The sequence below is a fragment of the Aythya fuligula genome, chromosome 2 (assembly GCF_009819795.1).
Source record: "Aythya fuligula isolate bAytFul2 chromosome 2, bAytFul2.pri, whole genome shotgun sequence".
NCBI classification, from domain to species: domain Eukaryota; kingdom Metazoa; phylum Chordata; class Aves; order Anseriformes; family Anatidae; genus Aythya; species Aythya fuligula.
The window spans coordinates 106,591,052-107,160,260 of record NC_045560.1 but is presented as its reverse complement, the minus strand read 5'-3'; the positions used below and the strand labels follow the sequence as shown (position 1 = coordinate 107,160,260).

General features: G+C 38.7%; 1 protein-coding gene across 10 annotated transcripts; it reads left to right on the top strand.

Moving 5' to 3' along the window:
- The first annotated feature begins 82,120 nt into the window (after positions 1-82,120).
- On the top strand, positions 82,121-547,449 carry PTPRM (protein tyrosine phosphatase receptor type M). 10 transcript variants are annotated; one of them, XM_032181289.1, is made up of 35 exons: positions 82,121-82,532; positions 189,191-189,313; positions 228,531-228,796; positions 240,914-240,992; positions 244,060-244,175; positions 263,661-263,835; positions 273,496-273,789; positions 328,575-328,883; positions 332,125-332,234; positions 336,666-336,867; positions 341,435-341,537; positions 367,946-368,219; positions 369,358-369,394; positions 373,116-373,190; positions 389,251-389,383; positions 396,566-396,595; positions 448,698-448,849; positions 451,379-451,453; positions 451,679-451,705; positions 455,895-455,906; positions 456,665-456,852; positions 486,839-486,926; positions 492,251-492,327; positions 495,161-495,197; positions 512,995-513,092; positions 526,146-526,262; positions 530,395-530,549; positions 530,843-530,978; positions 531,687-531,836; positions 532,303-532,476; positions 534,527-534,658; positions 537,791-537,916; positions 539,724-539,887; positions 542,205-542,340; positions 546,711-547,449. In XM_032181289.1, exons 1-35 carry the CDS (start codon positions 82,460-82,462, stop codon positions 546,762-546,764), a joined length of 4,497 nt encoding a protein of 1,498 aa, XP_032037180.1. In that variant the 5' UTR covers positions 82,121-82,459; the 3' UTR covers positions 546,765-547,449. The 10 variants fall into 10 exon arrangements, with proteins under 10 accessions (XP_032037180.1, XP_032037186.1, XP_032037182.1 ...); XM_032181295.1 differs by lacking the exon at positions 373,116-373,190; XM_032181291.1 differs by lacking the exon at positions 396,566-396,595.
- Positions 547,450-569,209: the final 21,760 nt, after the last annotated feature.

Below are 569,209 nucleotides of genomic sequence, written 5' to 3'. Positions count from 1 at the left end.
TCACGAAATCAGAACTGCTGGCCAAACAACCAAAAAAAGGTCTAAATTAAGAAAACTAGCCTCAGAAATGGGTTAATAACAAAAAATGGTCTCAGAAGAGACGAACCCCCAGAAGTGGGCCCAGTAAAATAGCAAACACAATCTCACTTGGAAGTTCATCCACATCACAGAGCTCAGAGTCAGCCAGGCATCCTCAGTGAAGATTCAGTTTGTTTAGGAGATGCTGAAGGAAAGAAAACTTGATGCATGAAAAGTTCTCAGAGAGAGAGAGAGAGAGAAAGAGAGAGAGACAGAGAGAGAGAGAGGCAACCAACAGATGATGATATTTCTTATTCTTCTGGACAAAATTTTACTTTTACAGACTACATTTTTTCTTTCAGGAGATAATTTGCTGCTACGATTCCTTGTTTTTGCCCTCAGTGTTGGCATCTTCAGAATGTCTCTGGTTCTTAGGTACTCAGCTGCACTTCAAAAAAGCCTGCTGTGCCTTTCAAGGATGTTCCTGGTTCCCAGGCCTAGTTCCCAGGCTGGAAGGCATTTTCCTCTATCAGTGTTTTAATAGACATTTTCTGTCAACATTTTTCTCATTATAGCCAGGTCACTTTTATTGCTGCTCCCATCACTTCACTCTCTGGCGTGTGTGTGTGTGTATTTGCATTAGTAATTACCCAGTCAGAAACTGGTGAGAACCACAGAGCCAGACTTTACTAGAAGCGTGATATGTCTGTTTGCAGAGCATAAGCCTTTTAAGACCAAACCAAAATTTCCTCCCTCTCTCTTTCCCTCCGTCTTTCCCTTCCTCTCTCCTTCCCTCCATCCATTCTTCTCCCTTTCAAAACAAACAAACCAAAACAAAACAAACAAACAAAAACAAAACAAAACAAAACAAAAAACACAAACAAAAAAACAAACAAAAACAATACTTTGTATTCTCAGCAGTAGAAGAGCTTTCAGAGCAGAGTTGGGAATTTTTCCTTTTCCCTCCCCCAAAAGATGTAGGCTGGCTGTCAGAGCATGTCCTAAGACATGAGATGCTATTCAGACTTTGGGGTGGGAGAGAGTGTGCTGCTTTTGAGGCAGCATATTCTACTTCCACAAAGATCTGTCTAACCTCTATGCTAGTGAATCAAGAAACAACAAGATAAGGATCCTCTGCCTTGCCTAAACATTTCTGAAAGAAAGGCTGTCCTTGTTCACTTTCAGGTGGTGGCAGGCTGCAGATCCTGGGAAAAGAGAAGGGTACGAGTGCTCTCTATCCACTTCTCTGCTCTCAAGGGCTGCAGACTTAAGGCACAGCTCTGCTCACAAGTGGCTGCATCTTCTGCCAAAGGTGCCTCTCTTCTCAGAGCTCAGATCCCCACACTGCAGCCCACAGAGCCTACAGGCAGCTCCTCTCTGTATTTCAGACTAGGTGGGAATTGGGGCTCAAATTTTCCATGCTCCAAGACGAACCACCAGGATGCAAACCTGCATTTGCACATTGCATTTAATCAATTTCCAGAGACTGGCAGGGAAGAGAAGGTAGATATATTCTGCCTTCCAGTATCTTCTCTTAGCCACACTTCATGCCATTGCATTAAACTTCCTTTCTGGACCTTGATCTTTTTTTATCAGTCCTTTGGAGTGCTTACCTTAGCAGAATTAGCTATAGGGATGTAAATCAGGAGTTTGGAGTGTTGGTATAGAAACTGTTTTCTAATTAGTTCTGCTCAGTTTTATAGGATTTTGTAAACTTTGGCTTTTCTTTCATCCCAGACAGTTAAATTTCCCATGTGAATAAATCATTTCAAAGAAGCATAGTAACATAGAAAGGTTATATCAGATGGGACTTTTGGAGGTCAACTAGTCCATCCTTGTGCTATAAAGCAGAAGTGATTTCAAAGTCAGATCAGGGTTGCTCAGGGCACTTACCTGTCAAGCTTTTAAAATCTCCAATGATGGAGTTTCCACAAGCTTTCTTGGTATGTGCTGCAAGACTTCAGAACTTTTGCTGTAAAGAAAAATGTTTTTATATCCAGCCCAAATTTCTCTGGATGTAAGTTGTTTCTGTCTTTTCACTCCTGGCCTCTGAGGAGGGTTTGGTTTCCTTTCTCTATAACCCCTGTTTCAGCAGTGGAGGGCAGTTAGACCTCCCCTTGGCTTTCTCTGCGAACAAAGCAACTTCTGCTCCCTTTCTTCATGTGCTGTTTGCTCTAGCTGCCAGCCACCTCGATGGCCCTCCACTGAACTCAGTCCAGCTCATCTTCGTCTCTCTTGGATGGGGTGGCCTTAAACTGAACACAATACTTCAGGTGCAGCCTCTCCAGTGCTGTGTAGAGGGGAATAATCACGTTCCTCAGCCTGCTGGCTACACTTGTGCTAAAGCCACCCTACATGAGATCAGCTTCCATTGCTGAAGGCATACACTGCTGGTTTGTGAGCTGTTTGCTATTAACCAAAGCCTCAAGGCCTTTTATGCAGAGCTGTCTCTCTGCCTGGCCCTAACCTGTGCTACATCATAGGACTACCCAATCTCTGGAGGAGGACTTTGGATTTGCTTTTGAGCTTTGTTTATCAGCTCAGTTCTCCTGCTAGTGGAGCTTCATGTGAGTGGCAACCATACCTTTCAGCACTCTGAAGCCTTACCTTAATTTGACTGTAGGAATGAGCTTGCTGATATTGCCCATCATTTGGGACAGTGATGGACATCGTTCAGGACACGTTAAATGGTATCCACCTCAGTACTGCCAGTTTACTTCAGTTAGACTTTAATACATGCCAACACAGTGCAGCAAAATCTGAATTTCTGTGGGCTCTTCTTCCTTAAGTTCTTATTTTTGTTTTTGTCTTGTTGTTGTTGTTTCACCTCTACAGCCATAGCAAGAAAATCATGAAATTGTTTCTGCCATCTTTATGATTTTAAAAAAGCAAACTTAGATCTGCATCACGTTTGACCAAAACATGTTTAGCAGAAACGTGGTAGTTACGGTAGTAGTGGTAATGCTACTGAATGAGATAGTAATTATTTCTTCAAGTTCTAAGTCTTAAATAAACAGTGCGTGCCTAAGTACATTTCAGTGCTTTCCAAGAAAATAAGCAAAAAAATTCCTTCTCACTGAAATGGAAAATGAGGTATTTGTGGATGGAAAGGCATTCAGTAAGACAGCTGAAATGTTTCCAGAGGAAATATTTTCACATAACATCTCAAAACTCCTGTCCAGCTACCTTATCTATCAAGATGACAGCAGCAGGGTCAACTGGGTATTGCATTTTTTATATATTTCTAATCCATTCTGCAAACATACACACACGTGTACATACATGTACATGTGCGTGTGCTTACACTTGCACACTCTCCTTCGTTGTCTTTCCCCATATTTTTTGCTTCTTGCAATTGCTGTCATACACAGAAATGTAAAATGATTCACTTTTCTGCTTAGTGTAAACCTGCTTTCCATTTAGTCTTACTAATGAATTCAAATCTTCAGATTTTGGTTGCAGAAGGGCTCTAAGTTTTGTTGTTGTTGTTGTTGTTGTTGTTGTTGCTTTTTTTTTCTTTTTTCCAGGTTTTTCTTATTCTATAGGGGAAAAAGGCTTCTTGCAAGCTATTATTTTCAGCTCTTAACTACATAATAATAATAAGGTTTACTTTTTTTAAATCAAAAGCCTAAAGCTTTCTTCTGATTTTGTGTAACATAAACTTTCTCTCTGCCTTCTTCTCCCCCACAAAGCATAAGAATTGTAAAACTTCAGAAGTATCTGCATCTGATACTGTTTTTGTTCTCAGTTTCCTTTATTCAAAACCATTTACATCTGCAGACTTCAGCATCTTTATCACCTGCATTTCAAAAACTCTTGCTGCTGTCTCTAGAGGTTGTCCCTAGATTCACCATGGGAGAGTTAAAAGGTATGAGAAATCACATACCATTAGATACAATGAAAACTCTTGTTTGCTGAACATTTAAGAGGGAGATTGCTGAGGAAGAGAATGCTCTCAGCCATTCAGGTACCCAGAAGAACAATAGAATTGCTCAGTGCAGGCTGCATGCTTTGTGCTGTGATCATACTGAGTGTGCTAGGACAGTATACAAGGCTTTATTTTCCCTCTTTTTTCTCTCTTCCCACCTCCCCCCAGAAGTTGGTGAGCATAAATAATTTAAATTTTTGTGTTGTTTTGTTTTCAGGAGCAGGTTTGAGATTCTTGCTGATTTGGTAAAGTCAACAAGATATCTTGGTTGGAGGTAACGACTTCCAGTAATGTCTCTTGAGTGCTAGTTGCAGACTTAGCACCCTCAGCAGCTGCCTCATCCTAGCAGACATCTCTGGAGCAGGATCATCCTGTAGCCATGGCTTTTTGCAACATAAAAGAGAGAAAACTTCCGTCTCCTGTCCTCCCCTCATTTATGGGGATTTTGCAATGTGATATTTCAAAGCAGAGGGATGCTTACTTAACCCTAGCAAAGTGTGTTTTTTGAAGGTTTTAGTCTTCCAGATGGCTTTCACAGTAGAAAAAGATGGATACTATTTTAGACCAAGAGACGAGATTTTCCACTGTACCTTTCAACTGAGTGTGGGTAGCGCAGCCAGAGGGCCTGGGGCATCAGGAATGCTAGCAATAAAAAGCTGGCATGCAGCAACAAGTTTTTATGACCTCCTGAATCCTACTGTCTTTTTTTTGACTTGCCCTCAGTTTACAAAGAACCCTGCCTGCCATGAGGCACAGGAAAACGGTATTGTTCTTCCAGTAAATGCAGATCTGTTGGACTGCAAGAGCAGCATATCATCAGGTCAAAATATGCCCTATTAAAAATGAAGTCAATGATGCTACTATCCTGAAGTCATAACAAAAGTAGCACATTTAAAACAGAAACCAAAAAAACAATAGCAAAACAAAACAAGAAAAAAAAAAAAACAAAAAACACAACACACCACACTACCAGCAACGATGACAAAACCCAACCCAGCAGCATCCCAGCAAGTTTACTGTTACAGCTGCTGCAGATACATGTGTTACTGCTCTCTTTGATTTACATCTGGGACTGTGGCAAATTGAAAGGAAAATCGCATCAGGTTATGCCAAGTCAACCAGAGAAATGTATTGTGCCTCCGTAAATGCATCCTTTCTCCCGGTTTCAGCTGAATAGTACCGCAGCAGTTCCGAGGCTATTGGCAGCCCCGTGTATGTGTTATGCATTGACTTCTGTGAAGCAAGTTACCTTATAGGAGCTGCCCTTAGAAATGCTGATCTGCTGCTGAACACTGAGCCCCTCCAGGGTACTTCTAAGTGCTTGCCCTGGAGGTGGGAGACCAAAATGCAATAAATCCTTCTGGAAATTCAGGGCACTGTCAAACAAGAGAGATTCAGCCAATTTAAAAGTATTAACCTGCTTGCCATATGTTTTGTGAGCGTATAAAGTAGTATCATTAGCACTAATAAAACTGCCATGGTTACAACATTTGTGATTATCTACTATATGTGGTATTCATTTATGTACATTATGGAGAGGTGTGGGAGTGTTTACAAAGGATTAACTTATTACCAGTGGTGACATCTACACTGAAAATCGTCTATTATCAGATCCAGGTTTTCAGTAGCTTTTAACTTTTCAATCTTTTCATGTTTTTTTATGCCTGAAGCTTGATTTTGGGGACAGGAGTGAGCAAATGCTTCCATTACCAAGCTCAGCCATTGACAAAGAGATTGAAGGGAAAACATACCTCTTTGCCCTAGTTTTTTTTTTTTTTTTTTTTTTTTTTTTTTTTCCAAACAATTTAATCTATTTAGAAAGTAGTAGCTCTGTGTAGTATTCAAGGTTCAGATGAGCCAACACATAGGACTGTCTGCTGAAGGGTTGGATGCACCAAATATAAATCTACCAGATGAGCACCTTCCTATAAATGCCTTGACTAAGGAAGCAACCTAAGGAAAATTTTTTCTGATGCATATCCAAAGTGTGTTGCAATACATATGTAGAAAGACGGGAGAAAAGTAAGACTAGAAAGGCAACACAAGGACATCTCTATTTCTTAGGCAGCTCTGGTTAGCAATTTTCTAACAAAAAGTTTATTGACTCAGAGCACCTTGTAGAGACCCTTCTGAAAAGTCAAGCTTTGTCAAAGCTGTCATAAAAAAAGTCATCTCAAGTTGAGGCTAATTTTTTCCATTACTAACCATCTGGAGTTAAAAAGCTCTGGGAATGTATTTGCTAATAACCCACGGTTAGAAAACAAGAGTTTTGCTAAGCAGTGATTTGGTCAGAGGCAATCAGGTAAAGGGCCAGGGTGAGCTTTGTCTCCAGTATACCATCGATGTGCAGTAAACAACCATCGACATCACTACAATAATGAATGAGAGGCAGAATCCGGATCTGAGTAGTTAGGACAAAGCAAAATCCTCCAGTGCTTCAGGTACATGCTGAGCAGGTTGCTGGGTCCCTGAAATACCAGTCTATGACAAGCCAAACACTTATTTCTTTCTTATACTCTCCAGCTCCAAGAGGGGGAAATTGAAAAAATGTGTATTCTCTAAAATATGAGGTCCTTTGTTATCAGTTTCTTGAGTTTCTCAGTGCTTTCTCTTATTACCTTCCTTTCAGTCTTCTGCTTGTCTAATAGTGTTGCAGACTTCAGAACTCTGCTGAAGTATGACCAGCTTAATGCCAGTGTTTTCTATATTAACCTCAATGCCGTGTGTCCTTCTGTTGTCTTCTGACTGCAAGAGGTTAAGTTGTAACCAAACAACTGTGCCTTGGTAGCACCTCCAGCAGGCTCCTTTTGTTTCCTCTGAGCCTACACTGCAGTCAGGAACATCTTCAGAAATCTTTTCTTAGCCCCATTAACTGGCGAGTGATAAAGAGCTATGCTCTGAAATATAATTTGTTACTTTATGAATGCCGAGCTTTTTCAGAAACAGATGGAGGTTAGCTCTCTGGGAAAAAAAAAAAAAAAAAAAAAAAAAAAAAAAAAAAAAAAAAACAGCTATTTTGTGATGCTCAATATAATAATTCTTGGAAGAAGCCTCCTTTCATATTTAAAACCTTTTGCTATTTAAACAGTCTGGTACATTTAGAACCACCCAGCCAATGACAAACCACTTCTCTGGAGGTACTGACTGCTTCTCAGGCTACCTGATCCATAAGTACTTGTAGCAGAGTCCTTGGCAAAATTTGTTAATATAATTTTACCTCTTTGCCAGAAAAAATGCTAATCTAGTCTAGGAGTTCTACTTAACTTTTGCTTCAGCTATAATATTGTCAATTTAAAAGGTGGTGTATTTTGGATCTCCTAAGAAATCACCTTGGATGTAGCATGAAATCTGGAAATCCAAAGACTTAAAAGATATCAGTAATATAAAATTCGCTTTTTACTCTGTTAGATGTTAGCCTTCTGAGCAGCTGACATGAGCAAAAATTGCAGCCCCAATAATGCTGTGAAAGGTAAAACTGAGTTCAAGTGGTAAGGCTGCATTTTCTACAGTTGGTACCCACTATTGTCTCCATAATACATACAAGTTTGCAATGTTTTCTGATTTTATTTGCCACAGCGTAAACTCCAGAGCAGATCTGTTACAAATATGATTATTTTGGATTTGTCCCAATGTCACTGAACAAAGGATTTATCTTGCTGTCTGTTTTGTCCCTCTAACAACAACAAGGATTATTCTAACGAAATGATGGAATGCAATGTTTCTGATTATGCTAATAATAAAACCAAAAGAAATCCTTCAATCTCGCATGTACATAAGCAGCAGAACAAATTTTCTTGCATGCACGTCAAACAGCAGTTTATTCCCTTTCTCTTCCAGTCAGGTTTAGAAGGTAAGCTGATACAACAAAATGACAGCTGAATCTGTAATGGCTCTGTCTGTTATCCATATCTGCCATGGTGCTCTACTACTGGGGCGATAGGTATATTGTTATGTCCTTTATATTGTTGTTTTTCACCATTTATTCCATATCAAAAACATGCTTAATACTCTCACACAAACAAACCAGGATGTGATTCCACCCAAAATACAAATAATTTGTAACTACATGCTCCAGCTGAGCAAAATGCCTCTTTTGTGTTCACTTTCACCGGTGTTCAAACAGAGCAGCTGCTCTTGCACGAGCAGCAATGAATGGGCTTTAAGCATGCCTGCTCAAATACATTACCTAGCAATAGTTTAGTTTATCCTGGATTGTAACACAGTTTACCACTGCTGGGACATCACACTCCCCATCACACTCACCCATCTTTGCATAAGCAATTACACAACATGTTAGACACGGCTCTGATCACACCTTTTGCTGGAAGGACTAGTTATTCATATAAATTTCCTGTGTACAAATGTGATAAAACAAAATTAGATTCAACCCTGCAGTTAAATCTTAATGCATCTTGTTTTTTTGTTTGTTTGGGTTTTGTTTTTGTTTTATTTTATTTTATTTTTTTTCCCTAGGAATGATGCCTCCAGCAAGTGTGTTTCAATAAGTGAAAGGATTAGCGTTTTCTAAAAATTCCAGCCTTTTTATCTACTACCTTTTCCTAAATTGCTAATGCTTCTTCAACTATTAAAGCTGCAATGGCTTCTGTAAATCCACTTTCTGATTATATGAGTTAAGCTATGCATTTGGGACCAAAAAAAAAAAAAAAAAAGCTGAGTGAGTTATGTCAAAAATTACCTTTAATGCTTCAATTGTAGACTATCAAATATATGAGCACATTGTTCAGGATTCTTGCAACGTTAAAAAACAGAATTATGAGGCCTTTACAAAGGTAAATGAATTACAATCTTTTCACAGGCAAGGTAAGGTTTGTATGTGGGAGTAGCACGTTTTATTAGACCAACCAGTATAGCTGGAAAGAGTAGACAGGAAGGTCTTGTGTGCCAGGAAGATTATCTCCTTTTCCCTACTATATTAGTTTTTCCAGTAAAGACCTGCAAATTTTAGCTTGCCTACATCCTTTGACCAACACCATTATAACCATAGTAACACAAGGCTTTTAAAAAGCATGCTGCAAACTAAAAATAAATAAAATGAAGAAAAAAAAATAAAAAGAACAACAAGCGATCTTCAGCCTGCAATATTTTTGAGCTTTCTCAGCTTCAGACTCCACTGAGGCTATGGTAGGACTATTTGGAATGATTCTTTGTAAGTGCAGGCCTGTGTGCTGTGATGTTGAGAACAAAGAAGCCACATTTTTTTGAGGTCTTCTGGTTATACTAGAGGATATGACAGGAGACAATCGGCCTCTGCAGAACGTGATCTCATGATGCTGCCTCTATAACCTTGCCCTGGCTGGCTGGATTTTTCAGGAAAGGATACACTGGCAGACGTTTCTATACCCTTCATGTTTCTGCACAGGATTTAGCAAATACTAACTGTTTGTACGTGTTATTATGCCCAGTATTTGACAATAATCTTTTTTTCTTTACATGGTGGGAAGATGCATGGTGTCGTTCATTTCTTCTACATCTTCTTCCTTTCACTACATTTCTTCTCTTTTTTCCAGTCTCCATTTCCTTGTTGTAGTCATTTAGAATGCTTTCCCATGCTAGTATATTGGTTAATACGTCTTTAAAAAAATGTCAGGGATTTTTTCTCTTCAGGACCGTCTTCTCATTTATCCTGAATATATTTTGCTTCTTGTCCCAGAAGCACAGAAAGTAAAACAAAATTCAAGTGAGGTGGCATAATTAGGCCACAATTTTATTAATAAAAAAACACCTGGGAACAGCTGTTAATAACTTGCACAGGAGAGGGCACGGTTTCTTCCTTAATTGCTTCCACCTGCAGGAAGGCTGATTCCTCCTTCCCTATCACTGCCTCCCTCCCCTACATGGATCTCCTCCCTTGCTCCTTTCCACAGCTTCTCCCCAGCATAATCCCAGGGCTCTCCTACTAACCAAGGACTAAAGACCCAGGACAAGGAGAGATCTAAGGCCCGTGTCCTTACAGGGACACAGTCGAGGCTCGGCTTCTCACTGCACTCTCAGCTGATTTGGCTTTATCAAGCAGGGTGTCAGATTCCTCATCAGATAAGTGTCTGAAGTGGCTTTTTGTCACCTGCTGAAATGGGCCGGCCTGAACTTATCCTTTCTAGTGACCCTTTCTGGGAAAGGCAGAAGAAATCATCCCGCTTCAATCAATCCAGTGATGGAGGAAAATTACTCAAGTCCTCAAAATGTGGTAATGACTGCAGCAGGATAAAAAATTATCTGGATACACATCCCAGTGTAATCTAGGCATGAGGGAGCCTTTGCATCTCTGCTGTTTTCTTACCTCCCTTGCAGTCCTTCCACCAAATTCATGTCTGAATACATCTGAGCCACATCCATAGCCTTTTTTGAAGCCAGGGGAAGTACCTGCCCTCTTGGTGTGGGACAGGAGGGGCACCAGCTATTTCCAGCTGCCTGTGCTAGGGCTGTGAGCATCCCTTCCACAGGCACCTTGCTGTGCTCACAGTTAGTGACGGGAAGGAGGGAGTGGGCTCAAAACCCAGAAAATTACTTTCTCCTGAAACAAAAAGGTACAGTTTCAGCAGCTGATGTGCTGGATCCTCATCCCTAAAAAAGGAAAAAACAAAACAAGCCCTGTGAAACCCCATGACAACATAAGACTGCTGAAGTTAATGAGAGAGAGAAAGACTGCCTGATTTTGTAAATGTGCCCATTCCTAGGTGGAATTGCACTGTGCCACTGCCTGTGAAAACAAAACTGGAAAGCTTGCAAATGAAGCCGAGAGAGCAGGGGAAGGAAAATGTGTGAGAGGAAGCAGTTTGGCCAAGGTCATGCAGGCAGCCAGTAGCAAAGCAAGAACTAATACCCTCAGCCTTCTAATTCCCAGTCCTTTCCTCCTGTCATCTGAAAACGCTTTATTTCAGACACTGCTATTTGCTGGTCTCCGTGGGTTCAAATTGGACCAGAACATTTCAATGAAAAACAATCATTTATGTCCCAAGAATCACACGGAACAATCACTGCAGCTGAGGTTCTTAGGGTAATACACAGCTGTTAGATGGAATGAAAGTTGCTGTAAGTGGCTTGCTGCTGAAATGTAAGAGTGAAGGATGACTTTGGAGAGCCTCAGGAGTAGCTCAGGCAATGTGTGTCCTCCCACAGATAGAACAAGGAAATTACATAGTCAGGGACAAGGCAAAAATCATAACTGTTTTTTATTAGGCTCTGTCCTCAATTTGTTAGGATTATTGCCTTCACTCTCCTCAAACCATAAATCTGGTTTTCGCCTTTACTCTATAATTACAATCTTGTTTGGGGGAAGTAACATAACGGGGGTGAAATAATACCCCCAAGTACTGCCAGTACCCCTGGTTTAAAGGGAAGAGATGCCTTCTTTAAATAACCTTAATAATATATTTTGTTCCTAATAGTGTAGTAGAGCAGAGCAATCTAAAACGCATGGTGGTAGTCTTTCAGGAATGAAAACAAGAGATTTAATTGAACATCTATCCTGGAGCATTCATTCATTCCCTGATATCACATTACACATAAAAATGTCAGGATGCTATTTCAACAACAAGATGTTTCACTCAGGCTGTGGGCTTTTCCCCTCACACTGTGTATTCCAAGGTCTGCAAAAGCTGGCATAATCATAAAACTATCACAATGATGAATGGAGGGTGTTAATTGGTATTAGAGAATATTTATGCTGGACTGACTAAGTTAAAAACTTTAATTGGCGAGACACTTGGGCGATGACATCCATGGAGTCCTATTAGCACTGAATTGATGTAGGAGCTTATCCTTGCAGTTGATGGCAATACCTCACAGTGAAGAAAGTTGCAATGTAGACATACTGAGAGTGAAATTCTCACCTTAGATTTGTGCTACCAAGAGGTGCAAACCGCGCTACATTCTGCATGGTTTGAATTGCAGATCTCTATTTAGCTGGACAACACAGACCTGCTGTTACAATTATGTCTACAATTACAATGCTCCAGAGTGTGCATTGCATTGTAATGCAGCTATTTACTTTGCTTTATGCTGTACCTTTTTTCTTAAGGCAATAATAGATCAGCACACATATGAGAGTCTGAGGAAGTTGCTGTGCCTCATTACTTGAGAGCTCTGTTCTGAAGAGAAATGCAAGAGAAACTCAGAGAAATTTAATTTTCTTCCTACTGTCATTCAATGGTAACTTTTGTGCTAATCTTCAGTGGGTTGGAGGATTTGTTTGTTTGTTGTTTTTGTTTTGTTTTGTTTTTCCCCAGCAGAACTTGTTATTCCTGCAGTAAATATATTATAAATATATATTATAAATAAATATATAGTGTCCCTTCTGTTCATTATCTCCAGAATCTTCATCCAAATTTTGGAGCAGGTAACTCCAATCCACACTTGGGACATTGCTGGTAGGCTTGCAATCTGGGTTTCTGCAGATGTGGTCTATAAATAAAACCTCACCTATCCTGAAACACCACACAGTCCATTAAGAGTCTGTCTTTTGCCTCTGTCTTTTCCTCAAATCTGCCCAGCAGCAATAAACATTTGTGGCCATGGAAGAGCCATGAGTGACAAAATTTCCAATGCATTTCTGCAGCCTTTCCAGGGGAGACTTTTTAAAAGCAGAGACTATACCCTACATTTACTGAAAATACATAGATAAAAGGCCTCCAAATCCTCTGGTTACCTTAGAAAATTTCACATAAAAGTCCACTTACCCTTCTGCAGCGCTGAAGAGCTTTCTTTATAGATGACCTCTGGAGCTGCAAGCCAGCAGACCCTGAAAAGTACAGGGCTCTGAGGACAGACACTCAGTCACCATTTCCTACACTGTTTCTCCTAACACCTCAGCACTTGAAAGCCACAAGTCTGATGTGGACATTGGCTAGAGTTATTTGTCCACCTGTGGCTGCACTGAGTGGTCTTTCGCTGACTACTTGTGTTGGGAGGGAGGCCAGGCTTCCTGGGAATGCTGCACCAACATCCAGCATTGACAGTGATGGCAAAGTCTGCAAAGATCACCAGGCTGCACCAACCGAGGCCGGATGGAAATCTGCTTGGCATGAGCTAGCCCCATTAGCGACACCATGAATGGGGAAGCAACACATACATTATCCTGCCTTGTCAAATTCCTTCGTAGCATCACGCCAGCTCTGTCACTACAGGAAAAACATTTAGCAATATTTTGCTTAAATATAATAAGGAAGTTTTGTTTTAAAGTCTTTTTGTTCACTGTTAATGTCTCATTAACTCTGATCAAAAGCAGTCATATACTTGTTTCCTTAATATTACTTATACTTGACAGAAAGCAGCTGCAGGATACCTCCTCAAGTCTACTGATGCTTATCATCACTGTTAGGACTATTAATTCACTGCAGTATACTTTAATGTACTATAACATTTAGAAATGGCATTTGGATGTGCAGTAATATTATTTTGCACAATTAACCTCTGGTTGCCTTCCATATAAGCCTGTTCTAAAGAAATATCAGTTATGCTGTGTTATTTTCAAATTACATTGGGTTTTGTGCCTTTTTCCTAATAGGTTGCCCTTTCCTTAGAGAGAAGTAACACACATTGAATTGTAATAACACTTTATTGTCCTTGCAACAGAACACTATAAATCACAGAGATAAAAGGAGATGAACCCATTCCCCAGCCTGAGATCAGACAGCTCCTGACCATAGTTCTAGATCCATATGCTAGTTTTCAAAACAACTGAGGTAAAATAAAGGAAACCTTTTTCCTTGAAGATGAAAATAAATAAATAAATAAATAAATAAAAGTAAACAATTCCACCTTAAAATCTGTATCAAAGATGAAATTGTTCAGGTCAGGGCCATCTTGAACTAGAACTACATGATTTGTTTTATTCTTTTATTCATCATGAAAATGAGAACAAGAGGGCTCTGTCACAGTGTAGTTCAGAGGAAAATTGTGCAAGATGGCTTGATTGATAAATTTCATCTTGAAGTCTTCTACTCTTTTTCTGAAACTGGTATTTTTCCAGAGACGTAGAGAATTACAATAGTATGGGATGGTTCTAGAATCATAGAGAAATATTTTCTTGTTGATTTCATGAGAATAGAAATGTGTCACTAGAAGGGCAAGTTCCATAGCAGAGTTGGGGAGGACAGAACTGAAATTTTAAAACATTTCAGATGAGGAATATACCATTTTAACTGATTCATATGATAGCCAATAAATAAATATATAAATATCATTTATTAATCTCACTAGTGAAATGTAACAACACTGAGTTTCACATCCATGTAGCTGATCTCACAGGCTTATCCTTCTGGAGGAGTGAATGGGAAAAAATTGCATGTGAGATCTGTGGTGACTTACTGGTGACTAAATGCATGGAATTCTTATATAGGTAGGAATTTAGTTTTTTAACATCAGTTTTAGTATTTTCTTTGAAGAACCAGTACTTCCTCAAGAGGGAAACTCTCTAAGGCTTAACAACAAACAGCTATAATTCTGCTTGGTTTTGCTACAGTCTTTTTAAATGACTAACTTAGCTGACTGTGTTATTATCTCAATTATTATAATGCATCTGAGATCAAAATTTAGGCCAATTTATTTTTTCTGGTGTTTTATGTTAATAAAAGGAATGGATTTGGCTCTGCCAATTATGATTTCTGTTGTTTTATGTGTAACTTCAGCTGAAGACTGTCAGAGCTGTATCTGTGCATCTTTCTGCAGACTTTTGGCCCAAGGGTTTAGAGCTCCTTATATTTACAAAACAGATTACGTACAATCTGCTGACACAAATATACAGCTTTAATACTGCAAGGCTTAAAAATTTTATATTCTTGCCTAGATAGAGGATAACAGTGGAAGTGAAATGAGTAAAATTTTCCTTTCATACTGCCAGTTTTGTGATAGGGTGATACAATTCAGCATACTTACTCTCACCTGGGTACCTCATTGCATTGAATTTCATCCAGAGTTATGAAGGTTTTCACCAGAGCGTGCTCTTAATCCCCCTGCTTCTTGCTGGATTTTCTAATCTTGGACTATTATGTTCAATCATATGTGAACACATTTCTATGGCATTTGAGCTGCACAAAATCTTTTGTGTGTGGTTTCAAACAAGCTTTAATGTGCCGCCAAGTTTGTTCAGTTTATTCAGTATTTCCAAATGGGGAAAAATAAGTTCACAAGGCAGAGAGGAATTGTTCCAAGGCCAGAGTTTATATAAAAGGAAGAGGTTCAAAACATCATCAGCCTAATTCTCCCCTCAGCTATACCTGGGAGAACATTTGGATTTACCTCGCATAACCAAGAGAAGAATCTGGGCTAATGAATTCAACCACGATTAAGAAAGCTATCTAAGGATTAGATTTTATACATCACAGATGTGAAATGCTGTACAAAGGCATTAAAAGAGATGAGTAGGATGGGCAATGCAGGAGGACACAATCCAGCAGGCAGAGATGGCTGCTGGATGGCTGCCAAGGCTCTCGCGCTTAGCTGGAAAACTCAGGGAAGATCAAATACCTTGACCAGTGGGCTGGGACTCATATGGCATCATAAATGCCCATTCCTTGCCCATTCATATGTTTTCAACCCTCAGCATTTGTGAATAACAGCAACCACAAAAGATTTGAGTCTCCATGTGGGACTTTGCATGGCAGCTCGCTCTGGTCCTGCACACCAGCCACTTGCATGGGGACATGATGGCTTGGTGCACAACAGGACTCTGGGAGAAGAGGGTTGTTTTTGAGGTTCAGACATGCAGGTGGGGTTCTGGAGATTGGGGAAGTCTGTACCATGGACATGATGGATGGCCTGGGATGGGATACTGAGGGCATTGGCTTCCGATGCTTTGTGCAGGCACCTACTCCAGCACAAAGCAGATGTTACCTGTTGATGAATTCCACAGGCAGTTTTTCACACTGGTGCACATGAAGAGTGAGATGCCATGCAAGATGGCAACAAGGGGAAACCCCAATTCCTTTGGGGCTTCAATGCCTGCTCTAGAAAAAGCATCATAAACCACACAGACAGGGGCATAAGGAGGAAAAACCTCCTAACAACTGAATAATGTGAAGTCCATGGATGTGAATACCATCTATGCAACATACTTACATTGTTTTACATTTTTTTTTTTTTTCTGGGCTCACCAACAGGAAAAAAAAAAAAAAAAAAAAAAAAAAAAAAACTGTCATCTTTCTTATTTCCTAAAACTCTCTTTGTGTGAGTTTTTTTTTCAAGGTTCATTAGAGCTACTTTTCTCTCCTATTTCCTTCTCCCCTGCTATCCCTTTTATCACCCACTTTACCCACCTATCTCTCGCTTTTCACATTGCTCTTCCATTTTCATGCTTCTCCTCTTCCCATGGCTTTGGCTATCACTTCTGAAGAGCCTGGAGTGTGTCCCATGGGGTCGGCATCTGAAGAGTGAGTTCCAGTGCTTCAGAAAGGTGACTGATCAGTAGTTTTAGGCTCAACTGAAAAATCAGCAAATAACATAAACGTAGTGAGATTTGTGCTTTGCACCCCTACATGCACGGCTTGGGATTCAAATCCTTAGTGGTAATGCAGCACAGAGGTCTGTGCTTGTGCAGGGGGAAAGAGAGAAATTATTTTCAGATGCATTGAGCTACCCTGAAAGAATAAACATAGCATTTTTGCAGTGTTTGTTGGAAGGAAAAATAAAAACAAACAAACAAAAAAACACAGCAACCAAAACCAAAAGAGATGTGTTAGGTATAGAGAATAAAATCTGTGGACAGCAACCACAGAGCTGAGCTCTGTGGGCTTGTTGGAAAGAGAGGAGGAGGAAAAACAGGACTTGTTCTGATGTAGAAGAGTCTCTCATGCTGCTAATCAATTCCGTGGCCAAATTTGCTATTGTGATCTGATGGTTTAGCTCTGCCAACTCCTGTAATTATCTCTATTCCCATTCTCCATTAGTGGCCTTTTCAAAGAATATGAGTTTTCAGTGTCAGATTATGCCATGCCGTGAATACCACACCATCAGTGTGTTACAAACATAATACAGCATAAATGCTTTACAAATATAGCCTCTCGTGGCAGTCGGAATAACACAATGCTTATGTGTTTCCAGGCCTCAGGGTTACAGCTTCCTAACGGGTGACCTTTCCTCCCCTCACATCCCTTTCCTCACAGATTATGGTGTGGCAGTTCTCTGCTAGCTCGTTAGCTGGGGGGAAATTAGAGCATACAAAACGATAAGAAGGCATTCAGATATCTGCAGCTGACAGGTAGCACAAAAGTGCTGGAATAGCCAGCGGACATTGGCCAGTCGTTCACTCTGCTTATCTTTCCCCCAACCACCATTTCACAAGGCGCCGTTTCAAAGAATGGTTCAACACCAGCCCAGCCTTCAGCACTGGTCTTGGAAACACTGCCACGAAGGAGCAATATTTTGAGATGTAAACAAAACTCACAGAAGCCGCATGACACAGCTACTGAAAGACCTGCTGTAGCTGAGAGTGAGCAGGTGGTATTATGATTGAAAGCACAATGAAATATCTGCTTTAACCAAAGGGATATGTTCTTGTTTCCCAGGAACTAAAATATGCCTCAGGGACCTTTTAAGTGCATGCACACACGCCAAGCACTGTATTTAAGAAACACAACATCACAAACAATATTTAGGAAATGAAACATAACATTTCAGAAAATGAGAAACACCACACTAAAAATTCAAAGCAACATTTTTTTTGTTAAAAAAAAAAAAAGGCAGCACTGAACGACCAGATGATTCCCAAGAGAATCTGATGATTAACTGGCTAAATCAGGACATCTGCAGGATGTAAGAATAATAGAAGGAAGCGGGAGTTTTGGCTACCACTTTTATAATTAGCAATTGTAATGATCTTAGCGGTGTCCTCCTGAAAGAACTTGAATATTCATGTTGAGGCACAGCATTATGTTTCAGCGCTTTTGGTAACTGTAGCCACTTGCGCAGAGTCAAGCACACACTCAAATCAGGAAGTCAAAATGAGTGTTCCAAATACTTTCTGCTGGAAACTGTAAGGAAAGCTGTTATTTGCATGCAGTAAGAGGGGGAAGAGAAGCATGGTGTCCAAGAGTTGCATTTTGAGTTTCCTGAATAGTTGTCTTGCTTCCACATCTTTATTTGATTGCAGATGAAATTCAGACTTGACCCAAACAAATGCAAAATACAACTGAATCTGTGAAGCTGGACTTCATAATTTCAGCCTAGACTAAAGCCAAAGGCACCCAAAGTAGTAGTTGCTATCTATAACGGGCCAAGCTTCCATCCTTTCTTCTTGACTGTATGCTAAGGTTTCCTAACTCAACTCAGGCTGAGCCTCTAGGTCATACAGTGTTATATGAAGTCATATATAATTAGTAGTTTACTGGATAATCTGTCTGTTTCTCAATTTTACCACCTTTATGAACAAGTAGGATACATGTCTGGCCAATGTTCTTTCTCTGTGTTTGTGCCAGAAAGGAAAAAAGATGGATGAGTTGTGTTGCCTCTGCTGAGAAACGTTTAGACAACCATTCCTCTGAGAAGCAGCAGAAAGAGTGGCCCCTGCCTGCCAGCTGATAGATCTGGCATCCTCAGCAGCTTGCATATGGCCAGGCAAGTAGAGGTGATGTGAGGAGAAATTATTTCCTTTGCTCTCTTTGATTGCTGGAAGAGATCTCAAATGGACCTCTATCAACTTGAGGCTGCATGCATGTGATTTGACTGCAGACACTAGGCAAAATGTACAACGGCCTGGTTAACTAAAAGACATCACTACACCTGTGATCTGCTTTGGGGCAACTAAACTATTCAATTCTGTTGAAGGCAAGATGGAAGTCATCAGCTTAGCACCAAAACCAGGGATCTGTCTATATCCCCTGCCCAGAGGGGCAGGCTGACAGCTGCAGTGTGGCACCCACAGAGGAACCAGCTTGGTAGGGTTACGCCTGGAGAGTGTTAGAGGCATCCAACAGGCCAGACAAGGTCAGATCCACACTTCTTATGGATCAGGGATTGGACTGATTTCCTTCTATTGCTCAAGCAATGAAGGGGCTACCCACAGAAGGACTGTTATTATAATCAAAACCCTACTTGGTCAATAAGAATTTGCTCTTATTACTGCCTTCTGTTCCCCTGCTTAATACAAAACCAAGTAGGTGTACAGCTCCTTCTGGGACTGCATTTAACAGCTTATCTGTGCAGTTCCTCACACACTAACTTCTGTGTGCTTCAGACAGCACTGTGCCCTGTGAAGTGCATTTTGGGTCAGTTTTGAAACACAAAATGTATTTCCAGGGATGCATGTTTCTTCCCCAGGCATCTATCTGCAAGAGTGGAAGTGGCACTGATGGCGTTTTTCCCTCCAGAGGCTGGTGTTCTCTTCACTAGCAATCTGAGTAGTGATGGCAGGGACTCCAGCAATGCTCTGTTCTTTGGGTAGCTGTTGCATTAGCTCAACTGTTCCTCTCCACTTCAGTTTTTGGTCTAGCGTTCATTTCCATCACTGTCAATACGCAACTCAAGCTCCATCAGTGTGAAGTTCAAGTGCCTAGAGGTCCCACTCTTACCCTGGGCTGGCCTCCAAATCTGCCAGGTGGTGAGATATTTTTAATGCTAACACACAACATCTCTTTTCAAAATTTCTCTATCCAGCTCAAGGGAGTGCTTCAATATCACAAACAAGTATCACTGACGGCCTTTCTCTGTCATTTGTACACCAGCATATTACACTGGGTTCACTCAGAAGAGCATTTAAAATCATCCTGAGATAAGCCAAAAACACTTGAAGCAAGGAATGCTTTCCATATGTAAAAAAGGTAATATAACTCTGAGAGACTATATTACCCAACAAGTCCAAAAAAATAATGCTTCATTGAAGGACTTCATGTCACAAGTTTTTGCAGAGCATTCTGCACGTCAGTATCATAAGTATCTTTTTGGGCACTGGTGTGTATCCTCCCCGTATGCACAAAGGCTGGCACGTAGTAAGGGCCCTTGCCAGTAAGGTGGAAGTCTCTGAGCTTCAGTTGCATAATCTTCTGCATCAACGCTGTTGAATTTTGGCCACAACATTTATAGACAGTGGCTTAAGTGAGCAACAGTCAATACTGCAACTTTTGAGACCTAGCTTCCAAAATCTACTTTTGTAAGTCCAGACGCATCCATGCAGAGGGAATATATGTGAAAGCAGGGCAATGTCAGAGAAAAAGTAGGAAGATCATTTTTCCCAGCATATTTAAATCAGAAGTTTATATTTGCTCAAATTTGTAGAATCATATTTTTCACTCTTTGTTTGTTCAAGACTTACCTCTAATTCTACAGTAAACAGAGTTTAATATTTAGGTCCAACTTGTACGTTTTGGACTGCATTCATCTACACAGATTTGCAAACAGCAGCAGTTGGACTCCTGAATACTGATGTGCTGATACTGGAAGAGGTAGCTCAGGGACTGCTTTGCCAGTTCCTGTATTAAATGAAAGTCAATGAGTAAACAAATTAGCAAGAAGGAGGTTTCTTTTTCTTTCTTTTCTTTTTTTTTTTTTTTTCCTTTTTGTTGTTGTTGTTGTTTTTAACTTTATATTTTTTTTTTTAGCTGCAATACAATTTGTATGGAGTAGAAAATAACCCAGTATTTGCATGGGTGAAAAAAAGCCTATGAAATATCCTACTTGCCCTTAGATGGACTACTCAGGGCCTGTAAAGCCCAGCTGAGCTGCAGTCACAATATTCAGGGAGGTCACTCATCCTCAGACAGCTGCTGGATTGGAGGTCACTGGGAAGGAAAAGGAGGAGCATCCTGTCTGCACATATTTCCCCAGAAGAAAAGCTTTTCTGGCAAAGCCAGGAAAGATGCTTTTCAGTGATAGCTCCAGTGTTTATTGTTTTGTACAATATGGCCAGGGTTTTGGAAGGCAGTATCTGCGTAGAAAGATATTGTCTTATAGAAAAGTGTAATGAATGGATCTGCGCTGATAAATGGCTTTGCCGTTGTGTAGGAAGATGAAATAATTCCCAGAATACACTGCCCAATAACATTTTTCTGCATTGCATACTTGCAAGCAGATTGTGTTAAAAAGCCGCAGTGAACTGCAACCAGTCTCTTGGATCACTTCATTAGGGAATAACGGGGGTGTTCACAATTCTGTGCATGCAAAGGCACGGCAAGCAAAGACTGTTGTTTGAAAGGTCTCTCTCCAAATAATAGGGTACTACATGTTTTCAGTGTAGGATTTTGTTGCTGGTTTGGTTTTTATTGTGATTTGTCTGCTCTCCTCCTAGCTCAGATATTAGAAAACAGAGGAAGCAAGAGAAGTGACATAAAAGCAGGAGAAGTGACATCAAAGCCAGATTTTTGTTAAGTATGCTGACACTGATTCATGAAGGATTCTGGTATCATACAGCTCATGAGTAGACACAAAGGCAAGGCAGACAAGCACTGGGTCTGAATTTAAATAGAAAGCTACTACTACATTTAAGGTGCGGATAAGATAACTAAAGCTAATGAAAATAATGGAATTCCTGCACTTATGCACCACATATAGCTCTTAAAAGGACATAGGGTGAGCCAAAGGATAGCAAAATTCCCTAATCCATTTAGGGCTCATGTTGAGAAAAAAAAAAACATAGGAAAGCTAATCCAGCAGACCCAGGTTTTACCCTCTTTTGATGCTCAAGGCCTATGGGACCTTATCTCCTACAGCAGGATAGATCCTGGCTTGTGCTTGTGCTGCATCTGGCTATACCAGGTGATGGACCACAATCCTCCAATTATTCCTTTCCTACAACATGCAATTTTGTGTTGTTTAGCCTTTTTTCCCCTTTTTAAAATGTGATTAAAACAGGTCTCTAAACCCCTTGCTGTCAGATGGATGCATTTCCCCTTGCTCTGAACGGTTCCTTGCACACAAAGTATCCTTCACTGTGAGTCATCTTATCTCTTCCCGTGCCTGCTGGCATTTTGACCTCCTTCAGCTTCAGCTTTCCTGCTGCCCTCACTATGCTTCCCGTCCTCTCCCCCCATTTTGGCAGCGCTGCTGACCAGGTGAAGCACATGGCCTGCCAGATCGGTTGGAGCAGCCTGGCATCCCTTCCCTCATCTTGCTAGCAGGATGCATCGCCGCTCCCATTGCCTCCTTTTCTCCAGGAGGACTTTTTGGCTTCTGCCTGCCCTGAGGTGACCGAGCACAAGCTCGTAATGCTTTGATAAAGGGTATCATAGCCCTGGGAAGGCTCATTTACTGTAGTGGAAATAGTATTAAAGCATCACCTTGGGTAATGGTTGTGGTAATATAGGTCAGTGGGTGAGGCAAGAATACTTGTGGATAATTTAACTCCCTATATGGGCACACTTTGGCCAGGGAGTAAAAGAATACATTACATAAGGAGAGCCCATTGACTCCAAGGTAGTCTTCTGCACGTATAAGCAGAAGATTGACATGTCAGGGTCAAAGCACAATCTTTTGCTCCTTGAATTGGCATGATTTAAGTGAGAGAGAATGCAAAGGGAGAGCACCACTCTGGATTGCCTGACAGTAACTTATCTCACAGCTCAGCTCAGAGAGTATTTCAGGGTAAATACTTTTTAAAATGCATTTGCTTCATTTTCCATTTGAAAATTGTTTATAAACATGTTTTTTTGCAAGTCTTTTTGTCATTCAGAATGATTTACAGTTAGTGAAACTCAAGTTTAGGCCCATTCACAGGCAGCTTATTGCAGGTTTTCAAAAAAGAAATTCAGTCTGATCCAATTTTACACAGATATCACATGGCTTGCTTTCTTTCCTCAATTGGATAATTCTTTGATTCAGGTTTTTGATGTGAATATCAATTATTCACTTGAATTTTAACATTCTAGTACTACTTGATGATATTATAGTAGTATATGCTGCTTTGGCAAATATTTCTGTACAGATATTACTTGTCAGAAAATTTATAGCGTGAAAATTAGAAATGCAGAATTCCTTTCAAAACACAGATGAATATTCATGAAAGCATTACAGTGTTTGCCTCTCTCTGATGTTCAGCGTTGCTCATTCATCTACTGTGGGAAGGATATAAGCTGAGACATGATACTTCAAGAGACCAGTTAAATGAGAAACAGGGGAAATTAAGTTGTAAGTTATAAGATGACTGTAAAACTCCTGGACATTTTGGGGCTGCAAAGCCTTTATCTAAAATAAAAGAAAATTCTACTGGGTTGAATGTAGGCATTATGTAGACAACTAGCTCAGAAAAACAAACCAACAAAATCAAAAAAACAAACAAACAAAACATGATATTGAAATCTAAATTACTGTGAGAGCACTGGTCCACCGATACCTTGTAAATGTGAGTATATGTAGAATGCAGAGATTTGCCTGGGTCTCTGCAGGAACTGAAGCCATCATAGCCACGTTTCCCAGTCTGGTCAAAATTTACCCAACAGGTAATTAACTTGTTGGGTAAGTTTTGGGTAACATGTTGGGTAAATAAGAGATTGCAACACTAAAACAAATTAAAGCGAGCTGAATTTTTCATCAACTTTTCATCAAAAGTTCTGAGTTGATGACATGGAGAAGTCTACATTAGAGTTTGATACAACAATAGATAGGCCAAATGATTTATAGGAAAAAAATCAGGGAAGAAATGGTGTGTCCAAATCTCTCAGTAGGTTGCTTTAATAAGAAGAGACCAAGTTGACCAACCAGGAGCATACCACTAACAACAAAGCTGCTAAAAAAAATATTGACTTTGTCTTGAATTATTATTTGTTTGTTTGTTTTGTTTTCTTCTAAGGTAAGTTGCATGGGACAGTCTCCTGAATACTATGGGATCAAGTACATCCTGAAGAAATCTCACAGGTTTGCCAAGTCGAGAGTAAATAAGGCTTTACCAGTGGTTGCACTATGGGATTGTTGGCATTTTGAACCCCGAGTGGTAAAGGTGAAATAGCTGTGCAATTCTATACTTGGTTCAATCTCTTTGAAACCAGTATCTGGGGGAGTGTGTGATCACAGTTCCCCACTTCAATACAGCTGGAGAGGAAAAAAAGAAAAAAAAAGAAAAAAAAAAAGTAATTAGCTGTGATTTCTTTCACATGTGGGGGAGTTGATATGATAGCAACTTCACCTCCACATCCTAAAGAGGGAGCTCGGGCACACAGGTGCAGAACTGTCTCACCCCTTCTAGTTCTGCTGGACATTTCCTGTATCTGCAGGAGAAACCATGGCAAGGACAGAGACACTGGAAAAAAAAAATAATAAAAAAAAAATAATAAAGGAAGTGAACAAAAAAACCTACAAAGAAAAAAACATCAGGTAGAGAAGGTCGGGTAGAACAGCTTCAGAGAAAAAGCCTGGAGAGCTTTTGGGCTGGCTGCTAGTTCAAAGAGATTCTTTGCTCATGGCTCTGTTCAATTTTTATTTTTTTTTAGTTGCTGCTGTTTGATTCCTGATGTAATCAGTGAGAGTAAATCAGAATGCATGACAGATACCTAGTTTCAGTATGAATTTCGTTTCCTCCTAGACGGCACTTCAGCTAACTCTTCAGATCAGCATATGAGTTAACTTCTTTGGAAACTGAAGGAAATGCAACTACTGTCCTGTACAGAAGAGAGCAATAAGAAGCCATTAATCTCTCTCATGTAACCAAGCAGGTGATATGGAAATTTCCAGATGGTGTGTTTGGAACTCATACTGCCCTAAATCTAGGATGTCATTTAGGAAAGTCCCCAGGCCTCTGCTTCACTCAGTGTTTCATCAGCTGGCAGTTTGAAAGCTGCTTTTTCACTGCTCTGAGTTAAATTTGCAGTACACTGGTTGTTCTTCAGGATATTGAACACTTTAAAAATAAAAATAAAGGTCTCTGGGATCCAAAGATGTAATCATTAATTTGAGCCTATAGATTTGGACCCGTGTCTCTTTTCTATCCTTTTTCTAAAAGATTAAAGGATTTGAATCTTAGGTTCTAGCTTGGGCTCATCTCTATTTAAGACAGGGGTGCAGGGAAGGCTGCCCCTTCATCTTGTCTCTTTACACAATAAACACTGGATGAAGTTCATACTGCAAGCGCTGGCAGTAGAATCTCTCTCTCACCAGCAAAAAGAGATTAAAAGTGTCTCCTGGCACATCCCATCAGGGGACTTCTTTTATCCCTTGAATCAACAGAAGCTTTGGATCAACAAAAAGAACTGAAGCAGGTGTCTCTTTTACCTCATGCCAATCTAGCCTTCTCTCCATCTTCAGAAAATTGTTCTTTAGCTCTCTCAAGGATACTCAGCACTTGGATAGCCATTTGTTTCTGCTTTATCTTGACAGTACAAACCAGAATAGCAATAGCCCCAGAATGCAAAAGGACTCAAAATCATCTACACTTTTATTATTATTATCATCATCGACATGATATACTGTATTAAAAAATCCACATGCTGTGTCATGTTGTCAGATAGTGGTTGTACTCCTCTTCAAGGTTATGTTTAGTGTCTCTTAAATGCAGCTTTTAATCAGAAACTTCTGGCTGTCCAGAAAGAAGTACCTGTTTGGCTGAGATTCTTTTCTCTTTACAAAAGACCTTTCTTGAATCATAGTTTCAGATGCACTCTAAAACTTTGAAAGACTCTTTTAGCCTTCTGTTCCTTCCTCATTTACACTTGTTACACTTTCAAGCCTATGTTGGCTTGGCTATTTAGGGGCTTTGCACTGGACTAGGTAGGAGAACTAGGGAGCACATGACAAGAAACTGCTTTTTCCAGTGGCAGTGCTAACTTCTCAGTGTACTTGGAATCATGGCTAGAGGTCATGTTTGTCAAGTCTGATATAAAGACAAAATTATAGCTTGCTCCTGCCACCATGCTCCAGTTTTATCTGGTAAGAATAAATGCTGCTGCAAAGCCATACTGTGCTTCTGCATTAACAGAATAACCCTATTGAAAGAGAGGCTTTGGGATCTGTCCTGCTACAGAGCAAGAGTATTCTTAAGTTCTTTTTTGTTTGTTTGTGTTTTGTTCTGTTTTTTAATTTTCTGGAGTAGAACAGTGATTTCCTGCCTACTCTCCCAACGGAGATGCTTCAGGAGAAGCAAAGAGCAGGTCATTCTCTCCGTTTTTTGCTCTCCCCCTTTTTATATTTGCCTTTTTCCTATGTATTTTTCTTCCCATTCCCTAGCCTACCATAACCTACTTCCACACTTCTGCAATCGCTTAAGAAAAAGTGTTCTCCCTCCCACTCTTTTCCCATGACTATCTCACCAACTTGTTGCTAGAGTCTCAAATCCTCAAGCACTAAAAGAGGCTTCTTTTCTCAGCTAAATTAACACCAATCTGCTCTTGTTAGCTTGCCATTCTCCTGAGAGCAGCCTTACAACCTCTTCATTTCATTTCCCTGTCTCTTGCTGCTTAAGAAGTAGCACATCCTCACACCAGAGACACTTGAGTGAATCAATTTGCAGTGACCAGCTTAAATCTCTCCTGGGCCACTCTGGTTCCTTTCATTTGGAGCCTTTCAGTGAAGAAATAGCTGCCCTGTGATGGCTGTAAAGGAAACCTGACAAGGGACAGAGGTGAAGTGCTCATGTTGGCATAACATGCTTGCTCCTCAAGTCAGCTCCCACAGCCTCGGTGGGAGCATCACCAGGCCTGCTAAGCACGTCTAAAAGATTAGCCTTTTTTATGATCCTTCCAGTTTTCTACGTACACATTGAACATTTGGGCATTTGTGTAGAAAAGCAGTCTGATTTCTTCCCTCAGGATCAGTTTCATGGCAGTAATCCCTGCCAAACTTGACACAGGCAAGGACTGAAAACCTGGCCCAGCTGAAGTCAATAACAAAGCTTCCACAAGAGCCAGAGCCTAGATGATAGCTTTTTTTTTTCTGTAGGAACCAGCTTTCTCATTCAGGCTTGTTGAGGAGCTTTCTGTCAAAAGAGATATTCCTTTCCCATGGAGGAAAAAAGGCCAGAAGGCAAGCAAAACAAGCCTGGTGAGGGTCTTAAATATGATGTTAGGGCTCTTAAAGATGGTCTTTCTTTCTCTTTGAAAGGTGGGGTCTGCTACTTCTAAATGCAGCTGCCAGGTGTAAAGTTCCCCCAAGGTATCTTCATCACCCCTAGAATGAGATGTTGAGAAAAAACCCTGTAAGAAGCATTACATATTTTTTCTCCCTCTGTCTTTTCTCTAGTGAGTATTTCTCTGAGAGGAAGTAACCTTAAAGAAACTTGGAAACGTGTGTTGTGAAAATCATGCCTGGAGGGGAGGAGCTATCTTACCTCCTGGGGAATTATTCTTTAAAAAAAAATAAATGTATTTTTTCTTTTACTGTAGCCTGCTTGGATAAAACAGCTCCTGACTGACCTCACAGTCAAGCTGCTGCACCAGCAGCTATCCAATTACTCACTAAATGAGTGCGAATCATTTGGTGTGCTAGAGATGATTTGCAGTAGGTTGTGGACTCCAAGTTTGTACATCTTGCTTGAGAAATTAAAGTCCTTGTTGCCATAGTCTTGCTGCTTCTTTTTCATCATTGTGTTTTGTCATTTCCCTATACCCCAAAGATGCAAGTAAAATAAAAAACAACATCCTCCAAGATCATAGTATCATCCTGGCTCTAAAATTTCTTGAGGGCAGGGGGAGGAGTCTTTCAATATAATCTCAGTAGCATTTGCAGTAGAGAACCAATGGAGGTTTTAAAAACAACAAAAAAAAGGTCAATGCCATTAATAACACTGATCTCCTTTAGACACAGTTTTAGGTGAACTGAAGACACCATTTGTCTTATGGCTGGAAAATCCTCTAAATTCCCAGGGAAGTTAATTGGAAGCATGAGCTTTTCATGCCCAATCCTCACGCTCTGGTAAGAATAGCAGTAGCTATTTCCTTGCCCTTTGTCTAGGCTATGCAATCACATACAAATAGCTTCCACATCCCATATTTGCAGTAATTGAAACTTTAGGGGATGCTGGTTCTGTCTGAAGCCGCATATTCCCACCAACTGTAGTCAGAAATATACCTGCTATCAAAGGCAGAATATTCCCATCCCTGTCCAGTAGATTGGTTTACTGCAGGAAAACTACATACACAAGCAAATCTCCCAGACATGTCAGACTTCAAACAGAGCTATGAATCCTCCTAACAGTCAGAGATACAACATTAATAACCACAACCATAAAACAAATCTAAAAACTGCAGAATAATAATAAAAAAGATATTTATAGAGGCAACGCATGAGATGCAATAGTAAAAGAGCCTCCCTTTGGATCATCAATTCATGAGTTCTGTGATCCTGAATAACGGGCAGGCTTCCAAACTATAAAATAAAACACATCATCTATTCAAAATCACTAACTTTCCTCTTGCGTTCCTTAAAGGTGAATCGCAGCAAATGTATAAATTTTAGTGTGTTGTAACTTGTGTGTCTTTTACTACCATAGGAAGTGAATTTCACAGTATTTATTGGAAATCATTATCTTCCTGCGCTTTTAAAAATTTAATTTAAAATTTGTCACAGCAGCAAAGCTGCTGTAGTCTAATATGGGTGATAGACTGATATTCTCTGAAAGAACTGCATAGGAAGATGTGCCATGATTTGCCAATGACAGCATCTGTAATGATATTTGCTTATCAAAAGCCAGTAGAGGTTCCAAAATAAAATCACATGTTGGTGTCTTAAAAGGACTCATGGACAAGGATTGCAACCAATAGCAGAAGAACATTAAATGATCTAAGCAGCAGCGTCAAAAAAAACAAGCCTCCATGGAAGAGAAATACTCTGCCCTATCTCCAGTCTTCACTGGTTCTTTCATTCTTTACTCTTTTTTAATAATTTCATTTGGGACTTTGAGCAGATGTAACCACTTGATCAATTACAGGGTGTTTCACACCTGCTCTACCCAGGCTGAATAGGCAAGTTGATGAAAATTGGAAATTTTCAAGTTGGTGAAAATTGGGAAAATCCTGCCTATTCTAATCAAGGTATTTTTTCAGAAGAACTTTTTTTTCTTTTTCTTTTTTTTCTTTTTTTTTTTTTTTGATATTAATAAATACTTCTACATGCAAAACTTACTTGAAGTTTGTCACCTTATTCAGTGACACATATGTTGCTTAACATGGGGACATCCACTCTTTATAGTACAAACTGTGTTGAACACCTAAGGGTTATAATTCTAAAGTATTTGTAAGCTCAGAATGTGATTGATAAATGAAAACCAGCAAGCAAAGGGGGATGTCGTCAAATGCACATGAAATAGGCTAGTCTGCATTTGTGGGTACACACACATATTTATCAGTTTTGTTTTAAGTGGACAAGCAAGTGTCAAGTGCTTCTACCTGATCATCATCGACCAACTGATTTTTCATAGGTGTGGTGGTAGAGATGATTATTATAGGTTGAAAATTGATTTCATTCCAGTCTGAGGAGTGGTGAGTTTTTTCTTTTAACATCTTTCATGTGATTCCATTCTAATTCAAGTAGATGGAGGTTCACTATGAGCTTCATGAAGTTCCTAATAGTTTTTCATGGGCCTTCTGACAAGTGGTGTTCTATGATTTTCTTCTTTTGGTGACATCAATTTGTTGTTCTGTAAAATGCTTCTGTTTGGGGGTTAAGTTCAACCTGTAATTTATTATTACCTCATACAGGCTTAACGAAAAATGTTGGAACCAAATACCATTGTATTTTGCAATGCCTTCACAACGTGGTTTAGGACCCCAGACCTCTTACCTAAGTAAATAATGTTTAGGGAAAAAAAAAAAAAGAAAAAAAAAAAAAAAAGTGATACTATTAAACACATGGAAACTTTGGAAACTTCAAAAACAGTAACATATGGTACATATGTAACTGCTAAGTACCCACCAAGAAATCCTTGGGCTATCTACATAAATCCTTAATCCAGAGATACCCCCATAAGCAAGCCCCTAAATAACCTTTTAATAACAACCACACACTAAAGAACAGGCTCCATCATCTCTAATCCATCTGAAGGCTTCTTCAGTGTTTGCTTCTGAACCAACAGGAGCGACAAGCAGCAGTATCAAAATGCAAGTGCTACTGTTTAGTTTCCTAAAATCTTTAAACATTAATGACATCACAACTAAAAAATTCTTGCATTCTTTCTCAGATCCAAGCAGGCAAGATTTAACGTGATCAACATATAAAGGTCCCAGTCTATGGTCTTCTTTAAGAATGTACAAAAGACAAGTTAGATATACCAAGATTTTGTAGTTTTAGTTTTATGGAGGTAGACAAGGATTAGGCAGCTAGCAGAGGAAATCAAAGATTATTTGTCATTTGACATTTTATAAAGTATTCTCTAACAAACTGTAAAAATGTCAAATACAGAAAAACATTTGACACTTCCTTGCTGTTCTCCTTTGAGAAATCCACCGCAGCAGGGTTTAGACCTGACACCTTCAGATCCCCCCAGTATCAGTTCCTTCTACTCTGATAAAAAAGGAGCTTGGCCAGCTAATGGGGCTAGAAAGCATTGTCATTTTTCAAGCATCAGGCCACAAGGAGGAACAGATCATAACAACCTCCCCCAGCTCTTAACAAGAAGAGCAATGACGTGAAGCCCGGTGTGCTTCATGCAGTTTATTTCTACAGGGCTCCATCAGGTATTTCCTTCATTTGGTTTATGTTAACATTACAACTTTTTGAGCAAGTGCTCAGGTGTAAAGATAAAAGGGTAGCACAGGCCCTTGTTTTTGACACTGAAAACAGTAAGAAACCTCAATAAGAGCTGCAGACTTGTATACAAGTACCACATGTATTTCACTATGGTAAGATATTGGCTTTCCTTTAATTGTGAGTGATGGTACAGCCCTCTTATAACTGTCCTAAGACTTTCAGTAAACACCTCAAGTGCCTAAAGCTCCAAAAAAGGTGTAGGGTTTTTGTTCATTGAGGTTATAAAGGAAGCACACAAAGGCTGTTCGGAGGTGAATCCAATGTAGCAAATTGATTTAATGGCTTGAATATTTCTTTCTGTGTATGTATCTTAATTGTACCTCAGCTTTTAAAAACAATAACAAAAACAAAACAGGCAAAAACTGGAACTTCTGCAAGAAGAATAAAAGATAAAGCAATAAATTTCTAAAAATTACTCTCGATTTCAGAAATTACATAGTCTAAATCTGTCTGTCTGCTGTTTAGTGTGCGGGCACCTGTCCCATCCTCTAAGGATAGGATGTAAACTGGCTTCCAGTCAGACCTTTACAGAGAGGCATCCAGGGAGAGCACGGAGATATTTTCAGAAGCAAGGCTGATTGCAGGATTTTCAGCCTGCTAAATCAGGTAGGAAAAGATGTTTGCACCATGGCTGCCAGCTTTGCCTCATTCCTCTCCTGACAGCAAACCCTGAAAGTGATGTGACGGATGTCTATGGCTTGTGAAAACGCGGGTGCTTTTTTTTTTTATGCGTCACCTGAATCGATGGCCCGAGCGCTCCCAGCTGCTCGGCAGCTCAGCATGCCATTAGGCAGCTTATTACCCCAGCAGGCCCACCTGGAGAGCCTGCCCGAAGGCATTTCTGCAGGCAGTCTGCAGGCTGCTCCTGGCATCTCCTGTTGGATGGGGCAGGATGGGGACACATCACTCTCCCGGCCTCTCTGGAGACCCCCCTTCTGAGGGGGTGCCCTCAGCCAATAATTTATATTCAGGGAAATGGAGTGGATGCAGGATGCTAGCAAAAATGTTCATTGTTTTGCTTTAATGTGAGAAATTTGAAAAATCTGAAAATATGTCAGTTGTAGCCTAAAAGCACCACTGTCTACTTTTCTGCCTCTGTTGGCTAACTGAACACCATGCTCCAAATGGCAAATTAGAGATGACAAACCAGTTCTCTACCTAGGGTTACCTCAAAAATACCTAGGGTTACCTCAAAAATCTACAAGAGCATGGCTGTGGCTCTTAGTGCCTGTTTGCATTGTGTTTATTTCAAAGAAAGGGGCTTAGTTTGTTGTCTGGGTCTAGGGATCTGCCAGTTGCTGAACAAGAGAATCAGACTCCTGAAATAAGTGGTGCTGGGAAAAATAAATAAATAAATAAATAAATAAAATAATAAATAATAAATAAATAAATAAATAATAAAATAAAAATAAAAAGAAAGGCAGGTACTTACTAGAAAGAAAAAAAAAAAAAAAAAAAAAAAAAAAAGGAATAGAGTAAACCAAACAAGAAAACAAAACACACACACACAAAACCAAGCAGCCAAATGTTATTGTATTTTGTCCCACCCCCCCAAAAAAATGAAGAATCAATTTGAAAGGTCATCTGCCATGGCAATTAGACAGTAGTCCCAAGGGTTGGTTTAGGAGGTTACTGGGACTATGGGGATCATTAATTATCTACAGTTGAAGCTTTTCAGGGTAAGACTGCACTGCCATAAGCGTGACACACACAGCAGCTAACATTTTTTAGCGCTCGGATCTTGAGTCATTTTCTCCTTGCTTTCCAGCATTTTGCTTCCATATTGGCTTTAGTCTTAGTCACTGTGATGTATCCATAAATAGGGCTACGAAGATGGTGAAAGGCCTTGAGGGGAAGACGTACGAGGAACGGCTGAGGTCACTGGGCCTGTTCAGCCTGGAGAAGAGGAGGCTGAGGGGAGACCTCATCACAGTCTACAACTTCCTCGTAAGGGGGTGTCGAGAGGCAGGAGACCTTTTCTCCATTAACACCAGTGACAGGACCCACGGGAACGGGGTTAAACTGAGGCAGGGGAAATTTAGGCTGGACGTCAGGAGGGGGTTCTTCACAGAGAGGGTGGTTGCACACTGGAACAGGCTCCCCAGGGAAGTAGTCACTGCACCGAGCCTGTCTGAATTTAAGAAGAGATTGGACTGTGAACTTAGGCACATGGTCTGAACTTTTGGGTAGACCTGTGCGGTGTCAAGAGTTGGACTTGATGATCCTTAAGGGTCCCTTCCAACTCAGGATATTCTATGATTCTATGATTCTATAAATATTGCAGCTAAGCTGTGACTCTAAGGAGTTTCACTGAATTATGCAATATTTTTAACCAAATTATCAAATTCCTTCCCAAAAGTTTATGTGCTTAACCCCGTCTTTGGAGGGTTATTCTGTAGAAAGTTTGCTCAGAGTTTTAAAATAAATTTCTAGTACAACATGGACTACAGTGGTGTCTATACTTTTTGTAGCTATACATTAATACCTTTTTAATGTGAAAAACCCTGCAATGGTTTTAGTCTAGATTAGAATTACCAGGAGAAATACAATGATACAATGAAACAAGATAACATGGAAGTTGTTTACTTAAGAGCTGTTTCATAAATAAGCTAAAAATAAGTAATACAACTATATTAAAGCAATGCCATGAATTAGCTTTTATGGCAGTCAGTTGTAAATACCATAATAGATTTTTTTTTTTTTTTTTGTGAGCTTAGCAGTCTAAATATCCTAGAAATAAAAGCAGAAGGAATTGCATTTTTTTTCCACATAATTATGTTTAACTCATTTGTAGTCTTGTATCTCATTAAATAACCCCAAACAGGTATCCCAATAAATAACATTCTTCCTTGCTCTGCTGGAAAAGGACCAACAAATATATTTATATCTATAAAGAGATAGATATGGAGGACTGATTTGTTTAGAAACTCTTTTATTATATAGACCGCAACAGAACCTGACTGAGTAGCCCTATATAAAATGAGGAATGTGATGATACTTACTTGTCCTTCAGAGCATTGGATAAACGTATTAAACTGGACTTCAGCATCCCCCTTAATAGTATTCCTGTTGCTAGGAAACAGTTATCAGAACCCCATAAGCCCTGTCTTTGGGACTGCTTTCATACTCTACCCAGATCCCCTGCTCTGACATCCTTGAAATTGTGTTTCCATTTTTCAATGTCTTTTCTGCTGTTTTTCTCCATTTCTTTTTGCTTACGAAATCCAATTTTGCAAATGAGTAGATACATATCATGTAACTAACCAGCTGTGTAAAATGGAGCTCTCTTTCAAAATATATCCTCTTGGTATAGAACAAAGGTATTTCTGGAATAGCTTTCCCTCCTCACCATTAGTCCTGGGATAAGTGTTATTGTGGATGGGACTACCCATGGAAGGTTGCCACATTCTAAGTGTTTACAGAAATATCTGTATTTATATGTAAAACAAAATGGTTTCTTTCCTGGCACTGGTCAGGTATTTATTTCACCCCACTTACTGCAATATTATGCTTGATTGGAAGCCTCATTGTTTTATTTGATGCTCTTTTAGATGATTCACTCTGCATATGAGACTTCCCAGGGATTTACTAGAAGGAAAGGGCACTAGGTTCTCCTGCTTATCAAGCTTATAAATAGATTGCACGGTTTATCTTTCAAAAATCCTACCAAAGCCAAAATGATAATTATAGCTATATAATTATTAAAATGTGTTTCTAGCTGAGCTTGTTATCACCTCTCAAGAATCAATGAAGGAATAGATGCAGTGGATTTGATGACAGGGTTGTTTTAGTGCTTCTTGTTTTACAAAGCACAAGAAAGGAGGTGGTAAAAAGGTCACAGAAAGTGGCAAAAAGGGTGAATTCAGCATTCTGCTGCAGAAGGTGCTCTTTAGTATCCTCCAAGGATGTTTCTAAAAAGCAAGTTTGAGATACAAAACAGCCCAAAGCTTCTAGACTTACCCTATTTAACCTTTTACATATCCCTGATTCAACACAATCTACAGATACACATTGCCAGGACACTTTTCCCTCAGTGTATCAAACTTCTGACCTTGCAGTTGTTGTAAGTCAATCACAACGACACATCCTGCTATACCATGTTATAAATAAAGGTAACTTGCTCATCAAATGCCAAAGAGCTTCCAGGACTATACAGTCTGATCCTGCAGTTCTCACACAGGCAAGACTGCCACTGAGCTAAGACTTTATTTATACTACTGATGGTCTCAGCTCCCTTTTATTCATAGTGGTATAAATCAGGATTCACTCAAATTAAATCATGGGTTTAGACAGAAAATCGAGTGTGAATGGAGAGCCAAAGGACAAATTCCTGTATGCAGTAATCTTTCTGACTTCAGTGCAATCCCTGAAAACTTCCTCAGTGGAGACTTTGTCCCCCAGCTACCCAAAACTCCTGGGAACCTTGTGTCTGTGGGAAGTAGAACTTCAGTGCCACTGAAACTATTTTCTGCATAATTTTTGGTCCTCATTTCTTACACTGCTCTCCCGTGTAGTAGTGTTGCTGCAGCCAGGCTGTACGATCTTCCTTCTGCTTCTTGCAGTTCTGCAGGGTATCACAGAGGCTCTCACTTAGGTCTGCTACTTTGCCAACAAAGTTGGAGGCAGAGACAGCTTGCTAAGAGCAGTTGCTACAGACTCGTCCTTGTCCTGAAAGGAAGATCCTGATTTTCTCATTCCTGGTTATGGGCCTCTGATCAACCGTTACTCAGGAGCTGAAATACTTGATTTATATCACTAATAAGTGATACAAAATTTGTTTTGCTACCAAAGCAAGCCGCACAGAATGCACAATGTGAACCAATATGCATGTACTGTACATCACAACATGCCCAGAAAAGAGACAATGTTGTAAAACAAATCTATCCTACATAGCACAGTCTTGCCAAGCAAATCCCAGTACTGGGGAAAACTACCCCCCAGTGAATTCCGAAATTGCCCAATGAATCTCTAGCATCAAGAAACAGGTATTTCCTTGGATTTTACATCCAAATCAAACTACCTACTGAAAGCCCTGATTTCAGGAAAACAAATTGTTCCAGTATTTTGGCTGCCTCTGGGTGAGGTCATTAATACAACACATATATATAAGCCAAATCAAATACAGATTTAGTCCAATTCCTGTTTTACTGTGGCAGAGCTGATCACAACTTCATCACTTGAATTTGTTTGGCTGTCATTCATTAAAATATGAGAACCAGCTATTTCACTTTGGGCCCAGTGACAAGGCTAAATAGTGCCACAGTAAAGAAGTATATGAGATATGCTCCAGCTGTCCCCTACAGCTCCTCCATCCTAAATATATCTCTTTGGTGGCTTGGCTGACTTAGTTTCCAGGAAGAACTAGCAAAGGTTTAGCTTTACATATGGTTAGCAAACTGTATGGGCAATAAATACAACAGGGTTTCTGGGGAAAGGTTTGTTCTCACAACACAGAATATAGGACTTAAGAAATGGCTTTGCTGTGCCTGTGTGCTGTGTTAAAAAGATATTTTGGGGAAAAACAAACAAACAAACAAACAAAAAAACACCACACTTCATAATCCAGAATACGGCTCTTTTCTTGTTTGTATTATCCTCTTTCAAAACCTCATTAAAACTCTCTTTTTTCAACATACCTTCAAAAACTTGGCAACAGCCAGGCTTTTGCTATGCTAAGAACGCTGTCTATCAGGCTGGCAAGGGCTGTTTTACTGCCTCCTTGCACTCCCGTTTCCATCTGTTGCCTAACACGTAACATTTAAAGTTTGTGTGGCAGGGAGAGGTCTCACTGTTGTGGGCTTTCGCAATAGGCAGTAGTCCAAGGATAAAGCTCTTCATTCTAAGTTCTATAAATAATCATAGTTTTCAAGGTTTCTCATCTGTGTCAGCAAAGTGGTATTTCTGGCAGTGACAGACACCTTCATCACCTTCATACAAAGGGTCACGGCACAACTCCCCTGGCTGGCTCTTGCCTTTCTCTTTGCTCGTGATTGCTCTGTGCCAGTGCCTGACCCCACTGGCAGCAAGGAGGGGAGAGGGGGGAAAAGAAAGGGAAGGGAAGCGCAGGCAGCCTCAGACCCCAATCCATTGCCTGGGGTTGCTGGGCACCTCCCAAGCATCAGGAGGACAGGAGATATGGCAGAGCCAGGCTTACCACTATGGTCTTGCCTGTCTTCTGCCTTGAAGAAGCACCCTGAACAAGAGCCAGAGATTCAGGGAGATCTCTTTCTCGTGAATTCATGAGAAACTTCATGAATTTTGCTGCCCTTCAGTGTATCTCCCTTGTATCTCTAATAAATATTTTTATCTGTATCCCAGACTGGCAGTTTCAGTGGAAGCTGTGGTTAAACAAGAAAGGCAGGAAATAATATCTGAAAGTCAAAACTGTACCTTTTTCTGCTCTAGAAGAATGGGAGTATGCCACTGAGAGAGAAAGCAAGCTGGACAAAGGATGCTAGTCTCTGGACTACATATCTATTCTTCCCTGGCCACATGAGAGATCTGGAGTTGGTTTGATTCTCTGGGGTGTACCATCTCTTTCACAGCAACTCCTCCACATTAAAACCCTTCGCAGAGCAAAGACACTTGAGCTGTAGTGCTGGTGAGGGTACTTACACTGGATGGGAAGTTTGAGACAGCTTTGGGATCTCATGACCGTGAAGGTGATGGGAGACTTAGGGCTAATGCCCTGAGACCTCAGGCTTTAAGCAGCCTTCTAGACAGGAAAATTCAGAGAACACATGTCACAGGAGACATTCCTAGGCCATTTTCCTAGTCATTGTGGACTAAAATGACTGTTTTCATAGTGCTTGTGGGGATCTTGGCCTGACTCACCTGGATTGCAGCCCCACCTCTCGCTAAGATTTGCTGTTTTAAAGTTCCCCGCCCCTGCATTTTCTTCTCACTTTCCCAAGTGCCTAGAGAAGAGCTGATGCTGTTCCTTGGCCAAGCCCAAAGGCATTTTTGTCACTACAAGGATGCCAGGGCCAAGGAAGTCCTGCCTTTGGATTTGCACACACAGCTTCCATCACTTTTGCATGCTGTTATCTTGGATCCACTGTCCCGAGTAGCACAGCGGCTGCCGGCACTTGGCCACAAATCCTCTCTCAAGAAAATACAGGTGGAAAGCAGCAATTAATTCTGCTCAGCAGAGCACTCATTTAGGCAGCATGGCTTCTGGGATGATCACTGGAAACCAGGGTGCTTTTTTATGTTGTCCCTCAAGGCCAGAAAAGCCCCGAGTGATCTGTGACAGTGCTGAAGAAGGTATGTTGGAATAGTTAGCTGGGAAAGATGTTTTTTTCTTTCTGATGCCTTTCCCCTAAAGAGCGTTCAGGTTAACAAGGAGAAATTCATCCAATTGTAGAAGCAGAGGTGGCCTCTGGACTCCTGTGAGCTTCTTCTGCTCAAATGAACTTGTTTAGTGAGGCAGCTTCCCAAGCCTGAAACTCATTTCTTTGAACTTTCACACTTTGTGGGCTGGTAATTAAAGATATTAAGGGAAGAGGTTGAAGGAGGGCACAACTGCTCCGTTTTGCTTGCTTGTTTGTTTCTTTGGAGTTCAGCCATCGGAAGCATGATGCCTCTGATGTTTAAAAGAAAGCAGACGATAAAATATCCTATTGCTTTTGTGTCTTGGCTTTCTCAGTTGCAGAGCATATTACTCAGCAGGAGAAAAGGAAGCCATGGCTTTCATCTTGGCATCTTGCTACTGGCACTTATGCTTATGTAATCAGCTCTTCACAGAGACTATTGCATGTTAACCATTTTGCCGATTGCTCAATTATCAATCTGTCATTTCATCCAAATTTCAAGGGGGCTTGACCAGTCCTGTTTTCACAGCAGATTCAAAGCCAATGACCTCTTCGGGATCCTTGTAAACTTCATCTCTGAACCCACTGTTTTTCTACTGCAGGATGGTCTTGTTTTGTTTCTTGGAGGCCCTTTGTCTGTGGTTATTGCTTTGGCTGTCTTAATAAGTAAGAACCATCTGGAGGCATGGTTGACCGAGTTTGCACCTGCGTCTACATCTGCACTGTCTGGCCACGTCAGGTGGATGTTCACTTAAAAGATCCGTCTCAGTGTGAGAAAAACGAAAAGAAAAGGGAGGGAGGGTGTAAGACTGTTAATTCCTGCCTCACTGCAACAGCAGGTGCACCAGATGGCTCACAAAGTAATTAGGGTGAAGAAACAGTGTCAAGACTTCGTGTGGTGTGGTCTGTAAATGATCATCAAATCAAATTCTTTATCAAAGAAAGAGTTTTCTCTCTCTCCCCACTGGCAAATCGATACACGTTTTAAACAGCGCATGTGATCTGCCTCCTTACGTGCAGGCACCTGGAATGCAGACAGAGAAACCTGGTCAAGAGACTGTTCTTGTTAAGCAGCCATCTGTCCTAACTGGCTGTCCCAAAGCATTCCCAGCCTGTTGAGCAGTTCTGCTTCACTTTATTTGAAGACCATCTTTCCTAAAAAATATTTTTCCAGCTCCTGAAGTGGTCACGTAGAAGAAATTTTGCTGTGCAGTACGCAAGGTAAACAGCACAGAGCTTCCTGGCAGAGACACACTTTGGCAACAGAACAGGACCTTTGGCTGATTTCATCTGCAGACCTGATTATTTCTAAAGCTTCTCTTAGTTTTCCCCCTTTTCGTAGCTCCCTTTGACACGGGGAGACGCTGTCTCCTGCTCGAATCTGCTGGATAGATCTACTAGGACAGGATTAGCATGTTGGATATCTATTAGCATGCAGCGTCCACGTCCTAGCCCCGTGCCTCAGCCCGGGGCTCCTCAGTGGGGCAGCATGGCAGCCCTGCGCTGCCATCCTCCATTTTGGAAAGGGCTGCAGCTGCACCCTGCCTGCTGTCCTCCTCTTTCCCTAACACTTCTCTGAAATGACGACCGCCGTCTTCTCCCCCATGTTTTGCAGCTTCGTCCCCCACTTCAAATCCTGCATGGTGCCCACAGAGCTCTGTGCCATTCTGGTGTGACACCCACAGAGACCACAGCCACCGGTGAGCAGTTTAATGATGGGATTGAGGCTTTAAACACTTTTATAAGGGTTATCTCTGTTTATGTTCTGAAACCTGTCTCTGTCACACAGTATTTCATCAAACTATAGTAAAGTAATGCTGCATGAAAAAGGAGAAGCCTAAGACCAAGCTTTCAGCTGGCTTCTCAGCTAATCACATCGGGGGAGGCAGCTGTACAAGGCTTTGGTACTCCAGGATAAACTCTGTAGAAAAACGTACATGCAAAATGGAGTTTTAACAGTGTGTATAACGATAGCCTAGGACTTGAATCTTAGAAAGACAGTCTGTTGTCCTGCTGGTATTTACTACAAAACTGAATCATTTTTGATTTGATTGTCAGCATGATTTTTTTTTTCTTCAAATGATATCCTGCTACAGTGAATTTACAGCTTAAAATTGATATATTTACCTTTCCAAGTCTTTGGGGTTTCGATTTGTTTTGTTTTGTTTTTTGTTTGGAAAGCCAGTCCGTAGCTGATTGTTCTTTGCTAAAGGAAGTTATGGCCAAGTTAGAGTGATATAAAGTCCCTATGGCACACAATGTGCAGCACAGGGGAGAAGAAACCTCACATGGGTTGTAGCAGAAGGGACTGTGCTGGGCTGCTGTAGTGTAGGAACTTGTAGTCTGGACGTATGACACAGGGCCTGTGAACCCAAGAACCACCACCAGAACCTACAGTTGCATTTGTAGAGCTTTGATATATAAATCTGAAATACTTTTTTTTTTCTTTTTTAATTATATTTTTATAAAGTCACTCCGAAGCTAGCCAGCAGTATCTAAACCTGCTGGTCTTCTTCAGTCAGAAAGTTTGTCCCAGCTCTTACTCATTTTCTACTGAGATCCAAAAGGTAATCAAAGAATCAGGAGACAGTCTAACCCTCTGAGAGACCAGTAGGTCTCTCGGATTGGACTGGTGACTGGTGCTTTCCTTCTTCCCTCCCTGGCTTTCTTCCCTCTGAGCCCAATTCTTGAGAGTACGCTACTGCAAAAGGTGCAGTACAAAAGGTGGGAACACCTCCTTCTCAGGAAGACAACCCAGTTTCTCACCTGAGGTACCAGGTTCTCAAGCCTCACCCCATGGAAGGGTCTATGTCCCTTTGAATGGTTTCGAACACAGGCTGAAGTTTAGTCTTCCTTGCTAGCTAGCTGAAAGCAAGGGGCATGCTTGGGGTTTTCTAGACCAGCTGGCTTTAGTTTGTGCTTGGTGAACTAGATATTTTCTGTATTTGGGCAGCATAGTGCCTAATTTGTGGACATGTATGTCCTTTATTGACTATAGCCCCCAGTTCAATATAGAGTCGGCAGTTCAACTTTTAATTTCTGCACTCTTTTCAAGCGTAGGTAATTATATATTCTTGTAATTACAGTGATGAGCAGTGTGAGTACCTTACAAGTACATTCCTGGTTACTCAGCAATATCTTTCTCCTCCACTCTAGTAAAAATGAGCCAAATTTCACTGTTGGTATTACTAAAATGAACTTTGGAAATATAACCTAAACAAATGAATGGCCTTGTATAACTCCTCTGATCTTAACTATTTCCAAAGTAGATAATGTATTCTGGATCACTTTGTCATATATCTAATGGTATAATATATCTTTGTCATATATCTGGTGGTATCATATACCAAGTATGTCTTTACTGAAACGTTAAAAAATAATCTAACTGTTCCTAAAATATTTAAACCTTCATTTTCCTGTAAGGGGCAGTCTAGGAGCTTTCCTCAGATGCAGCAAGCCTTTTTTCCTTTGTTTTTGTAATATCTTCATAGGTACCTGAAAATACAGTTTATTTCCCTACTGCTTTTGATTACTCCTGGTTGGCAAACAATGAAGATTAATAGTTTTCTGAAGTAGCAGAAGCAAACGTGATTCTTATTCACAAATAACCTTGGCAGTGTCAGGAGGGGAACTCACAGCCCTGGGAACAATGTTCTTAGCCAGTTGCACTTAGAGAGCTCCCATTGTCGCTACTTGTTAGGTAGATAAAACAATAGCAAAGAACTAAGATACAGTCCAAGTTTTATATTCAAATTAATAGGTAATTAAATTGAAATGCATCTTTGAACTTATTTCCCTGTTTTTATAAAGCTCTGAATTTTTAATGGAGCTTTTGAGGATCTTCTTGTTTTCCCATTCTGGTTCTTGCAGGCTTATATAACTCTAGCTTCTATATCTTATTGGAAGACCTGTGGCAAGAACATACAAACAGTAATGGGACAGTACTTGGGGTAGGTCTGCATAGAAGAGAACAGGAAGCAACCCAGCCCCCTTCACAGCCCAGGTCCCTGTCCAGTAGCTGAGACAGGTGAGCCTTTTCTGGTGCAGGTGCAGTGCTGTGTTTCAGGATTTCTGGTGCTTCCATTTTAAGTTAGTATCAGGGCTCTCTACAGTAATGTGTAGCCATATGACCTGCGATGAAACCCACCTCAGGCACCATGCTGTGTCCCTTTGCACAACACAAATGTGCACTTGGTTTTGAATGGAAGAGGGCACATGTAAATCTTTTTTTCATGTAAGTATATAAGGAGGCAGAATAATTTAACTGCTCATAAAATGAAGTAAATGGATATATTTGCACTGGTAGATGCTAGAAAACAACAAAAATGTTATTTGTTTACAAATGTTATCTGTTATATGTTAGCAAACAGCAGAAGAAAATAAATAGGGAAATTATACCATTAATCTCTTCACTTTGCTCAGTGGTAATGTTTCTTCAAATCAGATTATTCTATAATGACCTAAAGTGTTTTGCATTATCTTTGAAATAGATTGACTATTATTTTAGAACTTCTCTGACCCCTAAAAATATGTCCCAACTCTTGAAATGCTGATGTAGAAAAGTATCATTTATTTGTATTTCACAAATAGGAAACTGAGATACTGTGATTCTGGTCAAGTGGGCCCAATGAATTTCTGTGCATAATTTTTACAACGGCAAAGGCTAACATAGGGCCAAGATCAAACAAAACTTAGAACAGGACAATGACTGAAGCTAGAACACTTCACACTGAGCTTGGACTATCCTTCCCCGCTTGTAGCAGGAGTTTTGCCTCAGTAAGAACTATAAAATTAGGTCTTTATGCATGTTAACATTTTTTATATAATCCTTTAATCATATCTCATAGAAGTCGTATGTACAGTATTTAATAATGGAGTATTTATTCTCGGTCTGCTTGGGTTCAAATGCCTGTTCAGTAAACTAGTTCTGCATTGTGGGGGTGTCATGCCAAAATATTGAGCTTGTTTTGAGCAAAAAAACCCAACTGTGCTCAGTATAACTCAGTGCTGAAATTATTGTAGGACTAAGCCCTATGTGCCAGATACACTATTTGAATTAAGAGACTCAGTAGAATATTTTTGCAGCTTTTCTAATTAAAATAATAATTATGTAGTGTCTATTAGCATGGAATTCCAAATGTAAGCCTCAGGGTCAAATGGCTTAGAAAAATGAAATTCTCTGCTCCCTTTGTAGGAAAAATAGGAGACGAGCCAGTTCTGGGCAGCTTCATTTGCATAAGCTACAAATATTGCTTACCAATAATTCCATCTACTGAATTCTCTTTAGTTGGAATCTTTCTGCATAAAGGACAAGAAATTACTGCTCATGCACCCCAGCAACATGCAGCCCAGAGCTGGTTAATCCCTCTCAACAGGTAATGACTTTGTGCCCAATGGTAAAATATTTTTATATTTTACATATTTATATTTTAAATTAGGTCAGTTAGAAGGTGCTTAACCTTTTTATGAACATGGATAGTGTTCATAGGTCTGGTGCTCTGAAGTACTGTGGGTAAAGCTCATATAACCTGGTTAGCTTTGGGACTGAAGAGACTCAGAGATAGGAGGCCTGTTTGGGAAGACCATGCCAAACCAGCAGAGGTAGATTAGAAACCACAGAATTGAGCCCAATTAGCTGCACGTCGGGGCAGATGCTGTTGAAGTGATTTTCTTTGAACTGGAGCTGTATGGTGGAGGATCAATCAATCAATTTATAAGCACCTCGAGGGTAATAATAGTCTAGTGAATGAGAATTTGTCAAGGACAAATTGTATCAAACCAATCTAATTTCTTTCTTTGACAGGATAAGTGAATAAGAGGAAAGCAGTAGATATGATATATCTTGACTTCAGTAAGGCTCTTGAGTCTCCTACACAGCATTCTCATAAGCAAATTAAGGCATATGATTAAATCACTGCAGAGAAGGCTCACAGCTGGTTGAGAAAACAAAATCAAACAGAAACTATCAACAGTTTGTTGTCAAACTGGGAGGGCATTTAAAATCGGACATTTCTGATCCCAGGTCTATTCAGTCTTCTGCTGATCAATGATCTGTATGATGAAATGATGAGGATACTTTTAAATTTGGAAGGAGTTCCAGAAACTGGAAAGATGCTCCAAAAACAACCAGTGGAAATTTGATAAGAGCAAATGCAACTGCTACAGAAGTACTTTGCACATGTGAAGTGGGGAAAAAAATAGTTTAAAAGCAGTATAAAGCAGGAAAGGAGTTATAAGTTAGGCAAAAGCATGAAACTCATACACACACACACACACAAAAAAATTTTTACACTGGGATGTATATATTTTCATTTGTAAAGGCTAAGAGGCTCTAGGTGGCTCCCAGTAGTCCTGTGTGAGCAGAAGGGTTGGATACCTAATCACCAGTGATAGGACACACTGGAACAGTGTCAAGCTGAGGCAGGGCAAGTTTAGTCTGGGCATCAGGAAGAGGTTCTTCACTGAGAGGGTGGTCGCACACTGGAACAGGCTCCCCAGGGAAGTAGTCGCTGCACCAAGCCTGTCTGAATTTAAAAAGCAATTGGACTGTGCACTTAGTCACATGGTCTAGACTTTTTAGTCACATGGTCTAAACTTTTGGGCAGACCTGTGTGGTGCCAGAAGTTGGACTTGATGATCCTTATGGGTCCCTTCCAACTCGTGACGATTCTGATTCCATGATTCTATCAGATGATCTCCAGAGGTCCCTTCCAACCTCAGCCATTCTGTGATTCTGTATAAAACTGGGTATTCTTGAGGCCAGTGATAACTCAGTTAGAATGCTATTTCCAATTTCAGGCTTCAGACTCTGGGAAAGATGTAAACAAATAATAGAAGGGCAAAAGGAAGATATGATAACAGGCTTTAAAAAATTGACATCAGAAGTAAGATGAAAGTGGTGCAGTCCATCTCTGTATCATTTGTTGCTCTTGGCCGAAAATGCCCTACAACTTCTTAATGCCATTAAAGCAAATAACTAACATTTGAAGACTTGGAGTTCAACAGATTTCTGATGCATGTTTGATTTTGAGTCATTTTGTTGTGTATTTAGAAGCATAGCTGTTCTTTATTTCTTTTTCTCCAACTGAAGCTCCTCATGTTTATCCAGTTTTCTTGTCTGCCTTTTTGGTGGTTTGGTTTTTGCATTTGGAAATATCCCTAGACAGCTGAAACTGCCCTGGATGCTGGCAACTTAGGTTTTTTACTTGTTTGTTTGTTTTTAAATCAGCTCAGTCTCTATTTAGGGCTTTGAAATGTTTATAATATTATACAACTTTCTTTTGCATCTCAGTTCTATTGATTAGAGTAACACAGGTGAACTAAATGAGTAATGTTAGTCAAGAAAACACTGTAGCTTTATAGAGTAACTAGTCATGAAGAAAAAGCCTTGAAACATTTCCAGAACTGGAGGCAGAGAATTTATTGTTCCTGCTGGAACCCAGAATAACTACTGCTTTGTGTCATCATTTTATAATCCTTGTCTGTCAATAAACATAACTGTAGCTAGCAATAAAAATGATACAGGCTCAGTCAGGCAACGCTGCCCTGGTAAAACAAATTTATGAGCCAGTTAATATTTTTAATCCTGTTACAGAGATGACCTCAAAACCCAGACCATTTATCTAATCCTCCATCCCCTAAAGCAACACATGTGGGTGTTAGATAAGTGAAACCTGCTTTTGAATCATGTTGATCTTGGGCTAAGGTTGGGTAACAAGAGAGAGAAAGGGTGGAACTATAGACATCTGTCTGCAAAAACAAACCAGCCCCATTAGCGTCTGTCTCCTACCTAGTACAGAGTTGGTCAGTCTTGCAGACTCAGATGAGGCCAGTCATCTGATAACACAAAATTCAGTATGTTGTATTTTTCCCTTCTCCGCATCAGTTACATGCCAGTGATTATTCCAGTTCCACCATTGATCCAAGATGACTTATCTCAACAGGGAGTCGTTCTGTTTACACTACTTCAGAAATCTCTGAGATGTTATTTGATCTACAGCATCCATTAGACACACAGAATACATTTCCTTCTCTACTGTTTCATCTTATTAGCAAGATATGGCAATGACACTGTCTGCTAATTGCTATCCAACTAGTGCTTTGTGTCTTGTTAATTTTGACTAAGACATTTTTCCTGCATAACACAGTGTAGATATTATTAATAGGGGAAAGAAAGGTAGTTAATTGGTGTCATGAGTGTTACACAAATATAAATTTGACTGATAATCAGGGTTTTTTTGATGGAAGAGTTGGCTCTTGTTACTGGCTTCTACTGTCCTTTCCTTCTACACTGTAATGCATTATGTCTCATCCTTGTAAAAGGTGCTGAGATTCATAATTCAGCTACAAGAAGAATACATGCCACTGCCTGTAACTTATAACAAATTAATACAAAGGGATGCACACTTTTTAAACCTCAGTCAGGTATTCTTATGGAAGTGAAAACTAGGGGTGTCCTACATCAGAGTGCATTCTTGCACTGATTGAGTCTCCTGGAAAGTCTGCAAGATACCAGGGCAAGACACATTGTCTTCACAGCCCAGTTACAGGATCCACCAAATATAAAGGGACAGATACATATTGTTCTTATTTGTGGAAGTCAAGGAAGAGATTAGTGGAGAGATAAGGAAGTCTGTCAACAGAAGTTCTGCTTCTAGTCCTACTCTGTCATATAAGGGAGGAAATTTTGATGGTTCCAGAAAGTGATCCTTTGAGTCCTGAAAGAAAATAATTTAAACTGCAAGGAACAGACTTTTTTTTTTTTTTTTTTTTTTCCACCCAAACTACTTAAAAATTCCATTTGTTCTTGGACTTAGACCCAAACCCAAACCTCCTGCACTACCTCATCAAAAATACAGGTTGATGTTTCAGTTCTTATGTCTTATGTATGCCAATGTCCTCTGCTGCACACAGAGAGATGCATCTGAGGTCAAACAAACAATGCCTTTTGCAGAGCATCACATAATTGTTGAGATAGATGCATAGGAATGGCATTCAAATACCCTAAAATAGGAGATAATGGAACCTTTCTGGCCTTGAGGAAATGCATTTATATACTTGGTCATGTAGAAGAGATGGACTGAATGTAAGTTTTCTGTAGATATCTTTGGAATGTTGGAGTTTCATGGGGAATTAGGGTTCTGCAGTCCCAACTAAAGCCAGAAGTGTTAGTATGCATCATCTCTGAAGTAAGGACAAGGCTCTAGTTACTTTATCTGTGTGCATCAAAGGAAAATTTGGTAAATGTGTGGAACACTACACATTGTATTCAATCTCTGTCTTGCAAATGTTTACTTTCTAAAAAATGTTCTGGTTTTGACATTCACTTTATTAAAGTTTTTGTATCTGAAGAACTACCCTCAGACAAATAATCAGTTAAGTGCAGCAGCAGAAAACCAACCCTAACAAAACCATAGTATTAATTAATTTCTTAGACATTGGGATGTACCTCTGGATAACAATCAGAAGAAGCTATACAAGAAAACTGAAGAGATAAAATGAGTGCAACAAGTCCCACTAGGTTCAGTACAGTCTAGTGACAGACTCTGGATCTCTCTTCCTTCAGAGCTACAAGAAGGCTGTCTGTGATCTTAATCATGTGTGATATGGGTGAGCACAGCTCACAGCAGTATTTCAAAGCATGCACTTTTCATTCTGCCTAATGTGCTAGTGCTCCAGCTCACAGAAGCTGATGAGTTCCAACTTCTCAACCACTGTCTGAACTTACAGACATTATCAATTTAAAAATCACACCTCTGTCTGAAAATATTTTAACTATTTTGTTATAATAACACCTACAATTAAAGAGGAGGAAAAGAAATCTAACAATTATTCTCTCTCTCTCTTTCTTTTTTTTTTTTTTTTTTTTTTTTTCTCCAGTTTTTTGTTTCTGTTGTTGTTTTGGTGCATTTGAATGCAATCTGTATATTGTCTGTTTCAGTGTTTGCTCAGTCTGGTCACTCTGTTATACTGGGGGGAGTGGAATAAGGAAGGGACTGGGGAAGGAGACAGAGAAAAACATCACATAGCAACAAAGGAAACAGGGTGATATGATTTTAATACCTGGGAAAAAATAGCATGTTTTGTTTTGTTTTTTTTTTTTTTTTTGGATACATCTAGAAAAGGAAACGGAAAGTATTTTAATTGACTGGATATTGAGCTAACAGTTCCTCTTGGAGAGAGGGAGAGTTGTGTCAATTTTCTCCCTGCAGGGAAGGCAGAACAAGCAGGGGAGAACAGGTGAGAGCCTTCCTTCCTCCTGTTGCTGCCAGTCTGCACCTGTGTTGAGATGGGCATGTGTTACACACAGCCTGGGCAAGATAACTGATGTACTTTTCTTGCAAGTCTGTGAAGGAGCGAGCACTGTCTCAATCTGATCACTTCCCCTCTGTGTCTCAGTTCAGTTGTCAGGTTTAAAAATCGCAGGTGTTGCACAAGTTCAAGGAATTTCTAACTCACCCTTCTGATTTCCTCCTTCCCTTCTTTTCAGCAGGTGGTCCATCTTCATTTTCCTCATGCAACATCGCTCCTTGTTTTCTCCCTTCAAATGTAACAGTGACGCAGGAAGAAAAAAAATGGATGTCAATAGTATAAAGAATACCTCATTAGTTTTGATTTATTATTTTTTCCCCTTTCCTCTCCCTTAAAGAGAAAACCATAGATTCAATTTGTGAAGGACCCAACTGGTAAACTGCTACTGAGCAGGAATTCAGCTGCAGCAAAATACAATGCAACAAGAGCAGTCCTGATAAGCTTCCTCAAATCCCTTATCCATGAGCTCTCCCCTCTCCTACACAATGCATGACACAATGGTTCTTGTAATACTGACTACCCTAAAAAGCCACCTTGAAGTTCACTTCACAAAATACTATTTCCAAAACATGTTTTCCAAACTTTATTTATGATTAGAGAGAGGAGCTGAAAAGTTAACCTCTGATCTAGGCTGAATAACTTTTTGCTGGTTCATCCTGAGCCATCATTTCCACTGAATTGATTGAAAGAGACAGAAAATGTGAGAGGGAAAAACCTGTTTTCTGCAAATCCTGTGATTTTTCCAGTGTCTCACAGACAAGTTGGAACTAGACTATACCAAGCTGCTTTTTAAAATAGCATTCATATTATTGCAATATTTCTTCTTTTAAAACATAAATTTTAATGATGGATTTGTAAGTGATGAAGGCTGCCATTTCCCTAACCCCCTTGAGAAAATGTGCAACAGTCTTTACCTGAAGAGGCTGTTGCAAGACCCTGAAAGAGCTGGTTCCAGAAAGGTGTTTGGTCCTTGATATGGCTGAAGTGGTTTTGTACTCACCAGAGGTGACCAACCCCACAGGATGCTACTAATCCCCATTCCTTTTGCAAAACTGCCTGTGTTTGGGGAAGTACTTTCATGACTCAGATGCTGAGGGGAATTGTAGTGCCCTCAAGCTCTTGGTGCTGGATGGGTGTTCTGGTTCTCCAAGAGCCCAGAGGGGCAATGCAGCCCATGGAAATGGGTCCTGGAGGGAAGGGGGGAGAGGGAGGAGGTTCAGATTTGTTTTTCCTCTCTCAAGTTGACACTGACATATCAGCTTTGTAGGACTGAGGCCTGGCTTGCCCTACGTCTCTGTAAAGTGCTTAGCACATTTTGGACCCCGCGAGCTGTTGCATTAATAATGCCCTTGGCTCTCAAATGGTAAGCAGCTTTAAGCTCAGCTCAGTCAATATTTAACCTGGGTTGGGAGGGAAAAGAAGGTGAAGCTCCAAGCCCTGTCCATTTGAGCTCCCACACTACAAGGAAAAGCTCTCAGCCTTGGGCAGATGTTCACATTATGCTCCTGACCACTGCCTTTTTCATTAGCACTGAAATAGTTAACAGAGATAATTATTTACAGTGCTGTCTTTGGTCTCCTGATCTTTTCTTCAGCACTCTCTGTGGACATTCTGTTATCTGTCCCCAGGTTTTTCCTTGCAACAGCTGAGACTAGCAGAGATAGTTTAGGAAAACATACTTGAATCTAAGCGTGGCAAAAAATCCAAACGCTGTACCTCTGTACCAGGGCAACCCAAGCTGGGCTGGGCTGTATCTGTAAAGACTATTTGCTATTTAATAATCAGTCGTTCATCCGACATGTGTTTCATGTAGTGGAAATAATTATTGAGGAAGCAAAAAGAAGAAAATGAAGTCCAAAATAGTAAGCTATACTCTCAGCTTTTACAGTGATAATGAGACAAAAGTGATAGGAACAGGATATGATGATATACAGAATTTATGAGGCACTGGAAACAACATGAGATGGTGCAATAACGCTAGCAATAACAATTTGTGTCTTCAAAGTGCTCAGTGCAAGAAGATGATAGAAAAAGAATGCAATATGGTTTAACAATCAATGATCTTCAGAATGTAATATTCCTGATTTTTTTTCTTTTCTTTCTGGGACTATTGTGCCCATGATGGTGGAGAATCAGGGAGAGAGAAATTCTGTGTACTAGTTTTAGCTTTGTAAAGCAACCTCCATGCGAGAAAAATGCTACTGAAAGAAAGAAAGATGAATAGTTTTTTTAACATTTTGTAACTCTTAAATACAGATGCATTAGAATAATATAAATTATTTTGTTTCTAATTATAAAATGTGCGAGTGGTATAAATATGTCAAGCTAAACACACTGCAGTCAATATTTGTTTTTGTACTTCCAAAAATTTTAGCCAATGATTACATATTAGTGAATGTGTATTTCATAATTTTCTAATTTATTTCTGCTAGCAAACATTGTTTCTACAAATAAAGACTATTTAGTTCTTCTTTATGGAGATGAGATAAATGGAGCCATGTAACGTGGGGGGAGCATCTGTTGTGAGTGAGTGTGTGTGTAGGGGTGTGTGGCAGATGCAAGCACCAGTTGAAAGTAAAACGCCTCTACAGAGACGTCAATTATGTATTTTCTCTTTGTGGGGAAATTTTCTAATGAAGGAAATGTCCTTTAAATTCAATGCTAAGTGCTGCTAGACTGAAGTGTGCGTTATAACTTCGATCTTAAAACTAACAGATGCTTTAGAAGAAAAGAAAAAGCCAGTGTTAGTGGGTGCTTGTTTACAGCCGGTATCCTCAGTATCCTTAAGGAAAACAAACTTTAACCTTGACACAATGATGGAAACTGAAAAAAGAAAAGTGACTGGCTGAACTACTCCATTTCCTTTCAAGGGCCTGGTGCAACAGCACAAGACGTCTTCCTGTGTGACATGCAAAAAGTTTAACAATAGCACATGTGGAAAACTGTTTAAATTATTATTATTTTTTTTAGTTAGTGATGAATTTCTGAAACAATGAATGTTCAGCTCTGACTTCCTTCAACCCCCCTGTTCCTTGTCCCCCTGGTGAGTTTATATAAGATGTTTATATCATAGCAGGAGATTCAGCATTTATGAAATAAATCATGTGTATGATGCATTGGATGTCAATAGGAACATGAAGGACTGGGGGGAGGTTAGACACTTTTTTATTTTAAAGCATTTTACTTAATGGTAGGGGCTAGTTGATGAAGTTAAATCTCCAATGTATACCTCTTGTTGATACCTAAGTTCTGCAAATCAAAGAAAAGTGAAACACCTGGAGGACCAGGTCCTCATGTATAGTCAGTGGAGGAAGGTATTTCCACCTCAGTGACTACATGAGAAGCCCACATGAGTTGTTTACAACATTTCAGACTTCATTTTGTATGTGGTTATAGTTAGGTGATACAAAGTCCTCTTTTTTAAAAAACAAACAAACAAAAACCTCAGAGTAGTTTTTAGGTACTGCAGTTAAAGCTGAACGTAGAGGTGATTTTCCTGGGTCATGTCCATCGCATGGTGTTTTTGAGGAGCACAAAAGTGATGGTGGGGCTCAGATCTGCTTTTCATGGTCATACAAATTGCCATGGAAAACAGTACTAAGCAAGGAAAGCAAAACTGTGCCCTAGAGCATGAAGAGGATATCCTACTTCCACTGACTACACACGGATAACAAAGCAAACAGGATTTGACTGAAATGGCACAGCCAGTAAAATCAGTAATAGAGATATTTACAGCAATACAGTTAACAAACAATGCCATGTTTAGGTACAAATACGAGTGAAGGATTCTCCAGGCAGGACCATCAGCTAATCCACTTGAGAACCAGTGCAATGTTCGACATGTCTCATGATCACTTGTGTTTTTAGTTGTAAAAGAAAAGTAAAACATTTCTTGTAATTATTTTTTACTCACTTAGACCATTCTAATCAAGCTGCTCAGAAGTGTTTTTCTGCATAATTTCAAAGCACAAAAACTGTAGTTTGGGTTTTGTGTATTTCCAGATACTCTTCCAGCATTTCATTGTTCCTTGCAAATGTTTCCTGTACTGTTGGCTTGCACCTCCTTAAAGATTTTGCAGTGAAAATAAAATGTTCCTTTGCGATTTGTGACCTCCACGACTTTCCTAAACATGAGCATGGGGAGCTTCAGAACTCAAGTTTGGACTTGCTGTATGTTAACTGAGTTATAAGCTTCCAGGAAAACCATGACCTCCACTGGCATCTTCTCTAACAGGGCCCTCCTCAAATTCTTCCTCTTTGATGGGTTACTTCATCCAGTATATGACAATCTGCTCCTCCCTCAAATGCTTCTTTAATTCCCACTTTGTGCTGAACAAAGACTGGATTTCTATACAACTCTTTAGTTACATGTCTGTTCTTGTCTAGTTTTCCAGGTCTTGTTTGTTCTGAGCCATCACTTGCTTCCTGCACCTCTGTGACTTCTATTCATTATAGAAATATCACTGGAGTGACAGTAGTTAATGTGAACACTTCACAGAATTTCTTGACACCAGAATTATGAAAATCTCCTCTTGCTGGTATTTTTCCATTATTCACTATACAAAGTGCTGAAGCAATACCTCAAGGAATTTTTTTTTTCTTTCTTTTCTTTTTCTTTTTCCTTGCATCATCCGCAATTTCAGCTGATCATTGATTTCTTCTGAGCCAGGATTCAGATATGTTGGACTCTGTTCCTTCTGGCTCCTGCAGATCTTTTGACTGCCATCTGACCAGGGCCCCCATAGCTTTCATCTGTTTTCACTCCAAATCCCTCTTCTAAAATGTAAAATGATGGCCTCTAGCCAGCATGTTGCCTTTTACTTATGCTGTGGCCCAGACCTCAGTTAAAGATTTAACAAAAGAAAAAAAAAAAAAAAAAGACAAAAAAAAAAAAAAAAGATGGTTTCAAGCCAAATAAAGGAATAAAATCTAAAAGTTTTTCCAGATGAGAATGTTGGACCTGTCACAGACAGCTCATATACTCTTCATCAATTGAAATCTAGCACAAGCTTTGCTCACATAATAGGAAAGAGCTTTTTTAATATAAACTATTTCTGTAGCTTCCAATTGCTGCATTTTTTCCTTCAGTTTGTCTTATTCTATAAAATCTACATGAAAGATGAAAGCAAACGAGACTTTGCACCAGTGGAGGCAGACTTCCTGAGCTGCCATCTCTAGTTCTCTGCCTGAAGTGCAGGACAGTGTCAGCTGCTTGTACTTCATTGGAAACCACTCCACATCCCTTCCACTTGTGAGCAGGTAATCAGTCCCCACGTGGGACTCAGGGCTGTCCTGAGTTTTCCCCTAGCTGTGCAAGACCCCTTCTTTCCAAGGACTGCCATGCCCAGTGGAATATCTGCACCTTATAAACCACGTCCGTACCTGCACAGCAGTGTTTGCTTTTGAGCATCACAAAAGCAGAGCCTACATTTTAACAAACCACTCTGATCAAACTGCGTGATGCTCTGGGGAATCTCCTGTTTAAAATCTGGTGGAGGGTGGGGGCACTGAGAGCTGACTATTATACTGTGAGCTTTTGTTTGCTATTGACATGAATTTACAAGGAGAAACTCAAATGAGAGGATAAACTCTTTCCTTCCCACTTAGCAAATGACAGGCCTGCTGCAACATAGTTATATACCATATTCATGCTGAGCTTTTTCACAGTACAAACTATTACTCAAACACAATGAGTGATTATTACAATTTCCTCTCTCTGGCTCGCAGATACTGTATCTGTAAGCATCTCTTAATTTGCTGTTTGTGATGCTCCGTGCTGGACAGGATTTTCTGCTGAGGTTTCTGTTGCAGGCAGAATTTCCCCTGGCTGTACAGTTGTCATCAGTCAGCTGAGGCAACGCAAACCCAGGCTGGGCTGCTCTCAGCCTGCCGGGGCGTGGAAGGCAGTCCTGGATCCACTGCTGGGAGAGATGATTCAGGAGGACTCAAGACATGAAAGCACTTCTCTCCAAATACATGACACACGTTTGGAATGTGTGACACTTAGAACTGATCCAGCTGGAGAGTTGTTTTGAAGAGAAAATGGTGGATCTTTTATTCCTTGGATGCCTCCAAGAGAGAATGGATTTGCCTCTCCTCCCAAACCACAGACTTCTTTCCTTCCTCCTTAATTCTCAGAACATCTTACTTGGCAGAGAGGTTTGTGAGCCACTGGTGCAAAACTAAGTTTAGCTCAAGAAAACAGAATCACAGCAATTACTTGTTCTTTAAAATTTATTTTCAAATAGCAAAAAATATACATTTAGTTATTTTTTTCCTGTTCCACATGCTTTATCTTAAGCTTGTTATATCTAATGAAAAGCAATATTTTTTTTTTCTGGAGAGGAAAGGGGGATGTTTTCTACTGATTCTGGCAGACAGTTTGTAAGTCTTAACACGAGCAGAATTAATGCACCGAATCGTTTCAAAAAATCCTCTCAGAGTTCCAAGCACAGCTAGTGTCCCGGGGTCCCAAATACAGATATTTCCTGTGAAGTTCAAGGGTGACCTTTAATTAAGCTGAGGAACAAGCTGCCTGATGTTGCTTGAAGACTAATATTGTGATAGCAGGTGGGGAAGAAAGTGAATGTGCAGATAGCTATTGAAAGTGTTGGTGTGACAGAAGAGGAAACAGGTAAGGGAGGTAGGGATTTGTTGAAGGGGGATGACAGGCAGGAATGTAGAGGTATCAACGAAGAATGAAAGAGAGGTGGATTAAGAGGCTCTAGGAAGTCAGTAAAATTTGAAAATGCCCTGTGAAAGGAGATCTCTTCTTACGAAGGAAGAGTAGAAGGTGGGGCATGCATCAGTTAGCCAACAACTGCGTGGATCTTGTTGCTGTCTGTAACTTCATTGTAAGTTGATGTACCAGGGTGAGAAGAGAATTTCTTAAACTGTAGCACTGAACTTGCCTAAGAGCAAGAAATCTAACCCTGGATAAAATCAGAGTGTAAACTGGATTTCTAATTCTAAGGAAGTTTTCTAACAACTAGGTTCTGTGGGAACTCAGGTAAAACCTCTACCTCATTTTAAGATGGTGCTTGATCACTCTGAAAGCAATTATACGACATGAATCTTCCCAAGCCTGTATTTCTACACCATATCAAATTTACGTGCACATACTTATAGAGCTAGATGAAACATGAAATGGGTAATATGAAAGTTTACATGACCTTCTTGGGTGTTATGGAACTGTGATAATACTGCCACAGCAGTAAATGCTCATTTCATTTGTATTTGGGGAAATTGTTTCTTGAAGACATTTATTGTCATGGAGTATTTCATGAGACATTCTCAATAAGAAACTAAATGTTCTATAAGCAGAATGGCTTTAATATAGCGTTGCTTTCTGAAACTGAAATACCTTAGGAAAGATTGTTTCTATAGTAATGGTTTGCACAGGAAAAAATGCCCTGAGAATGCTGGGGGAGGAGGAAATGGGAGATGCTGTTGGGTTTCCTAGTTAAATTCAATGAATTACTGAGTGATGTTGACAAGGAAATTAATGGAGGGAATTTTGTTTTTTAGAAGATGCATTCGTAAATATGAGAAATTCACTTCAAGTGGAAGCCTCCAGTCTTTGTGTGTGCCAGTGACTGGCTCTTTTATGTTTCAGTGCACAAATTAGAGATGATTATCAGGGTCTTGGAGACAACTCCAGATTTTTGGCAAATTTATCATTAGAACAGTACAGCATGTAGGGACAAACAAAAATTAATTCATAACATTAAGATCTCATTTGTACTGTGGTCTCCTCGCCTTCCTGCTCCTTGTTTTTGTTCTCCTGATTCTCTGATTCATTCTTCTGACATTACTTCTTTCTTTCATAAGCCATTAATTTTCATTGTCTTGGAGACTAGCATATGCTGGCTCACTTTCCACTCTAGCTTTGTCTTCTTATTCTTGTACAGCTTACATAAATTTGCCTGCACTAAATAGGAGTCCTTAACTTATTAAATACAAAAGGGGAAGAAGCAAATAAAAAGGCCTAAACAACAACTGTGATAAGTCTTGCACTGATTCCACAAGCATTACTAACCTTTCACTAACCGGGAAAAGACATATGAAATGTGTGTGACAAGCAAAATAATAATAACAAATAATACAAAGGAACAGCAGATTTAAAAAAGAGGACTGCTTAGGATAGTAATGCAGTTTTAAAAGCAGGTGCATTTTCTACTCATCAAGAGAGATGGTAAAATAAATACTCTTCAAAGTGTTTCAAATAGTTTATTACAGCTAGTCTTCCCTGGGCTTTAAAGCTGCTCTCTCACTTCCATAGTTAAGTAGAAAAGTATCTCTAATGCCTTTTCTTTGTGAACGAAAAAATAATACGTCTCAGATATCTAGACCTTTAAAATACCATGAATAAGCACTTGAAAACGTCTTACTAGCTGAAAAGAAGGAAAAGTTACCGAGATCATAAATAGTTCATTTTCAGACGTTGTAGTGATTAACACCATATTTAAATCTTAAGAAAAATAGCCATTAGACAGTTTCTGCCACCTTTAGGCAAGCTTAATAATAGCTTATTCTGAAAAAGAAATCCCATCTGGAAATTAGTGAAAGCAGATACTTTGCAGACTGTTTAAGTGTGTCAAAGCCTGAGCCAATATCAGCAGAACTTTTGAGATGCTATTTTTGGCTATCTTAAATATTCGTTCAGTTTGGAAGAGAACAGTTTAATAAGCATGAGTCATCGTGGTTTTGTGAAAGGTAAATCGTCTCAGACAAATCATAGTACTTAATGAAATAACTGTTGGTATAGATAGAAAAGGGAGCCAGAAGATTTAACATATTTGGATTTTCACAAACCGGTAGGCAAATTTAGACATGATAGATTATTGTGTCATGATCTTTTCAAATATAGGAGAGAAAATAAAATAAAATAAAATAAAATAAAATAAAATAAAATAAAATAAAATAAAATAAAATAAAATAAAATAAAATAAAATAAAATAAAATAAAATAAAATAAAATAAAATAAAATAAAATAAAATAAAAAAAGGAACATTGAGGATGCGAAAGGTAAATGGTTGAGATTTCAAAGGCCTTGGAATTTTCTAAGGAGCAAGATCCAAGAAAGTTCTCTACTGGGATCAACGTCTTTTAATACCGGCTTACATAATCTTTAAAGAGTGATGTTCTCTTACATATATTCATTAGAATTTTGCCATTAACTTTAGGTTGATATCTGATTTAATCATTACGTTATAGATTATCTGGTTTTGGATGATCTTGCAAGTATGGCCAAACCAGAAACACAACAGAAAAAGATAAAATGTGTCTTAATATTAGGCATTTTGATAGAAATTAAGCATTTGAAGTAGTCTTCACGTCATTCAAATGACTTTTGATTTCCTTATATGATTGAGATGAAGGTTTCATGTTTGATAACACAGCAAGAATTTTTGATCTCACATGAGCCAAGGGGATTGGCTTTAACCATTCATACATCTGCTGCTGCTTTTCAGTGTTGCTACCTGTACTTGTATGTAAAGGCAATTCTTTTCTGAACTGTGAACTGGTGATGGAAAAGGCCCTTTGGCAAAAAACTAATTTACAGCTTAAGACTGAATATTTTTAAGACCTCCAGCAAGAGATTCATGCTGTGTATTTTTAGCTGCAGATGACCTGAATCACTGTCTGGCAACATGTCTAATATACACAGGCTTGACTGCTCTCCTCAATGTGCTCTGTACTGGTGTGAATGCCTCTTTAGACCATTTAACACTTATTAGTAGGAAAATTAAGATTCCTACAGTGATATGAAAAGTATAACATATATCGAATAAACAAAATTAAAATCCATAATTTTAGAGGTTTTTGGACAGATATAATATAGAAATGGACAGTTTTTGTAAATTCAGAATAAAAAAAAAAAACGTACAAAATGTCTCTGTGAGTTATGTTATCTTACCATTGGTGAGGTAACAAAATAAGGAATTTTTAGCATTTTACAAAAGGCATCATGTGATTATTAAATGTGTAAAAGTATTAGCTTATAATGGCAAAAGGTCTTGCTTCCCACAGAGACAAAGAGAGGTAGTTATCTTATTAAACTACTTCTTTATATAAATATGCAGTTGAGGGTTAGCAGCACTCGTAGTCTTCTAAATTGAATACAAATCATTAAAAAAATAACATTTTGCTTATGTTTATCTAATGTTCCCATTCAAAATTAAATTGTAAAAAAAAAAACACAACACAACAATTTAAAGATATACTGAAAATAAATGCTGCATAATATATCTCATGCAACATAAACATTTGGATTAATTTACATACCATTGGTACCAACTTACCACCATATCAGCTTACATACCATTTTCATTACAAAATTTTTTATAAAGATTAAATACTGTTCCACATGTTCCACACAAGTCCCGTGGACTTCAGAGAGAGCACAACATGTCCCACTGAAGGTTTTGCTATAACAATAAGTGAGTAGAGAACAACTCGGCTCTTAGCACCCCGTCTGCACAGGTGGTTGAATACCAGTTAACGTGGCAGGACTTTGACAGAACATTGGGCCCATAACTCCAAATCCAAATGCATGTAATTAATACACGTGACTCTGCTTAGTAGGATAGGATAACAAATATCATACTGTGTTTTTAAGTGTGAGATTTTGTTTTAATTCAAGATCTATAAAAATGTGTCTATCAAACCTTGTTTGTGTGGTATTTCACAGAAAATGTCAATAAGCGTCAGCTCTAAGAAATTTTCCTCAAAATTTGCCTCCAGCAAAATTTTGGCACAGCCACTATAGGGTGAAAGTCAAAATAAGTGGACAAGTTCTGTGTATGCCTGAAGGTCAGCAAACTAGATCTTGGATCAATTAACAACGGGGTCATCGACCATAAATGCTCCCTCCTTTGCTGCAGATGCTGATTACTGACTCCACCATCAGAAGGAGCTATCTGAACTGCAGTCCTGGTATGCTGGGAGAGAGGGCACCCTTGAAGTAATGGTTGTATTTTACCTACAGCTTTACTTTGGGCACCAAAGTTCAACAGAGCAATGTGCAATTCAAGCTGTCCAATAAATAGTCAAGGTTGCTAGACACTGGCTCCCTGTACAGTCAATGGACAACAGCTGCAATGCCAATGTTAGGCACCTGTATGGTATAAATACCTTTATTTTGCAGACAGGAGACAAAAAAGCTCTGTCCGTAGTCCAAGAAGTTGCAAGTTTCAAGTAGTGCTCCAAAAAACATTCTATGTGACTGTTGTAGCCTGATACAATGCTCAGACTACACGACTGCCTACAATGCCTCTTGGATTTTCAGAGTCTCTGAAGAATGAATAATGGGAAAGAAAAAACCGGAATCTATAAATGCTAGAAGGGTATAAATTCTTCTACTTAAGGAAGTAGAGGAAGTAGCTATAAAAATAAGCAGTAAACAAAGGTGGGCAATGTTGAGTACCAATTCTCTGCTAATTTCTGTCAATTTTTGAAAATCAGACAGTAAGTCATTCAAGAAATCTGAGACAACCTCCTACCACCACACTACATCCTTCTGCATTCTGTGTTTATTTTATTTTTTCATACTCACATTTGGAAAGAGCTAATCATAATTTTTCACAGTTTTTTCTCTCTAAGGAAAACTTTCACTGTTCATAGCAGTTAGCATTGAATTCTACCAGTCCTCCAGAGGTTTACTTTCATTTTCCCAGTAAAACCTTATGATGTCGATATTGCCCCCTGGTTCTATAGAAAAATGTGCATAGAATGTTCCTATTTGTTTATAGTGGAGATTTGATTATCTTGTAATTTCCTAACATAGTCTTCTGCTAGGAATAAATCTAGGTTATATTGGCTCTATTTCTTCTATTTCTTATGATTTTGTGGATAATGTCTTCCCTACAGTCTAAGAAAACAAAACAAATCAAAACACAATTCATACTTTTCTTGCAGTTTTGTTTTTTATTTTAATAAACTTTTTAACAAGTTTTTAATCTTTTATTTGGGAACATAGTGATTTATTTTCTGAAATTAATGTCTGCAGTATGTGAATTCTGATAACGAAAAGACAGATACTGGACTTACTTCAATTCTTTGTGAGCACAGCCAGTAAATGTATTTAATCATTATAGTTGCAGAAACCTATAGTTGTTATAGGATTTGTTGGTGAGAACAGATGAGGAAATATGGAGAACAGATGAGGAAATATGGAATAACTGCTTCTGATACATCCTCAAGCTACTTAAGGAAAGGTAGAGCAAGAGAAACAAATGAAAATTAATTCATACATCCGTAGGTACAAAAACATGCTACTGCTTCAATTCTAATATATTCCTTTGCACTGCCTTTTTCTATATTTATATGAAAAACAAACAAACAAAACAAACAAACAAAAAAGTATTGTCAAAACAGTTTTGCTTAAAAAGTAACAAAACTACTGGTTTATTTTTCTGGAGAAGCAATCCATTAGCCTAACTTCAGTGCTCATTGAAATGCAGCACTACTCTTCCTGCTTTGAACATAAAGCATGTTCATTATGGCGTAGCTAGTTTTCAAATCGCTTCCTCTTATAATATACTTTGAGTGAAATACACTAGTCTTGATTTACAAAAACATTTCATTATCTGATTATAGATCTTGCTGCTTCAGAGGAAAATCCAAGAGGTGTGTTCCTCCTCTAAAACTCTATGATAGAGACCAGGCAACATTTCAAACCTCCCAATTCCTGGTGCAAGCCACTGAGGACATGGGCTACATTGCCATCTCTACATGAAAGAGAAGCCTTCTGCCTAGTCCTTTTAAAAAATTAATGTAGTGGGATCTTGGAAGTTGAGTCCTTGCACTTACAAAAATGTGAACCTACATATGGACTGCAAAATAGGTGAAAAACACCCGCACAGGTATACTGCTCGGGGAATTGTGGAGCCCAGATCTGTATCTAGTAGCACATGGGTAATCAATAGTCCTTTTGTGATCGTAAACAGAACAAACTTGCAATTACACAAGCTAGACTGCACGTTTAGATCACTGAACCAGCTGTAGCAGAACAGAAGCCCCAGGAGACTTTGAAGCTTAGAGGTGTCTCTTGATGCTGCAGTTCTTGTTCTGCATTTGTGTACTTGTGGGCAGTAGCTGAGGTCAATCACTGTCTCTCTGAACACTGGGCTGTCTCACTTACATCAAGTCAAGATACAAAAAGCCTAGGGAAAAGCAGAATGGTCTTTCCTATTACTTCTCAGCTGGATGAGCTGGCAGTCAGAGTCTTCCCAGATCCTATATATAGCTCTGACCCTGGGTCCTGTATCAAACTTCAGCCATGTATATTGCTCAAATCATTATAAAGTCCAGCTCTCAGCATCTTAGCCGTTAACACTAGCTAAACCCATCAGTGCAATGAAAATACTCAGAACCATGCTTGTTCATTTTATATTCCCTGACTCTAAAAGGGTGTTTGACTTTAAGAGAGTAAACCTCAAGTAAAGGAGAAAATCTCATAGTTCGTGTAATCAAAGCTGATTTAAAATAAATTTCCAAACTATCAGCTCTATTTAAAACTTCCTTCATAATAAACAGCAAAAGCTGGAAGGCACTCACTGATGCAAGTCCACTCTATCAGATGAGTTGCATCTGTTTGATCAGAACAAAATTCAGTAACCTTAGTGAAATAAACTAGATTCCCATTAACACGGTGACAATGCATTGTTCTTTTCCTCCCCCTTTTTTAGAGCCAAATCATTTGAAAAGTGGAATGAATTCTTGGTAACTTGTTTCTTACAGTCAGTCATGCCCTAGTAAATTGTTATGACCTTGAAAAAAAAGTTCAATGAAACCACAAAGAGACAGACTATTCATTCTAACTGTTTCAGTTCCCGGAAAAATAGCATCCAGATCTTGCTGCATTAAATAAATTAAAGAAATAAACAAGATCGTGCAGTAAATATTGAACAGCAGGCAAAACCCAAACTACACAGAAGTTAAGCATAGAGCTTACCCTATGCAAACAACTTCCAACTATTGTTTATTGAACCTGAATCAAACAAGGACTTCTTTTACATGATTCATGCCAAGAATTAAATAGGATTCTCTCTGCTACAGGGTCCCATAGGCAAAGTCCCACAGAAATGCTTTTCTTCACACAAAAAAAGGAACAGCCTGGTTCAAACTCTGAATACATGATGAAAAGAAGCTCTTGAAAAAATACCTATACAGAGAATAGGCATTAGGTTTAACTTCTGTTAAACAAGCAGCAGAATGAAATGCTAGTAATTAAGGATGGAGACCAGTGGTTACATATGATAAATTATTTGGCAGTGGTTATTTGCTTTAAAGCATATCCCCTTAAGGAGGTATTTATTATTCTTGAAAGCTTATCTGGGAAGGAGAGACTTGGGTAGGAGACTGGATGCAGTAAATGAAAGAACTTGCTAAATGATTTACCATATAAAAGTTGTGTACAATTTTAAATGTGTCTAGTTACATCAATTTTACAAAGCAATTGCTCCATGTAATTATTTATTTTTCTTTTCCAGTTATAACCAAAAAACTTCTATCTAAATTCATTGCTTCCACTCTTCAAGCAGATTGTCAGTATATAGACAGGAGGATTTTTTTTTCTAAATATGAAAAGAATGGAAAAGTCAGATAAATTATTTGGCTGCCTGTTACTGAAATTTGGCATGCTCCAGAACTGAGTCAGCAAAGAAATATGAAGCAGTTGAGTTAAAGTCACGTCCAGGAGCCAAAAAGGTCTACCAATTGAGCAGATAACTGGCATTCATAACTCACCAGAAGCATTTCTTTCTCTCTACTTACAAATAATACCCCATTAAAAAGTATATGAGAAGTTTCCTTTTTTTATTGATATTGCAAACAGAATTTGCAGAACTTGGGAATTCAAAACATCCTTCTCATGTTCAGAGTAGTTTCTGAATGGACATAGTTCTACATTTTTTCTCACCCCTCACCTTAATCCCTCCTCATCATTTCTGAGAAAAATGGGTCACAGTGAGGGCTGAATCAGTCTTAATAATTTGAAGGGCAATAACTTCCTAGTTATTACTTAACACACAGAAGCTGAGGCTAACCTTTGTGCATGCCTTCTTGACTGATAGCAGCCTTGCTTGCACTCCATGCATGATGGCTGGTGTAGAAGCCAACTAAGCAAGTGATCCTAAGCAGTTAGGAGGAGAACAAGGAATGAAACATCTCCATCTCCTATACTAAATGTAACTTATTTAAAAAAATAAATTTCTATGATGTTTTATTCCATTGAAGACCCAAGCATCATTTTAAAAGTAACAGAGTAAAACCCAAACAGCTTTTTAATTATTTAATATATCTGGGAATGGCAGATATTATCTTAATTCTTCTCCAAAACACATGAGTGAGATCAACTTCCAGGCAAGCTTTTGTAGGCTCTGAATAGCCCTTGATTTCTTCTTCCATGGTTGCTTACCACAGAATGGTAACACAGATCACTGCTTGTCTCAGTATATGCCTTTGCAATCAGAGTAAGCATTAGCTGTAGCTGTAGATTTGGGGCAATAAGGCACCCTACATTTTATTTCCACAGTAGTGATTTCTTTCTTCCCCATATAACACTTTTACCATTTTCTCTCACCATACAATATGATTCAGTGACAGGTCTTTACTCCTTTGTCACATTGAGATTCTGCGTGTCTATTAGGGCTTGTTTTCAAATTCCTATAAAACAAATACAAAAACCCAGAAATCTGAATTTGAAATGTGTGAATCACTTTGAACATTATTTTAATGACTGAAGTAGAAAGAACAATTTTCTCCTTTCCTGCCTGAAGAAGAACAATATGTATTTATGATCTTAAAAATACAATATTGTAGCCATGCCAATTTTACAAGTATGGAAGCTGTTGGAAGGAACTGAACACCAAAACAGTTTTTAGTTAAACATAGTCTGTTTATGAAGCAGATTGTTTTCTTAGGAAAATTAATGAATTGTTGAAATGTCTGCTTTCAACATTTTCTAGAATAAAAGCAAACTCCCTAAATCTCTGGTAGCTTTTTTTTTTATCATTCTGCCTGGAATACTGAAATGTTATTTAGGAGAGAGAGGAAGGGGAAAAGGAAGGGGAAGGGAGGAAAGGAGGAAGGAAGGAGAAGAGAGGAGAGGAGAGGAGAGGAGAGGAGAGGAGAGGAGAGGAGAGGAGAGGAGAGGAGAGGAGAGGACACATTTTGTCCTTTTTTTTTTTTTTTTTTTTTTTTTATGTTATTTTAAAATAAAGTGAAAGTTATTTGGCCAGTACACAGAACCAATTGGTGGATACCCTGTGATCATTGTTCCACTGCTAGTTTTGTTCTTGACTGTGAGAAAAGAAGACCAAATTCAGATGCTAATTATTTTTGCAATAGCTGGAGGAACTCAAACGATCTCTTTGGTGGTTAAAATGGATTTTTTTCCTCATTTATTTGTCCAAAATATACATCAAAAGAGGTGAGGTACATGCCAAATCTTATATATACCTATGCAGGGGAATATTAATGAAGCAAAAACTTGGGTAAATTGAAATACTACCTCAAAAGTACAGAAAAATAAAATATTATATTTCTCTTGAAGTTCACAACAATAGGCAAGTTCCTTATTTGTGGTTCCTTATTTTTTCTCTTAGTCCTAAAACATAAGCAACTCACTGTCTAACGGGTAGTAATGTACAAATTGTGAACTAACAGAATGTGAATATCCCATTAAGGTCACCCCTTAAACTCTAACCTTGCAAGTGTGTTGAACAGAGGTTCAGAGGAGATGAATCTGAAATTGTGTTAAAAATGTCAGCAGTGGGCTGATGGCACTTGAGTTCTATGCCAAATGAAGTTGATCTCATTTAGAAAATATTAGGAAGTTTTCAGAAACCTTTTCTTAGAGGACACAGAATAACAGCTACAAGAAATGAAGAAAAGAGAGAGAAAAGAGAGAGAAAAATGAGATGAAAGGGCAAAGGGGAAAGAAAGCTAATGAAAAAGCAGAGTTAATATAGCTATGGCTTTACAGCCTTGAATAAAGTTAATATAGCCTTATGTAAGGTGGCATTTTGGAGAAAAAGATGGAGATCAGTCTTACTGTTATGACTAAATTTCTGGTGTCATGAGCACGTGCATCCTCTTGGATTGTCCTGTGAGTCCTGGCCATTGTCATCCACCCGCATCTTCTGTGTGCTTTTCCTTTCAAAATAAAGCAAGTTTGGGTAGGCAGAAATGGTATTACATTGCACCTTCTTTTGAGGCAGAAGGGTCCAGGGGCTAGGGTGTGCCATGACTTCACTATTTAGCAGATGGCTTAGTCTTGTTATAATTTATACATACCTGGAAAAACGAAATGCTTTGCACATTTCTGTGCATGTTATTTACACGGTAACACTAGACACCAAGATCCCCCACAAAATATCAAAAAAATAATGGTCTGTAACAGTACCAAAGATATTGAGAAAAACAGGTACAAAGACTGTTGATGCTGATTGAACTGGAAAACAGGCCTCAAAATGTAAAATCTTATTATCCCTATCATGAAGAGTAGTTCAACGCTGTGAGTCATCTTGACTCTAGAGTACTCCTTTCAACATTTCTGACAATGGTGTTTTGTCTCTGAGAGAGCAGAACAGGAGAAAATAAACTATTTTTAGTCTCTGACCTGAGAATATTTAGGACAAAAAGAAGGTGCGTCTCATTTGAGGTTTGCTCCCAGAAAGGGCCTCAGATGGAGAGGTCAGTCCTCTCTTAACATGGCAGTGGTTGCCTCCCTGATCAGTTATTCCTTCAGGAGTGCATGGAGCTCCTTTTAAGTGCCAGCATACCACTCCAACAGGAGAAAGGCAGATCTCTTCATCTAAGAATGTGTGATGTTCAGGGCTTATCAAATTCAGCATGCAAGGTTTTAAAAACAGAACTGTTAAAAAGTCTTCATACTTGGGTTAAGTAACAGCCAGACCCTAATCCTAAAAATTCCAAACAGCAAAGGCCTTATTCCTAACTCTCGCCCCACTCCTCTGATTATGTAAATATGCTGCACAGTCATAACAAAGTCCTAAAGAAAACAGACTGGTTCTGACTGGAGAATGTTTCCTCGGTTCCCCTCTTCGTGCCTCCTGTAGAGAGAGGGGGAGGAATGATGCTGCCACAAGCACAGCAGATAGCAAAGGATGCTGCTGGAGGCAGAGGCATAGTAGGAAGGGCTGCAGCTGTAGTTTGGCAAAGCACTGCCATCAGACATATACCCCGAGCTTCACCAAATATTCAAGTCCTCCGACCACCTTGGTCCTATGAGGCTGCAGATCATGTGCTGAACCCCTGACAAGGGGGCCATTGATGAGCAAAATAGCCAAGGGTATGGCTCCACTCCCTGGGGAGGGGAAAGAAGCCCTCTGCTCCTTCAGCAGCCTGGTCCCCAACATCAATCCTGCCCAGTCCATCTCTGAAAACCATGGATGCTTTTCAGTATACCACAGTTGCTAAATATTTCAGCTGTGACACGCAACTTGCTTGTTCTACCAATCGAACTGAAACAGGCGCTTGGCACATGGGGCTCGAGGCTAGATGGCCATTTAAAGAAAAGTATGCATAATTAAATTCAGTCTCATTTTATGCTTTATCCTCCCTCTCCTCTTTTATCTCCAGCTACCATTAACAGGCTCCTTTTCATTCTCCCCCTTCTTATCCTTTTTCCTTCTTTCGCTTTCATCCTTGTTGTGTCTTTTTCATTTTCCCTTCCTTTAATTTTTTTCCAAGTCCTTTTGATCATCTGTCTCCTCACCCCGAGTTCTTTACCCAGCTGTGTTCATGGGCTTTTCCATTTTATATCAGCTGCTCCCTCTCTTCTTTCCTACTTCGTCAGATGAATTAAACCTTATTCCAACAATTCCAGGACCCTGTTCTTCAGCATTGTCTATAGCAAATGTTAGCCACTGTTTCTTAATAAGTAAATCTGGAATGAAACAAAGTATGTGGCTAGAAGGAATAGTGTGGAAAATGGGGTGATAAAATCAGTGGTAGGAAAATGAATTTAATTACATTATTCTTATCATTGTATCATCCAAATGCTCATTTGCTTTGACAACAATTTTCCTTCAATACGTGTGACATTTTAGCCACGTACTTCATGTATAGCATTGTCTCATATACAGATAATCTGTCATTTGTTATTAAAAAGCAGTGAAAAGTTTGTCGAATTGAAATCAGAGCTGCATTCTACTAGCAGGAACACGATCCTAGGAGCAGGTAATCTTGCCAAGAATGTCTGTATGGGTCACATACACATGGATCTGTTTTAATTATTCCCGTACAAATGTGCTTGCTCTCTGGAGCTGCACACCAGCACATATACAACAGGAAGGTACACAGGAATATGGTGTAAGTTACAAATTAACCTCATTATCCATTAAGCATGTGCAAATTGCCATTTGCTCACTTCCACAAGCTTCCAGGCAAATTGCCTTTGCTTTGAGTCCTTTTATAATTTCTACAATTTCTAGTTCTGAAACTAACACACTTCAACTTCTTACCTAGATGCTTAGCATCCTTAACTAACTAACTAACTAACTAACTAACTAAAAGAATTAGTCTCCCAGCCTCCCTTACTGCAGCATCTGCATGTTCCCAAGCCCTCCAGCTACACACTGTGACAGAGTGGTGTGAAGATCTGTTTATACTCTTCTATATGCCTGAAAAACATGGAATTCAGGTTCAGCAAAGAAATGCCTTTGAGTTTAATTTGCAGGACTCAATATCCACAGGTGCTTTTCCACACTTTCTCCTAATCTAAACTGATTTATTATCTAAATCTCTCTCTCTCTCTTTTTTTTTTTTGTCAGCAAGAGAGGCTGATCAGCCTCTTCTTCCATCCCTGAGCTTTCTTTATGCAACAATGATGTCCTACTCTTGCCTGCACAGCAGACCTTAGTTCAATAATGATGAAAACATCACCACTCACACTAATCCATCATTCTCCTGCTTAAATCTGACCAGGAAAATCGCTGGTCCTTGGGGGTAAACCAGGAGTCCTGTAGAAATAATGTCACTAGTTGGAATTGGTGGCCCTGAGTTCTGCCATCCATCTATTTATTTATTTATTTATCTATTTTTCCCCAGAAAAGTATTAAATGTCTTTTACAAGCAAGCCAGCTCCCGAGGATGACGCAGTTTCTAGACATAATGTGAACTCAGAAGACCTTCTCAGTGTATAGTACAAAGCAGACCTCCTAATTTGATAAAGCTACAATTCACTTCATTGCAACATCTGAAAGAAGCACTCTTTTCCCACATCTTGCAGCATTCAAAACCCATTTATGCATGAAAACTTCTCTTTTAATATTGGATCAGTCTTCTGCAAACTCTTTTATTGGTGTATGAGTAATACCCATAACATTCATTTCTTAGTCTTTAAAATAGTTTGCATTTTATAGACTGTAACTCATCATAAAACCAATACTAAGCATATATTACACATGAAAATTCATCTTTATGATGACACTGACATTTCGTTTCACTCTGAGCAGAGCCAAGAGAATGCCACCGATGTTTTCTGATTTCTCTCACCTAAAGAACTCAGCAAATTCATAAAGATAAATGTCATAATTTATCATTTTACATGATCAATGTAATTTATTAACATTACATAAGCAATCATGTAACATATATATGTATAATCAGAATGTTCTCGGTATTTCATTTAGCGCTCTCATCAGGTTATTTTTTTCTTCCAAATGGGCTGGACAGAAAGGACAACGAAACACAAGCAGATCACTGCTGTTTCAAATATTCATGTTAGCCACTGATAAGTTCCACTTTTATGTGTCAGTCACGATTGTTTCTTCATTTTTTTGGTCCCTTTATTCCAAGTCTCTCATTCCTCTCCCCCCTCATACCTTCCCATTCTGTCAGTGGTTCTGTTTTGGTTTCTAACTGCAACTTTCCTTGCTTTGTTTCTTTGCTATCCTTCCCCTACTTTTTTTTTTTTTTCTTTTTTTTCCCCTGCCTTTTGTATTTTTCCCAGTGTCTCTTCCTAGAAACTGTATCACAGAGAAGAATTAAGAAAGATGAGAAAAATTGTTCTCAAGGGCATCAGGAGCAGCCCAGAAATGTTCGCTTCACAGTAAAACCTAAAATGTTCAGTGAATGTGAGGGACATTTTCTCTTATATTTATCTAAGATGGATAGACCTAATACAGCTGGAGTTCTGCTATTAGGTGATGGAAGTCTTGTGGCCATGTGATTAAAGAAGCTGCAGCACATCTATGGCAAAGTGGTATTTATAAAGGTCAGAACACAACTTTGGGTGACTGAAGATTTAAGCATTTAAGCATTGGTTTTGGACAAGGTAACCTTAAGTGGGCAAAAATACTGTCAAGTTATGACAGGAGGCATTATATGTAATTCTGTTGTTTTTTTTTTTTTTTTTTTTTCTTTTCTTTTCTTTTTTTTTTTTTACAATGTGAAGATTGACAGCTTTGCAATTTAAACATACATGAGGCATAATGATCATTACAAAACTGTAACATTTTTTACATTATCTTCTTGTGCAACCAATATTCTTAATATTGATGAACCAAAATATTGACTTAAATCTATGGAAGTTTGATTTAAGAAGCCAGTCGTTTTACAATTTCAGTCCTTCTCAACTCCTTTTAGATTTCATTTTAGACATATTAAATCAAAAATATTCTTTTATCAGTGCACTTAGTGACTGTTAACAGAACCAAACACACAAAGTTCAAAACTGGACCTAGAAAAAGAACAAATGCAGCTATTTCCTTTTTGTATCTTCAACAGCTAACACTGTGCTATCTTGCAAGAGCACCCTCAAGTGATAGCCTTAAGGCCAAACGCGCTGCGTAGGTCACTCGTGCTGAATAGCTTCACAACCATTTTCAGACTATTATTCTCACAGTTAGTGAGAGAGCAATGCAAAAAGCATCGAGATCATCCCCACTAACAGAAAGCATAATCCATGGTCCCACAAATCCACTCTGCTGTAGCTGCAGGAAAGCTATTCCACTCGGCATTGACCCAAGGCTCACCAGAGCTCCCCCTTAGCACAAGGCTCACACAAACTGTCCTTGTATCATTACCCAGAGCCACCAGCAGCCTCAGTCCTGCCAGGCAGAGGACCTTCTCTTTGACAGCCTAGCTAGGGACAAGCCTTCAGCTCTACCTTCTATTCCCTCAGATACAAGTGAGAAGTGTTTTGGTGAACCTCTTCTTCAAAGCCTCATGGATGTTGCTGAGAGATGGAAAACCAGACCCCATGAATTTCTTTCTTGGACTCCTAAATCCAAAACAGACAAAATAGACAAGAGTGCGGTATCATCAGAGGTTCAGCTGCACACCTCTGAGGTGGGAGCAAAACAAGGGGAGGCAGAGATAAGATGGCAGGGGGGCTGCTGACAAGTGAATCCAACAGTTAGTTCTGACTTGCACCATCAAGCTAGATAGCATTCACACACCTTCACTTTGGCCTAGACTGTTGCTGGAAATCATTTTTTACAGATATGCTTTCTGCTCAAAGTAACATAGAATAATGGAGCCTGGGGTCAGCAGGCAGTTGTGACCTCTTGCACGTAGGCCCAGGATGCTCCCAGCCAGCCTTTTCAGCAGGCCAGTAGTGCAAGGCAGTCTCCACTGCTGCCCTCCTGCCTAGCCCTTCTTCTCAATCCTCATTCTACCAAGGGAGAGACTAGTGCAAGCCCTGGTGTCATTTCCTAACATTTTCAAGTCCATTTTCAAAAATACAATGGTAAGCCTGAATAAAAACGCCTCGTGTTCTCCTTTCTGGATACAAAGCCTTTCTGTCAGACAGGAGCACTGTTGACTACCTTTTCTCAATCTCCCTCCCACCACGCTGGGTAACCTCAAGGAGATCTTCCAGGCATGTTGCAGCATCTGCCATAGCCCAGGCATTTCTAGATTCATGCCCAGTGTTTGCTTTCTTTCTGCAGTTTTCATTGTCACTCTGCACAAGATCAGCTTCTTGTTGATAGAAAGTCTGAGTTTCCAGATGTTCTGGGCAGGCTGGCTGAGACAGAGTGTCAATACTTGCTCCATGCTAATGATGTTTTCCTGCTCCATATCAGCAGTGATCTACTGCACACCAAAGACTGTCCAGACAGACCAGAGGCTCTCAATGAGACTTTCAGTAGTTGCATATTAATTACACAGATGTTCACTCAGGATATTGTGAACGCAATTACCCAGCACCCACTTGATATCCCGGTCCTCAGATTGTACTTTTCCTTGTGATCTGCACAATTCCCCTTGGCTTGGTGAAGTTTATGAGCAAGGAAACCATCTGTCACTGCAGCTCCTCATCAAATCATTGACAGGTTTAGGTTGGAAGAGACCTCTGAAGGTTATCTAGTCCAACCTCTTGCTGAAAAGTAGTTCAACATCAAAGTCAGATTGAATTACTCAGGGCCTCGTCCAGCTGAGCTTTGAAAATATCCAAAGACAGAGGTTCCATGTTCTCTCTGGTCTGTTCCAGTCTGATTTTAGGGGAAAAACTGAAGCAGAGGCCTTGACTGTGGAAGTCTTTCTGTCCATGACCTGTTCTTGCACACTACACAGACACTCCTTTCTGTTACTATTATTATGGACAATGTATGCAACCTTGTATGTTGCTTTTACATCCTTCAATGTTCCATTCAGAGCATTACCAGACAAGACTTCATTAAATGTACAATCAGAAGATCGCTTATTTACAGTTTTCAGCCTGAGTCCCAAGTATCCACAGCACAGGGAACCCTCGTACTCCTGTCTGAGTCCACTTAGCAAGGCTCTATTCCTCATTAAGAGAACATTTTATGTTAAGACAGTAGAGATTTTGTGGCTTTCTCTGCAACTTCAAAATATCTTTCAATGCAGTGGGTCATGAGAAAGGTTCAAGTGTCACTTGTTTGAATCTTGTTCCTGTGTGTTGTGGACTTCTGCTCTCTCCACAGAAGCCGCTGTTCCAGAGAAACAAGGACTAGCTGACCTATTTGTTCCTAGCACAGGACATGACAGAAGCATTAAAATAAAAAACACAAGACGGTGTAACCAAAACCAAAGATAGCCAGTGGGACCAAGTCTGTGGACAGCATTGTCTGAGCTTGCATTCAGTGAAACTGTGGAGAAGTTGCCCATTTTCCTGTTACAGACATTTGTCACATCTGCAGCAAGTTCAGAGTGAGCACCACTGGGAAGAATTTGTGTGAGGTGGAGTTGTAGGGAGAGGACTGGTGTCATTCATGCTATCAGACACTGTCCTCAGGACATTTACCTTACTATACGTTCAAGAGGGATCAAAGGAGAAGCAGCTATTCTAAAAGAAGTCTTCCTGTAAATAAAAGGCACACATGAAAAGCCACATGCTGTGACTTTCTCCAAGGTGACATGCTAGAAAGTGTTTTTTTTTCTGTGGATGAGAGAAAACAGGTACTAGTCAGTAGGGATGGTTCCTCCCCTCTGTTCAGGTCTGGAATAAGAATCCAGGACTAGTAAATGTTTATCAAAATGGGAAATAGGAGAACAACTTTTCAGGAGACTAATCAGGGACCTACAGTGTTAACTAACATATTTCCTAGAACTGTGGCAACAGGGGCTTGGTCTACTGCTTTTGTGGTATAGGGAGGACAACCTAATGTAGAAGGAATCAAAAAGAAAAAAGGTGATGTAAGGAAGGCATCTCCAAAAATCATGGCCTTCTGACAGTGAACTACAACACAAAGATGCTTTAAATTAATATTGCCACCGTCACACACTGGTCCGTGGATGCCTATGGTTTGGGGAATGGATTAGGACAGAACCATGTCTTTCCATGTACACAACTGGGCAGCCTATTGCTCCTTATTTTCGTCTTGACATCATTCATCCAGACTGTGCTGGTCATCTGCTTCAATTAGCTTCTGAGTCACCAAAATGTGGTAGCTCCCATAAGTCACGATGGTGAACTCATGGCGTTCAGGAGCCCTGTGTGCTTTCCTCTTCATGAAGAGACCAAGCACACCTCAGCCTGGCCTTCTACTTCTTGCCTCATGTCTGCATAGCTGCTTAGTGAAATCAGTACGGACAACGAGGAGCTGCCACAAGGTTAGGATGGTGCTTAATATCCTGAAATGCAGCGCAAGTGCTGAGGGAGCTGAACTGTTGTTACTATTGATTTCACTGGGAACAGGATTTGATCATACAGGAACAGTGTTACTGGGGAAAGAGTTAAGGCAGACAAATCATGCACAGGCTTGTTCTTCTTCTAGCATGATCATTAAAAAGCAAAAATATTCTGATTTCTCCTTTCGAGTTTTTCCACAGCTACTCTATTACAAAAATTGTGTATCCTTTTGTTTCTTTTTTTTTTTTTTTTCCTTCCAAGCATTTCAGAGATTTTATAGACAAGAGGTAGACAGAAGCAGTTACTTCCAAATATGAATATAGGTTATAACAAAGCATCGGTGCTCAGAAGGGAGCAATTCTAATCTAAGAAACTCTTAACTCATATCTGCAATGCTTGTGGCCACAAAGGTTACTTCAGTACTGTTCCTTCAGTCATATATTTGAAGAGCTCTGTCAATTCATTGTTTGCACCTGAACCTTTGAATTTGGCAGAGGCAAATCTCTGCAGTTATATAAGTGCTTTAGTCTAGGTGTTTTATAGCTTACTGGCGTTTGAGTTTTAGTAGTATTATTTTAATATATTTTTTTTTGTACTGTAATAAAATAAGGGTTTGTGATGAAAACTTATTGCCCCCTTTGTTTAGCATCTATCTCTTTCTGGAACAATATACCCTTAGTTTATAGCTTCAGACAACGAATGGTCAGTTCCTCACAATGAGAAAATTCTTTTCAGCAACCCTTGCACCTGATCCATGCATAAGAGAAGGGAGAAAACAGCACTGTCTCGTTTGCCAGAGATTCATCTTTCTGAGAACCGTAACTAATACTGCTATGTAGCCCTTTCAATTTGGCTGCTCAAGACTTTTTATTATTATTATTATTATTATTATTATTATTATTATTATTATTATTATTATTATTATTATTATTATTAGTGGTTTTGCTCCAAAACACATCTGTAATTTTCATTAGTACTGGTGTAAGGGGAAAAAAACAACCCACACATGTCTAATACACTGCAGCCTTCCTGTGCCTAGAATTCCCGTTAACTTTAATCAAAATTCTGCACAATAAGCAACAGCAGGATCAGCACTCGTTCTGAAAAGCAAAGTAATATATAATGATTCACCACATCTGCAAAGCCTTCCTGCCTTTTATTTATCATGCTTTTTATTTTGGTAATCATTCTTGTCTCATCAGAATGGTTATTTAAACTTGCGAGAGAAATCTATCTCAGCATTAAATTTTATCACATACATTTGTATTCATCATAAGTCTTAATTTGGACTTAATAAAATAATTTAACAGTTAGTATAAAATCAATTATTAAATAATTGATTTTTTTTTTAGCACTAATGTGCACAGAACAGGAGAATCAATAGCATTCATGGTCACAACAAATTTCAAGTTATCTTTCCCGATGCCTTTGATAAATCAATGGCTAGTTGGATTCCTACTATTTTTTTTTTTTTTATCTGTACCTTGCTAAAAAATTAAACTGCATGCAAATACAGTCGTTCTTTGATTGAGTACATTTCTGCTCTTATTCACTCCTGTGCTTGCTCACCCTTTTGTCTCCTCAGGGCCACACTATTTAAATAAGCTCCCATTATTTTCAGTGGAATGACTTGCTAAAGGGAAATATTTGTGTCCCTTCGCTGGACATCTGCTGTTGGTATGAAAGCAATCAAGAGGAAAAAATGATGGTATGAAGCACATTTAACTTTCACGCCTCTTCATCATTCTGCACAAACGAACACCAACAAGAATTCAATCATAAATGTATCAAAATACATTCCTCCCCACTTTGAAAAAGCAGAAAAATAATAAAAAAAAAAGATAGAACAAAGAATCAGAAAAAGTATCGAATAAGTAGATTTTACATGTGACCCCTTTAACTTGATTGTGGCTCCCCTGAGCCAGTATTACTATTTATTTCCAAAAGATCTCCAAACACTTCCAAATATAAAATACATTCTACAAATGATTGCCACTAACTGAGCAATTTAGAGTTGTCATCATTATGCCATAAATTTTGTATCCGCAGCTTTATAACGTATTAAGATAAAAACCTGATGTCAGCACGGGCGGTGGTGTGAGAGATTGTACTTACACCCATGCTCATATGCAGCCTCTTTGATGCATTCTGCATCACTGGCTACTGCATCTGCCTGCTCAGAACTGCCTCAGATGAGATGGTATCACAGCGTTCTGCAACAGCATAAATTGTTGTTAAAGTAGACTTCACAGTGGAAAAAAATATATATCTTTTTGTTGTTGTTGTTGTTGAAAGACAAGTACAAGATGAAAAGTGCACTTCCTTCTATTCAACTACAGCTGTAGGAAAAAAAATAATCTTATCTTGAAGTTCCAATAGGATCCAGTTTAATAACATCTCATGCATCTCATATGACGATCACATCAAACTAATAGTAGAGAGTTGTCTTGAGGTGCTGTTGACAACATGAATGCTACATTGCTAAATTAGAATTAGTAATGAAGAGGCAGAAGGATCTCTAATCCCATCTATCAATGACTGTTTTTAAGACCCAAGAAGAGAAACAAAGAGGCTGTGTACTTCGCTTCTGTTTCACAAACTCCTAATCAGCTGTGAATGAGCTTTTGGAAAAACTCGATCTTATGCTAAGGCACAGATACTATTATCTGATGCTAATTCAAAGCTATTGATGAAAAAATGTATGGGACTGAATGAACTCAAGGTAAGTCCACACGCAGAAAGAAAACTAATCTTACATATGGCCTTGAATATGGCTTTTCAGTTGGCTTTTGCACCTGTGAATATCTGGTGGAATGAACCTAAGATGTCAGGAATATTTTCTCTGAATTGAACACACCATCTGAAGGGTTCTTACAGATGTGATCAGTCAATGTTAGCACTGACGGCATCAGACATTACTATACCAGTTGTCTGCTTCACCCCTCTGCCTCATACATGAAGACATTTGGAAAACAAACTTCTGTCTAGTACTTCTAGGGATTACTGCTAAAGGGAATGCACCATCTGATGGGAGCCTGCAAAGAAATCCACTCTGGAAATGGGTCCATTTACACAGAAAGATGGATTAGGATATTTTTAGCAGAAAAAATATGCTATAGCTCTGCCAGTGTAACTCAGCGTGTGCTTTTTCTATTATGTACCAAGTGTTAATTTATTTTGGAACAATTGCTCTGTCTTGGAAGACTGAGAAATTAGCTTATTTCACAGTGCTTATCTCCTAAATTTTGATTCTTTTGGTCTTATTCCTTGACACAGTTGATTATAGAAGCACAGAACTGAAAGAACAGCAACTTGAAGCTCAAATAAGTAGGGAGAGGTAAATCAGTACAGAACTTTGAAGACAATGAAATTAAGCCTAAATTTGTAATAGAAGAGGATGTTAACCCAGATGAATGACAAGATCAAAGCAGCGAGTGACAAAGATGATATTACAGTCTGTATTTGTACAGACTTTGAAGACTGAATATATGAATATTTGCAAGTATTTGCATTTGATCAATGCCGTGTTTCTGTCTCTTTCTGCTCCTGACCAATCCTATCCAGTCATACAAAAACCTGAAGGTTATAAACTCTCAGTTGGCATAAGCAGGTGTTTGTTTAACAGTATTAGGCATTTGAACTATGTTGCTCTCTTGTCTCCTGTACGTACCACCTGATACTGTTGACAGAGACGTAGCTAAGGACACACATGTTTTGGGAGAAGCTATGAACCGTAGTGCAAGAACAGTCAAGGTACTTTTCTTTACAGCGAGTGGGAAGCTGGAAGAGAATAAAAGCCATGAAATGTATTTTGCTTTCAAACCCTTTGCTTTCAAGCAGAAGGGACAGCACTGCATATACTATTACTATTTTTTTTAAGCCTTACGTGCTTCTACCTGCCTAGGTTACACTCTGTCTTATCCATCTCATTATAGCAAAATGTGAGATTATGAAATTGATATTATTCCACAAACCAATGATGTGTTTTAGGGTTTGAAATAGCAGTAACCATCTCTGTACAGTGCTGTCTGTTGCTCTTAGCTCCCCTCCTGACATTCATATCTTGAAAGTCTCCCCCGTTTTCCTTGGATACTTGAGATCTTTTCCTCACTTCTATTTCAACATTTTATAATTAAAAAAATGTTTTCCTCCAGTCTTTTAAATATTTTTTTTTTCAAAGACCTGGATGTGTTTTCTGTTTCAGTTCCCACCTATGGTTTAACATCAAGGCCATGAGTGACCAGTAGAATTTCCTCAGCTATCATAAATTACTTTTTATCAACTGGAAGCAAAGAAGATTTTATTTATTTATTTACCTATTATCTAGTAATCTATATATCTATTTATCTATTCATCTATTTATTTATTTATTTATTTATTCATGTTGCCACTGAACTCCACAGTGATCAAGTGAATTAGGCAAGGCGTCCTTGGTACAAAACCAATCATTATCAATGCTTGCGTGAATCATTAGCAGTACCAAAAAATAAAAATAAAAAAATGATAAAAAAAAAAAAATGCAGTCATATTACAGATTACAGTATCTAGTAAGGAAGCAGCCATGGTTGTGATTAGTATATCACAGTGCCAAATGAATGACCAGGGATCAATTCCAGTGCCAGCAAGCCCCAGCAGTAAGCAAGAAATATGATGAGCCTCTGCTGAAGATGAAACATTTTGTAGCAACTTTTGCAGCTGGTTTAGATTGACCTTAGATTCCAAGGAGTTTTCTGATGCTCCTCTGAGGCAGGGAAAGACAGGGTGCAGGGTGGACGTGGTCTTTTAAGGACACTACTATGTCCTCACTCTACCCCTCTAATAAAGAGGCAGATATGACTTTTTGAATGAACACTCGAATATTTATTCAGAACACTACATTTATCACTGAAATAACTTATTAATATAAATTAAACCTTCACAGCATCTATGGATATAGATGTCCTTAACACTATGAAATTTGAGTATAATGCAATCAGTAGGTCCTGTCACACAGATACACACACTTTCTTTTTGAAGTTTTTGATACAAAAATCAACAGTGAAAAGGGGAAGAGTCAAAAGGTGAAGTCAAAATCTGGGTGAGAAGATAAAGCTACCTAAGGATAAGTGAACATTGGTTAAGATGACTAAATCGTTCTGTATTTAAGAAGAAAGTGTAACAAATGGTAAAACCTTTGAAATTTGGCATGTTCTTCCTTGACTTAGAGAGATGGTATGATATTTCTTGAACAGTCTTCTTGGATTTACCAAGGATTGGCTTTGTAATTTGACTGCAGCTGCTAAGTAGGTTTAGTGAAAACAGAATTGTTTGAATCATTGTCTTCTTTCTAGCAAAGCACATCTTATTTTCACAAATGATCTGGGACTGATGTACTTACTTAAGAAAATGTGCCCCGGTCCCTTGGCGAAAATTACTTATTCCAACAGTAGGGTCATTGAAAGACTCATGAACTTTTATGTATGTGAGCTTTAGAACGAGATCAAGTGGGCTAGCAAAAAATCATTCCTGCCTGACCAGTGCAAAAAATAGCTTTGAGCTGTGAGAGTGATATTATCTGCTGCTTATCCAGAAGATCAGGTTACAGCCTTGTAGCCCACATTCTTGGCCACTTAATCAGCATTGTTATGGGTCAAAAAAGGAAGGATGTTTGGGCTTTCCTCCAACACTTGAAAATAAGTCTTCACCTTTCTATTTGTGCTGTAACATGAGCAAGAGAGTGTCCCTGCTTCATATCATTATAGAAAGGGTGACTTCATTCTATGGATTATGCAGGATGGCTATGTTGTCTTATGGAATTTGAGACATGTTTATTTATTCTTGTGCCAGTAATATAGAACGAACAGCACTGTGAATATCATTAATGCCTTAAAGGAAAGTTAACAGCTAAACAGACAAATGCGGTATGTATAACTGTTAAGGCTATACATATGCCTCCCATAAAAACTTTTCCTTGACATTGGTGAAGCTTTTGTTTCCCTGTCCACATAACGATAAGCTTCTGGATCTTGGACCTCTCACCAACAACACTTACAGTTCTCTATCAGTTTAGAAATTTCAAAAATCATTTGTCAAAAGTAGCTCAGGGATTTGGAATACTGGAAATGGATCTGCAAGATAGTGATTAGGCATGCTGGACAACTGAACCATTCCAGTTTCTGTAATAAACAGTGCAATTATTCATCATTTATCATCAACTTGTTTAATCTCCCCCCAGTGAATACAAAAGAATCCGTATTTAAAAATAAAGCAAAAAACTTGCAATAAAGGTTTTGTGCATTTCCTACATCAGAATCTAGAAAACAGATTGTTATGCCAACTTCCATATTCATTTTTCTTCTTATCCTATGTCTTACTACTCAACTGCCTCATTCTTTGACCCCTTTCAGCAGGAATAATCAATGATCTTCTACATTCTTGAGCTGAAATGTGTGTATGTGGGGAACTGTCATCAGGTATTTGAGATGATCCAGCTCAAGAACAGATGCAAATTATCTGTTTGCCAATAAGAAACAATCAGTAAAATTATTTTATTTTATTTTCTGCAGATGCTTCCAATCCTCTTCCAAGTCACAGCTTAGCTCTTAATGAATTCTCCTGAAGGTTTTCCTGGAGCCAAACCACTAGCGAGTATGTTTTATGCCTAAAGTTTTCTTGATGTTCTAATTCTTTTTTTTGGTACTGATTCTGGACTGTTTTCATACACACTCTGGTATCAAAACTCAGTGAAACACAGCTAATGATTGCTGATCAGCCATGTGTGACCAGTGTTTTATGTTGTTGTCTTAGCTATTCCCCAGAGCTTAACTGTTTCGTTGATTTATTTTATTTAAAACAGAATGATTATGTCTTTGAAGGTCAATGACTTCATTCCTACTGCTTCTATAACTGTGACCATTCTTACCTACTCTTTCACAGAACTTGCTGACTTTCTGTATCATCCTCTGTAAACATTAGAGAGCAGTGAATGTTGGCATGAAGTTTTCATTTCCCTGTCAAAAAGACAGATCAGAGTTAAGGCTGTACGTCTGGACGTGATACTTTATCACTCTGTGTTAAGACTGACATTAGCTGATTAGAGCTAGATTTTTTATGTGTTTCTGGTCATTACAACTAGAGAGAAGTCATCACTAGCATAAGAACTAGTTTAACCGTAGATTTTTTAGTGTCAAATCTATTAGTAGATACGTTTGAAAATTAAGTTTAGTGTAAGTTAAATTACTTAGGAGACTTACTAAGTTTTTAAAAACAGTTCTGTAGCTGCACAAGGAACATTTCCAAGACTAGCTACAGGTTCTAATGTAGAGATGCTGTAACTGCAGCTTTTAGAGAGCATACAGTTTGCATAAATTATGCATAGGAGAAAAAAAAAAAAAAAGTAGAATTATTATTCTACTAAAGAAAAAAGAAAAAAAAAAAAGAAAATAGCATAGGTTATCAAGGTCTGAGGGGATTAAGAACTTTTCTGGGAGGAGGTGGGAGGCGCAGACAACTAGGAAATTCCAGGCAATTAATAGACGAAGAAAATGCTCACAGTTCAAGGGAAAAGTCTGACGTCAGGAAAGACAACAATTAATGCTATTCTGCCCCCTTGTGTTAACTCAGGAGGTAGCTGCTGCCTTTACACCCCACACATCTGAAAAAGTTCACGTCCCTTCGTGGAGATGGCATCAGGTTAACACGGGCATTGCTAAAACAGTGCCCTGACAGCAGAGAGGCTGGGGGGCTCGCAGGAGGGGACGGAGCTGAAGGGCCTAACTTTAAAGAGGATGTATTCTGTGTAAATATAATACAGGATACGGATACATCTTTGATATGCGCTGTAAGTTGCAGAACTGCATGGGGGATGGGCTAAGGCTTCAGTGGCAACGGGATTGAAGCTAAGCACACATGAGGGTATCGTAAAAAAAAACAAAGGACCCGCTCTGGAGAAAACAGGCAACGCAGAACCCGAGCTTTTGTGGTTTTTATTTGCCAGCTCCAACCCTTAATTGCGGCACTACTTTGATTCTTGTTTCCACCGTTTTGTTTGTGACCCCAGGGAATAAACAGGAGTTAAGTTTGGCCAGCCACCTGCACCTGAAATAAAACAAGCAAAGAAACAAATAAATAAATAAGCTTTAGCTGAAAGTGATGATAGCCAACAAAAATACTTCCACCCCTGGATGCCAAGTTCGGAAAGAAGAGGTTTAAAACCAATAAACACATTATTGAGGTGTCTGAAGGTTAGGGACTCCAGGAGCCGCATCCCCCAAACGGAGAGGGCCGCGGAGCAAAAACCCGGGACCCTCAGCATGCAAGGGACGAAAGGCAGCTCCGTTTTTAAAGGATTTTCCTCTCAGTTTGAAGTGTGGCCCCTCCGAGACCATTTCCCACCCCCGGCAGGGCAGTGGGGCGGGCGGGCTGCCAGGGGCGCCCTGCGCAGCCGGGGCGAGGCGCTCAACTTTCAGGGCACGCGTTTGGGGGCTCGGTCCCCCGGCACCATCCCAATGCCGCCATTCATCGACGACGACGACGGGGAGGGGGGTGGTCGCGGCCACAGGAACCAAACCAACCCAAAAGCAACGCTGACGGGAAAACCCCGCGTTGAATAGTGACCCATCCCTGCCCCGCTGTGACAGAGCAGGGGGCAAGGGGAGAGCGCGGTCGCTGTCCCCATGCGGGACAGGGGCTGCGGGGCGGGGGGGGACGCCGCGACCCCCGGAGCCGCCCGCGGCGCCCGGCCCGCACCGCCTCGCCCTCTAGCGGGGCCGAGCGGCGCCGCCGCCGGCTGGGCGTGACTTTCCCCGCTCCCTTCAGCCCGCCCGCCTGCCGGGGGGGACCGCGAGTCAGTCAGGGAGCCGAGCTCAACCGGGACCGGCGGCGGCGCCGGGCGGGGAGACGCCGGCATTACGGCTGCCCCCCCCCTCCAACACACCCGCCCCGGCCACCGGGCTCCGGGCAGCGGGAGCCGACGGGGAGGCAGCCCCCGGGGTGAGGGCAGCGGCCGGAGGAAGGCACCGCGGGGTCCCCGAGCCCCTCTCCGGGCACCCCGAGGAGCCGAAGGGGACGAGGAGCGCACAGAGCGGCTGCGGGGAGCCCCGAGGGGGAGTCCCGGCCGCCCCCTCCCCGCCTGCCCCAGCGGCTGGAGGGGGGCGAAAGGGGGAGCCTCCGACTTTTTGGCAGACACTTTGGCACTTTGCTGGATCCGCGGCAGGAAGGGGTGGAAATATGGGGAAAGTTGGGACTTGCCTGCTTACTTTGGCCGGACTTTTGCTGGCAGCGGGAGCGCAGACGTTCACAGGTAAGGGCCGGGGTGGGGGGTGGGGGGACACACACCCTGGCGGGGCTGACACTTCGTACACTTCGTAGCCGCTTTGTAAACGGGGGAAAAACAAAACAAAAAAACAACAACAACAACAACAAAAAAGTGTCTGAAGGAGGAGGAGAGGAGGCGGCGGGCGGGATGCCGCTGGCGTGCGCCTGGACGGGAAGGGCGCCGAGGGGAGGGAAGGGCGAGCGGCCGGCGGGGTCGGGCCGGGCCGTGCCCCGCTCGGGCTGCGGCTCTTCCCCGCATCCCCCTTGCCAAAAGTTTCCCCCTGACCCCTGCCGGGGAGGCTGAGGGGCGAGGGGAGCCCCCCACGAGCAGCCCCCGCCGTCGGGCGGCCGCGACACGGCGGGGCGCAGCTTTGGGGAACCCCCCCCGTGTGTGGGGCTGTCGGGGCTGGCAGCCGGCGGAGCGGCGAGCCCCTCTTCCCTCGGGTCCTCGGGTGGGTTTTCGCAGCCCCCCGCTGCTCCCCCGTCCTTTTTCCGTGCCGAAGAAACCCGTAATTTCAGACGGGAATCCGGGTTGTGAAATCCCCTTCGCAGCGGAGCGCGCCGAGCTCGCTTCGGGGAGGGTGGGGGGGGGAGAGAGGGAGGGATGTGTGTGTCGTGGGCTGTTTCCAGCACGAAGTTGCTGCAAAGTACGGTGAAGAAATTGGAGACATCTGGTCCTCAGCTCATGAGAAGTCAGCTTCTGTGGGGAGCGAGGCTTTGAGGCTTCGCTGGGTGCGCAGGCTGCTTGCTGGGTGTTTTGGACGCACGCCTTGCTCCCGTGCGGCTCTGTGGCTAGAGCAAGTTTTATGGGGTGGGGGGGGGGGGAGAGTTCGTGGTCTGCTTTTAAACTCGTTTAAAACTAGAAAAATCTGGGTTTATGTCAGGTCCCAGCGACCTTTTGTGTATGCAGCTGCATTTCCCTTAAATTCTCCTCCGCGTTTTTTACTGCGGGTGAGACAGAGGGCTCCTGAGCAGAGAGATGTTTAGCACCGAGATGAGATATACGAATGATGAAATCTTTTTCCAAACAGTCGTGGTAGGATGAAGCTGAGCTCTGTAGTGAATTATGGAACTGAACTCATGTATATTAGCCCTATAACTCATTAATATGGGAAGTCTAGTGTCCGGGCTTCAGTGAGAGCTCTTCCTTTATGAAGACAAATCCGTAACTCACTGCTGACCTGCACAAACTCCTGTACTCCTTGTTCAAAGTTGAGCTAGGGCAGCTCTTCTTCTGGATATGTAAGTGACTTGTGTGTGTGATACGCTGATGCTATGCTGGAGTCAGCATTTAAGCACCATTCATGTTGTCTTCGTTTCCATTGCCACACGCGGCCGTAGGAAACACAAACCATTCAGTGATGCCCGTAGGTGGATCCAGTTATTGCACAAGGCGATTCCAGCACCTCCAGAGCTCTGAGGGAGAGACACCATGATCTACAGGCTGAAACGGGATTGCAGAGGATGCCACGGGGTGCAGCATCTGGCCTGCTTTCTCCCCGTGCATGCATATGTGCATGGATGTTAAATATTGAATGGAAAGCTTATCCATGAAGAGGTGTGTGCATCGTTTATTTTTTCAATATCAATTCTTGGTACTCAGACCAAAATTGATGAAATTTCCATTTTTGTACTTTACCATTTGAAGTGCATGCCTGGGAGGCATTTTTGCCTAGGGGAAAAAATTGCTGTTGCTTTTGCTAAGTGTGATGCATCAGTGTCATAGAAATTAAATTACACAAAAATCCGTCCTTGAGCTGGGCAGTTAGCTTTTGTACTAGCCGTCCCTTGTTGCTGATGGGGGTTGTATGAATAACCTGCCAAAAGTTTAAAAAAGGAATAAAAAAAAAAAGAAAAAAAAGAAAGAAAACCAACTCCACACATATTTGAAGCAAAGAATAGCAGTGGGTGAGTTAAGTCATCTTTGGCATTTCTAGTTCCATTTTTATTTTTACCCTTTCCAAAAATGATTGATTTATTTGACAGAGATTAGTTCTAACATTACCTTCAGCTATTGTTTTATTTGAGTTTCTTATTTAGAGAATAATCACACTGAAAGATCAGATCTTGGCTTTTTAAGGCCTGGGAGCTTTCAAGTAATCTTTTGAAAGCAGCTTAACAGTTAATAACAATGAGATTTTCTCTGAGTCCTTAACTAAAGAATTTAAAATTCTGGACTCATTGGTTCAAGAAGCAAATGTTTTCAAGAATTTGAATTGAAGAGATGTTGCTGAAAACATTGTCTTATATGGGCAGTGCTTCTTATTTTAAAAAAGTTTTTAGAAGTAGCTGGGGTCTTTCTGCGAGAACAGATTGTTTGTTCCTGAGAAACTCTAGCAGACCTAAGTTTTTTTTTTTTTTTTTTTTTTTTTAATGATTTTAGTATGAATGTTATTAAGTGGTGCCATGTGAAGACCAAAGGCTAACGTTACAAAGTGCCTGAGCTGTGGTGGTGCTATCCTCTGAAACGCCACCCGAGCCTGCCGTATTCCTCCTGCCTTCTCCCCGGGAGCTTGTGCAGGCATGGGGAGGCGACGCACTCCTGCAAGGGATCTAGGTCAAACACGGAGATGGAAAGTTAGAAGGGACACTGTAAGCCTAAATATTAGGTCTTCTGTGAAATGAGAGGTCTGGATGTAATGAGTTCTGTCAAATACCAGCACGGGTAACTGAAATTGAAGGCAAGGAGATGTGTAATAGAATGCAGAAACTGTGTTTTTATAGAGGCGTTGCGCTCAGATTGATTTAAATTTGCACACAGCCTGAATCCCGAAATTGGTGCTTCTTGCTTATAACCTGAGTCTGACCTAGAGAGGCCTATTATTAGAGCGCTCTGTTCTCCTTTGCTATAGAAAGCAGCAAGGCTGTGTATTAACACATTCTTCTTGTGGTGCTGGTTTTAAAAGTTTTACTTCTTCTGCCGAGGGCTGGCCTGCAAGTGCTTGGAGGAGTGATTTTGTGTCAGGACTAGCAGTGGTTGTGAGGAGGAGAACGGGAGGGCTAGTGCTGTACAAAAACTGAAACCCATTTTTCTTAGGGACCAGCAAAGGTTTTCCGTGGAGAATAGTAGTCCTCAGGCTATTTCATGGCCTTAAAATATAAACCTTGCATTCTAAATAGATGCTGTGCCTCATCTTCCCCTGTTTTGGTTTTGGGTGTAGGCACTCTGGAGGCAAGAATCACACTTTCCAAAAACAAATGTAAGGAAGAAGCGTGACATGCTAAAGTTGGAACTTACCGTGATGGTGCTGATGTTTGGTGGCAGCAAAGAGGGAGGATGAAAAGAAAGAGGATGGGTTACATCTTCATAGGTCCTGTCCCAGCTGAAGGGAAGCCTCTGGCAATCGGAGAAAGGTGTAGAAAGTAAAAACTTTCTGGTGTAATTTACTCATTTTACAGCAGTTTGTCAGAGTATTCAGGGTCTGTGTTTGGAAGCCTTTGATAGCTATTCTGATCATTTTTCCAGCAAAGAGCCGTGGGTTTGTTTTATATCTTATTTTAACAAATCCTGCTTTTTCCTGCACTGCTTACTCCACCTGCGAGCCCGTATCCCAGCACTCGCTGTGCATTTAAGTGATTGCATTTAAAACAGTCCAGCAAGTTAGTGGAAGGAAGTTGAAGGATCAGCTTCGAGTAGGTTTGTATTTCTAAGCACTTCTGGCAGCTTGGAACATGAAATAAAGTTTGTGTTTCCCTGTAAACTAGGACATACTCAAGGATGCATCAGATTAAATGATAGTCCTGGCTTTGGAAGCGTCAGGGTTTGTCAAAAAAGACGCCGTGCGGTGGGGTTTTCTTTTCATACCGTTGAGCTGTTCTGGTGTCAAAAGTTAGTAATGAAACCACACCAGAAATTAAAAATAAACCTTTCAGAAGATTACAAGGATGTAATAACGCTGGAAAATTCCTGTGGTGTTTTTTCGGTCTCTCGGTTTAGTGGTCATCAGAATTTGTGAGCAAAATAGATTACAGTGTCCTGAAACAATATAGCAGTATATAATTTATGGAAAATAATCTGTTTAGTGCTCGCAGAAGGTGCTAGATTGACAGCTAGAGGGACAAATTCCTCAAGCACATCACAACACAGGTTAGGACAGAGAGAGGAAGCTTCTGGTCTCCATCTCACTGACCAGTGGGGTGAGCACAATAGGTGTAGGATTGATGGGACAAAGTCTGGTGGCATGGTAGGGTCACACTGATCCTGTACTTCACACGTTGAACTTTCATCCTGAAGGAAAGATCACTTCAGAGGGCTGCCACTTGCGCTTGAAGCTTATTAGTAACATTGTCAAATGCTTATTTGAGGTATCATCATTAGGTTTTAAAGGTGTTTCCACAGAAAATGACGTGCTTTTATGAGCCTTTCAGCTCCCAAGTGTATAGATAAGGGGTTTTGAAAGTTTTCCCAGGGATAAATTGTTCATTAATGTGAGTGCACCTGAATTGCCTTAATTCTCCTCAGTTTCTGCAGGAAAATTTGAGAGTCCTCTTTCTTTCATCTGAGTTTGCTGATAATTTCCAAGTGTGTATTTCTGATTTATTATGTAAAGCTCTCAATGTATCGAAAAACATTTGAGGAAAACAAAACCAATTTGGAGTGTACAGCAATAAGCTTAAAAAAAAAAAAAAAAGAAGTTTAGTAATAAATTTTACTCTGTCACTTTCCTCACCCCCCTCTGTTCACTTCTTTCTGCTTTTGTAGTGCACAAACACTTGCGTCTTCGTGAGTTTGCCTGCTGTGCTCTGCTGCTGATCACTAGGTGTAGCTGCATCTCTAAATCCACTTTTCTAAGTGGAAAGCGAGGAAGAGCTGGAAGCTGGGCTTTTACTTGCATGTCAGGATGTTTGGAACTTGGGAGGTGTGAAAATATTTGATGAATTTTGGTGACCTAGAGAATTTGAAGCCACTGGTGGCTTGTTTGCACCAGTTTGCTTATAACACAAATGAACTTTTCATTATGCATAAAAAGGCTGATTTCAGTATCAGCGTTACTGCAGCACTCATTCAGTCTTCTCTTGAATACTGCAATAAAATGCATGAAATTACAGAGAAATTGTTAGTGCTTTCCCAGTGGCTTAAATGCACGGGTAGTAGCTACAGAGGTGTGATAAAGCTGTACCTTAACCATCTCAATTTATCTGTAGGTATGTGTTAAAGGAAAGGCTCAGTGTTGTGTGAGTATACACCTTCTTAATGCGTCGTGGGGAGACCTCTGCTCCGTTCGAAGGAATTATTTTCGGGAAGGATGTTGCTGTCAGGGGAATCCTGTACTGATTTTCGGAAGAGCCTTGTGTCCTGGCGATTAAAGGGCATGTCACTGCCTCTAATATTGCGAGGAGTTACAGAGAGTAAGCCCTCACCCATGGTTTAAAAATGAAGAAGAAAAGACATTTTTATGCCCAAGTTTCTGAGAGCAGTAACGGTACAAATGAAGGTGTATTTATGCCTGTAACACATACTCATGTCCAGAAGCTGCAGGGAATAGGGGAGCAGTGGCTCAGCCATTTCACTCAGCGTGCCCCTTTGCCACATGAGGAGCAATGGCAGCAAAGAAAGCAATAACCGCATTTGTTCAGACAAAAGCAGGGCAGCATTAGCAGGAAGGAGCTCTGAAAGCAGGTGAGCATTACGGTGTTTGGCGAGAAGGGTGGGAAGGAAGGCACAACACTGTGTGAAAGAGTGTAAGAAATGAACCTTACTGGAAGGGAAAGTACCCTAGGAAAAAACTGAACTTGTAAAGGCAGTTAAACAGCATCTGGAAAACATAAATGGATTTATATTTACTCACATTTTCTTATTTTTGACAGCTTTGTTTTGAACACGCGTGTCTCGTTAATTTATTCAAGGCTCGAACATTTCTTCTGACAGCTTTACACAGCAATATTTGGTTATCTTTGCACATATGATTAAGTGTAATGATGTTAATGAAACTTTATTTATTTATTTATTTTCCTTATGGAATGGTGTGAAACCAACATTTCTTGTATGAGCAAGGTGGATTTTCCTTTTTTTTTTTTTTTTTTTTCTTCTTTTTTACTCCCTTCTTCCTCTGCATGTGTGTAATCTCCCCTGATTTCAAGAGCAGCAAGTTTTGGTAGTAGTAGGGGTTTTGGGAGGGTTACAGTAGGGGTTTTGGGAGGGGAGCTTGACATTTTGAACCCTATCACCACTTTATCCCCAATTCTAAAATCCAGTACTGTTTGACTCCTTATTCTCTTCAGTTCTTTCTTTATTCTGTTACTGTCAAAAATATTTTGGCTCTTTGTTGTAATTCTGTACTGCCTAACGGTAGGCTGATTAGATGAAAATAGTGGTTTTTAGTTTTGCTGATGAGATTGTTCTGTAAGACTGAGCATCACAGGAGTTTCTATGCACTTCCAGCTAGGTGGACAGTGGGCTGTCAATGCCCCTAAGGTTTTTGTCATGGAGTTGTTCTTACAGGTAAATGAATAGCTTTTCACATCTGTGCTTCTGGTGAGTATAGACTGGTCTGTGATCACTGAAGGGGTCACCTGCATGCACACCTTACAGCTCCAGTTAGGACGTCTGTGCATTTTCTGAGGGTACACAGAGAAAACAGCTGCAAACAAACAGCAAAGTCAGTTTCTATCTCCGTGAGCTGCGTTAGGCCCCAAATCAGACACAACTGTTCTTGCTGTAGCTGTTTGCTATGCTCATTCTCGCTTCTTATGGGATTAGTGAATTTGTTTTGTTTGAACAGACAGATTTCATTATTGTCTGTTCCCTCTTACATCCTTCTACTTCTGGTAAATAAAATCACAACAAGAAGCCCAGTGTTTCCTAACAACTCCACAGTCTGTTCAGCGTTTGCTCACGCACTTGGTAGGAACTTGCTCGAGTGAGGAAATGCATTTGTTTCAAGGTTCAGCCCTGCTTGCCAACTGCACAGGGCTACACATAACTTACAGCAATTCCCATGATATTTCTATCACAGGGTGTAATTCAGTATCAACACTGCTCTGATCACAGTTTTTTTGCAGGCCGTTTGTATTTTGATAGTGTAAATCTCGTTTTCCTTCTCTGCTTTAAGACGTGCTGTATGATCTTAACCAGGAAATGTTTTCCCCGCTCTGCGGGACTTTCTGAGCCTGGAAGTTTTTTCTGGCTCCAGGTTGGGATGACATAGTGGAACACGAAGTGTGCTGCCGGAGCACAGCATGCAAAAGACAGGCGTATATTGTAATTCCTGTTGCTTGGTGATCAGAGCTCCTGCGTAGGTGTGGGAGACCTGGATTTAAGTGCACGCTCTGGCGTTTGGCTGTGGCATGGGTGAGCATCATTGTAGGCTGTCTTTTCTGTTCTTTTTTGGTGGGTTTAGTTTTGACCATGGTTGAATTTTTATTTTTATTTTTAACTGACAGTTGAGAACCCCTGAATGTATTTAGAGAACACTTACAGCAGCCATGGGCTGTCACCTATAACTTCAGTCTTGCCCAGAAACTCAACAGTGTACTTAAATACTGTCACATATTTAGGAGATGAAGACAGTTGTGGACATTTGCAGGAGGTGTAGTACTCAGTGGGGTAGTTTTTATGCTAATGACTGAGAACTGCTCTAGCCTTTTTTTCCTCTAATGTTCCATTTTCTGAATTCTGCAGAGTAGATGAAGAATATTTTACAAAGCACCGCATACAACACTTTAATATAAGCACTTTACATAACACATCACTTCAGCTGTTTTTCTTTTTAACTTCTGCAGAGACAGCTATTACCGAAGTCATTTCTCTGCTAGGTAAGACAAATTGTTGTCCCAGTGATAATCTGGAGGTGCCATGCAGCTGAGGCCCTCTTCCCTGAGTCTGAGGGATGTCATCTTCAATTCGGTCCTGGCTCAGGAGGAAGCCTCCAAAAGCACTTCTCCAGCACCGTCCTCATCTGCAAGCACCTTTCTGAACATGAAAGCAAAGCAACCTTCTCGGGCTAGGTCTGCGGGTGTCGTAGGGAACCAGCAAAACCAAAACACAATTAAAGTTAATATTTATTCACAAACCTCAGAGGCTGGCACTGAGAACTGGAAGCCGGTGCGTTGCCCAACGTTACTATGCTCTGTTTACAGTGACAGCAGAGCACGTGGATTGAGACCACACATAAAGTTCATGAGGTGTGTTTTATTTATTTTTACCTGAAGAGTTGTTAGAATTGCCTACATAAGTCTGGGCTAGTAAGGGATTTATGTGAATTACCCTGGCATTTTCATTTGGGCATTTGGAAACTACCAGGGTTTCAGTATTTACTTTTAGTGTTTGAGGAAAGCACGCGCCCTTTTGAACAAATACGCAGTGAAATTGCATAGGGCCCAGAAGCGCAAGACAAGTTGAAATACACTCCTCACAAATTAAAAACTGCCTTCCACAGCAACAGTGCGGCAACAGGAGAAATGGATTGGTTTTTTTTTTTTTGAAGTCTTACAGGAACTCCAGAGCCAGATCTTTTCCACATGCTTAAGAGAAAGGCAATTTGTCCGGTGCTTCTTTGCATTTCAATTGCAAAGAGTTAGAGAGTTCAGTGTTAGCCACGTTAGACACCCCACACAGGTGTGAAAAAGGTGTGAGCATTGAAAGACTCAAAATGTTCCTCAGGCTCAGCCCGGTGTCTAGATAACACATGCAGGCAAATGAAAGGAAGCTGTGGGGAGCTGGGGGTCGGCCTCTTCTCACAGGTAACTAGTGGTAGGACTAGAGGGAATAGCCTCAAGTGCCAGGGGAGGTTCAGGCTGGAAATGAGGAGACATTTCTCCTCAGAAAGAGCAGTCAGGCACTGGGATGGGTTGCCCAGGGAGGTGGTGGAGTCACCGTCCCTGGGGGTGTTCAGGGAGAGGTTGGACGTGGTGCTCAGGGACATGGTTCGGTGGGTGACATTGGTGGTAGGGGGATGGTTGGACCAGATGGTCTGGGAGGTCTTTTCCAACCATAATGAATTCTGTGATTCTGTGAATATTCCTTAGCTACTTCTGTTGCAGTTTCAGCTGCAGATAGACATGCGACTGCATGGCCTGAAGCAGCGGGTCTGCCCATGAGGAGCGCACCCGCCAGCCTCAGCCCCATGTCCCACCGTCCGTCCCCTCACAGCCTTGGGGTCTCTACTGCAGACAGGACTGGGGTGGGTGGAGGGCTGTAAGCCGTAGTTACTGTGTATAAGGATTGTCTGGGCTCTGTCTTGTTGTGTCACCTTGGTCACTTCGAGAGGAATTAGGCTACGTGAGCTGCATGCATTTGCTGCTCTTGAAATTCCTTCGCTGATTTCTTGCAGAGAAACATGCAGCCCTTAGAAATGTACATCCTCAGTTTGGAAGGTACCTGTTATGACTCGGTGGGGCACGGGAACTGAAAGCAGCAGCCTGCTTGTTCTGGTGTCAGGCAGGAGCCGCTGGGTGCTGGGTTTAGATTGGAAGCTGGTGTTTTTGGAAGTTACTGCTTTCCCTGCCAGTCCTGTTGTGGGTGTTGCAAACCCTCAGTCGGTTTCTGATGCACAGCCCAAACTTGCAGACTCTGCCATGAAAACTGTCCACCCTTGCGAAGATCTCAGTTTTAAGAATGAATACAGTTTGGCAGCTTCCTGAATGTGGTCCACGGTAAATCTGCCTCAGTGAAGTGGTGTCTGGCAGACTTGTTTGCTCGCGGTGGGTGGATCAGAGGAGCTTCAGGAGCCACTCACCTCCTCTAAGTGAGGAATCTCACATTTCCAGAACTGGCTCTGGAAGTCTTCACAGCCTGCAGAGCGCCGGGCTAGATTTACAGCCTTTAAACATGAATTCCAGCTCGTATGGCAGAAGATGTGTGCTTCCAGGCTTTCTGAAGGGGAACTGCAGAAAAGTCAGGTCCATGTGCTAGCAGCTGCCGTTGAACAAATAACGTGATATTCACCAGTAGCCCCATTCACATGATTTCGGTGCTGTGACTCTGCGCAGTGGTCTAGCAATAAAAGAAAGAATTGCCCAATTACAGTAATCTGCCAGAGCTGTGTACTCTAGAATTTTGTGCAGAGCAAGAGGGAGGGCTCTTACCTGCTTGCAGTTCTGCCTCAAATTGCACTTTAACACCATCCATTCCCCAGCAAATAACATACATATTTAACAAAGCTGTTAACCACCAGGCCACCTTTAAGAGTATATTACTGAGCTGCCCCCTCCTGCACTCTCTCCACCTCCTTTTCCGTGCTCAGGCCTGCCCCCATCCCCATTCTCCACCATCAGGAGTCCCCTGTGGCCTCCTCTGCCACCTCTTCCCAGGGCAGCTGTGACCCCAAGGCTGGAGGACGATGCCTGGATGCTTTGGGGATCAATGTGCGCATCTGGTAAGGGCACACAGCCTCTGGGGGGCTGCGACAAAAGCTTGGGGACAGACATCCTGGCTGCCTGCTTATTATTCATACCAAGAAGGCTTATTAGTGTCATTATTTTTTTATTTTCTGAGGTAAATTAGATCAAAATGGTCCTGTGCATGTGTTACGACACATGCCAGCAGAGTGTGTGGTTATGAGTAAGTGGTGTAAGTGAGCAGGGTTTAAGTTTTGCTTTGCTTTGCATGGGGAGCAGTCACAGTGAACAGTTCATAGCGACAGCAGGCACTGCTAGTGGAGAATGCGATACCGTGGCCAGATTTAGATTTCAGACCAGATGGACGTTATTCATAATATTATTTGGGTGTTAATGCTTTTTACTAGAGTGCGAAATAAACTGCTTAAGTTTTTTTTTTTTTTTCCCTATTTGTTCTTCAAGCTAAAAAGAACTAGCTTGGCACTATTAATACTGGCACTATTTATATAAACACGAGCTCAAAAATTAAAGATGAATATGGTTGGGTTGGAGTATGCAATATAATTAATTGCCAAGAGCTTCTGATGGCATAATAATTGCAGGCAATCAGGTGTTGCACAAGTCAGCATGAACATCCCGATACTAGCATTTTGGAGAAATGGAGCTTCTGAAAAACTCGTCTGGCATCCTTTTCTTCGTGGACGGTGTGCCATCAGGTAGTATGCTAGAGGTATCAGCTCTTGGCTGGATCTTTTCAGTACTGTTTAGGCTGAGAGGATGATGCCGAATGGGCTAAAGTTGCGCCAGGGGAGGTTTGGGTTGGATTTTAGGAAGAGCTTCTTTACAGAAAGGGTTGTTAGGCGTTGGAGTAGGATGCCCAGGGAAGTGGTGGAGTCACCACCCCTGGAGGTCTTTAAAAGACGTTTAAATGTAGAACTCAGTGATATGGTTTGGTGGAGGACTTGTTAGTGTTAGGTCAGAGGTTGGACTTGGTAATCTTGGAGGTCTCTTGCAACCTGGATGATTCTGTATGATTCGGTATAAATCTGGTTCATTTCTTAATAAACACAGGAAAAGCATTCTATGCAAACCTTTAGGAAGAAGTGTTGCCTCTTTATTCGAGTCCTGGAATTAAATACTGTATTTAAGCCAAGGTAGTGATGTATGTGTGTGTTCTCCATGTTGATGGGTTAGTTTTGGTAATAATTTTTATGTGTGGTTAAAACACATATAAATACATCTGCAGTAAAGGCATATGCTGTGTATTCTATGCTGTTTTGAGGGACAATTCTGCAAGTTCGTATTTCTACCAGCTTGAATTGGTCATTGAGATGAACTCGAGAGTTCCCAGCCAGTCCAGACGATGTGCAGATGATCAGGATGCTGCCCGCAGTGCCCCGTGTGTTGTCCCGCACAGAGGCTGAAGGGCCCAGTTGGAAAACCCAAGGTCTCGCCCCATACTGAGAGCATAAGGTTTTAATCCTCATACAGCTGATGTCTCTGCTGGAGTGTTAATAGATAGTCTAATTTGTGAGCTAAATTACTAATTGTATTATGAGTCTAAACCTTATTAAGCCTTTTGTGTAGAATTAGATCACAGAGCTTTGGGAAGCTGAATCCTGCTTGGGTTCAGTCTCCTCCCTTTGAAGAGAGGAGGAAGCCTTCCTGGCGTCTGCAGAGCTGCTCAGCCCTGAACTCGTTTGCTGCCGTCTGCATCGGTGACGGGATCCTAAGTCTGAAAAGCAGGGTGGCTTTGAGAATAGGCCCTCAAGTGGGGTCTCAGTTGCATTGCTGCAACGTGCTGCATTTAGCTGAGCTGAGGCCACGGCTGGCATGTAAAGGAGTTGGCTCTGAGCTCGTGTACGCGTGCTGCGTGGAGGTTCAGCTGTACGGGAAGTTCAACCGGGTCAGCTGAGGCTGTTTTCAGAGGCGGTTCGTGCTCTCCTCTCTGCTTTTGCACGGGAGTGAGTGTGCTAATGCAGCCCAGCTGGAGACAGAGCGGATTGCCTCCAGCGGTGGATCAGTAATAAATAAACAAAGGGGGACTTGATGGATTTTTGACACCCCTTGCAATACATTTTTATGTTCATCTGGGAATGGGAAAGATGGCTGGGAACTGTTGTGCCTTTGATGCAGGAATGTTGCACCCGTGGCAGTTCATGGTCTTTAAGAAACGTTCCCATTTACTCTCCATATTTTCCTGTATGTACACAAGATGCATTTCCAGTGGTATCAAGTTTTACTCTGTAATTCCTCACAACAAGCTGCTGTGAGGAACTGTTCTTCTTTTACACCTGAAGTTATCAGAGACTTGTATGTACTTAATGTTTCTGCCTTTTACATTTTTTGGCGTTTGAAATGCATAGACAATGTATGAAAGTAATAGGATATGGAGGTTGTCATGCCATCTTTATATTTTAAGATATTTATATTTTTTAGCATATATCATAAATTTCAGCATCTGTCCCAAGAGAGCGAGTTGTCAGAGGGTTCCCTGCTCGTTTTCTCTGTATGCACTTGTTCTCTACACCTACACCCTGTGTATTTATTGTCTTCGTGATGAGAGCAGCCGAAAGCCAAGGCTGATCATCTTCAGGTGTGTCTGTAACAGCCAGCTTGTGTTTGTTAGGGAGGTTGTGTGTACCTCCCAATTTGTATCTCACACTTGTTGAAGTATTCAGGGAGGTGACTTTTTTAAGAGAGTTTTTGTATGCTTTACAAGAATTTTCTGGCATTTCCTTATTCAGATGCAGCGTACCTTGGTACCAAAGCAGAAGCTGTTTCACAATGACTTAGGTGAGTACGAGCAGGACAGAAAGAAAAAGAAAATCCACAGCTCTGCTCACTTGGCCATCTTTTTCTCTCTTGACTCTGTGTCTGAAAAATAAAGTGTTATGAAGCATGTCTGTGTACTCTGACTTTTGTCTTGGTCATCTTAGTCTGGTCTTGGTTGCCTTTATGTGTTTTTTTGTTTGTTTTGTGTTTTCTTCCCCTCAGGCTGCTGAGGGTAACTGCACATCACAGCATTCCTATGGTTGTTTTCTTTGTGTTGGCTTTGTGCAAGAGGCCAGGTTTTCAAAGCAAACAGCAAAGGGGAAGAACAAATTAGAAGGGTGAGCATTTTTTCATGTCATGAATAAGTACAAGTGTCTGTTACTGGAGGTATTACAGGAGAAAATGGAGCACTGAGTCATGCTTGTACCTGGTGGCAGTGGTGGCACTGTGTCACAGCTTCCTTTTCAGCTGCAGCTACTGATTGAAACAACTAATTGACCTGTTAATTAATTTTGGAGAGTTTGTATGCTTGAATGTATTACTGCACCATTCCTGGATGTGGAGGATAGACTGGGTTTTGTGCCTTTGGATGGTAGCATTTTGAATTTTTCCCTTCTCCTGGGTGCTCTTTGGAGCACTTCCCATATGGTGCCTTTTCCGCAAGGCACATCTTTGTCTTGTGGAGACATAGGTTTTGAGATCTCTACATGGGAAAAGTTGCTTCATCCACAAGCTGCTGTCTTCAGAGAGAGCATCTGCTCCAGCAAAGCTTATTTCTTCCTACCACCCCACTGTAGCCAGAGCTCCCTTTACGCTCCTTCTCTCCCTCGTTCAGCAGCAGCCCCCTTACTGGTTCAACTCTGGAAGGAATAGTTTGGGCTTTGAGGTTTTTTTCTCTTTTTTTTCCCCCCTGTAAATAAAGTCCTCATGAGGGAGAGGATGGGAGGACAGTTATGACATAACTCCCCATGTTACAGTGCTAATTATGGTATATATTAATAGGGAACTTGTTGTTGCCACGGGCAGAATCTCCCAGCGGGAGGTGCAGAAAAAACCTGGTTCAGAGTAGAAAGCGATGGGAAAAACTTGGTTCTGATCTTGTACATGGCAGCATGAGAGTTGGTATGGCTGCTTGAAAGCCTTGTTACAAGCCTCGAAGCGTTTTGGGTGGCCCTGTGTGGAGCCAGGAGCTGGACTTGGTGACCCTCGTGGGTCCCTTCCAGCTCCCAACGACTGGGGCTGGCTGTGCTGGCTCGGAGCAGAGCTGGAGCAGGGAATTTGCTGTAGAAGTTTTTCAGGGATTACAACTGCTGTGGCTGTGCGAATTGCAGGCACGGTTCGTGCGTGGACACGAGGCATTACGAAAGTGTGGCGAGCTAAGAGCGTTTCAAGGTATATTTAGTCACAGTGCTTTTCTGCTTAGGCTGGCGCATGGTCTCTCTACTGCATTCGTGCTGGTGGAGTTTGAGAGTTGTGGCCTTGGTGTTTATTCCTAAAGGACGCAACACTTGTATGCTTAGGAGAAGAAGAAGAAAAAAAAAAAAAAAAAGGAAAGGAAAAAGCATGACTGCGTGGTTGTTATGTTAAATGAATTTTAAAGTTGGTGAGAAGAGGCATTCGGCGATGAGAATGCTTGGGGGGAGGAATGAAAGCGCACTGGAGCTGTTTCCCCTGGAGGGCTTTAGGCAGGATTGAGGAGAAGTGGTGCATACTGAAGCCTTGTTTATAGCCTTTCACTTACTGTTAATAAAACAGGGATGTTCTAAAAGGTTTTCATAATTAAAATGCAGTCCTTGAGTATGGTGCCTTTTCAGGATGGTCTGAAGGCCTGCTGCCTCTCCGGCTGCTTAAATCATTATTTATAAAAAAACGCTGCAGTGGACTCGGTGTTCTGAAGTTGTTTTCAATCGGAATGATGTTAGAAATAAATGTTGGGTATTGAATAAATGAAAACAGAACTTATAGGGAAGCTGATAAGTGTACAAATTGACTGGTTACTAACTAATTACCAGTACAGAGATTGTTTTTTGCTTTCTTTCTCGCTATTTTTTTTTTTTTTAAATTGTCTGAATATTAATAAATCTGGCTTATTTCTGGGAAACAGCAAGTTTTAATGGTCTCGCAGAAATTCATAATAAAGCTAAGGAATTAGCATAATAAATAATTATTGCTTCCAGGGTTTTTATTGTTAAGATAATAAAATGTTAAAAAGCAAGCCACTTGAGTAGAAAGTAATTGCACTGACAAGCACCACACAGCTAGCATTCACAATAAAGTAAACCTTCCCTCAATGTCAACCTGATTTGCTATCCACATAAATGCTTCCTCACATTATGGAAATGTGCTTTTTCTATCAACAGAGAAGAATAAAACTCCAGGCATCTAATTAATCTTGTCTGACGTTTGATTTCATACTCAGGTTAAAACATGAGGCAGGTGGGTCTATTTTTTCCCCCCTCTATGTGCATGACCACAGGCAAATCTCTCCATTAATGTCAAGCTGCATCTGCGTGTCTGCGTCTCTGCCACATGTCAGTCATTAATGCATTAGCGTTGCTTGTGTTTGATTCATATGCACCAGTTTTCCTGTCTGGAGGGCTTGGTAAATGGGAAACTGGAAGGCTTCAGCTGTGCATCACAGGCGTTTCACCTTGACCCTCCCTGCAGAGGAAGAGGGACTCTGTAGGAAAAGGATTAGGCGCGGTAATTTGTAGCACAGGGAATCTGGAAGTTAGTGTGACCCAGCGAGGGAAGGAAACAAAACCAGGTTTTGACACTTGAATTGATAAGGAATGCTCTTGTTAAGGAACTTTTCATAATACCTAGCCCTGTTACCTGCAGTGTTGTAGGCTTGCTGGCGGTGGGACTGTTTTTATAAAAAGCACGGAAACTCCTACAAAACAAGTTGGCTGCGTTATGGTTATTTTATCTAAGGAAATTCGAGTTAATGGCTTCTGCCAGAGGCAGTGTGCATCACTAGAAAACGTGGTGGCTTGACCTTGAATGCTAAAAACCTGTGCAACTCTGTTGTGTTTTTACATACTTAGGTAGTGCAAACATTTAAAAGGGCACTGGTAAGAACCCAAGTCCAAAAAACAAGCCCTGCATGTTCTTGAAAATGAAAGTGATAACCTTAAAAGATTGCATAATTAAAAGGAAGCCAGCAAACTGAAAAATATGTTCATGAATGTAGTGTATGTATTAAGATATTTTTTCTGCAAAATTTCCTGCATGCAAAATCCTGTGGCACTGGGAAATAAATACCTGCTTATGAAGTCCAAAAGTAAGAGGAAGAATGGGTTCTGTTTTGCTGACCGAATGCAAAGTAGAAGCAGAAGCATCACTGGTGAAGGAGAACTATTTGTATTTTTCTCTTTTTTTCCCATAAACTTTTATTTCCAGTGTTAGTCTCCTACTTCATAGTAAGTGTGTGAGTGAAATTATTTTCCTCTGTATTCCAAATATAGGGGCTGCATCCTCTTTGGAACATATATTTGTAAAACACCATTGCATAGCAGCCCCATCTGTAAATAAGTTGTTAATGATGCTAAAGATCCTTAGAAAGGCATACTACATCAACCAAAAAATGCTTATGTATAGCTTTCATGTTTATGCCAGATGGGTTATATACAAATTGTAAGTCACCAGAATTAGGCAAAAGCTGTAACTTTGGTTTGAGTAGATGGCAACTTCCCACATCACCAGCTTTTGGACAGCAGCAGGTTGGAGCCGATGCCAGGTGAGTTAGCACTTAGACCTAAAAAGAAAGATTTATTTGTGGTTGACCTCTTGGTGGCTGTGGCTTTCTCCCGTCACCGTGGTGCTGCGTGGTTGGTGCGTGGTCTTTGGTTGTTTTGGCTGTCTTAAAAGGTGGCTGATCTTAAAAGTTGGCCTCACCAGAAGGAGGTAGGAGATGGAGCCAGGAAATCCAGCGGTGTCCTCGCTGCGAGGTTCTTGCTGTCAGCTTTTCCCTGGATGTTTCTTGACAGATTTTGCCTTCCAGACGCAGAACTCAGTCTCAAGAAGTGCAGTAACACAGCTTTAGTCCACATCTGCTCACGTTTTCTACCTCAGAAGAAGGGCTATTACTGCTCTTGCAGCTTTTAAGGGCATCTGAAATGTGGATGTGGAGTTGGAGAATGCCTTTCTGTTCGATAACCCGGGCAGGTAAAAGCCACAGATTTTGTTAAGAGATCAGTTGTAACGCTCAGCATTTTTGTGCTGTAGTTTCTTTTTGGCTGCTGGTAGAAGGGATGAGAGTCACAGAGCAACTCATGCAGGTAGGAGCTTCAGCAGATCAGCTTGTTCAGCCCCTTGCTCAAAGCAGAGGTAACTTCAATGCTAGATCATGTTGCTCAGTGCCTCGTTCACCTGAGCTCTCAGCATCTTTAAGGATGGAGACTCCACAACCTCTTTGGGTTATGTTAACTTCTAAAATAGGAGCTTTAAAAATGTTCAGCGTGTTAGCTTAATACTTTTGTAGAAGAGAAAAAATTATCAAGAAAAGATAGTCCACAGTATATTAAAACTATGGGTGAAAGCTAAAAGATTTTTTTTATTTATTTTTATTTTTTACATCTGAATGCATTTTGTTTGAATTATGTCTGTACCTTCTAATTCGGTTTTCAAATACTTTTAAGGCTGCTGATAATGTAAACTTTTGTTTCTTTCTGTCTAGCTTTGTTCAGAACGAATGTGGCCATACAAGGGGCTACATCAGATTTTGTTATTAGAAGAATAACACAATGGTGACCTATATCAATTAAGAGATGATTGTTCCAGAAAACATTTAAACTTCATTTGAAAAGTCCCATGGTTTAAAGGCACACACTTAACTACTTGCGTAGCAGAAGTTTTCATTGCATGGTGCCGGCATTCTTGTCTTAATACCAGAGAATACTGTAGCTCTCTCTAGAGATGATGCTTTTTGTAATTAAAAACTTCAGCAAAGAGAAAATATACACTGATACTAAAAAGAAAACAAATTGCAGAACCTCTGAAAGGAGAAAAAATTATAAAATAAATAAATAAATCACCACAGAGGGAAATTAGTTGAGGGATAAGAGATTTTTAACAGAGTTCTGTCCCAGATAACACTGGCATGAAGAGAAGTGATGTTACTCTTCACTTTGAGACTCCATTGGGAGTTTTAAAACACAGGAAGGAAGGAGAAGTGGTGCCACTGGAGAGGTCTGTGGGAAGGAACAATGGGCACAAACATGTTTTTCTGTTGCAGGGGAATGAGAGGTTGTTATGCTGTGTCCAAACAATTTTTCTGTATTTTTTTTTTTTTTTTTGTCCCAGTTTAACTATTGGTGGCTTTCATCCCAGGTCCTGTTCTTTGCAAGTCCTGTAGAAATCTAAACTTTCCTGTTCTCTGTGTGTGTGTGTGTGACTAAATTAATACAAAGTCTCATTGAATTGGGGCCTGACTAGACATGCTTTGGATCCTGGGCATGCTGGTATTCACAGAGGTGTTGATTCATCTGAGACTTAGGCAACTTAAGTCCCCATTGCTGTCCTGTTTCCTTATTTATCTTTTTAACAATAAATTTTGTTCTTGCCAGCAGTGTGCTAAGTAATGAGACGGCACATGCTGGTCATTTCCAGGGATTAAAGTTCATGTTTTGAGAGAATTCTAGAGTTTACAGTCACAATAAAAACATCTTTCTGGTAATCACTGAACAGTGAAAAGGTTATGGGTTATTCCATGTTTAAATTAATTACCGTGTCAGGCTTCTAATTAGGAGCTGGTGTATTATAGCTGGGATTTCATGAATGCCCAAAATAGATTTGTTATCTTCTTTCTTTCTGTGTTCTGGAAATCTCAGCATGCTCTGTAGAATCAACACCTTAAAATCTATGTTCCAGTTGCAATTTTTACGCTCTTCAAAATGCATGCTTTTTCTTTTTCTGTTTCTGTTTCTTTTTCTGTTTCTTTTTCTGTTTCTGTTTCTTTTTCTGTTTCTGTTTCTTTTTCTGTTTCTGTTTCTTTTTCTGTTTCTGTTTCTTTTTCTGTTTCTTTTTCTTTTTCTGTTTCTTTTTTTTCTTTTTCTTTTTCTTTTTCCCTACTCCTTTCAGAGTTATTTAAAACATTGCAGGGAAGATCTTTGTTCTTTTTATTAAGCTACTGCTGTTTTAGCTAATAATTTACCAATTTTGTCTTTTGGGGATGAAATGCAGAGTAACACACTTCTTCATTTAGTCACATAGCTGCTATTATCATTTGAAGCTGTGTGTACACGCGTATGGGCACTTAAGTGCCAATTTTAAGAACCGTCTGTTCAAAACAAGACAAAAAGAAGTAGTTAAAAAAAGCACTTTACACTTGCAGATCAATAGAACTCGAATAATGGAGGTGATGTACATAAAATGCATCTGGGAACATTTCCACAGAGCTAGTGGATTTGACTCAATCCAGCAATGAAATAAAAAGAGAAACCTCCTAAATATAAGTCCTTTTTTTTATTCGCAAGCTTATTATTTGACACTATCAGAACTCAACATACTCTCAACATACTGCATTTAGCCTTTTTTTTTTTTTTTTTTTTTTTTTTTCCCAGCATTAACCAATATGCTTTTTATCATCCTGCTCTCAAGGAGCAATTGTGGCTCTTCTGTGGAGTTTTGTTTCCTGGTGGGAGGAGGGAGATCTAAACAGTGGCTAATGCTGCTACAGCTCCAAGCTTCAAATGCTGGCAGATTTTACAGTGGGTTTGTGCCACAGCCTATTAGTTGCTGTAAAAGGAAATTCATCCCTGCATGGGAGAAACAGAGCAGGCAATGTATGACAATTTGCATTTCCATTTTACAATTCCTGCAGCTTCGTGGCACTGGTTGCCAAGCTGAACATCTTCACTGAAGAAGTGCTTGGTCATTTGAGACTTTTGGGACACAAGTCTCCATGGCTGCCCTTTTTCCTTACTTATCTGTTTAGCAGTAAGTTTTGCTTGGGTGTTGTGTGAACGTTGACGGGTTGTTGGTGCTGGGGAGAGGAAAGAGCTTTGGGCTGGGGAAAACACATCTGTTGATGAAGGCTGTATTGGCAGAGATGCATGAATTTCTGAGCACTGCCAACAGCAGTTCCACACATTTTGGCTATAATTGCCTTATCCTAGAATATTTTAACTGCATTTGTCTGATATAATGTTGTGTTACATCAGGGGCACCAGATTTGAAAATGATAAACTACTGAAAGTGAAGTGCTGTTAAGGGAGAAACAAGACTGCAGCCCTGGTCTTGATGCTGTCAGATGCCCAATCAAGACTTGACAAGGAAGATGTGTCTCCACGCTTGCAGCAGACATCTCTCCCAAGTGCTGGAGAGTTGTAGGAACAATGCAGTGAAGGCAAGGCCTTTTTTTTGTGTGTTTCTTGTCCCTGAATTCCAGTAATTTCCTATTGCCTTTCCATTTGTGGTTAGAACCTACAAATTTGTTTCCCAGCACATCGTTATCTAGGTCCCGTGTGCTGTATTTGTTTTTCCTCTTAGCTTTAGTTCTTAAAACTTGTCCTACTTGTGAAAAGACAAATGGAAGGGAGAGGCTGCACGGATAACTGAGGATATGAACAGGCCTGGGAAAAGAAAGGGAATAGGAAGCACAGAAAACCTTGCAAAGCAGAGGAGCAAGAAATTGTTGAGAACAAAGCCAGAGACAAGAGAGAGCAAACAAAACGCACGGCAGATGTGAAACATAGGGATGTATTTCTCATTTACTTTATGTAGGAAAGGGAAAAACGAAATGAAAGAGAACAAACAATAGACTCCATGTTCTCCGTTAATTTAGTAAAAAGTATTTACAATATATTGCAACTGAACAATTTGCATGATGTCTGAAGAGCTTTTCTATTTTGGGAGCAGCTGATGTTGCATGCATTTTTGCCTCCAACAGGTAGATTTGCTTATCTAACAAACATCAAGTTAATTTTCTCAAGTTCTTGTATGCATACCAGTCATAAGCAGGTTTTTGCATTTTTTTTCTTTGCAGTGGGGATATATAATAATTTACACAGATTGTTTGCCCTTAAATTCTTTAAAATTAGGAAACATCTTTTTGTTTCCTCTACCCTTCTCGCAGTCTAGCCCACCCACTGTGTTTTTAATTGAGCATGAAATGAACATAGATTTGTTTCCTGCCTTAGTTGGTGTTATCCAGGCTGTCGATACTGACAAAAGCACATTGGGGCAGAGTTTGGGGCTAATCTGTTACTCTTCTTTCCTTAAATTATAATAGAGATTATAACTTAAACAAACAAAAACAAATCTAAAACCAAACACACATACAAAAAATACAGTGAGCTTAAAAAAAAAAAAAAAAAAACAACACAAAACCAAACACATAATTATTGATGCTTGATCCACTTCTCAAGCAGTCTGTAGAAAGCAAATATTTGATATTTCAGAATAGGCTGGTAGATATGCAGATAAGATTTTTTTTGTGTTGTTACTGTCATTATAGAAGGCTGAGATATAACTTAAGCTAATACATTCCTGTAATTGTACCTATTTTAAGAAATATAACAGGTATTTACAGTATTAAACTGAATTGCCACAGCTATGAAAGATCTATATATTTACTGTAGGTGTTCGAATTCTTTAGGCAAAGTGGGGAAATGCTTTAACCTTGTGGACTGTAATTTCAATGGTGAAAAATACTTGTTTATATGTGTGTAGTGATTGAAACACAATTTTGGATGTTATCCGGGTGAACATACAATGTATATTTACAATATATCCAATATATATATGGTATAACTTGTTTAATTGATCTTTAGTTTCTTTGCAGTTCTGCAGATGTGTGGTTGAGCTGGTGCTTTTAATATGAGTAGGTGCTGCTTATAGCCTTTTATGGGTACATTCATATGGGATGAATTATTTAAAATAGAATTCCGCCTTTTGCAGAAAATGCTCTATATATTATGACTAAATTACCTTTTGACTTTAAATATTTATTAAGTGCAAGCGGAATTCCAGTGGCTCATCAGTTTTGCTGCAAATGCATAACGTGATGCAGTTTAAGGCGAGAAGAAGCCCTTAGATCATGATCTGCTCTGATCTATGGGGCATAGGCAAGAAATACTGCCGCACAGAGAGGGAGGAGCACCGCACCTCTCAGCATCAGGAAGTCAGTGTGTGAATTCAGGTGACACTAATTCCCTTTCAGTGCACTCTGATAATGTAGATAACTGTTTTAAAAACACAGTAAACTACCTTGCTTTTAGGATTTGCTTACAAATAGATTTACAGCAGGTGGTGTTACAGTAGGGGTTTCCTTAGGAATGGCAGTTGTGTGCTGGCTGCCAAGAGGAGGTTCTCAAAGGGCTTTTGTGGTCATGCAGGTGGATCACTCTGCTCACACAGAAAAGCAACCTGCACCACTCAAAGGTGTTCGAACTGCACTGTGAAAAGTGTCTACACGGTATTTGTGGTTCTTCATACTACCAGTTCCTTTGCCTGGGATTTCTTGGCGTATCTTATGATTTTCTTAAACGGGTTCAAAGTTCTGATTTCATTTGACCATGTGTTCAGTATTCTTTATTTCACTCTTATTTTATTCTGCAGTAGGTGAAGGGAATCTTGTGAGCTGTTAGATGGTGTTATAGATCTAGCCCCTCTTCCCTGCATCTGCTACTGGCAGGCTTCCAGTGGCTGTTCCTGATGATGGCATCGTACTGACCTGAAGTAGCAATAACCAAAAAAACCAACAGATAGTTTGAAAGATGTATACGCAGAAACAAGAGTTCGATGCTGTTGGTGTGAATTTCATTGCCACAGCTGTTCAAAGTTAGGTGGGCATGCGTAACTATTGGAGTTATTGCAACTGTTTATTTTTTTCATGTTTAACATTAAATGATTTTTTTCGCCCTCTTTGAGATATTATGCAGTCCGGTTCTCATCTCTTGAATTCAAGTGCTGTAGCTTAGGACTTGAATAAGCACTCTTACCCTGCATTATTCTTACACTTGTGCCAATACATTTCTGAAGAGCGAATTAATGCGTAAAACAGAAGCTCGGCAATGTCCTTCATTTACTTCTTCAGACGATCTTCAGTCAGGAATATTAACTATGCCACATCATCTACCTCCCTTTGAATTTTGTGCCTAAAGTGTAAATAGAAGCCAGACTTTCTGTCCCTTAGTACTAGCCTAGTAAAAATCCTTATGGTTTTCATTGTGTGTATATATATATACATATATACATATATTTATATTTAATAGACTATTTTTAATTAGCTTTCTCTCGTGTAACTGCTGCTTTATGGGCATGCGTAGTGCTTGTTGTAGGATTCATTGCTGGTAAAGGAAGCATACTTTATTTGGATAGTTGAAATGTCTCTTTGTTCTGTTCCTTTTAAAGTTTTTCTGGATGCAGAGGGAAAGCCAGGTTCTCTACCAGGATGATGATGTGAGTGAAGCAGAGTCCCTTTAGGGGTCCCTGCAAATACCAGTTTCCAGCGTCTACAGAAACAGCTTTTTATTATCTTGGCTGAGCTAATATTAGCGACTGAACTTCCGTATTCTGAATATTTCGTAAATATTGACAATAATCAAAGAAAAGAACGGTGATGTCTTGGTGCTTTCCAGTTTTCAGATGTTTCAGTCATACTGTTCTAGTTAAGACAGAGTTCTGCCTTAATGCATGGGCAAAGCGTTTACAGCTGCTTTAAGAGTGGGATAGCCTTGGAATAAGCAAAAAATTCTGTTGCTGTTTGTGTCAGTGTGTTCACTGTGAGCTCTTAATTCACTCTAATGAGAAGGTTATGAGGGTTAGTTTTTAAATACTTTGTTTTTTAAATAAATGTATTACGTGAAAATGTTCCTATTTTAAAAGTGTATGTTTCTTTAAATATTGTTAGAAAGGTACATAAATTGATACATTTAAGACAAGAAAAACAAACCTATTGCATGAATTTAAGATTAAAAAATATTAAACAGGCCAAGCTAAACAGATCTTGGACAACAAGTCAACTAATTTCCCTTGCTTATTTATTCCCTCTGCTCCCATCATTTCTGTGGCCTCTTTCATCAGTAGATCTCAAAGCACTTTACCAAGGAAGATGTTGCCTTATTTTATGGAGGGATCTTGATCTTCTTATAGATCAATGGAGTGTTTTTTCCTTTCCTTTTTCCCCTGAATTTCCTCCTCAATCTGTCAAAAATGATGAATGTCTCCTGAGCTTTTGAAGGCTGCCATTAATGGTAAAGCCAGGTTTTCTTGTCTTCTGCAAGCCTTCTGGTACAATGCCTGTTTGCATGATCAGATACGGCTTTTCTGTAAGGTTTCCCTTCTCCTTGCCCCATGTAGAGATTTAGTGGACAAAAGGAAAGATTCGAGTCTTTGTGACCATGGTGTTTCCAAAAGTTCAGGTCCTTGACGTGACGAAATCTCTGTGGACATTATACTCAGTTTCTAATGTAGCATCTCCCTATACAGATAGGAAGACAACCTAAAAGACTTATTTCAGCTTTCTTACAGGTATCTGCCATAGCGTAATAACACTGTGCTGGAGGAACTGTTTGAGGATGTGTATCCTGCAGCTCTATGAAGTCAGTGTCGACCTAACAGACTGGTTTTAACACTCAAAATTCTAGGTCAGACATATTTTAATTCTTTTGCTAGGTGTAGCTGATGTCCCCAGATTCTCTTTCAGATTGGTTTTGTGTACATTTTCTTTTTTTTTTTTCTGTCTTCATTTTTGGTTTAACCCCTTGGCTGTGATCGTAGGTTGGGCATTGGGTTCTGTAGGGTCGTGAGAGTGCTCCTGGGAGGCCACACAATCCCATGCAGTGAGGGCTGATAGTGTAGGACTAACGTCTCTAGTATTGCTGCTGTGGTGTGAGTGATAGGCACTGGTAATCCAGAACTGTTGCTAGTTTGGGTCATAGTTGGTAGTAAGTAAAGGACCGATTGCGAGCACAGGGCACAGGCTGTTATTAATGGTGGTGCATCTGTGGAGCTCTGCTTCAACTGGGGAGGGGTAAGGCAGGTTGGAAGCAGATTGTGGGACCCTTATGGCACCTTTGGTAGGCATAGGGTGAGACGTGAAGGGCAGTTTGTGGATGTGATGAGATGGGGAGCTGGGGGTCGGCCTCATCTCACAGGTAACCAGTGATAGGACCAGAGGGAATGGACTCAAGTTGCGCCAGGGGAGGTTCAGGTTGGAAATGAGGAGACATTTCTCCTCAGAAAGAGCAGTCAGGCACTGGGACGGGTTGCCCAGGGAGGTGGTGGAGTCACCGTCTCTGGGGGTGTTCAAGGCAAGGTTGGACTTGATGCTTGGGGACATGGTTTGGTGGGCAACAGTGGTAGTAGGGTGGTGGTTGGACCAGATGATCTTGAAGGTCTTTTCCAACCTTACTGATTCTGTGAATTAAGAATTAATGGCAAGGCATTTTAAAAACATTTCATGTAGCCTTATCTCCACTTCACCACCAGTATACACTTCTCTTAGCTTCTGTATTACTTTCTCTATTCAAATATTCCAGCTTCATGTATTCCACAGCAAAACAGGTTGAGGTTTGCAGGCAACTACCATGCTGTAAAAGAGAACTGGGCTTCTGGTCTTCCCTGTGTTAAAGGAATTTGAAAGGAAATTATAGCCCTGCCATGTAATTCTGTGGGATGTTTGGCAGTGAGAATAACTTATTTCCTTTGGTGGGAACTGTGGAATACTTTGCTTTACTTCTGATGCTGAGTGTGTGGCCTTCTGGTTGATAGCCCTGTCATGTTCTGTTGGTCTTTATGGAGTCCATGTGCCCAGTCAGTTCCATCTGACTTCTTGGAAATGGCTAGGAAACAAGCCAAATAAGAATGAGAACAAATCAGTGTGTGTCTGTGTGCGTGTGTAGTTAGGCTTATATCTCTAAAATGAAAGGAAGGCATTTATAAATGGGTCTATCTTCCACCTTTTACCTCATTCAGAAGGCATCTTCTGTGTAGCGGAAGGTGACGTGATGTAATCTTTCTCAAAGCAAATTTAATTTTTTAAACTTTTTCAAATCCTCTCAACAAGTGCTACACAACATAGATTAGAAGGTTTATCTGATGCGTCTGGAGTGGAGCGATCTGGGGAAAAAGCAGAAAAAATTAACTTAAATTTTGTTTTAATTAAACAAGCTTTATATCAGCTATGAGGCTCTTTTTGCAAATAATCTTCTGTTTAAGTGTGTTTTACCAGTCTCAATTAAACTATCACGCTAAATATCACTGCCTTGTAATGCAGCTAGTGTGAGCTCCTAATTTGCCATTAATTCTTTATTAACATAATGACAGGAACTTCTAATAAAATCAGTCAGGCTGATATTAATAATTTGCTATGGCTTTGGTACTCTGTGTTGGTGTCTATAAAATTAGTTGTGCTCGCTTTCTGATACGCAGCTTGTTGAGAGGATATTTTCCATTTTCCAAAAATTGTAAACCGACAAAACCAGCCACCTCGTTGGAAGGAAGTTCTGGAGAAGTATAGGTAAGCCACTCAAGGTTTGTCTTATTTTTAAGGGGATTATACAGAGGGACGTGTACGCTAGAACAGCAATGTGTTTAGGAAGTTTTTCTCCCTGAACTGCTTCAGAATAAAATCTTTGTTTTTGCTCTTTGCCTCAAGTTTTTTAAGCTAGGAAAAAAGCAACAAGTAAACCCTTAGCTCTGCTGCATGTTTCTGTTCTTGCAGAAAAGTAAAAAAAAAAAAAAAAAAAAAAAAAAAAAAAAGCTTTTGTGAGTACTTGTATTGACTTAAAAAGGGACAGTAACAGGAATTTATTGAAATGGCCCAACGATGGGAATGCCTGCAGTGCTAAATAAAGTGTTATGGCTAGCAGGGAAACTGGTTATGAAACAGTTTCAGCACAACTGGTAGTTTTTTTTTTTTTTCTCCTTTTTTTTTTTTTTTTCTCCCTTGAAATAGTTGGTGTGTCTGGGCACATGGCCTGCAAGTTGTTGCTGCACTTTCCAAGAACATTTGTCATAAATGTTCTTAGCGCTGGAAAATATTTGCTGTCTCAGCTGTATGAACCTTTACATTTTATTTTATGTGAAGTTATCCTAACAAATAAAGAATTTTAGTTGTGACAGCCTTAATGGAGAAACGACTTAATTATTGATAATTTACATGGGTGGTACGCTGGCTGTATTTCACCCATGTAAATCTGCTGCTGCCGTAGCAACAGCTACAGTATATCATTTAGTGCTTAGGCTGTTTGTGGACTATACAACATCATAATTATAGAAAGAAATGTACAGATGTAGGGGCTTGAATATAAATGAGTTGTGCCTCATGTGGTCGTGAAGTTTTTAGGAGGGATATATGTAATGTGTAGGCATCTAGCCCTCAAGTTTCTCGTCCCCCAGTTCTGTGTGTGATGTAACAGAGAAGTGGATTACTGATCGCTGTAGTGATGCTACACTTAAACACTAGGAAGAAGGGCCACGGAGGCATATATAAAGCAAGCTATCTGTTATCATCCATCACGAGAAGCAGGACAGTGCTTCACAGCCAAACAGGTGCTGTGGCTGCCTTGTGCAGACGGAGGAGCGGATGCTTCTGGCCTGGGAGGAGCTGGATGAGCTGAAGGTAAGGGGTGAGGTTAAAATGGCAGGGTACAAAACACTGATCACAGCAGCTTTGTTAGAACAACTTCTGAAAAATCACACATAGGAGGTTCTGGTTACCTGTATCTCGAGTTTGTAACAGCAGAAATCTAGATTTAGCAGTACCCTTCACCAAATTTCAAGCGTATTAAGAAAAATACAGCTAAGTAACTGGTTTTTATATATGTTTACAAATTTATTTATTTATTTATTTATTTATTTGTTCTGTACTTGGCTACTGTGGGGTGGGAAAATATTTTTATCATACGTTGCAATGATTTTAGCTGCTGTTAATACAGATACTACAGTATGGGATTTTGAATATTTAAAAATATCCTGCAAAACCTTTCAAATGCATCTAACGACGAATGTTCACTCTCCATCGGTACCTTCCCCTTCCATCTCCTTTCCATGGAGGACTTTGCTGTACACATTTATTTGATTTATTGTTCATGTCAACTCAAGTTTACAGCTCTTTTCTGTAAAACTGCTAACGAGCAAGCTCCTCAGCAGAGCAACACTTCACACGAAGAATGAAACATGAAAAACTTGGAAGTACAGGAAATATATGGAAGAATTCTCAAAATACTTACCTAAGCACCCGTTCACACAAGTCTTCGTTTGGGCTTTTCTGTGTATGTGAACGGAATGACAGATTATTAGCTGTATTTTTGTTCTCTTCAAAAGGGGGCTATTTTTTTGCACCGCTCTACTGTGTGTCATATTAAGTGCCGTTGTGGAAGAAGCATAGGTTAAAACAGATTATATGAATTAGGAAGGAAAATGAACGAGCTTCTTAATGCCAGATTGTTTTTAGAACATCCTGGAGAGTGGATGTAAGAGAAGAGTAGCGACTGTTAGGGTACTAGCTTTTAATCTGCTGTTCCAGTCATAATGTGTTCAGCATTAGCACTGAGTACTTGCTTTAGTCCTGCTTTAAGCACAACCAAGACGTCTGTAGAGGCTTGACAAGGCAAAAAAACTTTAGAAGTAATATAAAGCCTGGACTGTGCCCATTTCTGTAAGCAGTACAGAACAGAAAAAGGAATTTATTATTTAAATGTTTATGAAAAGAACAAGAATTTTTAATGTGTGAATGTGTAAGGAAAAAGCACAGAGAGCCTAACTGAATGGTGGAGAAAGCTTCAGCTTTCAAAGTTAGTGGTGGCTTTTACCTGCTTCTTACATTAAATTACGAAGGCAGCTTTCTTTTCCATTAAATAACACAATTAGCCCCACAATAACTGTCTAAGCGTCTTCACATCTCACGTTTGTTTTCATAATCCACTTGTTTACACGTGTGAAGTATCAGTAAAGTGACTGACAGGCTTTGGTTCCTAAGGGGAAGGCGGGAACACCTGAGAAGATGGGTACTATAAATGACAGACAGTATGATAAATCGTATGGGAATTATGTTCCTAAATGCCATCACAGGCATTGGTTTTCAAGGTTCTGATTTTTGGATTTAACTTTCCCAGTGATTACATGTCCCACATCAGTTAGATAATCCACAGCATGTTTCTTCTCTTTCTCTTCTCTGTAAAACAGGTAATTTCCAAACAAGTCCTCTGATATGATACGAATGTCACTAGCTGTATGGGTTATTCTAGATGTACTCCTTGTGCTGTATACCCATAATGTTTTTGCTGTACTGTTTATTGAGTCCAAATCCATGAAATTTAATGAGTGACCGGGATTTAGCCCCTCATTTCTAGTGCTTAGTGAGTTGCTCACAGCATTTGGGAATTTGTTTTGTTGGCTTAAGTAACCCCGTAAAACTAATATTAGCCCTGTTTTTTTCTCTAGCACTGCACAGGACTATGACAGCTTTTGCTATGAATTGCTGCTTAGTGATGTCCCAGCTCCTTTTGTCGGGTAGCGACGGCTGCTGCAGAACAGAACTTTGTGTTTATTTTAATTCCATCATTATTCTGTGTTTGTATTGGTTCACATCCTTTCATAAAGAGTAGGATGAGGCAGTGGATGCTCAGGCTACGTGGGTGAGAGTACTTCAGGTCAGTAAGAGAGTCCAAAGTGCCAGGCTCCTTGAAAAACTTTGAAGTTCTTCCACTTTTGAATTAACCTGAGGGAAGGCGTGAGATTTTCATTTCAATACATTCTAGAGTGTACCTAGGAAGCTTTCCTCAATATTACAGTGTTTGATTAACATACATATTGCTAACCCAAAAGAAAGCTTATGTAAATCTACATATGTCATAAAAGCAGAGTTTCAGTATTCTGTAATAGATCAATTGTGTTTCCCATAATTAAAAAGAAAAAATACTTGCCGGCAGAATGAATGCATTAATGACTATTTTGGTTTACCATAAAATCCCAATTTGGGGAAAAAAAAATAACCCCCCCCCCCCAAATCCTTGCCTTATTAAAGTTACCACTGCAAAATCTCTAGTGTGGGTTATAGAAAATAGAGTTGTTTGCTAACCAACTCTATAGCCCTTATTAAGTTTTTTCCATTCTGTAAAGGCAATAGCTCTGAAATACAGAAGTGATTGCATTAAATCCTTGGCTGGCAATTTTGTGTGGGATTGAGTATTGAAATGCAGCAAAGCAAATAATGAAGGCATATGTTTACCTATAATTCTTTTTACCTTGGGAGAAGGATTAAATAGGAACAGTTTGGTTGTTGTCAAATTCTTAACAGTTGCTTTCAAGCATGAAACAGTCCCCGGGCTCTCCGAGGATTTACTTAGTAGTTTGAATAGAGAGGTCTTTACTGCTAATGGAACTGAGATGGCAGGCTTAAGCAATGGGGTGCTTTATAGCCTCTTTAGCCACTTGAGAAGATGTAACATCAAATAGCTGAAATCGTCTGGGTCTCCACTGGTGTTTGGGAAGTTGCACAAAGATGGGTGAATAAATAATTCAGAGTTGCAAGAATGTCTTGATGCCAGAGTGTTGCAAGGAGCTATCTAAAAGCTCGGCTCACACAAGGTTTAGTGCCGGGAGACATTCTGTAGTTTTTACGTGAGCCTTGCCCCAGGGAACGGTTACTGATGAGTCCAAAAAACAAAAAAATAAAAAAAATCTGTCGGGATTGACCGGGCTTTGTACGGAAGTATTTCAGATTCAAAAATGTTCTTCATAAAAATGAATATTTTATTTTTGTGCAGATGGCCTGCAATTATTATATTGTTCCATAGCTTTTAATATGGAAAAGTTGTGATTTCTTAGCATCTGAGACACATTTGCTTTTAAATTCCTTTACTGTGTGATGATTTTGATAAATAGTATTTAATAAGGTCTTTACTAAAACATGCAGAAAACCTGTAGACAGTCTGTGATTGTGGATTCATCCCCAGTCCTGCCTATAGATTAGACTTTCAGTTCTGCTTTCGCTGAGGGATTTTTTTTTTTTCATTCAAGATTTACTTAGTAAATGGAGTGGATCCTTTTCTTTTAAAGGAGGAGGCAGCAGAAAGGCAAATAGCACTGGAAGAATATTAGGTTTACATATTTTAGGATTTCTTTTATTTTCCACCAAGTGGAACAATGTTATTTTCAATTTGACAAAACACTTCTACCCCAATACTTCTCTTCCCTCCTCCTTAAACTTCCCATTGAAACTGCTAATGGGATATTTGATATTTAGAAGCTTTACTACAGCAATTGTAGTGTAAAATGAGAGGTTGTTCTGGTTCAGTAGCCACAAATCTATAAATGAATCTGCTCGGTTGACCACAAACGATTTTCCATTATATTTTGCCCTTTTTGGACCTGTATCTGGAAAGGTACTGATACAGAGAGCCCATTTGATGGCTAATAAACCAGACCCTGAGGTAAGTTGTTTCAGCAGCACTTAGAGAATTTAAATGAATGCCTATTCCTAGTCTGAATTTGTCGAAGCTTCAAGGTTTGGCCCTGTTGTACCTCGTACTGCATTTTTTGATTGTTTAATTATCGGTTCATTTTCATTTAAATTCTTCAGACTGTGAGCAAGCAGCTCTTAAAAGTTTTCTGCAATAAATAATTATTTGGACTTCACTGGTATTTTGTCAAAGATGGATTTTCCAGACCTTCACTAATGCTTGCAATTCTTCTAGTGATTCTTTGTTTTCTTCTGCCAAAAGCGTCTGTTCTACACCAAAATCCACTAACTTATCTGACCAAAATAAGCTACACTGGAATCTTATTGGCGAACATTTTAGTTGTAATAACAACAGCTTTTTTATTTTTTATTTTTTTACCTTCTTGTTTTTAACCCTATGGACTGTTATTTTCCTCGGGTTATTTTCCTTTGTTTCTGAGAGAAAGCCATACTAATGAGGCTGAAGAAAAGGCAAAAAGTTTTCCTTGAAAGACTTTCAGGTAATGACTCAAACATCTGGCTGTATATGCACTCTCTGCTGTAAGGGTTCTGTCAAAATGGTAGATGAATTCACACTTTCCATGAGAGAATGGGAAAATCAAGTCCGTCTCCCACAGTCTTTGAAAAGCTTATGACCCGTTGCTAGCTTTTAGTCACTCTCCTGCTTTTTTTTTTTTTCCTTTGGCCCAGAGCTTCCTTCGATTAACAACCCATTTAGTGGCCTCTTGCTGAGGAAGTAGGGCACTTTTGTTCAGGTTGGCAGACCTGGTCCTGAGCTACTGCTTCATTTAGTTGCTTTTTAAAACCAAGTATCTCTTCAGGGACTTTCTTAACTAAACTTTGAAATGCTCTTTGGAACCAAGAGCCTGGTCAGCTCCTGTTATCCAAAAAATGGCATACTCACAATTCTGTTCGTGTTTTCAGGCACGGCTAACTTCTCTTTAAAAGCAGGGCCATTTTCCAGGTCAAGCATTCTTTTTCCAAAGCTGCGAAGCGAGGCACAAGACTTTGTAAAATTGAGAATATGAAATGGGGCAGGTTTGTTCTGTTTGAATCTTTTGGGAACCAGAGCAGGAAGGCATCTTGTAACTGTTTGCCAGTATCGCTGCCGAGTGTTTGGGATGAATTCCTTGTGGATCAGAGGTTTGGTGAGAGTTGGAGTCAGCGGGAAGGCAGAGTGCTTCCTCGGGTGTAGGCTCACAGGCAAGGTATGATTTTAGGGATTATCACACAAGTTTGCAGTGGGTTAAAAGATCAAATTGTCACTGATGAAGTAACCAGACTAACAAGAAGAAGACAAAAAGCAGCAAAAAGAAAATGTTCCACCTGCCGTGAAAGTACATGTACAATAGGGAATTTATTTATTTAAAGAAATTTGGACTTCTGAAATCTTAATCTTACAAGAACAACAGTCTATGTCCTCATATTAGGTTGGGCAAATAGTGGTCTGATTGTTGCAGGACTCTAACACTTAGAACCTATCAATCCACAGCATACTTGTAAAAGAAGAGAGCGGGAGGGGGGATCTGAAATCCTTTGGCGAGACTCCAGCCAGCTCTTGCTCTCACTGTAGTGGATGTTGAAGTCTGTCACAAAAATAAATCAGGGTAACTAATGCTGCTGAAAGGAACTCAGTTAATTCAAATAAAACTGTTGTTTAGAGAAGTCAGTACGTGGATGTTCCACAGCATTATCAAATTTACAAAAGGATGAGTATTAAATGAATTAAAACAAGTGAATTGTTTGTTACTTTGGAAATGTGAATTGCCAGTATTTGCAGGTTAGTATGCACACTCTTGCTAATACTGGATTCAGTGACTCCCTCTGTTTCTCAGTAGTAGAAGCTAGAAGATGCAATAGAGCTTCTCTGTCTGCCAGTAATTAGCAGTGGATTTGAGAAATAAAAGTTTGTCTTCCATAAAACCAGCTTTCCTTGCATTGCTCTATTTAAGTTAACTTACGTGCACAGTATGTGCAGGATATTATTATAAGTGTAAGAAAGGACTGCTTCAGGTATGTGTAGAAACTTCAGATAGAAGACATCAGTGTTGTCTGGCTCATTTGTTTTCTGGCATTTTAATGCTAGTGGAATAAGGTTGATAGCTAAAGCTAGGACTTTTTTCCATCTATGCTCCAACATTTCTGAAAGGCCCGTGGTGGGACTGCTGAAGGCTCATTACAGCTATAACCAGTTCTCAAAATACTCAGGAGCTTGTGTTGCCATCTCACTCCTGTCCTCTAACAGCCATTATTCCTTCACTACCTCCAGACCAAATGGTGATTCCTGTATCTGTTTGTCTCTGAAACTTCTGGTGATTAGACAGATTCTACATATAACTCTTTTTGGTAAAGCAGAAACCTGTGCATGTATAATAATGCATACTTAGTGCTTAGTTTGCATACATCACGGTGGCATATCTCTTGTTGGAAGCTGCTAAAGCTCATGAAAAAATCCAGCAGATACCAATTATATTTCTGCCTGTTGAATATGTATGACCTGCAGGGTTGCCCTCTTTTATAGCTTTTCATTTTTTCTGTATTTCCTTGCTTTAATGGTATCCACACATTTGACCCCTGCATCCTGTGTCATGGCTTTACCAAAATTCTTCTGTATTCTTTGCTATGATGAAAACCTGTAGAGATATTTTTTTAAAAAACATTATTTAGAAAACCAGCATAATTTGCTGTTGTCAAAAGTTGGTTTTACTGGACAAGGGCCTTAATTCTGTTTGGAGTTTAACAGTAAGATGAAACTGAAAAGTATATACCTGAACAAGCAAAATTGAAGGCTAAGAGATTATAAATGCCTGCTGAAGGCCCGTTTCCTCCTTTTGTTTCTCTTTCCTTTCAAAGGAAGCTGGTCTGGTTTCTGGGTTATGGAAATTTTTATGCAGATTTGTAGATGATATTACCAGAAGGGCTTTGTGTAGTGGGGACGGGGTGGGGGGGTTGATCTGATCATGTAGGCCCTCTCACCCGTAGCGGTTTCCACAGCTCGGGTCTACCTGAGCCCCAGCCCTGAATGCCCCCATAATTAACTCGCAGCTTCTTTGTGTGTGTGTTTCTTCCACCCTGCTGTCCTACAAAGAACCCCCATTTGAGCTGACTGCCTGATGTTGGGGTTTTATTTTCTTTTTAATTTTGTTTCTGTAGGTCCTTCCTTCCTTCTTGTTACAGTGGCCCTGATTTTCCACGCTCATCTTTTGCTCCTAAATGCTAGGTTTTGTACGTCTTCTTTAAAGCGATCATTTACTAGCCTCTGACTTACTGATTTTTACCAAAGCTGCTCTGTGACGCTTCATTATTTAAATGTCTCTTTCTCAGTTGTTCTTCAGAATCAATCTGGGGATGATACAAGCTGCTGACACTGTCCTGTGTAGCATTTAGGTTGAGAGCATCCACTACAAGCATACCTAGGTGGTGCTTTTCTTTGAAATTACAATTTCAGATGTCTCACTGGATAGATCATAGTTGATTTAACACAGGCCGTGTAGATTTCTTTGTTTATTGCCCTGATTTTCTTGATGCAATATTTGAAAGCCCTCATGAAATGAATGCATTGCATCAGAACTGTTACATTCTGATTGCATTTATGTTTAAAATTACACTCCATTTTTTTCAAGGTATTCTCAATAAACTGGTGCTGGTTTATGGTAGCTTGATTCAAGCAAACTTTGAAGCAGCTGTTCCCTCCCTGGGTATTATTCCAGGACCCAGGAATAGATTGAGAGGTTTGTTGTCTGCCTTTTTGAGTATCATTGTGGCTTTATCTTCTGCAATTCACTGGTATTCTGAGGCTTCAATTCTTGCATAGTCATACAGGAAATAACTTGACAGACTCAGAAATCATTTGAGTCATCTCTGTTGGAAACTGAACTGTATGATCTTAGGAGAGCTGTTGGATATTAGTCATCGCTTAACATTATCCTTCATTGAAAACATATTTTTGTATTGTATGAGCAGAATCCCTCTTCTACCTATGACATAGGTAACCTGTCTTCAGGCTCAGCTGCTTTTCCTAGCACTAATTATTTATAGACACTAAAACAAGTCTGTAAAACTGAACCTTAGTTACATCTTCATTTAATGAACTGGGTAGCTTGACATCATTTTCTGGTTTTGAGTTCCTCAGTGCTAGTAAGGTGCGTGGGACTTGTACCTGTGTGATTGAAACTGATATAATTGTAATGAAAGCTGCTGTGAAATCTTGCACTCCACTGTCACAAAGTGTGTTATTTGAACACAAAGGTCGGGAAATCTCAGACATAATTAAGGGTGGATTATCTTGGCTGCACATCCTTTTTCTATAAATTTTGAGTCAGAAACAGAAGATCTGGCTTTGCCAGATGCCATGCATCTTCCCCTTATTGTCCCAAGTGATGAGGGCTGACTGCTCTGCATGTTCCTCTCTGTCCCTCATAGCAGCTCTTGGAACTCACTTCTCTGTACTCAGCAGTTGAAAAAACCTCAAAGGTAGCCAGGTTCCTATTAGTTGCATGAAAATTTGTGACTGAGTAAAGGAGGGAGATTCAGGTTAGTCTGTGTGTCTGGGGAAGCGGCTGCTGAAGATGCTCAGCCTTTGCCTGCTTGCACGCCAGGGTCCAATCACTGCCTGATCCCCTTGCTCGGCTGACAGGAGAGAGGAGACAGCATCGGGGTGATGAGCTCAAAGTTGCAGCTCCAGGGAAGTTGTGATGGGCTGTAAAAATTCAGGGCAGGAAATCCAAGAGTGTTGCACCCGGATTCCTTGAATTTGCACATGTTCCATTGTGGAAGAAACCAAAGTGCCAATTTTCTTCCTTTAACTTTGATCAAAGTTAAACTCAGATACACAAAACAGTATCTGTTTTAAAGTAGCATGTAGCAGAGGACATAGTATAGAAAGGTATGTTCTTCGTTGTTCTGTTTTCTTTCACAGCTGTTTTTTAGTGTGTTTAACATTTTGTGAGGCCTGAGGACAGTTCTTAAGCTTTCTGTGTGTTAACATTATTGGATTAATTATTATTTTTGTTTGGACTTAAGCACTGCAAAACATAATAATCATTAAGTTCATTCACCCAAGGTTGTACATTGACAAATACGATTAGCTGGTCAGCCTGTCACTGCCTTTTCAGCCTTGGTCTAAAAAAAAATACTAAATTGGAGGAGAGAGTACTAAACCATGGATTCCATATTTTATATTTGTGGTGGTTTGAAATATAAATACAAAATACAGAGATGGTTTGCATTCCTATCAAATTCAATTTATTTTTGAGGAAGTGATGCTGCTTTCCTCCCCATCCTGCCTATTGAGAAAACTGCTCAGGGGTCTTTTTATGAGCAAAACTGATTTTGCATTAGTCAGGAGAAGTAAAGGTCAGCTAGAGATGCAGTCAGAACACAGTTTTTTTGTCTGAAGCTAGCTAATTTGGACAAAAGCTGAAGTGAAGTTTTCATTCAAGACTCAATATGATACCTGTGCAACTGAAACACAGTAAAATGATAAAAATCCAAAGCATTGCTCAAGCTCCAGTGAAGAAAATTTACTCTATTTCAGCCAAAACTAGGACCCAAGGCTTCGTATAAAAGTAAGCTTCATGTGGTTAAATGTAAATATTAGCTGATTGATCTGGCTACGAGGTTGCAGATGGAACAGTGTTCGCTTCCTGTTGTGAGTGACTTAATATGGAGAAGGTGAATTCAGTCTTGAGGGGGAAGATAATGCGTAAGCCCCTTGCCTCAGTGGAGCTTGCTGCCAAGATGCTGCCTCCTTGGTTTGCCTTGCAGACTGCGTGGCAGCTAAGGGGGGGGGTCTTTATGGAAGCTGAATTATGGTGTAGGAATTTCTGGCTTACTTCAGTTAGATCATCCCTGAACTGAAAAATTGCTAGCAAATACAGACATCTGAAGCCCATTTTTTACAAAAGAAGAAAGGCAACTTAAAATACTTGGGAAAAAAATGTTATCCTAAAACGTTTATCTGTCCATTAGTTGAAATGTACTATTAATGGTATGCAAGAAATAAAAAAATACATATATACAAAACAGCTGTCATCAGGAAAGAATGAAAGCTACAGGCCCTTCTGATCTGCTTGTTCACTGTTCTCTCCTTGAAAAGTCCTGAGAGAACCGGAATGTTTTGCATCTTTTCATGAAGGTAAGCGTTGTGCAGTTTTGCAGAATCAACCAATTTCCGAGTTAGGCATCCCCTTCTGAAAAGCCCCGCCAGTGTATAATACAAAAAGGAAAATGTTTTCCTAAGAAGCTGACTTCAAAAATTAATTTCAGTGCTACCAATCCCCACGCCTCTACTCCTCTGCACCCCCAACAAATAACTCAGTGAAGCCTTGGAAATCAGCTGCCGTATAGCAAAGATCAGAGACTGTATGAGCAAATGGGTGAGTCCTTTTGTGGCCAGTACAGCACCACGACTTTTACAAGAGCTGCATTAGAATGTGGAGAAGAGACATGAAAATAAAATACGTAAATGAGGTTTTGGCCATGAGAGCATCAGCCACAAGGATGGCAAAGAGCAAGGGAACAAAGAACAATATTCAATGTAATGACCTTGGTAAGAGTGCCCGTTGTGAAAGTGTGGCTTAATGTTTACTGCTGTTATGAATATACTTTTGTGCTTGTTACACAAGCAAATGCAGGATCTTCAAGGAAAGCAGAACAAGAATCTGAAAAAAAAAAAAAAAAAAGAGAGAGAAAACAACAATAGAAGGCTGCCTACAAACAACAAAAGGAAGAGAAATCCATCGAGGAACTAATAATTAAAGGCACTAATTGGGGGCAGCAAGCCCATCCATTAATAAGCCTACATCAACAAAGTAATCAGCAGATTAAAGTCCAAATAATGAAAACATTAAGACTGCAATACTAGTTTAAAGATTTAAATGAAGCAGAGGAGACGCTATGTTTGTCTCTGAAGATTCATCCTATGTATGTGTCCTCAAAAGTCAAATTGAATTTTTAAATAATTAAATAGCTTTTACTTGCCTAAACGAAAAAAAGGTTCATCTACATATTTTGTGGTTAAGTTTTGCTGAATAATAGTAGGTTGGTGATATTCCGCCCACAAAGCTTTAACATCAAAGCATAACCATTCTAGTCAGGAGGAGATATAATACCACAAGTAATTACTCTAAATATTAGTAGGTGATGTGGTTGCTCTGCCAGAACGGTAGTAAAATAAGAAGGAATAATATCTTTTTGGTGGTTCACAGTCAGATTTTCACTAATAAGTGTTTCCCAGTAGAAAAGGTATTTCCATCATAGTGTGATCTGAAAAAGCCTGAAAGAGAATTACGGCAAATAATGAATATTATTAGTCTTTAAAAGAACTTGAAAATCTGATCTTTGTGAAAAGACAGATTTGCCATATTTGGTTGCTAATTTCAGTTAAAATTACTGCTTTATTACATGGAAACTAGGAGAAATGCAATGGCACATTTATGAGTGTTCTACTAATTTATCTGTTGATTTAAAAAATATATATATATATTTTTTTGAAGCAGCAAAACAGGTTGTCTTTCTCAAGTATTAAAAATTACAAATTTTCTGATTTAAGATATTTTTTTTCTAGTTTAACTGATAGTGCAGTGTCAGTTTTCTGCCTTTTTTTTATCTTTTTCTTTGTCCTGAACATTTTTATTTGACCATAAATTTTCTTTCCATTTACCAACTTGTACCAGCTTAGTCATTTACTGTTCTAATTGCTTATGCCACTATTCCCACAGCAACAGGCTTAGAAAATAATTACTACAAAAATCAACTCCAAATGTAGTCTGGGAAAGAAGTCCCAGTTCATTTTAAGTATTAAGTCATAATATTTGGATATAGGCTAGAATGTGAATTAGAAAATTGCTAAAATATCTGCGTTTTTTTAAAGGTTAGATGCATGAGGTCATCTATTGCTCTCTCTTTAAAAAATAATATGTTTAAAATATCTCGGGGAGCTTTCTGTTCCTAGCTTTTTGGTTATTGAAGTTGCACATCTATCAAAGGTTCAGTATGGTACAAAAATGAAGATCCTGTGATTTCAGGATCCTAACAGTCACAGATCTGGTAAAGGAAGCAACATGATGAAACCACTCCCATAGCTTGTACAACTCCCGATTTCCAACCTTTCAGCATTCTGGGGAGTGTAGAAAGTGTCCAGTGTGAACCTGGGGATGCTTGTGGTCCCTTTTACCTGTGCTACTGGAGTCCCATCCCACAGTAGTGAGGATGCTTCTGAGCCACTCAGTGACTTCTCCCCTCGGCTGCCTTCCTCCAGCTCTATGCTGTGACAGCATGCTCCATGTGGTGACAGCCAGCCCCAGTCGGATGCTCCAGCGCTTGCTGGGCCTCACACCTACAGTACAGCAGCTCAACAGAGCAGTCATTAAAGCAAAGGCTTGTTGTCAAATTGCCATAGCCAAAGGGTAATTGGCAACCAAAAAGACTGGTACGTATTTATAAGGAGTACCCGAGTTAGCTTAAGCTTTGAAAGCACACTTCGCTTGTACTTAACAAAATATGTTATCTCCCCGATTTCTGCTCCTAGCCAAATGAGCTGCTGTAGTGCAGCAAGTCCTGTGACACAATTTAAGTCAGAGCTGCAGCATATCCTCAGGTCTGCTGGCTGTTTTCTTGGTACTGTGTTAGTACCAGAACACCAGGGGAATAATTTCAGGTGAGTTAAAAAATAAGTAAAATCACTGGAGTTCAAATCATTTTTCTCAAGAAGTTCAATGTTTGATATCATCCAATGATCTTATTTTCAGTAATCTTCTGTTTTCCAAAATTCCTTTTTCACATCATAACCTGCTTGTGTTTGGAAGTGACATCCAGAAGTTATGGGACATTATACACCTCTGGCAAAAGACTGCATGCTGTAATACTGATGGGAATCTTGTACACAGAGGTTGCCTCTACTGCATCATTTTTAAGTGTTAAAATTTTCATGACTATGTAGTTTTAAAAAAGCAATATAATATATTCAATTATTTGAAGTTCAGCTGTCATTATAAACATACTAATGTAAATTCAGGCCTTTGGAAACTTTTTTTCAGCCTATTATAGAGTGTTTTCAAAAATGTTGTGGTACAGCAAGTATTTGTACTTCAGTCTTTTTTTTTTATTTTTCCAAAGCAAAGCATCTTAATCCTTTTTTAATCTTGAGATAGTGTTTGATTTTGCAATAGGTGATTTCAGTTACAATTAATTGATTTCTAAGATGATATTTCATCATTGAAGCATCAAAAAATAGAGAAAAATACACGTGTAAGGACATTTGAATGGTATTTTAGTAGAAAGGTGTGCGAAGAAATAACTTAGAATTTTAACATCTGTGTTTGCATTATTCACTTTCTTGGTTTTGATCTGTGGACCAATTACGTTGGCAAATATTTCTTCCACCCATTCCATTCTAGTTCTTCAAAACACTGACAAGACATCTAACCTTTACTGTGTACAATCATTACAAATTAGCAGATTTTTTAATACTTTTTCTAGAGCTTTGACACTTGTACTTTTGTTTAATTCCATTAATTGTTCTTTGAGATGAAGCAGAAGTGCTGTTTCAGATCTGTTGCTAAATTCAAGTTCTTAAGTTCACAGGAGAGAGTTTTCCTGGGCAGTAATCTATTGGCGATGGAGTCTAATTTCAACCACTTCTGGTCATGAAGTGCCTCTAGAGTTTCTACAGCAGACCACAGTAAAGGCACTGATAAAGGCTGAGAGATTCACAGGTTTTAAATGCTGTAGCTTTTGTGGCTACTTCACTTTGCTGAATATATGGACCTGGTTTTGCAGTGACCTAAAAAACCTGGCCAGTTTGAAACCCTTGCAGATGGAGACAGAGGTGCTGCAGTGCAACTTGCAGGCACAGGCTCCTTTCTATTTCTTCCCTTCTTCAGAAGCATTGCCTTGCACTGCTTCAGCATCGCTTGACGGGCAGACATTGGCAGTTTGACAGATTTCTGAAATCCGGAAATCCTAAAATACCCGTGGTGCTGGAAAATCACTGTTATTTCAGCTTTATATCAGTTAAGAGTTAGGAGTGGATATTTGCATGTTAAGGTCATAGCAGAAAGATGTGAAGAATTCCACATACATGTTCAATTTTTGTTCTCTTCAGAATAAATGCTTTTAGGTCTCTTTATATTCAATGTATGTATTACTCTGTTTTTAAGCCTATTTTCTCCTAATTACTGAATAGCCATTAGATGAGTGGTTGGCCGGGTCCTAGAGTGGTACTCCATCCTTTTTATTCACCTGTGTGGTTTCTGGTTGTTGTTGTTTGTTTATTTGTTTTTTGCTTTTATTGGTTGTGATATCCCAAGCGAACACATTTACCAGTGTTTGTTGCATCACAGAAACTTAATGGTATTTTTTTTTCTTTAAGTATGAGGAAAATCTCTTGTGTACTTCTCTGTGATATGCATAATTCCATCAAGTATGTAATTTATCTTTTTTTTTTTTTTTTTTTGGGGGGGGGGAGCATTTTTTAAGGGGCTTCAGTGCAAGTTTGATCCAAATGTACAGCACTTATTAAACTTGCAGGTTGGTAAATCGGTGAGAACATGGAAGTGCTTACTACTCTGATTATCAGCCACTGAGGTGTCTGTAGTTAAGAGACTTTTTCTGGGCATTGACTCAAAACAAAACAAAGCATCTCTACATCCTTCACAGGTCTTGACAATGAATCAGTGCTTTTTGACAATGTAAGCTGTGATTTCTACTGAGTGAAATTGTCTGTCTCCCTGTCTTTTTGTCTGTTACCCAACTCAGCTTTTTATGTCAGCAAAAGTAAGGCTGGTTGGTGCATCCATGCAGTTTCTCCTGCCCTTTTCCCTCGGGATCATGCCCCAGTGTTTCATGTGGTTTAAGAGTTATTAGCCTCTTCCTGTGTTTATGCACAATTCTGTAGGAAGTAAATATGAAAGCTTTTCTTCATTCGTCTTCTGCTTTGTTTCAGTGTTTAGCTTCTTGAGTTGCTAGTAACACAGCTGTTTAAACCAAAGAACACTTAATATGGAAAAGACCCACTTTGTTTGGGACTAAGTGATAAAGCATATGTTTGGTCTTTCACAACAGGACATAGCATTCCTGATTAATGTAGTGTAGAAGGAAGCTAGGAAGTGCGCGCTCTCTCTCTCCCTGCTAGTTTTATATTCCTGTGATTGCCTCAGTGCCCTAAATACTCCTGTGTCAGCAATTAGCAGTAGCAGCGTTTCATTAATCCGTCCGATTTCTGATGCGGCACATTCTAAGAGCAAGAGATAATAGAGACTCATTGGTTTAAACCTTGGGATTAGCCTCCGATGCATCGGGCTGTGGTGTGTCGTTAGCAGGAGTGGCGGTGCAGTTGTCAGCTAAAGCAGCTACATGGCACGTGGCTGATGCTCTACAGTTGAAGGATGATTTTGCTGTCCCCTACCTTAAGCAACAACACCTATACAGGTAAATAGGTATGGCAGTTTGCATAAATTCTAGCAATAGCTGTGTATTTTTGATGGTATTTAAATTTCTGTGGTTTGTGAACCACTTGATGTCCTGTATTCCCTCTTCCACCAAGTTAACATAAACCCAACTCCACACAGTAGCTTTACAAAACGTCCATGTATACCAACAGACTGAACTTACACAGAGCTTGCCAGCACTCACATTTGAAGTCCCTATAGGACTTATTTCTGAACAGCTTTATACACATACATAATCAAGAAATGTCATAGGTGGTTATATTAAATGCAACCATAACACATTTGATACTAAAATTTATACTGAAATCAGCTTAATTTTATTTTTCATGGTTATAAATGCATTGTGAATGCAATAGATTATTGTTAATGCAAAATGCTTTTTAAATGCCTGGTCCTTATAAAACACAGCAGCAACACTAAAACAGACCAGATTTTATGTTCCTTGCAAGCTTTTGGAAGGATCTGTTTCATTTCTGTGTAGAAGTACTAGCTTGTAAGAATGAGAGCTCTTCAAAATTCTAGCAGTTGATTTAATTTGTAACTTATACAGTATATTAAACTGAAAGATTATCGTGCCCTTATACAGATGAATGAGGATTTATAGGTGCATTCTCCTTTTGATTGACTGACATTTGCCAAAGAGCAGTGGAAGTGCAGTAGAAATGAAGGTGATCAGCCCTTCTCTCCCATCTGGCTCACATGTGGGGATAGGAAAGGTAGAGGTAGATCACGTAGGACTAAAGGGCAGACAGCAACAGTGGAACTACAAGCCGGCATAAATTAGCTCCAGCTGATGTCAATTGGGAGCATTAGGCCCCCTCTGAAGAAACCTGAGCCGCAGGTCAGGGCTGTATTGCAGGGAGTTTAGGAGAGGTTGCTTGCTGAGGTCAGAGATGCGGGGCAGCCAATTTTGCAATTTTGTCATGAAAATGTTTCAGGTTTTCTGTGCTCCTGGTCTTGCAGTATGCCCAGGAAATACCTTGTGAAGTGTTTATCCGCTCTGTACCTGCAGCTTTGGCTGCAGCAGCATATTTACTGCACTTGCAGTAGCATGACGTAAATCTTCCTAGAGGAAAGGAGAGCTTTCAGGTAAGTAAATGCCAGTTTGCTTTGGGATTATGGAAGTGCTGTTGGTCACCAGTGTAGGTAGAAAAGGGCTGGTGTGAGATGCACCTGTTGGCACGGGCGTGCAGAGCTCTGCACAGAGTGCAGTCATTTCTCACTGTGGGCTGCATTTCAGCATCACCTGCCTAATACTGGGAGAGAGAGGACAGGATATTTGTTTCAGTGTTCACATTTGGAAGAAAAATGAATACAGTGTCTTGAACATATGAACCGCAAAGCTGTAGTTTTTAGGTCCCCTTTATAGCATTGGTCTGAAATGTTTCATGACGTTTCACAACTTCATTTTGTTTTTTCTTTGTCCTCTCTGAGTAGAAGTGCATAGGAAGAAATACAGTCAGTGTAAGGCTGTGTGCAAATGTGCAAGTTGTGATGCACAGCTTTATGGGTTCCCTGTTTTTGAGTACCCTGTTACTGCTGTTATGTATAAAGATGTATGTATGGTAGTTTATTTTTTCTCATTCTGCAGAAATACTGATTTAAAACTTTAAATCTTTAAACTTGCCGACGCTACCTTCTGATTCTTTTTTCCTGTTGTAATTTGCTTCTGTAATACTGACTCTTAACAGGCTAATTGCATTGCTTAGCAGCGACCTCCTGTCAACAGGTAGACAGCAGGAGAGGCAGATTAAGAAAGAATAAAAGAGTCAGACCTTCTGGGCAAGGAAAGCTAGCTGACTCTTGTCTCTACTGAATTGGCCTTGGGGAATAACAATAATGTGAAAAATAGATAAAATTTAGACTTTTTTAAAGAAAAAATAATAGAATGGAAAGCAGAATAAAAAATAGATTAAATTTTTAAAAAGGTAAAAATTCCTTATTTTGCCATTTATCTACTTAATGCATAGTTTTCTCTTCTTTCAAGATAATTGATTTTAGAAATAGATAATAAAAGTGCTTAGTACAGCTGAAGTTGATAATGATGGCAACCTTAATTTGAGTGGCTACAATCTCATTCTAACCCTTGACTGGTTGATGAAGAATATCTGTGCATTTCTTAAATAGCCAAATGGCATCCTGAAAGTGAGGTCTTGCAGGAGCTTAGGGAAATGGTTTAGTGGGGACTGTTAGCGTTAGGTCAGAGGTTGGACTCGATGATCTTGAGGTCTCTTCCAACCTAGAAAATTCTGTGATTCTGTGAGCTAGGTAAGTCTGAGTTTAAAACCATACCTTATAATGTGAAGTTACCAGTGAATAATGAAAGAATGCTTGCTGAAATACAGACTATCAAATGAACAAAACCTTAAAGCTCGGGATTTTATGATATAACTCGTTCCTTCTGCCATCTAAATTTTTTTTTTTGGCAGAAATTGCCAAATGAACTGGGCAGGCTGTTTTAAGAAAAACTTTTGCTTTGCTTTTTGCTTTTAAAAGTTTTTCTTTCCTTTAATTGTATGCCATTTCTCCTGGTTCATGTTTAATCTGATTTTTAAGTGCTAGAAATTGGAACTCTTTTCTGTTGCATGTTTCCCTCACCTTCTGATTTGAATACATTTAGATGTAGAGCTTAGGGATATGGTTTAGTGGGGACTGTTAGCGTTAGGTCAGAGGTTGGACTCGATGATCTTGAGGTCTCTCCCAACCTAGAAATTCTGTGATTGTGTGAATAGCCATAAAGTACGAAGTAAATTAAAGAAATTAAAAAAATAGGTTTGAAGGTAATTATTTTGATTGGGTCATGAATTCTTAAAGAAGAAATAGGGAAGCAAACTTGTATAAACAAGTACTGTGCTTATGTTATACTCAGGTTATAGTTTAAATGAAAGCTGTACTTTCAAGAAGTAAATAATTTTAAATGTTTTGTGGAGTCAGTGGGACCTTGATATGGCAAGAAGTCCTTGATGTGCAGTGTTTTCATACAGCATTAAGGTTGTTTTAATCAGTGAGGCTTTTCCATCTGGAAATGACTAGTGAACTGTACTCAGCTGCTTGTCTTCTAAGTGACTCGATTCTGGTGGAATTGTGTGTGTGCTTTCAGGTATTAGAGGCAGATTTTTTGGAGCTCATTTTAGAGGCTGTTTTTACTTGCACTTTAGTAGCATTAATACCTATATCACTACTTGACAATATTAGAAACCTTCATCAAATACAATTATTTATGCATTAGAATATGTTTTGATTATGGTTTACAGTTGCAACATGTGATATTTGGTTTGCTTTTGCAATATTTCCATATGACAAGAGATGTTTTAAACAATTAACTCTGCGGTTTTAGTTGTGCGTAAATAACACAGAAAAGTAATTACTTTCAGGAAGCAGAAAATGCAAAATACACTAGATCTTAAAATATTTACATGTCCATCTGTTTTCATGAACTTGGTCATTACTTCCAACTGATAAAAGAACCAAAAACAAAGCGATGTTTAAAGTCTTCTATCTACTGCCAATGCAAGAAATGAAAAAAACTATCTTCAATTATTTACTTCCCTATCTGATAATTGTCCATAACTTTTGTTCACCCCTTGTGTTCCTCTCTACTCCAGGCTATCCTTTACTTATTTTTTTTTCCCAATGTAGTTTATTCTTTGTATTACATCTGCTTCTTCTCCTCAAGTACTTCTTACATTTATTATGTGCTTTAAAAAATCTTTCTTAGCTAAATGATCTTTATTATTGCGTTCAAAGCATCTGTAATGTGGTGGTTGCTGTTTTCTTTTGAATTTTGTCCTTTAGATCTCTAAATTAGCTCTTTGCTGGGTAAAAAACTGTCTGGACGGCTGGGTCCAGAGAATGGTGGTGAATAGAGTGAAATCAGTTTAGTGACCAGTCACCAGTGGTGTTCCCCAGGGGTTGGTGTTGGGGCCCATCCTCTTTAATATCTTTATTGATGATTTGGATGAGGGAATTGACTGCACCCTCAGTAAGTCTGCAGATGACACCACGTTGTGGGGAACTGCCCATTTGCCAGAGGGTAAGAAGGCCCTGCAGAGGGACCTGGACAGTGGACAGAGGGATGGGTCAGTGGGCAGAGGCCAGTAGGATGAGGTTCAACATGGTTAAGTGCCGGGTCCTGCACTCTGGTCACAACAACCCCATGCAGCACTGCAGGCTTTGGGCAGAGTGCCTGGAAAGCTGTACCAAGTAAAAGGATCTGGGGGTGCTGATTGATGCTTGCCTGGACATGAGCCGGCCATGTGCCCAGATGGCCAAGAAGGCCAATGGCATCCTGGCTTGTGTCAGGAACAGTGTGGCCAGCAGGAGCAGGGACGTGATCGCCCCCCTATACTCTGCTCTGGTGAGGCTGCACCTCGAGTGCTGTGTTCAGCTTTGGGCCCCTCACTGCAAGAAGGACATCGAGGCCCTGGAGCGTGTCCAGAGAAGGACTACGAAGCTGGTGAGCGGTCTGGAGCACAAATTCCTGTGAGGAGCAGCTGAGGGAACTGGGGTTGTTTAGTCTGGAGAAGAGAAGGCTCAGGGGAGACTTCATTGCTCCCTTCAGCTACCTGAAAGGAAGGTGTGGGAAGCTGGGGGTCAGCCTCTTCTCTCAGGTAACTACTGATAGGACTAGAGGGAATGGCCCCAAGTTTTACCGGGGAGGTTCAGGTTGGACATGAGGAGACGTTCTCATAAAGAGCAGTCAGGCACTGGGACGGGTTGCCCAGGAAGGTGGTGGAGTCACCATCCCTGGGGGTGTTCAAGGAAAGGTTGGGCGTGGTGCCTGGGGACATGGTTTAGTGGGTGACATTGGTGGTAGGGGTTTGGTTGGACCAGGTGATCTTGTAGGACTTCTCCAACCTTTATGATTCTGTGATTCGGTGTAATCTGTGTGCTTCAGTACTGCGGTTACAATTGCTGCAACACCTTGGTTTGGATGATGAAGTTTAATGGGTTGCTAATTTGAACCTGAAAGATCCCATCTTGCTAATAATGACTTTTTTTCTTTTTAAATTATTTTTCTTGGAAAAGTAAGTATGGAAGCACCTGATCTGGTAAAACAGCTAACGATGAGACACTATACCAGCAGGTAGAAGTCTGTGGGAAGCTGGTGGTCACCTTGCAGCCCCTCGGGGGACACTGTCCTCTCCTGGGGAGCAGCAAGGTGTGTGTGCTCACAAGTGGGCTCCAGTCGGGCTCCTACCCACAGCCCCAAAGCTGTTCTCATCCCTTTCGGAGTCTGGCATTTGCAGAGCTCTTGGAGATGGCCCCGGGGGTTTCTGTGACATTAAAAAATAAAGGAAAAAGTCGCTGCCGAGTGACCTTTTCATTAGCTAGGACTGTAAGCAACTTATGCGAGCTGCTGGGTAAAAGCAACACCATAGCTTATTGAAATTAAAAATTGGTATGGTTGGATTTCCAGTTCTGTACCTATTAAGGCGTTGCTTTGTGCACTAGCTGGCTATAATTCTCCTGGCTTAACTCGGAGCTGAAGCCTGGGAGAGGGTATCCAGTCTTGGAGGACAGGTGACTAGTTAGAATGCCAAAAATAAATGAATAAAAAATTACAAAGCACTCAATAAAAAGGCTGCAGAATATTTTTATGATCACAGTCTGCGTACGGTGGAACAGCTATCAGGATTGTTTTCCACCAGGCCAAATAAAAAAGCTGTATTTCCTGATTTTCGCTTATTTGTGAACCTTTCTCAGCTTCACTTAAGGCAGCTGGGGAGGGGTCTGCGGGGTCTGCTTCTCACTTATCGCTCTCTTGCTGCCTGGGAAATGAGCCCTTCTTTATGCTGCTGTTGCATTTAGGAGGAACAACTGAGCAATTTGCTGTTTACTTGTATCTTCTGGGGCTTTCTTTTTCTTCCAGATTAAATTATATTAGTATCGTAAGATCCTTGCAAATTCATCTTACGATCATCACTGACCAGCTCAGGTATTATGAAGATAGATACATAGTTATGATGGGATGAGGGTGAAGCTGAATTACTTTTAAATTCGGGATGCTATTTCTCCACCTAGGAATAATCCGCTAAATAAGAAACAATTTTATTACATGTGTTCAGTAGAACTCTATCTACAAAGCTATCAGGTTTAAAAAAAAACAAAAAACAACCTCTCTGATGGATGGTGAATCAATAATCTCCTGCTGTATATGGAGTGTTCCATAAAGAAGCTCCATTGTAGTAGAGAAAATGGAGATTAGTCCTGCTGCAAGAGATACATTGTGTCATAAGTCATCCAGTCTGCTTATTTCCTTTTTTTTTTTTTTTTCCCCTGTGTTTGCTCCCCCTCTCCCCTCCTCAATTTTCCTCCCTTCTTCCCCATGTTTTGCTGGCAGAGGGCTAATGACAAACCTAGCCGTGTTACTGCGTTCAGTCTTTCTGTGGAAATCATTAATAAGAGAGCGTTGGGGAATTCCTGAAAAGTCATCTGCTCTGTGGAAAACTCACCCCTCCCCAAGGATGTTATCAGTGGGTCTTTATCCAGCTCATGTTGCCCCAGCTGCTTGTGCAAAAACAGAGTGCTCGGATGAGCTAGAAAGAGGTGGTGAGGGGCAGAGGAACAGCTGAGAGGTAAAAACAAACAAAACAAAAACACCCTGTGATGGGTCAGCAGAGAGAGAAGGCAGGTGCTGGGTCTTTGTAAACTTCCCTTTTCTGTAGTAAAACCAACTCTCAGAGGCATGAGTTGGTTTGCCTGGATTTTTTGGGGATAGCTCCACTCCCCAGGGCAGTGATTGAAAATGCACCTTATGAAATTGCTTCAGGAGCAAGGCATTTTATAATGCAAATGAAGATGTTAAAATTGAGTGCAGAGCTGTGCTAGATGCACATCAGATGATCCAGCAAACTTTTATTTCCACTTTTTTTAGCAAATATTTTTTTTATCACAAAACCCCATTTTGGTTAATCAGAAGATCCTTCTGAATTTAGGTGTAAACTGTAAAACCAGTGTGTAAATAGCTCCTTCTTTGAATTACCCTCCATTTGAGCATTTTGCATGAATCTAATACCTGTAAATAGGTTACAAATTCTTTAGTAATGCATATGTTGACAAATTAAACTGTACAGTCTTTCCATGTTTGTACCAAACAGCAGCAGCAGGGGAATCCAGAACAGATCCTCATGCTGTGTGATGGTCTTTCACCAACAGTTTTATCTCCTCTTTATATGCAGGCACTACATTGGAAGCAGTGCTCACCAGGTAGGGGAGGAGGTGAAAACATGGCCTGCCTTGGGGCAAAAACTCATAAGAAAGACAAAGTCAGCTTCCAATGACTGTATCAGATTCAAAGCATGTGTCTTTGCCAAGGTATAACCTATGCCAGCAACCATTTAAGATTCTGGAGGTCATTCAAAAAAAAATCCTTGTGATTCTGATGCAGCTGCCCTATTGACTGCAACTGCTCTGGGTGCAACTAGCCTGGATTCCTGCTTAAAGCACCTGCTTAATCGGAGGTGCTTTAATATGAATCCACAGAGCTAGGGTGTTCATGTCTGTGTTTTCAGCATCTCTTTCACCGATTCTTTCTGTTCTGTTCTTGTGTTTTTGTGTGTGGTTTGCCTGGGCTTTGGCGACTCGTGACACAATGGGGAAACCTCTCGTTTTGCACAAGTAGCAGTAGGCTGTGCTGCAGCATCATCTCCAGTCCTAACGGTGTTGCATGCAAACCCCAAAAGATTCCTGTGAAGGCCAGAGCTCATCCTTGTCACGTAGATGTACAGTTCAGGTCTCAGATGCTTTAAACAGTGGTCTACCAGTGGTGCCACTGGGCTTGATGGTTGTGTTACTGTGGAGTTCAGTAAAAGCAAAGGTAGGTTCTGAACTGCATCGAAGTCTGTTTTGGAGGTTTTAAACTGAACTACTATTTCCCTTTCCCCTATTCCCCTATCTCCCACTCTCAAAATTGTCCATCCCCCTATCTTTCCAAGTTTTATTTTCTGGTCTGTTTTTAAAACCAAGCTTTGCAGGTCTGAGTCTGATCAATTATGCATTTTAAGTGGATTGAAACCAGGAGGGAAAAAAAGAAAGAAAAGAAGCCAAATGGCAAAATGCAGTTGTTTCAGCTGGTTACATGCTAAATTAATAACTCTCTCTATTGAATATATTCAGTGCACGACCCCAGTGTGGTCCATACTTCTGTAAAGGGTTGTGAATTTTAGGGTTTCTGGGTAAAGCACACTCAGAGCTAAACTTTGGCTTTGTGTCTGCAGATGGCTGAGAGATGACTTCTTCCCTGATTTGTGCTGCTGTTGTAAACATCCCAGGATATTTAATATGAATAATGTGCTGTCATTTAATAAAAAAATCTTAGCAAATGTAAACATAACTCTTTAAAATCCCCATGTATAAGAAAGATTTAATGAAATAAAGTCTAAATCGCTGTTTTCTGATGGAATAGGATATAATCCTCTCAGAGAGTTTTCATGCTGTAAAAAGCAGAGTGGCCATTCTGAACTGAACACTTGTGCAGACCCCTTCTGTTTTACCTTTACCTCAGACAGCCAGCATCACATATAAAAGTAAAAATACATTTTTTTTAAAAAAAGCAGAACTAAGGTAAATCCCAGTTTATCCAACATGTTCACGTTGGCATCATCTGTAGAAGTAAATGTCCTGTGGGCTTTTAATCAGCATTGTTCTCTTGCTCATCCCAGAGAGAAATGGCAAGCATACAGCTGGTTAGTTTGCCTCCTGCTTACCATCTCTTTCCCTGTTATGAACCACCACGGAGGAGCTGCAGCACATTTCTGTCTCTCTCTATTCTCATTTTTTAACTATTTTGATTGACTTCTTTCTGTTATTCAAGTTCTTTCTTAGTGACAGTAATGACAGTGCTGCTTCTCTCCATTTTACTTTTCCATTAGGACTTCCTTTCATGTTCTAGCCCATATTTCTACTTCATGGTCATTTGGGCCAACTGCTCCCAGTCATTCTCTTATCTCTCATCACTGCTTTGAGTGAAAAATGGGGGCAGACCCATACACGGAAATGTATGTCCCTGCCCATGCTGTGATCCCCCCTGAAAATGCCTATAATCATTGTTCCATCATTTGAAAGAAAAACATGCATGGTCTTTCTTTTTGAAGGCTGCAAGTCACATTGGATTTCAATTCCTGAATTTTACTTTGACAGGAGGCAGATTGCAGCGAAGACCATAAACTGACAGTTTAGGGCAAGCATGCTATTGCCTGAGGCAGTCAAGGATGCAGACCACTCCATCCTTCTGACTTAGGACATTCATCCCTCCTGAGGTTTCTTGTCCTTTGTGGTGATAGATTGAGAAAGACAAGCAGCACATGGGTAGACAAACACCTCACCCAGGCACTTGGTGCCATTTAACAGTTTCTTCCCACATTTGACATTTTCATTTCCTTTCTTCACCTCACTCATCACTAACTGTTTGGATCTTGTTTTCTGTACACAACGCTAATACAGAATGACAGAATACAAATACAAGCTCCATTACTCATTTTATATGTTGTATATTCCAGCAGAATTATATAGGAAGCCTCACTAGCTGAACCACGAAAGGGACACTTAAAATTTAATTGACATTGACCTTATGCAAGTATCACTCAGCATTAAGGGTTTTTTTTGTTGGTTTGATTTTTTTTCACGAAATGTAGATATCCAAGAAAGTGCAGGTATTTAGTTTATTGCTTGGTAATTCTTTCCTGCTTTTACTACAGTAAAAAAAAAAAAAAAAAAGGCATGAGGAGGAGCGTCTCAGGTGTAGAAGACAGAAAGTTGGCCAGCTCTCACATTAAGTGGACAAGAGGAGAAGTTTTCCTTCAAACAGGAAATACCAAACTCATCAGAAACCCGCAGCCAAGTGCTCTACCCTTTGCTGTGAGAGGGGGTGTGGAGCTTTGAGTCTTCCTCTGGAAAGGGGAGGTAGCTTTTTGGAATAGGAAGTAGTCTCTCTCTGCTCAAACCCACTGGACATAAAATACAAATGGCACTGATAAAGGTGAATTAAAAGAAAAGGAGTCTTCAAGTGGTAATGCACTTTTTCTATGCAGTTCAGACAAATTCAAATCGAGTTCCCCTGGATCCTTTAGGCAGAGGCTGCCCACCTGCAGGCTGCGGATGAGATGTAGCCTGCTGGGTATTAGTGTGTGTTGTAGGGTTTTTTGTATTGCTTTACCATGTTGAAAATAAGGGGCCTGCCCCAGTTGAAAGCTCATCAGCTGTGGATTTTGGTTGTTGAAGGACTTAGCTATACATGTTCATTTACTCAGGGATTGGGAAGAGCTATGATGGCCTTGCTCTTCAGCAGCAGGACAGAGATGTATCTGTTGCCTTCTGTCGTAACCTCCTGGCTGTAACATGGGCATGTCTTGAGAAAATGTGATACTAAGTTCAGCTCATTAAAGGTGCTAAAGGTGTTTTACTTACTGGAAAAGATGATTCTTCATCCTTTGTATACAACACAAAGTCAGTTTTTTGGGGGGGCAGGGGGAGTTGTTATATGACTGACAACAGCACTGTCTCCAAATCTTAATTTTTCAGGGGTCTGTATTTATGCCATTCAATCCTCTTGTGCACTGAGCTGCTATGAGAGAGAGATCAGGAAGGCAGAGAAAAGTTCAGGCATTGTATAGATATTGCAAGTGTGTGCATCTTTCATTTATCTCTAATCCACCATTCTTGAAAATATGAAATTTCTCATATTGTCTGTTATTGGATTGAGAAATTCATTATACTGGGTTATGAAGCTCTGCTGATCAGTGTAATTGCTTTGGTTCTCCAACTTTACTTTATGGATATAAGCTTTGTGAAACATTGCATGTTCCCAGAAAGAATACTGCTATCGCATGTTTAGTATTAATACAGAAAAGCAGTTCAGTGAAAAATATAAAAGGAGGACTACCATCGTGAGCATTTGCAGATAACTTTACTGTGAGTTTAAAAAAGGATAGGATGTTGGATTTGTTCAAGGGGGGGGGAAAAGGTTATTTCTTATACTGATCTATAATGTTACTAATAATTTTTCCAATTTCTCTGCTACTTAACTTCAATACATTATTTAGAACATAAAAGATTAATTTCAGGGACTGATCTCTCGAGATAAGCCAGCTTTCCTTTTTAATAAACCATTTAAAATACAGGGTGCATAGCAAGAGTTTTTTGCAGATAATATTTCTGATTGCATTAAGATAATTACTTAGTTCAGGTTGTATTTTTCCAGACAGTTGTACTCTGAGGAGGTGTACATGACAGAGTATAGATTTCATATCTAATGATATAGGACCAGATTCCCATACTGAAAATCCAGATTTCTTCTGGTAAATTATAAGGTTTAGTTTCTAGTATTTATGCAGTAAAATGCTGCATGCCAGAAATGTATGAGACCTTCTCTGTGTTCTCTCCTTTATTTTTGGTTAATGTACCCTCCCCAAGCTTTTCTTCTTCATTTCATTACAAACATCAGTTAAAAATAGACATTTTTTTTGTCTTCTAGGTGGCTTTGCTCTGCTTTGCAGCACATTTCCTTTTAAATGCATGTGAAAACGGTGGCAATATATTTGCTTCATCATAGGTGCTCCAATCAGACATGCATACTTCTCAGTATGTGATGCACATATGCCTTACTTTTGGCTTAACTTTCAGAGTTCAGCAATCTACAAAAGTTACTGCTTTAGATGATTAATATCTGGGTAAGAAAGCAAAACTAGTCTGCATACAAAAAACAAAGAGTGAGGAAGCACGGGCTGGTGTAAGCAAAGGAGACCAGTCTTGCCTGGGAAGAGGAAGGAGTTACCTGTTTGCTGGTTCTGTGGCCCTGACTGCCACAATGCTTTTTTATAGAAACAGCACAGCAATTGTGGATGGTCAGCAAGTGGCAGCCCAGCCACCTCCCAGGTCTGCCACTTCTTCACTGTGGTATTTTTAAAGTCTTTTTCATCCTGTGCCAGATCATAAGGCTGCTCTGCTAGAGTACACTTGCTAACTGATTTTTAACCAACATGAGATTGCTTTAAATTTCTTGAATGGCTACTTAATCACTAGTGATAAAATCGGTATTTCTGTAAAAAGTTAAGTTTGCTGCCATGTCTTTTGTAACACAGAACATGTTAGGCATCATGTGCTGTATTTCCCATTTAAATTGCAATTGCAAAGTGGTACCAGAGAAACAAAGCTTTTTTTTTTGTTTGTTTTTTAAGAGAACTGTCATTCACAAAAAGTTAAAGTTAAGCCAAACTCCTCTGAATTGTCTTTGTATTTAGTGCTCTTTTTGTACTGGCATTTGCTAGGATATGGCAGAAGCTGGTGGGTTTTGGTCCTGCCATCTCTCCTCATGACACCCATGCCTGTTCTGCTCGAGGGGTAGGAAGTCGGTATATCATCAAGGGAATTGTTACTCAGAACAGCATCTCTCTTTCTTATGCATTGAAGATAATACACAGGGATACCCTGCCCGTATTTTTTCCCCCAGTTATTATATGTGTATTATTAATTTCGAGGTTTTATTGTGGTGTGCCACAGGCAATAGATACCTGGGGAGGATGGGTTAATGAAGATGCTTGTGCTGCTGATTCAGAATTCAAGTAGCATCTCTTTTGTTGCTTCTCCACCTGTCCAAAATTAAGTCATTAAGAATTTTTCCTACTTTCTATCACAGGTGGTATGTAGTATCTGTGTTGTTTCTCCCCTTCCCTTCCCTGAATAGGTCTCTAAATTAAGAATCCTAAATATTTGTTTCATTCATAACGAAGAGGATGCTACAGCTTTGGTCATGAAACCAACCAGTGTACTTTAACATTGTAAACAATTTAAGCATATGCTTGGGTATGATGTAACATATGTTTGTGGAAGGAGATTTTTGTGTGAGTAATCAGTCTCGGAGCAAAATGGCAAACAGTAAAGGCAAGAAAGGACATCTGGAGTCGTGTCCTCTGGCCAGTGACCTTTACTTTTTTGTAAGGGAAGTGGATGTACTTCTCAGATGCATCAACAGCTTCCAAGTTGGGTAGGTATTGCTCACCGCCTCTTCCTGGCAGGAGTAACGCTTACTAAGTTCTGTCATAGGTCCAGAGCTAACTTTGTTTATAAACATCAATATTTTTAGTACATGCTCAGTAATTTAAAGCAGTACTAGGATGGGAGCGGGTCTGGATGACAGTAGGCAAGATGCTCAGCGTTACTGGAAGATCCTGAAAGGGAGGTTCATACAGCTCTCTCCAGTGCGTCAGAGTAGTCCAACCTCTAAAGGCCTATTTTATTTATTTATTTATTTTAAAGGATTAAAAATGAATGGTAGCAGGAGATGGAGGATGTTAGGGCAAAGGAGGTTATTTTAAGGAGAGAACTTTGATTTTTTTTTTTTTGGTATTTTAACTAGAGACATCATGTTTTTTCCTCCTTGCAGCGTTCACCATCATGTCAAATTTTGTGTCCCTTTTTCTGTGCAGGAAGAATACACATCATTGTTCTAGGCATGCCAGGGCTTCAGTGCGGGTTTGAAGCACATGTAATCTTTACATCTAATTGAGCTGAGTTTTGGTAATTGCAGGCTCTGGATTCTCCTCTCTCCAGGGGTTCCCTTGCTTACTTGTCTCGCTCTTTCTCCTAGCGTACTGACGGTGTCATCTGCTGCCTTCTCCCTCTTCAGAGAGCTGAGCTATTGAGATATAATTAGCAAAATGTGGTGGGTGGAAGATAGAGCTATGTCAGTGCTTTGGAGGGTTGTCAGGAACCCTTCCTTGCTTTTTAATTTTTTTAAATTTATTTTTAATTTTCCTCTTTTTCCTTAATTTCTGAAGAACACTAGTGTACTGTGAAGATATCAATTGAAATGTGAGGAAAAAGGTAAAATCCAGACTGGAATTAAAGTGCAGAGGAAAGAAGCAGACATATTTTTGAGATTATAGTTTAAGCAGAAAAGGATTCGTGCATAAATTTACAGATTTTGAATATATAATTTTTGGTGGTAGTTATTATTTCTGTTGCATCTGGAGTAAAAACAAAGAAGTACTACGAAGACAGTAAACATGCTAGAAACAAACCAAACCAAAGAGCTTTTACTTTAAAGCCCAATGTTTATTAAAAGATGGCAGTGTTGTGAATGAATAATTTATGCGTAAAGACCAAAATGTGTTTTGCTGAAAATATTTTGTTCTTGTTTCTCTCTTTATACAGTACTTCTCTGGTCATGAAGTGTGGTTTTCTTTGCTGTGAGACAAAGCGCTGCATGTTTACAAATGTGCCCAATGATCTTGAGAGGAAAGATCGTTTAGTCCTATTGTGACCCTCCTAGTGGCTTTTTTGTTCTAGATAGACTAAAGTTCATTGTAGGCCAAAAAAGAAAAACCAGGGGTCTTTTTTCTTCCTTTTTTCTTTTTTTTTATTTTTAGTATGTGAACCGAAGACTATTTCTTGGCAAACAGGGCTTTCAATAGAGAAATGGTACGTAATTGTTTCCCATATTTTGGTCAGAAAATGAAACATTGGAGTTATGAGCCAAGTTTTGGTTTCTGAAACAATGTTGTATTTTTAAAACTAGTGTGGTACACACACGGTGCTTTGGGTTTGGGCTGCATGGGGTAATTTCCATGCTGCTGGGGAAAAAGAAGATACTGCCTTGACCAGAATGTAGTCTTGAGTGCCTTAAAAATTTAACTGCTGTTAAGATCAATATATAAAGTAGTTAGTCAATATTTCGCAAAGCTTAAAGGAAGTTGGGAGTTACAAGATTTTAATGAATTATTGAATGTTACTTGAGGAAGAGAGATTTAAATAAACCAAAATTTCTTCTTTTTATTGGAGGGGTGGAGGGGGGAAGAGTGCCGTGCTCTGTTAATAGAAACTTAAAGTATCCTAAGGCTGAAAGGCTGTTTGTGCAGAAGTGACTTACCAGGCATGGTTTGCCCCAGAATTATTTGGAATGATCATATTATAAATGCGTAGGCTTTCAGGGCTACATGGAAACTGCATGCTATCTCATGAATTATTCATCATAGCCCCCAGGTATAATTATTCAGAGAAGTGAAAATGAAGAAAATTATTTCCTATTAATGTTTGCTTACTCAGATAATTATTTTACTTTATTTTTATTCCGTTTTTGATCCTAAGTTATCTGAGTCTGGCTTGCACAACGTGTGCGTACTTTGCATACGTTTCCTTTGTGACCTAAAAGCCATGAAATGCACGAATCTTTTGTGTTAAAAATTCTTCACCAAAATAAATACAGATATATTATTTCAGTCTTCTGTGTTGTGGTTTCAAACAGCAACTTCTCAAGTGGAGGGTACAGACTTGGCATATTCTGACGTGAATGATAATGCATTGGAGGATTTCAAAGAGGTGCCAAGGTTGAAGAAAGTGAGGCTCTCCAAGCTGCCATGTCTATATAAAATGAGTGTAGTACGTGGAAAATAAAAGCCCTCTGAATGCAATGGAATGTCAAGTAGAACAAAATGGCATTGAGTCTCATTCTGCAAACAGCCTTCATAGATGATTTTTATTTTTTTTTTTTACTAATGTGAGTAGTCCCATCGAATAAAATTAATTGCATTTGGTGTTTAAGACAAGGACTCAGCCCTCCAACCTCTCCAGAACAAGAGTGAAATTAATGAGAGCTCTTCTTGTGCTCTGCAATGGCCAGTGCAGGCGATGTCCCCGGAGTCAAGACACTTAGGACAAGGGGTAATGGCTTTAAACTAAAAAGGGGTAAGTTTAGGTTAGATAATAAGAAATTCTTCACTCAGAGGGCGGTGAGGCACTGGAACAGGTTGCCCAGAGAAGCTGTGGATGCCCCATCCTTGGAAGTACTCAAGGCCAGGCTGGATGGGCCTTGGGCAACCTGGGTCTGGTGGGAGGTGTCCCTGCCCATGGCAGGGGGGTTGGAAAGAGGTGCTCTTTAGTCTCCTTTCCAACCCAAACCAATCTGTGATTCTGTGAAACCCAGAATGGCTGAGGCTGGCAGGACACCCTGGAGGCCACCTGCTCCAAGCCCCTGCTTCAGCAGGGCCACCCAGAGCAGGGTGCCCAGCACCATGGCTGTGTTGCTTCTCTGCTCTTGTAAAATTGCTTCAGAGAAACAAGTTTATCTTTTAATAGATTTTGGCCACTCTATTCGTATTCCATGATTTTTATAGCATTTCTGTGAATGGCAAGAGCCTTGAGTTGTCAATATATTTTTTTTTCCAGTATGAGAAAGAGCTAGAACTGATTTTTTAAGTCAATTTTAGAGTCTGGTTTTTGCTTCTTTTGAACCAGTTTCTTCTGTTTGTAGTCAGAGCTGATGAAAAGTTCTCTGGTGCTGCAGTTAATAGAAAAAAACAAGCCCTGCTGTTCAGCCTTGTGAATAGGGGGCTGATTCATTCCTTCTGACTTCACGTGTCTTAAGGTCAGACATCTTGTGTAGCCCAGGTATTTAGGTTTATCCAGTTGTCGGTGGCAAGAGACTCCTTGCAAGACATCTTTCACTTCATCTCACTTGCCTTGGCTCTGATAGCATGGGATGAATTACCTTGAGGAGTGGCCGTCCCCTTTTTGTTTTAGAGGGAGTGCAAACTTACTATGAATGCTGACTTTCAGAGAGCTGAAGATCAGTGAGTAGTCGCATTGGTATTTTGGCAGTGTATAAATACATTAGTATTTATCGGGCCCCTGGAATCCCTCTTCAGATATAGCACTGCAGGTGCCCAGTGTCCCTGTCAGTGCCATCGTTGGTTTCATTCATGTGTTGGGTGCCTGTAAAGCAGAAAAAAAATGGTCACTCTTCCCCCTTCTTGGTCTATCCCTGACCCTGCTGGCACTGGAATTGGAAGGAAATTGTCTTTTAGGAACTTGGGAAGGCACAAAAATAAATCAGGAGGGCTGCCACTGCAAGTTGTGTCACCCGAACTGGCAGCTCCCTGTGCTGCCCTGATGATAACATCAGTGGGGATCTACGACTGCGTCTGGCTCTTACATCTTCATCTCATCAATTATCAGCTGCTGTGCTGGCTTTCAGGGGCCTCAGCAGCCCCTTACGGTGCATCTCACCCTGTCCTGTCAGCTCTCATTCACGTGGGCAGGTTGGTGCCAGCTTCCATCCTCTGACGAGTCAAACGGCGTTGTGTCAGGTTGCCTGACAGTTTATCCATCTCCGTTCACTCCACAAACCTAATTGTCAGTAGATGGCTGTCATCATATTGGTCTATAAAAATGTAAAGTAATAGAAGACGAGCAGAATTTCCTGTTGGTGGTGAGATTCAGAGACTTCCTGTAGAGCCTTCAAAATGTTGGATCCTGTGTTGGACCCCCTGCATCCTGAGACGCTCAGGGGGCAGATGGGCTGCTCCAGTCCCGAGTACCCTGGAAAACTTTCTATGGCATCTTGAAATGCCACTTATGTGAAACCACAAGCTTTTCTTCTTATTTCACAACCTTTAGCTGTTTTTACATCCTTTCATGGCTCCACACCCTGCCCTGTCTCCTCCTTCCACTCACTGCTTTATCATTTTTCCATACTTCTAGATTTTTGGGAAAGGCTTGATTTTAGTTGAGTTTTGCTAACAGTGACCCTGCTCGAACTCCTTGAAGTTGCAGCATGTGCAAGAAGGCAGCACCTTGGTTCACTTTTCTCCTGTCAGTGTAGATGGAAGTGGGCAACCTGGCATATATAGTCAGGTACTTTATATAGTATATCAATATAGTATTATTTTATTATAATTTTATATAATAAAATTTTATTATATTTTATATATATTATAATTTTATTATAATATTATATTATAATATTTGTTGTCAAACATTAAGGTTTTTGCAGACAACATGGTTTGTCACATTGTCTCTTTTTGTATGTTTTTTGAAGAATTCTCAGTATTAAACAGGCTTGGTCTGCTGTTGAGGATAGTGTTCTGTGAGCAGTGACTTCATGACTTGCCCTATTCTTTTGCTTAAGCTCTGAAGGACATCAGTAAATCCATTACTCTTAAAAGAATGGTATCTATTTTCCTAGTACTGTTTTCTAAAGTTCATTTTAATCAAAGGTTTTGTGTCCGTTGTTGAGTTGGTCAGGTTTCCCAGCAGAATTTTATAGGGAGAAAAAATTTTTCTGTAAGACTTCAGAAGTTGAAGATACACAAGTGTGTTAGGGGAGGAAAAAAAAAAAAAAAGAACTTAAATGTGCAGCTTTAAAAAAAAAAATCAACAACTTTGGAACGTACACACAGATTTTGGAAAAGAAAGAAAATAATTCAGAAAAATTTTCTTTCTTTTCCAAATTATTTTCTTCCTAAAAGTTTTTTCTTTTTTTTAGGGAAAAACAACAGTTATTTTAAAAATGCAAGGTATGAGAAGTGATTTTTAAATTGTTTCTAAACTTTAATGAAATGTGAAGGTTCCTCCTTAGGCATTAAAATCTTATTGTGCCTTGGTCTGGTATCTCTCATTTGTCTACTTCTTTTGCTTTCCTCTTCACTTTAACGAGTGATCACATGAGCACCAGCTAAATGTCTGATAAATCTCCAGGCGAAGCTGGGCTGACTTGTGTGGAACTGACTTTAAAAATATTTGATGGAACATTGCTTCAGTCTCTGAATACTTGTCAACTTAGATTTATTACAGCTGCTCCCATTACAGAGATGTGCACTTTGGTCCTTAGGGATCTTCCTCTCTCTTCAGCTGCACGGTCCAAGCTATCGCAGTGTCACAGCTGATCAATTATTCACTTCGACACTTTTAGTCCAGCCCAGTGTTGTTAGAGTAACTTACCACCCACCATAACTTCCTGATTACTTCTCTTTTGCACGTAGGAATACATAGGAATATGTTCTTGAGTGAAAACACTTTTTAATTTTTTTTTTTTAGGTGGATGAGTGCATATTTACATTTCTTTTGATTTGGAGAAAAAAGCCTCCAGTGTCTCTTGAAGAATCACCTGCTGTGTTCCTGTGAAATAAATGTCTCAGATGTCAATAATTCTCCTTAATATACGTTATGTTTACATTTGATTGTATTTTTTGTAGTCAGACCCTAAGTTTCTGTGCATAGGTTGATAACTATACATAGGCTTTGTGTAAATAGGAATGATGGGAGATTATTTTGTACGTTTTGTAATAAATATGTCAACTTCATGAACTTATTTTCTTAGGGATGACCGGTCCTTTATTTTCATAACTTCTACAGGAAGTTTAGAACTTCTGTGAAATTGTAGCTGGCACTCCTTACTGCTATATAACTCATTTGTTAAAGAAAACAATATTTGAATATATATATATATATGAATAAAATATATATATTTATAATATAAGTATATAAATACATCCTTTATCCTTAGCTTTCTAACTTTCTGAAGCTAGTATAATCTCAGTGGACTCGGATCAGTAGGAGACATTCATTTTTCACAAACAGGAGTGGGTCCTTACAAGGGTATAAGCATAAATGATGACCTAGTTGTGCATCTTCTGTGATGATAATGGTGTGAATGAATTGCTGCAAAAAGAGGAAAAAAAAAGTTCTTAAAAAGTGCTGATGACTTGACTCGATGATCTTGAGGTCTCTTCCAACCTAGAAAATTCTGTGATTCTGTGTGATTCTGTGACTTCTGGAGTGGAGTCAATAGGAACTGACAAAAAAATTAACAACAATTTTAATTAAATTGAAAAACTCTGAGCAGTCGTATACCAGGAAAAAATATAGCTAATCTGTTTCCATACTTGTTTCTCACATGGTTTGAGGAAAACTTCTGGACAGTAGTCAAGCTTAAATACGCAATAACTATGTTTATTGCTTGCAGTAACATGAAAAAGTGGATTTCCTAATGTCTTGACTGAAAGTCTCATTTCAATCCACAACTCTTCTTTGCCATCAGGACAAAATTCCCCACACACCCCTGCCTTTTCATGCATCTTTACAGTAACAGCGTAGGTCAAAACAACAAAAGCTTTTAGTGTTACTGGTCAGCTGTGCTATTTAGAGTGTTTTTTTTTTTTTTTTTTTTTTTTTTTTTTACAGTAGAGCTCCATAGAACAGGTCATTTATCACTTTAAAGTGGACTGAGTTAGTATAAGGTCAGTTAAATGCTCTTTCAATAATTTTCTTCTGTTCTTAGCCTTGGGGTAAAAGAGTAATAGTTGACTTCTTACCAGCCCTTGTCAGAGAAACCATGGTTGACAAACTTGAAACCAGTTATGATCCTGACATATAGTGCTAAGCCATCCTTTGCTTCATGAGCAGCTGAGATTCAGATTGACCCACTTTGCCTTTATCTAACAAATTCATGATTTACTTATGTCCAAACTGAGCTAATTGAAAATTCAGTTTCAGTAGGAAACTTTTTTTTGTCCTGGAACCGAATTTGATTTATTGCAAATGTATTCTCACATTATTTTTCTAAAGGTGTTTATTCAGTGCTCTGGGCTTCTTCTATCCTGTGAATGAGGAAATACATAATAGTTTCTTTGTTTGTTTGTGTTTAGTTTTAATGAAAGAAAGTTGTCTGCAAATACGATACATTTAAGGATTTCAGCCTATAGACCGAAGCTGAGGTGAGATGGAGCAGAAATTTGGGATTGGACCTTATGTAAGATCTGAGAGTCTGTAAGAAGAAACTCTAATACTAGGAATGGAAATGGAGGGGGGAAAGTACCGATATTAATAGGCTTTTACAGTAAATTTTCTCGTGAATTCTCTCCTGTCTAAGGGTAGGGTAATTGCCACTAGAATGCATCTATTATCTGAGAGGATCCTGGACTGAGGAGGACATGTGATCTCTCAGGTAACTAGACCATCTGAGGATTTTTTTTTTTTTTTTACAAAATAATATTACTAATTTGAATTTCACCTGGAAATGTAGTGCTTATCTGACATTCTGAATTTTATGGTGTGGAAATCCTCTTGTTGAGCAACGGCAGCGTCCTGTTCAAGCTTCAGTTTCCATGTTGTCTCAGAGTGAGGAGCGTGAAGTGGACCAGTCAATGTGGCACGAGCCACTTCTGTACCCCTTGCAAGGTGGGCCAGTTACTGCTTGCGTGCTCTTGGCAATGAGCATTTATGGAGCAGCCACGGCATCTTCTCCTGCTTCCTTCAACCCACAGTTACTATTTTAGATGGGCATTGAATGAAACCTGATGCGTTCAGTGTGAAACCACTTCAGGTTCAGTCAGTGCCCGGTCTTCATTGCTGACATTTTTCTGCGCTGTGTAAGCTGGTTCATTGTCCTTTACAGGTACCTTTGCCTTTCTGTTGTATGAAAGGCACTTCTATTGCGTATTTCATACCAGGGCTAAGAGCAGGTTTATCTGGCCTGCTATATCATGTTTGTTTTCCTGCTGCCTTATTTTTCCACGAAGACTTCAACTGGAACATCTTTACTCACAAGATTATTTTGATCTATTTAATTTTAGTAGATGTCTGATATTGATAACATAAAGCTGTGTTGTGAAGTGGATTTGTCTCATTCTCTCAGATGATGTCAGATTGTTACTTAGTGAAATTCTTTCAGCCACTGGATAGGATCTGCAGAGGGTGGGATTTTTCCTTTGGGGAGAATGTGCTTCCTATGGTCACGGTATTGGACTGCAAGTTCAGAGTTAATTCTTTCCTCTGTTTTTAAAGGATTCCACTATCCTGCATTGTTTTCCCTCATCTTGGCTGTTTGTTGTTGTTTTTTCCATTATGCTTTCCATTATGCTTTTCCATTATGCCACCTTTGAGAGAGAAACGTCAAGCTTTCCATTGTTTTTCTCCAAATTAGGAGAACAGAATATTCATGTACAGAAAGGTGATTCCTGATGACAAACACTTTCTAAGATTTGAAGAGTACAACCTGGACTTGATGGTGTCCAAAAATTTACAGGGTGAGGTGATGTGAGTTTGCAGTTACTTAGAACGCATTTATTTTCTTTAGGATGTGGAACTAATGCATTATTTTTAAACTACTATTTCAAGCCATTTAGGGCTTTTACCTGTCTCTATAGTGCCATTAACTGTTCTGGCTTATTTCAGTCTTGCAGGTGTAGTTAGTTGTCAACTGGTAGGAATGGTGACAGAAATATTTTAGACAGCCACAAGATGCAACAGCAGCTAGTCAATGTTATGAAGGCAGATTTTGGTATACACTCAATTTAAATTATTTGTAATTTTTTTCGTCTCTTCATTGTGAGGAGCAGATGCTTAGAGCTTCTTTTGACATGCTTACAAGGCAAACTTAATTAGATAATCATTCACCTGCTAGTTGTGTGAAACTCCATAGATTATACTGCAGACTCCCATGCTTTTGACGCTTTCTGTAACGGGATTGCTTACTCTCCAATTCTATACCCGTATTGTAAGTTTCAATTGCTTCATACTGAGCTTAAAATCATAGTTAAGTAAATCAATTTTGGATTTTGCATACTAGCTGAGCCAATGTTTGGATATTGCTTGAAGAGCCCAGTGCTGTCCGAATACGGCATGGTTAATGGAAGTGACCAGGGATGTGTCATTAGATTTGGCGTTGAACCTTGTGTCCAATCTGCCCATTTCTCTTCTGTTAGTGCCCTCCTCCCCCAGTAAATAACCATGTACATCTCTTACTCAGTTCTGTGCTGTGGTCAATACTGCCAACCTTATTCTACCCTTTTAGCTATTTGACATCCTGTGACCTGCCAGGATGTTCAAATCTTACAGCTTAGCTAAATTCTTAAACTTGGTGTAATTCAGAGATGAAAATGCATGCTGTGAGACTGGACCAGTCCCCTTCAGATGGAAGCTGTGGGGCACTCTGCAGGGTGGAAAATAAACTGATAAGAAGTGCTTGTCCTTAGAGAAGTGAGATGTGAAGCGGTGTTATATCTGATGTTTCAAGGGATTGAAAGGTGCAGTGTTGTGCGTAGCTTTGTTTCTGATGAGAATGAATCTGGCTGTGGTGCATTTCGCCATCTTTACAAGACTTCTTGTGTTTGTTCTGTCATTAATCACTTTGTATCCTTGGCTTCTTGTAAGTTCATTCAGGGAACAGCAAGATTAACAGTAAATGGGGCTGAAATCCCAAGGGTTCTAGAAAGGATGGCTGAGTTGGTCAGAGATGGATACCTGACCACGTTCCTCCCATGGTGGTGTGGGTTAATCCTGGTAACAGCTAAACACCAGACAGCTGCTTGCTCTCATAGAAAGCAAGAACACTTGTGAGTCAAGATAAAAATAGTTTATTAACTGAAAGGGAGGTGGAGAAAGAGAGAAACAAAACAAGTGATGAAAACGCAATCACTCATCACTTTCCCCGATGCCCAGCCAGCTCCTGAGCAAAAGATGGCTAACTTCCCTAAACCCTTTTTCCCTTTTTGCTGCTGAGCACAATGTCACACAGCTGGAAATACCTTTGGTCAGTTTGGATTATCTCTCTGCTTGTGTCCCCTCGCAGCCTCCTGTGTACCCCCCAGCCTGCTCACTGAGGGGACGAAGTGAGAAGCAGAGAAGGCCTCCACACTGTGCAAACCTAAAACATCGGTGTGTTATCAGCATAATTTCAGTCACAAAGCTAAAACGCTCACAGCACCACAGGAGCTGCTATGAAGAAAATTATCTTAATCCCAGCCAGACCCCAGTGCACGCATTAAGTTTGAAGTTAAGAACCATATATTGCAGAAACACCCACGTTTGCTGTGTATCAAGGTGTCTCAAGGCCAGGTGCCATATAACTTTCAAGCATACTGCTGCATGATTACTGCTTCTGGTAGGATGACCTTTCAGATAGGAGCTTGAAATTCTGTTTGTTAGGGGCTTACTTGTACCACTTTTTATTACATGATGTTCACTGATGATATATTTCCATACTATCAGTGAAGAAGTTGCTAGTGCATAAAATGAAACCTTGAGAATACCACAGCTCTGTCTCAGTGGTAACGTTAATTCCTCCAGACCAATAAGGGAATTGTAGGTTTCTAAGAGATATATGAAAATTAAACTCTTCATGCTTAAGTTCATTTTATGCTTGGTCCATCTTGGCAAGGTGTTACTATGGAAGCATTTTAAAGAAAGCTTTCAGAAATTTAATAGCAGCCAGAAAGAGGTAGGTGGTAGAGCTGGAATGCAGGCCCCTTCGTAATCCTTCTGACACCTGTTACCTCAAAATACTTGGGACTTTTCTCAGCTTGGAAGAGCTGTGCTTAAAATGTGTTCCTCCCTTCTAGGAGATGGTTAGGAAAACACGGGGGAGGATAATTTCCATAGGGTGCGTAGAAAAGTTCAGTTTTGAGAGCTTCTTTGAGAGAGGCAAGGGAAGGTGCAAGATCTAATAGGTTACAGATTAATGTCAGCCTTCAATCACTAGCAAAATTAACCTCTAAAGTTGAATTTAGGGAACTGGGGTGGTTCTGAAGAGCTTTGAATGCTTGCTTTTAGGTCTGACTGTGCAGGAAACTTCATCTGTTCTCAAACTGCAACAAAATGCTTTGCCTTACCAGGTGTTGCATCTACCTGAAATGGTTCTGTTTAGTTTTAGAACTGAAATTCTGGAAATATGGGCACAGTGTTAAGAAGGAGGCATTCCATGTTGACGAGTTAGGATATGTTAATCAAGGCAAGTGTATGTAAAATTAGTGCCAAACTTAATAGACCATAGTATTCCATAAAACACCCTCCTTTCCTTCCATGTCTGCTTCACCCAGTCGTACCAAAGACCCAAACTCTCAATGTCCAGAAGTGTTTTGTTGGCCTCTCTTCAACCTTACACTAAGTCACGACTATCTTTTATTCATCTATCAGTTCAAAGATAAACTTAATAAAGCAAAAGTTATTCATTTCCCTAAAGATTCCTTCTATGAACAAGTTGAAAGACCTCACATAGCTAGCACCTCGTTTAGTTATTACTACACTGATTAGTAAACTGGTTAGTTTATTACACTGATACAGAGGTGTCTAGTGCCTGAGTGGCAGCTAGATTTGTGGTGAGTCCCACTGATTGTATGCTGTCACAGTCTCTTGCATATGTGATACAGGGACTGTTCTCGTGTTGAACCAGTCTGCAGGAAGAAGTTTTATGGAACTTACATGTTAAAAAGGCATGTTTAGAAGTAATTGCCTGAAGTCTTTAGGGAAAAGGAGGAATGTAAAAGTAATGGACCTCTTACTATCTTTCCCTTGGCCCTGTACATACTGAGTAGGTGAAAAATGCTTTCAGCCAATAAATTCTCTTGTGGTTGAGTGTAACATTAATTTTGTGGTGTTATAGTCAGCATATTTAGAAATGGAAGGTGAGCATGAGCTATTTGGAAAGTTCTTGTCATTGTCAGTGATTAGGGGAAAGGGAGTTTTTGTATTGAACAGGAAGGGGTTGATACTTCATGTCTTGCCAGAAGGCCACCGACTGTTCATTCTGTCTGATCTTGGGATCTTTCACAGCTCTTAATGTACCAGTTCTCCTGAGCACTTTCTGGAGAGCTCCTTGTACTGTTGTTTTTTTCAGATCTGAAGCCACTGACTAAAGGACTAAACTCAAAGTTCCCAAGGATACCGGTGTCATCTAGAAAAGTGAGATATGGGTATTCACCTGTTTTAAAGTGTGACTACCTGATACTGCATACACATTGTATAGCCTGTGCATTATTTTTCACTGCCCAAGTGCTAAAATCCAGTGTATGTACACTGGAACTAAAATGCTTTTGCGAACAGTTTATTTCCCTTGCTGAATGAGTGTGAGTCATCAGGGCTGGCAGAGCTATACCAGCAAAGTTTTCATCTCTGGTTTTCCCTGGGGACATGGAGGACGCATCGCGCAATGGGCTGTACAGAGCAGCTGGTTCCCGAGTCCCCAGTCAGCACATGCTCTTGTGTGTGCGTTCTCCATACTGTCTGGAAAATCAGGAATAAGTGAGAAATTATGTTGATTGCACTGAAATAAAAATGTGCTTTATCCCTGCCAATAAGTTGCAGAAGCTTGCTTATGCGTTTAGTCAACTAAGGAGTCTCTGTATGCTTAAGATCTTGTATGTCTTTCACCCTCTGAGACCCGACTTTAAATCCAGCACTCAAGGATATCATGCGGATTTGTACACTTGCTGGTGGATTGCAGTTCCATAAAACAATGAAAAGATTATGCTTATCCATGCTTATTCCATCTGTTACAGCTGTAATATTAATAATATTTTTTAACTTAAGTCACCCAGCTATAATCCAGTGCAAATTAACTGAAGTTAGAAATATTCTCCGTGTTAGCGGTTCAGTGCATGTCAGGCAAGAGAATGATTGGAAGGAGCATCAGTTGTGGAAGGTACTGAGATAGGTACATTCCTTATTGCATAGATTTTGCCTGATTTTCAGTGAAATGAAACAACATTGCAATGTGTTCTTTCTACTGAGACAGGCTTTCTGGCACATTGACCAAGCTGTGCCTTTTGCAGTTTTCTTATTTTTTGCGTGGTGCAGAATCTGGGGCTTTAAACACATAAAATCCAGGAGTGATAGGATGTTGTTCAGGCTCTCGCTTAATGCTATAGAAAATTCCCTCAACCGTGCAGACTTTTTCTGTAGCTGAATTGTTAGCATAGTTGTCTCTTGCAGCCTCCTACACCATTCTCCACTCAAAGGGATAAAAAGCTCATTGGGAAAGGAAGTAAAAGTGATACTGCTGTTATTTCTTGCAGGCCGATGACATGGTCAAGGTTAAGTCTGGCTAGTATCCCACGTGTACTTTAAATTTCATATGTGTTTCCACTTGTTTGTAATTGAAAAGCCTGAGATACTCTACTGTTTGCTTAGATAGATCAGCTTGGCCATCTGAATTTGCTCTTTTTTTTTTTTTTAAATAAAATTATTAATATGTATTTTTACCACTAAAGAATTAGCTGTGAGTTTCTGTTATGAAAGACATCTGGTCCACAAACACACAGCATTTCTCCTCTGTTATTGCACCTGTTGGTCAGCCAGATCTTAGACATCAGTGCAGGCATTTTATATTATTGTTAGCATAAACCATTTAATTACTGTCCTAAATTTCTAAATTGGTCTATAGATGAATGCCTTACTTCATCAGCAGCTGAAGCAAGATAAAATGAAAGGCTAGTACACTAGGTACATAGATTGCTAACTCTAACACTTTTGTTGCTTTATCATTCTCTAAAGAGGATTTACTTCAGAAGTAAAAATTCAGGTAGTATTTGTGATATATTTTAGAAGAACAGTTTTAAATTATATATAAATAACAAACAGCATTTCCCAATGTACATCTGTGTGCTGTGCTGGGAATATGGCTATGTTACTGTCCACTTCTTGTAACAGGATTGCATATATATTTACTGAATGCTTTACAATAATCCTTTTTTTATTATTTTGCAATATGATATTTCTTTGTAAATGAACAACATGTGTGTCTAACATGGATTTCTCAAAAGTCAACAATTTCCATGAAAGCTATCATGGTGTAATAGCATTGTATGAAAAGCTGCTTTTCTTCATAAACCCTTATATTTAATCCCTCAAAGCAGCAAGCAACATGCTGACCAGGGAATTAACTTCAGATTGAAGATAAAGAGGAGGCCAAAGTTAATGACAGCTACAGAAAGCTGAAAGATACAATATAATTCAAGCAGGAGTGTAACAGCTTGCAAAACAGGTTGCAATATTTACTTTAGGAAGAATAACTAGTACAAAAATTAAGTGCGTTTTTTACCAGAAAATATAGTTTTCTGTAGAACACATTGTTAAATTAGTACTCTTGTGAACAAACAGGAAATAAGTTGGACTGATTATGCTTGGGATGACCCAGGCCAGCTATTAGATGTTAGAATATAAAAGATAATGCTGTGTAGCGTAAAATTAATTACAGTGGTCAGACTTAAAGTTTCTATTCCACATTAGGAGATATTCAAATAGAAAGGAAACCCGTTTACTGGGAAAAATAAATAGATCTTACTTGCAGTTGAAACTTCTAATAAGAGGTACCATATTATTAAAAGACAAAAATACTGTGATTTCCTTGACTTTTCCCACGTTGCCACAGAAATATACAGTAAATATGCTGTAAGGTCATCAGATCATACTCATCAGTTGTTTGCAGTCTTGTTTCATCAGGTGCTTCATTTATGCATGAATCTCTGTTAGGTCCTAAAATTGATGTGATGCCTCAAAACATGCCAGAAGTTAAAGATGATAAATGACACAGGAATTCACAGTAGTCTTGACTGCTTCAGAAAATGTTCGAAAAGTTGAATTTCTTCCTACAGTAGCTGAATTTCATCTGACTGGGGTAATATACAATACTACATGCATTTCTTAGCAGTCAGGGTAGAACAACTGATCAGGTCTACAATGGGTTATCCAGAGCAGGGTGCCCAGCACCACTGCCAGGCGGCTTCTGAAGGTCTCCACGAGGAGACCCCACAGCCTCTCTGGGCAGCTTGTGCCAGTGCTCGGCCCCCTGCACAGCACACAAGGGCGGCCTGGGGCTCAGAGCCTGTGCCTGCTGCCTCCTGTCCTGGAGTGGTGAGACCTCTCCTATCACCACCTTAAGTGGTGAGACCTCTTCTCTGCCCCAGCTCGATGCTTTTCTTTGGTTGTAGGCTTCCAGCCTGAGACTGGGGGCAATTGAGGAGCTTTCTTTGGTTGTTCATGGCTGGATATTTGCATCTGACTCTCGCTTGCAGTCAGTGCTGCAGGAGACTGCGTTGTTACAGGATATGAGCACCTTTGTCCGTAGGTGTAGGTGTGGTCTCAGTGGGGTGCTGATGCCGTGTGCCCATTCCTCTTCGGGTCTGCGAGGTTGGTATTGATCATGTTCTGCACGCTGACTGGCAGGGGAAATAACGTGAGGCTCCTTGCAGTAAACCAGAGTCATTCCTTAAAATGCAGTGCAAGTACACTGTAGCAGGGTTGATCTTCCATGGGCACAGCGTTGTCAGGGTAAAAATAAGATCAAAGTCTCCTTTGGAAAATGTGCACAAAACCACATGATGATGCGAGCACAGAACCATGTTCAAGCAGTGACTCTGTCAAGATATTTTCACAGGCTGAAATAAAGACACTTTCATCATTTCTCCTAATAATTCTTTATATCACACATCACCAAGAGTAAGTACAGGACCTTTATCCAAAGTACTGTTTCTTCTACGTAGAATTTAAACAGTTTTCACTGTTTACAGAGGATATCTGTGTACCACAGTTTGCTAGAAAGTGCATCATAAATTAATGCTGCATTTTAAAATGTGTTAAAACTTAATCTAGAAATTGTAAAATTTAATCAGCATCATCTGAATCTCTTGGACAATGAAGCCAATACAGTCTTGGAAGTTAAATAGGGGCGCTTATGAAAACAAATGGAAATTATCTATTCCAATCTTCCCCAGTCTTAGCCAGCATGCTACAGCAGGAATAAGCACCACATAAGGGAACACTTTAATGACTGAATCCTCTTATGTCAGAAACCAAGTAATAAAAATAGTTATTATTGTCTGGAGGCAGCTAGCTTAGCCTTGGCATTAAGTACCACAAATAGGAATCTGCCTTGTTAAAGAATGTCTGACTTGTGCTCTATAGGCTGGGAGGGAGAAAGCTGCAGCTTTGTTTTGTGCATAACTTCCTACACAGTTCAAAAGGTAAAAGGCCAGTAATGAGTTTTTTGAAGAATTCATGAATATTTCTTTCATAAACTTTTAATACCAGCTTACTCAAGGCTCTTACCAAACTAGTTACTATTGTTATACCTGGCAATAGAAGATTGGTATGGCTTATATCTTAGAAAATTCAAAATATTTTTACCAAAGAGCAGGTGGAAGCATAGTCTTACTGAATGTTGTATGAGAACAAACAAAACTCGGCTGTCTCTGAGTTCGTAATGTTCTGCCTTGCTCCTGTGAAAAATCTGTTTTCTGAAATGTTTCCATGTATGGCTTCAGCTACCTGTTTCATTCTGATGGATTTCAGGATGATGAGTATTGGCTTCTCTCTGGAGAGATGTTTAAGCTCTAGTGTTAAGCAATTTGAAAGGAATTGCAGATTAAAAGTTTTTTAATAAAAACTTCTGGCCATAGAAATTGGTGACTCACCCCATTCAATTTATTTTCAGGGAATATGGTGTGGTTTTTTTCCCTCTCTCATTACTTCAGCCTTTAGATCCCAATTAAGCAAAGTACTCTAGCACAAGCATATTGCTATGTGGGCAACCCTGTTAAAGTAATGAGGCTCTTCAGATCCTAAGTAAGCATGTTTTGAACTTGAGCCTGTGTTAGTAATGTGGAGGGCTCTACTTGAAGGACAGACAGGCCTAGTTCTTCAACTGGAAGTGGTTCTCTCAGTGAAGACAAAAAAAAAAAAAACACAACTGTGGAGCTATTTAAAATGGCCTTATCCACCCTACATTATAAAATTTACATAACATATTCTATTTTTTTCCACAGAATGTAGTCTTTACCCTTCTCTCTTTCTCTGGCTCTTTTCTATTACTTCCTGAGCAGGTGAAGGGAAGAGGAAGGTGCCAGTCTCTTCTCCCTGGTCACCAATGGTAGGACATATGAGAACAGCATAAAGCTGCACTGGACATAAAGAAAAATTTCTTTACTGTGACGGTAGTGAAACACTGAAACTGGCTTCCTAGTGAAGTGGTTGATCACACAGGTGATCTTTAAGGTCACTTCCAACCCATTCTATTTCCAACTAGGTGCCACCCACTACCAGGTTGCTCAGGGCCTCATCCAGCCTGGTTTTGAACACCTCCAGGGATGGGGTGTCCACAAGATTTGTGCCCCATGCCCATCAGTGTTTAAGAAGCACTTGGACACTGCCCTCAGTGAAGTGCTTTAACTTTTGGTTAGCCCTGAAGAGGTCAGGAAGTTGGACTGGATGATCTTTGAAGATGGGTTTTGAGGATTAGCACTGACAAAAGGAAAAAGGTTGACTTCAAATTTCATTTACCAACATGTCAGCTTTGATTCAGGTGTTGGAATCATTCATCTGAGACTTTGAAATGCCTTACCAGTGCTGGACTTCAGTTTTTGCCTTGTGTGTACAGGGCTGACTCCCTTTGTACATTCAGACAGGCTGTAGTCCCCTGTGTCAGGCTGGTTCTAGGTTTCAGCCACACTTACCTAGAAGAAAACAAAGGAAACTTAATGAATCTGTGCAATTAAAATTCTGACTTAAATATGCAGCATTATTTTGTATCTCTGAGCTTGACAACTCTGTTTAGAGTCAGATATAGCAATGGTAATTTAAAATCTACACTGCCTACAGTTGTGTAACACCTACCTACTTTATCTTGCTGAATCATCAGAAGCATTTGATACATGTCTTTTAACTTCTCCCCTTCCAAATGCACTTCATATTTTGTTGAAACGATTCTCTTCCAAGTTTCTTGATCTTTTCTTGATCCTTTTCTTTTACATCCTTTCATCTTAGGAGGAAGAAAAATAACCTGCCAAGTTATTAGCACAATCTAGGTTAAATAAAAATCACCTTATTTTCAGGACATTTCACATACCTTGTTATGAATTACAGCATTGGCACTGAATCGCTTCTTTCACTTAAGTGCTGTGGCTCTTGTTAACAGAAGCCATGTGATTAGCAAACCGAGATGCTCAGAATTACAGATAATCATCCTCCAACTTTTCTTCGCCTTTCTCTTATTTGGTGCCCTTGTTCATTCTTCTGAGATATTACAGCTATTTTTGTATTAAGTGAATCCCTTTTTAAATTTACACATCCTTATTTCTTAGAAAGCATTACTATAGCTTCATTAGTAAATTATAGTCTTAAGATTTTGCCATGGGTTGCCAGTTAGCACTGATTTTCTTATTTGATCATTAACTGAGTTTTGTAGATAGACAAACTTTTGCTGACTTAGATACCTTCAGCTACTGAGAGAAGTTGAAAGCCATTAACTGTTTTGGATGACCTTGAGTTCACAAAAGCATATCCCATGCTTCACAAGATTCTCTGGTTTATTTTTTTTGCCATGGGGATGGGCAGCTGTGTGCATCCAAATACTTCAGTTCAAAGCATTTACTCATGTTTACATAGATAAAATATTCAGAGATGGAATATCTTTTTCTATCAATCATTGTTGAAAATGCATGTTTTTTTATAAATGATTCTTATTTACAGCATTAAGTTGCAGAGTAAGTCTTTTATGAGCAGCCATAACACTATCTTGGAAACTGCCTATTTCACATACTTTAAGTAGCCTGTGGGGAGGTTCTCTCATTTTTGCATGTGCTGAAGCATTTGTTTTGTGCTGAAAATGGAGTAGCATATTACACTAAATAGGAGGGGCTTCCTGGCTTTCAGTTAAAAAGATTTGCAGTCACTCAAGTTCCTGCTGGTCTAAGTGACTTTGGTTTCATTGTGGTCCCTCAGAAGTCAGTAGTTAAAGTGACTTAACGTGTGTGTATTTTTTAAGTGGATTGTGCTGATGGGTAGCTTCTGAAAGTCACTTCTTAGTGATGGGGGTTAATGTTGCTAGGTAGTCACAATTAATCTAACTAATATTTTTGTGTAATTAATGGGAAAGCTATTATCGCTAAGAAATCAACATTATTTGGAGAACTTATCTGAAGTAAATAAATGTTGACAGGAATAACCACACCTGTCAATGCTTAAAACCATAAGAAATGTGATACAAAGTCATCTGCTGCTCGAATTCCTTTCTATATGTCCCATATATCATTGACAGAACTACTAACATCTGAATTTTCATCTGGCAGGAGTAGCTGTGTACTGATTTAATTATTTGTATGGTTAGTGTTGACATTTATTGTGATAATTGAAATATCCCAAGAGAGCAGTATGATAAGATCGTTTCTTTGTTGTACTTATTGCAAGGTGCTGCACCTGGGCTGGGGCAATCCCAGGCATGAGCACAGACTGGGAGAATTCACTGGGAGCAGCCCTGCAGGGAAGGATTTGAGGATTTTGGCGGGCAAAAAGCTCGACATGAGCCAGCAGTGTGTGCTTGTAGCCCTAAAGGCCAACTGCGTCCTGGACTACATCCACAGAGGGGTGGCCAGCAGGGGAGGGAGGTGATTGTGCCCCTCTGCTCTGCCCTTGTGAGCCCCCACCTGGAGTGCTGCATCCAGGGCTGGGGCCCCCAGCACAAGAGGGATGTGGGGCTGTTAGAGTGGGTCCAGAGGAGGGCCATGAGGGGCTAGAGCATCTCTCCTATGAAGAAAGGCTGAGAGACCTGGGGATTTTCTGACTGAAGAGAGAAGGTTCCGGGGAGACCTCATTGTGGCCTTCCCTTACTTAAAGAGGACTTATAAAAACAATGGAGACTAACTTTTTGCTCGGGCAGGTAATCACAGGACAAGGGGGGATGTTCTTAAAGTGAAAGAAGTGAAATTTAGATTAGAGGTTAGGAGGAAATTCTTCACCCAGTGGGTGTTGAGACACAGGCACAGGTTGCCCAGAGAAGCTGTGGGTGCCCCATCCCTGGAGGTGTTGAAGGCCAGGCTGGATGAGGCTGTCAGCGGTCTGGTCTGGTGGGAGGTGTCCCTGCCCATGACAGGAGTGTTGGAACCAGGTGATCTTTAAAATCCTTGCCAACCGGAGTCGTATGATTCTTGAATAGGCTTATACATGTATATCAGTGTAAAAACACTTCCCAGAATTTGCATCCTCAAAGATCACTTCTGCAAAATGCAAAGTTTCTGGATGCAAATTATTTAACCACAGTTTTTGCCTAAACACTTTGAATATGCTGGTTAGATGACATGATGATATAATGGGTAAAGTAAGTATTGAATCTTGACTTCTCAGTTTAGAAATTGGTGGGTGCATCTTTCTTTTCCTACCTTGTTGTTAAGTCCCACTGTGTTAACTACAGTTTTGATTCTTTGAAACAAGAGAGAGGTTATATCCTGTACAGTATTCCATGATATTGATAACACTGGTAATTTTGTCTTTCATGTAGTTGTACATATGTATACAGTATTGAAAGTGCATCTTTGTTAAATGGAAGAGTGAAATATACTGTATAACAGTTTTCTCATAGAACATTGTATTTCTAAATTTATCCTGTTTATGCTAATCATACTACTGCTGTATATTCATTTTAGCAGATTTTCATTCCATGCCTGTTGACGTGGCTGTTTCAACTTGGTAGGTTTTATGTCTGAAGAAGATGATCCATAGAAACACAAACAAGGAATTGTAGCAGCAGTATTTCATTACCAAAGCTGAGGGATGTCAGACATAATTACCGAGACTAACATCTGGAATGGTATATTGAGGGGAAACCTGCCAGGATTGTTAGCATATACAAAGCAGCATTATCCATATGTATGAGGCTTTATAACTAGAGCAAGTTGGGTGAATAGTGCAAGTAAGAGGTATGAAACGCAACAAAGGTAATTTATGAGTGTGCCTGCTGCAATGATGTGTTGGATTAAACTAGTCCAAGAAGCTGCATCTCAGAACTTCCCGAAGGACTGAGTACTGTCCATCTAAAGAAGACACTGGAAAAGTCTTCAGGATACAGATTAAATTTGCATCAAATAGCAGCTTTTCAGGCTTTTAAGGTACAGGTTTCAAGCTTTCCCATTGGACTCTCTTTGTATATTCACATAGTGGGGGGAAAAAACAATCATACAGTCTAGGGGTAAATGAAATTTGGAACTCTTCAGCACAGAAAAGGTCCAAGGGAGCATGTGCTTGTAGGATGGGCAGTTGGATTTTGCAGACTTTTGTCAGGCCACTCATAGGACCCATTAATGTTTACTGTAGTTCTTGTGTGTGTGTGTGTATATATATGTGTATATATATATTTATTTCCAGTTCTTGTAAGCTCCAGCCATTGTCTTTTCACATGTGCTTTTTCATAGTCTCTCCGTACCAGCTGAATGGGGGCTAATGACCTACAAGTATTTGGTAATTTTAATTGGCATAAAACCTGTAATTTATTTTTGACAATCGATGCATAGGAAATACCAAAGAGGAAACAGAGAAGTTCTGTTCCATGAACTTAGAAGTTTCCTATCACCTTTTTAATGTTTTCTGTATGAGGGTTTCAGTAATGGATGGGACTCTGTGCAACTTCTGTTCAATACAAGGCTTTTGTAGCAGACTCATGTGTATGCTTTTGCTTGCATTTGTAATACATGTATTGCACCTCAGTGTGGAGTTTTGTAGTATTTTCTTCTGGTGATGATTTATACAAGTAGCAGCCATTAATATTCATTGGAAGATAACCATGAATCCCCTCTACCCCATGTGTATACTAAGAGGTGTAGAAGAAATATTTTATGGTAAAATGTTTGCTCATGGGAACTTGCAAAATAATCTGCTTTAGAAAAGGGATCAAAACTATCTGAATTTATCTTTCAACGAGCTGCATAACATATTCATATCATAATTTGGTATACGTAAAATGAAATTCATTTACTGAGCTCAGACCAAATGCTCAGACATAAATGCATGTGTTGCTGTGAAGTTTCTAGCAGTTGCTGTTTGCAGAAAAGGCAGTACCTTGTTTTCTAGGTAACTACAGTAAATATGTGCTTGCAGATCAGCCCTTACCAAGAGTTTCATTCATATTCAATTATTAAGAGCAATTAAGTCCTAAGGAGATGTCATGTATTTTGTTATATGTGAAAAGAAATAGAGCAGTATTCTAATTACTTTACTCATTGATTCCTGTATAAGGAACATCAGTATTTTGTTGAGAAACTTCATCAAGGAGTCTAAAAATGTTTGATTTCCCCCCCCCCCATTTTTGGCAGTTTTAAGAAATCAGATAATTCTCAAGGAAGTTTTAGTTGTAAAATACCCAGGTGCATTAGAAGAAAGTAATAACCATTAATCTAATGTCTGAGGTTAGTATTTTATATTTAATAAAGTCAGTTTAACTATAGTGCCAGTCAGTAATACGATAGTGGGTATGGTACAACCAGTGTTTGTAAATAATCATAGTAAAGCCAAATAATACTGAGGATTTCACCCTTGGGATGGCAGTTGTAGATTGTTAATTTCAGAGTTGAATGTGCTGAAACCTGATTATTTGCAATGCATGAGAAAATCCCATTTCTTTAAAGGGAGTTTGCTTAAACAAAGACACGTATTTGTTTCCAACAATAAGTGAAGGTAAGAGGCCACAGTGGATTTAATCTTGGTCAATGCTAAACTTTGAAACTTACTCATAATGTATATGGGTGACGTGTATATAATAGCCACTTATTTATTTTATAAGCAATAAATAGCATTATTCATTATACTGTTATGTCTTTTTTATAGGAAGAAATACGGGAAATATGGTGCTTGACAGTCTTATGGATAAAAAAGGCAATATATAATGTGCCAGTTTGGAACTGAAATGTCTATTTAATGAAGCTATGCCAGTGCAACAGATTTATGTTGCAAACAAATCTTCCGTGTGCATTTGAAAATGAAGTTAAGCACTTGTTTTATTTCCTTGTACATTACTGGTTTATTTTTGCTCAAAATAAAGTAAGTAGAGCATTTATTACGGAAGCTAGAACACAATCTAAATACAAACTTATCAGTAACGTTTCCAAACAGAATGATGATGATCATCATTATTTAAAAGTGTGTTTCCCCCCCACTACCCAAGCCCCTTTAATAACCTTCATGTAATCCCTTAATCCTGTAAGCTTTTATCTGGGACTTTGTATATATTGCCAGACCAACTTCCTTTCATTACAGCATCATCAAAGAGTTGGTATCTGATGTGCTGTAACGTACAGGGAGCATTAAGGGCATTAAGTGTGTGTTTTTTTTCTTTTTTAAACAATTTCTTTCTGTCACTTTTGTATATAGCAAGTTATTTTCCTCTGGCTTTTCATAATGTATTTGAAAGGCTAAGTGTTAACAGTTTGGAGGTGTACTTATAAAACTCTTGCAACTTAATATTTCACCAAAACTTTCATGGTGAGGGATAACTTGACAGTTGATCAGGAATGTCACGTAACTCACTTCATTAATTTATGGTCTAAATTCTTTCCTTAGTGTATAATGAGCTGACCTTTTTGCAAGTTGCCGAGACGGAACGAGTAAATGACGTTGCTACAATAAAAAAAATGTGCAAAGTGAGTGTGGTGGTTTCAGTTTTGAAGGCTGAATGTCTGGTCATGTTATTTCCAAGCTTTCTTGGTGTTTGATAGAAAAATAATTTTCTAATGATTGATAAATTTCTTAATTTCCTAAATAACTTGATTGTTAGTTTGACAAAAAACTCCGTTGTAAAAATGTACTGTTTATGTAAGTACTCTGATCTTTATTCAAGACAAATCCTTAAGCTGTTCAGGCAGTTATTTGAAATAAAATGTGTGGATTATATTTTTATTAATGAGATTGAAGTTAGCAGTAATGCCCTGCTGTTGCAAATTCTTGTGTTTGTTTTATGCTTTATGAACAGAAAGAGCGTATGCCTTGTATGAGATTCCTCAGGAGAGTCTTAGGATAGGTAAAATCCAGCATTTTAATCAATAAATGTTAGATGGTAGATGCCTCTTACAGGGGGACAGGTATGTTTTGCAGCTGTCTCCAGTGAAAAGAGTTACTGGGAGGGGTGGGAATGTAGGAAGACCTAGATGTAAGTGCTTCTTTCTCGATTGCTCTTGGGGTCCTCCACTGATGCCAGGCATAAGCACGGATGAGCAGTGGAGCATCTCCAGTTCTCACCTTGTGGATATTAGCCCTCTGAAGGACCGATTCTGACTCTTTCACTGCCTCTTCTGTGAATAGGTATACAAGTTCCAACACCTATCATATATCAGTAATTTCTCCATGACCTTTTAAGAAGAAAAAATAAATAAATTATCCTAGTAGCTGAACTTACAGGAAGCATAGATTTCCAGGCTAAATTTGGTACTTATTTTATGACTGTGACTTATGTGCAACAAAACTGGCAGTAAGTAAAGTGTTTGAAACAAATTGGCTGCAACTTCTTTATGTTAAATTAACCTGTTCTGAAGGTCTGCCAATTATAATCAAGCTACTTTTGAACAATTTACTGGAGATTACATTTTCAAGAGAACAGCTTATTTGATGATAATGTTTTTATGTTATTGATTTATAGTTCTCCTTCCATCATTATACTGAAAAACTCTGGCCTACTGTTTGTCACTGCAACTGTTTAACCTATAAATTACTGCAGTGCAATGTAATAGGAGTTGAAATGGGCCTAGACTATTCACAATGAGATTAAATTTTTACCTCTCTCCCTTTTGGGAGGAAGGAAAAATGTCATGTGGAAAGCACCTAGAAAGGAGGAAAAAATTTTATTAAACCTTAATAAGATTCCCGTAATACGCTTTATTATTGGTGGTATGTTAATTTTAGTTTTAGTTCAAGTTTCAAGGAACTGAATGCAGAGTTGGTATTGGTGCATTTCAGTGATTAGTCACTGCAGATGGAAAAGGTACTTGCTGCTTTTATTCCACCCATACCCTGTTCTTTCAAAAGCTCTATTTCAAAGCTAATTGAAGTAAGCCAATCTGCAGCTGTATGATTGAAAGTGGGAAAGAAACAAAATTATTTAATATAAATCTTTTTATTCATTCCAACATTAATTATGCTTTAACACTTTGATCCAAGTGGTAGGTTTTTTATAAATTACTGTATTTTACAGTTTCTGAGAAACTGTTTCAACTATTGTTTTAACAATTGCTGAATAATCGGTTTGCATACTTGCCTCTTTTGATCTCCCTTTGCATTCTTAAGTTTCTTGCTAAGAAAGGAAAGATCTGAGGACTTTACTTGTATTTTTAAAGCCTATATTGGTTTTTCAGTATGGATGTCTGAGCTCTGGCAAGAGTTCTGTTACCTGGCAGTCTTGAAATGAATTTGCTTACCAAGATCACTGCATCTCCCTTCCTGCATTTCCAGCTATGAAAGGATTTCACTTTATTTATTATTAAAAGAGGCGTTCCTGTTTCTCTCACTCCTGTTCAGAAGAGAGAGGCTAATTCCTTGAAATTTGGGCATCTCGGTTATAGGAATTAAGTCTGTTATGGTTAGAGACGAGGAAGAAATACTGTCAATTCCAGGTGAGGAGAAAAAAATCACTGAAATAAAAACACTAAATTCATTTGGAAAGTTCAGCATATTCACTGTAATATGCAGTCCAAGGACTGATCTCAGTAGCTAAGTCTGGTCTACATAGTCAAGGACTGGGATATGTTATATGAGAACCTGCTGCAGATGGTTTTCCTGTCCCTCTGCTCTTCAGTCAACCTAGACAACTAAAAGGGTGGTCTTAGTAGAGAAATATGGACCTCATATCCTGGGAAGAGTTTTAATATGCCTAAGTGGATGTTATTTGCTTATTGACTGGTAATAACTGAAGGTGGCTGTTATATGAAAAAAGCTATCCTTCATGTAGAAACTGACAATTTCCTGCACCGGGAAATTTTGTAAATTAATAAATATCTGAGAAAGCCCAGAAGAAGGTTACAGAGCTGTGAGAAGTTGCTGAATAATAAGATGCGATGAAAAGGTCAGGAGAAAGAAAAGGAGAAAACTGTGCTCTGTATTCCTCTACTGTAGGCTACTGCAAAAAGGGGAAGATATAAAGGCTGCTCAGTCTTTTTCTTGACTGCTACCACAAATCAACTGGAGCCTGACAGAACAAGCAGTGAATACGACTTACGGACAGGCTGTGGTCTTCCTGGTTTTCAGGGCCTGGCATGAGAAGTGTGTTGGGTTGAAATCCAGCAAAAATAATTAAAAGATGTTAGGTGTCACCCAGCTGAGCTTTCTGGGTATTGCAGTGAAATGCTGGACTCTTACTGGGTGTGCAGGGCTTTCATAATACATGTGAGGCATGCTGCATGAGATATGGAGAAAGCCAGGTGTTTGGGGAGGGCAGGCAGCTTCCCTAGCTCACCTTGCCAGACCTGCTTAGATCTAACCAGTAGGGAAATGCTAAAGATAAATGAATACCCCAAAACTTTCAGCCGGTCTTTTGGCACATGCTTCTCCTTGACAGTCTAGAACTTGCTCTTCAATGCAATTGTCTGCTTCTTTTTCTGGCTGTTTTTTCCCCTTTTTTTCCTCTCTCCCTTCTCTCTTACTATATAAGAGCTTAATGGTTTTCATCTTTAAAGATAAACTCTTTCATCATGAGGCTGTAGTATCATCAGCAATCCTTACATCACCTGTTCTCTGAATCAGTGAGTGTTGCATCCTTTTCTTCAGTACATTTTCTGCACAGTGGTATATTTTAACAAGATCATCGGAGAGCGTCTTCCCTCAAGAGAATTCAGGGCTTGCATTGGCCAGTAAACTGCAATCTAATCTGTCAGCTTAAAAACGGGGAAGTGGCAAGCCTCTGCTGCTCCTTCTTGAAAGGTGTCTACTGCCAGGTTGTGGGTGTTACACTCCCCCGTGGTCTGTGCCAGGCATGGTCTGTCTTACAGACAGAGCCTCAGAAATCTGCAGTTAAAAAAAATCTCACTTTGGGATCTTGGTAGGACTGATAGCATCTGGCACAGGTTAGACTTGGAGAGGAAGAGTGGCAGGGCTGAGCTTGTACCTGAAAGAAATAGTCAGAAATAGACTGGTGCGAGGAGCCAAATGCAAACATTTCATGTTCATACATCACTCATCAAGTTTAGGCAGTCTGGGACTGGGGGGCAGCTAAGTAGGGACAGCCAGTAACAGTTGTTCTTTATGGATGCAATTCTCCAAAATTTCTCTAAACCTGATTCAGTTTTTCCTGTGAGTTGACAATGTCCCCACTGCTATCAGAGCGTGCTTTCAACTGCACGCCTGGCTTTTGCCATCAAAGTGGGACATAGTGGGACAGGAAGATATCATTTTGTTTACTTCTCCATCTGTAAGGTTTCCTTCCATGAATTCTTGTGTTTGCTCATTGGATATTAACCGCTGTAAGGAGCAGGAATTGGTTTAGTCAGGAAAAATTAGAATGGTGATGGAGGCACATGTCCAAAAAGAAAAAAGTGTGCTTCTGCCTGCTCCATATGCCCTAATGGGAGGATGCTGAGAAATTCACAAGAAACTGGAAATGGGGCTTTAAAATCTATAGGAATAGCTCTTCCTACGTTAAGTATAGCATCACTACGGCTGCGCTCTGTAATTACGATGTCACTTGAGAATCGCTTAACAATTTTGATGCTTTAAACCGTGACAGACGTAATTCTGAGCCACGTTATTTGAGTTCTGTGGCACTGACAGTGGTGCACGGTGGCTTGAGATTCCTGAATGTGCATGGCTTTCTTAGCAATCAGAGGCAAAAAGGAGCCACTGAAATGAACTGTCAAGCTTCCGCTAAGGCAGATGATTCAGATCTAACCTTCCACAGGAGGTGGTATCACTAGGGATGAATGAAGAATTCAGCACGACGTATTGCCAATTTCACAAGCCGGAAAACACATTATATTTAAGATAAAAATGCTCTTTGAAAGCTCCTGGCAGACTCAAAGTGACAATGTAGATTCTAGGCTTTAGGGTCTGCATCAAGATAGAAGACATCAGAATAAGAATCTGGGACAATATATTTAAGGGGAAACAAGATAAAATGAAAGGTAATACAGAATGAATTCGTCCCGGAGAGGTTTTTTTGCTCAGAGATCTTGTAAATGTCACATTTCAGGTTTTTGCAAACTTTGCTTAAAAAAAAGATTCCTTGTGCTGCAGTGCGTGTAACTGTCAGGATGCATTTGTGAAGCTGTACACCTGTCAGTCAGACCAGCTCTCTGAGATTTGACAGAGCTACTGCCTCATGTCTGCACTCACATAAACTTTTCATAAATCTCTTTTTCAGAGATGGAGAAACTTGCTAGTGAAGGTAATAGTCTTGTTTTTTCCTTTTTTCTTTTTTTTTTCTTTTTTCCTTATTCTCTAAACTATCCATTCTAGGCTAAGTCGTCCTTCCAACGATGTTTGATGAAAACCTGCTGTGGAAGATACCTCAGGTTGGCTGAATTGTGTACATAATGCTGTTCTTCAGCTGTGTTAAATTATACCTCGCCAACAGTTAAAGTAAATACCCTGTAATTTTTGAAATGCATGGCACTTAGTCAAATCAAATCACTTTTCTTTCTTGGTTTTGTTTTCTTTTACATAAGCCTGAAGGGTACATTTAAAGCCTGACGAGATTTTTTTCTTTTTTTCTTTTGACTTGTCCTTCACTGCTGTACCTCCATGGGTTTTATAGACTTTCTCCTGGCATCTGAAGGGCATCTGAAGTCAGAAGCTGATTCTGTTAATCTTCCAGTACATCACTGTCAGACATTTTAGGAGGAAATGGCTTCAAGTTGCACCAGGGGACTTTTAGGTTGGATGTTAGGAAAAACTTCTTCACTGAAAGGGTTGTGAGGCACTGGAACAGGCTGCCTTGGGAAGTAGTTGAGTCATCATTCCTGGAGGTATTCAAAAGATGTGGTGCTTAGGGATGTGGTCTAGTGGTAGGTTTGGCAGAGCTAGTTTAAAGGTTGAACTTTATGTTCTTGGAGGTCTTTTTCAACTTCAAGCGTTCTGTGATTCCATGATTTTGAGTTGCAGTAGTTTGCTAATACGCACAAAGGCATAGACTGTCTTTTTCTAAAGAAGAATCTCTGTATTGGCCACTTTCACTTCATAAATTCTTCCAAATTAAGGAGTTTAAGGCACATCAGTGATTAAATGAAGTGCAGTCCAGTTGAAGAACATCACTCAAGGTATGCAGACACTTCCAAAATGCCACCCTGGGAGAGCAAGAATACTGAAGGGGCTAGAAATCAGATACATTCGCATGCAACAATTATTGCAAGATAAAAATCCTTTGAAAAAGTAGATAGTATGGATTTTCTTTTTTTGCAGTTTAGTGTTCTAGGTTTTTGTGTTATGCATTAAAATGACAAATTGTACATCCTAGGAGGCTCAGTGCAGGTGTTGCCAAAGAGCAGATAATTACCGAATGGCTGCTCAAGTGAAGTTTTCTTAGAAACTATTACAGTATACTTAGAAATATTTTTTCTTGTTTTTCTTACATTAAAAAAAGTTCTTTCATAAAATGATTTTTAAAATGTGACTTTGATGCCAAGGTAGGTAATAGCTCGAAAAAAAACCAAACAGTTCTTTCTCCCCCAACCTATGACTTTTCCAGTTTTGAATCATTATAGTTTTCCTTCCCCCAGAGTTGTTCTCATATAGTGCTAATAACAAAGAAACTTTTTTTTTTTTAAAAACAGAGGCTCAGTTAGTTTATTTAAAACAGAGATAGTAGCAAATATGTTAGTAGCTACATTACTGCCATACATTTGTTGTTGCTGTGAGTGCCAGGGGACTTCAAAACATTTTTGGCCTTCATCATCTTTACCATAATTGTAGACTGTAGTATTGTTCTGATGGAGATACATTTAAACTATTTGTTCTTCGGATGTTTTTCATGAAACATGAGTGGTGAACAGAAAGCATGCATTGAAATTCAGTAATGTGCATAATTCATCTATCATCATTTAACAAATGGAAAAGACTAAGACACACTGCCATCTATCACAATTATTTAACTACACTCTAGGGTGTGTTAAATTGTATTAAACAATTTTTGGCTTTAAAAGATTTGGAGAATTGTATTGAGCAAGTTGCATCTTTTCCATCAACTTACTGCTACTGTACAGTGATTTACAGTTTTGACATTTGTTACAAAACATTTAATTTGAACTAGGGATTTTTCAAAGCTGTTTAAAAAATGAACTTGCACAGATAAAGCATTATGAGAATCTAGCACATAAACAGCAGCAACCAAATCTGAATTGGAAGCAACAGTATCGTATGTCTAAATCATCCTTCTGAGGTACCTGCGTGTTCCCTGGATTAGGTAGTGGTGAAGGGCTGTAAGGGGATGAAGTTTCCAATTTAGTCAGTTGTGTCCAAAGTCCAGGAGAGGTCAGTCCTCTTGCAGTCTTGAGAATATTCAACTCCTAGGTTCTGCGTGTGCCTCAGTTTCTTTCTTGCCTTGTTGAGATGAGTAAACTATTGCATGTTGCTGGTATGGTAGTATAGCCAAACTAGATTTTTCTCCTTCTAATAAGAAACAGGTTAAATCAAGATGAAAATCCAGTTAACCAAGTGCTTGCTAAGTAGTCTTCTAAATACTTATCAATTAGCCACGTAATGAGATATTTCATTCATTTGGTGAAAAACGGGTAATGTGTTTTTCTGAGTTCTGATACTGCACAAGAAACTGTCACAGGAAAGAAATGAGCACTGAAATCCAGGCCATGGCATGCAGCATTTTAGAGCCAGTATCTGCTTCTGGACCACGTCCCTAATTGTGAAAGTGGCTAACAAAAATCAGTACCCAGTATTGAGAGGGATACAGGAACAGCAGTGCTGATGGCTGACTCCACCAGGCAGGCTGCACCAGCTGTTGGATGCAGCCCAAATCTTCAGCTTATGGATTGACGTGTTGCAGCAGCGTTGCCAACTGCAGAGTTAAATCTTCGTCCTCAGCCCATCTTAACAGGATGTGAAATATGACAGCTCTCAGGATCTCTGCTTTCAACTGTTGGAATGTGGCTGCCGTCGCACCCAGGGTGTCAGCCTGGAGATCCTCCTGCCTGTTGTGTCCTTGGCTGCCAGTCAGTGTAACTGTGCTGGCGTGATTCAGCAGCGCTGCTCTGCGCAGTCTGGCTTGGCTTGGACAAGGTCAGGACCTGCCCCTAGACGTGCTGGAGGGAGCAAACTGCTAGGCAAAATGCTCCCCTGGGGATTCTGCTGGGAAGCCGTGCTCAGCACAAATCTTGTTTCTGAAATGCTGCTGTTATGTTTTCAGATGAGCTCCTAATTCTGAGTGTAGGGCTGAGGTTCATCTTGCACTTCAGCACAATATAGGAGTATCTCTACAGGGAATTTTATTTTTAAAAGGTGCAGAACTACAACTTGTGGTTATTGAACTCAGAGTTGTCTTTGATATATTAACTCCATAAACTCAAATTAAGATGTTTTTTTTCATTTTAATTGTAAAATGTCATCCCCATAGATTTACTTTAGTGTTGGTTTAGGGTTTTGCTGTACTTATTCTGTTGTTAACTACCTACTGAATTAGCAACACCATAAATGTCTGTGAAACGCTCTTGTGCATTTTGCAGAAGACATTTATAAAGTTCTGTACTGCTTTCAAAATAGCCATATAAATTCTTAAGCCACTTCCACATGGTGCAATTCTTAAGTCACTAGAAATATTTTAGAAAACTATATTGTATTTCTTCAATCCTTGTAATAACATGATATAAAGCTAATAGTTTTAAAGCATTGGTTTTACTTTTTTATTTATAAAGAAAAACAACAATTTTAAAATCTAATTGTTCATTTCCGTATTTCCTGTTGCGAAGCGTGCTCTTTGCAGAAGATTCCAAAGAGGCTTCCATTCCTAACCCGGTCCTTTTACTTCTGTCCTGTATTATCTTCTCTACTTTATAACACACCATCATTATGCTGAGGAAGCACCGTTGATGCTGTCTGAGATAGGAGGGTCAGTTACCTGCTCTTAATTGTTGTTTTCTCCACAGCTCTATGCTATTGCCCATTTTCCTTGATTCTTGTTATTATTTTTTTGGGTAATTCTTTAGTGCTTTCTAATACATGCACACCATCTCTAAATATTTGTGTATTTCTTTTTAACATTCCTTTTTTTTTTTCTGTGATCTTTTCTTGCTTTTGCAGTAGACCCTTTTGAATGCCATCCTCACCACCTGTATTAGTTATGGTAACACCTGCTGATGTTCCTTGGTCTAGCCCACTTGGAATCCAAAGTCACATTGCCTGTTACCGCACAGCAATACGTGTTCTTCATGCTGCAGCCTTTCCCGTGACTTGTCTTCTTCACTAAAAGCTTCCTGATGTCAGCTTTTGCAGATTATTACATTTTTTGTAAGTTTGCTGTTGGCTGTGACTGCATCTTTCTTCCCCCATTCATTTTTCCCCCTTCTGCAATACCAGTTAACTTTACCTACCCACTACTCCAGGTCTTGTAGCTGACTGCAGGCTATCTTCCATGCCTCCTAGGCAAGAGACTTCTTCCTCATGCTTATCTTCAGTCAAAAAAAAAACAACCACCAAACAGCCAACATCATCTAACCTGCCACTGAGATTATGTGCAAGTAATTAGTCAACTGATTAGGATGAGGGGCAGTGAAAGGCAGCCTAAGATGATACTAATTAGGGGCTTTTGGCAATGTAGTGAAGGATGAACAAAGATGATTAAGGAGAGATGGGCCTTAAAGGCAAGGAATTACAGTGTGTAGTAAAGGATTTGTAGTACAGAAGCTGTGGTTGATTCTCAATCTGTGAGAACTGCTACAACAGTGTTAATTTGAAATGTTATCTCGGGCCTCTATTCATATATGAGTAGGTGTGATAGTGGTGGGCCAGGCAGGGGGGTCAGCCCCCTGAGTTGACCAGGGGAATCCAGTCAATGTAATCTTTCTGGATTCCAGCAAAGCTTTCAATGCTGTTTCTCACAGTATCTTTCAGGACAACATACAGCTAGACACAAACATAATGTGGTGGGTGAACAGCTGGTTGACAGCTCCAGCTCGAAGGGTTACAGTAAATGGGGTTACATCAGGCTGGCTGCCAGTCTCCAGTTTGTAAGAAGAGTCTGAACTCTCAGACACAGGGTCTGGTTTTTGTGTGGTCCTGTGTGGAGCCAGGAGTTGGACTCAATGGTCCTTGTGGGTCTCTTCCAGCACAGGGTATTTGATGGTTCTATGACTTAAATACAGACCTACAGCTGAAAATCTGTAGGGGGAAGAAAATTATTTTAGTGTTAAGTACTTGCTTTCCCTTAAGCAAGTGTCCAATATGCATGATTTTGAAACTGAACTAAAATACATTCCTACAAAATTGGAAGGTTACTACACAGACCAACAATAACAGAAATAAGGAATATGAACTTAGTATCATGTGCATGTTTTTGATTACTTTGTGGTTGTTTTCAGGCTTAGTTGAAGGTTCTGGGGGGATTTAAAAAAAAAAAAAAAGGAAAAAACCTACCTAAGAAAATTCTAGAAAATATATCTGAATGTAAATTCTGTGCAAAATGTGGGTTGGTTGCCATGTAAATGAGACAATTTTCAGCGGAAAGGAAATTGCAGAGCTGATAAAAGTGGGCCTGGCCCTGTCAAGTTACACAAATCCCACAAAGGTCTGTGATACTCCCTTACTTTTATCTTCTCAGAAGTATTCTCAGGACCAGGGGAGTCTGAGCTCATGTAAGAGCTAAGGAGAGCAAAGTGAAAAGGAAACGCTTTTCCAAAGTGAGGGTGATGGAGCACAGAGAGTTTATGGAGTTTTAATCTTCAAGAGACCTTCAAAAGCTACCTGGACATGCTCCTGGGCACCCTGCTCTGGGTGGCTCTGCTGGAGGAGGGTTGAACCAGGTAACCTCCAAAGGGCCCAGTCAGCCTTAAGCAGTCTGTGATGATGCTTTTTGTAGTACTGTTAACAACTGTGGAAAAGCAGAGGTGCATTTTGTTGACTATGGTTTATATTTTTCATCTATAAAACAACCTTCTAATTAAAGCAGAACAAAACAATAAAATGCACAGTGTAAATGGCCGTTCATTTTGTTATTATTCATCTCAATTTTAAAGACCAAAAACTTATTATCAAATTTTCTCCAGAATGTTCCTATTGACGTTTCCTGTCTGTTTGTTTAATCAGTTACTTACGCCTTTTGAGCTCTGTTTTTGCAGTCTCATTGTTTGTAAGTCCATGCCTTTCTAAACAAAACACTATTTTTTTTTTAGAACACAGCTAATCATTTCATTTATCGATATAGAATCAACAACACACATCAAGTGTGTGTAAAAAACCTGGCTAATAGGTCTCAATAACATAATTGTAGTCAGTAATCAGTGTGGATTATGTGACGGTCCTCTGAGGCTTAATTTTAGATCTGACAGTGTTTAACCTTTTTTATTAGTGATGAGGGAGAAATGTAGAATCATTAATGATAAAAGGATGCAGATGACAACAGGACTAGTGCCGTGGTAAGCAGTGATCAGAGAAGAGCTAAGTGATCTTGAAAGCTGGAGTGCAAGAAAGCACTGTACGTACTGACACAGAAACAAAGACATGCATCCAGCCTAAAGAAACACTATTAAGGAAACAGTGATTGAAAAAGACTTGGATGCCATGCTTTTTGATGTTAGATTAGAAGTATCAGAAACGGGAGGCATAACTGGCATTATTACAATGTCATTGGAATACCTTACTCAGCTCATGTAGCATCACACAATGTCCTCATGAAGGACAACAGACTTGAGGGATTTCAGAAGAGGAACTGTGTTGAACCATTAACTGTTTGAAAAGACACCTTTAAAGCTCCTTGTATCTGCCACGAGAAACTAATAGATCAAATTTACAGGTCTGGGCCTGAAAGCATGTTACTGCTTATTACAGAGAGCAGCTGTTTAATAATTGAGGGGATCCACTGAATAGCAGACTGCTAGAAAACCAAGCTTGAATGACTAAGCAAATTTAGGTTGAGAATTAGGTAGAGCCAAATTAGGTACAGACACCCCCCTCCTCCAGAAAGGAGTGATGCATTTTGGTTTTGGGAAAACCTTAAGGGTTGAAATTGGATGTTCTTTTGATACAGATGGTCCTGATGTGCTACGGGAGCTGATGTTATTGTGAGGCTATTCTTAATATCCAGTGAGTGATTTGAGTGACTGGGAGAGATGCTTGAGTAATAGAAAGCAAATTTATTCCTGTCTTAGAGAAGGGCAAGAAAGAAGACCCTTGGAGCTAGAGGCCAGTCAGCCTCACCTTGGTACGTAGAAAGGCGATACAACTGAATCCTGGAAACCATTACCAGACACATGAAGGATAAAAGCATCATCTGGAGCAGTCAGCATGAATTCACCAAGGGAAGTTATGCTTGATCAACTTTATGTTCTGTTCAACGTTTTCATTAATGATCTGGGTGATGGGGCAGGATGCACACTCAGCGAGTTTGCAGATGACACAGAACTGAGAGGGGTGGCTAATACACCGAGTGTGAAACTGAGTGGGTTGTGCTGCCATCCACGGGGACCTTGTAAGGGTGAAGAATGGTCTGACAGGGATCTCTTGCAGTTCAGCAAGGAGAAGTGCAATGTTCTGCACCTGGGGAGGAACGATCCCAGGTGCCAGTACATGCTAGGAGCCTACTGGCTAGGAGGCAGCTTTGTAGAAGAGAAGTTGGGGGTCCTGGCGGGCCTCAAGTTGAACTTGAGCTAGCAATGTGCCCTTGCCACAAAGAAGGCTAGTAGTACCTCAGACCATTACCGGCAGTTGGAGGGAGGTGATCTAATGCACACTGGTGAGGCCATACCTGGAGTATTGAGTCCATTTCTCGTCATCCCAGTGCAGGAGAGACATAGACATGTCTCTCCTGAGAGGCTGTGAAGTCTCCTCCTTGGACCTTCTCAGGAGCCATCTGGTCATGGTCCTGAGGAGCCTGCACTGGGTCAGTGGTCTCCAAAGTCTTTTGATTACATGTTGTAGCAGTAAAACGTTTTTAGGCATGCAACTCTAATATGTTTATATTTAGTTATGATTTGTATACATACACTACTGTGTTTGAAGGTCTGGTTCTAAGTGGAGCTTATTTTGATACGGATAATTTCAAAAAAGTTTGTCCATGTTCTTGTCAGATGCTATTAGGTTATCATTGTTTTTGCCTGGTAACGTGGCTGACAAAGAGCTTGTACTAAGATGAAATGTCAGCTGTGCCATTTTCTTGTTGTTTGGTTGTGAGTGCTTTGTTGTTACTATCTTCAGGCTTCAGTTTCTTTATAGAAATGTTTTGAAGCCACTTGCCCATTTTGTGAAGATTAGTTAAGTTAAAACTAGATAATAAAATCCATAAATGCACTTAGCCAGTGCATTGCAACGTGTTGAAAGTGAATGAGCAAATGCAGGTGGCACGGTTGCCCCCTCTACATGTGGAGCACTCTCTCTTCCTTCAGGACACCTTGATGCAGATAGGTGACCATCTGACCTATGGACCAAGTGAGGGTGCCAGTGTCAATCTGTATGTTAAATAGTAGTAAACCTTCATTTCTTTCTTATTTTTGAGATAAAACACAAATATTTGAAGAAGTTCCATTATTTTCTTTCCATACCCTGATGGTGCATCGCCCCCTGGGGTGCACCCCACTTTGCAGACCACTGCTGTAGGTGATGCTGTTTGGGGTGAGGGACACAAGATGACCTCCAGAAGTCCCTTCCAATTTTATCCCTTCTGTATTTCTGTGATTCCAGAGTCTAAAAGTGCTGAGAAGTATTTTACAGATACATTTCAGTCAGTACCCGGTTTGGGATGATGATGTGGTAACAATTGGACTATGCTATGGTAAACAGATAAACATTATAAGGAAAAATCCACACATGACTTACTTTGTTGAACTCTTTTTTCTGGTTAGTCTTACCAAGACTTACTTCACTTTTCCAAGCTGTTTTGGTTGTAGGCTATCATTCTTGGCTCCAAACAGAGCAGAGGAGCTGCAGGATGTGCATAGGTTAGGCTGGCTGAGAACAGGATAGGGGATGGATGGCTGCAGTCCATGATATGATGTGAAGGTAGGAGAAATACCAAATTCTACCCATGAACTAAATTGGGAGCTAAAACCTGAAACGATTCTCGAGTAGATTATGAAAGAGGAGACTGCAGTTAGCTCACTAACTCTGACATCTCTATGATTTAAAACATCTAAAATCTGTGATTGCATATGTTGCTGAAAGATGTACTCTGGTTCAGGTAGGAATTAATTATTTTAAGTCCTGAGGTCTGTGCTGTACGTTGGGTTAGACAGGGTGATGACAGATTCATGTATGAGTGTCTCGCATCCAGCTGAATTATCCTCGTACTTGGACGGCGTTGGCACTTGACACAGTTCTTAGCATACTTCAGACCTATCAGCTAGCTCAAAAAATAAAGGCCAAACAACTTTCGTTAAGATTCTTGAACACTTACATAATATACAGTTAAATAAGGAGAAAATTGTTCTAAAAGCTCAGCTATTCATTGTTTTCTCTGCAATTAATTAGAAGCTAAACTAAAAAGGATTCCTGGGAAATGCTTATAAAACTGTATGTGTACACACTGTATGTTACAGGTTACCTAATATTACCAAGATACTGTAATAGTAAGTGGGCACTCTCAACCAATTAAGCAGAAAACTCTGAGCTAATATAACCTGTCACAAATCAGAGATACTGTCCTAATATGTACTGTTTGGAGACACAAGCATAACAACCTTTGGCTTTATCAGATTATCCTATCCTGAAGTGGACTTTGGCAACCTTCCCAACTGACTAATGTACTGCGTTCCCATGAATATCAGATCTTTTTCCCAAAGGAGCAGAGATGCTTATCCCAGCGTTAAGACCTGGGCAAAACATCCCTTTCATCAGGCCTGGAGCAGGAATTAGTAGAAAGCAAAATAATTTGAATCAATGTGACTACCTTTGGATTTGCTGTTTGCTGCAGTCACTTGTGCAGAACACAACAAAATAGTCTGGTTTGAAGGGACCTTCAAAGATCATCCAGTCCAACTCCATCCTCATCACTTCAGGGCTAACCAAAGGTTAAAGCATGTTAATGAGTGCATTGTCCAAACATATCTTGAACACCGAGAGGTGTGGGGCATCAACCACCTCACTAGGAAGCCTGTTCCAGTGCTTGTCCACCCTCATGGTAAAGAAACTTTTCCTAATGTCCAGTCTGACCCTTCCCAGACACAGTTTTTCCATATGTCCTATCACTGGTGACCAGGGAGAAGAGACCAGCACCTCCCTCTCCATTTCCTGTCCTTGGGAAGTTGCGGACAGCAGTGAGGTTGCCTCTTAGACTCACTTTCTTCAGCCTAGACAACCCAAGTGTCCTCTGCCTCTCCTTCTAGGATCTGCCTTTCAACCGAGGTGCAGAACCCAGCTTTTTCCTTTGCTGATTTGCTTGCCATTGCTGTTTGTATAATGCTCCAGCCTCTCTCGATCCCTCCTGGAGGCCTCTCATCTCTGCAGAGAGTCAGCAGCACCTCCCAGTTTAGTGTCATCAGCAAACTTGCTGAGGATGCATTCCACTCCTGCATCCTGATCACAGATAAAACATGAAGATCGTTGCAGACATGAAATGGTTTCCACAAGGTTAGAAAGCATCGAGCTTTGTGTGGCCTTGATTCGTCTTTTTGTTGCGGTATAATGTTTAAGTGAATTTAGTACCGACGTAATCCTCTTATGAGCAAGAATTGGAAGTAATTATTTCATCCAGACAGCGTAGTGGTAGTGCTATGTAGTGTGTGGGAGATTCAAGAGTTCATTCCTTGGGTCACGTAAGCTTGGGCAGGTCAGTGTTACAGCAGTAGTGCTGCTTTAATACTCTCAAATGTGGGCCTCTTTTATAGTTGATCAGGCCTTGTGAAAATGTCAGAGGTTTCTAAAATTAATTATTTCATCTTCTTCTGGCAGGAGGTTATAGACGTGATGAATGAAATAAAGTATAATTTATTGCAAGAGATAATGACTAAAAATGAGAGGGAAAAAGCAGTAGCTAACTAACTACATTTAAAAATAGAAGGTTATTTATACTTGTAGCACAGGGAAAGCCTGTTGTGCTGCCTGAATTTAACAAGCAGACCTGGGATTCAGCCTTGGCGCTGCTAACGACTGGAGGCGTTATTGATGTAGTGAACTAATTACCCGTGTGATGAAGTTGCCTACTGGAGGTTTTTGACTGCTTCATCACTGTGGCACCTCCTACAGGTTAATTCATTGAGCAGCACAGGTAAAGCCTCCAGATGGAGGTCCTGCTCTCTTTTCATCCAGACACAAAGAGGTGTACTGACAGCAGTAACTAAACAGAGATGAATATTTTCCTGAATTATTGATCAAGTAGCTAGAGATATATCATAGAACTAAATGGTTTGGGATGCAGCTGAAGCCATTTGTAGGCACTGCAAGGTAAAAAAGCAAACACAGTGGCTTTGAAAAGAAAAACAAAATGAGCAATAGCCTTTCTCACCTGAAGGGAAGCCCCCAGATAAAATGAGGAAAAGCACAGCAGAAAACCTTTAGATGAAAAAATCAGAGAAAAAGAAGAGGGCAATGCTTTGATTGGCAGGCAGGGCAGGGGCTGTGTGGGCTTCATGGTTTTAGTTCTTTCTATGTATAAAACTATTCTGTGGCATTTGTTCTCAAATGTCTCAGTACACACATTAAAAATGAGAACACAAACAGCTCATTTAATTAGGTGATAAACTATTTCACTATATTTTTTAAGGAAAAGTACCATTTTTAATATAATAACAAATGGAATGCATACCAAGGTATCCTGTTTGCATCTGTCCTGTCTATTTATGAGGTAGAATATAAACTTCAGTATATTCTGTATATATATCTCAAGCAGAGGAAATATAAAATATGCATTATTAGTTTTATGAAAGTATTTTAAGGTTGTAGAACCCCTCATGCAGAAATGTGTCATGTTTGGGGTCTTTTTGAATGCATTATAAATCAGGAGCCTCAGAGACCAGCAGGGCTAATGCTGCCTTTGTTCTTTACTTAAAACTGGAAGTGTGTTGTAAATAGTCTGGATTTCTCATCCAAGCTTAATACGCTGTTATCTAACAGGATGCATTAAGTGTTCTGTTACAACTGCAGAACTCATCAAGCAAATGGAAAGATTACCCGTGAAATCAAGCTTCAAACTTTTATTTTCTCACAATCAATGGGAAAGTAATGCACGTTGGATTTATAATGATATTGAGATTGACTGCTTAAATCCTTTTTAAAGTTCAAAGCTTGAAACAGATTGTGTGTACAAGCAATCCACAGTAGAGTTTTTAAGCAGGGGCTTGTGATAAAGAAGCGAAATTGGGTTTGACTGAAATGGCCCATCAGTCCCATACGGGTTTAGTGGGAAGATTTCAGGCTCAAAAAGACAGTGCTTTGGAGAAGCATCAAGCATTGGTTTCGCATCACCTGAGATTGCTCTGTGGAGGCTGTCTTCTGGGAGACATAAAGACAAGAGGCTCATTAAAAATGAGCAGCACCAGGGAGGGTGATTGAGCTTCAAGTACACTTGTGGTTTTTTAGCTTGAAGAGTTTAAAGGTGAAGATACATTTTAAAAGCTCAACTGGCAGATGAGGAGAATGCTGTCTGTCAGCTTTCTCAATGAAATGCCTTTATATAGAGATAAATACCATAGTATAGTGTGTCTTTTTGACAACAGGAAAAAAAATACAACCAAAAAACTTGCTCAGCTCAGAATGTCCTGATGGTTGGATGAAATGATAGTTAATCTCTCAGCTATCAAAACTGAATTTGATAAAACAGATTGTCTTCAGCCCTACTGGCTGGTAACCTCAGAGCCAATATTAACCTTCTGAAAAGTTGGGGAAGCTGAAGAAGAAATCTTGGGGCTCACTTCAAGGATAATATGTGGTGCGCGAGCAATCTGGCTGTGGTACCTTAAAGTTTGCTTTAGACCCCTCAATTTAGAGCTTAAGTTTTACTTATTCCAAGACACTGAACCACTTTGCGCATCTGTATTGATCTTAGAAAAACATAATATAATACTGAGCTTTAAAATGAGAGCTTAGCGTACTTGCTGGTTGCACTGATATGAGCTGGCACACTGTGCTGTTAATGGGTACAGTTACAGTAGTTAGCAACTTTCTTTTTTCTTGTAGTTTCATGGCATGAAAATTAGCTGAAAGCTGGTTTGTGTGTGAAAACAACCATGCCTTTTGACAAATCGACAGACAAAAGAACAGGGGCTGCTTACCATGTTGCTTGTTCTTGCCTTCCTCTAAGCACATCCAGTACAACGTATCACTTGGTGGCTGGGGAAAAACTTTTTGGGGAATAACTAAATTGGAGGCTGTAGCAAGGTGGAGGTTAGTCTGTTCTCCCACGTGCCTGGTGACAGGACGAGGGGGAATGGGCTTAAGTTGAGCCAGGGGAGTTTTAGGTTGGATCTTAGGAAGAACTTCTTTACCAAAAGGGTTGTGAGGCATTGGAACAGGCTGCCCAGGGAAGTGGTGGAGTCACCATCCCTGGAAGTCTTGAAAAGACGTTTAGATGTAGAGCTTAGGGATATGGTTTAGTGAGGACTGTTAGCGTTAGGTCAGAGGTTGGACTCGATGATCCTGAGGTCTCTTCCAACCTAGAAATTCTGTGATTCTGTGATTCTGTATATTAATGTCTTATTAAGAACCAAGATGTTGGATTTTAGTAATTCCATTTAGTAATTCCATTAATTCCACAGCCACATGGCTGTGTGTGTGGAATGGCTGACGGTGGTGGTGCTGGCCTTGTCCGGGCTCATTGCCCACAGCTCTCGGGTGGAAGAGGCCTGGAAAGACCTGTCTGCTTCACAGGCTGAAAATCCAGCACAGCGTTTCCTGAACGGATATTAGGGAATGGTCTGGTGTGGTCTCATAATCAGTCTTGGTGATTGTACATTACTTAGGTTATGCCGTGTTTCCATTAAGGCGAAGCGTAGGGGTGAGGAGACCCTTAATGATGATGGGTTTTGGATGTGAGGCCTGCATTTCAATGCCTTCCTCCCAGCTCCCAGCTGGGAACAAGAAAAGAAACAAAAAAAACATAAACCAGAAAGACTGAATATCCCCACCCTGTTCCTTCCTTCCTTTAAAGTTGCATTTTATTTCATCTCAGATTTTCCAGTATGCGTGTTCCTTTCTTGATTCTCACCTGTGCAGTTTTGTCTCGTTTCCTGCTTGTACAGTTCGGTTTTGTTTCCCAAGTGCCTTCCCCCTCCCTTCCTCTTCCCCTCTCGTGGGGAAAGCCTTCATGGGCAGCTCTACCGAGCTGCACTGTAATGGTGTACGAAGCCGTGCCCAGGTGAGGTAAGCAGTTCTTCAGATACGCACTTACCAAAGCACAATCACTGTGGAGCTACTGCAAGCTGAAAACTTTATTTCCTGTTGTTGAAGTTTGCCCATCTTCAACAGATCGGTACAACAGCTTATGTTGCATCATGTGTTTTACTGTAGTTTTTCAAAACAGAGATGTAATTTCCCATCCATTAAGAGGTGCAGCATGTTAACGTGTCAGAAGACAGTGTTACCTTCTGCATATATTACTGCAGTTTGTACGTCTGTTCCCCACCTTCCCAGTATGGCCTTGCTCTTCTCCATTCTGAGTAAATGGGGAAAAAATAGCATTGCCAGACCTCTCTCCTGCAGAGCATCTCCTTGCTTTGACAACCCAGATGACTGAGTGCTTTCACACATTTCATAAATGTGAGGCCTTGTGCAATCCTAGGAGGTAGCGATAAAATAAATCAAATGAATACGATGGTATAAACTATTTGGAAGTTCAGTTGCATTTTTGTTTTTCTCAGGAAGTTTATTCCAGCACCACAGTACCTTTTGAATTTTTAATTCTATTTTAAGTATGGGAAAAGGTTTCTTTTTTTCCCACTTACTTGTAGGTCAAAGGTTTAAGCTGAAACATTTCAGGCAGATATACAAGTGAATTCTATGTTTGAAGCATAATTTAGTCATGTATTTGTAATAAACAGCATGCAAAACATACGAGGAGTCTGTCTTTTATTTACTCATCTTGGTAGTGGTTTTGACCACAGGCCAGAATTTCTGCAGGTTTCCAAAGCACATGTACATGACCCATCTCCCTCTTGAAACCAGTATGCCCAGTTTGCTCATTTTAATAAGCTACATGTATTTGTGGCTTAAGTATATATGTTACAAATTGAACTTCTAATTGTTCTTGAAAAGCTATTTCAAAGTACTTATTTAATATTCTGTGGAATCTTTTTTTTATGAGGTATCTTTCTTAGAATTTGTCATAGTGATATTTCTTACATGTATAAAGTGAATTTTCTGATCAGGAGCTTGATTTAAACATTAGATTAATAATCAAAAAGCTATAAAATGGTCTATATAAAAGGGAATTAAAACATAAAAATTAAAATTAGTAAATGATTTATCCACAGCTGCCGCTGTTCCTTCGTACAAGGAATATCTCTTTTAGTATTAACATGGCTTGGACTAGAAGATCAGCTGGTAGTTCTAATGCTCAGAATAACATCCGTCCCTACCAATAAAGCATAAAATCCAAATGACTTTTGCAAACATACTTGTTTTAATAATACCTTTTGAACAAAGGTTTTCTAAATATATTTCTAAACGATACTATTCTTTCTTTATCAGATTGATTGTTTGATAATTTATTTTGGTAGACATTTTCTAATTCTTGACAGCTGCAGCAGGGATATAGTTCATGTATGGGAGCATACACGTGCACTTTTACCAACATAAGCCGTAGCATACATTAAGAAAAACTATCGATAATATTGGAAAATTAAGTATCCTGACATTAAAAAAAAAAATGCTAGAAATAAGTTTGTTCACTAAATGCTAATTTGCACCCATTTTCCCATGGGCCTCATAAATATTCATTGACATTAAAACAGCACAATCATATCGATATTCCTTGCTTGCACGAGATAGGTGGTAATTATTTTAGGAGCATTATATTCAATATTTTGTCTTTTATCCTTAGTGGGTGGTGTCTGTTCCTATGTCTTGGTACGTAAAATGAGCTTAAATGTGCATTTTGAGAGGAAATTGTTCCAAATTTCAGGGCTTTTCCATAAAGGAGCCCATGTTTTGAATTATTCTCAGTATCTATTAGGCAAGTGTACTTATGTAGAAAATGTTTAATTTGGCTAAACTTGGGCAGGTTTCCAGGGGAAGTTGGAACTGACAGATGTCTTCCTTAAAATGCAACTTTGCTGCAGTTCTTCGTGTCACCAAAACTGAAATGTTTTTGGAGACATTTGTGTTGATTCAATTGCTGTCAGGTAAGTGGAGGGAGAAGAGAGAACAATTGTAAATGTTTTATGAAGATGCGTCAAGTTCTTGAAGTCTCATAAATAGCAACTTTAAGTGTTTATCTGAAACTTTTTTCTTTTTCTTTTCTTTTTTTTTTCTTTTTTTTTTTTCTGTATCCTGTCATTACCTGCAATACTGTGGAAATTGGGTCCATGAATTCAGGAGTCTCAAAAATTCTTCATCTGCCTTTTGCACGTATCTTAGCACAATTTAGAATCATTTTCCATCTGTTATTCTCCCTTATGCCCAGAGTTAATATCTGGTCTTTCTTAGTTGCAAAATACATCGTTTTACCTCATCATCTTTGCTCTAGCTCATGAGATTTTTTTTCCTCTGCCTTTTCCAAAACCCTTTCTGAGTGCAGCCACAATTAGAAAAGCTCTTTAATTGTAAAATCTGCTTCTTCTGGTTCTCCACACTCAGCCCTGCACATACGCAGACTTGACAAAACGAACGTAGACGCTATTTTAAATCAGTCCAACTTTATGCAACACATTTTTTCCAACTTCCTGGCCAGTATTTAGATGGCAGCATTGTTTTACAGCTCCAAACGCTTGCCTCTAGTATCAGGCCAGAGCTTGGTGTGCTTCGAGAGGGCGTAAATGTTCCGTTTTATAAGGGGTTGTTTCCACAGTGGAAAAATGCCTGGCCAGGATGCTCTGGTGGCTGTGCAACACTGTGGATATGTGGCAGCCCTGTGTGCATGCTAGGGCCATGCAGAGACCGGTTGGTGCTGCTAGATATCTCTGAGCTAGCCTGTCTGGAAAGTCCTTTTAATGTATTGAGAGGACAGGTAGAGCCTTTATTATTATTATTTATTTTTTTTTTTTTTTTGGAAGGATCTGCCCACAAAGCAGATCGCGGGCAGGTCATTTTATCCAGTTTTTTTAATAAGTTCTTAAAACCTTCTGTTTGCATAGCCATAGTTATTTCATTTGGAGCTTCACGGGCTCAAGCATTTATTGATTTCACAAAGGTGAACAGTTTTGTGTTGGACAATTTTTTGTCTTCACCCTATCTTTAACAAAACTAATGCATCAGATGAGGCCTGTCGTGCAGGTTTATAGATAGCACTTTCAGTTTCTTATGTGAAAAATTGTCCCGATTCCTACCCTTGTTTTCTGTGTTAGCCAGTCTATAATTTAGACTGGCACTTTATTTTCCACTTCATGATTTCTTGTCCACCTCCAAAGGAGCTGTTGTTTTCCCTCTGGTTTGATGGTTCGACATTTAGGGGCTCAGGTCCCTTCTGCTCCTACTCATGCACTTCTCCCAGCAGCTTTGACTGTTAGGATGCGATAACATGTGTGGATGCCGTGGTTGCCCCAAAATCTGCAGCTCCAAAAATGCAAAAAGAAACATGAGGCAGCATCACCATCATTTTCTTGTGCAGCGTTCGCTAGGTGTCCCTGCTTGGCAGGGGCGTTGGACCAGATGATCTCCAGAGGTCCCTTCCAACCTCAACCATCCTGTAATTCTGGGATTCCTAAGCGGGGAGTCCCAAACCAGATCTCTTGGAGCTGAAAGCTGTCTCATCCACAGTTTAGTCATGCTTATCAGCTGTGTTTTGTCACGTTTTTCAGTTCCTTGGCTGTTGGTCTGCTTTGGTGTGCTACCCAGGTAGTTCTTGGTCCCTTGCTGTTGGGTGCACGGGTGTGTACCAGGACAGGAGGCTGAAGGACAGCATATTCACCGGTGTGGCACCGACTCTGTTCGTCATGCACAGGAAGAGAAGATCCATTGCCGTGTAGGAGATTAATCGCCTAACAGGAGATTAATCTTTCACTTCTCAGTCAAAGCCCCTGGATACTGCATGTGTTTGAGACACCCAGCTCTCTAATCAGATTTAAAAACCTTTAATTCAGCTTCAGAGAATAGCGGTGTTGTACTTGGAGTATATCGACCTAAACACATTGCCAGTATTAAAACACAGAAGCAACAGAATTTGTAATGCTTATAAAATGAGATAAAGTAGAATGCAAATAAAATGATTCAGTAAACTCAACTTCTGAGGTCACCTGTTACACAACAGACTTCATGGTACTCTGGCAGACCAGAAGCCATAATTTTCTTGCCCTCTTTTTTTATGGCAATCTAAAAACCATCGTATCTGGTTTAATAGGCATATGCTAGTAGCACTTTTAATAAGCATTACAAATTTCAGCACTTCTACATTTGGCAGCAAATTTTTGATAGAAACTTCAAATTGATCTGACATCTTTGCAGTATGTAAGATCAACAGAAATAAAGAAGTGTCCAGCATAACTTGAACTTGTTTTCTATATTAGTTTTTGTCACTTAGTCCAAATTCTTTAAGAATGCTTCATAACACATATCTTAGTTATACTTTGTAACACACAGAGTACTTTGAATTAAACTTGATTCACATTAGGAAAAATATTGTATGTTCTTTATAGCATTTAATTAGCTGTTTTCATCTTAAATTATTTTCCCGGTTGAAACTCATCAAGTTTTCAAGATATAGAGTAATTTAACCCTGTAAAAATAAAAACATACAAAAATGATTACATTTGGATTTTGGTGCAGTTATACTGAACTGGATTCAGAGGTAGTTAAAGGATGATTGCATTTGAAAGAACAGTAGGTTGTAATAGGCTGTGTTGCATCATGTACATTCATGAGTTCAGTTTCTCCTAGGAATCAAAAACTATCTATAAAACTCTGAATAAGCCAGAAGGATCTTCACAGGCTACATATCTCCTGGGTTAGTTGTAAATATTTCAGTCAGTCTAAAAATCATCCTTTAAAATGCAGTTTTGTTATCCAAAGTGTAATAACAGCCTAACATGCAGGGAAATTGCTTAGCTTGATTAAACTATATAGCAGACAATATGTATTTTGATTGGTAAAATAATTCTAATAATTAGGAAAAAAATTAGAAGAATTTCTGAATTATTCTAACTGATTAACAACCACCACCTCTTTTGGCAGTAGCTTGTGTTTCACAGCAGTGCAAACCATGAGGGACATTAAAAACCTTTGATAATTTTTCAGATTTTACTGTCCCTATGTGGTTAATGTTTTATGAAGTTGAAGCCTTGTGCAGTAAGAGCGTGGTGACTAGCAAATAGGCAAAGCACTACAGAAGAAAGCAGGAGGGCACAAGCAGATGCAAATGTATGGTTGTGCAAATGCTGTGGCCAATTTGGAAACAAATTGGTTTCATTTGTAAGAGAGTAAAAGTGAGTGTCAGCACCTTCAGGAGGAGACATCAGCTGTCTGTACTTAGTGATTACTCTGTTGTTACCTAGCTAAACTGGCTAAGCTTTTTTGATGTTGTTCAAGGTAGGTTTTCTGTGTTGCTTTTAGTTTAGTCTATAAATGTATCTATAAGTACTTCCAACACATACATAACCATGTGTACTAACTTAATCTACAGAACACTTCCCAAAAAGTCACACCTGTGCAAAGCCTTCATTTGTATTCATCTTCTCCTTGGCTTGGCACCTGTGCCATTGCAGATTGTATATACGTTGGTCAATCCAGTTCTTGTTTGGTTGGTAGCCGTGGGTGGAAGTGGCCTAGGAACAGAAGGAGGAGTTCAAAAGTTCCTCCAAAACTCTTCCTGGAGCAGATGTGAAGATTAGATAGCTGTTTTGAGGGAGCTATCAGGTGGTAAATTCACAAATGTTTGAAGGATGTAAATGGCAAAGACAAAACAAAAAATAATAATAAAAAAATCCTGACAGAGTGATTGAGCTATAAACTTGCAGGAGAAAGGAAGAAAAACAAGTGGTGAGAAACACTTTGTATTGACAGACGAATATCCAGACAAGTAGCACTTTCCCATCATCTATCGTTCTATTTGTCTGTGGTTTTGACGTCTTCCTAACTAGCAACGGGAGACAAGCCTTTAATAACTGTGTGGGATCACAAACCCTTCCCTTTATTCCACTACGGGATATTTTGCAGCACTTGGCTCAGATTTCGGGTTTGACCAAGAAAATACATTACACTTTTTTATGGCTTCCTAGTGTGATGTAATGAAATAAAGGAGCTTTTATGCAAATTCGCCAGCCCTGTGTATGAACTGTGAACTCAAATCTACGCTTGATTAAATTAAGGTATATGTTTTATTGCAAAGCTTGACTATGTTGTGCTCTGTATAACTCGGTATTTATTTATGGCATAGTATCATTTGCAAAACCTTTGCAAGGAACTACCTTTTTCTTCACCCGTGGTTTGTTTTTGTTTTATGAAAAACACAAGTCTGTCTGTGAAAACTTTTATTTTGCCTTTGTGTCTGAAACTTACCCTGTGGCACATTTTAACTGTATCAAGTACAATTTATGCAGGCATGAGAACAACGGTGCGAATGGCTGCCCCAAAGTCTAGCCCTTCCCCCTGGAAATGTTCCAGATGTCACTCGATGTACTATTAACATACCAATTTTATTTCTGAATTGGTTTCATATCAGGAGAGAGACAATTTCTGTCTGTTCCTACCATGGAGGGGAAGTGTCAGAGTGTGGAGCTGCAAGTTCCTTCCTGGGTTTTCCATTCCCAGTGGGCTCACTAATTGAAACCCATGCACCTGCACGAGTACGGAAAGGCAGTAGCCAGAGATGCTAATTTCCCTGACATACCTCGAGCTAATGAAGACTTGCTATAGAAAGGCATTTTAGAACAGAGCACGGTATAGGATGACCTGTATCCAGGCTGACAGGGCAAATGGGATGTGTTTATAAAATTAATTTCCATTAAAGATTATATGCCTGCCGAGCGCTTGTCATAAATGTCAAATGTAGTCGAGGAGTGCCTGTTGGGAAGGCTGGGCTTCAGTTAGGTGAAGCTTGTCAGGTAAAATGGTATTTTGTTTTACATTATTGTGCTTTCCTGATAAGTATTGTCCAACGCCGTTTATGTTCTAGGAAACTTTTGGTTTGCAAAGTCTTTTTTTAAAGCTAGATTTTCTCTGTTTTCTATTTTAATAAAGCTTGGCAAGACTAAGCCCTGATGTTTGTATGGACAGATAGCAAGATGATGAATAACCCTGAAGTTTAGTTTTGTTTGAACAGCTGCAGTATTTACTTTAATATGGGCTGAAAGATCCATGACTAGGGTTATATTTGTTTTCCTGGATAGGAAAGATGTCATTCTTCACTGGAGTGAAACATCAAAGAAAATACAGAAAGCAGGGTATTGTAACCCTGTGTTAGTCTGCAGCTAGGGGAGAAAAATTTGGGAAGGCTGGGCAAGTTTCCATGTATACCAAAGGAAAAAAAGCAAAGTTTCTCTGTGTTCTGGTGGGTAACGTTAGATTCCAGTGCTCTAAATTCTTGAGATTAGATTCATCCTTGCCCTAGTCTGAGATACTGTGAGCTCTTACAATGTGTTATTCTTTTCTAAATTACTTAGAAGAGAATGGGGAAATGAGAGGAAATAATGCTGTTTTGTTTCAGCATTTGAGGCTGTGCATAGATTGGTGTATTGAGATGGATGTGCTGTGTTGTCCCCAAGGTGCTGCTAATCCCACAAGAGCCCAGAGTGGCTCCTGTTTGCAGCACAACGCGATACACCTGGGAGCCTTCCCTTCCTTGAAAACCAACATAAAGGAATGGGAGCTGATGTCTCTCTACTTGGGTTTTTCTTCTAAAATGTAGATTTTCAGACATGCGATAGTTTGTTTTTCCTGAAGAATGCTAATTATTCCGTCTTTTGATGTTTTGAGTTTGATTGCTTTCTATTTTGTTGGTTTGGTTTTGATACCTGATGTTTGTATCTTCGGGAAAAATTTCTTTGCAGTTCTAAGTTTGGTCTTTCACCCTTGAGATTTTTTTTCTTGGGAAAAGGTTTTATACCTTCTCAGAAAGTAAGGGTTAATAAATATATGATTGTTCTTATTAAAGGATATTACAAAAAAAATTACACAACCTGTGTTGAATTGTTGTTAAATTTGTTAGGATGAGATTCATAATCCATTGCCTGCATGCCTTGTTAAATTTTTATCTATGTGTTTGTTTCACAGGCTGCTGTACTTTTGATGAGCCGTTTAGTTCCTGTGGCTATAGTCAGTCGGATGATGATGATCTTAACTGGGATCAGGTGAACACACTGATAAAGCCTTCCTCAGATCAATGGATGCCATCTGGTTGGTCTTTTATTTTACTTTTTCTTTTTCTCTTTGATATTAGCTTATGCATTTACTCAGCATTTCTTGACAGTATTATTATTAGAATGTTACTTTGCCAAAATCTGTTTAATTGCAATACCTAAGTCTTCTGAGTGAATTTTATGAGGGATATTCTGCAATGCAAAGGTTTTCTTTTGGTGTGCAGTTTCTAGCATAAAGGTTAGAAAGTAGAAAGAGAAACCTGGCATCATCAGGGAAGGCAGAAAGAATACAAAATGATGCAGTGAAAATGAAGATGAAGCAGTGCTACAACCAGGCAGACAGAACTATATAACAAGAAGACTCGAAGTGAGAGAGAAGACAAAGGTGATCTAAGGCATTTTTATTGGAAGAGATACTCAGCAAACTCTGCTCTGAAAAGAAATGGAGAGTAAAAAAGGAGTGGGAGAAAAAAGAGAGGACAGAGATCCCAAAACGAAGTGTCTCGGAATGTTGTACATGTTGTATTTTAAAGATAGTAGTGATGCTATTACTTGATGCACTTTGTGTACTGCATATAGGTGAACCTAATTCCATAGCAACAGCCCTTGCATGCTGCTGAACTATAAACTTCTGGTAATGCTCTTCTGGTATTCTGGTAATAACACTTTCCTCTATCACCTCAATCACATAAATACACAAAAATCTGAACACTGCTTTAAAAATATTTAGCCTAAAATTTATCAATTACTTCTTCTTCTCAGATTTTAGCTGGATATGTTAAGAGCTCCCCCTGTGTACTGGGGCTGATCTCCAGGATATGTCCTGGGCGCTGATTGCATCTAGCCCAGCTCAGTATCTTCCTTTGCTTTTAAAGACTGATCCTTCAGTGACTACTGTCACCCCCAAAATGGCCAAAACAAAAAGATCAATTCATAAAATCTGATCATAGCATTACGGGACTTCTCCATTAACCTTATATTTTTGTATAAATATACCCAGAATGCTTAAAAACCTTGTAAATGGGTGTGATATATGTGCTAGTGTTTCAGTAATATGTTTCAATTAGTTCTTTAAAGCACCTGTAATGTAGTTTGGGGTTTACATAAAATCTGTTTAATAGATGTATTTCCCAAGAAAATGTTCCTCCCATATTTTTGTGGAAGTGAATTAGGAGAAAAACAATGAAAAATGTAAGGAGTGACTGTATAAATAAAACCTGAACACGTGCACTCGTCCCTAGTATACTAATGTATACACTAATCTATGATACACGCTAATGAGCCTTAGATAGAATTCACTTCTAAAAATCCTCTTAGCAGTCTTCATTGTAGATTTTTCACCATTGCCCTGTGTTGTGGACAGCATCATGTCCAAGTTCCCTCAAGCAAAGGTGAGACTCCGCTTGAAGAGAAACATTTGGTTTGCCTGCACTCAGTCATCATTGTAGACTGAGTTCATCATCACAGATAAAGAAGGATTTTGCAGATTTCTTCTGAAGTGGGCTCTTGTCCAGTTGGCTTGGCGCAGAATGCTAAATTTTTTCTGGACTATTTCAGTGCTTATTACTGTCTCTCAAGCTGGAGTTCATACACATGGCTTATCAGTCATCTTGGCCTGCAGTACAAGCTATACATTCTTTTTCTCAATCACACCACTGGAAATTCTCTTTCTGTTCCAATTTTCATTCACTCGTTACTTTCCCCACTTGAATTTTGCGGAAGAGGTTGTCAGTATATGTTGCTTAGTCTTCTTGGCAGATGGAAGAGCTTCAACTCTGTTTTTTCCTGAGATGATCAAAGACTTTAAGATTTTCTTTTTTTCCTCCAGGGCAAGAGTCCAGATGTAGTAGGGACTGGTATTTTCATGGAAGGAAAATGGTATCTATGTAATTTTATTTATCAGATGTCACATGGCTTGTTTCTTGTTTGTCTTCCTCCCTTTTTATCAGAAAACTAAAATAATGTTCTGCTGATCAAGTAGAAAGATATTAAATTTGGAAGTAAACTATATTTAGAGTTTAGGGAGTTTTATTTCTGCCCATAAAGGAACTGAAATATGCTTTGGGAGTCTTGGGTCAGAAGATGAACATGTTAGTCTGTGGATGGTTGTTGATACTGGTGCCTTAAAAGGTCAAAAATGTCTTAGAGAAGGAGAGAAATGTTCTTTTTTTTTTTTTTTTTTTTTTTTCAAATGAGAAGCAGTGGGTCTAAGGGCACAATTCAGCCAAGTGGTATCTAATTTTTCTCTTCATTTCATTCAGGGAGTTTTTTCCTGTTCTTGTTCAAATCATCGTCTTAATGATTTTAATTAGTTTTCAGTTAACCTTAGCCAGAGAGTTACGTGATACACTTAAAAAATGATTTCAAGTAGCTAGTCAGCATTTTATGAGCTACATATTTTAGAAAAAATAACTTCAGATAATAATGAATAGAACATGTTAGATTACTGTTTTCTGGAGAATTCTTGGCTTGAAAACAAAATACTTTATGCAACAGTGTTGTAATACTAGACTGAAACAAGTACTCTCAGTTCAGCAGTCCCTTGTCAGTTGAAAAAATTAATGCACATAACATTCCTAATTTCAGGGAATATGCATCAGTGAGTTGATATCAATATAAAATATTTTGTATAATTTGGTGGCAGTGAGGGGGGAAGTACGCTAGTTATGACATTAGATTTATTTTAATCCACATGAGACTGTTCAGAGAGTAGCTGTAGTTCAGTTGGGTAAATATTTTGGCTTTATTTGTTATTTCAGTGGGACAAAAGTGTCATACAGTATATGTGCACCTATGTGCACTTATTAATGGACACATATATTTATATTTTATTGAACGTTAATAGTTATTTGTGAGGTATAGTTTTAGATGAAAATTGGTGAGTTATATAAAAAATAATGTATCATTAAATAGAAGTGTTCAGTACATTGAGCTTTAATCCTTGCTAGACTGTTACTATAGTAGAAAAATACGAGGTTATTCTTACTAGAGTAAGTAGGGCACTAGCACTCTAATTTTCTTGATAAATATAAGCATGACCTTTAGTGAGCAGTACTAATCTGAAAATGCGTTAAACAGAGTCAAAAAAGGAATGACATATATATATATTTGTATGGATTGAATGAGACTGGTTAATCCGCTGCTACTCAGTTTAAAGGGTCTTGTGAGTCAGCTGGAGTAACTACTGTAGCAATTGTGGCTGTTGACTTTTCTCAACCTCTTTCTCCTTTTCTGTCTGTTCCAAGAATATGTGTTCATAATATTGTTCAAAAATACAATACAGAAACACTTATTATTAATGCCATCTCACCTTGTCCTGTTGAGCAGTTAAAGCAGGTACTTTGATGTTAATGCATGTATGTAACACACATTTACAATTATGCATATAAACCCTCTGGCTGTACCACAGTAAAAGTATCTTCAGAAAAATTATGCCAAACCAGTAGTTCACTGTGTCTACATGGCGAGGTTTTGGTAGCAGGGGATGTCTTCAGGGATAGCCTCTGTGAGAAGAAACCAGGGACAGCCACAAGTGGGGTGCCTCTGGGAAAATATATCAAAGAAAGGGTGAAAAATACTGCACAGCAGCTGTGAGAAACAGATGTGAGAGGAGCAACTCTGCAGGTACCAAAGTCACAGGAGAAGAAGGCAGGGTGTGAGGTGCTCCAGGTGACAGAGAAGCAGTTCCTCTGTGGCCTGTGGAGAGGCCCCTGGTGGAGCAGGCTGTCCCCCTGCAGCCTATGGGTCCCACATGGAGCAGATCTCCATGCTACAGCCCCCCCTGTGGAGGAGCCCTCGGTGGAGCAGGTGGATGTGGCCTGGAGGAGGCTGTGGCCCATGGAGAGGAGCCCATCCTGGAGCAGGTTGTCTGGCAAGAACTCTGGCCTGTGGGGGACCTGTGCTGGTTCAGTCTGTTCCTGAAGGACTGTACCCCATGGAGATGACCCATGCTTGAGCAGTTACTGAAGAGCTGCAGCCTGTGGGAAATACCCGTGTTGGATCAGCTCACAAAGGAGTGTATCCTGTGGGAGGGATCCATGCTGGAGTAGGGGAAATGTGTGATGAGGAAGGAGCAACAGAGTGGAGCTGTGATGGACTGACCTCAATCCCCACTCCCCATCATCCCTGCGCTGCTTGGTGTTGGGTAAGGAGGGAGGCTAGAAGAGGTGGGAATGAAGGAGTGAGAGCAGCTGCATGTGTGCCTATCGGCCAGCCAAGGTCAACCCACCGCTGTTACTTAGGAACTGTTACGAGGGTGTGACTTCTTACTAAAGATACTCCCTATCCAGTTTATCTCTTGGGTGAGATTTTCTTCCATGATATTCTTGATCACTGTGGATGTGCTTACATCACAGCAGTGGCAAATTCAGATTTGGCGTTTACAATGCGATAAATCTAGAACATAATGATCTATGCCAGATTCATGCCCAGAGAGATCTACAAACCACATCTTTGCATTTGGAATGTAGTTCTGAAGATTCTTTTTCCAAACCAGATGCTTTTACTTTTTTTTTTTATTTCTACTTGGGTTTCTCTTTCTCCGTTGCATCAAATACAAGCTGCTTATCTCAGTTCTCTCTGCCATCTCCTTGCTTGCCTCATGTTGATGTAGCTATCAATACACCAGTTTTACTTTCTGCTACACCATGTTGTCAGTCTTCATCATATTGCTGTTTGCTAAGTTGCTAAGTTTTCAGGGAGAGATCTTTATGCTCTTCTTCATGTTGCCTCACTGTTGGGAAGATGCTCCCTCTTGAGCAGACGTGACTGTCTCACTGTTCTTAATGCTTCATTTTGCCACTGTGTTTATTTAAGAAAAAAAAAAAAGTGCCTAAATCCCTTCCTGTTGTTCTAATCAGTTCTGTTGCATTACTTCATTCTATTACTCCATCTTTTATTTTCTTTTTATAGAGCAGTTCTTGTTTAGTGCTCTGAGAGCCGGTGATGCAAAAAAATGCAAAAAAAAAAAAAAAAAAAAAAAAAAGTGTCTTTAGGACCTTTTCTTCCTGTATTTCTATTATGATTTTTGGTTGATTTTTCCAGATCTTAACTCATTTCTCTCAACGTATGCTGGCTCTGCTCTCACTCTGCAACTGCAATCCCATTTATACTCAAATCTGGTCAAATTCATTATGGCCTATCAGCATTTTGGAGTTCTGGTGTTCCCATGGAGTGCTCTGGTGCTTTACCTGATAACTCAAACTCCTGCTTATCCTGAGTTGTTTTTAGTAAGGAATGCATGCTGAGTAGGGGAGACTGCAGTAGTGAAGCCTTCTCTCTGATACCTGGCAGTCAGTCAGAAGAGTACGGGTACATAATTTGTGCCCTAGAAGGCAAGAACAGAAGAATCAAGTGCAACAGAGTTGTTGGTTGGATAAAGAACAGAGGGGGGGAAAAAGAGGATGTAAGCTTTGGAATGAATATGGATGTACAAATACATGTACACATATATACGTATGCCAGATTGCTGATTGCACTCTGTGTGGCAGTTGCTCTCACTGAAGAGGAGAGAATGAGAATATGGGATCAGAGCTGTGAAACAGGTACTTCAGAATGAATCAGGTCAGATCTGGAATCTTCTGAGGAATGATTATGGTAAGAGCTGAGAAAGGTCAAATGAGTTAAAAAACAGACAAACAAACAAAACCCAACCAACCAAGTATCTCCCCCTACCCAAACCAAAACACAGCAACAAGAAAAAAAATACACAGAGAAGAAGGCAAACTTAAAAATGAAAATTTATTTTTTGAGGTGAATGTGTTGGTTGCTTATATACTGCTACAGCAAGCCTTGTCACTGACAGTGATGCAATTAGAATTTTGCAGATTACTGTAAGAAATGCAAATATTGTCAAGAGTCTGCTCTGTTCACCATGTACTGGTTGTACTTTCTGTTGTCCGCATATTTTGTTACAAAGCACTGTGTTCAGTTGTGTAAAATCCTTCTGCAGTGTCTCACAGTTCCAGTTAATTTCCAAGGAACAGTAGCGTCATTTTTCTTCTGTCAGCAGTTGGTTTGATACCACTGAAGGGATGTCACTGCATTTACAGTGAGTCACTGGCATCAGCCTTTCATTAGTTTAGAATTGTTCAAAATCAGTTATAAATCAAATCTTTACAGACTGCCACCATTCACTGGATTGAAAGGATGCTTGGAGCAATGAAGACTTTTATGTTTGATATAGTGCTGGTCAAAGCCAGGATGAAGATTCTGTTTGTGCTTTATGAGGTGATAATATATAATTGTAATGACTATATGTACATTTTGAATGGCCTAGTATGGTTATATGCATCCTGAATATGTAGGGCTGGTAAATGTTTAACAGTCTGTGTAGTGCCTGTAGAAGATGCATATAATGTTTACAGAAATGATTGTTTGAAATAGCCTTTTGATGTATAGTTAGCAGATATGCATAGCTAGTGATGTTTGCTATTATAGAATGTGATACAGTTGTGAGAAAAATGTATGATACTGTTTAATTGTGTGTGGAAAGGCTGAGATCCCTTACAAAAAAATAAATCTTAAAGCAATCAGTTGGGTAGTCTATATTAACCCAGCTGCAGTGTCTTACCATGTAAAGTTTTTGTGCTTTGACTTTCCAGCATGATGTGTTTTTTATCATTAAATACATTTTAGTACTGTATCATTTTCTTCTCTTATCAGGGATGCTTTTGTTCTGTTTGCTTTTGTGTAATAGAGAGTTCAATATGTTTCTTATTGAACGCTGTTCCTCCCAGATTACTTTATATAGCTGCTTTTTCTTAAATTCATTTGAACGCTCTCCAGCTATAAATTACTATCAAGTCGTGGGAGGTGCACCTTGTTCACTGTGTTCAGGTTATGTTTTTTACAGAATTTTCTAGGCCTGAAGCACTGGCATGTTTGGCATTTTATTGCATGCTGAGGTAATAGTTACAGGCATTGAGAACGTGCACACCTCTTCCGTAAGCAGCTCCAGCTCATGTTGACGCATCCAAGCCAGTTTCCAATTAGCTGTGTAAGCTAATATCAGTTGCTGCTAATGTGGAGCAACATGGAGGTCAGCCCAAGCAAACCACATGAGTACAGACCCAGCTAGCTCTGTGCTGCCATGGCTATAGTGCAAGCACCAAATGAGTCAGCTACTTTAAAAACATACGTAAAAACTTAGTAGTGCACTTAATAGGTTTGTTCAATGACCAGGGCAATGCTACCAGCTATGGTGAACGCATTGCTTGTCATGATCTCTTACAGGAACCTTATAGTCATTTTTAACCTCTGACCTGACTTACAGATTTCAGCACCTGACCCAAAGCCTGGAGTTACCATAAATACCGTGCATACAGTAAAGGAAAATTCTTTCTCAGGAGAAGTTCCATTTTCTTGCAAAGGGAAATAAAAGATGAATAAGCATCAGAATTGCTGGTTCTGAATCACTGAAGAGAATGTTCATATCTTCCTTAGTAGGCAACTAGACAAGTTACTTGAATGTATTTTGCCTACATGCTTAGTAGATTTTTTTTGGTAAACTGGTGGAGTTAATATGCTAAAGATTTATTTAATCTTTTGTAGTAAATATTCTCTGCGTGTGACTTCCATTTTACACTTTTTTCTTCTTTTGCGGAATTAAGTATTTTGAATATAAGCAGCATGACTCCTGAGGTAATGCCTAAGGCAGAAGACTTTCTGGTTTTCATTTCAAGCAACGAGCCTGCTGTAGTATTTTGGTAACTGTACCATACCAGGAGGAATACAACACTTGCCCTGTTTTCTCATGTATCACAGCAGCCGTCTGATATTTATGTAGAGAATCAGAGAATGTGCTGCAACTGGTGGAAGTGAGTGGGAGATGCAATGGTAGGATCCACCAATAGTTGTTTAAGACTTTGTAACGATGTTCGGTAAAAGATGATACGGTAAGTTATGATTTATTTTTGTTAATCTTTTAGAAACTCTCCTCTTCCACAGGAGTTGGAGAGTCTGTATGACAGGTCTGTGGAATTCACTTCTCATTAAGCAAGAGTCTTCTGGCTTTGGTATTTCTACTGAGGGTATTTCTGTGTAAGACCGCGCGGTGCCACACACTGCTAAGCAAGCCCACCAGCCTAACTCATTTACCTTGATATGATTACGGTTTTCCTGCTGGGGTTATATATAACACCTGCAATAATATATGCTGAGCAGCAGCTAACATAATAAGCCAGGCACCAGAGCTGGGTTTGAAATGGATTTCCTGACAATGAAAATGTTTAGGATTGCAGAGTTTTAATGTTGTGCATTGGACACCCAGATTAGTCTTCCTCCCGTCTTCCACCCATATTTCCAGCCGCTATCCTGCTGGTTAAGTGCGTCAGAGTCTTGTTCCTGAATCCCTTGCTAAATTAGAAGTACCCTGGCTAACCGAGCTTTTGTTTGTGTGATTGTTTCCCCTCTGCGGAGTGTTTATGAGGTGTTCCTTCAGATGAGGTAAGAGAATCATGACGGGAGAGAGGGAAAGTGCTCCTTGTCGAAATAACCAGGAATAATGATGGAGATATTTTATCTGGGACTCAGGACAGTTGCCTTCCTGTTACCGTCTGATAAACTGACATTTTCCAGCTTGAGTTGCCTGGAAAAGAAAAATTCAGTCAGTTCTGGTGGGGGCTCTTGGTTCAGAGGCCACACAGAATGTAAATCTTCTTTCCCGGGGCTATGCCTGAGACATGCAAATGTACCTCAGGTAGCTTTAGTCTAGGTAGTTTGGGACCTCATAGCAATAGAAATGAAGTAGCACAGGCTTTAGTGTAGGGGTCCCTAGGCACTCACTCAGTGCTGAAGGCTGTTACCGTACCTTCAGTGCCAGGGGTACCTTGCTGAAACTAGTGCAGTTTGTGCTCCACTTTCAGCAGAGCTGCATTAAGGAGCAATACAATTTTTTTTGTGCTTGTTTCCCTGGCTGTTTTCCCCTATTAGAGAGTGAAAATACTTAGCCAGTTTGAGAAAAGCTGTGACCAATAAAAAGCCTATGAGGACTGTGGATAAACAGTGAGTCAGAAAATGCTCCTCTAGGAGCTGCACTCACTGTGTTGCAGGAACAGGAGGAAGGGGAATAATCAGAGTATCCCTAAGTAAGCTTTTTCTTGTTTAGTAATTAATCTACTGGAAAAAAAAAGCCTCTTAATTTCTTGCAGTCTTCAGGGCTTTTCTTTCAGTCTCATGCTTATCCCATTAGATTTCTTTTCATCCATCCTGCCCTTTAGAAACTAATAAACAGTGGATCAAAACCTTTTCCTTGCATCTACAGGCTTTAAAGTGTGTAATGTGACTGCCTCCATTTGAAGGCCTAAGCCAGTTATATCCTAAGTTAGTAGTTTATCTTCTAAGACAGTTCTTCTCTGTGATGAGAACGTAGTCATAGCCACAGTTAAAATGACAGTGAGCTGGAAATGGACTCCATCACTCTTCTTCAGGAGTGCAAACGTGATTCTTCAGGGAATTATTTTCTTGGCACATTATTTTAAGGCTTTTTGCTGAAATTAAAGAGAGAATTGTTGTTTCAATTATATTTATGGGAGATTTTTTTTCATCCCCTATTACAGCACTTAATTTGTTGGCAGGCATTGATGACTGATAGCATTTTGTTAGCAGCTTGAGCAGTGACTGTAGTACAAGTGGCCAAAAAGTCATTGATTTGAGTGATTTGAGGCAGAGGTCATTAAATGCTGCATTGGAAAGCTATTTGGCAAACTTGTCATTCATGGAGTACTTGTTCTTTGGGTTGAATTTGAAATGACTCTGAAGTACAAGACAGTGATAAAGAAAGCTCCTTCCTCATTGCTGTCAAAACCAGGCCTCTCTTCCAACCGAAAAAAAAAAAGTCACAGTTTAAGAACAATTTGTTTTTAGCATCTGCCATTGTGCTCCTCCATTGTGTGGTTTAAATTGCTTCATTAACCTTCATCAAACCTCATAGGAAATACTCTATGTAATTTAAAAAAATCTGGAATACAGTAGAAGTGCACTGAAAAATGTCAAAAAATGGCACAAAGTGAAGTTTCTTCACTTACTGTGTAGGCATAAAAATTATTTTTCAGTGGAAGTAATTGATACAGCCAAAAGCATTTAGGGGGATTACATATTGCCACCGAGAATTTCTGCCTGCAGCTTGTCTTCAGGTGTCTCTGGATGTCTGTACCTGTTGGACTTCTGCTTCCCTGCTGAGGACAGTCATGTGGCAGTACATCAAGTGGAAAATGTGCCTGTGGAGCAAGGCTAACACACAGGCAAAATGGATGGATTCTTTTTCTGTGTGTTGAATTTAAGTCCTCTTGTATTAGATGCAATCAGATTTTCCAAAATACCAGACACAGTCTTAATTCCCTTGTATATGTTTGCAGAATTTGGAGTCACAGAAGAAGCAATTAAAAGGCTTTCATGAATTCCATGATCTGAATTAAAAAGCTCGGTACTTTTGTTCTCAGTGTTAAAGCAATATAGTTATTTCCCTCACCAGCTGAAATGCATTCTTCATCTAGAAGTCACAACATTTCTAATCAACTGCATTTCAGTAACACAAAGGAAAAAAAAAAAAATACTGTCTGGACCTCATTGAAAATTTAATGATGTACACAACCATTTAATTATGAGAAAACAGGTGCAGGTAATTATCCAAGTCATAATGTTTCAGCAGCTAATAACATCAAATATTTGTGATAATTGCAAGCACCGATTGATCACACTTCTTTGCTTCTCACATTTAAAAGCACGTTTCAATACATACATATTCATATTGGAACATGGATGCTACAGATGCACTTTTATTAGCAGTAACCATGTATATTGGGATTTTGCATAAAGTTCAAATATGATTACACTGTTGCTTAAAACTCCAGTGTTTTACCTCAGTGAGGAGGAACCACCCTTCTGCCAGTTTTGAGTTCCTGATTTCCCCCATACTTGTGTGTTCTTGACCTCTCCTCGATTTCTCAGTAAACTCCTGGGTCTGGTCCTGGTTCTGCTGTGGTGTGGCTCAGAAGGCTGTCCTTCACAGTTCATTAGTGTTCAGCTCTTCCCAGCATCGCAAACTCTTTCAGATCAGCAAAGGATGAGAAGAAGACCTAGTGCTAAGAAACCCACAGTGGTATAAGAGTGAAGTTAGGTGCACAAGTTCAAAACAATGACTGTGGAAAATCCTTGACAGAATTACGCACTTGCAGCATCGTCACCCGTCCCTGGAAGCACCCAAATGTCATGTAAGTGGCTTGGTAAAGAAGGGGATTTCTCCAAGTGCCTAGTACATATGCAGCTGAGCTGTATCACTCCAGCCTGAGCTCAGGAATTAGATGTTCTTTCCCAGAATGTGCTTCTCATGCAGTTGCACAAGGAATGTATCAAACACATAGTGACAACGGGATGATCCTTAATGTATTCTTTTGGCTTGTCCTGTTGAGGGATACAAAAGAAAGAAAGAAAAACAAGGAATTTGAGAAAGAGGCTCTTTTATGCAAGACCTTTGTCATTAGAGCGCTGCTGATAGGAGTTACTTCCTCAGCTTTTCCTTATTAGGCTGCCATCAGATGAAATACTGCCTTATATCACATGAAATACAGCCTTTGAAAGCTCTCACTTGGGCTGATGGAGGTCCTGTTAAAATGTTAAAATTAAGCCAGTCTGTGAGCCTAAATTTTTGCAGTGGAATAAACTGTTGTTGCGTGTGTAAAGAGATGAGTTATCTTTCAGCAATGCAATTTAACGTCTTACGTATGCTGTGGTGTTTTGCTTGCCATGTTTAATTTTAGCATGAAGCATGTTTGTGGAAGCAGGAAATTGTTTGCAGAAATTACTTTTTGTGGAAAAACATCAATTCAGGCATTTAACTCACATGGCTTGCAAAATATAAGCAGCTTTACTGCGTGCGGGGCACTTTTTCCCCCGTGTCTTAGTGTAGCAGTAACAACAATTCTATAATTAGTAAGAAGTTTATTATTATTTTAGTTACAGCAAGGGTAAACTGTATTTTGCAAGGGCATATTACAGGGCCTATTGAATTTAAATTACCTATGCTAATTGTTTTAGTTTGTCTATATCTAGCTGTACTTTTACCTTAACGCGAAATATTAGAGACCATTTTTACCTTCTGTGAAAATCTTTAAAGAAGAAGAAAAAAAAAGAGCCAGTGGAAGTGGATACAGTATTTATTCACCGGTGCAGTCAATCATAAGGACTTCTCAATGTATAAATTAGATTTATATTAGGTGTAGTCTTCACAGGTGCACAGCACCAGCAGGATGGCTATTTCTGTTGTGGTATACGTCCATGTCCAGTAACCTTGTACAGCAGGATTTACTCAGCTTTCTACATCGTCTTAAGATTCAGATTAGATACATCTTTTTCTATCAAGTTACTCATCCTGACACCTGGTAGAGATAATTTTTACTAAACAGAAGTGATGTTCTGACTCAGCAGCAAATGGCCATAAAAGAAAATCTTCTCTGAGTGGATTACTTTTGAAATCTGAAATCTATCATTATTATAGTCTCCTGAAAGGTATCCAGCAATGCATGTGTGGAATTACCCAGGCACAAATAAAAAGTTTTGTGTTTTCCTCTCCCATTAATGAATTTGCAGTTAAAGTTCTGGGAAGGAGCTCCCCTGAGATCTCTATTTACCACTGTCATTCAAGTGAAAATACTCTTTTGGAAAAGGTAGTTCTCCACCAGCAGTATGGAAATAAAAACTGATACCTCAATGATGCTTCAGCCGCTAGAGCGATGCTATTTATCTTTTGTGTTTGGCAAATAGAGCCCCTCCTGTGTAAAGGAATATAGAAAATCCTCCTGTATAATCTTAGGTTATATAGTTTCTTTCACTAATGAGTTTTGTTCACATTGAGAAGAAAAGTGTTTGAACTTAGGTAATTTTAGGTCACTATTTTGCATGCAAATGTATAGTCTTCAAATGACCTCTTTTATCATGAAGTTGTACATTTCCTTTTTTTTGGCAGTTTGACAGTCTTTCCATACTATTGCAAGAGTAAAGCCCAACAGAAGTCCCATTTTTTTTTGTATTACAAATGTTAAATAAAAGATATTTGTAAGGAAAGCAAGTTAATTGCCAAAAGACTTGTTCATTTTTGTTACTTTGAGATTCTGGGGTTTTGTTATTTCAACAGTCTGTTCTCATTCCTATTCCGTACAGTTCATGTGCCATCGTGCTTCTTGGGAGAATATATTTATTTGCAAGACTGTCATTCTCTTTTCTTCTGCTTTAAGCTCAGTATGCGCATGAGATTTCTGCGGTCAGGAAGTCTTCTTAGTGATTCTGTAAATTCTGCTGAATACACTAGCCATGAACTAGTCTTTGCCTCAGCTGTCATGTTTGTTACTGTATGCCAGATTTCTCTTTGCTACCTCCAACTCTAGATGCTTTTTCTGAGCATTATTACTATTCACGGATTTATTTCCTAACGAAGGCTTTGTTGGTGTGCTGCATTTTAGCATATCAATGATTCAGAGTCTAGGGAAGCACAGACTGTCAAATTCCCTGAAGAATTCTGGGATATCCTTTTTTACTTAATAGTTGCCTGAGCTTTGCTTTGCCTATTAAAATGCGTTCCTTTATGTTTTTCCTCATTTACAGAAAATTTGATGGAACATTTGAAGATAGGTCTAAAAAAGCACACGCATTAATATTTATGGCTGCATGTATTCCAGCTCCAGAAGGCCTGACTAACAATTGGATATAACCACATTGATTATTTTCAATACATCTGCTGAGCCACAGGATATTCTGAGCAAGGTAGTTGCCTCAGCTTTGAAATGAACACATGAAGAGATGCCGTTTCACTTGGCTTCCAAACACACAGATGCGTTACTTATATTCAGGATAAATGATGTTAGCCTGTGTTTTTTTTTTTTTTCCAAGGCGTTCTTCAATACTTGATAGAAAGTTTCACAACACATGCTTCTTCCCATGTCAAGGTTAAATTGTGAAAAAGCATGTTTTTAGAAACTGGTGGAATCTTTCTGCAATTTTTTGTTGCTAATTAAGTGCAAACAGCAGCAGATGACACCAAGTTTTGCCCTCATCCGGTATTCTTTGTCTACAATTCTGAAGTTTGTTATACAAGATATGTTAATTATAGCACAATAATTAAAAGTATAATTACTGTTTTTCTTTATTCAGTACATTCTTTGTTATGGTATCAAAAAGCATTATGCCTCAAACATTCTCGTGGTCTTTTAAAAGAGCCAAATCCCATTGTTAGAAATGATGTTTCTAAGGAAATTATAAAGTGTCTTTTGGAAGAGAAATGCTGTATTGAAATAAAACAAAACTTCCTGATGGAAGCTATTAGGACAGCATACTTAGGAGTTCAGTGACACGTGTTGATTATAGTAATGCATTGTATCCGACGAGGGGCTGAAGTTAAATTACACTTGGCCTGTCCATCACTGCCATTGACTTCATCTTCACCTCATTTTCTTATGCTAGGCTAGATCCATGCAAATTCTCACAACTAAAGTTGTGAAGGACTGCATTGTGTATGCATTGCTTGTAATTCAGAGAAATGCTATGCTTTTAGGAAGGAGATAGGGTAAAATGAATTTTATGTATCATTCTTTCCTCTTCTGCTTTACTACTCCCCCCTCTGTAAATCAAATGATTTACAACATTTACTCATTGAATGGTATACATCTTTTTTTTTTTTTTTTTTTTTTTTTTAATAACAAAGAAAGAGTAGACTATTCTGTTGCAGTTATTTTACGTTAGTTTGAGGGATTGCATTTATACCTCTGTCTTACACCGTGGAAATGTAAGTGTAGCTTTACTTTGCAGTTGCAAAGGTTTATAGAGATCTCTGAAATGTTTTTACTTTGCGACTTGAGCAGGAATGTAGTTCTTAATTTGATTAAAATTTCTTTGGGAGAAGAGAAGGGTTTGTGTGTGTGTTTCTTTACAGGGAATACACTATGTTTTAATAATCTGTGCACTCAGACAATGGCACTTTCCCAGTATATAGAAAAAGTATGTGCTCGTGGTCTCATTGTACGTACCAGATTGGGTTTGTTGTTGTCAGGCTTTTTCATGGGACCTTTTTCATGGGAATCTGCCTTGAAGTCTAGTTCAAGACACCTTCCAGTTAATAAATGTTGTCCCTTTTTATCCTGTGATAGGAGCCAGAAGAATCTGTGCTAGATAAGCAGGTGAGGATCGCAGTTTGGTCTGAGGGGGGCAAGTCAGTAAACTATGCTTTGTGGTCAGTAGAATTGATAGCTGTTGGAAGAAAATTTGTAGGGCAATAGACATTTCAGAAATAATCAAAATATCTACTAAAATGTTGGGAGACTTTGCTAACATTCATTCAAGTCCAATGCATATTAAAATTTCCAAAACAGTTCTTTCTGGTATTTTCCAGTAGTGTCATTTTTTACTAAAGCAATTTAAAGTTGCAGTGAGGCCTTCCTGGGTTCTGCCAAATGAATCCACCTTGCTAATCCTGAAACACCTTTCTTTCGCCTTTGGAAGCGAAGTGAAATAGCTCCTGCTTTTAGAAGCCTTTCAAGATCAGGTTATGTTTTCAGCTACTATTTTCCTGTACTGTCACATCATCCTTTGTAAGAAATGTAATGGGCCACACAGCTATTCTTTTCTGTTTTGGAGGTAGACCACATCAGATGATCACTATCGGTTTTCTTGATCTATCGGTAGCATGAGATCTAGGAGGGCCATAAAGGTTTTGCTTACAATAGATGAAGGATCAGCAGTTACTGAGGCAGGGATAGACACCTTGTGTCAGCTCTGTGAGCTTAAATTCATGAAGAAGTGGCTCTGATTCAATGGCAACATTCAAAATGTGATGCAAGTATTTGATTTTGCTATACATGCTTTTGCAGAAGATCTGAAACACTAGCTCTTTGTTTCACTACGTGCTATCTCTCATAACAAATGTAATATTTTAAACATCAGTGTTGCTCAGGATTTCACTTCTTACTGAGACTGAAGAACATACATTATTATTTCCTGTGGATGAGCTGAGATGATGCCCGCTTTTTGGGCAGTAGTTTCACACATGCTTACATGAACTTGACCAACACCTATCCTACCCCACTAGGGAGCAGCGAGAAATGTGTGGACCATTTTCAGTCGCAGTACTGGTCTACAGTGGCTTAAAGAGTAATTTAAACTGTGGCCTGATTTGCCTGATTCTTCATCAGTACACTCATTTGAATCAATTTGAATCAAATTTGAATCATTGTTCTAATGAGGAAACCTGCAAAATAATTAATTCAAATGCTTCCAAGCCCAGTGTCTGCATATCTACCTGATAGGTTGCCTAACAGACTGTTTATCAGTAACAGTTGAAAAAATTCATTATCTGTTTCAATAAACAATAGCATCTGTAACAAAACTTCATTGCACACCAGTAGGAACTAAAGGTTATTAAAGGTTATACATTAAAGAACGCATTTTCTGAGAAAAGACCTTTTGGTCCTTCTGTCAGCATGATCTCTTTTCTGTTTGTTAAACAACACTGGAAAATTAAAACCTGGAAAACAAACATAAACACTAGGTTTATTCCTATTTTGATTCAAATAAGGAGAAAAATGAAAAACCTGGAAAAAAAATGTTACTAATAAGTTGTATTCTAGGAGTCAATAAATAAAAGTGCATTCCCTCAGCACAAGTTGGTTACCTTGATATCTTTTCTGCCCACTAATGCTAAATACTGCTTTTACATGTGTAGTAAACAGTCTTTCCACTTCTGGCTTCAGGTAATAATAATAAATTGCCCAGTGTAGTATACGAACAGCTTCACCGAGCTTGTTTTTAACATTACCTGCCAAATAAATGAAAGCATGCTGTAAACTGTAAGATGAAGAGGCCTCTCCTACATAAACTGGCTAAAGTGGCATAGAAGTTTTTGGTGTCTCTCCAAGATTTCTAATTAATTTGTATTTTAACTCAGCTCTTGTTTCGTAGCTACACCTATCTCAGGGTCAATTACACAGATGTCTTTTTTTAGGGATGTTCTATCTACTACTTCTGTTGCTCCCATCATCATCAAAGTTTTTCTTTCCAACATGCAAAACAGTATTACAAATCCCTCAGGAAGAAACATTAGGGAGATAGATACCCTTTGTGTTCTGGGTGAGGAAGGGAGAGCTGAGCCAAGAAGGTGCATTAGGAAGGTGGCATTTTGAGTCATGTAAGTGGAAAGCATTGCATGAACAGTAAGTAGGAGGTGGGAGAGTGTAGGATATTTACCTCCAAGTGGCTGAATTACTCTTGGCTTGGGAGATTATATTTTGGAAAATGTTAATTGAATAGCTAGTTTATTTCTTAATATTTTCAGCAATATTTAAATATATTTGATGATTTCAGATCCACAGAATTCCAATCAGTATTATTGAAACAAAGTTAAGAGGGAAAAGTTGACAAGTGAAACTAGTTGCAGCTCTTCTGTGTCCTTCCTGAAACTGAAGTTACATCCCTGTCTTGTAAGGATGAGTGTTGGTCCTGCTTGGTACATATTTTTTCAAGATAACATTGGAAATTATGACTAATAGCTGTCCATCACCCAGTGTTTGTTGAATGATTTATGGTGACAGGGACTTCAGGAGGTCATCTGACCCAACATCCAAAAGCAAAGTCAGCTTCACTGTTGGATGCTATCTGCAGCGTTTTGATTTCCTTCAAGAAGGTCAAGACAGTGGCTCCAAGCAGTGACATCTGTCACCAGAGCAGCATCTTTTAACTCCAGTCATTGATTCAGCAATGCCAACTGTTGCTATGCCAATCCTCCACAGAGTCATTGTGGACTGATCACACTTGTCTTCACCATGCCGTCTCATCCAGCTTCTGTGCACTGTAGAAGAAACACAAAAGCTTGTGTAGGACATGAGTTTCTGTGGATGTTTATGTTACAAAGAAAAACTGACTAAGAAATACGAGTTTTCTTTAATCTCTGTGTTCTTAACAAGTAAATAGTAAGAATAACTGGAGTAGACTAATCTTGACCTCTAGTACAGAAGCTATTTCCAAATGGCACAGGGTTCATCATACATGCTTAATATTTGCCATGGAGAACTTTTCTATTAATGCATTTGAATTTAATTTAACAACAACCTTATTCTAATCAAAGTCATGAGCACCTGTGAGTTGATGCATCAAATAATATCCATATTCCATTTCAGGAAAATATTTGATGCCCCAAAGCAGTTTTGACAATGCTCTGAAGCAGACTGCATCCTCCCCCCAATTCTCCCTACCCCCCCCCCCCCCCCCCAGCTAAAATTGGACACTCAGGAGGAGAAATGTTAGTTGTTACCATCATCAAAATTGTAAGGGTGCATAGTCATCTTGATGTGTCATGATTAAAGCTTCAGCTTTACTAGAAGATTCACAAGTAGGTTACTAATGAAATACAATCCCTTGTGTATATTTATTTTTGCTAGAGCTATGCATATTCAGTAGAAGCATAGCAAGCAAGTATAATGATCCTGTGAACACGTTTGTTACCCAACAAGTGTGAGAAGTACCACTGAACCCAGTGGTTATTAATACCAACAAATTTTAAAATTTTAAAACATTACCTTCTTTTGTTCCCTTCTGTTGATCAGTATATATTTTCTTCTCCCACTCTGTTTAATATCCCTGTTTTGAGCAGTCATCCAAAGTCACATTCCTTTGATAAATACTCATGTAAGCTTTAATCTTTTTAATATTTTAGTACGGATAGTGTTGCATTTCAAGACTTAAACATAAAGAGCGCATATTTTGATCTAGTTCCATCTATGCAATTGACAAAATAGCTTATAGTGTAGTGCTTCCTTTTAAATATATAAATAAGGGAATTTCAGAAAATAACACTTGAAAGTGTTTTACACATTATTCTAGTTTATGTTGAACTATGTCTAGCTGGAACAGTCAGTATAGTCTGTTTCCTATTTCAGACTGTTTTAAAGATCCTCCCTTTCTTTCTTTCTTTCTTTCTTAGCATTTGGACTCAGTGTTAGGGAGTATGGTTCTCCTTTTTAGGAAACAAAAAATGTAATAGAGAACAGTGATAACGTATAAAATGTTACTTTTTTGTTGTTGTTGTTTTTTTAGCTTTCCAGAACAGGATGTGCATTGTATCTCATTTTTGTAGATCCCATGTTTTTGTTTCAGTTCTTCTGTGTGAATTGACAATTACTGTCCTTGTTTCATGCCTCTTTGTAGAACTACTAAAAGCTTGTAAATATGATAAACATCAAAAGGATTGTGAAAAGCATCTTTCACCGCTGAGGACTATTTGGGAGAATCATTTGTCATGCAAAATAACCACAAACGGCACATAGTATGCAGATTGCCCTCCTATAAACTAATCTCTCATTAGCTGATAGTAATACGATTTACACTCATAGTTTTCCAAGAATGTCAAATGTTCTTACAGAATTGAACAATGCCTCGTAACTACCATGAGACTGTGGTATCCTGCATAATTTACAGACAATCTAATTGACCTGGATAGGTTAAGTGACTCACTTGAGATAATGAGTCAGTGGCAGAGTGTGTGATAAAGCTGAGAGGTGCTCACACTGGTTGCTGATTCCTAGCAGTGTCCACGTACTCCCTTCTACGCTAAAATGCTAGGGCTGACCACTAATCCACCTTTAACTCAAACTTCCATTGAAATAAAAAATGACCTGAATGAAAGAGCTATTGGTAAAATCCAAACATTTGGTAATAGACATTTGCACTCATCACTGGGCAGTTACACTAAAAAAATGTACCAGGAGCAATTCAGATAAGATGGTAACTGTTGATTTTTCTTCTGATGTTAGATGTCTTTCTCACTGGATCTATCGGTTGATTCAGGCAAAGCAAAGCTTCTCTTTATGTTAATGCAGGGTCAGCAAAAGTCCTAATTCTGTTTCAAAAGGCCTGAGTACACCTCTTCAGCCTTTAGCAAGAGATCGAGCATGGTATCAAGTGCTCCATGTTTGAGGGTTTCTCTCGATTCATTTTACTTTGCGGTTATGCATGAAAGTTAGTAATCTTACATTACTTGCCTATAGCACCTTTTTACAAATTTCTATTATTGGGTCAACTTGTAAGCATTTACATTTTTCTACGTGAATAATTGGAGTAGCAAGAATGCCTTGCTTCTCTTTGTTATGCAGATTACTTTTGAAGGGCTAGGGATTTGCTTTGGCAATTGAAATCTCTGAATCTCCATTTCTGTCTTCAGTTTTAGAGACTGAATCACCGTGCAGGTGTATATGGGTATTAGTTTTAAGTTTCAGCAGCTTTGGTGGTGATACGCAAGCCGTGGGAATCTCTTCTTACCTAGGATCAATTTGACTATTTTGAGGCTAAAAGCTGCAAATTTTTTGCATGAAGATCTGTGGCAAAACAAAGCAGGAGGATCAGGAAAAAATTGCAGAGCTTTTAGTAGACTGTTCGGTAGAATTATTTCCTCTGGATTTTCTATTAAAATACCAAGTAATTTTTAAAAATAGTGAATATTTGCTTTACCCTATTATCATATTTTCTGAACTTTCATGACACATCCAAACCTAAAATACTACTTACCTGTGCTATTTAAGTATCAGAGCCATTACCTAGTAATTACAGTGCTAAGTATCTATTCTTCCTTATTCTCAGACATAATAAAAAAAAAGTGGGGGGAGTGGGATTTGCAGCTTTCTGTCTACATTTCAGTAACTTTACTAACAGAAGTTGAGTAGTGTAAAAGGGAAAATAGGACACCTCTACATCCTTTCATATCTGAGACAGATGGAAAGTAATAAATAATAGCAGAATGACTAAATGTTTTGTGGTAGACATTTGTAAGGAAAGATAAGATACAGGAAAATACGGGTTTTGATCTCCCTGCAGATATAAGCTAAGTATTAGAAAATGTTAGTTATTTCTATATCATCTCTCTTAAAGTGCAAACAATGTTTTCTGTCTGTTTAATAATGTGCCATATCGTTGAAGGGAATAAAACACTGTCTGCTTTTTTCCTTATGCTTGATTAAAAAGTAATTTCCTGCTAGTGATGATTTTCTTGGGCTTTTGAGAACCCTTAGGCAACATTTTCACTAGCATCTCAGAAAATCCTCAGTGTTTTGAGAGTTTTTTATTTCTTTTTTTTTTTTTTTTTAATTATTATTATTTTTTTAATTGGGCTGAACTAATGTATTACTTTTTGAAAGGAAAAGAAAAGAAAAATCTTTTTAGTTTAAACTAAAATAATGAAGTAAAAACAACAGTACAGAGAATAACTGAAGTGCTGTAATTTTGGCTCAACATTTTTTTTTTTAGTTAGAAAAAAAAATAATATTTTAAAGGTATGAAATATTGTTGTTGTTGTTTAATCCAAGATTAAAATTAGTTCATCTAAAGGATACTTTTCACATGTAGTTTAGTACATGTAATTGGTAGGTAGGTAACTGATGGATGTAAGGACGCTTTCCATAGCAGTCAAGCTTTAAGATCCTGATAACGTGTCTAGGTCAGGCATATGATGTTACTATTTGTTTAAATTATTTTACATCCCCCATTAAGTTCAAAGGCTCCACGTATCTCGTAGTAATATGCCTAGTACCCACAAGATCAGGACAAACCAGACAGTAAGACCCAGGTACAGTTTTAGCAAGTTTTAGCCAGGGCTGTGATTACTTGAAATTAAGGAATTGGGAGTCAAGGTGGAGGAAACAACAAAATTCAACAATTTACTTAGCCTGATAATATATTGAGCGTCTTCTCAAACTGATATAACTGGGTAAAGAAAGGGGTGGATTGTTGCATGTTGTATCAAAGTGAAAGCACACAAGGAGATGCAGAGGAGGAAACTGAAGAAATTGATGAGGTTGCATCCTTGGTGGACGATCAGGCAGAGTGTGGCAGGACAAAGAACTCCAGAAATTTGAAGAAAGAATTAGGCATGCAAATTCAGAGAACTTAGATGTTGTAGGTCAGAAATAAATACTAGTACACGTTAGTAATAATAACACGCTGAACTTGACTGTACTCAAAAAGCAAGCTTCCTCATGAGTCCAAGTTGTTCATGGAATTATATACTTCTTACATATTCGAGTTTTTAAAGGAATTAGGTTTTATAGGATTTGATTTTTTTTCCTAGGCCTTTGTTTATCCCTTTGCTTTTTGTTCTGAAGGATTGGAAAACAGTAATTATGGACAAAAGATGAAATGTTTACTCAGGGTGTTTCCAGACAGCAATTTTTCTAATCAAGTTTAAAGATTTTTAAATCAGTGAAACTAGGCTTATAAATTGTAATCATTTTAAGTTAATTTTTGGTGCTGATCTTGTTTTGTTTTAAAATGCATGACTGAGAAAAAAGAAAAAAGAGACAATTATAAAGAAGAGTTCGATTATTCCTTGAGCTAGAGCTAGGGCTTGAGCTAGAGTTACAAAGCCGTAGGTGGATCCTGAAGTAGATCCTGTTGTCAGAGGATATTCCATAATTTTTGTCCATGTATTATGAGAAAACAGGAAGACTCATAACACATTCTTCTCATCTGCCAAACAAGGCTGGAAGTTAAATTACTTCATATTAAGCAATATTGTCAGCCTCTATGGCTAGAAGTAGTTCTGGATGAAACCTTTTTTTAAACAGGCAGTGAGAGCTTGTCTGCCGTTGACGTTTTTCAGTCATTGCTTTTTCACTTTCCCAGTATGACCTCTCTGAATTTTATTACTGAAATACAAGAAAAGGTGACAGAGTATTATAAAAAGATGAGAGGAAGCAGTATATTTGTAAGAGTAGACTAGTTCATTTTCACTGACCTCCATTACAATAATGATATCAGCCAGTCCCCCTACTGAAGTGATAATGAAGTAGAAGTAATTAGGATTTAATAAAAGTCTCCCTTATGTTATTCTTTCAGGAAATTAACTTACACTCTGTTAAAGCCTAGTGAGTTCTACTTCCTATACCGTGACAAGCTTTATCAGAATGATGAGCGAAGAGTAGCCTACACACATTTAACTATTCATTGTTCATCTTATGGTGATGTCTGTCAAGTTACAGCCTGCACAAAAAGTCGAGTCTGAGGATGATGAAATGGGTGATGTTGCTGCCTAACTAGAAACTTTTCTTTCTCTTAAAATAAGTGCATTTCAAGTAATAACAAACCCTCCCTAGATTTACGAGAGAATAAAAAGAGGATTAAATTTCATCTGACTTTTTTAAGAAACAAGTTAGTGCAAACTTTAAATGAAGTGAGAAGAAGTGCACAGCTTTTTAGCGTGACAAATAATTAATTCTGTGCACGACTGGCATTCTGTACATAGCTGCTTGTTGTGCTTCACGTGGCAACTTCTGTGTCTCAGCAGGCCATTTCAAAACATTTGTTTAAAATGTCCACACACTTCAAGAAATACGCTTACAGGGATTTTATTTCAAATGTTCGCAGTGTGCTCATAAATCCCAATCTCTGATCTTGTCAATGCATACTCGTACAACACGTGAAAAGGATTTCTGACATCTGCCAACATAAGTGCGCATTTGCTTTTTGGTAGACTGTTCTCAACTTTCCTCAGGAGGTGATAAGAAGGAACACAAGGCAGAGGACTTGGAAAAGTATGACAAGTGTAATGAAGAGAGAGAACTGCACTTTGTGTTCAGATTAGTCCAACAGAGTTTGCAAAGAATCCAGTTTTCCGAAGCATCTGGGCTTTTCCCTGTGTTTCAGAGAATAGGTGTTTTCGAAAGGGTAGCTTTGTTTGTAGTTTATTTTCCAGCTTTTCTGAAGTACACACTTAGGAGTTAGGACTATTAAGGAGGCTGGGCATCTATGTCAAAAGCAGACAATATCCAAAGTAACTTTAAAAAGTTTATTTATGGGAAAACATCTAGTACTGTTTTTGTTTGTTTGTTTTTCTTTTTATTATTCCTTTTTTCAATTCCATCCACATTTTGGTTTGAATATATAGCGTGGAGTCTGGGTTTACTATATATACAAGGTACTGTCTAATACACACGAAGTACACTGGAAAATGGGGGCTATATTATTTTTACCTTTGCTAAGTATTATAGTTGTAGGTAGTACTTGCTATAGTTACCAATATCTGAAAAATATCTGGGCTGTAAATGAAGCTTTTTAGTTTGAGTGTGTTCTGCCACTGATATGATTTCCTTGGCAAAAGATTTGATTGAAAGATGTAGGCTTAGTTTTTTTTATTATTATTATTTATTTTATTTTTTTATTTAATGTAGATGTCTAAATAGGAAACCTATCATTTCCATTCTCTGACAAACCTTCACTGAAGTCAGTGGTAAACTCCAAAAATCAATCTACATAAAAGGTGGTTAAAATAGCTTATTGGTAACCAAACTGTAAACTCCCCTAGGTACAATAACTATATCAGGCAAAAGAAGGAGGCAACAACTGGGATGGGAGAGGAAAGGATAAGGGATCCTACAGTCTCCTGGTAAAGCCAAGTGATTCTGTTTGCTTGCCTACAAATCAATTTATGTCAGTATGTTTTGTGTTCCTGCTTTTGACACCAAGCTGTAGTCTAAATGAAACACTAAGTATTTGTTATATTGTAAAGGATAATTGAGTCTAGCAATTATTCATTTTAGCACTTTCAATTTTCCTTTAATGTTTTAATGTAATCTGGTTCATTATGATAATGTTTCATAATATTTCTGAAGATTTTTGTCTCATAAAATGCTGTTGAAGTATAGCTTATTTGATTATGTGAAGCAGGCTTTGAAAATAACAAAAAAGGTCTGTAGTAGTTCAGAAGTTATATTAAAATGATTCATGTTTGCAGACAATGAAAAGGAATTTAATGGAATTGAGACTTAAAATCGTATTTTAGCCAGACAAACTAGGCTACAGTCAGGCACAATAACTGTAAGTTTGTTTAGAAGCTAATTTTGTAATTAAATGTTAAAAATACAGCCCCATTAGTCAGTGGCATGGCATACCTGCCACGAGACTATTTCCTAGGCTGCTTGTTTTCCTGGTTACCTGGATACACCGCTCAGCTTACGGCCGCCTGCCTGAACACGGCAATTTGCTTTTAGTATTAGGGGGGCAGAAATAAAAAGCTACTGAAGTGAAACACGTTAATGATGAGTGACAGGCAGAAATGTTAAAGCGTATTTGTATTAAAACCCTGCTGTAGCTATCATTGCTGCGGTCAGCCTCAAGCTGATGGGCTGGTGGTGGTGTGCCAGTAAGGGATGCTTTGTGCTGCTCAGCGACATTTCAACAACCATTAAACCAAAGGAGCAATTCAAAGAGGTATTTAAAAACATAAATAAATTGGGCAGACGTGCATAGCATCCTAGGAGTGGGGAAGGAAGGGTTAGGGGCCAGCAGTGAGGGTGTCGCATGCAGTGCTGCCTTCTTTCCTGCTCTGAGGTGTAGGCTGAGGGCCCTGCGGACACGATGCTGGCTGGCATCCCACAGCTTTCATTGCCCCGCTGCCTGGGAGCCAGGACCTGTCCTCCCACAGGACGAAAAGCAAACTCTGGGCTCCTTCCCTTTGGCAGGAGTTCACCTCTATCATCCTCCTCCTGGCTGCTTCCCCTTCTCCTGTGGCCCTCCTTCATCCTCACAACCGCCAGGCCCAGCTTGGTGGGTGGGAGCCATGAGAGGAAGAACAGAGTAGGACTTGTATCTGATGGCCCAGGGCTCCCAAAAGCTGCCAGGGGGGTTGAGATTTGGCCTCAGAGCAGGGGACAGGCAGGGATCTGCTCTCTTGGGCTGGGGCTGGAGTTAGGAGGTGCAGGTGGTGCAAGAGGGGAGCCTCGTAAAGGTAAGGAAAAGCGAAAGCGGGGACAGCGGTTCTCAAAGGGAGAGACACGTCTCCATGGGCAGCACAGAGAAGCAGCTTGTATCGTGAGGGTGCTAGGCTAAAAGTACTGCAGAAAGGGACAAGGTGATCTAAAAATGGCACTCTGGTTCCCTAGCTTTCTTCTGAGTAACATATAATTAAATCTGGGGGCTACTGCTTTTCTGTCCAAGTTTCAGCCTAGAAACTTTAAGAGAATATCATGGAAGAAGAAGAGGGCAGAGAATGTTACCTTTTTGTTTGGTTTCTGTTTTGTTCTGCTTTGTCCTGCAGCAGATTTAAAATAGGTGTAAATCCAAATTCCCCTTTCACAGCACTGAAAACAATGATTTATCCCTCTTCCCGCTTGAAAATCACTCAGATGTCCAAGTATCGATTATAGTCTTAGTATTTGGCACTTGGATTAAAATCTGACTAAAATTTTCAAGTGTTTAATCCAGTGTTGTCTGGACCGTTTGGGTTTAAGCACTGCTACCAAGTCGCAATATTTTTATGGGCCACTAGCCATACTTAATATGAAAGTTATCTGAAAGCACCATACAATTCACTTACTGAATACGGTTCTGCAGGGTTCATTTACTCCAGCTCATTGGGGAACTACAAGTCTGCTGAGAACTGCCTAAATACTGTTGAAAAAGTAGTTTCAGGACTTAGGAGTCTGAGTTTTGCTGAATTAATTAGCACTTGCTTCTGGGAGCAAGAGTTAGTTCAGATGCTCTGCTAATATGTGCAGTATATATTTGAGCCAATATAATTTTACAGCTTGCAGCTCCTAAATTGCTGTCTGTAGCTGCTGTGTTTTGTTGACAAATGAGTTCTCATGAAATCAGCTCCAGGATTTCTGAACCACTTAGGTATTTCTGAAAGCTGTATCCTTGAAGACAATGATATTTCAATTAACATTTTTTAAGGAAGATGTGAAATGTCAGGTTCCTGCAATAGCTGTAACTTAAAACTCCAGAAGGCATCATACAGAAATATTATGTATGTACCTTCTCAATTTTTAATCCCGATGAAGTCAAATTAAGTATCTAAGTGCTTTCCTGAATAGTATCTAAGCACATCGTTAAGCCCTTCAGTTAATTAGAGTCTTATGCTTTCCTTCTTTGAAAAAGAACATCGACCCTGTTGTTCTCTTGAGTGACAATTGAGTTCCTGGGATCATGAGTTGTGAGAACTGTAAGGCTTATTTCAGTGATGAATCAGGTTAATATCTTTACTGAGTCTCTAAGCAAAGATCTTTAATGAATCTCCAGCAGACCAGAATTTGAAAAAGGGATATCAAACAATATTCTCACTGGGACTATACAGAAAAAATAAAATAAAAACCAATATATGGTTCCCCGAGATAAATGTGTTAATTTCATCATGTATACTGGTTAAATGATTTAGGGGTGTTTACTGCTATATTTAAGATGGATTCAAGTTAATGCTAACTAGGACATAGAAATTAGCTGCAGTAGTACAAAATTTAAAAGCAATTCCTCCTGGGGCTTGGGAAAAGTCTCTTTAAAAGAACAACAAGTGAAATTCCCACTTTATCAGTATTCAGATGGCTTTGGAAAGTCTGTCTGTTGCCACAGTGAAGGAAAGTATTGTATGAATAAGGACAGATAAATTGGCAACCTGCACAATATTCATTGTTTGTGACATAGCCTGTGACGTAACCTCTTCTAGATAAGAGCCTTCAAAAATAGATTCTACTGTAATGGTTAACATGTCTGGAATAAAATAGCCAAGATAAAGCTTTTTTTTCTTCCTGGAATGTCAAGAAGTTGTGGGTTTTTTTGTTTGCTTTTCTGTTGGTTTGTTTGTTTCTCATGAAAAGAGTTTTATTTTAGAGATGAAATTTCCAATTTTGTAGAAATAATAGTAAAATTTATTCTTTAACCAAATAAAATTCTCATGCCTTAATTATTACTATTTTTTTAATTTCTGTCTTGTACTGAAACTCCTTCATGTAACCCGTCCATGTAATGTACACCCTTGGTAACAAATATCCCTGTAATTTTTACTTGCTTTGGAATTCGGATATCACTGGGGAAAAAAGAAATCTGAACACTTAAGTTATGTCACTTTGGTCTTTATCGTTGTTAAGTTTAACAGGATCACTAGGAGGAGAAAACCTGAAAGAAATGAAGCTTTTTCTACCAATTTGTAGAAAATACTGTCAGCTGCTTCTGTGACAGAGCATTAAGAAAAGAAAGACATCCAGGAATGGAGATGTAATGCATCTCTAATTCCTCTACAGAGGAAGTCCAACTAATGTTCTATTTCAAGCTAATACATACCCCCACAAATACGTAGATCTTGGTGTTGACCAGAGTTAAATTCCATTTTAAAAGGAGATTTTGAATTGGTGATTTTTTTTTATTTTTATTTTTTAAGATTTAAAAGCACCAATTGCATATCCTATTATAGCAGTTTTAAAGCTTTTACGTTGTTATTATATAGGATTGACTGTGCAGACTGATTGCTATGAGACAATAAAAGGTAAATAGCTAAAACGTATCGCTCAGAAAGTGCAGTACATTATCCATCAAGGCATAAACTTTCTTGTAGCCACCATAGGGCAGGGGATCGCCTGTGTGCTGGTGTAACTTTGTGCTTCCCTGCGGGAACCAGGTCTCAAGAGTCAAGCACCTGAGCTGTGTCATTCATCACCTAAACACAGGCACTGCTGTGCTGAAAATTTTCCACACCAAGCCCTAGCTAAGTTTTCTGCACTGTTTCACTGGGGAAAAATATACGGTAAATGCTCATATAAAATCATTTGTAGTTTAACTGGGGAAAAAGCCCACTACCCGTGTTTTGTAGTTTCAATGAGTGTTTTAGTTCAGAAAAAAAGAGATTTAACAGTGTCTTCAAGGGAAGCATCTGTGATTGTACTTAGATCTGCGAGCTTCGGATTGCTGGACAGTATTTTTTACACAGAAGTAAAATAATTTAGGCTATATATGGTTTGCACTAAGCGAGCTTTCAAAATGAGTGTATTGAACAAATGAGAAAAAGATGGTTACTTTGATTCAATAGAATAGGTTAAACACTACATTGTAAGCCTACTGTATATCTGTGGAATTCCTTTATTTTTTTCTTTTTCCTACCCTAGTCTTTGATAGATAAGGTAGATTTCTTGTGAGTTATCTCAGTTGAAACTCATAAAACCAGGAGTAAATTACTCCAGTAAGAGAATGGCTCTTGAGGCTAACATGCTCCTAAAATTACTGATACATCAAACAAGATTTCAGAGGGCTCTGTATAGTTGGGAGATTTAGTGTTGTAGCCGATCGTAGTGTTTTGTTTTCTGTATTGCAGGTCTGTGACACACTATCAGACATTGGGTGTCTCTGAAAGTGGAAAGGAAAGAGATGGATGGCATTTGCCTGCACTGTTACTGCAGATACTAACATAGGCGACACCTTGGCAGTAGTTCACACACCTGACAGTATTATGATGACAATTTGCCTTTGTCAGTGGTTGGGAAATTGGCAATCAGGCAGGTGGCAGTACTTTTTCCAGGGAATATTATGCAGGGAAAGTGTAATGATAGTTTTTAACTGAAAAGTAACTTATTGCTGAGGTAGTCCAAAGTTTTGGAGAGTATACGTAGGTATGATCATTAGCCAAACATTAACCCAGCAACCTCAAGCTGAAACAAAATCGAATTTCTATTAAAGTTATAAAGCTCGTGGTCTTCAGGCCCTGAGAAGCTTTTTGTATTAACCTCTGTGTTTAACAAACCTTTCAGCCCGTCACTGGCGAGGGAGAAGCGTACCACCAGCACTTAACCCTGTTCTTGGAGATGGCCCTTTTCAATAAGGTCAACATGCATCGTCAACCCATGTTTCCCCACACACACACATACACACACATAGTTCTGTTATTTTTACTTCCCCAAAGCTTTTACCTGACAAGTAAGTAGTTTACCCTGGGAGCTCACCTGAAACATGTTAAAACTGATGTCAGTTTATCTCCTGGGTATTGTTTCTTGAATGCTGAATTGCATGGCTGAGTGGTTTACAAAAATAAAGACTAATATTGTTGTGCTGTAACAGAAAGAGCGTGCTTATAAAAGAGAGGCTTTCTGGGCTACAGCATTAATTGTTGGTGTGTGATGTTTAGTTTAACAGATATTTACCTCCACTAACAAAATAAACCGTCTCATGCTTTGAATGCCAAATTATAATAAAATAAAAGTTGATAGGTAAGGGGATCATTGGAAAGCATGGTTTGGTATTTTACTTGCTGCCCTTGCTGCATGTGTTACCTGTCTGTAATGGGCTGGGGAGGAACAGACGTGGGAAAACGGGGGGATGAGGGGATAGGAGTCTCACCAGAGTAAACAGAGGAATATTTGGTGTACTTGTATGACTGTGCTTGGTGCTGGTAAAAGCACTGTACTTCTGTCTCTTGGTCTCAGCAGCCTGCTTTGCAAGTGTGTGTGTGTGTGTAGGAAACACCATCCTATTTTCTTGCTAACAGGAGGAACACGCGAAAACCTTCACACACACATTGACATTCTGCGTGTGCCAAAAGAGGTAGTGGTCCCAGGTTATTGTCTGAAGCTATTTTTTGTATGCACGTTGCATGCTGTGGTAAGTCCGTGGTTGGTAGCTGCGTGCTTTTTGGCCAGGTGCAGTTCTTTGAAGGGGAGGGGAGGATTTCTTCTTGGAGAGCACCTGGCCATGGGTGAAGCTGTTGAGGGAAGAACAGGGCAGGCAGTAATAGATGTGCTGACTGGAGAGCTTGCACTTGTGGAGGATTCTTAGAATAATGGGGAACAGACATAAAGACAGGCCAGAGATGAAGACGGGAGATTTTTCTATTGACCCAAGGGAGAACAAGTAGAGCTATTGAAAGTTGCCAGTGTGAAAAGCGGGCCTGGAGGAAAGGGTCCTTACTGCAGAGACACAGTTGGGCAGAAAAGATACTTGTTTTCAAATGCCTGTGTTTTATCCCTTTCACCTGAAGAATGTAGGTTTTCAAACAGAAGAGAGCTTGTTCGAGTTTATCTTCTAATAAAACATAGCTGCTTCAAAGCCCGTTTGGTATTTTTTGGTGTGTTCACTTTAAAGACAAGGTGCAGACAGGTCTGACTCAAAGCTCTGGCATGTCTGAGATCCAGTCATAGCATAAAAGTTTTTTAAAAAAATGTTATAGCTGGTAGGAAGCATTAGGCCAGCTTTAAAGAAATCCAGTGTGTGGATTTTATAAATCAGTTAACGGCTTTTGCAGTTTCTAGCACAGTTCTCACTGCCTGTGGAAGCTGTTGCTGGAGCCACCAGAGCGTATCGCATCAGGCCAAACGTAGGACGAGCAATGTAACAGAAAGTAAAACAAACAAAAATGTTGTCCTGTGCCAAATTTCTCTCTTTGAAGCCCAATTGGAGCACAGTTCCTTAAAAACAAACAAACAAGCAGCACTCCTGCACAGTTTCATACCATGGCTAGTTAGCTGCCAGAGTATTTTCTGAGTGACTGTGGCTGGCATGGAAAGCGGTGCGGCTGCTTGGAGACTTTGTTCCCCTCTGCCACTTCTAAACAAAAGGAGAGTTACCTTGTCAGTGGGTTTGCCTTATATTCAGGCAAGTTGGATTGCTTCCTGTTAAAAAAAAATAATAAATAAAAATAAAATCAAATTGCTTTCATGAGTGGGATTGGAGTTCAGATGTCCCTTTTTCCTGCCCTTCAGAAGGTTTTACACAAACCCTGTATTAACTTGCCTTCATTTATCATAAATCAGTGATCATAGATCGTAGAATGCTTTGGGCTGGAAGGGACCTCAAAGATCACCTCGTTCCAACCCCCTGCCATGGGCAGGGACACCTCCCACCAGACCAGGCTGCCCAAAGCCCCATCCAGCCTGGCCTTGAGCACCTCCAGGGATGGGGCATCCACAGCTTCTCTGGGCAACCTGTGCCAGGGCCTCACCACCCTCTGAGTGAAGAATTTTTACTAATCTCCAATCTAAATCTCCACTCTTTTAGTTTAAAACCATTGCCCCTTGTCCTGTCATTGTCTCACTGAGCAGAGTCCCTCTCCATCTTTTTTGTAAGCCCCATTTAGGTCTGTAAGGTCTCCCCAGAGCTTTCTCTTCTCCAGGCTGAACATCCCCAGCTCTCTCAGCCTTTCTTCACAGGAGAGGTGCTCCAGCCCTTTGACCATCTTTGTGGCCCTCCTCTGGAATAAAACCCTCAAGGCTGAAGCTAGAGAAGCCTATGATGTGCCATAGTTACAGGATCTTTAACTGCAAGTCACATTCATTCAAACCTCTGAGTTTTTCTTGTTTTTTTCTGCATACGAGCCATCCAGCTGTAGGATAAAAATGTTGGCATCTTTTTTTTTTTTTCTTTTTTTTTTTTTTTCATAAACTATCACCAGTCTTCTGTCAACCATGGAGGGTGGAGGAAATGCTTTACAATGCATGCTTTCCCCTAGTTCAGATGTGTACGTTCAACGTCTTTGTTCTTATTCTGTTTGTGTACTTACTTGAAAGTGGGCTGGGGGGCATCTACTGTGACAGCCCCTTCCTTTGGAAGGATCACCATTGTTGTCTAATTTTGGCTAATTGTAATAGAAAGTTTCATATGTCTACCTGCTCCGTCTGAAGAGTGCTCAGCCTGCATTGGCCTTTTTCAGTCCCAGGGAGATGCTGCTGGATAACTTTGCATTTTAAAAGTCTCCCTGGGTCTTGGTCTGTCTATCCTGGAGTTGTGAATTTTTTCTTGATACATTTTCCCTGATAAATCACATCCCCTTTTCCCTCACTTCATTTTGTGTTCTTCACCTCTAACCTTCATGATTTTATTTGCAGGTAAACTCTGCTCCGGGGGATATTTTTGATGGTGTCAGTTAGCATGCAGTGTACTCCAACATATCGATGCTTTGCCTCTTCTTACTTTGCTTTCTCTTTTTTTCTAAAATGCAATGATTAGTTCAGAAGTTGAATCTGAAACTTCTGACAGAATTCTGTCAGAATTCGTCCATACACAGTTATTTCCTGGAATGGCTCCTGAAGTTTGTGTGTGTGGACTTTGTATACATTGCTTGCTTGTTGCAAAGAGGTAATATTAGTCCTATAAGAAAAAAGCCTCCAAAATATCAATATAGTGTTTGAAAATGTAGAAGAGTCATGAAGGAAACAGAACAAAGACTATAGAACAAATAGCAAAATTCATTAAATATTGAAAAGGGTTGGAAAAACAAACAGCGTTCTTCAGTAAGCAGCTCTTTCAGACATTACTGGTTATTGGAAAAGTGACTGTAGAAATACATGACTCAGAAATATGTGATTTCATGTTTGTATTTGATCAAAAGAATTTCGAACAAAATAATGGAAGATGTGTCTATGCATATTAGATGAGGAAGAATTGGAAGAAATTGAATTTGGTGAAAGAATTATAAGGCTTATTAGTTGTTCAGCTAAAATGAAGATGGCATTATGGGTAGAAGCAGATTGATCCACTTTTCAGATAGTGTGCAGGATTTATGCTGGAATGGTTTAACAGAGTTTTTCAAGTGTGAGTAGTTGAAAACGTGGAAGAAACATCTAAAAAGTGGAGATGATTTTTTTTATGATTGATAATTAATAGTGGTTAAAATTATAACTTAAAATTTAATGTGGGTAAGTGATGCTCAAGAGAAGGCTTTACAATTCAGCTGATAAATGAATGTTTTGTAAGTTAATTAACAGAATTGATAGATATTAGTTGAGACACTGAAAGGAAGACTTTCAACTGGTGCATTTTGGCACGTGTTGCCCATTGAGGGTGCAGGCTGCACTGATATTTATATGGAGTTATCTATGGCATGGCATCTGGTAGTGATACAACCGAGCAGAAGTCCCTGGTTCTTCAGGTACTGTTGTTAGCCATGTTTTGAGAAGTTTCCCAAATTGCATCAACTCCAGAATTTCAAGTGTTACCTGAAAAGATATTTTTCTTTATCTGTAAACATAGTAAGTTGTAGGAAAAAAATACTGAAGAGCAAAACTCTTCTGTTTACTGGCTTTGGGAATTAAGAGTGCAAGGTTGTCTGTCATCAAATTCAGGTTTTCTCCTTCCTGCAGTACTTCCAAGATGATCCATACATATATATCCAAAGCATAATGAATAAAAGAACAGTTATGTTGACCGCTCTATCTGAAAGTCGTATGCTCGATACTTGCAATTTGTCTGCAAATGCACAGCAGTTCCAGCATCTTGGGCAGTCATATCTAGCATAGGGCACTCACAGCAGCTGTGGTAGAAATGATACCATGGTGGTAGCCACCTGCAGTGAGTGACAGCTCTAGGGTTGGCTGGCCTTTAGGGAATGCTGTTCAGTCAATAAAAAGTACCCTTTGTAACTACCTAATCAGAGCATTTTTGATAACGGGGCATTTCGATACTTTTCAGCCTTACAGAGAAGCATTTCTGCACCTGAAGGTTGTTTTGTTAATAAGGTAATACACAGAATATCTGTGATTAAAATCAGAATTTCTGCTCTGCTTCATTTAGCACATTTTTCAAATACTGAGAGCCAAAATCATCAAACATTGATGCTTACATAAGTCAAACTCCAGTACTATTTTTCTTCTATTTATTATCGTATCAATGAAATCACAGTTCCTGGGTAGGTTCTGTATGTTACGGTCTGGAAGGAAAACTAATCATTTGTGCTCAACCATGTATAGGATTTGTGAAAAAATCAACAAAGTAACTTTCTTTGCTCAGTAGTCACTTTTTCTTCGTGCATGAAAAATGATACTGCATTCAATTTCATTGGATTTGACATTCCAGGTATAAAAAGTGTCTCTTAACAAGGTGATGTGACACAGTAAAAACTTGCAGAAGTGACTGGGAAATCTCTCTTGTGCCATTTCCATCATTTTTGTAGAAGTGTATATTGCTTTTCCAGTTGTCAGATTTTTATTTTTTTTTTTTAAACACATACTGGGATCTTTTTTTTTTGCTGTTCTTGTGTCACTCTATCTTTTGGGCATCTTCTTGTGTACAAGACCCTAATAAGATCTGTCATGATACTGTTTAATGCTGGGTAACTGCTGGAATAAACATTGTAGGATTTTCATTTTCCTCCGTGCTTTTCTCACAGAAAATTTCCACTGATGTTAATGAGAATTACTGGGACATTCAATCGCCCGTTTACTCTGGACCAACTCTAGTTTGCATTGTCTTTCTCAGGTGTTGTATCTTCGAATTAATATTTCAGTGTACCAAATATTTGCTGAATTACTGCTGGAACGTTGTGCAGTGGGGAACTGTAAACAACGACAGTAACTGTAGCAAATCCACCAGTTTGTAGATTTAAACCCTCTAGGTAAAATGATGAAATATGGATGACATAGCAACTCTGTGCCTTTTAATACACGTGGATTAAAGAAGCCTGAATTTAATGGATGCTGAGGACCATTGGCTACCTTGGGTTTTATTTCAGTGTATCGTTTTGAACTATTAATTTAAATTTAGTGCCTAAACATGGAGCTAAGCACTACACCCAGGTAAATCCCTATTAAACTTTCTGACTAAGGAAACTATCATCATCCATGTGTTTAAACATGAAAGTACATCTAGGGAAATAATGCAGTTTAAAAGGAATATATTTATGGTAGCATGCACATTTACTATCTCTTCTTAGGAGTACTGCGTTGATTATAATTTTGTGTGTTTTCTTACTGAAATCTTACTCTAGTTCCCATTCCCTTACAGGTAGCTGTTAGCTAGTTGATACACCAGTGAATACCTGAGTTTATTTTTTGTCAGGTGCCCAAATGTGCAATAAGCAATGCTGGGGAACCGATCTACTCTCTGCTAATGCTCTCTAGCAAAGAAAGCATGTCGTGAGTTTTTTTCCTTTCAAGGCTGAGAACTCCTGTTTTTATTCAGTCAAAATCAGGTGTTTAGGTATTTGCGTATGGAGTTTATCCACATGCTTTAGATTTATATAACCATCTGGCATAGTATTATTTTAGCAATCAGTTTAACAGATGACAATAGTAAAAGTTGTAAGAGAAAATTTCTACATGACTTAACATTGAAGACAAGTTGATCTGAAAAAAAAAACAAAAACCAAAAAACACCAAAAACATTGTAAGAAAGATTTTAATGGATTCGATTCACTTTTTTCTTTCCTTTGCAGACACTGTATGGTTTCAAGTAAAATGCATGTAATAGTTTCTGTGTAATGATTATGCCTTTTCATTTTAATGCATATTAGTTTGTTTTTCTTTCTTGTGCAGAGATCCATAGTTAGAAGTAGGTGTAGCAGCTAAGGTCTAAATTCTAATGCGTTGCACATGGTGATTTTTGCCTTGATTTTACAGAATTTGCTCACACTTACACCTGATTATTTCATTGCATTTTTACCTCTGAAATTCGAACTTTATCAGAGTTCCCTTGAAGGGAAATATGAGTACTGCCGAAGAAAACAGATAGAATTCCTTCGTGAGCTGGCCACCTTTTACGGGCAAGGGCTAATGAAGGGTTAAGGAGCCAACTGGGGGCTTCCATGACATTTATTACCCTTGTTTTCTTTTAGATTAGCTTTAGTCAGACCCCCAGAAAGCTGCTAGCTTTCCTCATGATTTGTCCATGAGCTGTAGGTTGGGTGTACCCGAGGCTTCTTGTGCCCATGCTGCACATCCAGCATGCTGTCTAGAGGCTATGTTTAGGCTTAGAGCAGAAGTTGCCATGTTTGAAACAGCACAATTAGTACAGGTTACTTAATCAACTCATGCTAGATGGCTGAACGACCTTGATGACTGAATCTGAGTGAACGTGCTGTTGCAGATGTGCTGGAACAAAAGAAACCTCAGCTTCTGGAAGTGTTGGTTGGTGAGACCTGTGTGACTGGGATTAAAGTGTCCCAAAAGAGCTGCCTGGTGGAGTTTAGGGGCACTTTTGTGTGTCTCATTTCCTGAGATTCAGCCCGTAGTTCAGCGAAACAATTGAAAGGACGCATTTACGTCACTGTCTCCCACTCCATGCCTCATGAGCTAGGAAGAGCTTGCCAGGTACTTCCTAGCAGAAAAACTAAAACAGCGTATCTGAAAGATACACTGCAGCTTAATTTAGTTCTCTTAAAAGATTCCGTGTTCTTACAAAGGGGAAAGTAAGATTTGTACTGTTTACGGTGATGTTCTTTCATACTTTTTCATTTTCAACAAGGGAGTTACAGATATATTCAGAACAGGCTGACCGTATTTCCTCTCTTAAGCTCCTGATAATTTGTCACATGGTTCAGTTGTGCAGTACGTACTACATAATTCAGGATGATAGAAGTTAAATAGTTCTTAACATGATACTTCTATCAAGCAGGTATAAAATTGGCTGAGTTATCAGGTAGATATTTGTTTGAAATTTCAAGGTGGCTAAGAACAGATGCACTTTTCTCCACAGCACTCTTAGTGTTAAGATACAGAAAGCTGGCCAGTTAGTTTTTAACGAACTCATAAACACTGTTACTGCTGTCTTGATAGCAAACTGTAACTATATCAAAGGTTTTGTATTTTAAGGTTAAATGAAGTAATTGAATGGCAGAGTATGTCCTAAATGATGGAAGGAATATTGGTTTATTTCCTGCCTGCTTAAAGCAAAGATCCATGTGGTTAAATTTAAAATTTATTTGCTTTCTCTTTACACCCAAATATACTTTTGTGGCTTTTATTTTAAACCTTTTGTTGTGTTATGAAGATGGAGAAACGTGTTATTGATCATATAACAGGAGTAATTCTTATTCTAGCTGGCTGCCTATTCATTCTTCATCCTTCAGCATCCTAGTTAATTACTGAGCAACAGGATCTAAAATTCCAGCGCAGGGAGATTTTATACTTCGATCATCCCAAGACCATGCACAACTTAGGAACCATCCTACTAAAGAAAGGAGTGGAAAGACTGAATACTGCTAACTTGGTTAGTCTTCTCTGCACACACCAAACTGAGGACAGGAGTCTTCTTGTGTCTGTTGTTTCCAGTATGAGATTTTAATTGGAGAAGCAAGTTAGTGACTTTGGCTTACATTACTAATGCATGAGGAATTGTCCCAGTATGTTATATTGCCTTTTAGGTAATAATACATTCAGATTCCTTTGTATCACATTTCATTTAAGTTTTCGTCAACTTTAGAAACTCAATTATTTTGTCTGGATTGAAAATTAATGAGAAGTTATACTTGATAAATAATTTAGAATAGCTGCAAAACTGTATTATTGAATAATTAAACCTACTTAAGATAAAGGTGCAGTCTGGACTGAAGGTGTCGATACTTACATTCCATTTCCAGAAATTACTTAAGAGTTTGCATCCTATTCAAATTCCAGGGTATCATTGCACATCAAATTGAAAAACAAAAAAATTTGTTTTCTAGTAACTGCTTGAGAAATATGTGTGCTTGTACTTTTATAAAAGCATGTAGTTACGGATTTTTAGCATGCATCTATAACATATCCATTTTCTTTGGACTTTTATGAAAAATGCAGGCTTTAACATACCTTTTTATTTCTGTGTTTCATTGTGTTGCATTGAGAAGTCCTTGGTTGAAAGTACAACTGTTTAATTTTATTTTCTTGTATGGTATCACAGTATATGCATTAGTGGAATTTTTTCCTTTGGCTTTGGGTTTTTTTCATCACAGTGATATGAATGTCTTGAACATCACTTTGTATTATTCTAATAAAATGACTGTATAGTCATTCAGATTTTTTAAATTGCACATCTGTTGCGTAAGTTGATTATTTTGAAGGTACACTTCAATGAAGTGCATTAATAGGCACTAAAAAGTAGCGCGTAAGTTGACTGGATGCTCTTGTGAGGGTCGTTCAAGTGTTTATACCTTTATTTATACCTTTACTGGTTTTGAAGTTAGGATCCTACTGTAATATTCCCTCCATCTCCCCCTCCAACCCCCCCTTTTTTTTTTTCTATACAACTTAACAATTTGCTGGGTATTTTCTGTTCTTCCTTCTTTTCTCACCTCTTGAGACCAAGAGATAATTAAGCGTCCACACTTCATTTGTAAAGGAAGTAGCTGGTGGTAAGCTGGAGAGTGGCTAAGGAATTGAGAACATTTCAGGCCACATCTCCATTAGCTACTGCCTCCCAGCATCTATGCACGTAGATTTGTCCTTGATTTCACTGGGACCCAGCATGGAGAAATGCTCAGATAGTTTCCACCTGCAATTGATTTTCTCCTAGCATTTGTAGATTCAGTGCAATGAAGATCACTGCAGGGGGGTTTGTTGTTTTATTTTTCTTTCTTTTTCCATATGTAAAGTGAGGATTCTAATATTTACTAGCTTTGGAAAATTATCTTGAGATTCACAAAAGTAATTTGAGATTAAATACAAATTACTATTATATTAGCAGAAGCAAGGCAAAATGATCATTTGTTTAATGATGCTTTAATTGTGAGCTGTTGTAATAGGGAGAAGAAATTAAAATAATGAAAAAACTGAAACAGTGACTTTGTTTTGCAGGTTCTTTCATGTTGGTGAATACATCTGGGAGATTTGCAGGACAGAAAGCTCAACTCCTGCTGCCCCATCTAAAAGAAAATGACACACATTGTATTGATTTCCACTATTATGTTGCAAGCAAGAGTGGATCTAGCCCTGGCATTCTGAATGTATATGTGAAAGTTAATGATGGTCCTATTGGTAACCCAGTCTGGAACACATCTACCACTGGCACTTGGAACAGAGCAGAGCTGGCAATTAGCACTTTCTGGCCCCATTTTTATCAGGTATGCTTCACTTTTTATGAATTTTTGTTCCTCATAGTAGGCACCTGCTCTTAATTACCATTTTGACTTTAAATCAAAATATGTTTCAGTGTGTTTTGTTGATCTTTATCTCAATTATATTTTTGCAGATGATGCTAAATGTTTTTACATGAATATGTCTGTGTTTATATGTTTACATATATTTATGGAACTGTATGAGATGTATGCACACACACACTTTGAACGCAGATGAAATAATCAGATTGAAACAATTCAGAAAATTTGCCATTGATTCCAGTCAATCACGTTGGTTTCTCTATAATAAATTCACTCATTCTTTCAGTTCATTAGGGATGCTGGAATTGAATGTCGATAGATTTTACTGCAGTAGAGTCTTCAAGTTTGATTTAGGTGAGCAATACTTGTTGCTTTAGAACCGGCAGAGTCCTCTGAATCCTCAGCTTGAGTCGTCAGTTTGAATGCAATATCCATTTGTTCTGTCCAATACTAATCGTAAATAGAACAGTTACTATCATAGGAATGTGCTTGTGATTACATCCTAAAGATTTAGTGAGGGTTTCACTTGCCACTTCCTTAGAGTGCTGCTTCTCTGTAGGAAAGTTTAAAGATTATAGAGTTATTTACTGTTGTACAGTAGTTCAACAGCTTTTCTCCTTCCCATGAAAATAGTGTCTACGTGAGCAAGTGATTTGCTGTAATAGGAACAGACCAAAGTTGTTGTTCAGGCTCCTGTCATCTTCACTTGCAGTGTGGAAAGCTTGGTTTGAATTTAGTTTGGTCCCATGGGCTAAAATTTGTCACTATACTTAAGCTTTGAAGCTTTCTGGAGGAAAGCTATCCCAAAGACAGGGGTTATTTCGCTGCAGACCTCCCTAGGAAGTGCAATGTAGTCCTTCCATGGTGCTTTCTGTGTGTGTGTTATGCAGAGGGTGCCAGCATCTTAATTCCTACATCGATGCCCTGACCACCAGCATCACATGTGGTAGAGTCCCACTTCTGATCCCATGTGTCACGAGTGACCAGGTGTTTGCTGCCCCATCCATATTTTTCAGAATTAGTTTGGCAGCATCCAAGCATCCACTGGGAGATACTCTGTGGGGTGATAGTGAACTTTCTTCTCTGTCTGCAGCAGCTGATCTGTGAAGATGTCTCAAGGGAACTGAAGCTCTTCCTTTTGAACCCTTTTTTTTTTTTTTTTTTCTCAAAGGAATAAAACAACACACAAGCTGAATTACTTTCTGGAGTTCTTTCCCCTGTGATTACTTCACCCACAATTGACTGTCTTGTCCTTGGAACATGGGATACCTGGCAGTGGGTGCAAAAAAGACCCAAAAGAGCATGCCGTTGAGTTGATCCCCTGTAGGATTGCACCACAACTTTGTCATTCTTGTGTAAAAATTCAGGATCCCTGAACAAAGTCACATATCCCTTTGTTTAAGAGTGTGATTGCTTTCTGTCCTTACAGCCCATGATTCATACTGGTTGCTGGCTAACCAGCTTCAAGCTGGGCAGGTGCACTGCAGCGGTGACAGAGATCTATGAGTCTTCATTTCTTCTTGCTTCTGTCAATGTGTTCCTGGGTTGTGCAGGGAGAATTGACAGGGTACATATTCACACCCAATGTGGCTTTCTGCCCAAGACTGGATGGAGGGATACTGGCACCTTTTCCAGAAAAGCAAAGCTCAGGTTCTCCTTAGCGTTGTGGGAGAAACTGTGTACTACTTGCCTCTCTGGGGCATGAGGCCATATCCTGACCACAGAGTCCAAGCTTGGTTTAGCCACAGCTTCACTTCTCACAAGCTGAAAGGGCACCTTTCTGCAAGGTTGTGGGACCCATATTACGAATCTGATGCCGGTGTTGAGAAAGTCCTCCAGTGGTGTCAAAGAGCCTTTCTGTCTTGAATGAAATGAGGAGTGGTCTGTGTTGTTTGCCTCGGTGGACAATAGGAGAGGAGCAGAGCATCCCACAGACAATTTCGTGGCTGACATGGGATATAACTGGGTGCTTGGTAACATGGCATCTTCTGGGGGGATTTGTGAGCTTTCTGGGTGGTTCAGGAGAGTTAGACAGTGCGTGTATGTTTTGCAGATGCTGAGTGAATGCGTGACTGTGTCATTTATGCCTTCATCTGGATCATAAGTACTGGGTACTTCACTTGAGTCACAACAACCCCATGCAATACTACAGGCTAGGGGAGGAGTGACTGGAAAGTTGCCTGGAGGTGTTGGTTGATAGCCAGTTGAATAAGCCATCGGTGTGCCCAGGTGGCCAAGAAGGCCAGTGGCACCCTCACTTGTATCAGAAGCAGAGTGGCCACCAGAGTGGTCAGGGAAGTGATTATCCCTCTGTACTCTGCTCTGGTGAGGCTGCACCTCAAGTACTGTGTTCAGTTTTGGGTCCCTCACTACAAGAAGGACATTAAGGTGCTGGAGCATGTCCAGAAAAGGACACAAAGCTGAAGTGTCTAGAGAACAAGCCTTATGAAGAGCAGCTAAAGGAGCTGGGGTTGTTTAGTCTGGAGAAAAGGAGGCTCAGGGGAGACCTTATTGTTCCTTATTGTTCCTATAGTTACCTTGAAGGAGGCTATAGCAACGTGGGGATTGGGCTCTTCTCATAAGCATCAAGTGATAAGACAAGAGGAAATGGAGTTAAGTTACGCCACGGGAGGTTTAAGTTGGATATGAGGAATTTTTCACTGAAAGGGTTGTGAAGGATTGGAACAGCCTGCCCAGGGAAGTAGTTGAGTCACCATCCCTGGAGGTCTTCAAAAAACATGTTAGATATAGAGCTTAGTGACATGGTTTAATGGTGGACTTGGCAATGCTAGGTTAAAGGTTGGACTAGATGGTCTTAGAGATCTTTTCCAACCTAAATGATAATTCCAACCTATGATTCTATTATTCTATAATGTCCCCACCAGGGTTTGGACTGAGATAGTAGAGGAAATTCCAATGTAATTTCTTCTGAAAAGAATCTGGTTTGGGTGCAGCCAAACTGCTCTGTGAACAGTCAGTGAAAATAAAGAATGTGCTTCAAAGCCTCACTGAAGCTCTGAACCAAAATGATAATGTGGACAGGGGATTTTTAAGAGAAGAAGCCCATACTTTGATTAGTAAATTTTAAGCTAAATTAAAATTTTGACAAAAAATATAGGAAGACCAAAGAGTTATAAATCTGTTGTTGGTAACAATAATAATAATCTGTGTCAGATTTCTAACAATATGATACATCTAACTGATATCTGAGGAATATGGATATTTGGACATTGAAATAGGAAGATAACCTCACTAACCTACTTCCCCTTTGAGACCTGAGCTCTGTATTGTTCACCTTTATTCGTAGGTGAACCCTTACATGCTTGGATCAGGTACTGCAGTTTGATAAATTACCATGCATTAGCTGATATGTAATAGACACCTGAGTCTGTCAGTAATGGACTCCATGTACTTTCTTAACCTCTGAAAATATAGATATTTTGGCACAATCTGTACTTTGTTCACTGAGGAATATAGTAAGTCATTTTCTTTGCATTTGCTGCATATGGTCTGAAATTAGACCTGCTAAGGTATTGCAATTTAGCTGATGTGCCAAAATGTCTTATGTTATAGCAATATCTGTGGAGGCCCAAGGAATTAGTATAAAATAGTATAGCTTCACTGGTTTTGATGTAGATAAGATAATTTATTCTTGAGGAAGCTCTCAATTTCATAGCTTATGGTCAGTCACCTCTATTTTGGTTGCTTCTGTTCTCTCAGAAATCTCTAATGCAATTTTCTCACTCGCCCGGTGACACCTGCAATTTCTCATTGTTTCTCATAGGATCATATAATCGCAGAATATCCCAAGCTGGAAGGGACCCACAAGGACCATTGAGTCCAACTCCTGGCTCCACACAGGGCCACCCAAAAACCAGACCTGATGTCTGAGAGCTTCTTGAACTCTGGCAGCTTGGTGCCATGACCACATCCCTGGGGAGCCTGTTCCAGTGCCTGACCACCCTCTGGGTGCAGACCCTTTCCCTAACCCCCAGCCTGACCCTCCCCTGTCCCAGCTCCATGCCGTCCCCTCGGGTCCTGTCACTGTCCCCAGAGAGCAGAGCTCAGCGCCTGCCCCTCCGCTCCCCTCGTGAGGGAGCTGCAGGCTGCCATGAGGCCTCCCCTCAGCCTGCTCTGCTCGGGGCTGAACAAACCAAGGGACCTCAGCTGCTCCTCATACATCTTCCTCTCCAGACTCTGCACCATCTTTGTAGCCCTCCTTTGGACACTCTCTAGTAATTTTATGTCCTTACTTTGTGTCAACCAAAACTGCACACAGCACTCGAGGTGAGGCCACACCAGCACAGTGCAGAGCAGGACAATCCCTTCCCTCAACTGGCTAGCAATGCTGTGCCTGATGCACCCCAGGATGTGTCTGGCCTTCCTGGCTGCCAGGGCACACTGCTGGCTTGTGTTCAGCTTGCTGTCGATCAGAACTCCAGATCCCTTTTTGTGGGGCCACTCTCCAACATCTTGTCCCCCAGTCTGTACATCTGTCCAGGGTTGCCCCATCCCAGGTGCAGAATCCAGCACTTGCTCTTCTGAACTCCTTTTATCTTTTTCCATGCTCTTTCTTCATCATGAAGTCTGTTTTGGGGGGAGGTGAGAAGTTATCTGCATCACCTGGGAGAAGAGCAGGAGGAGGAGAAAGGATATATGTGAGCCTTGTGAGAACATGTACAAGTTAGGTGGGAGCTCAGATTGCTTAATGTGTGGTGGGAGGAAGCAAAGGGCCCATCTGATATGTGTCTAGCACTGGTTCTGTTTCCTAAGCTTTTATTCTTTTGATTCCAAAATTCGGAGCTCTTTTGTCACAAAACCATGTATTTTTCACATAAAATCCAAAAACTACAAAAGTTTCTCCCAAGGATTATCTGCGTCTGGCTGACCTTATTGCACAAAACTAAGAACAGTCTGCTGAGAAGATTATTTAAGAAAAGATAGCATCCTTTTTAACTTTTCATATATGAAGGCTGGTAGTTTCCTAGAAGTAGTGTTCAGGAAAAGGCTCTGCTTTAGTAGATGAAGAGAGAAAACAATGTTGTTGTCTGTTTTGTTTTGTTGTGTTTTAAATTGCATATTCACATAGGCATCTGCATATTTGTGAATACTCTATAGTTCCAGTCCATTAATAGGACACCTACAAGGTGTCTAGCTGCAAATGAAACCAAAATGTACTAGAGACAAATGGCACGATAACATTCCAGAGTTGTAATATTTATGCAAGCTGGGATGCTTAAAAACACAATGGTGTTAGTCTGTTTTGCTGTTGATTCATGAAGAACATAGGCAAAATAACTCCCACTAATGGTAGCTGAATAGAAATTAGATTGTGTAGTGTGGAGTGAATTTTAATCCAACTTCTAAAGATTTATTTGTTTAAACCACATATTATTAACACATATGCAAAGCATTCAAAAGATTTAATAATTAGTAGTGTTTTATCATTGTAACACCAGTTATCCAAGTTTGCTAATACCTTTCACATTGGGTTTCCATTTAGAATCGACTCTTTAGAAGTACAGTCTCTGAACAAAGACATTAATTTCTCTTAGTGTACACTTTTCTTTTTACTATGTAATTATTTGTGTAGGTTTCACCCCATATGAAAGCTGTACTATGTATATAAATCACAATGATAACCTGCATGTAGCAACACTAATTGTAGTCTAATTACTGCATATTTAAACTTAAATTGTGAAGTATTCTGCTGATGAAGATACATTAATTCCTTAATTAATAGTCTTCTAAGTGTTACTGCTTAACATCTATCTGTCTTTAACTTTAGGGTATGTCTACACTGCAGTCCAGCTCCCGATTACAGTATAGTTGCAGTAACACAGGTTCAAGCTGCTAAGCACCTTTTAAGGGTCAAAGATAATCAGCACAGCTTGTTCTTTTCTGCTGTGGCTCTTGGTCTCTGATCTGTTTGTCTCAAAGTAGCTTAGATTTTTCTAAAGGAGCTAGTCTTATTTTTGTCTTAGGGAAAGAGTTTATCATGCCATTTTAGATGGCCTGCAAACAAAGTGAGGCTTCTCTGTCAACCTCCTCCATACTGGAACAGAATTAAGATGTACACAGAAAAAGGGGATTAAATGCTATGTAGATGTCCATGAGTGGTGAGATGGTTTTTAGGTTCTTGGGGTCCAGTCTCGGTAGTTTAAGAGGCCCTAAAAATGATGGGTTTTGATAAAGTTAGTGCTGAAAAAGTTACTCCTCTAATGAGGAGAGGGTGGGAGATTTTTGGTAGTGTTCACTTTAATGTTCTGATTTTTTTCCTTGTTTGAATCCTATAGTGGGAGAAGAAAAATGTTGATTTCAGAGTTGTTTTTTTTTCCCCTCTCTCTCTCTCTTTTTTTTTTTTTTTCTTTCTTTCTGGTTACTTAATGATTCTCAGACCAATTTGTAGTGTTTGAAATATATTTTACATTTTTGAAGCATATCCAGTCTAAGAACCTTATAATATGTGAAATGCCACTGCAGAGTTGAGTTTGGTGGGAGACTTGTGTTTCCAGCTCCTAACCCTGCAAGCAGGCAATTTGGCACAGCACCATAGCAAGTTACACACTACCCCCCTATCACTTTTTATATTTTGAAGTACTTCTTTTGTAATTTGCTGGGAGTCAGTCATGGCAACACCAAGCTGAAACAAATCTTGAGAAAACAACAGATAAAACAAAAGAATGCAGTTTTAAAATCCAGAATTGGAACTGAAATGATTAAAAATAACTTCCAGTGGAGTACGCTACTGTATATGCTAGTACACCTTCTTTAAACATAATTTTCTCTGAAGCTGAAATTAGAAAATGGAGTAAGGAGTAATTCCTGTATTCTTTTTCAGTAAGGACACAAGTTACAGTATACCACTTCACACTAAGATGAGATTTACCCTTTACCAGTTTGACACTTTCCCCTGTAAATTGGGAGTTTAGGGAATAAGCAGTAGATCCGACCTGCCTTTCAAATCTGGACTTAAACTTTCATTTCTTTCAGAACCTGCTTTATACAGGCTGTACTTGGAGTTCTGTTCATGCAATGTACTTCAGTCACCAGCTAGGACAAAGAATGAAGCTTCTTGAGCAGTGAAGGTCATGCTCATGTTCTCATGTGTTGCATGCGCTGCATTAAACTGCACGCCTACGGTTCTTGAACTGTGCTTTGAACTCAAAAGAAACTTTGAAATGCATATTGCCTTTTGAACCACTACTGGTCACAAATCTTAAATAGCTCTTCTTCACTGAGTTGTGTGATTGAGTAGGTATTTTGAGAAAGATGAGTCAGGGCAGACCATATATCTACATTTTAAAAAAAAACACAGCAATAAAAAAAGGTCCAAGAGTAAGCAGACGTGCTTTTTTTGTCATATAAACAAGGACCTGGTAGTTTTTTCCCATCCCTGGTTCCTAAACCAAGAAAACTTCTGTGCCTTCAGTAGAGAAATGTTCAGCCACAACTGATTTAAAAACAAGAAGAGCGAGATGTAATAAGCCAGCTTATTAATATTACGAGCTCAGTTTTTAGTGCTGTTCACCCTTAAGAAGTTTCTGTGGAGTCTCAGGTTGGCAGCAGCCACCTAAATGTTGTTTAATATGCTGAAGTGCTCTTTTGAGTGCTGAATGGTGGCTGTGTAGGAGTGATAGATGGGGGCACAAATGGCATACAATAAATTCCTAACCAGTGAGGCCTAACCACGTTGTAGGTGTGGCAACGCTGCTGAGAGCCCAACTAAATAAGCTCTGAGAGCTTTGTGCATGGTCTGTGAAGGACCAGGTCAGAAATCTCCGTTGAGGTGGCTTTGAAGAAGCAGCTGTAGCTCCAGTAACAAAGGGGGCAGTCCTAGGACAGGTCCAAAAGGGGAGAGAGAAGTTGCTCAACCCTCAAGGCCAAAAGACAATATAACCAATATGTCCAATATAACCAAGCAAAGGCATGCTGGGGGTAAAGCAGAGCAGGCAGCGAGTATAAGGCAGCACGTCTCAGCCCGGTTCCTGGGGAGCAGAAAAGGAGCCTGACATTGTGGAGCTTTCCCAACAGTCCTTCTTCCTCCTTGTTTTCGCAAAGCACTATTTTAAGTCCTGTGAAGTAGAGAGTGTTTACATTAGGTACAACCCACCTTTCGGCTAAAAGCATTGTGATTTTGCCACAGCAAAGGCAGGAATTTACGGAGCGATGTTTGTGTGCTAACAAAAGCTATTTATTCCTATTGTTCTGGGGAGCAGGCGAGTTATCGTGAGTCGCACATTTTCAGGAGTAAGCGTGCACGTTGGTGAGCAGCCCCTTTCCTTTGTTCCTGCGTAGAAGGGGGAAGCGGCAGGAACCGAGGAGCTAATTTTGCCCTTCGGTGGAGCAGGGACGCGCCATGTTAGGCCGCGTCCCTGCTTCCTGTTTGGCAGGCCTGGGTGTAAAACAGCTCCCAGGCCAGCACCCGGCCCCAGTTTTTCCTGAACAGACGGATTCGGTGCTTTAACCAGTTGTTTCCTGCTTGATAAGATGACGGAATAAAAAGGCTGAAGAATCAAAGGGGCTGCCCAGCCTGTTGGGGTGTCGCCTTTATTTTGGCCAGTCTGTATTGTCCCCAGATGTTGCGGCAGCTGGGAGGAAATGCAGAGTTTGGTGTCTGAGGTATAAAGGCAAAACTCTGCTAAACAAGTGACTTTTTACATGTGGTATGTCAGAGAAATCTGGACATGAAATAAGTCGCTGGGTTTTATTTCTAGGGAAATTATTAACAAAACTGATCTGGATCCATGAATAGTCCTGACAGCCATGACAGCTTTTCAGTGGAAAAATGAGTTACCAGGAGTGCCTCTAGGTCCGGTCCTGAGCACCCCCCTACAGCATGCAGTACCCTCGCTGGGGTCTCCAGAACCATGCCATCTGTAGCATCATATTACTTTTTTCACTGTAAAAGGGAAGCATGCTCATGTAAGCAGATTTTTTTTTAGTCCATAATCTTAATTTATTAATTTACATAAAACAGAATAGTGGATTCGGATACAGAAGGTGATAGTATTTTACAGCCTGTGAACAGATGGGAAATTATATTACTTGCAGTATGAGTCGCATTCTTGAATACATGAAGAAAAAGGCATGTCCGTGATGTCTTTTTGGCTATGGTATGTCACTGCTGGCTGTAGTGTCTATTTCCATATGCTAAAAAAAAGCATATTTTCTGTCAGAAAAGACACAAACTTATGATCAGGTAGGTTGGTATCAGCTTGGGTATTGCCTGTAATGGAAGCCTGATTAAACTGACAATATTTCAAGCTATATTACTTTTCTTTGGAACTTGCCCTCTTTTGCGACAATAATTGTAATTTAATATCATGTCCAGTTGGCAGTTCCTTCCTACATTGCCTGGCTTATTTGTGGTAATGACATTTTTGGTATGTCGTCTAGAGATAAAGCAGAATATTTTAGATCACTCATTGAGTCATTCAATGTTGTCATAAGTATTAAGTCATAAGACTTAGTTATTTTGAGGTTGTTGTTTCTACCAGTGAACCAAAGGACCTGGTTTGTGTTCAGGATCTACAAGCTTTTTCCATGATTATATTGCAATAATGAAGTACTTAAAACTTATCAGAGAACCTGTAGCTAAGCTCCCCAGTTATGAATTGCAGAAATTATTTTGAGATCTTCTACTTAGGTATTTGGTTTTGTTGGAAGCCAGACAATTCTTTGTAAAAGACCTTTATAATTAGCTTTGTAAAAAAATTATTAAATCCCCGTTATCTGACTAATATTTTTAGCAGAACACTTATGATTTAGCTGACTGCTTCAAAGGTGTGTATGTGCAAATACCTCCTTTACTTCTGTACAATTTAGCATATCTGAAAATGAAGAGCCTGAAAAAAATCTGCAGTGATAGTAGACCTTTCAGGTGGCTTTGTGAAGATCTCCTTGTAGTGAGTTTCCCAAAAGAGACCAAACAAAACAAAAACAAACAAGCAAATGTTCTGTTTCAGTAAAAATTAGGCAGTTAGCTTAGTTAGTTTTTTCTTCTCGTTCTACTTCTTCTTCTCCTCTTTCTTATCCTCCACCTTCTTCTTCTCCTTCTTCCTTTTTTTTTTTTTTTTTTTTTTCTTTTCCACAGAGGAAACGAAAAGCAACCAGGGAATGTCAGAAAGAAACAAAAAGATTTTTACACAGCTGTCCCGAGCCGTCTGGGTTTTTGTAGGCTGGTCTTTGCCTCCCCCCTTGGATTGAGCTTGCTCAGTGACAGCACATTTCCCCTGGAATTTTTCCACTATTTCTGAGACCTGGCTGTCTACTCCCTGTTCTTCGCTGCTGTGTTGTAACACCCCTGAATTAACTGCAGGTTCACAGCACTGTGCAGTAATTTTCATGCCCTAGAGTCTTTCAGACCTATGCTGTTGTGAGTAGTCTTGGTAGCTCCTCAATTAATGGAGTATTCTCTTCCTTCCTGCAAAGGCAACAACATAACCATTTTCTTCAGTCTTGTGGTGTCATTGAAACTCAAGGTTACTATGTGCAAGTCATCAATCTTTCTGTATTTTTATTTCAAGGCTGCTAAGATTAGGGTAGTAATGACTTTCATTTGATAGGCTCTTCCAGGTCTTTAAATTGAAGTTATTCTTCAAGAAGTATGTTCTCTTACTTCTGCTTTCTTAGGTAGCTCCTCATACTGGTTCCACCAGAAGAGTGTTCTCTGTAGGGAAGAGATACTTTGAAATTTTGAATGGTCTTGCTATGGATACTCTGCTGCACGCAAGGAGTCAAATACATAGCCTTGTCCACTCTGTTCCTCTGGGTTGGCAGTTATCAACTTCTGAGTACCATCAGAGTGCATTCAAGCATTTAGAAGGCCACAAGCAAGGGTTTGTGACTGAACAATCTGTCGTGCAGAACTTGTTTGTGCAAAAACTGTGTGGTGGATGACTTTAAGAAAGAGAAACAGACAGAGTTTAGGAAGAATCTTGTGATATTTAGGAGAAAAGAGGAGGAGGACTGATGTCCCCTGATGAGGCAACAAGAAAGACTGGAGAAAGCAGAGGCAAGAGTTGATAAAAGAATCAGCTCACCTCAAGGTTTGTTTTAAAATCAGGATCAGGGTTCTATCAGTGTTTATTTAGCAGCAGGAAACGATGATATAATATTGGGAGGCTATATGTTGTCCTTGTTAGCATTATGTATAACCTTCTGCTGAAATAAGTGCAGTAAAGATTCTGGTTCACAGTGTCCTTCTGCATTTATTCCAAGGTCAAATGTAATATATACGTGAAAAGTGGTTTCGAAACTTTACAGTCCTCAGTGTCATAAGACTAGTTACAAGAGGAAATTAGGGTTAACTTCCCAAGCAAAAGGAAAGTATTTTTAAAAAAGGATTATAAATCACAACCTGGCTTTGAGCATGAACTTTGTGTCCATTGCTTTGGAAATGTACCTGCGAATGTTACTGGCGCGTTTCCTTCTATTCCACATAAACATTCTCGGGCTGTTAAAGCTAAGGCTGCCAAAGTTTGGAGAGGTTTACTTTTGAGTGTGCTTAATTCAAATGACAAGAACAGTCCATTTATTTTGTGACCTATTTATAGCCATTAAACAAACCGTGGCATATGGATCTGCTTAACTTAATTCACTGCATTTGGTGGAAGATTAAGAGTGTGGAAAATACATTCATGAAAATAGGTATGCTTATGTCTGATACTGTATAAAGCTCTGTATACTGCAGAATTGTCATTTATTAAATAAAAATAGGACTGTGTTCCATAAGTGAAAGAATTAAAAATAAAATATGAATTTTAATACTTAAGATGACTTTTAGGTAACTATTTTAGCAGACCAAATATAAGGGGAAAGAGAGCGTAGTTATTTCTCATTATGAGCTATGTATGACCACACTGGTAAATCTCCAAAAACAGGATAAACACAAAAATGTGATTTATGTTCTGGCCCTTTTTAGTAACAACAACACATTTTGAAGCTTTTCTGATTGTGCTTCTTTTTCAAGGAGTTCTCAGCATGTTGAAAGAGTTGGTGTATTTTTCCATAACAAAGTATTTTTATATTTCCTCTTTTACAAAACTGCTAACTGAAATTCTCTTTTTCACTTCTCAGGTTGTTTTTGAAGTGGTAACTTCAGGTCACCCTGGATATGTGGCCATTGATGAAGTGAAAGTTTTAGGACATCCTTGTAGTAAGTACCTACATGCTATTTTAAAGTCATCCCTCTAAACCAAATGTGCTACTGTGCTTCAATAAATGTTCAGCAAATGATACTGAAATAGTCAGAAAACAATGTCACTCCTATAAAAATAAGCTGAGTATGTATGTAATGTTGCTAGCATTTGAACATTTCACTGGCTTAGAAAACATATCCTATGTATAATTTGTGTAGAGCACTAGGCATGAACCCCAGACCCTACCTGGGTCATCTAATGACTCCTCCAGAATAAGAATCATGAAGATTTGTTAAACAGCTTTCTGTCAGCATCAAAAATTCAATAGCCATAAGCTGAGGCATTAATGAGGGGGAACGGGCAATGCAAGAGCTGAATTGAATTCATGTGACAACTTTTCCAAAGCGTAGCAGGAAAAAAACTAAGACGGCTCATGGCTGTGGCTTTACTAAACAAGATTTAGGATACTTTTCCAGGTATACTTCAGGATAATAGCTAAATTTCTGCATTTTTTTGAATTCCTTGTTTTTCGAATATGTTTCATTGTCCCCTTAGTAAGGGTGTGTAACATATAACTATCCTAAGTTCTTTTAAAACTGGTATAAAACCTTGTGAATTAAAGCTTTAATATAATAATACGGTTATCTATTAACAGACTACTTATAGAAACAATTATTTCATATAATTGCTATCGGTTAAATAAGACTTACTAAGGTCATACGTTAAGTTGTAGGTTGTAGTCTTACTGCCAAACAACCAAGTGGTGAAAAAGGCACCAAATTCTGTGTAATTGTCCACCCTCCTTTTATGATATATTTTACTTGTATGCATTCTTTGTGGTTTATAAGGGCTGCAGTTTAAAATAAAAAGTGATTTATCAGTTAATATTAGAGCACCTTATAAAAATTGTTTTAGTGTTAGTGGCAAGAAGACAGAGGCATTTCTTGAAACATGGAGACAGTTATGCAGACTCAGCAGCTGTTATTTCTGAATCGCTTAGTTCTGATAAACACAGCAGACTCTCATGTTGTTAGGCAGTATTTGTGCTTTTGCAGTTTGAATTTATATCTTTGGTTTGGCTAGGGTAAGTCTAAATCATCACTTTATCAGCATAATAATTTTTCTTATGCAGATTTTGAGAAGTTTGATCTGTGCATTTGTTCTGTAAACCTGCAAGTAGCTCTTACTGATGGGGAGACCGAGTTACAACCCATAGTTTGTAGAGTTCTAACTTGACAATGATGCAATACAGAAGCTTTAAGAAACAGTTCTTTCCTAGAATCGTAGAATCACTTAGGTTGGAAAAGACCTCCAAGATCTTTTCCAACCACTAAGACATCAAACTAGTTGCATTTTCTACTAAAAAAAAAAAAAAAAAAAAAAAGCATAAGAATTAGAATTGAGCTATCTTGTAGATAAAACTTTGCAAGACTTATAATGACTATTCTTTGTATATATTGACAGAAAAAAAAACAATTTTTGGAATGATTAACTTTTTAAATAAAAATTGCAATGGGAAAATACATACTAGGGAGTTGTTAGGGTAGTATGGGCAAAGGCCAAGTAGTAAGCAAGCCTGCATGTAGACACAAAAAGCATGTGTTGTGGTGATTGGTTGGTTGGAGGTTTTACATCAATGTGTGTGTTTGCTTTTTTTTAAAAAAAAAAAAACACTAAAGACCCTTTCTACTTAGACCATACCTTGTAATTCGGAAAGACATACTTCCAGAGTTCAGGAGGACTGAATTAAAAATGAGTAGGGTAAAAGGAGATGGGAAAGAAAAAGAAATAGAAGAAGTGCCTGAAAAACGTGGAACTTGATGGAGAATTTTACTGGATAGTCAGACTGTAATAGTCTGGTAGGCAAAGAAGAGAACGATTTTGGCCTAGAGTCTGTCTGTCCTAATTCCATTGGGAAGTGCTTAAAAAAAAGAAAAGCACCGTGTCTAATAAATTTGCTAATAGAGCACTTATTATGAAAACATTTCCTCCTTTAGTTAAATATTAACTTGGGTGATTTTATTCCATCTCCTGTTTCTTATACTGCCTTATGCCGGATATTAAATAATTTGTTTTCTGGAATTCTGGTAGCTGGTTGTTTATATGCTCCTAAAAAACTGTAATTTGTCCCAGTGATAAGCTCTTCTAAGAAAATGTCATCAACACTTTAAACAGTTGCAATGCTCTGCTAGAAAGCGTATGTTCAGTTTCTTAGTTTATTGCTAGTACTAACATTTCCATGACTGAAAGCAATGTTCCGTGCCTAGCTTATCTGCTAGCATAGACAGTGCAAAAATTCTCCTTCTCTGCAGTAGGATTTGAATGGCTGGTCAATAATGCCTTTTCAAGGGTGATTTTCTGTTTCAAATTTCTATCTTTTCTGTGTCATGTTGTTGACTCTTTCCAGTAAAACAAAAATACACACGCTGCCTTTTCCTCCTTCAGTAGACATTGTTTTTGTTTGAGTATCTGTTTCATTTGTTAGGTTATTTGCAGCTGTATTGCTTTCATTTTTACTGGGAGTGTTTTCTCTTTCTATATGAAAAGTAAGCATTGGGATGGAGAATGCATTGTATTTTGGCTTTGAAAAGAAAAAGAATTGTATTTAAAGAATATCACTGTGGTTGGTGAGAAGTGTTATGATGGCATTTTAGTTGTTTGGTATGCTACAGTTTAAAGCATCTCCTCTATAGATACTACCTGGTTAAAAAGAAATACCTGTTTCCCTGACAACATCACTCAACTTCTTACTGTTTTGTCTAGTCAGTAATGTAAGTATCTAATAGATTTTGGTTCAAAACATCAATTAGTTTTCAATATCATCTGTATTAATACAGTTTGTTATTGCAAAAGGGATGCTGAGCTGAGGTAATTCACACAGCAGGAACAATTAAATAGCACCCTTCTATTCTGCTCTTTCTCAGGTACAGAACAATAAAAGAATAAAATTAAAATAATCTAAAATATAATGTCTAGTCAGTGATTTGAATCTTTTAAAGTGGGGCCATTAAATATGTTCCATGTCTTAATCATAGCCAGTATTTCCATGTTGCATAAATTCAATACCTTTTCTTCTTCTGACAGCAAAAACTCCCCATTTCTTGCGTCTTCAGAGTGTGGAAGTCAATGCAGGACAATTTGCTACTTTTCAGTGTACTGCCAATGGGAAACTCAGTCCAAGTGACAGACTTTGGTTACAGGTAATTTATTTCTTTCCTAATACGCTGAGGTCGGGGGGGGAGGGGAGTTTTCCACTCTGAAAGGACTGTAAAACATATGAAAAATGGTAGAGCTGTCTGTTTGATCAATACTATATTTTAGAGTGCCTTTGAACTGCTGTGAACTGCTGTAGGTGTTCTGTGGTAGAAAATGATATTGGTTTTGTCTTCATGATTGGTTTTTATTCATGATCTATGGAGAAAACGAATAAATGCTAACTCCACAAGGAAGACCACATCGCTGTCTCCTAATGTTCTCTGCCTAACTGCAATATCACACATAATCATCTAATATCACATAATATCCTTAGCTCTCCTCTGCCTCTTTTTAAGCTAGTATTTTCAGCTAAAATTGTATTCTTTCTTTTCAAGTTTGGAGAAGACCAGTATGGCAGTCAAATCAGACTTTCTGCTTTACAGAGCCAAAGAATGTCGTTGAGCCTGTAACTTTTACTTATTCATTAATGTAGCTTCTAGATAGGTGTCAGATCTTCATTTAGAGGTTGTCTCACAACTCCTTGTCTGTATGTGTAACCTTGCATCAAAAAGATGCATCTTCCTTGATCTCTTTTAGTAACGGGATGCAAATCCTACTGCTGTCTTGCTGCTATCATGCCAGAGTTATCTGCTCTCCATTGCAAGCAGTAGCATGTATTTAGATTTAGCTTCAGGGATATACCACCCTCCAGATCTGTCTATCTTCCGGATGTGAAAAACATGCTAGAACTCAGATGTTGTCTGTGAGGAGGAAATAAAGATGCCTGCCTATGGAGATCAGTCAGATGGAGCTGTGATACTTGGAGGGGGAGGGACAGGAGAAATGGAAGCAATAGTAACAGGTGGGACTGTGAGATGAAATTCTCTGTTTTTGTTTTTGTCATTTAAACAATTTCAGGCTTTTAGTGTAGCTTGCCTTTCACCTCGCACTTGGTACACAATTTCATCAAGCGTTTTGGAAATGATTCAAATATGTGGGACAGGTTAAAAAGCTGGGTAGTGTCCTGGTTTCAGTTAGCACAGAATTAATTTTCTTCCTAGTAGCTGGTGGAATGCTGTGTTTTGGCTTAGAATGAGAAGAGTGCTGATAACACCCCGATGCTTTAATTGTTGCAGAGCAGTGCTTATACTAAGCCAAGGACATCTCAGCCTTTGCTCTGTCCTGCCAACGGGCAGGCTGGGGGGTGCAGTAAGAGCTGGGAGGGGACAGACCCAGGACAGGTGACCCAAACTAGCCAAAGGGGTATTCCATACCATCTGACGTCATGCTAAACAATATATAGGGGTGGCTAGCCGGGGGGAGGGGGCCGGACTGCTCGGGGTTAGGCTGGGCATCGGTCAGCGGGTGGTGAGCAATTGCATTGTGCATCACTTGTTTGTACATACTATTATTACTTTCGTATTATCACCATTGTATCATCATTATTATTATTATTATTATTATTTTCCTGTCTTATTAAACTGTCTTTATCTCAACTCACGGGCTTCACTTTCCATTTCTCTCCCCCGTCCCAGAGAGGGAGGGGGGAGGGTGAGCGAACGGCTGCGTGGTGTTTAGCTGCCAGCCGGGTTAAACCACGACAGGTAGTTATATTTATATATACATATATATATATAAAACTACATGTGGGTAGTTACTGGAAAACTAGCACGCAAATAAGAAAAAACACCTGAAAAGCAAAAACATGTATTGATCTGTATATGAACGATGAACTGTTAAGTCTACACAGAAAGAGCCTGATCAAAATGCAATGGAAATCTTTGTTTTTATTTGGCTTTGTATGGGCATTTTCATCCTGTGCTGATAGAAGGCTGACATTTCTCTAACTCTCCAGCCATTTAAAGACAGTATTATACTGTTGAAATGGGAGAATTAGACTCCTGTCTTCCCTAAGCCACTGAGATTTTGTGAAAGCATGATTTTCCAGTCATGAAAAGAATTTAGCACATATGGGGAAAATAATAGGTTGTTACATTGTCAGTGATAACCTTTCTAGAGCCTTTGAACTTTTGCATAATGCTCTTTTGTCAAATTGAAATTAGAATTCATAATAGGGAAATCCTGCTTCAGTTCTATAGTTTTTTCTATAGGTTTCATGGCAGTGTAATTTCAGCAATACTGATTCCAGAATAACTTTGCTGAAATTAGTTAAGTGATTCTTTGCTTATACATGATTACAAGAAGACTTTTTTTTTCTCCATGTGAAGGATAAGAAAGTAGTGACAGACTGCTGCCAACTATTTTTTGAGGAATTTCATCTTCCTATGTGTCCAATGTTTTTTTAGCCTGCCCATATAACTGCAATTCCCTCTGGTAATCAGTCCAACAGTGTGCAGCTTCCAGGTGTGCTCTTGTATAAGAACACTTTAAAAGTTGGATCTCCTGGATTGCTTGGATTTGTTTTTGTACTTGTTTGCCAGTTTCCACAGATGTCTGCTTTAAGAGCAGTCAGACAGCTCCATGTGTGGGATATTGCAAATCAGGGCTAAGAGATACGCTTCCCAATAGCTGTGTGCTAGCATACCAGGTCACTGCAGGGTAAAAGATCCCCAGAGCTGGACTCTTCCCTCAGTCAGTGAGAGCATCTGGTTTCATGGTGTGATACTAACGAATTCTATGTATGTCTGCTTGTAACATCTCATGCCACTGCCACAGGACCACGAGTACAATGCAGCTATCTGTAACAGCTGTCAGAAAACGTGGTATCTTCTGTGTCGTATAACAGGTTAAATAGACATTAAAGGTCCTTCGGTTGCTGATAACGGTAGAAGCAATATTCAGTTAAAGAACATCTTAATGAAAGAGGTTCTTGTGTACACTAGAGCCAGAATAAAACGAGCACTGTTCTGTAGAAACATTTATGCTAGCACTCAGGTAATTCAAGGTTTTAGTGGTACTACAAACAGCTTGTGCAATCTCTCTGATATGCCGACTTCGTCCGCTAGTAATATAAAGTCTTTTCTTTGTTGAGTGGTTTCCTTGTATTTTTAAACCCTTAAGGGAAAACCGTAATAAATAAATTAATAAATAATTAAATACAAATGTGTGACGACAAAAGGAACCCCCATTTCTGTCAGGGGCCTTTCAGCATTTCAGCCACCATATTCCACATTCGGGAATATTCCATATTCCTAATGTGTTTGGACATGGCATTTCCAAAATATCGTGAGATAATTTGCTCCCAAATTATTTTCAATACCTGTCATTTTTTTTCCAGATTCACATTGTTAGTTTACCTGAAGTACACGTAAATTGCCTGTGAAATCACAGAACCACTGCATTCAATAACATTTCTGATTGCTTCCAGTGCTGGCAGGATTTCCCTCTTGTACTTCTATTTCTTTTATACAGTAGCCCCCAGCTTGTATGCAGCAGTAGACATCAAGTGTATTACTACAGGTTTTTCTGGCAAGCAAATATGTTACTTTTTACACTCTGATGGACTGTTAGGGATATAAATTCCTTAAAAGAAATAAATAATTGTAACTTGGTAGGTTATCTTAGTCTCCTTGTATTTGCTGAGCAATTGTTGCAAATGGCACAGAGTTTCTTAGCTTAATAATGCCAAGGCCGTGAAACAGTCCTAAGTGAAGTCCATAGGTCCCCTCGCACCTCTATTTTTTAATTTTTTAATTTTAAATTTTTATTTATTTATTTATTCTTTATTTATTTTCAAGCTTATCCCACTTTTATTCCTTGTGGAACATTGAAGTCTGGAGTATTACAGAAGCTTTTGCAATTGAGGTGGTGATGGGGTACCACAACTCACAGGTTACTGTCAGTATGGGATGACTCTTTCTATTCTATTGAATGATTGAGAAAAAATGTCATCCCCATGCTGTTTTGCTCCCACTGTAAAGACTGTAGCAATTGCTGTAACTTTTTATTTTAAGTGAACTAATTCCTCTTTGAAACTACAAATTCCAGAAGTTGACACTAACAATAAGGAAAAGGACTAGGCACTAAACAAGTTGGGAGTCCCAAGAAAAGTAAATACAATTCAGAAAAGAAAAAGGATGTGTTCATAGGTGGGAGCCAAAGTTAGAATTTGGAAAGAAGTGAACATGTGGAACACAGACCAGTTAATGGTCAAGTGAAAACGGCTGAGGCATTGTCTTCTGAAAAACTTGTATTAGAGCCAGTATTTAGTAAAATGGCAGAAGAAAAAAAAAAAAAAAGTATTATGGGAGAAAAAAAGGTAGAATTCTTTTTTTGAAAGAAACCTTCTTATGGTTCAGCCTTGCATATTGAAAGAACAAACATTTTGCTTTCCAGCACCAGCTTTCAGCCAAGAATTTAAACAGCAGTTTACAAAGAAAAGTAAAGTTTAGAAAATTGGGGGTTTACTTAAAAACAGGTATCTTCCACTGCAAGCCAAACATATACAAGTATACAGATTTTCTTCTCTGCAGGTGTATGAAGTTTGAACTTGCATGTATTGAATATTTAAATATACAAAATATTATACTCAATAGTAACTGAAATTAAAATTATTACCAAATGAAAGCTGGTTAAAAATTAAAATAATTGTTTTCATGGCTATGCTTGGGAAAAGTTGTGCCTCTGCAGCCTTTTTATGGCACTTTCCTTGCTCAGTGTCCACTGATGTTACTGCAACAGCAAGTGCTGAGTACTTCTGGGAAATGACCTGAAAGATTTAAATTGGGTAACTCAGAGGTAAATTGGGTAACTTTCTTGAGAGAGTGGTTCCTCAACCAGTGGAAAGCTACATTTGATGAAAGAAAGAGGTCATCACTTCAATGAATTAATATTTTTCCTGGCTTCCTTCTAAAAGTGGTTGAAAATCAAATAATTACTTAAAATATCATTCTGAGACACATTTCTTTATTGGAAAAATATAGACCTAAGAGTAAAACCTTGTCAAAGTAACAACAGGATCTTGTAATAGGAGATGTCTCCAATCTGTAGTAAGTGACAGCACCAGATGTACCAAAAGCAGGAGGCTGATAGGTGCTTCTGGAAGGGGAGAGGGTGAAACCTTTCAAACCTGTGGTTTATACATGCAGAATATGTGCTACCGTATTTGCAGCCAAGAAAGCAGAACATTGTCATTCTAGTGGCAAATCTACCATATGTAAACAGTTTATTGCCTGTTAATAAAGGATTTGGTGTTTGTTTGTTTGTTTGTTTGTTTTCTCACCTGAAAGCTGTCTTCCATGTTATCAATTTTCTTAAATAATCTTCTGCTGAAGGTATAAAGATGATGAAAGATTTAATTTCCCTTTACGCAAAACTTGTGTTTGTTATTTATTATTTTTTCAAAAGAATATATAAATTCTGTGTCGGAGAGAGTTCTGGAAAACAAACTATTTTCTTAGAAATAGGTATATACACTCACAAATGAGAAGCATTGAAAACATCCTTCTCAGAGTGTAGAACCAATGCTATCACTCCTGGCAAATTATAAAAACAAAAGATGTTTATAGGATGTACAAAATATTTTGTGTGCTTGTGTGTGCCTGCTCTTGATTATGTGCATTGCATAAAATATCCCAGGAGATTAACCCATTTCCTAGAGTTGCATAAGAATTTTTTGTTATGGTGTAAACTTTCTGAGGCTTTCATTTAATTCCATTTTCATGGATAACACCTAAGGAAAAAAAAAAATCTTCAAATATTTTTCTAGTGCTAAGATCATGAAGCAGCATTTTACCTGTTAAAATGAAATCATACACACTTGTAACAACTTAGCAACACAAAAAGGTGGAACTAGTAATATAAATTGAGCAAAGAAATAGGCCTCAAGATGTTCTTTGGAATATTTAAAAAAAAAAAAAAAAGTTGGATCTTTTTGTGTTTTTGTGTACTGTGGGAATGCAAGAGGTCCCTCTTCCTCCTGCTCACAAACAACTCAGTCTTCCAAGACTGATCAAACTACCTTGTGCATGGCAAATTGCCGTGAACCCATTGATTTGAGAGGAGCTTTAACAACATGTAGCAACCGCAGATTTCGCCATGTATCCTGATGTACGTGCATCCTGGTGTGTTTAATGCCCTGCAGGAAGGGGAGAAGAGGGTGTTAATGAATAGATATTTTTATTATTATGAATTCTGGTGATGTTTAATATTGTTTCTATTTTGTGGTATGTTGATTTCTTTGTGTTCCTCCCTCTCCTACGGTGTATATTTAGTGCCTTTCTTGCATCCTGTGTTTTATCAGCCAGTTCACAGATAGTACACAGCTGGGCTGATAACACCAGGGGGTTGTGCTGCCATTCAGATGGACCTTGACAGGCTGGAGGAATGAGCAGAGAAGAACCCTATGAAATTAATTAAAAGGAAATGCAAAGTCATGCCCCAGTGAAGGAATAACCCCATGTGACAGTACATACCTGGGGTCTGACAGGGTGGAAAGCAGCTTTGCAAAGAACCTGGCAGTCCTGGTGGAGAAGTTGACCGTGAGCCAGCTGTGTGCCCTTGCTGCAAAGACCAACAGCCTCCAGAGCTGCGTAAGGAGGGTATTACCAGAAAGTCAAAGGAGGTGATCCTTCCGTCTGCTCAGCCATGGGGAGACACATCTGGAATGCTGGGTACAGTTCTGGGCTCCCCGGTACAAAAGCAGACATGGCTACGCTGATTGATGGTTAAGGGACTGGAAGATCTGACATAAAAGGAGAGAGCTGGGACTTGTCCAGTGTGGAGAAGGAAAATCTCAAGGGAAATCTTGGAGGGAGTAGGAACAACATAGCCAGATTCTTCTCCAAGGTGCTTAGTGCCAGGACAAGAAGCAATGGGCACAACCTGAAATATAGGAAATTGCACTTAAACATAAGAAAAAAAAAAAAAAAAAAAAAAAAAACATTTTTTATTGTTAGCCTGTTCAAACACTGGAACAGGTTGCTTAGAGAGACCACGGAGTCTCCATCGCTGCAGGTGCTCAAAATCTGACTGGACACAGTCATGAGCTCTAGTTGGCCTGCTTAGAGTGGGCGGGTAGGACCACCTCTCTCTAGAGCTCGCTCCTAACCATAATTATTTTGTGAATTTGTGATAGTGTTCCAAAATCACTATTCCTGTCTGTAGCATTTAGCAACTTGACTGATAAGGAAATTCTGAAATGGAATTTCTTGGGCGAGATGAGATGCATGTCGATGTAGATTCACTGTCTTTAAGTAGTTGACTAGATTCCCCCTGTTCTCCCACTTTAACGTCTTGGACTATCTTTTCTCTTAATTCCTATTTATGTCAGTTTCTACTTATTTAAATATTTACTTTGTCTGTCATAAAGAAAGAGTCAGGAAATGCTCAGCAATAAGAAGAACAGCAAAGCAGTTAGGATGGGGATTTGGCTATCAATGAACACTGATCTGCTGAACCTCTGATCCTACTCAAGTTCCAGCAATTTAGGTGGAGGGTGTAGTATATTGCTAGGAGATTGTCAGAAATAGAAAATCATCTGCTGATGCGGAGGCTGCGGTCTAGCCCTGTGTATAAAATGGCAGTGGTGTAAGTGGCAAAAAGAAACTTTTTTTCCTAGAGAAGAACATTCAAATAGGTATTTTGAAGCATCGATGGAACAATGCACTGTTGCCAGTATATCCCTGTTTCTCCTAACTTAAGTATTTTTTACAGCCCGATTTTATAAACAGCTACATGCAAAACTGTATTGTTTATTTGGATTTGTGTTTATTTTAATTCCACTTGAGCTTAAATTTGCACAGTCGCAATAAAATTTTAGGAGACAAACTTCAATTTTTCTGATTTTCTACATTTTAAGAACTTTTATAAAATATGATAGAAAGAACTAGTTTAATTTACATATTCTTTTTCCCTAAAGAGAAGCATAAAAAAGAAATGTGACAAATCTCAGCCTTCTAAATATCAATTCGAACTTGATAAAATTTTAGTATGTTCATATGTATTAGAGATGCCACACCAAATACTTGCAATAAGATATCTATATTTAATTGTTCCACTCTAACTGTGAGCAAATGCATGTACCGCGTGCTTTATGCCTTTAGACAGTATATATTTAGATTGTATGAGAAATCAAATCTATTTTTCCATACAGATACCATAATTTCCAAAACGGTTCCTCTAATAAAGGAGTTGTTAGATCAGTTAGATCAGTTGTTAGATTATTCACAAATGCTTTGCTTATGTGAAAAGCTTTGTTGCAAACAGTTACATCACTTTTGCCTGGTCTATAGGGCTGAAGGCTTCATCACACTTACAGAAATCCTTTTCTCTATTCTTCTTCTATCTATTGGGATGCATTCTGCCATCAGTGATAACAGCAGCCAGGCTTCTTTTCCTGGGCTTGCTCTTTTTATTCTGACATATATGTAGATTTGATGAATCTTTCTTTGATGCTTGGATTTTTCAGAGATTATTCAGTTATTAGTGGTACCAGAGCCAAGGAGAAGTTACACAGTCGTGAAGAGTTAATGATAAATCCGAGATAAGATATGTAAGAAACAGAAAAACGTTTTGATATCGATGTACCTGTGAAGTGTTTTGACTTCAGTGACATTTCAGAGCTGACCAGCAGAAACAGTTGAGCCTAGTGTTTTTATTAGTAAACTGTGTAGCTGAATTTATAAAATGTCTTTGGAGTGTGGTAAGAAAGTATAGTAAAGGTGACTTTCCTCCTTGTATCCCACCTTTTCTTTTTAGGTTAGTGTCAGCGAGGCTGAGTGGCCCGTGAAGTGTTTTGTACTCTTACCATTGGCATTATTCTCTGAGTGCTGAGATGGCTTTGAAACTAAATCCTCAAAATCAGGGAAGTGGTGTACTGTCAGGAGTCCTGGAAATGAGTATTGCCAACTTGCCACCCTCTTGTTTTTACATCCAAGTGTAGTGAAATCTTTTCCACCACAGCAGTGTGCTGCCCAGGCTGGTTATTGCAAGGGATTTCTGAATGTTCCTGAGAAAAATAAGCCATTGAATAAACAGAAGAGTAGAGGCCAACTTGCTAAGTCAGTGCCCTGCTACAAATACCAATGAATGTTAGACTGACATCTTATTTCTAACCACTTCCCATTTAGCAGAATGGTGGTTCGCAGAGCTACTGTGACCAATGACATACACAGCTGGAAAACTAAGAAGCTTGATGGTGCAGAAGCTACTGTGAATCTACATGCTAGCCTTACACTACTTGTATGAGACTGTAATAGTGGAGATAAAAATCAATCTTACATTTCTTCTGCTCCAAAGCATTCCAGAAGTCTGGGTAGCAAAGTTGTTGTACAGGGTAAGCCTTAGTCTACCCAGAATACCCTACCAGGCAGAAGAGCCAAGTGCTGGTAACAATGAAGAAATGTCAGCATGTTTGTTATTAATATTAAATAAATGCATAGGTAAATGGAAGAATAAAGTTCACTCCTAAACCTCAGAAACCAGTTCCACTATTCCTAAGTGATAAGGATGCAGATCGCATTTTGGAAGCTTAAAATGTTACCTAAAATATTTGATTTTCAGTGAAAATACCTGACAGAAGCCACTATAAAGTTTTACATTGTGGCATCAGTCAAAATATTGATAATTCAGAGAGGTTTTAGACCACGGAACAACACAGAGCTCACTGACACTGATACAAAACAGAAGCTAAAAACTTTTGGTCTGTGCACATGATCCACTTTGATTATATTTATTCAAGAAAACTAACTAATATTTGATCCAGTACAACAAAGAGTACTGTAAATTGAGGGAAGAGAGCTGCTTAGCTCTGTAGTGCCAGTCATCCATTGGATTGCAAGGAGTAACATTGGGTGGTGTTCTTCAGCGATTTCCTTCATCACCTATTTTGGAAGAGGTAGATGTTGCTCTGCCAAGATGATGCTTCTGACACTAAAATACGTATTTTGGTTTTGACTAGGTTAGCAACTGTTGCTGCTTATGTAGAGAACGTAGAGACTGAAAACTTGTAATATAGGTATTAATTTTTTTGTTTTGAAGAAAAACATTTTATCACAACAATATTCTTCATACGCTTAATCCTCTGCTTGGTAATCTCCTGTGACGAAAATATATCTTTGCAGAAAGGTAAATTGGAAAGAATTATGGCTGTAGAAGTTTTGCTTTTGGAGATAAACTGGAAACCGTATGGAATCCACCAGGGTCTTGGTGATGGACAACAGAGCAAAACCTTAAGGGAGTTGAAAACAGCTTGACAAAGTTTGTTTTCAAGTAATCTGCAAAATTATCAGATTTTGCTCTTCCTCACTTGCTGAAGATGTTTCATTGCACCTTATATCTATAAAGAGTCAGAAGTGCCACCTAAGGGAGCTATAATTATTTTAAGTTAATAAGGATCATATGAAACTTGGACTTCAGACAGAAAGCTTCTGTTAACAGGTAGTTGTTCCTTCTTCTTCTTCCTTTTTCCCTGTTTTAGAACTGTCCAAGTACTCAAAACCTGGCAGTTATTAATAAATAAACTACTTAAATTAATAAATATATACATTAACATGCAGAAGATTTGCATACCTGGAGACCTGTATGGACATATGCAAGTTGTAGGGGATGCACAAGCAGTGAATTAAATCTGTCCCTCTCCTCCATCCCAATCCACCCCCTGACACGTTTTCATTCAATGAAGTGACCCGTAAGGAAAGTTGTTCTGGGATCACCTTCAGCAGCCTGCCCTTGTTGCTGTTCTCGTCTGAATTTGAAAATGAAGTGACCGAAGTATTGTTCTTTTATTTTTTTTTTTCAAGAGCCTGGGTGTGATGTGTTAATCTCCCAGTTATTCTGGAGTGTTAAATAATATAGCAAATGGTGATTGGCAGGCTTGAGATAATGAAGCAGTTGACCTGTGCCACCAGGGGGTGGTTGAATTCAGCTTGCGTTTCAGCAGCGTGTTAGGTATGCCTGTTTCTGGGCCCTGAAGGCTGCCTTGATATGGAGCACAGCTCAGCAGCAGCAGCAGAATCACTTCGGGACACGTACAAGTTAGGCAATTGATGAAGTAAATTCAATAAGCTTTCCGTGCTCTGCTCTCGGACCTTTGGGAGAAAGAAACAGTGACCTTTACAATGAGTACTGTAGTTAAAATGTACAAACTTGCTGCTGGGAGGCATAGTGTTCAAATTGGAGTTGAATGGAGGCTTCTTTTTTAAGACCAAGGGCTGTTTAAGCTGTTTGAGGCAAAGAGAACTGAAGTAAAGGCTAAATTAAATTAAACCCAAAGGGAAGATGATAGGAAGGATACAGAGCACTGGGGGAGGCCTGGGCTGGGGGTGGGAGTTGCCCAACTATGTGACCGACTCAGTAATTAGGGCTGAAACACCTCCAGGTGGACCCCTCCACTTAGCTTCCCTGCTACATGAACTGACATGTATGTTGCTTATTACTGATTTTTACTGCTATGACTGTCTTTATTTGCAAATTACAGTGTGGAGTGGTTTACTTCAGCTTTTTTTAACCATTAGTGTGTTTTTTTTCTCGCCATTCGTTCCTCCCACTCTGACCAGTCAGTTCAGGAGGCAGCTGTCCCAGCCTGAATGGGGCAGTTCCTCATCATGATATTTGTGTGTGTGTTTATTTCTTGGCTACTACTCTGTAGGACTCATTATTTGGTTTTGTCTGCTACTCTGCTCATTTAAAACTTTAAGTTTTTAAGATTAAGACCACAGGTTGTCCCCAGAACTTGCACATTGGACTTTTTTTCATGTACCTGGCAATGGGCACGAGCACAACGTTTTTCACCTGTCCTGTTATGCGCTTGGATAGAAAAGGCAAACAAATGCCCGCATCACTTTCCATTGTACATTTGAATGAAAACTATTCTAATGATCTTTTCTTTATCATTTTCTCCTAATTACTCTGCACCTTCCATACACCTGGCATCTGCAGAACTCAAAGCCAGAGTATTTAAAATCATTTACATATCCCCTTCATTCTTCAGCAAGGTGCTCATCCTAACTCTTGGAAAATTTAATACAAATAAAATTATGATGAGAAGTGCTTAGTGTTCTGTGTTTCAAAGAATTAAGGTATGGAGTGAGATTAAATGACGTTATAAATAGGTCTGTGGGTTCAGCAAAATGCTTAGCAGATACATGGATTATTGCCATAATTTCTCTATGAAATATAAACCTTTCCTTTAGAGAGAGATTTCCTCGTGCTCTGTTTTCTCCAGATGTTTCTGAGAACATAATTCCATACAAGTGGTTTTGTATTCTGTTGTGTGCTATTAAAGAAAGTTTGGGATTTTTACATATTTGTGAGCACTGAAAAACTGTTAGAGAAGGTTAACACTTCTCAATCTGGAACTTCATATAAAAAAAATAAATGATTTTGTGTCTTTTTTCTTTGAAAATCCCTATGTAGTTTTGCTCCTGTCACAAAGATACAAAACAATTTCAGTATGTAAGTACTGAGTAACTGCTTTTGTTAAATTACACTTAGTTTAGTGGCTCTAGAAAATGCAATAATGTCTTTTTTTTTTTTACTTTCTGCATGTTTAATTGTATCTTCAAATAGATATCATTGCTTAATATTTGATACTGTGACTACTTGGTCTGCAACTTGTGTATTTTACAATATTACCTGGCAGCTCCAACAAGCATTTAGATTTAGACATAAGAAATTGAGATTTATGGAGAGCTATATCATTTGAAGCAAAGGATCAGTCAGCAAACATTAAAATATTGAAACAGGAAATCTTTCCTGAACAGTAAAATAATAACATTTTGCCTGAATGCCCATTAGTTACATGCAGAGTGCAATTCTAGCTCATAGTAGAGTAATTCCAAACAGGACAATAATAATCTTTTTTTTCCAGCATGGCCTCATTACTTGAATGAAGTACACTTGTTAACTTACACAGATGGAATAAATGCAGGATAATCACAGGATCTGTGGTGGTTCTAATCTACAGTGACAAGCAGTTGTCTTGGTTATGAAAGCAATTCTGGAAATTCAGAGGTAGAGCCAGCTATCTAAATTATTAGAATGAAAAATATCAACTCTGTGAAGCAATTTTGTTGAGGTATTAATTGCTGTTTGATTTAGATTTCATACATATTTTAAACAAAATTACTTCTGGCACTGCTGATGTTATGTGAGATCCCACCGGTGCGACTCTAATCAGGATTTTATAAATGTGCATCACTGAAAGTGAGATAATGCAAACCCTTTCTTTTAATAAATGTATGAAAAGCTGCTTAATCTACCTGTATGGATAGGGGGTGACTGACCGGTGTTTCCTTTTAAGTCTCTTCTGGCAAAATTGCTGAAACATGCCTAGAGAATGAGTAATTCAGAGGTAGTGCGGGATATAACATCCCAGAACTTCAGCCCCTTTGAATTACTGCTGCATTTCTGTTAAAACTATTTCTGAAAGGTTTAATATATATCTTGTTGCTTCTAAATTGCTGTTCATTTAGGAGACTTAGAGTTAATTCATTGCCTAAAAGGGACTGTGAGTCTAATTTAAATAACCATCAACCTATTTCTTTTCATTCTAGCTTGGCTAAGATGGAAAAAATAATGTGAATATTTAAGGTGCTTTAAGCTGTCTCTGCTTTAAGCTGCATGCATTTAATATGGTGGTACTAGGGGTATGGATTTTCAAGCTGTGTATATCCTGAGGTGTTAAATTAAGATATATATTTTTTATACCCATATATATTAAATAACATGTTGCTTTATAGAAAATGTATTCTTGCTGGTGACTTACCAGTTAAATATATTCATTATTTTGCTTAAATAGCTTTCCTGAATGTTTTTTTGTTGTTTTGTTGGTGGTGGTGTTTGTGTTTTTTTTTTTGTTTGTTTGTTTGTTTGGTTGGTTTTTTTTTGAAAGTGTTCTCTGAGCATTTGAAAACATGGGGGTTTCTCAGCAGACAGCAGAATATGTTGTTTTCACTCAGCACCTTGCAATCTTTTTGTGGTCAAAATTCTTCGGCACTAAGAAAGCTGCATAGCTCCACGCCTTGGGGACGTAGCCTTTGTACTGCAGGCAGGTCTAGCATTAAACGATTAAGGCAGATTCCTCTTTCCAAAGAATGAAGTGTCCTGTTCACACAGTTCTCCAAGTCCCAGTGGCAGAAAGAGCTAGCAGGCTTAATCTGTAGTAAAGCCTCAATCTTTCACATGGCAAAGCAGAGCTACCAAGCGAGGTAAAAAGAAATGTATTTATCTTGCCGAACTAGATTTAAAAACAACAATAACAAACTGGGAGGATCCTGTAAAGATGCTCTGACAACCTTTTTTAAATGGGTTTTAATATATAATGCCATAATGTTTCGTTGTAAATCGTGAATTTTATACCATTTTCTGCAGCAGGATTAGAAAATTACAGACCTGTCACTTTTTGTTTAATTTTCAATAAGACATGATGTATTTGTGAAGACGTCCACGTGAAGACTGTTAGTTTGCAAGACCTATTGGTAAATTTCAGCATCTATCTTAAAAGAGCTGAGATGAAGTTTTTAATTACTGTAATTAGTAAAGCAATAGGTTGTAAGTGATCTCTTTTATTTATGGGACTTCAGAATTTCGTGTTAGTGAGCTTTAAGAATCTTATTTGTGTTGATGCTGCTAAAAATAATACTTTGTAAAAAAGTTGTAGAGGGATCTGCTGATAGATTCAATAAAGGAATGCTCGTTCGATATAAATATGTTATTTCTAGCTCTTCTAAGTAAAATAGCTACTCACAGTTCTGCCGTGGAGAGCTTGTTGTTTATCATAGAATACACTTAAATGGACCCATAAATTGTGGAAAGGGGAATCTTGTTGATGTACTCATGTACACAAGCACTGATGTACTCTCAAAATGGAGAGAGATGGATTTGAAGGGTGGAGCATTCAGTGGATAAGGAATTGGCTGCAGGCTGCACCCAGAGAGTGGTGGTCAGTGGTAACATGTCCTAGCAGAGGCTGGTGACAAGTGGTGTCCATCAGGGGTCTGTCCTGGGACTGGTGCTGTTTAATGTCTTTATCCATGACATAGGCAGTCAGATCGAGCGCACCCTCAGTAAGTTTGCAGTGACACCAAGCTGAGTGGTGCAGTTCATGCAAGAGAAGGAAGGGATGCCATCCACAGGGACCTGGACAGGCTGGAGAAGTGGGCCCATGTGAACCTAATGAGATTCAACGAGGCCAAGAGCAAGGTGCTGCACCTGGGCTGGGACAATCCCAGACATGAGCACAGACTGGGAGAAGAACTCACTGGGAGCAGCCGTGCAGAGAAGGATTTGAGGATTTTGGTGGACAAAAAGCTCAACAAGAGCCAGCAGTGTGTGCTTGCAGCCTAGAAGGCCAACTGCGTCCTGGGCTACATCCACAGAGGGGTGGCCAGCAGGGGAGGGAGGTGATTGTGCCCCTCTGCTCTGCCTTGTGAGGCCCCACCTGGAGTGCTGCATCCAGGGCTGGGGTCCCCAGCACAAGAAGGATGTGGGGCTGTAAGAGCAGGTCCAGAGGAGGGCCATGATGCTCAGAGGGCTGGAGCACCTCTCCTATGAAGAAAGGCTGAGAGACCAGGGAGACCTCATTGAGGCCTTTCAATACACTTTAAGAGGGCTTATAAAAAAGATGGAGAACTTGCTCAGTCATATAATGACGGGACAAGGGGGAAGGATTTTAAACTAAAAGAAGGGAGATTTAGATAAGAGGTTGGGAAGAGATTTTTCATTCAGATGGTGGTGAGGCACTGGCACAGGTTGCCCAGAGAAGCTGTGGATGCCCCATCCCTGGAGGTGTTGGATGGGACTTTGAGCAACCTGGTCTATTGAGTGGTATCCCTGCCCATGGCAGGGAGGTTGGAACAAGGTGGTCTTTTATGTCCCTTCCAACCTGAGCTGTTCTGTGATACTCCTGTAAATTCCACCAAGTGGTCCCATTTAAGTGACCACTGCCATACCTCTGCAGCTTCCTAAAGACAGTATGCAGTGACTGAAAGAGAGAAGAAATGTGAATCCCAAACAAAAGAGAGAAGCTGGCCATGTGGGTACAGTTAAAAACAAAAACTTCTCTGTACTCATATATGAAATGGTAAATAGCATTTTTCAGACTGAATATCATCTTTAGCCATTTGGCAATTGATGAAATAAGTGTTGAGGTGGGCTTTGTAGGTTTGTATGGGTTCTTCGCCTTGTTCTGTTTTTTAACTCTCTCTTATTTTTATTTTTTTTTAAGCTCTCCTCCAGTGACTGTGAATTGAACTCTTCTTCATCACTTTTATTATCGTTCTTCTATGCTCGGGCTTAAATCAATTAGGTGGATCTTCTACTTGTTTGCTGTCATCCCTGAAGAGAGGGAAGCCTTGCTCTCTTGAGCAGTACATTTCCTTGTGAAAAGTAAATGAATGATGTTTCTTAGTCTCTGCCTAATCCAAACACATTTTCGTTGAAAATATTTTTTTTTTCCAAAGAGACTAGAGAAAAAAAAAAAATCCCTTTGAGTTCCACTAGGAAATGTCATGCTAGTGATTTCTTCAGGACTGTTTGAGTTCTAAGGTATAATTAGAGACACTGCACTTTGCCTCTGTGAGTTCGTAATGTTTAAGAGAAGTCAGTCAAGATAATATGTGTTAATAATAATATCTCACATATACTTTACAGGTGTGCTATAATAATAGTAATAAAGGCTTTTTATTCTGGAGCTCCTTCATGATTTTTGAAGGCACCAACAATGATTTGTTTCACATCTGGATTTCAGTGGGGGGTGAAGAAACCCTGAATCCTCTGTAGAGCTAAGTCGAGTTCTCTTTAAGGCTCATGGCACTTGTTATTTGAGTAAAAGGGTGTGTCTCTATGAAACGTGATAAGGCTTCCCTCTTCTTCAGTCAAAATTATTGACGTGTGAACAGGTAGTGTGTGTTGCATAGCCGTATAGTTGATTATTTGATCAAACTAAGTTTTCCTGTATCAGAACAGCAGGCCAGAAGGGAGTGTGAATGCATTGCACTTTTCCTTGGTCTCCTCTCTTCACGTGCTTGGCTTTTGCAGATTAAGGCAGAAACTATACTGCCTCATGGTGTTGCCTAGTCCTTTCCTTTTGCCTCCCCTTCCTCCCTTTAACAGCATCCTGTAGCTTTGATCGATAGAAGGACAGCAAGGAAGAACTCCTAGAATGGTTCTTCGGTTGTGTTGTAACTCATGAGAACCGTAGGACAGTTTGGGTTGGAAGGGACCTTAAAGGCCACCTGGTTCCAACCTCCCTGCCATGGGCAGGGACACCTCCCACCAGACCATATTTCTCAAAGCCCCATCCAGCCTGGCCTTAAACACCTCCAGGGATGGGGCATCCACAGCTTCTCTGGGCAGCCTGTGCCAGAGCCTCAAGCCCTGCAGTGAAGGGCAGGCGTACAGCACAGCTGGAGAGCAGAGAGCTTCTTGTGCACGCTTGGAACACACTGAGCTGGTTACGGTGCTCGAATTAGCCAGGGTGTGGTGGTATGTTGTTCCTTGGAGAAAAACCTAACGATTTCTTGGCAAGATGAAATAGCCCACGTAGAGCTTCCTGATGTTGTAACTAGAAAAAAGGAAGGAGCTGGCGTGGGTGGATGTAACGTAAGCACAGGATTTGGCTGTGCACAGAGTCCTTAAAGCCTGAAAACTGCAGAAATACACTTTAAAGGCAAACTGTGACTGCTCAGCAGCTCTTATAGTTAGGACTAATTGGTCATTCTTTTTAGGGAAAAAAAAGTTGCCTTTAGATAATGTTCATTCTCCCAAATCACAATTAACCTGCTCTGCTTGCTTCCTGCTATCTCCTTTCATCCTTGCTGGAATGATAATGCAGTAGCGAGACCAGTAAAAATAGTAGTTTTGCAATAGTAGTTGGGAAGGCTTCTTTGCAAGTCTTGTTTTCAGTCAGTTTGAGAAGTCAGTGGAGCTGCAGCCCGAAGTTCTGCGAATTCTGAGGAGTTGGCAATTATCTGGAGTAATTCCCAAGTAATAATTTCAGACAGTAATTTTTAAGATGTGATAGTGCATTCTTTGGGCATCCTGCAAACTTTTTCCTCTTTTAAATAAGCTATGCATCACCCACATTTATTTTTAAGAGGAAATAGCACTACTATACTGTGTTATTAAGAGAGTGAAAATCAGTATTTACTGTTACTTATGCTGCTTCTTTGGCATTAATAGCATGATTAACTTTGACTTGGTTTTGTGATTATGGACAAGTTTAACTTGATGCGGCTGTTATTTGTAGCTCTCTGTTTAGAACTGGTACTTTAAGGTTACTTTCAGTATGGTGACAAGTGAAGGCCACAACGAATTGAAGTCACCATTTCCTGTATAGATCTTAAATTCTGCGTAATAACCTATAAATTCCAGGGGGAGGAGAAACCAAAACAACCAAAAAAAAACAACAAACAACACAACAACAGACATCACCAGCTGTGCTGATGGTTTATGGAATCTAGATAGCACGGGACCCTTGCAAACATCTTCTGAGAGGTGCTTGTTGGGGTTCTTCGCAGTTTCTCCTCATGCTTTGGTAGTCTGCAGTCTTCAGTTTGTTGAAATGCACAAGTTTGTGTGGAAAGTGCACCTTTCTTGTTTGAATGAATGTTGCAAGTAGATCTTGTAAAAAAAAATTTCCAATCAGGTGTAGTAATTGGGTCATTAGATTTTCTGAAGGTTCTTCAGCCATTCGTTATAGACATGCCCTGTTTCACGGGCAGATGGAGCATGAGTTATGGTGAGGATCTGAAATCTGGTGAGGATCTGGTGGTGATTTGAAAGCCAAGTCTCTCAGCCCTCATCTTTGCGTCAGAGGACATGGCAAGGTGTCATCTCTGTACCTTTCTGTCTGCTCTCCTCCCCTTTTCCTGCTCCAGACACACACTGGATCACACGAGGGAGCAGGCTGGGGGCATGGGACTTAGGAGCCTTGTGCTCCTCAGATCTTATGTTGTTCGCTTTCTTATGCTATACGTGCAGTATGTTGAACTGAGGGCAAGACTTTGCACCAGGGTAGAAATTTCACAGTTCCTGGTACGGTGTTGAAATGGAGAAAACTTCAACCTTGCCGGTCATTCGCTTGGTAAATCTGTGCCTGGCCTCTTCCACCTGAGTTGCTGATAATCCCATGTGTAGGTGCTGCTGTATGAGAACCATACACTTAAATTTCCATGCAAGCTGTGCAAGATGCACATGCTGAATAGTGGATGTGGAGGGGAAGAGGAGACAGAAATGGCGTATGCTGGGTTTCATGCTTCTTTTTTTAAAACAAAACAACCTTTAAATATTTGTGTAAAGTAAGCCAAGCAAGTAAATTTTACATTGCTCTTCAATCTTTCTATTAGTTAATCTATAAAGAGTTGAAAGCAGCTGTTCCAGCTGAGTGGCTGCCCACCGATGATGAATGTTTTAACTCACATGGGAAGGCAGTAGAGTCTCACACAGTGTAAACATCTGTAAAAGTAATGCTACAGACTTGTGCCTTTACCTGGCCTCCCCTCTTGGGAACCTTATGAGACCTGGATTTGTTTTTAAGTATATTTGAAAACATGACTAACAATGTTCTTTATTTTTGTTTCTTTGCCCAGGGTATTTACGTAAGGGATGCGCCTTTGAAGAACATAAAAGTGTTCAATGTTCGCCGATTTGTAGCTCTTTTCAACGTGGTAAATGCCACGAAGCGGGATGCTGGCAACTATCGCTGCATGATTCGGACGGAAGGAGGGGTCGGTGTATCAAACTATGCGGAACTGATAGTCAAAGGTATTTCATGGAAAAAACAGTATTTGCATGCTAAATGTATGAAATAAGGACCTGCAATCGCTAGTTCACTAAAGATGTCACCCATCATTTGTTGAAGTTGATGAGATGTTTAATAAATAGACTCTGTTTATGTAAATTGTGAAAGTCTATCCAGCTGTAGCAAGGGAATGACAGAAGAAGCCAGGGCTAATTAACTAGTTACTTGTTGATTGTTTATTTAGATATTTCCCCCAGATGCACTGTTTGGAAGGTATTTCTATATTGAAGAGTGTATTTGTCTTTTTGGAGGATATGAATATAATATTAGCTATTTACCTCCATGGTGGAGATTGCATTCTAAAGATGTATTTACTTCAAAATTTGAAAACTTTACAGTAAGAGATAACACACACATTTCAACATCTGAAGGGATATGTTTAAAAATGGCAGGGAACACCTTTGAATTGAATGCGTATAAAAATGTCCATCTTTATAGAAAACTATGGTAAAACATTTTCTTAACACTAATCGTATTTAAAATGCATTTTGGAGGAACATAATTTTATTTTTGTTCTTTCAAAGAAAAACATTTTCTAGCAGTGAAAGAAGTTGCAAAGCCACGTTGTTGTGTTACACATCTTCCCTTTCCGGTCAGTTCTGTGCCTAAGAAACAAAAATTGAGATGAAGAACTCAAGGCTCTTTTTCTCTTCACCAAAACAATTTGATCCAAGTCAGCAAGGAGAGAGCAAGTGCCCTAGAACTAAATCCACTGCAGGTGTGGATTTTTCCTTTGGGAATTAGGAGGGACACAGTTGTGTCTGTTATGAATTCTCTGATTTTAGAAACACTGTCCTTTTGTTAGCTAGGACTTTTTTCTTTCCATTGAGATACAGTATTTAAGAAACATACAGGTTAAGGAATAACACAAGTAATAAATTAATTTTTATGTAGTATTTTTGCCACTCTGCTTTCCAAATTTTGCTCTAGGTTTTATCTTCTGGTTTAAGATACAAATTAACATTTCTTATGACTTATACTGCAGTATGTTTAGTTATAAGAGCTTGCATGACTCTGTTTGCATACAGTAGATAAGGAGCTTTATTATTACTTGACCTTGGAATCACTCTTTTCTTTCTCCTTACTGTTTAATAATTTTGCATACTTATAAACCGATGTAGGATCTTTCAGGACTTCTTAAAGATGTGCTCCTCTTTCCAAATTTATTAGGATTTTTTCAGGTAACTCACATAATCAATAAGCAAGGTGTGGGATAACTGTTCTATCTGAAAATGTAGCATAGGTCTTGTTTCTGAAAGCAACACAGAAAGTATGTGTACAAGAAACTACCAGTAAAGGAGGAGTTTGAAGGACAGCAGGCACAGTTGCATAAATGAATAATGAAACCAAAAAGTTAAAGAAGCTAAAACATATTTTTTTGGGGGGAAGGGGAGGCAGGGAATGAGGCAAAGTGAGGAGGACAATAGAATTCAGGTTGAGAAGAGATACAGGAAGGTTAGCAGTTAGGCTGTAGCAAATTTTGAATTAAATAACAATTGAGAGGGGAATAATGAAAAGGTGACATGGTTAGAACAGTGTTTATGAGATGTGCATGGGTTTAGGATTTTTTTTTTTTTTTTTTTTTAAGTTAATTGGAGAGGAAGAAGCTTGGGATATGTGTTAGACTGGGCAATAATTGGTCGCCAGCTGGAGATGCAAGAGACCCTTAAAGAACAAGGAACCATTTTCCAAAAACAAGAACATGTTTTTAGTTGATGTGCTTTAGAAGCATCAGGACAAGACAAGGAGGAGGAGATTGCAAATAAGCAGTGCATGGAGATAATATGACAAAACAAATTTTAGTACAAAAACTCAGATGAGCTATTTAAATGGACAGATGAAGAGAGAAACAAATAGAGAGGATGGGCTGAATATGTAATTATAAGGCATAGTGGAAAAAATTAGGGTTTTTGTTTGTTTTGTTTTAGTTCAATGAAAGATAACATGAAAAAGAAAGAAAAGGGGCGGCCAAAAATGAAAGTGTTCATAATTTAGGAAAGAGAGAAAGAAAGGACGAAGTACAACCCCAACAGGAATGATAAAGCATCTTTCAGACCTTACAGCAATGGAAACCAGGGGAAGAAGGGAGCTGTCTGAGTGAGGCAGGTGGAAGATTGGCTGCATCAATGACAGGAGGTACAGAAAGCTAAAGCAGTTAGGTTCTGCCAATTTGTTTGATTTAGGGTGTTCTAATTTATTAGCGCTCCTTTTGTGGTGTAGTGGATGAAATTATGAAGCATATCATTAAAGCATTTGTGCTTATCCAGATTCTTTCAGAAAATTTGCACTGGGCACTGTGAACAATTGGATAGCCTTAGGGTGTAATCCCATTAACTACTTGTACAGTAGCAAAGTAATTATGGTAATCCCTGTTGCCTGTATTGGAGCTTTTATGAGACCACCTGCAGGTCATTCCTTCTGAACTAGAAAGACCCATTTTAAACATTATGCTGTAAAACCTTAGGTGACTGTACTGAAATAGCAGCATTAGGGGATAATTAGTAAATATGCTTTCTTACAATTTCTTAATTATACACCATCAGTATTTCCTATTTTTTCAGCAGCTATTCTGCAATGCTAGTCAGCAGAATTCAAATGCAATGGATTAATCGATTTATCTATCAACTATATCTGTTTTTCATCCATTACCACCAGTAAATCATGAGCAATGTATGTATACCCCCATTGCATGCAATGCTTAGTCTGCTCAGGAAGTACTGATGGCTTAATGATAGTATGTGTAGAAAGAGCGGTGTAATTACTCCCCTCTCTTTGTTGGAAACAATGAATCTAATTCTCTTCTCATTTACACTGGTGTAACTAAGCTGACTTAAGTGGAATTTCACTGGAACTACATTGCTAGGAAGACAGGAGTTGAAGAGTCAATTTGCCACACTTTATTGTCCTTTGTTTCATTCTGGTTGCTGAACTTGTAAATCAAATTGCAAGTAAGTAAATCCCATGCTGGAGTTCGGATTTTTTTTTTCTTTCCAAAATATCTTTGATCTTAAGATCTTAACTTGAAGACATCTTCCCAGTAGAGTGAGTTACAACGTTGTACCACATTCATGCTACTTCATACTTCAGGCACAGACTCACTAAATAGAAGTTCCCTGTAAGTAATTCCCATTTTCTTTCTTATGTAAACCTCTTTAAGGTTTGCAGTGCTACTGTGGCATGATGTGCAAACTGAAGACTGGATACAAGAACTTTCTAAATCAGCAGAAAGACCATTAGCATCAGGCATTGCAAACCGAACCTGAAATCACAAAGGGATAGGAACTAAATCTTGATTTCTGAGGATGAGACATACGTAAGAAATGGCCAAATGTTCCTTTTTGGTTGTTTTTACCTGAACAGATATGATTCTAACAAGGTTTAATCTCTGTGGGGGTGAAAAAAAGCAATTAAAAAGCTGGCAGTTAATCCCATGTTATCTTATTAGAGAACTGTAAACATGAATATTGTCTAGTTAATGAGCAAAAAGCCTGTCAATGAACAATTAGCCTGGCCCTAAACATGAAGGAAAAAAGGACTTTTTTAAAAAATGTGGTTTTGTTATCTTACATGCCTTTTAGAGGATGGTGAAATGAAGTATTGATTGCTCTATTTAAATAAATCCTGAAGGGGAGGTTTTCAATTTTACCCGAGTGTTTGTTCTGATAGGAAAGGCTGAAAAGACAAGTGCCTTGTCATTGTGCGTGTGTTCAAACTGCACAGTGTCCTCATCTAAGTTTGTCAGAGAATTGGATTGAAATGTCACTTTATCTAATAGGAGACATGAAAGTGGCCTTGTCAGATCACCCACTTAATGTAAAAAAACAACAACAAAACCCACAAAACAACCAAACAAAAGACAAAACAGCGGTTTCTTTGTAATAGATGACATGAAGGTAATCAAACATTGCGCAAAAGGGAAATAGTAGGGTGGAATTGATTAAATGTATTTGGTGAAGTAAATTAGACTTCTACATACAGTCCCTCGGTTGAATTTCTCTGGTAGTGGGCAGATCCAACACAGATTAGATTCAGGAGAACAGAATGAGCCTGTCTGAGCAGACACCAGATTATTACAGAGTTCAGACTGCTTATTGAGTTCAAACAAGGTAAACCAAGGTGTCAATTTGGTTAAATGGAGTTTTGTTAGGTTTTTAAGCAAGGGCACAGAGAGGTAGCCATCTGTAACATTGGCAGCTTAAATGTCTGCATCTTTTCAAAGGGAAGATTTAAGACCAGGAACAGAACTAAAGCTCTTCTGGACCTCCAGAACAAAGAAAATATTGTGGAGGGCAAAACTATTTTGAGATGAAGACACGGGAAGAAAATATTACAAAGTGCTTTTCTGAGGTATCAGTTGTTCTCCTACAGTAAATATACATGGATGTTTTTATCTATTTTCTTTGTCTCTGCCAATTCATCCTTCATGCTGGATCCATCAATCTGCCTGTGCCTTTTTACAAACAGTGCTGCTATTACAACTTACTTTTACAGTTGCCTGTCACAAAGTTCTGCTTTCGGATGCTTATAATTTTGATAAACTGACTTGAGGCTGATATTTTCCAGTATGGAAATGTGTCTCAGCCTGAAAGTTTAGAGGGAACCTCCAGTCAAAGCAGCTGAGATGGTTCAGCCGTCTTAGCAGATGTTCTGTGGGACAGTGCTGAAGACACCAGGCTTTGAAGCAGGAACTTGGGATTTTTAGGAGGGTAATGGATGTGTCAAGAAACCTGCTTGCAAGTATAGTCAATTTACAGGCTGCAGAAAAACAAACAAACGCCCATCTAATGTGTACAATGGAGACTTCTCTGAGTTTAACTGAGAAATTGAGATTTCAGTTTAAATGTCAGTACTGATCTGAGCTCCCCTGCGTTGGGCTGGAGTCAGGCAGATGAATCCAAAACTGGGAGCTTAGCCGTCCCATGCTTTTAAGTATGCAGCCCTCCACCTCTCTGAGCTGTTGTACTGTGAAGCTATAATGGTGTGAGATGCATGATGTGGAGAGTGAGTGGAGCAAGAAGCTGAGTACTTGGATGGGGTTTTTGGTATTGGGACTGAAAGGCATGGCAAACTGGGAGGCGTTTCAAAGTTAGAGGGGAGTTAGATGAAAATTGGGGCTACATGAGTGCTAAAATCTAGGAAGAGAGAAAGAAAAGCAAGGGCAGAACAGAAACATCTGTCCATCCATATGTACATATGCACAAAGATTTATATATGTGCATGCAGGCGCATATATATATATGTGTGTGTGTGTGTAGGGGTGAGAGTCAAGGCAGCGGCCAGTAAAAGGAATTGGCTGGAAGGGCTGTGGACCTGCATGAGGGGACAGCAGGTGTTAAGGAGAAGCTTGGTTAGAAGAACAGGAGCAGACCGAGCTTTTAGATACAGCCCAGGTCAACAAATAACAAACCTGGATGGGAATTCGGAGATATTTGGAATGTGGGGATGGTGACTGGGGTGTGGAGAGAGAACAAAAAATGAGCAAAGGTGAAAATAGGAAGGGTGGACGGGTTCAGACTGCGTGGGTAGGCAGATAAGCTTGGAGTGAGAGCTGCACGGGCGTAGATGTCACTGGCTTAAAGAAGAGAGCTGGTGACTCAGGAGTGGACAAGTCAGCGCTCAGGTTTTTGGGAGGATTCAGGTCTGGTGAAGAGGACAGTTTGTGCCTGGTTAAGGATGGATACTGCTAACAATAATCCAGCGTTTAGCAGGGTATCTGCTAATGTCCAACTGGTTAGATCGTACCTGCAAAGTACTCCTGCTCTCCAAAGGACCGGAATAAGTTGCTTGGTCTGAAGATGAGCACAACTAGGTATATAGATGAGCATAGCAAGATATGTAGTTGTGGTGTGTATGTATGTGTATATATATATATATATATATATTAGCATATACAAAGCTGTTTAACTGATTTCAAGACTAAAATACTAATGATTAGTTTAATAATTCTAATAATTAGGTAAGAAGTTCTTAATGTGGACGTAGCATCAGAGATGATTGATACCGTATTTTTACCATTTCATGTATTCATGATGTGCTGAACAGCACTACGTGAGATCATCATGACATTCTTTAACAGTCACTGTTTAATTAAAATTAGCTTGCAGGATAAATATTTCGTCCCTTTTCCCTCCAAATGTAGCATGGTTCTACTCTCCCTTTTTCTTCAATAAAATAATAATAATAAATGTTATTGCTACTATTAGAGGAGAATTTTTCATTGTTTCAAGTGAGCTGTTTTGTGCCACAGACAAGAAATGTTTGTTTTTACTTGTTTATAAGTCAGTCAAATCTCAAAGATTTACATTATCTCCACTGGCATCTCTATGTGGATATCTTTCCCCTCCCTATTAAAATTTTAAAAGAACTGCAAACACGAAGTTGTTAGGATCTTACAGGAAATGTTTGAGAAATCTCTACACTGTAAAGCACAAAGCAAAGTAAATAAAGGAGTTGCTGTTTCAACGATGTTTGCAATTAACGTGAAAGTGCCTAAGAATGAAAAGTTTATATGTGTGTATGGCTACGTTTGTATTTATCTTCTGCGTAAGAGAAGGGCTGCTCCTTATCATGAGGCTTTGTCTTTTTCACACGTTTACTGTAACAGGTCAAGGTAACATAGGGTGACATTAAAACATCTGCCTGAAACCTTCTGTCACCTGCAGTCACTGGAGTTAGACATCTGCCTTGGCAAGGCAGCCAGTATTTTCTTTCCATGACGGATTTTGCTCATTGCCGCTAATCACAGAATTCAAGAGGAGGTCACCCGTCTGTCTAAAAAGCATTAAATGTGAATTTATGTATAAACTTCCTTTTTTTATTTTTTGAGTTAACATTCCATTTAAAGGCCTATCTAAAAGGTTGTACAGTACTAAACAGCTCTTTTTACTTCTGTTTCCAAAGAGATCTGCAAGGAAGAGCTCTTTAAACTAAACCATCATCCTAAAGTGCCACTGCTACAAGCTTGTTTCTGCAATCACTTGAAATTCCTTCCCTGAATGTACCTGGATACAGAGTCACAGATCTATTGAGCCATTTTTATAAAAGTAGTAATGGGAAAAGAATTTGCAATGGTATTTATTTGAGACTACCTCCGTGTCCACATTAAAACTGCTTTCAGTGAAAGATGGTGGTGCTTCAGTGTGGTACTTTCCTGAGTAAGTGATTCTAATTTCTTGGTAAAAAAGCAAAACAAACAAAGAAACCCACTAATTCTGACTAAAGGAAGAATAATTGAATAAGGAAGAAGAAGAGCTTTCTTATCTGAGTCATGAAATCAGCTCATTATATTTGATAGTGCACCTGTTGTATTAAAGTGTATGCTTAACTCCTGGACTCATGTTTTTAACCAGTAACTTAATAATGAGCATCCTATTTATAATGACAGGTTCATTCTGCGTAACCTTGATCACAAATAAGAACATTACTTTACTATTAAACTGCACTTCCAGTATTAAACTGCAGCATACGCCGGCTTTGCTGAAATCATGCAGCTTGAATTAACCTTTTGCACTTTGGCCACGAAGGAATGAAAAATATGCCCCGAGGGATAAAAAGACAATAAAATACTGTCTGTTCCGAGCACTTGTAATACTTGGAATGAATTGGTGTAACCACTAACCTTAGTGACCTAACTCCTGAGTTCGCATTTTGAATGGCACTACAGCAGCCTTTAGTAGCATTTGAAACTTGAAGGTAATTAACTGTTCTTTCAGCATGGCTAAGTAAATGCCTTAGGATGCTCTATAAAAGTTCCATTTCATGTCTTGGTTCACAAAACAGCCTAATGATTTAAATTGATGCTAAATCATTTTGAGTCAAGTCAGAACTGTTTCCAGGCATACTAACACTGTATGAAGCCGTAGTTTATACAGTTCAGGAACACTAGTTTCAATCAAACTGCTCCATGTGCCTGACCAAGAGATGACATCAGTTTGCCGTATGTTTCCACTGACGTGAAACACTATTTTCACTACTGATTTGAAAACGCAAACAATATTCCTCTCTCCTGTATGCACTTCTATGCCAATCAGTAACAACCAGTAGGCATCTTTGGAGACACATCTGATTGTTGCCAACTGTACTGTGTTCTTCACAATGTCCATCAGTTAGTTTCACGAAGATGAAAATACGGTATGGAGGCCTGCATTTGCAATTTTGTGATCTCAGGTTGCAGCAATTGCTATCAGATTGCATAGTTTAAAGTTTATATAAGAAGGAACAGTGCTAATTAGAAACACCGCTGGTCTGTGAGGATCATAGGTGATCTTCAATATCCTTAGTGCCCTGTGAGTCGAGTGCTCCTTCTGTAAGTGAGGAAAAAAGAAAAATAAGGTAGCATATGTAGGATAATTACATGTTTGCTAAAATAGTGATTCTGCTATTTCTCAGGAAATATTAATACTTATTCCAGAGTGCCTTTCTCCCCCTGTGCCTCATTCTCTTTCCTTTAAATCTGACTTTGAAGTCCTTGGGAAAATGATGAAATATATGAATTCAGCTTCTTTTCTGTTTGACTACCTATATCTCAGCACTTGGGGGAATGGTTAGCAGGAGAGGATAAATCTGAATCTACAGCTTAGGGAAGACAGATGTTCTACTTTCATTAAGTATTCTGTGCAGCCTTAAGAAGGTGGCAGTGTTTGCTGATAGATATGTTAAGAATATTGGATCAAACACTGCCTTATTACAACAGCATGGTTTCATTCTGCTTGAATATATTTAACCAATGGGAAGGCAAATTTTATGCAGATGTGATGCTTGAAACAGCAGAGTAATTCTGCGGTTAATCAGTAGGAAAAAAAATGAACGTGTTATTTAGCTTTAAAAAGAGATGATGTCTGCAAATTATTTTTGCGGTCCAACTCAAAATTACATGTACATGTCCATCACTTAATAAATAAAAAAGTAGTTTTAAAATCTTACTTTTAATGTCTTTAGACTGCAAACTCAGGATCACATAAATGCTCTTTTAATGCAACAGAATACTTCTGGATGTTAGTGAAAATATGCTATTACAAGAAAGAGACAGGCTCATAATAAAGACTCAAGAATTCCCCCAGCTTTCTTTCTTTTTCTGTTAAACCAGGATATAGGGCTTCGAAAAACACTATTTTTATTTGGTTCACACGGAAATCTGAAGGCTGAATATTGCAGTCTGTGAGGAAAAATTATAATTTTTGTTTTTATGCAGAAGTCCCTGTTCTGGCTATGTCTAAGAATAGACTCAAGTATCAAATTTAATTTAAAAAATGTTAATTTTGAGTAGGCTATATATCTACATCCAGGAAGAACTATATTTTAATAAGAAAACCTGAGATCAGCTTTCATTTGGAATTGGAAGTTAAAAGATGCCATTTAACATCAAGGGAATAGGAAAACTCTAGTCACACACAGTTTGAAGTTACTCTGCACAGAACATAACCTTCGGGTTACAATCACTAATGCTTAAACAGAAGACTTTGGATATTGCATTTTGGGGGAAATAATCTGTAGTGGTAATTTTTTTTCATATCTGTATTTTTACGCAGACTCTGATATGGTATGAAATCCATTGTTTGAATATTTTAGAAGCAGAAAAATACCTGTATAATCATTGCCTCTTTTTGTAACTTACTGTGCCCCAGAGCCACCAGTTCCCATTGCTCCACCTCAGCTGTCCTCGGTTGGTGCAACGTACTTGTGGATACAGCTGAACGCCAACTCCATCAATGGAGACGGACCCATTATCCAAAGGGAAGTCGAGTATCGAACTTCAAGTGGAAGCTGGTATGACATACAACCGGTGGACTCCACAAGCTACAAGATTGGGCACCTGGATCCTGACACAGAATATGAGATCAGCGTGTTACTTACAAGACCAGGTGAAGGAGGAACGGGATCTCCTGGCCCAGCTCTAAAAACAAGAACAAAATGTGCTGGTGAGTACTCAAAAGCGATCGGAAATGTTGCAAGCATATTTCTAGGGTCGAAAATGTAAGTTATCTTACTAGTGGTCTTTACTATCTACCTTAAAGCAGCAAGCTTCAGGAATTAAGACTGAATGCTTTTAAGTGTAACATCTCAGCATTTGCCAGTATGATTTAAATCATACCTGTTCATGCCTTAAAGTGGTCAGCGTAGCATGCTGCATAGATGAGTGACTTTTGGTTTCAGGTACGCTGTGTTCCACTGAACGCTCTCCATTCCATTACAGCCTGCTCTTGTTAGTGTATGTTTGGGATGTCAGATCAGTTACCAGTTCATCTCTTTTATTTTTTCTTTTTTTCCCTTCTTTTTTGGCTAGTGTTCCAAGATTGGGAATATTTTTTTTTGTGTTTGAATAAAGTTTCTTTTTTCCTTTTTTTCAGTGTCAGGTATATCATACTTGTAGATAAAGTGGAAAAAGATCTTGTGTAACAGCAAATGTAGTCATGGTTATGTCTCAATTAGCAGATAAGTTTTAGCCGAGGACTGCTTTCTTGAGTGACTGACAGCATGTCTTTTCATTAAACGAGATAGTTTGATTTGGCATGTTGTATAGCAGTCTTGGCTCCTATTTTGGATGCTATAATTAATGGTGCTGACCTCTGACTGTAAAAAGATACAAAGAAGACCTATTATACAAAAAACAATTGCACAGTAATCTTCAGGAAGAGTGGCAGTGATATTAATTTGGGATTCAGCTGCTCAAAAAATAATAGAGTATATTGTGACCTGGATTTTTTTTTTTTTTTGTCATTAATGTTTCCCCCCAGTATTTTGTATTTTCTTTCTGCTGCTGCAGAGCTGGTAGAAGAGAGTCAGAAGTGTACCTAGAAGAAATGTGACTAAGCAAATGGTATTTGCTTATTGATCCTAATATTTAAAAGAACTGATTGGTGTTGTCTTTTTAATAGTACCAGGAAAAAATCATATATTTCAGCAGAAATAATGATGTATTTCCATTGAATATGCCAGTAAAGTTACTTTTCATAAAGTCACTTGGCCATCTACCAGTGGCTGAGTGGCATTCGGTTGAACGAATTGGTGCGATGCCAAATAGAGTAAAAAAATGTTTGCTGTCAGAATCACAGTGTTGTGTTTTGAAGATGCAAGCTTATTTAGCTAGTAACTATATGTTTTTTTTACTTATTCACGTTGTTGGAAACAGGTATTTTAATGAAAAATACTAAGTGGCAGTACACAATAGTGAACTATTTAATATTTGTAAGGTTTTCTTTATTTGACTAAGATAACAAGAGTTTAGTCAAAACTGGGGCATAAAAATTAATTAGAGTTCCCTTCAGGAGTGTTTCTAGGTCACTGTGCCTTTCATAATAATGTAAAATTATCTGTCTAGACAAGGTATGTATATATTTAGTACAGAAGTACTTCAAGCATTTTAAAATTAAACCAGTTTTTCTCAGAGTTTGGTTATGTGCTTATCCAACGAGGTAATGTAACATCCGGTTCTTTGTAGCCTGTTTGCACTGAATTTATTCACTATTTCACATCAGCACGCAGATTTTTAGCTACGTGGTGGAAAGCAGGGCCTCAGCACACTAAATGGTTACTTGGGAAATGTCGTAATAATGAACATCCCCCCTTCCTCTTCCTTTCCTTGAGCTTTTATTGCTGACCATGGCATCACAAGGTATGAGATACCCCTTTCCAATTTGGGTCAGCTGTCCTGACTGTGTCCCCTCCCAAACTCTTGCCTACTCGCTGCTGGGGAGGGGTAGGAAAAGTAGGAAGCCTGGACAAGGAAATTAACTCTGTCCCAGCGAGACCCACTACAGAGAAAGAAATCCAGAATTTTAGTTGTATTTAAGAACATGGTATGCTTCCTAGTTGTTTCAGTGGTACGTACTGTTGAGTATTAAAACATGCATTTGATCTCATAAAACACAACATACTGGAAGTATTTTATTACCTGGTAAAGTCTTGTAATACATCAACGTTATTTGTGTTTTCATTAAGCTAAACAGTAACCTTCTCAAATTAAAAGCAGAAAGTGATGTCTGACTGAAAAAATTTAAATGGAATAATGACATTAAATCTGTCTCTACAAATTGGCTTTTTTATAGCAGAAGATCCTGCTTTGAAGGTGTAGTGGTTATTGGTTAACTGTTAGCAAGTGACATGCTAATAACTGGCCCGAGGGGTTAAAGAGAGATTCTGATAAACTAATGACGGTATAATTAAGCTGGGTAGGAGTAAAATAATGCCAGTCTCCAAAGCATACCATAGAATTAATAAAACAGGAGTCTTTAAGAGAAGAGTCATTGCACCTTTTTAATTACTGTGATAATTGTATGCTGCTTGACTGTTCCCTAGGGGTCTAGTGAACCACTCTGAGACTCAGAGCAGTGTGCTAGACATTCAATAATCTTAACAGTTCTCCAAAGCATTTGAAATATGTTTTCATTTTAGCAGAATGAGATTTCGCAGGCTTGTAATAGACAAGCCCTATTTGTAACTTTAGTAAATAAAAGCATCTATAATTAGAATGCAAAGAAAATGAAGAAAAATCATCTCTCTAGAGTTGGCTGCATCATCCTCAGTGGAGCAGTTACATACTTTCTGAAGTGCTTTCCTTCCTTCTGATGAAATGTAATATAAATGTAAGTGCTCTTTCAGGGTAATGTTGAGGAAGGCTGAGGAATTGCGTTCAGATCTGGTTTAGATTTAACCTAGAAAGTAGAGTGCAGGTTTGAAAAAGAGGAGGCTAATGGATTTTTGGCAATTGTAAACCACATTTGAATCAGACTTACAAAAAAGTTGTTGTTTTTTTTTTTCTTCCCTATATTCAAGGTCTGAAACCAAGACCTCTCCCTTGTTTGTCTGGAATTTGAATCACCAGTTGCTGTGTTCAAAGCTCCCTCTTCCCACAGTTGTGTCATATGGTGCTACGAACTTAGGGGAGTGATGCTATTATAAAAGCACTTTAAAAAAGGGTGGGGGTGTGTGGGGAGAGATGGGGTGAGGGGAAGGAAAAAAAACAATCAGGAGAGATATGACAGAACATTTCTGTTACACAGTGTATCTCACATTACTCTCATACACATTTTCACTCTAGTATATTTGTAAAATGATAATTTCAAAATAGTAGCCTCCAATTAGAGTTACTCACAGTTCAGACAGCATTATCTGAGGCATAAGAGTGCTAGCTTGGTGTCAGGCTTACAGTGCCCACCACTGCTATAGAGACCATGCTCACCCACACTCTATCCAGCCATTGCTTGCAGCTAAATAGCTGCGCAAATATTTGAACCAAAGAAATCACTTTATATCTAAGCACAGAACCAACAGCTGCTCTGCCACGTGGGGGATATAAGTTTGTGTATCTGAAAGTCGATGGTCAGCAAACAAACCAACCAGCCACCCACCTAACTGTTAGCCCTTACTATTGAAGACTGTGAATCCTGTGGTGCCTGAAAAAATCCAGAACCAAATCTTCTCTAAATCTGACCCCAAACTGGTGGAACCAGCCATAAAAAAAACTGAGTAGGCTAGTTTAAAGATTAATAGGCTAGAACGTGTTTTATAGTTTTCTTTTCCATATCAGCATTTCTGTGGATAGAATTATTTATTTCTGTGATTTGCAACAAGTTTTGTCTTCAACACACACTATATGAGAAAAATCTTGGTCCTTGATGTGTCCCTGCACCTTGAAGGTGACACATAGTCCAGTGAACACATAGTCCAGTGAAAACTGAACTAGAAAACTCTAGTGAAATTTAAGAAAATGATTTAAAAAAAGAAAAAAACTGCCACACAAAAAAAAATAATAAATACAATGGACTATCCCAAAGTTATTTGTAACAGTTTGAATTCCACTTCTCTGTGTTACGGTACAATTATTGCCCTGTATTTGCAGAAACAATTGCTGCCAATGTAACCAACGATTTTCCTGGCAGAGAATTCAGACATGCTCAATATGTACAAGGAAGTTAACAGGAATATTTTAATTAAAGTTGCTGTTCTTGCTGTCTCTTTTGCCCCCTCACCTGTGCTTGTCAGGAGGAAAGCTGTTACTCCCAGGTCTATTGAGCTCTTGCATCACTGCTGCAGGTTAGTTGTAAACTGTCTGTTACTCCGAGGCTTGTTACATCTGGAAGAAGAGAGCAGAGGAACTCTTTAAATCCCCACTTCTAAAGATTACTATTTTTCATCTTTTTTCTTTTCCTCACTGCTTTGGATCTAGGGGGTGGTTTTTCAAGGTGCCAGAATTACTCCCCTACGTCTTCGCTGCCCACTGATACCACTGGCACAGTGAAACCATCTACATCTGCCAAAATGTTCGCTGATGGAACAAGCCTTATCTTTCCTGTGATCAAATAAGAGCTCATCTCCTGGTACCAGGCCCTGAAAATGATCAGACGTGGACCACACCCTGTTTTTCCTTGGGAATGTTAACTAAGTTCCCCGTTTGTCCTTTTAATTGCTAAAAGGGATGCATGACTTAAAAGTATATAGTGTCTATAGCCAGTTAGTAAAATGTATGGCAATATAGTATTTGCACAGAAAACTTAGGTTCACTCTGTTGAAAGCTGTAGCTAGACCCACAGCCAGAGTGTAAAACTCTAATCTCCCTCCAGCCTTTTATTTCAGGGAGCCTGTAGAATCTATACATTACTTTACATCAGGTTGAATCAGACAAAAAGGCTGAAATGTACAGGCTGGCGACTGTCTTGACCCAGGTCAGCATGCTCTTGCATGCACGGGTCCAGCAGCAAGTACTCCATGTCACCACATTTCTCCTTATGCATGGCAGGAAGCACTTGTTATCCATCTACAAGATGGACAGTCCTCAGGCCCTAATGGATCAGATCCTTTGTACTCAATCATTTTAACAGTTGGTCTTCCCCATCCTCCACCCTCATATCTCATCCCCGTCTTCTTTTGTCATTAGTTCTGTAGTTAGTCTCTCCCTTTGACAGTGTTCATGCCCTGAATCTCGGTGGTACTTGCTGCTTATTTCCATGCCCTTCCCTGTTGAACATCAGCTAGGAAAGAAGAGTTCCTTCCTAAAAACAGTCTCACAAGGTTGAAATGGGGGCTGCCTTTCACAGTTTTTGCTGGCTTCTTTGAATCTTTGACCTTTTTGTCTCAAGAAAAGGATCCTAGTGTCATTGGGAATTAAATTCTTCCTTCTTATTCCTATACCTTGGGGGACTGCCTGTGAACAGGTTAAGTTTTTTTTCCTTTTTTTTTTTTTTTTTCCTGGCATATAACAAAGTCTTAACATTGTTTAGTTTTGTGATCATGAGAGAATTCAACTGGAGGTCATGCTGCAAGTACTTTTCAACAGCACTTAGCACTTTCCTTTTAAGTATGAACCAAGGTTGTACAGCTGTGTTGTATCAGAGTAAGACCTGAAATCACAGGCACCTGAATCCCGAGGAAAAGGGTAGCAGATATTGCACCATTTTATTTTCCATGGAAAATATGTCACTATCCCAAACCTAATGCTGTAATAAGCTTTGGTAGGAAGTTGCACTGACTTACCACAAGTTCTACATTACACTTCTACTGCATCTATTGTTTTCATTGCAAAAGTAAATTACAATTTCGTTTTTAATCAGAAATATGAAGTAAAAAATAGCCACTGTATCATCCTTTCTCCTAATGCCTTCCTGATATAAAAATGATTCCCATCTAAGGTCCATTTGCTTACAAGGGTGAAAACCAGTATTGAATTTTCTGTGGTATAAGGGGGTGAATCAGTTTTGGGGATTTGCAGAAGATAAGCCGATAAATTTTAACAGAATTCCAAGAAAATAATAACTAGTGGGATGCATATCCATGTCCCCGTGTCATTTGTCCCTTTCTCTGATTAGAAATCCAAAGGAATGCATCTCCTGTGAAAGGGCCTGATTGAAAGGACAAATAATGCTCAGCTGTGACTGTTCTGTGGAAATTCTTCCTCGACAGCCCCGTGCCTGGGAACAAACACACAGGCTGTTCCTTACTGAGCTGATCGCCCTGTTCCTGTCTTACAGAGCAGCTTTCCTTTTGTGTCATTGAACATCTTGGGTCAAGAAAAAAAGCAAAGTAATCCAAATTCCTCCCTTAAAAAATCTACTTAAATCCAGTTCTCCTCTTTGTCGCACAGTCTGAATTTGCCCTGTGGGGTTCCTTTAAATACAAAAAGCAAGAAAGCTGCAGTAAATGACAGCAAATGCAGCTGCAACAAATGCCACGTGTATCTTCAGAAGGGACAAGAAGACCTAGGGAACTGCAGTCCAGTCAGCTTCCCCTTGGTTCCTGGGAAGATGATGGACCAGCTACTCCTGGAAACCGAGCACATAAAGACAAAAAAGTGATTGGCAGAAATCATTATGGATTCACAAAGGGGAGTTCACGCGTGATGAACCCGATAACCTCCTGTGATGAAATGCCTGGCTTGGTAGATGAGGAGCGAGCAGTGGATATTGTCTGCCTGGTCTTCAAGAAGGCTTTCAACACAGTCTCCTGTAAGCTGATGGGCAGACAGTGAGGTGGTGGATTAAAAACTGGCCTAATGGCCCAGTCCGGGGGGTGGTGATGGGTGAGTGACATGAGGTCTGCTTGGAGGCCAGTGAGGGGCCACAAAGGTGGTGAAGGGCCTGGAGCATCTGTGCTACAAGGAAGAGGCTGGGAGGCTGAGAGAGCTGGGGCTGTTCAGCCTGGAGGAGAGCGTGCTGAGGAGGGATCTCAGCAGTGTCTAGAAATATCTGAGGGGAAGGTGTAATGAAGACGGAGTCAAGCTCTTTGCAGTGCTGCCCAGTGCCAGGACAAGAGGCAGCGGGCACCGGCTGGAGCACAGGAGGCTCCCTCTGAACACCACAAAACAATGTGAGAGTGACCGAGCACTGGCACGGGTTGCCCAGAGAGGTTGTGGAGTCTCCTCTGTGAAGATCTTCAAAAGGCAATTGAGTGTGTACCTGTGCAGCTTGCTCGGGCCCTGCTTCAGTGTTTGGAGTGGGGTTGTTTGGACTGGGCCACCTCCAGAGGCCCCTTCCACCCTCAGCCATTTGACGATTCTGCTTCTCTCAAACTCCAGGAGAAGAAGCTCCCACCACAGTGCCTATTAAATTATCCTAGGCCTTGCTTTCACAAACAGGGATGTATCATGAGGGCTGTGCTGTGTTCCCGTCCTGCCCCAGGTTTGTGTGAGCAGCGAGGTAGAGCACGATGGAAATCTTTTTATTCAGAGACTTTGGTTCTGCCACCTCATATCTGATGCTTGCTCAGTTCTGTGGTTACCAGCAACAGGGAGCAATACACATTTCCTTTTAGAAAATAAAATGTTATCGGGGTCTGCCCTTCCATCCCAAGAGCGTCTTTCCTTTGCAGCGCTGATCCTGGGTCAGTTTCTCTGCTCAGTGAGCCTTCGGCCTCTGCGCACAAACACGTTTTGTAACATCAGCAACCAAGCGAGCTGGTGTTACACAGAAATTACTAATCCCTGCACTTTTGTGTCTTCACCAGTCCCTAAATAGATATTTTTATATTCAGTTGCAACATCCAGAGGTCTCGGTGGAGGAACAGAACATTTTCCCTCCCCACCACCTGAAGGGGGGAGTACTGGCAGGAGGAGGACAGGCAGATTCCTGCCTAGGTCTGGGTCTGTTGGCCTCTGTCTGACACACGGTGCTGAGTGTAACAGGAACACAGGCAACTTCTGGTGATGATAAAAGACACAGGGTACGAAACCTGAGTGTCAGATCAGCTTGTTTTGAGGAGCTGCACGTTACGCTGTGGAGAAAAATTTAGGTTGATTGTTCAGTTTCTTTGGGGGGTGGAGGGAGGAAAGGGGAATATTTTTTTAATGGCAATTACATCAGAATGGAAACTGAATGTTTGTAAAAAAGAAGTGTCAAGGAGGACTGTCTTCAGTCATGTGAAAAGCAGTCATATAAACGGAGACTTAGTTCTCCACTTTATTAGATTCCCATTTCAAAACATTTGCAGAGGAAGAAATTAACCTGCTCTTTGAGACAAATGAACCTTCACCGTTTTATAGCAAACCTGAGGGGCAAAATTATTAATTTCACATCTGCCAAGTAGAGGGAATGTGAAGAAAACATAATGACCCTTGAGAGAAAGTAGATAATGTGATTTCTCCTATGACACTGCTCCATCTCCAGATTTGTTGCAGTCTCTTATTAATTATAAAGATAAGTTAAAAGATAAAAATCAAAAAGAAGATTTTATCCAGCTTTGATTTAGGAAGGATTCCAGAGTACAGACTGCAAAGAAACCCAGCACGTTGGTAGTGTACTGGCTAAAACAGAAGACTGATACGTGGGCATCTTTAATAGAATTGGTTAACTAGGTACAATTGTCCAAAATGTTAATAGGGCATTCCTTAGGATTATTTGGTTCTGAACAAAATGAACATGAACTGTTCCATGGATGCTTTGGTTTTCAGAAGTATTATTACTATGTGCAGATTTAAATAAATATGTTGGTAATCTATTTTTTAAAGCAGTTTTGAAACACGGAATAGGGAATGTTTTGGGGATAGGTGCTTTCCCTGTGAAGTCCCATAGGTGCCTCTTTTGAGGACAGTTTTCACAACAGTTACTCCTAGAGTAGGAAGCGATGCCATACTGCATTCCAGTTAGAGGCAAACTTCATTATTAGTAACGCTGGACCTTTGGCAAAAACATAAGCAAATGTGAAAATGTGACAGGAGGTCACATTTTTCCTTTTGCTTTCCAAAGCTTTTTCCTTTTTTTACTTTCCAAAGCTTTTTTCTTTGAGTTAGCCAATGTAGAAAGTCTAATGCAAAACCAAAATAAAATCTTTTACATGGTTGAAGTGGCCTAGGTATATTCTCTTCAACTTTTATCTAAAAACCAAAAAAACAGAACTAATCATGCATGATGTGGAGCTTTAGAAATGCTATGTTAACTCCCCAAGCTCATGTCTATTATGTATGCTCTGCTAATGAAGAAAATCTCCATCAATCTGGAGTTTTCAGAAATACAGGAAGCAGAGTTATCGTAGCTTTTAAAGGAATCCCAATGGCACATTATGCAATGCTGCGATTGCTTTTGTGCATCTCAGTCACTGTCTGATAGGAGAAGGCATTTCATGCAAGAGAGATAGCAAAAGGTAACAATGTCATACTGTAATGTTTTTTGGGACTATAGTGAAGAAAAAGGGACTGCTATTTGAGCACTACCTAGCAATCAAATATCTAAAGACATAAACATAATATTTATTTAGACAGAAGTCTAAATGGCTAAGCCCTACTGAATGTCTTCTGATACTTTCTACCAAGCTGGGTTGACTTTCACCACAAAGATTTTGCTTTTCTTTACTGCGTTTATCATCAAGAACAGCTTTCATAATTAAAAACATAATAATAATAAAAAGGTCTGAAAGAACTTCTGAGTCACCTGTTCTGGGAGCCAGGAAAATAAATGATCTCATAGAAAACGAAAGTCTTAATTTCTGAAGGATTTGTCCGCTAAGTATTGCTGGGTTTTGATGGTAATCTAATTTTTCCCTGGTTTCCACGTCCTTGTGAGATACCTGCAAGGCAAGAAGCAGGACCCAATTAACCAGGAATTTGCTGTCAAATGGAGTATTTAATGTTAGACTTCTGCTTGCTTTACACTGACCACGTGCTGTCTGGCCCAGCAGCTTTGGCCAGTTGCAAAAACACCTAACTGCACACTTCTGTTGGAGCATCTGGGAAACATGAAACATCCAGGGTGTCACGTGGGACAACTGAGTATTTATGTTTTAAACCTTCTAGTTTTCTTTGCAGAAAAATCGCTTACAAAAAAGGAAGCACAGAAGTTTGCAGAATGAAAGGTGTGTTAATTCTGCCCTGCTTTAAAGAAAAACAAGCAATGATGCTACTCGAGTGCTTCTGTTCTTGTTATTTATTTATTTTTTTCAGTGATTAGAAGGCATTTTACTTCTTTGTTCCACAAATGTAGAACTGTTGGGCACAGAATTTGGTCACATTTCCTGAATGTCTCCAGGAAGAATAGCTGGTGCTGTCAGTTCTGCTTTTTCTATTACTACATTTTGCTACAGAGAAAAATTAAAACTTTATAGACTAGGCATCTGGTTTGAGACCTGAAATCAGGGAAGATCCTGATTAGGAAATATCCTGACATTGAAGGAAAAATAAAGTTTCTCTTTCTTGTTGCACTGCAGGGCCGCTACAGTGTTGCAAACAGGTAATTCTGTCCTACAGTCCAGTGATCTCTTCTGGTCAGCAAATCTGCACTGTGTTTCTGTTTAAAATTTTACAAAAAATGAAACTGAGAAAGTTCGAAGAGTGCTAGACTTACATTTCTGTAGCTTTAGAAGAGAAGTTGTTTTTTGGTGTCTCATCTAATTACTGCTATGTGCTGGTTGTGCAGGGAGCAGCATTCGTGAGGAACTGAGATTTTTCCAGACTCATCTATAGGCAACGTAAGTTTGGGGGAGGAAATCTGCTATATGTAATTTTCTACTTCTTTGGACCTAAATGACTAGATGGATTCTCACCCAAATAAATTAACACATTTGACTGCAAAGACGATGATCAAGCAAATGCTTGCTCAAATATCTGAAAGGAAATAGGAAATAAAATTGGGAAATGCAGTGCATGACATTAATGTGAAGTACTGTATTAATAAAATGGAGATTAAAATAGGACTGCCAATAAAATTATGATTTAGGGCTCTTACATTTTGGTGCTCATGTTCTTTCATCCATGGGATGATACTTTTTAGAACAACAAGTATGACCAATCATCTAAAATATTTTTAACACTTTGTTTTCAAAGTTATAGTCCTTACATCTCTGTTTAGCTGTCTTTCAATATTCACCATCCTTGGAGACCCTTTTTATTATCTTAAATATATTAAAAAAATATATCTGTGCCTTTAGTTCATGCTTATTGATTCTGTTAAGCTCAATTCAGTGCGTTGTAAAGAAAAAAAAAAGTGTGTGGGGGGGTTCTTTTAGGAAAGGGAAAGGTCAGTTTCATCCATTAATTCATGATTCATAACTGCCCAAAAGCTCTCTGAACGTGTTTTGGTCCAGAAATTGTGCTGTAGAAAATGATGTTTAGAGTGGACTGTTATCTTTTAGTATTATCCATATGGGAAAATGCACGTAGAGCAAAAAGGCAATAATAAGTGTTTACTCCTGACACGCAGAAGTGCCTTTTCATTTCTAGAAATTTATGTACTTTGGAAAAAAAAAATAAAAATCAAGCTGCCTGTCAGTTGCTCTTTGTTTTGACTGTTGCTGCAGATGTTTTGTTTGCAATTAGCTTTAAAAAAATAATTAAAAAAAAAAATTCAATAATTTACTTAATTACTGTTGTACAGTGTTGAATTTGAGAGGATGACCTGATGTGTAACTGGCATGTTTGGCCAAGTAAATGAAAAAAATAACTTTTAATGACCTGAGCATAATTACAGATGACTTAGGAATGACAACTGGCAAAAATTGTACTATAATTAAATTTCCATTATAAAAGTTTCATCTTTTTTGTCTGACATGTAAGGCTAGATTGTGAAGAGTATTCATTTATAACGGGAAGAATTAGAGAGCTATAATTTATAATTCAGGATAATCAATGAAAGCATTTCTTTTGTCAAGGAACCTTTCACTGGCAAATAACATTGCATTGTTAGTTGCTTTAAAAAGAAACTAAAAATTCTTTGCTTATTTATTTAATTTACTGAAAAAGGAGATGAAAAATTCAGGTGGTTGAATCAAGTCTTGCAGTAATTCAGAGTAATGTTATGCAGATAGGTCTCCTCAGTTTTTTTTTTTTCCTTCAGTAACATTAACCTTGTCTCAGTCTAAATCTAAGACTCCTTGAAGGCCATCTTATCAAGGTTCTTTTTAATCTTGAACAGAGTTTGTAATAGAAGAAGTGAATAATTTATTTTGTTTTACAAACTTTCTGATTATTGACTGAGATGGACGCTTTGCTGTCTTGTAATGGTGTCTCAGTTCCTTCTTCATACCTATGTAATCTTTCAAAGGGAGCTCCAGCAGATTAATATTTTTCAAATTTTGTCACCATTTTTTTCAAAGACCAATGCCAAGCTCAGAATCGCTCTGATTTAAGTAAAAGATGCTTGATCCTTCCTTGCACTCTTTTAAACTCTACATTTACTAGCGTATTTTGTGTGCTTTTCTGTTACTTACTTAATTAGACTTGAGGCTACTCATTGTACAGTAATTCTTCTTACTCTACTATCCGTTTACTATTTAAACAAAATGTATATGTCATTATTCACAAAATGTGATTCTTACATACCCAGAAAGAAGGACTCTTGACTAAGCAGAAATGTCTTGGTTTCATGCCTGAATCGGTTCAAACAATGAGTTTCTTTCTGCTTTATTAACATCATGGAATAGTCTGGTATAAATCTTCCAAAGCTAATTTATTTTATTCTCTATTGCAGCAACACAAGCTCTGCTAAACAGTTTATGTACAATATTGTACTGGGAACCTAGAGCAGCTGCCTTGAAGATAAGCTATTTTCACAATGATAATTTTCAAAGGCTGTCTACTAAAATTCAAAGTGGTTGTTTACTTTGTGTGTTACCACCACCTTACTGTTCGGCATTTGACTTACAGACCACTGCCTATGAAAACAGTCAGTATTCATATCTTTAAGTGCCAGAAAAGTACTGTTCTACATTAATTTCCATGCCCTACAGTAGCTGCTTCCTGGACATCGCTGCAAATTTCTGGGGCTATTTTGTGTATTTATTTCTTTTGGTTCAGACCACAGGCTCTAGTCTCTATTGTTACAACTTCTTATTTTCATTTGCAATTAGTTAACACTTTAAGGTTTTCTTTCTGTGAACCTGAGTACACCACAGGTCAGTAAAACGTGCAAGTCTTTCTTCAAAGGGGATAGGACAGTATTGATGTGGTGCATCTAGTACAGGTGTGGAACTGTTTGGAGCAAATCTTTATGAAGTTCTTGGACCACACATAAAAGGTGACTTACTTATTTCTCAGACTGACAACTCATAAATCTAGGTTTATTTTTATGAACACGAGTAAAGGATTTCTTTTTTCTCTCGCCCCTGCTTCAAGATTTGGTTTTGGTGCCAAACGGATGGTGGAGCTATTAATTGATGGTGGAGAAACATGTAACATTGGATAAGCTAAGTTTAATCTCATTGTCAGAAAAAAATGGATTACATTAGCTATTTTTTTCCAGCCTGATGAAAGAGGAAAAGTCGTCATCCCAGTCTAAATTGTTAGTATTTGGCAGTCACACAAACAGTTGATAACAAAATCTACATGACAATTTAACTATGTGCATTGCTGTCTGCAGAAGTGTACTTGCTCATGCAGTTTCTCACGCAGAAAGGCCAGTTTTAAGATTACGAGATGAATTCAGAAGGTAATTAATTGCTTTAACAGGAAATGGCTAATACCTGCCTAAAACAAAATGCATTTGATTTAATTTAAAGTAGTAGTGAATACCCTTGTTTCTATTCAGTGTTCAGTGTTATAGAATATTTGCTACTCAGATACTCTAAAAGAATTTTAAGCAGTGTCATTTGCCTTGGATAGTACTAGATATTCCGTGAACTCAAAGTGGCTCTGTTTGAGCAATTTTGTCATGCTATAGTAAAAGCATAGGGCACACGTGATGTAGAAGAGAAATAATTTTTGCCTATTTTCAGCTTTAAATTTCCATGGATTGCAGACATCATACTTTTTGCTGTTTGGGAGGGGAGAAAAGATTAAAAAAAAAAAAAAAAAACACAAAAAACAGGCTTCAGCAGTGTTACAGTGCTATTAGATGTCAAGATTATGACTAGAATCACTTTTACTGGTGAAAAACAGTAGCTGAAATGCACTGCAACTTGGGATTGCTCTAGAATGAGACAGCCTGCAAAAAGATAGAGAAGCTGTCATGGGTCAGTAAGCCTTCACCTGCTCAGAGCTGAAGACTCACGAGAGCTGACACTCTTTGCAGCCTTATCCGAACTTCATGCAGAGAACAAAAGTGAAAAGCTGAATCCTTCTGATGGGTGGGGGGGCAGAACTGAAAATGGTATCAGTCTGCTGTTGAAAGCTCACTCAGATAAAAATTTCCAGGTGGGAATCGGGAAGCCCTTGAGTCTTTCACTTTGGCAAAAGTTGCAATTTTGCTTTGGCTGAAGCTCATTAATCCAGTCCAGCTTGGGCCCACATTTTTGCTGATTTCCAGCATTCTTTCTTGCTTATATCCATGGAGAAAACCTCTTCCCTCCTTCTCATTAACTTCCCATTTTATTCATCATGTTTGATGCTAGTTCGGGGCGATATTTCATGTATAAACCATATTACGCAGCAGGTTATGTAGGCGTAGTCCTGAGAAGCACAGTTGATTAAGCAATAATTCAAAAAACATTTGATTTTTTTTTACCTAATAATGATCTATTGCTGAAAAATAAATTCTAAGGTATTTATTAGGAGTAATCAGAGAAGTAAAGTAGAAATGTTTGTTTTCAAGGTACTAATAAGTAATCTGATTATACTGTATAATTGTACTGCCATCATGCTGTTATTTCAAGTAATTTTATTTTGGGGAAAATAAATACAAGCCAGTAAGACTAGACTAATTTTGCTTTCTGTGATCAAACTTAGATGGAAAGTTTTTGTCAATATTTTTGTAATAAACTTTATGCTGACTTTGCCCTAGAATTACCGTGAGTAATTTGACGAAATACTGTGGTTCCGTAGAGAGCTTAGTGCCTATGGAGGTCATAAATTTTACTACCATAATGTTATTTTCTAAGATATGTAGAAATGCAGGTTGGTAACTGAGAATTACCTTCAGCTTTTACATGCACTATCAGGAAGTGTGCTTGTGCTGCTCAGTGTTTATCTTCAGCAACTTCTGTAGGCAACGTGGAAAGATGGGCTTTGCAGGATGCTGACGCAGAGCAAGATCCAAAGTGTTCTTATTCATCTCTTGAACGAGCTCTTCTGTCTGTCCAGTGATGAAAAATGCTCCTAGGGAGACCAACCTCCTGCGTCTTTGTCAATACCCAGGAGTCTCTTTGGTGCTGACGGTAACACATTCGAGGATGAAGATAAGATCTGCTGCTGCTGTAAAATACGTGTGTGCCAACTGGTACTGTACATTGACACGGTACTAGTGTGAGTCCTAATAGCCATTGAACAAGGACTAAAATCAGTTATTTTCCTAAAATCAAAATTTTCCTAAAACCTTGTTCAAAGCTTCACTTTTAGGCCGTTGTTGATTAAGTTCTGGGTTCCGAGATGGTGCTTTGACTTTCTGAATCCGAACAGACTGCACTCAACATATATAAGATAAATGTGTCCTTAATCTTCCTGATTGTGTCCATTCATTTTTAGATGAGCCATTGCCAAGGTTAAAGTCTAACACTTTGACTTTCTGTCTCAACAGCTGTTCCAAGGGTAGTGCTAGTTATTATGTCAGCGGAGTTAGCAGTTGTCCAAACATCTAATATAAACAAGGAAATTTCCACACAAGAAAAAAAAGACCAAATTCTGAGCAGTTAGTTGCTAGGGATTTGGTGGAACTGATTTGAAATACTGAGAGAGATGCCAGGCAACTGTGCTGCTAAAGGATAAGCTGACAACAGTAATCAGCAGAGTTATGTGTTCTGGAAGAAAGGAAAATATATTTCTGCACTTTTTTTGAGAAAGATTGGATTTTTCTGTTTATTTTCTGGTTTTTGTTTTTTGGTTGTTTTTGTTTTTTTTTTGTTTTTGTTTTCTTTTTATAATTTTAATGGAGGTTGGAAGTTGGATAGTCATTGTGTTCAAATTTAGTGAAAAAGACTTAATGATGCTCCTAAAAATACACGTTGCTCTAGCTAAGTCTGCTGCCAGATTGCACTATGTCAGTAGTTTACCTATATGCCCACATAATTAAAAAAAAAAAACACACAAACAAACAAACAAACAAACAAAAAAAAAACACCACAAAACAACAGCAAAGTATGTTTTTAGTATAGGGTTTCAGTAGGCAGTAGAGCTAAATGGTGAAAATGCATTTCAGGTACTTAACACTGCTAGCCAAAAATAGACAAAAAATTATAGTAGTTGTACTGAGATAACTTTTTTTTTAAATATATTTTCTTTGATGTTTTGAACATTCAAAGCAAGGTCTACTTTATACTTCGACTGTGACATGAAGAAAAAATCTGTGATTTTAGCCACACCCCCTCCAAACCTGATGGGAGAGACGAGGAAGGCAATTAAATAGACTGTAGGGGTCTGAAAAGAATGTGACACAATGGAAGAAAAAAAAATGATAGGGGTGCCAAATCTCTCCCTTCCATACCAAAATACATACTAAGTTCAATAGGTTCAAATCTGAGGTGCTTAATTTTTTAGAACATGTTGCTAATGTTTAGCAAGTTGTTTTTAGAATGCCGTGCCGCCTACGTCTTTGCTTCATTTCTTCTTGTGGCTGCTTATTTTACCTACAATCTTTGCTTCCTCCTTCTCCTTCCTCTGCTGCACATTTGGCTTCTGATTGTGACAGTAACTTTTCACCCGTCCCCCTTTAGCAAGGCACTTAGGATCACATCACACGTACGTCCCGCTGAAGTACATATGCGTACCCGAAAGGATGTGATAAAATTTATGCTGTTCCATTTTATTCTCTTTGGTAGGTAAGACTGAATGGAGTATAAATGTTAAAATGTATCTTACTTTAACACACAGGCAGTTTATTTGCCTTACTCTTAGTACCCCATCCACCAGAAATGGAAATTCTAGAAATAAAGCAGATACTTGATGATATGTGATGAAGGGTATTTTTATTTTACATCTTTGTATAGGTAATGGTTTAACATAAAATGTCCCCGAATACATACTAGATTTTTACAAAAAAGTACCATAAATGTTCAAACAATTTTTTGAAAAATGTAGGTTCTTTTTAAAGATATTTTAATGCTTTGCTTATAGAGTTACAAAACTTTTTTGTAATGTTTGAAGGAAGCAGTTTGAGTTATCACGGGATAGCAGAGATTTGGCTATAACGATGCCATAAAAATGCTCCCTGCCTTGGACACCTAACAATTCGACTGGGATGTTATGGATCCTGCTGTGAGCACCTCCATTTCTCCTTAGTTTCACTTTTTGGGGCTAGAAACTTCTCTGAAGCTTTAGCTAAGTGAGTCACTTGTGATCCATTGTTCCTGCCCAGCCAAAGGCTGCTTGCCTCGAAAGGGAAAGCCCAGCAAATAGGGGAGAAGAAGCTCTTTTGTCTCCTGTGTGGAAATTACAGTTCTCACAGGCTCTCCTCGGGTGGTTCAGGCAGAATTGTCCTATAACACAGATCAGAGGAGCCCCAAAGGGAGTACAGTCAAAGGTATGAAAGAAATGCGGATGTCCTGCATCATCTGGTTAATCTTCCTTGTGAAATAAAGAGCTACTTCAGAGTTGAATTTGATCCAAGAAACTCTTCTTTGATGTTTTTTTTCAAATCAGGGAAGATTTTTTTTTAACCAATAGTTTTAGCATAGAAAGGGTATCTATCATTGATACATACATACCACTTCCCTTCTCTGTGATACGATCCCAAGAATTTGTAAAGCATATCTGAAACTTCTGGTGGTGAACTTTTTTCTTCAGTGGGATTACACTTTTCATCAAGCCATCATCCAAGAGCAAAGTAATTTAGAATATGACCAGGGTAAATTGTGAACTCAGCACACATTGATTTGCAATAAATCTAGACAAAAGCAATCTCATCTACAATAGAGCACATTCCTCCAGGGATTCAGATAAACACCGAAGGAGACAGAGCTGCTCTTTCAGGAGTTAGATTTAGAAAAATGGAAGCTGTATTTCCGTACAGGTTTCCAGAGATGCGTTGTGTTTGGGATTATTCAGAGTTAACATTTTTTTTCTCTACAGAACTACTGTGCCTGCTCAGAGCTGACTTCAGTATCGGAGCATTCCCAAATGCAATGGGGTAGCTGAGATGCAGTTCATCACAGTTTTCTGTTTGACCGTCCCCTGTATGACACTGGCAGACACCAGTCTTTTGGATTTTGGACCACATTAAGAGAAAGAGTAAATGTAGGAAGGAATTTGGACATGAGCCAGAACAAGGCACAGTCTCAGCATCTCGTAACGTTAAGAGTGCAAAATCAGTGAGGAAAGTCCCTGGTACTTAGAAGTCTTTTAGGAAATAGTTCCTGGACTGAGTTTCCACTAGCATTTTTTGCAGTAAAACAAGAGGGCTGTTGGCTTCTCAAAAGGCTAGATTCTCGCCCCAAAGTGTTTGCTTTCCAATATTTTTTTCCCATTTCAGTAACTTCTCTAGAAATGTGGAGCTGAAGGCTGTCACATAGATAACCAAATGTCCAAAGCAGATTTAGCCACAGATTCTTGTCACTGGATAGACACAAGCCAAGATACTTGCTTGGAAATCTTTTCCTTTTTCACAGACCAGTTTCCTTCAGTCTTAGTGCCTCACTTTTAAAAGTCAGATTTTGAGAGAACTGAGATATTCAGAGAAAGCTGGTTTTGGCACCCAGTCTTTTAAGAAAAAATCATGAAATCAGTATTTATGAAAGGGGATGATAACAGTTTTGCAGCCTATATAAATCCTATTAACATGCCGATATATAGTGAAATTTCTCTTACATCATGGATTGAAAGATCTTTTGAAAGTACAGAAGTGATCTTTTCATGGAAAAAGTTAGCAAATTTATTCAAATGCTTTTTATAGAACCAGATTGTGCTATAAAAAGTTACAGGATCACCACCAAGTAGGAACAGCACCTGCAAATCATATATGTAACAGATTGTAGCATAAATAGTGACCTGTCTAGAGATGTGCTGTCAAGACACATTTACACAAAATGTAGCTATCGTTTGGGAAATTATTAATAGCAAAAAGAAAAACAAAAGTGGAAATACGTAACAATCCTTTTAATGATCTGCAAGATGTAGTATTTCATGTTGCAAAATCAACTTTCTGTTACATTCAGACAAGCAGTAAAGAAATTACGGGCAGAGAGATGTAGCTAGAAAAAATGATTTTGTTTTCTTTATGCTCTTTAATCTTGGAGAGGCTCGGCATATGAAAATGGCATTTCCAAGGAGCAAAAACATCTAAAATATTTCATATATTTTAACCACATGAATATTTTCCACATCTTGGACTGATACTAGTGCATTGGCACTGAACTTTTCTGAAGTTCATTTGTTGCGACAGAAGGAACATATGATTAAATTCAGATGTTAGTGCGTTTCCCCTGATGGCTAGTCTGTGGTTTGTAGAGCTGCAAATGTTTCTCTCCTCATAAAAGAAACAATTCCTTAACTTTAATTACACCTGTAGTTAAGTGTGGTTCCGAAACACGTAGCGCTAATGATGTAGAAACTAATTACACCGTGTGAATTTCACCCTAATAACTTGTATAAAATCAATCTGTGATTTAGTCGGGGATCTTATTTTTTGCATAGTTCTCATGGTTCTGTTCTGCTGTGCTTGATACTGTTATCAGTTAGTGATTTCCTCTTAACCATTAGGTATCTGAAAAATTCATCCTGTGTGGTCCTTTCCTGGCTTTTCCATGACTATACCGGGCTAGTGCTGAACTGGCTGTACTTGACTGTAGCCAAAAATTGCAGGTCCCGAGGCTCTCCCTGTGAAGGAGCTGTTCTGTGCTGTTATCAGTGCAATTAACATCACCATGACCATGAGAAGACTCAGGCCCTGATTGCTAATGGCTATCAGAACCGCCCGGTCTCAGGTGTAGATAGTGGCTAGAAGCATCTCTTGTGCAGGGCTGTTGGCAGAGGGATAATTTCACTACTGCCTCATTTTTAATTGATCTTACCCCCCAACAATGGCCTGCCACCTCATGCACAGCTTAATTTCAGAATCAGTCTTTGAGATAAGGTGGAGGTCAGAGCTCTTAATTTGTACTTACATTGTTGGTAAATCAGATAACCTCCAAATGATTAAAGTCCTGGGAGAAGGCAAAAAGTTTAGCAATTCACTCTTCTGTCTGGGCAAAGCTCAGCTGAGGGATTTTTTTTTCCTCCATAAACCTTTTAACAGCTGTACAGCTGTGCCATCACTGCATACAGCACTCTGTACTGAACACAGGCCCGCCGACTGGAGGACCACGCACAAGTAGTTGACCCGGGAACAGGAACCCCTCAGAGGTGCAAAACAAGACCAGGGCTTTCTATCTAAGGGCATGAATTTTGAGACACTGTGATAAGGTCAAATATTTGTAGTAAACACAATATAAACATCAGACTTTATTTACTCTATTTGCTCTAAAACATTTACAGTAGTATCCATTGTACCTAGAATAGCTCAACATAACAGGTTTCCTCATGTGAATGTAAGGGTTTTCCAGACTTCAGACAAACATTTTATGCCAGGATTTTAGGCCATAACTGATATTTAATGCTCACACAAAGAAAAACATGTTCCGTATGGTAATGCTTGATTAGCAAGAAGCATTTAGATATTTGTGTTGTCAAGTTTTTTGGTCATTCTTCCTGCGTTGTGATCCATACCCAAACAGATGTTACACTGTGCATAGAAACTAGCTGTGAAAAATAGGTGAAAATTTGGGAAATGCACTTTTGCTGTTTGTACTTTGTACGAACAGCAAACTTTGTACTTTTTGTATGCTATGAGTAGCATTTCTGTAGTAGAAGGACTGGCTCCTGACAATGCTCGGAGCTTGTACAATTGCCTTAGACATCAGGCAGTAATTTTAGAAGAGTAAAGTTCTTCTGAAACAGTCTTCCTGCAAACTCGTATTGCTAACTCCTTCTAAAGTAAGGTATGTACCTTAATAATGAATACAGGTAAAGTTTTGTTTATGCTGGCGTGCACCAATGTCTTACCTTGATAATTTGTTCTTTCTTGTGAGATCATTTATAGTTTAAAAGAACTTTTCTATTTAGGGATGTGGTAGTTTTTCAATGAATATTCAGTCTGTGCAGGAAGGATTCAGATTCTTTTTCTGTGAGCAGAACCCTCTGAGTTCTTTCACTCTTTACGGATAGAGTACAACCTCAGAAGTTCAGGTAGAGAAAATGATAGGGGATGATTTCATCATCTGTTTTTTTCCCCCCTCTATCCTTCAAAACCAAAATCCCATACATACCTCTGTTAACTATTAAATCACTTAAAAGGCTAAGGAAGAAAATGAGTTTCTAAAGGTAGGCTTACGTCTAAGCAGTAATTATATGGGTTATTTTTGGCTATAATATTATAGTTTAGCTATATTATTAGCTAATATTATAGCTATAGTATATAGCTAAAAGTAGCTATGTTATATCATTAGTAGCTTATTATATACATTGAAGGAAATGTGTGATGCTATGTGACATACAGAACTCCAGGTGAAGCCCACAACAGTAAATATTTATTTGACATGTATGGCCTTGGTGTTTTTCTAGCAATTTTTCTAGCAATCCATAGCGAGATTATTTGACTTCACCGTAGGCTGTGCCACGAATGCAGAGACCTAAGCTGGCTACCCATGAGCTGGGGTCTGGAAACAGTTTAGCTGTGTTTGCGTAATTTGTGCAGTGCAACCTCCAGGCTGGATTGTCACTGCCTCCTGAGCCTGTTCTCCATAGTCTGCCTCTTCTCCATTACACCCATCTTGCACGTTCACATTTGAACTCTCCAGCGGCCTGATTTATACAAATATTTTGTAGCACTTAGACAGTTTTCATTCCATCTCAGTTAATCTCATCTTGCCACTGGTGTGAACAATAGAGACTTGATTGCATCTTCATTTCAGCCGCTCAGAGCTGCACAAACTCGACTGGCACTGTAACTTACGATCGCCCTGTAAGGCTGTACTGGTTCAATTGGAGTTTTGGCCTCAGACTGGTTTTTGAAGCAGGAGCTACAAGTTGGCCAAATGCTAATCAGACAGTATGTCAAGATAGCGCACAGCACTGTTAACCTTGTATAATATTTAACGTAAGTGTCGCACAAAATGCTCTTATACAGTTTTGTATATGATCCTGCTGTTGCTTGAGTCAAGTGTCTGTGCGCTCTCTTAATTTTCGGATAATGTTAAGGTAATTAGGAACATTTTTAGGCTAAATAAGCCATTCTCAAGCAAATATGAATAGAGGCCTGGCCTGTTCTGTTGGAACTGGTGAAGCCTTACATCTATATACTACAGCTATATACTACAGCTATAATAAACTATAGTCCTGTGTTTATTGTGAGGATTTTTCTTTCTCACTAGTCATGAAAACTGCTTTGGTCTTTTCTGGTTGCTGGTGGGACACACTTTGCCTTTTCAGCCAGCCAGATGGGGACAAGGTCTAACCTGGGGCAGTTTCCACAACCCCAGTCAGGTGGTTTGGTGGAACACTATGTCGATGGACACTTGAGAATGTCCCATCTAACCTGAATTACGTTTCCTTTAAACCTGTTATAAAGTGGAACAGCATCCAGGTTTTTATGTTTTCGTATGAGCTGTGAAATCCTGCTCATCAGTTTGGACTTAGTCCTGCAAAAAAAAGAACATGTCCCTGGGGATGTTTAAAGCTTTAAAAGCTTGTTGTCCTTAGGAAGAAGCATGTTCGCACATTCTCTGTTCTCAAAAATGGCTTCTTTGGTTAAAGAAGAGCTTTGGCAAATCTTCTTCCTGAGCAGTAGTCTCTAAATGGTGTATGTAGGTGTGATGTATCAGACTTACAGCTTCTGCTCTAGAGCAGAAGCTTTTGGATTTAGCTTTTGGATTGCTAAAGCTTGGTGACATGCCATGGAATCAGACACGTACTACGTAACTGTGTCTTTTCAGTACCTTTTCCATCTGCTTTAATTAAGAAACCAAGAAATGTACAAAATGAAAACAAAACTGATTTTCATATAATCATTGCATCCTGCATGCACAACCTACAGTAGTTATGTTAAATAACATAGTCAGATAATGCCCAAAAGAATTTTAATTTTTATGGTTTCTGAACTAACAGGGGCATGTTGTGACTCTAGGGCATATGAACAAACAAAAATCCTGACTTGAAGGAACCTCTGTAATAGTAACTTAAACATGATAATGCAAATTTTCTCAGAAAATAACAGATTTTAATTTTTAATGCTGTCGAACATCATTGCAACGTTCAGAAAACAGAATTTCAGTGTGCTTCTGGAATATTTTTGCAAAATTATCTAGCATACAAGCCTGGTTACTCAGACTGCAAATTCTTTAGATAGCATTTGCCCTGACAGGTGCCTTCAAAGGATTAGGAAACATTTTAATATGGAGCTGATCGATAAAATGTAGGTGGATAGTTTTCAGCCTGTTGTGATGTGAGTATTTGGTAAATTAGCAGAGCAATACTGCAGTAGAAGTCTTTGCCGACTTAGTGAGATGCTAATATTGCTGCTGTGTTAACTACCAATATCAGATCGTCCTCCTACATATCATGGAAATTGCAGACTCTCAGATGTGTACAGTAGGAGGTTGACAATGAAGTCCTGTGCAATGCAAAACTGATGTCGAAAAAATCAATAAACAGCTGCTGACACACTGTGGGAAAATTAAGGGGTGGAGAAGAAAGGTGGTGAAATGTTTCACTGTTAAGCTTAGAATAATTTTTTTGAGAAAAGAAAAACTCTTCACTTTGTATGTATTGTTTTTAGAACAGATCAGTAAATTAAAAGAAAATCCTCTTCATTCATCATTGTGAATGTGTTAAGAAACAAATATGTTTAACTATATTTTTATGAAGTATTTGGTTTGTTTTTCCAAAGTGGATGGTTTTCTTTTCCATGGAGTAGAAGTAACAGAAATGTTTTCTGGTTCTTTTCATAGCTTCATTCCTTTGGAAAAGGGCGTTACACTAAGACAAACAGTAAAAACTTTCTCTGCTTGTTCTGCTGCACAAAACTGCCCATGCACACCTATCTATATGGCTTTATGTTGCACAAAATCTTGAAAAAACTTGATTGCAAACATTTGTTTAACCTACTTAGTTTGTGTATGGGTCTTTGTTGCATATGCTGCTCTCAGATTCGGTTTGTGGAGCTTGACTCACAGCGGGGGTTTCCCAGACCCATGGCACAAAGGGAGGAAGATCTGTGAGAGTCCTGCACGTTTAAAAAGATCAGCATTTCTCACCTTCACCACAGGCAGCTGAGAGCAGGCTTCTATCCTATGGCTTCAGAATATTTTATCAGAATCAGCATCCAAAAAGCAAAATGAGGAGGTGATTTGTTCTTTGTAAGTGCTTTTGGACATGGCTATGGGGATGATGAAAGCAACACAGCTGAAGCAGCAAGGTATGTTTTGATAATTCATTCCAGCAACCACATATCAAGCAGGCAAACACAATAACCTGCAAAGGGCAATGCACATATGACCCAGTGCGTTTCCTCCAGCAGTATGCAATTGCGTGTTATGTTTGGAATCAACATTTTTCTCTTACAAAAATTAATATTGATGGTATGTATATAGAATGAAGTTTTGAATAGCAGGAGACTGAGGAAGAGCTGCATAATTTATTTACTTCTTAGTCTTTCACTTGTCTTCGCTCGCCGCCACATTCAAAATGCAAAGCTAACTTTTGTTAGTGTGTGCCTCTGTTCAGGTGCATTCATTTCACTTTCACACCTGGAATTTTTTCTAGCCACAACACTTGTAGCATTGTACTTTTTGAAACAAAACTAGCACTTAGAGGAATTCTTCCCATCATTGTGTAGGGTGTTTTGTTAATTTACCGCCAGGACTTCATGAAGAATGGAAGGAAGAAACAAAGCAGTAGTGGATAGGGAAGGAAATCATGAGCCAAGGAATGTACACAGAGAAGCTGGGATTCTCTTGTCACTTTATCTGAGTTCCTTCCCTGATTCTCTTGCTTCATTTGTCTGCTCCATGCTGTCCACTTGGACAAGATAGACCACAAATATATTTGCTCAAGTAGAGCTGATGTTGTTCAAATCACAATGTTAGGTTGGTTTGTACAAGTGTTACAATAATTTCCTATTTAATTTTTTGTTCTCATTATACATGTAATATTGAAAAGAAAATAATATATTGGTTAGTAATAAAAATAGTGTGGTGCAGTCAAACATAAAATTAATTGAATGTTTTTCTTGTTGCTCTTAGTTCCTTTTGTGTATGATTCTCATAGCGTGGGCTCTGTGCATGATAACGCTTTATAAAAACAGCATTAACTAACCATTTTTGCTTTGTTTACCTTTAGTAGCAAAAGCTCAGGTCAGTTCCCTAAACATAAGCATCTGGTGAGTGCCTTGGAGATTCCTCATAGTGTCACTCCTGGCCTCCCACTACTAGCCCAGAAGGGCAGGGGTCTCCCATGGAGTCTGTTTTGTCTGACAGCTGGGTACAGGTAACTCCAAGATGCTGGAGTAGACACCTGTGTTTAGACAACAGAGACCAACCCAAAAGCATTCTATTGAGTCATGCACAACTAAGTTGTTTGGATGAATTTGTTGTTTGTGCACTTATATTTTCAGATTTTGCTGTTTACTTGCGTGGGTGAAATCTTGATAGATCAGTGCAGTAGCATCTTCATCCTCATATCGCTTCTGCAGAAGGCAAACATTTCTATTCTATTACTTTTAAGTGCAGAAGTATTACATAGCAATTAGAACTGGGAGGATAATTGCCTCTTACGGATACATTAAGCTGCAGTTGTTTACTGCTAAGTGAGATGTGAAAAGTTGGTATCGAAGTAGGCAATAATGAAGCGGAGAACTTGGCAGAAGGGGGCCCGTTCCTTGCAGCTTCTGGGTTCTGAGTGAGGAAGTCATTTTAAGTAAAAGGAGTGTGAGTCTAGAGTCATGCAAGTCTGCAGATCTTGTCAAAAAAAAATCCCTTCTGCTGTGGCAAATACTCCGCCTGACTCTTCAGCATGTATGTGGCATCCCGGTAATGCATTGCCGTGAATGCAGAGAAAATTTGTCAATTACAAATATCCACTTGCATGCTCTGGTAACCAGCCAAAGCCTTGAAGAAAAGGGCTTTGCTCATCTCCGTCTTTCACATTTCGTTTTGAAGAATGCCGTGCAGTTTCATCTGCAAAACTTATTCCAATAAGCTCTCTGAACTGCTGAAATTGTCTCCTTTCAATAAATCTACAATTACACATGTTATTTAGAGTATTCGCTGCTGACTAAATCACAGCATGAAAGGGCACAAAATGTGTGTGCAATAACAGATACAATGTGTACAGTTCCTTCTACACTGACCCCAATCACTGCTTTAAAAGAATGCCTTACTCAACATTTACCACATACCAGACAAGATAATCTACTGTTATTCACAAATCCTGTTATTATTTTCCTTATTTCATTCTGAACAGTAAAAAGAGTGTAAACAGATTTCTCAGAACTGTTTCTGGATCATCCTTAATGAAGAACTTCCCTTTTTCCAGCTTGCTCTCCAAAGGAGTTTAGAGTAGGAGTTTTTGGGAAACATAAAATTGTGCCAAGATTTGTGCAGTGGAAAACATCTTTTTTTTCCTGTGTTGGTGGCTTTTGCTGAAAGAAACACATGTAAGTTTGTAGGTTTATATTGTACCATGTGGAAAGACAGAGGTAAGCACGTAGCCCAAACACTCCTGTGGAGAACAGGGTTTGGTGCTGAGGGTTCTCATTTCCAGTCCTGTGCTGCTGTCCTCTTCCCTGGTACTGCGCCAAGATCACGGTGTATGCAAGAGCCCTGCATAAGTACTGTAGCAAATATCTTGAGTCAAAGTCAATTAGAGAATCAAGTCAGGCACACTGGAGAATTTTTTATGAAAAAAAAAAAAAAAAAAGTATGCGAGAAATATTTTCTTAACTGTATTCTGTATAATACTAAGTATTTTAATAGATAATCCAGAATAAAAAACAAGCTCATCAGAATCTCTTCACATCTAAATCCATAACATGCTTTATCTACTATGTAAAAAGAAATGAGCTCCAAATTAGATATAGTTATGTAGGAGAATTGTCAGAGACATGTATAAATAGGTAATTGCTTGTGAGTTTTAAAATACAGACTACGGGGAATTTTCCTTTTGGACATAGAGTATACGTTGTATGTGTAACTAATAGCTCATTTTTCACTTGTACTCTGCCATCCCTGTGTCTGAATCTGTTCTGTGGTTTTTGGTTTTATCTTCCATTTGACTGAGATTGTAAAATAGGGGACAGATGCTCTCTTTTAATTTTGTACATATTTAGCTCCTAGGTCAACAGACTATTGAATAATTATATATGCAAAACCCACTGGTAATATAAGTGATTATTATTATTATTATTATTATTATTATTATTATTATTATTATCAATGTTAGATTAGGCACTACTGAAAGAATGTTGTCTGTTTAGTTGCTCATTTAATGATATTATTTTTAATTATTTAAAGTGTCATGTTTTTGTTAGGGTGTTGCTGAAAACTACTTTAATATAGTACATGAAGTGTTTGTTCCCTTTGAAAATATATTTTTTTTCCTGAAAGGTTTTATCACTTGAGTTGCCTTGTTGCTATTTTTTAAAAAATATAATTTATTTCTGTTTATACACTAGTCCTTTATCCTCTCTGGGAAACCAGTGTTGCATTTTAAACCAGTCAAGTGAGTCGACTGGGTTTGGCGGTGTACGTGTGCGGAGGGCTTGAAAGGAATGATACAATTGATTCCTTGTATTTATCTCTATTATCCCCCTTCACTTTTGATAGATGCTTGTTCAGGATCCGAGTAGTGGGTCAAGACTTTAATAAAATGAAGAAGTAACTGTTAAGTATATTAAAGGTCGCAGTGGCGATTTTTAATATCCAATCTTGAATGATAAATTATTACTGACATTCTAATGCAATATAAGTGGGGGTCTACAACTTAAATAGCAAAGCAACATTTTAAGCAGGTAGCATTGAAGAAATATTACTTGTTTTTTATTCCTTCTTATTTGTCACACACCATTAAACGTCTTTTCCTCTAGGCTAAACCAGACATCTGCTACTTTGGCCTACTTAACAAAAAGAAATGAAGCTTTTATTGGCATGACATCATTACATTTAGGCTTCTGTAGAAGACCGAAAATACCAACTTGAGGGATCTAGGATGCCAATTAATATCTAGGTAGACCACCTCCTTTTAGCTAGCAGAGAGAAGTGCTAATTTGATCATTAAGGTTCATGCACCCCTGCGTGCATTCACCTGCACACACCCGTATGCCCCCAAAAGTTTCGATCCTGAGTTTTGGCATCAGAGTGGCCAGTGACCTTGGGAAGAAGGGAGAATAGCCAGTGAGCAAGAACAAGGAGTTAGTGATGTTGATATGTAGACACGTTTTAGAAATAAGAATTTATTGACATCAGAGTAGGACTTTAAGTCTCCTGAAGCTATTGTTTTAAAACACTGGCAGATTAAAAAACAATGTGCAGTTTACAGGCTATCGCCCTCAGTGTGATTGTCTCAAAACTTCGAATGCAAGACAGCTTGATTGTTTTCTAAAACTAAAATTAAAACTTGGTTTTTAGTACACAGTCATATTGATAAGTAGAACTCTGAAGCTGCAGTCACAAAACACACAACGCACTGCTGCATTCCACCTGCCAGCCTGGAGCTCCCAGTTTTCCTTGTGCGTTACATACTGCAGTCTCAAAGGAGTCCCTAACATTTCCTTTTTAATGCTGGTGTCAGGTATTGCCAATGGGCAAGCTACGCTTCCCTTTGTCTGGTGTTTTGGAAGCGCTAGATGCTTAGTCCATACATAGCACTGCATTTCAAAAGGTAAGCATGGGAGAACTAATGACAAATTAATGACAATTAATGACAAATTTCTGCTAAGAAAGAAAGCAATTATCTGTTTCCTTTGTAAACTTTTTTTACCGAGAACATTTTTTCAAGGGTACAATGCTGGATCACGTTTGTTAGTAGCTCGCCCAGAGCAAAACACATCAGTAACTGAGAGCAGCGTTTCAAAATATTGGTGCAATACTAATATTTGAATATTCATTAGGAACAGATACGACAAAAAGAATAAATTTTACTAATTTTTTCCAATTCCATGTGTCATCATGGGTTACTTTTCATATAGTCCTAAACTGGGAAGACTGTCCAGAGCCCTTCTGTTCCTTCCCTCTCCTGAGTATGCCATATAGCATGGCAGCTCTGTTTCCATTGTTTGTGACACCTTTTTGTCTAGCTTTCTGGAGGATCTCAAGTGAATGAAATTTTGTAATTTTTGCAGCCCACCTATTCCAGCAATAAATGTTTTCTTAGTTTCTAAGGTTTGTCTTCTTTGCTGCAGTATAAACCTGTTATTTCTCAGCTGTTGACAGAGAGAAAAGGTTATTCTCTTCCTCCTTGTAACAGAATTTTACATATTTGAAGACTGTTACTGTGTTCATTCTCGGTTTTTTTTTTTTTTGATCAACTTTTTCATGTAGAAAGTCTTCTGTGATTTTTCTCGTTGCTCCTTCTACGCCTTCCTCCTGCCTAAAATTCAATCCACTGCAGTGCCTTAGACAGACCATTGCATTCTAGTGGAGTCCTAAGTAGTCGCTGCAGTGCTGCTCTTTTCACATGTGATATTGCTGCTAAGTCATGAAATCAAAGAATCATCGCAAGGTTTTGTCTGGAAGGGATTTTTGGCAGTCATTCAGTAATATTACCATCTCCAAGCAGACCTTAAAAGTCTGACACAGGTTGCTTGGGGCTTTTTTTCAATCATGTTTCAAATATTTCTAAAGCTGTAGATTACACAGCTTCTCTGGGCAACCTTGAGAAGCTTACAGCACTTGACCGTTGTGAAGAGGTTGTTGGTTTTTTTTGTTTTGTTTTGTTTTTGTTTTTATAGCAAGCTGGAATTTCCAAGATGAGCATCACCTCTCCTCCTCTTTGTTTTTTCTACTCTCATATGGCAAACTTTTCTACTCTCAGATAGCAAGGGCACACGTCCTGTCTCCCGTTCATCTCTCCGTCCAGCAGGATCTCTCGATTTGAAGAGCTGCTACAAAGCCAGCTGGTCCCTGACCAGTCCTGGTATGCGTGGTTGTTTCAGTCTCAGTGCAAGACTTTGCGTCGTGCTTTGTTGGACTTGAGGTTGAGCAATTCCATATGTAATTTTCCATGCGACATGTTCTTGACAATTCTCGTGTCGACTTCCACTAAGTTGGTGGAACTGAGAGGGAGTTTTGTGTTATGCCTCGTCTGATTGTTCATCTTATATGTTGATAATTCTTCATATATCTTCCTTTAAAAGTCTTAGAAATATCCTTTAAAAAACATTATTTTTGCATTTTTGAGATCTTATGTATGATTCCCAGAATAAATGCTAATATATTGGATATACCACCAGTCAATTTTGAAGGAAACAGGATGAGCAACAGGCCTAGAGCATTTGAAACTATCTAACTTATCTGAGTACCCTTCAGCATGCCTGTTCTTTGCCTACTGTAGGCTAAAAGCTTTACACCCTGGATTTGTATTTTTAATAACCACTAGGTTAGAGTTGATTTTTTTTAGTGGAGACTAATACAAAAACAGGGCATTACATACTTCAGTTGCCTTTATGTCCATACTGACTGCTTTTTGTTTCATAGCAATTCTGCTTTCTCTTTGGTATTCTTTTTGCTCCACTTTGCTTAGTTACACAGTTCTGCTGTGCCCTATTGATTGTATCTCTGTGTGTTTCTGGCAGGCATCTGTGCTTAGTGATTTGACCAGCTTTCTCATACACTTCCTTCTTGTGTGCAAGGTTTGAAAGTACAAGGAATTTTCCAGTTGTTTCTCACTTTTTTTTTTTTTTTTTTTTTTTTTTGATGGAGAAAATTAAGGTTCTGCCAAGAACTCAGATAACTCCTTAATCATCCAAAGAAGGTGAAATCTCCTTTTCAAGATTTACAGACCTATGAGAATTGTATGGGTTATTAAAAGAAATAACAGTCCAGTCTCTGTAAACAGACTCCTGTTGCAGATTAGGACCTTGCTGCACATGTATCTGTATTACTCTTTGGACTCTTGGGACATGTTTCGTACACACAGTCCAAGTGCAGTTTTTCTGCGAGTCCCCCACTGCATCCCCCTACTTCTGTATTACAGTATTGATCCTCTGCAGCATTCAAAAGAAAAATGTCAGTCTGCCCAAGCATAAGCTACTGCACCGGCACAGCAGAATAGGACAAAGCATAATGTTTTTACAGGTTGCAAAATATGTATTACGGGCTGTAAATTGAAGGAGTAATGACCTGTCTCTCTGGTTTTATTGACAGCTCTGTCAGTCATAACGAACACTGTGCATTTTTCTTGGGCTGAAATGCATATCAACATTAGCAGTGTAAATGGCTTGCATATAATCTGAAAAATATATGCATTTTTGTTTCCTTAGGAACCTGTATAGTACTGTCTGAATTTTATGCAGTTTGCACACAGTCTACATGTTTCATGACGGAGATCTCATCTAACTATTATCTGTTGTTGATTTCCAAAGAGTTTTTAGTCTGTCCTTATTAAGGGCTTCAGGATATTGTAGAGTTAGACAAAAACAAATAGCCAAGCTTTAGCTTTTTTTTCTTACGGTTATTTGTCTCTTACATTTGTGGGTCATAATATGTGAGTAATGAATGAAATGTGGTTTATTCTATATATACAAGTGCAGTGTGAATGTATAGGATTTGCATTCCTAGCTGCAGCATTGTAAGTGCATTATAAGTTCAACTGTAAGTTGAACAAGTTTGTTCAAGTTAAAGAAATTGCATAAATTAATTTTAGATGTACATTTTAAATATAAAATATGTTTTTTTCTTTTAAGTGAAATAACTTCTTTGTTTAAGTAATAAGATGAAATAGAGGAATTACATGGTATAGGGAGGAGACAGAGAAAGCTTTCTGGGATGACATAATGAGAAATGTGTTCTTATAAGTAAATAGAGCCCTTGTAATGTTGGCATATGCAAGGTATTGAGACTTCAGATGCTTCTGGGATGTATGTTTCATGAAAATAACCTCACAAGTCATTATAAATTGCCAGTTATAATTCTACTTGTTCATGTGTACAGATGACATTGTTCACACATCTAATATGTGCATTCCCATGCATTTCTTTGTTGAGCTATAATTAGCAAAAGGAGAGGCTGTGCCAAAGAAGTTAAGCTTCTGATCCTTAGTATAGGCACTTAAATGGCTTTTTTAGTCAATTAAACCAGGACAGTTAAATTTATAGAAGTAAGACTATTTGTTACTACTGAAAATCTCCCACTTTGTTCTTCAGGTGTACAATTGTCTGATGGTGATGATCCATAACTGAAAGGAGAAGCAATTATTTATTTAAGCAGAGTAGAAAAACAAGAGTACTCTTGATCTCTTAGAGGTCTTGTTCATCCCAGAGATGCACGGTGTGGTGGAAAGTGTCCTTGTGTGTCTAAAACTCAGAAGAGCTTTCAGTCATAAACTGCCTGGCAAAGTGCTCTGCACTTTAACAAGCTAATTCTGATCCTGATCTTCAATAATCGTAAGGTTATAGGCACAAGTTTTCAACCTGCACGTATAAAATAAGGCACCCGCTGAAAAGATAAAACATAAAAATGGTTGTAGTACCATTCAAGAGTGTTGTGAAACCTTTCTACAGTAGCTAACTAGCATCATGAACCTAAAGAGCAACAGCAAAAAGGGCTGGGGATAGAACATGAAAATGGTGGCAAAAAAAAAGCACAACACAACACATTTTCCAAGGAGAGAGAAAATATTGATCCATGCCAAGAACAGTAAAGGAATTGAGATGAAGAAGATAATTAGTACAAGTTTAGTGAATGGGGAGGGAATTAGGAGGTCTTGATTGTAGAGATACTGGTGTAGGGCAGATTAATATCATGGGGAGGTTAAATATAATAAAATAATGCATGGGAGCCTGAAAACAGCATATATCAGGGTAAGGAGAAAAATATCAGAAGGTGTTCTTGCTATTTCAGGGAAAATATAAGAAAAACAGAGGCCAGAGAGGTAGGATTCTGTTTATCCAGAATGACTTGGGCATGTAGGCTTTCAGAAGCTCAGGGACTGAAGTTGGGTTTGGGTAGTACCACAGAGACAGAGAGAACTGGCCTCGGTGGTCAGCTGAACGTACAGTGCCTTGAAAGGGGACGATGTGGGAGAGCTTTGGCTTCTTTTATGCTCGGCAATTTCAAGAGTTACAGCCTTTCCTTGTCGACTTCTGCCCACGTTATTACTTAGCTCTGAAGTCTGTGTCTTACTGTTGTCTGATGGGATGATGAGTATCTGTCCTTTGACCTTAAACAGGTGCTTGTTCATTTTCGTTTCTCCCCAATTATGTAGCAGTAATTATTTATTCATTGTTTTCTTTAAACTTTAATACATACATGAGAGTCTAGCTAACATTTTGCTTGACATATGTTAATGACTGCTTTACATCTTCATCTGCTTGAAGATAACTAATGAAACCTACTGGAAATTAAGGCAATAAATTTACAGTTAGGGATTTCAGTGTTGCTCTAATCAATATTTTGCTGGTAATGGTAACAGTTTATTCTTATGAAATACATTGGCTATAAGGCGGAGAATCAATGTCTGGAAATGAAAAACAGGTGTCAGGTTTGACAGGGACATTACTGTCATGATGTCTGGAGGGCAGTGGATTGTGTCAGCAAATGTAGCAGTAATTCTGTCAAATATGGTATGTGAGGAACTAATGAAAAAGTTAGAAATGCTGTTTCTCACTTGTCGTCTTGAGTCCTTCAATAATATATTAATCTATTCTTGTTTTTATCTCACATCTCTTATCCCTCTCTATTCTTTCAAGCTGTAATTCATAATACAAAATAAATGTTCTCTACCTCAGCCTCTTCTGTGTGAGCTCCTGAGAGCTGATTTTGTTTCCTTGTGGCATGAGCAGAGTGGTAGGCTTCGTGCAACCAGCAGTTCAGAACCAGAGCTACGTGCCATGCAGACTCAAAGCAGTGTTTATTTGTTGTTTGTTTTTGTAAAAGAGGGACAGAGAAAGAGAACATACAGAGGATAAATGTAAACACATTTCTTCAGCAGATCTGTAGGCACTACTGGAAAAAGAAGAATCTTGTTTTAAAATACGATTTGCAATTAAAAAAAAAAAAAAAAAGAGTGTTATTAAACTAAGAAATAGGAAGCTTTTCTTCAATGTATGAGAACGCATTTTAACACAAGAGAAGCGGCTGAATAGAATACATCTTTCCTATCAGTTGAACTTCCTAAGTTTAGGAAATACTTGAGATAATGCAATGAAAGCACGCTGGCTCATGAAAAATACTCCTTTATATAGTAATGCTAACACATAAGTAATGGCATCATTTTGGAGAAGGGGGATCCTGAATGCCGAAGGGCTTTGCAGCTCTTCTGGAGAGTGCAGAGAGTTGAGGCCTGGCAGCAGATGACAGTGGCTGTTCCAGATCAAGTGCTCATACATGTATGATGCTGGGGGTTGCTCATCATCAGAGCTATCCTGCTATCACCTGTCGAGTCTCCCTTCTCTCTGCTCTGTTGATAATGGGAGGTACCCCTGCCGCTCCATCACTGCCAGCTCCCCGTGCCACCACATGCATCAGCAGCTGCTGCAGCTCTCACCTGCAAATTGTGAGGAATATCAGCCTTGTGAGAGCGTGCTGCTTCTCAATGAGCAGTGTTAGCAGATGTCAGTCACATGCTCCCAGCTGACAAACGGCATGTCTGTACGTGTGCACTGCTTTGCAGCGGGCATCCTTGACCTTTACTTCTAATTACATGTTTATAGTGACTGAGCCACAAAGTCTGGGTATTTTAGCACGATGCTACTTGCAAAAGCAAAGCAAGACGGGGCATATGTGCAGATCTGCTCTCTCCCTGAAACTCCATGTTTCACTTGAGAAATAGAACTGGCTTGGATATGCCTGTCTTTTAAATGAACCTGAAACTATTTGCATGCTTTCCTCATCAAAACTGCTAATAAATGAGGAGTTTTTGCTGAAGATGTCTTTGATACAGACCTCCAGTTAGGTATGCAGTTCACCTTATTCCAAAATAAGGTGAACTTAGACATCTGAAAACAAAGCCATGGGGCTTTCAAGCAATTCTCACTTTATATATCTAGGTATCGTTACCTACTCATTAGGCTGCTGAAGAAAACTTTACAGTGAAAAACGGAAAAAGGAGGAAATACACTCATATTTCCATGCCTTCTAGAAAAAGAAATCAATGTGTTCCAGAAAGTGTTATCTTCCTGGTGCATCTATATGCTTGCAAAGCAAAGGTTGCACATATGGAATGAATTCTGCACTCAATTAGCGTGTCTTTATGGCATTAACTTCAAGTGGAGTGGAATGGTAATGCCTTTTCAGTGCTACATTTACAGCCTTAGACTCCCTGGGGAACCTTGACATCCATCATGAAATCTCAGTCTTCAGCATTCTTTGTTCATTACTCTTTTGTTTTCCAATACGATGATCTGTAAACTTAACGCCTTGTCTTCTATCAGATGTGGAAGCCATGTGATTCCCATAGATTGCATCTGTTGCCCAGTGGATAAATGTGGGTAATGTTTTGTCTCGGAGCTGACCCAGTGTGCTCCCCTTTGGTAAAGGATGCTGCCAGCCCTCTGTTTGCAGGAACACGAGCGGTTAAAACTGGCTTGTTCAGAGGAATGGAAAATGTTATGACAGATTGCAAGACTAAATATGTCATCAGTCTGGTGGCACAGCCTCATTGCTTGACTATCACAACTATCTACTCATCTTGTTGTCTTTGCTGTGCGGTTTCCTGAAGAACCGCATGGGAGCACATGCAAGACAGGAATAATGTTAGCACCAAACCTACTACGAGTCAATCTGCAGGAAGTCACAAACTTCCAGGGCTATGTTGCCAAAAAGGCAAAGAGAGCACAGCTTGGGAGGACTGGAGATGTTTTCCCAGGCAGAGATGCCTTTGGATTGAGTTTACAGACTAAATCAACTGCCAACATTATTTCTTAAAGATGGAGAAGGTAGATACATATAATTTGATAGGGAACACATTTATAACTTTTGCTAATAAAATAAATGTTCTGTTGTAGCATAGACAATTCGATGCCAAAGGCATTAAAATAATGGATAAGAACAAAGCTCTGTGCTCTGGTCTTTGTTTGTGACATATTAAATGTTCATGCATTAGTTTGAAGGAATGCATTTCTCAGATATAATTCAGAGCAGCTATTCTGTATCACAAAACATACCTAGCTAAGTTTTAAGGCAGAAACAATCTTTAGTGTACTTTGAAGATTTAACAAAACATACAAAGCCTACAGGACAAGTCACAGAAACTTTTCACCTTGTGAGAGCTAAGTGATCATCAAATATTCAATGGAAGTGGATGCTGACGGTGTTTTATCATGCTGGAAATTGGTATGAAAGATTAAAGAACCATTATGTGGAGTAACGGAAATCCATTAGGTGAAAATATGAGCCTAACGAAAAAGAGAACTGAACTGAAAAATATTCCAAATGTGCTGCTTTTTTTGACAGATACCGGGGCCTCGGGGCTGCTGTAGGTACAGGGGCCTCGAGTCCTTCGTCTCCTTACGTTAGGACTTGTGGGTGAACAGGTTGCAAGCAGCTTGCAGGAACCCAAGGCAATATGCTTGGCTTAGCTTTGTGGCATTGTAATTTGTCTTCTGTTGAAAGGGTAGATTTATTCTTTCACGCTCACATGGCTGAATTCTGCCCCTGGATGTGTGCATTAGGTATCCGGTTGCCTGAATCAAAAGGACAGAGTGTGTTTTACTATAGGCAACGTTTTAGTATACAAGATTGGGATGTCAGCCTGTAGTCACAAGGTGAGCCATTTGCCATCTGATGAAGATGTTTGTTTTTTGGATGCAAGTGAAAGAAACACATTTTAGAAAGTAGCGTGACTTGCAAAAGGAGTGAAAACCTTATGATGTACCAGTTTTATTTTGCCATATGCCTCAGACCATAAGTATCTGATTTATATGAAGGTCTTCTGCTCTTCTTCAACCTCAGATATCGTAATATAAAAGTTAAGTTTTCTATTTCCACAATAGTGCTGAAAATTATTTTATTTGCAGAAACAAACTCACACTGAAAAGCCACGACTTTTCTCAGCCAAACAAACATATGGATTGTGCTTTCTGTATACTTTTCAGATTAGAACAATAACTAAGTAAAGTTGCCAGATATTTTTTTTTTTTACAAGTCTTTCTGTAAAGAAAATATATATATTTTTTTTTCTCCTTTGAAATCTGTCTTACAGTGTCTGTTCCTTAAACTTCAGCCTTTTCTTTGCTACTGTTTAAACTCTGCTCAACAGCAAGGATGCTCACCTGTTAGCTCTCACTCTGTGTGCCATAAGGTGGCCTCTCCTCCGCAGAGGCTGGGAATGTCTTCCTGCCATTACAGCTACTCTAAGTAAGCGTGCCTAGACCACCAAGCTGGCTTTGATTTTCAGTCTGCAGTGACTTAGGACAGTTCTGTAAATCAGCTGTCATATGAACAGCACTTTTTTTTTCTCATCATTGCTTATCAATAAAGAGAACTTGATAGAAGTCAAGATCCTGAATCCTGTAGTTTGTGAAACTGTGTTTTCAATAAAAGCAGAGTTTTGCTGTGCTAATCTTCATCCTGATTGCATTCCTTCTTTGCTTTTCTTCAGTTTGCATTTTCATACAGCCTGTGTTTTTTTCTTTACGTTCTTCCCAGAGCTCATACATGGACCCAGTTCTCTTTCAACCAAACAGCAAATAGGCTTTTTAGCTGTTTTGACTGTTTTCAAGAAATTAGAAAAACATATGTATTTTCTTTAATATATTGCTTTTCTATATTTCTTAACAATAGAGTTCAAGATAAAAAATGAATATACTGACATAGCCTCATTCAATTTTTGGATGTGTAGATACATTTTAAATTGAAATGCAATCATTAATGTTGCCATGTAGACTGCCAGACTTAAATGCATATAAAAACATATTTACACAAGAGATAAATCTGCAGATCTCTGATACATTTCTGTACTAGTAAGACAAAAAGCTATGCCTACCTCTAAATTCAATACCGATTTCATACAGGCAAGATAACAATGAGAGCACTAAGACCCACATTCTTTGTACACTGCTATAGCTTTATTGAGAAACAAAAATCCTGAAATCCTTTAATTTTTGCAACTAAAAAAAAAAAAAAAAAAAAGGACTTCGAAAGGACTTAATGTGTTTTAGTGATGTCTGTGATACTGTCTGGCATTTTTCTGACTGATAATTAAGTTTTAGTAATGGCATTTTCATTTGTATGGTTATCTTAATAGTTATTACTTTGTCATATGGAGGGAGCTCTATATTAATCTGTTTTGGTTGATTGCCTTCAGAATATTTCAGATGCTTTTCTTCATTCCTCTTCACTAAAGGAAATGGAGAAAGCTCAAAACAGGTTTTAGGAATTATTTTTCCAGGACGTTTCTGACAGAGCCGCAGGCAAGAATAAAGTAATTTTGTGTTTATGTAAGACAGCCTTCATGCACCTTATCCCCTTGCCTCCCTGCTATTGGTGTAATCATTTAGGTGGCCATGTGCCTTCCTCTTGACTTAAGAAATAGCTTTACATTAAGATCAAGATAACTATTTCTACTTCTAAAATTAGGTGCAAATTCTGCTGAAGCAACTGGGTGCACTTACTGTAGTTTCAAAGAGCATTCTTGTTGTACTTATTGTACAACAAGAGTAATATTGTGGTAATTTCTACAACACACAGTCAAGTATGTAATCCTGTCCTTTGCTGAACATACTTTAAGGAATAACATGTCCATATTAGTAATTAGGTTTTACTTTTATGCAGCAATTCTAGCAACACCATAAACAACAGGTATGAATCTAGGGCAATTTTTTCATGACATTGGAAATAGTAGATGGAATTACTGCCTTATTTTATGTGAATTCCTGGGGAATACTTTTATATGTGGATCACGATTAATGCTTGTGAAGCTGCCAGAAGCCTCCCAAGGATTTGTTCTGCCATTTGTAATTAACTTCTTGTATGTATTTTTACACTTACTATTGAAAATTTATCTACAAAAAATTTGGGTAGGTGGTTTGGCATAAACTGGGAAAATAGATGCCGTAATTATGCTTTAGACTACCCTCTGTAGAAGACAGAAACTCTGTAATCATAGTTTCAGCTTTTAAGTTTTTTGGTTGTTTTTTTAAAGCCCTCTTACAAATCCACGATGTGACATTGCACGGCACACATAAACACTACCTGTTTTGGTCTTTCACCTACAGCATTGACATGCAGTGCTTCCCTCTAGTGACAGGTGACATTTTGAGCCAAATCCTAATTCAAATAAACAGCCTTTATCTTTATTCAGCTGTTTCTTCATATGTCTTGAGTCTGCTGAATTAAACTATCAGCCACTACTGAGAATTGGCTTTCTGATGAGACGTGGCACGTCTGGTTCTTATCACAGACTCCAGTTCACTTGAAGCTTTCACTAAGCATGAGTGATGAGAAGTTTCTAACTAAGAAGTTTCACTAAGGATGAGAAGTTCCCTGGATATGACAGGAGGTTAACCTTATATGCTTCAACCTCCTGTTTTTAGCAACAATATCACATTTTGACTTTTCTTGGTGACATTTTCATATCTGATGGGAAATTTGGGAGTTCTTGAGACTTGTCTGTCTTACCTCCTTCACCTACAGTACGGTTTCTCCCAGATTCTTGTTTTGTTAAGACAAAACTTGCCTTTCACTGCCTCCTTTTGCTAATGGGCTTCAGAATGGGCTGGGAACTGTTAAAGACCCTCTGCTGTACGCAGAAAGACACTACAGCCATCCTTTAGCATCTTGGGAGTCTGTGGGGAAATGCTGTGCTACACCATGCTGGAGAGGGTAAGGGATATTTGTCTTCTTAACCAGATTTTCTCCATTGATAGTTTTCTGGCTAGCTTGTTATATTATTGAAGAATGGTATCTTTTCTGTTATCCTCACAAGCTGGTGTTAGAAGAAGCCTCAGATCAGTAGAGTTAAATCAAGACTGCATTTATACCATGATAAACATCATTATATAAATTACCACTTAAGCCGTTCCATACTGTAACCTATAAAGTTTTTTCTCCACTCCGAAGCAATGACTGTTTGCATCATGAGGGACCAGTCCCTCCAACTCCTATCACCTGTATTCTTAACTGTGGTATCAGATGCAGTGCTCATTGAAAGGGCTTTGGTGGACCTAAATGCTTCAAAGGAATCTGAGCACCTTCTGCTTTGACTCTTAAAAGACCTGATTTTTTATGGTGTTTCTGTTGTTTGTTTGTTTGTATTCCCCTGTTCCAAACTGTTCATCTAGTAGAACACTTGCAAATATGAATTAGGGTAATGAAATCAATACCAGGAGTAGCAGAATCCTGGTCAAAATATTCTGCCAGCGATCTAACAGTGATGTGCTTTAACGCTCCTTGAAGTTCTGCTCATGCAACCTCCCTGTTTAATTCTTAATTGAAATCATAATTCTGTAGCATATTCAACTAGCTCTTTAGCAGGAATAAAAAATGTGTGTCTTTAATAATTTTGCAGGCTTACAGAAATGTAGTTATCAGAAGAAAGATGTTCTTTCTTGGATACTTCCTCTTTATACTTCTTGAGTAGTCTTTTCTAATTTTTTTTAAATAACATTGTTTTAATTACCATGGTTACATGCTGCTCTTGCTGATACAACAATTTAAAATGATTGCTTTCTGCTTCAATACTTAATACACTGTGAATTCATCAAAAATTAAACAAAAAATCTTGTATAGTGTGAAATTTCTTGTCTATTTCAGTCTGCTGTTTACAGAGGCCTTGATTCTTTATTCTTCATTCAGGGAACACTCACTTTTAGCTGGATCAGACCTAAATATTCAAAATACGAAACCCATCTGTGGTGGGTTAACCTTGGCCAGCTGGCAGATGCCTATCTAGTCACTCTTTTGTTCCCCCTCCTCAACAGGGTAGGGGGAGAAAACAAGATGGGCAAGCTTGTGAGTCAAAGTAAAGACAGGGAGATAATTTACCAATTGCCATCATGGGCGAAACAGACTCGGCTTGGGGAAAAATGGTTTAATTTATTGCCAACTGAAATAGACTTGGGTAGTGCAAAACAAAGGCAAATTAAAACAACACCTTCCCTTGTGCTCCTTCCCTCAGGCTCACGGTCAGTTCACTCCAGCTCCTTTGCCCACCTGTCCCCCTGACGTGGGGTTGTGGTCAGTCCATAACAGTTCCTTTATGCTGCTTCTTCCTCCTCACACTTTTCCTCTGCTTTGGTATGGTGTCGTGCATGGGCTGAAGTCCTTCAAGGAATATCCACCTGCTTCAGCAAGGGCTCCTTCACTGACTGCACTGTACTTACCTGTTCTGCCGTGGTCCTCTCCATGGGCTGAAGTGCAGGTATCTGCTCTGCCATGGGTCTTTCCATGGGATCATGGAATGGCTGGGGTTGGAAGGGACCTTAAACATCATCTAGGTGCAACCCCCTGCCATGGGCACAGACCGCGGGGAGCTACCTGCTCCACCATGGGGTCCTCCAGGGGCTGCAGGGCAATCCCTGCTCTGGTGCCTGGATCGCCTCTTCCCCTCCTCCTTCTCTCCCCTTGGTGTGTGCAGGGCTGTTTCTCTCCCCTTGGTGTTTAGAAGGCTGTTTCTCACACGTTTCTCCCTTACTCCTCATGGCTGTGCAGCATCTGAGGTGCCACCATCTTGGCTTTTGGGCCCAGCTGGGGCTGGCATGAAGCAGCCCTGGCCTTGCCTCACGCAGGAGCCCTGCATCCCCCTGTCAGCGCCTGGGCTCCTACAGCCAAAACAGCATCATATCTCCCCCGATTATCTTGAATTAAGCATCCTCAGCAGTGGAATGGCTAGAGACGCCCTGATTTTCATGTTCCTTTCAACTTTCAGATCATACTGAAATAATAGTAATACCTTCTTCTGATGTACCGCCTCTAATCTATAAGTAGCCAAGAGCTTTACAAACAGGATTTAGTTATTCTAATTTGAGGTGTTGAGTGGGATTTTTACAATCTTCCAGTGGCAAGTGCCCGAGCCAGAAACTGAGCCACGGTTTCAAAATCCCCAGTGTGTTGTTCTCCCCACTAAGCTGTATCACCTGTGTGAATAATGCCTATTCACATAGACTTCAGCTAATGGGCTGGATGGGGCAGGTGAGCAAATGAGCTTCTTTTGATTTCATGTCTCTGCTATATTGTCTTTCTGTCATTTTTTTTCCCAATTTCTCTCTATGTTTGACCTTTGAGATCCAGCCAGGATAACCTTAGAGGAATGTGTGCACCATCTATTACAGCAACAGCAATTAATGTTTATAACGTCATACTAATAGCTGTGTTCTGGTTTTTCAGGTCACCTACTAGAAATGGAATTCTGAGTATCCTGGTCTCATTTACAAGTCAATGAAATTATTTGTTCCTACAAATACAACTTATTTTAAAATGCAGTTCTGCTACTAGCAGGCTTACACAACCATAAAGCAGCAGCTTGGTTGTCGAGAAACTTCTAGCTTAAGTTGCTTATACATCATATGAATATTTCTAGATTTTGTGTGCATATGAATACTAAATCCAGCAAACCATTTTATGTGCATGTAAATTACTGACAAAAAATATGCATCATCATAATTCAAGATTCTCAACTACTAAACTGTTTTGCAAATGCAAAAGCAGTAGCTTTTCTATTGTCATCTCTTATGGTTGAATTCTGAGTTACAAATTTGCTATCATGCAGATGCTAATTTTGATACTTAAAATATCTGTAGAGTTTCTGTCTTTCTGAATATTTCCTATATGCTAAAATTAAACTATTTTAAAACTTTAATTTGTAAATGAGGACAACCCTGTGGATATTCTGTGACAGAAAACTCTGGCAGCTGTTGATTTTGAGATCTTGCAAGCTCTTGGTGTGTTTTACTATTTGGAGTTTTCTTGCTTCATTTTTAATGCCTAAATTTGTTGAGTGAAAAGCACCATTAATGATGAATACCTGAGCACCTCACAAATTCCATGTAGATTATTTTCCTGATTTTTTTTTTTTTTACTTTCATAATCATGATAGTGACAGGGGAAAACCTGTAATCAGAAATTTCTGTGCTTGGAAGGAAAATGTACCATTTATAACAGATGTCAGCAATTTATAAATTCAAATTAGAGTAAAGTATAAATAGTGACTGTATAACACTTACTTTTTTATTACCTCATGTATGACCTTTTTCAGAGTAGCAATTATTTTCCATTAGTTCAGTTCAATTGGAAAAAACAATGCTTAATGGACTTTGAATCCTGGGTCACTGGCGATAGTATTAGACAGTTTTCAGATTTATGTAATTGCTGTCATACGCAGCTCCGTAATTTGCCACTCCAGCTTATATCTGGCAGACTTTTGCCAATCACCTCTTCTGTATTTTCCTTGAGCTGTATGTTAAAATTGTGATCTGGGGCTCTTGAGTGGCCTGCGGAGCTGGTGTATGTCTTGACAGTAAAGCAAGCACCCATCTTTGACCCATGAAATGGGCCCAGTCCTGGCCCCTCTCTGTCATTTAAGATCACAGGTACTTCAACAACCTCTCATGACCTCCACTTTCCTGAATATTTGATAGCTGCTTTGTGGTCTTCCATGTCAGTTACGGTTCTGGCATAAATGCAGTCACTCTTTAATCCATTTGACAGGACCGAATTTAGAAGAGGGAAAGGAAGCAGAAGGACATAGCCAAATGCAAAGTGACCTGTAGCGATTAAAGCGGGGAAGGCTGCAGGCAATGCAGGGAAATGTAGTCCTGATAAATGTTTAATCTTTATGACTAGAAAAAGCAAATCAACAACACGGTCACAAGACTGTGTGGAAATAAAGCATGGCTTAACTAACCTATAATACATACTGGGCAAAAGCAAGTTTATCTTTTCTCCTTAATACTGTGCTTGTAGTCCTGTATCTCTGTATCTAAGGCTGATATCTAAGTCCCCAGTATATGCATTTCTGTAAGAATCTTAGGACTCTGTTATACCTTACAAGGAAAATGAGGATTAACTTGAAGCAGTTTACAATTCATTCTTCCCCCTTTTCCCAGCTTTTCTCCTTGATCCTCCAGTGGAAGTCTCTTTCCTTGTTGCAAATGTGTCAGAAGCAAATATGGGCTCATTTCCTCCTTACATTTCATAGTAAACAGCATAAATACACTTCATCAGCAAACATGTTTGCTTGTTTGCTTTTTATGGGGGTTGGTATAACAGAGAAATAGGACTTACACTGACGGTGAATAACATCTTCAACCATCTCAGGAAGATTCAAAGAAATCTGCCAGGAGGGCATTAGAGAGGGAGCAATTTGGGGGAGTCCTTCAAATATTTTTCTAGATAGTGTGATATAGCAGGTAAAAAATAAAAATAAAAAAATGAATGTTTGACCCAACAAAGTCAAAAATAGTCAATAGCAGTCAACTCTTACCGTAGGTACTCTTCAAATACTTTAATATATAAAGGCAATATGCGTAGTTATTGAACAAAAAAGATAATGAATTAGAAATTCTTTTCATACTAGGTGGCCTGATACATAAGAAAAACAAAAATAATCATACCTATATAACTGATGTCAGTGCTTACACCGTTCTTAATTAAAACATCCCAGACTTGATGAGTTATCCTCATAACACAGAAATTTGTACTTTGCTTCTTTTGAGAAAGTCTGAATAAGGTACTATTCTCAGATCTGAGCTATCTTGAGACATGAAGAAGAGTTCAAGTTACTAATTATTGGCAGTGTACAAAGACAAAGATGGCATTTTAGATCAGTGAGGGAAAAACCACCTTCCTTTACTTAGTAACTACTGACTCCTCAGGCTTGTGGGAAGCTCCTGGAAAAGTCCTGAGAATTGGCTTAACCTGAGGAACGTTAAATGTTGTATCCAGACTGACTCAAAATTACACGTGAGGTTCTTTTGAGAAAAGGGTCTTGTCACAAATTTAATTGCTGATCTTCATGCGTTTACAGTACTTACCTCTCACTTGATACTGTACCCATGTGTTAATAGTAACCAGCACCTAATTACGCAGTAGGAAGACAGAATATCCTGTTCCATTTTGACATGTATGTAAGTTCAAACTTTATTTTGCCAGTTGATACAAAGAATCTCATTCATTTATCAGGTTTATGCATTTGAGAGTTATTTGTCAAAACTGATCTTGCTCTGCATCACTTGGTTAAGGTTGATTGCACATGTCAGATTAGAAAGAATGGTAAATATTCTTTATAGACGAGTAGCATTGATTGGTGGCATTTTCTCTTCTACATAGATTTATATGACTGTGGAATCCTGTCATCTGGGTTCAATAGAGGCTTGTCCTAAATCCTCAATTTAGCTACCACCACTGTACGTAATGGCTCTGAATTAACGTGATTTGTCAGTAGCAATAGGCCACAGTGATAACCAGAACACACTGCTACATCTTATTCTGACTGATCTATGAAACAGCATTGCCCATTTATTCTTTTGCACAACATAATCGAGCAGTCTCCAGGATTCTACTTTCATGGCAGGTATTGAGCAGCTAAAACCTTCACTAATTTACACAAAGGTTTATCTTTTCTCCATCCGACTTCTGGGGCAACTCAGGAAGCTGTACCATAAAATGCAATGAGTTCAAACATTGCAATGTGTGGCACAACTGAGCAATCAGGGCATGCATTACCATTACTATTAGTCACAATCACTAGCTGATTAGGGCACTCACTGTGCAAAAATACATGTGTTACTGTATAAAGAGAACAGATTGCCCTACTACAATGGTGCAGATCTACTCTAGGCATATCCAGGAAAACAGGCTAGAAGAAAGATTTTTCCCCCACACCGGAACTTCCAAATGTTCATGCTATTCTCCTAGGTTCCCTTTTTTGACCAGAGTGGAGGAATGCATGTTATGTTAATGCCATTTCCCTTTTCTACGGCGTGTTTGTTCATCGTGCGTGGTCAAATTATGTCTGTTGTTCTCATGAATGTGCTTAATGATGCATAAATGTCTTCCTTAATGATGAGCCAGCCACCTGCACCGTCTCTTAGTGTATCTGAAAGTTTCTTTATTGACCCTTCATCACCAGATGGTTTCACATTCAGAGAAGACAACGCTGTTGCTGGGTAACTCTGTGAAGGAGGTATGTCAGGTGGCCACAGGAGCAGCTCCTCAGGCCTTCAACTTCCTCTGTGTTGCCCGTGGCTTCTCAAATGTGAGCAGCATCTGGGCTGTAGGCTGTATAAACTGGTCTAGAAGTCTTCTACCTGTGCCCTATTCTGAAGGGTGCCACAGATGTAGAGGTATGTATCTGGCCAAATGGTGAGGGTATGGACCTGCATCTCAGATCAGGTAATAATGACGTCTTCTTCGTCAGCGTAAGATGGACTTGAGATAGTTGGGGACAATAATGACGATGTGAAACAGCCACGTGATCAACTCAGAAAAAAAAGACTGTGATGGATTCAATCAGGAGGGACAATTTAGACAACACGGGTCATTTGCCTTTATTACTTCTCAAAGATTATTTTGATCTAGGTACCTACCAAAGGTGTATCTACCACAGGTAGTATCTACCAGAGAGGTCAGTATCTACTATCTACTCTTCCTTTGCCATTTTACTGTAGTCATTCTTCTTAATTTGTTCAGAGAGGTATTTATCAGCTTTTTGTTTCTTGTTGATTCACATGCTCATGGTGGTTCCTGGGGTGAGGTTGGGATACATTGTCATTGCCATACGTGTGAAGTGAAAAGTATATGTCTGCACTCCTTTATTTTTCATTTCTCGGCTAGATGTATGCTTTCTTCATGCAAAAGAAAGAAAACCTTAAGAACACATGCTTGTCTGTCTTTCGAACTCTCTAGAATTAGCTTGTCATGAAATGTAAAACTAATGTGTAGTTGTAAGAACTGCTGCCAGCTTTTTCCTCACTACCGGCTGATGGCTAAGTAGATTTAGAAATGAAAGGGGTTATTATAAAGTGATTACTGAATAGCTAGGTATGTCATTTTAAACAAGCAACTAAAATCTCTGTTGCAGATTCAGAATGTAATCTTGTTTGTATCATTCATAGTTAAAATCTGATTTTGATTGTGAAGGAGTAATCATATAATGTAGGTAATTTGACAAAAATGTATCGAATGATGTTTTTCTTTTATTCCTTATTTAAATATATTAGAATTTAAATGAGTCACTACCTAGAGTGTACCTATAAAATGACAACAACATAAAGAAATATAAGGTTCAATTTGCTTTGGTTCAGATTTAAAATTTACTGTGCAGTGAAAAGTTTGTATCAGCTCTCTCATGTATAGAAACTGATACTTAAAAAAATACTAATCACTTTAAACGTGCGTTATTGATGATTAGACAGGTATTTTGCAACTATGAATTTCAATCTCAAGACTTATGCCTCAAGGGATATATATAGTCATGAACTGGAGAATAAGAGCTGAAAATGTTAAGGAAACATTCTCACGCAGAATTATAGCACTCATCTGTGTTTCTGTATCCAGCTCTTGTGATAATACATTACTAAAAGCTTAAATCCAATGCTTCATCTGGTTTTAAGCAACAGCTATATTGATTTTTGTAAATGGTGAGCTGATGTCTTGGGTGCTTATCAGAATGTGCTTTCAATGAATCTTCCGAAATTAGCTAAACATCTTGGTTCTGTGCCAAGTATTTGTATATTTTTAGCTTGTTTCAGCTAGAAATATCACAAAAAGAATTCTTCTGGTGATGAGCTGATATTAGTACTTCTGATCCTTCCTGAAAAATGGAGACCTCTACTGTATCTCACATTTTAATTTGAGGAGAAATGGGTGAGAATTCAAGTTGGCTCATTTTAAGAAGCCTGCCTGCTCATTTTACTGCTGTCAGCTATGAGTATGTATTTTAGCATTTTCTGAGCTCCCACATTTTGGAACTAACGAGTTCTGGCCACAAAGCACAGAAGAATTGAGTAGTACTATGTTTTAGTGGGTTAGAAATGGGACTGAGAATTAGGATTCCACTGCTTTTGTTGGCACCTCGTAACCTGCAGCAGACAATTCATTTACTTTGAGCTTCAGTTTATTTGTATATAAAATAGGGGAAGTAACATTTCCATATCATACAAATGTGTAAGGTTTAACTACACAATAGTTCTAAAGGATATTTTTATATGTAAAATAAAAAGCATTAGTGGAAGCAGGTTCTCACATCTTGCTCCATCCACACTGAAGATCTGTGTTTAGTGTCCAGCTCCTGCGTTCTCCCAGATCCTAGGAACTGGTTTACACCTGAGACAGAAAGCTATCTGGGACGGGGTTGTCCTGAGATGTGTTTTTTATTAAAGTCTTGTCCTGTTGACACTTCCTCACCATTGGGACCCTGTGGATGCTGATCAAGATCATAAAGGTGCTGGGGAAAATGTATGCAGGAAGCTTATTCTGTCTCTCAGGGATATTGTCTGGAATAGCTTGGAAGGGTGCAGAAGGGATCCCCACAGGCCACTGCTCAAGGTGAACGTCTTCCTGGTAACTATATGGGACATCTGCTGTTGGGCTTGTCTTCCTTCAGTGGCATTTAGACTGTGGAAGAAATTCACCATAGGATGATATTAAAAAGAAGACATTGCTTCCAGAAGTGGCTCAGAGAAAAACAGGGGTAGTTCAGTATGCAACCATTACTCTCATATATGTGTGTAAGTGTTTATTCCCTCCTTTGGATTGCAGGTGACTATCAGTTCAGTTTTGCAGTCTCATAGCTCTTTCGCTCATTAGCTCTGAAGCTCTGCAGGGCTTGCATCCCAACAGTTTTTAAAATGTCAGGGAGTACTTTAAGAAGACCGATGGAAGAGCTGCTTTTCCGTGGGAGTCATGTATTTTTGCAGAAGGAGGGGCATGCTCTTTTGGAAATGCTATTAGCAAGTAACAGTGAAAGATTGGTAGGAATCTTAAATACTGTAACTTGAAATCTTTCCAGGAGACTCTGGGTATCTTGTGCAGTCATTTCCTTTACCTGAGTAATCTTAGTAACTGCTGCCATTAATTTCCATGACTGCTCCATGAAAGGAAGTAGAGATTGTCAGATAAAACTCACATTTCAATATTTTTACAAATTTGCATTTATTCTTTGCTTCTTTTAATATTTGTTGCTTGCTGGCACAAATGTCATGTTCTTGGATAAGTAAAATGATCAACCACAAACGTGCCCTTCTTGGAGGTTTGTTTCTGGATCCTCAGTAGCTTTGTGCATACTGGTAGCACAGTCTTTGGTTGCACTTCAAAATAACTGGACTCAGCAGGACGGTAACATCAGCAACATCATATTAGGATTTTGATTTTGCTCATGTTTTTGTATAAATATATATCTATACATATATTAAAATCTGTGAAATTACACCACCTGAAATCTTGCCCACTGATTCTTTCCTCTCTGCACTCTGCAGTTTTTGGTATATTGGAAGTTAAAAAAAAAAAAAATCTATTACCAGATTTCATCAATCATGGTATTTTGAGCAAGACGAGGCTTTTTGAATTTCAGTCTGTTGTTGAAGAACTTGTAGAAAAAATAATCGTGACAATAAAAATCAGTCCATCACAGCTGAATGTGATCTTTCACAAAACTGTCCAACCAAGTTTGTAAACAACCCCACACACTTTGCAGCCTTACACAGATTGGATATAATCAAATAATCCAAGCAATTAAAACATTTTACCTAATTCCTTGTTTGCTGTTGTCTATAGATACACAAATCTCAAGATTTATTTTTTTTTTTCAAATAGGCAAATGTTGTTAGTTTGATAGCATCTGAGTCATAACACAGTTCTCAATAGATGAAAAGATATTTCATTACCTTGTGGTCTATGCCCCTGAGACATAACATAGCACTGAAACTACTAAGGAGCAGCATCATATCTACTTAGCTGGAATGCATAAGCAAAGAAGTCAAACTTTATAAGCTCTGCGGGTGGAGTTACACCAAGTAAGGAGAAACATGGATGAAATACATTGTGCATAAATACATATAAAGCAAGAGTTGTGATCTCCATTGTTAAAAAATGTTCAAGTGTTTAAAGTCTTAGTTTCTCTGCAGGGAGAAGTGAACTTTCTGTCTCCTCCTCAGCTTTCCTCTTGTTTTTCTCTGGAAGGTACTTCTGATTCAGTTAAATGCTCTGACAGCTTGATCACTTTTACCAGTGCTGGTGAACTCTTAGAGCATGTGTTTGAATTAAAGCATAAGTATTCTTGTTTGGAACAAAGCAATTGTCTCAAATTGTCTGCTGAATCAGAGGTAGTCCTGAGTCAGCAGGCAGAATCAAGTCTAAAGCGTGCTTATGGCCTCCATCACTGCAGTATGCAAGCTCTTTGCTTCACATTAAAGAAATTATATGCGACATTGATACTAGTCTACTGTGAACTCCCATTTATCTCAGAAGGAATTGATGTGAAAAGATGTTAAGGAAATCTGTGACAAAGCCCGGAGAACCTGGATGTCATATCTGTACGTTCAATTACCACAATTTAAATCTTGCTTGAAAGCGCTGTGATAGATAACGTCTTACATCTCAGATGATTCTGTTTTCATCGTAAATGTTTGTATTTTCTGATTTTGTTCATTCTTTACTTCTGTGAAAGGATAATAGAGACCAGTCTGGAATTTAAATTGTGAGAGTTATTACAGAGCTAAGCTGCATTAATAATTTGCCTGGACAAGAAGTAAAGTTTTCATTCCTGTTGTTCAGGTGGTCATCTGAACGTGGTTCAGATGGAGCCATCTGAACACAGTGGTTCATCTTCTGAATGGTACCCAACACATGTCAGATCTCTGCTGCTGCTGGGGTACCATGGAGCGGCAGAAACCCCCCACCCACCCCACTCCTGCTTCGACTCCTTTCACCGGGTCTGCGGTGAAAGTCTGTGGTGAGAAGACAAAACTCCCACTCTGCGTTTTTATTCTAACCCCAACTTTTGATGATCAATGGCAGGATGCTAAAAATACACCTAAATGTCTCTCTGTGATTCCGAAATTGAGTTTCTGAAAAAGCATCGTACTTGTAGTAAGAGGTAAAGTGTGAAGTTCCAGAGAAATGAGCTGTGAATTGAAGCTGCAATGGAAATTGATCCTATCTGTCAGTCTCTGCTCCATATTCTGAGGAAAACAGAGCGGAGCAGAGAAGGAGCCAAGATCACCGATTAAATGGGATGCTAAAGTGCCAGGGGCTAGAACTGGGCTTGCAGGTCCCTCAGGTCAGAGCTGCAACTGTCAGACTTCACTGCCTGCTACCTGCTGAAGCTGGCAGAAGGAGAGCAGCACGAAAAAGGCTGCAGGCACTGTCAGGGGATTTAGTAAGAAGTACCTGGCGAGGCTTCAGGCATGACAGGCAGTGCTCTCCTCTGGGAGGACAGCCTCATCTTTTATGAACTGGTAGGCCTTATTTCCCCAATTTGCCTCATGATTTGCAGCAGTGAGGCAGAAGAAAATAGCTGGAATGCTGAAGAAAAACAGAGCATCTGCTCATCTAGAGATAGGCAAAGTGAGGGGAGAGGTCTGGCTGTATAACCCCTCTGCAGGTGGGCTCCCTCGTCCCATCTTCTGTTACAGAGATTGGTATTTTTCATGGCTGTCTTTAGCCATGTTTTTAATCCAAAAAATCTGTTATTAACTTAGCCTCTTTTTCTGGTTGAAAGTAAACATTTTTCCCTTCATCTTGTTCCTCCTTACGGTACGACTGAGCTGATTGTAACCAAAAAGCATTGTGTACTTGGAGAATACAGATCTGAGAACTCAACTACATAGTCAGGTCAGGGTTGATATCCTCAGGTCTGTAATGCAGGCAGGTCTGATAAGTCAAGTAAGCGCAGCACTGGAAACAAAAATAAAATGACACAAATGAAGTAGTGGTAATTCAGAAATGTGGGCTTATTTGATTAAAAGAAATAATAAAGCATAGTCTATTGGACTAACCAGGTCCTTTCTGAGACTTTAAAAATGGGGTCAAAGAAACCAAGTGGGTGAATACTTGGGATTGCAGCCCGGTATCTTCAGGGGCTGCTTCAGGGGCAGACCTCTTTGGAATATTCACCCTCACTTTCTCAGTGGGAATCTGATGTAATCCAGCAGTTATCCCACCTGGTGCATATGAGATCTTGCTTTATTTTTCCTTAAATATTTTCTGTGCTCTGTCCCAGTCCTTTTTATCCTACCTCTCCCTTTCTCCTTTCCGTCTAAGTGCTGGCATTGACAGGTTCACACCATGCTTGTCCCACAGAGGGATGCCCTCTCAGTTGCATCACCTCTGAATGAATGGTGAGAGGAACAGACACAAACCGTGAAGCTATCTGATATTCCAGATTACAGAATGAAGTCAGGAACCAAAGCACGCGGAGTATTTGGCGTGTCTGATAAGCTTTATCCTGTGAATATCAACGAAAACTGTACAGTTTCCAGCTTTTCCAGTCCAATCTCTTATTCCCTTGTCTCTTTTATTGAAGGAAGAAAGTATATGTCATTCTCATAGCAATGGCTTCAAGATTTAACTAGAGGGCTAACTTGTACTTTTTACTGAGATAACGGGACATAAGAATATCTTCCTCCTGGGCAGAAATCTTGGATAGGTTTTGATCTTTTTTTTTTCTTTTTTTTGGAAAAGCCACTTGATTTCAACTTTAAAATGCTATGAATTAGTTTTATCTCTCTAATAAAAAAGATTTCTCAGCTCTCCTGTGAATTTTCTGATGTGCCTACTGTGAAACTAAACAGGCTGGCTGATCCACATTCTTGCAGCTATGATCTTTGTTCAACTGCTTAATGTTGTGTGTCAGGGTCACCTTAATTTTGTTGATTTTCTGGTCCTATTTAGCCCATCCAGCTAGCAAGACAGTTCCACAATACCAATCAGATGCCCTTTGCTATTCGTAGTCTCACCTGAATAAAGCAAAGCTGATATGAATCCAGAAAAGTAACATTCCTTTTTCATGAGATTTATGTCTCAATTACACAGAACTAAATGCTTAAGAAATATAGGAAACTCTCAGGGTTTGCCAGTCTTCAAGTCTTCCTTAGTCTTAACTGTTGTAGCAATAGAAAATATCCCGAACATCAGGTTTCTTTGCTGGGGTGTCTGAGTTTGGAAGCAGATAAATGGCTCTGTACCAATTCATCCTTTTTGAGGAAATTTTTACCAGTATTGTCACCAGAAAGGAGACTAGGATTAGATCTATTACTGAATTTGTTTTACTTTGCCATTTTGTCACCAACTGGGAAATATTCTACACTGGTGATCAACACATTTGGGTAGTGGCAATTAATATAAAAAAAAAAAAAAACAAAACACAGAGGATTTGAAAGGGAAAAATACCCTGCTTTGTAGATATATAGAGAACAAGCAATTTCTTAACACCTTTTCTTCAAGGAGCTAAGATGAATAACATCTTTGAACAAATATTTTAAGCATGCAGGGATTTTATTAAAAGGAAAAAGATGAAATCCTGTATAAATTGTTTAGAACATTCCAAGTGAAGACATGTTGATTAATAAACATAAAAGAGGGAAGATGCATATTAATTTGTTTACGTATAAGAGGCTTCTAGCTCATTAAAAGTCTTCTAAGCGTTTAACTAGTGAAGCAGTGGATAAAACGAGACGTTGTCTTTAATCTTGTTGAGGGCTCCAATATTAAAAAAAAAAAAAAAAAAAAGCATTATTGCTAAATATCTATAATAGCTCTACTAATAACAGTGTTTTGAAAATCTGAGGTGTATGCCAACTCAGTGGTTGTGCTGTAATGTGGTGGAAATTTGGGGTCAATTTTGTAACTCAGTTGCTGAAACCAGTAGGAATGGAGAAACTTTAACAACTTCCTCAGCAATCTTTGGATAATTAAATTATTGAAAAAAAATCTTGTTTATAGACAGCCGTAAGTTCCTGGATATGATTTTGTTAGATGTGATTTGTGGCTGTGTGCTTGCTAGGAGATCTCCAGGAAAGTTCAGGTGCAGTAAGGTATTAGCTGACATGTCTTCTGCCATGTCTTCTGTATTTCGATTCTCTATTAAACCACTACAATGAACTGGGGTATTTACACTGCTTTAAATGTTGTTAAAACTAAAATAAAGAAGCTAGTAACGACTAATATTTATGGGAGCAGAACCCTGTGGACCATTTTAAAGGAATTGGAATATTAACTTAATGTCCTGACCAAATTGAGATTGAGTAATTGCATTCAGTCTAGCTTAAAAACAAATGAGTAAGAAATAGCTGAAGAACCAGCTAACACTTTTCTTTGTATAAGCAGTCCTGGGAGAAAATCAGCATATATTTGCAAGTTTTCCCTAAAATTACCTTTTTATTTTTAGACACTTCTTTTGCTCTGAGCAAAATGAAGGGTTTTGCTCTAAAAGTTTTTACACATTAATTTGTAAACAAAATTGCACTTTTTTTTGCAAGCAACAGATAGGTAAAAAAAATAATAATAAAAAAAAAAAGTAAGCATCATTTAAACTACAGTATGAATTTAAAAAGCATAAAAAGTTTCTGGTTCTTGGTTTGCTCTTAATTTTTCACCACAGACACTTTCTCTCCTTTCCTCAGTGTTTTTTTTTTCTGATTTTTCATTAGACTTATACTTTTATTGTCATTTTCACTGCGAGAGATAAAGTGTTGAATTTCTGTTTCTACTTACACGTCATATTTATAGAACTGTATAACTTCTTATTGCTCTTACTGTTATAATATGCATCAATAATCATACCAGAGTTATGTTGGTAATTTTTCAGATCCGATGCGTGGGCCACGGAAACTAGAAGTTGTGGAGATCAAATCTAGGCAAATCACCATTTGCTGGGAACCCTTTGGATATAACGTCACACGTTGCCATCGATACAACCTCACAGTCCACTACCGTTACCAGGCTGGAGGACAAGAGCAAGTGAGAGAAGAAGTAAGCTGGGATACAGAAAGCTCACATCCGCAGCACACAATTACTAATCTATCACCGTACACAAATGTCAGCATCAAATTAGTACTAATGAATCCCGAAGGACGAAAAGAAAGCCAAGAACTTGTAGTACAAACTGATGAAGATGGTGAGTTTCTGTATTTACGTATACATTGTACATGTATCCTAAGTGACATTCAGCATGTTCTTCTGTGTGTTCTGCTTTCACCATCTGTAAAAAAAAATTCACCAACTTCAGCACTTTTAGGGCAGTAAAGGGACCGTTAAGTATCAAGTATTATAATTATCTTTTACATAAACTACAATATATATAATTTAATCATTTCTTCAGCAAACTTATAACCTCTGCTGAACTGTGGTCTGCCTCTTAAAAGTTCCAGTTTCAGTTTGAAAAAACTTCAGGTGATGGTCACAGTATCCTCGTGTAAGATTTTCTCCTGAGTGATATGCTCAACATTAAATACTTGTTCCTGAGTTGCAGTTTCAATTTCTCTAGCTTTGGGTGTCCATCCACTGGATGCTGTTAGTTGCTTATCCAGACAATGTCTTTTGTATGCATACATTCAAGTATGTAGATACTCTGTCTCCTCTTGTAATTTGAAGCTAAAATGAGGTTTTCAGGTCTCTTTTTCTTTTCAGAAATAACGTAAATTGTCAGTCTCTCTTTTTTTTCTGAAATGCGCACAGCAGAATTGACTAGTGTATCTCAGTAATGCTGCATGAAAGATGATAGTATACTTCTGAATCCTATGTGATATTATTGTGTCTATCCACACAGGCAATTTACTGCAGCATTGTTAGCTGCAACACCAAAATTCCTTGTTGAATTGGTCATGTGTCAGGAATCAGTACCACCTTTTCAGAACACTTGGCCACTTGGCACTAATGTATAGCCCCTTGGTGCCCGTTAGAAATGTGCCTTAGGCTTTTTGACCATGCTTTTATGCACCTTCAATTCTCTACTGTTTGAAAAAACCTTATCAAATGTCTGGGACTGCTTTATATAGCAGATCCTTTTATGGATCCTTTCTCCTCCCATTTTTATCATCTACAGTCTGAACAGGGGTGGCTTTGTATTTTCTTCCAGATCAATGATAGACTTACTGAAAACATTCTGGAAAGATTTCTAGAAAAAAATCTTAAGCAGTGATGAGTTCCCCTTCTAATAAATACTTGAAGACTGTCATTTAAACCTATTAAATCATTTAATATATGCTGTAATGTTTTGTGTATTACTAATTTCTAATCAAAATATATGAGGGAATAAATTATACAATTTATGAATGTATAGTTGCTAATGCAACAGATTTGACCAAGCATAGCTAACATAAAAATTGTTTAATTGGAATTAATTTTTCTGTCATCCTCTAGTTTTGACTCAGTTCATTTGTAGAATGACAAAGTTAAAGATCTTACTGATATCTGTACCATTTATGTATTTTCTTTAAAATTTTATGTAGTATTTACTGATTCCTGGCCCTCTGGAACTTTACAGTATTCCAAGTTCCATATATGTATATGGAACATATTCATATATATGAATACCTGGGACAGTATTTTAATATTCTTTCCATAATATAAAACAGTTTTGAAATACTAAGCCTGAAAACCTATGATTCCGTTACTGTGATATTTTTGCAAGTACTAAAAAACTACCAGCTTTGTTGCATACTGTACATTTTTAGTACGGCACATAAATCTGAGTGTAGCGCAACAACAGGATGTGACCATAAGATCATTATAATTTTTCAAATCACATGATCATGTAGGTTGCAAGGGCCATATCCAGTTGTGTTTTGAGTATCTCCAGGGATGAATATCCTGCATCTAGGCAACCTCTTCCACTATTTGACCTCCTTCATGGCACTACTGCTTAGAGTTTATGGCATTCAGATAATTTTAGGAAGTTATGACAGTGTTTTGCTATTCTTCTAACTTATTCACACTATATTAAATTCCTTTAATTTGCACTTAACCCTATGCTTCCAAATGAGTTTGCTGGTTCTCTCCTACATGGAAGCAAGGCTTACTGCGTAGACTTAAGGTTGCTCTAAAGGCATGGTTCTACTGACCCAGTTAGAACTGGTAAGCAAATTCAGAAGCTATCGCTGTGTCCTTGGAACTTTCCCTAGGCAGAGGATTTCCTATAAGGGACTCCGCAGAGCGATACAGAGATGTGCTTTTGAAGTCTCAAACCATTTCAACTCCCAGACAAGCAGCATAGAGGAATAGGAGGAGAACTGTGCTCTACCAGGCCTAGTAACAGGAAGGAGTCGCCATGTGTCTTGCTTATAGGTCTTCCTATTCTTTAGCTATATGGGTAAATCTCATAAAGGGGTCTGAGAAATTATAACAGCTGTTGCAGCAACTAGTTTCCAACTAGATTTTCACATGCACTTGATGTAAGTGCTAACCCATTAATGCCTTATGCTTTGTAACAGTCCTATGTGCATTCTTCAAGATTTTCTTTTTACTTCTAATGTCCCTAACTGTTCAGAGTTCATTCTCATAAATTAAGAATCTTTAAGAAAGATAAATAATGTCAGGTTTTCAGTTTGGCTGCATCACCATTACTGTATGTTCACCCTGTTGTAGGGCATCAGGCCTACAGTCAATGAGCATCACCATTGCAAAATGTGACTTGCCTTCCCAATCTAGCCATTCTAGTTCAGTAAGAAAATAATACCTTGTTACTTCAATGTTTGTCCATTTTCAGACATGACTGTTTAATATCTTCCAGTATAGAACAGTAACACTATTGGTAAGTGGGTATTACAAGTAGATTTTACTTACAAGAATTTATCCTTGAGACATTACCTAATTCCTTATAAAAAGTTGATCGTCCTTTTCTTTCATCAGTATTGTTTTACTGGAAAAACACAAGCCTTACTAGTTCCTTTTTATACTGAAGGTGACAAAGTTTCCTTAATGGCACTATCTTGTAAAAGAAATCATCCTCATTGCTAAGCTACCCTGGTCTTTGCTTCAGTCTTGGGGGAATAATAATAATAGTGAGTTCAGTTGTATGCAGTTGAGATGTTTAATTTAGAGAGATGGAGAAGAGGAGGTTTTATATATATATAAAACCTTTTATATATATATATATGTTTATATATATATATAAAACCTTTATATATATATAAAACATATACATAAGTATGTATATGTATATATGTGTGTGTGTGTATATATAAATATATATATGAGATCTGTTTAACAAATTCCATGGAATATGAACTGTACCTCAACAGTGGATTGAGACATGATGGATGTACTGCTTTTATGCCTTGACATCACAAATACTACATTGTGTCTTCCTCTGAAATGTTTCTCAAAATAGCATTTTTTCCTTTTTTTTTATACATTAGTCCCAAGTGCTGTACCACTTGAATCCATTCAAGGGAGTACCTTTGAGGAGAAGATTTTTCTTCAGTGGAGAGAGCCAGCACAAACATATGGTGTGATTACTTTGTATGAGGTATCAAGCATTTTGTCATATTTTCACTTTCATGTATTGTATTGGTTTTTAGAAGTGCATAATTAATAATAAATTTAAAAAGATATATTTTTCCTAATTTCTGTAAATAGTCTTTTTGAATGTAGTAGCACTTACAAAGTAATAAAATCAGATGTGTAATCTAGGTGTGAATTACTGAAAGTCCCAAAAAGGTTCTGGGTTATCAGCTTTAAGAAAACTGCTAAATTTAGAATGATATGATACAGCATTCTGTCTAATAGTGTGGAACAAATATTTAAAACACTGAAAGGCAGATCTTACTGGTTGTTTTAAAAAAAGAGGAGACATAACAGTGGTGACAGTCAACATCACATTTAGGTGAGACTCATCACAGGAAGCCTATTGTAATAGCAACAAGCAGGCATAAATATTTTTTTTTTTTTAAATACAGCATTTTTTAATGCAAATTCAACAAAATTACATGTTGTTAGATGTCTAAAAATCGTTGCTTTTCCTTGTATGGAACCTCTGCCTGAATACCTTTTAGAAAAATTGACAAAAGACTGCACAGATTAAGCTGTCAGACAGTAATAACTGTTAAGCCTCTTACCTGACCTTACTACAAAATTGGTATTGGAATGCTTTGTTTAAAACAAAAACAAAAACAAAAACAAAAACAGAACAACACCTAAATAAGGTATGGTGTAAGAGAAAAGTTAAATTGAATGCTAACCTATTGATACTGTTTTGAAAACTGTTTTATTGTAAGAATATAAAATGTTATAAAAAAGTATGGATTGATTTTTGATAAGGCTAACTACTTTCCAGCTAGTTCAACAGTTGCCTGTTTTGAAGGATCAGGGTGTTTTAGTTAATATATTAATGTTTTTATTGATGTTAGCCTTAACGTACATAGAAACACAGTGTCAAATCATCCTTCTGCTTATAAACGTGTGCATGTCGTTGCAGTGCTGAAAAGTATATGCAGTGTATACATGCAGCTCATTCTTAAATATGTGTGTATAACTTCATCAGCCGTAATGGGAGTTGCACAGGGATATTAAAGTGGGAAAAAATACCTTGGCCACACTTTCTAAGGTATTCAGGACAGCAAGTCCTTGAATATCAAAAGAATGTATCATTCCAACGGTGAAGAGAATATTGAAAAATATAAAATAAAATAAAACAAAATAAAATAAAATAATAATAAAATATAATACTGATATCTCCTTTTGATATTTATCTAGCACTTCTCAATGAAGAGGTGAAGGAAGCAAAGCAATCATTTAAAGCATAAACCTGGCTTCATTAATTTTTAAGTGACAGATACTAACAGTCTGATGCAACCAAGCTGTTTCATGTTCTGAAGATGCCAGCTCAGTCCAGTCAGGTGGCTGAACATGAGCAGATCCCTAGTCACTGAAGACTTGTTCGTCAATACTTTTTCTCCCTCATCTTTTGCTTAAAAGCTTAGAGTGTACCACAAAGTTTTCATAAATATGGCTGGCAAGCTGCCTCAAAGCCAACAAATACACACAATGAATCACAAGGGCATTTTACCTATTGGAAGTGTATACTCCAGGTGAAATATGAAAGTATACTTCAGGTATATTTTAGGTAACTGAACTGGCTCACAAGGCGAGATCCAGACAAGTTGGATGAGGTTTAGGTAGCTGTGTTTTATCAGTTAGTGTAGACTATCCATTTAAATCTCAGTAGGCCCCTCTTTGGCTGATCTTGGAGCTGTCAAGGTAATGCATCCAGCACAGCTCCATATCGCCCTGGCTTGACAAGGAGGGTGTCTAGCTCCTGCCTATGCCTTACAGCAAGCCAGAGCTTAAGCAAATAGTCATCTGAGCCCTCGTTGTGAGCACATCAGCAGTTTTGATGTAAAAAGTGTAGCTCACTGGGTGTGACAGAACTGCAAGTATGTAAGCCTGAGTCCAACCTAGGAGCAAGGCTGCCCTTTCCCAGGCAACCTCTTCAGCTGGTGGACATTTTTTAAAGGGTCAGCCCTAGGACTGCAGCAGCAGACACTTTATTTCAAAAGAGGTGTCTTATTTCCCACAGAGGAGGCTCAATCACACCTTTCTGTCTAGCATTTCTTAAGAACCTAACTTTCTGTGGTATTAAAAATCTCATTACTTAATCTGTTTTCTGCGCCCAGGCATATGTTTTTAGTGCCTGAAGTATATCTGGTGGGGAAAAACTTTTAAAGTATCAAGCATTAAAGTACTTATTGCTATTGTAAAATCAAGAGCAATTCCAATTACCAATTTTACCAATATTTATATGGAAAAAAAAAAGGTTTTAGATGGAGAAATAACATAAAGCCTTTATCACCAATAAAAGTACACAGTTGTAGGAATAAAGGGATTTTTGTGCAAGATTGAATCCAAATTTGATAAAAATAGTCAACATTATATACTCAAAAATAGTGAGAAAATTATTCTTCTTCCCATTTTTCATCACTGCAGTGCTGAACTGGCATTAGCAATGGTAGCATTAAGAAATTACGTTTTTGTTACTTTTTTCAAAAAATAAAATAAAATAAAGGTAGGAATAGTCTTATAAGTAGGAGTAAAATAAAGAAACAGTGCAAGTTCATTTTAACCAGGCAAAACACTTCTTTTGTTCTGCATAGCCCCTGGGAGAACATATTTCTCTAGGGGACACCAGCCACTTAGCTATCTAGTAATTAAGCACTGTACAAAAATGTATAAGAATCTAAGGTAAGAATCTAAAAGACGTTTAGATGTAGAGCTCAGTGATATGATTTAGTGGAGGACTTGCTAGCGTTAGGTCAGAGGTTGGACTCGGTGATCTTGGAGGTCTCTTCCAACCTAGATGATTCTGTGATTCTGTAAGCTAAGCCTCTGACATCCAGGTTTCACTTTAAATAAATCTCACATGAGATAATAAAAAATCCAGTTAAGAATTATCAAAACATAGAACACAGAGTTAAATGGAGCTGCAAGAGTTCATTTAGTTCACATATCTGCTCCAAAACAGGATCAAGTTTATACAAAACGTGGCTGCCATGTAGTTGTCTAACCAGTCTTTTAAAATCTTCAAAAGCTATATGGCCCACTCTCCCTCAAGCAGACAGAACAACTTTTACCATCAGAAAAGGGGATTCTATTAGGAAATGTGTATTTGGGGGGTGGGCAGGAGGGAAGAGGCAAATTGGGCAAATTAATTTCATTTTGATAAAAATTAATTTATTTGGTAGTTTCATCTATTTTTTCTTAGAATTGGGAGGGTTGGTTGAGTGTTTTTCAACATAATTTCAGTTCAGTTTATGGATGAAGAATTGCAGAAGATCTGCCTATGTCAAGCAAAAAAATGTCAGAGTTTATCCAGATGGCATCAAAGGGCTTTATTACTTATTTTCAGTACTTCATTGTTGTTATATTTAGTGTCTCATTTAGGAACCAATTTTCATTGTCAGAGTTTTTAGGAAACTGCAGCTGTTAAAGGTGTATAATGCCAACACTTGCATGCTTCTAAGTTTTGTTTTGTGTATCTTCTTAATTAGAATGATATAGTATATAGCAAAAAGAATGTCAATTATCACTTTAAATAATAATGATGTTGAATTTATACATATTCACATGCAAATGAAACTTTATAAGTAAAAAGGAGGGATGAATCATTTTTAATTTTTTAATGGATTTTTTATTTCTAAGTTCTCATTACAGTGCATGGAAATCAGTAATTAATATAAAAATCTGGATCAAGTTTTGCTGTGAACTTATATTAACATTTCTAATGAAAACTAAAAATACTGTTTGAATCAAAGAAGGAACCGAGGATACAGTATACATTTTGCATATATTAACATTTTATCTCCCATTTCCTCCAAAGGAGAATCTGACCTAGGTACAAGATAATGACCTGAAAATTTCCAAATTAGCAATTACAATATCTAAGCTTTAGACTAAAATATAAGCTCTACCCACTTCCTGAAAATTTTGCCTTAAGCTACCCTTATCATCTTCTAAGGATAATCTTATTTAGAGCAAAGTGCAATTACAGTCAAGTCAGCTAGAACCGGAGGCCACCCCTTTTGTTATTTGTTTATGCGTTTCTACTGGTTTTTGGTTTTTGGTTTTGTTGTTGTTGCTGATCAAAACCAACAGTAAGATGAATTCAAAAAATGACATTGTTAAAGCCAGCATCTTGAAGGAATTAATGTAAGCCTGAACCCATCCTTTAGAGTTGTAATCTAGCTGCCTCTAAGTCTCTGTATCTATAAAAGTAATAACTCGTACCAGTTACGGCTGAGTTTCCGTGTTCCTTCATGGGATTCAGGATTTGAAGAGTATAAGAGAGTAAGATAGCTTATCATAAAATGTCTGACAGCGCATACATCAGAAGGGTTTACTGGATAAAGATGCAATCTTTGTCCATCTGCTCAAGACAGTTTATAACTTTCTTATTCTTTTGCAGATCACCTACAAAGCAGTCAGTTCCTTTGACCCAGAAATAGATCTATCCAATCAAAGTGGACGAGTCTCAAAGCTAGGAAATGAAACACACTACCTCTTTTTTGGACTGTATCCTGGCACTACCTACTCTTTTACCATCAGAGCCAGCACAGCTAAAGGTTTTGGACCTCCAATCACAAATCAATTCACCACAAAAATATCAGGTATTTGTTTAAAGAGTATTATTGTTTGCTTACAATATAATGACACGGGTAATTCTTTCATTGCTTATTTCTTCTTCAGGATTTTACAAGCAGCAAATTGAAAAAACAGTAAAATAAGTGTTTATCCTTGAAGATGCAAAAGTAACACACCTGAAAAACTTCCAAGTGCTTAAATATCTGCTAGTACTTTGAAATTCCTATTCACAGCTGTAACTTACCACCCAAGATACCCTATGAATTATGTGCCTACAGTCAGTGCCAGTTCCTATTGCAACGTTTAGCGTAGGGTTTTTGGGGACATGAGGATGAGGGTTCCATTCAGAGCTTATTCAGCCTTGACACGATTCTAAATTAGCACAGTAACAGTGCTGGAAAATCTCTTTAATGAGCCATGAACAATTGAGAGTAGAACAGAAATACTGTATGTCTAACGCTCTCTTAGAAAGTGCAGCTGACTGCCAGCCAGCATACGTCCTAGCAGGCGTGTGGACTGAAGTGGATATGAAACTGTATTAGACAAGAACATCAGGAGTAGTGGTTTTCAGACACGAGCAGCATGACTCTGTCACTTCTGCAGATCCATGAACAATATTTTAAAGCCCTCCCAGAGGCAGAGGAACACTTTATTTCTCTAGCTGATGGGTTGCAATACCATTACATACTCTAAAATGCTTATGTAATTGATGACAAAATGTTTTGCAAAGTTACAGTTGAAATCCCTTTCCTCTTAACTTCTCTACAGTCTTCTTGGGAATTAAACTGACAGTTGAACTATGGCTCTTTGGTAATGTTTAAAGAAAATTGCCTGATCTATTTGTGGTCAAATTTGCTTTTCAGAAAGGATAAGGGAAAGCATTTGGATACAAAATCTTCTTTCTTTTTACTCTCTTTCTGTATACTTTTCCCAATCAGTCGTTTTCTGTCCTCATTGGAATTAAAAATAACTGTTAATCGGGGCAATTACTTTTTATTATAGGAAAGGACAGTTAATGTCAGGTGGGAATTATTGACTGTAGACTGTAGAGAAAAAAAAGAAAAGATAGCAGGTGATAGTTTTCAAATTAGAAAATTATTCTTAGAAGAGTGCATAAACACTGGTTAGTAAAGATGGGGCTCATTCTCCATCACTTTTCTCACACTGAGCAAAACCATTTTCTGTCAGAAAGTAAATTCTGACATAAGAAGACTTGATATGAGTTAGGATGGCAGAATCAGGCCTTATTAGAATGAGGACAGGGGGAGTGTGATGAGGATAGAGGAGAGTCTGGGCATTTGGGAGCAGTGCTGTGGTTTAAATTGTCGTTCTTTTCTAAATTTGGTTTGTCCCCAACTGAAACTCATTAGTGTGAATGGACATGCTTGAAATGAGACAAACCTCCAAGCAACCATCTGGTGAGGTTCTGCAAGCTGTCTTGCCTGCACCCCACTCTCTCATTACTTCATGTTAGTTACTGTGCTAACAGGGATGCTTAAGACTTGTCCTTGGGTAGTTAAGGCCAGTCTCTTGATGAATTTTAAATAGAAGCAGAATACATGCATTTCTTAGTATCCTTGAAAAATCACAACTGAAATTTTGGCTATTGAGTATGGTGTCCTTTTTGCAGTGCTATAGGCCTGTATTGTCATTGTCTCACCTATGAGGCTTTGAGGCTCTGGATGTGGCCTCTGTTCTCCGTTTTGAAGAGATGTGAAATGAAAATGCTGAACATTTATGGATAAAAAGTTTCACAGAACCTTTTTAGAACATATGAGGAGGCAACAGTACATTCTGACCAATTTCTAAATTGAGTCATTGCAACTTGAGTCATTTTAATTTGTCTGGCTCTAGACTGCATTTTCCTAGTCTTAATTTCCTGTCTTAAGTTGATGAGTAGTACTATTCTGTACTGTAAATAGTTGCCATGTTTCATTCTACAGTTGTGTGATTGGCATTGATGGATGAAATGATCTCTATGTAAATAAGCATTACTAAAAGCAGAGCTAGTAGCCATGCCTTCTATCAAAATTGATGGGCACTGTATTGGAAGACACTGTTTTCTGTTGCATATAACTTCATGAAAAGACAGGCTGAAATTTTTTTATGCTGCTTTTCTCACCCAGAAGAATTTCATCCATTTCAGGAACATGGCTGACATACTGAAAAGTTATTGTGACCAACACATTACTGAAGTGTTTTCAAACAGGGGTTTGAATATTTAGCGAGAAGACAGACATTAATCTGAGCCATCACTCTGAAAATCTTTCCAGATTTGAGCAAACTATAAATGTTACAATTTGCACACAAACTGTGGAAACTTGACAGAGCTGAGCAGCTTGAGATGCCATCCTCACTAAATAGATTCAGGCTCTCTGAGCTTAAAGAGTCTTGCCTGTGCGTGCATCAACTCAGTGTGGCCCACCACAGATACATAGCCTCTAAAATCTTTACCTTTTACCGGGTCTGACATTTCTGCTGCTGAAGACCAGGGTGAGCAGTTGCAAAAAAAATGCAAACAGGAAGAATATCTCCTTCTTTCTCTATTAATAAGCCCCTTCTTCATTTGTGCACAATGTGGAAGAGGAAGAATACTAACCTAGACAGAAAAAAAGGAAAAGAATAGATGTTGCCCAAGTATCCGTGGAGGGAAGAAGTAGCCAAGAGTCAAAGGTGGGACTCATACAACCACAGCTCATAGCCTAGGCTGATGAATATCAATGAAAAACGATGACGATGTTAGTGGTTTCACAGCAGACTGAAGAGCTGTGGACAAAAACATTCATGCAATCCTTACGTAGATGTATAGGGAAATAAGGATAAAGGCAAGAGAAGTTTATATACATCTTTCAAGTAGGTGCAGGTAATAGTGGGGAGGTGCAAAGGATGGGAATATACACTTTAAAGAGAGAGACTCACGTTGCTGGAGCTATTTAATCTGCTAGAAGAGCTTAAGAATTGATACAACTAGCTAACAAGTCAAGGGAGATGCTTCTCCTCCTCTACTCTGCTCTTCTGAGACCCCACCTGGAGTGCTGCATGCAGCTCTGGGGCCCCCAACACAAGAAGGACATGGACCTGTTGGAGAAAGTCCAGAGGAGAGCCACAAGGATGATCAGAGGGCTGGAGCACCTCTCCCATGAAGAGAGGCTGAGGGAATTGGTGTTCAGTCTGGAGAAGAGAAGGCTCCAGGGTGACATTATTGCGGCCTTGCAGCACCTAAACGGGACCTCCAAGAAAGCTGGAGAGGGAATCATTATCAGGGACTGTAGCGACTGGACACAGGGTAAAGGTTTTAAACTAAAAGAGGGTATGTTTAGATTAGATATAAGGAAGAAATTCTTCACTCAAAGGTGGTGAGGCACTGGCAGAGGTTGCCCAGAGAAGCTGTGGGTGCCCCATCCCTGTAGGTGCTCAAGGCCAGGCTGGATGGGGCTTTGGGCAACCTGGTCTGGTGGGAGGTGTCCCTGCTCATGGCAGGGGGGGTTGGAACTGGGTGGTCTTTAGGATCCCTTCCAACCCAAACTTTTCTATGATTCTATGATACTGTCTGTATGCAGAGTACAACGTACTCTGAGTAACTAAATCACTGTGGTACACAAAGTGTCCAGCATCTGGAGATGAAGCTAAATGAATTCAAATGCCAAATAAATTTTCATGTTCAACAATGAGTATAATTAGCCATTGGGAGAACCCAGAACTAAAGAAAAGATCTTCTCTCATCAAAAATATATTTTCTGCTCAAGCAGGAATTAATTTAGGGAAGTTCATTGTCCTGCATTATTCCTGTGGTCAAAAAAAGGTTATTGCAATGATCACTTTGTGCTTCAGTAGCCTTTAAATCTATTAATTGTGTATCATCATTAATAAGGGGATAATAAGGATACAACAAACTGCTAAACAAGCAATTAACTGAGCAGCCTTCCATTCAATATAATGATAAAAATGCAAGTAGGTGATAGCATTGAAAAAAGTAACAACAGTAAAAGACAATAACTGAGGCATCATTTATTTTAATCACAGCTGTAATTCCTTAATGAAGACACAGTTTGCAAAAGTGCCATTAAGTGTGGCTTCAAACTATGATAAGTTCTCATGGTGATAATCCTTTTTGATTATTGTAAATGATTCCTTTGGTGGACAATAGGCCTGTGACAGCTACAGCACTACTTAAAATTGCAGAAATGACAAGTTCTGAGAGCGTAGCCTAATACCACAAACACACTGAGGAAGCTGGGCTCACAGTTTCAAAAGCTATAGCCACTCTGGCATGCACATTTGCAGATGCTCTTCTTGAAATAATTTAAATTTTCATTTCCAAGTCAGGGACTTTCAGTACTTTGTGAAAACTTATCCTTATTAGGAACTGTTGGCTATCTTGGAATTGACAGTGAGCTAGGATTTCTTTAATTTCTTCACTGAAGTTGTTTAAAAGTTGTCTCATATTTGTAACTGAAAGCACGTTAGACCTATAATATTGTCTTTATATTTGCAGGAGTCTTTAGAATTAAATATTCAAATGAAGATACAGCTCCTGAAAGAAGAAATACAGGACTAATGATTATTTTTGCCTCTTTTCTTTTCTTATTCTAGCACCCTCTATGCCACCATATGAACTCGAAACACCTTTGAATCAAACTGACAGCACTGTGACAGTCTTGCTGAAACCTGCACAGAGCAGAGGCGCTCCTGTCAGGTACTGGGGGAAAAATCTTTATAAAATTAAAACCAAATTGATTAATTTCTTGAACATGTATTCTGGGGATTTTCTACACAGCAATCAGTGTCTAAATTCATGTCTGTATTAGCTCTAATTAAATTAAATAACTGAAGAAAATGAAAGTGCTTTGATGTTGAGTGTTCGTGTATTGTTTAAAGGATTTGATCCAGATGCAAGTGGCTTGTTCTTTGAAGATAAGGAACAAAGCCATAGTTCTGTTGTGTGGGTGGCTTCTTTAAGGTAATTGCTTACTGCAGTGTTATAAGTTCAAGGGCATATCACATTTTCTATGCTGAGCTACTGTCTGTAATATTCTCTCTTCTTGTTTACTTCACAGATTTAAGATAATCAGCTCTTAGTAAGTTAGCCAATTTAAAAAATATGTACTGTAACATTCATGAAGTATTTACTTTTAATTGACCATGAAAGCAGAAGTAGGGGACAAAAAAAGAGAAAACCAGTAGCGTAGGTTCTTCAGTGTTACATAGTGTCTGCTAATGAATTTCCAATTTGCAGTGGTTTATATCACAGTTTCACACCTATTGTAGTAAAAGATGCCTGCTTTTCAGTGAAGAAAACAGAGGATTAGATTATTTTGAATGATAACAAATAATGAGCTTAATACTCTGAAGAGAAGAAAATACAGATGAGTGACATACATTTTTTTCAGAGGTTTAAGATGCTTTTCCTTTTGACTAACCATGGAGCCTCAGTAATGGTCAATCCTGTTGTTACTATTGGGAAATGTTTCCAGCTGTAGTGAATGATTATCAGTTATTTCCATCCTGCTGCTGAGGTTTTGGTAATTTCTGTTAGCGTGGGAAATACAGATCTGTTATATATACATAAAATAACATTTTTGAAGCATTTCATCAGAATATTCCATTTAAAATTTTTTTTTGTATTATGCAATATTCATCATTGCACTATATATTACATGTTTGCATAGGTGAATGTATGTATGTCTGAATTTAGGAAATGTCATACTGTTGGTCATTCAGACAACTTTTTAAAAGGAAAATATAACACTTTCAGGAAGTCTGAACACGCTGAGAAAAAGAACAGAAAGCAATTAAAACAGATACAGTGAAACTGTTTGATTTAGCAAATAAGATTATAAACAGAACGATTTGATATTTGTCTTCCTTTACCTCCTAAAACGTGGTATAGTCTTTCTGCATTCAGGCATCTGGATCAAAATAATACTGTTTAGACTCGTTTTGCTTTAAACACAAACATATAGGACCATAAATAAAAAACAGTTTAATTCCTTCAAACTGCATCGTGAACTAAAGATGATTGACTCCTATAGCAGTAGTGACACATCAGAAGCTTCACTGACAACAGAAAGAAGCTATTAGGAGATTAAAGTACACCAAATAAGGGGATGAGTGGTTAAGAAAATAAGAAGAGGGATTTAAAGTAACACGAAGATTTAGAATTGACAGAAACAGATGAACACAGCAGCAAATTTGCTGAGGTCCTTTGCAACAGGTCTTAAATGAAAGCTGACTGCAAACTCTTAATGTAAATAATTCGTGAAGCAGAGAATGAAAACTAAAGTAGGAATTTCTCAATACTTTTAACATTTTATTGTGCATTAGACTCTCAAGTATATTGTCATTGCATAGCTTGCAGAACACATTCTGCATATGGATGTTATCATCTTAATCTATATTCATCGGGTGTTAAAAGTTTAGTCATACTTCATTTATGCACATCACTAAGAATGATGCCTTGTGTATTGATTCTGCTACAAGCACCAGCTTGGTTAATGCAGGTTTTTGAAACTGCACTAAACTTGCAGTGTAAATGATTGTTGTTGTTTTATTGATCAGCACGTCAGCCATGTCACATAAAATTCTTTAATTCCTGAGATGGATAAGGAGTGCACAAATTCTGCCATTCAAGGCAATGAAGCTAATACCTGAGGTCACTTGGTATTGCAGCTTTTTTTTTTTTTTCTATTTTTCTTTCCTGTGATTAAATTCTTTAATGAAATATGAAAAATCCTGATATCTCCTAACTTATTTAGAATCCTCTCACAACCACCACAACATAAAAGGAGAGAAAGGGCAATGCTGCTTGTTTAAATGTTGCTTCAAAAAACAGACTTTATAGAAATGTTCAGGAAGCTCTGTTTACAATGACAAAGTACACATTAATCATGAAGGCCAAATGGCATTCCAGGTTGTTTTAGACTTTGTAAGACTGGACATGATTAAAATCTATTTTGTCAGAGTTTTAATACAACAAATACTGCTTGCTTTGTCTTCAATTTCAGGTCTTATGGCAGTTGCTGTGTTTATTTCAAGGAGATTATTTTGGAATTATGTATGTTTAAAGCAGTAGTGCATTCAGTAATGATGAATATATGTATTTACTTAACAGTTGGCCAAGCTATTCTGATTTCTAGAATGATTTTAATTTGCAAGGCTTTTTTTTTTATTTAATTTAATACGATGTCTCTTTGGAAATTGCATAATATATATGTAATTGCGGATTTTTTCTTCCAGAGGTACGTGTATATGAGTCAGTAAAATTCTAAATAATTTGCATAAAAATCATACAACTGTGAATATTTTTATATAAGGGCTATTGAACATATGTTGAGGTACTCACACTTCCATGGCAATATCATTTCTACCTTTCACTTCTCCAGTGCAAATTAGCCTAAAGTTTGAAAGATCCTGTGGCCAGATCTTCTGCAGGTCCATAGATTGGTCAGTTCCAGTTGCTTCAACTAAGGAATGTTAATGTATTGCAAAGATCTGGCTCATACACGGGAATGAAAAATGTAATGCTCAATGACTGCATGCATTTAGTGTTATTTATGTATTCATCTATGTTAGGAAGAGCTTTAGACTGTTTGCTGCATTCCATTATAAAAGGTTCTTGTGACCTTCTCTGGAAAAGTTTTCCTGCAAGCTTTTAGCATCAGCGGCAGAAGCAAGTTTTCTTTGTCACATAAATTTCCATTCGGTCTTGCCTCGATAAAGGTTGAGTGTTTCCACTTCTTTTATCTGACTAGCATAATCAGCAAAATGCTGTCACCATACCACCCTCCTCCTGCTATTCAGAGCCACATCCTTAAAATGCTGTAAGTGTAAATATCCCAAAGATTTCGTCCCAGATAATACCAGAAACACCTGGTGATAGCAAGTCCTCTGGGAACAGCACACTGGGGGAAGGAGCAAGAAGGATAAAAGACAAGGCAAGGCCATCCAGGCTCTGCTCTGCCTTCTGGTCTTTGGTGACTTTGTGGATAGCACTTGACCTTTCTCACCTTACAGTGCAGAGCTTCTGTGAGCAGGATTTGCCCTGTAAAACTCTTCCAATCAATGTCCCATTTAGGCACTCCTTCTGGTCTTATAGACACCACAAACACCTGGGACCTTCTTCTACCAGCCAGGAGTAAAAGAAGTAACCAAACAGAGCTAATCAAATCAGCTAACCACGTCCTCGATGCTATACATGGCATTTTGCATGCCAGAGTATTTTTTGCACAGGCTGAGGTCAGTCAAAGGAACCCATACGCAGATAAACTGAATCATGTGAGTTGAGATTGTGCTAAAGTGAAGGCAGTCTTTTTGTTTTTAATTCCTCCCCTTTATCATTGGTGTGCCCAACTTCTTCAGCACATAGATGGGGTGACCTAAAAAAGGAACAGCTCTTACTGGGAAAATGAGTCAAACATCTCTTTATTTGAAGTGCTTGATTTTGAAACTTAACTTACCTTTAATCTCTCTTCCCTGAAGAAGTGATTTATATTATATTTCAGCTCAAAAGGCTATATTAAGTTATTAGGTATTTTGAAGTGCAGCTGAAAACGACCTTAGAAATTTCAAACTACGCGTTATCTAAAGCGATAAGCACTCCTTTCTACTACTTAGTTGGGTAAACATTTCATGGCGTGCTCAAATTGTCTAAATTCCACAGAGATTAGAGCAATTAGAACAATTTCATATTGGCCTAAGCGAGACCTTTAAAGGCACCCTGTAAATACTAGGTTCATTGTCATAGCTGGAATTAAGGCCTTCTGCATATAGTCCCAGGGATGGGAACAGCACGATTCATCTTAAGATTCATAGTGTAAAGAAACCTCTGTCAACTCGAGCCCAGGTAGCAAATCATTCTTCACGTGGTTTAGCCATTTCAGCACCACTCGTAGTATAATGGCTCTTCAGTGAAAGACCTAATTCCTACCCACTGGCTGGCAGTAAGAAGAAGTAAATTAAACTGAGATTGTCACCTTTGAAATGCAAAGACCCCTTTGTAACACAGCAGTTCCCCACTAGAGCCACTGCGCGCTGCACATGAAGCAGAGGTCGTGGTTGCTCTCCTCCCTGCCACACACATTGCAGGGAAGAAAGGCATATCTTAGGGCCTCATCTCTTTCTTTCAGGATCACCAGTGCTATGAATCAGCCAGATAGGTGTTTGCCACCCCCTCTGCTTGGTCACTATGCCTACTCACTTTCTAATAGGATGACAGCAGGAGTTTGCAGTCCTTGTGCCATGTCAGCTAGGACACGCGATACAGCTGAGACACTTCCATCTGAAGAAATGGGATCATCTGAAGTCTGAGAGACAGCCTGTTAGAAGCCTTCTTTGGGGAAACAAATCTGACAGCCAGCCTTCTAGAGAAGCCACTAACTTCCTTAATCCTTGAAACCTATGGTCTTCACAAGAGCACCTGCCTGGTCAGCAGATCAGCAGATCAAATGGTTTCGCTGGCCATCGAGAAAGCCAGCAAGCTTTGCATGCTTGCTCGTGTACAAAAGCTAGCAAGCCAGCCAGGCTGTTTGGAGACCAGCGACAGCTATCATTAGAACTCAATAAGAAGCAGGGTTTCCAGCAGCCTGAATGCAAATGTTTTGGGGTATTTTCCATAGCCTTGAAGAGGCCATGGGGCACTCATGTTATTGTGAGTACATGGCAACCACAGAGCTGGGCCTCAAAGGTGCAGGATCCTAAAAGATCCTAAAAGATGGGATCCTAAAAGAGCAGGATCCCGTGCATATATTACGGAGGCAGACATCAGTATTATTATAAATTCAGGATAAGTGAACAAATGAGCTTTGAAACAGGAGAATGCTGATTTACACAATGAGAGACGTGTTAGCAATCTGTGTGGACAAAAACACAGCAACCACAAATGCAAGTAAAAGCATTACAAAACCTGTATTTTTAGCTCTGATCACTCACAATTCCTACTTACCGTGTTATGTAATGCTAGCATGTTATTGTAATTTCCTTCTATTCCCAGTGACATGACAAGGGTTGTAATGCAGTAATGAGAAAAAAAGAAAACCTCATGTAGACACAGCTGAGGAGAGAAATATCAAAAGTATACAGTAATGGGAAAGATTTGGAAAGCTTCTCAATAAACTGAAAAGTGAACTTTGGCTTTTCGAGAGCTCACTGATAAAACAGTCTAGATGATGTTTGGTGGATTTATGATAAATATAAATAGTTATGTTGAAATAACGTTACTATACATGTTCAAAAAGCATTAGTAACTCACTAGTGTTCTGAAATGTCATGTCCAAAATACAGCCTCTTGACAAACTGCGAGACCACAAGGCTTAAAGAGCATGAAGGGAACTTACTGTCTGCTCCTTTATTTGCTTGTCACAAGCATCCTTTCTATAGTTTAAGGGTCTCTAAACATAAAGAGTTGAGTTGTGTGCTGTAGGGTCAGCACCTGCCTGCAAACTGTATTTCCAAATCATAGTTTTACAACCTGTAAGGCAGCCAGTAAACTTTTTTGAGGATGTCTGTGATGCAGCAGGGATGGAGTTTTATTGATGCCCATAATTGTCACTTCTTTATAGCAACAAGTATAATTATTTACAGCAGAAGGGTCAATTTCAGTTTCATTGAGGGAACAGTACAATAATTGCTTATGCTGTAAAAACGCTGTAATTCTTTTTTGTTATGCAGTAGAACTTGTCCTTGGCTTTTTACTGTGACTTGAGTTAGAGTTTATGGTACATGTTGCCTGGGCATGAGCAGTGCAGTTTCACATGTCCTGCTGACTTATTCAGAAATTTCCATGGCCCTTTTACTGTGATGTCTCACAGTCCCAGGGTAAATGGAGCATTGATTCCTGTGTCAATGAGAACCCAGCACAACACTATCTGTCATTTAGCAATGCGATTAATAGAAATTTATCTATTATAAATAAAGCAAGCTAGCTGGAGCAATTCCAGAACAAAAGAGAAAATAGATTATTCTGTTTCTCCAAAGAGATTATTTTTCAGTTTCATAACTCACCAATACTTTCTCAAGGGCTTGGGTATAAAATGACATCTGAAAAATTTGCAGCACTGTTATGATGCTCTGGTTTTTGTTGTTTTTGTTTGTTTGTTTTGTTTTTTTTTAATTTGTATTATGATTCCTTCCTTCTACATGCTGGCCTTAAGTAGGATGCAGTGCAGTGGAGAGGATACATTTGCCTAATTCCTAATGATAGTCTTCTCTGTGTTGCTCACCTCTCGCTCTGACAGCATGCCAATCTAGTTCAGTGAGGCTCTTCCTCACTAGCAGCCTGTGGACCATTGGGTTTTTCCAGTCTCCCTGGTGAAGGCTGAAGTCCCATAGCAATTCAGCTTGTGAATAATAAACTCTTGGAACCGATACCATTTTCGTTAGCTCCGGAATGCCAACTTCAGTCAGAATTGTTAAAACATGTTTTTATTGAATCTACTTTTTACAATGAATGGCTCGGTCTCTGAGTGCACACAGACCGCTGTCATTTTTTCCACAGCCACTTTCCAAGGAACATCTACTCAGACCTCCAAGGGCCATATTTAGCCTACTGAAGTTCAGACTTTAGGTCAGCATATTTACTTGTGAATTTTGGATGCCCCGTACCGTTTTCTGGTACTGAGTCCAGCTGGCTAAGAACAGTCCATGTTCGGCTCCCAGGCAGAAGGACCATCTACAGACTGCCAGTTGGGAAGGGGCCCTGATCCATATCCAGAAATTTTGGTGAGAGTGAGTGATAACTGGCTGATGCCAAAGCCGTTCTGGAAGCCATTCAAACCGTTTAACAGGGAGGGTGGTGTACCATTGGTCTACTTAATATCCTGTTATGCATATAGCCTAAGTGGATTGTAGGCAGCTCAATCCTAGCAAGTCAGCGAGCCTGTTCTCTGTGTTATCAGAACACCAGCAGAGACCTCTAAGTGGGAGCACAAAGCTCCTCCTGTGCAAGCAGAAGACATGAAATCCTGTTCCTTTCTCCCAGGACTTTTAATATGTTTCATTTTAGATGGTCATTGAGTAAAAACAAATATTTGACAAAATAAGGAGAGTTTCCATTTGATCAGACAGATTCCTTCATGAATGCTCTCTTTCTTCTTCTCTGATTCTTACGGTTCTGTCTGCATGCTGGCCAACCTTAGTAGGAGGAGACAGTAACACAACCTGGGAGGTTGGATGTTGGGAGTGGTATTGTGAAAGCCTCTCAGTTTGAACACGGTATTGAACCCTGGTCAGTAGTTTTTGAGAACCCTGCTCAGACCATTGGGTCACTGTGGAAAGAGCAGGCATGACTGCCACACATCTCTGCAGAGAGACCTTAGAGATTTGTATCTTAAGCAGACGTAGACCTATGCTATAAAGCCCTGGAAAGAGTGCCTTTAAGGTGTTTAAACATAAGCATCTACTTCTGGGTGAGTTTAGGCAGTTCCTTTCTTATGGTCACACTGATCACTTGGAAGAGACTACATGAGAGGTAGAATCCTACATTCATCTCTCTCAGTAACACTCTTGAGTATTTAAGAGACGTGTTTCTCTTTCTCAATGAGGATGTAGGAGACTCAGGTGTATTTCCTGGGCACTTTCCTTGAAAGATAAAAGTGTTTAGTTTTAAAAAAAGTCTGAAGAATTTAGGGACCGTAATGAAAGAGTGATGAGTATCACTGGAAGTTACTGCATTGCATGGTTTAAAAAGTGCACTCAGGTTATACGTGCCTGAGTTCCAACACAGAACAACCAGAACACTCTTGGAAAACACAGGAAAGAGATACTGTTGTCCTGTATTTACTGAAGTATGCCAGGGATTTATTTTTGTTTTACTGTGTGCTGTGGAAGGATTGAAGAGGGAGTACATGAAATGTGTACATTTCCATGAGCAATCATTGAACAGGATTATGTGGGGATGTACTTTCTGGAGGCTCTCCAAAATCATTTTTTGAAGGGAGGTATCACGGTAGCCCAGTGCTGGGTGACCCATTCAGAATTCCTGTAACGCCACGGTTAGGAATAGTCAGACACATATAACCCATTGATGTCCTGGAAGCTTTCACTGTTGACACTCTGTGCATTAGGCATGTGCCATCTTCCTGTATCCATAATGTCAACGTGGAATATCGTTTTACAATTTAACATTTTATCACTCAGCTACAGGTGTATTTTCATGGGCATTTGAATCTCATCAGTGTTTTTGTTCTTGAGTGCCAGATTCCATAGTGAGAGATCCCAGGTACAAAGTGTAAAATCACTTTTAGTGATTGTTCACCCATTTTGACTAAATAAGCACTCAGGTCAGTCTTGAAAGTCATGTTGGAAGTTGCTTGGTCCCTCTAGATACCGAAGCCTTGTCAGTGTTGCACATCAATCTTTCTATCCTTTAGCCATGTCATATGCTTTGAATTTTTCATAGTTCTTTGTATTCAGTTGCTTTTCTTTCATAGAATTTAAATTAACTATATATTTTTAAGTGGCTCACAAGAGCTCTAAACCAGCGGCCATGATGTAAGTACATATTCATTGTGCTGTACTGTGAAGTGTTGAATTAACGATGGAGAGGTGACCAATAACGTTCTGCATGTTCTATTTATAAGTATCAAATATCAATGTAACATGCTGAAAACCACTTGCCAGTAAAAGCAGATCCTACAGCGTTGGATGGGAATGATGTACAGGAAGTACTGAATAGCCTTCAGGATTAACCTACCACAAATAAGATGAAATGCAATGTTTTGCATTTACGAGCTAATAACAAGGATACTTGCTGTAAGATGGAGGATTATTTTTGGAAATAACAGCGGTGAAGAAAGTGTGTATTGATGGCTTGTGGTATGACTGTGAGTCATCAAAACATGGCTTGGCTGTGGAATAGTCAAATAGACTGCACACAGCAGGTAGGGTTTCCAGCAAAGGTGACAATCTATAAATGACATTATAGAAGACACTGGCAGGACTTTGTGTGAACTGCTGTGCACAGCTCGGATATACCGAGAAATGCTAATCTATATACTAGCACCACAGCAGCAGAGTTTTATGGCATGAACGATCACGGAGCTGGTAAACATGTATGTGGAGGGACTCTGAGAGCTAGATTTGTTTCAGCCAGCCAGATAGATGAAAAGAAGATACGGTTGTTTTCCAAAAATAACTTCAGAGCAATAAACTTCAGAGAGGAAAAAGAACAATTTCAGTTAAGAGAGCACCTAAGCAAACATGTAAATGAATCAAATTTAAAGCTTCTACTCAGTGGTGAACTGAAGCTCTGGAACAGATACAGATACAAACATGAGGAAGGTGGTGGTAAATAATTTTAAAGAAATTATTATATGATGCAGTGTTTTGTGACGGATGGTCACATGGCACTATAGTTCCCAAAGTCCCTTTTGAGTTTTCTGTATATGTCATCCCTCAATAGGGCACAACAAGCTTTGTCAAGAGGGTCACATATACCAGAGCTGTCTTTGTCAGGGAGCCAGAAGTCTTTTTTTTTTTTTTTTTTTAATATAATTTAGGTTACAACACAGAATTAACCTGTACTATATAAATGCTTTTTCTATAGATTCTCTTACAAGGGTGCATCTTCATACTTCAGTTGACCTTAGGTTTTTTCCTTCTGGTACTATTTTTTATGAGGAAATTTATATGAGCCTTTTATTCACTAGCAAACACTAAATGACCGCATTAAAAAAGATTCTGTTACTAATACATAAATGCACGGAAGGAGTACTGTGGTTTACAGGACAAAGTGCTCTGGGGGACTTCCTAACAGTTAGTATAAATAAAATTTGATTGAACCATTCTGTGTGCACTAAAGCATTTAGATCATGCATTCTGTACAAACAAGTGAATGCTTTTATATAATGTTAAGTAATATTAAAGGAGACAAAAGAATAATGAGGAATGCTACCTGGAAAGAGGAAGAAAAACTATAGATGTTCTCAGAGTGAAACACTGCCATTTCCCATACTGGATGCTGAAAGATTATTCATTTTCCTGAACATTAACATGAGGACTTTCTTTCTGTTACACTGTTCATTTAAGCAGGGAAGAAAACCACTGGCATTTGCAGCAAGCATCATGACTCTAAAGCATTGCTAAGTAAAAGCTAATCTGTTCAACTGGATTACATTAAATGACATAAAGAAACATTAGAGTCACTTACTCAGCTGTACAACTGAAAGCAGCAACTGTTTAGTCAGGAGCAGTATAAATGCCTCAGCCTAAAACAGCCTCAGAGAGTGGTAGGCTAGATGTCTAAGGCATTATAAAAATGTTGAATTTGGGGAGAAATTGCCGTGGGGAAATAAGATGAGGGTGAATGATTTAACTGTGTTCTCACATCTAGAGCTGAAACTGTTTTCAGGATTGGTCTCACGGGGTAGTAGAAGCACAAGACCTGAGTCTGATCTGTATTTAACATCTGTTCTAATCCTAAACTGTGCAGAATCTTTTATCTACAGCCAAATTTCCTGTGGGAAGAGCCATATAGTATCATGCTGCCAGGGTTTCTATGCCACCTAATCCTTCCAGAATCATTCCCAGTGCAGGGAGAAGGACGAGTTACACCTTCACTCACAGAAGAGAAGGTCAGACATATTTATCCACACAAGTCCTGAGAAACTGGGGACAATGCTACAAAAATGGCTGGTTTTCTATATCTGCCTGCATCATTCTGCACTGCTGATTAGAGTGCCCTGCCGAGACTTTTTGTGAAGAAGAAAGGACAAAAATGAACACAGAAAGTAATCTCCATTTCCGAATTGCTGGACTAGGACCCACTGCATTAAAGTTGTGGAAAGAGGTGATAACATTGAGAGATGAGAATTTTGTTGTGGTTATTTTTGCTATGGTCCTGCTCTCCCACAGCAGAATTGGCAGGAGTAAATTTATCTGCTATGCCTTGGGTTGCCTAAGTGATAACACTGGTCTTTTCAGTTGCAACTGAAGCACAAGCATGTGCTGCTTACCACTGAGTCTCCCATGAAAGCATAGCATCTGGTAGAAGGAGAGAATGGACAAATGAGACAACATCTTAAAACAGCGCAGCAGAGCTGTTTGAACTAGTCTCTCAGTGCTCCATGTTGTATCCCCTGGTTGAATAGATGAAAAACTTTATATCCTCTGTGAGTGCTTTAATGAGCAGTAAACAGTTTTCAAGCTTTGAATAAAAAACCTGTTGAAATTGGCTTGTGTATTCGTTTAGCTGTCTCAGCAAATATTTTTTTTCTGTGCTGCACATAAGCCAGCAGGTTGCAGAGCATCCTTGAAGCATTCTCCCTCTACTTTAAATCCGCTCTTTTTAATACATTTATTTGCTTTATTCCCCAGCCCAGTTCAGTAGTAGGTTTCCAGTGCACAATGCTTTGTGGAATGTAGAATGATTTACTGTTTTAGCTTTAACTTTGTATCATAAATCAATTAGCTGATCTGCTCTTCTAAATACAAATTCTTCGATCCTGTGTAATATCCAAGCTTCTTCATCAATTTGCATGTGTGTATTATTTTGCATTTTTAAGTAAGAGCTATGCAACTCCATACAGTTAGACATGTGAATATTGTTACATTTCAATGTTTGCAGGAGTTCATGGTTTACTGGAAAATATTGAAGTAGATTATTGCTTACTTGTAATACATTTTTCGTAGCAGAAATTATTTTTTTAAATTGTAAACCCCTAAATATATTGCAGTAGATACATAGATCTTTATACTGTGGTTTTACATCTATAAGCCATATGTTTGTTTTTCTTATATTTTGCAAACTGCGTATCCCTAGAAATTTGCAGAGAACAGAGTGAAAACCACTGCTCTGGATGCAGCATCTTATATAATAAGCATAAATTGTGAGATGGATACTGGAGATTGAGCAATAGTATATATTACCATTTCTGCATGGATTTAGAAGTGAGGAAATCTTCCTATTCTTTAAAACTGAATCACTTAATTTCTCTCTCTCTTTTTTTTTTTTAATTATTCTTTTGCTTTATCTTTGTGCAACTATTGATTACCCAGGATGTGTCTGGCCTTCCTGGCTGCCAGGGCACACTGCTGGCTTGTGTTCAACTTGCTGTCGACCAGAACCCCCAGATCCCTTTCTGTGGGGCCGCTCTCCAGCCTCTTGTCCCCCAGTCTGCACATACAGCCAGGGTTGCCCTGTCCTAGGTGCAGAACCTGGCACTTGCTCTTTGTTGAACTTCATGCAGCTGGTGATTGCCCAGCTCCTCCCAACTTAGTGTCATTTAGACCTTGCTAGATCTATTCTCTGTCTATTTTGTGAAGTCTGGGGCATAGCACTGTATCAAATTCTGCAATAATAGTAACTAGATTGTTTCTTAAATTCTGCAATAATAGTAACTAGATTGTTTCTTCTTTTCATCCTGTTTTATGTAGCAGGAAGTAACCAGGTAGAGTCTGATGGTTCACAAATCATCAGGGACTTTGCTGGAGCTGAAGGTGTGTTGTAATGAATTTTTCTGTACTAGTCAGAAGCAGACCTACGATTTGCAAGCTGTAGAGCTTTGCTTGACCATTAGAGAGTCAGGCATACGCTTTCAGAAATGCTACCACTGATTGTGTTAAGATGGGCTGTATGATGTCTCAGGTAGCTGCATATTGGTTTGCCTTTGTTCAGACTCCTAGAATTTCATTTGTTTCTTCCTGGTTGATCTATACTTTAATGGCATTGTGCATCAATATTTTATTTCTCCATGACAGATTGAAAAGAAAGGATCAGTCAGCTCTGCCATGGGTTTTGGTTTTAAATATTTCTTTTAGATCCTTTCCAACTTCATTCTTTTTTAAACTAAATAATTTTAGACAGTTTCGCTTTTTAAATTTCTTTTAATCTGTGACAAGACTTTACTTTTTTTTCCATGCTTTCCAGTTGTTTTATAAATTGGCCTTGGCAACCTGAAAACTGGTTAAATGGTGTAATATTGGTTTATAAAAGCTTCTCGCTTGCTGTATACCAAGATATTATTCTCTCCTTGTATTTATGAACTTACCATTTTCCTTTGTTCTTCAAAAAAAAAATAGGCAAAGAACATAAAGCTGATTAAGAAGCTTTGAAATGGTTGTTGGATTGTTGCAAGTATCATAAATGTAAATTCATTGAAAATATGTTTTCTGGCTTGGTACCAAAATATATTGTCAGAGTTTCAGAATTCATTGAAGCAGAGAACACTGTTAAAAAGTTAAGCCTTCAAGGATTCAATTCTTTAGACAGTGAAAATCTTATTTTATGATATAATGGCACATCCTAGCCTGCAATAATAAATAAGATTGTTCAGTTCTTATGAATCACTACTAAACACATGATCTCAAGGTCATATGATTTGATTTGGACTAACTTTGGCTCACAGTTGTGCTTCTTTACAATCTGGTCACATTCTGTTAGATCTTTGGTAATTCATCTGAAGTCATCCAGGTAAATTGAACGGATGAACAGAAACATATTTATTAATAAGTCTTAAAATAACTTATATTCCACTGCTGGTGGTTTTTGTAAAAAAAAATCCGTAGCTTTCTAAGAGGGTAGGACCACATCTGCAACAGCTTGGTGCTGAGAAGCAGCCAATCTGACTGAATCGAAGACATGTAGAATCGACTGCTAGTTATTATCTATTTTTGTACCGTATAAGGTGATACGTTTGTACCATGTGTATGATATCTAGCCTTTAATTATAATTGCTGTGTCCTTCTGCTTGTTACAAATTTCTAATTACTAAATTGCAGTGACATCAAAGAAAAAAATGCTCAGATAAAGAAATCCTTAAATTAGTTAAGACTGAAAAAAAAAATCAGCAGAAAAAAATCTTTAATCCTGACCTAATTTACCTGAAATTCTGTCCCTGATGTGAAGATTAATAACAGGTGGCCTTTTAGGGAGCACTCAGCTTGAGTCTAATGTTCTAGTTGTTCTTTTATTATCCCGACCCTCTATAACGAAAGGATTTTTTTCACCCTGCCCTTTGTTCACAATATGGGACTGTAATTGAGTTCATATTTCTCACCCAACCTTTCAGCTGTAATTAATATTTTATTATATCAGATTTTATCACTAAATAGCCTAGCAGCAGGGTATTGAGCCACACACGCTCTCACACACGCGTACACACACAAAAGCGATAGTGACTTATTGATGCCAAGCAAGTTCCTTGTAATGAGTTACGGTTGAGAGAATATAAAATACATTCATCGTACCCAGCTAATATTCCAAAGCAATTTAGGACTGATCTTATCTTGATCAAACCAGGACAATGAGAATTAAAGTTACAAGAATGAAATATTCAACAGTGTGCATCTATTTATTATATCAAACGTGGCATCTAACAAAAATTGCCTATGCAAGACCAGCTATTATCTTTTTTCATTATTGTTTTTTATGAACAAGAGCAGTTTAGGTTATATGCTTTTTGCACTAAGAGTTACACGCTGTTCTCAGAGGTTTGCTAAGCAGGAACACCTCCACAGCACAACAGATGTAAAACTGAGCATTTAAGTCACTATGCTACTTGTTCTTTAAAGTGGAATAAGCCAAAATGCATTCTACGTACTGAGATTTTTTTGTTCATTTGTTACCTTAAACTATTCTGATGGAAGGAAGTTGTTTTTAATACAAGTTTTGAAAGGTGGCGGCAGTCTTATCATATAAACAGCTATAAACCAGTTTGGAGAAAAATGTTTCCTGAAACTAAGTAACTTTGATGATGGGGCATTTTCATTATAAAAGCCTTCCACATAATTTGGGACTAATGGTTGTTTTCATTCCTGACAGGATTTCACAGCAACTTTAATGCTCTTTGCCTCTTCCTCTCTGTCTCTCCCTCTTTCCCTCTGTATCTCTCCCTTTTCCCCATCTCCCTCTTCACTCACTCCCTGCTTCAAATAGGTGATTGCTGGAAAAAAAATATTCAAATTAAGACGGAGTTCACTAGCAGGCCACTGTAGAAGAAATTCTCTACTTTAAATGTTTTATTAATTCTTTGATATCAGCAAAAGTAACATCTTGAAATGTATCTCTGCAACATCTTTAAAAAATAAAATGTTTGTACACAGTGAAGTAACCCAGGTCCTGACTTGTTCCCTGAGGGAGAGCTCTGTGGTAGCGAAGAAAAGCGTCTAAGCTTCTTCAGACAGCAGGAGAGTGATGACTGTGGCTCTGGTTACTGAAAATAATAGTCTTATTCCTGTAGGAAGGGTGGCCTAGACGATACTGCACTGGGGCATGATGCAGATGAGACCAAGGTTTGATTTCTGGTTCAGGTACGGACATTCTGTGTAGCTTTCTGCGAATCAATATATCATGCTCTCTCCATTCCTATCTGTAGAATGAAAATAAATTGAAGTAATATTTTCTGCTTTAAAGGAACTGTGAGGAAAAAATATCTATGTACGGTTGTGAACAGCTCTGCAATTGTGGGGAGTGTCATACATAGTAAGCAGCTGTATGAACAGGTCATTGTCTGGAGAAAGTTCTTCCTTTTTTTGGGCATCTCTTTCATGATGTCCACCACAAGATCTCAGAATAGTGGCTTTGTGGAATTTTTCGTGGTATTCTTATCCTCACAATTCCTCTCTGGTTTTCATTCTTTTTATAGCCATGTTGTGAGCAGACTGCAAAGGCAGAAGGAGGCATCCCCATTTTATTCTGCTCTGCAGTGAAGTCAGTCTCAAAGCCCTGGAGAATCCAAAGCCTTAGGTTAGTTCAGTTTAGACCAGCATCATTTAAGTTAGTGCTGCTGCTGCTTAGGCTTTAAATTAAGAGCATAAAGCCTTGTGGAGTGAGATCAATAGTATCTAGTGTCTAAAGGGACTGAGAACTTATGCTGAGTAGGAATAAAACCTGTTCACTGGTCGGATGAATGAAGGAAGCACTTCTTTGCTTGTGTGTCCTATATATTCTCACCCAAGGTAAGAATTGAATTGAGTTAAGTTTACACCAAAGAAAACAAGGCATATGTGTTGTACTGTTCACACATCCGGGCACCTTCCCTTCCTCATTCATGTTGGACCTCTTGGAAATTTTCAAGCACATTTGATACCTTTTAAATGTTGTATAGATTTGAAGTTTCATTTTTTTTCACATTTTGGGATCTCTCCATACAGAGGAAAGATCCAGATTAGTATCCATGCTGGAAGTTAGGCTGTGTTATGGCATGAACTTACTAGTTCATTTCATTTTGTCCATCAGTAGAGAGCTGCAAATACCAGCAAGCCCATATGTAGCCCAGAAACAGCCACAGCATGTGTTGCCTCTTTTCCAGACAATATTTGGGACATACTAAAAGGAGCTGAGCATATTGAGGGTGGGATCTGGGTATCACAGATGATGTGAGGAACACAGGCAGGATTACGGCATGTTCTTGGGTAAACGTTCTGAACTTCTCACTGTACAACTCGCACTGTCTTAGTCTATTTATAAGACTCCTAAGACTCTTCTGTTTTCAAGTGGCATTTAAAGAATGCAGTACTGGATCAATGTAAATGGAATGCCGTTGTCCCATATACATAAAAGAGACCTCAGCAGAGACATTTTATATAGCCAAAAATAAAATGGTGACATACCTATTAGAAGGCTTATCGCCTTGTGTATATCAGAGCTATTTATGGGAGACGCCAAATATCAGTAGGCAGAACAGTTCAAAAAATAGTCAGTAGATCATCATGAACACAAAGAGATCTAGTAGCAGCCATTCTTGGTTAAACAATTCCTCCCCTTCCCCCCTAATCTTACAGAAGTATATGATATGATTTCATAACGTAATTACGGAATCAAGCACTTTTTACAAACATATTGCATGTGATTTATAAAGAGTAGCTGAATGTAACTTGTTACAAAATGCTTTGCTTAAAGCATACCTGGTTTAGATTGGCTTAATATTTATTTTAACTTTCCTCCTTCTGCTTTCTCTTTCACTTCTTTTTTGTCAAAGGTGATGGTACATCTCAACCTATTTTCAGTATATTCCCTGTTCTTTTCCTTTTTATTTTCTTCTTTCTCTATGTTCCTGTGCAGAGCCATAAGTAGTCTTTTGTATTCTTACATCTCAGTCTTTTCCTGGTTTTGTTTCCTCAGTTTTCTTACTCTTTTCACAGGCACAGTTACCTACCTGCAAGCTAAAACTATTTCAATGTGTCCTCACAGCCTCTTCATTCTAAACATTGCTTTCCCTAAAAATAGCAATAAATACACCTCCTGTTGCCTTCCTTAGCTTGTCATTTGCAGTCTGTATTTAGTAGCTAGATCTCATTGATACAGTATGGAGCACATTAGGGGAGATCTATGATCAGAGATGTCTCTTGCTCATCCAGCAAATACACCATTAAAGCCTGAGAGAATGTATGAATACAGAGCCAAATGTTCTCCTCTCTTGTGTTAGTTACACCTCTAGAAAATTACTTTGAAGTCATGTGAAATAGTCCCTTTATAAGTAGGTTTAATTTTATTGTCATTTTGCACTCACTTCATCCTGTTCAGGACTACATAATATGTACAAAATCTGTATATTTTCCTGACATTTGGGAGTTTGAAGAATAAGAAGCCTTACATGAATCCATATTAAATATGGAGAGTGCAAGTCACAGAGAGGATGTAAGTGGTTCAGAAAAAGTGAGTTGTTTCTGATCATTATTTTTCTTGAGGCCTGCAGTGGTTTAAAATGTATTTTTTTTTTCAGCAGAAGAAATAAGAAGAAAAAAATTACCTTCTCGGTGACAAAGGGAGGTATACGCTTCTTTACAGGAAAAAATATGTGTAGAATTATGTGGCTGTTTCTAAGTATGGAGAATGACTAATACTTTGTCCCTCATCAAATTGACTGTATCAATATATAGTAGTAGTCTGCCACTTGGAGAGTAGGGGTAGGGATACTATTTTGGTATTAAGGAATTCCAGGTGCAGAAATGTTGCGGAGACATAGTTGGATCCATGTCATCCTGTTCTTCCTAATTCTAACATAATCTCTTAAACTTGTGTAGCAGTGTGGTAGTTTCACTTCCAAGTCAGTCCTAATTGAGCACTAGCATTTAAATAATTAAACACAATTAACCACAGGGCTCTATACCCAGGGGGAAAAGACAGTAAGGAAGGAAAATCGAAAGAGAAAAGGAAGAGGAAGGGCAAGTTTCATCAATATTTATCCAGGATTTGGGTGGGCCAGGAAGGCTAGGAGAACGTTTTGATTCCCTTGCCAATCAATGAACCTGTGTTAAAGTAGAGCAGGCTCTTGTGTCACAGTTATTTTTGGCGTTATGTATTGCCACCATTTATATAAGTGGTGACCAAATGATTCTTATCAATTTTAGTACACTGTTCTAGTAGTGAGCTAACACTTGCTTTGAATAAGAGTAGGTTACCATGTGTGTTGAATTTACTGATTTTGCAAAGGATGAACTGGAGAAAGTGAAAACTGCAGGCTATCATGAGCACACTGTATGTTGTGAGATGGAATACAGACTACTACCACTTACAAGTTTGAAATCTTTTACTATCCTTAAAATATATATATATATATTGCAAACTGAATTCCTTAGAAGTGTTTTTTTCTCTCTCTCCTTCTCTCTCTGATTTATTTGCCAACAATACAAAATTGTATGTTGAGTCATCATTTACGTTAACTAAATCTAAATGTAAAAAATCATAAACTCACAGCACCTCACAAACATTTTATGAATGGTTCGTGATTGCCTAAGATTAAAAGGCCAAAGATCTGCTGAATGTTCTCTGCCCCTGACTTAGTGTTCTTAGGTTCTCTAAGACAGAGAATCTGTATCAGGAACTAAGGGAAATAATGAATTACACTATGTCATCAAGATTAGGTGGCACCCATCTGGCCACGAGAAGGTAGAAGATGTCATTGTCTCATGTTTCTTTCATTCAGATTTTCTTCTAAGAATTTTTGGAGCCCAGGCGTGCGTGTCTCCCTGAAATCCTAGAAAGTCCAAATTCACAAAAGAGTTTTCTTTTTTTTTCTGTGTTTGGAAGAAACATTTAAATCCATGGTGAACTTACAATGACTAATGCTTTACCGCTTTCAGAGCACATCTCATTTTGCTGCAATTAAGATATCATATAGCAAGTGTTTTCGTTCTCCAGGGAACTGAATGCATTGTCATATACTCCCCTGGAGGCTATCCTTGGAGGAAAGAACAAGCAAAATATCTTTACCTTTCAGTGACATAATAGTCCCTACATGAGACCTGTCTGGATTTCCTGTATATATACACAGGAATGCTAAAAAGAGATTTGCTTGGATGTATTTTTTCCCAGAAAATCCCTTTTGTAAATATTGACTTTAAAGTCTTTGAGACTGTCCATATGAAAGAGTTGGACAGTGACAAAGAAGCTTAGGAGTTTTACATTAAAAACCAGATACCATTCCCCAATGGACTTAGGTCTGTGAAGATAAAGCTTTATTACAACACCTGAGAGTTTACATTTGGCAGTATCTTTAGGGGCTGAACCTAAGCTGTCTTATCTCCTCCTTTACAGCTGTTTAGGTATTTTTGCTTTGATTGATCTGAGAAATAGGGCTCCCTGCATGACAATAGAGGTGCTGTACTGTATTAGTCACTGCTGTGTTCACTCTAGGTCTGATTCAGAAAGTTTTGTGGCTCTCTGCAATTTGAATATGGAACTTTTGCCACGGGCTGGAAACTTTAGTTGCTAGTCATAGTGTTTCCTGAGAATGAAGACAAATCCTGCCTTGGAGAAGTAGACCAGACTTATCTCTAGGTTTGCAAAATTAGAAAATAAAGCCAGGTGTGAAAGTAGAATCATTCCATTTAACTTTCAACAAGTAACAAAACATTTTTGTTTCCTGCACTGAAGTTTGAGCATTTGCAAGAATTTTGATTGCTTCTGTATGGCCAGTATTATTTGCAACATTGCCTGGTTTTCCTTCTTACTCCTTACTCCTATTCCCTAAACTTGAAGTTTATACAGTCATTCATTTTCTCTCTATCCCACTGGTTACCTATTCACTTTCAAAAATAATAATAATAAAAAAATTGAGTCTCATAGACATTGTTTCACATATGCATGGACAAGCAAAGTCACCTCTCCTAAATAAACTGCACGCTCTATGTTCTTTCAGACTACCCTTATCCCAAGAACGTATCCTCCCTGGGAACAATTATTCCTGCTCCCACTCCCATCAGCCTAAAAAAGCTGATCTTGAATATAGCAGTGGCCTCTGTTTGACACACACACAAAAAAAAACGAACATAGTTTTAGCAACATCCACCTCGCCCTTCGACTACATGTGCAAAATTCAACTGTGGTCAGAGGGACAGGACGATTGCTCAGTTGGTTCACTCACCTCATGTCTGTACTGAAAATGACAGCAGTTGGAGTATATTCTGGTCAGAATATATTATGTGCTGCCGGACCTTCCAACCCCTTGGTAAAGCCTAAGTCATGATAACACTGAGGCACCTGGTAAATCAGGGATATTCATTATCACCTTTATTTAATACCGCCTGTAATAAATACACAGAGCCTTGCTCAGAAGGAAGAGAATTTGTGGAAATCTTTAGTAACCTTCTTCTACTTACCTGCTAACTATAAATTATAAATTCTGTCCTTTAAAGAGTAATTTACCTCTTTTCTATTTCAAGACATAGTTTACATATAATATCTGGTATATTTAATTTAATATTTAAGGTATCACATGGACTATAGTAATATAAAACAGTGTATGGGCAGGTGTCAAAAAAGGAATAGATCAAAATTTCCAGTGTTACTCCCTATGGATATGACTTATGAACATCAGAAACAACTGATGTCAGAGATCAAGAACATGTTGAAGATTATATCTAAAAATTGTCCAAAGATTGCCTTTTTTTTTAAAGAAGCAGTGTTGAATAATAAACTTGTGGCTTAACACATGATATATGAAGATACAGATACAAAGATACATGAAGCTTTAGGTACAAGGCATGGATAAAGCAACTGATTTAAAAGTGCTTAAGGCTTACATGGCAGGACTGTGTCTCTGGCAAGCATGCTAGAAGAACTTTCGTAACACAGTTTCACTTCACATAAGTGGTGAAATTTCTTGTTGGTGAAAGTATGGGGACCCTGTGGACTTTCATGTTTCGAGTGATTGAATTTTTCCTGGACATAAGAATGAGATAACAAGGCAGTTTTGGGGTTTCTTAACTTTGCTATCTATTATAACTTTGGTATCATAGCAGAAGAATGCAGTGAAGTGATTCTAGCTTACAGATAAATTAGGGTTATAGGAATAAATAAGTGAAATCATGGTCAGTATGTACATTAAAAGTAATTCTGTTGTTTCAGCCTGATGTCGTTATAAGAAAGCATGCATGCAAGTTGAAAGATAGAGATCTGTAAAATGTACCAGTTAAATATATTTACAAAAAAAGCATGAAACTACAAAGAGCCCTATCATAAAGAGCAGAAAAAATCAAATTAGACTCCACAGTGTCACTCTTAACAAAGTCTACAAAAGTAGCCCAACAGTTTACACAGCTTATCAGGACAGTGTTAGTGGAACTTAACAGCTTTGCAGGCTTTGTACATTACCTAGAAATGTATATATATATTCAAGGATAATATAAAAGAAGGTCTTGAACAGTCCAGAGAGAGTAAGAAACTTTTCCCAGTTCCATTTTACATTTTTACTGAGAAAGCAGAAAACAGATTTACAGCAGAAAACTGAGGCACAAAACTGTTTACTTGCCTAGGATCACAAACAAAGGTAGTATTAATACCAGTAAATAAATCCAGATAACCTTAGTCCAGATTTATATATATATATATATCATTTCTGATGGCTTCAACAAATTGCATCCAATTAGGTGAAGCATCAAGACCATTTAAGAGAGAAAAAAAGGTGCAGATATTTCAAGCATGAAGTAATCAAGCTTCTTTTCCCTTTGTTTTCAATTTGGAATTAGTTTTGGTGAAGTTGTAATTACAAATCCATCAGTTTCAATTGATAGGAAATAGGAAATACACAGCTAGTACATCTTAAAGACTTATGGATTAAGAATCCTGAAATCCATTCTTGTATCCAGTAGGCCTTTCTGGAAAATGGCTTCATCTCTTTGAATGAGACTTTGATTAAATACTGTTTGGTTTATTGCGTTCCAGTAATGTAGAATAATTCCTGATTCAGTAAGTGACTAACACCCAGCATTTCATGTACTTAAGAACAGATGTATATATACACTTAAGTCTTCTTTTGAGTTGTTTCAGTGCCATATGTTTGGTTCATTTTTCCAATATCTAAATGTTCTTAGCATCTTTGATTAATGTACTAAAATATCTTCTTTCGTCTTTCATGTCTTTTTTTTCAGCTTTGTCTGAAGAAAAATAAATGTATATTTAGGAGGCATTGAGAAATCATTTTAATTTAAGCAAGCCAGTTTCAGTAAATATCTGAGAAGCCTGGTATGTCTAATTGCTAACCAAAATTACAGTCCTCATTATGTTTAGATCTGTATCTCTGTATAATCATTTAAATTTGGAAACGTTTTGTACTTGTTAAAAAACAGTTTAAAAATTGCATTATTTTTTTCTTTTTTTCCAGATACCTTTTTTAATCCCCAAATTTGAAATGCTTAGTCTTTAAGTTAACAATAGTTGCCATGTGTTCCTTTTTTGATGCAACACTAAGTTTCAGCTTATATGAAAGTAGGTTTTGTGTTCAATTTCCAAGGCATTGGAATTCTACAGTAGAACTGCATAATGTGAATTAAACTCAAATGACATTTCTTTCCTTCAGAAAGTTCAATTTAAGTCCTACCAATAGCTGATACACTTTCAGCACTTTTCACTATAGTGTAGATTTTATTTTTTGGATTACAGGTAGGAAGACTTTATCCTCTGAAATGTAGAGGTGTGGAAAAGGAATAATGCAACTTCAAATAAGCAGGAAATATGACTAATACCTCCAAGGAATAATAGAGTTCTGATGCAGTGCTAGCTCAATTTATTAGACTTGAACCCTTTTCAGCATAGGCAATTGAGCTGTTACATATTAAAGAAAGCAATTTTAACAATAAGAATTAGAGAAAGCTTTTGGATTATAATTGTAATTGGGGTAATTTTTTTAAATTCGTTAGAAAGATGATCTCACTTAATACAAATGTAAAACATATCACTCAAGAAGTTCTGTCAGGTTTCCATTGACCCAGGTGCTTATAATGTGTTAATTTACATCAGAGAAACAGCAGTATGTGGCAAATGGGCAGCAGATAGGATTTAGTTATTTTTCATTAGCACTTGGACTTTGATAAAGGGGAACAGAAAAGAGCTGCTTGACCTTTTAGTTCTTAAATTATTAAAGAGCAAATAGATTTGAGGTCTAGATGCTTGCAAATCTAATTTGTCTTGCGGAGTAAGGATGAAAAGGCATCTTGAGTTTGAAATAGCTCCAGTCAACGTAGCTCTTTCTTTAATGTATCTGAAGATGAATAGATGGCAGGCATTTAAAATGTAATATACAAGGAGAGTGCATGCAATATAACTAATATGAATTGCAGGAGGAAAAGGAGCATTTTAATGACAGGTTTGTCCCTAAAATATCTGCAGTCTTTAGTTGTAATCACTGAGTGAAAAATGAAAAGGATACACATCTCAACCAATACTGAAACAAGTTACATTACTTAGTCTGGTCTGAGGTCCTTCTTTCATTCAGTCCTGATACTATAAAAAAGGTTCTGCTGAAAGCAGATTATTCTGCTGAAAGCTGATGGCCAAATCCAAAACTTAGTGTAATATCTGTCCTGCCTCAGTGAGAATGAGGGATTCTTGTCTTTGCTGTGGTATTAGGCAGGTGTGTTTGGTTTCATGCCTTGCAAGAGCAGAAGTTTACATTACTCTGCTTTTTTTTTTTTTTTTTTTTTTTTCCAATACTCCAATTCTCAAACAGTATTTACTGTAGATTGACTGTAAATTACTAGCTAGAGGAGTCAACACTCTCTCTTCAGAGTAGCTTGAAATCCTACTTCTAAGCAACTGTGTTTTGTTCCAGAAAATTAAATGCTAAAATCATGTCAAATGTTGATTTGGAAGAGAAAAAACATGACTGTAGCGACTGATTAGTTTTTAAGCTTAGATATTCTGTGGTTAGTTTTAACAGATAGTTCTCATAGGATCATGGAAAGGTTGCCATGTATTGACCTTCATTTACTACTCAGCATGAAATTAATCAGCTAATGAAAATCTTTCTGTTAGATACGTAGGCTTCATTTTACAGAGCTGCAGAATGTACAGACGTTGGTCTCCAAGTGGGCCCTGAAGGCAACTGTTTGTCTCCATGGCTGTACCTAATTTTACTTATACACAGATAGATTTCTGCATGGGGTTCAGTTTCAGATTAAAACATCTAAAATTAGGTGTCCACTTGCAGATTTCTGCATGTGAGATGAATATTACTACAGTCAGTGGAGAGCTAGTCTGTAATGGCAGCAGACCTTAAAGACTCGACCAGCCAGAAGGTACCTTTTTGGGGGTCAACTGAACAGCTTTCTAGGCTCTACTGACTTTAATGGGAGTTTACAGATGTGTAGACGTCTTCATGAAGACACTTAAGGTTACTATTAAACCCAATGTCCACCCCAACGAAGGTCTAATTTAAGCACAATAAGAGGTAGTAAGAATTCTGTTCACTGGGCATTTTTTGTGAGCGTAGGAAGTGCAGTGTCTCCTGCTGGAGATATTAAGTCTTAAAAACATAGTGAATAGGGCTTGTTCTGTTTAACAAACAAACACAACCACACAAACAAAAAAGTAGTAAAAGGGCCAAGAGAATTGGTGATAATCAGGTACCTTTTCCTTCAGAAGGGGAATAGGCACGGTTGTGCTTATATATGACTAGGCTTAATGAGCCCTGTTTGGTCCAGACTGACCCACGGAGGCCCAGCGCAAGCATCCTGGTACTTTGGGCATAATGATGCGTCTACCTGCAGATGGTGGAGTGGGGACAACAGGTCAGCAGGCTGTGTGGCTGTTTCCTCATAAAGGAGCATACCCTACCCAGAGATTGCTGGGTTTTATGAATTAGGGACTTGAAATATCATAAATGGTATAAATAAAGTAAATGTAGCTGACATGCAAAAATGTGGACGCATTGTCGCTTTAACATCAGTTACTTGTACTGACTTGCTTATTCAGATTCGAGACTCCAGGAGACAAGTAATGATTAAGAATCACTGGTCCCCAGTGAAGCAATAAACTCACAAGCAAGTCCTCTTTAGAGACATGGACTTCCTAATTCACAAATCTGAAAGCACTGACTCAGACTTTTATAGCAACTGCAAGGGTATAATGATTTCACTGTTTGCATATACAGCAGAAATCACTATTTCTTTGTTCCTGCTTGAATGTCCACCGCACCTTTACAGTGGAGAAGAATGGACTGTTCCCTCTAGGTCCCAGTACAGTGAAGCATACAAGTACAGACTGAATTGCTTTGCCGAATGCAGAAACGCTTAAAAACATGGTTATCACTAAGATGTGTTAAAAGTGCTTTGCTGAGTGAAAATAACATCCATCAAAAAGTGCTTCGTTCTTGCTCAGGAACAGTCAATGTGCCACCAAAATTTTCAAAGACTGTAATTTACTCTGTGTGCTTTTATAAATAGTTATAATGTCAACAGTTAAGAAAATACTGTTCCCTGTCTCTTTGTAATTTATTTATTCATTTTTATCTTATTATTTCATTTTATTTAGAGAAGATAAACAGGTTAGAAGATGGATTCTATAGCTTAACAGTTATTTCTGTGAACAAAATAATACTTAATTCTGTGCTATAGCACTAATCAAGAAAGCTTTTTCTGTACAAGAGAGTTTTTCAAGTTCAAGAGAGAAAGTGTTCTGTGCATTTGCTGTATGAAGAGCTGTGGCGTGTATGGATAACTTTATTTTTGCAAAGCAAAATGCACATATCTGAAAGCATGAATCTATTCCATAAATTCATATACGTGAATACCAAAATGACATTTTCTTCCCGTGTCCTTTGCTTTTTAGAGGTACATATCCTTTTTCATAAGTACTGGTATTCTATATTATGGTCTTAGAATGAATCAACTCCCCAAGTCTTAAAATAACCCAGATGTTTGTTTGTTTGTTTTCTTTCCTTTCTGCACTCTTAGTGTTTATCAAATAGTTGTTGAAGAGGAACGCCCACGGAGGACCAAAAAGACAACTGAGATCCTGAAGTGCTATCCAGTGCCCATTCATTTCCAGAATGCCTCACTTTTGAATTCCCAGTACTACTTTGCTGCAGAGTTTCCAGCCAATGGTTTACAAGCGGCTCAGCCTTTTACTATTGGTGATAACAAAACCTACAGTGGTTTCTGGAACACTCCTCTTCTTCCTCATAAGAGCTACAGCATCTATTTTCAAGCTGCTAGCAGAGCCAATGGGGTAAGCCTTATTGCAGGTGTGGTTTTATACACTACGTAAGTGAAAATAGATGATTGGTGCCAACTAGCAAGGTGCCCAGTGTAATTGCTAATGAGAAAATAAAGTAACTGTGAAATTTAGCACACCAAATTTTAAAACTGACAGTTCTCCTGACACGGTATTGCTTAATGATTAAAGGTTACGGGAAGGAGGAGGGGAAAACAGCACATTTTTGTCAATAGTGAGCAGGCAAAGCAGTGTGTTATCATTCTGTCATTATCTAAAAGCTGTCCAATGAACCTGGTTGATCAGCTTTTTTTTCTTTCCATTTTCTTTTTGTTTTCTTGCTTTAAAGAGAAGAGTATTGTGATTCCTTTCGTTAAGTTTAAGCCAAACTTGATTGTGGGTTTTAGCACATCTGTCTTGGCCTGTCCAACCCCATTACATTAGCTTATAACGTGTTCAGCTCCCATTTTCTCATTTGGTTGCCCTGACTGAATTAGAGTTTTATTTTTTTTTTACCCTTTCTGCAAACAGTAAAAGAAAAATAAGTAGATGGAACTGAAATGAAAAGTTTTTAAAAAGGCCTTCACAGATCATGTTTCATCAGGCTAATTCTTCCTGGAATTGTTTTTCATTTCCTGCACAGACCTACCCAGAGCCCTTCAGTTCTTGATAAGTTTTGGCTGTCTGTGCTGACAGCCTGGAAATGTTTTCTGCCAGAAACCATAATGGTCCCTCTTTCACAGTGCACTGACAGTGCAGAAATGTGAAACACCATTGATTATTTTTTCTTTCTAAAATTGTCTAGCACGATGCTTAGAACTATACTTATCTGTAAGAAAAAGAAAAATCTCCCAAGGTCATTAAGTTGCCAAAGGAAAAAGCTGAACGCTTGTCTGTGCTTTTGAGAATCTTTCGTGTATTTTCTACTTTCAGAGGAACGTTAACTGAAATGTTTATGTAACATCCTCAAGCAGTATTTGTCCATACTATGAAAGCACATTGAAGTTGCTTAATAACCAGTTAAATATGTAATGAGGAACATAAAATAAACACTTCCCTCACATTTTATCAATACTTTCAAGAACAGAATCATGGATGAATTTCTGTGCTTAGAAACACAAGATGTGACCTTTTTCCTCTTTATTTGACACAGGAGACCAAAATTGACTGCGTCAGGGTAGCCACAAAAGGTATGTTCATATTATGTCATGTATTCTGTATTCTGGTCTGTTGACCTTTCCTTCACATGGTCTTTGCAAGCTTCCAGAAATGTTTCTATTGCTAAAAGGCATCACTAAACCTATCCCAGAATTTTAAAGGATTCATTTGCATCTCTAGCTGAGATCTAGGAAGTTTGTTTGTTTGTTTATTCTTAATAATAAATGTGTTGCTAGTTTTTAGTTGTTTACTTGAACATGTATTTTTTAAATATATTCTGTGGGTTTTTATATGATCTCACAATAAACAGTTTGGAAATTTTTATATATAACAGACTTGTAAAATTGCCAATTATGGCGTGCATACTAGCTGCATATTCATTAGTAGTGAAAATGTTTTTTCACCCCTTACTCATAAGCAATTATCTTATCTTTATTGCTTGATAAAAGAAAAATGGAGAAATCATGTTCTTCATTTTCATGGTACAGAACAGCTCTGTTTATTGGAATGTCAGCACATCATGCTACCATTTATGAGACAAGTTGGTATAATTGAGGCAGTGCCAGCTAGAAGGTTGATCCCCAAACAGGAAAGATAAACATATTGCTGATACATTCAACTCTGAATACTAGGAACTTGTCTGTGATTATCTTTGTAGTCTCATCTTTTTAGCATCTCTAGCTGGTGCCAGCATCAAGGCATGAAAAAGAAGTGCTGGAATAATATGGTTGTGTGGAGATTGTAGCAGAGGAACAGGAAAGGAATTACTGCTGAGTAGGAACAGATAATGCTGCCATGCAGTTTGGGCACCTGGTAAGAGTATGACACCAAAAAAAAATCATTCCTGTGCCAGTATTGCTTTTGGGAAATCATGTGTGTCCCCTAGTTACTGTCCTTAATATAACTGGTTCCTCCATGATTCCCTTGACATGCAGACATAACGATTCTTCCACCTACACTGTATCTAAATATGATGGATGAGGATTTCTTTACTTAAAGTAACGGAAATGTTAGCATGAAGTTGCCCCTGTTGAATGGCTGGATCTTCCCCAATGTGACAATGCACTTTTTGTGTCTCTTGCTATTTTTTTCAAAAACAAAAGGAGTAGTTTCATTTCTAATTTACTAACTGACTGCTTATTAAAACATAGCCAGCTTTCAAATATCTTCACTAACCTAATAAAACATAAAAGCGATTAATTTCAGGTTAAAATGGAATCCTGTGTTGTTTTCTGGGAGTTTCAGTGTTACCAGGAATGGATTACATTACCTCACAAACTGTGATAAGTGATTAGGGAATGGGTTTTAGATTATTTGAAGATTTGTATTCCTAATCACTAATGGATGTTCAGCTATTTCAATTACTTGACTGGCTGAAAAGTCTTACTCTCTCATTTAAGAAGTGAGGGTAACTTCATGAATTGGAATAGCTTCCATAGCAACAAGGTAACACGTTTGGCAATGGAGATGTGAGAAACGCAGCTTTTATTTCAAACAAATCCCCGTACTTTTTTTCTCTGAAAGCCTGTTTCAGAATTTTTCATAATACCTTTTTGAAACCTGTAAAATAATGCAAGTGGTTGTTGTGAGAACGTTGAAGTCAGAAGTGTCCTCAAAGGCATTTATAGCTCCTGGTGCTAAACTTTCCGGGTGGGCTCCTGTAAAGCACTTATCATCATGCTTATAAACCAAATGTCTCTTATATTTTTAAAATATATATGTATATATGTTTAAATAAAATGTAGGCTGTGACATATTGTAATACAATATTAATCATACCTATTTGCACAGGGTTTTTTTCCCTGTGGATCCCACAGAGAAAAGCAGACTTCTGTCCCCTCTGTGGACTTACCACTCATGGAATAGAAAAAGTAGCAAAAATGCTTACTGGTCCGAAGTCACCACATCTGCTGTAGTGTCCCGTTCTCAGCCCCCTTCTGTCCACATTCACTCACCACCACCTTTTTAGAGATCATATAAAAATCCTGATTCCAATAATTGTGATTGTAATTTAGCATCAGAATATTGGGTTTTGTTTTCCTCCGGCTTCTGCTAAAGTCAGAGGGAACCTTTGCCACTGACTTTGTTTGGAGAAGCATCTGACAGCATATTCTGATGATGCAGAGCCTTGTGTTCTTAGTTTTCTATAGAGAAAGCCTTCTAGGACCTCTGTGAGTATTTGGTGTATATACAAATGTGGAGACTGCAGGGTTTCCACTCCCATTATTTTTGACAAGATAATTAAACAAACAAACAAACAAAAATCAGGAAGAGATTTTCATACCAGTGGTAATAAAGGTTGTCGTATTTTGCTTGAAATATGGCTTTCATATACCTACTCTTTCTTCAAGCTAAATGATTGTAAAATCTCAGCAGACAAAGTTGAAAACATTCCAAAACCCCTTCAAGTTTATTGCTATCAACTTTGTGGTGTTTTGTGATTTATATTAAGACTATATTTCCTGATATGACTTACAACACTGTCTGGATAGAGACATCTTGGTTATCTCCTAGGATTTCAGTTCTCAAGAGGGAGACATTATTGTTCTAATTTTGCAATATTGGAAGGCTTTCATTAATTATGAGAGAGAAAAGGATATTATAATATTTTAAATCCAATAGCAACAGTACTCTAGCAGCTACTATCAACACTGCATTTCAGTGTTGCAGAGGGATATTTCAAAATATTATGCAGCAGCAGTTTTGAGTTTAATTGTCTGCAGATGGTAGATGATCTATTTTCCTCACTCGTTGCCACATTTCTAATAGCACCCAGGCTGTTCTATGTAAATTAGTGATCTTTCATATAATTTTCTCCTTAATTTTCCAATATTTTTTCTTTGCATCATTCTCCAGCTGCATCATGTTGGATCTGACCTTTTAATTTTTTTTTATATTTCTTAATATATATGTATCATAGTGTGCTTAACCATTTAGAGACAACCATAGAACTGCTGGCAAACAAAGAAATCTAGTACTTTATCACTGTGAGCCATGCTAATAGTTATATGTACCAGTCAGGGATTGTTAGAGAAAATTCAGAATACTCGAGGCACACAGACAATTCGGGTTTTTCAGCTTTTTCTTGTCTTAGTGGTAAAACATGAACACATGTAAAACTTGGACCTCAAACAGTTGCATGCACACCTAACTCAAAGCATGATGACTGTCAGTGGTTCTTCTGTGTAAGATGAATGTTAAGTACATGGTTAGTGTGTGCATTTTTAGAATAAAGACCTAAACAGGTAGAACAGAAATGAATGAATCTAAGCTAGCTCAAGAACATCTTACATGAAAATTACCTTAACAAGAAATATAGGAAAAATATATGAGAAAATAAGGAAAAAAAAAAAAAAAAAAAAAAAAGAGAGAGAGAAATTATTAAAAATTACACAGAGAAGTTAAGATTAGAAAAATCTGAATAGGCAGTTAATTTTCACTTAGAAAGCCCAGTGCTGCAACTAGCAAAGCCAGACAGTTTCCAGTTTCCTCAAACATGTTATATGTAAATAATATGCTTTGAGTCCTCTTCCTGTAAGTCACATACAAAAGCTCATTAATTTGCAAAATAACCAAACTAACAGCAACTGAGGATGAAAAGGAACTTGTGGGTGTTTTTTTTTTCTTTTCCTTTTTTGTTTATAAGAAGTTCAGACAATAAACTATTGACCAAGATTCTTCTTGCTGGCCTAGCTTCAGTCTGGCTTTTTTTTCCCTCATGCATGCTGACCTGGAAATCTTCCTTTGCCTTAGCTGCGATAATCGTGACTCAGCTTACAACACCATACATTCGCATCGCCCCTGCTGCAGGCGACGACCAACTAACAGGTCAGATGTTCAAGTATAGACAAGTTATCATGCCCATTTTTGTCTCATTTTCCTTGGCTCCTTTTTCCTGATGATTTCTTCATTCTCTGCTCATAAATAGTTCTCTGTGTTAAAAAGTTTCTTTTTGTTTGGAATTTTTTTCTTCAGCTCAATTAAATAAAATTGTGTGCTTGGCACCAAGACATACACACACATCCCTGTATGTACAACTCCGCTGCATGTTTCCATTGTGTGTGTGATCTGTGGAATGTTCCTTCAAGCCTGATTTTGTGAAGAGATCTAGCCTTGCTCCATCCATAAATTCAATCACAGTTTGAATATAGACATATATCTGTGTGCCTGTTTATTTTTTTTCTATGTTATCAGATCAAGACACAAGAATATCTAAAGCATTTATTTTAGGTTCATGAGTTGCATGTGTAAGCTAGGATAAAGATATTGTATTAATTATTTTTTCTGCAGTGTGTTGGGAAGGTCATATTTTCTGGCAGCATTTCAATATGCATAAAATTAAAAAAAAAAAAGTAAAACAGACTCCCTCATAATTATGTCATATATGCATTCTAAGCTTAAAGCAAAATAACCTGCAATGTAAGACATAAAAACGAACAAATCTGTAAGGTTTTTAAGTCTAATTGTCTAAGTAAACTTAGTACACAAGTGAGACAATTACTGTGGGCTCAGTGTGGCTTGAAGGCCAGTTCTGAATATATAAAAATCTTTATGAACCTGGGGAAATAATTCATTTTGTTGGCGAATAAACACACGTGCAAAGCTTTTCTGGGATTTGCAAGCCTTTTTATTTTCAAACAGAAGCAAAGAGCACTAAAATAATCTCTAAGGTCTAAGGTGAGTTTAATGGAATATGTAGGAGGGGAAGTTAGACCTAGTCCATCAGCATTTAGCATATGATAAAATCATTGCCCTTTTCAAGAATACTGGCATAGTTACTTGGGGAGCATGTAAATATTGCTACTGGGGCATCTGAGGGACAAGACGAGTTCAGATCCTTAGTTATTTGGATACTGCAATAGTCAACAAGAGACAGGTAAATGATTTGGCCCAAGAAAAGAGGATTAGTGGCATGCTTACTGTAACTTAATGCTGTGATATGGGTTATAGTAACTAACCCAAGTTGCTATGTCAATCAGGACAAAATTGTTGCATGTTTAATAGTATTATGTAATAACATATGAACTAACCAGAATGGGATATGTTGATTATGGTAGGAGGTACTAGCCTGTTCTTGTTGGTGCTCTGTCAGAAGCTCTGTCCACGTACATATTTATAGCTCATTTTTTTCACTTGCAAAGACAAGTAGAGCTTTGAAGAGGCAAATAGCATCCCTTATGTATCCTTGAACTTCAGCAAGTTTTGTTCATCACAGGATTAAAATAAGCTTATAGGTTTTTACATATGGAGAATTAAATATTTTTCTTCTCTATCTTCTTCCCTTTTTTCTTTTTTTTTTTTTTTTAATGCAAAATTGAGTATCAACAGGGACCCCCAGAAACAGACCTGTTCCACAAGAGGAGATTGTCTATGGTAGTTAAAAAATGAGAGAACAGATGTAACAGCTAGCATAGAACATCTAGCAAAGTATTTGCTTTGTCACTGGTGGTTCATAGCATTGGCAGTTTGGTTGTCTGTCAGGTCTGTGACTTCTTTATTTTTAAATAAATGTATTTTAAAATAAATGTATCTATTATACCAGAGACTAATTTTGTATAGTGAAAGATAAAGTATCAAACAATAGCAGCAAAGAGCATTCAGAGCTGTCTGTTAAATGTATTTAAAAGACCATGTGATGAAAAGGGAAGCTTCATCCTCCTCGGTTTCTGTAACTTTAATAGGGAGTGAAGAAACCTTTCACCCAGCACATGTGGTTGTTCCCATGACAATTCATGCTTTTCTACAGAGACATACCAGGCAGGGACCCCTCATTCAAACTTTCCAAGTTAAGGATAGTAATGGTATCTGCAATGTGCTGGAGGAACCCAAAGATTTTCTTAAAGGAGATTCACACATGCTGGAGAGGGAACAGGGAATGATGCACATCCTCCCAACATGTTTCTCCTACAGACTCCCAGACTGTGGAAAAGATCTATGTGTAAAATGACTTCTTTATATGGAAATCATAGGACTATTGCCAACTGCAGTTACTGCAAGGCTTACAGCTGTAACTGTTAAATAACATTACAGAGCATTTTCTGTTTAATGCCTTTTCCTCGCCTCTTCACCCAGCACCAAAGTTTGGGATCAAGAAATTGCTTTTGTCTTTTAGCATTTGAGGAGATATGTAATTGGTGGTGGAGAGGGCAGGAGAGGGATTTTCTTTCTTTTTTTTTCTCTTTTTTCTGGTGGGAAGTTGATGTTTCTTGCATAATGAAAATTTAAAATCTTGGCTGCATTCCTGAATATTGTTACTGTTTTTGAAAGATCTCCCTTTTCAGAAAATCATGGTAATACAGCTTAGCTTTCAAGCCAACTCACATGCACTTCCCCCGTCATCTACTTACCCTGGCCCTTACTGATGCAATTTATAAACAATGCATTATTAGTTCCAATTTGTCCTTCCTTTCTCCCTCCTTTACATATCAAAGTAAGATGACTTCCAGCTACAGGATCACCTGCTATTTGTCCTAAATATCTTGACAGCATCTCCTTGATTCAGTACTCCGTTGGAGGCTGTAGCAAGGGGAAGCTTTTAGCATCTGTTGGCCAAAAGAAAAGACTATGAAGACTACAGGAAGCATAACAGGCCTTGCAATACAGTCTCCAAGTTTAAATAAACAAACACAATTTTACTCTATGGTTAAAAGTATTTAGAGGATTAACAAAGAAGTTGTCACTTATAAGAGACCGTATGATCTTGACTTTAAAATTGAATCATAAATCTATGGTTCTGAGAAAGCTGAAAGCATCTGCATTTTGCTTCACTATTTTCTAAGAGACATTTCATGTAATAGTTTTAAATTGTCCATATTTGGTATTCACTTGGCCCTCATCTATTTTGTTCTGTCTGCATTCTGATAAAATAGCATGCTTGGAATTGTGATTAGGATGTTCATTCTTTCAGGCATTTTCTTAATTGTTGAAATATGTCTGAACTACTTATATTTAAATTAAAGTATTTCCATTTGTGATTTACTGGAGCAGCCACCACTTTGCTAGATATTATTAAGACTGATTTCCATAGAACGCCCTTTTTACTACCCATTGTTAATTACACATGCAGCTGGAAGCGGGAGCTCTGTGCTATACAGTCTTCATAGATAAAATTCTTGGTACAAATCAGATACAAAATATGTCAGAAATTTTGTAGAATGACCAATACTTCAGAATTTTAAAGATTTTTTTAAATGATACTGACAATCTTAAAGCTTATATGAATTTTACCCTGCATACCTTAAAGTCTAAATGAGCAGCATTTTTTATAACCATGTTAAAAGCAGTCATAAAATAATTCTAATTGGTTTCTCCTCCTTTACAAAGTTAGCTGCATAATAAAATACACAGATTTCTTCAGATATGAATTCAATATGTGAGATGTATTGCTGTAGTCTGGGTCAGATTTTGTTATCAGCCATTCCAGTGTAAAATTGAAAAACATCAACTGAAATCATTGATTGATTAAATTTCAGCCTCATTTTTTTTCCCTCCAGATTTATTACTCTGTGTCTCATCATAAGTGAAAACAGTTTGTTTATTAACACAAAAACAACATCATGTATTTGAGAAGGACCATTTTTCCATTTATCTAGTTTGTTGGATAGAACTGGGTTAATTACTTGATCGGTATTTGTGGCTTCTCCTTTACAATGTAATTTGAGGTATAGCAGCATGGGCATGGGCTGGACAGATATTCACATTCATTTTTCTCCATCCTGAACCATGTAGCCCTGACTTAGATGTATTTGGACATATGGAAACTGGAAGTGCTGCTGTGGGTAATTGAGAATCCAAGATTTCCTAGCTGACACTGCAGTGCTGTTTGTAATAACAAAGCTACGTGTAGACATTTCTTCAGACTGAATACACAGTTTTAGGACCTTATTCTTCTCTTGATTCTTCTGATCATAATTTATATCAGTGGGAGTTGTGCATTGTTATTGAAGGGAGAGCAAACACCAGTATGGTGTAATGCCAAAGCCATATTACAATGCCATTGCATGGCTGAGTGACAAGGAAAGCAAGGAGATATGGATCCAACTCTTCAAAGTGAAACTCCAGGCCTGTTATTACCTTGTAGCCCCAGCGTTTGTTGTACCAGTTGTTCAAGGATCCTGATCCTCCTGCTCAGCTGGGCAGAATGTAAAGCAAGAGGAAATCTTCCCACTTTCTGCAGCAATGGCTGAATGCATTTCAATGTGCCAGAGTGTCACTTGTGATTTATTGCCCATTTTTGTTCTTTTATGTGTTATATTTGTCATTTTTGCAATGACAGTTTCATCTATAAAACAGTATAGTTACAAGAAAATGTTAAGAGGATACAGCAGTACAGCAGTGGCATGGGAGCTAGTGTTTCCTTCTCTCCCTTTTTTTTTTTTTTTTTTTTTTTTTTTCCCTAGTACATTACAGAGTCAAATGTCAGGTTTTCTGTTTTTAAGACAGTGCAGCCAAAGCAGCTCAGATTTTAAATGTAAGTACATTTTCCATAGAGCAGATGAGGAAGAGCTGAAGTTAAACAGTTACACAGAGGGTCTAAAAATAATTCTGATAACTATTCACAAATGCTGAAACAACATATAATACAGTCCCTTTCCAGCTGCAGACAGTAGAGAGCCTGAGCTGATTAGAAGTCAGTTACTGATGTGATTCTATTAGTGGTATTAAGTACTCCTGTTCATATTTTGCAGTAATAAGGATTCCTACAAGGTTTTCTGAAAATTAGCTGACAGCCTTAGTTTTGAATGTGTTCGAATCATTACAGAAAAAAACAAAGGCTCTAATTGAGGATTCAGGTCCTCCTCCCAATCAGCTCTGGTTGCTCCGAACAGGTTGGACTGGGGATGGTGGGATCTTTGCAGCTCTCCTGTGTTAATAGGAGAGCAGAGAAGATAAATTGCAGAGGGCCAGGGCAGCAGCTCTGCTCAGGCCATTGATGCTAATGGTTGGCAAAGGAGGTATGAATTAATCAGCTTCCCTGGTACCGCATGGTCAGAGCCAATGGTGTTACAAAGATGGGATGTGAACAGCTGGAGAGGATTCCTTGACCTAGAAGGAAGTATTAATCACTTGTTATCCTTTAGGAAGGACTAAATAGCCTAAATAGTTACTTTCTGCACTGTAAAGACTGGAGTTTGTCTTTTATTCAGAAGAATTAAAAAGCTGAGTGCCACTGAGTTAATAGTCATTGTAGTACCTGTGTTACATCCCTCAGGTACACAACTAACTGATTAGGAAATGTGAGTGTCCCAATCCACAGCTGAAAGAACACAATGCCACGTGTCCGTATCAAGCATCTCTTTAGTGAAGAGATTGATGCAAAATTTAATTTCAGACACTGAAGACAAGTCAGTTCAATTCATCCTAACTCAAAAAATAATCTATTTGCTCAGCAATGTGTGATCTTCATATGAGAATATCTTTGAGGCTGTCTGAAGTTGGATGGGGTAAAACCCAATCATAGAAGTAACAATATGAATAAACTGACAATGATAAACTCTTAAGAAATGTAAGAAATTTCTGCCATCTCTGCAGTACCAGTCAGTATCGTATCTAATCCAAAATAGTTCAACGTCAGCAATCGGCAGAGAAGAAGGAAATACAAAACAAAACAAAAATATTAGTAATTTAGAACATGCTTGTATGCAGTGTGGTGTGCTATTACATTTCTGTATAAAGAAATGATGCCTCTGATTTTTGCATTCAAAGCAGAACATGTTTTGCATGTACCACAATGAAAAATTAAGGAGAGACAAGGGAAGAGAGAGAAACTCAGAGATATAATTAGTAACTGAAAAAACCTGTGAATTTCAGTGTTTCCCATCTGTAGTTATTGACTGTATTCATAAAATGCTAGGCAATTAGAATTTTAATTTGAAAGAAAATGTGGGACCTGTTTGGGGTAAAATAACCTGTAGTTCTCGGGTACTGCAAATCTGGTGTTGGTATCTCTGGAGAGTTATCAAACATGTAATGCAGTATTACATGGATTATATCCGTGTTAATGTACAGACTAACATTACAGTATATTATGATCAGAGTAGTGTTCAAGGTGGAGAGTAATACTGAAAGCTTTAATCAAAAGACAGAATATACTACGTTGGGCAAAATAACATTTCAGCAATTCACTCACTTTTAAGATTCCTTGAAATAACTGAAATTTCAGTAAATGCCTAAGCTGCATTTGTCTGCTTAGAGTAATATCTCAACACTGCAAGCCATGACTATAGTTACTGTTGGGATTTCAAGTTACTTTTCCAGACTTTATATTGAAAATGTCCTTTTCTGCAGTAATGAGAATTTGACTGCAAGAGCAAATGATTTTAGAGATGTGTGAGAGGCATTCTAATATATTTATGCAGTTTCAAGCCTTTATTTTTCAAAAACTTTGAAATTTAATGTCCTTCTGCTCATCTGATTTTCTGTTATTGCTGACCACTGGGAAGTTTTTGTATAAATAGAAAACACCTGTACAAATTAAAGCTGAGTCATAGTTTTGCAGAAAAATGGATGGGAGTTGCTGTCTCACGTGGTTTTAAGGTGAGATCAGGAGAAATACAGTAGTTTTAGGTTCTGTTTCATCTTTTGAGTTCACATCAGAAACACAAACAGAGGGGAAACAGGAAAAAATGTTAATCGTTATTGGTCAGAACCAAACATTAAACCTTTTTGAAGCAAAACACGTTTTCCAGTGTGCTGCTATTGAATTAGGCAGCTTATGTGTATAACTGTGTTGATAATTAAAAGTGATATGGGAAGGACTGAAGAGAAAAAATGACTATTTAAGGCATTCTTAATCAAATATGACAGTTGGACATTTTTCTGTAACTCCTAAACCCTACAGGAAATACATGAAAAATGAAATGTAAATCAGTGACAAGCATTCATACAAGGCCTAGTCTATTCTTGTCCATGAACTAGGATCTTGTTTTGTCTAACACTGCTTCAGTTTGGACAGCTTTTTATTGGCAATACTGTAAATGCTTTTCAAATCTGAACAGAAATTATACTGTATTGGTACAAAGACAGGTTTAGAACTCCATGGAATTATTTCTCCTTTCTTATTCTGATTCTCCTTTCCCATTCCTCTAACCTATCTTCCTGTCCTCCAGAAAAGTGTTGAATCTGGAATTTTTTTTTTTTTTCTTTTGTCCTGCTTCTTATAAATGTATAGCAAATATATTTTTACATTGCATGTATGTATTTTTGCCACACATGCATCATCACATATATAATTTCATATATCTTTAAGTAGAATGAGCAATGTTATGATTTCCTCCAAGAAAACAGGTAGGTTGTGAATAACAATAAGTAAATTCTGTTACTGAAGGATTTCTGAAGAGCACTTCATTAAAGAGTAAGCAGATAGTAAAGACGTCTAGTTTCTTCTTTACATAGTAGTCAGATAGATCTTTTCAGGTCAGGAGGATTTACCTTTTTTATTATTTTTTTTCCAGTGACAGACAGGGTCTGTCTTTGAAATATGTTGCCGTGACCCCTCCCTTTGTTGACATACAGATAGATCTGTGATGTACACCATTGTGGCTGCTTCTTTGGCCACGGAATATGAGTACTTACAAAAATGTAACCAGATTATTTTCCAAGTGAAATACGGGCAGGGGAGTAGGGCTGGGGAGTGCTCTTTAGGGATATTTTTAAGTTTAAGGTTGCAAAGAACACTTCTAGTTTTTCCTTAGAAAATTACTTTGTTCCAAGAACAAGATACACCATGTCTGTATCTTCTGTATTGATTATTAATTTCTGGGTGTGGTGTTGCTGTTGAGTGTGCCTTAAACAGCTCTTAATGATCTCAGTGCTATTCAGGTGCGAGGAGTTTGAACTTCTTTCTTCCATTTTGAGTGAGAGCTTCCAACAGTTAGGATGACCAGCAGAGAGGAAGTTTTTTATGAATTTTAATTACTTACATTTTCTGTGATTAAGAAAAAAGGGGAAAAAGAGCTAGTAGCGAGTTTTGTTTTGTCTGGTTTCCTGAAGAAAATAAGCTGTTTATAAAGGCTTGCTTACTTGTTTTCTTGCAAGTCCTTTTTTTAAAAACACAGACTCGGGAAAAATCCACCATAAGAAACCTAGGTTAAAATCCCATTAAAAAAAATACTGTGGTGAGACCAAAAGACGTGTATCAAGCTAGGAGCTTTACTTGTTTTAGGCATGTTTTGTAAAGAATGTTATTATTCCTGACAACCAGAAACACAGATGTTTTTTTTTTTAAAAAAAAAAGTCTTTTTGCTCACATGCACCAACATGAATCATCCACCAGTGAGAAATACTGTTCATTCGATAGTCAGTTAAATGAGTCATATTCATCAGTGAAGTAGTTCTTTGCATTTCTTTTCATGCAATTCTTTGTTGCTCATATTTACATTTCTGTAAAGAATATCACAAACAAAATTAATAATTCATAATTATTGTTACATAGTGGAGCCTTATTTTGATAGTCCCTTCTGTGCATAGATCTTTTAACAAGACAGATTTTTCCCGCATTTAAAAAACACCAAATAAACAATACACCAAATCAGCATGGTTGTCTCATGGAAGTACAGAAATCTTTTTAAGGAAAGAAGATCTCTGCACAGCAATATGTATTGTACTGATGATCATAAATTACAGATAAGATACTCTCCTGCTAAATTATGAGTGCTGTTTTCCCTGTTTCTCAGACATTCAGGAAAATAGATATAGTGAGAGCTAACACATCATAGCAAGGAGAACCAGGATACATCAATTTCAACGCTTAAATGGCTTCAGCGTTCAGCAAGACAGAAAGAAACCATAATCCCTGCCCCATGGAAAAAGCAGTTTATATATAAGCATTTCCAAAAGAAGCCAGGAAAATAAAGGGAAAATACTGTAAAAAGAGAAGTGAAGCAGACCTTACTTGAGGCATTTACGAAACTAATATGTTTGAGGCATAGAGTAGAAAGAGAATACTGAAAAAAAATATATGATCAAAACCACCTTCTGTCACAAATTATACCCTGCCCAACAACACCTCATAACTTCCACCATATGGACAAAGAAGCAATACGGTTTCAAAGGAGAAGTAGGGCCACTGATTGGAAAGCTAACAATGACGAAGGGGAGGGAGAACTTCCCCCTTAGCTGGAGTTCTACCAGGAGCAATAAAACAAAGACTTTCGTTAGCAGAATACATGCTGGCTAGCAGATGAGGACTGAATGCCAGTCACTTACAGTATAACTACTCTAGCCAGGGTGGTAATTCATTTCATCTAGAAATGTGTATGTGTTTTGGGTCTTCTCCAAGAGAGTCACAAATGCTGGCATCCGGAATGAACTTGAAGCTCAAATCAAAAGCATGTTATGCTGGCTTATCTTTCCATAGCACTGGTAATGCTGCTGTAGACTTAAAAATCAGGACACAGTTGTCTGCAGTCATGGACGTGGGAGGGTAGAAACGCTGAGGAAATTCTTCTGGAGAACACTGGACATTTCCCACAACTGTACCATGTCAGGTGTATTTTGCAGCCTGTGATAGAGAATAGGAACTAATGTTGATCATTTCACATTTATAAATGTTTATAAGAAGGACCTGTGTCTCTGGAGCACCCTTTTTCATACCAGTAGCACAGACATATTTGTGTACTTTATTGTTTTGTCATATATCATTGTATCCCAGCCCTTTACTCTTGGCGTCTCCTTGTCTGCTTTCTCTGCCTTTATGTTTATGAACCGTTATGTTCCTTCATTTCTTAGAAACCCCTAACCAATATAATCCTAAAAAATGTTATTCTGTCTCTCAGATCATCTTAAAGATCTGTTTCTACTGTTACATTTACTGGAAATGATGAGTGATGCTAGCTAAGTAGCAGAAAGGATCAAAGGGTTTATTTATTACATTTTCTTATGACTATTTGCCTCCCTCTCCCACCTGTAATCGCTACAGCTGCATATTACAGCCTCTGTCAGCTAGATAGTATGTTTTTGGTGGCAAAGATTGCTTAGCTGTGTGCTTGCACTGTTCTTAATACAGTCAGGCTCCCGGTTTGATACAGAGCTTCTAGGCCCTACTATCATCCAAATAATAGAGAGCAATAAGGATATTAACCGTTGCAATCACTCCTGTAATTTTTGTCAACCATGGATAGTGTGGGCAGAGTCTTTAAAGCCAAGTTCTCTGATCTTTTCAGTCTCTCACTTTGTGCAAAGGACCACGGGACACTTGTGATGGTTGTTCCAAGGAAGCATCGCGCTTCTGTGACTACATTCTACCTTGGAGCATTTTGCATGACTTCAGCCACCTAATCACAGTGTATCTGGGTATACACAGGGGTATAATGTTTCATTTCCTGACCCACTCTGTGAAATAATTTAGAAGTAGGTGCTGAGATGTGATAAGAGTTGAATTGCACTGCCTGCATAATAATTTGATTGCATGCCTCAAAAGAATCTGAAGTCCTGTAGGTGTGATCATTTACTTTGGTCTAGAGAGAAGCAGTTGGGCACATAACAGTTTCTGTGTAGTAGAGATCGATAGATACCAAAAAGAATAGGCTGCTTACTAAGAAAACAAGCTAGTCTTCAACTTCAGTGGAAACAGGGACAATCTGGCCCAACTCTATGCTTACTTTAAAGCCTTTTAAAGTTACCCATTACATCAGTCACTGGGAAACCTATAAATGAAATTCGGATGGAAAGGCTCGCAAGAGACTTATCAAGCAACTACCTTCTGAGAGCTTAAAGCTCCAGAAAGGAAATAAAAAGGGCAGCGACTGTGGTCAGCCTTGAGTGGGAGAAATGAAACGAGACCAATCTAGTTAATTAAAGGAAGGGGTTATTTGTTGCTCAAATAGGAGGGTATATGTCTGGATTTTTTAAGAATCACTTTAGACAAAACAATCTGTATCTCGTTTTGGTAGTGACTACTTTTATCTTATTCCTTTGTTTGTAAACATAGCTAGCAGCTCCTAGACTATTGAGCCAGGGTTATTTTAATGGTAATTCTTTTCTATACAATGGCCAGTCAGTTGGTCATCTCTAAATACAGTTTTTGGAAGGAACTAATAAACATTGAAAAACAAGTCCAAACTTTGTTAATATACAAAGAGAGAAAGAGAGGTTTTGTTCAGTTTGGTAGAGCTCTGTTTCTGTTACAGAAAATTTTCATTGATTTTGAAAAATAAAGCTTACATGTAAGTTAAAAGAATTATATTTTGCTTTGCTGTTTCAGTCAGTGAGTAGTTTTAGCTTCCATTCTAATGAATAATGGTTTTGCTCAAAGTTTTCTATCCCTGAACTACCTACAGAGACTATTGTTTGTGAAGTTTTGGATTTGATTAATAACATGGCACTCATGCCTTCCGAGCAAAAAACTAAATAGAAGTTTTCCACTGAAGGAAATGGCAGAGCCATTTCCCCAAAAGCACAAATTATTCCTATAATACTAATACCAGACCTGTGTACCTTAAGTAAGAACTCGAAATTTTTAAAAGAGAAAGATTTATTTTTTTTTACCAAGTGTTTTAGCACATGGTACAGAAGTAGAAATTTCACTGCATGTAGAAATTCACAATTCACTATACAGCAGATACTAAATATTAATAGCTAGAACATAATTCACTTCTCAGTCCAAAGAGGAGGTAGGATGCCAAAATGTGGCTTAGCAGTCACTAAACTTCAGAAAAGGAGAGTTCAATATGAAGAAAAAAGCTAGTAGAATAGGTCTGAATATCAAAAATAAGTGAAATAAAATATTTAGGTGTTTTGTGATACTACTTAAAAATGTAATCATTGCAAGGTACTAAACAAAAGGGGACCCATGAGAGAAAGTCATAAATCAGGCCAGTTGAAGAAATTTTTTTTCCAAGTTAAGGAAAAATTCACGTTTTAAATGCTACTGTAGGGCAGACCACAAAGAATGAGGAATAAATAAGGAAAAAGAAAATTGGAAAGTCTGAGATTAACTAAGGGTAAATATCTAAGGGTACGGAACCAAGCAGTGTTACTGTCTTTCAGTTAATTCACTGCAGGAAGCCTAAGGAAATACTTCACTGGGTTTTGTAGCATCTTGGGGTTTGTCTGTAAGTGTATCTCTGTTTTTCACTTCTGGCAGGAAGCACTCTAGTTTGTTCTCATCAAGTAAGAACTTTCCGAAGTCAGCACCTTAATCCTTTTTAAACTGTCAAGAAACATTTCCTCGTCCTTTCATTTCCTAAGCAGCTCCCTTGAGCTGTCCTGCACTCACTGCTTTTTACTGACCTATTGCCTCTCCAGAGGGGGACCACAGCATATGTGTCACTTTGTCCTGATTCTTCTGACTCTGTTAGCCCAGACAGGCTCAGTGAGGAAACAAGTGAGGTGACTGTGCAAGGTTTAAAGTCAGGCTGCTGTGGACCCGGGTAGAACCAGAAGGTTAAAAGTCAAGCAAACAAAAACCAGTAAGTTGTTAGGTCCAGTGTTGTGAGGAAAATGCAGTGGGCTCAACTCAGCTGTTGGCAACAATATGCATTCTGTCATTAAAAACATACACTCTGCAGGAGATACAGGAGTCCAGTGGTCTTGTAGGTATATATATTAAATGCTGTAGTGTGATCAAGGAATTTAAAAATGGCTTTATCAGACAAATTGGTTGAAACAACAGTAATAAATAGAATAAAATGCCAAGACTATAATATCACGGTACAACAGAGTACAGTTAATGCTAATGCTGTAAAGAAAGATTACATTTCACTAAGCTTTTTTTAGACTGTCAATACAGTAAAGAAAAAACACGACAATTTTTTAAACTTGCAACAGTCATTTTCCAAATCTCTCTTGAAACCTTACAAACAAAACTAAAAGCATGAATTGCCATTGCAGTTTATCAAGTGGCAAAAGGAATTTCAGAACTCCTAGCTGCTTGGATCCCCTTACACAGTTTGCCTTTCTCTCCATAGTGCCAATGCAATTGCTTGTGTGGATACAAGTTTAAAGCCAATTAAGTAATTCTGAGGTGAGAGACAAGGTTTTACTTTGGATCAAAAACTACCTATCAGACAGGAACCAAATAAAAGTAAATTGCCAGCTTTTATCATAGCTAATGTACTTAAGGGTTTAACATCACATGGTCTACAATATGTCTATTAAATACCAGGAGGAGTCAGTGTTGAGGCAGCAGCTCTTGAGTATAATGTTAGGTGATGTGGTTTAGTTGAATTTCATCAGGGCAAAACCAAACCAAATAATGAGGCAGTACCAATCTGGTTCTTTCACCCAAGTGGATTGTGGAACCCACTGGCCCTAAGAAAGGAGCAACATTATTTTAGGGAATGATTGAGATGCTGAATGAGACCAGATGAGAATTCAGTTAATGCCAATATTTAATTTTCTTGTAATATTTAATGATAGGAGTTTTTAAAAGGTGGGTCGTACGTCATACTTTCAGTTTAAGACGATCTCTTGTATGAGTCAGGCTAAGTCCATCAGGGTGGGAAACTGTTCAATTTTTTCCTCAGGGTGGCATTATGTGCACTTTTCTTAGATAATTTATGATGATCCCTCAACTGGGTAATCACTATATAATGCAATATGGGAATTCCAGACTCCTGATGTTAGGCTTATATTTCTGTTTGTGTAGGTTTTGTTTTGAGAGATTGCAGTAGGGGTGGATTCCCTAGCTTGTAATGCATTAACCAGAGGGTAATGGCATTTCATGAAAGTTGTGCTCCGTGATATTCAGAAAACGTATGTGTTCTGAATATGACTTTGATACTGTCTCCTCTTTGTGACTCTAGCAAATTCTGATGAAGTGAGGACCTTGTGCTGTCAAAGAGAGACAGGACATTGAGATAAAATGCAGAGGATACTTGAGAGAGAGTTGTAGGTTAAAATGGAGCAAGGCTGCCTTTTTAATGTTGAGCATGCCAAAACTCACACTGAAAGCCATAATGGAAGGAAGGAAACCATAAAGATTTTAAGAAGGTATTAACAGTTAAGTATTCCAGTAGGGTGAGGTAGCCTGAAGGAGGTAATGATGAAGAGATGGTTGGAAGGAACCAGTCCTAGAAGTTATATCTGAAAAGATACTGCTTCTTGTTGTCTTTGCATTCTTCTTTGCTTGGGTCTTCAATTTAAAAGAGGACTGCAAAGTCCATCTAATTTCTTACTGTTTGCATCATACTGTTTGATTCACTGCTTCCTGTTTGCCAAGTCCAATTCGACAGCTGCCTTTTGCACGAAGATGCATTAGATGTCTTCTAAATATCTGACCCACTTCTGAATGCTGTGCAATTACAGCAATACAGTTTAACAAAATTGTTTATGGACGACACAAGGAAAATAAAAATAGAACTGTTTATAACAGAATTGCATACATATGCACTGAAGAAGATATAGACCCAGGTTCTTTTACTCCATTACTCATATGAAGTAAGAATTGTACTAATGCAGCACTGCAGTGCATTGCTATGGAAGTAATGCTCTGGTGGCACTGGGCACCAAGGCAGATAGCAGATCACCTGCTCCGGTGATCACACCAAGTGCCATGGCCAGAGTTTTCCAAAGAACCTGGAATATGCAGTTAGCTCTAAATATATTTTAAGTAAGGGTTTGCATATTTCCTGGCACCAATGCAAACTGCCAGATTTTCCTGTCATTGCTAGTGGTAAGGAGTTTTGAAGATGTAGGCTGAAAGAGTAGCTGGGGGCAGTCAGAATCTTAGAATATCCTGCTTGTGACTGAGAAGAAACATCAGAAAATTTTTCATTGTACTTTTCAGAAAATGCATCTGCATGTAGATTGATCACCAATTTGCATTCTTCCCCTCAAAAAATAAGAAATGAAGAAGCAAGTAAAATACACTTGGTGCTTTCCAAACCTCTGTGGAACCCAGACAGTGAGATAAGAATGTGGTCTTAAAATAATAGACTTGAGCTAGTCTTTACTCCTCTTTCCCTTTTCCCAAAAAAGCTATAGCGGGAGAGTGATACATAAATCCCTGTGTCCATTTTATGGCATGGTGCCTCAAATGATGAATACTGTCACATTTTGATTAAAAAAAAATGGAAGTCCATAAAAAAATAAATTCAGTTTAGTGAATTGAATGTTGCTTCCTTAACATTTTTCATCCTGAACTCATTTAGTAGAGGGAATGGATATTTCATCAGACATGGATTTGACGTTCCATCACATTATACAGTAAACAGTACAAACGATGTTATTTTTTTTAAATGGAGGAGCTGGAAGAGCTAAGACAGTAGCTGCTGTAAGGCACTGGTTATCTCATTTAAACAGATATTAAATGTGGGTGCCAGTGGTGTGATCATCAGCTGCTTCCCACTTTGTGAATAAATTGCTTAGAAGGAGTCTTTTTGCCTACCAGATGTGACCTAGATTTAGATTTCCAAAGGCAAAAAAAAAAAAGTCTATTGTGTAAAAAACAATTGCGGGTAAAATGCATGGTAAATGAGCTTATCTCACTTTTCCAGGTGTTTAAGCTAATATGTTATGGAATTACAGCTTCATTTATGAAAAATAATTGAGGAAAGTGTTCCAGCAAATCAAATTTGGTTAAAGGCTTAGGATAGTTATTGTGTTGTGTGTAAGTTTCTAAATGACAGAAAGAAAAGGGAGGCAGAAGAGATAATAAAAATACAGAAATTTGTGGATCTGTGAAGAGGCTCTTCTAAACAGGTCAGGCCTGGCTGTGGTATCCCACCTGTGTTGTGGTCTAGGAAAATGTCATGAAATAATATGAAGAATTATATTCCTGTCAGTGCATATGAAAACAAGATTTTTTTTCTGGAAAGATCACGCATACATTGGTATCTGTTGGCCCTGGGTAAGATTAATGACATTGGTAGGTTAAATGTATGAGAACTGAAAGAATAACATCCTTATTCTTTTTCTCTCTCCTCCTTCACTGTTACCAATTCCACAGGGGCTGCCACTCGAAAACCAGACCCAGAGCCTGAGAAGCAGACCGACCACACTGTTAAAATTGCTGGAGTCATTGCAGGCATCTTGCTGTTCGTCATTATATTTCTGGGGGTTGTGCTGGTAATGAAGAAAAGGTGAGCAATGAGTAGATGTTTTCTATGTACATGTTCGTATCACAGCATCTCCTACACCGGTTCTCAGTTTGATGTTGGCAAAAGTACCCAGCCACCTTAGTGCCCTTTGTCACAGTTCAGGAAGTACTGCTTCCTCCCACCCCTCCAAGCTTTGTTGAGATTTTATAAAACCACCATATCTGTTTCATCCCATGGCATTCTCTATGAATTAATGTTTGTGGCTTTGTTGTAAAAGAAAAATAACTCAAGGTTAATGATTCTCTCACTTTGTGCATTAGTACTGCATGATGGACTCGAATAATAGAAGAGCATCTCTATCCCAAAAGGGTGTGTCTCCACTCTATCCAACAGATCAGCTGAAAGTCAGATAGAGTTTCTTTCTTGACTGTAAAAGAAAGCCTTAGTCAGGAGCTAGAGCTAAGGTAATTTGTGCTAAGAATAGGGTCTGTGTTGTTCTGCATAAACTTCATTCCCTGAAAACAAATGAAAATGTTATGATGGTGCTGAATGTTTCCAAATGCTGGTTCAACGCACACACACGTTGAGATTGTTTTGCTTTGAAAATCATTTGAAAACTGCTACAGCATTAGAAATGTAAGGCTTTTAAACCTGGTTGCCTTTTGCAACATTGTAAAAGGAAAAAAAAAAAAAAAAGGATAAAAAAAGGATAAAATATCTTGTTGCTAGGGAGGAGGTACAGGTAAGAAAAAACAATCTTTGTGATGATAGAAGCTAAGTCAAGATTGGGGGAAATTTATTAATTTTAGGTTTTATCTGGAGGTACCTGAGATCTGTAGCTGCAGAGGTGGGACTGAGGATGTGTGTGAGCTGTGCAGAGGGCCTGAGTCACTAATTCTCCCTCCATATCTGTCAGTCATCTTACTGTCCCATATCCCCTCTCCTCCTTGCTATTCGCCCTGTATTATACCCTTCTCTTCCTTTGTGAGCAGTCTTGGCCTGGTTCTGCTCATCCCAGCACTCGGTGATTTAATTGTATGTTAACTAGTTTGGCAGGTCTGAGATAGACCAAACCCCTTAGCTGCCTGAAATTCTTCCAGAATTTGAACGCAGGAGGTGCACAGTGAAGGAGGCAGCTGCCTGGCAGTGCCTCAGGGCAAGCAACAGAAGTAGCTGCTTTTCACTTCCCTTGAAGACTGAAGCAGGGCCACGAGGTTAGAAGGGTGCTACGCAGAAAAGGTGATCTGTGGTCAGGGCAGAAGGCGAGGTCACAACAAGAGGTAGGAAAAGCAGTCAGAAGTTGCCATATGGAAGAGACTGAGACTTAAGCCCCAGGGTAAGCCTGGCTCGGGCAATGAAATAGAGCCAGTAACCAAATCTCAATAAAGTACGGTGTAACAGAGTTAAAAGCGGTTCTTATTTTTCCATACTTTTTTTTTTCTTCCCACTTCTGATTTCTTGCATCATTCATTTTAACAGTTGAACTCCCAAAGTCCTCCCTGGGGCCAGAGACAGCACTTGGCATGCAGTGAGGGAGGCTTCTCACATTGTCTGGTCAGTCCGTCTTCACAAAATTCCTGACCAGCATTCATCACTCTCTCTCTTCCCCTTCTGAGCCTCTCCTTAAGCATCGGCACCAAAGGTATTCACCCACAAGACACAAGTTCCTTTTAATCTTGAAAGGAGAGCGTTGCAAAATGATCCAAACAGTTTCATTCTGAATAGGATGTCAGGCTCTCTGGCTGAATGGATGCTACACTGGCTCTTGCTTTATTCACTAGGGAAAAGCTCTTTGATAATCAAATTGTTAGAGGCAGGAATGCTCAAATTCTGAGTGTTTGGATGTTAATGCAGACGGATACTTGATTTCTTCTGTCTACCACAGTGCAATAATTATTATTCATAGTAGTTCTGTTGTTAGGAAAAAAAAAGTTCATTATGTGAAGTTCTTTGGGGTTTGGAATAAATCTGCATGTGACAGAGATGAAACTATTGAAAGTCCAAATCTAAGAGCTCTGTTACCAAATATGCACAATTTCATTGTGCACTGCAGAAAGAATGATACCAATAACTTAAATATGTCCCACAATCATGCTGCAGCCTTGAACAAAAACTGTAAAATGAGTTGAGGTGAATATTAAGAAGTAAGAATGGTTCATCTGTGTAACAGGATGTGACTAGGCTTTAATGAGAGTATCAGGAGATAGGAATATTGTGTTCCAGGCCTCTAAAGCAGATGCTGTAGCATAGAAGGTCTTGAATGCAATTACACTCACGACTTAAGCAAAAGATGAACCGATTATTCAATAGATTGTTATTGGTGCATTAATTCACTATGCTGCTGAGAGCCCCTATGGTTTCACCTTGGTTCAGTTACTGTGTATGCATTATGCATTTGAAGAAAATGTGTAAATCATCCTGCAAGCTTAGTGTAACTGTAGTGTTTTCGCAGTTTTATGATGCTTTAGGTGCTACTTTGTGAAACAATCTTATCAAGGTAGCATATCATTTGACTACTGCACTTCATCATTTTATTTCATTTACTTTATAAGGAATTTTACTGGAGTGAAGAACTGATCAAAAAGTAAAATAGCACCTTGTAACTCAGTGTAACTTTTCCCTAAGAACCACTTTCCTCACTATGTTGTTACATACAGACTCTTTGGGCTACAATGCTAGGTTTTACCATGTTGAATCTATGTGCTCTGAAACTTGCCATGGTTGCAGATGACTACAGTAATTTCACATTTGACTTACCCAAGGCATATCCCAAGGCGTATTCTGTTTGTTACTTCATTCTTTCACTGCACTGAGTCTTTGTAGACTTGATCTCTAGATCTCACCAGTAGATTAAATTTGCTCTGTCTCTGGGGCTCCAAGTGCTTAATAAACTTAATTGCAAAACATTCTTTCCATTGTCAAGAGATTTGGAAAGCAGTGTCCTTGTAATTGATGACCATGTCTTTATCCAATGTACTCCTTCAACAGCTACCTAAATTGAGCTGGCAACCATTCCTTGCTTGGTCAGTGCCAGGCACCACAGGTTTTCATGGATCAACCTCTTGGGCATTAATTCAATAGTGAAAAGACCAGACCAACACTTGAAGTAGTTTTCAGTGCCACATATATATGCTTTAGATATAGTCACTGTCAAAGCTGTAGGTACAGAAGCTCTACAAACAGCACTAGTCATTAGGCACCATTATTAATTTCACTATATAATGGTCTTCTGGGGTAGTTATATTGTAAATGGGGACACAGAGAGTTTAGGGAGCCTATCTGCTCAGAGTACAGTGTAGAGTCAGTGGCAAGGGTAGAAATAGCACGGTCACTAACACATTTCCTGTGTGGACAATCACACTTTTGACTAAAGTAAACCAGATTTGTGTGCCTGTCACTTGGGTCAGGTTAAGAATGTTAGTGCTTTACTGTTTTTCTTCCTGCTTAGTTGTTCAGTGCTCTTATTCTGTTTTGTTCTATCTTTCCTTTATTCATTCAACCACATTCCTGCATAAAGATCTCATGTAATGTAAACTAACAACCTGCAAGCTATTCCTGATACCCTTATGGTCATATGAATGAGATTATTCTTCTCTGTGAAGTCAGAGTAAAGCCAGGAGGCTTTGCTCTCCTCAGCTGTGCTCTGAATCTCTCATGTAAGAGTTAACACAAAGTCAGTGGAAACCAATACACATGTTTCCAGAATGTTACTTCACAACAACAGGGATTTTGTATCTGATCCTGAATATAAAATCTCAGGCAAGGCCCTTGATCTCTATCAGTCTTTGATATACCTGCATGGGACTTTATAAAAAAATAAAAAATAAAAAATGCAGCAAGTTCACCTTTTGGTCAACAAAAAGTAGAGCAGTGAAAATGAGAGAACTGTTCCTACAGCCTTTGGAAAACTAATAGCAATTAAATCAGGAGTTCAAACAATCAAGAGTCTTAGGTTTTTATTCTATTCTCTTTTTTATAGTTTTTCTTTTATATTCAATTTCAGCTAAGGTTAAAAGAAAAATATTCAGAAGTTGAAAAAATAGATGGATTGGTCCGATGTTTGCTTAAAAGAATATGTCTTTGGGGTAGCAGGTTCTTTCTGGGCTACCTGCTTGCTGCTGCAGTGGGAGTGCAGTAAGCAAGTGATTATTAAAATTTGATTACATTGGTTTCTGCTTCAGCTGTAGAATGAAGTTGGTCAGATCATTGCATTTCTCCATATTTTTTGTGTGTGTGTGTGCCTATCTTTAGTTTTTGCTTTCAGCTCTCTCTATGCCTGAACCTTCCAGTAGTTTCTAATGTATGTAATTGTGGCATCTGTTTAATGCAGAGCCCCTGGTTCTTGGCAGTGGATAAGGAATGCTTTTGTACTCAGTGGAGCTGGGCTGGGAATGCATTGGTCTAATTCCCTGGTAGTAAATCAGGCTGTTCAGTTATACACCTTTGCCAACAATTTCAAGTAGTTAGGATGGAAATTGGAGATAATAGGACTGGAGGAAAATTCCAGTTTTCTCCCAGTGCCCTCCTGCTTTCCCCTCTAGGCCAGCTACAAAAGAGAGACAATGAAAGAAATCACTGTGGTAATTTCACAGTTCCAGAAGTTTTCCCATGTAGTGGGACAATCCTCCTGTGGCCAGCTGCATTGCTTTTGATAACATTTTGTAGAGGGGCCTTATTCTACAAGAAATATTTATGAAATTTATTTGTGTCTTTGGTCCCAAAGGATATAAAAGTGCTTTATATTTTCACTATATACAGAAACAGTTTATTGACATAAAATAACCTCTCTAATGGAAAGTGACTGAAAAGCTATGCATGGTTCCTTGTACAGAAGAAAATTTGGCCATGGTTAGCCAAATTATTTGGGTCATACTCTTCTACAGAAAGAGACTTTTCTACACTTTTCATACATATATATATATATATATATATATAGAAGGTCTGTAGACTTGATGTAGGAAATAAAATGGAACTTGTCCTTATTTCTTTTTAGTGCTACATTTGTTCAGTTAGGAATGGTGTTTTTTTCACGTGGCCTGAGAACTTGCGAGTCTAAAACTTCCTTACATGTAGCTTTCAAACATAAATTCTTTTAGCTGTTTAGTTGGGCTTTCTGTTGTTTTTGTTGTTTTCAGTGTCTGGTATTCTTGAGACTCAAAATCCATGACTTTCAATGACTTTCATATAGAAAATCTCACAACTGTAGCGTTCTAAAAATAACTGGAGCTTGAGACTTTTAATTTTCTTCATCTTACACAAATTGTTAATGGGACATTTTCACGCAAATTAAAGCTCCTGGATTTTTAGTAGTTTTCTCACACAGAATTCATCTCTGTAATGTATTTGGCAGAATTCTGCATTTAAGTACCAGCAGTGCTTCTCTGATTAATTGTATTTATTGTTGTTTCTCAAATTATTATACGTCTTTTAGAAGTATGAGAACATTTGTACTAATTACATTAAATCTCCGCAATGGCAACATATGGCAAGAAATAGGGTTGGCAGTGTCATGAGATTCTAAATGAGCGAGAGAATGAGTAATTCTGAAAAGAAGGGCAGGGGGGATATAATTATGTCTGAACAAGATATGAAAACAACCCTTTGCTAATAGAGCAGATAGGTTGAACTGCTTTGGTAGGAGCTGATTCTGTACTCCTTACTGAAGGCAAGGGAATATGTGCTGGTGGAAGAAGTGTACAACTGTTTCTGCAGCTTTCCCCTTACTCTGTTGTTAGACATCTTTCAAAACTCAGTTCTAACAGGTGTATGTTCTTGCAGATTGCCACATGATTAAATATTCAATATCTAGCCTCTCGTGTTTGAACAATACTGTTTCATCAGAAAAATGGGGATGAAAACTGGGAAACATCTCTAACGGCATCTTCACACACAGAAGATGAGAGAGAAAGTTTGATGAAAGCCTAGTTTTCAAAGGGTTGCCTGAAGCATGTAGCTAGAGGCAAGTTAACATTAGTTATAGTCCTTTGCAAGGCCTGTTTACATGTTTCCTCTGTAGTCAAAGGGCTGTATGTATATGCTTAAAAATTACAAATGCCTACATGGTTCCTTTCAGTCTTTTATCTTACCAACATGTGAATGCTACTTGACATTATGCGCTGAAATGTTTTAAGATCTCAGGCCTCTTTTTAATTACAGTCAATATATGGAATTCATTTAGGTTGGAACTTAGCCCTTTTGGAGAGTTGCATTCCTACTTGCAGGAGACTCAAAACAGAGGGAGAGATGTAAAGCAGAAACACATAGCTGGAGCGCTGATACTCTGTGTGCTCCTGCAGTCTGCGTCTGGGTGGAGGGTCTGGCTGTGTAAGAGGTGATGCAGGAAAGCCAGGCTGGGTCCAAATTTTCTCAGGATGGTGGTCTCTAGCTTCTTCTTTGTGACATTCACATAGGCAGAAATAACAGGGATACACGATCAGTTCTTATTTTTTAACTCTGCCGCATAAGGAAATACCACCAGAATCATTTTAACCATTAAGGAAAGCCGTTCTGCTTGTGTTGTAACATGGGAAGTTTTCACTCAATGTGAAGCAATTGAAAGGCAGTTGTAATAACAATTACGGATAAAGCTGTAGATGGGGAGCACCAGGAAATAATTTTTTCTTCAGAATTTAAATAGTTATTTAAAAAGCTGAAATTTATTTCCTTGTTGTCATTGATTTTTCCCGTGGAAACAAGTTCTAGTGTCAATGTCAACTGATTTCTTTAAGTAAAGGGATATCAAAAAATTCTATAGTATTATGACAGGAAAAGAAGCTAAATAACATACACTCTGTAATTCTTTATGGTTAAATTTCTAACATATAGAAATAAATTCCTCGTATTTATTCCTAATCCAGTTAAAATATAAACTGAGCATGTTTTATCTCTTCACTTGGGAGTGCTTGTATATGTATTATATGCAGACATAAATATACATAAAATATCTAACATTACTTAAATAGTGGATGAGCTTTAAAGTGATTTGATTCAACAGTTGGAGACGCATTATGTATTGTATTTAAAGTTTTATAGAGATGGATATGTCATCTGTCTGTTCCAGACATGTTGCATGATATGCCCAGATATGCATTCTTGCTACCTTCCATTTGTGTCATCAGTTCTGGTCTCAGTTTCATCTTGATTTTTCATACATTAATATTTGGCTTTTCTTTCCTTCCATTTCATCTTTTCCACCACTGCCTAATCCTTCCACCATCATGGCAGAAGAAGCTATCACTCCTACACTTATTACCTGTAAGTAACTTCTTTGACATCAGAGACATGCTTTCTGCCATGTTGTTCCATGCACAGTTAGTGAATGCTAATATTGCAAGTTCCTTTATGAAAACCAAACCTTTAAAAATTTTACCAAGATAAAAAGCTAAAAACAGCATGGTCGATAATGTAACGAAATACTTGGTTTTACAGAAGTTTCTATGCCTCATACGGTGCATTAGAGTCCTTTGAATATAGTTACATAATGAATTTTCTTAATTAAAAAGTAGTAGGTATAAATATCACTACTGCGTCTATGAGAAATCTTCATGCCTAAGTAAAAATTTTTAGAATTTATGTAGTGGTTTCTTTCTTATTTGGCCTGATGAAAATATACCATTGGTTAGAGATGTACAAGCATTTCCATTTATTGCTATGCACTTAATACTACTTTTTCATGAATAATGATCATGCATAAACATCTTGCATTGCCATTACTGGGGCGGATTTAAAAGGAAAGAGAGCTAAAAAATGAGGGCAAGATGAATAATAACTTACAGTAAGTAAACCATCATTTTGATACAGTCCTGAGTAATACCATTGTATGATTCTTTATTTACCCAAAGTTCTTGCTTCATTCTCGGCTGTCAGCGGGTGATGAATGAGAAGGGTTCTTCTGTGAATTTAGCAAACACCTTTCAGAGGCTATTCACCTTTTCTCACTTTCCAGGTTCATGGAATATATGGTAGTTTTTGGTTTAGCAAAATATTGGAGATCTTGCTTAAATACAAAGAGAGATGCATTTAAGATTGTTTAATCTTGTTGGCTGGCCACCAGTGAAAATCAACTATCTAACAGATATGTGTCTTCTTTAAAGCTCAACTTTAAAATTCGTAGGAAAATTGAGGGTATTTTCATATGGTTACAGAAGATGGGGTGTTACTTGCATGAGACATACTATAGTACTAGTTTTCAGGTACATTTGGTGATTGAATGCTCTTCAAAGGAAAAAATCTCAGTAATGTTTTTATTTAAACATAATACTAAGTTTCCCTTGTTCCTTTTTTAGTAGCTCTTCATACTTTTTAAATAAACATTTTTTCAATAAATATGTTGAAAATCTTCAAACATTCATTTATGGAATTTATGGAAAAATTAGTATATGTTTTCTAAGTTGAAAACTTAGTAAGCAGAACCATACTTCAAATGAACTAAAGCAACTAAAATTTAAACCTCTTAGCTCAAATTTCCTGAGACATGAATATATTGAAACTGCTCATTTGCTTTGTAATTCATATTTCATACTACATTATTAGACACTCTATATATAGTGCATTTTTTTAAGCTGTTCTTTAAAGCACTGTATTAATGTGAAGGTCAGAAAAAATTCTCTCTTCCATAGATGCAGTATCTCAGAATTTGTTTCTGCTCCTGAGATGAAAAGACCATATTTTCCATGAAATAGGCCTTCAAGAAAACATTCAGTTGGGACCATTTAACCATTGTTTTGAAAATGTAAAACTAGTATAATATAGTAAGTCATAGAGAATGTTGTTGCCATAACAAGTAAACATATTTAAATTAATATTTTAATATGATTCATGTCTCAAGGCTAAGTCAAAAACAAAAATTGAAACAAACGAAACGTTAAATGAAGCACTGTTTCATTATTCAAAGAAATTGGAGTATACTTTTTTTTTTTCTTTTTTCACTGACAGTGGAAAATGTGTGAATTGAAATGTTTCTATAAGCTTTGGAAACAGGTTTTGTCCACAGTTTGCAATCATAGAGGCTGCTAATAGTGGTTGGAATAGTTGGTTGTTTTTTTTTAATTCAGTATAATCTTAGTGTCTTCAAAAGAAGACTTGTGTTTTTGTTAGTGTGATCCAAATGTATTAACTTTGTGGCTTGGGTACATTGACTCTTCTAAAAGAAATCGTGTGATATTGACTGTATATCGTTTTACTGGTTATCTGGAGAAAGAAGGAAAGTAAGAGCCCAAAAAGGAGCAGACAAGATCAGCCCACCATATGAGGAAACATTCTGGACCAAATTCTACACCTGTTTACTCAGCATGCAATTTCACTGAAATTGGTGGAGATCTTATATGAATGCAGAATTCATTCCAATTTTATTTTTAGCTGAGGAAGTTGGTATGGGTTATAAAATGATCTATATTTTGAGAAACATCATTTGAAGTGCTCTGCTATTGCTAATTTACCACTTCTATACTGAGTATCATATTCAAATTTACTGATTAGTCATTGTAAATGCAAGCTGTGACATCCATCCGAGCATCTATGCACTGAAATAGTTACTATTGTCTTGTGTGCTGCTTTCCTTATGTGCTGTGGGCTCCTTTTCCCTACTAGACTGCAATCTCTGCCACTTCAAGATCCATCCTAAATTAAAATTAAAAAAGAAAAACTTGGCAGATGCCTAGTGCTGCTGATGAATCATCAGAGGTGGACCTACAGCTGTGCATATTTGGCAGAGAATTATTTCCATTTTATCTTGTGTTTACTAGTTAGCCAGTCAAGAGACATTACAAAAAAAGAAGCTGAGTACTGCTATTAAGAATTATACTTCTTGTTAATGGGTTTAAGTGCCTCTGCCTGCGCCTTTCCTCCCACTTTTGCTTTCCTGGTGCATTTTTTACCTTTCACCTCAGTCAGGAAGCAGATTTGTTTTTTTTGTCTGGCCATAGTTAGTTCTTTATGAATTCTTTTGTTCTCAAGATTAGAGCAGATTTCATAGCACTCATTAACTCTGCAGCAGGTCTTTTGACTTCCTCGTAAATTCCAGGTGGGGAAAAAGAAGAATGGGGTCAATGTCATTAGTGACACTTGTAAGGACTGGTGTTCACAGTGGGGCAGCCAGCATTGCCATGACTCTACTTTCTCCCAACACCTCTTTGGATGGGCAAAACCCAAGTGACATTGGCCAGAGAAGGAAGAATACATTGGTAGTTTGTTGTGTAATTGTGGTAAATGAACTAGATGAGCCTGTTGGTGAAGTGAAAATAAAGCAGCGCCATGCTGATCAGTGATCATTATCTTTTATATTCAAGATTTTCATTTAGGCAAAGATTTAGATAGAGGCTCTGTCTGCTTTGGAGATCATTAATCATTATTAGTCAGGAGCTAATATAACTAAATTAATGCAAATTCAAGCATGAAGGCAAACAGAGTGTTTCTTCTCTCTGAATTAACTCAAGACACTGGCCTCTGATGGACAGTTTGGGGAATTCAACTTGCCCCAAATTCCAGGTCAGATATTACAGATTGCAACTGTTCATGTTGCTTTTGAGAAAAGGCTTCATTACCTTGCTATGAGTAGGATGTGTGCCCAATTAAAATGCAAACTTTTGAAGGTAGTTTTTGATGGTGTCCCTCAGTTTGAATCTGATATCAAAACGGTATGGTATGGTTATACTGAAATTAGCTACTTATGCAACAATGGTGCTGCACAGCAGTTAGGTGCATGATGTTATTCTATTTTTGTGCCTTATTACAAGTCATTTCAACCTGTGCTAAAGCAGGGAAATAGGAGACAATTATTACCAAGTATTCCTAGAAAATATTAATCATGTTGGGATCTTAATAGCATCAAATCTAGCTGATGTTGTCCCACCCAGCACTAATCATCTAGTTGGGTGACTTAGTACAGAGATGCATCACAGGTACATCTTCTACATGTATATAGAGATCTCAATCCAGAAGCTTAATACAACATGAAAATATTATTAAAATGGACTGTATACAACAACAGATCCTATTGCCTAATACTTTTAATATGACTCGGAGAGGACAGAATAGCTCCTGCAAGAAAATTAATTCTACAAACATTGCGCTTTTTTGTATAAGCAAAAATAAAAATATACTCTACTTTTCATGAGAATTTGATTGTTTGGGGTGCAGTTGAAATATACTTTTCTCCTGTATCTCACTTGAGCTCATGAGTCTGGGAAAATGTTCTCAGTTACCTCGGTGTCTCTTGCTTTGCCAGCAGATTTCCAGTGCTGGCTTCTGGATCTCTGTACAGAGATATAATCTGTGATTCATTTCTCCAGTCTGACTGGGGACGATGCAGTTGTCCTAGCACCTATGGCAGAAGGTTAGCAGATTTGCAAAATGACCCTAATAATCAGAGTCATAAGTTTTTCAGAAAATCAATGTTGTTTAAACTCTGAGCAGTGATTTCTGGATAATTCCAGGAAAGATGTGGTCATAGCATTTAAACTCATTACATATGAGTTTGAAAATACTGAGAGATGTTACAAACATTTCAGTATTCCCAACTGTAGCTGCCTCTGGAACTAGAATAAGTTCATCCATTTGCATCTTCCAGGTAGAGGAGAGCTCTGAACAGAAAAATGTGAATGCTTTTGAACTGCCTGATGTGTTTGATCTGTTAGACGAAGCCTATGATCTCTTCTGGATCTTTAAATATGCATAGTTACATAGACTTGTATCACAGAATCATGTAACCCAAAATAAATGTGGATTTCTGTAATTGTCCTGTATGCTAGACTTAAATCATTTGGGGATGACCCATGAGTTTTGTTGCATCTGGTAAAGTCTATAATGCCAATATGCAGTGCCCAAAATAGCAAGGAAAGAGTTTTACTAAATCGGCATAGCTGAAAAATACATTAGTGGGCCCTGTGCCATGTGCTTTGACTATGGGGGTACAATATCTAGCTTTCATGCAGAGATACTCAGCAATCTCAGAATTAAAATAGTATTTTTAATTAAAATACATCACATTATTTTTAAAAATAGATGTCTGAACTCATTATTTCTTACACTGATTCCTTGTTCCTTCTGATCCTTTTGGATGTGATTGTATTGCTGTATAGCCAAGGCTTATGTTCACATTTCTCCATAGCAAAATGTATAAATAATCCTTAACACTCAGACCACCAGTAAGTAAATCCTTTTTTTTTTTATTATCTCTTTCTGAAGTTTTTTGAGCCCCTCAGGACAATGATCTGACTACATGAAATAGCTTTCCTGAGCTGTGCCAGAGATCAGATTAGCAAAGGTATTCACACAGAGGAATAGCTCTGCTTCAGTTGCCCTTTTGTGGGCATATTTAGATGCTCACTCCAAGTTACTGTTCCAGCACCTACAAGTAGGAAACCCATAGTCACTTCTGAAGTTACCCAGACTTCTCAAAACCGCATTAGCCCAGAGGTGTTGAGTGAGAAACCATAGCCTGTAATGTGCTGCAAATGTGGATTTTTCAAAATAAATGAGTACTAAAGAGAGAGTGAGGTGAAGTATCAGAAGTGATTAATTGCTATGCTGGTCACACAATCACATTCAGTTACTGTCCTTGTTCCCTCAGTGTCAAGCAGTAAATTTGCAGATGAGCTAAGGGTTTGGAGACTGTTCTGTCCTTAAAGGGGCAGTGTAATTTTCAGTTTACACTGCTATTTTTTTGGAAGTTATAAGACATTTAGCATGGAGACCAATATGGCTGTAGGAAAAATAAACACTTATGTAGTCTAGAGATGTCTTGGTTTAATAAAAGGTTTGTCTTGCTTTTCTAAACTAATACATAGGGATTTGAATTGAATGCTGAGAATTTTTTAAGAAATTGCGGATTCCATATACTCTGTGTAGGATAAGCCGGAAAGCCTGTCTTTATTATACAGAAAGCTGAGATATAATACGTACATTCTGGAGGGGAGGAGAGGGTAGGGACAGGTATGTGTATTAAAGAAGCTACCCTCTGTATTTGTGCATTTGTATTGCTGTTCCATATTGAGTCGTGTTCAGTTACTGCGACCTGTTTACCAGGGTGGATCATTCTCTCTGTAAAATCTTGGGTTGAATTAATCCTCAATTAGCCTGTTGGCATTGTTTATAGTTTGCTAAAAATTTGGTTCCCAAGTCTGTCATGCTTTCTGTCAACAGCAATCATTCTAGTTACTGAGATTTTACTGTTATCTTCCATCATTGTTGAAATAGACATTAAAAGAGGGTATAAGATGAATCATTTTCATTCACTTTGTTTAAGGCTAAAATAGAATCTTCTCTCAGGAAAAAGGTGTGATTCATGCCTTTTTAGCTCTGAAATTGCATTTCTATATACATTGATAGCTAGACACTGACTTCAGATTCTTTCATTTTATCCAAATGGAAAGTAGAGTTTTTCACTGTTTTAGTGTTAGTAGTTATTGTACAAGATGGGTAATGACATTGAAAACTTACTCTCTCTAAACCTAAACCTGCCATTACACGTTGTATGAATATAAAAGCATTAACAGTAAAGAAGATAAACTGCATATTAAAACCAAAACTCACATCGTAATTTATGTTGCTAAAGGCCTTTATTTTTTCTTCAGGTTAGGTAAATTGAGGTGTTAGTTTTCAAAGTGGTTTAATGAAACACTGAAATGAGCAGCAGCAGATGACTGCAAAAGGTAGGACTACAAGGAACAAGGTTAATGTTACTTTGCATCTATCCTGGACTCGAGGAGGACCAACAGCAGAGAAATGCTTAAAGAAAAAGGGATAGAAAAAATCATTTGGTGAATCTAGCCTAAGACTTCTTTGCTCCAGTATAGCACAGACTTAATCACTTCTGCAATAGAGATAAGAACAACTATAACAAGGTGTTTGTGTCTGTTGAATGATGTCAGCACAGGGCACGGAGGTGTTATAGTCATTAGTGTTGCAATAACTTCTACCGAGTTATTGTATTTTTGTTTGAGCTTCTAATCTGTAGTCTTTTATCTAACCCCTGAATCCCATGGGAGATTCTTCAGCTGAACTACCTTTTTTGACCCTCCTTGCAAGGAATGTGGCCAGATTAATGATAATCCATCTCCAGGTCACAAGTGTCAATGTTCTCAATTTTGCAATGAAACTGTTCTCATCTTGGCTCCCGTTCCTTCTTTTCCTCTCCGTTTGCTTCCTTACCTACAATATTCCATGAGCTCCTTTAAAGTCTACATTTCCAGTTCCCTGATGTAGAGAACATTGGCTATGTTCTTTCCACAGTGTCTAGCAGACCAAAAACATCTTTAATTTCCAAATTGTCTTTATGTCATTTTTCCTGGTCATTGTTTTTCTGCAATGATGTGCCTAACTCTGACATGAGAGAATAAGAAACCATGCCTCAAGTAGTTTCTTGTGTCGCTTCTGGTCACTCTGGCCTTTTGCCTCTGCCTCCATTTGTGAGAGCCTGTGCAGGGATTCTGTCTGATTAGGGTCCTTCCTAACTTCAAAACAATAGCCCACATGCGAAGTGTAGATAACGAGATTGCATCATCTGTGAATTTGGGACTCACAGAAACAAAGCAGAAAAGGAAACAGAGGGAGCAGGCTGTGCTGTGTGCTTGCAAATCCAGCAAAGCCTGGCATTTCATCAGTTCCAGACACCCTGTTACAAAACAAAATATTTTTTAAAGACTTATCATAGGTATTAGAATCAAAGCTCTATTTCATTTACAAGTGTGCTAGAAAGGTTTTATTATTATTACTACTATTATTATTAGACTGTAGCTTTTAGTGTGTGCTCTAGAGAGAAAATTGTAGGACTGTCAGAAAAGTCTTGCATAATTGTGGTTAGTTCCTGTGCCAACCTAACGGCAGCGGTGATCCAAGTAAAACAAGGTGGTAGCTGGAGCAGAGCAGGGCTTGGTAGGGCTTGTGCCAGCAACTACCTGCTCCTTTAGAATACTGAGCTGACGAAACATAAAGAAGCACATTTATTTTTCGTTTTAGCAGCAGAAGCTCAGAACCACTTCTGCTGAGGTTTCTCACACAAATGATGAATCTCAGATCCGTTGGTGAGACACTGAACCACATGGCTGGGTGATATCTAGATTATACTCAGTGCACCTGCAGAGTGAGCTTGCTTCTCTCCTTGCTCATTCTCTAATTCCTCTGATCATAAGACATGAATTTGAGACGCAAATTTGCCAGAGACATGAGCCAGCAGTGTGCCCAGGTGGCAAAGAAGACTAGAGTATTTGTGCTACTCGGCATCTCCCCATGCAAAGTGGCAGTGTGCTTTCCTCCTGTGTGGTGATGTCAGTAGCCAGAAGTACATCTTCCAGTATGGATTTGTCCAACATGTTTGTTCAGTTATAATAATGGATGCATATTGGCTGCAGCAAGCTACGGTTAGGGTAGGCTAGACAGGCTTTTACTTAGCTTAAAAATGTGCATTGGGTTATGTTTTAGGTGTAAAGGAATTTATGTTGCAGTTTATGGTCATATTTGTCAATTGCCCATGGAAGGGTCACTTCAAAGCAACTAAAGTTCATGATTTATAGTATATTTTCAAAAGCTGATGAAATACCGAATGCTTGGTATTTATTTTAATAGCTACATTATATACTGAATGCTTTGTACATATTTTAAGGTGAGATTGTCACGTTTATGATACCTCACAGAATAGGATCCTGATCCTGGCAGTAGAACTTTAAGTATTGAGAACAAGTTACTGACTCTGTATGTCCAGACCTACTGCAGGTTCCCAGCAGGAACGTGATGTGCTTTTTGCTGAATAGGGTACTACATTTTCAGCTGTCTTTTGCTGGAACTCAAAGCACTGTAAACCTCTTTGAAGCTGGAATACTGGACATTCATAGGATTTTCTTCTCCGGTTCTCTGTCCACAATGGATTTCATTTCACATGCTCTTTAGATCCTACTTCCATTGTTTTCCTTCCAGCTTATTCTCATTTTTTCTTTAATTATTCTACTGATCATTTTCTTTTCCATCTCTTTTTTTTTTTTTTTTTGTAATTGCATTTATTTGTGATATTTACTAAAGGGCTATTGCTTAGATAGAATTGCAGAATCACAGAATGCTTTGGGTTGGAACATAGTTGACCTTAAATATCACACTATTCCAATCCCCCTTTGTGACAGAAACACCTTCAGTATACCAGGTTTCTCAAAACCCCATCCAACCTGGCCTTAAATATTTCCAGGGGAGCAATATCCGCAAGTTCTCTGGGCAACCTTTGCCAGTGCCTCACCTCCCTCATAGTAAAGAATTTCTTCCAAATATCTAATCTGAATCTCCTTAGCTCCTTAACGGCTTAGTTTAAAACCATTATCTCTTTGTCCTATTGCTACACCCCCTGACAAAGAGTCCCTCTCCATCATTCCTGTAGGCCCCCTTCAGGTACTGGAAAGCTGCTATAAGGTCTGCCTGGAGCCTTCTCTTCTCCAGGCTGAACAACCCCAACTCCTTCAGCCTGTCTTCATAGAAGAGATGCTCCAGCCCCTTGCTCTCGTGGCCCTCCTCTTGACAATAGGTCCATGTCCCTCTTGTGCTGGAGGGCCCAGAGTTGAACACAGCACTCCAGGTGGGGTCTCGTGACACAATCACCTCCATTGACATGCTGGCCACGCTGCTTTTGATGCAGCCCAGGATATGGTTGTCTTTCTGGGTTGCAAGCACACACTGTTGGCTCATGATGAGCTTTTTGTCAAACAGCACCCCCAGGTCCTTCTCCTCAGGGTTGCTTTCAATCTATACTCTACCCAGCCTGTATTTGTGCTTGGGATTGCCCCATCCCAGTTGCAGGATGTTGCACTTGATCTTGTTGAACTTCACAAGATTCAGACAGAACCACCTCTTGAGCCTGCCCAGGTCCCTCTGGATGGCATTCCTCCTCTCCTGTGTGTTGACCACACCACACAGCTTGATGTCAGCAAACTTGCTGAGGGTGCACTCAATTTCACTGTCCATGTAACCAGCAAAGATGTTAAACAGTTGCATGCCCCTGACCCCTGAGGAGCGCCACTTGTTATCGATCGCCACTTGGACATTGAGTCATTGACTGCAACTCCTTGAGTGCCACCATACTGCCAATTCCTTACCCACTGAGTGGTCCATCCATCAAACTGATCTCTCTCCAATTTAGAGACAAGGATATCATGAGGGACAACGTCAAATGCTTTGCATAAGTCCAGGTAGATGATGGCAGTTGCTCTTCCCCTATCCACCAATACCGTAACCCCACCATAAAAGGCCACCAGATTTGTCAGGCCCAGTGCGGCCTTAGCAAAGCCATATTGGTTGTCACCAATCACCTAAGGAGGTGATAATAAGGATTAATAAATAAGGATTTTCCATGTCCCTTAGCATAGTTTTCTGGAGGTGTTCAACACCATGTTGGAAGAAGTCCTGGGACTAGATCAGGAAGAACCTGATCTAGTGGGTAGCACCCCTGCCCATGACAGGGGAATTGGAACTGGATGATCTTTAAGGTCCCTTGCAACCCAAGCCATGTTATGATTTCATGATTCTATGATGTATCTCATCAGGTTCCATGGACTAGTGCTTCTATATGTTTCTTAAGTAAACCTGAACCTGATTTTCTCCTACAGTGGGTTCATCATTCTTTCAGTCCCTGCCTTCTGGGGCCCAGACTATGTGGCTAGATCTCTTGCTGGTGAAGGCTGAGGCACAAAAGTCATTGAGTACCTCAGCCTTCTCCATCTCCCAGGTGACCACGTCTCCTATTTTCATTGGGAGAGGACCCAGTTGCCCTTATCTTCCTTTTATCACAGATGTACAAATAGACTTAGATAGACCTAGTCTGTGGAAACATGGAACACGATAAAATTAAAGAAAGACTTAAGTTCATTGTCTAAATGAGTACTTTCTGTGTTGAATATCATTTTTTTATTTTCGTGGGAAAATAGCTGTTTTTATTTTATCATTTTTATTTCTTATATAAAATGTATTTTGCTAGGGCTTTAAAAAATATTCACATCCAGGTTGAAATTTAGTGTGCAATATTTTACATTCAAAAAGAAAAATTGTATCTTAAGTGATTAAAAATGATGTCACCATAGAAATTCCAATATAATATTAATTATAGGAAGTATACTTGAACACCCACAGTACTGTGTATTTACTTATGTCAAAACAAGATAATGCTTACTGTATTAAGAATAGCTTTTCATTTTATGATTGCCTGTTGTTTTTTGAATCATAACCTTCACTTGTTTCTTTAATTTAGGAGAAAAAGCTATTAAACATAGAGACTTCCTGAAAGCGTGTGCTGCATGAAAGCTTTAATTAAATCTACAAGTAAAGCTTTAAAAGAACAAGATTCAAATTAATTGCAACAAGGACCATGCATTTATTTCTGTGACAGGCCTTCGCGCGTTAGAGAAAAGGCAATCTGTGTACCCTTATCTGAATTAGTAAACTCAATATCACTTTTCATTACCATGGTAGGTCATTGCCATGCGTCTTCAGTGTGACACTGTTTACATGTTAATGACCTCACAAATAGAGCCTGTTCCAAACAGTTTGCAGTAGTAGAAAGTTGTAAATCCATGCAGTGGAATAAACTGTCCTCAGCTTTCTGCATCATTGCGTCTTGCGAGTTCCCCTCTAGACTGAGTTTCATAATTAGGCAGCAGTATAATTAAGGCAAATTCAGTAAATGCAAATAGGGCAAAAGGATTTATAGCTGATTATGGCTGTTATAGCATACCTGAAATAAATTAATTTCTAAGCTTTGTTATTAGCTGACTTCAATGACATGGAATTTAGAAGTAGAAAGTATTGTTCACAAAAAGTGTTTATAGCTAAACTCAGCGAGTGGTAGTCCAGGCAGATATATTTAGATTTACTAAGTGCTCAAATATACCCATGGAAAGATTCAGTAGAACATATTGCTTTAGTTGTTGGTGTATGATTGCTTTTGAATTAGATGAGATTTTTAAGATCATAAATATATTTTTCTCCCACTGTATAATGTAATGAAATCAGCATGCTCCCTCAAATCATATCCTTAAAGAAAATGTCATATTTACATCTGGTAATTTGACTAGATATTGGAAAGCTTCACTGCTTCAAAATCTTGGAATGCTAAAACAGACATCAAATGGGTAAAACAAACTGAGCATAACCACTTAAATTTGACAGCCTAAAATATCTAAAACAAGTACCATTCTGTGGTATCTTGCTATGTGAATTCAAATGCTGAGTGCCCTCAATTTCTATGGACTTCAGCAGAATCTTGCAGAATCTTGTCCAACATTTGGATGTCTCAGCCTTGCCTTAACAAAAAGCCTATTTCTCACTAGTCATATGCAGCATATATGGGGTATTGCAAGACTGGTTCTGCCTGCAACAACCTTGGAAGTTGCTTTGCAGACAGAGAGTAATGGTTTCTACTTTAGTTGCTCACCTAATATGCAAAGCAAGTTTAATTATATGCTGTCCAACCCTCTCTGCTATATATTTTTCCACTTGCTGGTTCTGGATGAAATACGTACTTTCTACGTGCAAAGGTTACTAGTAAGTGTACACTGCCCCTGGAAGCATTTATGGCTAATTTTGCCCTAAGCATGCATAATGCAGCTAACTACTAATTAAAGGTTAAAGAATGGGGATCCATCTTTTTGCTGCCTGATGAATAGAGGTATGTGTTCTGCATGTGGTCAGGTGCGTATTCTGTTCTCAATTGGACAGAATTACTAGGATGCTGCAAAATCAAACTATATCAGACTACAATTTGAGAGACTCCACATTTTTTTCACAGCACAACAAAGGACTAATAAATCACTGTCTTGTGTTGTGTAATGAATTAGCTGTTTTATTGCATTTCATATAAATATGTAATGCTGCAAGGCATGCGTGGGTAGAATGTAGTCCTGATTTCCTAAGGGACTTTTTTTTTTCACCCTACATACTGACCTTAAAAAGTTATCTGTGGACAGGTTGTATGTTTTGCTACTAAAGACAAAGGGGCAAGACAATAAAGCCACCACCAGTATTATAGCCCTTTCTCAGGTCCTACTAATAGCCGATTAAAGCAGGTTTTGATCCCTTCTAAATATTGCCATGACTGCTGCCATGCAGTATAAGAGAAAGAATAGTGATAGAACTACAGTGGCAGATAAAAAATGTCTGTATTCATAGTGCTACAGTTAACACAGAATTTCCAGACAGTTTGTGATCTTAATACTTCGGCAAAACCTTCCTTCCAGAATGAACTAAAACTTAGTGGTCCTTTGAAATCATTTGTTCAGAAATCCTGGTGTTTACTTCTTTTCTGTAGGCTGCTTCCTACCATAAAAATCTAATAACAATTGCTTTTTAAATAAGTTTCCAAATAGATTATGAAAAAAGCATTAGGCTAGGAAGCAAGAAGTCTGTTTTTTGCCAGTAGCCTGGTGATGAGAGCTCTTAAATCTATGTGTGCCATGTTCTGCACATTTATTCATTTTTGATTGCTATTAACAGCTGCAAAGGAGGGATATGAGGACTACTGGAGGTCTAATATCAGAGGGGTAGAGTTCATGCTTCCTTTGCCACCACTTGGATTTGAGAGAAAAAATACCTTTGTTCCTAAATAGAAAGCCAGCGCTGCCTGAAAATGTATGTCATTGGAACATTAGTACCTGAAAATCGGTGATGTAATTTTTATCACCTAAGACAGGATTAGTCGCATATACTTGCAGAACAAAGATTCTCATATGAGTAGCCTTAGCAAAAGCACCAGGAGAGGTGTAAAGTCTTTCCTCTGATACTATCTGCTTTGATACTTCAGTGGCTGTAGAGCTGCCCCCTTTCCCACCCTAAGAGTAATCAGCACGTGAGCTTTACTGTTTCAACCCTTGTCCATGTGGATTACACTTTGGACAATAAATTACCATTATTTAAAGCACAGGAACTACAGTGGTAGATTCTTCGGATAAAGCTTTGACAACACTACAACAGAATAATACAATAATTAAGCATCTCATGATTTTCAGAAAAGCATAAATAAAATAAGTTAGCACACTGTACCACTTAGAGTATAATCATTTGCTTTCTGATTAGAAGTCAGATAGCCATAGGGTGACAATAAGATGGAAAAGGTCGTATGATTAAATTAGCTGCGTTCACGCAGGCATTACTTACAAAGGTTTTTTTGCTATGATTAAAGAAGACCAAAAGTAAGTCAAGCAAATAAGATCAAGTTAGTGACCCTCGGAAAGGGAAATTAACCTCAACAATAAATAAAAGGTTACTGCCCACTACAAGCACTCCAAGATATGCTACTCTTGGTTAATCACATCTTTCACATTCACCTATGGACTCTGTGTGTGACTGCCATTCTGACTATTTACAGAGGGTTGCACATCTTTAATACAGACTCCAAATATTAAAACTTATTTTCTCTTTCCTTTTAACTCATGCTACTTTTTAGTTAACACAAGAAATGACTACTGCAGTCCTAGTGCTCATCCCATTAATATCCTATCAAATTTGTCACGGTTTTTGTATTTTGTTGTAAACATTCATCTGAGTAATTCTACAATTCTGCATCACTTAATCTCCTGTAGGTGTTTCCAATCTCTACATTATTGTCTCATGGGTTAAAAATATTAACAGTTTGAGATTCTTGTCACGTGATTCTCCCTTTTTAATGTTTATTTTTCCTTTTGTGCAGATTCTTGGGAGCCTAGTCGTCTTTGTGTGTCTTGACAGAGTCAGAGTCCAATGAAAATCTGCACTAAGTTCATAGTGCAGGATTTTCATAATATATCTCTTGCATTTGAAGCATGGAGAATCTAGACTATCTTAGCCAAATCACTTTGTTTTCTCAGAGGCTTTTCTTGGAGGAAGTGCAGTGGTCCAGAAAGTTGTAAAACATTGTAAAAAATCACTCGATATTATTTTGGGACCTGCGCATTTGCTGTGAATGAAAAACTGCTCTGTTTTTCATTCTCTGGGATCCAAGAAATGCATATAACTTCAATTAACTAACCAGGAAGGAAAACACAGCAGGCAAGATTACTGTCCTGGTTCAGGATTGCTGATTAGTCTCTAAAAATTCGACATTAAATTGGCCTGTCTTCATCTTCCCTGTATCTCATTAGCTTCCACTGTGCCTGTGATCTAGGATTTTCTTGTTGTGGTCTCCTCTGTAAATATTCATGCAGATCTGTCAGGGACAAAAAGGATCTCCATGCATAGTAGCCATTGGCTGTCATTTTAGTAACTTTTATGTGCTTGCTTTCAATTTGGCGTTGAGAAATGTCTGCTTTGCAAATGTTAAGTGGGCCATGGCAGAATTGCTTTGCCTTTCTGAGGAAAGCTAGCGATATGGTGTTTCATTTTTTGTTGCATATTTTGCTGTCGGATACTTACCAGATAGTAGATCAGACAGACTAGGCTGCATATTTAAGAGAGATGCATAGTTACAAGAAAATAAGAAGTAGAAGATTATTCAGGATTTGTACATTTTGGAGGGGCATCATCCACTCAAGATTGAATAATCCCTGAGAAATTGGATTCAGATAAATAAACCTGTATCACTTGCTACTTTGTCATTTTCAACCAACAAAATGTTAATGCCATGGTTCCTCCTGCTCTCTGCAAGCTGTTGCTTTATTGCGTTACATCCTACAGTGATAGTCACCTTTAAAGAAAAAATCTTATCTTTTCACGTGGGTCCAAGGTCAGTAAGAAGGAGAATACTAGTTGTATCATGTGCATGCAAGTCATTGCTCAGGAATGAAACATTATAGGAGAGACGGAATAGATCAGCAAGTGTCCTGAAAGTTCAGATACGGTTAGTTTGCCCTTGCTTTAGCTAGTGAGCGTGATTTGACAGGTGTACTTTGTAGTTTCTTCCTTCTGGAGCATGTGATCATGCTTTGATAGCAACCCTTAATCTATTATTAATGCAGTTGTATGTAGATCAAAACTAAAGATCCTTAGTCACATCAGAAAGTAATGTAAGTCTATTTTTATACCATTTGAGGATGTATCTGAACTGAAGGAAATCAAATGCTGGAGTACTAGTGTCAGGTATTTCTGTTCCTCTGTGCAAGCTGTAATATTAATCTCTGAAGGTGTGCATATACATGTGCACTGCACAGTAAACCTCTTTTTTTTTTTTTTTTTTTTTTTTTTTTCCACCAAGAACTAGTAAATAAATGCCTCCTTTGAGTCTTTCCCATTTGTTGATTTTGAGCTGTGGCTTTTTTACAAGCTTTGAAGAGTAAAATTTGAGACTTATTTGGGTGCAGTCTCACTAAGTATCTAAGTGCTAGCATTTTGATAATAACACTTAGACACCAGCTTTCAAAATTAAAGGGGTTAGTTTAGTTCTGCAACTTTCTCTAATAGCATCATTATTGCAGGTTAATGTAGAAGTAATGCGGTTTGGGTTATGTTCACTTTCCCATTCTGAAAGGAGATTTTTGTGGGTTTAAGCCAATGTGACATGCTATAAGATTTTACTGCAGAAGGGCACTTGGCCTGCTATTGAGCTCATCTTGGAAAAGGCTTTCCCTTTTCTTTTATTCATACTCCTTTTAGCTCAGGTAATATCTGCAGGTATGATCATTAAAAAATGAGCTGTTCAGCTCTTCACATTGCTGAAAATTTGGAAGCCCATGCTGGGGTACTTCAGGGATTTTAATTCTGCGTGTTACAAGTCTCAAGACATAAGGTATTTACAGTTTACCAGCTTTGTTGCAAAGACACCTGAAGCAGCATGTAAGCATTGACAGTAAAACATGAGACAAATGGCTGTGAACAGGTAAGAGCCAACGGACCATATCATGGCAGTGACATTTTGCTGTCTTCCTGGAAGGCCAGTGTGTCCTCAGCCACCAGATCCCTCCTACAAGAACTCCATTGGCCAAAGTGTACATTGCCATACATCCTGTTTTTTTGAGTTTAACTTGTATCTGCAGCCTACACCAGGTTGTCAAGGCCCCCGGGCTCTGGGATGACCTCTTTCAGTTTCACCTGAGAGTCAGGATGAAGTCAGGTCATGCACCTGGTTGCTGGAGCTAATGAGCACTGCTGGGTTTCTTAGTTTAGCCAAGTGCTGAGAGACTGCTCTATGCTTTATCAAGGGCTGAATGTGCCCCAAAAGGGAACAGCTTAGGGAAATAACTGTCCCAGGAGGCAAAGCAGAGAAAAAAAAAAAAAAAAGTATATATATATATATACTTTTTTTTAAAGTAGATATATATATATATCTGTGGTAGTTCTTTCAGTAGAAGGAAAAGCATTGAAAATCCACAGCTGACAGTGCCTCAGATGCTGGCAGACTTCCCTCACAGCACAACACCCACAAGTATCCATTTTACAGGGGATATAATTAGCTAGTAGCACATGGACTGTAATTTTTGGTGATACAGTAGTAAAGGTATGCTGTGTAAGGAAAAGTAACCGGGATCCTTATCCTCTCTGGCATGATAACCCACCCACCTTCTCACAAATCCTCACAAAGGCACTAACTCTTCTAATACATCTGAAGTGGAGAGGGGTACAGCAAGAACCTGCAACATGTTGTGGCTTGCCATAAGTTCCTCTTTTTTCCTATGACAGAAAGCTTTGAAGAGGTCCCCAGAAGCTTCAGGAGGGTGCAGATTTGAAGTTGCAGCTCTTGGTGTTTTAGTCTATAAAAAAATGCAACAAGACATTTTGTTATTACATTCTGCTTTTGCAAATCTAAGGGTGTGGGACAGGCTGTTGTGGTCCCTTCACCGTCTAGTCAGCCACACTGCAAGACAGGGTCATATCTTTTATTTTATTTCAAAAACTGGAAAGTTTCCTGCAGTAGCTAATTTACCAGTGAAATATAGATATTTAAACATGTCAGCTGCATTTTTTTTTCTTCCTATATGCATCTTGGAGTTTTACAGATGGCAGTTTTACACTTATATCTAATAGCGATTAAAATTTTCCTGTGCCTTATTTCTTTTGAATGTCTCTTTACCAAGCCTGTCAGCTTTTCATTTCTGAAGCTAAAAATAAATGTTTATACAGAAATCAGAAGAGATTGAAATTATGGGTTGATTCACAAATAGAAAAAAGAAATTACACAGCTTTCATTAATTATTCCATGGATACTTTTGCTTGTGGGAGTGGTATATTGAGCATCTATTTTTTTTCAATCCTGAAGAAAGTTAAGTAGCTGAGAACATGGGATTAAAGAGAAAGAAGCCAAAGTTGCACGTTGCATTTAATCATAAGAAATATCACTCTCTGTATTACACTGAAAGAGGGATCACATATCCACAGCTGGAATTTTTGCTACCCTTCATTGTAGCAGCAGCAGCTGCCATTTTTCTATTCCATACCATTAAACCAACCCATAATTTTGCAGCAAGTTCTGCCAGAAATGTGCATGTGAATACTGATATTCTGTAGTCAACCAGGCCTCTAAATCTTTGTGTATTTCTGGACGGCATGCAGAATGTAAAAGGAAATGGCATTTTCATGTCGATGTAGAACAGTAACAGTACAAAGTCATGTTCTGGTGACATTTTCAGGTGGCAAATGAGTTAATGAGGAGTAAGAAAGATGAGTAGTTCCCAAGTAAATAACAGCACAGCCATAAGGAAAGCAAAAAGCACTGTATTTTAGTCCTTTCAGTGATTCTACTGTTGAAGATGTTCGTTTTCAGAAAACGTCTTTTTCATATCATTATTTAGTTACACATGACAATAAGGTTAAAAGTGTGATAGATGAATCAGCTTCTGGAAGTTAAGTTGATGTAGCAGTATAAAAGGCTGCATTTCAGCAACAAATTCCACTGAGGATTTTAAAAAGAATGAAGTTTCGCAAAGAACATCAGAGGCAAAGCTAGAAGCGGAGTTCTGCATCTCAGTCTGTTATTCATATAAAAAAAATATTTGAGCCAACCATGTCACTCAGCCTTCAGCAGTTGAATGCTTGCCTTACTGTTTATTTTTAATGTATGCTTGGCTTGCAGATGATGCAGTTCCTGTGTTCAGTGCTCAATTTTCATCCAAATATAAGAGCATTGACTCCAGAGACAGAAAATTCTTGACTGTTAATGCTGTACCTAACTATTATTTATGAAGGTTCTTCCTTATCACTCCATTCAAATAGGCGCAGCACTATTTCAGGCATCTAATGATTATTCTCACGTATGTAATTATGCCAAACAGATCTAAGATAAACAAATCAGAACTGCAAACGAACCTAGCATTCTGCCATCTCTTCATCAGGTTACTCTCAGCAAAGATACGGACCATCTTTCTAAAGAGACATGTTAAATTGCAGAAAAGCTGAATCCAGCTAGAACAAGTTATTAAGAGAAGCAACCTACCGTGGTGATTTTGTAGTACTGGTTTGTTTTGACACCAACTATTTTTCTCTTGATAACTGTCAGTGAATTCATGTTCACCTGATATTTACTCTCACTATACAGCTGGCACTTAAAAGGCTATACAGTCAGGTGGCTGTATCTCATCCTCTGACTATACTTAGTCTTCATTGCTTACCCTTTTTGTTTGCTAAACACCTCACTTTACTTTGCAGACATTCACCGTACTTGGTGGTGTTGTAAGGCTGAAGTATGTTTTCACAGATTATTTTTTCTATTGCTTGGAAAACAGTTAATTGTTTGAAGACCAGTTGTGTAAATGGCATTTTCACACCAACTACATTTGTTTTTTCATGTCAGCCAAGTGGAAACTGAATTTTTAATACAGTATTTTATTGTGGAGTTGAATGTCAGCAGATGTATAGCAAAAAGAAGAGGACACTAAAATAAATCATTGTACGATGTTTCATAAAGTTACATAATTCTGCAGCCAACACCTGCCCTTTTAACAAGTAGCATAGCAAAGAGCAGGATACTTTCAATCCACTCTGCCATGAACTACAAGGGCATAATATGATGGGAAAAAAAATGCACAAACTACTTTATGAATAGGAACTCCTTGACTTGTCTCAAGGAGCAATGGTTATTTGTTAGGTGTTATTTATTTGCTGTTATTTTAGCAGAGGAGTGATTTCTTGCCTATGCATTCTGAAAATAACATAGGAAAGGACTTCCCTAACTGATAGGTCTCCACATTTCCCATCTGATGAGAGTCAATGTGGAACACCAGTCCATGACTGAACCTTTGCAGCACTTCATTTAAAATATTTTGTGGAAATAGGACTCTCCTACACCATACAGTGCTAATGGCATGTCCTTAAAGTGAAGTGGTGCAGAAAGCCACCATAATCAAATTGTTTTCTCTCATTGGTGCTAAAAGGAAGGGTAAAATTGCACAATCTGTCTTTGTCTTTCTACTGTACTTGAGTGCATTATCAACCCAAGTAGATGAAGATTCTGTTTCTGGAAAAAAAAAATCTTACAATTTCGTACAATTCTTATTTTTGCCTATATTAAAAATACCTGGTTTGAGTTCAGTCAGAACAAAGCAGAATGTCTTAGTAGGATATTTGTAGTAAACAGAATGGCAAGTGGATTTTTTCTGAGCATTTTTCTCCCCGGCACTGAGAAACCAGCTTTGTACAAATTCCAGCCAAACATCCAGACCTCCAGAGAGGAACAGTGAAACTCCTGATCAGCCTTTTTAGAAATGTTCATTTATGTGTAGCCATTTCTGTGAAGTCTTTGGACTTTCCCAAAGAATATTCTGAATACCAGTGTTTCGGTGAACCATCCCCAAAGCAGGTGTTTTGCACAGAGTCAGTCTCTTTGAATCAGAAAATAATGAAAGTCATTTTGTCATAATTAACAGAGTAAGATCTATTGTACTGAACATTGCATTAAGAGTTGGTATGATAGTTACCCATATTCTCAATATTTCTGTTACACCTACAATAAATCTGAAAGCAATATTCGGCAATAACAATCACAAAGGCAACATTAGAAATCATATGATTCAACTGTAGCAGGCAAGATGATCTTACTGTTTTGTTGTTTTTTTTAATTATTATTTTAGAACATAACCATTTAAGTAGCATATGTATGTACTAATTTCTTCAATCCTTCATTCTTTCAATCCTTCAATTCTTTTCATTAATCCTTCCATGTTTAAATACATATCACCAGCACAGAGAAATAAATTCAAGGTCTTCCACTCTCGCCTTCTGGCTGACTTACTTCACGTTAAAAAGGCAACGTGTGTAAATAAGTGTTGAATCCAATACATCTTGAGAGGGCATTTTAAAGAAAATAAATTCTAGTATGTATGTTGACTTTTTTAAACTTCATAATGAGAGACTTAATGTGGAACTGGAGATAGCCAGAGCTTCGAAGCAGCCACTTGTGACAACTGCTAATAAAACAACAAAATATTTCTTGTGGAGCCTGAAGGTGCTACTGGTCATTGCTCTGAAACCTTTGTTTTTATTTGTAGAAGAAAATTATGCTCAGAAGGTGCTCCAGGGCATATTTTACTCTGTGTTGGATGTTGATATGCTCATAAAAGTGCAATTTACATTGTGATATAGTAATATGTTAATGCCGAGTTCATAAGATTAATCGGGCCACATGCTGTCTTGTGATTCTGCTAATACAGTTTTGAGTAACATCAGCATTTTCATGCTTTTAATTTGCAAATGACCCTTGTACAGCAATACATTATGTAAGAGACATCTCACACGAAGGAATTCTCAGGGTCCATCTTCCAGACTGTGCTGCAGATTCACTGCATCTTTACCTGCCTCTGCAGTTTACCCCCAAGCTGCTATAAATTTATTAAAGAGGAACATGCTAAGACTTTTAAAAAATGAAGAATTTTGAATAAAATCAAAAAAAACATGTTCAATTAACTTTCTTTTACATAAATCATGAATTAAGGCATGCTTTTGACCATCTCTTTAGTTACAAGAGCCCATTTTCCATTTTATATCTGAGTCCACAGACTTTGTAAACCAGCACTTGATATTTTGTTCAATATTAAATCTCAGAATGCTGAAAAAATAGTTGCTTACTACTGCAGTTGGTGTAAATGGGTGAAAATATGAAAATAATAAATTGAAAAAATAAAATAGCTTCTGTACATGTTATCTATTTAAAATAGGCAATGTAACTTCACTAGTGAAAAAAATAGCTTCGTGGGAGACATTTTCTTTTATTTTGGGTTTTCTGTTATTTACAGATCACAAAGTCCATTTCAGCATCCTAAAACTCCCTCCCAAATACTTTAAGGCAAACATGAGGTTAAAAATAAATATACTTTAAACAAAGGGGAATGTCATTATAATGTTGCTATTAAAAACAAAATAAAACTGCAAAGGCCATGTTCACTAGTACACTCCAACTGCTTTGGGATACTTTGCAGATTCAATTCAGCCATTAACTGGACTTAACTATCCAGTTAAGTCAATTTTATGGCTGTTTTCCACTGCTAGAGCAGAAAAATGCAGTGAAAATGTATTGATCCAGCAGATATAAGTAAGATATCTTAGAGGTAAAGCCTTTATGAGCAGCCTTAGCTTTGATTCTCTTTGTGACTCTTTTTCCATTGCTCAGAGGAGGTGTTTTGTTTCTAGGATCGTTCCAGTCTACTCCTGAGGAGTAAGAGGGGAACTGTCTCCTTTATCCCAGAAGAAAAATAACTGGTTTAGTCAAGAAAGGCGTAAATTATACTCATCTTTGTATATATCACAAATACACTTTAGCTCCTCAGCATAGGCACAACACTCTGAAAGCAGAACCAAACTGCAAAGACTGAGCCTTTGTAAGCACATTTTTGAGCTTTTCTCTGTTCTCTTGTGGCTGAATTCAGTCTTGAGTGTACATTTTACAGTATTACTAAATCACCAACACCTTTCACTCATTCTCAGCCAAAAGTACTGAAAGAGACCTGAGGGTGTACAGCTCTTGCTATAAGTCAGGGATGACTGGAAATTGGTGATTTTCAGCCACATGCACTCATGATGGGGAAATATATATATATTTTTTTAATATTTTATTTTTTTAATTGATGTTAAGGATATACTAGATTATATCTTAATGTGATACAATATGATCTATTCTAAGAACACAGCTTCTCATCCTTAGGCTGGGTATGGGTTAGATGCAGGGGTACAGAACATATATGGTATCTGGACACCAGACACAGTGATTTACCACATTATGCAACCTCCTTGTGCAAGAAATTGAACTAAATTCAGACCTTGTTCGTGATCAGCATTGCTCAAATTATACCTTGTTTATTTCTGCTGCTGTCATTAGAAATGCATGTGTGCCATGTTTCTGCTGAAAACTGTCACAGAGGCTGTACTCGCTAAGTTCTTAGTGCAAGTCTTGTGTTTGGGATAAATCAGACAAGAACTGTAGGTAGCATCTGCCCTTGCTCATTGAAAAGGACACTCTATTTAATCAAAATGGACAGCCCCATTTAACCCAAATTCTCTTCACTCAGTTTCTAGTTTTAATTGAATTCAGCTGTAAGATTCAGTGACAATGAGTGAAATCTCAGTAGCAAGCTAAAGGTTTTACATTTTATATGTATTCTACCTTCGTTGTACTTAAATTAAGTACTATCTTTTTCTTAGTTGTGTGGTAGCGAGGTTTGGCCCATTTGGGTGTTTTTTCCTGGTTGAACTGAAAAAAAAAAAAAAAGAAAAGAAATCTTTCAAGTGTAAAAACTTGGTTAAAATACATCAGATTTACATAGTCAAATACTGATCCTCAATCTAGTTCCAGCAGATAAATATATAATTAATCTATCCACAAAGATTTTGTATACAGAAAACTGTATCTTTCATCCTGATATGGATATCTGGCTTTGCCAAGTTGTATAAGTCAATACAAAACCGTATGCACAATGTCACGCATGAATATTTTCTCCTGTTTTTTTTATTGTCACAGCACATGAATTTCTAAGAATGTAGGATCCTTGGTCTGGAAGGCTCATCAAATCTAATCACTTTCTTAATAATAAAGTCATAAAATTACTTTCATAAATTTATACTTAAGGCTTCCTCCATTTTAAGGTTGCTCCATACATTAGTTCCTTTTGTGCTGGAAATACTTCCAATGCACAGAGTTCATGGACAATTATTCTTGTGCCAGCTTTGGCCTCCAATTTATGTGTTTGGTTTTTTTTGTTTGTTTGTTTGTTTGTTTGTTTGTTTGTTTGAAAATGTTAGTTATATAAGGCAGATATACAGTCCTGCCTGCCTGTAGATGGACTTAAAGTGTCTATCCACATATCTGCATGCGTCACATGTGGAACTTTTGTCTTCATTTCTCCGTGTTTGTCCTCTTCTAAAATTCTCCACTGTTACATTAGGTCTCCATTCTAGATAACCCAGAAGCCTTTTTTTGTACCTGATCCAATTTAATTTTGGATCGGTTAATTTTTTTCTTAATGGAAAAGGAGTAGTCCACATAAGGTCTTGTCTGTGCCTCATACCCTGACATTAGTGCTTCTGTATCTTTGCATATGTCTGTGCTGTTACAACCTAGAATTGAATTTCTTTTTAAGACTGCATCATCTTCATGGCTCATAATAATATTGTTATAAATAATATATCTAGGTCTTATACTTCCTCTGTCATTTCCATGTTACGTGCTCTTAGCTTTTACCAGAAATTCTTGATACTGACATTAAGTGCGTAACTTTGTAACAAATCATAGAATAAAAAGGAAAACGTATTTTCCATTTGAGGTCCAGGGCTTGCACAGCTTCTGCTAAAACAACTGGCTCTGCCAAAATCTTTCTGTGTGTTGTGGGACAGGTCAGACTTTCTGTGCCTCCGTGGAAAAAGAGAATATGATCATACAGAATCGTATAATCCTAGAATGGCTTGGGTTGGAAGAGACCTTAAAGATCACACAGTTCCAACCCCCTGCCATGGGCAGGGCCACCTCCCACCAGACCAGGTTTGCCCAAAGCCCCATCCAGCCTGGCCTTGAACACCTTCAGGGATGGGGCAGCCACAGCGCCTCTAGGCAACCTGTGCCTATGCCTCACCACCCTCATAGTAAGGAATTTCTTCCTAACTTCTAATCTCCCCTAACTTCTAATCTCCCCTAAAAATCTCCCCTTTTTTAGTTTAAAACCATTCCTGCTTGTCCTATCATTGTCTGCCCTAGTAAACAGTTGCTCTCCATCTTCTTTATAAAGCCCCCTTAAGTATTGAAAGGCCACAATGAGGTCTCTCCAGAGCCTTCTCTTCCCCAGGTAGAACAGCCCCAGCTCTCTCAGCATTTCTCCCACAGGAGAGGTGCTCCAGCCCTCTGATCATCCTCATGGCCCACCTCTGGACCTGCTCTAACAGCCCCACATCCTTCTTGTGCTGGGGACCCCAGACCGGGATGCAGCACTCCAGGTGGGGCCTCACAAGGGCAGAGCAGATGGGCACAATCACCTCCCTCCCCTGCTGGCCACCCTTCTGGTGATGCAGCCCAGGATGCAGTTGGCCTTTGGGGCTGCAAGCTCGCATTGCTGGCTCATGTCAAGCTTTTCATCCACCAAAACCTCCAAGTCCCTCTCTATAGGGCTGCTCTCAGTGAGTTCTTCTCCCAGTCTGTGCTCAAGTCTGGGATTGTCCCGACCCAGATGCAGCACCTTGCACTTGGCCTTGTTGAACCTCATTAGGTTCATATGGGCCCACTTCTCCAGCCTGTCCAGGTCCCTTTGGATGGCATCCCTTCCTTCTGCTATATATTCTGTTGTGATATTCCACGTCAAAGCACAGTGGAAAGGTGTGTATATTTTATATTCTTAGCATTACTCAGATGGAGGGATGGTTGAAACAACAGAATCAACACAATTAGTGTTCTTCTACAAAATAATTGTGATAGCTCTGAGTTAAGGTTATTACCATGAGCTAAAGTTACTACATAACTCACCAAGCAAATCTTCACAGATACAAGTATAATCATTTGAGCCATTCAACATAATATTTGTTCTCTGTTCATGATTTACTCTTCTTATGCTGTTTCTTCCTGGTCTTCATGTTGAAGGGAGTTTCTTGAACTAAGATTATGTTTGTATCTTGTAATCATGGATACATGAGTATAAGTGCCTGTCAAAAAGAATGACTGACATGAATGAAGGTATGGAAATGGAAATTACCTCTGTATGTTGGAAGCAAAATTCAAAACTCTTGATGCAGCCAAGCTGGAGGAAGCGAACGATCCATCTTCTCAAATTCTGAAAGAACTGTCACATGAAATGGCAGGTCCATGAGCAAAAGTCTTTAATAGAGCTATTGAGTCAGAGTGGTTTTGTATGACTGGAGAATATTGAATGTAGTTGCCCATCTTCAAAAAAAATAAAAAATAAAAATAAAAATTGCATGAGCAACTGCTGACTCGGATAATCTTACTTTTGTTCAAGGCTTTGTTACATATTTTGAAGAAAATAATTTGGTCATGTGGTTAAATAAGATAGAAATAGGATCACAGAAAAAAAAAAACAAAAAAACACAAGGTATCTCATGTCAAATTAATGGGATATTTTTTTGTAATAATATAAATGATCTATTCGGTGGGAATTTAGTTGGTTAGTCTCTAGAATTCAGTAAGACAAAGGGGTGGTGTCATTTAGAAGTGTATTAGTTGAACTAGATGAAATTGAAGTTACTACAGAAATTGTAAGACATGTAAAGGAGAGAGTGCAATGGTTGGTTATGTTAGTGACAGAACCTCCTTTTTGACAGAGGGGCTTCTCAAGTGTCTGTCTAAAGACTGATCATTTCCGATTTGCCAGTACTAATTGGGTCACAAAAAGCAGAAGTGTGCTAATGAAGCTTACTGATGAGTTAGCAAGCATTATAAATATATTGGAGGACTGAGAAATGAGGGTGAACTGGGGACTTTGGGGACAAAAGCACTGGAAAGAGTATGTTGGAGTTCAGTAGTAGAAAGTACAAGATCTTATTATATTCAGTGCCATTCAGCATAGTAATTGCTAGCTAAGAGACAAAGAGGTGGCCTGGTATGAAGGTTGGCAATATTGTGCATTGATCCCTGGGTTCCTGGGAGCTATAATCAGTGTTTATGCAGCCCTAGGTCTTTACTTGGACAACGGGATTTCACAGTGAGGAGAAGAATAAGTCGTAACTGCTTCAGTGAAGCAGGTCGCGCTGATTCCATCTTTAATTTAGCCGACATGCCATTTTCTTCCAGATAGTCTCATTTATTTCTCCTGTCTGTACATACAATCCTGTGTTAATCTAATGCTAAGTAAAAGGTAGATATTTTGACAGCAGAAAATAATCGTTTATCTCTGTGTGTGCTTTGCAGTATTTAGATTACTCCTTTGAACTGCCTGAAGTCATTACAACACAATGCAAGCAAGAATAGAATAGATCCCTGAATGGTATAGTGCATGTACTGAAAGCATCTTGTGTGATCAAAATACCTTTGCATTAAAGCAACTGAGGTTTCTGCTAGTGTTGTTGATGTGAAAAATAGGCAACTAATTAAATGTTCTAAATTACGTGGAACATACTTTTAATGACTGAAATGCAGTCTTGCCATATTTAGTTCCTTGCAGATTGTTAAAAATTGTGTTTTCAAGCTCAACCTTCATTATATACATATAGGAGTGATTTTTCTTTTCTTTCTTGGCTTAACTCTCTATGAATTTGTTATTAGTAAACACACTGTCATGAAAATAGGTGAAGAAAGACACTGAGAAAATCTAGTGGCTTGTATTGAAGTTGAAAGTATCCTTCTCAGATTATTTTGCAATCATCTCTTTAGAATAGAGACGCTCCATTTGAAGACATAAGAAAAGAGGGTGAAGAAGAAAAAAAAAAAAAAAAAAAAAAAACACCTTCAAAATCTTCAAACAGTCTCTCTACTTATTTAAACTGCCATTGCTATTTTGGAATGAGCAGACAAATGCTATCACTGTGTTGTGGATGCCTAACAGACAATAGTGAACTCATTTCTGTTGTTTTAACATTAGCTAATATTTATCCTAGATGCACAGTTTGCAATCTTAATTGTCACATTTTTTTCTCCTTCTCTCGGGGGGTGAATGTGCATAATTGTTGTTGTTAGTGCCCACTTCTTCCTGTCCTTCCCAGAGGTTTATCAATAGCTGTCTACCTAAATGTGACATTTTTTGATTGGTAGTCACTCGCTACACTTTGGGATATATTATATCCCTTCTTTGTGTGTGCTGAATAGCATGGTAGGGTGAATTGAATCTTGACATTTTGAAGTGAAATAGGCTTGTTTTCTTTTTCAAATCCCTGAAGTTGTTTAGTGAAATGCTACAGTCTAGGCTTTTTCTATTGATATATAAATAGAAAGAAGATTAGTTTTGAAAGCACAATGGCTGCTTACAGACTACAAAACAGTGGAAAAAAGGGAAGAGCATACCTTGATGTCAGCAGCGGTTTTCTGGGGGCGGGGGCTGGAGGAGAGGAGGGGAGAAAGGAGGGAGAGGAAGACTAGAGATGAAAGGAGATGGCTCTCAGCCTAGTGTCTGCATCAGTGAAGTGTGCCGAATGGAAGGTATTGTGGAAAGAAAGGTCATTCTTCTGTAGTTCACTTAAAACTTATCTAAAGCTGTATTTGCACCAAATTCAGAGCAGTGATTGGATTGGGAGTTCTGTATCTATACATCATCGTCACCCTATTATTCCATGTATGCTGATTTATTCCTTTCAACATTGTTTCATCCTAAGTTACTTTTATTTCTTCAAATTCCCTCAGTTCTTCTGTGTGATCTATAGTGCTCAGGTATAGTAATGGAGATAGCCACGGTTTTCAAAAAGATGGTATGAAAATTTTTAAAAGATTCCTAATTTATGAGGTTGCTTGAACCTGTACTGCTCGTAGCTGTACTGCTGCTTTATGGAGTGCTTTCTCTGTCATTGTTGACCCAAATATTGCCCACTTAAATGTGTACTGTTTATTTGCTTTTTAATTACATAAGCGTAATAGCCAAAAGAGCAAAACACAGTGAGTGTTCTCAAACGCTGAGAGTGTGTTGTAACATTCAGAGAACTGAAATACAGCTACCATTAAATGGTGAGATGTGGTAAGAGCCCGGTATACCAAACCATCACAGTACTAGTTGTTTGTCACAGAAACAGATTTTGGTGATCTGAAACAAGCAAAATTACAATTTTCAGCACCACAGTTTGATACTGTTCAGTTAGCTCAATCTACTTCATCATTCATCCATTGCAAATATACAAACATTCATGCAGTGTACACACAACCTAAACAAGGTATTCATGGATAAGACTTTACTAGCAAGAGCTTTTTGCAAATTTTCCAGCTTTCAACTAGCTGCTAGGTACCCTTGAAAATTTCAAAAGCCCAGGAAGTTTAAAAACACCTGGAGATAAAAGAACAATTTGTTTGCACTGGAAATGGCCTGGAAGTGATGAAAAACCTCATCTGTGTCAATTTCTACAGGGAGTTTACATCCAATCCAATCAGCACAGCTTCAGTCGACACCCTTCTCAGGACAAAACAGTGAATGAGTGTACAATGCAAATAAACATTCAGAGCAAAACAAGAGGAATTTTTTTTAGACTTCTGCTTATGCATGTCAGCCTTGAACGTATTAAAATAATACCGTGGCTCTAATTCTGCTGCTCTCTTGAGGTACAACCAACTAAAATCATAGGGCTTCCCAAATTTTTGAATCATAAATTAAGTACTTGTGACTTATCTATAGCAATGATAAATGTCTAAATTGATATTACTAGAATATATACACTCCATCCAGATCTTTCTGCACATTTCAGACCAAGACTTTAGATTTTTAAATCACTTGTGCTAAAAGGAATACAAGAGAATGTGTGGAGAGTTTTATTCAATTCGTAAAAACTCTAAATGAGTTGGTAAGTGGGCTGAATGAATAATGCAGTATGGTAAGGAAAGTTCAATAAGCTATAGCTATTATAAAAGCAAATTTTCTCATAAAGGAATTGAGGTACACACTCCCAAAATGTGTTGAGCATTTGCACACATAGCTCCCACTCAGGTAGTTAGTAACCAATGCAAGATTTTCACTCATTCTCTGTAAATGTCAGTGGAAGAGCAGATTCACAAGTTTACATTTAATAGACTTTTGAGAGGCAAAATACAATTTACAATGCAATAATGGCCTAGAGAACATTTAAGTTTATGGAATTATGAATTTGTTCACATGGAAAAAAATTAAAAGGAAGCCCTAAGCATCATCAAATTAAATATATAACGGTAAAGTCAGTTAACTGTGGTATAGCCAATTTGCATATAATGTGAGTTTATAAATAGAAAAGCTTGGTTAAGATGATATATAACAGGAATATAGAAAGTCATATCACATTATACTGCCTTGCACTATTAACCTGCCAATGTAGAAAGATGCACACACACTGACATATATATACTATACATATATACAAAAATAATTTGACACATCTAAAAAAAGACAGTTTAAGCTGTGATCTAGACTGCCAAAACTGAATTCTTCTGTTTATTCAGTTACCTTTCATATTTAATTGCCTACCTAGTCATCTGTGGACATAATGTTGGCATACTCTGTGTAATATGATACAGTCTCATTTTAGGTGTATAATGAACTTCAGTTTCCTAAGTGGAATTTATATTAGGTGACATTTTCCTTGTGGAGAAAATTGCATTTCTTTGAGAAGAAGCTTTACGGCGAAAGATTAGAAATCTGAGTTAGTTTTGTCAGTTTTAGCAAAACATTTGCAATGGCTCACAGTTAGAAGGCGTGCTAAATGCTCTTTGGTGGTGGATTCCCATAGACTAGGCTAAAAAGATACTATCAGAATTTTATAACTTCTTGAACTTCTATGATTTCTGTTGATGGTACCTCAAAAGAGTGGCACAGTTAGAGTCAAGAATTTCTTGAATGGCATAGGAAATGAGATGCTGTTTAAATGAGGCAGAAAAAAAAATAAAAAAATAAAAGCACTTTGTTTTATGTAGAATCTACCAGGCTCTTCATAAATTTCATTTCCGCATTTGGAGTGCAAATGTCGAAACAAACCTTTGGCATCGTGCAAAAATAGGAGCATTTTAAGTGGAACCTTCAAACTGGATGTTTTATTTCACAGTTGCCTTTGTCTCTTCTGAAGACCATTCTCACAGAAGTTAAAGGTCTCTTGATTAGAGCGTGTCACTTAGCATGAAAATGCCAAGGATTTAATTATTGCTGTTCTGTTGCCACAGCAATTGTTGTAAATTAATTTCTCTCTTAAAAGTAGGGCAGAGGGGGGAAAAGCAACAGGTAAGTGCATCCAGTGTAATTTTTCTCCTCTTCTTCTCAGAAGCTACCTCACGCTCACAATTGAATAAAGTGACCTGTGTTCATTTCTCCAGCTTGTGACATAATCAGAGGGAGGAGGTTTATGGAGAGGGAGGGCAATCCAAGCACCAGACAGAACAATTGCAGGTGATTTTTGTGATACACAGAGCAAATCTTTTAACAGATTTCCCAAAGAACATTTGTAGTCTTCATATTAGAAGTCTGCTAGACTGACCCTTGGGGCAAACTTCAGATGGCAGTCAAAAAAAGCAACTGTCTAGTTTACAGAAAACCTTGCAATCTGCATGCCCACCATGCCCACCACAGATACAAAACAGATTTTTACAAGCCCCTAACACTTGGGGAAAGCAAATACTAGCTTGTTTTGACACACGTAAGAAAACCGAGCAGTTCCTATATATATATTAGCTTTTCAAATGAGTGTCTGGCTTTCTCATCTTCCTGGTAAAATTTGGTTCCCCGAGGATAGAATGGATTTTATATCCTTCTAGTTCACTCAGGGGAAGAAGTCCTTTCCATGGTGATGCTGAGCCAACAGAGTACACTAATTGCATATGCGGGCCTACCAACATATGCTTCTGACCCTTCAGTTTTGCTTGGAGTCCATCTTACCTTTCTGTTTGTATGGGAGAGGAAAAGTTAACAAAGTCAAGCATTACTGCTTAGGATTTGGAAAGAAATATATTCTCCTGCTGTACAAGTTTCTCTCTTAATTTGCTCCTACAAAATCCAGCTGTTGTTGTTAGACCATTTCAGAAACACAAAATACTGTCAGGCAGCTTCTCAAGAGTCTGTACTGCAATCAATCTCATAACAAAGTGTAAGAATTCGAGCTGGAATAAAGTAGTGAAAGAATTCAAGCTAGAAGTTGTACAACTCTAAAACTGCTCTTAATTTGGTCAGACTTCATGTCTAAAAAAGAGTATTGAAGAGGAAGAGAAGTTTCAGAGTCAGGCACTGAAACTAATTACAGTCAGAAAAAGTACATGAGCAGAGAGTAAAAGATTGGGCATTTAATGAAAAAGATGAAAGTAGGCACAGTAAAAGTAAACAAATTAATGAACTGTTCATCCTACCAGGAATTTTTGGTCACCGTAAGTCAATGAACAGAAGCATGAAGAGAATAGGTTCTTAAGTTGACTTACATTTAAAATAGTGGGGAATCCTTTAACATAATTCATAAAACTGTGAAACTCACTGGCACCATTATGCTGCCTGGGCTAAGATTATAGTAAGATTCAAAGGTTAACTGATCATCTCGGTGGATTTGAAGAATATGCAGAGTTCACATTGTTAAAATTTGATATAAGTGCTGCTAAAAAGCATTTTGGAAAGGAAGTACAATTTCATATTTTAAAATTAATGTCAATCTCTTGCCATTAAGTTATCAGAAACAGTTTTCTTTCACATTTGCATTTTGTGGTATAAACATTTCCCCATAAAGCATCCAGAACTTCACAGAAACAGGATATTAGGCCAACTGGGCTCAGTTCTAATCCAATATGGCAATTCTTACCTTATGATTAATGACATTCTCTTTATCAACAGCTGTGATTCTGACCTTTGTGGCTCTGCTGGTTATCTCCTGATTTATACATTTTCATAAACTGCTTCCCTTTTAGAACGAAATAAAAATCTAAAAAACTTTCATTCAATTGCTATAACCTTTTCAAATATTTGCTCTTAACAGAGACATTCAAATAATTTGTTCACAGAAACTCAGATTGTACATCAATAGCTCTCTTTTAAAGTGTAATACTCTATTAAGACATTTTTGTATGCATTCATTATGAAAGCGAAAATATGCTCTGACATTTAGGAGAGGGATAATGTAATTTTACTAACCTCCTTGCATCTAAAACTGGAATCTTTGTTTTGGACACCCACTTTTAGAAATGTCCATCTCTTTCCTTTAGCATAGTGGCAGGGTTAATAGTATTCAGAGATCCCTTTCCTGGTTTGCGATGCTAGCGTGATTCAGGACATGTTAGCTTGATGAGTTATAAAATGAGCCAGTTTATCTTTAGTTTAGCCTGTGATCAGTGGGGAGAGCGCTTTTCCTTTGGGAACTGAATGTAAAATAACTGAAGCAGATTGAAGTTGGCAGTGACTAATGAAGTCTTGTGAAGGAGTCAGGAATCAGTGGGTTACTACATAGGATGGATTGAGAAGAGAGTTACAGCAGCCTCTTTGTTGTGTCTATGCTCTTTGTTTTTGGCATTCTAAGTGCTTCTGTGAAGGAAATCTCTTCTAAAAAAAAAAATAAAATAAAACCCTGATGTATGTCTCTGAAGCACGCACATTTGCACACACATTTGTTACAGAGGAGATAATTCTAGACTTCCATGTTTAATGAGCCAGTGTGGTTGCCTAAAGGTGTTCTACATGTTAATAATTTTAATCAGTCACGCAGAATTTATGGAGCTAGAATTCCAGTTGAAATTAGCAGGAGTTACAACTGCAGTCATTTATTTCTCTGAGAGCTCCCCCTACTCTCCCCGTTTGATAATATGCCCTATTGTCACAGAGTCTGGCACAATAAATCAGCTGTAATGCAAACGCCACCAAGCAGCCCGCCATGGGACTTGTGCACAGAGCGAACGGCTGTGAGTAGAAAATACTGCAATTGTCTTTGAATTTGCTCTACGTGTAAATTCTGCGGGCATGGAGGGAAGGCTGGAGGAGGGTGAGGAGGAGGAGCACGCCAGCCTGGCCTTGAAGGGAACGGAAAAGGGGCAGAGATGGCACAGACCAGTCAAGCCCCCTGCCCTCAGCCTGACAGCTGACCCAGGTCAGGAATTGCTCCAAAATGTTTCTGCTTTAAGCCCATGATTAATTGATTTGAATGACTGCCTAGCCTCAACTCAGTGTACAGCAGGATGAAAGAGGTCAAATGCTGAAAAGTGGAACATGCCCTCTGTACGCAGTCTTTGGAGCTGGGCTTTCTTCTGTGGGCAGCATTGTGGCAATGCTACAGCCCGGACCGTGGTTATTGGAGTTTTTCAGCAACGCTACAACAATTCAGAAAACCTCTGTGGTGCTACTGTATTTTTGTTCCTGAAGTGTTTGGTTAGTGGAGCCTTTTGTTGAACAACGTCTTTAAGATTTTGTGGTTTTTAGACGCCAATATCTCACATAACCTGGGGATTCTGACTGAAGCATTGTGAATCAAACTGATTCAAGCTCCCTACAGTCTGACTGTCCCAGCCTGTGCACACAGAGAGCAACAAGATTTGTGTTTTCCACCTCATTAAACTGACAGCAGAAATTAGTTTGTGGTATTAAAAACTAAAAAGTTAAATTACAGCTACACGTGTCCTTTTTGCAATGGGGCGTGTGAAAGATGTTTGGTTTTAATGTTTGCTATAATGGAGAATTTAAATTGCAATGTTTGTCAAATCTCTAATCTTTGTTTCAGAGTGGAATATTAATTACGCTTTTAACTATGAGAGGTAAATAAAATGAGCATCCACTGCCTGCCTAAGGGTAAATTGCAGATTACTGACAACGTGACATGGCGTACTAAATGTCAGTTTTGTCAAACAAATTTAGAGGAACAGTTAAACTATTAGCTTCCTGTTGTTAGAGGGGTTTTTTTGCAATGAATGACTGTTCCTAGCAGCAGGGGCACTGTACCATATGGAACACTAACAGAGCTAAATTGAATAAGCGAGATGAATGAGGAGATAGCATTACAGACGCACTCAATTAGTTTATAACTGTCTATTAACTTCTGTTGGTGGTTTTGAATAAACAATAGATTAACTATTACACTCTTTTTTTTTCTTTCTGAAACCGGTAGAAAGACAGTATGATCATGGCACAGAGTGAAGAAGAAACTAAGCAGTTTCTTTTTTTTATTGTTATTATTATTATTACCTCCTGCCTCTTAATGACTCAACCTGTGTGTTGTTGGCAGGACAATCAAGAAATAAAATGCATTATTTCCAAGAAAGAGATCAAAATAATTCAGATGTGGTTACGCATGCAAAACAGTTCTTTGAATACAACTACCAGGAGTTACTGTGCCTGCTTCTTAGGACCTAGTTCAGCAGCAGTGAAGCACTAATACAGCATGCACTCCTCGCACTGTCATAGTGATTTATTTGGTGGTTAAATGGAAAAGTGCTGAAATAAAAATATAATTAATGTCTGCCTATCTTTCTGTGCATAATCAGGCATAAAAACCCCAAACCACCTTCAGCCCCTAGCCCCTTTAGCAATCCAGTGGTGATGCGTTAGTGTGACACTGACAAGGGAAACTTGAAACGTGTTTGATTTTGTGTACAGGATTATGTCCTGCTAAAGTCATTAGGGTCAGATTATTTCCATCTAATTTAAACTATAAGGAAATAAGTACAATACAAGATATCCCTTTCTTCCATTTCAAGTCATTGGAGATAGACAGGGATTTTAGAAGGCACTGAGCTTACCTCATATTCTATTGTGATATTTTTGTCCATTGTTGTTTAATTTAAAATTTCTGGCAAATAAATGTCTGAGGACCTCAATCAAGCTATTCCACATTGCACTTTCACATTAGGTGTTCAAGCACCTAATCAATTAAGGTCTCACCACTTACGAACCTGAAATCCAGAACACCAGACATAGAAGGCAGGCAAAGTATGTGAAGAGATGAGTGTTGGACTGAGGGGATAATATAAAAAATACAGCAAGACATGAGTAGCTTCCAGTCTGTCAGTGAGAGTGGTCTCTAATTGCCATAAGCCTTGTCACTTTGTGATTGCATGAAGCTCAGCACTTTTAGATGCAATCCTGTGTCAATGGGAAATGTTGGAGAGGAGGTGTTACGGGTCCAAAGGAGTGCTGGAAATAACAAGCGAGCAGTTAGGGAATGCAGGACATTAAGCCAAAGGAAGCTCAGCTCCAGTAGTTGTACTGCTCATCAATAAATTTGTTTGAAAATGCAGTTTCTATTTTCTGGACCAGCCCTCTATTTAGGTAATAACATTCATCCTGCTGAAATCCTTTCATCTGCCAGCTCAGTGCAGTCTCATTCTCCATTTTCTGAATAAAGAGTAACACTGCTGTCAAACTACTCCTAACTTCCTTCCAAGATCCATTTTACTGACAAGTGAAGTGATTTCTGGCTGTACCCTTACCATACGTATTTCACAGGCAGTGATGTAAGTTTTAATTAGTAAAACCCCATGAAATATTTAAAACTCCTCAGGTTATGTTAATGAAATGGAAAAATGGCTTGGGACTCTTACATCCTGTGGGAACGCGAGCATTGTGGATCAGAACAAATGAAGAGGTGGAGACAAATTCAGGGGCTGGGGTTGAACAGGGGAGATAAGATGTCAGTTTCATATGCAGGCCACAATATTAATACATTCCTATCCATATACAATCTTGATATGTAAAAAAATATGCCAAATTATGAAAATACTTCTGCCTGTGTCTGGCAGTGTAATCTTTTTTTTTTTTTTCAGTTTTACCTGCAAACCACAGTAATTGAGTGTTGTGGTTGAACCCCAGGAGGCACCTCAGCACCACACAGCCACTTGCTCACTCTTCCCAAGTGTGCTGGGGGAGAGAATGCAGAACAGTGTTTTGGGAAGGCAAACACCATCACCCCAAACATCCCCATTTCCTCCTCCTTTACCCCAGCTGTTGTTGCTCAGCATGACCCCACACGGTGTGGGACATCCCTTGGCCAGCCCAGGCCAGCTGTCCTGGCTGTGTCCCCCCCCAGCCCCTGGTGCACCCCCAGCCTCCTCACTGGCAGGGCAGCACGAGGAGCAGAAAGGTCCTTGGCTCTGTGTGAGTGCTGCTCTGCAGCAACTGAAACATGCCTGTGTTATCACCATTAGTTTCATCAAAAATCCAAAACACAGCATCGTACAAGCCTCTGTGAAGAAAATTAACCCTGTTCCAGCCAAACTCATGACACTGAGAAACTTTACCTCGTATCTGGAAGTATCTGGTACAGTGCTGCTGCTTACAATTCTACCAAGTCTGCATCTAAGTGCCTGAACCAGGTGCCCACATATCTACTTCAGCTTGCATTTCTGAAGTTGTTTCTTCAGAAAATTCATGTTTATCTAGCTTTTTGTTGCCATAACTTTTCATCTAAAGAGAAGTAGAGCCTCTTCACCTGTAGTTCACCTGTCTGTCTCAAAATACTCTTACAAAGTCATTGACAGCGCTGGTGTTACAGTGTGTTGAATGAAGACACTCCTTTAAATAGTGAACGTGTGTCCCTAATGAATTGCACAGATGTCCATTTATATCCTCTCAAATTATTTATCTTCTTGCTGTTGGAGAAACCATCACTATACTATTTTTATCCAGTGTTTGTAAACTTAAATGTTACTGTGCAACTGTTAAGAAGCAACTGTTAAAAATTACCACCCAGTCAGGGCCAGTGTCATTCCATGCAGTGATTTGAGGTTTGATAAAAAGCTCTTCTAGTTGCCCACGATGCAGCAGTTAGGTCATCTTTTCATTACTGAATTTACAATCTTACTAAGGCTGATGTACACAGTAAGAGCCCGTTTTGACAACTTGTTTTGACCAAGTAAAAGTTAACGGAGGGAAGTCTGTTAGCTTCTTTAAAGAGGCAGCTCTCCTTTCTTTCAGGGAAGAAATGGAAATCACCATTCTGAAGCCCTCATTCTCTTAATTCTCCACTGAAGTCAATTGTAAGGAGCCTTTCTTCTGTAATTTCCTACATACAGCTTTTTAGCAATTTGCCTAGATAAGCTAGGAAATGTCAATCTAGTCAAAACATTTGCTCGGTGTGTGATCTTAAATTTGTTATCCTTTGAATCAAATAGTGCATTAAGGAGAAATTGTCATGTTCTAGTTTATGAAAGAGAGATACCTGAAGTTGTGTGATCACATTTCTATAGCTTTAGAAAACAATCACAATTCTATAGGTATCTTCAGGTGATTTTGTATAATTAAATACCCACAATGTATGTGTTATAGATTACTCATCCTAATTCAGTAGAAAGTACACCAACTCTTGTTCCAAAACACTAAGAAATATATAAAAGCTCTTTCACAGCAACTACTGTACTATTTTAGGAGCATTCCTGCTCACTGCTTTTTTTGTTTCAGTGAAGAAAAAGACTTCAGTGGTTTCTCTAGACAGATAAGATAGCCACATACTCCCATATGTTAACGAGTAGTAATGATGTCTTGCAAGTTAATATCCTTTTAACCTCTGTTTCTGATTTTTATTATTGGGACTTCCTATTCAGACCTGTCTCCTGACCTAGATTGTGGTATGTTACATGCAGAAAAACCCTCCCTCTCAAGTACAATCTCCCAGATCTTGCAGAACTAGCACAGAAAATTCTGTGCTAGCTATATTATTCAACAAACTCATAGAAAGGCTGTTATTAACCATTAAATTCTTCAGGAGTGCAAAATCGTTTTTATGGAACTCATGTTAAATTTTGCAGTGGAGGGTACTCCTTTCTTCATTATCAAATTCTCTTGTTATTTATTTTTTTTTAATAAAGGAAGAGCAGTTTTCCATGCAGCTGTCACAGTTTGCATCCTTTCTCTGTAAATAATGAGTTGGAGAGTTAATTTTAGCACCGCCGCATTTTATCTTAGAAATATCATTATTGTTTGATATTAAAGGAGTGTGAAAGAGTAGCTTATGGTCTTTTCAATGAGAAAATACCGTGCCAGAAAGCCTGTTAGCTCTGTCTGTTTCTGGCTTCACTGCTGCCTCTGTGCAACACTTAAGACAGGTCTGTGTATCTCCATAAAACTCAGTGTGCTTACTGTCTGACATCAATAAAGTAAACTGTAATATCTCAATATATTTGAAGTACTGTGTATTATGGGAGCAGCAGCTATCATTGCTGTTATAATTGCAAATTTCAACTGACTGATATTTTTAGTGCTGTAGTAGTATTTCAGGGTTGTTACCTTCTGAAGAACATCACAGCACCTAGCAACTCATGTTAATACCCGTAGTGTTCTCGGAATGGATGACTTCAGCATGGGATGGACTGTGATATTATTTATAGCTTTAACTCTATTTGCTCAAAAGGAATTTTACCATGCAAGCTGTATTCAGAAGAAGACGACATTATTCTTTTCTGAGGGTAAAAGATGCTAGCGTGTCTTTAAAAATATATTTTTACATAGTTCGTGATTTGATTTGAGAAAGAGTATAAGTCATTCATTTTGTCTTCAAGTGTGTTTCTGTGCAGCTTCAGGTAGTGTGGTTGTGTGTAAAAAAATTGATTCCTTAGTCTTTGGATTATGCTGCTTTTGGGTGGGAAAACTAAGTAAAAATCCCGTATTACATGCAAACATTATTTTTTTTTTCAAATGTTATTGTTATTAAAGATATAACAGTAGCATTCCTTGACTCTTTTCCTACATCTTTTAATTAGGAAAGCTTTTGCTGTTAATAGTTTCAACTTTGACAGATTTGGAAATGAAGGGATCTAAATACATGTATTTGAAATACTCTTACCTAAAGCCACCATGGTATGCTGCTTTATCAGCATAGTATAAAGGTAGTATAAAGGGCCCTGAAGTGGATTAATCAACCTTCCTTGCCATGCAAGTCTCATATTAAAGTCTTTGTTAAGAATCGTTGAATATAAGACATAAAGCCTCAACACATGTACCTGCTGAGAGAGAAACCGGGGCTGGACAGCATCATTTGCTGTTTATAAAGGGGGAGGCTGACAGTTTCTCCCAGAAGCCCCATTACTGTGAGTGGGATAAGGTTGGATTGAGGGTGCAGCTGCATCGTAGAGTGACCAAATAGTGTCAGCCTCACAAGGGCTCAGCTGGACCACTTACTCTATAGTCACAGCTTTGGATTACCAAGCAGTCCATCTGGCACTGCAGTCCCACTGCCAATTAGATGCAATAGCCGTGATTTGGGAGAGCACTTGAATCATTTACAAGCCCTGTGCTGCTTAAGAACCCCTGCTTAGTGCCCTTCCTTCCCTTAGTTGGGCACAGAGCAGTATTAAATTTGAGCACGCTAAGAACGTGATGCTCAGGGTATATCTTCATGCATCCCACTAGTTGTTCTACCTGGCTTAAGGGCATATTTCAACATGGACCAGTTTCAACATTCCCTTAGGAAAAAGTGAGTTTCTTTCTTACATGGCTGAATATTGCCTATTCTGTGTTTTTAGTCAGTAACTTTTGGGGAGACAGATTTCTTTTTGTGGAAAGGAAGGGAAATATATTCCTATAAAAGGCTGATTAAAACTCTGTGAAGTTGGATATTGAGTTGCTTGGTGTACTGAATATTACAAAAGCCTTGAAGGAGGGAAAATGGATTTGGGGAAATAATTGCTTAGAAAAGTGAAAGGCGCATGATGGAGGTGGAGTGTGGGTAGCACATCAAAAATCATGTGTGATTTTGTGAATGTTCAGTACCAACACTAGCAAATATGTTGTAGAGGATTTTGTCTGTATTGGAATATAAAGAGGGAAGAAATATTGAATCAAGTGAGGAAGTATGGGCCTCTGGTTTGGAAGTCAGAGTGAGCAAGGAATGCTGTCTTGCACAGAAGACAATATACCCAGGGACTGCAGAAGTACCACCCACAGCAGGATTTACATCAGAGCTAGGACAGTGTGCTTATCTGTTTGCCAGAACATCTGTGCTAATACAATGGAATTTTGCATCAGCAAAAAGCCTTTGGCTGTTTTGTATTCTGTTATTGGTGAGCAGGAGCAATGAATGAGTCAGATTAGATTAAGCCTATCAAAACCCATGCTTTGGGCTTTGCTTTTACACCATTACATGTATTTGTGTATACATTTACATATATGCATGTATGTATACAATATGTACAATATATTTACATATATTTATAATATCAAACATGCTAAAGGGAATGTTAAGAGAATGTTTTGGAGAACTTCAAACAATTTCTTTTGACTGTATTTTATATCCTTATGATAAAGCGAAATGCCTTAGTTTCTGCCCAGTGAGAGAGAGATCAATGCAAAGATCTAAATGCCTCGGGAGAAAAATGCTTTCTGTATTTAAAACTGTCACAGCTACTACTGCTTTCTATTAACTTGAGCCTATGCAAGCATAGAAGCAACTAGTTAGATGCCATATAAATCTGTGAATCTGCTTCCTCCACTGGGACTTGGAAGACTAACCCTGTAGTGAAAGTACCAAGTTATTTCACGTAGAAAATGCCTGTCCTATACGCATGTCAACCTCAGGTGCACTGTAGGGTTGGTGATTTTCTGGTTGTGGAAGGAACCACTTACATGGCACGTTTACTTATAAAGACAGGTACTGACCATGCTTAAGGAGCTTGGAATGTAGCAGATCTCAACGAGAGAGTCAGGTGTGCAGACAGGATGATGAAAATACCATGTAACAGTCACATCTATGATACAGCTCTGTAATTCCCCACACTGAAAGTACCTCTGCAAATCTGGTGAAAATTCAGTGTGGGGAAAGTCATCCTGGAACAAATTTTCATCAGTTTAACACCACTGCCTGCTTCAGTTTGGGAAAGCAAAGGGAACGTGGACACCTCTGGTGCGCACCACCCCTAGGAGTTTGAGGCTTTGCTTAAAACTGACAGCTATGGGATAAGAAGGTGTTTTCTTTCATCATTAGCCAGCCTTTTATAAATGGTAATTAGTCTCAGGAAGAGAATTTCAAAATCTGTCATGGATTTATTCCTGTGAAAAGCTTTCATGTTTGTGTTGTCTGGCACTATGCATCACACAGCTACCTCCTCCTGAGTAGGCCTCAGTGTTGTCTGTTTATTTCTTTATTCATACCATATGATAATATTATGGAGAAAATAAAAGAAAAAAGAAAGGCTGTTGAGACAAAAGGGAAGATTCTTGAGGTGTCAAATGCGAAATATATTTTTTCAGCAGTATGTTAAAATGCAGTATTCTTGTACCCTGTGCAGTCTTTAATACCCATTTACACAATACCGTGGAGGAGATCATCTGAAAGCCTGATATGACATACACATCTTTCATTCATCTGAACCGTTTATGTGTTCTCTCTTAAAATGAAAGTATGTGTGCATATATTTATTTGCATATGAAACAATCTAGGTATTCTTGTTAACTGTAGATCATTAAGATGGCATATATGCTAACAAAAGAGAAAGTCCAGATTCTGTGTAAATTTCATTTACTGTTTTTAATGGAGTTAGCTAAGAAAATGAATTTTCTTTCTGTGGGGGAAAAAAGTATCCTCAATCAAAAGGAAAGGTCAGGTGCTGAATTTTCCTGTGAACATACCTTTCAGAACAGAATGTCTTCAGAAACTTCAAATACTTCATTTCAATAAAGTTGAAATAGTGCAGTAGAAAGAATGTAAAATAATGTAATGTCTTTTTACGGATATATACAATTATTATAGCTAAAATTAATACAAGTCAAATACAATGGAAAATGGAACACTTCAATCTTCATTAAAATGAGAACGTGTATATTATTAATAATACATTTGAAAATCAAAATATAATTTACCTTTTCGCATGGAAAAGGGTCACATTCTCATGATGCAGTTGAATGTGAATAAAAGTAGCTCTTTTATGCAAAAAAACTGTATCGATAAATATTTTTCCACAAGCTTTGTTCCTTAAATTAAAAAGGTGGTTTAGTTCACACATAAAAAAAATCATAATAAATAACTAAATATATACATAAATAAATATCTGAATAAACAGTTAAATAAGTAAATTAAATATTCAAAAAGAATCTTTATCTTTAATTATTTGACTGTATGTAGTTTTGTTACAATTTCCATGTATTGATTATGGCTGTACAACTCATATGTAGAACATTTCTGAAGGGGCACAGTCTAGGATAGTGTTCAGATCTGTAATCCCTTACATCCCCATGGTTTCCTTTTATGAAAAAACAAAAACAAACAAAAAAAAAACCTACTACTAGAACCTTTAATGGGAATAATAGGATAATTTGCATCAGAAGGGACCTTTAAAGATCGTCTTTTCTACCTCTGTGCTCAAAGCAGATTTAAATTAAATCAAATTGCTCACAACGTTGTCTAGCGGGGTTTCAAGTATCTCCAAAGATAGGGATCCCACATCCTGTCTGAGCACCTGCTCCAATGCTCGACGACCTCAATGGTAACAAAATTTTACTGATATCTAGTGGGAATTTCCCAAGTTGCGATGTGTGTCTAGTGTATCTTGTCTTTTCATGACATGTGTAGTGTCGAGCTCTGTCTTCTCTATACTCTCCAATTAGGTAGTTTAAAACAGCAGTAAGATCTCCTGTAAGCTCTCTCTTCTCCAGGCAGAAAGAGAATGGATTCAATTCCCTGCTCAGCCAGGTAGTGTTTAAAAGCTTATCTCCTTTTCTGTCACAGAGTCCTAATCCCCATGGTTCTTAAGAAGAGAGGGAGAACTCTCTAAAACCTTCAAAAATATGCTGCTTTGAAGAGAGTAGTATGAGATTGACTGGACCAGAGAGTATGACTGGTTTCATGAACAGGACAGTCAGCTGAAAGAGAGACCTGGGTGCTGGTTTTCCTACAACAAAACCTATGGTGATATTTTTAGTACAGTGCACTTGTTTCACCCCTCATCTGCTTACCATGATTTGGCTGCTCCCAGATGCTCTAGGTCTCTGCCTTCCTCACCATCTGTGTATTTTTCTTACACATTTTTACAGTTCTGGAGGACCTATCAGTCCATTAAGCATCGTATTCACTAGCTTCTTGATTAATTAGGGGATAGTAGGAATCAAAACACAAATCTAAAATTCATATTTCAAAATAGTCACATTTTGAAACAAACAAGAGAATTTGTGGCTTTTCATTTTTCCTCTTAGTTCAGTTAAGTAGAGTAAGATTTTGTTGCCTGATTTATTATTTATAATAATCAAAGTCATGTTCAGAATTAGATAATGATCAATTCTGAAAAATGTCACTCCTCTCATCTCATTGCTCTTCTATTTTCCTGTTTGAGTAGTTGGTAGTTGGGTTTTATTGTTTGTTTGTTTGTTTGTTTGTTAAAATCTGTGAGTAGATTTCTCTGAAGACCAAGACCAGTGACTAACCTGAGCCAGAACCAGTGCAGCCAGGAGTTTTCTAAACACAGTTCTCCCAAAGCTTCTCAAATTCTTTATACTGCTGTAGCCCAGAGCCTTTCCTGAATAACCTGACAATCATACTAAAATTAATTGAGGTCTTCTTAGGTGGACAAACAAGAACTAAGCTGTAACCATAAAATTAATTTTTACTGTGAGTTAGGACAAGAATCATCCAATTTCAAATAGAAGTTGTTGCATCAATCTAATATACCATATAGCTACTTTTTTTTTAATATATTTATTTTCACTGAGTCTTGGTCAGTCACCAGTGTTCCCACTGAGCCACTGCATCAGCAAAGAAAATCTGTCAGTGTGACGCCTCTGTGACCTGAAGCGTTACTGGGTTTAATTCTATAACCTTCACTTGCAGAAACCCTGATAACCTGATGCAGAAGTTCGTGCAAAGCAGAAGAATCAAATAAGCACAGTTTTTAATGATGTCACTACAAGTGAACCTCAAAGCATGTGCTGAATACCAGAACTAAGGGAAGAATATTTAGCAGAAAGAGTAGATGATCTCGCTGTGTACCTGTGGCTGAAGCTGCCCTGTATTTTTCCATCAGCTTTTCCTTCTCTTTTCACATTCCCCTCCATGTTTTCTTTTTCTCTTTTCTGATCCACACTGTCTTTAAGTCATGGCACATTTACCTGTGACATACCACTGTTATTTTGCAATGAGATGTAGCTAAATATTTTTTCTTCAAGCTTTGTCATCACTTAATGCTAATGAACCAGTCTACTTGCAACAAGAATGTGCAGAATGACCATTAAAGCTCTGATACGCTATGAGAAAAAAAAAAAATTAAAACTTTTTGTTTATGCTCATATAAAACAAAACCATTTTTCCTAACTTCCAACTTCACTAAAAAGTTCGTACTCTTTTTGCACTCAAGTCTTTTAACTCTGTAAGATAAATGACTCCCCCCACCTTTTATTCATTGTCCTTTCCCCTCCCTCTCTAGCCAGTTCTGTCAGTACTGGGAGGCTTTTTTGTCTCCCAATACTAATTTTGATGTTATTTAAAGTACTTTTATGTCACTGCGGCAAAATGAAAGCCACAGTGAATGAAAGGGGGGAAAATGAAACACTATGGTATCAGGTACACTGTTTTCCAAATTCTAGAAATATCACAGCATTTTTTTAAAAAATCATTCATTTTTCTTTATCAGAGAAGGCAAGAGCGAGTAGAAGTGAAATGAATAATGTTACCACTTGATCTTACACAGGAAATTGATAACAAAAACAAAGAGAAAGCACCTAAAAGACATTGTAATAAGCCACCTGTTTGTTAAGTCAGGCAAAAGGACATGTGCACCCTGGGCTATTGTCAAATATTCACAATCTGTGCTACAATCTTCCATACTGTTGCATCTTTGCTTTCTTGTGACGCCAATGCAAAATATATGTTGGATTTCTTAGGGTAAAGGATAATTTTATAACCTAATACTAGGAGAACCTCAGCAAGGAACAACACTATGCAGCAGGGTCCTGCCTATCTTTTTTTCAGTTTAATTTTCTTGAGAAATACTTTCCCTGTGGTTGTTCCCTAGAAATGCTAGTTCCCTGAAGTGGGGACATCTTGTAAAGCATTTTATTAACTGTTCGCTAGTTCTTGCTGCAAAATTTAGTGCCTTTATAAATACTTCCCCTAACTTTATTTCCTGTCTGATAGAGTGTACACAGTGTAATGGCACTGTGAAATTGCCTTTCTGAGCATTCTACATTTCAGTATAAAGCATGTAAATGTGAAATTTAACAACAGAAGTTTGCTATGAGCAGAACTTCACTATCACTGATGCCACGCTATTTCTATTTTGCATCCTCACTTGATTTCAATAGCTTGATATTTATGTCTCCACCTATACAAGGGAGATGGAAGGGGGTCCGTTCAGACTGTTGGTGTTTTGATAAGAACTGTAAAGCAGAATAGAAGTACTTATTACTTCCGGTGAAAGTGGTTGAATATGGCCTAAAAAAATTTTACCATTTTGGTTGAATTGGATTAGATACTTAGGTTTCTAAAACTTGTTTTCTGAGAGGATCTGATAACAATAAGAAGTAACATGAAGAATACAGATGAGGAGTTGGAGACTTGAGGTATGTCCTAAAAGGATATCTTAAATGTAGAAAGCAGCATTTTTAATTTCCTAATATAGATTAGAACTATACACAGTGTTACAAAACGTGTCTTGTTGAAAAACAGAAGCAATAGGCTAAATATGAACTCCATTTTACAGACGTAATTCGCATAAATTTTTGTGATGTATGTTTTTGTGTCTGCCTTAGAGAACCTCTTTCCTGAAGACGGGAAACAATCACAGTTACTGACAAGGGTTATTTTATTGTTGAAGGAAAAAAAATAGTGCAACAGAAAAAGAAGTGCAACATAATATATAAAAATCTATTAAAATACAATAAACAAGAATTAAGTCAGTTACTTTCCCTGAATTCTTATATGCTATTTGTGGAGAGCTTTTATTAGAAGATATTTTCAGACTGGGTGTCCCTGAATCAGTGATGCTCTTTAGATGATTTCAAATTAAAACATTTTTTCCCAAAATAATTGTCTTCTTTCAGCATATCACAAACAGCCAAAATAGATGGGCAAATTTCAGTTCTGCTTAGGATAACATAAGTAGCCTAAACAGTGTAAAAAGGTGAGGAATTCTAAGTGTTAGGAAGGCAAATAAAGCATTTACATTGTTTTTTGCATAGTCTCCTCAAGGAGTTGCCCTGAGATTGGCAGAACAAGGAGTTTTTTGCCAATCAAAAGCAAATTCAAAGCAATATTGCATTGAATTTTGGATTAAAAGTCCACCAGACTTAACATCACATCTGTGTCAGTGGCCAGCAAAAAATCATTAGAAACATGTATGAACAGAGCAATTATAAAGTAATGCATTCTCTGTCCTCAGGCCTTAATAAATTTTTCTTTTTTTTTTTTAAATAGTTTTGCTATCTCCAGAGCACTGTGGTGATGTGTTTCATAATTATTTTTTTTTTGTGCGTGGAAGTATTTACTTTTGTATTTAAAAAAAAAAATAAATCTGTATACCTTCCTTTTATGGTTCTTACATCGTCAAGAAATAGTGTTTAGGTTTTCATTGCATACTTTCTCCATGCTTCTCATGTTTTTTTAGACTTTTATTGTATTCCCAGTTGAACTACCTCTATTTTAAAATGAAGACTCCTTATCTATACAAGGACTACCATTCTTCTGGTAGGATCTGTTCCTTTGATCTTCCTATCAGCTCTGTCTATATTTTCTAGTTCAAGAAGATCTTTTTTTTGGATAGGCACATGCAGAACTGCTGGTAGTTCCGTTTCTTTATTCCTTTGCTTGAACGAAAGAAGACATACTGATCTAAAAATGGGGGCACCACTCAGTCTGAAATTGGAAAGAAGGAAGTGTGTGTTTTGCTTGATTCAAATAAATATGTTTTCCTCACTTTTCCTAAATTAAGATGGTAGGCTCATTTCTCTCAGAGCTTGAGCTGGTTCTGGTTATCAGCCCCAGTCACACATGCACACACTTTTTTTTCCATTTCTTCTTTTTACTGTTCTTATGTTTATCTAACTATGACAGTGGCCAATTGTGTTGCATGCTTTGTGCCTAGTGCTTTATAAACACAGACAAAAGGCAATCTACGTACCAAAGAGATTTTTATTTAAGTCAAGGCAAAAGAGAGAAAATGGATACAGGTAAATAGATGGAAAATGAACCCAACAGAGTTCTGATAATGTAGCAGCAGTTATTTTAGGGGAGGCATTACAGAGAAGGAGGACTTTGAGAGAGGTGTAGGGTCAGACTTGTAGAGGTTTAACAGGGAGACCTCAACAGGAAGGGACGGTACAGGGGAAGATGGAGCATATGAGAATTTCACAGTGGCTGTTAAAATAGGGACAGATTGTGACAAAGCCTTTAGCTTATTATTCTCCCAGGCTGATTTTATTTTTACAGAACAGAACAAATGATACCTAAAGTCTCACACAAGGTATTCCTGGGAGCCTGCATGGTTGTTTGCTCTGCATTTTACACTGTTGTTACCACCATACCAGTTTAAAAAGGGTCACTTATTTCTTATGCCTTAAAAATACCACCAGTTCCTAGCTAATCTTCAAATTGTTCTGAGTATCAGGTTCCTCTTTTATCGAGACTGCTATAGGATATTCTTTTTCTTCATATAGTGATTATAACACTGTTTGTGTGAAAACCTAATCATTTTTAGTTTCCTTCTATAGAGAATTTTGTACTAGGTAATCATCATGGGAGCTTCCATCTGTTTTGCTTTTCCCTTTGGTTGTAACACTCTCTTCCTTTAAGAAGGAGGGAACATCAGAGAGTAGCTATGAAGTATCTTTTCCATGAGCCAAGGTGATCAAATATTTAAGTCTTTTTTTTCCCTCGCCCGCCCCCCCCAAAAAAAAAAAATATATATATATATATATATATATTTCAGATCTAAGAGTGAGAATGGAGATGATAATATGAAGTACCATGGTTTTATGTATTTCTGACATTTTATATAGCTATATAGCTAGAGCTTCCCAGGGATCAAGAGATCCAAGGAATGGATGAGTTGCAGATTGTAGCACTAAGCGATACTGGAAAATTGCAGATGTAAAAAAAATGTTACGTTCAGCTAAAGTTTACTTGAGTAAGTCCAGTGGGTATTTCTGTTCACAGTGCAAAAGTCTGGCTGGTGTCTCTCTCTTCATGTAGCAGTTGTTTCAGATCTGAACTTTTCCCACAAGACCTATTTCCAGAATTAGATTCAGATTCAGAAGTACTATACAGTTGTTACTGCCATAAAAACAACCTGCTATAGCTTGATTATGGGACCAAAACCAAAAATGAAGGAAATGAGAAAATGTCTGTAATTTCTTAACAAAAATTATCCGATATTGTAAAATCTGAGCTTCATGTTGTTGGTGTAATAAGCAAGAACTCTGGGTTTCCTTGGGAAAGATACAATTGTCACTGTAAAACAAAGGATGATGCCTGGTAACAGCAGGTTCTTGAGATGTGTACCCTACAGAACATGTAATTTTTTGGAATCACACTGAGTGGCTGGTGTAATGTATTTCACCATATTGTGAATTTTCAGATAGGGATCGGTATCACTATAATGATACCCAGGACAATTGTCCTAGTAACTTTTCTTTAAAAAAAATCTTAAGGAAGAGTTGTTGCCTGTTCAGTAGTACATTGTTCACATGCAAGAAATTTTGGAGGAAATGCTGGGCTTGATAACAAGTATGTTTTGTGAATAGAGATATCACTCACGGGTTCACTGATGGACAAAGAAAGGTCATTATACACTGCATTTTGGCTTCTAGATACTACGTAGTATCTAGATAGCAAATCAGGTTGGTAACTGGTTAAAGAGAACCTGATGACTTTGGTTCTGGTGCTGAATTATCCTAAGTGTTTTCCTATGATCTTCACAGCCATGAAATACAGTTAAGTACAGTATGTGGCTTACGTGTGAAGTTTCAGTGACCATACTGTGTATGTCAGCCACAGCTGGCCACTGTTCAGGTTTTGGATTCACAACCCAGCTGATGGACTTCCATTAAGTTGTTCATGCATTAGGAGATACGTCTCAAAATAGACTCACCTCAGATTCTACTGTATTGCTTATTCATTATGATTAGAAATGAAGGAGGGGCAGATGGAGGAGACAAAACCACAAAATAGTACTTGAGTGACATTTTACTGTCTCTGATAAGCAAGAGTTCAGACTACGTTATCTAGTGGTCCTTCAGAGCTTATGAATTGTGAAGTAATAAGGAACTAGTTTTGCTGTCAATGTAAACTAGTATAGATCAGAAAGGTACTTTTAATTTTCTTCCATTTAAACTCATTAAATTAAATTAAAATTCATAAATGAAACCCTTGTTTAGCACAAGTCATTTTTTTCTGTCTACCACTGATATTCCAAATGAGACAATCATGAGTTAAACTTCACCTACAGGAAGGATGTGAATTGTTATCATTTATTATCTCAACAACAGCCGTACACTCTTCCTTAGCTGGACTTTAGGATTATCATTAGTGAATTTTGAAATCCCTAATAATGAGCGTTGAGGTTTTGTCGCACATCTAAATGTTTAGTGTAGGATTGAGTCTCACAAGTGGCTGCCATTCGACTGACCATAAGAGCACTCCAGCTCTCCTTTTCAACATCAGTCACAGTCTAAAGTGTGTTCATGGTGGCTCAAGCTAATGCAGGTGACTTCTAGGCTGGGATTAGCAAAACCACTACTTATTATTGTAGTTACTATAATAGTTTTTTAAGGTAGAATACTTTAATCACTTTCAGTCATGGATGCTTGCCCTGATGAATGGAGTTGTAATCCAGCAGCATATTGAGGACCAGATGTGACCCTTAATACTTTCGTGTGCAATTACCTAATACTTTTGTATGCAATGATCCTGCGCTTGTAATTACTACTATTAACAGGGAGACTTTAGTTTCAAAGTCTTTTAGCTATGGACTAAGATACTGTTGAGCTTGGTACTTTATAGGTACAGAACGCAACTGTGGCCCCTGCCCCAAAAGCTTATTATCCAGGTGTGAGGTAGGAGATAGCAGCTAGACAGATGGAGAGCATAGGAAGGCTGTGATGCAATATTGGTCTGCATTGCAGGCGGTATTATATCAGTACTTTGGCAAGTATGGCAAGTACTTAAGCAGGTTTGAAGCAGAATAGTGAGCTTTCCGTAGGGATGTTTATAGAAAGCTCTTCCCATGTAGTACTACTGTCAACGTGAGACAAACACACGTGCTTGTTGTATACTAGTGGAGGCTAGTATATTTTTTTGTGTGGTGGAAATAGTTTTTTCATATTGAATAAGAGCTAACAAAGAGAAGGGCTTTGAGAGTACAGTTGGTTATGCTTGGTGCAGTAGACCTCAAGAACTGGAAGGAAACATAGACAAGATAATGAGTGTCTGGTAGCTTTGGTTGAAGATATTTAAAAGACTTTTCCAGCAGATGGATATGAGCTAGTTGATTATGTTTTTCACAGAGAAAAAGTTACTGAACTAAGATATAAGAAAATCAAAGTCTCTGGAGCAGTTGTTTCTGTGAAAAATCCATACTTTGAAGATGCTATACAGAAGGAATTTGGAAAACTGTACTGAAGTCTGTAGGCAAGGACTTGGAGAAAAGCTTGGTCTGAAACAGAGTCACAAGCCAGGGAAACAAGCCAAATGGATATAAGATCCATCACCAGGATCACAGATGTCCCACAGGATTTGATGGAAGAATCAGGAGTGCTGTCTCAGACCTGTTATTGTGTGATGGTATTTAAGCACAATTAGATCTGGGGGAGGCTGGGTGAGATTTTAGTTTAGATAGGTCTTTAACAGACAGATCTGGAAAAGAGAAGTATATGTGTCCAAAGCACTTTTGTAGTTTAATGACTCCCTATGATTTTATCAGAACCAAGATCTTGTCTCTGACAGATCATTCCTGCTCAGAAGCAACTAACTCTTGTTCCTAATCCCACTGAAATCAAGACAAGAGTGACAGAAAATCATCTTTAGAAATGCAAGTCGGTTTGAAATGTCGCTTGCGCGAAGTATGTAAGGGATCAAACACAGAGTATGATGTACAGCAGTTAGCTGTATTACGTGTTGTCTCAGTGAAACAGCTCCAGGTGTTTCCACGCATGTGAAGTGGAAATTGTTACTGAATTGTCAGTCCCAGTGAGATCTTGTCTCCTATCATTTTTATTTATGTATTTAAACAGATGTAGTCACTGATACAGTAGCTCACAGCACCTTTGTATCTGAGTATTACACTTTAATTCAATGGTGCTCGCCAAGGATTAAGGTGCTGTTCACCGTAAGTCAGGGCATTGGCTACTAGCCCTAGACTGTCAGATGCTGTTTAAAGATGCAAGTGTGAAATCAATTATGTTTTCAGAAAACTAGGAATAATTGCAAATATGTTAATAATATGCTTACAAACTATAATACTGGTCTAAACAACATGAAGACTGTGTTTGCTGACTGGATTTTGTTGTGTGTTTGTTTTTTTTTTTCTTTTTCTCAACATTCATTTCTTAAGAAAATTGGCTAAAAAGCGGAAAGAGACATTGAGTAGTACACGGCAGGAAATGACAGTGATGGTGAATTCAATGGATAAAAGCTACACTGAGCAAGGCACCAACTGTGATGAAGCTTTCTCTTTCATGGACACGCACAATCTAAATGGGAGATGTAAGTCTTTTCTTTTCTTTTTCTCTTCTTTTTTTTTTTTTTTTTTTGAAGGTGGAAGAAAGGTGCAAATGGTTTTTAAAATATTCCTCATTACTCAGTCATGGAAAATCCATGGAACCCAGACTCTCCCACTGTGCAACACATTACAGTGTGTATTCGAATGAGCAAGACAGTCAGATATCAAGAATAGACTTCTTTAAAAATAATAAGGATAATTGAGCTTTTTTTTTTGTCCATCCTTTTCTTCTGCAGAAGAGCAAAGACATTACTGAAACAGCTGTAGTTTTACCTTTCTTCAATTTCTATTATGTTAAAAATGTTATATCCCTCATGCTATCCCATGTCCTTCAAATGCTTTCCCTGCTCACTTTTTTTTTTTTTTTAGGCAAAATTTATTTTTGAGTGTCATAACTTAATAATGGTGATCCAATTGTCTTATTATTTCCAATTCTAGAGGATGCTTTTTCTGTTGCTTGTGCAAAGGAAGAACTCAGCTGAATTATCTGCAATTTCGTAAGAGATTGTTGAAAATTCTGAGTCTTCTTGGATCTACCCTGAAAATAAATAGAATTTGGGATTTTTTTTTTTCTGTATTAGAATTTTAGTCAAGGACTTACACCTGTCTGGAGGTTAGCAGTGACCAAAGACAAGGACTGCAGTAGTTTTTAGAGCTGTTAAAAAGAGTAGAAAAAGAATGACTACATTTGCAAAACATTTTATTTTTTGTAGCACAAAACATTCTATTTTTTCTTGTATACTGATGGTTTTTAACATCTTCAGAATTTATCAAAGATTGAATTTTGTTTCAAGTACTGACAGTATGTGAGGCCCAACTCCCACTCCTTAATAATAAGCTTAAGAACTTATCTTTGACGAGTTCAGTTGTACAAACACTCCGTGAGGTTTATACAGTGAGACTTCTCTCAGCAGCATTAGGCTCAGAATTTGCAATGTTAATCTGCATTTGTGTTACTTTTGAAATTGTTCAGAAAATATCTTTCAAAATCTGACTTGCCATTCTGGTGAGAATATTCCATTGCAGTTAATGGGATCTCTTGTGAAGAGATCAAGAGGTTTGACTTCATTTTCTGTCCTCACGGTGTAGTCTTCCAATGGTGTTATTGAATGGTCACAATAACCAAAGAAGCTTCAATGAGTTCTTGTGACTACATGCTCTCTTCATGTAAACAAACTTAAATCAATTTGACATTCTTGGCTTGTCAAATATTTTACACCAATTGAGGGCTAGAACCTCTAATTCAGACTTTCCATAATAAATGTGGTCAACAGAAGAATAGGTTTGAGAGTCTTTAGGAAAAATTTGTGCATAAGACCTTGTTATCAAGAGACTTAAGGCGTCCCTACTTTCTATAAAAGTTTACTAACCTGGCTGCATTCTGTATCTAGACAGTTTTATTAGCTGCAGCAACCCTGACATCAGCTAGTCTCTACATCCGCACCCAAAAGGAATAGCATGCTGTCCTTTCCATCCAGTGACTCAGGAGACATAATAAAAGGAAAGCAGTCTCAGATATATTCACTTTTGGAATAAATGATACCATCTGGCATCATTTAAACCAGTTTCCATATAACTCCATCTTAATAAGGGGTGGCCCTAGAAGATCAACAGCAAAAAAAGCAGATTAAAGCTAGCAGGAGTAATCTCGCTGCTTCTCATCCAGCAGATTCTGTCTTCCTTAATTCTGCTTGTTTCCCAAATTCCTGTTAGTCTGCTTATAGGTATCCAGAATAAACTTGAATTTATTGATCTGTGTAAATATCATCAAGCAAACCAACCACAACTAAGGTTGAGTTTGAAAAAACTTTACTTAAAAGCCTTTAATGAGTTTTTGGGTGAACATCTCACCCAAAGATAAGGTTAATTCTCTCCTGTTAAATGTATCTGTGCTTACCATAGTAATTCATGTGATCTATGTATACCAGGGAATTAACTGAATTTAATTTGTTTCATTGTGTTTTGCTTTTATAAATGATTAAATCATTAAATACCAAGCCAGCATTGGTGTATGTATCACAGCCTGAAAACCATTGTTAAACAAAGAGTGATATTCAGGGCATAATAGTATCTGTGTACACATTATCCACCTGTCTGAACAAATTGAAAAACAATAGAGGAAAAAAGAACTACAGTAGAATATTTACATACAGTATTTATTGTATTATTAGGTAAACTTAGTAATGATCAAAGCTTCTGTCAAAAGCACCTGTTGGCACCATGATGTCTTTATTAAAGCACCAGTGTTCAGTCTAATCTTGTGATTCAAGAAGTGTATTTGTCATCCCTGATCAAAATGCTTTATCTGACAACATATCTTTTTAGGGAATTGATCAAATTCAATGAGCCATTTTATTCACTAGACATACCTGCTTTTCCCTAGGTCCTGATTCCAGTGCAACAAACATAACAGTATAGACCCTAAACCAAGTTGATCACACATGCCGTGTCACTCAGCTTAAATAGCCACATATCACTTTGCTGTCTCTAACTCGCTCTGTTTCTTTTTTCAGCTGTATCTTCACCATCTTCATTTACAATGAAAACTAACACATTGAGCACAACGGTGCCTAACTCTTATTACCCAGGTAACCAATTTTTTTTCTTGGTTTCAACTCTATGGAGACTTTTTCATAACAAAAGCATATGTAATTACGTTATTATACTCCTTTCCATGGAAATTTAATAAATATTACATGTAACCAGTTGCTTACAGTAGCTTTCTAAAAGAAAACTCAGGAACATTTATCAATCATTTACTGTTCTCTCTCTTTTTACCTTTTCTGCATTGACCTGCTTATGATGTATGACAGATCCATTTGTGCCAACTGCAATTTTAGGTGAGAACATTTCCCTTTATCAAAGTTTATTGCTGAAGTAATTTAGAAAGTCACAGTTCTCGGGATACAGACAATAGTACTCAAAAAGCTGTAGTTTTATGCTCAAGGGAGGGATGGTAGGCTTGTCTACACTGAGAGTACTAAAGACGGTTATCAGGCTTGATTTCTACTGTCATAGTGCAAGTCAGAGGAGAAAAAAGAGAAATAATTTTAACAAGTGGATTTGCGAGGAAATGTTTATGCATGTATTTGGAGTGACACAAAAGAATTTGATTATCGCAGCAATTGAAATACTTTCCCTCATTTTTTTTTCCATTTTTTTTCTCAGAACTGAAGATGTAACTTCTTAAAAATAACATTTTGTTTCATAATTAGACTATTCATGATATAGAAAATGAGACAAAATACAGTTTTGGCCATCCTACCAGCTATCATTTCTTCTCACAATGCCACAGTTTGTGACATGATTGTCAAAGAGAAGTTTCAGAGGAGAAATGGTATTTTGAACAGCAAAATGATAGCATGACACTTACAGTAACGCAGTTTATTATGTATTAGGTGTCACAGGAATGAAATGAAATAGTAGAACTATAGGTTAAAAACATACATTTAAAGTATACAGCATTTCCACTGGGAATTTAGAAAAACCTGGTGTTGCCCAATATCAGAAAGAAAGGGGTTGCTGCATAGTAATAAAACTGTAAACATGAAGCACTATTGCATTTTCAGTGCTTAAGTAATCAACTTGTATTTATTTACGCTTCCCATACTAACTTTAAACAGATTAGCAAGATATTTTAAAGTACTAAAGCAAAATACAACGATGTGTTTTAGCAAGAATTCAAACTCCAGCGTTAAACCTCTCTATTTACTCTGTTTAATATGATAGATGTTTTTACAACAAGTATTTTTCCCTCTTCTCTTCCTTCAAATTACTGAAAAATATAAAACTAATAACTAACTCTAAACTAATTCTTTTCTTTAAACCACAAATAAAACAGGCTTAAGTAAAAGTAGAGTGAAGCATATAAGAGGTAGAAGTTTAGGAAGATGATTTTTGAAAACTTGTTATTGTAAAAGAAGATTTAGCAAAGTGCATTTCAGTGTTTTAACTTTGAGAAGGAACCTGTGCATTTTTATACATTATGTAAATCTGGGAGAAGGTAATGGTAGTGACTGTAACAATGTAATAATCTGCATGCAAATGAAATTTGCAGTGCCTTTTAACTGCCTGAGATGTTAGATATTTTTGTGTGCTTTAGCATTCATTCAACGCTTCATCCAGTAGATGTTCTGACCTTGTGGGTGGGCAGGGGAAAAAGTACTATTATCAGGAGAAAAACTTCGAGATTTCTTATCTGGATTATTACATTTTTCTCTGATAGGTTTTTTGTTTTGTTTGTTTTGGTTTTTTTGGTTTGGTTTGGTTTTGGTTTTCAATTCTTTGCCCTGTAGTAATTATAGTAAAAATATTTGTTAGCTTTTTTTTCACAAGAAATAATCTCTAAGCAAGCAGTTCAGATAGCAGACAAACACACACTGAAAAAATGCTTATATATGTTTTTACATATACTAAATTTGTAAAATTTTGATTTAGCTTGATATATATTTTATGGTCTAATACAGAAGCCTGCACTCAGAAAACCTTCCAGTTATTTCATTGTAGAAAATTAATATTTTTGTTACCTTACATGTTAAAAGCTTAGTACCCTTTTATGAGTGATGTCCTACTCAGGCAGGGTTTATCACCCCTAAGGTGTTTATAACTGCATTGGGATACTGTTTTATCTCAGGTAAATCAAATTAGGTATTGTTGAGTCAGTTGAGGAATATGGCTATTAACAAAAGTGCTCAGTTTCTACTGTAGTTAATACCTGCTCTTGCTGGTTTTTTAGGCTGCAGGGTCAAGCATGTGGTTAGAATTAAATATACCTTTCAATGTGACCTCCTTGGAAGGGTACAGGTCTGGTGAATGGCTGAATTCAGTTTTCAAAGCTAGAAACTGCTAGAAAGTCCACAACACACTTACCATTTCCAAGTTTCTGTATAGCAAGATCTTTGGACTATTCGTGCATATTATAAACTTCACCAATTAAAAAAAATAAAAAAAATATATTAATAATTAATGGTAAACTCTTTAACTGGTGCAGAGTGCAACAATCTTACTTCTCAGTTTCAGATATGAGGAAAATTTCATATGCTTGAGGAAAAACTTTCATGCTTTTACTAATAACCTAAATGAAAGTTTGAGAGCTCAAAAAAAGCATTACATAACAACCATTAAATTTATAGTTGGTGTAGGTCATAAGCATAGGTCATGTTTGTCAAGTACCAGTCATATGTATTTCTAAAAATGGAGAAATAAGAGTGGCATCTCAGAGAACAGGGCTGAGTTTGCCTTCAATGCCCTAAGTTCATACAATTGATAAAAATATATAAGTTGTTTTGAAAGTTGTACAAGTGTTGTACAACTGTATGGGAATCAGTAAGTAGAAAGTAGAAGAACTGCAATTGTAGGAGTATTTAAGATGGAGACTCTTCCCATTCCATACGAGCACTGCATCTGGAAGAGCTCACCATTTGAAAAAAAGTGGAAATGCTGAAAAGCTGATGCTACAGTGCTCAAAAGCAATCCAAAAAAACTATGGATTCATAATGAAAAATAAAAAAAATTAAAAAAAAAAAAGGCATAAAAGCACTTAAAACAACTTAAAAGATCACTCCCAAAGAAAATAAATAGAATTAATGCAGCTATAAGCGATAAAGAAATGGAGAGACGAACATAAACAAATCTAAACAAAGGAGCTCATGGGAAATAAATTTGTAAGGATTAAACTGCTGCTTTCATAGGACAAGACCAGGCTGTCTGGTAATTTTGTGTTCATCATAGTTACTAACAGTTTGTGTTAGAGCTTCTCTAGTTTGGGAGGAAAAAAAAAAAAAAAAGAAAAAAGGCAAACTAACTTTCTAACCTGCTTCTAAAATAGAAATAAGCCACTCAAAAATCATGATCAGCTTATCAACTTCCTACACTCTTTTTGTCTTTTGTGTCTTAGCCACCTTGTAGTTTTCAGGTGCCATTTCAACAGCAACATACTGTACCTACACTTGTATACCACGTTCCATGCCATGCATCCCAAGGTGCTTTGCAGTACGATTTTATCACACATTAGACAAAAGTTGTCAAATTTTATGACTAAATGATGAATCTGTTTTCCTCTGGATTGAATCAGGTTAGCAAACAAGCAGGAAAAGTAGTGAAATATGCATACTCATACCCATAAATTGTTCTCTATTATTTTTGGTTTAGATTTAAATGCACAGTTCACACTGACTGCATGCTTACTGAGGACCAGATTTCATACATCTTGGTATCAGTATCAATTGACAGACCCTGAAATCAGTCTTGAAATACAAGCTTTGTGGCGTTAACATCTATTTTCAGTTCAGTTGTATAACTAAAACCAGAATCTCACCTTGAATGAGATGTGGTAGTATTTTTGTTATGCATAAGAGAATCTGGGATCTTTTCATACAGAAAATCTGAGGAACTTTCTGTTATAATTTATTTAACTTACAAATGTGAACATATTTTTAGTGCTTCCTTTTCATATGTTATTTTTTACTTTTTTTTTTTTTAATAAATATATTCTTTTTGTAAACCCCTTGTTACAGTTAGAATGCTACCATTGAGGAGTAGTTTGGCAAAGTCAAAGCACTACATTTACAATTTCAGTTAAAAATCAAAAACTCTTTGAGATACGCAAAACTATTATTTGGGTAAAAAGAAAAAGTATTTTTGATGATAATTTGACCTCAGAATTTGGGTTGTTTTTTTTTTCTCTTGTCAAGTCTGAACTAATCTTAAGAACTCCATCTAAATAGGAAGAAATTGATACTGCTTCCTTAGGTAGAGTGCACTTTCACATCTGTCCATTTATTGCTAAGTATAAGTTTTGATCTCAGTTACATCTGTGTGAATTGACTCATGGTAAGATACCTTGGTATCAGTACGGTTGATTTATACAGTGAAACGGAGATCAAAATCTGATTCATTTAGGAAATCACACTGTAAAGACTAAATTACAAACATAAAATTACCTGTAATTATTAATGTAGTACTGTTGCTTATGCCCTGTTTCCTTTTTCTCCTCCTCTTTTTTTCTCCTGATATGTATCTTCTTAAAAGTGCCAATCAATGGTAAGTTGCCCACTTGCCCCATGGAAGAGATGTGGAGGGTTGGGAGAGTACGTGTCTCATAAAAATTTTAACCAACCCACTGGGTTCTCTTGTTTGTTGGCCTGCATGTCAGTTGGCATATAACATCTCATGCCTAATGTGATGGCTCATGATATACCGTGGTCCTAAAGCATGTTCAACAGCCAGTCAAGACATTTTCCCTGATACGATGATCCTTTGCATTTGTCCTCTTGTAGTTTGTCTCCAAATGTTGTATCAGATCTACATTTCCATTGCAGTCCTAGCTTGATGAAACCATAAGCCATTTTGTGCATCTTTTTATTTTGCTCACTCCAAACATTTGCTCTAAATTTGCAGTGTAAAATATTGCAGTTAACTAATCTAAGACTACAAGTCCTCTTTTGTTCTGTAGGACTTGTTGAAGTTTCAGAGTGAAACTTCTACGTAGCTTAGAACCAAATGCCTAATCTAAAACTCATTTATGATCAGCTAGCATTATTTAAAGCAATATTATAGTTCGGACTGCTCTGCAATGCTTCCATTGTAGAACCATGGAATTTGCCTCATTCCAATCAGTCTTGCAATTTCCCTGTGTAAACTGCTCCATGGATTTACTGTTCTTCTGGCATTTAGCCTTCACAGACAGAAGCAATGTTGATGGTGTCAGATTTCTGCCATTCCTCTAGAAATCTGTGTAATTTGTATTTTTGTTAATAAGTGAAAATGAGCCAGTACATTATGAGATACTCTTTTCCTAGATGAAACCCATACGATGGTCAGTGACACAAGCAGCCTGGTTCAGTCCCATACGTACAAGAAGCGAGATCCTGTGGATGTTCCCTACCAGACCGGACAGCTTCATCCAGCCATCCGTGTAGCTGACTTGCTACAGCACATCACCCAAATGAAGTGTGCAGAAGGCTATGGATTTAAAGAGGAGTATGAAGTAAGTGTCAGGTCTAATGATCTGATTATTATGTCTTCTGCACTGTCGGCTTTATCTGTCTGGTACCTGTACCACTGAACAGGTGAGAAATAATTACTCAACCCAGAACAGGAGAACAGGAGAAATAATTACTCAATCCAGTAAGCCAGCTGCTGTGAGAGGGAAGATACTGAATGGAAAGAATCACGTCTATAGTGAGCAACGTTTCTGATAGAAACAAGGCAGGGTGATGAGAGAGAAGTAAAACCTTTCTTGGAAATCTCTGCCTAATTCTAATTGCCTAAAGGTGTATATTGAAAAAGCAGGCCTACTAGTTTTCTCCTGGAACTTGCCATACGTTTTCTTCTGCTACTGTCTAATCAGAGTTGCTCTGTGATAGTTCAGATATCGAGTTTCACAAGCAGTATTTCTCACAGTATGTAAGAATGTACATGATATAATGTACATGATGTACACGATGAATGGTATTCATCATGATAAGGAAGTACACAAATATTCAGAGAATATTCACAGGTGCTATAATGTGTATTCTGTGCTTCTGTGCTGCCTGAACCTTTTTCTCACTGTCTGGAGAGCCAAACAGTGAGATCTGGTTCTCCACATCTCTTTTTCTATTTTTTTTGTTTGTTTTGTTTTGTGTTTTTTTTTTCTTTTGTTTTGCTTTGTTGATTCAGCTCCTGTTTCTTCATTTCATGCTACAGAATCTGTTTCTCCCTGTTACTATGTATGTTTTAAATGTCATGACCACTATATCCTGGCAAAGACTGCAGGAATACAACATCATTGCACTTCAGATCCAGTCTTACTTGTGAGATGAGTCAGTTTGTATAGGAAAAAGGCAAAACACAAGCAGACCTTGCTGTAATGCCCAAAATTTTTGGTAATATACCTGCCTTCAAAAGTTTAGTTATGTTGAAGAGTTTCAAGAGCATACCATTCCTCATCCAAATCACATTTCTGATTGGGTAGATAATGACAGGACAAAGGGGAATGGTCTTAAAGAGAACAGATTTAGATTAGGCATTACGAAGAAATTCTTCACTCAGAGGCTGGCAAGGCACTGGCACAGGTTGCCCAGAGAAGCTGTGCATGCCCCATCCCTGGAGGTGTTCAAGGCCGGGTTGGATGGGGCCTTGGCCTGCCTGATCTAGTGGGTGGCATCCCTGCCCATGGCAGGGTGTTGGAACTAGGTGATCTTTAAGGTTCTTTCCAACCCAAGCCATTCTGTGATTCTGTGATCTCAGCCTGGGTTCCTTGTGTAGTGTGAGTGTGGTTTTGAGACCCTTTGAAATCTGACAGGTCTGTTATTTTAATTGCTAGGGCATAAAAATGAATGTAATTTGTCCACTCTTCTCTGTATTTTAGCTCAGAGCTTAAGGAAGTTATTCATATAAATGGTTCCCATATGCACAAATAGGATATAATGGTTATAACGAGTAGAGTTTCCCCCAAGATTAGAGTTGAGTAGATTTGAACCCAAGAAACAAGTAACATAAAAATATTATTTCACAGAGGAAAAATACATAAGATTGATCCACAGGGTTGGACTACATATAATGAAAATTGTCATAGGAGTGTGTGAGAATTTGTGAAATAATTTTTGATTGCTCAGGTACGAAGTTGCAATGCATAACAACTTAGAGAGTCTGATCTGTAGGCATATTTGAAGCTGTCACCTCAAAACAGTCTGATAACTTTTAATAGTTTATATGGACTGTGATCCAAAATGATACCACCAGTCTGGAAAATGATTATAATTGTTCCCTGTGCTGTCGTTCAGGAAATGAATAGTGACCACCAGCAGCCCACCCCACTGTTCCCAGGGGCAGGTTACACCTGACAGAGGCTGCATCTATCTCTATGTAGTAGTGTCCATTTGTCTATAGAGAGACCTGTCCAAACTGCACTGCATCTCCAACCCACTACCCAGTCCTAAATTTTCTTTCCTTGGAAACGAGGATGTGAGAAATCAGAGGAACAGATGTAAATGGCTCTTGCTGTGATGTGACTATGGCATAGCCAGCAAGAAGCAGAGTGATACAGATGTGATTTTAACTCTGTCTTCTCAAAGGAGAAGCCAGGAAAAAAGATGCCTTCTCATTCTTTCATCTGATAGAAAGAGAAGGGAGGAGGACAACCAGCAGAAGTCATTTAAATTACTTTCACCCTGCAAGCAACGTTTCCTCTTTTGGGCAGGCACAGATATGCACTGCCCTAGAGACTCAAGATACCATGCTGAAGTTTTGAAGGCAGGAGCTCATGTATTCACTTCATGAGTCCTTCAAGATGAAGTCATTATTAATACATTGCTGAGTTTTTACAAGCATGCCTATTGCTTCCTCTTTGCAAGAAATGTTTTTTGGGGGGAGTTTGTTGTGCTTTTTCATGGCAACTTCATGTTATAAAAACTGCTTAAATATGTAATCGTTTAAATTGATGTTTATATAGTATTATACTTTCTAAGCCCATGCTTCAGGCCCTTTCCAAAGTCACTTATGACATTTTTTTTTCCTCTCAAATGTAGAAAACAATTAATTCCCAGAAGGAGCTAATCACTTGTCAACTTTCATTTGTGCTGCTGACTTAAACAAGTTTGTTCCTTTGAGTTTTTTATGACACTGTTATTTAAAAATGATGGAATTGAAAACTCTTGTATTTGGAAGGGATTTGCTCATCAGCCAAAGCCTTTTATATCAGCATTAAGCCTAGAGGAAAGCTACAATTAATTTCTTTAAAAAAGAAGAGTGTAAAATGGAATTTATAATGCAACCAATGACATGGCTTTTTAAACGAGTGGATCAAATGATGCTGCAGAGAAACAGTTTCCAGGAAAATCACTTAATTTTGAGCTTATCAAGCTGAGGAATGGCATCCCATTACAGACAGTAGGTATAGTCATGACTAATGACAGTAGCTTCAATACATTAGGGTGCAGTGTGTTAGTAAAGGAAGGGGGTCTTAAAATATTGTAGCTGCATTTGAAAAAGTCCACTTTGTATAGGGAAATCATTTATAATCAATGTGAACCATAACAAGCTGTATATTTGAGGTTTTTCTCTGCTGCACTACTGCAGTACTCCTTTTTTTCTCCATATGCAGTAGAAAACTGCCCAGTATGTTCTTGCACTGCTACATTTGAGAATCTCTGTTTTTGCTGCTGTCAGACTGATACTGTCCTCCTTACAAGGTTGAACTAGTCAACAGAAGGACTTTTTCCATATAAATTATCAGAAAGATAACTGTCCAGGTGAAAAGGAAGGAACAGTTTGGCAGGGGATTTGTTTTGAATGAAGTCTCATAGATGATTTTTGCTCTAACAAGACGGCAGGATTATATGGTCTCAGCAGGGAAAGGGTTTGAATCGGGAGAAATTCACACAGGATTCACTCTGAAAATAAATCTGTTGAACTGATCAGAAAGTGAAGTAGCACACTACCCACTAGCAGCACTTCAGAGGAGTGAAAGGATACGGTGAACTCAGTGTCATGCATAGTTATAAGTGCTTTAAAATAAAACTTCATAATTAGGACCACGGTTCACAATAATTAGGGCAACAGTTCACCATCTAAGCACATCTATGTAGTTTTAAGTCCTGTTAGCTTCATACGTGAGTTTTCAGAGTAACATAACAGACACAAAGGAAAAGGGTTGGAAATTCATCTTTAGGCAATGGCAGGCTGGTACTTAATCAGTCGCTGCTCGACTCTGCACTATGATTGCCCACTTGAGATGCAGAGTGCCCTCAGGTCCCAGTGTACAGAGAGGCTCGAGAGAACACAGCGCTTGGCAGAACGATGCCCTTTTGTTCTCCTTCTGGAAGGAGCTGAGACACTTTGGCTCTCAGCAGTGAAGAGGTTGTGCCTGAATATTAGCAGGGAAGCATCCCACAGCCCAGTCCTGCTCCTGCTGTGGCGTTGTGGAGATTCCTGTTCCCTAGAGCAGGATCAGGCCCCGAACCTTGGCCGCAATGGTGCAGCTTTGGATTTTGTGTCCAGCTGTTTCTGTAGAGCAAGAGCAAATACAGGCATGTCCTCACCAGCACACCGCTAACAAGTACACCACCCATTTTCCCATGTGTTTCTCAGGTGTGGAAGTAGCATGAACACTTTTCTGTCAGCTGTGGACTCAAATGCAGGCCTTCATTTATGGCCTGGTGGAGTGTGAATGATTGAAGGGGATTGCACAGAAATCCTTAAACTCTGGGAAATTTCCACACAGCTAGTCTACAGTAGATCTTTAAAATCCTTTCTATCCCCTGCCAGACCCTTTAGAAAGGAAAGGTTTTGGCTTAGCTCCAGAAGTGTTAGATTGACAGAGTATCGTTGTCCTGATTTCAACGCCTCCCCCCACTAATTGTGCATTATTTTAGCTGCTCCCTACTTCTAGAGCATGAAGGCTTTTACTCATCATGGAGAAGACACTTTCCTTATCTCCTTTCTGCATTACAGAAACAAAACAAATAGGAAAGGAGGATGAAAGTGGTCTCTACAGTTGATTGCTTTTTCGTCCTTACACCTGCCGCCTTTTTAGACTTTGTATTTTCACAGGGCTTTACACTGTATCCTTTCAGAAAGATAGCTATCTGTCAGAAGGCCTTAAACACATTGCTGCAAGAAGTGAATTCAACTCCTTCCTAAGCAGTTGGAGTAGGCTACTGGAGACCAGAAGGGCTTAGCACACGGCTAGGGTAGAAATAGAGACATTCATCAAACCTATTGTTTTAAATAAGATTTATTTTAAAACCTATTTCTGGATCTTTCAATCAGCAAAAAAATATTGTGCCTATTCAGTGTAAATTGGTTCTTTGCCAAATTAAGCTCTGTTGACATAAGACAGTCTCAAATCGATTTCGGAGTGTCCACACAAGAGCCTGGACTGGTTTAGCTGAATTGATTTAAAAACACACCTTTAATTAAACCAGTGCAACTTTGTGTAGATAAAGCCTCGCAAAATCAATTCCACATTATGTTCCATGACAGGGACTTCTGAGCTCCCATTACTTCAAAAACAGAGGTTCCTTTGAAAAGCCAGGATTTGCAAAGGGTATCCTTCTCAGATCAGCCTTGCTTACTGTCACTAACAGCAGTGTGTCGATAACAGAGTTTAAAGAAGGCTCCTTCGTGTAGCTTTAACCTTAAAGCATTTCCCCCCACTGTCTCTTCTCCTTCCTTCTCTTCCCTTCCTGTCGCACATCTTCTTTCTCAAAGTTTTGTGGCAGTTCAGCTGTTTCAGTCAAGAAACAATTTGACACTGGTATCATTAAACGCGTACTGTTCTGAATTTTGTGGCGTTATGTGCTGTCAAAATTCACTGTGCAGATTGTGCCCCTTTTATGCTGCATGGTCTCCACTCTGAGGGGTTGCACCAATGTAACTGTATTAATCTCTAAACCACTGCAGTTAAACAGACAGATACCTGTGTGGATACAAGCTCAGAGGGCATATCAAGGTCAGGAACATGAAATATATAATCTAATATATGTTAAACAATTCATTTTCTTTTAGCGCTTCTTAACACCTATTATAGATGGGTAGCAGTATTTTAAAACAGGTTACCTGGTCATAGTCACTGATCAGTTTTACCTTGGGGGACTGTGGTCAAAGGTGATCACAAAAAATGGATAATTGAAGAGGATTTGGAGGTGAGTTTTGAGAATAATGGATGATATGAAAGAAATCCTGTCTTCATAGCAACATATTCATTGAAATGGAACTTCAAAAGACGCACAGGTAGATGTGATGACTGTCAATAAAAGCAAAGAGTTTTTCACTCAGTGTGTTGCTGGTCAGTGAAATATCTGGAATAATAAGAAAACAGCCTTAAAAACAGGAAACAAAATAAGAAATAAAAAAAAAGCTCTCCAAAAACAGCATAAATATTGGTGTTTGGGAACAGAAAATATTTCAGGCAAGTTTTTCATGAAGGAAGGTTTCCCCATAGTTACCCACTTAAGATTTTGCTTTCTTTAGACAGACCACTGTTAGATAAATGTCTGACATAAGACAGAAACCTGATAGTTTCCTTTTTTTTTTTTTTTTTTTCCTGTCATTCAAATGCACAACAGACTTGAATACTGTCACTCCCACCCATTCTTCTGCAGCTTTTCTTTCTTTTTGGTTCCAGCTAAAAGACAAATGCCATGCCACATGGAACTTGCAAGTCCTTTGCTTCTGGGGCCCTGTTCTGAAATCTTGGGAATAGTAGGAGAAATTAGTGTTTTGCTGATGTTAGGTTGATATTGCTACTGAGAAAACCCAGTTGGTGCTGTTTGTTCCACGTGTGTTCATTGAGCCTGCATTCGGCCTGTTTCTCCTCCAACCTGTACATTTTTATCATGCCTTTTCCCTGATTTTATTTGATATTCTGCAACACCAGCTGAGGCAGTCAATACCAAAATCAGTGCAGGTTATTTTCTATCCTGCAAGACACAAAGTACAAAGAAAGCAAAAAGGCTCTGGAACATTGGGTGGGAATGGGGGCATTAGTACACAGTTGAAATACATGAAGGACATCATCTGTGTCCTTCAGAGCTGGGAGAAAGGTAACTGTTAGTTTCTCTTTCCTTTGTCTTTCTGTTTTTGTAATAATGAGAAAAGTCATCAGAAACTGGAAACCTAATAGAAATCAAAACATAAGTAAAATAGTGGGAATTTGTCCTGTGAAAATGGTGCGGAAAATTGTTGGAAATATTCATCTGTAGTGATAATTACTATTATTTTTTGTGAAGTCTCATCTGTTTAGATGGGGCTGAGAACAATCACCTGAACGCCCAGTGACATCTTTAATACCAGGAAGTTGCAGTGGTGTGATTATAGGCCACACAAGTATTCTCTCCCATGCACAATGAAGGATAACCACAGCTTATGGTGATACAAAGGTTTTTATGTGAGATGGGTATTCTCTTATCAAATGACTGTGTTCAGAACACCCTAGGTATTTCAGATTGTCACAGGATCTGCAGCAGCTTTCTATGAATCTCATGTAACTTGTTCCTGCATGAGTTCCAGACTCGTGGACCTTGGAAGCCTCAGCACTGGAGAGATCACACATAGGGATGTCAAATGCAATAGTAAAACCGAGAAGCCACCATGTCCTCAAACCATGTTTTGGTTTGGAAATACTAAGATACTTCAGATCAACACCCAACTGTTGAAATAAAGTCATCCCAAACCAGAAGCAACGTTTGCTAATAAATAATTTGCATAGTTAGTGACTCAGCTTCCCAGTGCATGCAATATTCCTTTAACTCATTAACAAAGGTCACAACAGTTCAGTTGTTGATCTGCAGGAATCAACTGATAACAATTTTAGCTGGATGGCAGCTGATAAGAGTTTGTTTCAGTTCAGAGGCACCTTCATTTTGCATGAATATGTTGGTTTCTAAGCCATTTTTATGTGATTTTTAATCTATCCTTAATAGCTGTGAATTTCTGCTTTTTAACAAATTTTGAATGTATGAAAAGTGCTCTCATAGTACTTAGTATCACTCACATAGCACTGCCTTCCTGTGCTGCAGTATGGCTCACTGCACAGTGATCAAGGTGTCCCAGGAGTTTCTAAATCTCGCTGTTCTCCCACTCTTCCTAAATGCCTTCTCCTCCAGTTCAAATAGATGTGCACGTATATGCAGAAGCAGCTTTCTGGTTTGTTTTTGTTTAAGCAGGCTTAATTAGAATTTATTCTTACCACAGATTATAGATTTAGGCAGGTCGTGGCTTCATTACAAAGGCTTTAGGGTTTTATCTGTTTGAATAATAAAATTGCAGAGGAGTATGTACTAGAATGCTTCCATATCCTTAGGATTACTTTCAGTGCGGTGTAGGCGGCTGTTTGCTCATGCTGTGACATGGCTGGTTTTTGGTACCAATTACTCTGTGAGTTACTTGGGTGTGGACCTCTGTTTTTCCTCTCCTTACTAGCCCAAGCACTGAACTGTGTTATATGATCTCAGGCAGCCAAGCTGCCTAACAAGAACAAGGATACCTATTTCATCCCAGTGTTTTTCTCTGTGTGGTTCTACCAGAGTCTTGTACGTAACGTATAGTTTAGGATGTGTCCAAATAAAAGTTTAGTAGCTTTTAAGTGCATCTTTCATAATGATTGCACCCCTTTAGGCAATGACAGTTAAAACAAGGCACTAATAACTGAATGCAACTTGGTTTTATGTAGGAGCTCTGGCAGCTATTTTAATAGCAGTCTCTGCCCCTGCTGAGTCTGGTGGTCCTGGTGCATGCGATGGTAATCACATAATGAACAAATTCAAACACTATCAATAAAAAACAGGGTGTATCTGGTCAATGTATTGGTAGTGAAGATGCCCTGGGACTCTCGTCCATGTTTAGGTGTTTCCTTTCATGTGTCAATATAGCTGGCCTCAACATCAAACAATGATTCAAAGCACGATAAACACCTCTGATGCTATTCCTGATCCTTAATGGGTGAGTCTACTTAAGTATTTAAAATGCAACCATTTTAGCTGTTGCATGCAGTTTTGTCGATGTGCCTCTTGTCCTTCATTATCACATGGCAATAAACTTTAAATCTAATTTAGAAGGATTTTTTAGTTGTTGTTTGCTTTTTAGTAGTTTTTTCCCCATCTTCAGTCCAGTTGCCACAGCAGCCTTTCAAAACTTATTTTACTTTTGCACCCCTTTTCCCTGACCTTTGACTCCCTCATTAGGATCCTATATTCTCTGCAGGCATTGCAGGATCTTGCTCAATTTCTTCTGGCAAGATTTGTAGGCATGTGTAGTGCCAAATTGGAGCAATAAAAGAAATAGCTTCCAAGTTTTGCTGACTGTTGTCAACTTGGCAGCAAGCAGAACTTTTGAAATCCAGTATCCACATCTGATAACTCCAAGTAATTAACACAGGGGTTATGCTTTTTTTTTTAATGGAAAGAATCAACATTTTCCATTGTGCTGCTTCCTCGTGTGTTTTGGATGTATGCAGATGCATATGTTTATTCTTCTAATAACCCCAGCGCTTGCACATCACTCCACTAATTTAGCATGTAAAATCTGTCACATCGTTATTCTCCAGCCTGCCTCATCTTCTTCCCCTTTGGCAGCCACAGATTGAGAAACTGTCCAGCTGTACTAAGCAGACTTCTCAGAATATATTTTGCTTTGGTTGTCTGTTAGGCAAGTCATTTTTACTGCATGATCTTGATACTATGCTTTTGCTAGTATCAAATCTATGCTGTGTACCTTTTCAAATTAGGGTTTAGTTTCAGATTTAGCCAATCTATGCACCATTATGGATTATTGAACACCATGGTAGGAAACTAAATGAGGGCATTGAACTTAATTTCACTCACAAGATGAGATTCCAGAGGGAAATCTGTAAGAGCAGCTGTAACACTCACAGCTCTAAGGTGATAGGTTAAACTTTCTAAATGCTTGTGACAAGTAGGATTCAAAGGAAATAAAAGTTTTTGAAACTATGCTGCATATTTGCACCAGACTGACTTATTAATTATTCAGATAAGACATTGAATATTTGATCAGAATCTGTAATCCCTTCCTCGGTTAACATATTATTTACTTTTGAAAACTGCTGATGTACCATACTTTTCCCATTGCACCTGCAAAAATGAATTGGTCCAATTTATGTGCACAGAATAATATATTGTGCTTTAATGTTCCAGATATTATTCATTATTTCCTACTCATAGAAGCCTCCTTACCTCCTTCATATTTTATTAGTGCCCTTTAAAAAGACATAAAAAATGAGTCATGTAGTTATTCCATTTTAAATTATGCAAATGATGTTAAATGCAATTATAATCTGTTCTTTATTAATTATAAATACACCCTATGTGTTTTCTGTGTCTTGTATTTATTCGCTACAAATAATTACGCATTTTAGTCCATTGCTGGTTTCATGACCAGATCATTAGTATTGGCTGTTTGTAGTGAGAGGAACACTTTTCAAATCAAGTTAGCATAATTTAGCTATTAGGAGTTTTAATTTAGCATCAGTTTATCCACAACATACCTAAAATATGCATAATTTTCTATAAGGCATTTGTTTTAAGTAAGTTGAAATAGCCATTATGAATTTTTCAAGAATTGAAAAATGGTATTCTTCTGTAGCCTCTGGCTTGGTGCATCTTTTAAAGAAGTTTACTAGCTAGAACACAAGACTTTTCCTTATACTTTTCCTGTAGTGCTTTAGTAATTGTCCTGTTAATGGAACAGGTGATTCTGCATTTCTCAGCAGGAATGATTTCTTTGTTACAACATACTTGATGGGCCCAGAAAACTGTAGGATTCATTAAGTGCACTGAAATTGTGGCAGGCCATACATAGGTGGGCATGGCACGGTGGGTTGGCAAGCCTCCTTTTTTCTCTCTGTTTTCTTGCCATCACCTCTGTCCAGCTCCCACATGTCTCCTGAGATAAAGATGAAGAAGGCAACTGTGGAACAAAACTGGCTCCTGGGCCAAAATTAGTGGGGATACCAGAGCGTCTGTGGAAATAAAGCAGCTCAGGAGGTGGGCAGAAGAAAAAGCAGGCTGGCTTTGGGGACTTGCTTAATGCTGTCAGTGAGAGAACTCAGTATTTCTGAAATGATACGGTGGCAGCATCAACCATGGAGAATTGTCGGAGTTAGTGGGTTTGCAGCTTCATTCAGGACTGATGAAAATTCCTAATATTGACACTTCTTCACAAGACAGAAGCAGCAGGTTTAGGCTTAGAGCGTGATTTGCAGTCCAAGGCAAGGGAGTACCTTAAGCATGTTCAGTTAGTTTCAAACAGATACAAAGGACTGTTTAAAAGTTGCTTTTATTTTATTTATTTATTTATTTATTATTTCCTTATATTTTACCGTTCGCTTAAATGTAAGCAACGCCAGGGGTGTCTTTTGTTTCCACAGGCATTGGGCACAGAATCACTTGGACATGTTCTTGCAATAGTGACAAAGCTTGAATATCTGTCTACCAAGACAGTGCAGTTTCTTCCCCTTAAGATCTTAAAAAGATCCACAAATGACAGTGCTGTGCTTTGGTCTACGGAAAAAATAAACAGCTTGTGTTTATGTAGGGTTATAATGCATCTGCCAGCTGAGCTCAGTTGTTGCCCATCTAGCTTCCTAGTGCTTGCCTGTGCAATAATAACTGCTCTTCTGTAACAGAAAAGAAGGACTTTTATTTATGAGGGAGATATCTGAGTCTCCACAAGACAGGCAATCTCCACTCCCAAAAGGAGACCACGTGCCAAAGGGAGGCAAAGGAGCAAGGACCTTTCTTGATGCACAGGGTGGGACTGTTCAGAGGCAGGCACAGCCGTGGATGTCTTTGCTAACAGAGGTAGCCTGCAATGAAAGGGTTATAGAATGTCCTCTTTTTAGTGAAATTATAGATTTTTTGTCTTTACCTTAGCCAAACACAAACACAAAGTTTCCTATCTGAATGCCTCCTAGCGCTTGCTCTGGGCTGGTAGAAGCTCAGTGGAGTGCTGGCTCCTGGAATAAGCATAAAGTTTAAGCTTGTGATTAGTCTGGGTGACAGCAACAGGAATATTTTGCCTTTGATGCTTAAATACCTGGCTGTTATCACAGAGCTTAGAGTTTTGACATGAGAAAATATTACCATTCTGATTGTTTACGGTAAATAGCTACACATGAGCGATCTTTGTGGTTTTGCTTACCAAGAACGGTGACGAAGCAACAAAATTCTGGTATAGCATAACAAATGTTGAAAAGGTAAGGTCAGATCCTACATCTTCTAATCATGAAAGAATATTAAAAGCAGCCATCTCCAATCCCTTATGAATAATTAGGAAAGAAACAAGGCAATATAAATGGATGGGGAAGAGCTTGTAGCACAAGGCTCTTTTTAGATCTGTAAGTCCTTCCAAGATCCTCTGAGTCTAGGCAACGCTGTCAAGTTGAGACGTATGCTTTGTAATCTTGAGAAAGACTGCACACAACTGTTAACTCAGCCTATTGTGGACTTCCAAGTGCTGTCTGCCATTTTTCATTGCTAGAAGGGTTTGGTGTGGTGTTTGCATGAAAAGTATTTCAGCACATTGTCCCCTGCATTAGGCTATGATATCAGCTGAGCTTTCATTCACATAGCCTTGGTTTTTATCTGTGCCTCTTTCTGTTTGTCATTGGTGTCTCTGGTCAATTTGGACAAAGGACTGGAGTAAAACTAAGTATTTCTGATTTGTAGTTTTTCTCATTCACCCCCCATTCATACTTCAACTTTTATGCTCTATGTAGCACCGCCAGTAAGCAGCTTCCGTACAGTTGGCATAATAAACCAGGTAAGGAGTCTGCGAGTAAGGAAATCCTCAAAGTGGCACAGAGCCACTTTATCAGCTCCAATACCAAGTATCTACCTTGTTTCCAGGATAGTGAAATATCACTCATTCCTGGCTGCTCTAATACCCCCTCGGGATATTCTGAGCTGTGCCAGAGATCAGTGTTACTTCTGCAATGCCAACAACTATTATTCATTATTTCTTATAATACATGAAATCAGGAGCACCCAACAAAGCTATTAAGCAGCAGGTTTGGAGTGAACAAAAGGAAATATTTTTCACACAGCACATAATTACATCGTGGAGCTCATTGCCTCAAGATGCTGTGAAGCCAGAATTATAAATGGGTTCAAAAATGGGCTAGACAAATTCATTATTAAACACAATGGCTGTGTGCAGTCTCTGGCTGAGGAAGAGATTGCTCAGGAAAGCCATTGATTGCTAGAAGCTAAGAGGGTATGGTGGAGAAAGACTGACTCTCTATTTGCTCTATTCTTCATACTTTTTTGTAAACATCTGCTACTATTCACAGAAAAAATAATTGCGTGTCTGGACCTCTGGTTTGACCTAGTATGGCTGTTAACACACATAAAGGAGAAGACATACACATAGAAGAATGCTTCTGTATAAACAAAGCAAACAATATGTTGTGAAATGGTTATTTATTTATTTTTTAACATACTGGTAGTCAATTTCATATCCCTAACATCACTGTAATTTATAAAGAACATAACAACTTCTCTAAGTTACCTTGCAACCCCTTGTGTTTTTTAGTCCTTCACTTCAGCAGCTGTTCTGACCCACTGTCTTGCTAGTGGGCTGTGAAATGCAGGATGATGATGCTGTTAAGGAAAAGAGGGGGGAAAAGAAATTCAACTGTAAAATCATTTTTATTTAAAATGCATGTAATTGCTATGCTAAAACCTAATCCTTGAGCCTTTATTCTGAGGAGTGCCTTATTTCACAAAGAACTTTGTTTACATTAATTAGGCCCTTTCAAGAAAGTGGCGTGACTTACAGTGCACAGAGGTTGGGGAATTAAACTCCTAGTCTAGGCAATAAACCACTTGTTGCCTTTTGGAGAACAAATGGGGGACACTTGCATGATTTTTGAAATTTAACAGATTGAGCTTCCAAACCACACAAAAGCAGTTGCTTTCATTTTGCACTGGGACAAACATTTCAAATTCAAGCAAGTTTGGTATCTTGCTGCTTTCCTAGTCGTTTCATACACATTTCAGTTTTACCTCTGAGTTTTTCATTGTCTCTTCTTTTACAACATCACCAGCTTGAATTTTACGTTTTGATGGTTACATTGTGAATCAAGTCTATAGAACCGACAGTAGGTAGAACATACAAAAAGGTTTGAATCAAGGAAAAGTCATATAAATTGCTCATGCTTTTTATATGTTTAATTGTAGATCTTGTTAAAGATTGACATATTTTCCCCCTATTTGTCAGTTCTTTGCACAGCATTGGTGTTTATTTTGCTGATATTTACTACGCACATGTATCTCTGCCACACAAAGAAAGCTAAGAAAGGCCAAGTTACCTGCAGCATTTAGGGCTGCTATAAAGTTTAACTGTTTTGTGGATTGCTTTGTGTTTTCTGTAACTGGGGCTATTTATTTGGAATTTTGGAGACTTTTTTCAAAACTGTCATTCTGCCATAAATCAGTCTTTTATGTTGCTGAGGTAGAAGGACAGCCTGGTTGAGGAGAAAATGCTTTTCCTCTTCATATACCTAGGAGAATGTTTTCGTTTAGCTCAACCATGCGGGACTGCCTTAAATATCTTAAAAGGGATCTGGTTGTATCGTGATGAAATAGCTGTGTTCCAGGGGGCAAGAAGTGACTGAAACAACTAAACTTTTGTCCAGCTGCACACAGACACTTGTGCTTGCTCAATATTTACCCTCATTCCCCAGAAGTGCTTCCTCCAATACTAGGAACCTTCCCCACAGACAAGACTTTACCTTCCACAACATCCCCTCCTATTTGTGGGGACTCCACCCGCTCACCTGCTGACTGCCATAAGAGGGTAAGGTGAGCACATTTGTTGTCCCATAGCTACTGCAGGAATATTTGAAAGTGCTGAGACAGTAACAGTGATCATTACACAATTACAAAGTATGCCACAATTTTTGTTTCTCCCCACTTGGTCCAGCCTAGCCCTATCCTGCTTCTCTCACCCATGCTCTGCCATTTCCACCTCTTTCTCCTGAGCACAGTGGGCAGGACAGCATGGGGGGGACCTCCTCCCTAGCACTGGGAAAAGTGAGGAAGAAGAAGACAAATTTTACCAGGGCAGGAAATTCTGCATGTCTGGGATTGAGGGAGAATAAGGGCATCTGTTGATGCGTCCTATTTTCCCAGTTTTGCAGAATAGCAAGTCCCAGAGTCCCTGGAAGCCTGACTGACTAATCTGGAAGTTTAACAGTAACATGATTTTTTATGGTGTCACAAAAGATTTGAGTGGTGCTGCCCACATGACTGCTTTAGAGTGGGGGAGCCATGTGTTGGAGTCCTCAAGGCAAGTAGTGCAAGTACTTAAAAATAAGCAAAAAATGTTGCTTTCCTCTGTTATTTCCTTAGAAAAAAGGGGTGGTGGTGGGGAAATACTATAAAAAAGTATCGTTTTCAATGCCACTAATAGAACTGTATCTTGAAAAGCTGGAAATGCATGTGCATAAATCACAGAATCACAGAATTTCTAGGTTGGAAGAGACCTCAAGATCATCGAGTCCAACCTCTGACCTAACACTAACAGTCCCCACTAAACCATATCCCTAAGCTCTACATCTAAGTGTCTTTTAAAGACTTCCAGGGATGGTGACTCCACCACTTCCCTGGGCAGCCTTTTCCAATGCCTCACAACCCTTTCGGTAAAGAAGTTCTTCCTAACATCCAACCTAAACCTCCCCTGGCACAACTTAAACCCATTCCCCCTCGTCCTGTCACCAGGCCCATGGGAGAACAGACCAACCCCCACCTTGCTACAGCCTCCTTTAAGGTACCTGTAGAGAGCGATAAGGTCGCCCCTGAGCCTCCTTTTCTCCAGGCTGAACAAGCCCAGCTCCCTCAGCCGCTCCTCGTAGGACTTGTTCTCCAGATGAAGTACTCAGTTTGGTCCTACATAAACCATACAGTTCATCCCATGCATGCAAAAATTTAGGTATCTTCTAAAGGAAAACAGGAAAGTCACCTCACTTTGTGTCAAAGCTCATTTCATTTGGTGTCAGATCAAGTACTGCTATTTTAAGTAAAAGAGCAAGTTCAGATATCAGCTATCATGATTACGATAAAGTTACTAGGAATGATAATTTCCATGCCCAATATGAAAAAGGCAAATCATGTTTATTCTGGGTGTTGTCTCACATATGCTTTTAAACATATCCTTATGTAACCAAGCCTCTGGTTACAGGGGTTGACTTGAGGCTAGGTAGGGAGCCAGAATGTGACACAGAACCACCGCACTGACAGATTTGCACTAAATCCAGGCAGCTTGCAGTTACTGAAACGTTTCCCCTGGAACCTTAAATGTTGTTAGCAGTAGGATAATGTAAGTGTGGCAGAAAAACAGTTTTGGGTTCACTGAGCCTGAATCAGTTTTCATGTTTTTAATATCTTACTAGCTTTTGCTATCTTCACTGTTTTTACCATCGTGGTGTCCCAGGAGCCTATTTTGTTTTCAAAGACAAATCCTTTATTGTAACTTACGTTAGGTAATTCTAGGACATTTCTAGGTATGATGCAATTTAGGCTGAAACCTAATTTTGAAGAAGACCTTGTCCATTGTCCAGCAAATCGTTAGTATTGGGAAGGTGTCCTAATCACCAAGCTGTCAGGTAAAATTGTACTACCACAAACTGTGTTCAAATGACTTTCATAACCAGCATTAAAAAAATTGAGAAATGCAGTTCCAGAAGTGTCAATTTCAGAGAGTCCTCAGAAGCAACAGATGCTCCTTTACTTCCTAAAGTTTGATTCTGCTGGCCCTAACAAGGATTTTTTTTCAAGACACGTCATAAAATCATAGAATGGTTGAAGTGGGAAGGGACCTCTGGAGGTCATCTGTTTCAACACCCCTCCTCAAGCAGGGTCACCCAGAGCAGGTTGCCCACAGCCTGTCAAAGTGGCTTTTGAAGTTCTCCAAGGACAGAGACTTCACAGCCTCATTGGGCAGCCTGTGCCAATGCTCGGTCACCCACACAGCACAGAAGTGCTTCCTTATCGTCTTCCTCCTGTGCTCCAGTTTGTGCCCACTAGGCATCACCGAAAAGAGTATGGCCCCATCCTTTTGCACCCTTCCACCAGGTATTTATATACAACAAGGTCCTCCCCAAGCCTTCTCTTCTCCAGGCGGAACAGTCCCAGCTCTCTCAGCCTTTCCTCATAGGGGAGGTGCTCCAGGCCCTTCATCATCTTAATGGCCCTTTGCTGGATTCTGTACAGAGTGTCCACATCTCTTTTGTACTGGGCAGCCCAGAACTGGACCCAGCACCCCAGATGTGGTCTCACCAGTGATGAGTAGAGAGGACTCTACTCATCCTGCTGGCGGTGCTTTGCCTAATGGATGCCATTAGCCTTCTTTGTGGCAAGGGCTCATTTCTGGATCATGTTCAGTTTGGTGTCTGTCAGGTCTTCTTCTGGCAGCCTGCTTACCAGCTGAGTGGCCCCAGCGTGTCCTGCTGCATGGGACTGTTCCTCCCCAGGTGCAGAACCTTGCACTTCCCTTTGCTGAACTTCATGAAGTTCTTTCCAGCCCATTTCTCCAGCCTGTCCAGGTCCCTCTGGATGGCAGCACCTATCAGTTTTGTGCCATCTGCAAACTTGCTGAGAGTGCTGTCTGCCCGATCATCCACATCATTAATGAAGATGCTGAACAGGTGTGGACCCAATATTAAACTACCCTAGCACTCCAGCTGTACACTCTCTAGTATAAGACCTCGTTCGTGCTCCAGCTGGCAAGTCTAGTCCCTCCTGAGCTGAAGTCTCTGAATCTCACAGCAGTAAGTCCTGCCCTGTTGTCTAAGTGTTTAAATTGTTGGGGCTTCCACCAAGGGTCAGGACTAGAAAGCTTAAGTGCCAAATCACTCTTGTCAATCTAGTTCAATCCTGGTAGTTTTCTCTGGTTCTCCTAGCAGAATTTGGCTTATGGAGTCTAACAATACTTTTATTAATAAGAAATCTGGATAAATATGGACTTTATTGGACAACTAGTAATTGGCTTAATGAGAGACAGATGCGTGGAATCTTTGTATTGTCTTATAAGGGAAATATTTATATAGAGACTCAAATTCTAAAAAGTTGGGTTTTATGGAGGGATGCAGAGAATAAAGGCATCTGCTGCTATTGAACAGAGTTTTTATAACGTTGGCTTGCCTCAATTAATCTAGCTTGAGCGCAGTATTCTAATGAAAGAAAATGTAGAATAAAAATGTAGAACTGCAATGTATATAAATCTTGAAATGTCCACGAAGAGCTGATAAATTGCTGTATTTTGCTCAGTTTATGCAAAAGAGAAAATGAAGAAGCAGATTGCAATAAACAAAATTATACATCAAGCCATTAAGCCTCAATCTTCATTACTGAAGAATTGTTTTGATATTCAGCAAGATCAGGGATTGAACAAAAGACTAGGTGACATGTTTGCAAGGGTCCTGCACATCAGGAAGAATTACACATAATAATGCCATAGATGTGATCTAAGTTCAGAACTATGGTTATTCCTTTTCTGTTCTTAGAGCTGTGAATGTAAACAGTATCTTGCACTATTTTTCTCTGCGACTAACCCTTCATTTGTTTGTTGAGTTTCTTTCTGGTTTTCGCAATCCATCTGCATTATTGCATGGACTTCATAGCTTTTCAGTTTGCTTCCTTACTCTGTAAACAACTCACCTTTTTGTCTTTGCTGTATTATGCTTTTGGAAAAAAAAAAAAAAAAAAAAAAAAGGCACTTTTTCACTTTTTTTTCATAGAATCACAGAATATCCCAACCTGCAAGGGACCCACAAGGATCACTGAGTCCAACTCCTGGCTTTTATATGTTTTCAGTGAATACTATATTTGGTTTGTTATTTTTCTAAAACTGTGCTGTTACTTGCACATAGAAAGTGTGAAACACTACGAGAGTAGAGATATACATCCTTGTTGCACATCCATCCTGTAAGTAACTAATGACACTCAAGTTGCCATCCCCTGCATTATTGTTGGCTATTGATCTTTTTCTGTTAGTGCAATACACTGGCAGAGGATATTGAAAGATTGTATGCTGTGTGAGTGATACAGAAGAAGAAGGAAGAAGAGAAATTTGCTCTGGGACTTACAGAGATCTCCATTGTATTGCACATGGTCAATACATGTTTGGAAGACTTCTAAAAACTCCTTAAAAATTTCTTTCTCAGGCATCAGGAATATACTTGCTGATTCCATGGAAATTTAGGTGACTGTCAGTAAGCTTCTGTGGATGTGTGCCATGGTGAAACTAGTTTGTGTATCGCATGTTTTTACTGATCTGGTGGCAAACTACTGGCACGGTGTATGTGATGTTAGATTAATGATGTAGAAGTGGTCCTCAAGTGTCAGTCTTTAGGAACAACCCCTTTTCCCCTCCTTCATTGTTAAGCCTGAGAACTTCTACTTCCCTTTATCCATTAGCTGAGTCTGGGTCATTTCAGTAGCCTGGGATCCTATGTATTAGATACTTGAATGAACTGTCTGTTTTCTAAGCATGGTTGATAAATTGTTTCAGGGATACATCTCTTGGAATTAGAGATGTGCTGTATATACATTTCAGATATCAAAATAGGAAATTTGAGTTTGGCAAGCTGCTGCTACTCATTAGTGCATCTAACCAGGCACTCTTCCTTCTAACAAGTAGTCTTGGGGCTGTATTGAAATGCTGCTGTCTGTCAGCATGCAGTAAGCATGCTAAAAATGATTAGGTTAACAACTGACAGCAACACGTGTCATCATTGTCAATCCCATTACTACCGTGACTATTATTATGCTGTTTATATGCTTTTAAATACTTTGCATTGTACTTGCAGTATAGTTCCTCAGTGCAGCGTGAAATTTTCTAGGACCACCAGCATTTTTTTTTTTCAAAGTTTTTCCCCCCTCACTCCTTTCCAGTAAGTATGGAGCTGTGCAAATGGAAGATGACTGGCAGGAAGCAGTCACACAGCGGCAACCTACGGAGGGATGTTTGGGAAAAAAAGAAGCATAGCTTTAAAGCCAGAGCCAGGAATTCCAACTAGTGAAAGAACGGGAGCTCCCACCACTGTGGAAACCCTCAGTGGCTCTGCTGTGATCGATCTATTGCTGCACTCCCCTGAGCAGAACAGCATAGCAAGCAATAGGCACAGGGGCTGGATGCCAGCCAGGCAAAGTGGGAAATAGACACAGAAAATCTTCTTCTTTAGAACAAGGAAAATGATGGATTAAAAGTCGAACTTAGAGGAAGGAAAAAGTATCTTTGTATTCGCTAGCAAAGACTGTGTTTGCAAACAAGCAAAGCAGACACCAAGGCACCAAAGTTTCCTGTGAAGATCAAAAAATGTAATGAACCAGCACAATGGAGTGCTATCATTTTTTCGAAAGGGCAATGCAAGCAGACCCTTATTATCTATTTTAGCCTAGCCTAGTAGTCTTATTTCCCTTGAAAAGTGTTATCTTATCCACTGGGAAAAACAAAAGTTTGTGTTCCATCTGTGCACACCAGTGTACTTGGACTTTTATCTTGTAGCTTATGAGGATATAATGGTTGCCCCTTAGCAGAATTAAAACCTTATTATGTGAGCTTTGTTTCTTTCTTATCTTTTGTCCAAACTATATGAACTGGAGTGGCCTAGATACACTCATGAAAACCCTCGAGGCTCACTTAGTGAGCAGACTCTGAGGGGTGCTTTATCACGTCTGAAAGGTTAGATCAACTGTGTGTACATTACAGCTTGGCTAAAGATAGGAGGGGGTTTGTTCACTTTTCAAATTCAACATTGATTTGCTTTTGTTTCCTTGCCCCACATGCTGCTTTTTGTTACATTAGGGAATATTATTCCATTCAAGGCCTTTCCAAATTGTATAGTTCTAAATCAGAAACAGCGTGTCTATACAGAGGATTTTTAAATGTTGCCAGGTTTTCTTTGCTTGGGTCAGTTGATAATTTAAAGAGTCAGGCATTTCTTGTGAATTCTGAGCTTGGCTCAGACTGCCTCAATTATAGTGATTTATTCAGATAAAAACAGGAAAAAAATACTACTGGTTTTTTTATGAATGTGTCATAAGTCACCTTTCTTATCACTGTTATGTGTCCACCAGTTCAATGTCAACCACCTTTTATTAGAAATAATCTTCAACAAGTGGATGACAGAAGTACACAGGTATTAAATAAATAGTATCTACTCTGATAATACAGTTACTCAAAGAGTAGTCTCCTGGCTTATAGTGTTGATCAAGTCCTTTTGCCATAAAAAGTATTTCCCCATAATCCAGCAACAGCTCCTTAGAATCCTTAAGCTTTATTTTATTCATTACATAGAATATGTAGGCAATGAGTAGAGTAAGTCTTATTAATCACTACCTAAAACATGAGTGAACACAAAGGTATGATTACTACAGAAAGCTTACTACTGCAACTAAATGCATTTGTTTAATGACTAAAAATATTTTCACTTCTTTTCCTCTTCTTCCTCTTCCCACTTCCCTTCTTTTTATCTTCATCCTTTTCTTTCTCTTTATACTTTTCTTTTTCTTTTTTTCCTTTTTCTTCTTTTTCTTATTCCTCTTCTTTTTCCTTTTCCTCTTCTTTTTCTTATTATGTTTTAAACCAATTGCAAACTCTTACTATAGGAAGGAAAAAAAGCAGTAGTTCATGCCTACTGTTTTCATTACACATTGTATCTTTATATTCTGCTTTAATAACATTTCGTTAGCTCTTTGAAACTGTTCCCTGGGGCAATCTTTTATTATTTGAAAAGTAAATCAAACATCACAATGATAATTTTTAGGAGGAAAATGCCAGAATATTTAAATCTTCAATTAATTTTTGAGTTAAAACTTGAAGCACTCAGAAAGATCCAAAACAGTATTCTCAAAGCTCTATGGCACCTAGAAGCTCTTTCTAGAATCTACATGCTTGCTCACACTTCTGTTTAACAGAGAAAATCAAAGAGTGCTGTACTTCTGAGTTCCGAGTAGTGTTGTGGGAAAAACATTTTGCTTGGCATAAAGGCACTTGAAAAATAGTTTCTTGATTAAAAATTGGAAGTAAAAACCAAGCAGTGATACAAAGAACTCATCAGAAATGCACTTTTCCAAATTCTAATAGAGAAGTGATGCACAGGAATATAGATAACCTTATTTAAATGAAAGTAACTCTAAACAGAGGGAAAAGAAATTTGATTAAACTGAGTTTGGCAGCAACTCTTCAAAGCACCAGGTAATAGCAACTCCCCTATTATTAGAGATAAGATATCCTTTAATGGAGGAAAGTAAGATAACTTTTCAAAGAGGTCGAAAGAGACAAATAGTAATAGTGGTGCTGGTGGTAGTAGTAGGAGCAGTAGTTTCATTAACCTCCGTGAATTAAGTCATAGTTAGATGCCTGCATTAGCAGAGTTGATGTTTCCAGCCTTCATCCAGTATCTTAAGATACTTCTCCTTTTTGGCCTCATTCATCATAGTGATCAGGCTGAATACTTTTCTTTTGTCCCAGTCATTTGAGGCATTCGTGTTACCCTTCCAAAAATGGTATAAAAAGTTTAGAATTTACCATAAAACCCTTATCCACACATTCAGTGCACTTTGTAACCTTGATTCCTGCCACTTTCTGTGTAAATACCTGTGTCTTGGTAAACAGGAATTCTCATTAAGAAATAAAATAACTCCATGCCATCTTTTAGTCGTGTAATGTGCAAGTGACACGTGTAATTGCATCCTTTTGAACAACATAGAGAGCAGAGAAGGAGATAGCAAAGTTAGTGAATAATGAAGCAGATAATTTTGTTCACAAAAGGATGGATAGTGCCTTTGTGGTGATCAATGTTCTCTCTATTTTCCCAGAAGAGGTTTCCTATCAAAGCACAGAAGTAGTTGGTATTCAGTGTAGCCTACACAGGTTCACTTTATTTTTTTTACAGACATTACAGTCACGAATGTTGCTCAAGTTCAGTCTTCTTGAAAATGTACAAGGTATGATAGTTGTGGACAAACCTTTTAATTATGTGATGTTTTAAAAAAGTGGGGTAGTAATAGGGAAATTTACTTATGATAAAGACATGTTGTACATAAAATCTATTTATTAAATCCACTAAAGCAGGAAATCCATTTTCACAAGAGGAAATAAGCACTTCTTGAGACCAACTTTAACTGTTTTACACACAAATTAATATATCCTGCGCATGATATACAGTACAAGTGTGCATATTTTATCCAGAGGGTCCTTTCTATAAAAAAGGATCATAAAATCCCATCAACATAGGATATTTTTCTGCTGAAGATAAATCAGGAAGATTAATGAGGTTAAGTTATTGATATCTGGTATGCCAGGGAATAAGTTCTAAATTAGAATTTTAATTGTATGTTCTACTAATTCACATTTCACCATATTTCTAAAATCTTTCCTTATAGGGAAGTCTTAAAGAATTTTAAAGGAATTAAAGTAATGGAGTTTTTAAAACTTAAGTAGGTAGAATAGAAATGGTTCTGAAAGTATATAGAATCTAGGTTATCTATCAAATTTTTAGATGAATCCACAAAATCTTTAAATATTTATATTCCTGCTCTTTAATTGTGCAAGTGAACTTCAGGTGTAGCAGTGTTAGATAGGAAATTACATTGATGTATCTCATAAGTAGTTTGGTTTTAAAATTGTAAGGAAGGTAACTTGACATTTGCTTTTACACTATTGTTGTTTGAGACCAAATGACAGTGTGGAGACAAAATTGACTTAGATATCAAAATACTTCAGTCACAGATAAATCCAATTTTATAAATTACATGACTTCGCTGTTCTGCAGGAGAGAAGACGTGGTCCAGTAGAGAAGTCGGGTGAGTCTGCGTGGTTGTTGCAGCCATGCCATGCACCCTACTGCAGCATCTTGCAGAAGGTGCTTCCCTTGTCCTCTGAGTCCTTGCCCCGAGACATCCTGGCCAATGCCAGATATAAGCCCAGGCAGAGAATACCCAGTTCTTAATTATCTTGTTCAAATGTACTTGGTGCCTGAAAACTAGCTGTCACCACGGCTGACACTCATGATCTGCTGTTCCTGAAGGTGTTCAACAGCTTCTTGACTTCCCCAGTGATTGGGGGTCACTTGCATTTAAGTTACCTTTCTACTCTTATAACTCAGCTACTCTCTTACCCTGTAGCATTAACTAAAATTCATATACATTTGCTAATGTGATAATCAGCTAGGGCTAGCTCATGCTAACAGCCACAAGTATATCAATGTTATTAAAAACAGTATGCCAAAGCAGTTTAATCATTTTAATATGTTTTCATTATGCAGCTACAGCTTAACTAGACTGGCCAGCTTTCAAGGGAGTACCAAAGCCTGTGACTTCAAAAATACAAATGTGCTAGAAAGTATACTAGTTGAAACATCTTTCCTCTGAAAAATGAGCACACCAATACAGCTTGTATCATATTTTGTCTTACCACATGGTTTTGTTCCTGTTTTTTAAAATCTGAATTGGTAAATCATTCTGCAATTGGAGGAGGAGGTGACAGTTCCCCTTCCATTTCCTCAGCATTTAATGTAGGCAATGACTATGATGTTTAGTGCCTCAGAAGACCAGAAAGTCTTTTGCTTTTCTACTTTCTCTCAGGTGTTCTGTAAGCTAACCTAAATGCACCTAAGGAGGAAAAGACTGCTTCCTACTTTAGCCAACTCTTTATGCAGGCATTTATGCATCTGTTAATTCATGAATCTTTTTGTTTGGTTGGTTTGGTTTTGTTTTTGGTTTATTATTATTATTATTATTATTATTTTGTTTGGTTTGGTTTGGTTTTTGATTTGTTTTTGTTTGTTTGTTTGTTTCACATTAGTTTAAGAAGTCCTAACCACATAAAGGAGCAGCAATCAGGAATAATATCAGAGAGTCGCTGTAGTTAGGATAATAATTGTGTATCTGCTTTAGGAGTGGTTTGAACCTTTAATCTCACACTCAGAAAATGTTACGTACGCTATCAGCCTAATTTTTCCAGAAAATTTCTAGCAGAACAAGTCTAGGAGATAACACCAATATATTCTATTTGCAGCATTCTTTATTTTTGTTGTTGTTGTTGTTTGTTTGTTTTTATTTCTTCCATGTTCAGACCTAGGTTACAGTAACACACTGATAAATGCTTTATAAATGCTGAAGGCAGTTTACATTGATTAGATAGATTTTTACATTGGCTCCTGCAACAGACAGTTTTCAAGGGCAGGCATAGTAAAATGTTTTTTAAAATTCCATTATTTGAAAACTGGACATAATTCTCAGTGATTGAAGCTGACAGAGGAGGAGAATCTGATAGTGAATATATTCTCTGGTGACATGCTGTCATCCACAAATTCTTTCAGTGACCAAAGCAATGATTGAAGTATGAAGAGCTGCTTGCATACAGTGAGTTGCCATCAGTGAAATCATTTACCACTGCTCACAAACACTTGGGGTGATCTATTACCTGCAGGTGATGCATTTTCAATGATAAAATCTTCCCTCAAAGTGACTAGAAGATTAAAAATGTTCCATAGCTTGGACCTCTCTGCAGTTTTCTTTAATGTAATAATCCCATGACTCTTCCTTCTCAGTTCCGTAATAATCCAGATTCTCAGTTATCATCAAAATGAGTGTAATGATTTCACTTTTTTGTTTCAAAATCCATTTGACGTTTTTAAGTAACAAGAACATCCTCATGTGCCAGATAGTTTTCAGGTTCCAAATGAGAATTCAAATAATGAAAAAACAATGAACTGACAGATGTATAGACCTTATAAATATTACACTGTTCATTAAATGAGCTTGAAGGTCTTTGTCCTCCAAACATTTATGGAACTACTTAAAATATAGGGTGTATTTATTACGGTTTGTAAATACAAAGAAGAGTCTAACACAACAATAGGATCTTAACTCAGAGTTTAATGGTTGCATTTTCTCCATCTGCAATCTCCACATATAAACTGGGCACAGCAGCAGTAAAGGGTGATAAATATTTGGGTAAAACTAGTAATGTATCTTCACTATCCAATTCAGGGCATTTTAGGGATCTAATTTAGATGCGACTCTAAGGACCTATAGTAGAAATGCGAGTTTCTTATATAGCTAATTCAGTTTAGACAAGGACCTCCATTAGGACCTCCATTAGTTGTCTGTTCTGGCCTAAATTAGCGTGCATAACTCAGCATGTAGCTTGGAAAAAAAAAACACCAGAGACATTTAAAACTTAATAGGTCAAATTACTCATTTTGTTAAAGTACATCTCAATCTGATCATCTAGAAATAGAAAATGGAAAAATGGACAGTAGCAGTAGAGAAACTTAGGGTCATTCAGGACAATCAAAAACCATACTGACAGCATAAGAAGTCATACATTTAAAAACAAATCCACATATCAGACTTATGATTGTTACACAGGGATGTATACGTTTATTTGTACCTGTGAATAATATGCCTGTTTATTAAGTAGGCAGAATAAGAGTTCTGATGTCCTTAATTTCTCATTTCTTTGCTGGTGATTTTGTAAATGACATTGTAGGAGACTACACCGTTGTCACCTAGCAACTATAAAGTATTTTTTTGAAAAAGTTGTCTTGGCTTTGGATTAATAATAAAAATAGTAATTGCACTCAACATTTTACATTTATAGACCTTAAAATGCTTACAAAGATGCATTATTTTTATTATCCTTAATTTGAAGCATGAAAAACTAGGGTGGAAAGCATGGTACCAGAAATGACAATCATCAGAGCCACAAATTGTATTTTGAAGATCTCACCCATAATCCAGACTTTTTGAACTGTACTTTTATATAGGTCCCTTCTAATATTTTCTGGTCTTATGAATTTTAAATGAGAAAAGGGAACCATTTTAAAAAATCGGTATTTGCAATGATTATCTTCCCCTCTTATTTGAGATATTGCAGTTATTTTCTAGTCTGAGGGTCACAGTGAATTAGCCCTTGGCAAATATTTAATTTTTAATGGAAACCACTGCAGCATTGAGTTAAAGCAAGTAAAAACTTCACATTCATCCTAAGATGATCCTGCTGCTGCATCACTGACCAGTTCTCATGTTGCATGTACTGCAGTTCTGTATATTTCAGTTGTTTTCAGAAACAGTGTTTTATCTTGATTATTGAAATATTTTCTAATAACAGAATGACAGTAGTCATTGCATACTGAAATGCTTGCTACAACAGCTGGTTTGAAAAGTATTTCATTCAGTAATACATCATGGGGGCTGGGTAGCCAAGACTTTATGTGATTTGAGTTAAAGAAATATGTATTTTAAATCATTTGAGAAATGTCCTACACACGTTTTCAGTTGTCCATTGCCCTTGCCAGGCATTTGGTGGAATGAAGCTGTTTGGGAACGTATTTCTTCCTAATATTGCACATTTTTAAGAAACTTTAAGGGATGCATTAGAATGAATAGCCACTAAGATAACGTGTGGGCTGCTGTGCAGCAGTGTCCCCAGAGAGTGATATGTCAGGAAAGACATTAAAAAAAATTCTGCAATGAAACACATATTTCTCACAAGTAAGGAAAGATCTTGACAGATCATCTGTTACGAGGTATCTGCTGTGTTCTTTACTTCTGGGACAAATGGGATTTCTCCTTGTAATTCATTGTGGATTATGGTTCTGTTGCAGTTTGTGTAACAGTAGCACATGGGGAATTTAGGAAATGACACTCCAGCTGTCTTTTACAATAACTGTTTCTTTTTATGCTTTCCCACTGTAATACCTCTCCTTTCAAATTATCCTTTCTGTATACTTCCCACTGAAATACCTGTGTATATCCCAAAAAGAATTTTTTAAAATGGATCTACTTAAAGTCTATTTTCCCTATGTGACAGATTTTATTTCAGCCACTAATTTATTGATATATATATATTTATATATACACACACATATACATCTGGAGTTATTTTTCTATAATATATGTTCAATAAAGAAAGTGAAGTCAATATATAGGAGCTGGAAACGTAAATCTGTCTCCTAGTTTTCATTACAGTGTAAAATGTGATACAGATGTATTCTAAAGAACAAAATTATCTACACTGCAGATACATTATCAGGAGATATTTTATCTGTAGGGCTCATTAAGCCCTACAGATTATTTTCTGAAGTTCCAAACAGGTGAGATAAATTGAACCAATACATTTGCAGATGAGAAGCAGTTGAACTGCCCAAATCAGTACATTTCCTATCATGTATCTTCCCTGAATTTAACACCATACAAAAGTTTCCTCATTGTCTCTAGAGATTTACTCTAATCGATTGGTTTAAAGCAATTTCATGAAAGTTCATTAGTGGGACATGGAGAAGCGGGAAGTCCCTGGGAGTATATTTGGGCCCTCCATGTTTCAAGGTGTAGACTTGGAAGCTTTAGTAATAGGACTCTTCCTCTGTAACAACACATGTAACACTTAGTAATTTAAAACCAAAACCACTTGCTGGCCAATATCTTATGGATCCATTCTGTGAACTAGCCTCTAGGAGAGGGACTGTAAGAATACTAGAATTTTCTGCATGTTAGCTGTCTGAAAGGCAAAATCCTGAATAAGATAGCTGGCCAAGGTCTAGATAGGATGAACGATTAGTTTGTAATGTCTTTGGAGCTTTGTTGCTGAACATTTCCATTTCTATTTTGCCTAAACTGTGTTAATTATTCATCTTCCAGTGTTGTCTGAGAGTATGAACTTTGCAAGAAATTGTGACATTGGTCATTGTCTTTGCCCATGGAGAGCAATTCCTTGTTCAGTGTGTCCTGGCTTGTTGCAAAAGTATTTTCCATCTAGCTTGAGTTGAGGGTGCTCTGGGGTTGAAGGGCTTGCTTAAGACACCATTGGCCAATAAATAATCACTGACATTTTTTGGCAAACTGCAACGAAGTTGTAAATCATCTTAAGATTTACAGGGTTCCGCTTCTCTATACTGGCAGGTAACTGCGTTTCTCAGAGCTATACTCAATAGCAATGTCCCATGGTTAAGAAGAAACTTACTAATAGTAGTGGGTTTTAGTCATTTCGATTTGTAAACCTTTAAATTTGTTGTAAGGAAGTGCAAAGGGATGTAGGGCAAAGCAATTCTAACCATTTGGCAAGGTTTCTGTTTTTCTCAAGTTATTCTTCACAAATATTTTAAAAGCAATCCTTGTATTCCCAGGAGTTTTCAACTCATAAGTTGGAAATCACCACTCTAGTGAACATATTAAAAGAAAACTTGCTTTAGACATCAAATGTCCCCATGTTCCATTGACTTCAGCAAGAGATCATTTTGACTTTTATTCTCTTTACTAAGTGTATCTCTGGGATTTGAGCAACAATGCATTTTAAGTATGAGGGCAAAAGACACTGGTACTCTATTCACAGGCATTATCTATTTTAAACCACTCAGAAAGTGTTGAGGACTTGTGAGAGGCACAAGCTTCTCTACATTTTCCCTGTTTAGTCGAGAGTTAGCTGTTTCTGACTTCTGATACTGAAAAAGTAAATGATGTGCATTCATGTTCCTCTTGAATCAAACATGAAATTTTACTGATCATTCCAGTGGAAATACCAAAACATGAGTTACCTTCTGCTATTGTCCTGGTAGAATTCCACTGGTTCATTTGGCAAGTAAATATTTTTATCCTGGAACGAGTGTCTCAATATGAAATAATAAAATGCATCTGTATTAAACGACTTACAAGTGCAGTGCATAAATTAAGAAATTGTGCAAATGCTATATGTCATAGGCTTGCTTGCTGCCCCTTTGCTAGCTTCTTTGTTTTATTAATGTAAATATCTATTTTGAGCACCTTCAACTTTCTCATTTTTATTGATTGTTAACTATAGCACAAAGTTCAAAGTTTGTGTGAATATGAGATAGATTATATCTTTCACAAAATTGTATTTTTATTCTCTGAAAAAAAAAAAAAAAAACAACAAAAACAAACAAACAAACAAACAAAAACAACTTTCTGGTATAAGTTGTGTTTGTAGAAAAGACACATATATGGTAGTTGAATCCAACTTTTTAAAAATATGTTTAGATGCATGATGTGTCTGCCAAGAAGTAACCAAAAATTGTGGATATGATGAAAACTAAAATATTTTTGTACAGTGTGTAATTGTGCACTCAAATACTGGAGCAACTCCAGTACTGATGATGGAGCTATTTCAGCTTCATCTGTGTGTGTAAGAGAACTAGGCAAAGAATCTGGATAGCACAAGTGAAGGACTGCTAGTGTTGCAAGCATGCAACTTTGGAAAGGTTCAGTAGCATTTCACATGCAAATAATTCTTGCTGTTACACAAATAATCTCATATCACATTTTAGATAACATTTGGAGCTATGCATAAATGCCATTTAAATAGGAGAACTGTATTTTTGCTCAATAAAAGAATCAGTTAAATGACAATTTAACAACAGCACCCAGCAGTACTGTTTGTTCTCCTTGGTTTATCCATAAGGCAACTGTTGCTGCATTTCTTAATGTTACTTTCCTTCCTTTTTTTAGAGTTTCTTTGAAGGACAGTCTGCACCGTGGGATTCAGCTAAGAAAGATGAGAACAGAATGAAAAATAGATACGGGAATATCATTGCATGTAAGTGTTGACAACATAATTGTGCACTGTGTTAACTTCCTTTCAGAACTGGATAAGAATGGCCACCAGCCTCTTGCTCACATCAGGCTTATATTGCTTTTCTCTAATTAAGAACATAAAAGTGAGGGAAGAAGTTACATTTTTTTTTTAGAAAACTGTCAGATTTAATGCATTTTCTCCACTAGCCTCCTATATACCTCCCATCCTGTGATCTACATTTGGCTAATAGAGAATGACATCTTTAAGCGATACTCAGCTCTGACAGCTCCCAGACTGCTCCTGGCAGCTTAGTGGAAGGGTACCCATGGTCTCATGGGCTGATCTCTTGACATTGGATGTTTGGATGATTGGATAGTTCTGAATGTTGTAGGAATGGACAATACTGCTGCTTAAGTGTTCCTTGATGACAGAGACAGCCATCCTGACTTACCTTCCTAATCCTATACACAATGTAAGGGGAAAAAAAAGGAAAAGAAAAAAACCAACAGAGTATGTTTGCTTTACTTGAAACTGCTAAGTTTGATGAAGATTAGGTATACTGATAATCGAATAACTTTAGGGGATGATAGTGTGCTTTGGCGAGTGATCCCTAAATCTAGCATTATGTGATTGCAAAGCACTGTGGCAAGAGATGCTGTAAGTGAACACCAAGGCGGAAAATATCATGCTACTTACTGAAAAATAAATAAATAAATAAATAAATAAAATATTCTAGGGAAATGTGAATATTGTGATGGGCTGTAGTATATGTAAAGGTGTTTACTCTTCATGGTTTACTAGGCATGGTTTTGTCTTCTATGCAAGCAATCGTTAGTGTAACTATCTTGTTATTCTGAGAGGATATAGCAATGCATTAGATGGCTATCCTCATTTAAGTCAAAATACTGAAGGCATAAAAAAGAATATGAAAGAGCGTTCTCCACCTTTATGTTTACTCTTCCTTTGAGAACTTTTATTTCCAAACCAAGCCTGTGAACAATAGGTCTTCTCTCTTAGTCAGTGTTTAGCTTTGTCAGTCCCCTCTTTAATGTCACATAATACATTGCCTTTCGCTTTGACTCCCCTTGGCTGAAGTAAACAGAAGACTGATAGTGCTATATGTCTGAGGAAAGGAAGTGATGAGTAGCAGAGGGAAAACAAGTAAAAGATATTAGATACACAAATCAATGGCAATTACAAGTAATACTGAAGGCTCTCTGAGAGGGCAAATGTTACTGTGATCATTTGGATCTCAATTTACTTTTAATGTCATCAGTATTTAGCAAAGGGAAAGAGTTAAATGGAATTATCAATAACATTTCCTATTTACGTCTATAATACAAATACAAATTAAAATTAATTAGAGTAAAGGGCAGTATCTTAAAAGAGAGACTGAAACTGCCCACAATTTGTCATCTGTTAAATAGATGTATGCAAATGAAGTAGTTAACTGTCTAATTACTTTGTGTAGTTTTCTGCTGATAAATGATTGCTTGGCTTAGAGTCTAAGAGTACAGTTTTAGCAGTCCACTTTTGAAAATTCATCCCAGATAGTTGTTTAAAGTATTGGCTTTAGCTTTTAAAGCATTTTACTAAATTGCCTTTTTATGCTGTGTTTAAAGAATTAAAAATACAGATAGTTTAGATGCCACAGATTATGGCTATATGATTACAGTTAAATATATATTTTTTTTCTGTAAAGAGTTTAATGTATTTTTTTCTGTCCATTTATCCTCTTTGTTTAAATTTTCCCCAAGATACTGTTGTTACATTATTGCTTATAGTCATTATTGTTCTCCAAGGGAACTAAAACAAAAGCACCAAGCTACCAGCAATGCACAAGCTTGTCAAAATGGCAACATGCTTTACATTACCCAAGTGGTGTGCATTTAATTGGCTACAAGCATGCCCTACCCACTGTATGAAAGTAGCTAAAACTTGTGAGCCTCTGTTCAGCAAGCTGAATCATGACCACAGTCCAGTCCCCTACACAAAACATGTTCCTCCTTTATTGAACACAAAAGACTTTGTGTTTTCTCATTAACAACTAAAAAAAAATGGCATGAATATGCTAAATGAATCTTTTTTTACTCAAGAAAAAAATCTGTGTCCGTCCTAATAGTGTAGTGTTATGCATGGATTTTGGTAAAATCTATAATTTTTTTCCTCAGGAGAGATCTTCAGGTAATTTCAGGAAGGGGTTATGTATTTATTTTTACCTAACTCAACATTGACTAAATGAGAAGAGGATATTGATCACAGCTTTTAAAAGCAGCTAAACATTTTAGCTGAGACATTTCTAAAAGGCTTGATTTGCAAAGAATCAGCAAGGCACTTCCCAAGAAAGTGTCATTGGCTAGGCATGCTAATCAACTGGCTACTCAAGGGGCTTGTTAGAGTTCACAGTCTTCAGACTGGCATACACATGTTGTAGGTAACATGATGGAAGCAAGATTAAAATGTGCATATTCATTATCTATTATCACTTTCTATAAAGACAAATGAATTCTAACATAACTCATTTTGAAAGCTTAAGTGATCAGTGCAAAATTAAATTTGATAGAGTGGTAACAAAATAACAGTGGAAAGTAGAGTATTTAAAAGCTACAAAGAATGTTAAGAGCAAGCTAAATTAGAAAGGAACAAAATAACCTAAAAATCTACACAATTAACATAGAGGCTATTTAAAGTCATTGTACACGTTTGAAGAATATCTGGCTTTTTTACCCCTTAGGCTTACTAAGACATAGACTTGGCATAAGCATGAGCATAAACATAGGAAGAATTTTTTGTTGTTGACTGAATAATTTTTTCAGGTTAAAAAGTGTTGCCATGGACCAAGGAGTTAACTGGAGTTTTCAAAGCAATAAAAAAGGGAGTCACTCCAGCTCCACTGCAAGTGAATGGGTATTGAACTGTCTATTATTTGAAGAATTCCCAGAAACTTAAGTGAGAATGCAGGATGTATGTGAGGAAAAAAAGGGGCAGAAAGGTTTTATGAAGATACATTATGAAGTAACTTACTTAGTTTTGCAAAATCTGAAGCAAAAATAATAGCAAGGAAAGAATAGAGTAAATAATAGAAGTAACAAAGTAATAATAATAACAAAAAAGGATAGTGCTGAGTATTATTCATTGGTATAAATCAGCCTAAAAGAACTAACAGGAAGTTGTCATTTTTAGGAAGTTACTCAATGGGAAATTTAACCTTGGTTTGCCCAATATGGAATTCATTGATGCACAAGTCATCAAAGACAGGATTTAATTGTCTAAACATAGTAGTGTCATTTCAGGTGACCTAAGACATCTGTGCATCTGTATATCCTGGGCTATGTAAAATAGAATGAGTGCTTGTTTTTGGACAATTAAATCTGACCCTAAGTACTCCAAGCAATATAAAAGTGGAGATATTTACTAGCCTGAGTTGTTCTGCTAAGAATGCTTTTAAAGAAATGATGCATGAAATGATGAAAATGTGGATGAACAATGAATCCAATCTATCTTAACTTCTGGAGTCTGTTGACTTCAATAGAAGTTGGATCAGGTCCCAAAACCATAAAAACAGCAACCATGTCAGAAGATTAGAAAGTTCCTAATGTAGTATCTTTCTTAAGTAAGATGGACTTTTAGAATTAAGGACCTGTGAGCTGAACCTCTGTTCTGAAGAAACTGATAAATAGCTTAATTAAGCAGAGACTAGCACAGCACTTGAATAAGAGTAGCTTGATAAGGTCAGGCAGCCATGGGTTATGTAATGGAGGATCACATCTCTATAAATTTTTAGTCTTTGAAAACTGAATAAAAAGGCTGAAAAGGATGACCTGATGAACTTAATTGATTTGAATATCCCAACGTCTGTGGAAAAACTCATTCTCAAAGACAGTTGGCTGAAATAATCACAACAAACTAGCAATATATTAGGTGTGCAAAATCTAGAGCTGCAAAACTGCAAAAAATATATTTACTATATTTGGTTTACAGCTATGTATACCCTTTCTCTCTCCCAGGGGAATCCCAGGAAAACAGACTAGGCTCTGAGATCTGTAGTCAATGAGACTTAGAGCATAATAGAGGTCGAAATCAAGAATTTTCTTCTTCCTTTCCTACTCATCCATTTGAAAATCTTCTGACTTGTCATTCTCAAACAGTGTTATTCTAAGAACCACTTGCCCTCTCCTTCCTCCTCCAGAACATGGGCAAATATTATGCTACTTCTGAAAAAAAAAAAAAAATGTTTTTTAAACTCCTTCATGTTCTTTCATCGTTTTTTGTTATTATTTTGGACTTTCTGAGGTTAAAAAAAATAGCTATTGAGAACATGGGTGGCAGTTTCTCTTGTGCTCTAATGCTTGTTTCATTTACAAGAAAATAATGACAATCAGTAAGGTCTGTGGTCAGTTTTAAGTCAGCTAACAAGTGCCATTCAAAAACAATAATATATAGGTATCTAATTAGCAGAAGGAACTTGTAAATAAAGCAGCAGTAAAGAGACTATTTTCTACGTCTCCGTCCTTGGGATCATTGTCATGAGGCCCTTAAATTTCTTTAAAGTATTGTTTCATCAACAACTTGTGCAGCATTCTAGAGAAGCCACTGTGCTTGGTCACTTTTGAACCAAAAGAAGCATGTTCCAAATTCTCAGAGAAGAAAAAGCCCTACCAGCATACTGAGAAGCTTTTATGAGGCGGATGTAGCCTCTAGCATTTCTTAATCACCGCTGTGGCATCATAAAGTAAATGAGGCAGCTGACAAGAAATAAATTCATGCCCTGGTGTTTTGTATTGGAATTTGGAAATTAGAGTTGGAAGTGTTTGCAAACAGGTAGGATTCCTGGATAGATACAGATGGCCACCATGGAGCAAAAGTCAGTGGCAAAGTCATTATCTGACTGTGTGTTTTCTGTCATTATTTTATTTTGCTTTCTCCCTTACTGTAAACATAATGAGTTTTTCTAGAAACTGTGAGGTAGCAGTATGTCTTGTAGAATGACTCCAGCTTATTTTGGGTACTGGCAGAAACATTTCCAACTGAGTAAAACTTAGACAATGTTAATTATTTTGCTTACGAAAGGTATGGGGGTTATCAAGGCAAAATATAATAATAATAATTGCAATGGGTTGTAAATTAGAAATATTTAAGGCATTCAAATTGAAAATCAGAGACAATTTGGAAAGCCTCATGAATGACCAAAACGAAGATTTGTTGTTGATACAATTTTTTCATGGCCAACAAAACAATCATGAAGTTGCCAATAACAAGATTGTAGTTTGACTTTATTTTTATGTCATATTCATTAATGAATGTCTTTAATTACTTTTTTTTTCTCCCATTTGTTCCTGTTTCAGATGACCATTCTCGAGTGAGATTGCAGCCCATTGAAGGCGAAACAAACTCCGATTACATCAATGGAAATTATATTGATGTGCGTATACTGATGTAGTCAACAAACTTAGCATTGTGTTCAAAGAGTCAGCTCTTATTATTCTCGCATTATTCATAATTTGTATTAGTAGATATCACAGCTAATATCAGTTGCTAAACATTGTCAGAAAGTGTTCTCTTTGAAAGCTAGGTGTTCACTAAAGGAAAAAAAAAAGGCCTCAAAGGTTTTGTCAATAGGCAAATGAAAGGAGCTATTTCCTCAAACTGCCAATAGACTGAAATCTTGCCAGCAACGCTGTATGGCTACTTTGCCTGCTGGTGCTTATCTGGGCTAACAAAATGTTATTTTCACTTTCTGTCAACAACTTGGCATCATTCCACATTTAAAAGAAAGCTGTTTGCATATTAATGTGACAAAACTCTGTAATGCCTAATGCAGGGATTTGCAATCTCTTGTCATCTCTGCACTTTTAAGTTGCCTTCAAAGTATATTCTGCAGCTGTTAACCAGTACTTCTAATGCAAGCAAGACATTTCATTAAATATGTAGGCTGTTTAATTATTGAAGGTGGCTTCTTTGTTCATTCTGCATCGTGTTAACTTAATGTTTTACATTAGAATAAATTCTTTAAGAGACAAGGTGTTTTCGGTTGAAAGAATGAACTCAAAAGTAGAATTGAAAATCATTAGAAAGTCAATACTTTCTAAAGTCAGAAATCTGTGAATAGCAAAGATAATTATTTTATTATTTACATGGAATGCTAGATGTTTGGCTAACTGTTGCTTCGTAAGAAACAGTGTCTGCTAACGATTTCTTGTTCAGCAGTGACATCTTTCAAAAATGGTGTCATGGTTCACAGTTAAATTTAGTCACCAGTACGAAACAGAAATGTAAGTGATGTTTTTCAGAGTGCTAGAGGAACTACAGCTGTACAAGAAAAGTAGGTTTACTTCAGTTTTAACAATCTGAAGTTGTAAGTCTGAGGATAACTCCTTCTACTGATGTTTGTTAGTATGCTCATGAACTATTAAGTGAAACTTAGATTTCTGCTCAGCCCCTTTTTGTATGAAGGAGTAGCATATTCACCAGAAGCTAAAGGCAGATAGGGAAATGCATTTAGTTAGACATATCACTAAAATCTGAAGGGAGTAATCTCTGTCATAAAAAGAAAGAGAGAGTTCACATTTAAGAGCTACATTTGAATTAACTTTCAAGCTTTCTTCAACATTGAGGATTGTTCTCATTTTAGGCTACTAGCGTGTTCTTGGGTCAGATTTGTTTCTCATTCTAAAATATTAAAAAATGTGAGGAAGAAGAATTTGCACAATAGCCTATTATAGATACTGATAAAATAGCAGCATAGCAACCCTTTTTTGCTTATGGAAATAATGAGGGGAATAGAAAAGAAGGAGTATGGAAAGACTATGGCCCTAAAAGACATAATGGGTGAGGAAAAAAAAATCTCTCGCTCATCCCAGCAGATGGCTTCATTGCAAAGTTTGGAGGTTTGCAGACATCTTTCAAAAGCAACTTGAGCATAAAACGCAGCATTTTTCATTTATAATCTTGCTAGTCAGGCTTCCATTGGAAATGCTTGTTTACTACTACAGAAGCAGATGCTATTTTTCACTTGCATGAGGTTATTGTTGCTGTGTTGTCAGAATAAACGTGTTAATAAGAGAATGTCACTGTCACAGACACTATGATTTTTTTGTGCATAAATGAGAGGGGGGCAATGGTTATATACTATTTTTACCAATGCTTTTTTTTTTTTTTTCACTGAGAAACTGAATCATTTAATCCAAGCCACTAGAGATATTAGATAACACACAGCAGAAAAAATAATAATAAAATCTGTAGCTATCCGAAGAGTTCTCAATTTATAGAATTCCAGATTTTGCTTCCATGACATGTACAGAACTCAGTTCTATAACTTTTGTTGTTTTCTGTAATATTCAAAATATTTTCAGTTGCTTTGAGTCTTTCCCACCTTGCATCACTACAGTCCCTCCTGCTTTTTTACAAAGAAATTACAGTGGCATGAAAGCTTCAGCTTTAAATTCTTGCCTTTGTTGACTGACAATGGAGCCTAACCATTACAGAAAGATTAAAAGTGGTATAACTGAATTTATCAACATACTAGTGCATGATCTGGACCTTTGGTGACACTCCCATCACAGCATAAACTCAAATACAATAAAAGTGGTATTGTTCCCTATTGAAAACCTATTCAATGTTGTGAAGATCCATGGAGTATTAGACTTTATTGCACAGCCAGCTTGTGTTTAAGTTGCTCTTGCCATCAGAGAAACGAAGAATTGCTTTGTTTTTTCTATGTAGAGGTGAACAAGTGTATTCATACCAAACCATTTAGTCAAAGAATTTGCCCTAATGTTCAGGAATAAATCATAAACAAATCACAGAGGACAGAGTGAACATCCTGCCACCCATCTCAGGGCTGAATGCAAATCAAGCATTCTTTAGCTGTTAAAACAGGGATAGACTTTGCAATAAATAGCAATAGCTTGAAGGTATGTATCAGCCTACGTGAACATCTCACACCATTAGCTGCAAGTGCTAGAGAGGATTTCATGCTGTTCATGTTCAGCAGATCCAACTGGAGACTTAAAGAACGTATTACTTCTGTCCCCTAATGTACAAGGATGCAACTTCAATATCTTGAAGAAAACACATTTGCTTCTTCTTCCCCTTCTCTCTTGCTCTTCCCCTGCTGGGAAAAAAAAAAAAAAAAAAAAAAAAAAAATTAATATGTTACTCTAATTGTTGTGATTTTTATTCAAAACTACCCTAAATGAAGTTTCACTAATAGCAACAGACAAGGTGCTTATAATTCTTTTTCCAATTTATTTTAGGGTTATCATAGGCCGAATCACTACATTGCTACACAAGGTAAGTGTCTTACCCTTTGGTTTTTGCTATGAGAAGCTAAGAGGTCAGTATTCAAGACAAAATAGTTCAAACATTAGGTAAAAGCAAGCAAACTGAATTGTTACTATCTTATTTTCACGTATTTCAAGTAAGTAGTCCTTTATGTTTATATTCAAGTAGGTTTTGTGTAGAAAAGCAAAATACATCCTTTTTAGCAGAAACTACTCAATATCTTGTTACTCATGAAAAAAGAATTAAGTCAAGGTAGAAACACTTAGTAAACTTCAGAGTGTCAACAGTGATAAGAAAATGTATATTTTTGTATTCAATGATATCTAGGCTTCAGGTCTTTGAACTGGGAAATACTTTATTTGGCAAGTTTTAGTAGAGGACCCAAAGACACATTGCTCTTGCAGGGGGATTCTTCAAAAGGATCTAGAGAGAGAATTTTACAGACCATCTTTTAAAAGTTTGTTTGTGAACAAGAACCAACAAGATATAATTTGCCCATTCTGATGCAGTTCTTAAGGATTTTTTGGTCAAGTTCAGAGCTGGAACAGGTGGGAAAGATGAGTCTTCGGTGACTGTTGGCCGTGTCAAATAAGAGCTCTTACTGTGAATTCATTCGCACCCTAAGAGGGGCAAAAACCCCACTGCAGCCCCCAGTCCCTACTTTTACCAGTGGAGGCAACATATCTCTGCCTTTCTGTACTTCAGCTCTGGCTAGTCCCAAATGAGGTGCTCTTGCTTCAGATGACAGTGGGGCAGGATGCAGAACTGCCTCACAACCATCTTACACTTTTAGACCAGAATTAGAATTGGAGATCTTAGACCTTGAGCCATTAAATGTGCTTCATCTTTCACTTTTGTTACCGACCCACCACATCTCTCATTCCACAGTCTTTCTACATGTAAGCAAGAGAGAAAACTGGGACAGAAATAGAGCATGTGTTTAATTCACTTTAGGCCTTTACAGTCTCCTTTTCTGAGAAGTAGTGAATTGTTCCATTTAACCTTTACTTGATGGTGCTGTTGTTTTTCACCTTCAGCTGAATCCTAAAATGAAAAGTTACATAGCTGGCATTTTACTTGCAGTGTGTAGTGCAGTTCTTTTCATCAGGACATTCCCCAGATCCTTCTGACAGCTTTCTGGTAAACGTATGTCATTCCTATCTGAAGCAGGTTTAAAGGCAGCTTTATCACTCATCACAATACTTGAATAACAAATACCAAGCTTGAGGGTTTTATACTTTAGGTTTTAAAGACAAGTATTGGATGCAATACTATACTAAAAGTCGTTGTACCAGATCCTCTAGCAAGTCCCAACAGGTTCTTAGCCACACCTTTTTCCTGTTGTGGTGGCAAGGAGAAGTGTCTAGTCAAAAAGGAGAATAAGAGAAGTAGAAACAACTGATCCTCCATGATGTAAAGAATATGTGGCTGTCTGCAATGTTGTGGTAGATGCAGTTGTGTATCCCAGCTTCTTGACAAAGCTTTTGCACAGCAGTCTCTGCATTTGGCAAAGATAATTAAGGTAACTGTGAATAATCCCTAAAACTCCTTTATGGCTCTATATTAACTATGAAAGGAAAGATATTTGTTTCACATGCCAAAAAGACTTTGCCTCTGTGTGTCTTCCATACTAGTAAGCCTGTCGTGAACCATAGCTCACAGATACAGCCAAAGATGTTCATGCTCTGTTTTAGAACACATTTTCACACAGATATGTATAAACACATCAATACAGCACAACAGTGAAGCTACGTGTTTAATTCCCTTGATGTCTACTTTACAACAGTCTTAAAATAGCTTTTCCCATTCTTCCTTTTCTCTTCCACCAAATCTTTCACAGGTGCACATGCCTATTGTTCTTTGAAGGAAAACATCATTACATGAGTCAGTTTTAAATCTCTGAGGAGTTAGAATGATTGATATTTAATTTTCCTATGTTCTTCTTAAGCTGCGTTCAACATATCAAGTGTTAATGAGCAAATATAATTGTTTGAAGTGAAAAAGTGGCAAATTTAATCAGTTTGTAATAGATTACCAATCTGCTTTTAACAGAGCTGGGAGTTGCATAATCACCTGTTTATTAAAGTGTTATTATCTTCCATACTAACTAGAGTTTGACACACAGACTGGTGTCTTCCACCTTGGAATTCGTAGCAATCTGCTGCTAATTTGAATAAGGGAGAGAAACGTTTTTTAAAAGACATACCTAATGGAGGCTTTCTCAACTAATAATCAAAAATGTTTTGCTTCCACTGTAAAAGTAATGTACACAAAGTGTGCGATTTGGATTGGAAAAGTAACATCAGTTTTCTTTTATGCGGTAAGTATAATGTGGCTGATAGACTGAATTTACAGCTAGTAAAGACTCTTGGTGATCTGCTATAATTGGCATCAACAGATGGGATCTGCACCTCAGACATCATGATTAAAAAGAATCCCTTGTCACAAGCCAGAATATTGGGTCATGCAGAACCAGCAAGCAGGTGCAATTTAAAAATCCGTGCTTTATTTTACGTATCCCTTGTTCCCATGGATATAATTCTTTAAAATTATTTTATAGCAGAATGTCAAGCTCTTTTATGATCTGTTCAATTTACTGGTAGCTTTCTTTTTATTTTTCAGGAGTTAGGTAATCAATGAATTTTAACCAGGTCCTTTACTGGGAGCAGTATGTTGAATATCTATACAGTACTTATTTCCACACACACTGCTAGATTTTATAATTAACAGATGGCAGTTGTTGATCTTGCATGTCTAACCCTGATTACCAAGCAGAAAAAAACTTTTTTTGTTTTTACATGTTCTCTGTCCTCTGAAGTTCACCTAGTTAATTCAGCTATGACTTAGCTTCTTCTAGCAAGTCTCTATCAACGGTTTTGTAATGCTTCCTCCATCACTACACCAGCAACTGTAAATTATGAGTGACAAATGAATGTTAATACAGTGCTATAGCATCGCTCATTGCCATTTCTACCAGGGCTAGTTTTCAAGCAGATCAATCATGTGTGAAACAGCAGATACTCACATGCAAGCTGCATGTCTTTATATATGAAGTACATTCATTTCAGCGTCTCTGACTTTTGAATAATCCTCATGGGTCAGGCTCACTGAATCTCTCTGCTTGCTGCAGCACACACAGGAACATGATCTAAGATGTTTTTTGCAAGTACTTCAGAGCATATCTTAACGTCTGTAAAAAGTTACTTTCGAAAATAAATCATCTTTAGATTTAATACCTCAATGAAGCCTTTCACCTTCTTGTCTGTATTTAATTGTAAAGCAGATACTGAACTGTTTCACTTTCTATATTGCTGGTTATAGAGACAGACATCAAGTCAGGTTCCAGGCAGAAGTTTTTTAAGTACAAGTTACAAACTTCTGAAAATAAATATTTACAATGGAAGTGTTTATACAGTCCTCACTGCAGCAGCATAAACTTGCCACTGTAATAACCCCTTTCATTTTCTTTCTCTTTTCTGCAAAATGCATCTTTCTTCCACACACTACTGTATATGTTGTGTGAACATTTTAATAAGGGTTTTCAGAAACAAAAATACATTTTCTTTCGAACTGAAAGTTCCCTTTCAGGCATTTGAAGCAGAAATATTGCTTTGAATAATGGTACTCAACTTCCTTGGCACATTTTTTGTTTTTATGTAGCAGAAAGTTGTCAGAACTACAGCAGTGTGGAAGCTCCGTGCTTATCTTTACAGAGAAACTTTTGCTGCCATGGTTTTAGCTTCCAGATGAAAATTAGCATTTGAAATTACTTGAGGGAGAATTGAAAAACAACAGAGCAAGATAATTCTACACAATTTTTCAGCTTTATACATGCTGTCTTTTTTCACAGTGTAGGATAGTCAGACTGATTTTCTGATATATGCACAAAGTGAGTGAATTCTGTACCCCTATATTAATCTTGAAGATTCAACTGTGTTTAATGGTGTTCTTTACTTCCTAATCATCAAAACATTAAAAGTGGTTGAAGCCATACATCTTCAGTGAAGGAGATAAACCCATTCTTGAGTGCTGCATTGAATTGGCAAGGTGTTCTGAGCCATGTCCTTCAAAGCAGTTACATTTTCTTCACACCGAAATGCATACAGAAGTAATACACCCTTTCCATATGGAAGTGGTATCTACAGGTTATTCTGTGAAACCATATGGCAAATTCACCAGAGCTGTCTTTCTACCATTTCCCAGCAAACGCTGATGAGAACTATCCCAATTTTTCAGGAGCATTTGAAGTTTGATACTTACACCAGTGTTGAGGACGAAAGGAGACAAAGTTCTCCTTTCAGACGAACCTTTTCAGGTTCATCTGTCTGGACTTGTGCAAGATGTTTGACACTGTTCCACACAACATCATTTTCTCTGAATTGGAGAGACATGGATTTGATGGATGGACCACCCGGTAGATAACAAACTGGTTGGATGGTTGCACGCAAAGAGTTGCAGTCAATGGCTCAGTGTTCAGGTGGAGACCAGTGATGAGTGGTGTTCCTCACGGGTTGATACTGGGACAAGTATTACTTAATGTCTTTGTCAGTGACATGGATGATGAGATTGAGTGCACCATCAGGAATTTTGCAGACAACACCATCCTGTGTGATGGGGTTGACATGCTAGATGGAAGGGATGCCATCCAAATGGACTTTGACAGGTTTGGGAGGCAGTCCATGAACTTCAGCAAGGCCAAATGCAAAGTCCTATGCCTGGGCCAGGGCAGTTCCAAGCACAAATACAGGCTGGGTGATGAGCAAATTGAGAGCAAGTCTGCAGAGAAGGACTTGGGGATGTTGGTGGATGAAAAACTGAATATGAGCCAGCAATGTGTGCTTGCAGCCCAGAAAGCCAACCGTATCCTGGGATCCATCAAAAGAAGAACAACCACCAGGTTGAGGGAGATGAATCTGCCCCTCTACTCCACTCTCATGAGACCCCACCTGGAGTACTGCATTCAGCTTTGGGTTCCCAACAGAAGGATGTGGACTTGTTGGAGTGAGTCCAGAGGAAAGTCACAAGGATGATAAAGGAGCTGGAGCACCTCTCCTATGAAAAGAAGCTGAGAGAGTTGGGATTGTTTGGCTTGAAGAAAAGAAGACTCTGGGAAGACCTTACAGTGGCCTTTCAGTGCTTAAGAGGGGCCAACAAGAAAGCTGGAGAGGGATTCTTTATAAGAGAGTGTACTGACAGCACAAGGGGAAATAGTTTTAAATAAAAAGGTTTAGATTAGATATAAAAGAAGAAGTTATTTAATCAGAGGGTGTTGAAGGACTGAAACAGATTGCCCAGAGAAGCTGTGGATGCCCCATCCGTGGAAGTATTTAAGGCCAGGCTGGGCAGGGTTTTGAGCAACCTGGTATAGTGGAAGGTGTCCCTACCTGTGGCAGGCAAGTTGGAACTAGGTGATCTTTAAGGTCCCTTCAAATTCAAACCATTCTGTGATTCTGTGATTCTCACAATGTGTAGTAAAAACTGGTAACTATCAAAGTCAGCACTTTCCAACAGTTGCCACATTGTGGTACCTGAGAATAGCTGAGTTTCTCTCTGCCTCTTTGCTTATTGTAGGAAATTTAATGATAACTGTGTTAGAACAGTTGGTCTTTCAACATTTTCAGAACTCCATATTTTTCTGTCTTCGTATTAATCAGCTCTGTAGTAGTTTTCACAGTATGAGTTGCCCTTGTTGATTTCCATTCAGCATAGAAGGCTCTAAATGCAGAGCTGGCATGGTTTTCTAACAGATCCAAAGTTGGCTTAGGCTCTGTTGCAGTGTGTCATGTCTTGAAGTTTTTGTGTGGTGACAAAGTGGAACAGGATGATCTCAGGAAAAAAGCTGATCGATCCAATATTATGCAGAGCCTAGTGCTGTTGATTTTTATGTCCATTGTCAAAGCTGGAAAATAAGAAAAAAATGATCTTTCTATCCTCTCCCACACAAAGACTGAGCAGCCAGGTATCAGATATAAAGGTCTACAGAGCTTTTTTAGAACTCTATCTCAAGGACAAGATACTGGTTTAATTTTTGTGTTGTGAAGTCAGTCCAGAATACCTATGACAGACTTTTGCATATCTGAATTAAGTAGTAAAAAAATGAGAGACTACAGTAATTAAGTAGACAAATAGATGAATTGTGTAGGCAAAAAGAAACGTTCCAAGGTTGTATTACAGAAAATAGAACATTTCATGAAAAGTAATATATTTGTCTTTTTAAAAAATAGGATTATAAAATATGTTCTGAAAACAAGGAAATTATGATCTTTCTAAAACTCAAGAGCTGTGCAAACTGTTTTTGTGAGCCAAACACACTTTGGACATTCAGGAAGTTGACATTTATTGGTATAGCTGCTCTTCAAACTCTTAATTATTGAGATCATGCACTATCCATGCATCCATTTTTTGTCCAAGGAAGATTTATACAGTGTCAGCCTTACAAATCTACCTCATCTGTCCATGTTTTTAGGGGATGCAAATTATGAAAAGCTGGTGTTTGATTATGGGGTGTCCATCCTCAATAAGGAATCAACCATAAATTGGACTTGATGGGGCAGGTATCCAGCACTCTTGATGGAGTACTTTTAACATGCCTGTCAGTCACAGAGTCTAATGCTAAGGCAGAAGAAGGAGCAGAGAAATGCAGTTTGTCAGGAAAATCACACAGTCAAAGCATCTTTTTGTCTATGAAATCTATTTTCCAGCCAGTCTTCAGCAACCTAGAGGAAGCTCAGCAGCAGGTCTGAGAAGGCTTTTGGTCCTCTCATTTGCTGAAAGAAAAGGATGCAGCAAATTAGCAAACAGAATGTATTTCAGAAACAAATGCATCCAGAAACAAATAACACAGTTTATTTTTCCCTTCACTATATCAAAATCTTTGAAACCTGTCATATTTTCCTTATTCTGTATCCTTTGGTGGCAACTGAAATCTCTACATTGATAATGCCACCAATGCACGTGACAGTCAGGGTGATTTTGAAGCACTGCCATTTTGAAAAAACAAACAAACAAAAAACAACAAGCTTATTGGATTAATTTCTTTTCCTGTGCATCTGTATTCTTCTGTGCAGTTGCATATTCACATGTACATTTCGTGGCAATTCTCTCTGCTAAATCTCATTCTGTTGCAAGCACATTAATGTTATTGCTTCTGTACTAAGCATATATCCAGACCGCATGTTAGAATTGCTTTCCTTGTTTACAGTATACATCGCATATTGCATCCCCCCATAAAATATAACCAAAAACAGAATTAAAACATTATTATTGCACTTTCCTACATGAAGTGCTGAAAATAACCAATGTGCTCCTCAAAGTAGTAATAAATAACAGTGCTGAGAGAATTTGTCAAGCAGATTTAATTTTTACTATAATTATCCTGAAGTTAAAAGAAAAATGAACCAATACACATTTATTTGTTAATGACCTTCACATGCATCTTGATACATCTAGGATATGTTGGGTTTTGAGTATTTCCAGTATTTCCATGGCTTCTGAGATAAGTTAAAAAATACTAGGCTAACTGAGGAAGAAATTAAATTACCAATGTTCTCCAGACTTAACTAGAAAAATATATAATGAGTGGTATATCTCACTCATGAGATACATATAAGGATTATAATAGAAAGAAAGAAAGAGAGAGAGAGAGAGAAAAAAAAAAAAGAAAAGGTTTTGCTTGCGTTTTTTACTTAAGATTTAATGTAGATTAAATTGTCTTGTTTTTTCATCTGGGTAGACTGTTCGTGTTAATACACTTAAACTTCCAGCACAAGTTTAAAGAATACAGCATGTGAATATCTTACTCAAAAGCATGAGTAACATTCCTTCACAATAAGTTCCTTGGGGAATAATAAAAGAAACAAGTAGCCAGAATAAACTCATATTTTTGAGCTGAAGAATAGTGATGATTTTATTACGTCCCGATGCTTATGATTGACTCAACATGAAAATAGAAAGTAGAAATGGAAAAGACTAATTAGGTTCTTTTGTCCATTCCCTAAGGAACCTTCTAGTGAAGGGGATAAAATGATCTTAAGTTCTCATCCATCGTCAAAATTGATTCCGCATTACAAGTTGATATGAAGAGCCCAGTCCAACAAATCAATTACCTAAGACTTGCAAGCTGGAAAATGTTACAGGCTGCATATTTTTTTCATAAAATAATTCCATATTTGTTAGTCATCCCAAGCTCAGATGGACTATTTAGTGATTTATAGGTATTTCTATTTCCATGTAAGTCACCCTTACTGAGAAAAAACACAAATTAGAAACTCGAAGAAGAATACACTAGTCAGAAACTAAAGTTTTCACACTGGAAAGCATTGATTCAGCTAAACTGAAACTTTCTGTTGGACTGCTTTGACAAAGATCAGGTTTTAGGCTCAAGGCTCCTAAAATAATCCTCCAGTCAGAGGTTTGACTTCAGAGGGGGAGTCAACATCTCATGTTTTTATTTGATCTGATTCAATTTGAGCATGTGTCTCAGTTTCCTAGGAGTCCCCTATTGTTTTCCTGACATGCTTGACTGTACTTAAGCAATTAAATGTCAAAAGGGCATAGGGAGAAAGAGAGTCCATGTGTGAGTGAGACCAACTTTTGCTGTGTAGCCAGTGTACTCCACTGGAAAGTAGATCAGGGCCTCTAGTTACAAGTACAGTTACTCAAAGTATTCCTGCTTCATAGTGAAAAAAAATAAAAATGAAAAAAACATTTTCTGCAAGTCATTGCCTAGCAGTGCTCCCTTAAAAAGCTGTGCAAGGTAAAGCTTTAAGACTCTGGCCTTATTCATGTAACCCCATAGCCCTCACTAGGGAAAACCTAGCCTCCAGGGCTAGGTCTGTCCTTATTGCTGTGATGCAAAATTTGGAAGATACTGGATTTACTGTAGTCTGAAAAAATGTTAATGGAGAATGGACCATTTAACATCCCTGTTGTGTAGCAAACGAATAATATGAAAGAGGTTTTCAATTATACTGGATAAACATTAATTTCTTTATTTTTTTATTATTATTATTTTTTAAGAAAAGATCAGAAAAAGACTGGAAAAAGCAACTTTCTTGAACGGTATGATGACATAGACACAGCCAGTAGTACTATGTACACAGCTTTTATTGCATTCAGCTTTGCCTAATCTAAGGCTAACTGGATAAATCTGGACCATTTCTGTGGCCAGCAGTTGCTCTGTTCCTAATCTGCAGTCCTTCTGTGAGTAATCAAAAGGTGTTATGGGAACATGCTATTTATTCTTTGAAAAATCATATGACATTTTCATTTTACTTTGTTGATACAGAACAAACTGAGCTAGTATTGGAAATTCAGCCACAGAGAAATGTCAGTCAATAAGTGTGTAACACTTTATTAGATGGAAAGTTAGCTGGTAGCATTAGCTACCAGTGTTATAAAAATGTCTTAAATAGCACCTGCCAAACCTGGTCTCAGATTTAACAACACATTTAAGTGCAACAATGTCTTGTGCCATTGGTGGAAATACTAATGTGGAGAAGGAGCAGTTAGGATTATTCAGAAAGGGCAAGGCAGCTGGCGTATTGTGATTACTGGGTATTATACCAAACCTGTCCAATTCATTCTGCCCCTACCTTGCTTCCCGTTGTCTCTCCAGGCATGTTTAGACTGTGACTGTGAGAGACATGAACACCCTGTCTGTATTTAATATGCAAGGCAGTTCCCACTACAGTGGAGCTCCAGTCCCAGACTAGGATTTCAAGATGGCACTGTAACACAGACAAAATAATGCATAGAGATGTGTGCTGTTCCAGCCTGGTTGGTTCTGTATCAATAAATAAAACGCTGTGTGATATTCCAGAGAATAAATACCACATGCCCATAAAACTTTCTGACTACTCACAGAAGCACTGCAGAGTAGGATCAGAGGAGATGCCAACAAGAGAAATGATCCAGCTGTAGGCAATGGTTGGTGTGTATACACTCATACACACACATATATAGAATGTCTATTTTAAAGCTGATTATCTAGATTTTGAATTGAACAATTTCAAAGAAAAAATTCTCTAGAATTATCAGCTTTGTCATTGCTCAAAGGTTGTTTTTGAAACATCTCCATATTAAACTGGGAGTTTAGTGGTTTTCTTTAATTTCAGCAATCTATGAAGCATTTGTATGTATTTCATGAAACAATGGTGCTGTGGCTCATGACTACTCTACATTGTGAAGGGCTTATTATCAACCAAATGTTCTTATGTTCTTTTTACATTTGGAAAGAGATGGGGAATTTACAGGTCAGTCTCCTCTGTTTCTTCATCCTGTGGATGATCTAGTGCTTACTCCTCTAAATGTAGGAGGCGGTGGTATAGAAGGCCAGTCAGAGCACTGGGCAGTCTCATGGGAGCTATAGATAAAATTTCTCCATGCACCTCAGTCACTTAGCAGTCTAAGCCTCATTGGAAGCTAATGGGACTTGAAAGCACTTCAAAAATTCCATTTTGTGAAAGCCAGTTTTTGCAGAGAGCGATCTGCAGCCAGCAGTGCTTGCTGACTGGCTGGCTGGAAGCAGGTAGCATTTAGTTTGTGCTTGAAAATCAGCCAATTACTATTCACTGTGCTGTCCCTTAGCTGATAATGAGAGAAGGCTGCATTTTTCTGAACGAAGGATACAGTAGAAAGCATCTACATTGCCAGTAGCTGTATTGGGCAGGATTTGTCCCGGTAAAGTATTTCAGCTTGCTTTATGAGCAGTGTTTTCCTGAAATGTCAAGCTAACAAGATTCAGTCAGATCTGTTTCCTATTGACAATCCATCTAAGGTGAGGAAATCGTGAAAAACACATTTTAAATTCATAGCTCAGCCCTGATTAACCCACCTGAGTCTAGCTGAGGTGGTTTACTGTGGAATACTGTGGCTGCCTACTGTTCTCTTTCTTTGGATTGCAAGGTAGTATTACTGCAAAAGGCCAAAATAAATAAATAAATAAATAAAATAAAAGAAGACATGGAGGACTAGGTACGACTCAAATATAGGGAGTGCATGTGATTGATATACACGTTATGTTCTGAAGTGGGGTTTACAGTTGGTGTTAGGAGCAACTAAACATGTTGTTGTTTATTATTAAAGTCCTGGTAAATGTGGTGCTTACAAAGTGGTGTTCTTTGCTACCTCAGTATCAGTAAATTACTGCCTTTACAAACAAATGGCTTCTTTCTGCCCCATCTCTGAATTTGCCACCGTGGAGGAGGAATCAGCTAAAATGAGGTCTAAAATGGAGAGAGAGGTTTTTTTCCATGCTTCACGTAAGAGTGACTGTTGCCTCAGGCTTCGTTGCTTGGGCAGCCTGCTGGCTTAGCATACTTAATGGGTACCAACTTTGTTGAAAGCTCATCTACAGCTTTGTTTATTTGTATTTTTCCAAGGCAAGAGAGATTTCCAGGAAGGCTTTATCAGGAAGGCCAGCATAGCTGTATAATTACGATATAGCCCCTGCTGAAGATTACCTAATAATTAATATTTGTAAGGCTAAAATTAGAAAGTGCATTTCGTATACCGTCACAGTCTGCATCAACACTATAAATCAAATAAAGTCATTAAAGCAAGATTGTGTTTCTTCAGCTCATTACAGGGTCTTGTTTAATTTCATTGAGGTTCTCCAGTGCACAGAATGTCTGGGGCTGGGATATGGAGAAGCGACAAATAAAAATTAATACTGAAATATGACAGCTAGAAACTGGCAATTAATAAATAACACTGAAACATTTATGGCCAAGTTCAGCCAGTACAAGTGTCTATTGTGTTTTACTGTGCTAATTCTTACAGTGGCAGGCCTATAGGAGATTTCACTGAAGGTGAATAGATGTGTTGCATTGGGATACTTTTTACCCTCTCCCCTGCTTTGGTTTCTTGAGCAGACTGGCAAGGATATTAATTAAAGCATTAGGTTATATGACCTCATTCTTTTTTGTCATTATTTTACTGACACCTTAGTCACGAAGGACTGATCTGTATGCCTTTGGTAGCTATTGGTGAGTGTTGGAACCACAGGGTTTAGTGATATCTCAACCACAGTTTTATCTCAGACCTTAAAATTATCCAGTGTATTGGTAGAAGCACATACTGTGCCTATAAAAACATACTCTTGTACAAGCATTTAAAAATAATTAAAGTCAATTGAAGTGTATCTCTTACGGCAGAGAACAAATGTCTAAACCTACTTTGAGAAAAGCTATTGCAGAAAGACTGCGTGATCACTACCTGAGGAACTCCTGGAAGGGTGAGGAAAAGTTAAATACATGCTAGCATACATATTTAACAAGCATATGGTAAAAGCTGTGCTTGACAAATCAGATTATCAGCAACTGAGTATCTTCCGTTCAGAAACTAGCTCATTTGGGGAGGGCACAAATGACCCCAGCGTACAGCTGCACTGCTGCACAGCAGTGGTTCTGCAATTAAAAAAAAAAAAAAAAAAAAAAAAAAAACTGAATGAGCTTTTTATCTCACTAGTTGGTGTCATTGTTCTGACTAAATCAGCACAACCAGAATCTATAACTTTTCTTTCTAGTATGCTGCTTTTTAAAATATATATATATATATAATATATATAAAAAAATGAGACCTAATCTTATATACCTTAGTCTAAACCTGGTCACATAAAAGAGTGTCCATGTTTTTAGAGCTGCTGACCACTGAAGAACGTCTTATAAAGTAACTGAGAGACTGACAGAGCTGAGTGCTCATGACTACACGATCACATAATTGCCTATAAATTCCTGCTGATAAAATGTTGGGCATCATGTTGCCTTACTCAGTAGAGAAAAAAAGTATTTCAAGTAAGAGAGATGTACTCTTGACTGCAGTCAGTGATATTTATAGTGTAAAATAACATTTAACTGCAGTATTTTACAGAACTTTTTTTTTTTTTTTTCTTTTTTTCTGAAAGGGAGTTCTGCTCTTAACTCCAAATTCTAGCATGGTTAAAAGAGCAAATAGCATGTACTTACAGATAATCAGATCACTGGACTGGCAGAGCATTAGTAACCCTGTAATTTTGCTTCTTGCTGTGAAACTCTCAGTAAGTTATTCTACTAACAGCTTGTTTGTCCCATGTAAATGGGTTTGCTAGGAAAAAGAGCATTCCTCAACTTTTTAATCTATTTAGCTTGTACTGTGTTTTCGTAGTAATTTGTTTTGTTTTATTTGATTTGATTTTGCTCTTTCTTAAGTATGTTGAGTGACTTCTGCTACATAATGGGCTTGCAGTTTTTTGACAGTGTATTTTCAAAATCAATCATTGATTTTGTTTTTTTTTTTTTTTTTTTTTTTTTTTTGCCACGCAACCATATTTGTTAATAAGAAAAAAAAATATTGCACCCCAGGTTCATTTTGAAGGGACCATAAAGAATGAGGGCTAAAAAGCAACTCACTCCATGCAGGTATATTAACTAGTTGCCATATTAACTAGAGTGCCAAGGTTGTACACAGGTTGTAGGCAGTCACAGAGGCAAGGAGTAAGTTTTGCTTCAGTAAGAAGGGAAGACAGTCCTCATTGCTCCTGGAAACTGCAGTAACCACTAGAAGAGGAGACCATTTTACAACCTCATACTCACTGGAAGCAGGTTTATTGCACTCTTTATCAGGATCAGCTTTTGCTGCTGCAGTAAAAGTCTTGCACCTTGTTAGTCCATTGCCTCTGTCATCACCTGCTAGTGTCTATCACTGCCCATGGCACTGCCCTGGGAGAGCAGTAAAGGTACCTGTTCATTTTCTGCATGTTTCTAGCTCTAATAGCTATCATTGAATTTGGTATCAGGAGTAACAACCATTTTGCTGAGGATTTAACATTCTGTGCTGCAAAAGGGTTTCAGAACCTATTTGCTCATTAAGTTGCTTGCTTTTGTAGGAAATTAAAAATGCCCATAGATTTACAAGCCTCAGTCTGAGTAAGTGTTGGGGACATTTCAGGGTTCGGGTTTTACTTCTGTCTTTGAGTGTTAGCTTTTTTTCCTAAACATTTACACTGTTTTTCTGAATTCTAGGTTGGTTTTTAATGTTCAAAATGATCACATATCCCAGTAGTAATGCCAGTTGTTGGAACTGGGTCTCACAACAAGCAGAAAGCAGATCCAGAAAGCTCTGCGTACAGAAGCAGCTTCTTAAGAGTTTAATCCATTCTTAGAAGCTGTGTGATTTTCCATTTCCTAATATGTTGGCATTCCCACAGCAGCAACTAACAACTACTAGTAATGCAGCTATGGGTTGTAATATATTCCACTGATCATTTCTTTTGATTTTTTTTTTTTCGATAATGCATTTAATTAGCTGGGGGGTTGCAAGGTTTATTTCTTTTTCTTATTTTCCTTTGCTTTGCTTTTCATCTTCAGGAGGCAGTATGTTGTTGATTTCTTTTTTTCACAGCAGCAATCTTTGATACCAACTACTATATTGTGTAGCTAATGGGGTATGCCACAGGCTCGCTGTTTAGTAGCGCAGTACCTTCTCCTCAGACCTTTTCCTCCCGCAAGAGGGCAACTGCTGAGAATAACCTTCCTGCCTATTGTGCACACATCTGTTAAGCTGATACTTAGAACAATTATAGGCTCTTTGTCTCCCTACCATGAGTCTCTGGAATCAAATTGTTCAGTTCTTCATGACAATAAATCCTCCAGCCCTACCTAGAGCCTCTAATGCTTTTCAATACTGGCTGGAGACAAGTAATAATTTATTCATATGTCAGAAAATAATTTGAAAAATGTCAAGAAGAAAAGAAAAATGGGGTGGAAAAGAATTACTTTCTGAGACTTTAAGGTAGGTTTTTGGGTATTTTTTTTTCCTTTCAATGTCCTGAATGTCAAAGAAGTTTGGAGGCTAGATATAAGAATTGGAGAGAAAAAGCAGGAAAAACACTCGAAAATACTTGAGGAAAGTAGGAAATCCTGTCAAGCACTTTTAATTATCATTGTCTTATCAATTGGATAGTGAGGTTGAGAAGAGCATACTCAGCACTGCAGAACAGGACGTTCCAGAAGAACATTTGGAATCAAACTTGAAAGACTTGTCAGAGCCCAGCTTTTTCTCTGGCCTGAAAAGTGCTATTACTTTTTTCTTATGATGTTATTTCTCTCATAATTTATTATCTTTTTCTTTCTTTCTTTCTGAAGAATGACAAACTCAAAATATTTAGGAAGGAAATAGTGTTTAGCATCTCTGCCCTGTTGTGATTTGTGACTTAAGGATCTGAAATGTAAGAATCTTTAAATCACAACACAAATTATGTTGATTGTGGAGGACAAAAATCAGGAATGAATTGTTGCCGGTTGTCCCAGAGCTGTCAGAAAGAACTGACTGTTACGAAGTAGGGCCCAACCATCTCTCTCAAAAGAATCAGTAGGAAAGAAAACTGTCTGAAATAATACATAGAGAAACTTGCTACATTGTCCCTTAGTTTCTGAAGGATTCTGGCTTCTTGCATGAGGAAAATAACAGGGCTGTGTGGACAGGATTTTTTTTTCACCTTTCTTCCAGCTTTGTGAAAAACATATTCAGATGAGCAATCTTAATTCTGTGGTGACAGAATGTAGTGGAGCCATTTAGATTTTCTCCATTAAACCAGGCTGTGAATCAGGATTCTTGAAGCCGTCCTGTTGTTATTTTTTGTCCTTAATCAAGCTTAAATAATCTTAATAATGTGTCTTGAACTTGCAGACTCCTTCCAGGACATTACTCTGTGGAAAATTGCCTCTCCCTAATCCTATTTTTAGCTACATTCCTTCAAAGGTGACAGCAATAGTAATTCTGCTGAATATATTTTTTGAGATTTGAGAGGAAGGAAAAAGCTATGCAGAGACAGCATTTTCCTACAGTGAGTAAAATAGCCTCCTTTCTTCTACGTGTAGGAGAGGTTGGTCCAAAACCTTTGTAATGCTGTTGTGACTTGAATTGCCAAGAAAACTATATTGAATCTGACATTATTGAAGCACAAGCAAGCTAAACATTCACTATGATATATATTAATTATCTTACTGTAGCATCCAAAATTGTGCTTGGACAACTTTCATATTGTACATCCAACTGATGTAGAAGTAAAATACTTATTGTACATTCCACTGATGTAGAAGTAAAATACTTATTGTAGATTTTCACATGGAGGAGACTGACTTAAAGAGTGACTTAAATCTGTCATGTTTGCAAATTAAATCTCTCAAAAATATCATCTCTTTTGTTTTGTTGTTTGTTTGATTTGTTTTTTTTGTTGTTGTTGTTGTTGTTGTTTTGTTTTGTGGGTTTTTTTAATAGTCTCAAGCTTTGCAGTCACAACACCAGCTTGAGTCTAGCTAGTAATTTCAGAAACGGTATTTTTAGATTCTGCTATTATTTCTACTCTGTGGCTTCTGACATTTCTTGTGTTCCAACAGGCATAGCTTCCTATTGTTTTAACTGGCTTTTTCTCCTGTTATGTGAGCTACCTAAACAAACAAAAGACAAGTTGACCGACTTTAGGGAAAACAGTGAAACGAACTATATATGCAGCATTTTTAGAAACAGAAGAATTAAGTAAGGAGGAGAATGCAGAACATTTTAAAATGGTTTGTGCAAATTGTGGATGATAATATGTTTTGAAATTGCCAAAAATCAAAATATTTTATAGAAATTCACAAGTTCTAAACTATTACCATCCTTTTACTTAAACGTGAGTTCTAAGTTACATCACAATTATGTTAAATGCCTGATGAATTGGGTTTTACTTGCTTATAATATTATTACATTGTTCAGTAAGTACTTGACTTTCGGAGTAAAATCGGTTTCCATTTCCATTTGGTTTCCATTTTTAAATGGAAACCAAAGTAACAAAACTTGGGTACCAAACGACCCAGATGTGTCAATGTAAGGTTTTGTAGTGCTTTAAAAGTGTTGGTTTCTTCACTTGAGGAGCAATTATGCCAGTCTAATTGCTTACTGCAATGTGGCAGTTCAGTAATGGATTCAATGTGGATGTTAAGTTTGTAGTTCTTGATAGTATTTTGCTTTTGTTTGTTTTTATTGGCCCAGTGATTTTAAACCAGTGGTTTCAAATCAGGGTGGCACAGTGGATGTCATGTAGACATGTGGAGCATCACATAGGCACGTGGGCTAGAAACACACATGACCAGGCACGTGTGAAAGCTGTGCTTGTTCTCAGCATTTTACATTTCTGCCACTGACATTTCCTATGCTCCTGTGGGCTGGTGGCCAGTCTCAGCATGATGTTGAAAGAAGCCCTGTGTCTACAAGAGAGCTCAGGTTGTTCAGAGACATTTTTCTCTGAGAGTACAGCAGAGGACATCACTGCCATGACACACAAGGGTTCTTTACCGCTTTCCCCGCTGCTTTGCAAAGTGATATACAGCAGCAAGAAACTATAACTTCTGTCTCACTTCGGGAAGTACAATTTAGGAGCTGGGGTAATTTGATGGATAGTACATACTAAGAAAAATATTAGAAACCGGGAAAGGCCACATAGTCCATTGTGGCTCATTTCATTCCAAATACACCTTCCCTAGGTTATCATCCAATTGTTAAGAGAAAGAGTAATGTTATCCATTTTTTATAATTCCACTTTGGGGTATTACGGAGATAAATACCTGGATGTTAGAGAACTAACTTTCTTTCAGAGCACTATTTCAGGAGAAAAATACTTAAATGCAGATAGGTGAGATGACAGAAAGGAAATTGACCCTAAATGAAAAATATGATGATAGTGATATGAATATATGTGGATAACCATGATTTCTCAAGCTTCCCCAGAGACAAGCTTCCAATCATGAGACTTTCAGAAAGTAACCTTTCCTTTGATTTATTGTTTCAGGACCAATGCAGGAGACAATATATGACTTTTGGAGAATGGTATGGCATGAGAACACAGCCAGCATAATCATGGTTACTAATCTCGTAGAAGTGGGAAGGGTAAGTGATTTTTGTACTTTAAAAGATGAAAGACTTCCAAGGTGTTTGCTTTTGGAAATTAAATAGCAGACCAACAAGACGCTTATATACTGAGTAAGGCACATAAAATATTTATGACTGCCTCTGCTAAGAAGTTCATTATCAATTACTTTTAAGCATGCTTTGGATGCTTGGCTTTGAAAACATTAACACAATGAAAAAGTAACTGATAAAGTTGCACTCTGTACAGCAGAGTCTGCAAAGACTGCCAAAGAGGGAAAGTGTCATATCTTTGTGTATATCTCAGATGTGCTATTTCTGTTAAAGGAAACCAGGGAATGGGTTACAGAGCAAGGTATGGAGTCACCTATTTTTTTAAGGGTGGGGCAAAGACGAGGAGTAATTCTGGGACAGGTTTCTTTAAAAAGTATTTAAACTATGAAATCGCATTTCCTTCACAGTATCTTAGTCTAAATCAACCTGGTTTGTCTGGGTGTTCACTTCCAGACTAAAACCAAAGAAATTGGCATTACTCATTTGTCCACTGTTCAAGGGGCATTTAGATAATTCCCTCAGTAATATGCTTTACCTTTTGGCTAGCCCTGAAGTGATCTACATGATGGCTGAAGGTCCCTTCCAACTGAGCTGTTCTACTGTTCTATTTTACTAAACCTGTTGACCAGGAGGTCTTCTTCAGGAGCTGACTAGTAAAGGAAAGCTTGATTTACCTGGTTGATAAGGTGTACTTTTCTTTCTTTGTTTGATAATGTCTAAAGAAGGTCTCCTACTCAAGTTATTAAGGCTAATTTTGTTTTCAACAAGTCTTGAATGGAACCCTTTTCTTTGTTTTTTTGTTGTTGTTGTTGTTGTTTGTTTGTTTGTTTGTTTGTTTAACAACCATCAATAACTGAGTCTTTTAATTTACTACTCTGTCTATGCATGATGTCTTAGTCTTCACCTGGGATGTTGTTTGGGAACTGGGCATATTGCTTTCATTTCACATGGGAGAAAAAAAAAAAAAAGTCATTGCTTTTATTGCAAGTACTGCATTATTGTAAATCAAAACATTGAAATAAGAAGTCAAGTACATGAAGTACATGTATCTTGGTGTGAGCCTCATGATTTTGAGATGTGTTTTTAATTTCATGCTGGTTGAGTGGCTGATATCCCTCTGCCCTGTGGTGTTTGCACCAGGAGAGAGAGCACTCCTTATGTAGAGTGAGTCAAAGGGCTGTATCTTGTCTCCTTTTTAACAAGTCCAGTTTTACAAGCTCAATTTATCTTTCTTTATGTCCTTGGTTGATTGCTACTATAAATCCTAACATTTAGATATCTGTGTGACCAAGCCTGCCAACAGATCAGGTGCAATTATTATTTTTAGATATTAAAAAAAAAAAGTAGGATTTGTGACGGCAATTAACACCTGCTGCAGGAACAAGTGTACAACTAATTGCAGAGACAAAGAAGGATCATGGAGGCTGCTTTAAAAATTCAGTCCCTTGATTGAAAAGGATGGGAGAAATAGTTGGGTGATCACATACCAATTCAACATGGATGAATCTGTACAAATAGAAAACTCTCCAACAAATTTGTTAAAGCTTTGTACACATTCATAAATAACAAAGCATGCAAAAAAATGATGCTCTCAGGGGATGGATGAACAAACCTTAGAACAAACGTAGCATAGTATGTGAAACCACATGCTGTTTTCTTGAAGTCCATATCTGAAAGCATCAATTAACATGACCTGTCAGGTGTCACCCAGGGAGGTGCCAGTCTCAGTGCCAGCACTGTGGCCTCCCCTCACAACATTTAGTTGGGTCGCACATTCCCTTAGCAGCAAGCAACAGTTTGTGCCACTGTGGAGATTTCTTCAGGGTGCAAGAGTCCTAGTGGGATACCGATCTGCAGCTTTCTTGTTTTCTTGTTTCTGACAGTGGTAGAAATGACTTTGTTCTTGCTTTCTCTGGTGGCCAACATAGGTGAGATTAGAGAGCAGAAATTAAAATGAGCTTTTAATGGAAATCAGATGGTATGAGCCACAAAACAACACAGTCACTTCCCTCTTGGTGCTTCTGTCCTACTCCCAGGGTGGGAACCATCATTACTAACACACCATCTCTCCCTCAATCCCAAACACAAGCTCTGTGCCACCTTGATTAGTAATGATTTTAATGGGCTTTTTGGTAGCATTCCTGCAGGGCAAATCTTGTAACCTTCCTGACCTTAAAGTTTTCTATTTCAAGAGTTGTTGTTCGTCTAAGATTTACAGGGGCTTATTATTTTATATATTTTTAAAAACTCTTGCCCAGTGTAAGTCAAGGAGGAAAATGCCTTTATGTTTTCAGAAAAGAGGAGTATCTATTTAACATGTTTGCCACACAATGTATGTCCTTCATGAATTAATCATTGAGGGGGCGTATGTGTATTTGTTTACCAGGACTGGCTGGGTAGTCATTAAATCAGTGCTAGGAACTTGCTTCTTGCCCTGGAGCATTATGCATCAGGACTGTTTTAATTGCGGATAGAGGAATCACCATGAGGCTGTCCCTAATGCAAGCACCTGCTGCAAATGACTCAGTCCCTGCATTACCCTCCAGCAGGGTCTGGGTACATCTGCCAATATCTGTCATTATTTGAGGCATACTTGTCAAAACCATGCATCCCTTTAAGCTCTTGTGTGTTCCAGCAAGGGACCCTTGTCAGTGTTTCTGGCACCTGCAGACTGCTGTGCACCTGGTATTTAAATGGCACAGAAATGTGTTTTGATTGTTTTCTCTCTTTAATGAACCCACCTGAGGGACATTTAGCTCTTTATCTAGTAGCCTGTTACCCAGTCACTCACATTTACACTGCTTGTGTGGAAACTCAGAACTCACTTGTGCTGTTATACCAATCCATCTGCCAGAAGTCTTATCACAAAATCTGCAGGGCTCCCTAAGGAGACTTTTGTACTGGTAATTTAAGCTAATGATTTCTAAACATATTTAGTCAGTTTTATGAAGACCTCATTAGAATGTGACTGTTTATTAAAAATCTAAATGAGGTCTCACAGTCGTTTAGAAAAATCGTTGCTGAGTTGCATGAACAGTTCTTTGATAACAGCTGATGAAGGGGTTTTTAGTTAAGATTGGTCTAAGTTGACTTAAGAACTTTTACAGAAAAATGAATAAGTAGGCAACCCTTGTAAGATAGATAAAAAGTCTCTGTCTTCTTCATGCTGGGGTCAACAACTTCCCTCTCTCAATGAAGTCTGCAAGAAGAGCATGATAAGTAATTAGCGGTATAATACACCTATATTTTAATGCAAGAATCAACGTTTTCCAAACCACAGACTAACAGTTAAAAAGCAAGAACAAGACTCATAAAAATAAATCAATGTGACTATAGGCCATTTTAAAAAAAAATGTATTTTAGATTACATTAATGCAAGAGACCTTCATGTTCCTGTTACTAATTGATAGAGCAACTGAAGATAGTAGTGTAATTTCAGACATCTTTTCCCAAGAGGTTTAGCATACTATGGTGGCTTATTGTAGAAGAAACAGAACTTTTTTTTATCCAACCAGTGTAGGGATGTTTGGTTTCCCAACAAGAGACACATGATAACATCTGGTTTATTCCAAGAGGCTGCTCTTACAGCTGGATCCTTGTGTGGGAAGCTATGGGAACTGGATCAAAGTCTTTATGTACTGGCCAAAGTCTCAGGTTGCTTCTTGAAATGTTTCAGTGTTTGTACACATAAAAACTTTTCTTTCCTCCTTAAAGAGTTACACTGGATTTAGAATACATTCAATTGTGTCATCTTGCTGTCACTTCCATCTTTGCTCTTCTTAGGCTGGTAGTGATACTTGGTTGGCGGAATCAAACGTGGCATGTCACATCATTTATCATTTGTCAGTAGTCACTTTCTCTCCCACTCCTTGTTTTCGCTTGAGGCAGGAGGAATTTAGTAATATCTGATTAATAAATGGTGAAGTGCACTGATGAAATTGGGTGGAGGTGGTTGATATATAAATGCACTGCTAGGACTCATGATTGTCTATCATGCTTTTAATATAACGAAGTATTTACAAAAAATCACTAGAAATGATTATAAAAAATAAAACCTCACCCCAGGAGCATCATAATTACAGTAATTAGAGTTTCACAATTATTATCCAGAATTAGAAAACAGCCAGTGCTAATAGTGTTAATAAGCACACAAAAGGCCCTTTTCTTTGAAAGGAGGCAAGGTTGACAACAACAGAATGGATGTGAGGCAAACAGGGGAATGAAGGTCAGCCATGGGATGGCAAATAGCCCATACATGTGCCTTAGCACTACCACAACAGCCTCTCACCATCATCTTATCCCTGAGGAGTGCTGTGCTTTCCGATAGCCATCTCACACTCCTCTTGGGTGACTTTCCCTACCCAGGAGCCATCAGGGCTGGATATGCACAGGGAAAAAGAACAGCAAAAGTTGGTGGCTTAGCTGGTTGTTTGCTTGTTTGACTGGGCATACATGGCACTTTCATCTGCTTTGCTGCAAAAATGTTGATGGCTCTTCATGCGTAAAACAAGTGGGGGTCTACATGACAATGAAAAAACCCATACAGGAGTCAAATGTAGCAACTAGCAGAGAGGGAGCATCTCCTTACTGCTTGCTGTTTAAAAAAAAAAAAAAATGTTCTTTGTTGTAAGATAAAATCAGAAGAGTGATTCTTCCCAGGGAAGACTCTGTGTGGGCCCAGTCCTCAGCAGTCATACGTGCCTGTGCTTGGGCCTGGCGTGCTCAGCATGTGCAACCTTGGTCAGCACTCAAGAGACATTTCTAAAAGAAATACAAACACGTTTCTTCAACAAAAAAAAAATCCAGAACTCTTCATCTTGAACTGAGTCTTCCTCAGATCTTCCTGATGGTCTATTTCTCAGACATCCAAGAAAATTTGTCAAGTAAAGTCCTGTCCAGAGGCTTCTCACTGAAGCAGACTGCTATAACCAAACAATAAATTCTAAGTTAACTTCATCAACACAAATGCTAGCACTGTATGAAATTTCCAATGGACTTAACCTCCTCTTAGAATAAAACAGGATTATTTTGATACAAACCTATTATGAAGCTCACAGTTACGTAATTCAGATTTTTGAGAATCTTCATGCAGAATAACCATCTAATGAACAAAGGTAAATTCAAACTGTATTTAAGATTCAGATCACCCATTAGAAGGATATCGCAGAGGTGAAACAGAGCAACTCTATAACACGTCCCACAAAGAGCATGTTTGTGTTTAGTATAAATGGAAGAACACTCCATATAATTGAAATGGCCTCTAAATGTGATAAGCCAAATTACCAATATTGGTGTTAGTTTGAGATACTGACATTAGTGTTCCTTAGGAGATGTGCCAAAGCGTTTGTTAGCACAGTGGTGACTAAGATTTTATTTAAACTTTTCTCCTGAAAGAAAGAAAACACATTTTGTACATGAGAGGGAGAAAGTTTTCTGCATTAAACCCTTCCCTACCTCTAGGTAATGCTAGTGTCAGCTTCAAAAACCTATAAATACTGTCCTTCCCCATATAGAGATATTTTAATTCTTAATTGCAGGTATCCATAAAACCTGGGACCTGTTCTTTTCATACATATATGTTCAGTCATTTTGTTTTACTTTTGCTTTCACTGTAACTCCAGTGTCTGTTGTTGGATACAGTAGAGGCTGTAGTATTACAGAGTATGACTGATAAGAAAGTAAACAATTGTAATTTGAAACTATTCTTAATCTTCCAAGTCAGTGAACCCTTCTAGTAGTCAAAACAGATTTTAGCTTTCTAGACCTCTAACCAGAAATAACAAGTTGGCATTATTCCTTTGTGTGCTGCAGGGGAGGAACCCTTAGGGAAAAATTAATAAATAAATAAAAATTGGCTGTTATCCTCCAGGAAAGAGAAGGAAGAACTCTTTAATCACTTAATAAAGATGTCCCCAGATTGGCAATGTTGATGTTGTCAAACAGGACATCAAACTACGAGTGGTCAGCACTGTCCCGTGTCACTCACAGCAAACATAGTTTCAGGTCTCAGTATTTTGATACTTTCTCTTGTTTCCAGTAAAAGCTATACTTCAGAGAATACTCATCAATGAAGATTAGTATCGTAAAGCTTCTTAGTTCAATCGAGATGATTCATTTTGCAAAATACATAAAACAGTTTTAAGGATACACAAATGCACAGACCCCTTGTTGGGCTAGCTGCTGAAGTACTGCCAGGGTATAGGATGCAAGTAAAAGTACAGTTTGCAAAGAGGTCTTCGAGTTCCACTTTGAAACGCCGTGGCTGACAAAATGGCTTCATCACTGCAGGTCTGCTGAACTCAGTAGTCTCATGAAATTGATCTCTCAGTCTCTCTGTGAAGGAAGGAGTATCCTAGAGACGCCAACACGGTTTTACTGTAAAGCAGCACGTAGAGCTTTCTAACCTGACATCAGATGATCAAGTTTTAGAGCCAGAAGGCAACCAGCTAACTCAGTGGTGCTCTGTAGCTCAACTTATGGCATGATTTTGTCCTTGGAAAGGAAGCATGATTCAGTGCACGGGCTGTGCTGCTCAATGCAGGCACATCGGGTCCTTGGAGCACAGGATCTGAGCATTATGCCCACGATTTCACAGTTGTGTAAGGGATTAAGACAAGCTTGAGAAGCTCCAGATAATTCTTCATCTTGGCATAAGGCTACCCTTCTCACATGCTCTGTGCTCAGCCTTTTTTCCGCCAGGGCTGTACTAAAGTGCACTAATTTACAGCCTTTTTTAATAAACAGTGGGAGACAATTGCCTAAACACAAGGAATGAAATAGGGACAATCCATGTTCTTCTTTTTTACTAGCTACAAAGGCAGGAACACTACAAGCAGCTTTACCTTGGGTCACCTTTACCCTAAAGCAATTCTCCCAGACTAATTCTGTTTGATGGCCAAAGTATGGCCCCACCATCAGCCTGTCATCTTAATTTCACCTAATCCAAGCTGCCAGGCTGATGTTATACTAACAGCACATGTGATTTTTAAGAACAAATGGATTTCATTGATCCTTCCAGGAGGAAAGCAGTAAGTGTATTGCTACAACTGGGCATGTCCTGATAGCCAACTATCCCGGGTAGCAGCTGAATGAGAACCGTAGGCAACCTAGGGTTGCACTGCTGGGGTAACACAGGGCAGCAGGAGGTGGAGAATGATATCAGCTCTGAGTCATCACTGGAAGAAATTAGACTGAGCTAGTAAAATTCATAGGGATCTCTCACCCTCTGGGAGTTGTGAACCACAGAAAGACTTTTGTCTGCCTTTATACAGACCCATTCATCTGACAGTGCAGAACGGTATCCTAAATTTTGCATTGCACAATACTCTTCCATACCTCATTTTAGAGAAGTCTGAAATGAGGTATAGATCAATTAACTGACCTGCTCAAAAGCAAACAAAGAAAATGAACAAAAGGACTGGATTTTATCTCCTGTCAAAGGTGGTTTTATAACTAATAAAATGTTCTTAATCACAATACGTTTTTGTTTGAAAAGTATTTAAATAAAAATACTTTCATTTGTTGGATGTTCTTTTATTTCCAGTCAGCCAAATAAAAGTATATGATGTTATCTTAGTTATACCTGCAAAACCTGTTAAAAGTTTTCACCAGTGAGCTTGATTGGCTATTTCATTTTATATCCTAGAGGTTTCATTTCAAAATTTATGTCTGACTTATCATCATTACTTAGTCCGGGATTAATTTTAAATTAGAATATATAATACTGCTCTTCACTAATGACAATCCATGCAGTGCATAGCCAGTTATACCACCTTTTTGCTAAGAATATTTCAGAATCAAATGAAATTGGAAACTTTGAATAATCACTGTTATTTAAACTGTTCTGTAGGAACTACAAAGTATATTTCACAGCCAGCTCACATATTAATTCAGTAATATTCCTCCTATTCCAAACCTTTAAGTAAATGAATTACTGTCCTGGCTTTCATACTGCCTGTAGCTAGATGTGTCACATTGCCAAATGGCTAAGTATACAGCTTCGGAAGTCACAATTTGTGTTCATTATCTATCTACTGCCTGCATTGTTTGTTATATTTAGAAGTAGCGAGAACAACTTTCCACCTTCATTTTTAATTCTTATTTTCCCACATTAGACAATTTTGCTGGGAGATTTGGGAGAGAGGGGGGGCAGGTCAAAGAAGATAATCATATTCTCCAAATTTCTCAAATTATTAGTAAAATAAACATGTTTGGAACAATTGGACAGTGTACCTTGGGATGAATAGATTAAATCAAAGCATTTTCATTATGTCTCTGGCAATCACCCTTTTTATCTCATCTTGTGATGAACATCTGTATTTTTTGGCAACATGTTAGGATGTAAATGTGGGGTGTATCTGAACAAACTCTCAATTATAGATCTGCTCAGATGAGATTTCAAAATTATGTTTTCTACTTTGTGGCCGGTATTTACAGTTATGATAGCAACTGTGTGGAAAAAAAAAAAAATCTAATGCATTTAATATTCAGTTTTGGATTCATGTATCAATTATTTAGCTAAACCTTCTGTTAGTAGTTTTTTTGTAAAATACGTACCAAATGTTTATAAAAAGGGAAAGAGATTAATCAAGACACAGTAGCTAAAGCTGTGCTAAAAAGAAAAAATGAACAAACATATGTTGCCAGCAATGTTTCTCGTATTTGATGAATAAAACCATATTCTATTTTGTTGCAATTGCCTTTCCCTGTACAAACAAAAGCCCTGGTCCAATAAACATTTATAAGTGTGATTTCAGTTTACACTATTTAATCTACTTTTTTCTTTAAGACCCTTTCCTCTTTATTTGAGAATCCCTGGAGGGGATAGGAAACTGGTCTTTAAGCATTTACTTAACTTCTGGCTCATCAGGAGTCCACAGAGTTCCCATGTCTAAAGCTCAGCACGTGCAGCAGCATTGCAGAACAAGAGCCAAAACCAAAAGTAGGAAAAAAGCTCAATTTTTTTTTTTTTTAAAAAAAAAAAGGGGGGGGGGAGAAAAAAGTTGTTTTTTTCCTCACAGTGAGTGAATCAGTTAGTGTTGGTCTGTGGCTACGACTGCGGCTCTGGCACCTTTCCCACAGCTGTTACAGCCCCAATTCCACTTGGGAGAGTTTTCAGGAAATTGTGTTGTCATGGATCCTTCTGCTCTGCTCCAGTCTGCTCCGTGCCCCAAATCCCCTGTGCAGTACAGTATCCCCTACGGGCACAAGCTGCAGGAGGCTATAACTTCTGTGCAACATCCCCCCAGTGCTTCCCTAATTATTCCATTGGATCGTCTTAAATAAAGTTTTTAAAAAAGGGGGAAACAAATCCAGCAGTTGAGGCGTAAGAAGGTGGGGACTCCTGTGCTTTTCTAAATTGGTCTTTCCAAATGTTCCCGGTTCTTAGTCATAATCCAGACTGTCTAGACTTACCAAGTTAGAAACAGGCATGTTTTCCTTCAAGGCTGAGCAATTTAATTCAGCTAGGGTGTTGTTGTTTTTTTTCCCCTGATTGTTTATTTTACTAAACTGGAATTGTTTGAGGATGGCAGGCACCCATCAGAAAGAAACAAGGCTAAAGTTAGCAACAGAAGGACGTGCTGATGAGTGGTGCTGTTACCAGGACCACCGCAGCAGCTGTTTCCTCTGTACGTGCGTTGGCCGTGTTTGCGTGGTTCATGTTCCACCTATGGAAAGGATCACTGAGCAGGCAGAAAGAGGAAATTGGCTCCAGAGACGGGGTGCTCGGTGGGCGGCTCCAGGCCAGAGGCAGCATGAGTTGCTTTATTCTGCATGCAGAGTAAAAAAACTCATCTTTAGTTGTAGGTGGGAAAGCCCCATTCCAGAGAGTTCCCAGCAGTGACCGTGAAGGCTCAGTTTGCTGGCCTAAGGGATTTGAACAATGTCAATTGTCTGGATTCTTTTGACAATACAAACAAAACAATGAGCATTCAATGCGTTTCACTTAGCTTCTATCAGAGAGTTTCTGGAAATCCGTCTAAACAGGATAAGATCTGAATAAATATCAAGTAGACACAACAATAGATAGCAGTAGCAGCTACGAAACTGCTTGCAGCAACATTTAATGCTTTTAAAATGGTTGTTCATTGCTTATCGCTGATAGATGTGCTTGGGAGGGGAACACGCATTTGCCAGCAATCCTGAGGTTTAGGGCTTGTCCCTCAGTGTGCCAAGGGGCCCTTGGCTGATGGAAACCATCTTCTGCAAACTGACGCCCTGCCTGGTTTTGTGCCCTTCAAGCCTCTCCCTATGGAAGGCAATTGTATAACCCGGTGTTTGCAAATTGTCCTGCAACTGTGCTGAATACCAGATGAAATGTGAAGAAAATAATTGTATTTATGTATTTATTTATTTATTTATTTGTACCTGATACTAATGTGGTTACTGGATCTGAAGACAGGCATAGAGAAATAAATAAAAACCTGCTAATAGCTGCCTGAACTTCAGATTTGCTCTCAAGGAGCTTTCCCTCAGCTCTGTAAGCAGGAGTGAGCTGTCAGGATGCTTGTACAGCTCTGTGGCTGAGAGCCAGGCCTCACAACCAGAGTGTTATGATGAACTCTTTTACCTGGGAAGGATCCTGATGTAGGGCTGTGTTTTTCCATCCCTTCACACAGTTTTATTCAGATTTAAATTTTATCCTGCTAACAAGTCAGGAGAAGGGTCAGAGCTACTTTGCCCTGACAGACTTCTGAGGCTATCAGCTAATGTTGCCTGTTTGCTGTCCAGACACTAAAGAAGGGTTATAGGTGATGATCAGCTGTATCACTAGAAACTACTGTGATAAAGCACTTTCTTCTGCCCAACAGGGCAAGGTTCAGCTGCATAATCCTTTATACACTGAACCTGGATTTGGTATAAATAAATCACTTGAATTGTGCTTTACAGTTTTCACTGTATGCTTATATGTACATACTTCAGTTTTATCTTTTATTCATGACTAGGCATGGTAATAACCTGAATATTTTGTCATGAAAAGGGGTTTGAGAAATGTTCTAACAGTTGTGAAGTTTAATTTTTTGTTTTCTTTTGCCATTTTCCATTCAAAATTTGAAGTCTGTGTTTTGACCCAGCAAATTTAAGCGTATATTTAAGCAAACCTGTGTATTTACATGTATTGAAAGATCAGTTTTAAATTTTCCCTTCAGTGAGAAAGAGAGAGGAAAACGCTGCAAGCAGCAGATGTGTAACAGATGCTACTCCTAGCCCATACTGCACTACTGGACAATGGCCAGGTGCAGTGATGATAACATAGCTATTACCGTGATACAGCAGAATAAAACAGATACAAAAGCAATGTGTTAGCTTCCCCACCCACCGTCTTGCCCACCCAAATGAGAAGGAGGAGAATATTCTTAGCTGTGTCAGCTAACTACATTGAAATATTCAATCCCCACAGCTACCTGCTTTAGGCAATAACAGAGTCCATGCTTCCTTTCTGAACATGCTAAATATTGTGAAGTTCATCCCATCTAGATCCCACCGGGGCGCAGAAAATCTTAAATATATTTTGTAAAAGCCACCTTCTTTCCATCTGTGACACGGACTTGGGGGTATTGGTGGATGAAAAACTGAATATGAGCCAGCAGTGTTGTGTTTGCAGCCCAGAAAGCCAATCATATCCTAGGCTGCATCAAAAGAAGTGTGGCCAGAAGGTCAAGGGAGGTGGTTTTCCCCCTATGCTCTACTGTGCTCAGCTCTGGGGCCCCCAGCACAAGAAGGACGTGGACCTACTAGACCAAGTCCAGAGGAGGACAAGAAAGATGATCAGAGGGCTGGAGCATCTCTCCCATGAAGACAGGCTGAGGGAGCTGGGGTTTTTCAGCCTGGAGGAGAGAAGGCTCCAAGGACCTTATAGCAGCCTTCCAGTACCTGAGGGGCTACAGTCCCTCTGGGGAGGGACTCTGTCAGGGAGTTTAGGGATAGGACAAGGCTTGAAAGTAAAAGAGGGTAGGTTTAGATTAGATATTTGGAAGAAATTCTTTACTATGAGGGTGGTGAGGCACTGTCACAGGCTGCCCAGGGAAGCTGTGGATGCCCCATCCCTGGAAATGTTCAAAGCCAGGCTGGATGGGGCTTGGAGCAACCTGGTCTGTTGGGAGGTGTCCCTGCCCATGGCAAGGGGGTTGGAACGAGGTGATCTGTAAGGTCACTCCCAACCCAAGCCATTCTGTGGTTCTATGATTCTATGATGTCCATATCCCAGGATAAGTTTGCCAAGCGCACACAGTTCCAGAAGCCAACTGAGGTCAGTACGTGGGAAAGGGGGTCATCTCACTTAACATTAGCCATCAAGCCAAACACCTAGACTAAGGCAGTTGACTAGACTCTTCTCATAGTTAACAAAAATAAAGGCACCTCTAGAAGGTATTCATCCTACTTCTCCTAATTTGAGCTAAGTGAGATGAATCCCACCAACAGTCTTTGGGGTCATCTAGCAAATTGGTGTTAAAGCCGAGACGTAAAACTCATCTCTTGACTTCATGTGTTGAGTTTTGCCATTTGAACTCTCAACAGGTCCTTCAGAAATTTAATCTGAGCAAACAGATACTTCTCTGACGGTAGAGAAGATCCTTCCTTTCTTAAAAACACGTTTTCATTTTAAAAGGCATGAGGTATTTTTGAAACAAATCAACAACAAGAGACAGGGGGAAAAGGCTTCTTGTGGTAGTCGTCCCTCTACATGTACACCCTTGATGCACCCTCAGTTGGAAAGCATGAAAAATTAACAGTTTCTGTAACTGAGTTATGCACAGTATAAGTATTTCTTGTGTTCAGTACAAATTCACATTACTTTTATAAAACTGAAAAAATCTTACCTGCAACACAAAAATGCTGTCTTAAAAAATGAGCTAATGTCCCTTAAACATGAATCATTTCCACATGTAGAAAGTGTGACTGTTTTGCACATGATTGTATTTTAAAACATAAACCACTGCAAAGAATACAGAAGAGATTCAGTATGAAACTTCTAAAATAAATTATCCTTTTTTTTTTTTTTCTGATATTTTTTTAAAGGTTAAATGCTGCAAATACTGGCCAGATGACACAGAGATATATAAAGACATTAAAGTTACCCTAATAGAAACAGAACTCCTCGCTGAATATGTAATTCGAACATTTGCAGTAGAAAAGGTAAGTTTCGAAGTTCTTTTTTTCTTAAATATTGTGGTATCTGCCTAAGTGACTTAGATACAGATTCAACATGGGAAAGTTATATTTGTTACCTGACATTCTGGTTTTCATAGCTATTTTTTGGGTAAACACCTAGCGCCCTCTTATGGTACACTGTGTTCTTCTTTAAATGCAGCCGCTTTTCTGCGTTTTTTCATCACTCTTGGCCCCTGCCTGAGTTAGAAAAGTGATGTTCCTTGTGTAGGAAAAATCGAAGCCTCCCTCCCAGCAATCAATTTTAAAACACATTCGTGCTGTTTTCCCATCTTATGTTCACCACAATCATTTTCTGTCTGTACCGGAGGCTACATGCACCATTATTCAGAAGTCCGTGGTGGTGAATGCAGTGATCTGTTGGACCAGAGTGTTCCTGGTCAACAGTGAGACATTTCTGGAACAAAGTAGTATGTCCTCGAGGCAAATTCATTTGTAATGCAGAATCCATCTTTATGTACAGTTCCAATCAGCATTTGGTATTGCTGTTTATTAGAATAATGTCATGTGTTTGTTTGATGCTTCATAGATCTTGCAGCTCTCTCAAACAGCTCATACTATATGGACAATGTACAATTAACAAATAGGGTACCTGCTGAAAGTGAAAACAAGCAGGGTTACTTCATGTGGAAGAGTATTTTGCATTTTGTGTCAATTCAGCCTTTTTATTTACAAGTTTCATGAAAGAACAGAAGTGTTTTGATTGTATGTATCAAGACATATCTGAGCTGCAGAACAAGGAGGAAATAGCCTCTTTAGAAGACTTGACATTCCTAATGACATACTGAAGTAATGTTGCCTCATGAGTAAACTTTCAAGTAACTATATTAGAAAACTCCCTTTGATTTCATTGCAGTACCTGGGATATACTGCTTCTCTCTGATGATGAAATAGTATTCAGTTGTGGTGCTGAAGAACTTAATCTTTAGCATCAAAGAATCCCACAGCCAGGTAGATGAAACTGCCAAAAAGATGGCCCAACAGGGTCTCTGTACACACATACATTCACAGTAACAAAGGAATTAGGTTTTTGTCCTGTTTTATTCTTCAATCTAATACTTAAATATGCATCAATACAGCAACCTGAGGGTAATGATAATAGAATTATGCAGTTTGAATGAGCTGAAATATTGTATCATGTTTACCGCTATACATATTGTACATTGAATTCACTCAAGTCTGTTGTTTCCTTGCATTTAGATATTTTTAATAAACAGATGAGAAAGGGTGGCTATACTTTGAAGTAGATGAGGCACTCGTTGATTTCTATTCTGCAAATTTTAAGCCATGCTTTGATGTTAGCTTTTCACTTCTTAACTAGGACTGGGAAAAAAAGACCTAAAGGATTTTACAGTTGATCATAACCAAACTGTCTTGAATAAGTGCATTAAAACAGATAGAGATAAAAGAGGCTAAACATTTTATTTCTTTAAAAAAAAAAATCTCTGTCTGAAAAGATTTCACTTAGACACTGCTTTTAATAGTTGGTAGCTTTTTAGCAAGCCTCTGAAAGCAGTGTTAGTGTGGTTTGAGTAAAGTACATTTGTTTTTACCTTACTTTCCATATTTTTTCACACTTTTTTAACTTCAGGAGGAGGGTAGTGCAGTGCAAATTACCCAGAAATGTTTTGGAATCATCATTCTTGCATGTCTTCAGAGCTCAGCTAGACAGAGGCACTGGTGGCATGTTCTAATGTTGGCCAAAGACCCATTCTGAGCAGGAAGTTGGACTGGAGACCTCCAGAAGTCCCTTCTGACCACCTTTCATATTTTTGGGTTGTCATTCTTATACCTGCTTCTAAGATACAATTTCAGTTGATTAGTTTGGAGATAAATTGTTTGGTTTTCTTATTTTTATCTTTCAAATGGCTCTTTGGTGATTATAGAGGAGTAGGGGGATAAAACTAAGAAAACCAAGCATGAGTTTGTACTCTGATTCTGGGGAACACTTCCTAGATGTGCTTTACATTGTACATATAAGCAGTTCATTTGGAGTTACAGCACAACAGTTAACTCAGATGAATTACCCAAATAGTAACATACAACAGCACCATAAGTATTTGTTGGATTAAGATCTACATTTTTTAACATCCTAGGGTTTGTTAGCAATGTACACCATTTTCTGTTTGTTTCAGCTGAAAGAAAAAGTGAAAAATATGATCTTTCCAAGCTGAGCATATGCTTTTATGATTCATGCAGTTGTGCTGCTATTTTGGGTTTTGAAACCAGCAGGGAAGCTACAGACATGAAAATCATTCTTTTGTAGGTATAATAAGCAAACTCATTATAAAAGTACCCTATATGCAAAATCTTTTCTAAGTTGCTGAACGTTACCAACAATGATAGACAAAAATGCAGTCAACATGACAGACAGCATTTTCAAAGCTAATGCACAAGATACACAGGACATATTCTGATCTGTGCAACAGCTGTGCACATTATTTTTGGGGGGGGCATTTTATATCTTGTAAATTGCTTGAAAATGAAGACTTTCTACAGCATGAAGGTTTTTATAGGGTATTCTTTTCAGTCCTCGATTCATATAGTCACGTCATGGCTTTTTTCTTTCTTTTTTTTTTTTTTTGGTATGGGATCTTTGTTTCTTGAGGAATTGTGAGCAGTTGTTGTGGACAATATAAAAGTGTTTGGGACATGGATAGGTCACCTATGCACAGGTATTTACAGACTTGGAGGCCATACTTACATTAGCCCAAAAAAATAATTGTTAATTAACACACTAAAATCCCCAGAATACAGAGACCAAATTGTATTTGAATGTGTTTGTTAAACAATCCTAAAATACAAATTACTTTGTTCCTGAGCTTCCGTGTATTTTAAAATTGTTCTCTAGGATGTAAGGCCATTTCTGTTCCAAGGACGTGATCTCTTCATTCCACACCAGTGTTGCACATACTCTTTGTCTTCTCCCTTGCTGGCTTTTCTGTGGCACTGTTTCCATGAGACATGAGAGTGAACAGACTCCTACTCTGACCAGATGCCCAGCCTGAGCTGTCAAGGCTCCAAGATACACCACAGCTAACTCCACTCAAGTAGTGCTGGCATGGCCAAAATTTCTCAGCCATTGAAAATCCACGACTCTTTCAGTTTGCATACTAGCAATAAATTAGGGAGTTTATATTACTTTATTACACAAAGAAAATTAGACCTTTTATATGCAAACCAGATCAAGACAGGAAATACATCTTTAAGAAGAAAAAGTATAAGCCACTGGTTATTAATATCATTGACATTTAGTCCAGCCTAGAGATGATATGTCATAATTTTGCTGTTTGCTTATGAAATATGTATGATGGCCTCTGGTCTGTAGATTTCTAATGAGAATGAAATACCAGCAGCTACATTTTTAGAGGGGGAAGGGGAAATACAAGCACTAAGAAAATCATACTTAGCATACACACCTTTAATATCCAGACTGCTCCAGAAATTCACATGGGAAATCACTTATACGATCGGCTCCTCATTCATACCTGTCTCACCATATCCATATCCTTGTAGACTGTGGTAAATCACTTGCAGAGTGAGCATGTGGAGGTCTACAAATGCAGCCCCTATGACTGGAGGTGCAAAAAGGTTTTCTTTACTATTCAGCTGTTTCTTTCAGAACAATGAAGGAGACAAAAGATAAGGAAAATTATGCTGAAATTCTGGTTCCCTGAAGTCAGCAGCAAAACTCCTGTGGAGAGCAGTGGGGAAAAAAATTCATCTGTGCTAAATGTTCATGGCCTTGCTGTTGACCTGTTTGTTGATCATGGCATGCATCTTAAGGTTGCAGTTTTCAAAGCAAGCTAGTACTTAAATATAGAGATGAGCCTCAATCTTGTTGCTAGAATTTTCTAATCAACCTAGTGATAAATCACTCCATTTTCTTGTAAGGCTTTGAAATCAGTTGATATGTAACCTTTGAACTTGCTTTCCAGCTAACAGAAAGCTCTCCAACAGTCTTGTACAGATATGGGTATTGGTGGGGGGTGGATGTTTCTCAGCAAGGCTCAGGCTTTAAAAGTTACATTCTTATGATGTCTCTTGTCCAATTTATTACACATTCCAACTTGCTTTTTTACCCTTATTTTTTCAACAGAGAGGTGTTCATGAGATTCGAGAAATTCGGCAATTTCATTTCACTGGCTGGCCAGACCATGGTGTACCATACCATGCAACAGGCCTGCTGGGATTTGTACGGCAGGTCAAATCCAAGAGCCCTCCAAACGCTGGACCTCTGGTTGTTCACTGCAGGTAGGCAGAGCAGAAATCCCTTCATTGTGTTGTCCGGTAAACTCAGAACATACTTCTGCTTCTCCTGTGCTGTGTGATCCCCACACAGGTTGCTGAAGCCACTATACTCACAATAACTTAACGTCTGAAGTACAAAAGAATGGGTAAAACTGATTCTAAAACCCTGCAAAAGCCTGAATGCAAGGCTTGATTTCAGCAGTAATCCCACTGGTCAAATACCTTCAAGAAGAACCCTGGCACTTAAAGTTTTCCAATAGACTGCTGAACATTAACTGTACTCTTCTTTTACTTAGTGCTGGTGCTGGCAGAACTGGGTGCTTCATCGTTATTGACATCATGCTAGATATGGCAGAAAGAGAAGGTGTTGTAGACATATACAATTGTGTGAGAGAGCTTCGATCTCGGAGAGTCAACATGGTGCAAACAGAGGTATTGTTAATCTAGAATATTGCCTTACATTTTGCAATAAAAATTATTATTCTAGCCCATAAAACTAGAGCCTGTTTGTGGTAAGCACTATCCAGAAGGTAGTTTATTCAATCACATATAGGAAAATAGTTCACACGTAAATCTGAAGAACTTCTGTCCAAACAAGGGCACAGTTATGCTGCATTTAAGGTTGTGTTTGTTTTAGTTTGTTTGGTTTAGTTTGTTGTTTGTTTGTTTGTTTTGTTTGCTTTGTTTTTGTTTAAAAAAAAAAAAAGTTTTAAAATTGTTTTAAAAAAATTATGGTTTAAAAAAAAAAAGTTTTAAATTTTTATAAAAAAGGGAAACTCATGAGGGTTTCCTTTCCAGAGAGAATTCATTCTGGATTCATTCATCTTGTTGAGGCTCAGTTATGTAACAGTACCTACAGAACTGTGCAAGGGAGTGAGGAAACCAGAAACAGTCAGAGTTCATTACATTACTGCACTTCTGTTTGTAATTGTGAATAGTTTCAGCCAATCTTTCTATATTCATTTCTAACTGAATGGGATACAGTTTTGTGAATTGCTATTGTTCTTTCTGGACTTGCTTCAGTGCTTGTAAAGTCAGTAGGAATTAATGGGCCAACCATATTAGTTGTTACTTTTTATTTACCAAATTACTAATAGCATTATCTCCCATCATCAATAATTATTTTAATTGCTTTACCAGGAACAGTATGTATTTATCCATGATGCTATCCTGGAAGCCTGTCTTTGTGGGGACACGTCTATTCCAGCTTCTCAAGTTAGGTCTGTTTATTATGAAATGAATAAACTGGATCCTCAGACTAACTCCAGCCAGATCAAAGAGGAATTTCGGGTAAGTTGTGGCTAGCAGTGCATAGAAGCTACACTTTTCAGCTATACTAAAGACTTAAGTGCTGACTTATAACCAAGTGAATTTGAGGCCAACCCTGGGGGGAAAGGCCACAAAAAAGGAAAGATAACTTGTCACTAATTGCTATTGAATTATGCTAAATCATAAAAAATTCAATGAGGTAGTAGTAAAATCTTCATTTTACTCACAGGAATTATGTCAATTCCTTCCGCTGTCCTTTCTCCAGAAAGCAGAAAGGTTACTCTGCAGTTATCTTTGAGGTTGTTTTTCAAATATGTTTGCTTCCAGGATTCTTGCTTCCAAACCCTGCTGACTGTGATGTGTTTTCATTTCTCTGCATATTGATTCCCGCTGAAACTGAATGCTGACTTGATCTATTCTTAAATACTTGGGGATGCTTTCACTGCTGTGTTAATTTTTCTGTTGTATTGTTTACTCTTTTTGAAAGACTTTAAATATGGTGACTCCAACGCTGCGTGTGGAAGACTGCAGCATAGCACTTTTGCCACGAAATCATGAAAAGAATCGCTGTATGGATGTTCTGCCTCCAGACAGATGCCTGCCTTTCCTCATAACGATAGATGGGGAGAGCAGTAACTACATTAATGCTGCACTGATGGATGTAAGTCTCCACTACATCATTAATAACTAAAAGGGGATAAGGAGCCCTCCAAACTGAGCAATGCCCGAAAGTGGAGTCAGCACAAGGCTGAAATCCTTCTAGCTAATTTTCCAAAAACATGGCACAAAATCTTTAAGCTCCCAAGCACATTTAGGATCCCACATATGTTATGTCAAAGCCAAGGTTCCAAAGCCATGCTCAGAGAGCAAGTCAGGGAGTTTTGATGAATTAGATGTATCTAGATTTCTCCCTAGTGCTTGAATTTTTAACCATCTGGCCTAGGAAAAAAAGAGTTACCTATTAAAACTCTAAGGCACTTAAATGGGATAATAAGGTTTCCAGCAATATTTCAGTTCCCTTTGTTTCTAATTTAAACAGTAATTAACAAAAAAAAAATTGTCTGTCAGCACAAGATAGTACACAAGCCATTACTTCAGTCTTTCTGTTTATTTCTGTTTGAATGAATGGTTCCTCTTCATGTGTGTGTGGATTTTTTTCCTAATGCATCTAGAGTAATTCTAATCCTGCTAATAGAATATCAGTAAAAAGACACTTAAACCTCCTTCAGAGTCTGTAGATATTTATAGCCTATCTTTGACAATTTAGAGCTATAGTAATTATGGTTGTCACACACACATAAACAACAAGAAAGCAGAGGTTAGAAAAGAATGAGCACATTGTAAATGGCCTTTTTGAAAAGTGAAGCTAGAGTAATAACAGTTTATATCATTTTTTGCATTTCTTTCTTTCCAAGTTCTCAAAGCATTTTCCTAAAATAAGCCTAAGTTCAAAACACTCCTGTGAAAAGGTAAATGTATTATCTTTATGTTTATCTATTTAGAGAAACTAAGAACAAAAGTTTAAGTGACTTCTCTTGGTTCTCATCATAGGTCAGTGGTATCTTCATATTAAATGTTGCTTCCTTGATCTGAAATTTGCAATCTTGCCTTTGAAGTGTCTTCTTTCCCAGAGAGTTCAGTATGGTTTTGTTCTGCAAAGTACTGCTCAGGAAGAGCAGTGCCTCGGTATTTGCTTTGAAAACACTTGCCTTCTTCACTCTTGAAACAATGAGCTGGATCCAAGAGTGTGTCTGTGCAAAAGGCTACAAGGAAGGGTGACTTTCTACCCAACGTGCCCTGGTCAGGCTCCTGAAATACACCCACACTAAAGGAAAAGAGCAGACATTTGTCCCTCTCTCTAAACTCTCAGTTTCCATCAGTTTCCACCTCATTTATGAGCCTTTAAATATGGTCACTTCAAGTGAAAGGGGCAGAAAGCATGGTTTTCATTATCCAGGATCTGAATGTTTGAAAACATTGCAGGACTCTGAAAGATGCAAATAGCTGATCAGTTTGCACCTCTGTTGCAGTACAACTTCAGTTCAACACATGTAGAGGCTTCCCTGCCCTCTTTGAAGGCAATGACAACCCCTCCCAACAATTGCCCGAGATGGTCACGCTGGCCTTTAACACTGGCAAGGACATACCTGAAAATGCTAGTATGAGAATCACAATTTAACAGTTCCACCAACAGCTTAGTCAATGACATACTCTGGTACTAAAAAAAAAGAAAGAGTACAGAAATGCATCCCCTGGGTATCTTCACTGCTGTTGCACAGACCAGAATTTGAACAATGTTTCTGAAAAATAACTAGATATTTCCTTTCATAGGAATCATTCAAATTAACAGCTCTGTGCAGACGGCCAAGATTAATCTGTCCATTAATAGCTCAAACCAAAACTGTAGCTCAAAATGTTGTAGAGGTTGCATTGGAGGCAAAATCCTCTGATGATTTTATTCTATGCCTGTGGCATAAAATAAATTCCAGAAATATAACATCTGCACAAGTTATGTTTTGCCCAAATACAGTTCATTAATTTTCAAGTATGTAAGATCTCAGCAAAGAACCAAAAATAATGTATGAATTATATTGAAAATAGGAATAATGCTTTCAGTCCTAAAATTTGGGGGCTCTTAAGGGCATTCTGCTAAACAGTTGTTTTTTTCTCTTTCCATTCTTCTCTTACCATTTCTTGTTATTTCTTTGCAGAGCTATAAACAACCATCAGCCTTTATAGTTACACAGCATCCGTTACCAAATACTGTCAAAGATTTCTGGAGACTGGTCCTAGATTATCACTGCACTTCAATAGTTATGCTGAATGACGTGGATCCAGCACAAGTAAGTTCAAAAACTGCTCTGTTCAACAGAGAAGTTCCAGCGCCTCAGCATTGCAGCACGTGTGCGCTTCAGAACAGCTTTAGGATGTAATTAGTTTTATAAAATTACATTAAATACTAACATACTAAAAAATTGATTTGTAGCTTACGGATACACATAGGGAAGGAGGAATAAATCAGAACATCACATCTTCTCCACCAAAATATTAATGCACACACACATAAATGCATGCACCCATAATTTATTCTGATAGCAAAACATGCTTTGGGAAGAGCTGTTAAAAAACAAAACCATGTGGTTGTAGATTTCTGGCTCAAGCCTGAAACACACTCATAATAAAAAGTCATAAACAGAAGCCAACAGCTACTCATTAGCTTGCCTGAAACAGGTCAATGACCTTGGTGTGCTTACCAGGAATCGGTGTTCCCAGCTTGAAAATCTGTGTTATGTTTGACACAAAATTACACTGTTAGCAAGAAGATAAGAACTGAACAAGATTGGAGACTACGCATCCTTCGGAAGAGGAAATGGGACAAAGAAATGCATGCTGGAATGTAATTACTTTACAACAAAGTTGTGCATGCTGTACATGTTCTTTAGAAAATTGGAAAACCGTACCTACTGGATTGGCAATTTAATCACTAACATTAATCACTAAGCATCCTAGAGCCTGAATGCAACTGTGCAATTCCAAGTTTTTATATAGATATAATTGCCTTGGTTTCAAAGAATTGCACTGGCCCTCTGCTGGATTAAGGTGGCAGTAATCTAGATCCTTAACATGTAAATGTTCGCTAATTTTTGGTTAAAATAAGAGCAATTTTTTTATATAGCAGACTCCATGTCATTTTTGTTCTTGATATTACCCAGAATCTTTTTAGTTTGGTTGAGTACTGTTCATACCTAGAAGACTGCTTCCTTTATTTCTTTTTAACATGAAGAATTTGTTTTAAAAACATACTAATCTCCAGTTTTGTCTTTCAAAGGAATGTGTAGGAATTCCACACACTATTTTAGAGACTGAATTTCTGATTTCAAGCCTTTAACTGTCTACAGGGAGAAAAATAGAAATGAAAGACAAAACTTTTATTCATGAGTCTAAGATTATTTTCTGAGTGAATAAGGAAAGACTCAAGGGAGTCAGACTGCTAGGGACTGCTGAACAGAGTTCTTTTAATTTGTGGGCTGTGTTTTGAATTTACAATAGTTCACGGCAATTTCAAGCATTTATTAGCCTCACAGGCTTTTAAAAGCTATTGGGATATGCAGTTAATACACCTGCCTCTGCAGTATGTTAAACCTTTTTCTTCTAATGTGAGTAACAATCTTTTCATTAGGAATAAATCTCAAAGCCCTCAGAGCAAACACAAGTGGAAAGAGGGCAGAGTTTATTAAAAACACACATTCAGATTTATTAATAATTACTGTTATCATTATTATTTATGTATATATGAAGTGTTTACATTTCTATTTAGATATTACAATTTATGTGGATTGTTATGCTCTATTGGGAAATTAAATTCAACCCTTCACAGTGACTCTGACTTAAAGAGAGTCGCTAGCATCACATGCATGCAAAATGCTCAGACCTAAATGCTTTTGGATTTCTTTAGAACTCGAAAATCTTGGCTTTCTAAAACATCACTGGCAAACAGCTCTGCTTATTATCATTTAAGCATTTTTCAAAGATCTGTTTGAACAGTATTCCTATGTATCTGAAAGATGTGTACGAAATTGTGCATATGTTAAATGATGTGAGCACTGGCATTTGCATTAGCTGTATGCATGTCAGTATTGTATTCTGCTATCCTGTACACTAGTGTATTTCATAACAAAAAATTGTGTAAGGTTTAGGCAATATTTGGAAAGTAATTTGCTCAGCAGACTGAATCAAGTGGGGGGTTTAAAATAAATGAAAATAGATTTTCCTACTAGAAAATTCTGTTTTTAACTTGTTAAAGTGAACTCCTGCAAATCAGATTCTGTTCTCTTTTTAATTGATGTAGTAAATGACTATGTTTTCCTAAAATGTAGTCATTTCCAAATGGCTTTGTTGAGGAATAAGTGTTATAAGAAATGCAAAACAACATCTGGAGGAGATATGATTTGTCAGCTCAGCTCTGGATCACCAACAGCAATGCAGCAGAATGAAGACCACAGCTGTTTTACCGAATGAAATAAAGTTGAAAATATGAGATCAATGCTTCTGCAAGCAAACAAAATTTCATGAGTTCATACTTAATTTCGGTGAATGCTTGCAAAAGCTATATGCTTGAACTGCTCTGGATATCCCTGGAAATAAATCATCAGGGTTTTTATGGAAAAAATTGGAAAACAGAGTCTAGCTTCAAGTAATTCCAAGCAAAGTGTTGTTTTAATCTTTAAATTATTAAGAGAGAGGATAATTGGTTCCAGGATGGAGGCATTGTGGTTTTATTAGACACTAAAACTGTGCAAGATAATGCTAATGTTAATTTGTGATCTTTAGATAACTAGAAGTAATGTTTTCTGAGCGCTAAGGAAAGCATAATTACTATTTTCAGGTGGCGTTTGTAAGATGAAATTAAGCAGTTGCTGAAAATTCAAAGCAAAGCTTATATAATATATATAAATGCCAATATCATCAGTTGCTCATGAAATAGGTGTGAAAGTTAGATCCTGAGTTCTGAGAATTGATGTACCCTTTGTAATATAAAGCCCACATTCTGATGTAGTTTGACTTATTATCAACTTTGGGGGATAGTTAGAGATACTAGGCCTTTGGTGTTGGGCTTTACGCTGTCTCCAAGATATGGTAATATTTGACAGCATTCCCCTGTCCTGTCATGCAGTATTGAAGAATTGATGTTGAGTGTCAGAAATGTGCTACTCCAAATAGCAGAGAACGGCAAGTAGAACAGCATGCAATTGCATGGTCAGTTAAGTGAAAAGACATTTGTTTAAACTTGTTCTGCACAAGTAAAATCAGAGTGCTTTAAACTAGTGGAGGATGGTGCACTGCGTATTTTATAAAGATAATGTGTAAGAATTTCTGCAATAAATGTAGCACAAAAAATACCTAGAAAAGTATATTGAGGAAGCATTACATTAAAAATAATTAACTCTGCTTTTTGTGTTTGTGGTCTTCTGTAGTTGTGTCCTCAGTACTGGCCGGAAAATGGAGTACACCGACACGGTCCTATTCAGGTGGAGTTTGTATCAGCTGATTTAGAAGAAGACATCATCAGCCGGATATTCCGAATTTATAATGCAGCCAGGGTAAGGATGTTACTTGCAAGACAATTCTGCATCAGTATTTGAGTTGGCTGTACTCAAGTCACACAAAAAAAGAAAGTCAAACTCACATAAAACCATTCGCATTTTTCAGACTACTTATTTGAGAGCATCAATGGGATAATGGGTCACACCATTATCATTGGGAAAAAGGCCTTGTGTGTGTAATTACAAAATATTTTAATGAATATCTCAAGTGCGTGAAATGCAAATGGAATAAGTGCAGTATTCAGATAATGTGGTAGCCAAGAAACAGTGCAATCAGTGCTGTTTTAAGAATTTTAAATTAGTCATCTTGCATATTTGCATCCTGTGTCATGCAAAGGCCGTGCACCAATACCAGGCATGCTTTTCAACACCAGTCTCAGACTTTTAGTGAAGATCTTATCCCACTAATCACATTTATCACATTTTATAATAGAAGTAAGCACTTCACAGGGCCAAGTAAGTTCTCATATCCAGCTTTTATGCTACTATAAAGTTGACAGAAGAATCATCTCTTTAAGCTGAGTGGGGAAAGAAGATTCAGCCACAGACCAGGCAGATCTTCCCATCCAGTTGGAGAGAGCTTTTGCAATGGACTGATATTAGTCACTGAAGAACCATAACTAGGAGTAAGCAGCACTCTACTCAGAAACATCGGGAACTGCACTGCAATCCGGGAGCTGTCAGGACAGTGAGAGAAAGGCCCCCAGAAACACTCCCAGCGATACTAATGTCCAAACAGGGGAGCAGACTGTAAGCTTCAAGATACATCTTTTGTATTATGAAGGCCTTGCATTGCCAGTAAATGTGGCAACATAAAGCAACAGACTCCAACAGTGTTAATGGGAGCTTTAGCAGGCGCTGGGCCTGGCTGATGCCATCTGGGGAGAGGGGCATTCAGCTGAAAGAAACTGGCCAGGAAACCAGTAGAGTCCAAATTTTGACATAAAGCAGACAAAAACCATTGAAGAATACATCTAATGCTGCTTCCACTTTGGTTTATTCCTTTATTGTGTTAATATTACATTCTCTCTATTACCTCTTACTCTAGAGGAAAAACTGTACTGTCAAAATTTCTGTGCATTGCTCATTTTAAAAGTGGCACTAAAATGCACTCACGTTGCACAGAAGTGAAAGTAGCAAATCCTAGGCTACAAAAACAGTTTTCATGTGTGTGTTTATTATGCCCTTTTCAAAGGACTGTAATTTTCTGCCACCAACACTTGTTCTATGCTCCTTTTTTATTTTAAATCACCATAAAGCAACTGTTCAGTAACATCTCACCAGAGGGGTTCTGACTATTTCAGTAGCACACAATAAAGTAAAATGTAGTTAGGTTTTTATAAGCAGGAAAAATCTGAGGGTTTCATTTGCTTTTTAAAATATTTCCTACTTCAAAATAATCTTGAGAGGTTTTGACCTTTCTGTAAAAAAAGACAGAAGCACGCAAACATTCTTCAAAATGCTGAAGCATATGAAAAAAAAAGAGGTTATATAATTGTATTGCAGCGCTCTCTTTCCTGCTATGATATTAATTAATTATTTGCTTGATCCTGCAGCTGTACTGTTGCTCTCTTCTAGACTATTTGTATAGCCCTCTGTTTAAAACCTCTTGTTCTAATAGCTCAGTTGGAAATTAAAAGTCATAACTCCTCAAGGGCAGTTGAAATTGCATTAGTAGTTTGTCAGCGGTGATCTGCTGAACAACTTCCCTCGCGGATGCAAACACCTAAATTACACACCATTTGAATAGACCATAAGTAATGCTGTTCCTTCTTTTTCCTGCTCGTTCCCTGAATCCCTACAGCCCCAAGATGGCTATCGGATGGTGCAGCAGTTCCAGTTCCTGGGATGGCCCATGTACAGAGACACGCCAGTTTCCAAGCGCTCCTTCTTGAAGCTCATCCGCCAGGTGGAGAAGTGGCAGGAGGAGTACAACGGGGGAGAAGGACGCACAGTTGTACATTGTTTGTAAGTACTGGGAACAGACGAGAGGAAGTGGGGGAATGCCATTATCATAGCATTTGTGCTAGGTTTTAAAAGATGTGTGAAAAGGTGAAGAGGTATCCATCAGGAACTGAACAAATAATACAGTTGCTCATTTAAAAGTTTTGAAGACACAAGGGATTGTACATTTTTAATGTAGATTCGTGAGTTTCCCTCTCTATCCCTTGGTAGACCTCTGTGAAAAGAGGATGGGTACAAGTTAACTCCATTTTATATAAAGATGTCCAGTGACTTTTGCAAATGAAAAAGGTGTGTGTTTGTTCCAAGTAAATCAAAACTGTACCTTCAGAACAATTAAATTTTATTTCTACAGTTGAGGAGTGTATGCCAGCTACAGTTCCTTAGTGGAAGAAATAAATAGTATAGGAGGGAGTGATACCTCTTCCAGACATAATTCACAGAAGTAAAAGTGTTCTGATAGACCAGTTATGATGAGCCTTACCTTTCTCTAGTAATGGTATATATTTTTGTCCTCCTGGTACCTGTGTGCTCTACTGGTACAGATTCTCATCCACCATCCTGCCTTGTGATATGGCTCTTTGCTCTCGGCAGTATGCAATCTTTTGAGACTGAGTCTTCAGTGCTTGAAGTTATATCCTTCTCCATATAATCCTTTCTCATAGAATCCTTTGGGTTGGAAAAGACCTCAAAGATCATCAAATCTAACCTACCACTGCCAAGTCCAACATTAAACCATGTCCTCGACCACCACATCTACACATCTTTTGAAAATCTCCTGGGATGGTGTCTCAACTACTTCCCTGGGCAGCCTGTTTCAATGCCTCACAACCCTTTCAGTAAAGAAAATCTACTTAAAAGATGCTGCCATGGTGGAGAAGGGACATGTTAGTGGGAAAAGCACATGCCAACGTGCTTTCAAAAGTTAGAACCCAAGAGTAGGTGATAACTTCCTGAATTTTGGTTTGCACTTAGACAATGTTACAACTATGGAGGAAAGTGTATTAGTAATTCCCACTATCGCTGACCTTGAACAAGTCATTGCTCTTCAGTTTCCCCATCTGTAGAATGGGGATAATAATACTTTCATCAAAGAAGCATTGTGCAGTGTGATTAATTAATGTTTTGAGATCTTTAGCTGAAAAGACCCTTTTGAAGTGCAAATTACTGTTATCTCTGAGGTGGCTGATGATATTAAATAGTTGTACAACATCACACATGCGTCACTTCCAGGCAGTAAAGAAAGAAAAAGCTCTAATATAATCCTTTTAAATGACTTTATTTTAATTAAAATTCTCAAAGAGTCCCACAATATCGGGCAATGTTTTGGCAGCAGAGAGCATTCTTTTCATACTGCCTGGATGTGACAGATGTGCGACGTTGTAGCTTCCTTTGAAAATCAGCCATTTGCGAAGCTGGTTTGAAAGACCTGCTACCTAACCAGGCTGCGCTCTGGTAATTATTAAGGTTTATTATTTTCGGTGAAGTGCAGCCTAAAGATTCTGATTAGAATAGCTGTAGAAATAATAGGGTTTCCAGAAAGAAAGAGATTATCTCAAAGATTAAAAATAACCGGGGATAAAGTATTATTAAATGCTGTATTTGATCATGCATATGAACACTTGTGCCTGGCTTCTTTGTTAGCAAGTCACTTTGGGTTCTTATCCTCTGATACTGTGGGTGGAGACGGAACACAATCACTTTCAGAAGCAGTCATTCCCATGCACCCAGTCCCTCTGCCTGCCGCTGCAGGGTGAGCGCATCAGCCACCGGGACATCGCAGCACCGCCTTGTGCCATGCTGGAAGCACAGCCACCAAAATGGCTCATAGACAGATTGGACATCGCTTTTGCTCTTCCTCTGAAACACCTGTGGATCCAGAAAGAAGGCACTAGGGTCGGAAATAAAAAAAATTAACAGATCCGCTTTCCCTATAATATTTCTAGCCCGATACTCATCACAACCCTATGCATTAACAGTGCATAGGGGCGTTGAATTGAATTTAAAAGAGCCTTGTCCTTATTTTAGCAGTCTTTTCGTGCTGCTTCAGAAGTTCACTAAAAAGAGTGGCACAAAATTTGTCCATTCAATTACCTTCAGGCTTTCAGCCTCCTGGATTCTGAATGATAGGTTGGAGATCATTCAGCCCATTAATTCCAATTAAAAACAGTGCTCTGCTTAGAGTTCAGCCGCCTTTAGGGGCGTTAATGTTCAGTGGCTTCTCCCTGGTGGAACTCATACCTTCTGTAGCCATTCCTGGTGTTGTAAGAACTTGTAATATGAAGTCAATTGTAACTGAGCCATTTTATCACTTTTATTGTAGGAACGGAGGTGGCCGCAGTGGGACATTTTGTGCAATCAGTATTGTTTGTGAAATGCTTCAACATCAGAGGGCTGTTGACGTATTCCATGCTGTGAAGACACTGAGGAATAATAAGCCTAACATGGTGGACCTTCTGGTATGAGCTTTTTAACTGCACCACTAAATAGGAAATGTTCCTTTTTCTCAGAAGACTCAGTAAGATTTCCAAGATTTGCAGTGGGAGTTGTTCACAAAGCAAGCAAGTCATTTTCAAAGGGGATAATGAAGTCACTTCACTTGTAAGAGTATTTTTACACTACTTTCTTCCCAAGGAGACTTTGTCTCTGTTCATTTGAATTTTTTAAGAGTTTTAAACTTTCAGCCGAACATCCTTATTAATTTTCTTTTCTAGCAGGCTGAGCCAAGTGGAGAGCAGCCCTTGCAAGGGGTAGGAATAATAGTTATGTAAAATGAAATGCCAGATTTTCAAATTATGTATTTTATAAATAGCTTAATCGCCTAATATTTATCAAAGCCATGAATTTCAGTTTGACATCCAGAATATTGCATTTAATTATGGTTGCTCTATCTCATAGAAAGATTAAAGAAGTTCAGAAACAAGGGGCCATGTGCAATTATTTTCTTAGAGAGTATTTTATGGGCTTTTTTTTTTTTTTAAATGGAGAATTGCTGAAGTGCCAGCTGCTACGCCACGAGAGCTGAGGAACAGCTTAACGCAGCAGGTTCTTAAGCTCCAGTGTGTACTTCTGTACTCAGAGATGGCTGAAGCATGACAACATATGCTGATGCCTGGACCATAAAGACACTGTTTTGCGACATCTTCATATAGACTTGGCTGCTTGAGAGGCAGTTGTATCTGAGTTAGCATCATAGGCAGGAGGAAGCAACATCTGGGCATCTTTAGGGATGCTAAACTCATCTGAACTAATGTTGCAAGTTTTGGTTAAACAAGTTTGGGTCATCAAGACTGTTATATTTCATCATCTTTTCTACAGAGTGGCTAGGAAGGATGCAGGTAGCATCTCAGAGCTGGTCCAATATCTTGCAATATTAGGAGAGATCCCTCCCTGTCAGATGGGTTGCTGAGATCTGGGTGTGAAACACGGGGCAAAAGGAATTTCTCTTGGGAAGTGTGAGACCTCCAGGCTCATGTGTAGGTGGGTAGGACCATCCTCTTCCCCATGTCTCATGTCTCCCGTGGAAGAATGGCTGCCACCTCATCCTTCTTTGCAGTGGTCTCATCTAGGCTACCTGTGAAGTCAGCCCTTCCTTCAGGCCTTTTTCTAGCCAGGCTTAGGGCAAAAAGCCAGATGCTGCCAGCTGTGCAAAGTGAGGAGCGAATTTACAACAAGCACCACAGGACCATAAATAAGCAAGGAACATGAAACTGTGAATCTTGTATCAGTGAGAAACTATCAAGCTTTCACAATGGTGGGAGGGAGAAGCTTATTTGGCTCCTTTTCCTTTGGTTTGTATTCTCAGGAGGAGAATCATCACGCTGAGAACCATACATTTTTATTTCCTAAATATTAAGAAAAATGTCCTACTTCTTCATTCAGATAGCAGAGATTTGGATAGAGACTTGGCAGGCCTGCTGTTCTCAGTTCTCCCAGAGCTTAAGTCCACAGAACTCACTGATCTCTTATACATTTATTTTATAGAAATAAAAAGAAAATTACCAGTGCGAAGATATACAGTTCAAGAAAATGCTGTCTATAAATTCCCATTTTTGACAGTTCTCCATATATAGATTTGTCAGACAGCTGTCTCTATTCTTCAGCAAAGATTTTTTTTTTAATCAAAAGCTAGATCTATTATTTTAGAATATAAAAATAACCTTTAATAAATTGTGGGTGGTACTGAGAATATCTGGATGGTATTGAGAGGCCTTGTAAGGCTTTTTTACTAGGAGACTTCAAAGCTCTCAGGAAGAAGAGCAGTATCGTTTTCCTTGTTTTACCAATAGAGGACCTGAGTCAAGGGACTATCAGGATTTTTCCCATTTCCACTTAATCCAGTGACACAGCAGAGTCAGAACAACATCTTTTCAGATTTCGTATTTGTAGGAACAAGTTACTTGAATTAGCAAGGGTTCAAAGGAATTTTCACATAGATTGTTTCATGGTAAAAAGGGAACTAGGACACTTCAGTTCTTTTCCTGATCCTGTTACTGACTTTATCCTTTTTGACCTTTATTATATAAATGTTTCTTTGCCTCAGTTTCCACATCTGAAAGAAAAGAAAAAAAGAGAGAACAAGAATATTCATTTACCTTTGTAAAATGCTGTGATAAGAGATTAAATGCTCAGAGTTATAATGGTATTTGACAAGAATAGTTTCAAGACTGCTTTATGAAAACCTATTATACACTTTCTGACCAGATGAAGGGCAACCTTGGCCATCCATATTTAGAAATTCATCTCTTACTTTCATTGGTTTTCCTGCAAGTGTAAAAATTTGAATGCCACATAGACTCAGTATGGAAAATGTATGAAATTCTTCAGCCATCATACAAAAGTAACACATGGCATTACAAAATGTCCATTACAGCATGTCCAAAGCATTTTGTAGTACATGTTTTTGGATCTACCAATGATGTCCTAGAAAAAAATATAAATATTCTTCTCTAAAGCTAGCTAACATAAAGAAACTTTTCATATTCACCATCAAGTGAATAATAAAAATGTACAAAGGACACACATGAGTGAACACAGTGGGAAATAATAAGATGTCTGCTATTTAGCACAGGTATTGGGTTTACTAAAAATGACAGTTCTTCTGCTGGATCAGTAAAATCAGCATAAAATGAGCATGGAAAAATGGAAATGGATGAGTGGCTGATCTCTTGTTTTGATCTCTGTTATGTGGTTATAGAATAATTGCCATTTGTTTAGAAACATACACAAGAAAAGCAAAAAAGGAATAATTTACATAATACTTATTTCTTTCCTTTCTTCTTTTCTATCTTTTCTCATCCTGAAAAAGACATAGACAGTTTATGGAACCCTCAGGATCTTAAAGCCTAACATACATCTCATTCATAACTTAGGCAATATAAGCACCTAGGATTTGTTTTCTTCTAAAGTGACAGCTCTAACAAAAGAACTCATAAATAGCCTGTGCTTGTTTCTGGCGTTTTGATTGCTGTAATATTGTTTGGTCTCTTATATTTTAAGGTAGACTCTCTTTTCAACGAAAATGTGACCCAAAATCTCAAGTACAGGCCAACACACTTACTCCTTTATAATGTCTTCACCAAAGAAAAGGAGAATATATGTAGGGTGTAATTGTATTCTACCGGCTTGGGATGCTCGGAAGGTGAAGACTGAGTGCTGTCCACTCATTAAGTTGTGGTTGTTACTGTATAATAGTGCATGTTCGACTATCATTAATTGATTAAATTTTATAAGAGAAAGAGGCATTTCAGTGACAGAAATAGTCATAAAACTTGGGTGGGGGGAAGAGGGGGAAATATTTCCAAATTGAATTGTTAGAATCCAGAGCATTTTCATTCAGGCAACCCGCACCTACTATTTCTTCCAGCATTTTTGTTTCATTTAAATGCTTGCAGCACTGCTAATGCAAGTAGCAGGAAAAAATAAAAGCGGACTATGTCTGTGCACACAAAGTCGTTAAGTCCCCAGGTACCGCAACCCTTGAAGCTGCACAGTGGACAAGGGTCAGTCAGAAACATTGGCCTCTGTGTGCTGCTTAAGATGTGAAGGGCATGAAGCCACAACTCTTCATCTCAGAAGGATGCAGATGGAGCCTGAATGCTGAGGAAAGAGAATTTCCCTGGGACTGGCCCGGTCTCCAAGCCTTTGCAAATGAAAACAGCAGTTCTGTGCTTGAAGCACAGGACTGGTACCTGGAAACACAGACTGGCTAACAGAAGAGCTGTTAAGAGCCTAACATGTGCATCATCATTAATTGCTCAAAAATTAATTGGAATGAATCCAATTAATTTAGCTCTGGCCTGGTCTCCCTGCCCTACTGCACTGAGAGAGCACAGCATTTCAGTGCAGGTTTGAGCTGCACCTAGAGGAGGAACAGTAAACAGCTTTCGTGCTGACATGTAGCAAGCGTATGAACATCAAAATAAGAGTTATGATCTGGAAAGCACTAGACACTGGGTCTGTTTTAAGATAAACATTTCCAGGGAGGAACTTCAATAACTCCAATTCTGGTAAAGTGCTATGTGAGCATTTTGACAGATGACTGAAGGGTTGCAAGTCAATCTGCTTATGTGTAGTCAATTTTTCTCATACAAGTGTATTAGAGCAGATAACTACACGTCTAATATGAGCAGTACTGTAAGTTACTGTGTGTGTGGTGTCTATTGTCTGGTTAATTTAAAGATTTTCTTATCTGAATATAAATTGGATTTGCAAACTGGTTCCCATTGACCGTAGCTGATAGTAACTAATTTTAACAGAAGAGAAATATTGATCCCCTTAATTAAGTTCCTTCAATAACTGACTTTGTGGTTTTCTTTTGATTTTTCAGGATCAATACAAATTCTGCTATGAAGTGGCTTTGGAATACTTGAATTCTGGCTGATGGCATAAACAGCACAGACACCATTCCTCCTTCCACCACCACAAACAAAGCAAGTCGTTTCATGATATCTGTGTAAATGAGATGAAGACTTCTCAATGTTACGCTTCTACTGCTTTGTATAATTGGCTCTTATTAAGAGCCCAAAGAGATGTTTATAAAACTGCTTGCACTGCCCATTTTCCACTATTAATGCCGCTGCTTGACACCCATATGAGCGTACACCAAACCACATGGCAGTTGTTGAACACTGTATTCATACGTAGCCATCGATGTGGTGAAGCAGCATAGTCCTCTGGTAAATAAGAGAGCACAATTATATTCTTATGAAGGAATTTGTACTTTTCTGTTATATTTTGTTGCCTGTGATTCTCAGTTATTGTCACGGCCTAGTGTACATTTCTGTTCTGTGGAGAATGCTGTCTGGCATTTTGATAATATATGATTTTACTTATATTTGTATTCTAACACGTGCATAATAAATGAATCATATGTAGCTTATCTGAACTAATGGAAAGACATGTACCAAATCATGTTAACTTTGTTGACTTGTAATTTCTATCCACTTTGTACCATTTCAGAGAGAGAATCTTGATAGAAAAAAAACGTTAGAAAATGCAAAATACAGGATGCTCAGATTAATATATCCAAAGCTTTTTCATTTGTTTATATTGTAAATATTTTTCGATTTCATCAAATTATTTATTCATTAAAATGAATTTTTTTGTGAAGCACAGTGAGTGACAATCATTTTTATTAAGCCCTGGAAATGCTTACTGTATGATAATGTAAACATTTGTTTACCTTGTATGGATTCTCAGCTCAATAAATGATTACATACATGATAAAATCTCGTATAATTTAATAACACTTGCCATCTGAGTGCCTCCCAGTAGACCTCTTTTCAGATTAATTCCTCTAAATACTGATCTACCTCCAAAGCATGCTTATTGTGTGATCTAGAGTTGATCCAGCCAATGGCAAGATGTTCCATGCCAATATATAAAAAGAAGAGGAGAATTGTATGTTTAAAGCTACACATGCACAAATGGAGAACCTGAAAGATGTCCTCTTCAGTGAAGAAGAGATGTTGGGCTTGCAGTACTCAGCCTGGTCACAGTATGTCAGTGCTTTGTGTTCATAGACACCATGTGGGAAGTGCAACAGTGGAGCAGCAAGAAAGGTGACTGAACCAGCACTGCCCTTTGGATTGCAGATCTTTCTCACCCAGCAGCATCAAGGAGACACTGCAGACAGAACAAGTGCTCGATACTGAAACTTTCCAGAGCTGTATGGAAACCCAAAGCAAGGAAGTTGCGGACTGCGCAGTAATTTCAGCTCTTAAAAAGATCATTTTAAGATGCCATCTGGGATGGGGGCAGCATCTATATAAATGTATCAAAGTCAAAATGTTTTGAGAGAATGTAAATCTAAGGGATCCAGCCTGGATAGAATGACTCACAGCTTGTCAAGTGCCAGTTCAAAACCACTGCAAAATTCAGATCTGAAGGCATGAGGATTGGCTTCCTCTGCAGCTGGAAAGCCTCTCTTTTAAAAGAAAATTGCTTTTAAAATGTAGCTGACAGCTACAGGCCACTGCTATGAATTGCACAGAGGTATTGAGGACCTTGGGAGAAACAACCCCAGCCCTGAGAAGAATTATGGTCCTTGGGTAAGCCCTGTAGCTCTTCAGCCTGTTGCAGAATATGGTGTGATTCGTGTGGAAACTTCAGTGTTAGATAAACAAACCAAGCCTTTAATATATTCTTCACAACCATCTTGACTGACCAGGTCAGCTAGCCGAGCATGTTTCTTCATAATAATTGCAGGATGTGAAAAATCTGATTTCCACCATATATTCATTGAAATGCCCAGTATTTCCTGATGGTTTCAAGACGTGTCAAGACAGTTTAGCACACTGAAGAAGTGCTGGGATAGAAGGTAACATAGGCAACATGATCCCTGATGTGATGATGATTTATTGAAATGCAGCAAGAATTACGGCAATCTCTCCCAAGGACAGAGAATACCAGACATTATTTAAGACCCAGGACTCCTCAAGACACGCTTTGCACAGGTAGGTCTTGGGGGATGAGGGGTGAAAGGAGACGAGGAGGAGAGAGTTCTGCACTGTTGCTTATTTCATTACTGTGGATATGACTAATTTTTTATTGTTCTTCTTCTGACATAGGCATAGTCAAACCCATGTTACAGAGTTTGTAATGTCCCAAAAGGCATTCTGTGAACTGCAATGCCTTAAAATTGGAGCCAGCTCAAGAAAACACAGTAAGCTGCTTTGTGTCCTCACTCATACTACAGCTATCAATCAATACAAATGGTAAAAAAAAATCCAGGCTTAGGTGAAATATTTTAGCAAGAAGAAAAGAAAAAAAATGAGGACTTCAGGAGCTGGGGACAGAGAAAAAGAATCAGAAAGGAGCAGAAAGAAGAGACAAACGTGGAGGGCAGGTATTCAAAAAGCAGTGTGGAGCTTATGAAGGTTACCTGGAGGGTGCTATTGCAAAGGAGGCAACAGAAAGAAAGCTGCAGTGACAGCCATTTTAGGTGTTCATAAACCAACTTCTCTTTTTAGGAGATCTTTGTAAAATCACAAGCCCAGTGTAGCTGCAGAACTTACAGAGACATCAGTCCTCATTTGGGAGGAATGGAGGAAGGATGTTTTCTTCAATCCCCAGTATAAAAGTGATACATAAATGAATAAAGAGTCTCTTTAAATGGTTAGCCATATGTATTGCCCAATTCATCATCTCCCCAGGACTTGAGGTGGATGATTTTTGCTAAGCTCTTCCAAAAGAGCAGCAATGCTGATGATGGTGAGAGAGGTTATCACATTCTCTATCTTTTTAACAGCAGTGCTCCCAGCAATCCTTCCTGGGCTTCTTTATCAGCAAAAGGAGTCTATCACTGGCCGGGTAGCTTCACGGAGCACTAACACGAAGCTTAAGAACTACGTATAGTAAGACTTAAAAATAAAGAAAGGAAAACACAGTTCGTACTGAAATACACTGTGGATTTCTCCTTCAGCTGGTTGGGATATCTGAAGTGATCATTTCTTCTCTCACTGCCTGTGGACGCCCCCCCAGGTCTAACAGGTTACTGTATGTGTCCATCCTGAGCCAACACTGTCCCTTTGATAACGCATAGCTAGTGACAAACAGATTTTTCCTCTTTGATGTGTAGCAGTGAAGATAAATGGAGACTTATAAAAGAAGCTGTTCCTGGCAGCATCCTTTCGTGGGGCCTGGAGAGGCCATACTGGTAGCAACCTGAAGCCCCTTGGCGTTAGCCACTCTAAAACACACCAGTGCCAGCTGCTGCCATTGAATTATAAGGTACAGTTGGGTGGTTGTGGTTGTTTTGTGTTTCCCCCCTCCCACGTGAAGGATGAGCACCAGTGACAAGAATTTAAAACCTGATAGACCATGTGAAAAATAACACAGTTTCTGTTGGAGCTCATTTTCTGCTGTTTGCTTGTTCATTTTTCATAGCCTAGACTTTGGGTTAGGGTTATATGATGAAACCCCATGCTTATGTGTGAATTTGCACTGCCTGGGTCACCCCCACGCTGTTTGTGGGGGACTGAGCCACACGCTGCCAGCAGACCACTGCTCACCTTTCATGTCCTCACCTCCAGGGCACCTCTCCAGCTCCTCACCCGCCCTCAGGACAAGGCTGTTGCATCTCCCTGGCCCAGCCTGGCCAGGCAGAGCAGGAGAGGTGCTGCAATGCCCTGCACTGCTTTCAAGTCTGTATCTTGCAGAAAAGAGTGGCACTACAATGGCCCTGTTGGAAGATGGCATTGCTCTCTGGTGCCATGGTCCCACCTCTCACCCCAGGATCATCTAAAACCTCCACCATGAGCCAAACCTCCAGCCCTCATCCCTCCCAGTCTTGTCACCACGGGACATGATGCCTTCTCTGGGTAACAGGCATTTAGACAGGCAGAAAGGAGATGTGAGGCTGGAAGAGGTTGGAGTCTATGCAGAGCCTGCCGTGATTTTTTTTTTTAGGATTGTTGATAGTACTCGATGCACAAAAGCACAGAAGAGGTATGCTTTGACAATGAAGAGTGAGAGCTGCTTGCTGTAGCTTGTCTAAGGAAGGGTGTCAGGGGAGATGAATATCTCATGTTCACTGACAGGCTTTCCAAGCAGTAACAGTTTTACTCCTGAAAATCTCCTGTTGCTGTATTTTCAGTAGCAGCTAGAAGGCTTTTAATTGTATCTCTACAGTCCTGGTATTTCCAGTAATTGTTTTTGTTGGTGGTGGTATTGTTGTTTGTTTGGGGTGATTTTTCTTTTTGCTGAAGTTATGCTCAGAGGCCACGTTAATACTACTTCCAGGCCAGAGTACATGCAATCAAAACTCCCAGTCGTACAAACGCTTACATTAATATCCCCTTGTCTAATCCCACTTGTGCACGAAAATCAATCTGATAGTCACATACATTTTGCATTTGAGCTCATCCATCCTTGTACATGTCATGTCCTGATGGCGTACCAGGTCTGGCTGGTATCAAGTTAATTTTCTTCATAGCTGGGTGCATGCTGCTGAGTTTTGGATTTGTGACCAAAACAGTGTCAGTAACTCACCAAGGTTTTAGGTATGGCTGATTTGGCACACTGCTGTGTGATGAGGCTTAGCTGCTGGACAGGGTCACCCCACCACGGGTGGCACAGGAGTGTTTGTGGGACCAAGCTCCACAGCCATCAGTCAACAATATGCCTCAACAGTTCTAAACATGGCCTTACTTGCCTTAAAATGAATAGGATTGCTTACACGTATAAAATTAAGCACATGATTTAAGCATGTCATTAAAATAAACCTAAATAAACACCAAAGTCAAGAGTCTAGACTGAGAGCATCAGCAAGGCATTCATTTATAACCAGGCCTGGAGGCAGGCTGACCCATTCACTTAAAATGAGAAAGAATTGAAGTGTGTGTGGCAGAAAATTTGGGGATGATACTTGGCCTCCTCTCTATCCACACAGCATTCAGCAGCTTTCAAGTGTTATCTATAACCAGCAGTTACTACAACAAAAGCTCTGCTTGTATTTTTGCTCTGCCATGAATGAATGGTACAGATGCACAAGAGCCCTGCCTGTGATCTCCCAGACCTGCGTGAGTGTAGATGTTGTACAAGGAGGTGGCATTTGACCCTGAAGAGCTGCTTCCCCAGAAACTATTAACTTCAGATAACTCAGAAGACAGAGTGCCATGCTGGATCACGTATTTAATCCTCGCATTACTCATGGGGTTGGTAATTACAGCCTCCGAAGGGACACTGGGACGTATCCAACCTCGAGTTACTCTCTGTACTTGCAACTTTCAGAGGTTCACTTGAACTCACAGAGAACCAGCCTGCTGTTTTGCCCCCTTGAAATTCTGATTTATATGGCATATAACAATCAGCCTATAACATAAAGCCTTCTGGGGATGAGAAGTCTTGGGAGTGAAATATAGTTACTGCCTTGCCACATGCGAAGCGGGATGAAATTTGCTGCTGGTCCTTGAAGGCTTCATTATCCATGGGTCTTTGTGCTCTTTATTCCGTGCAGCTCGGTGCGAATGCCTGTGAAACTCTCTCAGAGCCAGGCAGAAGGAGAATGACCTTTGTTGGCCATGTACAGGAATTTCATCGGCATTACGCGCTACATAAACCGCGGTGTAGCTTGGACATTACATCGCACGGCCCGGCGATACTGAGGGAAGGGGAGGGGAATGGCACAGATGCAGCTACGTCAGTGGCTTGCAGCCTGGTGTTTGGGAATGGCTACAGTCTCCATCTGAAAACAATCAGTTCTTGAGCAAATCCTCAGGGACAGCACCGCTAAAAACAGCTGCCAAAGGATTGCAACTCTTTTGCTTCGTTATTTTCAATTTGTGTATACATTGGCCTTCTCCTGGTGAAAGATGAGCGAAGTACAAGCCATTCCCCAAACAAGCTACTCTTCACATCCTGGTACTGCTAACGCTCCTGTAACAACCTGTGTTGTGATCTGGCAAGAGGATAGCACATGCCCAAATCCCTACCTCTTTCAGTAACAATAAATGAATGACCAATTTGCCTTCTGCCTTCTCCAGGCTGCCTCACATGGAGCTACACCTCGGTCTGAAAGCCAAAAGGGGCAGTAAGGGAGTGCTGTTGTAATTGATTCGCATAAAAGCTTCTGGTATGTTACACTGCGCTGCCTTCCTACCAGATGACAGAGTTTGCTGGTCACACTGTGCTTCCCCCCCCTTTCTGTTTGTATTCCTTCCTCCCTCGCCCTTGCCAACGTCCTCTCTTGCCAAATTGCTCTGACCCACATCCTGAATCTCTGAGTACGCTTCAAGGACCAGTTCGTGGTCATCTCGCGTCTGTTTCAGCAGACAGCTTTGCCAAATGTTTCTTCTCCAGCTAGGGCCCTCGTTCACACTGACAGCACTGCTCTTCCTCCTGCTGTCCCACCGCACTTGTCAGCAGGGCAGCGTGTCGGCTGCTGGAGATGGACGAGGTTTGGCTGGCTCTGGGGGCGTTTACCTTCCCTGCCCTTAGACACAGCATTCCCTCCCCTCCCAAAATCTCCTCTGTGAATACTCTCTCTCAACATTCATGCTTGCTGCGTGAGGTTTATGTTTAGTTGAAATGCTTGTGAAGAATTAGACGCCCTCCCCCAAGTGGTACTGCAACAGCAACTGTATTTTTATTTGCTACACTTCATCTCAGCTACCCGGATATAATTTAGTCCAACCTTGCACATAAAGCTACTAAATATCTTTTGTAACCAAGCAGTCAGAACAATATTGCGATGTAATTTTCCACAATCAGCTGTGTCAATGTGCTGAGGTTATGCTGGTTACCTCTAAAGGCATCCAGACAAGAGCAACATCTTCCCATTACAACTGATAAATGGCTACATGATTTGGCACCAGATTATTCAGGCAGACAAATTAACTTCAAATATTAATACATTCAGCAGCCAGGCAGATAAATTGCTTGTTCTGCTCGTGTCAGAGTGGTCATGGGAAGGGGTTGCTTCTGCTTTCAGGAAACCTAACCTTCAGAGCAGCGCTCAGCCAGGCCAGCAAGGCCATCAATCAGATAATGAAGTTGGCAGCCATTAAATGGATCTTCGTTTCTCTCTGGAAAAAGAAGGAAAAAAAAAAAAAAAAAAAAAAAAGGAAAGACAGCCAACCTGGCTGATGTGTACCAGGACTGTCAGAAAGCTGTATTTCAAATGAAACACACGTGCTGAGGCTCTGCCCAAGGAGCCTGAAAGGATCTGCCCACCCTGAGCCTGTACTTCACACCTAACTTCTCTCAGAAAGGATGAATCAAGACCCAGTGGATAGATCTAAAGCTTTTCTCTGTATGATGATATGATTTAAACAATCTGGAAATGGAATAATTAAGTGACTATATAGTATAGATATAGATATAGATATAGATATAGATATAGATATAGATATAGATATAATTATATAGAGTTCAAATTTGAAATGCTGTGCTCAGCTGATGGGAATGGAAAATCCCTGGATAACTTTAACTCTTCCCAGTTTTCAAACTTTGGCACGCTTATGTATTATTTCTCTAACAAAAATGCTCTCTTAAAACTGCCAGCAACTGAGTTGAATATAGAATTGGAAGCCAGTCTATCAGCGTAGCATATCGCTAGATCAAATAAACTAAAAGGAAGAAAGACATTAGCACACATGACATGATACTGGCTGTGTTAAGTAATTATTGTGCTCTTTGTACTCATTTAATTGTCTGGTTGTAGAGCTTCAAAAAATACTTCTAGTGAGGGAATATTTGAAGAAAGCCTTTAGGGGCGAATATAGAAGCCAAGTTGACTGTTGTAACACAACCAAGATAAGATTACAGATATAAATTCTGTGTTCAACAGGCGGAAAATGTGTTTATAATTTTATCATTGTACTCAAGGCTTCCTTACAATTTATATCTTGGTTGAGTATAAATACATTTTATATACAACATATGGCACTGAATTTAGCCAATCAGGAGGCATCATTTGTGCTGTGAGTGCTAAAGCAATTTCATAAATTATGCAATATATTTTGTCAGTAAATGTATAGATGGGAAAGTCATTAACATCACAAATCACTCCTTATTGCTGTATATGTTAGCATATTTTTTTATTACAACTCACAGGTGCAAAGCTCTAAATACATTTTGCATGGTGATGAGGTATTTCAGTCGGATTCTGGAAGACTTTTAACGGGACCAACCTATTGGCACGGGCTTGTTCCACCACCGGACCTGGAATTACTTGCATTGCTCCTCTGGATCCAGAGGTAAGCCAAAGCACACCATGCTCTGCAACCCATCCACATCACTGACCCACCACCACCCACCCCATGCCACCTCCTGGGGTGCCACACAGGACCCTTGGGGAAGCCCGTTCACCAACCACTGGGTTCCAGCTGGGGTGGTGGGATGGTTCCTGGCTGTCAGAACCTGCCCCAACAGGCCCACAGGGACACACAGCTTGGCCTAGGGCTGAAATCAAGATTTCTCTCCCCATAATCTGCCATCCAAGGACCCCGCTGCAGGTGACTGTATCGTGCTTTTACCTGCTGCTGCTCTGGGGTGGTGACAACAAAGGATGTTGACAGGAGCAAGTGGACAAAACAGACAGTGCTAGAGCTTCAGAGAACAAGTGCAAGGGCTTGGTGGCATACCCAAGCATATCCAAGGCACAAATACATTCCTAGGCCTTCACCTTCTCATGTCCAGTAATAAAATATGACTAAGACACATATGAGAGGTGTGTACCTTCTCCAACCTTGGTCCACACACTACGGCTTTCTTTAATTTAGGAGATATAAAGAGCAATGATGCAGTGTTACTTTAAACAAAGAGTTTTTATATCTCTAACAGCAGGGATATAGTATAGAAGATCCATTTTTTTGAATAACAAATGGGCAATGTGCATATTTAATTTGATTAAGAGATTGCCTTCCCTCAGAATAGACTGCAACAAGGCAAAACCTGGGCTGTCCCAATTGCTTGAGACCAGAAGTGCAGTCTGGTGCCTCGAGAGCATGGATGTGCTGTAGTGCAGGGCGTGGTGAAGAGCTCTGAATCTTCACATCCCCTTTGCTCTCTCCCTGGCCCAGGGTCCCACTTGGAGAAAGCTGGCCAGAAAAAAAAGCAAAGACAAGTCACTGCAAATACCTCCCAACTTGCCGAAGTTAGTGCTCAGACTGTTAGGACATAGCCTATTCAGGATGCTGTTGCAGACAGATCTGGCTGAGGCTTACAGGGCAGGCCCTGCAGGCCCAAGATGCAGCCGCCAAGGCACAGACCCACGGCACTGGCACATCTCCTGTCACAACAGTGGGCAGCAAGGGGACTGTGGGGAGCTGCAGGTCCCCTGAGGGCTCCTGGTGATTCCTGGGAGCAAGATCACAGCAGCAAGGCCAGGACATGGAAAACCATCTTCTGCCGCTGACCCCAGCGGCACTGGTGGCTCCTCATAAAGCAGAGAGTGGGCAGGAATGCCTGTGCTGCACACAGCATGTGGACTTTGTTTTCCCTTTGTGGGGTTCATGCCACTCGCTGCTGTTCTTCTTGGCTCCTTCCCGACGTATTTTGCCAGCAGCTATGCAGATGCTTTGTGGAAAGAAGGGGTAGCATCCAAATTAAACTCTCTCTCTGCAAGGTACCATAAATTGCCCTCATCCTCTTGCTGGCATCAGACTGTGTAGTGCTGCCATTTTGGGGTTCTTTAAATGCAGCTCACTTACCCTAAGCACATCCACATATATCTACATCTGTTTTGACATAGATTTTTTGCTTACGGAAAAGGGCAACTGCATATGACTAGTTTAACTCATTTGTATTACTTGCTGCCCAGACAATTCTTCATAGCTTGGTTTAAAAAAAAAAAAAAAAAAAAAAAAAAAAAAAAAAAGTTTTGACTTCTAATATTTATTTCATGGGAAGTTATTTTTTCTATATATGGAAAAAAAAAAAAATATATATATATATATATATATATATATATATATATATATATATATATATATATATACGACTATAGTTTCCACTGCACACACCCCTACCCCATCTATTCTAGTCCACAACCAAGTTTTATTTCTTGTTTGGAAGGAGAACCCCCCCAACACCTCCACCGTTCTTGAAACCATGAGCAGTGTTCAGAGTTTGATTTTAAAGGAGAGGCAGTGGGGGAAAAAAAACTTCGTATTTTTTTCAGGAGAAAAAAGCATTACAAGCACCCCCTTGTGGTCCAGAATTACCAGACCTGAGACAAGCTCACATTTCTGACTTCGTTTCTGGGAAGCACCAACACAGCCTTGCTCTTGTACATAAAACCCGGAGTCGTCAATATTTTTTCCGACAGATATTCACGGTATTAAAGAGTTTTAGAGAGATATCAATCTTCAAAGCCTGGCCTTCATCAGTGAAATGCATTTACAGAAATAGCCACTTCTCTGATTCCCCATCTCCCGGGTTAAGTAGCTTTGAGCCTTGAGTCGAGGCAAGAGGGAGGTCAAAACCACCCAGCTTCATAAGGACACTTTACCTCACTGTATTGCAGAGCGTTTGTAGCTGATGCCAGCCTGCTCGGCTGGAACAGCATCACTGATGTGAGCATCGTGCTCCTGTTTGTAAGGACTTCTCCGAGCATCTGAGAGCAGCGAGGCAGCTCGCTCCTCAGTGCGTCCCCCCTGCCTGAAGGCTGCTGTGGGCTTCACTTGGTGTTGCAGTGACCCAAAGAAAGGACATCAACATTTGCTCAGCCTGAAGCAGCTGCAGTGCGTTTGTGGTGCAAAGCACAGCGTTGTGTCCTTGGCTTAATGACTTCACCGACGAGACCTCCATCTGATGAGCAGCTCCTGATGCCAGCACTCGACCCGCCAGCACCCACACCCTTGTCCTGTGCAGCAGGGCAAAGGGAGAAGATTCCCCTCTCATACACGGCAGCACAGAAAACCCTTCTGCCTCTCTGAAGGATGGCTTTGAATGATAAATGGCATAAGCCAGAAATGTTGGCAAATTAAAAAGTTTAATTTATGATGATGCATAATTCTAGCTGCTTAGCAGGTGCGACATTGCTGGCTTATTTGCAAACCGGGCAAGGTAAACTAGATGGAAACGTGCTTAATGTGTTAAAGGTGTTAATCAGGACAGACCCCTGGCTCCTGCTGAACCCCCGTGTTTGCACCCAGCGTGCTGTGCCACCAGCGGAGCTCACTGCCGACCCCACAGGCTCGCAGCCGCCCACGAGGGCTGCTCGCCTTGTTGGCTTTGGCAGCAGCTGGCAGGTCTTCAGCTAGCCAGCTTTCCCTTGGAAGGGCTTAGCTCCTACAGCATTTTCCCCCAGCACAAGAGCTGATGGCTGATTCTCAGCAGGAACTGGCACGGCTCCTTGGCTTATTCAGTATCCTACAAATAGCTGCTGAGTGAAGCGATTCTGGGGAAAGACAGAAAATAACCGTCTGGAGCCATTCCCTCCCGGTGTCACAGCAAAGTTCATCAGCCAAGAGATTTCTTTTGTATTCATAGAGAATAACATTAATCTCTGTAACAGAAGAAAATTAGTCTCTCCATGCAGCAAGGTTTTACCGTCACTCCTGGTTGCTTCTATACTTGCTCAAAAATCTAAAAACACCTGAAAAAATGAGTCACGAGAGGTCCAGGACCTTCAGAATAGAAATTGCTACACCACTTACGAGGAAATAAAAGGCACTTTCTAGGTCTACAAGTGGCTGTGGCCAACCACACTCCAGATTAAGTGTTAATATTGGGAGGGGGGAGGGAAATAAGTGCTCATAAGAAGCTAGAAGACACTGGCGTTGACAGGCTGTGTGAGGCATCAAGGGCTCAGGGCCATGCTACAGACCCAATCTGGTCCTTCAGTTTGGTTATTTCACCTCTTTTCTCCAGCTGTAGGACACAAAGAAAGAAAAAAAATACCTACCCTATTTAGTAATTGCTTGGGAGAAGCAGGTAGTGCAGAGGGCATGTGCACAGCCACGAGATATCTTGAATTCAGCAGCAGTGACTGCAGGAAAGAGCAAAGCAAAGCGACCACTCATGGCATGGTGGCTTCTCCTGGCCAGGAGCAGGTCGGGCACAGCCACCCTGCCTGGGCTAGCTGAGGATGTGGGACACCTGCATGCTGATTTGCAAGAAGTGCCCTTTCTAAAAGATGCAGCTTATCTGAGAAGCAGGTGTGAAGAGGATGCTGTTCATTATTGAAGAGACAGAGAAATAAGAGCAAAAAATGAGTACAGTAAAAGCTGCATTTGAAGTCGGGCTTCATCAGCACTCTGCAGGCAGGACCTTCCTGTGACATGGTATAAAACATTCCTGCATACTCCCTAACATGCCCCCTTTGGGTGCTGCGAGAGTTGCATTGCATTTTCCTTCTCTTCAGTTCCCATCTCTGCAGGTCTCTGCTGGCTCGTCAGCCTTACAGGCAGAGCACCGCTTCCAGATAAAGAAAGCATTGAAAGAAAACCAAAACCCACTGCACAGAAGGGGCCCAGATAGAGGATAAGATGGGTCAAATGGGTGGTCAGCCAGTCAGGAGCTCTCCTCTCATCCTCTGCACAAGGCCTGCCACACTGCTCCTCCCAGGCACACCACTGAATGCTTCAGTCGGGTGCTCTTCCTTCCCCTGCTCGCTACGTTTGCTTTGGTTTTCGGGGGGAGCTGTGACTGACCAAAGCTGAGGCTGAAGGGCAACTCATCTTCCTACCAAGTCCTGCTCATGTTTCTAACTCAGCTGAATCTCCTAATTACAGTCTCCTCAACCTCCCATTAGCAGCTCCCTAATAGGGCATGAAAAAGGAGTGAAATGAGCACTGGATTTTGGAGAGCTCAGAGTAAATTCCTCCTTCTGGTTTGTCATTGTCATTTATTTTTGAACTTTCTTTCCCTCTCCTTAAGTCCTTGATTCAATCCTCAGCTCCCATGACACTTTCTGTGCAGCCCAGATGGATATTCATTTTTCACACAAGATTTTGTGACACACTATATCAAATACCTTACTGAGAGCTCAGAACTGTTTAATCGATTTCATTCCAACCATCCATTAATTTAGTAATTCTATCAAAAAACAATCTAGCTTGGGTGGTACAATTTGTTCTCTCTAAACCTGCACAGATTATTTCTCGGGGTTTTATATCTCCCAGACATTTATGGAGCTCTTTTCCCCTTAGTATTCCATTATTTAATGTCAGACCGGTCCTAGACTCACCAAAAGGTACGCTCTGACAGCTGTGGCAGGTAAGGAGACGTTGCAATATCCTTCCCATCATTTCATTGCAGTATGGTGGGAATCAACAGGCTCCTGACTTCAGGACAAATGATGTCCCACAGCACATGGGGAATCCGATGGTTTCAGTCCCATCATGGCAAGAATCCCAATTACTGTTTTCTCTCCCAACAATTTTATATTGAAGTCTCCCCTGATTCTTTTCACCATCTCCTCAAATCCAGGCATCTATTTCACAACACTACAGAGGCTTTGCTTGTAATCCCATGGAGTAACACCTGGTGTTCCCAAACAGCAAAGCCTCCTGGTATTTTCATCAGACTACCAAAAGACTGCAGCTTCTAATAGAAGCATTTTCAAGAGGAAGGATTTCTTGTTTCCTTCCAGTGAGAACTGGAGCATACCAGGACAGGATAAACACAGTAAACTTGCAGGAACATTTGGTACTCTTGCACACATTAGTCAAGCAACTTCTTCGGTTTTATCTTCTAGGGGAGAAAGGCACCATAAAGCCCGACAGTTCCGCTGAGCAACTGCAAACAGGCAGTCCTCTTTACTTCATCATATTGCAATATTTGGACTCTGTTGTGGTATGGGCTCTTCATTTCTCAGCCAGGGTACTGAGCAGCCAGTGTGTTTCACAGCCAGGCTCTCAATGGTGCTCACCTGCAATTGCACGCACCATCACGCAGCGTTGACCACTGAGCATCATAACCTGAAGTGGGCTGTGTCTGAGCTGTTTTCTTCTGGCAACCCACAAGGCAGGATTAACAATTTTCAAGCCCAGTTATTCAAGTGGCAGGCCTGAAATACTATTGTTGGAGGGTGAGGGCTGTGTTTTGCACTCCCATTAAAGAACAGTCACCACATTGACGCGTGTGGGAACAGATAAGCCTGGGGTTTGGATTCTTGCTCTGAACTCTGCTGGGTAAGGAATTACAAAGCTGAGTGCCCTCTGTGAGGTTCTTAGCTTTGTCAATAAGAAGACTAGAATGACCCCGTGCCAGGTGTCTGGTTTATCCACCAGCTAGAGGAGGACAATAAGGGCTCTTTGCTGAACGCAGTCTGAAAGGGACAGATTTCAGGGCCCTGTGATCACTGCTCCTCCTGACCAGCAGGAAGAAAGGAGGTCCTGCCTTTGGGCTGGTTTAGGACAGGCTGGCTGAGGTGCAGATAAACTCAGTCTTAGAGAAAGGCTCCTACAGCTCCTCCTGATCCAGAAGCAGGTGGCACAGGTTACTGTGGGCTTAACAGCTCAAGTCAGAGTCAGTTTAGGGACCGTCATGCTCCAGTTTTATTGGCTTTATTTCCTTTCCCCATTTTATTTTATTATTTATTTTTAATGAACGTTCTGAAAGCTTAACAGCCATATGGTTTGCATTAGCTACATTTTTGCTTCACACGGGACATCCTACATCTCTGTTAGTATGGGTAATCAAGAACTGCTTGCATGATGCCGTGGGGGACAGAAAAAAGTTGAGAACAAATGGTCTATAAAGCATGCCTTATACCCCCATTTCCCTTTGCTGTTTTCTGGTCCCAGTCTAGATTTTTTTCCCCCTAGCTAGATATTTTTGAGAACCAGTCAGCTTGAAAAGCACTTCCAGCACAGTGACTTAAGCCTGGCAGAGTTTGAGGAGTATAGAGAGCTGAAAGACAGAGCGGGGGAGGAAGAAAGTGCATGTATTTCTCAACTCTTACAATAACTGGGGAAGAAAATGGGCAAAAGGGTGGCAACTGCACTTGAAAAGCTCTGCTAACATTTTATTTCCAAGATAAGTTTTCCCCCACATCTTCTTTTGACAAGACCAGAGATGGTTCATATGTACTGCGGAGTCTGTGGTCACAAATCACATTCATGCTGAACAACCATTTCGATTTCTGTATGCTGTCTCCTTGTCATACAGCGACACTATCAACACCCACATACAGACCATGGACCTCGCCCAGCAGGAAATCCAGAGGCGTTAACAAATCTCATTTAGCCTCCCCAGACTTTGGAAGGAAGCTGTGATTTTCAGTGTAAATAACAAAATGGCCTATGCACGCTATTTCTGAAATGTGAGGACGGCGAGACCTCGGAACTGGCTGATGCCCGGCCTGATGTTTGCTATGACTTTGTGTAAAAGATCCCCATTGGGAAAGAGATTGAGAGCCCTCTTCCTGGGAGCGAGCCATCACAAACAGCGCACTCGCTCCTTCCTGCCAGCCAGCTTCGCAGAACTTGCCTTCTGAAGCCCTTGAATAGTTCTGCTCTGCTTATTTGCACAGCCCATCACACAGCATGGTGGGAGGCATTAACTATCATTTATCCTCCTGCTTCCCCTGCACCTCCACAGCTAGGTTAACGCGTGTCTGAAGGGCAGCAGAACCATCCCCCTGAGCTTTGCAAGGGTCCCCACAATGACAAGAGGCATTTCCAGGCTGGGCTGAACTTATTTTATCATTCCCTCTGGCCCCTCTTTCCTAGGCCATGGCCTTTGCTGGGCTGTGTGCCCAGAGACGGAGTTTTTCTCATAAAGGTGCAGACAGCAATGCCTGGATTTTCCCTTTTCATGTCAGAATGGCTCCAGGCTTGAAATGATTAAAGGTGATTATTCCGACCACTAAGGCATTCGCTGCAAGCTTGCCAACTGGATCCCATCTGATTTTCGTCAAGGAAAACAAAGCAAACCACCATTTCAGTGGCTTAGAATGAGGTGCTGATTCATATTTATTTCAGTAGAAAATTTAAACCTTCATGAAGAGGATAAACTTCCGCTGAGACTGAGTGACAGATCCGAACATAAGAAGCTTTAGCATTTTATTCATTTATAAAGTGTATTTGTATTCACTGTAACATGCAACAATTCCAAACCACCATTTTTTTTAACGTGTATTTATTGAAATAGAAAAAAATATTTTAACAAAAGCCTGTGTTCAGAAATCCACTATTTGCAACATATTTTATGCAAATAACTATCTTCAAGGCTACTGTCTGGCCCATTGCTCTTCAAAGGAGAGGAGAGAGCTGTTGCCAGAGCAAGAGGCCAATGCTGTCACCAGCAGGAGAAGTGGGACCAAGTCCTGATTTCACCTTGCTGCAGCTGATGCAATGCACTAACATGAGTGCTGACAACAACCTAATGCAGGTTTAAATAGGTTTGCAACACTACGAAGAGTGTCCCTTGCAATTGTATTACTACTACCTCACACCATGTCTCTGCTCCAGTTCTGGCCTGCATTTCCTCTTGCTGTTTGTTTCCTCCTGTACCATGGTTTATGATTAAATAAATAAAATGGGCAAATACGAAAGGCTAAAATCTTTCATCCAGCTCTTCAGAGGTGAGGAGCCAGTGTCCTAACCAGCATCATCACAGAGTAGTCATCTTGAGAAAAATGAACAGAAAATAGGAGGAAACCAATGTTTTGAAAAATGACCCATAACTTCAAAAGAACATCAATCTCCCTACAGATAAAAGTACTGAGGTTAGAGAAAACTGGGGTTGTTTAGTGATTCAGTGGGAGAGTTTTTCAAAGCCAAAATTGGAGCAATTGCCTCCCTGACATTCATATTTATTATTATTGTTTTTATTATTGAGTATTTGTGCTTCAAAATTTCCTCTGCAGTACCTAAAAGAGATGATGACAGACACTAAAGGAAACCTTAAAATAGATACTTTAACTAAAAGGATGTAAAAAAATAGAAGCTGATTGCAGAAAACCAGCTACATCATCTTGTGTGTGTGTGTGTGTGTGTGTGTGTGTGTGTGTGCGTGCGCGTGTGTGTCTTAGATGCTGAGTTACATCTCCAAATTAAATGTCTCCAAAAGTTGACCGCAGGATGACACGTCTGTTTTGTGGCAGCAGCTCTTCAGGTTGTGACATTTATTGTTGCTGCTGTGTGTGCTTTTTTTTTTTTTATTCTGTACTAGGATAAAAACAAGCTGTTTATTCCGTTGCTTGCACAAAATGGAAGTGTGTTAAAGTGCCTGTTTTGAAAAGCTAAGTTTCTGGCTTGGCACATGTGTGCAGCTCATTCCCGGCCAACACAGTGCTGTCCTGGGACACGGGCTTTCTCTCCCTCTTGTCTTTCAGACCTTCAGAAAACCTCTCACCAAAACCAACACCTTTCTGTAAAACGTCTGGCTGGTGAAGTAGCCTATTTCCCGTATGATAAATGAATAGCGTGTCCTAACCAGCCCTAATGTGCAGGATATGGGTGAGTGGCTTGAAATTGTTATAAGAATAGGAACAAATGGAATGGACTGAGGGATAGGAAAAATGCCCATTTACAGTGCATTTCTTGTCACAAGAATAGAGATGGATTTCTCTAAGCACAGTGATATCACTTCTTGCCCCAGTGATAACATTTTTAAGAGGGTGTTGCCACTGCAGTCCCTGATTCAATGGGAACTGAACGAAAATGACACCAAGCATATTTAAAATTCACATCCCAAATATTTTTCCTCTGCATATTTACACTCTTGATTGGCATTAGCATGCAGTCTGGTACCAGATGAGAGCACAGACTAAGTTCATCAAAGATAACAAGTAATTCTGAGTAATGACTAAATGGCACTCCCAGGTATCTACTTTTAAAAAATGAAATGAATAGTTCTGGTGCTAATTACCAACTGGGGCTCCATATACAAAGATAGCATTTATGAATATAGAACTAGGCTCTATTTAGCTATGCTAGGTATGTGTCAGTTTACTTTCCTAATGCAAAAAATTTAGTCATTATCACTAGAACTGTTTGTTAAAGTTGAAAGTAGATAAATCATTAATAGAGATGTCATTTATTCATTACAGCTAAAATATATATATCCACTTGTCACTTTGATGAATCTAGTTTCTTGCCTCAGCCTATTGACATCGCAGATGAAAAGAGCTTCCTTACTGCATTCCTGTTGGAGCTTAAAGCCTTTACAATGGTTTATTGATGAACTACTATTTTGAAAATCAAGACTGGTGAGGCTTAAGATTGTAGTGACAATTACATGGTGTTTTGTTGCTAAGCTAACAATTTGCATGGGACTGATGATAGCTTGACATTAAGCAAATAAAGTATTATTATTGTAATTTAGTACAGAATTTTGCAGAAAACACTCTCTTGGACCAATGCACAGACGTCAACTACAGTGCTATGGTATCTCTTTCATGTGAGAATTTAACCACTTAGACACCATTACTCTTGGTGTTTGTAACTGCATGATGCAAATAGAGAGCTGCTGAGTCCTGTAAGCGCTGAGGCATGCAAGCAACTACTTCCAGGAGATTAGTTCTGCTGCAGGCTGTTTATCTGTATAAAGCAACTTGTGCACCTCCATGTTTGGAGGCTGACCCTGGAAGACCTGGTAGGAGTATATTTGGCAGCATACAAGCCTGAAAGATACTGTTCCTAGATTAAGAGATTTTTCATATTTTTTAAGCCCATTTACTGCTGCCTCTGCTAATAGCTATATCCTCACTAGAAAACTCCTCCAAGATGTTAATTATATTGAAAATATTTTGATAGAGCACTAAAAAGTACATCTGATAACCTAGGCACAACAACAGAGAACCAGGCAAGAGCTGGTACCTCCCAACATAACCTGTATAAGGTGTCAGAAATGGCTTCAAGACACTCAAGGTATGTCTAAAATAAAACATATGTCTGTCTTTCTATCTTCTGATAAGAAAACAGAGGTACTCAATGCACAAAATATTGAGAACTAAAGCAGGATAAAGCCTAGGAATTTTGAACCCAGAAGAGCGCTGACTACACTTGACTTACTCAAGACCAGTCTAATGGTGATGTGCGCCTTCATGGAGGGCAGTTTGATGGCTACATGGTGTGTAGGTAGTCCAACCTTTAGTATTTCATCCCTTTACTGAAAATTAGCAGCTCTGATACCTGATCAGACTTAATTGTATGAGGAGGTGTAGGCATCCCAGGTTCCAACATTGGTCACCGGGAAATTGTCCATTCCTTGAGTGAACATCTTCATCAATATCAGCTTTGAATTGTATCTTTTAATTAAAATTGGGCATGTGCTTGTGGCACTCCTAAGCTGTAATGATGAACAAAGAAGGGTCTCTGGTGCCCTGTCATCTGTCTAGGAGCATAAGTGCTCCATGCAGAGCAGGGAAAAAACGTTGCCTCTTCTCATTCTTATTAGTGGTGTGACAGCATCCTGGAGACTGCCAGATCTAACAAAATACACTTTGATAAACCACAAGCATCTACATAACCTAGTGTGGCACTGGGGCATGTATAGATATACAAATCTCACAAGATGAAACACATCAAGTAATTCTTTTATACCCTGAGAGTATCACCACTAAGTAAATAGATTTATTTTTTTTAAGAAGGACCTCTGCACCTCTGATCCCCACACCATCTCTAAAAGCAATGAGGACATCTCCATAATTTTGTTTCCTCTTGTTCCCTACTCTTGCCTTATGTATTGAGTGCATGTTGATGCCATTTCTATGTTCTGCACAAAACTAGTCAGTTTTGTGCTTTATCATTAAAGACTTTCAGGTATCACTACTTGAGTCACAGAATGTAAATTCTACAATACAGGGGAAACTCAGTGTAACATATTTATCATGTCCTTTATCCTTATCCTTTAGATATCAAAAAATCCATTGTTCTTGTAAATGTATGGCAGTAGATGGAAAAAGCCCATTTGGATATACCAAAAATAAACACAGGAGAGGGTTGTCACATCTTAAAGACAGCAAGTTTGCTTTGGATCACAACACACTGCTGCAGCTACTGTGCTTCCTTCTGTTCCCATTGCAGCGACATCTGGGCCTGGGAGCCCTTGTGCAGTCTGTGCTGCATATTGTGCGGATGATCCAGCTGGTGACAAAGTGCTCTGCTGGGTTTTTGCTGAAGTACTTTCAGGAGGTATGACAGACAGGTGTACAAGTGGATGCAGAGGCAGGTGTCCAGGAGGAATAAACAGTCTGATCTTGCAGGGAACAGGGTTAGAAAAGCCAAGGATGACCTGGCACTGAACCTGGAGAGGGATGTGAAGGGCAAACTTGATGCCTTCTAAGCCTTGGTCTTTACCAGGGAAACCATTCTTCAGGGATCCCTGACCCCTGAAAACAGAGGGAAAGTTTGGAAAAATGAAGACTTACCTTATGGTGTAGGACCAGCTTAAGGATTACTTCAGCAAAGAGGATGTACATAAGTCCAGGGGGCTTGTCAGGTGGCACCCATGAGTGCTGAGGGAGCTAGCTGATGTCATTTCAAGGACACTCTAGATTATCTGTGAATGCTCATCCTATTTGGGATAGGTTTCTGAAGACTGGAAGAGAGCAAATACCATCTTCAAGAAGGGCAAGAGGGAAGATCTGGGAAACTAAAGGCCTGTCAGTTTCACCTTGGTCCCTGGAAAGGTGATGAAGAAAATGATACTGGAAAGCACTTCCAAATACATGATGACGAGAAGGTGATGGGGAGTAGCCAGAATGGATTTTTAAAGAGGAAATGATGCTTGACCAATGTGACTGCATTCTACAGTGACGTAACTGGCTTGGTGGACAAAGGGACAGCAGTGGACAGTTTACCTCAACTTTAGGAAAGCCTTTGACACCATCTCCCATAGCATCACCATTCATAAAATGAAAAAGTGACCAGTGAGGTGGGTTGAAAACTGGCTGGAAAACCAGTCTCAGAGGGTTGTGATCTGTGGCATGAGGTCTTGTAGGAGGCAAGTCAATAGTGGGTACCCCAGAGATCAATACTGGGGCCAATACTGTTTAACACCTTAATTTATGAGCTGGACAATAGGATAGGGAGTGCACCTTCAGTGAGTTCACAGATAATCCAAACCAAGGAGGAATGCCTCCTACACCAGATGGTTGTGCCACTGTTCAGGGGGGCCTTGACATACTGGGGAACTGGGCAGCGAGGACTCTCATGAAGTTCAATAAGGCAAAATGCAGAGTCTCCTACATAAGGAGTAATAATCCCAGGCACCAGAATACACTGGGGAGCAACAGGCTGGGAATCAGCTTTGCCAAAGAAAACCTTGGTGTCCTGGGAGACAACAAGCTGAAACATGCTCCTCTCAGTAGGGCCTGGGAGAGGATGAGAGAGGAAGGACACAAATTAAAAACCATGAAATTCCACCTGAAAACGAGAAAACATTTTTTTCTGTGAGGATGGTCAAATACTGGAGCAGGTTGCCCGAAGAGGTTGTGAAGCCTCCACCTGTGGAGCTATTCAAAGCATGACTGCAGGTCCTGGGCAACCAGCTCTGGGTGGCCCTGCCTGAGCAGGGCAGCTGGACCAGATGGCCTCCAGAGGTCTCTTTCCACCTCAACCATCCTGTGATTCTGTAACAAAAGGTATAATCTGCCTCGTCCACCCCACAGAGCGAGGGACCCTTTATGGTGCCTACCAGACATGGGCCATTTTACCAGACTAAGTTCGCGATAGATTGTAAATGGATGTTATCCTTTCAGGGAAGAGAGCAATCAGGGTGTTATAAGAGTAGTAGGGCAGGAATATTGTGTGGAAAATACAGCTGTGACTTCCAGTTTAATCCAGCCATTTCAGGGTCTCACTTGGTGTCAGCCAACAAGCATAATCTATCCCATGATTTCCCTTGGGCAACCAAGCAATGCTCACATTATAACAACGTAGGAGAACTCTCCTAGCCTTCCCTGTAACCTTAGCTCAAGACAGAGCACATACCCTGGTGAAAAGATGATTTATCTGAAGGGCAGTAACAACAGATGCCATCTCAGCAGCAGGAACCAGTTATGAGAAACCTGGACAGGGCTGGGATTGAGGAACTGCAAGGCAGAGCTTTTATCACAGTAATTTTGCTGGACTGCTCCACAGGGAGTAGTGCAGACTGCCAGGGAGTCTCAGAGAGTTTCAGTTCTGTGGATCTGTTGATGTTTATAAACATTTGGCCTGAACCAAAGTCTCCATTCAAAACACTGCTAAACTTTAGGAAAGTCTGGATCCCATTTTATGTGGCTTAGGACCATTTCTTATTAGAGCTGGGAAGACTAGATATAAATCTCTGTCCAAAGCAGTAATCCTCTTATATTTCATTACTAGCACCACAAGCCTCTGTGAAATGGTCTCTATCAGAACCATAATAACAATGGGTTGCAGCTAAGCTCTCTATCCCAAGTTCAGTCACAGCAAACACACTAACACATTGCATCTGTGCCTG

What these genes read in the sequence shown, in the direction of transcription:
- PTPRM (XM_032181289.1), top strand. Translation starts at nt 82,460, where the DNA reads ATGGGGAAAGTTGGGACTTGCCTGCTTACTTTGGCCGGACTTTTGCTG. An exon ending in TGCGGAACTGATAGTCAAAG is followed by an intron (nt 263,836 to 273,495) that starts GTATTTCATGGA and finishes ACTGTGCCCCAG; the next exon opens with AGCCACCAGTTCCCATTGCT. An exon ending in TCAACATGGTGCAAACAGAG is followed by an intron (nt 530,979 to 531,686) that starts GTATTGTTAATC and finishes TTGCTTTACCAG; the next exon opens with GAACAGTATGTATTTATCCA.